The sequence below is a fragment of the Eulemur rufifrons genome, chromosome 24 (assembly GCF_041146395.1).
Source record: "Eulemur rufifrons isolate Redbay chromosome 24, OSU_ERuf_1, whole genome shotgun sequence".
Lineage (NCBI taxonomy): Eukaryota > Metazoa > Chordata > Mammalia > Primates > Lemuridae > Eulemur > Eulemur rufifrons.
In genome coordinates this window covers 16,136,908-16,713,623 of record NC_091006.1, presented here as the reverse complement: position 1 = coordinate 16,713,623, position 576,716 = coordinate 16,136,908, and the positions used below count along the sequence as shown (strand labels likewise).

At 41.0% G+C, this 576,716-nt stretch overlaps 21 protein-coding genes and 4 pseudogenes across 24 annotated transcripts in view; 14 read left to right on the top strand and 11 right to left on the bottom strand.

Moving 5' to 3' along the window:
• Positions 1–570, bottom strand: part of LOC138375140 (zinc finger protein 350-like) — a 10,635-nt gene extending 10,065 nt beyond the window's left edge. The window contains exons 1-2 of the mRNA XM_069458576.1: positions 524–570; positions 72–208 (exon numbers count right to left, since the gene is read on the bottom strand). The gene's annotated coding sequence lies outside the window, so the exon portion shown is untranslated. The remainder of the gene's footprint in view (positions 1–71; positions 209–523) is intronic.
• Positions 571–6,581: 6,011 nt separating this feature from the next.
• Positions 6,582–15,355, bottom strand: ZNF615 (zinc finger protein 615). Its single transcript, XM_069457864.1, has 4 exons — positions 15,340–15,355; positions 12,622–12,748; positions 12,249–12,341; positions 6,582–8,488 (listed from the first exon to the last, which is right to left on the bottom strand). The coding sequence occupies exons 1-4, from the start codon at positions 15,340–15,342 to the stop codon at positions 6,582–6,584; spliced, it is 2,130 nt and encodes a 709-aa protein (XP_069313965.1). The 5' UTR covers positions 15,343–15,355.
• A 5,823-nt stretch (positions 15,356–21,178) lies between these two features.
• On the bottom strand, positions 21,179–30,609 carry LOC138374700 (zinc finger protein 614-like). Its single transcript, XM_069457770.1, has 4 exons — positions 30,595–30,609; positions 23,625–23,751; positions 23,253–23,345; positions 21,179–22,915 (listed from the first exon to the last, which is right to left on the bottom strand). The coding sequence occupies exons 1-4, from the start codon at positions 30,607–30,609 to the stop codon at positions 21,396–21,398; spliced, it is 1,755 nt and encodes a 584-aa protein (XP_069313871.1). The 3' UTR covers positions 21,179–21,395.
• An 8,958-nt stretch (positions 30,610–39,567) lies between these two features.
• ZNF432 (zinc finger protein 432) lies at positions 39,568–49,836 on the bottom strand. Its single transcript, XM_069458575.1, has 4 exons — positions 49,822–49,836; positions 46,601–46,727; positions 45,902–45,997; positions 39,568–41,288 (listed from the first exon to the last, which is right to left on the bottom strand). Exons 1-4 carry the CDS (start codon positions 49,834–49,836, stop codon positions 39,568–39,570), a joined length of 1,959 nt encoding a protein of 652 aa, XP_069314676.1.
• A 10,766-nt stretch (positions 49,837–60,602) lies between these two features.
• LOC138374165 (zinc finger protein 347-like) lies at positions 60,603–67,404 on the bottom strand (annotated as a pseudogene).
• LOC138374241 (zinc finger protein 888-like) lies at positions 66,653–68,400 on the bottom strand. Its single transcript, XM_069456951.1, has 3 exons — positions 68,272–68,400; positions 67,287–67,489; positions 66,653–66,734 (listed from the first exon to the last, which is right to left on the bottom strand). The coding sequence occupies exons 1-3, from the start codon at positions 68,398–68,400 to the stop codon at positions 66,653–66,655; spliced, it is 414 nt and encodes a 137-aa protein (XP_069313052.1).
• An 11,117-nt stretch (positions 68,401–79,517) lies between these two features.
• On the top strand, positions 79,518–104,967 carry PPP2R1A (protein phosphatase 2 scaffold subunit Aalpha). The gene is made up of 15 exons (XM_069456876.1): positions 79,518–79,662; positions 84,213–84,303; positions 87,425–87,525; positions 88,809–89,041; positions 89,940–90,087; positions 90,212–90,367; positions 91,446–91,560; positions 91,670–91,740; positions 92,115–92,249; positions 98,000–98,173; positions 98,492–98,552; positions 99,637–99,791; positions 101,041–101,183; positions 104,268–104,359; positions 104,513–104,967. Exons 1-15 carry the CDS (start codon positions 79,585–79,587, stop codon positions 104,527–104,529), a joined length of 1,770 nt encoding a protein of 589 aa, XP_069312977.1. The 5' UTR covers positions 79,518–79,584; the 3' UTR covers positions 104,530–104,967.
• Positions 104,968–137,244: 32,277 nt separating this feature from the next.
• LOC138374240 (zinc finger protein 880-like) lies at positions 137,245–155,378 on the bottom strand. The gene is made up of 7 exons (XM_069456950.1): positions 155,334–155,378; positions 152,642–152,768; positions 152,191–152,319; positions 144,261–145,092; positions 143,945–144,092; positions 142,858–143,692; positions 137,245–137,261 (listed from the first exon to the last, which is right to left on the bottom strand). Exons 1-7 carry the CDS (start codon positions 155,346–155,348, stop codon positions 137,245–137,247), a joined length of 2,103 nt encoding a protein of 700 aa, XP_069313051.1. The 5' UTR covers positions 155,349–155,378.
• Positions 155,379–176,374: 20,996 nt separating this feature from the next.
• On the bottom strand, positions 176,375–417,143 carry LOC138374961 (zinc finger protein 480-like). Of its 3 annotated transcripts, none has more exons than XM_069458191.1 (5): positions 417,100–417,143; positions 413,536–413,662; positions 404,420–405,457; positions 341,736–341,748; positions 176,375–177,538 (listed from the first exon to the last, which is right to left on the bottom strand). In XM_069458191.1, exons 1-5 carry the CDS (start codon positions 417,112–417,114, stop codon positions 176,413–176,415), a joined length of 2,319 nt encoding a protein of 772 aa, XP_069314292.1. In that variant the 5' UTR covers positions 417,115–417,143; the 3' UTR covers positions 176,375–176,412. The 3 variants fall into 3 exon arrangements, with proteins under 3 accessions (XP_069314292.1, XP_069314294.1, XP_069314293.1); XM_069458193.1 differs by lacking the exons at positions 341,736–341,748; positions 404,420–405,457; positions 413,536–413,662; positions 417,100–417,143 and adding exons at positions 184,998–185,126; positions 185,602–185,728; positions 186,472–186,562; positions 191,304–191,345 and having other exon boundaries at positions 176,375–177,863; XM_069458192.1 differs by lacking the exon at positions 341,736–341,748 and having other exon boundaries at positions 176,375–177,474; positions 404,427–405,457.
• Positions 219,363–220,487, top strand: LOC138374892 (zinc finger protein 415-like). Its single transcript, XM_069458106.1, has one exon. The coding sequence runs from the start codon at positions 219,363–219,365 to the stop codon at positions 220,485–220,487; it is 1,125 nt and encodes a 374-aa protein (XP_069314207.1).
• Positions 225,505–241,715, top strand: LOC138374891 (zinc finger protein 534-like). Its single transcript, XM_069458105.1, has 5 exons — positions 225,505–225,521; positions 229,996–230,071; positions 232,562–232,688; positions 233,163–233,291; positions 239,431–241,715. The coding sequence occupies exons 2-5, from the start codon at positions 230,000–230,002 to the stop codon at positions 241,713–241,715; spliced, it is 2,613 nt and encodes an 870-aa protein (XP_069314206.1). The 5' UTR covers positions 225,505–225,521; positions 229,996–229,999.
• Positions 251,515–266,485, top strand: LOC138374890 (zinc finger protein 347-like). Its single transcript, XM_069458104.1, has 5 exons — positions 251,515–251,834; positions 252,379–252,470; positions 257,616–257,742; positions 258,225–258,353; positions 262,354–266,485. Exons 1-5 carry the CDS (start codon positions 251,825–251,827, stop codon positions 264,213–264,215), a joined length of 2,220 nt encoding a protein of 739 aa, XP_069314205.1. The 5' UTR covers positions 251,515–251,824; the 3' UTR covers positions 264,216–266,485.
• Positions 273,977–295,019, top strand: LOC138374957 (zinc finger protein 160-like). Its single transcript, XM_069458186.1, has 6 exons — positions 273,977–273,992; positions 277,939–278,062; positions 278,632–278,722; positions 287,747–287,873; positions 288,217–288,345; positions 292,394–295,019. Exons 3-6 carry the CDS (start codon positions 278,651–278,653, stop codon positions 295,012–295,014), a joined length of 2,949 nt encoding a protein of 982 aa, XP_069314287.1. The 5' UTR covers positions 273,977–273,992; positions 277,939–278,062; positions 278,632–278,650; the 3' UTR covers positions 295,015–295,019.
• On the top strand, positions 316,344–332,199 carry LOC138374960 (zinc finger protein 160-like). Of its 2 annotated transcripts, none has more exons than XM_069458190.1 (5): positions 316,344–316,453; positions 317,583–317,673; positions 324,931–325,057; positions 325,540–325,668; positions 329,707–332,199. In XM_069458190.1, the coding sequence occupies exons 2-5, from the start codon at positions 317,602–317,604 to the stop codon at positions 331,881–331,883; spliced, it is 2,505 nt and encodes an 834-aa protein (XP_069314291.1). In that variant the 5' UTR covers positions 316,344–316,453; positions 317,583–317,601; the 3' UTR covers positions 331,884–332,199. The 2 variants fall into 2 exon arrangements, with proteins under 2 accessions (XP_069314291.1, XP_069314290.1); XM_069458189.1 differs by lacking the exon at positions 316,344–316,453 and adding an exon at positions 316,950–317,013.
• LOC138374958 (zinc finger protein 665-like) lies at positions 335,822–355,956 on the top strand. The gene is made up of 6 exons (XM_069458187.1): positions 335,822–336,033; positions 339,090–339,234; positions 339,998–340,088; positions 348,610–348,736; positions 349,219–349,347; positions 353,366–355,956. The coding sequence occupies exons 3-6, from the start codon at positions 340,017–340,019 to the stop codon at positions 355,588–355,590; spliced, it is 2,553 nt and encodes an 850-aa protein (XP_069314288.1). The 5' UTR covers positions 335,822–336,033; positions 339,090–339,234; positions 339,998–340,016; the 3' UTR covers positions 355,591–355,956.
• Positions 364,487–384,665, top strand: LOC138374889 (uncharacterized; annotated as a pseudogene).
• Positions 386,464–388,091, top strand: LOC138374965 (zinc finger protein 83 pseudogene; annotated as a pseudogene).
• A 6,395-nt stretch (positions 417,144–423,538) lies between the features above and the next one.
• On the bottom strand, positions 423,539–443,401 carry LOC138374959 (zinc finger protein 160-like). Its single transcript, XM_069458188.1, has 6 exons — positions 443,300–443,401; positions 437,241–437,328; positions 432,762–432,852; positions 430,351–430,477; positions 429,380–429,508; positions 423,539–425,796 (listed from the first exon to the last, which is right to left on the bottom strand). The coding sequence occupies exons 3-6, from the start codon at positions 432,831–432,833 to the stop codon at positions 423,599–423,601; spliced, it is 2,526 nt and encodes an 841-aa protein (XP_069314289.1). The 5' UTR covers positions 432,834–432,852; positions 437,241–437,328; positions 443,300–443,401; the 3' UTR covers positions 423,539–423,598.
• A 4,063-nt stretch (positions 443,402–447,464) lies between these two features.
• LOC138374239 (zinc finger protein 415-like) lies at positions 447,465–462,768 on the bottom strand. Its single transcript, XM_069456949.1, has 3 exons — positions 462,703–462,768; positions 456,260–456,386; positions 447,465–449,137 (listed from the first exon to the last, which is right to left on the bottom strand). Exons 1-3 carry the CDS (start codon positions 462,715–462,717, stop codon positions 447,465–447,467), a joined length of 1,815 nt encoding a protein of 604 aa, XP_069313050.1. The 5' UTR covers positions 462,718–462,768.
• A 12,580-nt stretch (positions 462,769–475,348) lies between these two features.
• On the top strand, positions 475,349–559,627 carry LOC138374966 (zinc finger protein 616-like). The gene is made up of 4 exons (XM_069458197.1): positions 475,349–475,473; positions 538,051–538,172; positions 546,924–546,932; positions 559,592–559,627. Exons 1-4 carry the CDS (start codon positions 475,350–475,352, stop codon positions 559,625–559,627), a joined length of 291 nt encoding a protein of 96 aa, XP_069314298.1. The 5' UTR covers position 475,349.
• LOC138374888 (zinc finger protein 347-like) lies at positions 479,858–481,759 on the top strand. Its single transcript, XM_069458103.1, has 2 exons — positions 479,858–480,570; positions 480,739–481,759. The coding sequence occupies exons 1-2, from the start codon at positions 479,879–479,881 to the stop codon at positions 481,757–481,759; spliced, it is 1,713 nt and encodes a 570-aa protein (XP_069314204.1). The 5' UTR covers positions 479,858–479,878.
• LOC138374964 (zinc finger protein 677-like) lies at positions 496,142–510,008 on the bottom strand. The gene is made up of 5 exons (XM_069458195.1): positions 509,964–510,008; positions 508,387–508,457; positions 503,342–503,495; positions 498,810–498,824; positions 496,142–497,661 (listed from the first exon to the last, which is right to left on the bottom strand). Exons 2-5 carry the CDS (start codon positions 508,399–508,401, stop codon positions 496,142–496,144), a joined length of 1,704 nt encoding a protein of 567 aa, XP_069314296.1. The 5' UTR covers positions 508,402–508,457; positions 509,964–510,008.
• On the top strand, positions 520,144–521,076 carry LOC138374887 (vomeronasal type-1 receptor 2-like). Its single transcript, XM_069458101.1, has one exon. It carries the CDS (start codon positions 520,144–520,146, stop codon positions 521,074–521,076), a length of 933 nt encoding a protein of 310 aa, XP_069314202.1.
• Positions 559,628–559,889: 262 nt separating the features above from the next.
• On the top strand, positions 559,890–561,050 carry LOC138374238 (zinc finger protein 415-like). The gene has a single exon (XM_069456948.1). The coding sequence runs from the start codon at positions 559,890–559,892 to the stop codon at positions 561,048–561,050; it is 1,161 nt and encodes a 386-aa protein (XP_069313049.1).
• Positions 561,051–571,663: 10,613 nt separating this feature from the next.
• LOC138374237 (zinc finger protein 610-like) lies at positions 571,664–576,420 on the top strand (annotated as a pseudogene).
• The last annotated feature ends 296 nt before the right edge of the window (positions 576,421–576,716 follow it).

Here is a 576,716-nt window from a genome sequence, read left to right as displayed (position 1 = left end):
TAACGATAATGAATGATTAATTATATGGTAAAATTATAAAGAAAAGTCTAAAAATACAGGACAGCAATTACCTTTAGGTGTGAGGATGGAAAAAGGGTCACAGAATACCACTGGGGTGCTGGCAATATTCAATTTCTTTTTGTTGCTTTTTGTTCTTTATTTTTCTTTTTCGGAGGAGAGATGATGCTGAAATATTCAATTTCTTGACCTGGACAATGATAGTTTATACATATATTGCTTTTATAATTAAATTGTGTATTTTTTTAAATATAAACTTAGAAAAATTAACAAAGAGCTCAACAATACCAAATACTTGTTCTTAAAAAAAAAACCCATAAAATACACAAATTTGTAGTGACATGAATCAAGAAAGAAAGAGAAGTCACACAAATAAAGAATAGAAGGAACTAATGGAAGATATGACTCCAATAAAACAGATTTTTTTTATGTCTTGAAAGAATACTATGAACACTTTGTCATTAAATTTGAAATCCTAAATGAATTCATAATTTTATGATCCTACCTCCAGGAAAGATGGTAACTCCAAACCATACAGCAGGTAAATTTTCAGGTAAGCAACAAAACATAAGAATGTCTGCTACCACCCTATTTTCCTACTTTGTATTGCACTGAGATAAGAATAAATTATAAACGTTACCAAAGTAAGACAAAATTAAGGTTATTTTCAGACAATTATCATCATTGACGTGCAAAAAGAAATTCAAAGAATGACATGTTTTTAAAAAGAAAATGCTCCCTCAGAAACTCCCAGGCAGATTTTCACATACATAGTTGGCTACAATTGCACCATACGCCTAAGCTTACTTTCAAGTCAGAACTTACATTAGCTACTCACGTGTCAATACGGAGGAGGGAGCGGGGTGCGGGGGGGGGGGGGGGAGGAGGAAGAAACTAGCAATAGGAATTGGAACCACCATGATCGGCTAAGACCAACCAGGACTGACTAATAAAGTAAGATCTGGGTCACCTTGCCAACGGGACGGATACTTCAACGAAACGGAGACATTGTTAGCAAAACAGAAAGTGTGAATGTATGTCAGACGGACAAGCACCACTGCTACTATATATTAAGAGGTGAGTGCAGAGGTTGGTGAACATTTTCTGCAAAGCGACTTTGCCTGCTATAAGGTCTCTATCACAACTGTTCAACTCTGCCCTTTGCAGCTGGAAAGCAGCCGTAAACAATACATAACCAGATGGGCGTGGCTGAACTAGACTCCGGGTCTGTAGTTAGCCTCTCCGTGGATGAGAAGCTTAGGTACATGGTTTCGAACTAAAGCTGGGGGTGGTGCTTGGTATTGTCCTCTGTCCCAGTAGCCAGGTTCGAACCTCAGGCCAACCACCACGGGTCCAAGACCTGGGTTCAGCACTCACAAGCCTTTGTACCAGACACTGACCACACGCCCCCTTATTAATCCGAAACCTGCACCAGACACTCTCAAGTGATGAACATCCTCCCGGACTCCAACATCACTGAGTCCCAAATTAAATCCCGAACCCGAACCAGACACCGCATGCATACTAAGTAAAACCCACATCCCTCAAGAGCAGAGTGATCCGCAAAGACCCAATAGCCTGACAATCCGGACACGGTCACTGATCACTACAGACCCTTAATCGCTGTACTGACACCAAAGCCACGCAGACCACAGACACGAGCATCACAGACTCCCACCAGGTGCTCCCCAAACACCTCCGCCCGGTTCTCCCCCGTCTCCCCGCCGAGGACTACATGAATCCATGCTACACAACGTCCACAGACCTCCCTCACCCTGTAAGAGACAAAACCTCCGCGGAGACAAAAACCCTCCAGGGACAAAACCACACACTGAACTGATTTTCTCCAGACCCACAGGGAAGGCCTAAACGTTATACTTCCGTAAACCGCCTCCCCTTCGGGACCCCTAGCACTGATTCCCGGTCCGCCTACGGCGACCCAGGAGGGTCTTAAATGTTTGGAGGAGCGCGGACAACTGGATTTCCGGCATGGTCTCAGGATGTAATATGGCCGAGCCCAACCGGTCGTAGCGCCACGGGGGCAGCCATATTTGATAAGCTGACGTACAGACGGCAAAGTGGCAGGTTTGGGGGCAGCAGTCAGGGAAGGTGATAAACCGCTGAAACGTCCTCATTTCCTGGCACTTCGACTCTTACGGAAGGAAAATGGGCAGATTTTCAAAGACTCAAGCTTTACAAGGCAAATATGGGGCGGGCTAAATTGCGTTTACCGGGCTGGGCGGAGAAGTAATATTGCCACTGCCTTTACTTGCTTTGTTTAAAAAAAAATTTTTTTTTTTTCAAGGTTTAGAGAGGACAAATAGTTCAGTCAGGTGTCGGTATAGCAGAAGATGGATTCGTGGAAAGGGGAAAGGTAACACATCAGGTAGGCGGACATTCGCGGAAAGCATCTGGCGGAAAACGGCTTGCAGGAAGCGCTTTTTAAAAACAGAAAAAGATTTGGAGAAAGTGGTACAGTACAAGGCGGGCCATGACAGGCTAGCAAGAAAAAGCGACTGGGAAGAGCCTGAGTTATGATCAGGGTTGAGGCCTCCGGAAAGATCACTAAAAGTGAGACTTATAAAGGTGTGGAGCCAATGGGAATAGCAGAACCAGAATTGAGAGTACGAAAATACCAACGTCAAGAGCTTTTTTGCAGAAAGGCTAAGACAATTCAATAGGGATAGTCTATTCAACAGATGACATTGGGATAATTGAATATACAAATGCAGAAAAACGAGTTAGGACCTTTAAATCATTCACAAATATAAACTCAAAATGGATCATAGACCTAAATTTAAGAGGTAAAAGTATAAAACTTAGAGAAGAAAACAAGGGATAATCTTCATGAACGTGGGTTAGTTCTGAGACAAGACAGTAAAGGATGAGCCACAAAAGGAAATAAAATTAATAAAGTGGACTTAATTAAAATTAAAAAAAAAAACTTGTGCTTCTAAGCACAACATTTAAGAAAGTGAAAAAGGAAGCCATACGATGGAAGAAAATATTTCCACATTAGACATCTGACAAAGGATTTGTATTCCAAATAAATAAAGAACTCTCATAACTCAAAAATAACAAAACAACCATCCAATTACTCTTTGGAGTCATGAAAATGTTCTAAAAATTAGATTGTAATGGTAGTGGCACAACCCTACAAACTTATTAAACATCATTGAGCTATACACTTACTACTTGTAAATATTAATAATATGTAAATTATGACTATAACGCTATAAAAACTTAATTGCTGTTCTACAGTACAAAATTTATAGGAACTTTTTTTAAGACACCAAATATAATTGCAAAATTTTAAACTACCTGGGATTAAAAGTAAATGGACATGTCTGGACCATACAATAAAAAAGGTACAACAAATCTTAGAGTGAGAGTATAAGATCTTGCATAATGAGAAGATCATAACATAAACTGAAAGTAATTAAATATTTTATGTTTGTAAACTATACCCCAATGTAAAGCATACATTTTATCTGACTCTGGTTACCATGCCACTCGTTCACCTACCTGGTATATTACTACAGCCACTAAGTGAATAAATATATACATACATAAACATTCTATAATATGGGAATGTTTATAATGAGAAATTAAGTGATAAAATCAAATGATATCTATTTCTAATATACTTTTTATTTTGGGAAAATTTTAGGTTTACACAAAATGTGCGGAAGTGCTGCATAGAGTTTCCATATACCCTCCATTCAGCTTCCCCTCATGAACATTTTATGTAACCATGGTACATTGGTCAAAACCAAGAATGCTGTAACTAAATTTCAGATCCTATTTAGATTTCACAGTTTTCCCCTAATGTTCCATTTATGTCCCAAGATTCACCCAGGATATCATACTGCATTTAGACATCATATCATTTTGATTCCCTCTGGTCCATAACTGTTACAGTCCTACCTCTTTTTCACAACCTCTATTATTGAGGAATACTGATCAAGTATTTTATAGGTTGTTTCTCAATCTGGGTTTGTCTGAGTTTGTTATATAGTTTCAGAATTGCTATTCCAAGCCTTTGTAAGAAACAAGTTTATCTATTACAGCAGGGGTCAGCAAACTATGGCCAGTGAGCCAAATCTAACCTACAACTTGCTTTTCTATGGCCTATCAAATAATATTCTTTATATTTTCAAAGTGTTTAAAAACAAACAAAATCATTCAACACAGACCATGTTGAATTTTAGGCCTTCAAAGCCTAAAATATTTACTATCTGGCCCATTATAGAAAATTTCCCAATACCTCAAATAAAGTACACTTGTCCCTTGGTATCTGGAGGATTGGTCCTAGGACTTAAGCATCCATATATTTTGGTATCTGCAAAAATAAAAAAAAAATCTGTACTGAACATGTACAGACATTTTTTTCTTGTCATTCCCTAAACAGTACAATATAACAACTATTTCCATAGCATTTATACTGTATTAGGTATCATAAGAAATCTAGAGATTATTTAAAATTTATGAGAGGATGTGTGTAGTTATAGGTACTATGCCAATTTATATAAATGCTATGTTAAAATTTTTGATCCACAATCCGTGGTTGGTTGGATCCACAGATGTGGAACCCAAGAATATGGAGGGCCACCTGTACAGTTCTTTTTGTCTTTAGCTTCATAATATCTAGTCAAAATAACATTTTCCAAAGTAACACAAGACAGCTCTTTTCTTTCTCATCTCCTTTGGTCAGGTTATGTCATACATTTCTAATAAAGTTGTATTCAGTTGTCACAGTCTGCATCTGTCCTGGGTTCCCCTGACATAATGGTCTGATTTTTTTTCTTTATTTGCATAAACTTTACACTTGTGACGTACAGTTGATAGGTTTTGATAAGTACATAGAGTCATATATCTACACCTCTGGTATTACATAAAACAGTTCCATCACACTAAAAAGTCCCTAGAGAGATCCCTCTGTAGTCAAACAATCCCTGTTTTCCCTGCTCTTAGCAACCACTGATCTAATTTTGATCTTTATAGTCTTGCCTTTTCTAGAATGTCACACAAATGGAATCATATAATATGTGGACTTTGGGGTTTGATTTCTTTCACTTGGCAAAATGCATTTAAAATGCATCCATGTTGGTTTGTGAATCAATAGCTCTATCCTTTTTATTGCTGAGTATTTCATGGTATGGACATACCACTATTTAGCTACTTGCCCACTGTAGGACATTTGGGTTGTTTCCAGGTTATGGCAATTATAAACAAAATATTTGCATACTTGTTTTTGTGTGAACATAAGTTGCCAGATCTGTGATTGCCAAGGGTTAGCAGTGAGGAAAGGGTGTGACTAAAAAAGTAGCATGGGGGAGTTTTTGTTGATGCAACATTTTAAATCTTGATTGTGGTAGTGGTTACAGGAACCAATATATATGAAAAAATTTCTTAAAACTATATATAAAAAACAAAAATTCATGCATGTTAAAACTGTTGAGATCCAAATAAATTTGGCAGTTAACAGTATTGTAACAATTTCACTTTCCTGTATTAAATAATGAACTATGGTTATGTGAGGTGTTACCTTTGGAAAAAGCTGAATTTAGGGCAATTGGGAACTTGGGAATATTTCAGTAAGATTTTGTGAACCTAAACTTATTTCAAAATAAAGACTTACAAAAACATTATATTATTTTCAAATCACTTGATGCTACTTAAAAGCCTAAACATATCCAAATATGTTCAATTACACTTATGAACTGAATATATCTTTTCATTTTGAAGTACTTCAAGTATTCTGAAATAACACAAACATAGAACCAAAGAAATGCAAGAATTAATCATATAATAAAGAGGCAGGCATAGAATACTCCTGTATTGTGTATATTAAAATTTAATCCATGAAGAAACTGTCACAATTTAAAATATATAAAATCTGTGACAAGGCAACTAGAAATATGGCTTAAGGTATCCTGTTCCCAAATGCACCTGAGGTGTACTGTCTAAAGTTAGACTTGTGACAAAGAACTCTCATTCATTTTGCCAAGGCTCCTTTCCTTCACTAAGTTCTCTGATATTTTTCCAAAGATCTTCCACATTGCATGTGTTCATAAGTTTTATTCCTACATTATCTCCTGGCAAATGATGAAGCAAAATATTTTACTGCAAACCCTGCCACATTCCTTACCATAGGAAAGTATTTCTCTAGCGTGAACTCTTTCAATCTATTGAGGTCATATTTCTGGGCAAAGGTTTTCCCATAATTATTACATTTTTACCAATTAGTAGTTGATTCAAGATCTATGATTACTTTTGATAGGGTCTATCTTGTCACGTAAGGATTTCCTATTCAGCCACATTTGTAGAATTTTTCTCAATATACACTTTTTCAACATAATGTCGCAAAATATTTTCATCAAAACCGATTGTATTGGAGTTGTTTTGTACATGTTTTATTTGTGTGTATACATGTTTTCTTTAACATAAAACATGAAGTAACTGATCACTAATTACATGGCCACATACTCTGCAATCATTAAGTTATTCTTTGCAATACTATATCTTGAGGACTTACAACTGGCAAGATTTCCTCAAAATGACTACCTGTGAATCCTCTTGTGTTTAACAAGGATAGACAAGTGGGCAAAAGCTTTCCCACAATCACTGCAACCATAGGGCCTCTCTCCTGTATGTTTTCTTTGATGAACATTGAGCCCGGACTTTGTAGTGAAGGCTTTCCCACACTCAGTACATTCATATGGTTTCTCTCCTGTGTGAATTCTCTGATGTGTAATGAGATCATTTTTGCGCAAAGATAATTTTCCACACTCAGTACACGCAAAGGAAGTCTTTCCTGTGTGAAACCTCTGATGCTGTATGAGGCATGTCTTCTTCCTGAAGGTTTTACCACATTCGTTGCATTTGTATGGTTTCTGTCCAGTATGGGTTTGCTGATGTATTCCTAGAGTACTCTTCATGGTGAAGCCCTTTCCACATTCATTGCATATATATGGTTTCTCCCCAGTATGAGTTCGCTGATGTGCAATGAGCATGCTTTTCCCAGTTAAGCCTTTGCCACATTCACTACATATATAGGGTTTCTCTCCTGTATGAGTGCGCCGATGTACATTGAGGTGACTCTTCTCAGTGAAGCCTTTTCCACACTCACTACATATGTAAGGTTTCTCTCCAGTGTGAGTTCGTTGATGTCCAATTAGCCGGATCTTTGCTGGAAAGCCTTTTCCACATTCACTGCATACATAGGGTTTCTCTCCTGTATGAGTTCGCTGATGTACAATCAGGCGGCTCTTCACAGTGAAGCCTTTTCCACAATCATTGCATATATATGGCTTCTCTGCAGTATGAGTTCGCTGATGTACAATGAGGTCACTCTTCATGGTGAAGCCTTTTCGACATTCAGTGCATACATAGGGTTTCTCTCCTGTATGTATTCGCTGATGTCTGATTAGAGGGCTCTTCAAGGTGAAGGCTTTTCCACACTCATTGCATATATACGGTTTCTCTCCAGTATGAGTTCGTTGATGTACGATAAGACAGTGCTTTACTGAAAAACCTTTTCCACATTCACTGCATGTATATAATTTCTCTTCTGTATGAGTTTGCTGATGTGTGATAAGACTGTTCTTCAAGGTGAAGCCTTTCCCACATTTATTGCATACAAAGGGTTTCTCACCAGTATGAGTTCGATGATGTGCGGTAAGACGCCTCTTCTCGATAAAGCCTTTACCACATTCACTACATATATAAGGTTTCTCTCCTGTATGAATTTTCTGATGTGTAGTGAGACTAAACTTTGTAGAGAAGGCTTTCTCACATACACTGCATTCATGGGGTTTCTCTCCTGTGTGAGTTCGCTGATGATAAATAAGCCGACACTTTTTGATGAAGGCTTTCCCACATTCATTACATGTATAAGGTTTGTCTCCCATATGAGTTTTCTGATGTATATTGAACTGTGATTTCTTGAGGAAGGTTTTGTCACATTCAGTGCATTCATAATGTTTCAGTCCTATGTGAGTTCTCTGATGTTCTATTAGCCTGGATTTTCTGGAGAATGCTTTCCCACACATACAGCATTCATGAGGTTTTTCTCCAGTATGAACTCTCTGATGATCAATGAACTGAGACAATTTGATGAACCCTTTTCCACATTCACTGCATACATGAGCTTTCTCTATGTTGGGAGTTCTCTGTTGCTTAATGACTTGGGGTTTATTTTTTATAGGTTTTGTACTTATAGGGAATTTAATTTCAGAAGAAAATTGTTCATGGGTATCATGAAAAAGGGATTTCCAATCTCCATTAAACTCAGTAGAGTTCTTTAGGTCACAGCTTCTGTTCTGGTTTTCAAAACTAAAATTTGATTTTAAAGGTTTTTCATGTAAGTCAAACATATCACAATTTTGCTTTAACAGGAAATGACCTCTCTTCTGAATACTTTGACTTTGCAAGTGATGCTGCAGAGGATTATCAATTTTCCTGATGTCTAGGAAAGAAGAGAACAGCGAATCATTCTGTCATCTTCCTTTAGAGTAAAACTGTTTAAAAAATGCCTTGCTATGAAGTGACTCTTTAGTGACAACCTTATATTAGTATAAAGGAAATTCCATGTAGGTATATCTCTTATCTCTTGCATATTGTAAAACCCAATAATATGAACACACCAAAAAGCAAAAGCAGTAAGTGTACAAACAAAGCTAGATAATTCATAATGTATATAGATTTGGTTGCTTTTCTAAATCAGTCTTTACAAAATGTACAAATAGTCAAATATAAACAGGTCATTTTTAGCAGGGAAACCCAGAATTTGGTGGGACACCAGATCATAGAAATTGAAGAAATACTAGACTACACAGGTTAATCCCACATGACAAGGGCTATATTCATTTATTCTACAAATATTTGTTGAATGACATCTATATGTAAGTCACTATGCTCATATTTGAGATATAAAAACATTTCTTATTTTCACAAAGGTTTAATTCTAGTTATGGGAAAATGAATTAACAAAAAAGCAAAGAAATAAATAAGGTAACTGTAGTTTGTGAAATGTGGTTAATGGTACAACGAAGATATAGGAGGTGGAGAAAATCAGGATATAGTTAAAGAAAAGACAAGATTCACTAAAGGGTTCTAAGGGAGAAATGGGAAGAGAGTCAATAAAAGAGAGGACTCAAAAATTATTCCAAAAATTATATGGCTTCAGCCACCGGGTAGGGGGGAAAAAAACCTCATGATGAAATAAAAAGTATCACTGAAGTCTGGAATGAAGGGCAAATCTAGCATCTATTCTGAAACATATAAAGTTTAAGATGATTACTACATATCCAAGTACAAACATGAAGAAATTGGTTGAATATATAAATCTTGGGAAAGGTCTTATCTGGAAATAGCAATGTGGACGTATACAAATTATTCAAAGAAAGAGTACTGGATGAGACTGTATTTGGAAACACGTTAAAAAAAAAAAAAAAAAAAAAGAAGGTGAAGGCACAGGGCCAAGGATTTAATCATTCCAACAATGTAAAGTTTTGAAAGTTGTTAAGCCCTCTGAAATGAACTAAAACACTGACTACTGTAACCAGGTACGTGACTGGTGATCCAGGTGTACAGAACAAATATCCCAGAGTGGTAAGTAAGAATGTGAGGGCCTCTTGGAAATAGCTAAGAGAGGAGATTTTAACTAACCACACACAAAAAAATGAATAAGTATGTAAGGTAGTGCATATGTTAATTAGCTCAATTTAGCCATTCCACAATGTACACATATTTCAAAAACAAGTTGTACACAATAAAGATATATGATTTTTGTCCATTTAAAAGTAATAATAATTTTTTTAAATTTTGCTTTTATTTTTATTTTTTGAGACAGGGTCTTGCTTTGTCACCCAGGCTGGAGTACAGTGGTGCAATCATAGCTCACTGTAACCCTGAACTCTTGGACTCAAATGATCCTTCCACCTCAGACTCCCAAGTAGCTAGGACTGCAGGGGTGTACCACCACATCCAGCTATTTTTTTTTTTATTTTTTCATTTTCTGTAGAGACAAGGTCTTGCTATGTTACCCAGGCCAGTCTTGAACTACTGTTCTCAAGAGATCCTCCTATGTTGGCCTCCCAAAGTGCTGGGATTACAGGTTTAAGCCACTACACCCAGCCCATAGTTATAAATTTTAAAAAGGAAAGAATGTGAGATCCTCAGCATTTGATTTCAAATGTGATAGACTATTGAGTGGTTATCATTTCCAAAAACTTGTTATTCTTCTTCATTCTATAGACCACCACTAAACTAATTGTCCCAAAGCATCCATCTCAAGTTTAGATGAAGGATTCTATAGTTAAGACTACAACTAATGGCCTAATTGAATCATACTCTCCTATATTCCTACAGAAAGAGGGAACAATAATATAAAGTATTAACTCAGGAGGCTTGGGTTATTCCATCCCTGAACATCCCTAAGAAAGAAATGGCCTTGACTGGCTTCTGGAAGATAAGCTTTGAGTCCCTGGAACATTCTACCTGGTAAGAGTATCATTTTATGCCTGAGGCCTTGGGCCATACCAGATAGTTTATGCTAACAACGTTATTTAGGGTAGACACCTATTTTTGTATGTCTGAGGCTTTGGGCTACATCGTATCATTGTGACTGTGAGGGGCTAGAGACTCCAGCCTTGGGGTGAGTTTCCCTGGATAGGGAATGATATATTAAATGTTCCAAAATTGATTGTGATGTTTATACAACTAGGTGAATATACTAAAAGATCATAGAATTGTACACTTTAAATGGGTGAATCATATTACATGTACATTATATCTCAATAACACTGTTAAAAAATGTGAGAAAACACAAGCTTTAGGGAAATGAATGCAGTGGCAACATCTAAAATGAACTGAAGAAAGTTCAGAATTGGCAACACTATGAAGGAAGTAACTTGTAGCAGACATAAATTCTGATCTGATTTGGGATAGAAATAATACTGGATATTAAAAGTTCTTTTCTAATTAGGTAACTGAAATAGTAGACAACTTTAAGAGGAGAGCTCAGCATGTAAGAGAACATTTGATGTACTGCCAGGATAGAGAGAATTTCAGATGTCTAGTAATGAAGGAGATCGTGAATTTAAATAAGGATAGCTAAAAGTATTTTTCTTGGAGGGAAGATGATTTATGTTCCTTTTTTTTTTTTTTTTTTTTTTTTTTTTTTTGAGACAGAGTCTCACTCTGTTGCCCAGGCTAGAGTGAGTGCCGTGGCGTCAGCCTAGCTCACAGCAAGCTCAAACTCCTGAGCTCAAGCGATCCTCCTGTCTCAGCCTCCCGAGTAGCTGGGACTACAGGCATGCACCACCATGCCCGGCTAATTTTTTCTATATATATTTTTAGCTGTCCATATAATTTCTTTCTATTTTTAGTAGAGATGGGGTCTCGCTCTTGCTCAGGCTGGTCTCGAACTCCTGAGCTCAAACGATCCGCCCACCTCGGCCTCCCAGAGTGCTAGGATTACAGGCGTGAGCCACCGCGCCCGGCCGATTTATGTTCCTTGAACACAAAATGGGAAGTTACAGGCCAGCTGCCAAGAAAACAAGTAAAATACATAAAAATAAAGTGTACATTAGATAATATTAAGGGAGAAGTCAATTTAGGAGTCTCTTACAGAGAACAGAAAGAGGTTAACTCATAGAATGAAGGAGTATTTTAAGAGCTATGAGAATAGAAAAGAAAATGAAAAGAGATGTATGGCGAACTCTCGTATGGGGGAATAAGAGAAGCTAAAGAACCACAAAATGCTCAGAGACCAGGTTATCATGGGGCACAGCATTCCAGGCGGGCTTGGATGTTATGATGGGAAACTGTTATTTCCTAATAGGACAGGAAGGTGTAGTAGTCAGAAACAAGGGGATGCGTTCAAATTCTCTCTAGAGGCCTGGAAAGTGGGATTTCATAGCAAGAGAGCTGGTAACATAGGCAGAGACACTGTGACAGTGGACAAAGAAAAGGAAGACTTGAAAATCCTAGGAAGAAGATAACTATGCAAACAAAATCAAGATGTATACAAAATAAACAGGGATGAGATCTCAGAAAGAAAAATAGGGGTATATATTCCCTCATACTTCTACAAAGAAAAAGAGCTCTTCCATGGGAAGAAAGAGGCTACTGTATCCTCAGACACTCTCACAGTTTTGATACCTGCTCTGCATGAGCAGAATATGACTTCCGTGGCTGCCCACCTAGCTGGTTCTCTCACTCACCAGAACAGATTTGGCTGTGGATTTCATCCTCTGTCATCCACAGTTCTCCTTGTTCCAACTTGGAGAGTGTATCTGATCTGCTGACTTGATACCCTGTTCACGGGAAATGATAGAAGACTTAGATATATGGAATTGGGCTGGCAATGTCCAGAAAGGAGAATGTTATATTTTAGAGACTAAACAGGTTTCACATCTCTAACATCAGGGCTTTTTTCTCAGGAGAGGGTAAATTATACCCTCTTGTGTGGGGCAAGAGAAGAATCTGAGAATCGAACACTTCAGAGTACTGCTGATATTCTAAAGATGTAAGCAGCTGAGAAATAAATGCCACTGACGGGGCACCCTCTCAGCAACACGGGGCAGCTGTCCTCACCCACTGACACCAGGTTGCTGTAGTTCTCCAACATCACGTCCCGATATAGGTCCTTCTGAGCAGGGCCCAGGAACTGCCACTCCTCCCAGGTGAACTTCACAGACACGTCGTCAAGTGTCAGGGATTCCTGTAATAACACAGTCCTGTTTAACGAAGTGATGTTCTTTCGGTGATAGGAAAAGAATGTAAAGGAAGTTATTCTGCTCATTTTCACCATATAGGAAACTGGTGTTTTTTTCTTAATACATTGTGATAGAATGAGAATCCTGGTAAAATATTCTGTGCAATCATCCATTCATTCAACAAAGATGAAAATTCAAAGAAGTTTCTGTAATATGTAGTCATCAAATCCTCTTGCTAACATAAGAACATCTGTAATACATAGCATCTATTTGCCAATACCAAACTGTAAGCTAGTTATAAGTAGATTAATAACACAAGTTCTTAAATTCACCATAAGTCTTCAAACCAATATCAAAATCAGTAATAAAGGAATCACAGATGCTAGTATCACAAGATAATACATACTAAATAACTGTAGTTAATACATTTTAAAAAAAGAAACTGTACAAAACATATATGAAGCACAAGAGTTTATTAGATGATTAAGCAAATTGGATAAAAATTATTCTTAAAGTAAAATATATATAAACACGTATATACACACACAAATTACTACGGATTGGAAAAATAAGGATGATAATATCTCAGGAGGTTTTAATACATAAATGTTAAAATATACCATAAGAGCATATAAATTAGGAGGATAGTGAATGAAAAAGTACTTTACAATATCTGTATAGTAGGAATAGGATACAAAATACTAATTACCATAACACTGACAAAGTTTATATGTTATTTGTAATCTCTAGTGTCAGCAATATTTTTTTAAAAAAACATTTCCACACTAAAAAAACTCATTTCCTATAATTTCTGTGGGAACCACTCAATTCTACCACTATGGCTCAAAAACAGCAGTATACAAAAAAATAGACAAATGAGTATGGCTGGGTTCCAATAAAACTTTATTAACAAAAACAGGCACTTGGCTAGATTTAGTACATGGGCTCTAATTGCCCAAACTTGAATTAGTGCAGAAAAGCCATATGGTTACCTACATCACAGGTCAGTAACATAGTGTCCACAGCCTGGACCACCTGTTTTGTAAATAAAGTCTTGTGGCAACACAGCCAGATCCATTCTATAACATATTGTCTTGGGCTGTTTTCACATTACAATGGCAGAGTTGAGAATTTGGGTCTAGAAACATTATTCAATGCAATGCAGTTTGAAAAAATAATCAAAGATGACTTTTGAGTATAAGAAGGGTCAAATTATCAGTATTTCCCTAATATGTCTGTATACCTCTGTAGTAAGGTGGCTGGTTACAAAATTTAAGTAGAATAATCCTATACCATCCTAAAGCGTACACAGGACAAGAGTCAGTATTGAAGAGCAGAACATTTCTTGCGCAAAATTTAACATTCTATTGAAAGCTGCCAAAAAAAGTATCCCTGGTAACCCTAAATTCCATTTCTGGGACTTTCTGAAAAGGAAATATTGGCAAAAGGGTGTTGACAGGTCATTTTACTTTCTTCATTGGATTTTTCATTAAGTACACATATGTTTAAATAAGAAAATGTCAGCATTCTACATTTAAAAGTGCTGTTCATAGATCAGTAATGTAAGTTCATGGCTTAAAACATTTTCATTACTAGAAAAAAGAGAAAGAAACGAGGGAGGATGGAAGAGAGAATGTGAGTTATAAATACAAATTTTGCAAAAGACAAAACCACAAATAACCCTGGAAGATAACCTTGAGGAAGAGATTTTAACTTCTCTTTTTACTAACAAAGAAACAGACACACGTCATACAAATCACACAATGAGCAAGAAGTACAATCAGGACTGAAAAACCAGGTTCATTTCATTCCAAAGTCCACTGTCATTCCACTTTATACCTAGCCAAAATTATTTGTAAATAAGATGTCTCCTTATTAAGTAAACAAAGAAAGCAACTAAAATGCTATTAATAGAATTCTAGCTAATTATATGGCTGCAGAATTTTTTAGAGGTATGGTGCTGATGTCTGCAACTTAATTAAAAATATATCAAAATCAACAATAAAAAGGAATGATTTCTCAACAGAGGAATAGGTAGATGCTTAGATAACTGATGGAGCTAATCTAATATAACGTTTATGGTAAAATCTAGGTGGTAACTTGGAAACTTCTTTCAATATTTCTATAGCTTGAAAATTTTTCACAAAAATATGTTGAACAGTGAGAAAAAATACTGTAATATTAAAAATTTAATAGGATGATCAAATATAAATTAAATATCTAACACATTGACTTTTTATAGAATATTATAAGGAAAGGGCAGTTAGAAAATAATAATAACACACTGCAATAAAAGTAAATAATCTAGACTGGAGATGAAAGGCAGAAAAATAAATCCATAGGTAAATGCATCATCATAAAATATTCTTAAAAATGATACCTAAATCCAAATGTATGCATACACTTAATGTGAATCCACTCAATACCACTGGTTCAAACACTAAAAATAATTTGTAAATGTTTATTACACCATATGAAGTGAAAAAGAAAATCATAGTACCCTTTATGTAATTTATATTAAGCATATAACACCCAAGCCTAAAATTGAAATATACTAAAAATTTGACATGGGTTATCTTTGACTAACAGAACTTACCATGACAGAGATGTTACTTTACTTGCGTCAGAAAGAACTTGAAAAGAAATATCCAAGAGGAATATGCTGGAAACTTGCAGGACAAAGAGTAAAAGCCGCATCTTAAATATAAAACATACTACTTTTAGATATGCTAGATCATTGATCTCGCCAAAAAATTTCATTTCTGTGGGTTCAAAAGTAAGGAGTGTTGTAGGATGCGAAAGGGGATTTAAAAACTAGTCGTGGAGAAGGGTATTAGGCAGAAGGGAAGTGTTAACGTACATCAAGCCTGTTCCAGCAGCCAAGGTTGGAGCTCAACCCACCACCAGCCGTGGTACCCAGGCCTCCACAGTAGCAACACCTCTGGACCACTAACGCCACCGCCACCCGGCTTAATTCCAAAACCTGGACCAGAAACTTCCCTACGTTAAACCCCCAAACAGTCCCTCGGTCATTTAGCCCCGGGACCACACACTGCATTCACTGACAAACAAACCCTCCAGTTTGCAATCACTGTGCACTGCAGACAATAAACAGCAAAGATACGAAAATGTAACCTCGGTAGTCAGTGGTTGATCTCTAGAGATCTTTTAACCACAATCCGCAAGAGGACCTTGTGAGCAATGCCAAAGGCACCCCCATCACATACACCCTATTATGGACGCCTAAGTGTCCCCCTGCAATAGAAAACGCACCCACGCTCGGCTCCCGAAGGAATTCCTCTTGCATCACCAACGCGGACGCCGAAAGATCCCCGCACATCATCATTGTCCATGAACAGATCCAGCCGCCACCAAAGGTCGGCTCCTCCAGTCACCACAGCGACGGCCCTGCGCGTGAACTTACTTCCCTGAACTTCATCCGTTACTGGTCTCACGGGTCCTCCCCGCCTTACAGCGGATAACGAGGGTCGGCTGCGCAAAAGCAGTTCCGTTACTAACGTTTGCTCAGAAGAAAGATGGCCGCGCCCTCCTCGCCGTGGCCCTATGGGGGCGGCCATCTTTGAGTTTCTGACGTACACAAGCAAAAGTGGCCGTGTTTGCGCGGCTGACCAGGGATGGCTGGGACGATGAAAGGGCATTGAAAGTATCCCATTTCCTGGCACCTCAGCCTTCGTAAAAATGGATAGGCTCGAGCTTTCCCAAGACGAAAATGGCGTGGGGTAAATCCTTATCAGCGAGTTGAGTATTAAACTAAGATGCCAACGACCGTTTCCACTTTGTACAAAGGTTACGAAACAGCCCACTGGGCGCAACCGTATTGTTTTGTTTTACGAGACGTTGAGGCATCCGTACAGCGCGGAACTCGCTTTTGGTAAGGGAGAAGGGGAGCTGGCCGAGAGAGAGGATGCTTTGGCTGGGTTTCTGACAGAAAGTGGCTAGAAGCAACTTTTAAACACAGAACAGGGTTGGTAGAAGCTCTGAGGGTACAGGGATAGCGGTGACAGACTAGGAAATAAAAACGGCTGGAAAACGCCAAAGTTATGTTTGGATGAGGCATGGGGGAAAAGGCCACCAAAGGCTAGTAAAAGTCAGACAAATTCAGTACCCAATGCGAGGGCAGAACCTATGACAAGAGACTGGACTTTTCTCTTGGACCCGGGTGGAGCCAAAAACCAAAGCAGGTCTCAGGACTAATAGACAGAAACTAGGGGAGCAGGACACCTTCAGAGGGAATTAAAGATTGTGTAAAAAAGAAAGTAATCATGTTATCTATCCTACGTGTGTCAACTGCGAATAGCGACTACAAAGTCACAGTAACGGTAAACCGTAAATATAGGTCCAACTAAATCTCTCATATAACTATATTGGAAGAATCGGGGGGTGGAGTATGGAAAGAAAATGCCTGTGTGAATGTGTGTGACATAGATAACCAGTATATCAATACAGAGAAAGAAATTGCCAAACTATTTTCCAGAGTCTATGTACCATTTTCTATTCCCACCATCAATATATGACATCCACTTTTTCTGCATATTTGTTGTCATTTACTATAAAGATAACTTAAAAGGAGTAAGAAAAAGATGACCAATTTAAAATTTCCCTAGGCTGGCCACGGTGGCTCACGCCAGTAATCCTAGCACTCTGGGAAGCCAAGGTGGGAGGATCACTTGAGCTCAGCAGACCAGCCTGAGCAAGAGCGAGATCCAGTCTCTATCAAATATAGAAAAAAAATTAGCCAGGCTTGGTGGCGTGCACATGTAGTCCCAGCTACTCAGGAGGCTGAGGCAGGAAGATGCCTGAGCCCAAAAGTTTGAGGTTGCAGTGAGCTGTGATCACGTCACTGCATTCTACCCAAGGCGACTGTGCGAGACTATCTAAAAAAAAAAAAAAAAAAAAGAAAGAAAGAAAAAAGAAACAATATATATTGAAAATAAATTAAACTATCCTTATTTATAGATGACATGATCATCTATGTAATTTCCAACAATATGCAAAATTGTGTTAAACTTCTGGAAATAATGTCAGTTTAACAAGTTTGCAGGAGATAAGATCAACAAATAATAAATTGTTGGAAACCATGATTGTCAATAATATCCCCAACCCTTAAAAAAATCACTTAAATATAAAATTAATAAAAACATGTAGCAGAAGGCCGGGCGCGGTGGCTCACGCCTGTAATCCTAGCACTCTGGGAGGCCGAGGCGGGAGGATCGCTCAAGGTCAGGAGTTCGAGACCAGCCTGAGCAAGAGCGAGACCCCGTCTCTACTAAAAATAGAAAGAAATTATATGGACAACTAAAAACATATATAGAAAAAATTAGCCGGGCATGCTGGCGTGTGCCTGTAGTCCCAGCTACTCGGGAGGCTGAGGCAGGAGGATCGCTTGAGCTCAGGAGTTTGAGGTTGCTGTGAGCTAGGCTGACGCCACGGCACTCATTCTAGCCCGGGCAACAAAGTGAGACTCTGTCTCAAAAAAACAAAACAAAACAAAAAAAAACATGTAGCAGATATGTATGCTATAAACTACACGTTGAGGAAAAGAAACTCCATGTTTATGAATTGAAAGGCTTAAAATAGTAAAGATGTCAAGTATCCCCGACTTGATGTATAGACTTCATGTGATGTCATTAAAAATCCTAACAGACTTTATAGAGACAAATTTATTCTAAAAGTAATATGGAAAGCCAAAGGAATTAGAATAGCTAAGACAATTCTGCAAAAGAACATTGAGGAATCAGATTACACAATTTTAAGATTTACTATAGAGACACAATAAATAATGAAGACAGTAGTAGTACATGTTAATCAAGAAAGTGCAGTAACAAAGGATTAGAAACACTCAAGTAAGGGCAACTGATTTTCACAAAGGTATAAATGCAATTCAAAGGAAAAAAAGACAGGATAAACAACAAATGACCTTTGAACAATTGCACATCCATAGAAAAAGAAACTGAACCTCAACTAAAACCTCCCACTGCATAAAAAATTGGCTCAAAATGGATCATAGTTACAAATGTAAAAGGTAAAATTATAATATTTTTCTAATGAAAAAGAAAAACTTTGCAGGCTGGGGTATACAAAGAATTCTTAGATGTGATACCAAAATCACAATCTTTAAAAGAAAATTGATAAATTAACCTTCATGATACTTAAAAATGTTTCCTCCGAAAAAGACCTTACTAAGAGAAAGAGGTTACAAAGGAGCAAATATTTGCATATCGCATATCCAACAAGGACTTGTGTCCAGAATATATTTAAAAAACACTGTAAAACTACACAGTAAGAAAATGACCCAAATACAAAATTGGCAAAACTTGAACTCACACTTCAACAAATATGGCATACAAATGACAAATAAGTAATAAAAAAGTGTTCAACATTGTTAGCCATCAGGGAAATTTAAGTTAAGCTCAAGAACTGATACTATTACATACCTAATAGAATGGATAATATGAAGAATAATGACAATGCCAAGTGGTGGTGAGGATTAGGAGCAACTGATACTCTCATATGTTGCTAGAATGGCTAAAATAGACTGAAAATACCAAGTGCTGGAGAGGATGTATAACAGCTATATCTCATATTCTGCTGGTGGGGATGTCAAATAGCTCAGCCACTCTGTAAAAAGATTTTGGTAGGTTTTTGTAAAGCTAAACACAACATATGTCCCAACAACCGTACACCAGAATCTTTATCCTAGAGAAATAGATTTTTATGTTCACACAAAACCTTGTACACAGATTTCAATAGCATCTTTATAATAGTTAAAACCAGGGGAATAATGCAAATCTCTTTCATGGGTAAATGGATGAACGAACTGGTACAAGTTTGTATACTACTCACTAATAAAAATAAAACAACTAGGCTGGGCACAGTAGCTCACGCCTGTAATCCTAGCACCCTGGGAGGCTGAGGCGGAGGACTGCTTGAACTCAGGAGTTCAGACTAGCCTGAGCGAGTGAGACCCCATCTCACACACACACAAAAACACTAATCAACTCAGATAAGCCTTAAGGGCAATTTGCTGAGCAGCAAAAATGCCAAAAGCTTACATACTCCCTATAAATAAAAATTTATAGATTTATATAAATAAAACTTATATAAAAAAATAAATAAGAAAATTGAATAAATTCTCCAATTTCCCCACACCAAGTGGGTGTCATGCAATTCAATTATGACAGTAAGTACTCTAAGTTAGTGCAGACTCCATAATTTAAGGGACTCAGTTTCCCCCACTTCAGATGCCAGTTACAAGTCCTCAGCCACCTGTACTGGCTATAAATCGAGATTCCCATGACCTCTGCCTCAGGTTCCCTAAAATGGCTCACAAAACTCTCAGGAAAACAGTTTACTTACATTAACTAGTTTATTATAAAGGACAAAAACAAACAGCCAGAGGAAGAGGTACACAGAAGAGTATGGAATGGTCCAGGGCTCAGGAGCCTCTGTCCCCATGGAGTTAGGGTTCAAGACTGTCCGGGCATGTGCACATGTTCACCAATTTGGAAGCTTTCTGAAGCTTATTGTTCAGGAGTTCAATCTCCAGTCTCCCTCCCTTCCCAGAGGTGCGGGGGATGAGACTGAGAGTTTCCATCCTGTGATCATTTGAACTTGCTGGTGACCAGCTGCATCCTGAGGCTATCTAGGGGCCCCACCTGAAGTCACCTTATTAGCAATACTAAGGTGTGATTAAAACGGGCTTGCTGCAAATAACAAAAACACTCCTAACACTCATGAAATTACAAAGGTTTTAGGAGCTCTGTGCCAGGAACCAGATATTTAAGACTAAATATATTTCTTATTATACCACCATTTTATATAACAATAAAAACAATCTGGTAAGAACAGATAAATTTTTAAAAGTATAGAATCACTGACAAAGCAACTAGAAATGAGGTTCAAGGTGTCCTGTCTGAAAATGCACACCAAGTATATTATCTGATGTATAATGAACTTAGACTGATAACAAAAAGCACTCAAACATTTTCACTGGACTGCATTCCTTCATAAGCTCTCTGATATTTTGCTAAAAGTGCTCCACATTTAGCATGTACAGACAATTTTATTTTCTATTTAATTTCCTGAAAAGTGATGAGGCAGAATGTATCAGTAAAATCTTGCCATATATACTGTCTTAAAGTTACTCTCCAGTGTAAACTAACACTCATTGAGTCTTATTTCTGGGTAAAGGCTTTGTCATGGTCATCACATTTCTATCAACAATAAGCTCACTGATGATCTGTGATGAACCTGATAATAAAGTCTATCTTCCCACAGAAGGCTTTCCTTGTCTCTGCATTAGCAGAATTTCTCAGTATTTACTTTGCAGACATATGAGCTAGAAATTATCGCTCAAGGCTTTTTCACATTAAACACATTACAGTTTATCCAACGTGTTTTCATTGACAGAAAATGTGAGGTAAAGGATCACTAAAGGCACTACCATATTTACTGTATTCACCAAGTTTATCATCTGGGCAAATTCTTTCATCTCCTGAGGGCACACATCTGACAGCAGGCAGTACAATGATTACATCCCAATCTGCTAGAAACAAACCTGTTTGATAAAGTCTGAGGTGCCACAAAAGGCATTTCCACAGTCATTGCATTCATAAGCTTTTTGTTTTAAGTTCATTTGTAAGTAATAAGCTGTGACTCTCTGTTAGACGAATTTTCAACTTGACTGATTCTGCCCATTTCTCTTATGTGCTTTTTCTTATGTTTAACAAGGTTTGATAAGTGGGAAAAGGCTTTCTCACAATTGCTGCATCCATATGGTCTTTCTCCTGTATGAGTTCTTTGATGTACATTGAGTACTGACTTTGTGGTGAAGGCTTTTCCACATGCACTGCACTCGTAAGGTTTCTCTCCTGTGTGAATTCTCTGATGGGTTATGAGACCATATTTGTGTGAATAGGATTTTCCACACTCAGTACATACAAAGGGAGTCTTTCCTGTATGACATCGCTCATGTTGTATGAGGCATATTTTCTGGCTGAAGGCTTTACCACATTCATTGCATTCATAGGGTTTTTCTCCTGTATGAGTTCGCTGATGTATAATGAGGGTGCGCTTTGTGGTGAAGCCTTTTCCACATTCATTGCATACATAAGATTTCTCCCCTGTATGAGTTCGCTGATGTATAACAAGAGTGCGCTTCACAGTGAAGCCTTTTCCACATTCACTACATATATAAGACTTTTCCCCTGTATGAGATCGTTGATGTACAATGAGATTGCTCTTCACTGTAAAGCCTTTTCCACATTCACTGCATATATAGGGCTTCTCTCCTGTATGAGTTCGCTGATGAACAACAAGATAGCGTTTCATGGTGAAGTCTTTCCCGCATTCACTGCATATATAAGGTTTCTCCCCTGTATGAGTTCGCTGATGTACAATGAGATTGCTCTTCACAGTGAAGCCTTTTCCACATTCATTACATACATAAGGTTTCTCTCCACTATGAGTTCGCTGATGAGCAATTAGATAGCGCTTCATCGTAAAGCCCTTTCCACATTGACTGCATACATACGATTTCTCTTCTGAATGGGTTTGCTGATGTGCAATGACACTGCTCTTCACAGTAGAGCCTTTTCTATATTCATGAGGTATATAGGTTTTGTCTCCTGTATGAGCTTTCAGATGCTTACTGACCATGACACTTCTAGATGATTTCTCACATTGACCACTTCTAGAATTCTCTCCTGTATGAATGCTCTCTTGGCAAATAAGCTGAGACTTCCTGAGGAGGGTCTGCTCAAATTCAATGGATGCATGGAGTTTCTCGATTTCCTGAGTCCTCTGATGCTTAAAGACTTGGAATTTAGTATCAATAGACTTTTTACTTTCAGGGAATTGAATATTAGTATACATATGTTCATGTTTACCATGTAGAAGGGTTTTCTCACCTCCACTAAACTCAACAGAGTTATTTATTTCACGTTTTCTCTTCTGGTTGACTAAACTTAAACATGATTTCAAAGTTTGTCTACATAAGTCAAACATATCACGATTTTGCACTAGGGGCAAATGTGTTTTGCTCAGATGAACAATATTTCTAAATGCATTCTGTACACTACATTGTTGCATGCTCCTCAGAAATCTTTGGTTTGGAGAGTGTACTTGCAGATAACCGTCAACTCTTCTGATTCCTAAGAAAAAATAGAATAATAAAATTTTTCATGAGAATGGTATGGAATAAAAATGCTTACAAGATGAAATGGTGAGGGCTGGCTCTTTGTTGTCAACTATATGACCCTCGTATAAAAGAAAATTATAAAGATGCAAGATGAAATAAATAAGGACCAGATCCAAGGAGACACAAAAGGTAATATTTAATGCTACACACCATTTTTAAAAAGTTCTCATATGGTAAGATAAATATGTGGAGGAGCTGGTTAGGTATCCTCACATGCTTTAGAGCTGTGATACTTTCCCTTAATGACTAACTTCCATAGTCACTGCCCTTGCTGGTTCTCACTAACTCACCTGAACAATTTCTATTCTGGATTTTATCTTCTATTATCCATAGTTCTCCTTGTGCCAACTTGAAGAGTGCATCTGGTTTGCTAGCTTGATACCCTGTTCATGGGAAAAGACAGATGACACAGATACACTGAATTGAAATACAGTATGTCAAGAGTGAAAAATAATACATTCAATGAACAAAACTGTTTTTCATATGCAAAGTGAAAATTCTCTTTCGGAATAAAAGAGATTATACTGTTTTATTTGGGACCAGAGAAGGAACTGAAAATCTAATATTTCAGAACACTACAGTGACTACAAAGCTTTCCTCAGGTGAGAAAAGAAAGGTCAGTGTCTGGCACCCGCTAGGTGATACAGGTGAAATTTCCTTACCCAGTGACACCAAATGGTTATAGTTCTCCAACATCACGTCCCAGTACAGGTCCTTCTGAGCAGGGTTCAGGAGCTGCCACTCCTCCCAGGTGAACTCTACAGCCACATCCTCCAGTGTCAGAGATTCCTGCAATAACAAAGTCCTATTTAATATGATATAAATTCCTATTACTAATGTAGAAGTATCAGTGAAATTTTTGTGATTTTCACCATGTAGGCTGTACCTATATGTTCTCAAATACATTTTTGTAGGAGCAAAATCCTATCGTTCTATCTATACATTTTCACACCTATTTCTAAACACTAAACATGTACAAATGATATCCAGACAAATAAAAAATTCCTGCATTAATTACCACTGACTTCACAGCCAATATGAAGATCAATGATGAAGTGACTCCACATCCTGAATTCATAAAATTGTGCTTTTAAATAAATGTAAAAGAATGAAAGAAACCATACAGCATATGTCTAAAGAACAAAAGATTATTAAAGCTGATTAGAAAAATGTGGGTTGAAGACACCTTCTAACAGAAAAACATACACACACACACATACACACACACACATATATAATGAACAGATAACATCATAGTAGATAAACCAAAGAGATTAGTGGTGAACTGATATATATATGTACATATAACTGTGGAAATTGCAGAAAATGCAGTACAGAGAAAAAGAGAAGAAATCATAACAAAGAAGTTAATAAATATAAAACGTAGAGACAAAAAATCTAAGGTATGCTTACTTATAGTTTCTGAAAGGGAAAATAGACCCAAAAAAATCCAAAAAAAAAAAAAAAGGAAAGAAAGAAAAGGAGATACAGACAGAAAATAGAGTAATGGAGAAGCAATATCCAAAGATCTAAAAGGTGAAAAATTTCAAGACTGATTATTAAACACCTCCAATTTCAGGTTCAGGAATCCCAAAAAATTCCAATCAGGAAATCACAACTGGTGTGACACATCTGACCGAAACTATCATATGCCAATTACAAAGAGAAAACTATAAAAACATCCAGAGGCAAGAGATAGATTACCTACAAAGAAGTGACAATATTTAATGGTAGCTGACTTTTTAATAATAGAATCCACAAAAGTATGGAATACTATCTTCAAAGTCCTATTTCCCATGTCAAAAAAGGCCAGATATGGAAGCCATTAGGGACTGAAGCACATGGCCTTACAACACTGACATTAGGGATCCGCTTGTCAATTACACTGCAATTCTCCTCCTTCAAAATGACTTTTCAGAGAACTGCAGGGTGAGAAGTAGAAGAAACTAAAATCCACGAAAATATTGATGAGATAATCTATCCCTATATTATTGTGAGGGATGCTGCATAAAAAAGAAAGTAGGCTCATGAGAGGGTGCAAAAGCTCAAGCCTGGTCAGCTTATCTCATTCAAAACTATTTTATGTGAGATATCTACCCATTGGGTAAAACAGTAAAGTTAAATTCCCACCTCACTCCGCAGTCCAGAAGAATTTATTACTGGATGGAAATCCAATAGTAGGCCGACTCCAAGATGACTCCTAATAATATTAGCCTCTAGCTGCAATAACTTCTGAGACCAACTATTTTTTTTTTCTTTTTTTTTTTTTGAGACAGAGTCTCACTTTGTTGCCCAGGCTAGAGTGAGTGCCGTGGCGTCAGCCTAGCTCACAGCAACCTCAAACTCCTGAGCTCAAGGGATCCTCCTGTCTCAGCCTCCCGAGTAGTTGGGACTACAGGCATGCACCACCATGCCCGGCTAATTTTTTCGATATATATTTTTAGCTGTCCATATGATTTCTTTCTATTTTTAGTAGAGATGGGGTCTCGCTCTTGCTCAGGCTGGTCTCGAACTCCTGAGCTCAAACGATCCGCCCACCTCGGCCTCCCAGAGTGCTAGGATTACAGGCGTGAGCCACCGCGCCCGGCCCAAGACCAACTATTAATACCTGGAGTTAGGCGGCATTTCACAGTTTAAAGGCATATTCCTCCACAAGACAGCATTCACTTTAGACACCAGCTGCAAGCTTGAGGCTCCCCAGGCCACCCTCCACGCCAACCAGCTGGCTACAAATATGGTACTACCACTAATCCCCAACCAGGTTTGATAATTTGCTAGAACAACTCAGAGTACTCAAGAAAGTGGTATATTTACAATTAGCACTTGACCAGGGATGGGGAACCTGTGGCCTTCTGGGTCCTTACGTGCAGCCTTTTGACTGAATCCAAATTTTACAGAATGAATCTTTTCATTTTCATGAATTCATTTTGTTCATCTTTTATTACTTTTATTTCATTTTTAAAATGAATGTATTTAAAACACCAAAGAATAAAATAAGTTTCAATGAAATAATCCTCCCAGATTGACTGGCACAATTACAACATCAGTGAGCCATAAGGACTAAAGTGACAGCTACTATACTCATGTTTTATTTCTAACTTCCCCCACCTGACTGGCGCCACTACCACATGAGGCTGGTTGGCGAGGGTTTATGGGGGGTTGAGTACGCCAGTCTGTTATCAGCTTTTGACAGGGGTGCACTGTGTTTCTGTTTGAAGTGAAATTTGTGAATAGTTGCACAGCTCAACTGTATTAAGTCTGTCTGCTTAACAGCCCATCATGTCAAAGAAGACCAAGAGAACACTGAAGGAAGAAAACAGATTTTTTAATGAGGATTGGGAATTGCAATATTATCTTGTTTCTGCTAAAGAGAAGATGATTTGCTTGCTTTGATACGGCAATATCAACATTAAAGAAATTCAATTTCATCAGCATTATAACACCCATAAAGACTACAAATATTTTAAATTAGAAGGAGAGGCACGAAGGGTTATATTGCAGAAATTAAAAGATGAAAAGCAAAAGCAAAGAATTCTTTCAAGCAGCAATAAGACCTGGAAATAATACCATTGAAGCAACTTATGTAGCTTATACACTTGGAGGGTAAAAAGGGAAGCCATTCAGGGATGTAGAAATTGTGAAAGAATGCATTGTCAAAGTTGTAAGATGCTTAGACCCCCATAATGTTTCAAAGTACAAACAACTGCCTCTTCAAGGAGAACCATAACTGATCATCAGCATGAATTAGCCTTCAACTTAACAGAACAACTACATGCAATACTTCAAAAGGAAAATATATACTATTCAATTGCTTTGGATGAATCAACTGATAATAGTTTGGTGCAGGTTTTATACTTCTTTTGGGTCATAACAGAAGATTTTCTTTGCTACAAGGAGTTACTTGCTTTGGTACTCTTGTGAACAGAACACAGGAAATAGATATCTTCAACAACTTTTAAGATAAATGTTGTGAAGTTGGACTAAATTTGGTAAATTTAGTGAGTGTATGTATAGACAGTACACCTTCCAGGACAGGAAAACATGAACAGTTTATTGCACAGATAAAGAAAAATATTAACAGATCCAAATGCTCTCATTTCTTTTCATTATATCTTGCTTGCATCAGCAAAATCTCTGTGCTAAGCTACTACTTTAAGTGACACTTAGCAACAAGTTATAAGTATTTTTAACTGTATTCATACATGTTAAATTTTATGAAGAACAGAATCAGCAATGTGAATTATTGAAAGAAGATTTCTATAGGAATCCAGCATTTCTGTGTGATACCATATCAAATCAAAACGATGTGAATATTTCTTTGCAAGGTAAAACTAAGTCTATATATGTTATGTGGCAAAAAAAAATCCAAGCATTTCGAATAAAAGCTATCTTTTTTCAAAACACTTCGTCTTCAAAAGGAAATTTCAGATGAACATTTTCCCCAGTTAGCAAAGTTCATTGATGAGCAGGATGATATATATGAATCATTTTAAGAATACGCAGCTATTATAGATCTATTAATTGGAGAATACAATGAAAGATTCACTGACTTTGAGAATCATGACATCACAATCAAATTAGCATTTCAACCTCACCTAGTTGATATCATCAAGGCACCTAAAGAACAACAGATGGAATTGACAGTAGATGACATTTTGAAGTCATTGTCTATGCTAAGAAAGATCCAACTGAAATGTGGAAAAATGAAGTAGAATACCCAACGCCTTTGGCAACATGCCCAAACAATGCTTTCTTGCTTTTCAACCACTTATTGCTGCAAATCTACATCCTCCTACCCAACCCAAATCAAGACGTCCTTAAGGTCACAAATGACTGATACCCATCTAGAGGATCAACTGAAACTGTGGACCTCCATGCTGCAACCAAATATTCAAATGCTTTCCAACCAAAAGCAATGGATTTTCCAAACACCAATTGGATGTTCAACAATTCAATTATATTCCAATACTAACTACCTGTGTCAGATTCCAGAGATTTAAGGGTGCAATCTCACAAGGCCGCCCCCTCTTCAAATGCCAGTTGCACATCCTGAGCTACCAGTGTTTCTGAGCCACCAGCTATAGATTGGAGGTTCACACAACCCCCTCCTTAGTTTCAACAATTTGCTAGAATGCCTCACAGAACTCAGACACTTCACTTATGGTTACTGGTTTATAATTAAGGATATAACTCAAGAGCAGCCAGATGGAAGAAATGTATAAGACAAGGTATGGGAGAGGAGGTGCCAAGTTTCCATGACTCTCTGGGTGTGCCACGCTCCCAACACCTTGACATGTTCACCAACCTGAACCTCATCAATTCTCTTGTTTGAGAGTTTTCATAAGCTAGATGTCAGAGGTGGTGCATGCTTGTAGTATCAGCCACTTGGGAGGCTGAGATGGGAGCATCTCTTGAACCCAGGAATTTGAGACCAGCCTGGATGATATAGCCAGACCCTGTCTCAAAAAAAGGAGAGAGAGAGTTTTAATAGAACTGAATCTTCAGTTTATTTTTTCCTTTCAGTTCCAACCCTCTCATCACTTGGTCTTTCTGGTGACCAGGCCCATCCTGAAGTTATCGAGGGGCCCCACCCTGAGTTACTTCATGAGCAGAAACTCAGATGTATCATAGGGGCTCTTTATGAATAACAAGCCAACATTCTTATCAGGAAATTCCAAGGGCTTTAGGCACTCTGTGCCATGAACTGGGGGCAATGATCAAACATATTTCTTATATCACATTTACATATCCCCTTTCTATATACCAGACTGTGACGTAATAAGAAATATATATTTGGTCTCTGCCTCTAAAACCTTTGGAATCCCTGAAGTGATGTCTTTTTGTATGCAAATGAGATGACTGTGGCTGGGGCTCTAGGATAGCTTGTAGATGGGGGCTGGTTGCCAGAGGAACCAACTATGTGATTAGAGGGTTGGAACTTTCAGCCCCATCTACTTTCTTTTTTTTTTTTTTTTTTTTTTTGAGACAGAGTCTCACTCTGTTACTCAGGCTAGAGTGAGTGCCGTGGCGTCAGCCTAGCTCACAGCAACCTCAAACTCCTGAGCTCAAGCGATCCTCCTGTCTCAGCCTCCCGAGTAGCTGGGACTACAGGCATGCACCACCATGCCCGGCTAATTTTTTTTTTCTATATATATTTTTAGCTGTCCATATAATTTCTTTCTATTTTTAGTAGAGGTGGGGTCTCGCTCTTGCTCAGGCTGGTCTCGAACTCCTGAGCTCAAACGATCCGCCCACCTCGGCCTCCCAGAGTGCTAGGATTACAGGCGTGAGACACCGCGCCCGGCCCCCATCTACTTTCAACCCCTGATCTCTGTGGAGGGGAGAGGTGGTAGAAATTTATTTCTTCACCAATAGCCAGTGAATTAATCAATCATACCTATGTACGTAAAGAAGGTGCCATAAAACCCCAAATGACAGGGTTTGGAAAGCTACCAGGTTGCTGAACGACACCCAGAGAGGGCATTGAAGATCTGTGCCCCCAGCCCATAAGCAAACTGTTTACTCATGTTTTGTGAGCCATTCTAGCAGATGATCAAATCTGAGCAGAGGGTTGTGGGAACTTCTAACTGGTAGCCAAGTATGAGAGAAGTTTTGGGTAAACGTGGGCACCCTGCACTTGTGATTTACTACTGAAGAAGAGAGCAGCTTTGTGGAACTGAGCCCTTAACCTGTGCTAACACCAGACAATTGGCGTCAGAACTGAGTAAATTTTAGAATACCTAGTCCGTAGGGAGAATTGAATTGATATGTAGGGGGCAAAAGAACAAAACACAGGTGTCAGAAGCATTGTCTGAGAGAAGAGAGATAAATTATTTTTCCTATACACAGGCACTCTTCTAAATGCTTGGCATAGATTAACTCATTTTATACCCTACCTTAGGCGCCATATCATTATCCCCATTTACAGATGAGAAAACTCAGGTGCATAATGCTTAAACGAAGTATGCAAGCCCACACAGCTGGCAACTGGATCAAGAGTTAACACTTTTAACCATAGGCTACATCGACCATGACTGGAACATCCGTTTGAACAGAAACTGGAAGTATCTATTAAAATGAAAATGACTACAACCCATAACTGATTTCTCTGTAACCATCCTCAAGAAATATTGACATAATTTTACAAAAAGCCATCAACATGATCATGTGGCCATGTTCATAGTCAGATGGTTTGTAATAACAAACATTTCTAAATATTCACTAATAGTTGAACTGTTAAATTATCACACAGACATCATTTGGAGTTCACTACACATCAGGTAAAGAAGAGAGTTGGCCTGCAGTCACTAAAATGAAAAGATTGTCAATACACTGAAAATAGTCTGGAGGATTTATATTAAAATGACAACCATGGTTCATATTTTGGAGATGTAATTCACATATGAGTGTGATGGTCAAACAGTCTTAAACTTTATCAGCGACACCTGCATTATTTCACATTAAATCTATTAAAGTCAGAATGAATCCCAATCTCTGCTTTCAAAAGTAGAGTCTAAATTAATTTCTCCCCAGAACACAATTATCCCAATTTTACTTCTTTTAGTTGAACTTATTTTTTTAGGACACCACAAATCCATTAAACAAAGGGAAAATATAACAAACCCAAATCACCTGGGCCTCAGTCATTTTCTTCTGTACTCAAGAAATAAATAGTGAGCAATATAGACTGTACTTATTTTGTCTCTTCTGCATCTGCCGTGAAGTTCTTATAGTCACAAGTCTTAGCATCCAATTAGAGTCATCCCCAGAAATGATATTCAAGGCCAGCAAATTTCTCCTTCCTTCATTCCTTCACTTGATTTCTCTTGCTTCTGGGGAGCCAGGACCTGTGGGCTGAAAAGCAATGTTGTCATTGCTACTGTGCATTTACCTTAAATAAAGGACCCTAATATTTCTAACAGTTCCTTGATTTGGTGCCTCAGAGGTTTTCATACCCTGGGCAATAAAACAGGGTTCTAAATGTGTGAAAGGTGTTCCTTTCTTTTGTGAAGTGAAAGTGGCATGACTATTAAAGAGGAGATAGGAAAGCAAAACCAGCACAGCACAATGCCTGAGAGACAGGTAAATTCTCAGGCAGATCAAATTTAGGAAAGAGAACATATGGAAGGTTGCAAGGATCTGGACATTATGTTTTTAAAAAGCATGTGTGCCCATGTACCACCTCAAAAGTCTCTGTATGCTCAATGGGTATACATACCTCAGTTTCAATACCAATGTACTAAGCAAGTCATGAGAATTGTCTTATTTCACATTGTGCACTAAAGGATTAACTTTATACCCAAGAGGTTTGGCCTTTGCCCTCAGTTCCTGTGAGGAAACCTCTAAGCCCTCGGAATATCCTGCTTGATTAAGAGTATCTTTGCTTACCTGGGTTGTCTGGGCCATGCCAGATAGTCTATGCTAATAATGTAATTTATGGTGGGGTGCCTTGGACCACATGGCATTAGTTCGACCTCTGGAGGGGCTGCAGAAAGAGTTCAGCCACATAGGCAGTCAATCTTATATACATTAACTGATACCAATAAAAGGGTATCCTGGACACCAAAGCTTAGGTAAGGGGCAATAATCATTGCAATTGTTGGCAATAATAATAAAAAGGTGTATATATGAGGACAATATGACAAAATTTTAAATCTACAAATCCAACAACAGAGCTTCAAAACATATGAAGCAAAAATACAGTTAGAGAGAAAAAGACAATTCAACAAGTTGAACGAAGACTTCGATATCCCCTTCTCAATAATAAAAAAAAACCAAACAAAAAGTCAACAAGGATACAGAAAATTAGAACAACAAAATCAATCAACTTGACTTAATTCACGTTTATTTAACATTATACTCAACAGCAGCAAAATATGCAGTCTTTTCAAGGGTACATGGGACATTCTCCAGGAAAGACTATATGATAGGATTGTAAAACAAGAGTCAATAAATTCAAAATGTATCTTCCAACCATAATAATTGAATTACAAATCAACTTTAGAATGAAATTTAGGAAATACACAATAATTTGTAAATTAAACAGCACATTTCTGAATAATCATGTTTAAAAAGAAAATCCTATGGGAAGTTGGACAGTATTTTGAACTGACTGGAAACAGAAACACAACATAAACATCAGTTGGATGTCCCTAAAGTAGTATTTAAAGGAAACTTACAGCTTTAAACCAGAAAGGAAAAAACCTGTATCAGAAAAGAAAAAAAAAAAATCTCAAATACTCTTACTTTCCAACTTGAAAAACTAGAAACAGAGAAGCAACTTGAAAACAAAGCAAGTTGACTGCAGAGAGTAATAAAGATGAAAGCAGAAATCAATAAAATAAAAAGCAGAAAAACAATTAAAAAAAAAATCAGTGAACCAAAAGGTGATTATTTGAAAAGATCAACAATACTGATACCCATTAACCAGACTAATCAAGTAAAAAAGAAGACAAAGTACCTAATCAGGAATGAAAGATGTGACATCATCACTGCTGACTCTACAAAAATTAAATAGCTTATGAGAAAATGTCATGAACAATTTTAATATCATAGATCTGTCCATATTTTTCACGTACGTGTGTGTGTATGAATTCTGTGTGGACAGCGAGAAGAGTGGTGATGTGGGGAGACAAAAAATTTTGGTAAGAACATGAGGACGAACATGAACTTTATGACGTAAACTGGATTAGAATTAACAGGGCAAATGTACTCTTCAAGACTGTCTTGGCATTAAGGATTAAACCTGAACCCACTGACTCTCCAGGGGTCCTGGACCTCCTCAAACACTGACAGCCCCCCACCAGGCGACTTCGTAACTACGCCACGTATAAACGGCAAACACGTCCACGAAATCAAGGTGAACATCTCCCTAAACCCAGGCTTCTCTAACACCCAGCCCCACATTAAATGGCGAACCGGAATGAGCCCCCGCGTGCAATGATACAAACTTTTCACCCCAGTTCTCAACCACTGAGTCCCACAATCGCAGCGATTCACCTGGCACTCAAACCAGAGAAAGTCGGACTTTCAATGATTTCTTCAGACTCTTAATCACTGACAGCCAAAGGCCCCATCACTAACGTCCAGCTTCCTCAGTGACTGCGTTCAAATAAAACAACTACGACCCTTCACACGACCAGGTTTCACGGACCCCACAGGCTGTGAATCTACGCCCAGAACCCGACTCACTCGATCCTAAGCCTATCCAGACACCGCTGGCAGCCAAAAACCGCCGAAAGCACGTCCGAAGCCACTTCCTACTCGGACGCCCTCATTCGCGGTCCAACGGAACACCGAGGAGCGGCGCCGACGGAAGCTCGCGGGGACCACGCAGCCTAGCGGGAGTTCGCTCTGTGGGACCCGCTCTGTGAGGTCACGTGGCCCCGCCCATCTCGCCGTTTCTGACAGGAGCGGTCATAATGCCTGTGGGAACAAATTCAAAGCAGTTCTGGCCACCTCAGCGGCTTTCCCTCCTCGTTGGAAGGGACGCTAAACAGCGCTGTGCTAAGTGCGCTACGTTTTCAGAGGCCGGTGCCCATCCAATGCCAGCACAGTGCGGCACCATTCTAGTCAGCCAGCTGGGGAATAAAGAAAGATGGCGGCGCCCTTTGTGCCCATCATGGCTGACACTGGAGCTTAAGCTGGAGCACCAGGGGCGCGGCCATCTTAGCGGAAGACAGGCGGCTGTACGGCAGAGAAGACACTCAGACCCCTGACAACTTCGGATAAGGTGTGTTGGAGACTTTGCTATGGAGGAAACCTGTCAGAGTTGACAAAAGCAGTGGTCATTAAAAGTCTTAGGTTTGGGGTTGGGGCAGAGGTGTGTGGAGTGGGCGAGGCTTTTGTACGTTAGAATATCAGACTCTGAAGGGGCGAAGCCAGAAGTAGGAGCGATGCCCCACTAAATGCTAACACACACGTGGGACTTGCTACACAGCTACCTCGGGTGGGGAAAAGGTATGAGGAGGTGAAGGTGCAAATGTACGTTTCCTTCCTAACAAAAATAAATGACGACAGTGGGGCATTGGAGAATATGAAATTATGAGAATGCAATTCCATATTTTGAATAGTTTCCAAATTTAAAAAAAAAGGTCACATATTAAAATGTTAGTTCAATTTCTGCAGGCATGGGAGATGCGAGATGTAATTATAGAGGATTTAAGTAGATATTCTCTTGGCCAGGCGCGGTGGCTCACACCTGTAATCCTAACACTATGGGAGGCCAAGGCAGGAGGATCGCTTGAGGTCAGGAGTTCAAGACCAGCCTGAGCGGCCGGGCGTGGTGGCTCACGCCTGTAATCCTAGCACTCTGGGAGGCCGAGGTGGGCGGATCGTTTGAGCTCAGGAGTTCGAGACCAGCCTGAGCAAGAGCGAGACCCCATCTCTACTAAAAACAGAAAAGAAATTATATGGACAGCTAAAAATATATATAGAAAAAATTAGCCGGGCATGGTGGCTCATGCCTGTAGTCCCAGCTACTCGGGAGGCTGAGACAGGAGGATCGCTTGAGCTCAGGAGTTTGAGGTTGCTGTGAGCTAGGCTGACGCCACGGCACTCACTCTAGCCTGGGCAACAGAGTGAGACTCTGTCTCAAAAAAAAAAAAAAAAAAGACCAGCCTGAGCAAGACCGAGACCGCCCTCTCTACTAAAAATAGAAAAAAAAAAATTAGCTGCGCAGCTAAAAATAGGGGGAAAAAAATTAGCCGGGGGTGGTGGTTCGCACCTATAGTCCCAGCTACCAGGGAGGCTGAGGCAGGAGGATTATTTGAGCCCAGAAGTTTGAGGTTGCTGTGAGCTAGGCTGACGCCATGGCACTCTAGCCCCGGCGAGAGGGAGACTCAAAAATAAATAAATAAATAAATAAGTAGATATTCTTTTTGGAAGGAATCCTAAAGCCACTTAAGTTTTTATTTTCTTTGATAAAACAATTCTATAAATTTATTTGGTAAAAAGTTGCCTTGATGTTAATCACAGCAGGTTTTGTAATTTATGAATAAAAGGACTGTACGATGATAGACGAATACTTTGGTAAATTATGGAACACCTGCTGAAGCATAACGTATATAGCAATTTAAAAGAAAATGCTACAGTTTTTTAGTAATGTTTTATTAATATAATTAAATTATTCTAAAGAGGACAAAAAATGATCTGCAGGACAGTGCATATATACTATGATCTTGTTATTGGAAGAAATCATAAATATTTACCTTTGTGAAAATTGTGATTGGTTAAAGAAAACATTTAGTTTAAAGATCAGAAAGCTCTTTTTATAAATGCAGAGTCCTTAGGCCTGTCCCCAGAGGTTCTGGTTTAGGAGATCTGGGGAGTGACTCAGGAATTTGGCTTCCTTTATGAGCTTCTCAGAGAATTCTGAGGGAGGAAGCCCAGGAAAAACAATTAGAAATGTCAGATTTTAGTCTGAAACGTTGGTTCTTGGCGGCCTCGTGGCAGAAGAATGACCAGACATGCCAAAGTTAGGCAAACACAAACATGAGGTTTATTGAGGAGAGAAAGATAGGATTATAGAACGAGAGCAAGATAAAGGTTTACTGAGCATGGTACATACGCCACAGGTGACGGCCGGACCCACTGTCGCTGCAAAGTGAGCACCAAAGGAAGGGCGTAGAGAGAGATTAGTTATGGTCTGCATCTTATTTTATAGTACCGGATAGGGACCTCCCTTGTAGTTCAGAGGTCACCATGAAACTACTTCGATTGGACAGTTGGGAATCACATGACCTGGGCCTTAACTATGCATGTGGGTTCTAGGTCACTTTCAGGACTTTATGGTATCCCTGCTACTTGGCCTGTGGGCTAGAGAGCCCTCTGCATTCTTTTGCAGCTGGCGTGCCAAATTCTGATTGGCAGGTTCCTAGGGTATTCCCTCCTCCCCCAGGTATGGAGAATTAGGGTGGGGCAAGACCAAGACCGGTACAATAGCACCCACTTTCATCCCTAGGAGACAAGGAATCCCTCATTATCTACCTAACAGAAACAGTCCGGGCCTGGCACGGTGGCTCACACCTATAATCCTAGCACTCTGGGAGGCTGAGGCAGGCGGATTGTTTGGGCTTGAGAGTTCGAGACCAGCCTGAGCAAGAGCAAGAGCGAGACCCTGTCTCTACTAAAAAAAATAGAAAGAAATTAGCCAAACAACTAAAAACAGAAAAAAATTAGCCAGGCGTGGTGGCGCATGTCGGTAGTCCCAGCTACTTGGGAGGCTGAGGCAGGATTGCTTAAGCCCAGGAGTTTGAGGTTGCTGTGAGCTAGGCTAACACCAAGGCACTCTAGCCTGGGCAACAGAGTGAGACTCTGTCTCCAAAAAAAAAAAAAAAAAAAAAGGAAAGAAAGAAAAGTCTCCCCTGAAAACTCCTATTAAAATAGCTCTTGGGTTACAATCCATGAACTTACTAGGCTTTACATTTCTTCCCAGCACTTATCCAAACTGAATTCTATTTTGTATTTATTTTACTGTCTCCTTCACCAGACTCTAAGATCTTCAAGGCTATCACATTGCCTGTTTTGTTCATTGATTTGTCCCCAGTGTCTATGACATGCCTGGTATAGTACAGAAGCTCAAATATATACATATTATATAAAATATATATAAAAATATATGTATATTTTTAAAAGAGTGAATTACTTAATATGGATTGGGGATTGCATTCTGCCACAACACTATATGGCAAATGTCCATTTCTTTTAAAGAGGACTCACCATTTATAAACTGGATTAAATATCCTTATTTGATCAAGGGAAATGACTCTGGATAAAAAAGAGATAACAACCACCCTGTTCCTCAGAACACTAATAATTTTTTGCCAGCAGGTGCCAGCTCAAAGAGAAATGATTAAGGAAGTTCTGATAAACAGGAAATAACAGAAGGAAACATAACATCAGAAATGTAGAAAAAGGAATGGAAAGGGTAAATATATTATCAAATATAATAAGCTATTGAGTGTTTAAAATTATGTTTGCTGTTTAGAAGCAAAAATTAGAACTTCACCTGATATGGTTCTCAGTGGATGTAGAGGTGTTGGGCACCATTTTCTGGTAGAAGAATCTAAGTTAAGGCTATGATCATAAACCACCACACACTTAATAGGAAGGCGAAAATATACTGACAGTGCCAAGTGCTAGAAAGGACATGGAACAAATGTAGTGCTCATAGATTGATGGTGGAAATGTAAATTAGTACAGCCAGACTGGGAAACAGTTTGGCAATCTTATAAACACAAACTTAATATATGAACCAGTAATTGTGTTCCTGGGTGTCTTTCCCAGAGAAATGAAAATTTATGTTCACACAAAATCAGGTACACAAATGTTCATAGCATCTTTATTTATAACAGCAAAACACTGGAAAACAACCCAAATGTCCATCAACAGTGAATACATAAACAAACCATAGTACATCCATACAAAAGAATACTAACTCAGTAACAAAAAATAAAACTATTTATACACCCAAAATCTGGATGGATATGAAAAGCAATTTGCTGAGTGAATAAAAGCCTGTCTCAAAGGTTACATACCTAATGATTCCATTTAAATAGCATTCTTCAAATGACAAAAGTAGAGTGATGGATCAGTGATTTCCATGGGTCAGGTTGGGGGGAAGGTGTGACTATAAAGGGGCAGCAAGGGATGTTTCTGTTGTCACAACAGTTCTACATCCTGATTGTGGTGGGATTTACACAAATCTATACATGGTATAAAATCTGTTAGAACTCTACACAGAAATACACAAAACACACCAATTAGTGCATTCACAAACTAGTGAAGTCCAAATAAGGAGTGCAGTTTTATTAACAGTATTGTACTAATATAATTTCATTGGTTTGGACAACGTATTATGGTTATGTAAGATAACACTGCAGAAACTGAGTGAGAGATACTCAGGAACTTTTTGTATGTCTTGTAATTTCTTGTGAATCTAAAACTATTTTGAAACAAATTTTAGAAAAATCATATATAAGGTATTTTTGGTAAACTTCTTTTTTTTTTTTTGAAACAGAGTCTCACTCTGTTACCTGGGCTAGAGTGAGTGCCCTGGCATCCTCCTAGCTCACAGCAACCTCTAACTCCTGGGCTCAAGCAATCCTTCTGCCTCAGCCTCCCGAGTAGCTGGGACTACAGGCATGTGCCACCATGCCCGGCTAATTTTTTCTATATATTTTTAGTTGTCCATATAATTTCTTTCTATTTTTACTAGAGACGGGGTCTCGCTCTCGCTCAGGCTGGTCTCGAACTCCTGAGCTCAAAGGATCCGCCCGCCTCGGCCTCCCAAGTGCTAGGATTACAGGCATGAGCCACCTCGCCTGGCCTTGGTAAACTTCTTAATGCTACTTATAAACTTGGACTTGGATAAATATATCCACATGTACTGAATTACATTTATGAATTTAATATATTCCTTGTTAAGTACATTAGTAGACTGAAAGAAATTTAGGAGCCTAAGATATCCAAGAACCAATCATGTAATGATACAAGGTAGTCACTCTAAAACTCCTGTATTGTATATAACATTAAAATTTTATCAGTGAGGAAGACAGCCCACTTTAAAATTATGGAATCATTGAAAATATGGCGCAAGATATCCTATCTGAAATGGACATCAGGTGTATGGTGAGTTTAGATTTGTGGTAAGACTTCTTTACTTCCTGAATTCTCTGACACTTGGCTAAAGTTACTCTACATTTAGTGTGTTCATAAGTTTTATTTCTATATAAAGTAATGGTGGATGATGAGACCAAATGTTTCACTGAAATCCTGCCGTATTCACTGCCATCTTACATTTTTTCTCTAGTGTGAAATATTTGTCAACCATCAAGGTTTTATTTCTGGGGCAAAGACTTTCCCATGAGCATTATGCCACAAGTATGTATAAGCTCACTGATGAGATAAGGTCTTTCTTCTCATGGAAGGCTTTCCTAGTCTCCCCATTTATAAGACTTAATTTAGCATACACTTTTCAAGACATAGAATTACTCAGAAATGTTTCAAGACTTTTTTGCATTGGAAGTATAAGGTTTTTTACCTACATGTTTATTTTGACATACAATTTGAGGTAACTAATCACTGAAGGCACTGGCACATTCTCTGAATTCATTAAAATTTACTCATATGCAAATTCTGTAAACTCCCAAGGGTGAAAAATCTAGCAACAGGCTACACTATCTTCACCTGTGTTAGGAGCACAATGATATTTAATGAGTTCACAGTACTAACATGGTTTGCTCTCTGAATGAGTTCACTTATATGTAATCAGTTCAGATTCTCTGCAAAGGATTCTGTACTCAATACATTTCTCTTGTGTGCATTGTCATAATTTTAACAAAGGCTAACAAATGAGAGAAAGGTTACCCCCAACCACTGAATCTGTAGACTCTGAGTTATTTGATATACATTGTGTGCATCAAAGAATTTGGAGCTTGAATTCATGTTGAAGGCTTTCCAACATTGATTGTATTTACCCTGGTGGATGAGACTAGATTTTGAAATAGGATTTATTACACATAAGGAAGTCTATCCTGTATGAAATCTCTGATGTTGTACAAGACATATTTTCTTCCTGAAGGCATGACCATGTTCACTGCACTGTTATGGTTTGTTTCCATTATGAGTTCGCTGATGGGCAATGAGATTTCTCTTTGAGGAGAAGCCTTTTTGACATTCACTGCATATAAAGGGTTTTTCTCCTGTATGAGTTCGCTGATGAACGATTAGACGGCTTTTCACAGTGAAGCCTTTACCACATTCATTGCATGCATAAGGTTTCTCTCCAGTATGAATCTGCTTATGTAAAATGAGTTCAGTTTCCATGAAAAAGCCTCTTCCACATTCACTACATATGTAAGATTTCTCTCTTGTATGAATTTGCTGATGTACGATAAGATATCGTTTCATGGTGAAGCCTTTTCCACATTCATTGCACATAAAGGGTTTCTCTCCAGTATGAGTTCGCTGGTGTACAACAAGATTGCTCTTAAAGGCAAAACCTTTTCCACATTCATTGCATTTATAGGGTTTCTCTCCAGTGTGAGTTCGCTGATGTAACACCAGCCCACTATTCACGATGAAACCTTTCCCACATTCACTGCATCTGTAAGGTTTTTCTCCAGTATGAGTTCGCTGATGTACAATCAGCCGACTCTTCAAGGGGAAGCCTTTCCCACATTCATTGCATACGTAGGGTTTCTCTCCAGTATGAGTTCGCTGATGTCTGATGAGCATGCTCTTCACAGTAAAGCCTTTTCCACATTCACTACATAGATATGATTTCTCTACTCTATGATTTCTCTGATGTACAATGAGATTACTCTTGCTAGGAAAGCCTTTTCCACATTCACTGCATACATAGGGTTTCTCTCCTGTATGAGTTCGCTGATGTTCAATCATACGGCTCTTCGTGGTGAAGCCTTTCCCACATTCAATGCATATAAATGGTTTCTCTCCTGTATGATTTCGTTGATGTATGATGACATAGTGCTTCGTGGTGAAGCCTTTCCCACATTCACTACAGATGTAGGGCTTCTCTCCTGTATGAGTTCGCTGATGAATGATAAGCATGCTTTTCCCAGTGAAGCCTTTCCCACATTCACTACATACATAGGATTTCTCTCCAGTATGGTTTCGCTGATGTACAATGAGATTACGCTTGCCTGGGAAGCCTTTTCCACATTCATTACATACATAGGGTTTCTCTCCAGTATGAGTTCGCTGATGTTCAATGAGACGGCTCTTCATGGTAAAGACTTTTTCACATTCGTTGCATATAAAGGATTTCTCTCTTTTATGAATTCTCTGGTGTTCATTGAGCCTGGACTTTCTGGAGAATACTTTTGCACACATACTGCATCCATAAGGTTTTTCTCCTGTATGAACTCTCTCATGATCAGTGAGCTGAGACTTCTTGACAAAGCCTTTTCCACATTCACTGCATACATGGGTTTTCTCTATTTCGTAAGTTCTCTGATGCTTAATGACTTGGGATTTAGTGCTATTGGATTTTGGACTTACAGAGAATTTAACTGTGGAATGAAGTTCTTCATACTTATCATGAAGAAATGATTTCCCATATCCATTAAATTTAGTAGTATTCTTAATTTCACAGCTTTTGTTCTGGTCTACTAAACTTAAATTTGACTTCAGAGCTTTTATATATAATTCAAACATACCATGATTTTCCCTGAAAGAAAAATGACTTTTGGTTTGAGGAACAATATTTCTAAATGCATTGTGTTCATGGTATTGTTCCATAGTCTTCAGTATTCTTTGATTTTTTAAGTGACCCTGCAAATGATCATCAACTTTGTTGTTTTCTAGGAAAGAAGAGAATGAATCCTTTCATAATTTTGTTTTGGGGATAAAACTGTTTTTTAAAAAAAATTCCTCGATGTTTTTAAATAGGGCTTTTTAGTGACAACACTATGATAACAATATACAAGCAACTCCATGTATAAATGTTCCTTATTGCTTACACTTTGGTCAAAAACACAATAATATAAACAAAACAAAAAGTAAAAGCAGTTTGTGGACAAATAAAGTTAGGCATTTGACAAACTGTATAGATTTGACTGCTTTCTAAATAGGACCTTACAAAATATGCAGATATAGTAAAATACAGCAAGTCACTATTAAAAGCAAACAACAGGTTAGGAGGAACACTATTTCATAAAACTTGGGGAGATACCAGACCAGAAAGGCAGAAGAGACAACCAACCCAAAATGGTAAGGGTTGTATTTATTCTCTCCACAAATATTTATTGAATGGCTCCCATGGACAAGGCATTCTGCTGGTATTTGGGATATACAAAATATGCCTTATTTTCACTGATCTCAAATTCTAGTTAGGGAAAACTGAATAAACAAGAAGGAATTAAAAAAGAAGGGAGTTGGAATTTGTTAACTGTGGTTCAAAGAAGCAGTGGAGATGGTGAGAGGTAGAGGAAACAATATATACTTCCAAAAAGAAGAGACAAAGTTAAATGATGAATTCAATGGGGAGAGTGGTTAATGAAAAGTAAGGAATCAAGGGTTACTTTACTAACTATATGGCTTGAGCCACTGGGTAAGTCAAAGCATCTTATAATGAGATTGGGAATATTATACTGCAGTCCAGAACATGTAAGATAAAGTATACATGTGAAACATAAACTTTGAGATGATTATTAGATATGTAGTACAGATATCAAGTATCTGCTTGGAGGTATAAATGGAGCAGGCAGTGTGAAAATAATCAGTATATACATATTAATCAAGAAAAGAGAACTAGGCTGGGCGTGATGACTCACACCTGTAATCCCAGCACTCTGGGAGGCTGAGATGGGAGGATCCCTTGAGCTCAGGAGTTGGAGATCAGCCTGAGCAAGAGTGAGACCCTATCTCTACTAAAAATAGAAAAATTAGCTAGGTGTGATACCATACACCTGTAGTCCCAGCTATGCGGGGGGCTGAGGCAGGAGGATCGCTTGAACCCAGGAGTTTGAGGTTGCTGTGAGCTAGGCTGATGCCACAGCATTCTAGCCCCGACAACACAGCAAAACTCTGTCTCAAAAAAAAAAAAAAAAAGTGAAAGAAAGGGAAGAGAACTGGATGACATGTTGGTAAGACATGTAGAATGAAAGTTGAGTAAGGTATAGAACCAAGGTTTTAGATGTTCCAACATTTAGAGTTTTGGGATTCTTTAAGCCCTCTTAAAAGAAACAAACTCTGTTAAAGTGAACTGAGATACTCTTGATGGTAATCTTGTTCCTAAATTTGCCCTTCTTTAATGTGCAGACTACCATCAAACTAGCTTTCCAAAAACATCAATGACATTTAGTAGACAACTCCTATAATCAATACTCCAACATTTGGTCTGCCTGTGTCATGTTGTCATATGTTCCATTCATAATGAAATAGGAAAATATGATTGTTAGGGAATTTTGCAACTGGCCAGGGTACCATGCAGTCATCTTCAAAAGCTAACATGGTGCTGGATAGGATATGAATACTGTCACCTTCTTCAGTTACATTCTGCGTGCAGTAGAGAAGTCATATCCAATTTTTCCCATTTCAGCGTCCCTGATGTACTGTTCCCTCATTTTGCCACCAACAGCATCTACTTTAGTAATACTATATTTATGTCTCAGCATCAGTTAAGTTGTACTAAAGGATAAACTTCCTCTGGACCAAGGTTGTGCCAACTTTACCTTCAGTTTTTCTTGGAACATTTGGTCATTTACATTGCTGTCACCTAGGTGAAAGGTAAGACTACCTAGATGTGAAAAGACAAAAATACAAAACCAACTCTCCACTGTGCTGCCTCAATTATACACATATAAAATCTAAACTAATCCTGGCAATAAAGGTTTACATTACCATGAGTATTCCATTTATCCATGTTTGTGCTCCGCTAGTTCCCCAACAGATACCTTCTAATACTGGCCTTTATTGGGTTGACTTCAGGCCAATCTTTTGATAGTCAACCCCACAGCCTTGCACATTTCATGCCTATTGCACGCCTTTATTCTTAATTCATGCCATCATTTTCCTACTTCAAATTTAAATATATCTCATAAATGTCATACACTCATTCTAATTCTGAATATACCACCATACACTCTATCTCCTCTATATTTCTAAATTAATCCATTTATTTTTTCATTTTTGCAGTAACCTCCTGTGAAGTGAAGCTCTAACCTCTCCAAAGAGAAGTCTAGCCTTTGCCCTTGGCTACTGGGAGGAGATCTCTAGGCTCCTGGAATGTCCTGTCCCCCAGGAGTGTCTTTGTTTGCCTAGTGGCTTTGGCCACTGGATAGTCTAACAATGTGATTTATGATAGGAGCTCTGGGCCATGCCATACCCCTCCAACCTTTAGAGGAACTGGAGACTGTAGGTAGTAGCCCAATTTCTGAGAGAGGCTGGAGTCTAAAGCTCAGCCAGGTGGGCAGTATGTGTTTCAGCCCCAGTAAAAACTTTGGACACCAAAGGCTCAAGTGAGCGTCCCCGGTTGGCAATACTCTGTCTATATTGTCACATGCTGTGGCCAGGAAGAAGTAACGCCATCCATGAGTCCACAGGGAAAGGATGACCACAGGGAGACGATGACCAGAAACGCTGCATTTGGACTCCTCCTAGACCAGCAGTCCCCAGCCTTTTTGGCACAAGGGACCAGTTTCATGGAAGATAATTTTTCCACAGATGCGAGGGGGAGGCAGTGCTCAGGCAGCTATAAATACAGATGAAGCTTCGCGCGCTTGCCCACTGCTCACCTCCTGCTGTGCGGCCTCTGGTTCCTAAGTTTCATGGAAGACAATTTTTCCATGGGTAGGGGTGTGGCAGAGCTCTGCAGCCTAGTCTCTAACAGGCCTGGGGATTGGACACCACAGCCCTCGACCATGTATAACCCAGGAATTCTACTCGTAGGTAAATACTCAAGAAAAATGAAAATATATCTTCATGAAAAAGTTGTACATGAATGGTCTTTGCAGCATGATTCGTAAAAGCCAAAAAATGTAAACAACCCAAATGTCCATCAATATATGAATGGATAAAGTGTGGTATATCCATATAATGGATTATTATTCAACAATAAAAAGGAATGAAGTACTGATACATGCCACAATATAGAAGAACTTCAAAAAATACGCTAAATGAAATAAGCCAGACACGAAAGACCGTATACTTTTTGATTCTATTTAAATGAAACATCCAGAACAAGCAAATCTATACAGATAAAAGTAGATTAGTGGTTACCTAGGGCTGGAGGCTTGGGAAGAACTTTTTTTTTTAAAGTGATGTAGTCAGTGAAAATCTTCCCAAATTGACTGTGGTAATGGTTATGTAACTTCATATACTACAAAGCACTGAATTGTAAACTTTAAATTGGCAAATTGTATGGTATGTAAGTTATCTCAATAAAGCTGTTTTAAAAAAACAAATATATAATGAGAAAAACAATTTAGGAAAATGAATAGAATGCTAATGTCTAAGATGAACTAAAGGAGAATCAGAAATATCAATTGTACAAGTTCTCTGAGACAAACATAATTTATGACCTAGGTTGGACTGGAACTTATGCAGAATAGTCCCTTCTAGTTAAAGAGGAAACAGAAACAACAGAGACCTTTAAGAAGAGAATTCCATAGGTACAGGACATTCAGCATAACACCAGCATGGAAAGAATAGATGATGTATGGTACTAAAGGAGACTGTAACCTTAAAATAAGATGGAAAAGGTGAAAGGTTTTCTGTGGAGGGAAGATGACTCCTATTCCTCACACAGGAAATACGAAATCATAGGCCAGTTGTATATGCCGGAAAATATTAAGGGAGATGTCAATCTGGTAGTCTTATCCAGAGAATGTAAAGAGTTAACTGGAATGATGGAGAATTACAAGGATTAGGAGAACAGTAGAGAAAATGGAACCAATGAGGAACCTCAGAGGGGGCTGGGTGTGGATAGAGAAGCTAAGGAGCCAGATAAATGCAGTAAGAGACCAGGTTACTGTGAAGGCACAACATACAAGATGAGGTTGGATGTTAGAGAAATCAGTATTTCTCAATGGGGCAGAAAAGTGTAATAGTCAGAAGATAGTGATTAACTCAAAGGTCTCTGTGGAGCAAGGCCTAGAAGGTGGAATTTAATAGCCAGGGAAGTGGAATGAACAGGCAAAGACACTGTGACAGGATATAAAAGGGAAGATAATAGAATCCAAGGAAGAAAAAAACTAGGCAAACAAACCAAAATTAAGATGGAAGATAACATAAGCAGAGATCAGATCTAAGGAAAGAAAAAAGGGATATATTTCCCTCTAAATACTTAAAAGTTCTGATATGGGAAGAGAGATACACGGAGGCACTGTTTCTATGCCTGAGACACTCACACAGCCTTCTCCGATTGACTATAATATGACTTCTGCAGTTATGCATCTTGCTGGTTCTCACTCACCTGGACAGATTCGGCTACACATTTCATCTTCTATTGCCCATGGTCCTTCTCCTCGTTCCAATTTGGAGAGTGCATCTGGCTTCTTGGCTTGATAACCTGTTTATTGGAAATGATAGAAGACTTAGACACAATGAATTGGGCTGGTGTATATAACATGAAAGAATGTTACATTTTAAGAACTAGACGGATTTCACATCTGAAATGTAGAGGTTTTTCTCTCAGGAGAGGGTAGATTATAGTCAGCCTTCATATCTGCAGGTTCCTCATCTGTGGATTCAACCAATTGCAGTTTGAAAATATTTGATAAAAACCCAATAACAAATAACAATACAATAATAAAAAGTGATGCAAATAAGAAATATAGTATAACAATTTACAGAGCATTTATATTGTATTAAATATCATAAGTAATCTAGAAATGATTTAAAGTATACAAAAGGATGTGTGTAGGTTATATGCAAATACTATGCTATTTTATATAAGGACTTGAGCATCTGTGGATTTGGTATCCATGGAAGGTCCTGGAACCAATGCCCCAAAGATACCAAGGGGTGACTGCATATCCTTTTAACAGAAGCCAGAGGATGTGGTACAAATCTGCTCTTCAGAGCAGTGCAGTGACTTCCAAGGATAAACGGCTAAGAAAGCAAAGGCCACAGTCTGGGCAACCTCTGAGTGACACAGGGCAGCTATCCTCACCCACTGACACCAGGTTGCTGTAGTTCTCCAACATCACATCCCGGTAAAGATTCTTCTGAGTAGGGTCCAGGAGCTGCCACTCTTCCCAGGTGAACTCCACAGCCACATCCTCCAGTGTCAGCAATTCCTGTAAAAACAGAGTCCTGCTTAATATGAAGTGTTTCTCTTTTATTGACACGGAGGGAATGTGAAAGAAGTTGTTCTGCTCATATTAACCATATAAACTGCATGCATCTATAAGCCTACTGTAGTTTGTAATACATTGTCATAGAATCAATCTCCAAGTATTCTATAATTATGCAGTGTCCCATTCACTCAACAAAGTATTTTATATCAAATCCTTTCAGTAAAAACAGGTTTTATGTATAATTTTTAATTTCGGTATCTACTGACCAGTCAAGAAATTACACACAAGTGACAATCATATATATGATATAGATTGCTACATTCACTGCAATCCTTCCCAGCTAATACCAGCATAAGACATGAAGAAACTCTAGATGTTAGAATCACAGGATTCTGAATAAGTGTTTCATTACTGAATGGGTTAAAAAATAGAAATATATAAAAAGCACAAGAAACTATTAAAGAATATTAGTCAAATTGGGAAAAAAATCTTGCAAATATATATTAAATATACATGTACATAATATATACACATATGCATGTGTATATATGTATATAGACACATGTATCTATGTTAACAGAAAGGTTATCATATTAGATATACTGAAGAGATAAATAGTGAACTGGAATATACATTAAAAAAATTGAAAAATGAAGCAGAGACATAGTGATAGAAAATATAAAAGAGATTTGAATAAATATGGAGAATACAGAAAGGTCTAACATATGCCTATACATAGTTTTTGAAATATTATATCGAAATAAGGGAAGCAATTTACAAAGATCTGGAGAATGAGAAATTTTTAGAACTGATTAAACACCCTATAACTCAGAATTAGTAAACCAGCAAAGCCAAGCAGGCAATCTGCATTTAGACACATCAAACTGAAACTATACATAGAACACGGGATGCAAATATAAGATTATGAAAACAATTAGAAGAAAAGGATGCATTACCATAAAAGACAAAATTTACTGACAGTTGACTTTTCCACAAAAACAGTAAAGCCAGAAAAGTGTGGAATAATATCTGCAATGTTCTGATTCTGTGGCAATGTGGCCTAGCCCTGACTGCCACCAGAGAATGAACTGAGACTTTCTTAATCAACTGAACTGCCACTATCCTATCTCAACGTGGCTTGTAATTACATGACAGCGTGGGAACTTGAGGCAGGGAGATCTAGACAAAAACTGATGGGATAATTTATCCCCATGTTATTGCAGAGATTAGTACAAAGAGAAGAGAGCAGACTTGGTAGAGGCTACAAATTCCTATTGCTGCTGATCTTATCACATTGTTATAAATTATTTCACATGAGAAATAAATCTATTTGGAAAAAAGAAAACTTAGGTTTCTACCTAATTTCACACTCAAAAGTAAGTTTTTCCTGTTTAAAGTCCTAACCAGAAAGCAAAAGAATCTATGAAAGAAATAGAGGCACATATGAAGTATATTCATGTCAAAAGCCATAAAGGAAAAAAAAAGTGAACAAATTTTACGAGAGGAAAAATTTAAATTTCTTCATTGAAAAAGATATGAACAAAGCTAAAAGAAAAATGACAGGCTGAAAATATATTTGCAATAAACAAAAAAGATCAATATATAGCAGATACAAATACCTTTTATTAATCAGTAAGAAAAATGTTTCTTAATGTAAAAATTATAAAGACAGGCATTTCACGAGAGAAAAAATTCAGCTGACCAATGACTACACACGGATTTCCACCTCACCTGTGATGAGGAAAATGCAAAATAAAGTGAAAGAATATCAGACTATTCAGATTGTTAAAAATTATACCATTTGATTATGTCATATTTTTAAATATTGGCAATAATTTAAGGCATGAATGTTCCCACATATCAGTCACCTTGTGGCAGGTACTCATCTAAATGCTTTATACAGTTTAATTCATTTTTTTGAGTATGACTTTAGACAAGTGGAATTTTATATAGTTAATATTCTTCAACTAATTATAGTCATTATTCCTTTAGATGCTGAAACTATACCCTCTAAAGTGGCAAACAGGTTATGTTCTTTGAAGTATGATTTCATTGAAACAAAAAGTCATAATAAATGTGTTTATATACACAGTAAATATATATACATAGGTAAATACACGTACATATGTATATGCACACACAGTTCAGTGACAGCAAGTACAATATATACTACCATATATAATATATATATAAATAATATATAGAGGATTAGTAAGGAAGTTATAAAGAGGAAATTTATTTTTTTGCTAGTGTGTACTTCATTAGATTTTCCTTTAAAATGTATCCATGAGTAATTTGTGTAATTATGAAAACATAAAAGCAATAAAAGTAGGTGAGAATTGGATTTGAAAATGTGGAAGGAGTCTGTATATTCTGAGATGAGGTAAAGTTATAAAGCAAATGCCATGGCACCCAACAACTCAAGTCCTTACCAGACAACATTTCTTGCAACTCCCTAATGCCATATCTATATCTATACTTAAATGCCAGTTCAGCCACCTCTTCAGGATAGGTGAAAACCATACAATCCTTCCACTTTTCTAGGCCATTTAGGCACAAGGCTGAGTCCTTTGAGTGTCCTTGAGTTGGTTCCCTGAGAAATTGTGTCCAATTTTTACTTAGTCTATTACCATAGGAGTCTCTGAAGAACCCTGTAATAAACAGCAGTAAGAAATCTTCTTCTGCCTTTATTAACAGGATAGTTCAAAACTATGTCCACCATATCATCTCTGGGAAAACTATCAAATTTCTTTTGAGACCTAAATGCCATGAAACATTGACATCCCCTGAGGAATCTGCTTTCTCCTCACAGTCACTGTATATCATATAGCTCAGCATGATCTCTTGTATTGGCTGTCAATATAAGACACAAGCTGACAGCTAATATAAACCAAAAGATCCCCTAGTCGTGCATTATGTTCCAACACCAGTCATTTAGTAGGAATCATATGAACACTACATTCCTGATCCTACTTTGCCATGATGTTGAAGTTAGATTCAAAGTTTATTTCTCTCTAGACTCTGAAATGATTTCTTATGGGCCTATACAAATCCATTAAGGAATAAAGGAGAGAATAAAACAGACAAAAGTCACCTGGGCATTGATCATTTTCTTCTGTTGTGGGAAATGACCAGCAACCGGGCTATTTTATCTTTGTCTCTTCTGGATATGTCCTAAATTTCTGGTGAGCAACTCAGTCACTGGTCAAGGGTGTCCCCAGAAATGATGATTTCTAGGTCCTGGAACCTCCTCTTTTCATTCACTTCTCTCCTCTCCCCACGGTAGCCAGGACCTGTGGGCTAAAGAGCAAAACAACCTTCAGGGGTACATTCCCTCTTGCTGTACATTCACTTTAACGCATGGCCCTGAATATTTCTGTCTCTTTATTTGGTTCCCTCAGGCCAATGAAACAGAAGACCCTTAATGTGTGGGAGGAATGCCTTTCTTCTGTGAAGTGTGGAAGTAGCATGAATGTGAAAGGGGAGGTGTCAAAGGAGAATCAGCACAGCATCATGCCTCAGTAGCAGGTAATTCTCAGATCAATTTTAGAAATGAGACCATATGGATGGTGAGGAATTGTAAATGTTTCCTTTAAATTATGTTACCCTTATACCTCTTTAAAAGTCTCTATATATACTTTTAAATTGTTTATATACACACTGCAATATGAGGGACAATGAATACACCAAAAAGAGGAAGAGAATAGAGAGAAGGAATATGAGGTATAAATATAAATTTAAAAAACAATTCAAAAATATAAATGCTAGGAAAATAGCAACCTTTATATACTCATCTGTAGAACCTAAGAGGAAACACCCATTAAAAAATATGCAGTAAACGTGCAAGAGGAAGGACAAAAACAGACTCTCAAATAGAAAGGATATTAATTTTAGATATGGTGAATCATTTATCCCTCTTCCCTCCCAAAAAAATAACCCGTTAATTTCTGCGGCTTCAGGAAGATGGGTTATTGTGGATGGCCAAAGAGGATTAGAAAATTTGTCATGGAGTAAGGACTTGGACCTGAAGCTTTTAGGGAATGTTAACGTTTATCAAAGCTGCTCCAGCAGCCTAAATTTGAGCTTAACACACAGGGACACAGCACCAGCCAGGGTTCCTACTCCAAGTCTTCAGCTTTTAATCATTAGTACGCAAAAGACCACCACCCCACCAGATTAACACGAAAACCTGGACTATATTCACACGCACACTGACCTCTCTTAATATTTCCTGGATCACTGAACCCCAAATTAACCCAGAATCCGAAACAGACACCGCATTCGATGACAAACACCATCCTACCAGTTCTCAAATCACCGAGTCCTACAAGCAGAATGACCTGCGAAGACTCTATTCCCTGACCTTAGGACTTTTCTCGGTCTTCGATCTGTTAAGACCTTTAATCAGTGACCACCAGAGCTTCTCATGGTTGACCCCCAAACACATCCCATCGCAGAAATCCCATTACAGACTCCTACTTGCTCCCCTCGCAAAAAAACAGCCGCCCCCGTGCGCTACCTCCATCGCCTCGCACTAGCAAAAACCTACGTAGAAGCCCTCAGAACGCTCCTTCTCTCCGCCTTTTCCACGGACTGACCCATGGACTAACCCACGCACTGACCTGACTCTCTCTTGAACCGGTAGCTCTTAAGGACTCAACTTACTTCCCTAAACTTCTTCCACTTAAGGTCCGCTTGCCCAGCGCCTTCTCCAGCTCATCTCCGAGGAGGGTGCGCTGCGTTTCTATGAGAACGGTATACTGGCTTCCGGCTTTTCTTTATGAGGTAATACGCCCGCGCCGGCGTCGCCTCGGAGCTTTGGGGGCGTACAGAAGGCAAAGCGGCTGCTTTGGTGCGCGTGACCTTGAGAGGCGTGTGGAACGGTCCGATTTGCAAGCACTTCAGCTCTGGTGGAAAATGGAAAGCTTGTCAGAGGCATGAGTTCTGACAAAGCAAATACCGCGTGGGGTTGAAGTCCTGTGAACGGAGAGGGCACAGAAATAAGATGGTCGCCTTCTTCGTTTTCAAAGACGGGAGCTCATCGCTACCACAGGCGCGACACACATTCCTAGCCATTAATTCGGTGGGAAGTTAACTTCTTGGGCATCTCAATCACTATGCTAAATGCGAAACGTTTTAGAGGCCGTATAAAAACTTAAGCTGGCCAAAAATAAATAAATAAATAAATAAATAGTTAAGTGGGCGCGGCCGTCTTAGGGAAAGTTAGGTGTCTCTAACGCAGAACAAGTGGTCTCTGGAGACCTGGGTGTGGAACTGTCAGATCCAGTGCGTTTAGAAGAAAAACAAGATATGGAAAAGTGAGACGGTAGGGGGGATGCAGCGATCACAAAGTGAACAGAAAAGGTGGACTTTGGGACCCATCTTTCTAGCTTCATCACCACCATGCCCCTTACCCTACTGGGATTATAAAACAAGCGGCCACTGAACTACCCTCTGTTAGGTTAGTCTGCATTTTATGAATAGAAGCATACATTATGCACTCTTTTTATCTGGCTTCTTTCACACAGAATAATTTTTTTTTAATTGATCAGTTTTTATGTATTAATGCTCTGTTCCTTTTGTTGCTTAGTATCACATTGTATGAGTATTCCAAAATGTATTCAACAATTCATCAACTGATAGACATTCGAGTTCTTTTCATTTTTTGGATATTGCAAATACCTCTGTGAACATTCGTGTGCAAAAAATAGAAATCACCTTAAAGAACTGGATTTCCCACAGTCCTATGGTGTCTAAACCACCTCATCAAGAAGTCTTTGCCAGCCATTTGTAAGCAGCCATTTGCTTTCTAGCCCTGCTCCATCTCATATTCTCCTGCTCTCTTCCTCCTATCCCAACCCTGAACTTGTAGGCTCACTCACCCTGAGGAATCAGATCTTGAGAACACTCATACAAGCCCTAGGTTCACCTACTTGGTCACATTATGTGCAAGCCCATAGGCCATTATAACCCTCAAAATGCACCTGATAAAGTCATATAACCACAAGTCAAAGCTGGAAGTCACTCCCATCTTTTTTTTTTTTTTTTCCAGTCCCATCTTTAAAAGTTATCTCTACAACAACAGATACAATGAGATCCGTCGTCACTGGGGAGACAACATCCTGGGTCCAAAATCTGTGGCTCGCATTGCCATGCTGAAAAGGCAACGGCTAAGGAACTTGCCACTAAACTGGGCTAAATGTACACTGTTGTTTCCTATACATAAAAATAATAAAAGTTATCCTTCAGCCAGAAAAAAAAAAGTTATCTCAATTCCAACCACCTCTCACATCCACCATCATTACTGTACTGGTGCAGTGCCTCAACTGAGATACTGGAATAGTCCCTGCATGCACTATTGGCCTGTATAGTACCATTTAGCAATAATGCTAGGAAATTGCACATAGGATATGTACAATTTAGGATTTAAAATAATACTAATTACAATAATAACCTGTTTAACATAAAGTGTATTTTATCTGATATTTATCTTGGCATTGTAGTTGGTCAGCTGGTTAAAATACAGGGAATGTAGTTTTCATTTATATACTTTAGTTTTTGTGTCTTAGCTATATTTCTTGAGAAAAAAACATCAAAATGAATATAGTCAAGCACTATTTGGCTTTAGCAGGAGTAATTAGTCTTTTGTGTTTTAATATGATAATGGACATACTTGGGAAGCACCAACACATTGTGTGGTCTTCCTGCCACCTGTTCTAGTTCCTTATCTTTCTGTGTTGATTTTTTTCTGTGTTAATTTATTTCAAAAATTCTATATTTTACCTCTGTTCTTTGGGTGCTTTATGTTTAGTAATACTTAGATTTCAACCTAGAAATTACAGTGGACTTTTAAAAACATAATCACAATATAGATTTGTTTAATACCCTTACTCTCCATATAAACAATATAAAGACATTGCATATGAATCTATTTACCATATTACAACCTCTTTTTTAATTACTGATATGTATTTTGAAAAATTTTTACACACAGGCCATGAGTACGCTGCTCAGTGAAATTTCACAAACTAAATATTACTAGAGCTCTGCACACAGATTCCTATCAAAAAATGGAATATTGTTAGCCTGGAAAGAGTCTCATTGTGTCCCTGCCAGGCACTATCCCCAAAAGTGACCACTACTGTGACATCTAACAGCATAGGCCAGTTTCACTTCTTTGTACTTTATATAAATTGAATAATTCAGTATGAATTCTTTTGTATTTGGCTTTTAAAATTCCATGTATTTGTGAATTTTTGCATATTGGTGATAGAATTTGATTGTTTGTACATATATCAATTAATCATTCTTCTTCATGCACAAGTGAGTGGTTTTCAGTTTGGGCTACTATGAATAGGGCCAGTATGGAAGTTTTACAACATGTTTTGGTGATACATGCATAGATTTCTGTTGGGTATATATGTAGTAGTGGAATTATTGGGTCATAGGTTTATATCTACTCAGCTTTAGGAGATTCTACCAAACAGCATTCCAAAATGTTTGCATGAATTTCACACCCAGAGAAGCTGTTAATTTTAATACCATACCATTTGTGATGTCCCCCTTTAGGGTTAAAATTTTCTATTAAAAAGTCTTTTCCTATTATGATATATCAGGGATGTTCTCCTTTGTTTTCTTCTAAAAACATCACTTAATATCTTAAAATTTACAGCAGCAAACCATTCAGAATAATTTTATTATGTGTGGGTAGCAATTTAAGTCTTATTTTTCATCAAACAAATAAATTTTAATTTATTCTGAAAATGTTGTATTTGGCTTTCTTTTTACTATTACCTGCCATATTCTCAACCAGGTTAACCTCACTTCCTCTCAAAGCTGACATTTCTATCAAGTCTCAAGGACATTATCTCGTGTCTCCTTCAGTCTTTACAACACCACTGCACCAAACACTCAAGGTTCATCTTGATGTCAAAATCCTCAGTGGGAGGGGATTATGGGAAGGTGGTGTAGTAGGAAAGACCAGGAATCCTTCTCCCCACTTAGGCAACAATCACCCTGGCAAAATCTGTCTGATGTAAATAGTTTGCAACCTTAAAGTATATTGAAGGCTTGTGTTTCCCAGGGAAAAACTTGGGCAGTAATTACAGCTAATTTCAGAGCTACTCACCTCGCACTCCCATTCCCAGGGCAGGCAGTGATGCATGTGTTTCTGAAGCAGCTTCCAGGCATCTTGGGAAAGCCAAGGTGTGCGACAAGAACTCTGCCTTCCAAATATCAGGGACTTGTGTTTGAACTGTTGATTGCTGCTTGTGGTGGTGGAGGTGTAGACATAGGAAAGCAGTCACTGTTGTACCCTCCATTCTCCTTCTGGGTATTCACTTGGCCAGAACCAGTTTTCTCTTTTCCACCCTTCATTTTTCTTTTTCCCCCTTTTGGAATACAGATATTTAAGATCTAGGATATTCAAAAGCAATTGCATATACATGGGAATTTAGAAAATCACTGTGAATGCCCAGGGAAAAGTACAAGTTAGAAAACACCCGAGAAAATCTGAAGTTTATACCTCCATCTCATCTTGGCACAGACAGAACCTACAGCAATCAAAAAACTGAAGCAAAAAGAAAAATAAGCAAACTAGGTAAAGGAGAAATGTGATTTACAGATGTTTTGGGAGGAGTATTGGTTGGTTATGGGGCAGAATTTCATGTCCTGGACTTTGGAAAAAATTTTCATTTCCCCAAGTCATAGAATCTTCCCGTGAGATGGCATGTTGCCCGCATTCCTCACTGGCATACTGTGAGCCCCTTTGACTTTGTATCCTTTGTATGTTGGACACACTGTTTATACCTTTACAAAGTGAAAAATCATGGATCCAGTGACTAAGATTATGAGCTCAGGAAATGGAACGTTATAGAATACTACTAAAATTACATATAGAGAGCCTGTGGTTTTGTCATGGGGAGTTCTGAGTTAGACAAAATAAAGGCAATGCTCTTTGAGCCAGTTCTTCAGGGATCACCAGGTAGGTCAAAGCCAAAATCACAATTCTTTGAGAATAAATTCTGGTCTGTTATAAAGGACCTATACTAGGATTATGGGCTGCTGTTGTCCGGCAGAAAATGAAGTGGAGCTAGGTTAAGTAAAATTGTCACAAAGCTCTCTTACTGAGAATCAGCTGCCTCTTTCTTGATTTAGTTCTCTTGTGTTTGCTGTAAACAATTGTTTAGTTTACAAAATTCTGATAAAGTTCATTCTGATTTTTTTTTGCCAATTTATTTGCTCTTTTATGGATGGACACACTTTTGGAGTTCCCTAAGCCACAATATTCATGATGTCACCTTTACCCAATTCTCAATCTTTATAAAACTATGTATGTACCTAAAACCAGTATTTCAAAATTCAATGGGCATGTTTGTGATTTAGATTTCTAGGGCTATGTGGTAGTTTTCTTCAACATGTTTTCCAATTCTCATATTGTATGCTCCTTCCGGCATATAAGCCTTTTATCTTGTGCTTAAGGGAGAAATTATTAGAATTCTACAATCTGTATTTTTCATAATTGTGGTTGTTATTTACCCATTGGATTTTTCTTGGATGACGAAATGTTTTATTTATTAGCTTGATTATAATTTACAGATGATGGTTTTCAGTATCTACTATGGAATATGACCACAATGTACCAAGTATTAATGTTGCAAAATGCCTATTCTGCATGGATATAGTTCTTTTTTTTTTTTTTGAGACAGAGTCTTGCTCTGTTGCCTGGGCTAGAGTGAGTGCCGTGACCTCAGCCTAGCTCACAGCAACCTCAAACTCCTGGGCTTAAGCGATCCTACTGCCTCAGCCTCCCGAGTAGCTGGGACTACAGGCATGCGCCACCATGCCCGGCTAATTTTTTCTATATATATTTTTAGTTGGCCAGATAATTTCTTTGTATTTTTAGTAGAGACGAAGTCTCGCTCTTCCTCAGGCTGGTCTCGAACTCCTGACCTCAAGCGATCCACCCGCCTCGGCCTCCCAGATTGCTAGGATTACAGGCGTGAGACACTGCGCCTGGCCCTAAAGGTAGTTTTAAAGATATCTTTGGTAACTGGACTTCTGCCAAATATTTGACCAAATATTTACATTTGGAATCATGAGAGAATTAATTCTTTTCTTTTCTTTTTTTTTGAAACAAAGTCTCACTGTGTCACCTGGGCTAGAGTGCCATGGCATCAACCTAGCTCACAGCAACCTCAAACTCCTGGGTTCAAGCGATCCTCCTGCCTCAGCCTCCCGCATAGCTGGGACTACAGGTGTATGGTACCACACCCAGCTAATTTTTCTATTTTTAGTAGAGACTGGGTCTCACTCTTGCTCAGGCTGATCTCCAACTCCTGACTGTAAGCAATCCTCCTGCCTTTACTTCCCAGAGAGCTAGGATTACAGGCATGAGTTACCATGCCTGGCCAATATTGTTTCTTGATCTAGATGTTGCATACAGAGGTGTGCTTTGTTTGTGAAATTTTACTGAGCTATATATTCATAACTTGTGTATGTTTCTTTAATTAAAACAGTACATTTTACCAAAAAAATAAAATTGGAATAAGTGGCTGGGGTAAAGTTTGTTCTTTTGAATGTGTTTGACCTGTTGCTTGTGTCTGTACAGGATGAAACTTATGTAGCCGCAGGCACAGTTCATGAGACCAAACTTTAAACACCAGGGAGTAAGAACAATGCTGCATATTGTGAGTTGTGATTTTGTCATGAAGTTCAGTAGAACATTATCCTATTTTTTTTTTCCTTTCTGCTGTTTTTCTGCTCCATTTGACAACCATATACATGGAAAAATTATCCTTACCAGCATTACAGAGTCTAGTAGAGGCAAATGAAAAACTCAATATATTTCAGAGCTTTTATTTTCAGTTCTATCCACCTGGAGTTCTTGGGGCTTATCGAGATGGCTGGAGACACTCAAGAGGAAGATGATGCCTGTGAACATACCCTGACATCTCTGTGAGGATAGAAAAGAAATTCACATCCAAAATGTTTGAGTAAATACTTCAACCTAAGAGCTGCCATTGTCTTGGGGACAACTTTACAGAGAATGACCAAGAAATGGCTATCATCAGATGCTTGAACTAAATGTATGGAACTTTTGCATTCAGTGCCGTAAAGGAAGAGGTAATAGTGACGAAGAAAGAAAATGCCCAAGATTCTAACTATAGTCTGATATATGTGGACCATTCTTATTGCCAAATATCTGGAGGTCATTCTATTAGTTTCCACTGACTGATATCATCAGAGCCAGAGGGACATGCAGTATGGGCTACATTTATATCAATGAAACCCAATATTCTAACTAAGAAATATTTACTAAAGCTTACATTTTTAAAAAGGCTTATCAGTGTTGAATGCATATACCTAAAATGGCACTTAAATTACATGAATTACTGGTGTAATGCTGTACTTATGGTACCTTCTCTGATTTTCAGAACTATATGATGAGGACACTGGCATAATTTTCATGTCAAGACATGGAGATCTTAAAAACAGAGAGGTTAAGTTATTTGCCTAAATTGACGTGCTAGGTAGGCACAGAGTGGAGACTTGAACCTGGTTTTTCTGGGTACAAAGACAGTGCCCTAAGCACTGTGCTACACTAACAAGTTATATCAGCTATGTTTCCAAATAATCTAGACCTATATTTAGTTTGTTTTTATAACTTGCTATTTTATTTTACTTTACTGGTATTTTATAGTATAATTTTGGTTGTAATAAGCTTCGATTTTGGTGTAAAATTTTTACTATATAAGCCATAGCCTAAATTGGTTCTTCCAGTAACAAGACCACTATAGAATATGGCTTCAGAGCTAGAAAGAGCATTAGGTGGTTACACTTGCTAATCCCCATGTTTCCATGTGGAGGGACTTTCAGCTGTCCTTCACTCCTGGCCTCTCTCTCCACCTGTCCCCAAAAGGGCAAGAGTATTTGATCCTGGAGTTTGGAAGGAACTGAACACAAGTAGCCCAACCTCTTCTTCTCTTCTATCTTGAGATCTATCTGCCTGCCTACAGAAGGTACTTTCTGGTCTACTCTCTGTCACTCAGGAGACCTGGATTGTCTGTTGCTGCCTGTGACTGGGTGCCAAGTCTGTCTAATTCTGGGGTGTAGAACTGGCAAGCCCACTTGACCACAGCTTTAAGCTACACCCTCCATTTGGCACTCAATAATAAAACTAACATTTTGATCTTCAAAAAAATAAAATGAGTCTTCTATCCGTGAAAATGAGAAGAAAAAGAAATCTGTACTAGTTTTGCTATCACACCTCAAAACTTTACTGAAACTGTATATATAATAGAGTTCAGCAGTACCTGCAGTTTCAGGCATCCACCGGGCAGGGGGGTCTCGGAACATATCCCTCTGCAGATAAGTTGGGGAGGGGGGCGGCGGTGAACACTACTGTATTCACAAAAATGGATGTTGTTTGATTCTGATCCCACCATGAAAAAAATAGTTATAGATTATTTCAACTGTAAGAGTCTAATGGTACACTGTTAGTGTCTGTTTGTTATAAAGTACCCTACTGAGGTGGGATTAAACTGTGTTGGTAGAGGGAATGAGACTGGATTATGAAAAAAATGACCATATTTTATTATTAAGCTGTGAGACCTATGATACATTCTGAATAAAACAGTACTTAAATATAAAGCTGGTGGTTAAATGTGAATCCCACTTGTGAACATGCCATTCCTGTTCTTTGGATTAAACTCTCCTCTTTCATAACTGCTCTTTTCAATAAGATTAATTTTTAATTTATCTTTGTCATTCAATGGAAGTGGTCACCATTTGCCCTACATTATTTTTACCACACAATGTCTCTAATAACCTGTCACTCTCTTCCCATGAAAAATCCTCATCTATAAATGTCTTCATCTGCTCTCTTTCATGGTTAATTGGTTGGGCAATTGTTTCCTATAACCCAAAGTGGCCCTCTATCTGGAAAAGGACACCCTGAACACAATAGGCATGATGACTTATATCATAAATTTACATTATTCTCATCCATACCTGATGCTGTTTAATTCACACAATATTGAATTTTAAAATTCAGTGTCCTTAATGTTCCAAGGGAACATGGACATGAAAGAACCATACCTAATGAAGTAGCCCCTCTCATCTTATTGATTCATTCCCAGAGATCACAATGAAAGAAGTGTAAGGAAGGTATAGTATCAATAGACTTCAACTTTTAGGATGAAAGTCATACATAGGAAAGTAGGTTTTTCAAGAAACCTCAAATTGAATACTGTATTTTACTAATATAAAAAAGGTAACCGGTCATTTCCATACATGCTCTTGCTCCTCTGATTTAGATAATATGAGTTTTAACATATTTTGACTTGTATTAATAGTTATTCTGCAGTATGTAATGTTTCAAGTCAATCTTGGCAAAATAGACTTAGTTATTTCCAGTATAATTTCTCTGATATGTAATCTGTTGTGAGAATTGGTTTTAAAATTTACCATATTCATTACATTTGTAAGGTTTCTCTCCAATATAAATACTCTGATGGGTCAGTTTTGATCTTTGGGTAAGACCCTTAGCATGCACATTACATTTGTGTGGTTTCTCTCAAAGTTGTATATTCTGATGTCTACTGAGTTGTGATGCCTGGGGAAAGCCTCTGCCACATTTATGATTTCTCTTCAGTATGAACTCCCTTATGTCAAGTAATGATTGAACACAACTAATAGCTTTGCCACATTCAATTTCATCTGTAAAACTCTGAATTCTCTGTAGATTTACAAGTTTTGGCCTTTAGGTAGAATTCTTGCTACATATACATTCCTGTGGTTTCTTTCCAAAATACATATTCTTATGTTTAGTAAGTAGTGAACACTAAGCTATATTTGCTGTATATTAAATTTGAATTATTTGATGAACCCAGAAGTTAGGACAATGTCTAAAGGCCTTGTCACATTCAGTGTATTTGGAAGCTTCTCTCTAGTATGTTTTATCTGATGTTTGGTGAGGGCTGAGCGGCTAATAAAGGATTTGATACACTCGTTATATTTATAAGGTTTCTCTCCAGAATGAATTCTTTTATGTATATTGAGGTAGGACCACTGTCCAAAGGCCTTTCCACATTCAGTACATTTGTATGGCTTCTCTACAGTATGCTTCCTCTGATGGTACACCAGCTTTGACCTTCGGATAAAAGTTTTACCACATTCATTACATTTATAAGGTTTCTCTCCAATATGCATTCTCTGATGATTAACAAGGACTGAACACACTCTAAAGGCTTTGCCACGCTCATTACATTTGTAAGGTTTCTCTCCAGTATGAATTCTTCTATGAATTGAAAGGTCTGCACTGTAACTGAAGACCTTGCCACACTCATTACATTTGTAAGGTTTCTCCCCAGTATGATTCCCCTGATGGGACACCAGGTTTGACCTTTGGATAAAAGTTTTACCATGCTCATTACATTTGTAAGGTTTCTCTCCAGTATGAATTCTCAGATGACATGCTAGGCTTGTATAGTAACTGAAGACCTTGCCACATTCATTACATTTGTAAGGTTTATCCCCAGTATGAATTCTCAGATGTCTTTTTTTTTTTTTTTTTTTGAGACAGAGTCTCACTCTGTTGCCCAGGCTAGAGTGAGTGCCGTGGCGTCAGCCTAGCTCACAGCAACCTCAAACTCCTGAGCTCAAGCGATCCTCCTGTCTCAGCCTCCCGAGTAGCTGGGACTACAGGCATGCACCACCATGCCCGGCTAATTTTTTCTATATATATTTTTAGCTGTCCATATAATTTCTTTCTATTTTTTTTTTAGTAGAGGTGGGGTCTCGCTCTTGCTCAGGCTGGTCTCGAACTCCTGAGCTCAAACGATCCGCCCACCTCGGCCTCCCAGAGTGCTAGGATTACAGGCGTGAGCCACCGCGCCCGGCCTCAGATGTCTTTTAAGACGTGAAGTTTCACTGAACACTTTGCCACATACATCACATTTATATGGTTTCTCTCTGACATGGATTATCTGATGTCTAGTGAGGAGTGAACACAAATTAAAAGCTTTGCCACACTCATTACATTTGTAAGGTTTCTCTCCAGTATGAATTCCCTGATGATGTGCTAGGGATGAGTTCTGACTGAAGACCTTGCCACATTCATTACAACGGTAACGTTTCTCTCCGGTATGAATTATCTGATGTCTGGTGAGTACAGGACCAGATTAAAGGCTTTGCCACACTCATTACATTTATAAGGTTTCTCTTCAATATGAATTCTCTGGTGCTTCGCAAGATGTGAAGTTTGACTGAAGACCTTGCCACATACATCACATTTATATGATTTCTTTCCTGTATGGATTATCTGATGTGTAGTGAATTCGGATGAAAGGCTTTGCCACACTCGTTACATTTGTAAGGTTTTTCCCCTAATGTGTGTTTTCTGGTTTTGTGTGAGTAATGAAGGATGCATAAAATCATTCCCATCTTTACTAGAAATGTTGGTTTGGACACTAGGAAGAACTCCTTGAAGTGGTGAAACTGAAGAATCACTGTTAATTGTCTTCTCAATTTGGTTACATTCATAAATTTTCCCTTTAGTTTGGAATTTCTGCAGTTTAGCCAGATGTGACTGAAAGCTTAATCTAAGCTGATTTTGAACAAGCTTATTTTCTGCATGTCCTGGATCATGTCCATCTCTTTTACCAGTGAGATTTTTTTTACGGGTCATTAGCACTCCTTTATAATTTCTTTCACCATCTCTGCAATGAAAGTCAAACTCTTGTATATTTTTCTGCATTTCCCTAAAGTAAAAATCTTCTATGTCATGGCTTTCATGTCTTTCCAACATTACTGTTTGGAATTTTTTTCCTGTATTACTGTTCTCTATTGGTAGTAATTACTTGATCACACATTTAGGAGAGATATCTACAAGATATAATAAAACACGGGTTTCCTATTAATTACAATTGGCAAATAAATATTTCATATTGAAAACATACTACACCAAAAGTAATATTTATACTAAACAGCTATGAAACTTTTCCACCATGATTTTTAGGAACACAGAAGGAACAGAATTCTTTAGTAAAGAAAGGGTGATTATATGTAATTTAAATCAATGTTAGGGAAGCCCGGTTTTAAACACCCGATGACCAAAACATGCATGTTGTGCAAACATACTAAAAGAAACTTGTTTTCCACCATGACCCCAAAGTACACCAACTGGCAGTAAACATATGGCTCTCTCATAATTGAAGGAAAAAAATTACATATATTTACTTTACATTTATAGTGAATAAATAAATGCCAAACCACAGCACGATATACTGTAATGGTAAACAACCGCAACAAACTCATCTAATGAATAATCTAGTAAATGGCAATTTAGAATTAATACCTTTTGCAACAATCTGGATGGAACTGGAGCCCATTCACCTAAGTGAAGTAACTCGAGAATGGAAAAACAAACATTACATGTACTCACTATTAAATTGGAACTAACCGATGATCACACATGTGCACAGAGGGAAGTACAACTCAGTGGAAAGCAACCAGGGGTTGGGGGAAGAGAAGGGAATAAAGCAACCTAATAGGTACTATGAACACTGTCTGGGAGACAGGCACACCTATAGCCAGGACTTAAGCATTACAAAAACAATTCATGTAAACTAAAACATTTGTACCCCCTTAATATTTTGAAATAAAAAAAAAAAAAAAGAAGAGTAGGGGGAAAGCTCTCCTGCATAAATCTCTATAAATTTCCCCTAAAGCACTGGTTCTCATAATGTGATTCCTGGGCTCAGCATCAGAAATTCTGAGCCTTTGCTAGCAATGCAAATTCTTGGGCCCTGCCCCAGACCTACTGAACCAAAAACTCTTAAGGTAAGGCCCAGAAATTTGTGTTTTCACAAACCCTCCAAAGGATGCTGATGCATACTCATTTGAAAACTACTGCCCTGAAGAAAAATTTCATCTTTCTAAAAGAGACTTTAGAAATTTATTTTAACTGGGAATAATTTTGATATTTGGGCTTGTAAATTAAAAACATGATTCCTTATAAGATGGTTGAGATAGCCTTTAAATAATAAACAGTAAATTTCATATTATCATCTTATTGAATTATCATTTGGAATAACAATTGTACATAAATAAATGGCTATTAGGTTTTCAATACTTTTCTATGAATTAATGTTTTCAATACTTTTCTAAAATCAAGTTTTGTATTACATGGCTGCCCTTGATCCACTTATAAATAAAAGTGAACAGCCGCCAAAAAAAAGAATTACAACCCAAAAGCCAGCATCACTCTCATACCAAAGCCAGACAATGACATTACGAATAAAGAAAACCACAGAGTAATATCTCCCATGAATGCTGATACAAAAATCTTTAACAAAATATTAGCAATCAAAACTCAACAATGCATGAAAAGAACTGTACCCCATGACCATGTGGGACTTATTCCTGGAATGCAAAGATGCCGCAACATGAGACAGCGAATGCAATGCTCCACATTAACAGAATGAAGGAAAAAGCATTTGAAAAAAAAATCAATACCCTTTCATGACAAAATCACTCAGCAAACTGGGAATAGAATGAAACAACCTCAACATAAAGAGGCCATCTATAAAAAGCAGACAATACAGGTTTTATAAACCAGTGGAGAAGCCCTTGAAATGAAAGAAATGGGCTAACTGTAAAATGAGATATTTAAATATTAATTTAGTATACTAAGATGGGCATGATGGGGGAATAATTATTACAATACAGCATTTGTTACAGAAAAAAAAAACAGTGAAATTTAAATAAAACACAACAAATTATATTTAGAAAATTGAAACATGCTGTAGAAAAGCAATGTATCTTATATAGCAAAGTACAGTCAATTTAATAGTATTTCTGCAATTAAGAGAGTAACTTAATTAAAATATATATATTCTCAAGATATCAAATAATTCCAATTTAAAACTGTAATAAATTTAATTGACAAGTGTATATTTTAATAGTAAGAATTAAGTGAGATGAATCAGAAGTAAAAGGAATAACTACAACTATCTTACCAAAATATAACGGAGTATGTCTAAGTTTTAGGGAAAATGTTGCTGAGCCTACCATCTATAGCAAAGAAGAAAAACTTGTAAAATATATATAAAACAATATGCATTCCCCAATACAACCCTACCACATATAGCAACATAAAACAAAGAACACTGAGTATCCTCAGAAATATGGAACTGATAAATGAATAAAAATAAAATTCATTTATAATACATGGAAATGTATAAGATGAAAGTAGCAATAGCTTAAATTATGGTGGACTTAAAAAACATAGAACTAATTTAGGCTGGGTACGGTGGCTCATGCCTGTAACACCAACACTTTGGGAGGCCAAGGCAGGACTGTTTGAGACCAGGAGTTCAAGATCGGCCTGGGCAACATAGCGAAACCCTATCTCTATTAAAAAAAGTACGAAAAATTAGTCAGGCATGGTGGCACACACATGTAGTCCCAGCTACTCAGGAGGCTGAAGCCCAGGAGCCCAGGAGTTTGGGCTGCAGTGAGCTATGATTGCAGCACTACACCACAACCTGGGTGACAGCAAGACCCTGTCTCTTAAAAAAAGCAAAAAACAAAAAACATAGGCCTTATTCAACTTCATGAGCTCCTTCAATAAGATGCATCAAACTCACATTCATTGTAGGAGTGTGAACAATGGAACACACTCGGGAAAAGAAATGTTGCATGAACAATGGTTTAGTCAACAGCCTAATAGAGATGAAGTTGTGAACTTTGACAATGTTCTCCTTAGGAGAAATTCCTACATCATTTATTGCTGGCTCAAAAAGGATGACCTTAGTATTAGTATATGTGATCAACACTGTCACAGTGCCCCTGTGGGATGCTTTTCTGACACTACTCAAAAACCAAGATCTTATAACTTTCTGAATATCATGGGACAAGCTTACCACTCTATTCAGCGACTTTAACTGGCAGGTGAGTATGTAGCAGAAGGATATTTTAAGATATTGGTCAAAGTGTTATCCTTCAAGAATTTCCTGTTAACCAGTAAGCCCACTCCATGGAACAGTGCACAAGATGTTGTCCATAACCTAAATGTGAGTTATTACAACAGAAAAAAAGGATGGCATGTCAGACTCTAGGAATGTGGTTATCAAAAGCAAGTTTCAGAGGTGAAATCAAACAAACTTAAAAGAGAATACAAAATCAGAAGAGTCAAGGTTTTTCTGCATTCTTGAAGTAGACAGAACACTGGGAGAGAGAAAAATCCAAATACAGGGGGTCAGATTTTTAGGGATCCTGAGATAAGACTCTGTGTTCTGCCCACAGACCCTAAGCTAAGAACCTGAAAGGCTCCCCTTGTCAGACTGCAAATCAAAGAGAGGACCTTTGTGTTGACTATCTTTACAGTTCCTCTCAGTAACAATCTCAGACGACTCAACCCACTCCCCTGTCACCTACCTGAGTAGAGTGGCAAAAGTGGAACTGAAGAAATGGCTGAGGGACCTGAACAGACAAAGCGAGCCTGAGACAGCTTCGTGCAATTTCTAGGCTGCACATGCAATGGAAGTAGGCAAAGTTTTCCCATCTCCTGATCAGGTCTTCCAAGTACAGGAAATGGGAATGGAACCAGGATAGGTCAAGGCATCAGGATGAGGAGGTCACAGTTCTGACCTATGTGGATGGAGAACTGAGCATCAGATGGAATAAATTACAAAAGGAGAGACCACGGGGGAAAGAGACCCCTTGGAAACGGCCCTTCCTGTGCTGCACAGAATCAGGGAAGTAAAGAGCTCACAGAAGCCAGATGTCAGGGTGTTTTCCATCATGACAAACACTTTGCCTTTGTCTCTAAGCTGCAGCACCACTGGAGAGTGAAAGGATAAACTTTTACAATGTCTAAAGAACAGAGTGATAAGTAAGGAAGAAGACTTTCTTTTCAGGGCTCACAGGAAATCTTTTGTTTTCCCATAGAACTCTCCCACTTGCAGAGAGTTTCCCAAACACTGCTTAATGACGTGGCTTCCACTGTGCTCATCTGGGCTCTTACCTGTGTTCACACTTTTGATCCATTTCCCCCTATGTGGGTTTCGCACTATTTTCCCTTGGCTCTCCACAGTCCATGGCTCTTTCCCTTGCTCCAGTATAGAGATAATAGTCAGGTCAGGAAGAGGGATTCCTGCTTATAAAAAGAAAGGAAGATGTGCTGTGACATTTCCAGAATCCCAGCCCTACGTTTACAGAGAAAGAAGACATTATAGATAGATGGATCAGAAAAATACTTCACAAACTCATCCACTGATTGGCTCTTTCTGAATGTTTAGGCAACACTATAACATGCAGGTATCTAACTCTCTTCCAGGAACTACTGAATCAAAAGCACAGGAGCAGAAAACAGGAAATTGGATATTTTAAAAGTCTGCCATATGGTTCTATGCATACTGCAGCTCTGGAATCACTGCTCTATAATGAAGGGGGCAGCATATCTACAGAAAAGAGACAGTTAAAGGCCAGATGCCACATTGTGAAGCTTTTCATTTTTGAATCAACAGGGCTTTTTCAATCTAAGTGAAACAATACAGGGGCTCCAAGAGGCATAAAAATACACAAGGACAGATCCCAACTCCTAGACGGAAGTTATTCTCACCCAGGGAGACCAGGTTCCTATAATTCTCCAACATCACATCCCTATACACAGCTCTCTGAGCAGGGTCCAGGCATGTCCGCTCCTCCTGAGAGAATTCTATGGCCACATCCTTGAATGTCAAAGGTCCCTGAAATGAAAACACATTTCAACAAGTGCTTACGGGGAAGAGTTCTTATCTTCACACCAAATGATAAGAGGAAAGAACTGTAAGGATCTATTTGATTGAAGTGTATGTTTTGACATATTAATGTAAGGCATTTGTGAGAAAGTTACGTGTCCCTAATTTTGGTTTGTTATAAATTCAATAGGAGATTATGATATCCTGTAAATCAGTGTGGATTTCTCATTTTTGTGGACAATACAATAAATATACAAATGAGAAATCAACACAGGGTTATTTTTATTAAAATATTGGATATTATGTCCAACATACCAAGTGATACTCAGTATCTAGAAGAGCTAGAGTTCGAGTGGGGACTTCAAGAGAGGACAAGTGGCGTCTTCAGAGAGGACAAAGTCCATAGCAACTTTAAAGAAAATTCATAATCTAAAAACTGTGCTAATGATAGCAATAGCAATGACTGAAGTTTTAGAACATTTCCCATGAGCTGGCATTACTCCAAATGCTTTACATGTACTAACTCAAATAACAGCAAAATAGCCCATAAAAGAAAGATCTGTTCCCATCTTACTAGGAGACAACTGTGTCACAGATACTCTAAGAAACTCACCTCAGATCAACAACTTGAAAATGGCAGAGTAAGCACCTGAACCCAGGTGTCTGGGAATTACAGTTGAACCAAAAGAATCAAACAGTTAAATAATGGCTACAGTATGTTTTATTATAGTCTCTCTGTGCTGCTATAGCATAGTAAGACAGATGGGGTAATTTATGAACAATAGAAACTTATTTCTCACAATTCTGCTGGCTGGGAAGTCCAAGATCAAGGTGCCATTAAGACTGGTAACTGGTGAGGGCTGCTCCCTTTTTCCAGGATGGTATCTTGTTGCTGCATCCTCTGGAGGGGAGGAATGCTGTGTCCCCATGTGGTGGATGCAAGGGGTAAAAAGCAGTGAACGTCCTAGGTCAAGCCCTTATATAAAAGCACCTAATTCCATTGATAAGGGTGGAGCCATCATGACTCAATCTCCTCCTTGAGGCCACACCCTGTAATGCTGTTATAGTGGGGATTAAGTTTCAACATGAATTTTGAAGGAGAAAAAAATTTGAACCACAGCATTCTACCCCTGGCCCTCAAAGTTAACGTATTTCTCACATACAAAATACATTCATTCCATCCCAACAGACCCCAAAGTCTTGACTTGTTCTACTACCAATTCAAAAGTCTGTGGTTTAGAGTTGCATCTAACTATAATCTAAATCAAAAACTCAATGGTGTGTTTTGCCCTGAGGCAAATTGCTTTCCAGCTGTAAACCTGTAAAATCAAACAAGTTATGTGCTTCCAAAATACAATTGATAAGCAATACTCCACCACAGACCATGCGAAGACTCACTGAGTCTGTGCACGAAGCTGAAGGAAGGACCAATACTATTCATTATAATACTAAAATCTCTGCCCTGTGAGGGACTTATCTACCATTTTTTGATCATGGGCCATACATACTAACATAATTTCTCACTGCATTTGTGTGCCTTGCACTCCACCCTAAATATACAATGATGCTCACACCCTTCATGCATTATTCATCTCACATGCAGAAAACCCCCCTGACCTTGTTGGTCAGGGAGGCAGATTTGAGGTAATTCATAGTCTCGCCCTCCCTGTTGATGCATCCATGGAAATAAATCCTTTCCTCCTGACAATCCTCTCTGTCTCAGTAATTGGCTTTCTGTGAGGCGGGCAACACTGAACCACCCCCTTGTGGGTTTGTTAACAGAATGACTGAACAGGAACCAGCAGCACAGGGAAAAGGTGGGGGTGCAAATCGGGGGATAGAGTGGAAGAACTAGACCATTAAAACTTATGGATGACATGACTGCAACCCAGAAAAAGAATGTTATTTGAGTATACAAACTAATAACAACATACTAACAATAATCTTCCTACTCTAGGAGTACTAACTAAAAAATAATACACACATGAAAAATATTCTAAATTTTTATTAACAAATGTATCATGGCACCTAATTACAAAACATTTCCAGAAGTATGTGAACAAATTATAAAACTGTACTGAAGGAGTGATCTCAGCGAGAGAGAGGAATAGGAAGCTCCAACCTCTCCATTCACAATGATGAAATGGACTTAACAACAATTCAGGGAACCAATTGCCTTTGTGAGAAATCCAGAAAGCAGTTATGAGGTTCTTGTACCTCAAGCAAGTGCAAAGTGAAGAGTATGAAAGCTCTGCAAGAACATCTGACACATCCACTTGACAAAGACCCTGCTCCTGGCTTGCAGTGGTGTGACAGAGAAGAAACCTGCAACTCCCAACATCTCCTGGGAGAGGGAAAGGAGTGGAACGTCTGTCCAACATCCTGACTTTTCAGAGGACTGTCTGAGGGACTGGTTTCTTTCTTTCCTGAATATAAGCACTGAAAGGAGCAGGATGAAAGGTTAGGGGCTACTGAGAAAAAATATGATTGACATAAACCAGTGTCTGTAGTAATACAGGCAGGCACTAGGTGGAGATGTAGTACCACAGCTTACTGCAGCATCTCTGTCCGCAATAACGCAGAGACAACAGGTAGAAATGAGCAAACCTCTTCAATTGGGAGATTATAAGCAAAAAGCCCAGAGAAAATACATCCTCAGCCAGAAAAGGTTTGACGTCTCTAAAATTTCTAGTCCAGTTGATTGAAGAGTGTTCCCCCTGAACAAAGCCAGCAACCAAAAACTAGGGGAGGTAGCTGATTTTTGAAAGAGTAAAGTTCCAAAAGAAGATAATAAGACATACATAGAGACAGGGAAACATGGTCCATTCAAACAACAACAAAAAAAATTTTTAATCTCTACAAACCTACTCTAAAGAAAAAACGATACATTTGTCCCTGAGTATCTGTAGGGGACTGGTTCTAGGCCCACCGCAGATACCAAAATCTGTGGATACTCAAGTCCCTTATACAAAAAGGTACAGTATTTGTTTATAACCTAAACATATCATCCTATATGCTTTAAATAATTTCTAGATTACTTATTAATAATATTTAATACAATGTAATAATATTTAATACAATGTAAATGCTATGTAAATCATTTATACTGTATTATTTAGGAAATAATGGTAAGAAAAAAGGACTGTATATATTCAGTACAGATGCAACTATCCATTTTTTATTTCCGACTATTTTTAATCTGCAGTTGGTTGAATCTGCAGATGCAGAACTCATGGATACAGAGGGCTGACTGCATAGGAATTACCAAAGAATTCAAAATAACAGACATAAGGGTGTTCAATGAGTTAAAAGATAGCACACATAGACAAATTCAAGAAATCAGGAAAACTATGTATGGAGTATACATGAAAAGAAGAATATCAACAAAGAGATAGAAGCTATGAAGAAGAATCAAAGAAAAATTATGGAGCTAAAAATACATTAACTGAGTTGAAAATTCACTAGATGAGTTCAACAGCAGACTTGGTCAGACAAAATAAACAATCAGCACACTCAACAAGACTTTCAACAAGGCAGAGGAGCAAAAACTATGTAAAATAAAGAAAAATAAAGAAAGTCTAAGGGGCTTATGGGAAACCTTCAAGTGCCGAAAACTTACACATTCTGGGAGTTCCAGAAGGCAGAGAGAGAAAGGGACAGAGAGACTATGTGCAGAAATAGTAGCCAGAAATGTCCCAAATCTGAGGAGAGAAATGAACATACAAACTCAAGAAGCCCAAATAAACCCAACTAGACAAACTTAAGAGATCTACACTGAGACATTTAATCACTAACCATCAATATCAAATCAAATTGTCAAAAGTCAGAGAAAAAGAAAGAACTTTGATAGAAGCAAGAGAATAGTGACCTGTTGTGGAAAAAGGAGCTCCTATGAGATTATCAGGAGATTTCTCCGCAGAAACCGTGCAGGGAAAAGGTGGGATGATATATTCAAAGGGCTAAAAGAAAAAAACAAGCAATTAAAAATACTATATCCAGCAAAACATTCCTTCAAAAAAGAAGAAATGAAGACTTTCCCAGATAAACAAACAAGATCCAACTATATCTAGTCAACAAGAGTCTCACATTTATTTACTTATTGATTGATTGATTGATTCATCTAGGGACAGAGTCTCACTCGGTCACCTTGGCTAGAGTGCAGTGGTGTCATCACAGCTCACTGCAACCTCAAACTCCTGGGCTCAAGGTATCCTCCCACCTCAGCTTCCTGAGTAGCTGGGACTATAGGCATGTACCACCACGCCCAGCTAATTTTTCTATTTTTTTGTAGAGACCAGGTCTCACTCTTGCTCATGCTGGTCTCCAACTCCTGACCTTAAGCAATCCTCTGACCTTGGCCTCCCAGAGTGCTAGGATTACAGGCTTGAGCCACAACGCCCAGGCGAGTCTCGCTTTAGACGTAAGGACACACATACGCTACAAGTGAAAGAAGGGGAAACAAAGAGATTCCATGCAAATGGAACCTACACAGAATAACAGTAGCTATCTTACATCAGACAAAATAACTTTAAGACAAAAACGTTACAAGAGACAAAGAAAGATATTATATAATGATAAACAGTCAATTCACCAGTAAGATTAAAAACTTATAAATATGCATGGACCCAATATTAGAGTTCCTCACTATATAAAACAAAATTAACAGAACTGAAGAGAAAAATAGGCAATAGCACAATAACAGCAGGAGACTTCAATGGCCTGTTGGTGGGAATGCAAAATGGTGCACCCATTATGGAAAACAGGATGGAAATTCCTAAAAAATTAAAAACAGAATTATCAGATAATCCTGCAGTCACCCTTCTGGGTATACATGTAAAAGAACTGAAAGCAGGATTTTGAAGAGATATTTGCAAACCTATGTTGATTGCAGCATTATTCACAAAAGCCAAGAAATGGAAGCAACCAAAATGATCATCAACAGATGGAGAGACAAATAAAATGTCATATATACATATGAAAAGATATTATTCAGCCTTTAAAAAGAAGAAAATCCCATCACATGCTACAACATGAATGAATCTCATGGACATTATGCTAAGGGGAATAAGCCAGTCACAAAAACCATCAAAAAAACCCAAATACTGTGTGATAGGTTGGGCACGGTGCCTCGCGTCTGTAATCCTAGCACTCCGGGAGGCCGAGGCGGGAGGATTGCTTGAACTTGGAGTTCAAGATCAGCATGGGCAAAAGTGAGACCCCATCTCAATATTAAAAAAATAATAATACATTTTTTAAAACAAAAAAACAAATACTATGTGATTCCACTTGTATAAATATCTGCAGTAGTCAAAATCATAAAAACACAACTTAGAAAGATGGTTGGCAAAGGCTGTGGAGAGGAGAGGGAATTAGTTCTTAGTGGATATAGAATTTCAGTTTTGCAAGATGAAAAAGTACTAGACAGCTGTTGCACAATAATGTGAATATACCTGACGTTACTGAACTGTAAACCAACAAACTTTACTGAAAGATGCAACAAAGACACGATCAAAGACTGACAACCCTAATTCTTATAGGAAGATGTGGTGACATAATGACCACTGGAACTGTAAAAATTCAGAGCCATTTAAATGTAAAATAAATATGTAAGATTTCAATAAAAATCTGACTGTGTCATCTCATACATATATATGATCTGGAACTTTAAAATTAATCAAGTATAATACAATAAGATACACACAAAAATCCAAATTAAAAAGACATGTAGGCCGGGCGCGGTGGCTCACGCCTGTAATCCTAGCTCTCTGGGAGGCCGAGGTGGGCGGATCGTTTGAGCTCAGGAGTTCGAGACCAGCCTGAGCAAGAGCGAGACCCCATCTCTACTAAAAATAGAAAGAAATTATATGGACAGCTAAAAATATATATAGAAAAAATTAGCCGGGCATGGTGGTGCATGCCTGTAGTCCCAGCTACTCGGGAGGCTGAGACAGGAGGATCGCTTGAGCCCAGGAGTTTGAGGTTGCTGTGAGCTAGGCTGACACCATGGCACTCACTCTAGCCCAGGCAACAGAGTGAGACTCTGTCTAAAAAAAAAAAAAAAGACATGTAAAGAAAATTTAAACAAGAAAACATTAGACCTAAAGGAAACAGTATTTTATCATCATGCAGTGAGCCAAGCCTTCCAAAGACAGACATTTATTTTTGCTTTGGGGGTATACTGTCCTAAAAAAAGCAATCATTCTTTCAACTGTCTAACCTGGACGAACACTCAGACACCTGTAGTGAATACAGTGTGGACAGAAGCAGCCACCGCTGACATTCTTTATAACACTAAAAAATTGTAAAGACCCGCGTGTCTTCATTCAGAGATTGCTCCAAAGAGGATGCAAAAAAGCTATACATGTTTATTAACATGAAAAGGTGCAAACTTCCAAAAATTTGCAAAATAAAATATCACAGCAGAACGCTCGCTGAAGAATCTCATAATGACACATAAATACATCTTGGCACCTTGCACTGACTCTTGCCACAGAAGTGACAACAGTAGCTCCCCAATGAGACATGAGGGGTGGCGGAGGATGCCACAGGGAAGGGGAACCTGGATTCCTCCAGGCTGGGCAACTGAAGAGTGATTGCTTCTTCTAGAATGGAGCATTCCCTACTTTGCTAGATCTGGCAAGATTCTCCCATAACCCCCAGCTGCAAAGGTTCCCTCTCCTAACAACATCATACGAGATTACCCCCTCATTTAAACAAAACTTCCTACTAAGTTCTTTTTACATTTTGAGAATCTGAGGAAAATCATAAGCCTCTGTATTTCTATTTTCCAATTCCTTGGCAGTATGAGTAGGTTTCATTATTTTGTGAAAGTGTACATATAAAATAGATTCTCATTCTTCGCCGAATTTTCTTTTAATATAAAATAAGAGCTATTTTATATTCTGTAGTTTCATTTTTACATATTCCTTAATGTTATTTTTTTAGGTTATAATTTTTGCAGTGTAAATATTTCCTTGATGCCCCTTGTTTTTTGTTTCTTTTTAAATAAATTTTATTGTGTACATTTAAGGTATATAATATGATGTTATGGTATAGATAATCAAAAAGTCACTATAGTTGAACAAATTAACGTATCCATCATGTCACATAGCTACACATTTTTTTGTTGTTTTTGTGGCAAGAGTGACTAAAATCTCATTTAGCATGAATACCATACGTGTATTACCTATAGCCTTCATGTCATACCAGCATCTTAATGCCTAATCTGAAACTTTGTTTGGAATTTTACCACAAAACAAATATGTACATCATGTGATGTTTAAAATAAAATAATATTTGATAATAATTGGAGGGTTGAGAATTTGGCTCCATCTTTTCTAATGACAAAGAAGTTCTGCTCCTATGTCTGAGCAAAATTATAACCTTTCTACTTAAAACACCTGCTGTATAAGAGTCCCTGCAGGAACACCAGCCTCTGTGGGATGGATATGCTGACAATGACTTAACGAATCTGCTGTTAGACATATTTTAAATTGAATGATGGAATAAAACATCTTCTATTACTGATGTCTGTATCTAACTTTCCATTTCATTCTCAGTCATTAAGATTTTGACACCAGAAACAGTGACTCACTTACTTAGCTTCTTTTTTTTTTTGTCCCTCCCTGACCTATTTAGCTTCAAATGTAGAATAAAATCAGGCAGAAAAGATCTTCCTTTACAGGTTTCCTTTTCTAGAATTTGGCAGGTATTTGTGCATGTTAACCCATGACCTCCACATGCAGTGTCTCTAATCCCGGTCTACAGAGAGCTGACAGTGCATCCAGATGTGGCCCCTAAACACTCCCTGCTGCCCAACAGCACTGACACCACAGGGCCACACTCCGTGTCCAATCTACATCTGGATGTGAAGCCCTTCTCAGGACCATGCCCAGTAGAGCCTCTTCATAAGGTCATGTCGCTGGATCACAGTGAGACGGAATCTCAGTGGAGATGAGAGGGACTGAGGCAAAGCATGGGTGAGTGCGAGCAAACACGTCAGGCAGGATGCTGCAGAGTCAGAAAAGATCAGCAACTCCAGTGCCTGGCACTTCAGAAAGGAGGCAGACTCAGAACAATACATTGAGAATCTCACTTTACCTTAGTAAGAGCCATTCCTGACTCCTTTTCTTTCCTCTCCCTGCTCTTCTGGGCTTCTTTCTCATGTAACATGAGTCTTTAGAAGTCAATCTGCAAGTTGGAAATATGTTGTTTAATGCTTACAAACAACACACTCTGTTCTGTGCTGCAGCCACATACCCAGGGAAGACCTCACCCTGTGGAAAGATGGCTTCTGCTACCCACTAAATGGGGAGATGGAGGGGGGGTTACAAAAAGACAATCAACTCCTACAGGAAAGAGCAACAAGAATTTTTGATCCCTTTTTATCAGATCTTGCTCCCCTTCTGGTAAAGCTCCCCACACTGCAGCTGTGGGGAGCTGGGCTAGAATTTTCCCCATAATTCTTCTATGGGTCGCATTATGATTCTCGCAGTCTCAAAAGACCTCATAGAAGTCACCATGTGGAGTGGTTGCTGCGGGGCGTCTCTGGGATCCACCCCCTCAGGAACAACATGCCCATTCTCCAGCTGCCCAACCTCCCTATGGGCTCAGCTTAGGCCTTGGTTCTAATTACTGTTGACCCTTGAACAACACAAGTTTGAAATGTGCAGAGCCACTTACATGCAGATTAAAATATATATATATATGTATTGGAAAATTTTTTGGAAATTTGTGTCAATTTGAAAAAACTCACAGATGAACCATGTAGCCTAATTAAGAAAAAGTTAGGTATGTTATGAATGCATAAAATATATGTAGATACTAGTCTATTTTAACATTTACTGTCATAAAATATGCCCAAAAAACTCATGTGAACACTTACAAACCATACATGGCACCATTTGCACTTGAGAGAAACATAAACAAATGTAAAGATGCAGTATTAAATAACTGCATAAGATTACCTATAGTACATACTGCAATACTATAATAACTTTGTAGCCACCTCCTGTTGTTATTGTAGTGAGCTCAAGTGTTACAAGTATCCTTAAAACACCCTGTGGCACTAATCATCTCTGCATGAACAGTTCCTCTCTTCAGTACATTGATATTACAGTAAAAATTGATCTCTAGTAGATCGTGTGTATTTTTTATAGTGTTTAGTGCAATACCATAAACCTTTAATAATACCATGAGATCCATACAAAGTGTCACTACTGATGCTGGAAGTGCTTCCAAGAAGCAGAGACATTATAAGAAAAGGTTGAATCCCTTGATATGTACCACAGATAGAGGTCTGCAGCCGCAGTCGCTCACCAACCATTTCAAGATAAATGAATCAAGTGTAAGGACCATTGTAAAAAAAGAAAAGAAAATTCATGAAACCATCACTGCAGCTACGGCAGCAGATGCTAAAACCTTGAATTTTCTGTAAAATACCTTTTTTACCTCATACTGAAAATGCAGCTTTTATGTGGGTACAGAATTGCTATAAGAAAAGCATACCTGCCAGGCAAGAGCCCAGCCTGAGCAAGAGTGAGACCCTGTCTGCAAAAAAAAGAAAAGAAAAAAGTAGTTGGATGTGGTAGGGTGTGCCAATAGTCCCAGCTACTTGGGAGGCTTAGGCAGGATGGCTTGAGTCCAGGAGTTTGAGGTTGCAGTGAGCTATGATGATGCCACTGCACTCTAGTCTAGGCAACAGAGCAAAACCCAGTCTCAAGAAAAAAAAAAAAAGGCATACCTATATGATTTGAGAAAAAGTGAAGTCATTTTAGCATAATGTAAAGCAAAAGGAAGGTGAAAGATCTAAGGCTGGAAAATTTAATGCCAGCAAAGGACGCTTTGATAATTTTAGAAGGAGGTTCGGCTTAAAAAAATGTCAGGATAATGGGAGAAGCAGCTTTTCCCAACCAAGAGGCAGCAGATGAAGTCTCAGATGTCATTAAAAAAAAAAAAAAAAAAAAAAACCATTGAAAAGAAAGAGTATCTGTCTGAACAGATTTTTAATGCAGGCAAATTACCCTATTTTGGCAAAGAAAAAAAAATGCCACAAAGAACATTTATTAATAAGGAAGAGAACCAAGCACCAGGATTTAATGCAGGAAGGGACAGGCTAACTCTGTTTTATGCAAACACAGATGGGTTCATGATCAGGACTGCCCTTATCTAAAAAGCTGCTAAACTCCGAGCCATGGGAAATGATAAATACAAGCTACCAGTCTTTTGATTGTACAGCAAGAAGGCCTGGATGACAAACCTTTGTCCTGGATTGTTTCCACTGATGCTTTGTGCCTAAAGTCAGAAAGCAACTTGCCAGTAAGGGACGGCTTTTCAAAGTTATTTTATTCCAAGTCATTGCAAAGATCTAAAAAAAATAAATAAATAAAAAATAAAGCTCTCTTGATGTTGGACAATGCCCTTGCCCCCCCCCCCCCCCCCAGAACTCCATAAGTTTAACATCTAAGATGTCGAAATGTTCTGCTTGCCTCCAAACACATTCCTATAATTCAGCCTCTAGATCAGGGGGTCATAAGGACCTTAAGGTTCATTAGATGTGTTCTCTATGGAAAGGATTGTCAATGCTATGGAAGAGCACCCTAACAAAGAGAATATCACGAAAGGCTGGAAGGATTACATCATTGAAGATGCCATCATTATTACAGAAAAAGCCACGAAAGATATCAAGCTCAAAACAATACATTCCTGCTGGAGAAAACTGTGTCCAGACGTGCATGACGTCACAAAATTTATGACAGAATCAGTTAAGGAAATCATAAAAGAGATTGTAGATATTGCCAAAATAAGCCCAAGATCCCAAGCAGCCTTAACCAGCACAGGAACCCTTAGGTAACAAGATCCCTAACCTCAGTGGGCTGGGGGGTGGTGGGAATCCCAGGACCGACATATCCAACCCTGTCCCCACTTTTAGGGGCAGCGGTTTCCTAACTGGAGTGGGTCAGGGTGTTTGGAATAGATGCTTGTGATATCCACACCCATCACAGAGTTCAAGCTCAGCCCAGCCCTTCAAGTGGGCAATAAAGGAGGAAGGAGTACCCCAGGCTCTCCCATCCCCAGTCCCCAAGTCTCTCAGGATGGTCCTATGATTGTGGTGGGGGGCTGTGTTGAGTGAGGCTAAGAACAGAGATTAGTCATATCCAACCCTGCTCCATTCAGCGGAGGAGACAAACTCGAACTCATAGTCACAACCCCGGGGATGGGAATTGTGAGAGACACAGAAAGAGAGGTTCTGTGGCTCTGGAGGCCCAGAGGACGGAGCCTGAAGAGAGGCAGGGAAGGGGAGACATTTATGTGGAGATCTGACAAGTGACTATGAACTGCACTCCAAGTAGAAGGCTGGTTGTCATGAAAAAGCAAGATGTACTCACGCAGCTGAAATTGCCCAGGACTGATGAAGGGTGAAAAAGGGAGGTGGGAGATATGCCTAGACAAGGCTCTAAATACCACCCCGAGGGGCTTGGGTTTTATTCAGAGAGCAAAGCAAAGCGGCCTCCTTCTCTGGGTGGGCTTCAGCATAAATTAAGCACAAATCAAGGACTCACTCTCTCCTCCTCTCGCACAAAGGCGCCAAGAGGACGTCCGCCAGTCACTGCAATCCACTCTAAGAAAGCCAAAACCAGCCTCCACGGGTCCTCACGTGACGTCACGTATTACTAGAGACGCACGCGCTGAAGCCTTCTCCGGAACTCGCCTAAGGGCAGGCTTCGTCTCCTCCCAATGCCGCTCTTCATTGGCTAGAAACAACTGCTCGTCTCGGCCGTTGTTAGCGGCGACGTAGGCGGGAACAACCTTGGTCGCTAAGACATCCCGTACTTCCGCTTTCTACCCCACCCCTTTCCTAGGCTCCGGCGACCCAAATCGCCTCCATTCGACCAATGGCAAAAGGCAAATGGGCAGTGGGCGGGACTTTACTTGTCCGGACCAACGAAACGCGGGCTCGGCCTGGCGTAGCGCGGCCAATGACCGTGGGGCAGCCCCTGTAAAGTGGGTCGGGCGCCCCCACGCCCGCCTTTCCTCCTCCCAGTCCTGCCCCTTCCTACCCCTGTTTCAGCACAGCGCTGGTCGCAGTCTGACAGGAAAGGGACGGAGCCAAGATGGCGGCGGCCGACGGCGATGACTCGCTCTACCCTATCGCGGTGCTCATAGATGAACTCCGCAATGAGGATGTTCAGGTTTGGAGGCTACCAGAGACTTGGGGAAGATGGGGAGGGCGACATGGGGGCACGGGCGGCCCTCGCGGAGAAGGCTCAGCGTTCGCTGGGAGTGGCGGAAGGGCGCGGCGGCCAATCGGCATGCAGCTCTTTTCTCTCCAGGTCCTCGGACTCGTTGAGACAGCGTCCCGGATTGGGTTTCGGTCCAGCGGAGGGCGGGGGTCAAGGCAAGCCTCGAGAGGCCCGGGCCTGCCAAGTGCGCGCGGTGGCCCAGGTCCTGGGAGGCCGCGGCCAGTGTGGGGGCCGGCGGACTGGGTGGGGGAATGGAGAGGGCTCCGTGATTGGCGGTAGCTTCTGAATGGCCCCTTGGGATGGGGAGGGCGCGTGACTTGCTTTGAGTAGGGGTGGGGTCGCCTGATTGGTCGGGACCCGGGAGGTTTTCTCTTTCCTGGGCCAAATGAGGACTGAAAGGCGAAGGTTGCCAAGCCAAATCCTGCCCTCCCTACTAGTCTAATTTTGGTTTAGGTCTCCTAAGAGGAATGGGACGCAAAAACAACTCCTCACCCAAAAGGGGGGAACTAGCCAAATTGAGCGAATTACCTTGGAGAATCCCTCCTCCTGCGTCCATCCTCCCGTTGACCGGGAGGTGGGGGTGGACAGTTTAGTATGCAGACTAACATATTTCTGGTTATGGGATAGGGTGGCCCAGGATTCTGAGCCCGCCAGGGTTGGGATTGAAAACAGTTAGGACTGCAGGTCCACCTTTCACCCGCTGTGTGACCTTGTGCAAATTACTTCCCTGCTCTGAGCCCCTGCATTCCATAGCATATAGGCCAGTAATCGTCATAGTCTTGCTGGGTAGGTGTGAGGGACTGAATGTGTTAATAATAAAAGTGAAATAAAATGGTACCTGGCCTATTGTAAGGGTCCAATAAGTTTTAACTATAATTATTAGGAGTGGTGATTGAAGAGGTGTATCCTCCCCTTAGGCTTCAATTTCTCCATTTATAAAATTGAATGGGGTGCCCTGCCCAACCTGGGCTGGCCTCCTGGGTTCCTGGTAGATCACTCTGTTTCTGGTGACAGGCTGTGTTTGTACTCCTGACTCTCCACTTCCTGCTTTTTGACATAGGCAAGTTAGTTAATCTCTCTAAGCCTTGTTTTCCTCTTCTCTCAAATAGGAATAATTATCTAGTTCATATGGCTGTTGTATGAATTCTTTTGTTGAGTAAATACCTGCCATGTATCAGGTGTGATGCTGGGATATAGTGGATACACCAGTTGCTATACTGGAGCCAGGTGTGAAGTAGGTAAACAAAGCTAAATATATTATTGTGTAAGAAGTGGTGGGAAGAAAATAAATAAGGTGCTGTGATAGTCAATCAATATTTATTGGGCCTCTTTTCTGTGCAGGGCACTCTTTTAGGCACTGGTATTCAGCAGATAGGGAATGGCTGTTTTTGTGCTAGCTACGACAGCTGAATCAAGTAGTTGTAACAGCGGGAGTCTGGCCCTCACAGCCCAAAATGTTTACTGTCTGGCCCTTTGCAGGGAAAAATTGCCAATTTCTAATTTAAATCATCTCTGTATCAAATTATTGGGTGCTTACTCTATGCTAGGTTATGTATAAAGGCATAACATTTATGATCTGAATGAATTCTCATAACTATCCTTTGAGATAGGTCCTGTCCTTATCCACATTTTCCAGATGAGGAAACTGAAACACAGTAAATAGTTTGGCCAAAGCCCTGCAGTTGAGAAGTGGAGGAGCCAGGAAAGAATACCAAAGGAAGTAGGACTTTGAGGGTGGATTGAATTTGGGGTGGGACAAACAATTGCCGATTATATCTATGTGCCAGATATTTTAATTGTCTTTGATGAGGTAGTTCAAGATACTAGAAAGAACATGGAATATGAAATCCTGTAGTCTTGATTCATTTGTTCAGCACATACTTATTCAACACCTCCTATGTGCCAGATTCTGTTTTAGGTACTAGAGATACAGTAGGGAGCAAAACAGTGAAGCTGCTGCCCTTCTGGGGTACTTTCATTGTAGAGGAGACAGATAGTAGATCTATAATGTGGTGTCACTAGAAGTAATTGCTAAGAGGAAAAATAAGGCGGGGACAGGGAATAGAGTGAGCCCATGGCTGCAGTTTTAGATAGGAAGGTTAGGGAACCCTTCTCTGAGGAAGTGCTATTGAGCAAGGACTTGAATGAAATGAGGGAGAAGGAACAGGTGAGAGAAGAACTGTCTAGGTAGAGGGAACAGTTGGTGCAAAGGCCATGAGTGGGAGCATGTTTGATGTGTTCAAAGAACAGCAAAAAGGCCAGCGTGGCTGAAGCAGAGTGAATGGCAAAGTGGTGGGAAGTGAGGACTGGGCCGGGACTAGATCAAGTGAGGCCTGTGGGCCAGGGCAAAGGCTTTGGCAAGGTGTGTGTGGGGATAGAGGGGTGGTTATTGCAAGGCTTTGAGCAGAGGAGTGACAGGTTCTGACTTAATTCTAAATGATCCCTCTGGCTGTTGAGTAGGGGTGGGCAGGGACAGATCCTGTTGAGATGCCATTGTGGAACACCCAGGACCAGTGTTAGCATGTAGTTGGGGAAAGGTGGTTAGGGTCATGATCTGTTGAGGAGGGGTGATGAGGTTTGCTGGTGGGTAATGTAGAAGGAATAGTTGAGTTGAGAATGATTGAGGTTTGAGCCCCGCCCCTGCCAATTTGCTTTCTGTGTGTCCTTGAAGCAGTACCTTCCCCTCTTTGGGACCACATTCTCATCTGCAAAATGGGGATAATGATAAAGAATCAGCGTGTACCTGGTTGTGAAGATGCAGTGAAATTGGCATGTTAAGTGGCTGCCTCAGAGCAGGTATTCAGTAAGTGATGACCTCATTCAGTGGTCATGAGGGCTGATGGTTTTACACTTGAGAAAGTGCGGTACAGGATAGCGGTGATGAACATGGGTTCAGTTCTCCACACTCTGCCACAGATTCATTAGGTTTCCATCCCTTGCCTACCCCCACCCCTCCAAGCCAGTAAGAGACAGAGGGCAGATTGCAGTATCCCAGGGGTTTTGGGGGCTCTGTGTTTCCACTGGTTGAGAGGCCAGGTTTCTGTGTTACTTATATTCTAAGTCTCAGTTTTCTCATCTATAAAATGGGGATAATTTTGTAATTTAGCAGCTCCTGGGGTTTTTATGAGGATTAAATGGGTTTAGTACATGTAAAGTTCTTAGAACAGTACTTATTCTAAGTGTTGAATAAATGTCTACCTGTAGAAGTTGTGGTAGTGATGGTGGTGGTGAAGTAATGGGGGCTTCATCTGTCAAAGATGCTTGGCATTTTTAAAACTACTCTAGTGGTTACTTGAGCAGTGATTCTCGCTTCAGGGATATTTTGTCCGTCAGGGAACATTTGGTGAGGAGTGCTGCTGACATCTAGTGGGTGGGGGCTAGTGATGCTGTGCAGTGGCCTACATTGCACAGGGTAGCACCCCACAGTGGAGGATTATCCAGCCCCAGACGTCAGTAGTGCTGAGACTGAGAAACCCTATGATGTGCCGAACAGTATGCTGAGTACTTTGCATGTGTTAACTGAATCCTCAAAAGGCTTCTGAGATAGGCGCTATTTTCTTTGCCTTTTCATTTTTTTTTTGTTACATTTCAAACATACCTAAGTAGAGAAAATAGTACCAAACACCCAGATTCAGCAATTTTTTCCAAATGTTGCCACATTTGTTTACCTGTTACTCACTCCCCAACTCCCCACCCCTTTTTTTCTGAAGTATTTTTAAAATCCCAACTTCAGGAGTCAAAGCACATGTTACGGATCCCTCCCACACCCCATCATCAGCCACCAGCTGTACCAAACAGTAACAGTTTATAGCATGTTCTTCCAGATACTTTTTTCCCTCTGCATGTACTAACATCTATATTATCTTTATTTTATGCAAATTAATCCGGCAACTATTTATTGGGCATTTACTCTGCCAGGCGTTGTCCTAGGTTCTTGGGGAACAGAGTGAAGAAGACAAAGTCCTTTGCCCTTCTGAAGCATATTCTAGAGGGGAAGGAGAAACAATAAATGGATAATTACAGGTTGGGTATCCCTTATCAGAAGTGTTTGGATTTAGGATTTGTTTTTAGATTTTGGATTATTGCATACTGTATACATAAGGAGATATCTGGGGGAGGGGACCCAACTCAAAACACAAAATTCATTATGTACATTATATACATAGCCTGAAGGTAATTTTATACAGTATTTTAAATAATTTTATGAATGAAACAAAGTTCATGTACATTGAACCCCACCAGAAAGCAAAGCTGGCGCCAAAGACCCAAAGGATGCTTTTATATTTGTTACTCCTGCCACTACCATTGTTGTTATTTGATGATTCGCTCAAGATCAGAGTCTCTTGGTAGGTGTTTGCCAAATTACTATTGAGCATCTTCACATGTAACCTAGCCAAGGCTTCCAAGATTGCTGGAACTGTCTGGGTTAAGAGCTGTCAGAACTTCTGTGTGCCTGGAGTTTCTAACATTCTCCCCTCCTTGTCTTGTTCTCTCATTAGCTTCGCCTCAACAGCATCAAGAAGCTGTCCACCATTGCCTTGGCCCTCGGGGTCGAAAGGACCCGAAGTGAGCTTCTGCCCTTCCTTACAGGTAATGAGGTGGACTCCAGGGTCCAGATCAAGTGGGACTGTTGTGAGGTGGTTCCTGCTACATGAGAGGCCTTTTTGTGGCTTTAACAAATTGTTCGTAAGCGTCTGCCCTGTGCTAGACACTGCTGGGAAAAGGGATTCGGAAGAGGAGAAGTGCAGTCCTCTCTGAGAGAATGGTCTGGAATGATGGAAGCAGGCATTGGTGAAAGGAATCTAGATGCAGATGGAACCAACTTTAAATTGCAGTTCCCTGAGTTAGAGTTGGCAACTTTAGACTAGTTACTTACTACATTTTTCTTCTATAAAATGGGGATAATCATCCATGCTCTGTAGTGTTGATGTGAGCATTAAATATTAATAATAATTGCCAGCACTTATTATATGCTTACCATGTGCCGGGCAGTGTTCTAAACCCATTTCTTTTGAGGATTGAGTTAGTTCACATAAAGTGTTTAGAGTGGTGCCTGCACTCAGTTAATGTACGTCACCACCATCACTGAGTTAATCTCACAGCAACACCTTAGGGCAGGTAATGCTACTGTCCCCATTTAATAGATGAGGAAACTGAGGTGTAGAGAGGTGAAGTAATTCATTTGCCCAAGGTCATAACAGTTAGGAGGTTACTGAGAAGAGATGTTTAGTCATTCTGGCTTCACAGTTGACAGTACTGGTTAATGACTCATAGCACACACTTTGTGTTTATTGAGGAGGTGGAGTGAAGGCGAGAAGGGCAGAGGCAGGAAGTCTACTTGGGAGCACAGCAAGTCAAGTCACCTGTGTGTCTACAGTCAGACTGTAAAGTAGCCTGCCATTTAAAGACTCAGGTGAACACTAGTGAAAAGTAGCCTCAGAATTCCCTGGTTTGTCCTTGTGGTTTCATTCCAGAGTTCTGTGAATGCAGGTTCCCTGAGCCAGAGGAGAATAGTTTGAGATCTGCCTCTGATCCTGCCCTGATGTGTCTACAACTTAGGAAGATTAGAAGCAATGGGAGCATTTCCTATTTAAAGTATCTGGGTTCAAAAACATTCCTTTTAGTATTAGTAAGGTATAAATACTAATGTCTGTTCCATAAGTCTGTATTAGTCCATTACGAGTTGTGTGTTAGTGAAACCAAACAAAGTTTCTGTCCTTGCAGAGCTTCCATTTCAGTGGGGGAGACCAACAGTGCAATAGGTAGTGAGTGATGAGGCCAGAATGAGAATGAAGGGGTCACAGCAGGTCTTCCTGGGGACATGACCTTTGGCAGAGGGCCCTGAATGAAATGGAGCTACCAGCCGTGTGGGACTCTGTGGGAAGAGCATTCCAGGCCAGGGGAGAGGCAGGTGTGTGCTCGGTGTGTTGGGAGTGCAGTAGTGAGCGGCTGTGGGTTGAGCACAGTTGGTGAGGGAGAGTGAGGTTAGGACATGAGGTTGGAGAAGTACAGTGGCCACATCATGTGAGATCAAGTTTCTCAGAAACCATTGGCAGATTGTTGTGGGGAAGTGTCAGGATTTCTTCTATACCCGGAAATGTCACTCTGGGTTTGGGAGGAGAATGGATGGCGTGGGGGTAAGGATGGAAGCAGGAAAACCAGTTAGGAAGCTGTTGCAGTTGCCAAGGCAAGAGCTGGTGATGGTCAAGGTGATGTTAGGATGGAAGGGGTGGCAGGCCTGGCTTATAGGGGCAGGGGTTTTCAGACTTGGGAGGTTGAGGGGACAATTCTGTGTGGTTAGAATGGTGGAAGTACAAGGTGCTGGCAGTTCACATGTGTCTGGTTTTCAGCAGCGTGGCTTGGCCATGAGGTCTGAACTGGAGATGGAGATGAATAAGAGTTGAGGCTGTGGATATGCATAAGGTCTTCAGGAGATAGAGAAAACTGGGAGAGTGGTACAGAGGAAGTTAGGGAAACTGAGGCTGGGAAGGAGCCCAAGAACATGGTGTGTCCAGGGTCACACTGGTGAGAATTTATTGAAGGAAGAGGCAGAGGTGTGCCAGGCCCACGCTGAGCTCTTCACAGAAAGCATTTATTTCCCTTCAGTCTCAGAACAACCCTGTTGTAATTTGAGGGATGAGAAAACAGACTCGGAGAGGTGAAGTGATGAGTTGCTGTACAACCAGCCAACAGTAGGGCGAGATTTGAACCCCCCATAAGATGGAGATGAGGATAATGACTACTTAAATGAGAGAGTTGTTGTAAGGAAGTGATCCAGAAGTTGAACCCACCACTTCTACTGGTCAGAACAAGTTCGCATGACCATGCCCACTGCAAGAGAACCTGGGAAATGTACTTTGTTGCTGGATTGCTATCTACTCGGCTTGAACTCAGGAGGTTTAAATGCTGATAGATCCAGGGATGTTAGCATCTTCTGCTGCAGAGATCAGTGGTCACCGTAGCCTCAGGGAAAAGAGATGGAGCTTGAGGAGAAAAGCCTTTGGATTTAGGCATTAGGAACAGAGCAGTTCTCCCTTCACATAATTCATTCTTTCAGCAAACCTGAATTGATCTGCTGTGCTCATCTCTGGCAGGAACTGGGGCATGGAGAGGAGTCAGTCCTGGGCTCAGGGTATCATAGCCTTTATAAAGACTCTAGTAAAGGTGGCATGGGGGAGAGGGAACAGGAGCCCAGAGAGGGTTTTTTGGGGGGCATCCTAGAAATTTTCCAAGAAGCAGTAGCTGAACCAAATCTCCAAGGATAAAAGGAATTTTCAGGCAGAAGAGAAAGAAATTCCTGGCAAAGAGAACAGTGCTGAGGGTAGAACCTGGACCAAAACAAATAAGCTCTTATTTACCATGCTCTGCTCTTTATATACTTGATCTTATTTGTTCCTCACTGAGAGGGAGAGATGATCAGCACCATTTTACAGATGCAGGAACTTGGGCTTGGAGAGATAGAATCACTTACCCTGTTCTCCTCACCTAGTAAAGGGCAGAAGCAGGACTTGGGGGCTGTGTCATCCAACCCAAGCCTGTGCCTTCATCTCTCTCCCAGTCCAGGTGGAGAGTGGGAGAGAATGGGCAGGAGGGAGACTGAGTGCTGACAGCCTGGGGAGCTGAGTGGAGCCCGCTTGTTCGAAGCTTGGGTTACTGACGGGCTGGGGTCAGACTTGGGGTGGAGCTGTAATGGAGTCTCTTGGTTCACCAGACACCATCTACGATGAAGATGAGGTCCTCTTGGCCCTGGCAGAACAGCTGGGAACCTTCACTACTCTGGTTGGAGGCCCAGAGTACGTGCACTGCCTGCTGGTGAGTGGAAGGCAGGGAAGTCCCCTTGCCAGCCTCCTGGGGTCAGACATGTGGTCCTGCCAGCAGGTCAGGGCAGGGAGGGCAGAATGTAGGAGAGTCTGGTGATCACTTTGGAACAGATGGGCCTTAGACATTCACTTTAATTCAACCAGTCAGTAGTGTTATTTGATATAGTATAATAATACTATAAATGTAGTTGTTATCCAGTAAATGGACTGGGCACTTACTTGACCTGTGCCAGGTCCCATATAAGACTCTGGGGCTTTTTACCTGCTTTTTGAAAATCAGACTTGGTTTTTACCAGTGTTCTCCCATAGTGACAGTTGATGGAGCTGGGAAACAGCTGTCCTCCCTGGGCCACGTGGTTTCCAGTTTGCCATAATTCTGCCTTTCCCTGTCTACACCCCTCTCCTTCCCCCTCCCCATCACCTTTGCTGATGGCTTCGTTCTGTTGCTTGCCGTCCCTGGAGACATTTCCACTTACGATTTCTTTCTGCCCTAAATACCTGTCAGGCCAAGTTGGATTTCAGTCAGAGACCTCTACACCTTTGTTTGAACCAAATATATTGGAATAAATTGAGTCTTCCTTCACTAGGTCAGTAATTACTGAGTTCCTCTCCTGTGTTAGGAGTGCTGCTGGGCTCTGGGGCCACAAGGGAGAGCCAGTCAGATGTCCCTGAAGGGGCCTCACAGTAACTCACCAGTGAGCAGTCATGAGCCCCAGGGCCCCCCAGAAATGTGAGATCCTGGTAACAGTCACAAGAACTGTGTCAGAAACTGTAATTGCACTTTTCATTTGGAGGCTCCAGAGGCAAGTGGCCTGGTTTTAGATCCTGACTTGTAGCTATTACTAGCTTGGGCAAGTTCCTTGACCTGTCTGTGCCTTAGTTTTCTTTTTAAAATGGGACAGTTACAGGATCTAACTCACAGGATTCAGTGAGGTAGAATAAGCACCCCTGGAGTTGCGTGACGCAGTGGCTCTGCTTAGAACACATAGTGAATAGATGTTCCAGTCAATGTCAGTGATGATTGTACTTTGAGAAGCTAAGGACAGGTGGAGCCCTCTCCTCAGAAAGTGACATGTGTTCTAAGATTCATGGACCCGAGTGAAACTCCTTCAAGGACCCCTAAATAAGAACCTTTGTGGAAGGCACACTGAAGGCTGGGATGAGGGCATCAGAGATTTCTCTGAGGATATGAGCCCTCAAGGGGATGCAGACTGGGGCCCAGGGCTGGGGATGGTGGAGAGGGAGCCACGAGGTGACCTTGTGTTCTCACCACAGCCACCCCTGGAGTCGCTAGCCACGGTGGAGGAGACGGTGGTACGCGATAAGGCAGTGGAGTCCTTGAGGGCCATCTCGCATGAGCACTCGCCCTCTGACCTGGAGGCCCATTTTGTACCACTGGTGAAGCGTCTGGCGGGTGGCGACTGGTTCACCTCCCGCACCTCAGCCTGTGGCCTCTTCTCCGTCTGCTACCCTAGGGTATCCAGTGCTGTCAAGGCGGAACTTCGACAGTGAGTCTCTTCCCACCTTGGAAGCCCCAACCTTTCCCTCAGCTCAGTACCCTTTTCTAAAACCTCAGCCCCCTTTAGGTCTGCCTGGGCTCAAACACCCCTGTTGTACCACCTGTTAGGCTGTGTCCTTGAGAATGTGGTGGTATCTGGACACGGCCGGGTGTAAACTCACCTGGCTCTGTCTCTTGTTCATATAGGAAATGAGATGATGATAGTTCCTTCCTCCTATTGGTTATTGTGAGGATTTAAAGGAATTATCACATATAAAGTGGTTAGGGCAAAATCCAGCACATAGAAACACTCAACAAATGATATCTGATGTTGTCTAAGGCCTGCCCCAGGTCTAGAACCCTGGGCAGATGCACCTTCTCAGTTTTCAGCCTCCTCCTCCACCAGTCCCCAGACTACGGAGCATCAAGCCCAGGCCCTGTAGTATTATTCATTCCAGAACACTGATTTACAGCTGTATACACATGCTTATATATCTATGCTAGCCCCTCACATCTCTAACTGAAGCAGTCACTGCTGAAAACTAAAACCTTTCAGTAGCTCTAGACTAGCATCTTAGTTAAGCAGTTTTATATGTTCATAATAATATAATCATCAGCACCTACCATTTACTATAGCTTTATTACAGGCAGCCAGACTGCTAAGTGGGTCACATACATTATCTCATTTAAACCTCACAACACCCTATGGGGTAGGTACTGTTGTTACTATCAGCTCCTTTTCATAGGACTGGGAAGACTTACAGAGGGGTGATCACTTGCCCAAGGTTACCCAGTCAAAGCCAGGACCCAGGTGCCTGCAGAGTCTGTGCTTGCTCCTCTCCACTGCTTTGTCTGCTGCCTCAGGATCCCCAGGGGTCCTTCTCCTGAGCCCCATCCCTGACTCCCAGGTATTTCCGGAACCTGTGCTCAGATGACACCCCCATGGTGCGGCGGGCCGCAGCCTCCAAGCTGGGGGAGTTTGCCAAGGTGCTGGAGCTAGACAATGTCAAGAGTGAGATCATCCCCATGTTCTCCAACCTAGCCTCTGACGAGCAGGTAGGTGGGTTCTGCTGCCCAGCCCTGTGTGCTCTCTCCTTCTGGTGGACCCTGCCCCTGAAAGAGAATCTCAGAGCTCAGTGGGGACTCTGCTGCCCTCTCCCTGCTCCAATCCTCTCCCCAGGACTCGGTGCGGCTGCTGGCGGTGGAGGCATGCGTGAACATCGCCCAGCTCCTGCCCCAGGAGGATCTGGAGGCCTTGGTGATGCCCACCCTGCGCCAGGCTGCTGAAGACAAGTCCTGGCGCGTCCGTTACATGGTGGCTGACAAGTTCACAGAGGTAGGTGAGAGACTGTTGACACTGGCCCATAGGTGGGGACGCCAACGCCCTCAGAGGGGAAGGGGCAGGACAACATATAGGAGCTGAGTTTTGAAATCCATGCATAGTTTTTCCGTAATGCACATTTGCCATGAACCTTTGAAGATGTTTGCAATGTGAATAAAAGGCAATGTTAGACCAAGATAACGTGAGGCCCTTCAAGGTTTTTGCTTGTTTATTCCCTTCTTAGTAATGAGCAATCTTGCTTTCTACTAGATTTTCAGGAATCAGCTTTGCAGCAGGACTCATGCACTTTTCCTTGTCTGGTGCCATGAATCAGGCAAGGCCTAGTGTGCCTTCCTCTCCCCATCAATCTTTATGTTTTATTTTAACTACAAAAATAATACATGCTCTGGCCAGGCACAGTGGCTCACACCTCTAATCCTGCACTTTGGGAGGCTGAGGTGGGAGGATCACTTAAGCTCAGGAGTTCAAAACCAACCTGAGCAAGAGTGAAACCCCCATCTCTACAAAAAAATAGAAAAATCAGCTGGGCGTGGTGGCGCCTGTAGTCCCAACTGCTTGGGAGGCTGAGGCAGGAGGATCACTTGAGCCCAGGAGTTTGAGGTTACAGTGAGCTATGATGATGCCACTGCACTCTAGCCTGGGTGACAGAGCAAAACTCTGTCTCAAAAAAAGTAAAAATAAAAGTTAAAAAAAACATGCTTCTGGTAACAAATCTTTAAAAAATACAGATGAACATAAATCAAAAAGTGGGAGCTACTGTTACCAGTAGAATGCTTTGGATCAAATAACAGAAAATCTAACCCCAAATAGCCTGAACAATATGGAGATCTTTTATTTTTAATGCAAGCAATGCGCTTTGGGTGCTTATTTTGCTTCTGAGGAATCTGAGGCTCAGAGATGTGAAGAGCCTTGCCAAGGTCACGCTGTGGCACTGGAATTAGATCTCAGCAGTGAGTCTAAGGCCCATAATATGACCCCTAATTCTGCTGTCTTTACTTTAATTTTGGCCTCATTAGCCCAGGTACCTGCTGGACACTCTGACTCTCCCCATCACCTTTCTTCCTGTCTGCAGCTCCAGAAAGCAGTGGGGCCTGAGATCACCAAGACAGACCTGGTGCCTGCCTTCCAGAACCTGATGAAGGACTGTGAGGCCGAGGTGAGGGCCGCAGCCTCCCACAAGGTCAAAGGTTGGTGCTGGCAACCAGAACACAGCAAGTTGGGGGGTGTCCAAGAGGCCAGAGGTAGAACCAGGACATCAGGTCTTACCTCCGGCTGCCTCCCCCTCCCCTCCCACAGAGTTCTGTGAAAATCTGTCAGCTGACTGTCGGGAGAATGTGATCATGACCCAGATCTTGCCCTGCATCAAGGTAACCGGGAGTTTGGTGGGAGGAACAGAGCAGATCTAAGCCTGCCAAAAAGAGTGGATGGAGACTGGGCTTTTGAGATAGCCAGATGTAAATTAGGTTCCCAGCCACCTGAGACCAGGCAGCTCTTGGGTTTAAAGCAGTTAGGAGTCCTGAGGCTTAGAGCTGACCTTCCTGGAAACCCACAGGTGGCTGAGTCCCCTCATCCACAGAGCTTTGGGATTGGGGTGAGGGCTGCTGGGAGTAGGGGTCATTTAACTCTAAGTAGATGGGACATGCCAAGAATGATAATTTCCAGAGTTGGCATCTGCTTGGCCACTTGCCACTACAGGGGTTGCCCTGACTCCAGTGTTTGTCCCCTTCCTTCTCCCTTCCAGGAGCTGGTGTCAGATGCTAACCAACATGTCAAGTCAGCCCTGGCTTCAGTCATCATGGGCCTCTCTCCCATCTTGGGCAAAGATAACACCATCGAGCACCTCTTGCCCCTCTTCCTGGCTCAGCTGAAGGATGAGGTAAGGGCACCAGGAGGGACCTCAGCTCTGGGTTTACAGACGTGACATGTGGGTCAGCTGCTTACCCAGATTGTCCAGGAATCTCCAAGAATCTCAACAGACACCAGGATCTTCACTGAGTTGAATGTTTGTGACCACAGCTGTCTGTGTGTCCACACATTGATTCATCAGGCAGTTGTTTTGCATGTCCTTACTCTGTTAGTTCTTTCCTGGGCATTAGGGATACAAAAAAAAGAATAAGACAGTTTTGATCCACAAAGACTTTCAGAGACTGTGAGTGGGGAGAGACAGTTGGGCAAATCATTCATTAAGATGTGGTTTATGTTTTCAGGGTTCAGGCTAAAGTGCTAAAGTAGAGAATACAGTATGGCTTCAGTAAGATAGAGAGGGTTATTTCTCTCACAATGGTCCAGGCAGTCTGACACTGGTGGGTTAGCCCTGCCGACCTCAACTCTCTGGGTCTCAGGCGACTGTTTCAGTGTGTACCGTTTCCCAGCCAGCATGAAGGGGGAAGGCGCCAGACAACAGCAGGCCTAGTTCTCATAAGGACAAGGTCCTTCACCTCTCTTCACATCCGACTATACTATTAATAGCTATTCAAGTTGCCTGGACTACAGAGGATGAGAGAATGTACTGAGTGATGACTGGAGAGGTCACTGGGGTGACCACTGGGGAAGGAGTTGGGACTTGACTTTGGGGCAAGTGGAGGAGCCAAAACAGATGTGGATGTTAGAAAGGTACCCTGAGGCTTATGTGAAGCAAAGATTGAAGTGTGTTGGCCAGAAGAGGTGCAGGAAGACCAAACTGGATGGTGGTGTAGGAGTTGGGGAGGGCAAGTGAGATTGGACTAAGTGATATAGATGAGGCTGTAGAGATGTGGAAGGGTTCAAGATCGTTCAGGTGGCAGAAGGAACTATGTGGGGATGGTTTGCAGGCTCCTGGTTTTGCCTTGGTGGTGACTAGGTAGATGGTGGGACCATTTGCTGATGTGTGACCAGTTAGTGTGGACTTCTTTGCTCCCCATGCCCTCAATATCCCTCCCTTTTCCTCATTTCCCTGTCTCTTTTTCTTGCACACACACATGCACACACATAGTGTGATAAGAAGCTGGAGGAAACACTGCAACAGAAAGCATTGCAACACATTTGAGTCCACCCTCCCCCAAACCGCCTGCCAAAAATCTGCTACAGTGGTGATCTCTTAGTCTCAGAATCAATAATCAAGGGTTTTTATAAAAATACATTGAAAACTGTACTTTTAAAAGAAAAGCTTAGTAATTTTTTTTTTTTTTTTTTTTGAGACAGAGTCTGACTCTGTCACCCTGGGTAGAGTGTGGTGGCACCATCACAGCTCACTGCAACCTGAAACTCCTGGGCTCAATCAAGCAGTCCTCCTGCCTCAGCCTCCCGAGTACCTGGGACCACAAGTGTGTGCCGCTGCACCTGGCTAATTTTTCTATTTTTAGTAGAGATGGGGGTCTTGCTCTTGCTCAGGCTTGAACTCCTGATGTCAAGGGATCCTCCTGTCTCAGCCTCCCAGAGTGCTAGGATTACAGGCATGAGCCACTGTGCCCAGCCAGTAATCTTATTTTTGTTCATTTATTTACATCAGTTGCTAACAATTTGAACCATAATTAATTTTCCTAATGACCAAAATTTTATAATCTAAGTCATTTATTTGCACATGCACAAGATTTCTTTTATACTCATGCTTTTGTAGATAGAACTTTTTATAAATGTTAATTTTTATTTTCTTTTGATGCTTTAATGGGCATAACTTGGCTGGTGAGAGCCCCTCAAGTTGTCTTCTATGTCTTTTTAATGCCTCTCCAGGGCCTTGGAGAACATTTTGCCTTCTGGCATCAAGAAAGTGTCCAGGCCGGGCGCGGTGGCTCACGCCTGTAATCCTAGCACTCTGGGAGGCCGAGGCGGGTGGATCGCTCAAGGTCAGGAGTTCGAGACCAGCCTGAGCAAGAGCGAGACCCCGTCTCTACTAAAAATAGAAAAAAATTATATGGACAACTAAAAATATATATATAGAAAAATTAGCCGGGCATAGTGGCGCATGCCTGTAGTCCCAGCTACGCGGGAGGCTGAGGCAGGAGGATCGCTTGAGCCCAGGAGTTTGAGGTTGCTGTGAGCTAGGCTGACGCCACGGCACTCACTCTAGCCTGGGCAACAAAGTGAGACTCTGTCTCAAAAAAAAAAAAAAAAGAAAGTGTCCAAGTTCAGCTTGAGTGTGAGGGCAAGCCTGCATGTGCTAAAAGTGTGCTAGAACTGGAGCATTTCCTGCTCCAGTTTCACCTTCAGCAAGTACTACATGGTAATCATATGCCTATAGCCACAGTCTCCCAGGACAGCTTCTCTTGCAAAGAAGAGAAGAACCAGGATGGTTTTCTTGGTGTGAGATACTCATCTGGCTTATATTTGGAACTTCAATTTTAGATTTATAATCTTTATAAATTCAAAATTTCACATTTTGGCTCTCACCAAGATTTACATACTTGTCTAAATAAAAGGGGCCTGCCTTTTTCTTGCTACACCAAAAGAGAATCCTCTTGTGTTCAGCACACTGAGTGTAATCTCCCTGGAGTTGGGCAAGGGCCAGTCCTCTCTTTGGAATGTGCAGGATTTGAACAACTTAGGCCTGCTGAGTTAATACTTTATTGCACACACTTGCTTTTTTGATTCCTTTCAGTGCTTTTTTTCTCACCGCCTCCCCCCTTCAAAAAAAGACTAGGATAGTTTTGACAAGGAAGTAATTTTCCTCCTTCTCCTCTCTGTCCCTGAGGTAAGATTCGTGGGAAAGCCCTCATCTCAGGAAGGCTTCTCTTGAGACTGCAGGGTTCCTTCCATAGCTCTGTGAATTAATGTCGCAGTGAATTGCATTGCAGCTTGGGGAAGTACACCTGTTGGCAGAGGAGGCTTAGTTTGACTCTTACGCTACTTCAGAGCCCCTATCCAAACTGGCAGTGTGCTTTGCTGGGCACACAGTTCTTCCTCATATCCTGAGGTGAGACTCCCTCTCCCACAATGTGGACATGCACAAAATTTTCCATCTTTAGAATTATGTCTTGCTAGCCTTCTTCAGGGAAAGGAAAGAGGCCCATTCCTGGTTGAGAACATTTGCACTTACAGTCCTGAGTATGTGCTAATTCCTTTCATTCTTCACTATATTTGGGAAGTCGGCCGCACTTCTGAACTCGAAGCAGTTCAGGGCTTTATGGAGTTCAGCATGGCTTTATGTATGCTAAAGATGGGTTTTTATTATGCCTCAGTTCAGCTAATTTTCAAAGTATTCAAGAAAGAGTCTGTCTCTTTGTTGGGTATTGTAGATGCATTTGTGTGGTGCTGAGGGAAGAAAAGCATACCTCCTTCTACACTTCCAGGCCCTTGAATCTGACTATGTCTCAGTCCACCCAGTTTGTCTGAGTCATCTATTAACTCTAATGGAGTGCTTTTATTGCATTACCCAGTTGTAGATTCTGACACACATGCAAGTTAATTCATTTTTCCAAACTGGGGGTTAAGATGGTGGACATAGACAATTCCTGCTGCAGAAATCTTTCTTTAGAGAAAGAAAGAATGGGTAAAAAGCTTTTATTTATGACCATTTTTTCCTAAGGAGAGCCTATCTTCAGAGCACCTCTGTTGGGCCCAGGTCCCAAAGAGTCATTAGCTATAGAAGCCAAGGTGGAACAAAGCAAAAAGGATTCTGTTAGGTTTGGTTTTGGGGGCAAAACTACTGGTGGAAATCATTTTGTTAAAGTTCTGCTTTAGTAGGAAAAGAGCACTGGGATGGCTTTCATAATACCATCATGACATTTGAGGCTTTTGCAAACATTGGGTATAATGTCCCTTTTAAGAAAAGGTAAATAAGCTTACAGTTGAATCATTTCAGATTATGTAACGTAAATGAACAATCTTTCAAAACATTTAAAGCAACTATATCTAGTGGACTGTTTAGAGGAATGTAACAGAAAAGAAGAAATTGATGAGCACCAGGGCAGTTCCTATCCTCTTCCTAAGTATTCTTGGCTTTGGAAGAAATAAATTAATACAGCACAAGGAGAGAAATTATGTTGGTTCTGAGATATTTTACCTGCAGACTAACTAGTAGAATACCGGCTGTCTTCCATTCCTAAAGGAGAATTTTGTTATTTTGAGAAAAAGAGACTTATGTGCTTTTCATAAAGGAATTATTGATGGTGGGAGCTCTTGGGGAATTTCATTCTAGAGGTGTCAGTTGAGGCTGTCTTGTCCTCCTAGCGATTGCCAGTACTGTTATCCATTGCTGTTTCTGGGTCCCCAAGACCACCCTTTAGGTTCAATGATTTGCTAGAATAACATGTAGAGCTCAGAACTGTTATATTCACAGTTCCTGTTTATTACAGTGAAAGGATACAGATTAAAATCAGCAAAGGAAAAAGGTGCATAGGAGACAGAAGCAGTTGCAAGTTTTCAGTTATCTTCTCCCACTGTAGTTACATGGACAGTTACTTAATTCTCCCAGCAAGATGTGTGATAACACACAGAATACTGCCAAGCAGGGAAGCTCATCTGAGCCTTGGTTTCCAGGGTGTTCATTGAGGATTGGTCACACACGGCTGACTTTACTCTGTCTTTAGCCCCTCCGGAGGTCAAACTGATACGTGTGGCCCAAGACCCCCCTCCATAAATCACAGTGTTAACATAGACTATCCATTGTGGCCCAAGGCCCTAGGAGAACCAATACAATCTTATTGGTCAGGATATTCTTGGGGCTTGGAAATGACCTCCCAGGAGCTGGTCGGGGCCAGTCCTGTTTTTGGAGTGTGCAGAATTTGAACAGCCTAGACCTGCTGAGTTAATCCTTTACTGCACACTTGCCTACTTGGTTTATTTATTTCAGTGTTGGTCCTTCACCCCACAGCCCCTGAGAGAGCTGTAGAAAGGAATAACTTATGGCATCTACCATCCAGGAATATGTGATGAAAGACAGGGTTATAAGAGGGCTCCTTTTTCTTATGAATTTCTTCACATTCTTTATGGAAGTAGATGGGGTGTGTATATACACATATTATAAATCAGAGCTCATAATACTGGTGTAGTCAAAAGCAGTTCAAAAAATGTTTCTTTATTCCTTCCTTTTTTCTTTCAGCAGACATATATTGAGCACCTATTTTGGGCCAGAGACTCTGCTGAGTCCTGAACACTTAAGGATGAATGATACGTGTTTCTTAGGGAGCTCAAAAGAGTAGCAGAGCAAGTGGAAGTAATAGAAGTGATAAGAATTAAGTTCCCACACATTAACCCTTTTTGTCTCAGACACTGGCAGGCACTTCACTCTAATAGCTTCAGTCACCCTTTGAGGCTAGGTGGATATTTCCATGTTACAGATTGATATCCAGAAAGGAACCCTTATTAGAGGGCTCCCAGCTAGCAAGCAACAGAGCCAGGATTAGAATCGTGTGCATGACTGTATTTTCAGGGCACCGTATATTCCTACTGTGATTCTTACAAGTCCTTTCAAAATAAATAAATATTTCTTATGATGTTATTATAAGATGTTAAAAGCTAGCTTAACTTAGTGATCCATGCTGCTTGCTCTAGGTGTATGCCTTTACTGTGTCCCCAGGTCTGGGAGCTGGGCTTGGGCAGTAGAGGCCCTCAGGGCATGTCCGTCATAGGAAGTTGATGCAGTTGAGCTCTTCTTACCCTGGGTTGCTGTGTGCAGTGCATTTTCTCAGAACCTTCCTGTCTTTTCCTCAGTGCCCTGAGGTGCGACTGAACATCATCTCCAACCTGGACTGTGTGAACGAGGTGATTGGCATCCGGCAGCTGTCCCAGTCCCTGCTCCCCGCCATCGTGGAGCTGGCTGAGGATGCCAAGTGGCGGGTGCGGCTGGCCATCATAGAGTACATGCCTCTGCTGGCTGGACAGCTGGTGAGTGACGAGGCTTGGGGGCCAGGCAGCTCTGCCCCAGGGAAGGTAGACTGCCAGGGTCCAGTCACGGTGCAGTGTGTCCAGGACTGTGATGGGAGATCTGGGAGCTTTGAGGACTCGGTGAAAGCTGTGACGACTGCCTGGGGAGTTGGAGAAAGGAACCCAGGAAATAGGACCTTAAAAGATGAATAGAATTCAGTAGGAGAGATGAGAGAAGGGAGCACTTCGGATGAAGTTGAGAAGTGTCTGGTCTTTCTGGGCTGGGGCAACCCTTCCTGCCCATTCTCTCTTGAGTCCTTACCTCCTTTTATCCTGCAGGGGGTGGAGTTCTTTGATGAGAAACTCAACTCCTTGTGCATGGCCTGGCTGGTGGATCATGGTGAGTACCTCCAGCAGGGTAGCAGGAGATTGAACTCCAAAAAGGATGGGTGGGTTAGCTGTGGCTGGTGGGGGCATGGAGAAGGCTGAAGTCACTTCCTCATGCCATCAGATGCTCATATGGACCAGCTCCTTTCCTTGTCAAAATCCTAAAGAATAGAGGAGGAGGAGGAGGACGTAGCAGATCACCCAGGGGCTGCCTGGTATAGCAGAGAGTCGGAGGGCCACTGAGCAGACAGACTTGGATCACACCCTCCTGGCTGTTGCAGCTTAAGCCGCTTGCCATCTTATAGCCCCACGCTCATTCTGTGGAACATGGGACTTCTCATCCTAGTCTCTCAGGGCCATTGTGAGAACTCCTTATTGTTTTCACTAAGAGTGGTAAAAAATAAAAGTTAATGTTTTTCCCTATCAGTATCGACGTACTAAGTACTAAATAACTTGCTTAGGTGAATCACTTGTTGGATCCTCAGTTTGCCCATCTGTAAAATGAGGTCAGTATTGGAACCTACCTTTTGGAGTTGCTGAGAAAATACCTTATGAAAAGAAAACCCTGGCCGGGCGTGGTGGCTCACGCCTGTAATCCTAGCACTCTGGGAGGCCGAGGTGGCCGGATCGTTTGAGCTCAGGAGTTCGAGACCAGCCTGAGCAAGAGCGAGACCCCATCTCTACTAAAAATAGAAAGAAATTATATGGACAGCTAAAAATATATATAGAAAAAAAATTAGCCGGGCATGGTGGTGCATGCCTGTAGTCCCAGCTACTCGGGAGGCTGAGACAGAAGGATCGCTTGAGCTCAGGAGTTTGAGGTTGCTGTGAGCTAGGCTGACGCCACGGCACTCACTCTAGCCTGGGCAACAGAGTGAGACTCTGTCTCAAAAAAAAAAAAAAAAAAGAAAAGAAAACCCTTATTAGAGCACATAGTGAGCCCTATTTTCTCTTCAGCTGGAGTTCATTGGCTCATATGTGGTCTGGCACCTAGGGGCTGCTCAGTAAGCAGCGGTGAGAGTGGCTGTTACTCCCCACCCACAATTTAGTCCTTCACCTCCAGAATCACCACCCCTCTCACCCTTTCCCTTCTACAGTCTATGCCATCCGTGAGGCGGCCACCAGCAACTTGAAGAAACTGGTGGAGAAGTTTGGGAAGGAGTGGGCCCATGCCACCATCATCCCCAAAGTCTTGGCCATGTCTGGAGACCCCAACTACCTGCACCGCATGACTACACTCTTCTGCATCAATGTGAGCACCTCTGCCTGCCTTCTGGCTCATCCTGGGGGAGCTGGAGTGCCTGGGAGAGGAAGTATGGTGGAGGGTCCCCAAAGGAGACACTTGGCTTGGGAAGGGAGAAATAGCAGGGATCTTTGGTCACAGGATGAGTCCTTGGGGGAACTACAGGCCAGGGATTGGGCTCCCAGGGTCAGGGTCACAGGGCCTGGGGTTGGGGACTTGCATGGTATGAGACCCTGGGTTAGGGAGACTTGACCTGTTAGAGCAGTGATCTCCAGTGCTTTATAGAGCACCTTTCTTCCCCAGAAAATATGTGTGTGTACCTACTTACGACACAGTGGTTAAGCATGCAGGCTCTAGATCACACCTAGTTTTAAATTTCGGTTCAGTCACACATTAGCTTCGGACCTTGGGAAAATTACCCTACCACTTAACTTAATGCTTCCGTTTTCTCATTTGTAAAGGATTCATACTGGTATTCACAGTAATTCACTCATCAGGTTGTGAAGATTATTTGGTTTATGCATGTAAAGGGCTTAGAACAGTGGGCTACAACCTTTTTGCCGCCAGGGACCGGTTTCATGGAAGACAATTTTTCCACAAATGGGAGGCGTGTGGTGGGAGGAGAGACTGAGCTCAGGTGGTGATGTGAGCGATGGGGAGGGGAGTGGCTGTAATATGGATGAAGCTTCGTTCGCCCACCGCTCACCTCCTACTGTAGGGCCTCCCCCACCCCCACCCCGTTCCTAAGTTTCATGGAAAACTGGCATCAGTCTGTGTTGGGGACCGCAGGCTTAAAACAGTTAGGAACATACAGGGAATATTCCTATCTATTTGCTTTTATTATAATTACCACATGTATTACTGTATACTTATAAACCATACACATAGCTAGAAATTAAAGGATGGGATTTAAAAACAAATATAAATATAACTGAGCATTGTGATAATTTCTTCCTATGTCATACTTTGGAGACCACTGCACTGAGGAGGGATCCCCGGGGGTTAGAAATACAGGCCCATCCTCAAAGCAATGAAGGAAAGTTGAGGATAGAGGAATTGGGGCATCCTAGAATAGAGACAGAGTGTTAGGGGGGTGTTAGGAGGGTGTTAGGGGAGTTGGGAGATTGGGGAGGATAAACTGCCCAAAGAGTTAGTGAGGGCCTGATGATCACCAAGGTGGCCAGATCAGAGGAAGAGAAAAATGGGAGTTAGCTAGGAACTTTGCAGAATCACCCCTCTGCCACTCACCGGCCCCTAGGTGCTGTCTGAAGTCTGTGGGCAGGACATCACCACCAAGCACATGCTGCCCACGGTCCTGCGTATGGCTGGAGACCCAGTTGCCAATGTCCGCTTCAACGTGGCCAAGTCCCTGCAGAAGATTGGGCCCATCCTGGACAACAGGTGAGGCCTAGATACTCCACATACACCACCAGGGGCTTGTTTTGGGCATCTTAATCTTTGACCTTTAAAGATAGAGCCCAGGGTTTGAGGCCTAGCACCGCTCTTTGCTTATTGTGTCACCTTCGCCTGTCCCTTCTCCTTCCCAAGGTCTGTTTTTTCAACTGTAGAATGAGAATTCACAGAATGGAATGGAAGAGAGGGTGAGGGGATGGCAGTTCTATATACCAGCAATAAATCATTAGAAAGTGAAATTTTCTTTTTTTTTGAGACAGTCTCACTCTGTCACCCAGGCTAGAGTGCCATGGCGTCAGCCTAGCTCATAGCAACCTCAAACTCTTGGGTTCAAACCATCCTCCTGCCTCAACCTTCCAAGTAGCTGAGACTATGGGTGTGCGCCACCACACTCGGCTAATTTTTATTATTTTTAGTAGCGACGCAGTCTCACTCTTGCTCAGGCTGGTCTGGAACTCCTAAGCTCAAGGGATCCTCCCTCCTCTGCCTCCCAGAGTGCTGAGATTATAGGCGTGAGCCACCGCACCCGGCCCTAGAAAATGAAATTAACTAACAAACTTCTTATATAAATGTGTCTGGAATTTATATATAATTGCACCAAAACCATAGAATAGCCAGAAATAAATTTAATGTGCAATGTGTAGCACGTTTATTGAAACTATAAAACATTGTTCTGAGAAATTAGAGAAGACCTACATAATGTACATGGATGGGATAGTTCCCCGAATTCAATTTTAGATTCAGTGTGAACCCATTAAATTTCAGCAGGTTCTTTAGTGGAAAATTGACAACTTGATTCTGGAAATAATAGGGAAATGCAAAGATCTGAATTAGCCAAGGCAATTCTAACGAACAAAGTTAGATGACTTATACTACCAGATAATGAGACTTATGATGCCATAGCAATTAAAATAGTGAAGTGTTAGCATGAGAATAAATTTAAATAGCTCAATGTAACAGAATCATGGGCACAGAAACAGACCCATGCGTATATAACAGCAGGTACCACTGTAGTTCACTGTGAAAATGTACATATTTTCCACAAATGGCTAGGTCAATTGGATATCTCTGTAGGAATAAAAGAACTATCTCGGTGCATAAACATTAATTTGAGATGGCAGACCAGAACCATAAAGATTAAAAAAAAGCTTCTAGAAGAAAGTGTAGGAGAATACCTTCATGACTTAGCATAGGCACAGATTTGTTAAACAGCAACTAAAGGAAATGATTGGTAAGTTGGTCTTCAGTAAAATGAGCAAGTGTTCACCAAAAGACAACATTTTAAAAATAAAATGCAAGCCCCTCACTGGGAAAAGGTATTTGAAATGACCTTATGTCCTTCATACATTCCTTCTCATATATCTGAGAGAGGACTTATCCAGAATGCTTGTCAACAGATCAATAAGACAAGGAAAGCCCTAAAAAAAGATGGGCAAAAAAACTTGAACAGACACTTCAAAAAGAGGATCTCCAAATAGCCAGTAAGCATATCACAAGGTACTCAACATCATTAGCCTTCAGGAAAAGGCAAATGAAAACTCTGTGAAATACCATTACACATACCCAATTGTGCAGCTAAACTTAAAAAAGACCCAATTGCGCAAGTGTTGTTGAAGACATAGAACAGCTGGAACTCCCATCTGTTGCAGGTGGGGCTATAAGTTTGGGATCTAGTCTCTCTGAAAACCAGTAGAATTTAGTGAAGGTAGTTACACGTCTACTCCTGGGTCTGTATCCAAGAGAAGTGAGTGCTTATTTGTCAAAAGAATGTCCGTGGTAGCTTTATTCATAGTAGCAATAAAGATGGAAACAGCCCAAATGCCTTTCAGCAGAGTGGATAAATTGTAGTCTATTCATACAATGGAAAACTGTATTCAGCAATGAAAACACAGATGGCCCTCTGCAAGCAACAACACAGGTGGCTCTCAGACTTCACGTTGAGAAGCCAAACCCAAAAAAACACACCATCTATATCTGGCTCAAAAATAGGCAAAACGAATCTAGATGATAGAATTGAGAACAGTGGTTATTTGGGGGTAAAAGGGAGCTGTCAACTAAAAAGGGTCACCGGAAGCCTAAGCTGCTGGTTTCTCTCTGCATCAACAGTTACAAAGTAATTGTTCCACGACACAACTTCATACTTTTATAGTTTCTCTCTGAAGTCTACCTTTATTTCCCAAAACAATTGAATTTCAGTACAGTTGGATTTTCCTGGGCACCCTTAGATGAGAGCAGATGCCTCCTCTGGCTCCCACAGGGCCGAGAACTTGCCCTTTGAGCCACTTACTACTCCCCTATTATCAGTTTGGTCTGTGTCTTCCTCCGTGGCCCAAGGGCCACATGGGCAAGAATCAACAGGGATTTACCACCGTATGCACACTTAATACCCAGTAGGCCTTAGTAAATTTGTGTTAAATCAATGAAAAACATCCATTTGCTCAGCCTCAGAAACTTGTAGGTTCTGTGATTCTATGTTCCACTTTCCCAGATGCTCTAACCTACCTCTGCTGGACCCCAGAGACTTCTGTCCTAGTTTGTCAGACCTTTGACCTTCAAAGTAATTATATCTAGGATCTCAGAGACCTTTTTTTCTTTTTTTTGCACTTTAGGTTTTATTTTTAATTGACACATAATACATAATTATACATATTTATGGGGCACAGTAGTGTTTCGATACATGTATACAGTGTATAATGATCAAATTAGGGTAATTAGCATATCCATGTCCACAAACATTTATCATTTCTTTGTAGTGATAACATTCAAAATCCTCTCTTCTAGCTATTTTGAAATATGTAATATATTACTGTTAAACTATAGCCACCCTACTGTGCAATGGTCAGAGACTTCTAACCCTACTGTGCAATGGTCAGAGACTTCTAATTCGTGCGCGCGTTGTGTGTGTGTGTGTGTGTGTGTGTGTGTGTCTGTGTCTCCTGGACTCTTGAGACTCCTCTTACCTTGTGTTTGTGTGTGTGTGTGTCTGTGTACACCTCCTTGCTCAGGATCCCTCTGCCTGCCTGTTGCCCCCAGCCCAGCTTGGCTCACTCGTTTCCTGTCCCCTTCTTCCAGCACCCTGCAGAGTGAAGTCAAGCCTATCCTAGAGAAGCTGACCCAAGACCAGGATGTGGATGTCAAGTACTTTGCCCAGGAGGCGCTGACTGGTAAGGCCTGTAGAGTGAGCCCAGGCAGAAGGGTGGTCTGTAAGGACAGCACGCAGGCTGTGGGCAGCAGATCCTGGGGAGGGGGAGGTGCCGCAGCACTGTAGGCAGAAGGAAAGCTGTGGTTCTGATTCCTGCCTATTCCTGTTTTCCCAGTTCTGTCTCTCGCCTGATGCTGGAAGACGAGCCAACTCTGGTGTCCACCCTCCAACTGCCCCCAAGTCCTCCCTTGGGGAGGCAATGGAGATCTTTGGCTATCTCTCCCTGTGCATGGTCTGACCCCAGGCCCCTTCCCCCTGCACGGTTCCTCCTCTCCCCAGCCTGGGAAGACTGCTCACTGACCACCTCCCTGGGGCTGGGGGAGCATGAGGTGGGACAGGATGGTGACCCTGGGGCCACTCTGCCCACGTTGGGGAGAGACGTGAGCATCCCAGGTCATTGGTTCCTGCTGCTGTAATGGGGATGCCCTCCCCCATCTACTTCTCCACCTCCCTTTCTCCCCTCTCAGTGGTTTTTTTGTGTCAACTGTGTCGTTTTTATTTTATTCCTTTTTTTTTTTTTTTTTTTTTTTTTTGCCCTTTTCACAGAGAAATAAAGGTCTAGAAATAGTCTGTCCTCTGGTCTTAGTCATCAGCATGGAGTAGGGGGTACCACCTCAGGGCCATGGTCCCTGCCCTTCTCTCTGGGGAAGCCCTAGGTATGGGACCTGTTACACCCCTCTATCCCAATAGTGAGAAGGAGTCTCTGGAGAGCCCCCCAGGAGTGCAGCTGCCCTACAGGGTAGGAGGGTCCACAAGGTGTGTCTGGCCTGAAGAGTCCTGTGGTGCATGCAGTTCAGTTTCACAGACGTTGGCTAAGTATTTCGCAGTTAAGAGCAGGTGCCTCGGAGCCAGACTGCCTGGGTCCAAATCCTGGCTCCTTCGGTTAATAGTCGTGTGACCTGGAGTAGGTTGCACGGTCTTTCTGAACTCAGATTTGTACTTCATAAAATGTAAGGACTAAATGAGTTAATACCTGGAAAGCATGTATTGACATAATAGTGCATGGCACATGAGAAGTAGTTAGTTAGGGTTAGCTATTAAGGTAACTTGCCAGAGAACCCCCTGTGGGCCTGTCCCTGTGTTCTGGGAGAAGACTTGGGTGTGGCCCATTCCCAGGGAGGTCTCAGAGTAATCGGGACTATAACAGGGAGCCGTAAAGGGTACTGTAGCAAGGTAAGTACCACTTGTTTCTCAATATCTAGTCTCCCTTTCTTAATATATTACTAGAAGCTCTGATTTTTTAGCTGGCACGACTACCTGGATTCAAGGCATTTTCCTAGTGTCTGTAATTTGGAATGGTGTTTTGACTAAGTTCTGGCCAATAAGATGTGAATAGAAGTGGTATGTGCAGCTTCTAGGAAGCGCTTTTCATGGGGGAGGCACAATTCCCCTCCTTTCCTGTGCTCTGGAACATGGACCAGGCGGCTGGAGTGGGAGCAGTGATTTCAGGCCAGCACATGATCTTAGGAGCCAGCCAAGCAAGGCAGAAGATGATAGAGGGAAACTGGATCCTGATGCTGTGAAGAACCCTGCCAGAATCGTTACCTGGGAGAGTTAAACTGTTTAAGTGACTTCCTTTGGGGTTTCATGACTTGAAGGCCACCCAAAATCTAATATAGGGAGGGGCCCAAAGAGCCCTGAAAAAAAGACAAGGGATTTAGGGATTTTGGTGTATACATGGAAGGGTTGCACAGAGGAAATGATGCTTGAGTACAATTTGGTTCAGCCAGTAGGAGGCAAATGTGGCCTTGGGTGACACGGTCATTTTTTACCAGCTCAGCCCTCATGTTACTGAGTCTGTCCTGTTTGTTAGCTCCTATTGGGCCTTGGGGAATGAGGATGAAGAACACCAAAAACATCTTCAGACATTCCCATATATACCGGGGAGGGTAAACTGTCTCCCAGATGAGAACCACTGCTCCAGAAATGACAATACATGTATAACCAAACATGTCAAAGTCTAACAATCAGAACCTTAACCCCATCTGTGGTTAGTGCAAGGACCTTACAACCTTGATACTCAGGGTGCAGTCAGTGGACCAGTGCCTTTGGTATCCCCTGGGAGCTTATCAGAAATGGAGAATCTCTGGCCCCAGACCATGGAACCAGAGCCTTCCTTTTAACAAGATCCCCAGGTGACTGATCTACACACTGAAGTTTGAGAGGTCCTGCCTCAAACACTTGAACTCAGTTTTTCTCTATTTGGCATGAAGTCAGTTTTGCCTGGGCCTAGGGCTGAGGATGTGGCATGGCTCAGAGATGGGGTTTAGAATTGGATGTGAGTATGTAGATGAGGCTCAGTGACGTGCTGAGGCTGCAGAATTGGGTGAGTGGTGGATGGGGATCGTAGTGGAGGCAGAGGTGTGATTGAGACCCAGGGTGGGCTGGGTGGTGAGCTGAGGTTCAGAGATGGGGCAGGGCTTAGCATGACAGAGGTGGGTGAAGGCTAGGTTGAAGCATTGAAACACCTGACACAGAATCACCGGATAACCCGGAGAGTTGCCTAGAAGCAGAGGCTGAGTGGAGATTCTTGTTCAAGTGTCTTACTGAGGAATGATCTCAGGGAAAAGGGGCCAAGGTAACTCAGTTTCTATGAACTTCAAGTTGGGAATCAAATCAAGTAATGAATGTGTAATATGATTAAGTACATTATTAGGAGCAGTTACTGATCCCCCAGGCTGCAGCTTGTTTGCTCTGTAAGGCTGGCGCTTTCTGTAGGAGATGAAGTTTGCGCCTCGAAGCCCTTGCTCCTGGAGCTGGGTCCCTGTGAAGAGACTGGGTGGAGCCAGGATGAGCTTCCTCCTCCCTTCTGCACCTAAATGCCAGGAGGTGCATTGGTTGTCTGGTGGTTCCTTTCACTTCACCATTCACAGGAACCCACGCACAAATTCTGTCTCCTTTTGTGATGGTCCCACTTTGGCTGATTTTTTTGCCAAGGGCTTTTCCACTTAGCCCTTCGACTGCTTTGATCCAGATGGCCTGGATGTGGATGGAGCTGAGCCATTTGGTACATTTGGCTAATGAGTAGGGGCTCAAATAGAGCCCCAGAACCACAGTGCCCTCAACTCAAGGTGCACAACCACCTGTGGTGCGTGAGCTGCAGGTGTCAGTGCAGGAGAATTACCACGGCTCCTCTGGGCACATGAGGATCAGGAGGTGGTGCCTCCTCCCTGAGGAACAAGCTGTTCACACCAAGAACGAGATCTGGTAAAGCATCATCAAGGCAGGGATGGAAGACACCAGGTTCGTCTATCCCAAGGCTGACCATGGGGCTGAACACATCCCTCATGTGTTATCTTTGTGCTCAGGGTCAAGCCCCATGCACACTTCTGTGGGGATCCATATCTATTTTTGTTTTCTTTTACTTACAAAGAGGAGTAACTCAAAGAGATGCACATCTAAATGTGGCCTAGAGTTCCCTGCTGAGCCACAACGACTTGGGGCCTAGGGCTGTTTATATTTGTGTGTCGGTGGTCAAGATGAGGATGACGGGGTATTTCCATTTATCCTCCGCATTGGGCTGGCTATTGTTTCCCTACTTTATTCATTTCCCACACATTCTACCCCAACCTCTTCCTCACTCTCTGCCTCCTACTCCTGAGGCTACATGTGGTTGCACTAGGAACATTCCCACCATAAATGCAGTATCCCTTTGCACCTCACTGAAGTCATCAAGCCAGGCACCAGGTAATCTTAGGGAGGGCCTCCTCCTTCCCATGATGCCCACCAAAAGGGAGATGTGAGAAGTTCATCTTATTCCCAACAGAGCAACATCATATGACAGATGTGTAAAGCAGCACATGCTATATTTCTGGGCCTTGGTCTCTTTTTCCAAGGGGCCACATCAAAAAATCTCCAAATTGGCCAGGCACTGTGGTTCATGCATGGAATCCCAACACTCTGGGAGGCTGAGGAGGCAGAATTGCTTAAGACCATGAGTGCAAGACCAGCTTGGGCAACATAAAGAGACTCCCCCTTCTCCATCACTACACAAACTTTTAAAGATTATCAGGGCTTCGTGACATGCACCTGTAGTCCCAGCTACTACAGAGGCTGAGGCAGGAGGATCCTTTGAGCCCAGGAGGTTGAGGCTGCATGAGCTATGGTCTTGCGATTGTCCTCCTGCCTGGGTGACAAGAGTTACACCCTGTCTCCTGGAGGGGAACAAAAAAAACAAAAAAGAAAAGTAGATACACACCTTCACCCAATGCTCTTCAAGTTCTACTTCCATAGGACACTGATGACAGTTTCTAAATTACACGAAAAGGGCAACTGTTTTCAAAAAGGTACCTGTCCCTGAACCCTGATTCACAGCTGAGCTGACATGAAGGCAGGGAATGTGGGAAACTTGGCCAAGCTGGGGGTCAATTTTCATGATTTTAGCTTAGGAGCCAATTCCATCTAATGGCTAGAAAGAGGCAGGAGTGCTGAGTGAACATATGAAGAAATTTCCAGCCCAAGCCTGCGTATGGCTCTGTCCTCTTTCCCCACCAGACTTGAGACAAGGTCTTGCTCTGTTGCCCAGGATGGTGGACTGCAGGGGTGCCATCATACCTCAAAAACTGGGCTCAGGGAGTCCTCCTGACTTGGCCTCCCGAATACCTGAGACCACAGGCGCCTGCGAGAATGCCCTGCTAGTTCTTCCACTTACTGTACAGACGGTGTCTTGCTCTTGCTCAGGCTCCTCCAGGATTACTTAAAACCTCCCAAAGTGCTTTATATTCTTAGCCACACTGTCCAAAGTTCAGAGACGGGAAAGTAGTAAAGATATCTGCATGAAAGATTACACCAGCATGTATTGGAGGCAGAAGAGGACACATAAGAAATCCATAACAACTGCCACATGCAAAAGGAACGCAAAATTCCCCCATTCTCAGGACTGCTTTGAGCAGAGATCTGGCTCGGTTCCCACTGAAGGCCCACCATTCACGTTGGGAGGTGAACACTCACACGCCTCCTTGCATCTAATTGCACTTTTTACTCTGTGGACGGAAATGACCGGATGCACTGGTGCAGATAAAATCTGGCCGCTGGGGCACAGGAAGATATCCCTGAGTCCCCAAGTGAAGGTGCCCACTGCATCTTTTGGACCTGGATCTGCTAGGTATTGCCCTGGTCTCAAAGCCCAGGGACTCCCAGTTGTTACCACTGCTTTTTGGGAAAAGTGGAAACATGGACCAAGGCCACCCCAACGAAAAGCCGAGGTGACCGCAGGTGGGTGACAGGCAGCAGCAGGATCTCAGAAGGGCAGATGGAGTGAAGCAAGATTGGGCTCTTCCCAGACTCACAATGACGACGAGGGCGGGCTGGAGGGCACGATTCTCAGGGGCACTGAAGACCCCAAGAGTGGGAAGGAAAAGCAAAGCACACCTGGAACCTCAGATGGCCACTGATAGATGCCTGGGAAACTTCGGGGGAAAAGGGGGTCTTGCCAGAAGACAAAAGAGATTTCTAAGAAATGCTGTGCCACCATCCGCCCAGGCAACGAGGTGGACCAGGACCACAGCACCCTCCTTGCATGAACGCAATACCTGGCCCCTTCTTAGTCAAAGCAGCGGCAGCCAACGTTTCCACGATTTCAAGCAGCACCCACTAAGCACCCTGCACGAGGAACACAGAGGACATCCACAGCACGTGTATATCCACCAAGAAGGAGAAGGAAAGTGCAGGAGGCAGAAAACACCTGTTTACTGGAAGGCAAAGGCCAGACACGGAGAGCTGCACCTAGTCCTGTGTGAATCATGCAGCCTTCTCACTGGGCACTGGGACCAATTCTCCCCTTGTTGGCAGAAGGGATGGAAACTCGGCTCTGTAGATTAATCACGGCTTTTCAGCACAAACTAAGAATGGTGAAGCAGGAAACCTCTGTGCGAGGGTCCCCAAGAATGTTACTCGGGACGGACGGGGAAAGGTCTCTCGTTGGAAAAATGGGCCCAGACAAAGAAACGTCTAGGCCCATAAAAAGGTGGAGGACCCCAAGAGATGGAGCACATGGCGAAGGCTGGAGCGCACGCCAGAGCAATGCCTCCCAACTGCCACCTGAGGGCGGCAAAGAGTGCACACTTGGTTGAGGGAGCCAGAAAGTCCCCAGTTGTGGGGAAAGACACTGTGTTCATCATCTGGTCTGCTGCTCAGTCATTGGGCCACTCTGAAGTCCGATGTGACCACCAGGGGACAATGGGAATGTACTTAGAATCACCTTCCTTAACATCTGCCTGCACCTGCCCTGCACCTGGGGAATGAGCTCATCCTGAGGTTTCTCTTGCAGGTTGTCGTGACGTCCTCTTCCGTCGAGAAAAGTGCCCCGTTGAGGTGGGGAGGTTATTCCTACCCCTCCTGGGCCGAGGGAGCCCCCAACTCAGCCAGCCGTGCAGGAAGCCAAAGGGAACCCCAAAGAGGACAAATTCAGCCGCACACACAGCCCAGACAGAAGCACAGAGAGGGGCTCACCAGAAGTTAAGCCGACTGGGAAGAAGCCCCGCTGCAGGGCACGAGACACACTCCTCCCACCAGAAGCCACACAGCAACAACCCCCAGGCACAGACACCCACCCACACACAGAGAAACGCTCGGACAGACATACACAAATTGCACAGAGACACACAAGCACACAGTGTCACCCATAGGCAGCTCCTGAGGCCTCAGTGTTCTGCTCCTTCCCACGAAGACCCCCGGGGTCACAGCCACCGCCGGGGACACGGGTAGTCCCGCTCTCCAGGTCCGTGGGGCCACAACGTTGAGGGAGGCTCACATCCATGCCCAGCAGGCCAGCCTGAGGCAGGATCCCCATCCCACAGGGTATTGCCACTGCTCCCGACACCATCTCTTCAACCTGATCATTCTTCCTCCTCTCCGAGTTCCTGTAACCATCCATCCATTCGAAAGACTCGGAAAGAACAGGTCAGAGCCCAATCCCGACACAGGGCCACAGAAAGCTCCCGTTCCCCAACGCCTGAGGGATATCCATCCCTAGGCAACCGTCACAGCCATTGTGACCTCGAGCCCAACCCCCAGATGCGCGCACGCGCAGTGTGAGGGCGTTATGAACCTCCGAAGTCAGCAGGCGGCAGCAGTGGGATCCTGGGGGTCGCAAGGTGGGAAGAGACGGGACAGAAGGGGTTCAGGGGGCCAGAAGCTAGAAGGAGGTGGCGCACAGGGACCGAGGGCCACAACCTAGCCATCCTGTTCTCAGGACTACTTTGAGCAGAGCTCTGGGTGGGTTCCCGCGGGAGGCCCAGTTTCCCAGGAAGAGAAGTGAATACTCGGACGTCTCCTTGCACCTCTCGTGCTTTGCACGGTGTGGACAGAAATGATGGGACGCGGTGGTGCTTATGAAATGTGGCGAGTGGGTTTGGGACATTGGGAGACGGCACGATCCCTGAGTCCCCAAGTGAGGGTGTCCACTGCCTCTTTTGGACCTGGGAGTGCTAGGTATGGCCCTGCTTTCAAAGCCCAGGGGCTCCCAGTGGTTTCCACTGCTTATGCAGAAAGGTGGAAATACGAACCAGGCCAGCCCCCGAAAAAGGAGAGGTCACCACAGATGGGCAACATGCGAAAGTGGGATCTCAGATGCAGCCAAGCAGGATTAAACTCTTCCAAGACTGACAATGACGACGGGGGCAGCTTCTCAGGGAAACTGAAGACTCCAAGAGAGGGAAGGAAAAGCAAAGCACACCTGGGACCTCGGGCGCCCTCTGGTGGATGCGTGGGAAATTTCGGGGGGCGAGTCTTGCCCGCCCCTCCCTGCACCCCAGCACTCGTTCTGCACCCTAGCACTCGTTCTGCACCCTAGCACTCTCCCTGAACCATCCCAATACCTAGTCCCTTCCTCTCAGGGAAAGCAGAGGCAGCCAAAGATTCCAGGCTTTGAAGGAGCACCCCCTAAGCACTCTGCACAAGGAACACAGAGGATACCACAGCAAGTGTATGTCCCCCAAGAAGGAGAAGGAACGTGCAGCGAGCAGAAAGCACCAAGTTTGCTGGAAGGCAAAGGCCAGACACGGAGAGCTGCACCTGGTCCTGTGTGAATAATGCAGCCCACTGGGCATTGGGCCCAATTCTCCCCTTGTTGGCAGAAATGATGGAAACCCAGCTCTGTAGATTAATCACGGCTTTTCAGCACGAACTAAGAATCATGCAGCAGGAAACCTCTGTGCGAGGGTCCCCAAGAATGTTACTCGGGATGAACTGGGGAAAGTCTCTCGTTGGAGAGATGGGCCCAAAGAAACAAACGTTTAGGCCCATAGAAAGGTGGAGGACGCCAAGAGATGGAGCACATGGAGCAGGCTGGAGCAAACGCCAGAGCAATGCCTTGCAACTGCCACCTGAGGGCGGTAAAGAGTGCACACTTGGTTGAGGGAGCCAGAAAGTCCCCAGTTGTGCCCACGCATCTTGTCTGCTGCTCAGTCATTGAGCCACGCTGAGGTCCGATGTCACCACCAGGGACAACCGGAATACACTTAGAATCACCTTGTTTGACATCTCCTGCACCTGCCCTGCACCTGGGGAATGAGTTCCTCATGAGGTTTCTCTTGCTGGGTATGGTGTTGTCCTCTTCCGTCGGGAAAAGTGGCCCCTCGGGATGCGGAGGTTATTCCTACCCCTGCTGGTCTGAGACAGCCCCCCAACTCAGCCATGCGTGAATGAAGCCAAAGGGAACCCGAAGGAAGACAAATTCAGCCGCAAACACACCCTAGGCAGAAGCATAGGAAGGGACTCACCAGAAGGAAAGCCAACTGGGAGGAAGCCCCGCTGCAGGGCACGAGACACACTCCTCCCACCAGAAGCCACAAGGCCACAACCCACAGGCACAGACACCCACGCACGCACAGAGAAACGCTCGGACAGACACACAGAGCTTGCACAGAGACACTCACACAAGCACACAGCTGCACACACAGGCATGCACACAGGCAGCTCCTGAGGCTGTGGGGCTCTGCTCCTTCCCACGAAGACCCCCGGGATCCGAGCCACCCGCGGGTACACGGGTAGTCCAGCCTCCCGGGTTCCTGGGGCCGAAACGTTGAGGGAGACTCACATTCACGCCCAGCAGGCCGGCTTGAGGCAGGATCCGGATCCAGCTGGGCATGCCCTGTACTCCTGACACCGTTTCTTCAGCGTGACCACACTTGTTTTTTGGCTGTTCCTGTTACCAGCCCGATGAAAGTCTGGAGATTTGGCTATGCCAATGTCTGGAAGCATTTTTCCTATGTTTTCTGTGGTTGAACTTTACGGTGGTAGTTCTTACATGGAAGTTTCTGATCTATCTTGAGTTACTTTTTATATTTGGTGACAGATATGGATCCAGTTTGATTCTTATGCATGCGGACATCTAACTTTCCTAGAACTGTGTATGCAACAGGGAATTCTTTGCCACAGTCTATATCTTTTACTGCTTTGTGGACGATCTGTTACTTATAGGTATATATTTTTGTTTTTCTGCTTTCTTTATTCTGTTCTATTAATCCAGGTGTTTAATTTTACACCAGTCTCTTCTTATTTTGTTTACTATAGTTTGCAGGATCATTTGAAGTCAGGTAAAGCGATGCCTCCACACTTGTTGGTTGTATTTAGGGTTGCTTTGAGTATTCGGGGTTGATTTTGCCTCCATAAGAAAAATAGGATTATTGTTTTCCAATTTTTGGACCATGATTTTGGTGTTTTAATAGGAATTCTATTGAATCTGCAGATTGCTGTGGGCAGTATGCTGATGTTCACAATATTGATTCTTTCAATTTATGATTATGGGATAATGTTTCATTCATTGGCATTATCTACAATTTCTTCCCTCAGTGTTTTATAGCTCTCCTTGGAGGGATGTTTCGCCTTCTTGGTTAAGTATATTCCTTGGTCTTTTATTTGTTTTTGTAGCCACTGTAAATGGTACCGAGTTCTTGATTTGATTCTCAGCCTGGCTGTTATTTGTGTATGGAACAGTCTTGATGTTTTAACATTCATTTTATAACCTGAGACTTTACTGAATTTGTTTATGAATTTTAGGAGTCTTTTGGAGGAGTCTTTAGGGTTTTCTAGACATAAGGACATATCACCTGCAAACAGGCATAGTTTGATTTGTTTCTTTTCTGATTTGGATGCCCGTTATTCCTTTCTCTTTCCTGATTGCTCTGACCAGAAATTCCAGTAGTATGATGAGTATAAGCAGTGAAAGTGGGCATCGTTGCCTTGTTCTTGTTCTTAGTGGAATGTATTCACCAATTTACCCAATTAAATATGTTTTTTTTCTATGGTTTTGTCCTCTGTGGCAATAAAGGGAGAGGAATAGAGCAAAAAGAAAAAGAAAAAGAAAACAAAAACAGGAAGAGCCACTGGCCCTTTAAATCCCAGAGGAGAAATAATATGGATGTGAAAGTAGGTGGGCAGGGATATAACAATGGTTGCCCGCCTCTGTTTCAACACCCCCAAGACCAGAAGGAGCAGTCAGCAATGAGAACACAGTTCCACAATATTTGAAAGTTGGAATTCTTCTTGTCCACCATGTCTCACACAGGATGCATGGAAGCTGTCCAAGGAGCGCACACATCTGCCTGCCATGGAGTTGGGGGGTCAGGGAGGGGTAGATGCTAGTGTGCTAAAAGCTGAAATTGATTTACATTAACAGAAAGTTACCATCCAAGTGTTTTCCTCAAAGTCGGAAGCCCTCAAATACTCCAGAGTTCCAAAACACACACATCAGACAAATTCTGCCATTGCATTGTTGTCTAAGTGGAGACAGATTTTTGGTGCTTCCTACTCCAAGATCTTTCCTGACTTCCCTCACACTGAACATTTTTGAAACAAAACTACCCTTGATTGTGTGATGCACTGGCATTGCAAAAACTAAAAGAGGCAAGAAGAGAGAAAATCACCAGAAAAATGGACAGAAAAGTCAGCATTGAGGGAAAATGAGCTATATGTGGGTAAGGCAGTGACAGGTGCAAAAAAAAAAAAAAAAAAAAAAGCCAAAACCAAGATTTTCAGAGTGCTTTCAAATTTATTGCTTGATTTTTTTAAAGTAATATTTACGTAGCTACCAACATATACAACAACTTGAATCTGAGTATATTGCTGATGTAAATTTTAAATGTACAAAATGGTGTTTAGAAGAAAGCAAAGGAAAACATCTCTGAAATCTTGCAGTAGTGTTTTAAGAGAATGAAAATGTTAACTACACAGGGATACCTGTCAAATGATATTATTGTATTGAAGTTAAGTACTTGTACAGGTTGAAACTTACACAAATATTTTAGATAACAGTTTCTCAGTATCTTGTAATGCTCGATAGATAGAAACTTGTGAAGTCCATAGATATGTACATGCATATACATAAAACCAACAGAAATTAATGTATGTATCATGAAAACATGTTTCAGAACTTACATGCTAACAGTATTCATCATACCCCAAATGGAAAACACTCACGATGTGCATCTAGACAGGATATTAAAATTAATTGTTTGAAAGCCATGCCATCAAAGCCTATAGTGGCAGGTAAAGCAGTTTGCACCCCATTGAAATGGCTCCAAATTGGCATGTATTGTAGTTTTATGATTTTATATAGTTCTTCTTAGAGATTAGCAACTATTAAATCTCAATGCTTTGAATAAAAAGTAGCAATACACATTTATTGTTTTCAGTTTGTGCAATGGCTAATGTCCTACTTCTTAAAAAAATGTGAACAAGCAACTAAGATAGCCAAACTTTTCTACAATAAATAGGTTTTGACTGGAGGCCTGCGTGTACAGTACATAGGATTCGGTACCTAGGTTTCTGGCCACAAGTTATATAACTCAGAAGGTCTCAATTTTGCTTATGCTAATCTACTTTTGGTACTTACTTTCTTAATGAATCAAGTGCTTAGAGGTAAAATAAAATGCAACAGCATCATTATCTTCTCCAACAAGAGGTGAGATGTGCAAAAAATTATGAAATACTTCGATGAATAAGACAGAATTCATGATACAGATGCATTTTTCATATTCTTCTGTTATAATAAAATTTAAGTTCCTTGAGAGCCAAAAAGATTGTTTGATGTTCTATTTGCACAATCAAATTTTATCACTAACAATGTATACCATAAAGACACCTGAAACATATAGAATTTTAAAAGTCAAACATAAAGGAGATTATGATGTACAGTTTCAGGTACGTAAAGTACAGAAGAGGTGAAATGATGTATATTGTTAGATGTCACAAACATGATCACTCTTAGAGACAGTGTCTTATTTCATTTTCTGCTGTTAGAATAGAACACCAGAGACTGGGTAATTTAAAAAGAAAAGAAGAATATTTGGGTTATGATTCTGGAGCTGGGAAGTGCAAGAGGATGTAGTCAGACCTGGTGAGGGCCTTTGTGGGGCATCACAACACAGCAGAAGGTAAAGAGCAAGAGACTGTGTGTGGAAAAACACCACAAGGGGCTGGGCTTGCTTCATACCAACTCTCTATTATAATGACCACCTCGCTACAGTGAAAACAGAATTATTCCATTCATGAGGGTGGAGCCCCCATGACCTGAACCTCTCCCATTAGTCTTCATCTCCCAATACAGCCACACTGGAAATTAAGGTTCCAACACATGAAGTTTTGGAAGACACATCGAAGCCATAGCAGATAGCGATTGGGTGAGCACACAGAGGCATCTGCAAGGCTGAAAATAGTTTGTTTTTTGATATAGGAGCTGCAAGCAGAGGTATGCTCCATTTGCCAAAATTCATTGAGCGGTACACACCTAAGTTATGCATAAAATATTTTTAAAATTTTATATCAGCAATTTAAAAATCAGTTGTACAAAGGTAAATGCATTTATACATAATATCTTATATTGTCGAGGTGGAGGATAAAGGTAGTAAATAATTTTACATTGTGACTAGTGTTTAATAAAGTATGCTGCCGTTTTCAGGTTGAAGTCTAATAGCTACTAAACATACAGCACCCAAAAAAGAGGTAAAATGTACAGTTATGGAAATAGGTTAATGCAGATAAAATCAACATAGAAAATAGAATAGATGTGAGGACAGGCACATAAAGTGTTACTAAATGCTTCACAAATATGTCCATTTCCATAGGAAATATATAATACTAATTTGTTCTGTTAAAGATAAACATTGACCAAATTTAGTCAGGAATTTTTTTAAGAGGCAAAGGTAAAACATAAGAATGAGACTGGATGGGAGGCCGAGGCGGGTGGATCGCTCGAGGTCAGGAGTTCGAGACCAGCCTGAGCAAGAGTGAGACCCCGTCTCTACTAAAAATAGAAAGAAATTATATGGACAACTAAAATATATATATACAAAAAATTAGCCGGGCATGGTGGCGCATGTCTGTAGTCCCAGCTACTCGGGAGGCTGAGGCAGTAGGATCGCTTAAGCCCAGGAGTTTGAGGTTGCTGTGAGCTAGACTGACGCCACGGCACTCACTCTAGCCCGGGCAAGAGAGTGAGACTCTGTCTCAAAAAAAAAAAAAAAAAAAAAAAAGAATGAGACTGGAGATGTAAAAAATAGAGTCCATGTATTTTAACAAGTTAATCAACTAAATATATATATATATATATACATATATATATATATAAAATAAACAGATTTGGTGTTAAAATAGCTTGTCATTATTGAAATTAGTATTATTTTAATCCAAAACTGACAATACTTGTGTGTAATATTTCAGTATTATTGCTTAATAGATAATAAACATAATCTGATTTTTATATACACATACAAACATACATACACATGCAAACATTTACAACATACAAATATATATGTATGTGTATACAACCACTCTCTTATACTATGACCTTCATATGGCACATACAATTCTGTGGGGAAGAGTAAATAAACACTTGAACATTGAGCAAAAGCTTATCATTTACATCTTTCTTATACATTTGGGGGTTCTATTTTTTATCCAGGCAAAGCAATGCCTGGATACATTGGAATCATAGCTCATGAGCAGAAAGGGGCTGATAGCTGGGAAACACCCAGCGAATATCGCAGTAGTGTGCACCAAAAGCAAGCTGGGATAATTAATAAGACCCACATAAACCTGAAAGATGCAAGAGAGGGTGTAAAAACAGACAAAGGAGCTCACCAAGAGGAGGATGGTTTTAGTAGCTTTGGACTCAGGATATGACCTGGAGGAGACATTGGCCCTATGAATGTGTCGCACCTGCTGCTTGTGCCTGTGCAAGACCAAAACCATGAAGCTGCTGGCCCAGAGCATGAGCCCCAGGCAGATCACATCAGGGAATGACAGCAGTGCTGCATGCAGTATGTCAACGGTTTTGCCATGACGAATAGAAGAACAGTATACAAAATGTTTGTGCCCTGTGATGTTTGTGTTGTTCCATTTTCCAGTCATGAACATAGGAAAAACACTATTTACAAGCATGCCCAGGATCCAGGTCAGGTATATGGAGGAGCCAATGTACTTGGGAGCTTTTACCTTAAGCTCTGCCAACCTGGAGCTCCTGGGGCTGATCGTGATGGCCTGGAAGACACTCAACAGGCTGGTGCTGCCAATGGACACCCCCCTGCCCACTCTGTGAAGATAGAAAAGAAGTTTACATGCAAAGGCGCTGACGAACTCTTTCCAACCCAAAGCTGCCATTGTCTGGGGCACTCCTTTACACAGGAGGATTGAAAGGTTGGCTACAATCAAGTGCTTAAGGATGATATCTGTCAATCTTATCCTGTTTCCAGAGAAGCACAGGAGCAGATGATAGTAAATTAGGCACAAATTCCCCAGAATCCCAACCACAGTCTGTGATAAGAAGATGATTCCTATTGCCACTTGGCTGGCAGCCATCCTGTCAGTCACGAGCCTTCTGAGCCAGAGGATCCTACATGGAAAGAGGAAGCAGGGGGGGCAAGTAAGATGTCAACTCAAACCCAATATTCCCCATTTGCCATTTAATGCCTAGAAATATTCATTTTTGTTTTTATTTTACTAAGAGGTTTCAAAAATTTGAATGTAAACATTTTAGAGAGCATTAATTAATAATATTTTAATCCATGCTATGAAGGCAGTACACAATGTTACCTCTTCATTCTTCACAATGTGTGAAGCAGCCACTCCATAACTATATTTATAAAGATGAGGAGAACTTAGTCACAGGGAAGTTAAATATTTGCCTGAATTCAGGTGGTGATTAGGGATAGAGGGGTCTCTTTCACTGGCTGGATGATTAAAAAAAAGAAGACAGAGAGACAGAGAGACAGATAGTGCAGTGAACCAGTAGCATCTCCCAATTAGCTAGTGTTGGTTTTTGCTCCCGCAAATAGTTCAGATGTATCGTTAGATTTGTTTTAACACACTGTCATTTTCTTTGAGACTGGTGGTACTTTGTACATTTGGTTATAACAAGTTTCCACTTATTTAGAAAGATTTATTTTTAAGGCCAATAGCAATTGCAGAAAACTTTTAGGTATCTTAATAAACACTGATGCCCTGAGGGCAAGATACTACTGCAGGAACTTGCCCCGTTACAAGTCATGTGTAGTAAATCCAATAATGAGTTGATATTAGGACAGCTACAGAAGAACTCAGAGGCTTTTGTCGCAGGAACACACAGACAACAGCACCGATCTTAGGAATCATTGATTAATCATTTCTCATGCACTAAACCTGGGATATAAAATGCAATACATAATAAAATGGTGGAGTGTAGAAAGGTATTAATTTTAGATCATATACTTATCTATTTATAAATATCCTGGTTAATAGATAAATACATAATAAATAGCCAAACTATTAGCAGTGAAGTGAGATATGTGAAGGATATTAAAGTAGAAGTTATATCAAAAAAGGAATATATAAGATGAAACCTTGTGCTTATAGGAAATTCAATGAGTAGATTTTGGATTATTAGAATTTATATTTTTAATAGACTTTATTGTCTAGAGCAGTTTTAACTTCATAACAAAGTTGAATGGAAGGTACAGAGATTTCCCATAGACACCTGCGTGTGCACAGAGTCTCCTGTAGCAAATCCCGACACCAGTGTGGTACAACTGCTATAATTAATGAGAAAATTTTTAAGCAAGTGATGACAAGATGATATAATCCTGACAGCTGCTGTCAGAAATCCATGATTATTATGTGAACCTTTTCTTAAATATTCCTTCCATAACTTTCAGAAGAAAGTAGCCTCACCGCAATCTCCAGTCTAAAAATGTTTTCAGCACAGACACAATTACTGTCTCTATAATTGCATCATACACACAGAGTTAAGAAAAACTTTTCTATTCAAGTCATTACCATTCAAATACACTTTCCATAGGGGCTTCTATTATTCCTGTAAAATCATCTTACTCTTTATTATAAGCATGAAGGGATTCTATGCAAATCTCTAGTAAGCCTGAACATTTTAGTGTAGGATTCCTTCAAGGTAGGCTGAACAGCAGATTGAGTTTTTAAGATTTTTATATTTTCAGGTGTGGCTATACGTATTTATTTTATAATCCTCTGTTTTACTTCTTAAAGAAATTTATTTTAAAACATTTAATTTTGAGAAAAAATATTGCATATATTCAAGGTACACGGTCTGATGACTTGATATATACATACATTGTGTGCAAATGACCAGAGTCAAATAAATTAAGACATCTATCCTCACTCATAGTAACTGTGTTGGGGGAGTGAGTCAAGGACATTTAACTCTGCTGTCTGTAAATTTTCAAGTAAAAAATATACTATTATGCACTATAGTCACCATGATGTATTAGACCCTAGAACTTCTTTTTATACCTTTTTTTTTTTTTTTTTACCTTTTTTATACCTTCTTTTTATACCATTCCAGAAGGTCGTTAGCCTTCTGGAATGACATCTTTAAAGCATCTTAAACATCACATTTCATTATCACTTTTATCAAACACTAATTCTGTCAGTGAAGCTTATGAAACCAAATTAGGCACCATCAGGAGCAGCGTCTAGCACTGCCATTTCTCACAACCAGCTGAGTCCATTCAGCAAGAACTTCTTCTCCTTCCTGAGTGGCTCAGGCACTCGGCCAGGTTCAATCCAGGACGGTCCCTTTCTCTGATAGCATCACTTAAGCAGACCCTCCATGTGGCTTTCCGCTTACAGACTCTGCCCCTCAGACTGAAATAGAAAACACTCACCCAGCTTTTTCCCTTTGCCAGGATGACGAGCTCTGTGTGACGGTCACTACAAGCCGTACATGTGTGACAGGGAGGCAGCCAGACCCTTAGATATGGGTTTGGGATCCTGTGGCCTCACCCCTCCTAGGAACTGCAATTATCGTTTCAGCAGCGGCAGCAAAGAGAGAGCAGGCTTGGGAGCTGAGAAGATTTCTGAAAACTTTTTTCCCAGTTGCCTGTTATTAAAAACAATTACAAACGTCTGGCTAGCATCTCCTGAGAGACTCCTGGGGTATTTTCAAGAGGCTCTATGTTTATAATCATCCCTGGAAGCAGGCGAGGTGTCACAAGGAGGGACCAGGAGTTACTGAGGTCTGTCATGGGAGGGACTGGCAGTAAAGTATGTATGGCCCGTGGCATTCTTTGCTTCCCTGAAAAGTTTTTCTACCCAAGTCAAGTTGTTTTCTAATCTTCATTTGAATGAGTCACACCACATTTTACGTTATTAGTAGTGTAACAACGTCTGAGTTTCTGCCGCTTGCTGCAGGGCAGCCAGTAAGTTAAGAGACAAGGTGTTGGGGCAACCGATGTGACTTTTATTCAGGGAGCAGCAAACTGACAAGATGATGGACTAATATGTTAAAGAAGCAACTTAAGTTACTATGAACTTTGGGCTCGTTTATGTTAAGAGGTGAAGGGAGTTCCATGAGGTAACTGAGGACCACAGATATGTGGGTGTCACTGAGGGTCTGAGGAGGTTGTTCTTGGTCAGTTAACTTTGGAGGGCTCAGCTCAAGTGGTTGCTGTACATCTGTAACATCGCATTGTTACTTGTGTGTACACTTTTCTGACCTCTTGGAGGTGAGTTTTGGGTTAGGGACAGTTACCATCTTTCTTCTGGCCTGTGTTCAGAGCTCAGCAGATGCTTTTAACCTAGAGGCTATCACCGCAAGGTGTCAGAAACTAGATGGAGCTACTCCTGGGAAGGATGTTCAAAGAGATACAAGCAAAAGGAAGAACATGATGCCAATAATTCACATTGGAAATCACTGGACTCATCTGCACATCTATAGGTCAATTGATTTTGTCTATTTTCACAATAGAAGGCCAATTCATATGGACATTTTATGGGAAAAACATAGTAGTTAATTTTAAGCATTTTCAGCTTTAATAAGTTCATACTTATAAGTTTTACTACAGGAAATTAAAACAACATTACAGCTGAAATATTTTAGGATATTTTCTTCTTTCTTCTTCATTATGGAAAAGGATCACAAGGGGAACCAGTGGTAATAGTTTTGTAGAGCTATAAATTTTTGAAAAAAAAATTTTCTTTCATTATTATTATTTTATTATGAGCATGGGCATCACTCTGTTGCCCACTCTAGACTGCAGTTGCATCATCATAGCTCACAGCAACCTCAAACTCCTGGGCTCAAGCGATCCTCCTGCCTCAGCCTCCCCAGCAGCCGAGACTAAAGGCACACACCACCATGCTTGGCTAATTTTTCTATATTTTTTAACAGGGGGTCTTGCTATGTTGCTAAGGCTGGTCTTTACTCCTGACCTCAAATGATCCTCTCTCTTTGGCCTCTCACAGTGCTAGGATCACATGTATGAGCTCCCATGCCTAACCTTCTATTGACAGGTTGATAAAAATAATATTTTGCATTTCAAATATTTTTCTGGTCCCATAAAACCATAGGCAGATCTCCTATCATGGATGCTACTGCTTTGGTTTGTTATGGGAAAAGGGAAAAGGGAATATGCTGTTGTAATTAAGGACACCAACCAGCTGATCTTGAGACAGGGAGAATTTCTCAATGTAATTACGTTAGCCCTTAAACAGAAAAGCCAGACATGCCATCGTAGATGCGGTAGTCAGAGATGTGAAACATGAAATGCAGCGAACATGTTAATGCTCATTTTAAATAATGGTGTGTAAGTGCAAACACGAGGAAACTGTTAGAAAAAAAGTGATTCTGACATCAGCCTAAAAGATCCTGGAAGTGTAATTTTCCTCACAGTTTAAGAAACAAAGCTTAGATTTTTGACCTGGGTTTCAGCTTTTGACACCCTAATCAGGGTACCCAGACAAGTCCCATAGATCTCAGATCTAAGACATGTAATAAAATAAAAGAGTGTGTTGTTAAGCTGATGAATTTGTCATAAATTATCATATCAGTAATATCAAAGCAATATGCATAGAAACAAATATAATAGCAAAATATTTTTTTTTTTTTTTTTTTGAGACAGAGTCTCGCTCTGTTGCCCGGGCTAGAGTGAGTGCCGTGGCGTCAGCCTAGCTCACAGCAACCTCAAACTCCTGGGCTCAAGCGATCCTCCTGCCTCAGCCTCCCGAGTAGCTGGGACTACAGGAATGCGCCACCATGCCCGGCTAATTTTTTGTATATATATTTTAGTTGTCCCTATAATTTCTTTCTATTTTTAGTAGAGACGGGGTCTTGCTCTTGCTCAGGCTGGTCTCGAACTCCTGACCTCAAGCGATCCACCCGCCTCGGCCTCCCAGAGTGCTAGGATTACAGGCGTGAGCCACCGCGCCCGGCCGCAAAATATTTTTAAAATAAAATAAAGTCAAAGACTTCATCTTTACCCACAATTGATACAATTTTGATTTCCAGATATAACAATTTTCTTGATTGAAATATATCCTCTCTTTTACGCACTTTCAGAATGTATCTGACTTGTATGTGATGTCGCAGTATACACACACACACACTGATATACAATATTGCATTTTTACCTCCATATCACAGACACAGAGAAGTGAAAATTCAAACCATAATACTATGACATTTCAGGGGGAAGAGAGGTTGCAGAGTGTGAACTGGGATTGCACATTTGCCTGAGAAAAGGTCATCCCCTTCTTTCTCTAAGTCTCTTTCTTATTGTCTTGAAAATCACATCTGCATTTGGCAAATATGCTTTTGTTTATGTCATCAAGGCACGTACGTCTTCCTTTTTTCTACTTTCAAAATACTAACGGGACACAAATGTTTTTCTTACGTGGCTATATTGTACAATGCTGAAGTAAGGGCTTTTGGTGTGTAAGTTTTATCCATCACTCCTCTCCCATCCTCCCCTCTTCGTGATTTCCAATGTCCTTTACATCTCTTTCTGCCCACAACACACCTCTTCTACGTGTTGAATTTTGCTCCCCCACAATTCACATTTTGAAGTCTTAAACCCCAGTACCTGAGAATGCGACCTTATTTGGGAATAGAATCATTGTAGATGTAACTAGGTAAGATGAGGTCAAACTGCAGTAGTCGGGGTGCGATACATTTTGACTGGTGTCCTTATAAAGGAAAGAAATTTAGAGACAGGCAACCACTGAGTAAGAACGACAGTGAAGATTGAGTTATGCTACCACAAGCCGTGGACCTTCCAGAAGCTAGGAGAGAGGCCTAGAACAGGTCTCTCTCTGGTGCCATTACTGGGAACATGGCCCTGATGACACCTTAATCTCAGATATCTAGCTTCCAGAGCTGGGAGACATTAAATTTCGGTTGTGAAGCCACACAGTTGGTGGCACTCTGTTATGGCAACCACAGAAGACAAACACGTCTTCCGTTGCCACACTCTGATCCACAGGCAGAAAGAACATGAAATGCAGACACGACTGCCCTTCCCCGTCATTGGAACAGGAGGGATTCAGGGACAAAGGTGTCTGATATGATGGTTATAACACGAGTATTTCCTCCCTTGGCCTCAGGACACTCCCCACCTAGGAGCACTCACAAATCCTGCCACAGCACCAAGCATGTGGCTGCACTGAAATCTCCTTACAAGATCCGCGTGGAGCAGAGCCCAGTTACTGCGCCAAAGACAGGACACAGGCTCTGCCTTCAAAGACGTGTCGGGAATGCTTAGTAATTAACCCTGGATGTTCCTTAAACTTCTCTGCATCATTTTATTACAACAACATTGACACTGGGCCCCGACTCAGACTAACTGACCGAATAAAGGTGGGGGAGATGGCAGGGCACAGGCCTTAGAATTTCTTAAAACTCCCCAGGTGACCCTGAGGAGAAGCCAGTGTTGAGGAACACCGAGCAAAGCGCCACCTCTCAAACTGTAATGTGTCCTCGAATCACCTGGGGATCATGTGCAAGTAGATTCCCCGGTGGGTAACTTCACTTTAAGAAATTAACGTAGAGCAGGTCTGCAGTGGCACCTATAAATTTGCTCATTGAACGCAGTCCTTGGTGGTGCTGATACATCTCTCCCAAGGTTCCTCTTCCAGTAGCATCCCCTCATCCCTCTTCTTTAGCATGAAGCTAGAGAAAGCAAGCACAGCACCCCTAAGCTTACACACTATGGTCACATCTCAACACACATACACTGTGGGTTCCTTGCAGTTAGCACATGCTGGGCAAAGGAATAGAACGGGTGATCCCTTGGGTGGGAAGGGGCTGCTATAGGGAAGGCCTGAGGCCCCCGTGAGCTGATGAAGGGTTTGCAGGTGCAGGTGCAAGTCCCAGGCAGACAAGGTATAGTAAGGCAACCTGGGTGCAAGCGCCAGCATTTAGGAGACCTGGCTTGGGAGGAACTAATCTGAGCAGGCAGGGTGGAGACAGTTGCCCCTGTGCACACCTGCATTTTTAGATGTGGGATGAGGTGTTCCCTTGAGTTCGCTGCCCCATTTACACCCTTAAGGATGCCCAGAAGGAATGAGAGGAGCGGTTAGAGATGTGGATTTTCCATCTGGCCGGTTACTTTTGAGGGCATCAGGGCTGACATGCTCTCTTAGGGCCTTTACACCCAGCAAGGTAGAGAAGCCACGTTCCCACTGCCAGTTCTGGGTGCAGCTGAGATCTTCGATCACAATTGCGTGTTAGATACACATTTGGGGTTGAGGCTCAGAGTCATCTTTGGGAGGCATTTGGAGTAGAGTCCAGGGGGAGCATTATCCACTTGTATTCACAAGCAAGTCTCTGAAATCTTGCAATAGTATTTTTAATAGAACGAAAATGTTAAATACACAAGGATATCTTTGAAATGATATTGTGTTGAAATTAAGAAGTTCTGAAGGTAGAAACTTGCACAAATCTTCTAGATAATGATTTTTCAGTGCCTTGTAATGCTCAGTAGATGCAAGGAAGTCATACATACATGCATATACATAAAACAAACAGAAATTCATATATACCTCATGAAAACATATTTCAGAACTGAAATGCTAGCGGCTTTCATGACACCCCAGACTGAGAAACACTCATCATGTGCATCAAGAGAGGAATACTTCAATTAAGTGTTTGATATTATATTTATACAGTCACATTGTATCACTAATCAAGTATAAAATACAATTTTTAAAACATATAGAATTTTAAAAGCCAAATATAAAAGAGGTTATGATGTACAGTTTCACGTATGTAAAGTACAGAAGAGGTGAAATGATGTATATTGACAGATGTCACAATCATGATCACTCTTAGAGACAGTGACTTATTTCATTTTCTGCTGTTAGAATAGACTACCAGAGACTGGGTAATTTAAAAAGAAAAAAAAACAATATATTTGGGTTATGATTTGGAAGCTGGGAAGTGCAAGATGATGAAGTCAGATCTGGTGAGGGTCTTTGTGCTGCATCATAACACAGCAGAAGGTGAAAGACCAACTGATTGTGTGTGGAAAAAAAAAAAAAAAACCCACAAGGTGCCGGCCTCTCTTTATACCAACTCTCTATTGTAATACCTACCTCGCTACAGTGAAAACAGAATTATTCCATTCATGAGGGTGGAGCCCCCATGACCTAAACCTCTCCCACTAGTCTCCATCTCCCAATACAGCCACACTGGAAATTAAGGTTCCAACACATGAAGTTTTGGAAGATGTATTGAAGCCATAGCAGATAGCGATTGGGTGAGCACACAGAGGCGTCTGCAAGGCTGAAAATATTCTGTTTAATGATATAGGAGCAACAAGCAGAGGGATGCTCAGCTTGCCAAAATTCATTAAGCAGTGCACAACTAACATATGCTTAAAGTTTTTAAAAAATACATGTTAGCAATGTAAAAATCAGTTATATGAAGGTAAATACATTCGCATACGATGTCTTATATTGTCAAGGTGGAGGATAACGGTATTAAATAAATTTAGAGTGTGATTAGTGTTTAATAAATTATGCTTCCATTTCTAGGTTGAAGTCTAATAGTTGCTAAATATACAGCACCCAAAAAAAGGAGTAAAATGTACAATGACGGAAATAAGTTAACACAGATGAAGTTAACATAGAAAGAAAATAAAATAGAACAGATGTCAGGACGGACACATAAATAGTTGCTAAATCCTTCACAAATATCTCCTTCACAAATATTTACATATGAAATATATAATATTACTTTGCCATGTTAAACATTGTCCATATTCAATGAGAAATTTCTTTCAGCAAAAAATACTAAAACATAAGAATGAGAGTGGAGAAGTAGAAAATATAATCCATGGATTTTAACAAGTTAATCAACTAAAAAAAATGTATAAAATAACACAGATTTGGTGTTAAACTGGCTCATCATTGTTGAAATTATTATTTTTAATCCAAAATGTACAATACTTATGTGCAATATTTCAGTATTATTGCTTGATAAATAATAAACATAATCTGATTGTTATATACACACACAAACATATGTACATGTGCAAACATTTACAACATACAAATGTATGTGTGTGTGTATATGACCACTCTCTTATAGTATGACTTTTATATGGCACGTACCACTCTGTGGGGAAGAGTAAATAAACACTTGAACATTGAGCAAAAGCTTATCATTTACATGTTTCTTATACAATCAGGGAGTTCTATTTCTTATCCAGGCAAAGCAATGGCTGGATACACAGGAATCACAGCTCATGAGCAGAAACGGGCTGACAGCTGGGAAACACCCAGCGAATATTGCAGTAGTGTGCACCAAGAGCAAGCTGGGATAATTAATAAGACCCACATAAACCTGAAAGATGCAAGAGAGGGTGTAAAAACAGACAAAGGAGCTCACCAAGAGGAGGATGGTTTTAGTAGCTTTGGACTCAGGATATGACCTGGAGGAGACATTGGCCCTATGAATGTGTCGCACCTGCTGCTTGTGCCTGTGCAAGACCAAAACCATGAAGCTGCTGGCCCAGAGCATGAGCCCCAGGCAGATCACATCAGGGAATGACAGCAGTGCTGCATGCAGTATGTCACCGGTTTTGCCATGACGAATAGAAGAACAGTATACAAAATCTTTGTGCCCTGTGATGTTTGTGTTGTTCCATTTTCCAGTCATGAACATAGGAAAAACACTATTTACAAGCATGCCCAGGATCCAGCTTAGGTATATGGAGGAGCCAATGTACTTGGGAGCTTTTACCTTAAGCTCTGCCAACCTGGAGCTCCTGGGGCTGATCGTGATGGCCTGGAAGACACTCAACAGGCTGGTGTTGCCAATGGACACCCCCCTGCCCACTCTGTGAAGATAGAAAAGAAGTTTGCATGCAAAGGTGCTGAGGAACTCTTTCCAACCCAAAGCTGCCATTGTCTGGGGCACTCCTTTACACAGGAGGATTGAAAGGTTGGCTACAATCAAGTGCTTAAGGATCATATCTTTGAATCTTATCCTGTATCCAGAGAAGCACAGGAGCACATGGTGGTAAATTAGAGAGAAATTTCCCAGAATCCCAACCACAGTCTGTGATAAAAAGATGATTCCTATTGCCACTTCGCTGGCAGCCATCCCGTCAGTTAGGAGCCTTCTGTGCCGGAGGATCCTGCATGGGACAATGAAGCAGGGCCTACATGTGTGATGCCAATTCAAACCCAATAATCCCCATTTACCATTAGTTCCCTACAATTATGTATTGATGTTTTTATTTTACTAAGAGGTTTCCCATAGTTCAATGTAAAACTTTTAAAGTGCATTAATTAATCCTGCCTGTGAAGGCAGTATACAATGTACCCTCTTCATTCTTCACGATGTGTGAAGCAGGCACTCTATAACTATAAAGATGAGGAGAACTTAGGCACAGGAAGGTTAAATATTTGCCTAAATTCAAGTGCTGATTAGAGATAGACAGGGCTGTTTAACTGACTGGTTGATTAAAAAAGAAGAGAGGATGTGAGGGCGATCTGGCTGCGACACCTGTCACCCCATTGATCGCCAGGGTTGATTCAGCTGATCTGGCTGGCTAGTCGGGTGTCCCCTTCCTCCCTCACCGCTCCATGTGTGTCCCTCCCGAAGCTGTGCACTCCATCGAAGAGGACGACCTGCCCCAATAGAGGGGACCATCTTTCGGTCAAGGGTATACGAGTAGCTGCGCTCCCCTGCTAGAACCTCCAAACAAGCTCTGAAAAAGAAGAGAGAGATACACAGAGAGAGAGAGTGCAGTGAACCAGTAGCATCTCCCAAATAGTTAGTTTTGGGCTTTCTCCCTAAATAATTCAGATATATACTTAGATTTCTTTTATCACACTGTCATTTTATTTTACTGGTGGTTTTGTACATTTGGTTGTAACAAGTTTCCATTTATTTAGAAAGATTTATTTTTTAGACCAATATCAATTGCAGAAAACCTTTAGCTACCTTAATCAACATTGATACCCCGAGGGTAATTTACTACTGCAGGAACTTGCCCCGTGACACGTCAGCTGTAGTGAATGTAATAATGGGTCGATATTAGGACAGCTACAGAAGAACTCACACGGTTTTGTTGCAGGAACACACCTACAACAGCACCAATCTTGGGAATTATTGAAAAATCATTTCTCATGCACTAAATTCGGGATATAAAACGCAATACATGATAAAATGATGGAGAGTAGAAACAAAGTTACTAATTTTAGATCATATATTTATCTATTAATACTTTGGTTAATAGATAAATACATAATAAATAGCAAAAGTATTAGCAGGGAAGTGAGCTAGGCGAATGATATTAAAGCAGAAGTTATATCAAAAAAGGAATATATAAGACATGAAATCTTGTGCATCTAGAAAATTAAATGAGTATATTTTGGGTTATTAGATATATATTTTTAACAGACTTGGTTGTTTAGAGCAGTTTTAAGTTCACAAGAAAATTCAATGAAAGGGACAGAGATTTCCCATAGATCCCTCCATATGCACAGAGTCTCCCGTAGCAAATCCTGACACCAGTGCACTACAATTGCAATAATTAATGAGAACATTTTTAAGCAAGTGACAATAAGATGATATAATCCTGAAAGCTGCTTTGAGAAATCCACAATTATTATGTGAACCTTTTCTTAAATGTTCCTTCCCTAACTTTCAGAAGAAAGTCGTCTCACTGCACTCTCCAGGCTAAAAATGTTCTCAGCACAGACACAGTTACTGTCTCTAGTAATTGCATCACACACCCAGAGTTACAGAAAAACCTTTCACTTCAAGTCATTACTATTCAAATACACTTTCCATAGGGGCTTCTATTATTCCTGTAAAATCATCTTACTCTTTATCATAAGTGTGAAGGGATTCTATGCAAATCTCTAGTAAGCCTGAACATTTAGTGTAGGATTCCTTCAAGGTAGGCTGAACAACAGATAGAGTTTTTTAAAATTTTATTTTTTCAGGTGTGGCTATATGTATTTATTTTATAATCCTGTTTTACTTTTTAAAGAAAGTTATTTTAAAACATTTAGTTTTGAGAAAAAATATTGCATATATTCAAGGTATACAGTGTGATGCTTTGATATTTATATACATTGTGTGCTAATTACCAGGATCCAATTGATTAACACATCCCTCCTCACCCATAGCTACTGTGTGAGTTGGGGGGGCGGTGAGTTAAGGACACTTCAATTGCTCTCTATAAATTTTCAAGGATTATGAACAATAGTCACCATGATACACTGGACCCCAGAACTTATTCTTATTGTAACTGAAAGTTTTTACCCTTTTGGAATGACATCTTTAAAGCACCTTAAACATCACATTTCATTATCATTTTGATTATAAAAGTCTGTGTCAGTGAGGCTTATGAAACCAAATTAGGCACCATCAGGAGTTGGTGCAGCGTCTAGGACTGCTGGTTCTCGTTACCAGCTGAGTCCATTCAGCAAGAACTTTTTCTCCTTCCTGAGTGGCTTAGGCACTCGGCCAGGTTCAATCCAGGACAGTCCCTTTCTCTGATATGATCACTTAAGCAGACCCTCCATGTGGCTTTCTCCTTACAGACTCTGCCCCTCAGACTGAAATAGAAAACACTCACCCAGCTTTTTCCCTTTGCCAGGATGACGAGCTCTGTGTGAGAGTCACTACAAGTCATACATGTGTGACAAGGAGGCAGCCAGACCCTTAGATATGGGTTTGGGATCCTGTGGCCTCACCCCTCCTAGGAACTGCAATTATCGTTTCAGCAGCAGCAGCAATGGGAGTGCAGGCTTGGGAGCTGAGAAGATTTCTGAAAACTTTTTCCCCAGTTGCCCGTTATTAAAAACAATTACAAATGTCTGGCTAGCATCTCCTGAGAGACTACTGGAGTATTTTCAAGAGGCTCTATGTTTTTAATGATCCCTGGAAGCAGGCGAGGTGTCACAGAAAGGCAGCAGGAGTTACTGAGGTCTGTCATGGGAGGGACTGGCAGTAAAGTATGTATGTCCTGTGACATTCTTTGCTTCCCTGAAAAGTTTTTCTACCCAAGTCAAGTTGTTTTCTAATCTTCATTTTACTGAGTGGCACCATCTTTTAAGTTGTTAGTACTGGAAGGAAGTCGAGTTCCTGCACTTGCCGCAGGGCAGCCAGGAAGTTAAGAGGCAAGGTGTTGGGACAAAGAAAGTGACTTTTATTCAGGGTGCCACAAACTGAGAACGTGGTGGACTGATGTCTTAAAGAACCGTCTTAAGTTACTATGAACTTTGGGCTCCTTTATGTTAAGAGGCAAAGGGTGCTCCACGAGGTAACTGAGGACCACAGAGACGTAAGTGTCATTGAGGGTCTGAGGAGGTTGTAAAACTTCTTTGTTCTTGGTCAGTTAACTTTGGAGGGCTTAGGGCATGATGTTTCTATACATCTGTAACATCGCATTGTTACTTGTGTGTACACTTTTCTGACTTCCTTGGCAGTTAGTTTTGGGAAAGGGACAGTTACCATCTTTCTTCTAGCCTGTGTTCAATGCTCAGGAGAGGCCTCTAACCTAGAGGCTATCACCACAAGGTGTCAGAAACTAGATGGAGCTACTCCTGGGAGGGATGTTCAAAGAGATACAAGCAAAAGGAAGAACATGATGCCAATAATTCACATTGGAAATCACTGGACTCATCTGCACATCTAAAGGTCAATTGTATTTGTCTATTTTCACAATAGAAGGTCAATTAATATGGAAATTTTATGGGAAAACATACTTTACCATCGACCTTTATTAGTCACAGATCATAGACAGAACAACATCCACAGAGGAAAGAGAGAAGGATCTGATAGAGGCCCCATAAATAAAGCACCGGGATCAGACGGTTTAACAGGCTAATTCTACCATTAAGGGAACTATCAGATAAGCCAATGATCCTTACTTAATTCAAGAGCACACAATAGTTGCCACAGTTCTCTATACCTATATTTTTTATGAATTTTTACTGATGAGTTTTGTTCCTTGGCAATTGAGAATCATAAAGTAGGAAATGAAATTGAATCTCTGGTTTTTCTTACAAGCAATTCCACAATTTAATCTGGGTTCACTATCCAATCTCCCCTAATTTTGGTCAGGAATTAGAGCCATAATGGTGGACCACTGATACTACACACATGCAAACACATACACAAACTAATTTACACATTTACACACAGATGCAACAAAGCCATGCATGTACACACACATACACAGAAACACTGACATAATATTATACACAGTGTCACTCAAATACACAATTTCAGTTGAACACTGACATTCATGCACACACTCTGCACATATTGACACTCATATTCACAAACATTCATGATGACACACTCGTATCAATACACAATCACACCCACTTTCATAAGATCAACCTTCACAGTTATGATGTGTGGATGTCCTTGTTACCACACACACACACACAGAAACACACATACAAGAATTGTGGTATCTCCAGACTTTAGAATGCCAGAAAAGGGGAACTCTTTTTATTATTTTTAATCCCTCTAAGATAGCAACACACCACAAGGACAATATTTACAATATTTAATTGTAATTAAATTAATTGTTTAATAATTGTTGTGTGCAGTACCATCTTAGGTCAAGCTGCATCGGGGGGAAATTGAAATTGGGGTTTTGAGTAGAGACAGTACATGGGTGAGAGAGAGAAGGAGGTGAGAAAGAGGATGGTATTGCACTCTGTTCCTGTGCCCTCCCTCCTCTCTCTCATCCCACTCCACTCATGGCCATGCACCATCACTCCCCGCACACTCCAACCTTCTCACCACATCCCCAACCCCAAGAGCTCATAGTACTTCTTTAATGATGCACATTTAAAATATTGTCCTTGTGGGCCATGGCTGGATCAGAAGGAATATAAAGGGCAGATATAGCTCCCCTTTCTTGGCATTCACTGCCTTGGAGAGATGCACAATTCTTCCATACACATTATTGAGATACACACTCACTTGTGGACTACATGCATGATTTTGTGAAGGTGAGTAGAACTGTCATTTGTGTGGGTGTGTGCATTGTGTATGAATGTGTAGGTGAGTCTGTATAAGGTGTGTGCAGAAGTGTGTGAGTGCAACTCAATGTGCCAGTGTGCAAATGACTGTGTATGGAAGTATATATTTGAGTGTGTTCAAATGTGTAAGTGTGCACACCTCTGTGTGCTTGTGTATGTGCCTGACCACCTGTGTGTGTGTGTGCGCGCGCGCGCACATTTGGAGTATGGGTTGTCAGCCATATAGCGTTCTTCCTTGACCTGCAAGTCAGTGGGGGGTGCAGGGAAGGACTAGCCTTACCCAAAGTGAGGTCAGCAGATCACAGAGGCATGGAAATGTGTGAAATAACTTTATAGAATCAATTTACTCTTTCTTTTAGTCTACCTCTACCCCACACAGGGTTCTCCAAAGGCTAGGAATACTCACATTGATACCATTGTGTCTTTCCTGTAAATGTGATAGTAAATATAGATGCCCGGACAACTATGTTCATTTGCTCTAAGAGAGCCTTCACCAAAAGCCAGGAGTGGCCTGTGTAGGGAAGAATTAACCTTACCCAAAGAGAGGACTGGCCTTTGCTTTCAACTACTGGGAGGTGATCTCACAGCCCTTGGGATGTCATGCCTAAAAGGAGTGCCTTTGTTTGCTGGTGAGCTTGGCCACTAAACAGGCTAAGAATGTGACTTATGATGGGGGCTTCAGGCCACACAGTATCAGATCTGCCTCTGGAGAGAATGGAACTAAAGGTATCAGAGACCTGAGAATAAAGGGCAGCCGCCTGGGCAATAAGTGATCGAGCTCCAACAAAAGCTCCAGGCACCAAGGCTTGTGTGAGCTTCCATGGTTGGCAAGAGTTAGCAGGAGTATTGTCACATATCAATGCCAGGAAAGAAACGTATCCATGACTCCATGGGGACAGGAACACAGGAAGCTCTGTGTTTGGTATTCTTCCTACATACTGCCCCATGCGTCTCTTCCTTTTCTCTGTTTAATTCGTGTATCCTTTCCCTGTAATAAACAGTAACAATGAGCAGCTCTCAGTGAGTTCTGTGAGTCCTTCTAGAGAATTATTAAACCTGAGCTTGGGCCGGGCGAGGTGGCTCAAGCCTGTAATCCTAGCCCTCTGGGAGGCCGAGGCGGGAGGATTGGTTGAGCTCAGGAGTTCGAGACCAGCCTGAGCAAGAGCAAGACCTCGCCTCTACTATAAATAGAAAGAAATTAGCCAAACAACTAAAAATAGAAAAAATTAGCCGGGCATGGTGGCGCATGCCAGAAGTCCCACCTACTCGGGAGGCTGAGGCAGGAGGATTGCTTAAGCCCAGGAGTTTGAGGTTGCTGTGAGCTAAGCTGACGCCATGGCACTCACTCTAGCCTGGGCAACAGAGTGAGACTCTGTCTCAAAAATAAATAAATAAGTAAATAATAATAAATAATAAACCTGAGCTTGGTTTCAGAAACAGCCAAACTTGCAGTTAGTGTAAGAGGTGAGGGTGGTCTCCTGTGGACTGACTGTGTTCCCTCTAACATCTCACTTGGCCAAAAAACAGTAACGGTGGGGAATGGTCAATAGATCTAGGTTAAACTGAGTATCGGTCTGTCGGAAAATTCAGATGAGTGATTTTACCTCTTATATTTTATATTTCTTCCTTAATTGCAAAACCAATAGGCAGTTCTTATTGAAAATTCAGCAAAAATAAGTGTATAGAACTCTGGTGACCATCTAAAGCAGCTGAACTGAGAAAGTATCACTGGCTTTCATTGTAGTTAAAAGAAAAGCAGAATATGCTTGTCGAGTCATGTGAGGGTGTTTTTATTTGTGATAAAAACATTTAAAACGGCCGGGCGCGGTGGCTCACGCCTGTAATCCTAGCACTCTGGGAGGCCAAGGCGGGTGGATCGCTCGAGGTCAGGAGTTCGAGACCAGCCTGAGCAAGAGTGAGACCCCGTCTCTACTAAAAATAGAAAGAAATTATATGGACAACTAAAATATATATATACAAAAAATTAGCCGGGCATGGTGGCGCATTCCTGTAGTCCCAGCTATTCGGGAGGCTGAGGCAGTAGGATCGCTTAAGCCCAGGAGTTTGGGGTTGCTGTGAGCTAGGCTGACGCCACGGCACTCACTCTAGCCCGGGCAACAGAGTGAGACTCTGTCTCAAAAAAAAAAAAAAAAAAAAAAAAACATTTAAAACATCTCTCGTTTAGGAAAATTTTTTGTTTAGATTTTCTATCACTTCAGGTCAATACTGGGAAAGTATAGAGAACTAAATAATTTCTATATCATCTTATCCAAATTAATTTAAATTTAGTTATGAAAATGAATCCAAAGGGAAAAAAGAGTCCAATGATTTCTAATGTAAACTATGTCATGTTCTTCCTTTTACTTGTGTCTCATTATTAATCGTTTGCAAGGAAAATTTTTTGTTTAGACTTTCTATCACTACAGGTCAATACTGGTAAAATGTATTTAACTAAAAAATGTCCATATCATCATATCCAAATTAACTTCAGCTACAGACATGTATCCAATATTTCAAATGTAAACTATATCATATTCTTTCTTTTAATCTTATCTCATTATTAATCCTTTGCAAGGACTTTGTCTGATTCCATGTACCTGCTGAATAGTTAAATAATGGTGCAGCTGAGAAATCTGAAAGTTAAGAATTAACTTGATTTTGAGTGCAACTCAGGGAAGCCTGGAATACAGTGGGATACATGTGCATTGTTGCCAGTCCCTCATGAGTCAGACCTCAGTGTTTCCTGCTCCTTCCATATGACAGTCTGTTTTCGTAAGGATGATGAAAAAGTAAGAGCCTCTCTCAAACATTTCAACATTCTCCTTGGAGATCCTCACAAGAAACTTGTAATTGGTTTTGGTAATTAGCAACTGGAACAAAGTTTTAAAGAAATTTTTTCAGCTCCTGAAGTTTGCATTGTCATGGCCACTATAGATGAAATGATAATTGCAGTTCTGAGGGGAGATGAAGTCACAGAATCACAAACCACTATCTCAGTGTCTGACTGCCTCCTTCCCCCGTGGGCTAGCTGTGCGACCTTCACACTGAGTCAACCATCCTAGCAATTGGAAGGAGGCCAATGAGTACTGTGTTTGTACGTTAGTCTGAGAGGCAGTCTGTAAGGAAAAAAGACAAAGTGCTCATGTCTGAAAAGGGATTTTTCTTGGGTAGAAACAGATCCAGTGCCAAAGCGAGAGAGGGAGGAGAAGTAATTCCTTTGTGATGAGCTGTGATAATAAAGGGAACTGAGGGTCCTAGACCCTACCTGAATCCCTGATGGCTTCTAATGTAATTTAAGGAAATCCTCTTTGAGGATGATTGTTGGTAAATAATTCCAGTGATAATAAAATGTGATGTTTAGGCTGTTCAATGATTATAGTCATGAAATCAATCTCCTATTCATAATACCTTACATGAATCACAGACTAAATTTATAGCATTAGAGGCATGCTTACAATGCAGACTAGTTTGAAACTATAAGAATTACATCATCCTGTTCAGAAAACATGTATCTTAATTTGTTTCTAGAATTAAAATAATTCCCCTTTAATCTAATTCTGCATATATGATGCACTTAAGGAGACAGTAATTATGTCTCTACGGGAAACATCTCTGCCGTGATAATTATGGTGAGGCTGATTTCCCTCTTGAAAATAGGGAAGCAGCATCTAAGGAAAAGTTAACTCTATAATTGTGGGTTTTAGACAACAGTTGTCAGAACCAAATATATCTTGTGTTATTTTCTCTGGTTTAAAAATATTGCAGTATCAAATTCAAGTGGACTATTCATTTTCCTATAATTTTAATTTATACAATTTATAAGATTTCATGTGCTCCAGAGTCCATCTTGCATATGCCTCTTGTGTTTTAATATATTTCAACAAATCTTGTTTCACTAATAGTTTCAGTTAACTCATGCATCAATAAGAAATTGATGAGTAAACAATCACAAATTAGTAATAATTTACTTTCTACCCTACAATACTTTATTACTTATGTGTCATATGTATCATACTTCAGCGGCAAAGTAATATTTTCCAATAAGTTCTTTGATAGATACTACTGTATTTTTCCTCTTGGCATGAGAGTAAATGAGTCTTCCAGCTGCTACACTAATATTGAGCTGATCTTGCATTAAATCCAACTTGCTTATGGGGTAGTTTCCTTTAGGATTTCACTGTAAGAAGTGTATCTGTATTTTATTAGTATCTCTAAAGCTTCGTTTATATTTGATATTGAACTATACAATATACAAAAATAAAAACTTGCTAAAACCCAAGTTATGAGACAAAATACTGTGTGCTATAAAATGTCAAAGTATAAAGAAGAAACTAAACATAGTTTCAGATTATTTGAAAATACACGTGACATGGTTAATGTAGCATACTGTTTAATAGGACTGGTTTTGCAGTCTAACCAGTTGAAGTCTCCACTCTGCCCCTTATCAGTAAAATTAGATCATATAACCTCTTTGTATCTAAGTTGTTCTTATATTTACAAGGAAAATAACACCAGTGACTACACCATATAGTTATAAAAATCAGAGAAGGTACCACAGGTACCTTGATTATACCAGTGATTCAAATACTGTAAGTGGCCGGGCACGGTGGCTCACGCCTGTGATCCTAGCACTCTGGGAGGCCGAGGTGGGTGGATCGTTTGAGCTCAGGACTTCGAGACCAGCCTGAGCAAGAGCCAGACCCCATCTCTACTAAAAATAGAAAGAAATTATATGGACATCTAAAAATATATATAGAAAAAATTAGCTGACACCATGCATGGCACTCTAGCCTGGGCAACAGAGTAAGACCGTCTCAAAAAAAAAAAAAAAAAAAAATTCTATAAGTGCTATTTGGTATTCAAGTCTGAGAAGCTTCTTAACAAAACAAACCCTTAAGTATTTCTCAGTGGAAATACTGGATTTCGGTTGATATGATCAATGTAGCCCACACTTCACATTCCTATGCACGATCCTCTGGTTCTCAAGATGGTATCAGTTACTGAGAATTGGCAGAATGGCCTTCGGGGATTTGTCAATAGGAATGGTCTGCTTATCTCAGATTATATAGTTGGAAACCAGGCAATTTCTCTCTTAGTTATCATGATCTTTTCCTTTATTTACTGAGTGCAGGTTAATATATTGTCTTTACAAAAAACCTAGTCAGGTTCAAGTCTCTACTCTGCCACTAAGCAGATGTAAATTCAGACAGATCACTTAACCTGCTCTTATCTAATTTCTTCTTGTATTTATGCAAAAAATTATACCAGTCAATCTATCATACAGTTATGAAAATCAAAGAAGATAGCATATGCTTGGCACTGTATCAGTGATTCCTATGGAGTAAGTGAAATTCTGGCATGGTAAGTGAAATAAGAAATCATTGCAGATGGCTTTCAATCCTGACAGACTAAAGACATAGTGTTACTCTTTGTTATTAAAATGCCACGATGAGATGGGATAGGCCTGAGTTGATAGGAAAACATGACTCATTCAGAGTTTTAAAAAAACCTAAATTTTATTATATTTTAAGTAAACTGTATCAGTGTGATACAATAATTTAAACACGAATTCTACACATACACAGTGAATTCTTTTCTTTTCTCTCATAATTGTACTATTCAATTATCAAGAATAAGACTAATTTGTCATTATTCTTTGATATGCAACAGCTATTTCCTTTCAAAAGTTACAATGACCATAATTTCATCTCCACTATTTCAACCACATAAACAGTCCCTATTCCCATGAAAATCTCAATCTTTCAGTGTTATGGCTTTCTTTGTTTCGTGGTCACCTGGCAGAGTAATTACTTCTGTCAATCCAGAGACCCTCAGTTGTACCAATAAACCCGTTGAAGAGGATCATAAATACACTAGTTATGATAATTTGCAACAGTTGTACATATATATTCTGTGCCCATCTGTGCTCTCAAAGTCATAAAATACTGTATCTTAAAATTCAGTGTCCTTGTTCTTCCAGGAAACATGGATATGAATGATCCCCATCAAATGAAATAGGTCCTTTCATCTTACTGATTCTTTCCCAGAGACATTCATGGTGATACATAAAAAGCACATAACAAAAAAAGCACATCGGCCAGGCGTGGTGGCTCACACCTGTAATCCTAGCACTCTGGGAGGCCGAGGTGGGCAGATCGTTTGAGCTCAGGAGTTCGAGACCAGCCTGAGCAAGAGTGAGACCCCATCTCTACTAAAAATAGAAAGAAATTATATGGACAGCTAAAAATATATATGAAAAATTAGCCGGGCATGGTGGTGCATGCCTGTAGTCCCAGCTACTCGGGAGGCTGAGACAGGAGGATCCCTTGAGCCCAGGAGTTTGAGGTTGCTGTGAGCTAGGCTGACGCCACGGCACTCTAGCCCGGGCAACAGAGTGAGACTCTGTCTCACAAAAAAAAAAAAAAAAAAGCACATCAACAAATTTCAAACTTTGGGATGAAAAACATCAAAAGTCATATAAGGGCCGGGCGCGGTGGCTCACGCCTGTAATCCTAGCACTCTGGGAGGCCGAGGTGGGCGGATCGTTTGAGCTCAGGAGTTCGAGACCAGCCTGAGCAAGAGCGAGACCCCACCTCTACTAAAAATAGAAAGAAATTATATGGACAGCTAAAAATATATATAGAAAAAAATTAGCCGGGCATGGTGGCGCATGCCTGTAGTCCCAGCTACTAGGGAGGCTGAGACAGGAGGATCGCTTGAGCTCAGGAGTTTGAGGTTGCTGTGAGCTAGGCTGACGCCACGGCACTCACTCTAGCCTGGGCAACAGAGTGAGACTCTGTCTCAAAAAAAAAAAAAAAAAAAAAAGTCATATAAGGCTTTTTGGCTAGGCTTGGTGGTTCACACCTGTAATCCTAGCATTTTGGGAGGCCAAGGCAGGACTGCTTGAGGCCAGGAGCTTGAGACCAGCCTAAGCAATACAGTAAAACCTTGTCTCTACAAAAAATTTAAAAATTAGCCAGGCGTGGTAGTGCACACCTGTACTCCCAGACAGTCGGGAGCCTGAGGCAGGAGGCTAGACTGAGCCCAAGAATTTGAGGCTGCAGTGAGGTATGATGACACCACTGCACTCCAGCCTGGGTGACAGAGTAAGCTGCTATAATATAATATAATATAAAATAAAATAAATAAAATAAAATAAAATAAGAGAAAATAAAAGATGAAGTAATCTAGGCTTTTCAAGAAACCACAAAAAAAAGAACAGCAGGCTGGGCGCGGTGGCTCACACCTGTAATCCTAGCACTCTGGGAGGCCGAGGCGGGTGGATCGTTTGAGCTCAGGAGTTCGAGACCAGCCTGAGCAAGAGCGAGACCCCGCCTCTACTATAAATAGAAAGAAATTGGCCAAACAACTAAAAATAGAAAAAAATTAGCCGGGCATGGTGGCACGTGCCTGTAGTCCCAGCTACCTGGGAGGCTGAGGCAGGAGGATCCCTTGAGCCCAGGAGTTTGAGGTTGCTGTGAACTAGGCTGACACCAAGGCACTCTAGCCTGGGCAACAGAGTGAGACTCTGTCTCAAAAAAGAAAAAAAAAAGAAGGTGACCGCCATTCCCCATGCATTATTTCTACCACATCATCAGTCCCTAATAATCTATTACTCACTTCCCATAAAAATTCCAGTGTCTGTAGATTGTATCCTGATCTATTTCGGTGAATCAGTAGGACATTTCCTTCCTGTAACCCACTATGCCCTTCTTTCAGAAGAAACGTGAGCTGAAATGCATTAAGAATGATGACTGATATCACAGTTTTGTTATTCTCTGCCTACTGTCATCCTCTCTATATCAGTAAATGTTTAATCTCAAAGGAGAAGGCATGGTAGCTCATATCTATATCCCAGCACTATGGGAGACAGACTTGGGAGAACTGCTTGAGTCCAAAGTTCAAAACTAGCCTGGAAAACATACTGAGACCTCATCTCTAAAAAAATTTAAAAAATTAGCTGCTCCAGCTGGTGTGCACCTGTTTTGCCAGCTATCCGCAAGAAAGACAGCTTCAGCCTTTTGAGTGCGCAATGAGCTGTGATCACATCACTGCATTCCCTGGGCAACAGAACAAAACACTATCCCTGTTAAAAAAAAAAAACAAAAAAAAAAAAATTTTTTTATATATATACATGAAAGGACTGTTGGAAAGTACCCAGCCATTATTAATATAATGAGAACATATTACATGGCTGGATACTTTCCACACAGACCTTGCATTTACCTCAAAAGACAGTGTCCTTTTTCTTCCAAGAAACGAGATACAAATGATCCTAAGTAATCAGTTTAGACCCCCGGACACCACAGTGAAACCTCAGTAAGGAAGGCATAGGAAGAGATTTGAAAGTTCAGGCTGAAAGTCTTAAGGAGTAAAGCAGCCTTTTGAAAGAACCCCAAATAATTAAATATTGCATAAACTAAATACAACAGACCATTTCCACGTCCTTTCACCCTTGACATACATCATGTTATAAGAGGAAACACATTTTGACTTGTAATTATTCTCCAGAGGGTAATATCATGGATTATTTCTTGTATAAATCCTTGATGTTCTAAAGTAATGGTCTTTGGGTATTAGTATTGGCCTCACCATAAACACTTCATTTGCATGGTTGCATTCAAGATGTACATTTTGATGTCTTGTAAGGATTCTCTCATAAATGAATTCTCTGATGCTGTGTAAGGTTTGAACTGCAAGTAAAAAGCTTACCACACACATTACATTTGCAAGGTTTCTCTCCAGTATGACTTCTCTGATGAACTGTAAGGCACATCTTGTACCTGAAGGCCTCTCCACATACATTACATTTGTAAGGTTTCTCTCCAGTATGAATTTTCTGATGAACTGTAAGGGATATCTGGTGCCAGAAGGTCTTGCCACATTCATTACATTTGTAAAGTTTATCTCCGTTATGGATAACCTTATGGAGATCAAGGCTTGAACGCAAATTAAATGCTTTGCCACATCCACTACATTTGTAAGATTTCTCTCTATTATGAATATTCCGATGTCGTGCAAGCTGTGAACTGCACCTAAAGACCTGGGCACATTCAGTACATTTGTAAGGTTTCTCTCCAGTATGGATTAGCATGTGAGTAGTATGGCTAAAACGTGTACGAAATGCTTTCCCACATTCATTACATTTGTAAGGTTTCTCTCCAGTATGAATACTGCAATGTTTTGCAAGATGTGATTTCACCCTGAATGCCCTGCCACATTCATTACATTGGTAAGGTTTCTCTCCAGTATGAATACTGTGATGGTTTGCAAGGAGTGATTTCAGCCTGAAGGCCTTGCCACATTCATTACATTTGTAAGGTTTCACTCCAGTATGAATATTGCAATGTTGTGCAAGATTTGATCTCAGCCTGAAGGCTCTGCCACATTCATTACATTTGTAAGGTTTTTCTCCAGTATGAATATTGTGATGTGCTGCAAGGTTTGTACTAGATGTGAAGACCTTGCCACATTCATTACATTTGTATGGTTTATCTCCAGTATGAATATTGCAATGTTGTACAAGATTTGATCTCAACCTGAAGGCCTTGCCACATTCTCTACATATGTAAGGTTTTTCTCCAGTATGAACAGTCTGATGTGATGCAAGGGTTGTACTATATTTGAAGACCTTGCCACATACATTACATTTGTAAGGTTTCTCTCCAGTGTGACTTCTGTGATGAACTGTAAGGGATATTTTGTGCCTGAAGGCCTTGCCACATGCATTACATTCGTAAGGTTTCTCTCCAGTGTGACTTCTCTGATGAACTGTAAGGGATACCTTGTGCCTGAAGACCCTGCCACAAGCATTACATTTGTAAGGTTTCTCTCCAGTATGAATTTTCTGATGACCTGTAAGGGATGTCTTGTGCCTGAAGGCCTTGCCACATTCATTACATTTGTAAGGTTTATCTGCATTATGGATAACTTTATGGATATCAAGGCTTGAATGAAAACTAAATGCTTTGCCACGTCTACTACCTTTATAAGGTTTCCCTCCATTATGAATATTCTGATGTTGAGTAAGGTATGAATTGCAAGTGAAGACCTTGCCACATTCATCACATTTGTAAGGTTTCTCTCCAGTATGGATTAGCAGATGAGTAGTATACCTTGAACGTGCACGAAATGCTTTGCCACATTCATTACATTTGTAAGGTTTCTCTCCAGTATGAATACTGCAATGTTGTGCAAGAGCTGATTTCACGCTGAATGCCTTGCCACATTGGTGACATTTGTAAGGTTTCTCTCCAGTATGAACACTGTGATGCTTTGCAAGGTGTGATTTCTGCCTGAAGGCCCTGCCACATTCATTACATTTGTAAGGTTTCTCTCCAGAATGAATATTAAAATGTTGTGCAAGATTTGATTTCACCCTGAAGGCCCTTCCACATTCATTACATTTGTAAGGCTTCTCTCCTGTATGAATACTGTTATGGTTTGCAAGGTATGATTTCCGACTAAAGGCTTTGCCACATTCATTACACTTGTAAGGCTTCTCCCCACTATGAATTCTCTGATGTTCTACAAGAGTTGAATTGCGTCTGAAGGCCTTGCCACACTCGTTACATTTGGAAGGTGTTTCTCCAGTAAGGATTACTGGATCGATATTAAGGCTTGAAGACACAATAAAGGCTTTGCCATGCTCATTACGTCTGTAACGTTTTCCCCTAATGTTTGCTTTCTGTTCTTGTGTAAGTAATGGAGAATCAACAAAACCATTCCTATATTTATTAAATATGTGGGTTTTGATATTAAAAGGAATGCTTTGCAGAGGTGAAAATAAGGAAATATGGTTGATAGACTCCTCAACTTGATTACATTCATAGATTTTCCCTTCAGACTGAAATAGCTGCGCTTTGGGCAGATGGAACTGAAAGCGTACTCCAACTTGATTTTTAATAGGCTTGTTTCCTGCATTGCTTTCCAACACACAGCTCCTCCCTGGGAAAAAAAGAAAAGAATGGAACTTGAACCTATGGATCTGTCATGTCTAGGGTCTGGGAGAAAAGACTAGAATCTGCTCACTTGGACATTGCAAGCAGTATCAGAACACTTTGTTTATCACATAGGCAGTAGTGAAAACGAGGTGAGGTGATGTACTGGGGACAGTGGGGGTCTCTAGGAGCCAGGAGGAGTAAGGTCAGTTTCTGAGAGATTATGAGCATGGATATAGAATAGAAATCTAAAGCTTCTGAAAACAAAAGCACGGTTCAGCTTCTCAAGGAAAATAAGACATTTAAAGGAAACTTTTTAAGTATTAGTAATAGTACATCAAAAAAGCCAGGGAAGATATATCACCAGAAAAGGAATGGGTGCTCCTTGATCCTTTAAAATAGGTTGGGAGAGGTGGCTGTTTTACCAATACCCAAACCTACACTAAAAATTGCAAGGCCTACAAAAAGCCAGGGAAGTATAGCCAAATAAAAGAGACAATGCAAAAAGAGAAACTACTGTAAAATATAATTTCTGGAGTTGCAATACAATAACTGAAGTAAAGATTCACCAGGGAGTTCAACAGGAGACTGATAAGGGCAGAGGAAAGAATGAGCATATTTGAAGATAGTTTATTCAAAATTATTTTCTCCAAAGAGCAAAAAGAAAACCTAATGACGAAAACAAACAAATCCTAATAGATTTTTGGGATACTATCATATGAAACAATATACAAACTATGGGAGTTTCATAAAGAGAAGAGAAAAGAATCGGAAATCGCAACTGAAGAAATAATGACCAAAACGTCCCAAATTTTAGGACAGAATTGGATACACAAATTGAAGAAACATCACCATTCTATCTGAAAGTACCCAAGGACACTCAAAAGAGACACATTATGAATAAATTATCAAAAGTTAAAGAAGAAACGATCATGAAAGTAACAAGAGAAGAGAGACTTGTCATATACAAAGGGAACTATATAAGACTGCATTTTTCAACAGAAACCTTGCCTGCTAGAAGACCATGGGATAATATATTTCAAGTGCTTTTAAAAATTGGCAAGCAAGAATACTATATTTAATGAAACTCTCATGCAAAAATAAAAGAGAAATTTTGAATTTCTTAGAGAAATTGTTGAGAGAGTTCATCGGTACTCTAAACCTGTCAGTCAAGAAATGCAAATTTGAGTCCTTCAAGATCAAGGAAAAGGTCCCCAAAGAGTATTCTTATGAAAATATAAAGTTCTCCATTAAAGGTCAATAAAAGATCAAATATACAAACAGGTACTTTTCATTTGTAAGATCACATTTAATATTTTCCTAGTATTTGAAAGATGAAATTATTTATTTATATGTATTAATTTATATAAGTATAAATAAATGGTAACACAACATATAGAAGCAATTTCTGACAGCAATTAAGTGAGAGCAAAGCTGTAAAAGAATGCTTTTTGTACATAACTGAAATTAAGCTGTTAACATTTTAAAATTGAATGTTATAACTTTACCATGTTGTATGCGTCTGCAAGGGTAAATACAAAAAAAAAAAAAACCTATAGAAAATACATAAAAAAAGGTGAGATAGGAATCAAAGCATGCCACTACAAAGAACAATCAACAAGACACACAGGAGGCCATAGGAAGAAATGAAAGACAAAAAAATCTAGAAGATGCTATAGGATGTACAGATAATATGTGACAAAATGGCACTAGTAAGGCCTTCCTTATAACCAATTACTTCAAATCAAATCTTGCAATCAGTAGAAAACAGGATCCAACTAAATCCTGTCCAAAAGAGACTCCCTTGAACTATAAGGACATACATACCCTGAAAGTGAGAGGATGCAAAAAGATAGTTCATGCAAATGGTAACCAGCAGAGAGGGGAGGTGGTCACAGTAACATCAGAGAGGAGAGGATTTTACTCTAAAAGTATTATAAGAGACAAAAGTTATAAAATGATGAAAGGGTCAATTCACCAAGAAGATATAACTATTATAAATATATAGGCACCAAACATAATAGCCCCTAAGAATAGAATGGAAACACTGACAAAATTCAAAGGAGAAATAGACACATTCACAATATACTAGTAGACTTCAATATCCCATTTTCAAATGGATAGAACCAGATAGAAGAAAACATAGGACTAAAATACCACTGTGGACAATTGGACAAAACAGACTCATAGAGAACACACCACCTAATAACAGCAGAAAACAAATTTCTCTGAAGCACCTATGGAACAATTTCCAGAATACCCCTCATGTTAGCACACAGAACAACTTTTTAACAACTTAGAAAGACTGAAAGTATTTGAATTCATTTCCACGGTAATGAAATAAAACTAGAAATTTAAATAAGGAAAACTAGAAAAGCCACATACATATGCAAGTTACCCAACACACATAAAAAACCGATTTGTCAAAAAAGAAATCACAGAGGAAATTAGGAAACATCTTGATACAAAGGACAAGGAAAACATAACATACCACAACTTATGAAATGACACAAAAATTGCTGGGAAAGATATTTATAACTATCTATGCCACATTAAAAATAAACAACATTCATATATAAACAACATAACTTTATACCTCAGTGCAATAGAACAAACTAAACACTATGGAAGAAGAACGGAGGAAAGAGTAAAGATTACAAAACAAATGAAATATGAAATAGAGAATCGAAAAGCACTAGAGAAAGTCGCAAAGCAAAGAGATCTTACGTTGAACAATGAAAAGACTGACAAACCCACAGCCAGATTAACTAAAATATAAAAAACCAGAAGACTCAGGTGACTAAAATTAGAAACGGAGAAGGAAACATTACAATCAATTCTATATAAATGAAAAGGAAATTAAGGGAGTAAGATTGAACAACTGTATGACAACCAATTTGATAACCAAGAAAAAAATGGATTAATTTCTAGAAGTACACAACTTACCAAGACTTAAGCACAAAGATGAAAATCTAAACACACCAGTAACAAATGAGATAGATTCAATGATCAAATACCTCCCAGCAAAGAAAAGCACTAAACCAGATGACTGCAATGTAAAATTTTACCAAATAGTGAAAAAAGAATACCAATACTCCTTAAAACCTTCCATTAGTTGACAAAAAGCAAATACTTCCAAACTCAATCAATCAGGCTAGTATTACTTTGACAGCAAAGACAAAGGTCCTAAAAGAAAAGCAAATTACAGAATAATATTCCTAAATAATCTATTGCAAAAATCCTCAACAAAATGTGAGCAACATAAATTCAGCAGTACGTTGAAAAGAATCACACATCACAACCAAGTGGGACTATATGGTCAACTGATGTTCAATAAGGGTGCCAAGACCATGCAAAGGGGAAAGGATAATTCCTTCAACAAATATTGCTAAGGAAACTGGATATTCACATGTAAAGGAAGAAAGGTGGACCCTTACTCTATACCATATGAAAAAATTTACTTATCCTGGATTCATGACCTAAATATAAGAACTAAAATTCAAAATTCTTAGAAGAAATTACACATAAAGAGCTTTATGAGATTGGATTCAACAACGATTTCCTGGATATAACACCAATACACAGAAAACAAGGTAAAAATACTCACTAAGATGTTTATTTTCAAAAATAATAAAAAAAGAACACCAGAAAATAAGAAATGTTGGCAAGAATACAGAGAAATAAGACTTGAGCCCTGTTGGGAATGTAATATGGTGCAACCACTATACAAACAAGTATGACATTTCTTTGAATAATTCAAAATTGAATTACCATATGAGCCAACAATTCCACATAAGGGCACATATTCAAAACAACTGAAGAGAGAAGCATCAACAGATATTTACAAACTCATGTTAATAGCAGCAGTCAAAATAACCACAAGGTAGAAGTGATCCAGATGTGCAACATCAGAAGAATGCATAAAGAAAACGTGGTATGTACATAAAAATGAAATTTATTCAGTCCTAAGGAAAAAAAAAAAAGAAAGAAATTCCATTACATGCTACAACAAGGAAGAACCTAGAGGACACTATGCCAAGTGAAATAAACCAGAAGTTAAAAGACAAATACTGTATGATTCCAGTATATGAGAGACCTAAAATTCATACAAACAGAACAGAATGGGGATGGGCAGAGAGGGAAACGGGGTGGAGAAAGTGAGTTTAAATATTTGTGGTAATCAAACAGATGTAAATTTAAATAATGTGAAAAACATGATCTATTTTAGCTCTGCTATGCTCATACAAAGTAAAATATCATAAAATTTCTTTGACAAACAAAAGGGCATGATGTCAGGAATCCCACTACTTTACATATTAGTACATGTAGAGTTGTGTTTGTGAATGAATGAAAGCTTATGTGCACATATTTAAAATGAATAAATTTGATTTCATAATTATCACCAGAATAACACAAATGACCTGAGCCACAGTGGACACAGCTCGCACTGAAGGGCACCGCTAGTAGCAGCAAAGAGCAGAAACGTTTCCTGGCAGTGGTGCGGACACCCAGGGACAAGGTCATCAGCAACATACGCAGCAAATAAGAGCCAGAGAACAGCAGGACAGCACCAGGCTGTGGGTTACCAGGGACCAGGTGAACATTACAGGAAATTCACATGGAAAGACAGGAAACAAAACAGTCTTCATATGTTAACTCAAGAATGTAACTCCCAGAACTTTAGTAATTTTGCAGAAAGTAAATTAAACAAAGGACCACAGGATAGTGGACAAAGGATTATGTTGCAAAGGAAAGTTTCCCAAAAAAATACTATGACATATTTAAAAATGAATTTGGTATGCCAAGATGGATGTGAGTGTGTATGTTGTCATGTATGGTTCCTAGCTTATTAAAGCCAGTCAGTCGGAGTTCCTGAAGGCTACACCTTGTGAGTGCTGACTGAAGTGCGTGGCAGCCTTGAAGACTGAGCCCTCAACCTGTGGGACTAACACCATCTCCAGGTAGAGTGATGGAATCCAACCTAACAGCATCTAGCTGGTGTCTGCTGCAGAACTGATTATTTGCTTGTTGGTGGGCAGAATCCCTCGCATTTGGTCAAAAAGTTTTGTTCCTATTATTGTGTGGTGGGAGAGCAGAAGAAGACACAGTTTGAGTTTTTCCCATCAAATGTAATAAATTACACTAAGTCAATTTTAATGATATTTCTGGGGCTAAGAGATTAACAATTTTGAAAACGTATATTCTTGGTATTAAAAATTCCCAATGTAAACACTGTGATAAATTAAAATGACAAAAGTATACTTTAATACTAGGTATGAAGTCAGGTAAAACAAAAGAAAACTATTTAAATTACCTATTCAAAAACTTTTGAAGTTAGTATAAGTTTTAGAGAAACTCCTGCTGGGCAACACTCTCTGTAGTAAACAATGAAATGTTCTAAAACATGTGAATCAACAGACATTCTCGGACACGACAGTCCCACACACCACAGATATGAAAAAAATGAACACAAAGAGTATCATACAAAATAGGGAATGTATAATTAATAAATAAATACAAACTAAGTTCATTTATAACATGGAAATGTACAAGATGAAAGTCACAGTGGCTTGAAGAAACCACAGTGGACGTAAAACCAGAGACATCACTCCAGTGAGCTATGCTGCCCATGTGCAACTGAGGATCCCAGAAAGCACCTTTCTGTTGACTGCCTTTCCCGTTCCGCTGAGTAACAGAGGAGACAACTGCCTCCTGTCACATACATGAGTAAAGTTGGATAAAACAGAATTGAAGAATGGCGGAGGGACCTTGTGAAATAAGAAGAAATACATACACTGGTCTCCTCCCCAGTTCCTGACATAGGCTCCTAATAACTTGGAATTTCCCGGTTGAGAGGAGTGGGACGTGTTCTGATGAGGCAACTCTTGTGGTCGCCTGGATGGAGGCTGGTCACCAGAAAGACAAGGCAATGATTAGAAGCCTGAAACTTTAAGCTCCAAGCACCATTTTCCAGGAAGGGGAGAGGGCCTGAAAACTGAGTTGATATCAATCATGCCTACGTGACGAAGGCCTCCATGAAGAACCCTGAATGAGGGGGTTATGACAGCTTCCAAATGCTGAACACATGGATGTACCTGCAGCGTGGCACACCGAGTGAATCTTCCATGTGCCTTGCCTGCCCTGTGATCTCTTCATCTGGCTGTTCATCTGTAGCCTCTGAAATATCCTTTTTAATGAACTAATAAACAAAGAAAGGGTTTCACTGAGTTCTGAGAGCAAATTAATCAAACCTGAGTAGGGGGTCAAGGAACCCCCAATTTATAGCTGGTTGGTCAGGGTATGTGACAATCTACTATTTGTGCTCAGTGTCTAAGGTGGGGGGTGGGCGTGGGGGCTCAGCCCTTAGCCTGTGGGATGTGACTCTAACTCTAGGTAGACAGGCTAACAAATGAATTACAGAAAACACATTTGATGTGCCCTGAAAATCAGTTGTTGGTGGGGAGAAATCCCCACACGTTTTAGTGACCAGAAGTGAAGACATTTTGTGTTGAGAGGAATGTGATAGGAGGAAAAACACTTTGCCTTTTGCTTATCTCAAAAAGAACTGAATAGGCAGAGAGGGCTGGAGACAGCTCCGTGCAGTTTTTGGGCCCCAGATGCAAAGGAAGAGCAGCCAGTGTTTTTCGATCTCCTGATTAGGTCTTCCAAGTACAAGAAACGGGGTGGAACCTGAATAGGTCAAGGCATCAGGTCTATAGAGGCCTCAGCTCTGACCTACACAGGGAACTGGGCATCAGATGGAATCAAGTACAGAAGGAGACACCACAGGGGAAAGAGAACCCTTAGAAATGTGCCACACAGAGTGAGGGGACCAAAGAGTTCACGGAAGCTAGGTGACAGGGTGTTCTCCACCATGATACAGACTTCACCTTTATCTATGTTTGAGCTGCAGCACCACTGGAGGGCGACAGGAAAAATTATTAAAGGTCAAAAGAACAGAACGATAAGTGGGAGCAAAGAAAGATTTCCATTCAGAGCTCACAGTACTTAAAACTTTTCATTTACCACAGAACTCTCCTACATGCAGAGTTTCCCACACCCTGGTTAATGGTGCTGCTTCCACTGTGCCCACCTGAGCTCTTACCTGAGTTCACACCTTTGGTCCATTCCCCCCCATCTGGGTTTCTTGCTGTTTTCACTTCACTCTCCACAGTCCAGGGCTCTTTCCCTTGTTCCAACATGGAGATAACACTCAGGTCAAGAAGAGAAAGTCCTGCTTATAAAAAGAAAGACTCAAGAAATGCTGTGGCTTTTCCTAAATCTAAGACCTACATTTAGGTGGGAGAGAAGATATTATAAAAGGATGAAGAAAAATATTTCACAAATAGTACCACAAGAAGATGTACCATGAAGGGGGCATAGTATTTGATGAAAAGGGACATCTTAAGTCCAGAAAGCATTATGGAGCTTTCACTTCTGAGTCAATAAGGCTTCAATCTCAGTCGAGCAATGCAGGGGCTTCCAAGACTCACATAAGAGAAAATGCAAAGATATAGAAGGGCAGATCCCAACTTCTAGAGAAACATTATCCTCACCCAGGGAGACCAGGTTCCTGTAGTTCTCCAACATCACGGCCCTGTATAAAGCCCTCTGAGCAGGGTCCAGGCATTTCCACTCTTCATGAGAGAATTCTATGGCCACATCCCTGAATGTCAAGCATCCCTAAAAGGAAAAACGTATTTCACCAATGGGATATGGGAAGAATTCTTATCTTCACACAAAAGAGAAGAGAGTTTTAAGGATTGATTCATTTGAAATGAGCATTCTCACAGATCCATGTTAATGTATTTTTTAGCTAGTTATGTGTCCATAATTGTGTTTTATTATACTTTCCCATAAGAAGTTATGATAATCTCTAAATTAGTGTGAATTTCTCATTTTTGTGGACAACACAAGAAATACAAATATGTAAAAAGTTAACATAAGGTGATCTCTAAATCTCTATAGAGGTGTTAGATATTCTGTTTGAAACACCAAACAATATTCAGTACCTATCTGAACTAGAATATGAGTGGAATCTTCAAGATGACTGTGTCCATAGTGGCTTTAAAGAAAGATCAGAATTTTAAAACTGTGATGATGGCAGCAATAGCCACGCCGCAATTTTTTGACACATACAGTACGCTAGGAATTATTCTAAATACTTTACATGTACTACCTGCTGCAACAACAACAGCCCATGAGAGAAAGATCTGTTCCCATCTTAATGAAGAGACAACTGTGTCTCAGTCACTCCATGAAACTCGCGTCAGGTCTAAGAGTTAAAAATTCCAGAGTAAGCACCAAATCTGGTTGTCAAGATACCAGATTCTGGTTGTCAAGGTATAACAATCGAACCAAAAGGATCAAACAGTTAAGGAGCAGATCAGCATTAAAAGTAAATTGACAGGGAATTACCTCATTGAGAAAAGTTGAAACCGGTTCAAGGACAAAAACATGCAACTGCATAAAAAGGTCAGGTACATACATGTATGCTGGTAATATGTTATTAATCCTACTATCAACGAACTGGCATTACAGTGTAGCATAATTTTAAGGTCATGGCAAATATTTAAAACTGCAGTTAAAAATAATAAATTTATATGAAATGATGATGTGCCTTTGATAAAAACCACAGACTTGCTCATCCATGCCTGCCTTCACACACATCACACATACACACTTATATATATATGTGTATATTGATACATATCCACTGAAATAACAGGACGTGTCTCTGTGGAAAGATGGTCCTCTGCTGCCCACTGCACCAGGGGGTTTCAGGGAAAATAAACTCCTACAGGAAGACAAACTAGTGAATTTCTGACCATTTCTTCAGACCTCCCTCCACTCCTGGTGGAGCCCACACTAACGCTGCAGCAGTGGGGAGCTGGGTTGGACTGAGCCCCCCTCCGGGGCACAGACCCAGCCCTGACCAAACCCGATGCAGAGCACAGCCCCTCTCATCCCTCTGTGGATCACAGGCTGATCTCAGCCCTCAGCGAAGGAGGACACCATGTGTTAAGTACTAAATGCTGGACAAAGACTAGTGTGGAATCCCTTTTTTGATGGGGATATGTTCCAAGAGCCACAGAGCATATCTGAATCTGCATATAGTACTGAACCCTATGTACTATGTATGTTGAATGAATATCAATAAAATATTGAAAAGAAAAAATAGATGGTTTGCTAAATGACATATAAACCTATTATGACATTATTACGTGTAAACATGTGATCTGAAAATTGAACTATAAAATAGCAAAACAAAACATTTACTGATGAACTTTTGCCAGCCGGGCATGGAGGCTCACGCCTGTAATCCCAACACTTTAAGAGGCTGAAGGAGAGCGTTGCTTGAGGCCAGGAGTTTGACACCAGCCTGGGCAACACAGTGAGACCCTGTCTCTACAAAAAATTAAAAAAAAAAAAAAAAAAAAAAAATTAGCCAAGCCTGGTGGTATGTGCCTGTAGTCATAGCTACTTGGGAGGCTAAAGTGAGAGGATCACTTGAGCCCAGGAAATGGAGGTTGAGGGCCAGAGGGAGACCCAGTCGGGCTGGGGGGGCGGGGAAAGAAAGATTCCCTGCAGGAACACCACAGTCCGCAAAACCATATACTGAGAATGGCTGAATGAATCTCCTACTGTCAGACATCTATATTGACTTCTTATTTTAACACAGATGATGGAATAAAACAATCTCTCTTGCAGATGTCTCTCTGTGACACTTCATTTTATTCCTAGTCATTAAAAATTTGGCATCAGAAACACAGTGATTCACTTGTTTAGCTTCAAATGTAGTATAAAATCAGGCAGAAAAAAATCTCCCCTTATAGGTCTCCTTTTCCAGAATTTAGCAGAAATCAGTGCATGTTAACCCGAGACTTCCACGTGCAGTGTCTCTAGTCCTGGTCTACAGACAGCTGACAGTGCATCCAGATATGGGCCATAAACAGTCCCTGCTGCCCAACAGCACTGACACCACAGGGCCACACCTCGTCTCCAATCCGTGACTGGGCGAAGAGCCCTTCCCCGGACCATCCCCAGTGGAACCTCTTTCCTAGGTCATGTCATTGGGTTACCATGAGATGGAATGAAAGTGGAGATAAGAAGAACTGACAGAAGACATGGGACAGTGGGAGCAAACATGTCAGATAGGATGCTTCAGAGTCAGAGAAGACTAGCAACTCCAACGCCCGGCATTTCAGAAAAGGAGACTCAGAACATCCACTGAGAACATCACTTTACCTGAGTAAGATCCATCCCTGACTTATTTTCTTTCCTCTTCTTCCTCTTCTGGGTTTCTTCCTCACCCAGAGGACTCTTCAGAAGTCAATCCTGAACATCAAAAATATGTTGTTCAATGCTGAGAATCAACACATTCCCTTCCATTTCACTATTACGTGAAGAGGAAAGACTTCCATGTAAAAGACAGTCCTCTGCTGTTCATAACACCAGATGAGATGTAGGGACAATAAACTTCTACGGGACGAGAAATAAGTATGTTTTAGACCTGTGTCATCAGAGTTCACGCCCCTCCTAGTGAAACACACACACGCGCGCACACACACACGCTGCAGCAGCGGGGAGCTGGGCTGGACTGAGCTCCCCGCTAGGGCACAGATCCGGCCCTGACAAAACCCGATGCACAGCACGGCCCCTGTCACCCCTCCATTGATCACAGGCTGAGCTCAGCCCTCAGAAATCAAAGACAGAGCCTTGATACTCCACGCTGAATACAAAATAACATCAACTCTAAATATTACTAAGCATGGGCCCAACCTGTCTATGTGAATGGGAATCTCTAGTCAGAGGGCACCAGAGATGTATTTGCAAAATCCTTCCACTCAGAGGGGAAGTCCAGCACACCTTCCACCTCCTCTTCCCTCGGGCATATCTTGTCACCAGTATCTAGACCTTGGAAAGTGGAGGAGGAGAAAGGAACATGCAGAGCAGCCAATATGGACCAGAGCTGAGGATGTGGGTGCAGCTGGAATGTTATATGGAGGTTAGAAAACAGAAGTCCCCACCTAGAACGGGGTATCAGAACAAAGACTTGGGGAACAAAAGATACTTGTCACCCATAGCTGAGGGGCCAGAGAGTTCTAGGCAGAGGAGCAGCCCACATGAACGCTCTGAGGCAGGAGCCACCTTAACCCCAGGAAAAGGAAAGAGGCCTGTGTGGCTGGAGCAAAGCCAGCGAGGACGACACAAGCAGGAGATGACGCCAGAGAGGTCCTGGGGGAGCAGAGCAGGGAGGGCCCAGGTCTGCAAACATTTCTCTCCCACACCTCAAGAGAATTTTGGAAACGATGCACTTCCTCATCGATTTTAGGTAAACATATAATTTTTTCTTTAGTTTATGCATGAACACGTTTAAAATATAATTTTATATATTTTAAATATATGATGAGAAGAAGTCTCACTAAGCCCCAGGAATTGCAGGGTTACCCTCACCTGAGACGTGAGGACTGCAGGGGAACTCATTTGGGGGAGTTCAGAAAGTCCCTTTTGGACATATGAAAGTAGAGATGCCTGTTACATGACCCAGCAGAGACTCGAGGACACAATAGGACACATGATTATAGGCTTTGGGGGAGAGGTCTACAGAGAAAACAGAGATACGTTGGTGGGGTTTAAAACCATAAGATGAAATGATAAAGAAACACAGTGGGTGTGGACAGAGACAGAAGAGGATCCAGGAATCAATGGTGGGACACTCCATCATTCAAACAAGACACCTCAGGAAACACCAGCAAAGAAAACAGGTAAGACATGAAGGTGCTGACAAAAATTTAAAACAAAGTAACTTTCAACATTTAGAAAGATGTCCTCAAAGCCAAGAACAAAGAGGAGGAAATGATCAGCTGCGCAACAAGCTGCAGACAGGAAAAGAAAGATGAAGACAGGAAATAAAAAACTGGATTTAGAAATGGGGAGGTCACTGCTGACTCTGAATAGACAGGATCAGTGGAACAGTGGATATACAAGGTTGACCAGAAGGGCCAAATAAAGAACTGGAGCCAAGAATCAAAGATAGAGAATAGAAACAAGATTTTAGGGTTTGTGCTCTTAAATAGAGCACAGAAGAGGGCTATTTACTATGGGGGAAAATGTACTTAATAGGGTATTTTTTGCCTGAATGACGAAAAAGTGGAAGGAAAACAAAGACTTTAGAGTGTGTCTGTGCATGTGTTTTAAAGGACAATACAACAACTGGGATACGCTGATGAAAAAATTCCTTGGAAGGAAAATGGGTGATGCAGCCTAGGAAGGATGCCACGCCATGCTGACACTATCAGTGGTGCACAATCACTGTCACAGTGGGCCAGTAACAGCCAAGAGCAGGGACGGACCATTCCCCATCACTACTCAGTAGAGATCACAGGTCCTGAGACGTGGGCTGGGTGGCTGGGGGCATGGGGCCGTTGTGAATGTCTTCCTTTTATTGTTTGAGATAGGAAAAATCTACTCATATTCAATAAAGAATATTTCACCTCTAGTCACCAATGTGTGTGTGGTTTTTCCCACATTCACCAAGTTGCTGGGACACCCACAGTTGGGTGCCATAGAATTTAATTCAATTTTGATGCAATAATATCTACCTGCTGATAGGGTCAGATTCCCCAGGTGAAGGACTGAGTCCCAAAGACTGCCCCTCCCTTCACATGCAGACAAAAATGATGGTTTCCAAAACCCTCTTCTAGGTTTTGATTAATTTGTGAGAATGGCTCCTGCTTCTGGCTGTTCATCTGTATCCTTTGTATAATAATATCCTTCATAACAAATGAGTAAACCTAAATAAAATATTTCCCTGAGTTTGTGAACGGCTCTATTAAATTCATAAAAAGTGAGGAAAGGGAAATCCCCAATTTATAGTTGTTCCCTCACAAGTTCAGGTCCCAACTTGGGATCTAGGACTGGCATCTGATGAGGGGCAGTCTTGTGGAACTGAGCCCTAAAACTATGGATCTGATCCCATCTCCATGTAGATAAGGTCAGAATTGAGTTAAATTACAAAACACACAGTGCCTGATGAAGAATGGCTTGTTAGTGAGGAGTAGTCCCTACACATTTTGGTGACCAGAGGAGAAGTACTCTGTGTTGAGTGTTCACCAATATACTGAAAAACACTTTGGTTTCTCTCATGCACTGCCCTACACCTTAATCCATTCCAGGAAAAGGGAAGAGGGTGACCCATAATTGAAGGAGCCAGGTGGGTCACTGGACTGCAAATTATAGAATTATAAAATGAACCAAGAATTATAAAATGAACCAGCCCCACACACAGGAATTTGGCAATTCTCAGCTTCATCTGTAAATTTTCAACAAATGTTAAATTTATTAGATTATAAATAGAGAAATCAAAATGTACATCCCTCTGTTCATCATATCTAATCATCTCACCATTTATCTGGACCCAGGTCCCCTCTTTCTTCATTCTGTACATATCTCTCATTCCTGCCTTCTCTCTCTAAGCTTCTTTTTCCCCCATTCTGCTCATTTGTGCCCCTCTCCTCTCTTACTAATTTTCCCCTCTTCCCTCTATTCCTTCTGTTACCCCCGATCTACTCCATTCTGGCTACTTGTTTCACCCCACTGCTCTCTCTCCAATCTTTGCACTTTCTCAGTCTCCACAGATTTCTGACTCTTTCCTTCCCATCTCTGCTCCCACTCTGTTTTCCCTGTTAAAGTCCCCTTTTCCTGTTATACCTCCTTGTCCCCATTCTCTGGCATCCCCAGGTCACTAAGCTTTCCCCCTTGCTGTGGTTCCCTCTCTGCTCTCCTTGTCACCTCTTGCTGTCCGAGCACCAGGCTGCTCTGCCTGCTCTGGCTCCAAATCATCCATCCCCTCCCCCGCTGTCTGAGGTGCCTCCCCCTTTGCTGCCCCTCTCCCTATCTTGCTGTCCTTCATTGTCTTGGACATTGACCTTTTCTCCTAATTTCTCCTGTTCCTTTTCTCCACCTGCAACTTTCTCGATCTCTTCTTTCACTCTTACTGCGTCTTTTGCAAATCCCTCTCCCATCCGCTACTGTACATGTTTATAGGTCTCCCCAATTCTTCCGTCTTTCTAAATTTTTCTATTTCCTCTCAGTTGCTCTGCATCTCTCTCTCTCCACATATTCACAGGACGGGGAGCGGAATAAGATGCCGACCTCAGGAAAAGCACATTTTCCAGTGGGAAGGAATTTGGTACAGAAGAACGCTGGATGTCACAAGACAGGCCCAGGTCACCTCCCCCAACGCGGGATGAGGAAGAAGCAGTGACTACGAAGGAGGTCTGGGGAGCAGAAGGGCCCGGCCCAACGCGGACAAGGAATCGGATGTCTTAGGAGAGGGGTGGGGTCTGCAGAATCCCAGGAGCAGGGAGAAGACGCGGCCTCTCCCGGACTGGGGCTGCAGCGTTGCCCTCCAGGGGCCGACGAGGATGAGGCTTGTGGGATTGGAAGGGTCTAAATCCACATCGCGGGCGAAGACTTTACAAGGCGCGAGGCGAGTGCAGGAATCACTGACGGGTTTTAAACAGGAAAACGGCGCGAAAGGATGTGTCTCCATGGCCCTAAGGCCGAAAGACCGGGGATGGGACCAGCCTCAGAACCATTTAACTCAAAGGGAAGCGACCCCCGGACTCCCACTGGGAATTGTGAATTTACTCGGCGTAAGGAGCGTTGCGAAGATTTCAAGGTCCGTGCAGCCGCCAGACCCCGGGCATAGTAGCGCTGAGGAATCGCGAGGCGGAGACTTAATCTAGACAAAGGAAAACTCACCCGCCACAGCGTGACCCCCTCTCCACGCGGTCCGCTTCCGGGTCTGCGGAAAACTGCGCGCGCAGGGGAGGCCGGGGAGGGGCGTGGCGTGGGCGGGGCCCGCGAGGGTGGGCGGGGTCTGGGCGGGGCCTGTGCTTAGGTCCAGGCGCGTCTCCGTTTTGAGGATTTAGGAGGCGAGGCCAACAGGGGAGGCTACGTAGTTGTTTCTTACACCTGTTATTGTTTTACGCCTGAGATGAGTTAAGCTCAAATACCTTTGAGGCAAACTTTGTTGACATCATAAGGACTCACTGGTCTGGGAACTAGAATCTCTCTGGAAGGGTCTTCGGTGGTTGGTGACTGGATCCAGGAAAGTTTCAGCAATTAAAATTAATTTTAGCAATTTAAAAGCCCTGGAACCGTCTGTGAAGGAGACAGTGAATTGCAAAACCCTGCCAGCGCGGAATGCGCCTTTTCACGCTGACGCCCATCAGGATAGAAAAGAAATCCTTAACATTTCTATCCCCCATGACACCCGGGGATGAGAGTTGTTAACCCTGTGCTCAGTTTCAGAGACATTCATACGGACGACACCTGGGACATAGACGGCTAATGCCACTGATAAGTTAGGTCACTAACTGTTGCTTTAAAAAAAGCAGTAACTTTTAGGCCGGGCGCGGTGGCTCACGCCTGCAATCCTAGCACTCTGGGAGGCCGAGGCGGGTGGATCGCTCGAGGTCAGCAGTTCGAGACCAGCCTGAGCAAGAGCGAGACCCCGTCTCTACTAAAAATAGAAAGAAATTATATGGACAACTAAAATATATATAGAAAAAATTAGCCGGGCATGGTGGTGCATGCCTGTAATCCCAGCTACTCGGGAGGCTGAGGCAGAAGGATTGCTTGAGCCCAGGAGTTTGAGGTTGCTGTGAGCTAGGCTGACGCCAGGGCACTCACTCTAGCCCGGGCAACAAAGTGACACTCTGTCTCAAAAAAAAAAAAAAAAAAGAAAGAAAGAAAGCAGCAACTTTTTAAAAATAGATACAAATTACCTAGTTCTTTCTTACATCTGCTATTGTTTTAACTTGAGTTAACCTCAAATACCTTTGAGACAAACTCTGTTAACATCATAATATGCTTACTTCAATAATTTCTAAATCTAATGTAATTTCAAATTCACCTTACATACATACTGAAAGTAATTCGAAAACGTACATTTTGTTTAAAAATTGTCATCTATTTTAGGTGTTTTCTCTTCCTCAATGTTCCGTCAGGTGTAGATAACAAAGACTGTTACATAATCTTCAGGAGACAATTGGATTTATTTTCATCTGAAGAATAATTTTACAATATTTCTAAGGTTATTTGGTGGGCAAGTTGTGCTCTTTCATATGAACCCTGAAGAAAGTAAAATGAGCTTATCAATTTTTAAATAACCTCATTTCTACCACCAGTAATTTTATAGAAATATTTATGCATTAACATGTACTAATATGTATGTTTTGCTCTCACATGTTTATTTTTAGAAGCTTCTATCCATTTTGAAGTGGTAATCAATTGAAATGTGATCATGTTTAGACATGAAAATTAGCATATTTAAAATATTAGCAAGTTAAAATGAGCAGAATGTGCTGGCATGGCACACAGATGGATATAAGAAGACATGTCAGTGTATTTTTTAAAGATGCAGTATCTGGGATAGCTTTGGAGGTCTTTAGAAGATAGATTTCTCTATTATTCAATACTGCTAAGTAGCTTTGTTGTCAAGAAACAACTGTTGGCCGGGCGCGGTGGCTCACGCCTGTAATCCTAGCACTCTGGGAGGCCGAGGTGGGCGGATCGTTTGAGCTCAGGAGTTCGAGACCAGCCTGAGCAAGAGCGAGACCCCATCTCTACTAAAAAATAGAAAGAAATTATATGGACAGCTAAAAAAAAAATATATATATATAGAAAAAATTAGCCGGGCATGGTGGTGCATGCCTGTAGTCCCAGCTACTCGGGAGGCTGAGACAGGAGGATCGCTTGAGCTCAGGAGTTTGAGGTTGCTGTGAGCTAGGCTGACGCCACGGCACTCACTCTAGCCTGGGCAACAGAGTGAGACTCTGTCTCAAAAAAAAAAAAAAAAAAAAGAAACAACTGTTAGCATGGACCTCTATGACCAGAAGCAAGGAAATGAGTTGATCGTGGAGCATTTCATTCAACTCAACAGTAGTGAATAAGCTGATTATAGCTGAAAGTCAGGAATCTATTTTGAAAATTGGGAGTTTATTGTTACTAAAATTTTCAAGGCGTCCACATAGGCATATTTATTCATGATAAATAAAAAACAAACGTCCCCTTAATCACAGAAAATTTTGACATATGCCTCTCTGTAATATTATTATAAGACAGATGCAAATTATTGAGGATTACAAAAAATTTTTTAGAGTAAGAACTACTTCCAACTATTGAGTATATATTACAGCCCATGCCACAAAAGCAAGAGAATATATACATATATATGTGTATATATATAGTAATAAGGAGCATATTCCAGAAACTACTTTTCCAGATGTCCAAGAGTCACACAGAAAAGAACTTTTCTTTTATATGGAAGAAACAAAACTAGAAAGCACCAGGTATGGGGCCAGGGATGAGCACCTGGCATGATCTATACGTACTCTGGGAATATTTTGTTTTAAGATCAGCCTACTCTGAGGAGGGAACCTGAAAGAGGAGAGATGTTTCCAATTACAATGCTTAAGGGTGGTCCAAACTTCAGGTGACTGGGAGGAGTGAAACTTAAAGTTTGGTCAAGTTACCAGCACTGTTCCCATTGCTCAGCGGGGACAAACAATTCAATAATCCTTAATAAGAAGTATGGGGATTTGGAGGGTCTGTATCTGGCCTGTACTTTGGTAAATAAGAGGGCTATCTTTAGATTTAATGAAGTGCTGTGACGAAGTGTGGTTCTTTGCAGTGAGCCATTTCTAAGGAAACGAAGGGCTGACGGGGAGGAAGGGGGGTTGTTTAAACATTGCTATTTCCTAGGATTATAGGATGGAGTAAATTTCAACATTGTCACCACCTACTATAACGTGAAGCAATATTCAAAAAATTATAAATACACATTATATTGGAAAATTGAAAAATTTAACTAATAATATAACTGCAAAAACCTTGCCCCATACCTTGCTCTTTGAAAGGCACTGAAGGGCCCCAAGTGTTCATTTTGGCTGTGTGGTGTCTGTTCCTGTCACATACGGGAGACATCATTAATTGCTGAAACATATGGCTGTAAATTTCCAATGTCAGGGGTCTGTCTGTGTGTTACATTGACCACAAACTTAGAGTTATGTTAAAAAAAATAGTTTTCCCTCTTCCATTTCTCTGTTAATTATGCAAAAACATATGCAGACAGCTTCATGAATTCTTTGGTTATAGTAGGACAATAGAAGGAGTAATTAAAATTCCAGATCCATGACACATTAAAAATTAATCTAAATTGTCCTGATATTCCCTCTTATACCAGCTAAGCCCTGCCAAAGACAAGTAAGAGGGAAGTTTGATTTCTCTGTAGTTCTCTGAATGTATTTCTCAGAGAAATAAGCTGATGAGAATGAACTTTTCTTTATGAACATGAAGAATGTTGTGTTTTTTTTTTTTCTTTTTTTCTGACCTGAGAAAGAATGCTGTAGGTGAATTCACATTCATATTGAGTACATAGAGATGTGGATGTACTAGATATTGCTTTAATACTTCTTGTGTCCACAAATGTAGTGAGAGGTCTTCATGTAATCCCTCCATGAGGACCTATTAGGATTTAGTGTATCTAAACTGGTAAACACAAACCGAACTCAGTTATCCAGGAAGTTATCCAATAAATGCTCTTTCCTCCACTTACAAAATGTTGGGAACATGTAATTAAAAACAAAAACAAAAACAAAATCTTCCCCGATCCAAAAATCCTCTCCATACACATAGCAGAGAAAGAAAACAAGTTTGTTGATGAATAAGCATTAAACCAGAATGTGATGGCCAATAGAGGCAATCCTCTAAGAGATAGAAAGGAAACTTCACACTTCCATACAACCCATTATCCACTTGTTTTCAACATAAACACTAATTAGCCTCAAGTAAGAGGGCCCTTGGGCACACTTAAGTTCATCCTGACTCTATGCAATAATTGGGGTGACCACCTATTAGCTACTTAGCTTCATCCAGAGGGAGCGGGAAAACTCTCAGCCATATCTTTACAAGAGTTGGTAGTTTTACAACTTGGATCCAAGTGCCCACTCTAGTGAGGCTACTACAATCCCACAGAAACTGAGAGATACAGATGTTCTATTCTTTTATGCTGACATTTGAAAGGGATGGCTCCCAATTCCTGCCTTCCATAGGTTATTATGCTGATAAAAGTTTTATTTAGTAATCCTAGCACTCTGGGAGGCCGAGGTGGGCGGATCGTTTGAGCTCAGGAGTTCGAGACCAGCCTGAGCAAGAGCGAGACCCCATCTCTACTAAAAATAGAAAGAAATTATATGGACAGCTAAAAATATATAGAGAAAAAATTAGCCGGGCATGGTGGTGCATGCCTGTAGTCCCAGCTACTTGGGAGGCTGAGGCAGGAGGATCGCTTGAGCCCAGGAGTTTGAGGTTGCTGTGAGCTAGGCTGACGCCACGGCACTCACTCTAGCCCGGGCAACAGAGTGAGACTCTGTCTCAAAAAAAAAAAAAAAAAAAAAAAAAAAGTTTTATTTAGTTTCTAAAAATACATATTTCAGGAGAATGTACTCACAAGTTTTCTATGGCAAGTGTTCTCTCAAGAAGATGAGACAGGGAGGCTTATCTCCCTTATTTTCAAAAAAGAAATGAAGCCTCTCATTTTTAATTCATATTTGTCCCTACGACCCACACATAGAATAATCATCAAACATAACCTTAATGTTGGCCAAAAGAAAATTTCATCTCATTGAAAAACTTTGATGCCACTCAACTTTATTTCAAAGAGATAGGAATTTATAATTCACCTCCAGTGCGTAATACAGAGTTTTGCATTTCACCTGTTACTTGATGTTTCCTAAAGGCTGAACGCTTATGAAAGGCTTGGCCACAGTTATTACATTTGTAAAGTGTCTCTCTAGTATGGATCACCTGATGTTTACCGGCTTGAATGTTCACTAAAGGATCTGTGGCATGTATTACAGTTTTAAGATATCTCTCTGGTGTGAATTTTCTGCTGCCCCTCAAGGACTGACTTGAAACTGAAGACTTCATGGCATTTATTACATTTATAAGGTTTGTCTCCAGTATGGATTACCTGATGGTTAGAAAGTCTTGAACGAATACTAAATGCTTTTCTACAATCACTGCCTTTGTCAGTTTTTGGTCTAGTGTGAATTAACTGGTGCTTATTCAATCTTGAAAGCTGATGAAAAGCTTTGCCACACTTACCACATTTGTAAGGCTTCTCTCCAGTGTGAATTCTCCAGTGCCTTGCCAGGCTTGAATTGTAACTGAAGGCCTTGCCACAATCGTTAAATTTGTAAGGCTTCCCTCCAGTACGGATTATCTGAGGGGAGATAAGTCTTGAACACACTGCAAAGCCTTTGGCACACTCACTTCATTTGTAAGGTTTTCCCTTTTTTTAAGTTCCTTTCTGTTCTCATGTAAGTAATGGAGAATAGACCAAAACAGTTCCATATTTATGAGAAATGTGGGTTTATACACTACAGTGAATTTTGTGGTGGTGAAACTAATGAACCAAGACAGACTTCTCAGCTTGATTACATTCATTAATTTTCCATTTAGTTGGAAACAGCTGCAGTTCAAAACTTTGTGACCCAAGCTTAATTCAAGGACTTGTTTCCTGTGTTCCTTCTATAATGTTGATCTTTTTTCTAGTAACCTTTTCTGTCTGAGTCATATGCACTTCTTTGTCATTTCTTTCATATCTTTCCACTGACAGTCAAAGTCTTGGGTATTTTTCTGTATTTCCCTGAAGCAAAAGTCTTCAATATCATGGCTTTCATATCTTTCCAACATCACTGTTTGCAACACTTCTCCTGGGTTACTGCTCTGTTTTTGTGGCAATGCCTTGATCACACATTTAGAAGAGATATCTATAAGATATAAAGTCCCATACAAACATTTGCAATTAATTACAGATGATAAATATTTCACATTGAAAAATGTAATATTACACCAAAAGGAATACTTATATTGAACAGAGTTATGAATCCTCAAATCATGATCTTCATCTTTTAGGAACACAAATGGAATAGGAGTCTTTAATAAAGAAAGCATGATTACATGTAATTTAAATTGTTTCTAGGTAGGTCTAGTTTCAAACAACCTATGACCAAAACACATTTCTCAAACCTATATTAGCTTTGAAAGTATTTTTCCACCATGACTCCACAGAACACAACAATTGGGAAGAAATATATAACTGTCTGTTAATTGAAGACAAAAAAAATATTATATTATACATATTTAAAGCATATTTATTGTGCAGAAAAACAATGCTAAAAAACAGAATATACTGTATTTCTAAATAATCCACAGCAAACCTATATAATGTATAATGTAAATAAGTAGCAATTATGAATTGTAAAACAATAATAGCACTGGGAAAATCAAGAAGAAATTAATAAAAAACATGTTATCACAAGAAGAGTTGAGTAAGACAAGTAGCAGAACATCCCATGATAATCATAAGAAAAAATTTATAAATCTTATTAAACAAAATTTGGAGTCTTTACTGTAAAACATACAATATTCTAAGCCATGTAAGAGCACTAATTTGTTTAAAATACCTTAGGTAAATTATCATTATTTTTCAATAAGGACAGCAGGTCCAGAGTATTTATGCATTTAACCCCAATTTACACATAAAGTGAAAGAAACAGGATGTAACTGTGAACCTACATGTTTGTCCACCCAGGCATCAAAGAGAACACCACATCACAGGAAATAAAAGGAACATAAAGGCCGGGCGCGGTGGCTCACGCCTGTAATCCTAGCACTCTGGGAGGCCGAGGTGGGCGGATCGTTTGAGCTCAGGAGTTCGAGACCAGCCTGAGCAAGAGCGAGACCCCATCTCTACTAAAAATAGAAAGAAATTATATGGACAGCTAAAAATATATAGAGAAAAAATTAGCCAGGCATGGTGGTGCATGCCTGTAGTCCCAGCTACTCGGGAGGCTGAGACAGGAGGATCGCTTGAGCTCAGGAGTTTGAGGTTGCTGTGAGCTAGGCTGACGCCACGGCACTCACTCTAGCCTGGGCAACAGAGTGAGACTCTGTCTCAAAAAAAAAAAAAAAAAAAAAAAAACGACACCAATTGGACATCAGACTGAGGTGGGGGGTGGGGGAGGGGATGGGGGTATGCCTACACAATGAGTGCATTGCGCACTGTTTGGGGAGTGGTAACACTTGAAGGTGCTGACTCGGGAAAGGGGGGGTGGGGAAAAAATATGAAACTATTGTTTTTAACTTGCACTGTTCACTTAATAATTTATCATGAATAAAAAAAAAAGAAAGAAAAGAAAAAAAAAAAAGGAACATAAAAAGAGACTTCAAGGGAGATACGAGAGTTGAGCTGTGCTGCTAATAGTATTATTTAGCCATCCCTCATAGATGGTGGTATCTGAGCCATCATCCCTGAATATACTGATTTAAACCATGTCCTCAGAAGGTTGTCCAGTGGGTGAGCAGTTGTCCTGCCTTACATAGTGAGAGTAGCACAGGGGTGGGGGGAGGCAGTGAAAGGGTGTAAGTGACAAGTAAGGGAAAGAAGCAAAGTCGTGGAGAAATTATAATCCTCATACACTCAGTGGGAATGTAAAATGGTGCAGCCCATACAGAAAAATGGTATGCCAGGAAACTTCCTCAACTCCATTAAAGAATACCTACAGAACCTCAGACAACAACATACATAATAGTGAAAAACTGAATGATTCCCCCAAAGGTTGGGGACAAGGCAAGGATGTCCACCCTTATCACTATTATTCCACATAGTATGAAAGTTTCCAGAAAGTGACTTGAGGAAAGAAAAGGAAATAGAAGTGATAGAGAAAGGAAAGGAAGAAATAATACTGTGTTCATTAGCAGGAGATATTATGGTTGTGTTAAGCTGAATAATGTCTCTCAAAAAGGGTGTCCATGTCCTCATCACTATAACCTGTGTTACCTGAAAAAGTATAAATCTGTGTTGCTTAAGCCAGTCACTGTGGTAGCAATAGGAAACTAATGAAATAGTTTTATGTAGAAATTACCAAAGAATCTACAAAATGTCCAGAATAAGTAAAATTTTAAGACCTCAAGGTACAAATCAACATAAAAATTTTATTATATATCTACATTGTAGCAATTAATTCAGACAAACTAGAATTAAAAATAAAATACCATTTTATGAATTGTCAAAAGGGGAAAAGTCTAAGGAATATGAGTCAACTGAAGAAAACATTCACAGGACATTTATATTGAAACCTACAAAATGCTGATGACTGGAACACTCAACACAGAAATGATGTGACATTATCACAAATGGATATACAGGGCTAATACATTTTCCATTAAAATAATTTGTAGATACAGATAAAGTTACCTGAAAATTTACATAGAAAAATAAAGTACTAGAATTGCTAAAACATCTTAAAAGGAAGAATGAAGTGGTTGAAATAACTCCATTAGACCTTACTTCTTCTCATATAGTTCTTCTAATATTGTCAGATGTTTATGTTGATTTCATATTTTAATATAGATGATTGGAGAAAATAATCTCTGTCATTGATGTCTAACTTTCCATTCTATTCCTGGTCATTAATGATTTGGTATTAGAAATAGTGATTCACTCATTTAGCTTCAAATGTAGTATAAAATCAGGCAGAAAAGTTATCTTATAGGTTTCCTTTTTCAGAATTTAACATGTATGTGTGCACGCTAACCCATGACTTCCATGGGCAGCTTCTGTAATCCTGGTATACAAAGAGCTGACAGTGCCTCCAGATGTGGCCCCTACACAGTCCCTGCTGCCTAACAGCACTGACATCACAGGGCCATATGCTCTCTCCAATCCGCACCTGGGTGTGAAGCCCTTGCCAGGACCATGCCCAATGGAGCCTCTTCACAGGGTCATGTCACTGGGTCACAGCGAGATGGAATCTCAGTGGAGATGAGAGGGACTGAGGGAAGGCATGGGTGAGTGTGAGCAAACACGTCAAGCAGGACACTACGGATTCAGAGAAGATCAGCAACGCCACTGTCCCGCACTTCAGAAAGAACAGTCCACTGAGAATGTTACTTTACCTGAGTAAAAGCCTTTCCTGACTCATTTTCTTTCCTCTTCCTCCTCTTCTGGGCTTCTTCCTCACCCAACATGACTTTCCAGAAGTCAATCCTGAATGTCAAAAATATGCTGTTCAATGCTGAGAATCAACAACCCCCTTTCTGTGTCACAGCTATATGAAGAGGAAAGGGTGCCCATGTAAGAAGATGGTCCTCTACTGTCCATGACACCAGGAGGGACAATAAACTCAGGGCCCACGAGGGGTGGGCGGGGCCTGCGCTTCCCCCGGCCTCGCTCCCCTCGCGTGGCGTTCAGCTGTCCGCGTTCAGCGGGCAAAACCTACCAGTGAGGCTGGAGCACCTCAGGGGTCTGGGAACTGGAATCTGGCTGGGAGCGTCAATGTCGGTTGGTGATTGGATTCAGGAAAGTTCCTGTAATTAAAATTAAGTTCAGCAATTAAATTAAACGCTCCCAGAATTTTCTGTGAACGACAGGCAAACTAAAATGTGAATTGCAATACCCTGCCTGGGCTGAATGTGACATTTCACGCCGACGCCCACGGAACATGATAGAAATCCTTTCCATTTGTATTCCCTGATCACTCAGGAGGGAGAGCGTCAGGCCTGAGCTCAGGTTCAGAGACTTTCACAGGGACAACACCCAGGCCGTGGAGGGCTAAGGCCAATGATAAGTTAGGTCATCAAATGTTCCTTTAGAAAAAGCAATAGCTCGGGCCGGACGCCGTGGCTCACGCCTGTAATCCTAGCACTCTGGGAGGTCGAGGTGGGGGAGGATCGCTCGAGGTCAGGAGTTCGAGACCAGCCTTAGCAAGAGTGAGACTCTTGTCTCTACTAAAAATGGAAAGAAATTATATGGACAACTAAAAATATATAGAAAAAATTAGCCGGGCATTGTGGCATGTGCCTGTAGTCTCAGCTACTCGCCTGTAGTCCCAGCTACTCAGTTGGCTGAGGCAGAAGGATTGCTTGAGTACAGGAGTTTGAGGTTGTTGTGACCTAGGCTGACACCACGGCACTCTAACCCCGGCAACAGAGTGAGACTCTTGTCTCAAAAAAAAAAAAAAAAAAAAAAAGAAGAAGAAGAAGAAGAAGAAAACTGCCAGTGTGGTGCACTAGCCTAGCCTCTTGGATTTTTAACAGGTAAGTTGCCTGAGGCAGCCACCAGACAAACCCCTTTTGACAGGGAACCCCTTGCTTGCTATTGGGCACTGGTGGGGACTGAACATCTCACAGCCAGAGTGCCACATGATACTGTGATATAAACTGCTCATACTAGGGCACTCACCAACTCTACCAATAAAATTGGACAGGCTCAATAGAAGTCATTTATCAAATGGAACTCATACATTCAATACTGGGCCCAGCTCAGATCTCAAGGAAGAATTAAACTTCATGAACAAATAGCTATTAATAATCTTACCAAAAGAAGCCAAATGACCCAGAAGGGATGATTCTGATCCTCCTGTGGCTACCTGGGCCACCAGATTCAGAGACATGCCTACCAACTGTATGGAAGGGTTTACTGATGACTCTGGGAAATGACAAGCAGAGGGCCCATTAGGCTGGGGCTACCATAAAGCCAGTGCATGGCCATCTTTAGACTAAGACTGATGAGGACATTCTACCCAACTGGCCAACTATGTGCAATGGTGATGGTTGTGCAGGTCACTCCTACCACTATATCTTGATACATTTTCACTGGCTCAAAGGCCACGTTTCCTAGCCATTTGGTCAGAAGAAAGATACCTGAGGGACTGGATTCTTAAATGATTCCCTGTGTGGTGACAAGGACTAGGCCAACAGCTTCCTGGCTGGAATTGACAAATATATTATATGTCACTCTTATGGATGCGGTGACTAACATGGCCATCCTTGACAGGAACTTATGTCATGCTTTTGGTTCCCCAGAGGACTTCACCCTGACCAAGGAACATTCTTCATTGTCTGAACAAACCAACAATGAGTGTGCTCTAATGGGATATGATGGATTTTCCATGCACCCTGCCATCTGCATGCCAGTGGACCCAATGATCAATGAAACAGCTGACTCACAAGCAACTGAAGAGAAGACATCAACATGGCCTCTAAGTGGGGTGGTACCCCCATCTGAATAGGGTTGTATGGACACTAAACACTGCACTCCAGTGCAAGGAAAACAGCACTGCAATACATGTTGAGAAACAATGAGCTTGATGTGGGCAGAGGTGAACCAGGCAGCTACCTGATAAGGCTGTGCTTGCAAAATCCCAGTCTCAGTGTTCCCAACAATTACGTTTCCTTTTTCTCTTTAAAGTGTACATCCTGGGGCTGGTTTGAGATTCAGGCTGCTATGGTACTATGGTACCCAGGATATGGCTCCTGACCCTGATCTGAAGGCAATGCTCGCCCTGGAAATTGGCAGAGGGAACACAAGATTTTCAAATATGCTCAGCTCAGGAAATGTGTATTCTAATTGCCACTACTGATGAATTCTTAAGTGCAGGTCTGTGAATTGATATTGATGAATCACAAACTTATACTTCAGGGACTGGATGCCTCTTCTGAAAAACTGGATAATCGTTCTTACAGGATTATGTGGTCATTTGTGTATCGCTAATTAATTTAACTATTAATTCACAGGTAGTATTGGTCTATGAAATCATAGTGTAGACATAACAGAAAAACACAATCTCAAGGATGGATGAACATAAACCATTTAAGAATGACAGGAGGCCGGGCGCGGTGGCTCACGCCTGTAATCCTAGCACTCTGGGAGGCCGAGGTGGGCGGATCGTTTGAGCTCAGGAGTTCGAGACCAGCCTGAGCAAGAGCGAGACCCCATCTCTACTAAAAATAGAAAGAAATTATATGGACAGCTAAAAATATATAGAGAAAAAATTAGCCGGGCATGGTGGTGCATGCCTGTAGTCCCAGCTACTCGGGAGGCTGAGACAGGAGGATCGCTTGAGCCCAGGAGTTTGAGGTTGCTGTGAGCTAGGCTGACGCCACGGCACTCACTCTAGCCTGGGCAATAGAGCGAGACTCTGTCTCAAAAAAAAAAAAAAAAAAAAAAAAGAATGACAGGAGATACTTAAAAAATACAGATGTTGATGAGTTGAAGGACAAAAATAAGTAGCCTTCTTACTGAAACTCCATGGTTAAGAAATTTGTCTTTATAACCAGACAACATAGATTAGATACTGAATCAGCCACTTACTGGAATGTGCCTGGATGGATCTTTTAACCTGTTTTTGTATGGGGTTTCCTCCTGTGCAATGAGAATGTCATCAATACTTATTTCAAGAGCTGAAGAAAGTCATTATAAAATAAAAAAGCACTCACAACCATGCTTCTTGATCTAAGTGTGATTGATATAAAGAACGATATATAGCAAACATAGGAAATCACTTTGTGTGTATGTGTGTCTGTGTAATGGGGTCTCATTCCATGGTCCAGGCTTATTTCTCACTCTTAGCCTCAAACAGTCTTCCTGCCTCAGCCTCCCAGGTAGCTAGGATTACAGGTGCACACCTTTGCATTTAACTAGAAATTATTAAAGCAAAAATGTATTTATTTTTGGATGGTAACAAATCTAAGGAGAGTATATTGGGTCTGAGTTTCCTTGGTAAACATAGCACAAACATTGTGTATTCCTGCAAGATCCTTGCTGTGAATAGGAATACCAGCCAGTGGGAAGCGGATGAATAGTCTCCAGGAATCCAGCAGCAGACATTATCTCATTGTCCCAAAATATGATTGAAACCTGGGGAATTTCCCCTCTTCTGTTTTCATTTACCTCTCCAGATGCTGATTAATTGCCACACATTTGATATTTAAGTACCTGATGTTAGATAACTCACACATGAAGAAACTTCAGTTCATCATCATGTATTATCCCAATACTTCCACCAAAGACTTAAAAAGACAATCCAGTTTCATATGAATAAAGAACCAAGTTTGTACCTGCCATTGTCTTATGTGCATTTCCATGTCACAAAATTTGTCTTGAAACATCAACCTCATTTATGTACTTCCTAAATATTTCACTAGAGTAACACAGGGAAGAAATGTAGTGAGCATATAATCTGGACTACAATGCGTGAAAGAGGGGAAAAAAAACCTGTAAAAGAACTATACACAAAAACAAAAAATAAGTATAAACTATGGAATATATTCCTCAGTTCCATACCTTTTGGAAAAATGCTCTTCCAATGAAGTTACTTAATCATTTTCATTATGTAATAAACTCTTCCACACAATAATTTTCATTGGCTATAAAAATTTATTAGGCAATTTAACTAAACAGTATTTCACAAACATTTTTCAATAGCCATATTGTGCGATGGGACTTATGTGTGCAGCCAAGAAAGGAATGTAGTATGCCATTACCATGAGAAAATTGGGATCTTTCCTAACTAAGACACTGGGAGTTTGAAGAGTAAAGATACAATATTGTACTAAAGAATCAGACTACACAGCCTGAGCAAGAGTGAGACCCCGTCTCTACTAAAAATAGAAAGAAATTATATGGACAACTAAAATATATATATACAAAAAATTAGCCGGGCATGGTGGCGCATGCCTGTAGTCCCAGCTACTCGGGAGGCTGAGACAGTAGGATCGCTTAAGCCCAGGAGTTTGAGGTTGCTGTGAGCTAGACTGACGCCACGGCACTCACTCTAGCTCGGGCAATAGAGTGAGACTCTGTCTCAAAAAAAAAAAAAAAAAAAAAAGAATCAGACTACATTGTGTGATGGGGATGTTACACCCCTGTACTCCCTAAGCTTATTCTGCCTACCTGGTCAAGCTGACAATAAACCCTGAGTATTCCCTTTGACAGCAACTGGAAGTTCAAATCACAAGTGGATATCTCCATCGCAACCCCACCCTTTAGCAATCATAACACTGAAAGTCAGTCTTATATACCAGTTCAATAAAGCCAGTTTTGGACAAGCTGCTTTCCCCAGAAAGCCTCATTATGTAACACATTCTCATAACACTTTGATGTATAGTGTTATCACTCTCAACATCTAAACTCAATGTCAGGTTCACTTTAATCAAGTTCCAGTGGAGTGGTCAAAAATAGAACATACCAAAAAGGTTATGAGGGTAAATATAGGAAGTTTCCACTTTATCTACCAAAGTTCCCATTCTGTATGCTCATTTATATGTGCAAGTTCATGAACATTAATATTTTCAAATTATAAATACTGACCACAGCAAGGACAAAAAAAAGACGGTGTTATTTTTATCCTTATTCACCACACTTTTTTTCATTTTATAATATTTTCCATACTACTATATTTGTATTGTTGCTTCATGAAAAATGAAGGTACATGCCATGGGTCTAATTTGGCACACAAAAAGGGGCATGTAGACATATAATAATATAGTGCATGTTTTATCAACAGCAATGCATGTTTGAGGATATGTGAGTCTGAAGTTGCACTGTTAAGGGATTTTCAACATACCCACATAAGTAAGGATCTAGAGTATAGAGAAGAACTCAAGCGCTAACAGTAACTACCCGAAATCATACTGACCTAAGCATATGTATCAAAATGTGTTACGTTGCTTGATTTCACGCCCACACCCACACAACGTTCTAGATGCTTCAACATTAAGGGACTAATGGTATTATTATTGTCTGTTGTGAAGTATCCTCCTGAGGTAGAATAAAATATTGCTGGCAGATAAAATGTGATTCACTCATAGTTATAAAAAAATTAATTTTTTTTTTAGTTAAAACATGAGAACTAGGACACCTTCTATATAAAATAGTTTCAAATTACATTGCCAGTAGGAAAGTGTGAATCCTACTCAGGAACATCCTATATTCATAGCTTTGATTAAAATCTCTACTTTGATATGTCTTCTCTCTTCAATTTCAAAAACAAGACTAACTTTTCATCAGTCTTTGCTAAATAAAAGTTATTGCCATTCAGTGGAGAAGGTGGCCATTGTTTCCTCTGCATTTTTTCTACCACATAATCAGTTCCTAATAACATATTATTCTCTTCTGATAAAAATCCCAATTTCCAAAGGTCACGCTCTATTTCAGTCAATTGGCAGAACATCTTTCCTATAACCACTGTGCCCTTCTGTCAGGAGAAGGGTGTGGTGAATCCAATAAGCATAATGACTGACATCATATTTTTATCTTTTTGTCTGCCCATCTCCATACTCTCTAAATCAGACAATATTTAGTTTCAAAATAAAGTGTCCTTATTCTTCCAGGAAACTGGATAGAAATGATTCTCACTAGTCAAGTCAGTCTGTCAACTCATTCTTTCCAAGACATCAGTATGGAAGGCATATGGAGAGACTTTAAATTTCAAGTTGACACTTACAAACAGTAGTCATTTCAAAAAAACCCAAATAATTATCTTATAACCTAAATATAATGGACCATTTCCATATGACCTTGAACATGTGCTATATATCATGTGATGAGGTTCAACTTATTGTGACTTGTAATTATCTCCAGCATGTAACAGAATATCATAGTTTAATACTGGAGAACAAGAGACTGAGTTATTTCCTGTGTAAATCTTCTGATGTTCTATAGTTACAGTCCATTTCATTTGTACGGTTTCATTGAATATGTATTCACATTCCATTGTATGGTTTTATCAAAGATGTACACTTTGATGTCCATTGTGCTATAACGCCTCGATAAAGCCTCTGACACATACATTTATTGAATTTCTCCTTAGTATGCATTCTCTGATGTTGATTAATGCTATTACTTATGGCCAGGCGCAGTGGCTCACGCCTGTAATCCTAGCACTCTGGGAGGCCGAGGCAGGTGGATCACTGGAGGTCAGGAGTTCGAGACCAACCTGAGCAAGAGCAAGAGTGAGACCTCGTCTCTACTAAAAAAATAGAAAGAATTAACTGGACAACTAAAAATATGTAGAAAAAATTAGCAGGGCATGGTGGCGCATGCCTGTAGTCCCAGCTACTCGGGAAGCTGAGGCAGAAGAATTGCTTAATCCCAGGAGTTTGAGGTTGCTGTGAGCTAGGCTGACGCCACGGCACTCTAGCCAGGGCAAAAGAGTGAGACTCTGTCTCAAAAAAAAAAAAAAAAAAAATGCTACTACTTATGATGTAGAATTTGCCATACTCACTGAAATTGTAAAGTCTCAGTCATGAATGAATTTTCAGATGTTGTGCAGAGTGTGAATTGTGACTGAAGTCCTTACCACATTCATTCATTTGTAAGATTCCCCTCCAATATAAATTTTCTGATGAACTGTATGGGGTATCTCTTGCCTGAGACCTTGCTACATTCATTACATTTGTAGGGTGTCTATCCAGTATGAACAGTCCAATGTTGTGCAAGGTGTGAAACTTGATTGAAGATTTTGCCACAATCATTAGATTTGTAAGGTTTCTTGCCAGTATGAATTCCCCGATGTCGAGTAAGATGTGAATCTCGACTGAAGACCTTGCCACATTCATTACATTTGTAAGGTGTCTCTCCAGTATGAATTGTTTGATGACGAGCCAGACTTGAAACTTGATTGAAGACCTTGCCACATTCGTTACATTTGTAAGGTTTCTCTCCAGTATGAATTCTCTGATGTTGTGCAAGCAGTGAAACTCGATTGAAGGCTTTTCCACATTCATTACATTTGTAAGGTTTTTCTCCTGTATGAATTCTCTGATGTTCTGCAAGATATGAACTGTATCTGAAGACTTTGCCACATTCATTACATTTGTAAGGTTTCTCTACAGTGTGAATTCTCCGGTGTCTAGCAAGGTGTGAAATTTGATTGAAAACCTTGTCACATTCATTACATTTGTAAGGTTTCTCTCCAGTATGAATTCTCCGATGTCGAGTAAGACGTGAATCTCGACTGAAGACCTTGCCACATTCATTACATTTGTAAGGTTTCTCTCCAGTATGAATTCTCCAATGTTCTGCAAGTTTTGAATTGTGGCTGAAGGCCTTTTCACATTCATTACATTTGTAAGGTTTCTCTCCAGTATGAATTATTCGATGACGAGCAAGACTTGAAACTTGACTGAAGACCTTGCCACATTCGTTACATTTGTAAGGTTTCTCTCCAGTATGAATTCTCTGATGCTGTGCAAGGAGTGAAACTCGATTGAAGACCTTGCCACATTCGTTACATTTGTATGGCTTCTCTCCAGTGTGAATTATCCGATGTTGTGCAAGGAGTGAGACTCGATTGAAGGCTTTTCCACATTCATTACATTTGTAAGGTTTCTCTCCCGTATGAATTCTCTGATGTTCTGCAAGTTGTGAATTGTATCTGAAGACTTTGCCACATTCATTACATTTGTAACGTTTCTCTCCCGTATGAATTCTCCGATGTCGTACAAGGTTTGAATTGTGCCTGAAGATCTTGCCACACTCTTTACATTTGGGAGGTTTCTCACCATTATGGATCACTCTATGGTTAGTAAGGCTTGAAGATACACTAAAGGCTTTGCCACACTCATTACATCTGTAAGGTTTTTCCCTAATATATGCCTTCTGTTCTAGTGTGAGTAATGGAGAATCAACAAAATCAATCCTATATTTATTAAAAATGTGGGTTTTGACAGAAGGAATGTTTTGAAGTGGTGAAAATGAGGAAATATGGTTGATATACTTTTCAACTTGATTACACTCATGAGTTTTCCCTTCAGCTTGAAATAGCTGCATTTCTGGCAGATATAGCTGAAAGCTTAATCCACATCCATTGTTAACAGGATTGTTTTCTGCATCACCTCTCAATGTATAGCTTCTCCCTAGGAAAGCAAGAAAGGAGTGGAACTTGAACCCATGGTTCTGGCATGTCTACATTCTGAGAGAAGGACTAGAATCTGCCTCACCTGACTCAGACATTGAAAGGAATATCAGCATACTTAGTATATCATGTTGGCAATGCTGAAAACATAAGGGAATGAGGTGCCATCCTGGAGCAGTGGAGGGTCTGTAGGAGCCAGGAAGATTATAGGTGCATTTGAGAGAGATTATGAGCACAGAAATAAAATAGAAACCAAAATCTCCTGAAAACAGGCAGGAATGGGCCTCTTAGGGAAAAGGTAACATTTAAAAGCAGCTATATAAACATTAGTAATAGTACATAATAAAAGTCTCCAGTGAGAATGGCCTTTATCAGAAAGTCCCAAAACAATAAATGTTGGTGTGGATGTGGAGAGATAGGAACACTCATACATTGCTGATGGGACTGCAAACTAGTACAACCCCTGTGGAAAGTAATATGGAGATACCTTAAAGAGATACAAGTAGATCTACCATTTGATCCAGCAATCCCATTACTGGGCATCTACCCAAAAGAACAAAAGACATTCTATAAAAAAGACACCTACACTCAAATGTTTATAGCAGCACAATTCACAATTGCAAAGATGTGGAAACAACCAACCCAGGTGCCCATCAATACATGAGTGGATTAATAAAATGTGGTATACGTATACCATGGAGTTCTACTCAGCCACAAAAAACAATGGTGATCTAGCACCTCTTGCATTATCCCGGATAGAGCTGGAGCCCATTCTACTAAATGAAGTATTCCACGAATGGAAAAACAAGCACCACAGGTACTCACCATCAAATTGGTATTAACTGATCAACACTTAAGTGCACATATAGTAATAACATTCATCGGGTGTCGGGAAGATGGGAGGGGGGAGGGGGAGGTATATACACACCTAATGGGTGCAGTGTGCACCATCTTGGGGATGGACATGCTTGAAGCTTTGGCTCGGGTGGGGCAAGGGCAATATATGTAACCTAAACATTTGTACCCCTGTAATATGCTGAAATAAAATAAATTAATTAATTAAAAAAAGAAAACCATAGAGTAATTTTCTTGATTAATCTACTGCAAAAATCAACAAAATGCTAGCAAAACAAATTCAGCAGCACATTGAAAAGGATCACACACCATGACCAAGTGGGATTTACTCCTGGAATGCAAGGTGGCTGCAATTTAGGAACATCAATCCATGTCATACTCCACAATAACAGAAGAGAGGAAAAAAGACATACGACCGTCTCAGTTGATGGAAAAAAAGGATTTGAAAAATGTCAACAACCATTCATGATCTAAAAAAACACTCAACACACTGGAAATACAAGAAATCTATTTAACATAATAAAGGCCATATATAAAAAGCTGACAGCTAACACCATCCTCAGTGTTTAAAGATTAAAGCCTTTCCTTTATGGTGAGGGGGAAAAAAAAAGAAAGCCCACTTTCATTATTTCTATTCAAAATATAGTGATGACTGGTTATAGGACCCTTCCCCAAGAATACCATAATCAGTGGATGCTCAAGTCCCTTCCTATAAGGCTTCCATACTCTCAGTTTCTACATCCTTAGATTCAACAAACCCACCAGTTGAAAATATGGCCTGCCCTCTGTGTCTGTAGGTTGCACACTGCACATTCAATCAACTGTGAATTGTTGAGCCACAGTTGGTTGAATCTGTGGTTGTGTAACCTATGGATACAGTGGGTCAACGGCAGTACTAGAATCCTAACTAGAGATATTAGGTAAAAGAAAGAAATAAAAGGCATGCAATTGGAAAGAAGTAAAATGATCTCTCTTCAGATGACATAATCTTTTATGTTGAAAATCCTAAATATTCCACAAAACAAATGTTAGAACTAATGAACAAATTCAAATTAATAGGATACAAAATCTACCTTAAAAAAATCAGTTTCATTCAAATACATGAATAATGAATAATTCAAAAAGAAAATTCAGAAAATAATTCAGGAAATTGAATATCCACATGCAAAGAAAGGAAGTTGCATCCATACTTTGTACCATATGAAAAAAGTTAAAATGGATTCATGACCTAAAGGTAAGACCTAAAACTATGAAACTCTTATAAGAAATTATAGGTAACAGGCCGGGCGCGGTGGCTCACGCCTGTAATCCTAGCACTCTGGGAGGCCGAGGTGGGCGGATCGTTTGAGCTCAGGAGTTCGAGACCAGCCTGAGCAAGAGCGAGACCCCACCTCTACTAAAAAATAGAAAGAAATTATATGGACAGCTAAAAATATATATAGAAAAAATTAGCCGGGCATGGTGGCGCATGCCTGTAGTCCCAGCTACTTGGGAGGCTGAGACAGGAGGATCGCTTGAGCTCAGGAGTTTGAGGTTGCTGTGAGCTAGGCTGACGCCACGGCACTCACTCTAGCCTGGGCAACAGAGTGAGACTCTGTCTCAAAAAAAAAAAAAAAAAAAAAAAAAAGAAATTATAGGTAACAAACTTCATGAGATTGGACTCCATAATGATTTCCTGGATACAACACCAATAGCACAGAAAACAAGGTAAAAATATATAAAATGCACTACAACAAAATTGACAACTATTGTGGACAAAAGAAAACAATCAACAGAGTAAAAAGAAAACCTACAAAATGTGGGAAAATATTTGCAAATCATGTCTCTGATAAGAGGTTAATATCTAGAATCTATAACTCCTAAAAATCAATAAATAACCTGAATAAAAACGGGTAAAAAATATTTCTCCAGAGGTGATATACATATAAGCATATGAAAAGATGCAAAATGTTGCTAATCATTATAGAAATGTAAACAATAAAACACAATGTGATATCATCTCATACCCAGTAAGATATTTATTTTCAAGAAGGAAAAAAAAAAAACAGAAAATAAGAAGCGTTGGTAAAAATGTGAAGAAATTAGAGACTTTTGCCCTGTTGGTAGGAATGTAAAATGGCACAAGTACTATGGAAACAAGTATGACATTTCCTCAAATAACTCAAAATTGAATTACCATATGAGCCAACAATTCCATATCTGGGTATATGTTCAAAAGAATTGAAGACAGGATATTGAAGAGATATTTAATAATCAATGTTCATAGCATTATTCAAAACAGCAAAGTGGTAGAAACAACCCAGGTGTCCACCAACAGATGAATGGATAAACAAAATGTGGCATACATACAAAAAGGAACACTATTAGGTCCTAAAAAAATGGAAATTCTATTATATATTATGACACAGATGAACCTGGAGGAGAGTATACTAAATGAAATAAGTCAGTAATAAGAAGACAAATACTGTATGATTCCACTTACATGAGGCACCTAAAACTCTGAAATTCATATAAACAAGAACAGAAGGGGCAGTGGAGAGAAGAGAATGGGGAGAGAAAAGTGAGTTTAAATATTCATGGTAATCAAATATAAATTCAAACAATGAGAAAAACATAATTTTAACTCTGCTAAGCTCATACAATGTAAAAACTGGTAAAATCTGTTAGAGAAACAAGAGGGGCATGATGTCAGGGGTACCACGACTTCACAGATTAGTAGATACAGAGTTGTAAGTGTGAATGAATGAAAGGTTATGTGCACTTCTATAAACCTAATAAATCTGACTTCATAATTATCACCAGAAGGACACAAATGACCTCACGGACAAAATAAATAAATGACTCACAGTGGGAATGGTTCACATTGAGGGCACTATTAGTAGAAGCTAAGTGCAAAAACATTTCCTGACAGTGGTGTGGACACCCACAGATGAGGTCATCAGCAACAAAAGCCGCAAATAAGAAAGAGCCAGAGAACAGCAGGACAGCACCAGGCTGTGGGTTACCAGGGACCAGGTGAACATTACAGGAAACTCACATGGAAAGACAGGGGGAAAAAGTCCTCACATGTTAACTCAAGAATGTAATTTCCAGAACTTCAGGAATACTGCAGAAAACACAGGTGACATAAACAATAGTGAAGTTCATGAACTGCAAGAAATGGGGAAAGTTTCCCATAAAATATTACAAGATACTAAAAAATTGATTTGGTATACCAAGATGGACATAATGAATGTAGACAGGGAGCGTAATTATTTGAAATAGTGTTTGTTCTGTGAAATAAAAGGTGACATTTAGAAAATATCCACAAATTATCTTTATAAAATTAAAAGCATACTATAGAAAATACAATTTATCTTTGTGATATGAAATATGTGTGTGTGTGTGTGTGTGCGTGCGTGTGTTGTGTGTACATACACAGTTCCTGGTTCATAACTCCCATAGCCCTTGTAACAGTCTTTTGTTATACAGTTGGGGTATTTTAGTTCTCAGAAGCAGCCCTCAGGAAACAGAATCTCTCTCTCTGACCTTCTCTTGCCTTCTTTTCACCTTTGCAAGGCAGGACTCTAATCTTCCCCTGCCTTTTGGATTGTGGGTCATAAGACCCTCAGTCCAAAGAAGGTCCTGCCCCACACCCTGGAGGAAGGAATGCTACATACAGATGCCAAGAAGAATCTGAACAGACAGGCCTTGCCAGGTTTAGATAAAATTCTCTTTGTCCAGCCACATTTTGAAATGGCTTTCCATACTTCAAGTATGCCTACAAAGTTTCCATAAGAACAAAAACGGAATGAGTTTGGAAAGCTCTGGACAGCTGAACATGTGGAGGCTCACAGATGGTGAAGAACTCATCCATAGGCCAGCAAAGTGGCACACCCCAACTCCACAGGGACAGAAGCTCCTATCCTCAGGAAACTTCCAGACCATGGCCTGTGTACCTCTTCACCTGTCTGCTTCTTTGTATCCTTTAAAATATCCTTCGTAATGGACCAGTAAACATAATAAATGTTTCCCTGAGTTCTGTAAACCACGTGAGCAAATTAATCAAACCCAGAGAGAGTCCTGGAAACCCCAACTTGAAGTGGTCAGTCAGAAGTTCCTGAGGCTCAAACTTGGGCCTGCAGTCTGAAGGGAGACTGAGCCCTCAGCCTGTTTGGAACTCCCCACATTTGGTCACAGAAGTCTTCTGTGTTGATGATTGTTGTTGCAAGGTGTGAGAGCAGAGGAAAACAGCAGATTGAGTTTAAAATTTTCCTCTCAATCTTAAATAACAAATTATAGCAAGTCAATTCAATAGTATTTTTGAGATTTAGACAGTAACAACTTTTTTTAAAAGTATATTCTTGAGTTATCAAAAATTCCCAACTTACACATGTATTAAATTTATTTGACAAAAGTAGACTTTAATAGTAGGTGCTAAGTCAGAAAAAAAAGAGGAGGAGTATTTAAACTACCTATTCAAAAATTTCTTGAGTTTCTGTAGGTTTTAGAGAAACTCCTCCTGTCCTCCTGAGCTACACCCTCTGTAGTCAACAATGAAATCTTCTAAAATATATAAATCAATAGCTATTCCCTGATACACCAGCCCCACATACTACAGATATAAAACAAAGAACACAAAGAATATCATACAAAATAGGAACTGGATAATAAATAAATAAAAACCAAGTTCTTTTATACTACACGGAAATGTACAAGATGAAAGTACCAGTGGCTGAAATGACAGGGTTTAGAACTTGAGGCATCATTCCAGTGAGCAATGTTCCCCATGTGGAACTGCGGATCCAATACAGGATCTGTCAACTGTCTTCTGTTGCTGAGTAACAATCTCCGAAAAGCCAACCCAGTCCCCTCTTATACACACCAATAATTTGGGGATAAAGCAGAACTGAAGACTGATTGAGGGACCTTCTGAAATAAGAAGGAATACATACATTGGTCTCTTCCCTGGTTCCTGACACAGACTCCTAATACCTTAGGATCTCCCAGGTGACAGCAGTATGATTTGTTCTAATGAGTCAACCTCTGTGGTCTCCTGGATGCAGGCTGGGCACCAGAAAACAAGGCCATGATTAGAAGCCTGAAACTTTCAGTTCCAACCACCATCCTCCTAAAAGAGGAGAAGGGCTAGAGATTGAAGTAATTATCAATCATGCCTATCTCATGGAACCGCCATAAAAATCTCTAAACTACGGGATTATGAGAGTTTCCAAGTGCTGAACACATGGACGTGCCTGGAGGATGGTGTGTCCTGCGAATCTTCCCACGTGCCTTGCCCTGTGAGTCTCTTCATCTGGCTGTTCAACTGTAACCTCTGAAATATCCTTTATATAATAAGCCAGTAAACATAAGAACGTTTATGTTTCTGGTTCTATGGGCTGGCCTAGCAAATTAATCAAACTTGAGAAGGAGTCAAGGGAACCCCAATTTACAGCTGTTTGGTCAGTAGGGAAGGTGACAACCTATTACTTTGGTCAGTAGGGAAGGTAATTGGTGTCTGAGGTGGGCGGCAGGCTTAGGGACTCAGCTCTTAGCCTGTGGGATCTGATTTTAACTCCAGATAGACAAAGTCAGAGTGAATTACAGGAAACCCAGTTGATGGCCATTAAAAAATTGGTTGCTGGTGGGGAGAAATCCCTACGATTTTTGCTGACCAGAAGTGAAGCACTCTGCATCGAGTGGCATGAGAGAGGAGGAAAAACACTTCGGCTCTTTCTATTTCAAACAGACCTGAATGGGCAGGGAGAGCTGGAGACAGCTCTGTGCGGTTTCCAGGCCCCAGATGCAAAGGAAGAGCAGCCAACATTTTCCCATCTCCTGATTAGGTCTTCCAAGTACAGGAAATGGGGTAGAACCTGAATAGGTCAAGGCATTAGGTCTATGGAGGTGTCAGCTGTGATATATACGGACAGAGAACTGAGCATCAGGTGGAGTCAAACACAGGAGATGCCATAGGGGGAAGAGACCCCTTGGAAGTGGCCCTCCTTGTGCTGCACAGAGTGAGGGGACCAAAGAGTTCACAGAAGCCAGATGATAGGGTGTTGTCCACCATGATAAAGACTTTGCCTTGGACTCTGTTTAAGCTGCAGAACCACTGGAGGGTAAAAGGATAAACTGTTACACGTCTAAAGAACAGAGTGGTAAGCGGGGGCAAAGAGAGATTTCCATTCAGAGCTCACAGGACTCAAACCTTTCTTTACCCACAGAACTTCCCCACTTGCAGAGTTTCCCACACACTGGTTAATGGTGCTGCTTCCACTGTGCCCACCTGAGCTCTTACCTGAGTTCACACTTTTCATCCATTCCCCCCCATGTGGGTTTCTTGCTGTTTTTACTTTACTCTCCACAGTCCAGGGCTCTTTCCCTTGTTCCAACATGGAGATCACACTCAGGTCAGAAAGAGAGATTCCTGCTTATAAAAAGGAAAAAATCACGAAGTGCAGTGGCTTTTCCAAAATTTTCCTATGTTTAGGTAGGAGAGAGGACATTGCAAATGGATTAAGAAAATATTTCACAAATTCATCCACAAATAGTCTGCTTCTGAATACATACAATACTGTACTATACAAACATCAAGATCTCTTCTGAGAACTACTGAATCATAAAGTGAAGGTTAGATACCAGGACCTGGACATTTTAAAAGTCTGCCATAAGGTTTTTTGCAAACGTAAGCCCTTGTACCACAAAATGATGTATCATGACAGGGGAGGACAGCTGAAGAAAGGGAACATTTAAAATTCAGAAAACACTACGGAGCTTTTCATTTCTGAGTCAATAAGGCTTCCATCTCAGTCAAGCAAGGCAGGGGCTCCCAAGAGGCACACAGAGAAAACACAAAGACACACAACAGCAGATCCCGACGTCGAGAGCCATGTTATCCTCACCCAGGGAGACCAGGTTCCTGTAGTTCTCCAACATCACGGCCCTGTATAAAGCCCTCTGAGCAGGGTCTAGGCATTTCCACTCTTCCTGAGAGAATTCTATGGCCACATCCCTGAATGTCAAATGTCCCTAAAATGAAAAACATATTTCACCAATGGGCTATAGGACAAATTCTTATATTCAGGCAAAATGAGAAAAGAGTCATAAGGATTGATTCAACTGAAGTGAGCATTCTGACAGATCCATGCTTAAGGTAAGTTTGAGCTCGTTACGTATCTGTAATTGCATTTTATTATACTTTTCCATAAGAAGTTATGATATTCTCTGAATCAGTTTAGACTTCTCATTTTTGTGGACAATACAAGAAATGCAAATAAAAAATTAACACAGGCTTATAGCTGTATCTCTATAGAGGTGTTACATATTCGGTTTGACACACCAAGTGGACATTCAGAATCTAAAACCTGTAACAATATATATGTGTATGTGTACATTCACACATGACCTCAGGTGCAGCTTCTCTAATCCTGGTCTACAGAGAGTGCCAATGCCTCCCAGATGTGGCCCCTAAACAGTCCCTGCTGCTCAACAGCACTGACACTAGGGGACCCACACCCCATCCCCAATCGATGTCTGGGTATGAAGCCCTTCCCAGGACTGTGCCCAATGGAACCTCTTCACAGGGTCATGTCACTGGGTCATGGTGACACGGAATCTAAGTGGAGATGAGAGGGACTGAGGCAAGGCATGGGTGAGTATGAGCAAACATGCCAGCCAGGACACTTCCAAAACAGAGAAGATCAGCGACTCCAATGCCCAGCATTTCAGAAAGAAAAAAGATCTAGGATAATCCACTGATAATATAACATTACCTGAGTCAAAGCCATTCCTGACTGGTTTTCCTTCCTCTTCCTCCTCTTCTGGGCTTCCTCTTCATCCAACATAAGTCTTTAGAAGTCAATCCTGAATGTCAAAAATATGCTCTTAAATGCTGAGAATCAACACACCCCCTTCTTGTGCCACAACCACACACACAGGGAAGTCCTCACCCTGTGGAAAAATGGTTCTCTGTTGCCCACTGCACTGAGAGGGATACAGGGACAATAAACTTCTACAGGAAGAACAACAAGTGGGTTTTGACCCCTTTCTTCAGAACTCACTCCCCTCCTAGTGAAGTCCCCACCACTCGCTGCAGCAGTGGGGAGCTGGGCTGGGCTGAGCTCCCCTCCAGGGCACAGACCTGGCGCTGACCAAACCTGATGCCCAGCACAGAACCCCTCACTCCCGAGTGGATCACAGGCTGATCTCAGCCCACAGAAATGGAGGACACAGAGCCTTGGTGGTGAATGCTGGACACAGACTAGAGTTACTTGGGCACTGTAAATATTATTAAGGCCAGGTACCAACCTGACTATGTGAATGGGAATCTCTGGTAAGGGGGCACAAAACATGTAGCTGCAAAACGCCTCAGCACTGTAATGTGAAGCTAGGGTTGAGGTCTACTCAGAGGGAACAAGGCCAGCACACCTCCCACTTTCAGGATCTGCTGTCCCTTGGGGACACGTCATCACCTACACAGTAGAAGGTGAAGAAACACGAAGAGCAGCCGATATGGACCATATGTGGGGGTGAGGTGTGGCAGGAATGTTAAATGGCAGAGGGAGGAGAGGGTCACAGAAGTCCCCACTGAGAAAGTGATAATACACAAAAGACCCCAGGAAGGAAGGATGTTTGTCACTTTCAGCTGAGGGGCCAGAAAGTTCTAGGCAGAGGGACAGCCCACATGAAGGCCCTGAGGCAGGAGCCACCTTGGCCCCAGGACAGGAATACGAAAGAGGCCGGTGTGGCTGGAGCAGAGCGCGGATGACACAAGCAGGAGATGAGGCCAGGGAGGTCCTGTGGGAGCAGAGCAGGGAGGGCCCAGGTCTGCAAACATTTCTCTCCCACACCTCAAGAAAATTTTCAAAAAGATTTATTTCTTTAGCATTTTAAGTAAACATATAATTTTTTCTTTATTTTATGCATGAACACACTTAAAATATGGCAAGTTCCACGAAGTCTGAAGAAGTACAGGATCACCCTCACCTGAGACGTCGGGACTGCAGAAAACACATTTGGGGGCAGTTCAGGAAGTCCCTTTTGGACATATGTAGGGGGGGATGCCTGTTAGACGTCCCAGAAGAGAGATGAGGAGACAACTGGACACAGGATTCTAGAGTTCAGGGGAGAGGTCTCCAGGGCAAATGGAGACATGTAGGTAGGGTTTAAACCAGGAGGTGAGATGGTAAGGAAGGCCAGTGGGTGTGGACAGAGAGGGAAAGTGTTTCAAGGACTAAGTCGTGTGACACTCCACATTAAGAGAAGAACTGGTAAGAGGTGACAAAAATTTAAAACAAAGCGATTTTCAAAATTTAAAGAGATTTCCTCAAAGCCAAGAAAAAACAAGCTGCTGACAGAAAAGAAAAGACAAATACAGGAAATTAAAAGTTGAATTTAGAAATGGGGAAGTCACTGGTGGCTGAAAAAGAAAGGATCAGTGGAATGGTGGATATGCAAGCTTGACTGGAAGGGGTAAATCAAGAATTCGAGGCCGGGCGCGGTGGCTCACGCCTGTAATCCTAGCACTCTGGGAGGCCGAGGCGGGTGGATCGCTCAAGGTCAGGAGTTCGAGACCAGCCTGAGCAAGAGCGAGACCCCGTCTCTACTAAAAATAGAAAAAAATTATATGGACAACTAAAAATATATATATAGAAAAATTAGCCGGGCATAGTGGCGCATGCCTGTAGTCCCAGCTACTCGGGAGGCTGAGGCAGGAGGATCGCTTGAGCCCAGGAGTTTGAGGTTGCTGTGAGCTAGGCTGACGCCACGGCACTCACTCTAGCCTGGGCAACAAAGTGAGACTCTGTCTCAAAAAAAAAAAAAAAAAAAAAAAAGAATTCGAGGTAAGAATTAAAGACAGGTGACATAAACAAGACTTTAGGGTTTGTGCTCTCAAATGGAACATAGAAGAGAGCTATGTACTATAGAGAAGAATGTATATTTTGCTTGAATGATGGAAGGAAGAAAAATAAAGGCTTTAGAGTGTGTGTATGTGTTTTGAGTGTGTGAGTGTGCGTATCTGTGTGTCTTAAGGGACAATACCACCATAGGGGTACACCAAGTAAAAAAATGTCCCGTAAATAAATATTGATGACACCATGGAGGAAAGATGTCACATCGTCCTGAGACTGCAAGTGGGGCTGGCAAGTGGTGCACAATCACAGGGCCAGCAACAGCCAGGAACAGGGACAGACCAGTCCCAGTCACTACTGAGTAGAGATCACAGGCCCTGGGATAGGAGGGTGGGTCTGTCAGAAATTTCTTTACTTTACTTTAATGTTTGAGACAGAAAAACACTTACTCACACTCAATACAGAATACTTCACCTCTAGTCAACAAGGTGTGTGGGGTCTTTCCCATACTGACTAGGCCTCTGGGACACTCCCACCTAGATGCCCCACAATTTAACTCAATTTTGATAGTACCAATGGGGTCAGATCCCACAGGTTAAGATTCAGTCCCAAAGACTGCCCCTCCCTTCAGATGAGTATAAAAATCATGGTTTTCAAAACACCCTCCTAGGTTTCAGTTACTTTGTGAGAACGGCTTCTGCTCCTGGCTGTTCACCTGTATCCTTTATAGCTTTTATAACAAATGGGTACACCTAAGCAAAAAGCTTCCCTGAGTCTGTAAATAGCTCTATCTAATAAAACATGAGGAAATGGTCATGGAAATCCTAATTTATAGCTGCTCAGTCAGAAGTTCCGGTCCCAACCTGGGACCCATGACTGGCATCTGAAGTGGGGGCGGTCTGAATTGGATCTGATGTTAACCCCAGGTAGGCAGTTTCAGGGCTGAGTTAAATTAAAAATCACACAGTTGGTGTCTGATGGGAAATTGCTTGTTGGTGAGGAGTAAACCCCAGACATTTTGGTGATCAGAGGTAAAGTATTTTGTGTTGAGTGTTCACTAACATATTGATTGTGACAGTAGGAAAAACACTTTGGTTTTTCCTCGTATCTCATACACTGCACCACACCCTACTCCATCCCAGGAAAAGGGAAGAGGGTGAATGAGTCAGGTCATTGTCTTCTGGCAGAATAGGGACTGCAAGTGGAAGCCAGCTTGTTATGCCAAGAATTATAAAATGCATCACCCCATAGATAGGAATTTTGAAAATCTCAGTTTCAGACCTGTATTATTTCAACAAATGTTAAATTCATTAGATTATAAGTAGAGAAATCAATCTATCACAACTTAATCCAATCATCTCACCACTCATCTGTACCCAGGGGTCCCCTCTTTCTTCATTACTGTGTTTACCTCCCTCACTCTGTACATCTCTCTCATCCTCACCTTCTCTCCCCAGCTTTTTTTTTCCCTTTTCTCTTCTATTTCCACGTGGGGTTCTGCCCTCATTTGTGTCCCTTTCCTCTCCTGCTGTTTCTCCCCTCCTCTGTTCCTTCTCTTACACATGATCTGCCCCATTCTTGCAACTTATTTCACCTGCTTTTGCTCTTTCCAATATTTTCATTGTCCCCAATATCATATATTTCTGCCTCTTTCTTCTGGTGTCTCTGCTCCTCCTCTGCTCTCCCTTTCGAATTTCCTCTTTCCTGTTATACCCCTTTGTCCCCACTCTCTGGTACCCTAAGATCCCTAGGCTTCCTCTCTGCTGTGGTTCCCCCTCTGCTCTCCTTGTCACCAGGTGCCCCCTCTTGTTGTCCCAGCACCCCGCTGCTCTGTCTGCCCTAACTCCAAATTATCCATCCCCTCCCCTCCTCTCTATCTGAGGTGCCTCCCCCTTGGCTGCCCCTCTCCCTATTTTGCTGTCTTTCAACTCTCAGGAGATTGAGCTTTTCTCTCCGTACACTTTCTGGGCTTCTTTCGCTCTTCCTGTCTCTGCAAATCCCTCTCCCATCCTCTACTTTGCTGTCCGTTTATGGGTCTCTCTCATTCTTCCTTTCTTTTTCTAAATTTTTCTATTTCCTCTCTCTTGCTCTCCATCTCTCTCTCCCCACACATTCACACGGGAGGAACAGGAATAACATGCTCCCTCCTGAAGAGCACATTTTCCAGCGGGGAGGAATTTGGGATGAAAGAACACTCAGTGTCACAAGGGAAACCCCGGTCACCTCCCCCAAATCGGAATCGGAGGAAGTGGTGACTGCGAAGAGGCCTGGAGAGAAGGGCCCCGCCAAAGGTGGAAAGGACGAGGGATGGATTAGGAGAGAGGTGGGGTGTGCAGAATCCCAGGACCAGGGAGAAGACCAGGCTTCTCCAGGATTGGGGCTGCGGCGCTGCCCTCCAGGGGTCAACAGGGGCGAGGTTTGGGGGACTGGAAGGGTGTGAACCCACCTCGCGCGTGAGGACTTTGCGTGGCGCGGGGCGAGTGTAGGAGTCACTGACGGGTTTTAAACAGAGACACGGCGCGAAGGGAGGTGTCTCCATGGCCCTATGGAAGAAAGACCGGGGACAGGACGGGGGACACAGCAATTTAACTCAAACGGAAGCGACCTCCGGACTCTAACTGGGACATGTGAATTTACTCAGGGTGGAAGGAGCGGTGCTAGGATTTAAAGGTCAGTACGGCCCCCAGATCCCGGGTATAGAAGCGCTAGGGGATTGCGAAGCGGAGACTTACTCTACATAAAGAAAAACTCACCAGACGCGAGGTCGCCTTCTCTACACGCAATCAACTTCCGGGTCTATGGCGCGCGCCAGACGTGTCCGGCCAGGGAGGGGCCCGAGCGTGTGGGCGGGGTCTGGGCGGGGATGGGGCGGAGTGTGGGCGGGGATGGGGCGGGGTCTGGGCGGGGCCTGAGCTTCCAGCGGTCTGGGATCTAGTGTCTGGCTGGGATAGTCAACTTTGGCTTGAGGTGGGATGCAGGAAAGTTCCTCCAATGAAAATTAAGTTTAACAATTAAATTAAATACCCCTAGGACTATCTGTGAAGGGGATACAAACTAGAATGTAAAATGCAAAACCCTGCCTGGGCAGAATTTATAATTTCATGCTGACGCCCAACAGAACAGAATAGAAACCCTTTCTATTTCTGTTCTCGTTCACTCGGGAGGGAGAGCCTTAATCCTGTGCTCAGTTTCAGAGACTTTCACAAGGACAACGCCTGGGACATGGAGGGCTAAGGCAGTAATAAGTTAGGACTCTAAGTGTTGCTTTAAAAAAAAAGCCATAACATAAAAATAGATGGAAATTACATAGGTATTCCTTACACTTATTCTTTTCCACCCTTGTGATGAGTTAACCGTAAATACCTTTAAGATAAACTTTGTTTACATCATAGCATGCTCACATCAATATGTCCTAAATACACTGTAATTTCAAATTCGCATTATGAACGTAATTAGAAAACATACTTTTATTTAAAAATTGTAATATGTTTTAGGTCTTTTCTTTGTTTTCTCTTCCTCAATATTCTGGCACGAGTGGATAACAAAGCCTATAAAATGGTCTTCAGAAGACCACTGGATATATTGACCTAAAGAATAATTGATTCTGCAATATTTCTAACTGACTGGGTAGACAGATTATTCTCTTTTAAAGAACACTTAAGAAAGTAAAACTACATTATCAAATTTGAAATAGGCTCATGTCAGCCAGCAATAATTTTATGGCAATGTTTTTGAATTAACATGTACTAATTAAATATGTATTACTCTCACATCCTTAGTTTTGGAAGGTTTCATCCATCTTGAAGTGGTAATCATTTGAAATATGATCATGGTTAGATATGAAAATTACCATAATTAAAATATTAGTAGGTTAAAATGAGCAGAATGTACTGGCATGGCACACAGATGAAAATAAGATATATTAGCATATTATTATTTTTTTTTAGAAACAGGGTCTCACTATGTTGGCCAGGCTAAATTCAAACTCTTGGGCTCAAGTAATCCTGCTACCTCAGCCCCCAAAGGAGCTAGGACTACAGGTGCATGCCACCATGACCTCTATCAACATATTTTCTTTGTTTTTTGTTGTTGTTTTTGAGACCTGGTCTTGCACTGTCATGTGGGCTATAGTGCAGTGGCATGATCATAGCTCACTGCAACCTCAAACTCCTGAGCTCAAACAATCTTCCTCAGCCTCACAGAGTGCTAGGATTACAGGCATGAGCCATGGTGCCCAGCTTTGGCATATTTTTTAAAAATGCACTACCTGGGATAGATTTGAGGATCTTTACAAGATAGATGTCTCTATTATGCAATGTTGCTAAGTAGCTATGTTGACAAGAAAAAACTTTTATCATGGATTTCGATGATCCAAAGCAAAGAAATACGTTGATTGTGGAGATTTCATTAAATTCAGAACAGCAGAGGATAAGCTGATCATATCTGAAAGTCATGAATCTGTTTTCTGTGTGGGGAGTTGGTTGCTTCTAAAATTTTCAAGGGATCAAGATGGACTTATTTTTCAATATAAATAAAAATAATATATCTTTAAGTAAATAAATAAAAACATATGTTTCTTCAATCACAAGATTTTTGACTTATGCCTCCATGTCTCTTATAAGACAGATGCAAAATATTAAAGTTTCAACCCCATTATGCATTTGTTTTCAAGATAAACACTAATTAGCCTGAAGTAAGAGAACTTAACAACACCCTTGGGAACATATACATAGTTCATCCTGACTCTATTTGATAACTGGGGTGACCTTCCATGTTAGCAAATTAGCTTTATCCAGAGGGATGGGAAAAACCTTAAACCATATCTTTAGGACAGATGTTAGTTTCACAGCATAGAGACATATGCTCACTCTAGTTAGGCTCCCACAGTCCCACAGAAACTGAGGGATAGAGGAGATATCTCCTTCGATAGTGACATTTCAAAGGGATGGCTCCCAAGGGCCTCAGAAAGACATTCCCAGGTTTTTACGCTAACAAAAGGTTTATTTAGTTTCTAAAAATATACATTTCAGGAGAAAGTATTCAAATTTACAAGTTTTCAAAGGTAAACATTCTGACAAAAAGAGGAGAGAGGAAAATGACTCCCCTTGTTCTCAAAAGAGAAAAAAAACCTCTCATTTGTAATTGGTATTTGTCCTTAGGACACATACATAGACTATTCATCAGTGACCTTTATGTTGGCCAAAAGACAATTTCAGCTAATTGAAAAAATTAGATGCCACCCAAAGTTATTTCAAAGAGAAATGAATTTAGAATTCAGCTCTAGTGTGTAATAGGGAGTTTTGCATTTCACCTTCCGTTTCCACCAGCTACGCAGACCAGTCAGGTCCTTGCTTAATTAAATAAGCCGCTCCAATTGCCAGTTCCAGGGCAGCTACCTTCTCCTCCCACTGTATCTCTCTCTCTTTTTTTTTTTTTTTTTGAGACAGAGTCTCACTCTGTTGCCCAGGCTAGAGTGCCCTGGCATCAGCCTAGCTCACAGCAACCTCTGACTCCTGGGCTCAAGCCATCCTTCTGCCTCAGCCTCCCGAGTAGCTGGGACTACAGGCATGCGCCACCATGCCCGGGTAATTTTGTCTGTATATTTTTAGTTGTCCAGCTAATTTCCTTCTATTTTTTTTAGTAGAGATGGGGTCTTGCTCTTGCTCAGGCTGGTCTCGAAGTCCCGAGCTCTAGGCTTTTGCTTATAATCTGAACAGATTTTGCCATTTGGGCCATTTTCTGCTCAGCTCTCCTGTTGTCTACCTGGTAGTCTGCAGCCTCGCTGGTGCTCTACCAAACTGTGGTCTGGGTCTCCCCCTAGTGGCCCACCCTTGTTACTGCAGACATTGGTTATGTTGATGGCCTTTATTCTCAGCGGCTTCCGCAACCAGCGCGTTTTTACTTTCAGTGCTATGTTCAAGCAAGATAGAAACTTGTCCCTCCAGTAGTCCCTTGAAAACCAGAATGTTGGGTGGATGTGCCCATACTTTCCCTTCCCCTACGAAAAATCAGGAGTTGGGGTTGTCCTCACAATGACACCACATCATGCCGATTACAGCCTCTGGTGAGAAGGTTTCTCAAATGATCTTACTGGGCTTCCATTAGGGGATCCAACCTCTTTTTCTTTTTCTTTTTCTTTTCCTTTTTCTTTTTCTTTCCTTTTCTTTTCTTTTCTATTTTTTTTGAAACAGAGTCTCTGTTGCCAGGGCTAGAGTGCTGTGGCATCAACCTAGCTCACAGCAACCTCAAACTCCTGGGTTCAAGCAATCCTCCTGCCTCAGCCTCCTGAGTAGCTGGGACTATAGGTGCACGCCACGACACCCAGCTTATTTTTTTCTATTTTTAGTAGAAACGGGGTCTTGCTCTTCCTCAGGCTGGTCTCGAACTTCTGAGCTCAAGCAGTCCTCCCACCTTGGCCTCCCAGAGTGCTAGGATTAAGGCATGAGCCCGCTTGGCCAGGATCTAACCTCTTAAGGGATTTCTCAATTTCTCACAAACGCAATTCAACTGTGTATTGTTATTAAATCCGTGTCTCCATGTCTGGGGCTTCCTATTCCTCTATCTTACTGACATCACCACTTGAGTACGATTCTGTAATTTTTTTACATAGTTCTGGAAATGCATTTTAATGAGATGCTGTGGTGTTATGATATATATATATATATATATATATCAGTTTTTATCCTAAGTTCCTGGCTTATAACTCCCATAGTCCTTGTTATAATGTTGGGGCACTTTAGGCCTGAGGAACAGCCTCAGGAAACAGAATCTCTCCAATTTTCTTCTGTCCTTTCACCTGCCCAAGGCAGCACTCTAATCTGATTGTGGGTCAAAAGACCCTCATTCCAGAGAGGATCCTGACACATACCCTGGAGGAAGGAATGCTGCACACAGAGGACAGAAAGGATCTGTACAGACAGGTCTTGCTGGGTTTAGATCATGCCCTTTTTGTCCAATCTCCTTTTGACACAGTTGTCCATGCTTCAGTCATGGGCAAGCAATGAAGTCTCCATAAAAAGACCAAGGGCTAAGGTTGAGAGGGCTTCTGGAGAGCTGATTGTGAGGAGGTTCCTGGAGGTTGATGCGCCCAAGGGAAAGCATAGAAGCTCCATTCCCCTCTCCCCATGCCTTGCCATATGCATCTCTTCATCTATATCCTTTGTAATGTCCTTTACAATAAACAAGTAAGTGTAACTAAGTACTTCCCTGAGTTTGTGAGCTGCTCCAGGAAATTAATCAAGCCCAAAGAGGGGGGATCTTGGGAATCCCAACTTAAAGCCATTTGGTAGGCGTTCCAGAGGCCTGGATTTGCAACTGGTGGGGTAGGAGGCATCAGTCGTGCTATATCTGTTTTCTAAATGCTATAACAAACACAAATACTCTGAGAAATATGATCGTTTTGCTGTAAGGAATCTGTGTTTGAAAACCAGAGGGTGGCCTGTGGTGTTCTGATATACATATTGGTTTTCATCCTCGGTTCCTGGCTTATAACTCCCATAGTCCTTGTTACAACATTGGGGCATTTTAGGCCTCAGAAGCAGCCTCAGGAGACAGAATCTCCCTCTCTGATCTTCTCCTGTCCTCCTTTCACCTGCCCAAGGCAGGACTCTAATCTGATTGTGGATTAGAGATGGTCCCCTCCATGCCCTGGAGGAAGGAATGCTGCACAGAGAGGCCACAAAGAATCTGAACAGACAGGCCTTGCTGGTTTAGATCATGTGCTTTTTGTCCATCACATTTTGAGACAGTTTTCTGTGCTTCAGTCAGTGCAACCAATGAAGTCTCTATAAAGGGACAAAAGGATTGGGTTTGGAGAGCTTCCACAGAGCTGAACATGCGGAGGCAGACAGGAAAGTGAACAAGAACTCATCCGTGTGTCACCCAGGTGGCACACCCCTGTCCCACTCCAGGGACAGACAGTCCTGGGCTCTGGACCCTTCCAGACCTCGACCTGTGTATCTCTTCATCTGGCTGTTTATTTGTGTCCTTTAAAGATGTCCTTTGTAATAAACCTGTAAACATAAGTCAATGTTTCCTTAAGTTCTGTGAGCTGCTCTAGCAAAATAATCAAACCCTAAGAGGGTGTAGTGGAAACCCCAATTTGAAGCCAGTCAGAAGTTCCAGAGGCCTGTACTTATGACTAGTGGGAAGGAGGGGTCAGTCTTGGGGACTGAGCCCTCCACCTGTGGGCCCTACTATCTCTAAGTAGATAGTGTTGGAATTGAACCAGAGGACGTCCAGCTGGCATCTGCTGCTTGATGTGTGAGGAAAAATCTCACATTTGGTCACAGAAGTTTTCTTCTATGTTGATTGTTGTGGAGTGTAGAGGAAGGCATGGGATGAAGAGTGTCTTCCCAAAGCAGGTGCCATGATATATTTGCTAATGAAAATGTACAATGTATCTCATGTGTGAGTGTGTAAGTGTGCGTGTGTTTAATAAGTGCTATTAATCAAGGAAGAGGGTTTTCAGTACACTGTTCTTATATTTAAACAACATTCTTTTTCTAGGTTACAATCATGTCATCTGTTAATTTTAACAAATTTATCTCTTTACTCTCTTCCCCACCCCCCTTTTTCCCCACACTTCTTCTCTTTATTGGTCCCTGCTCAGATATCCTGTGCAGTGGTGTTTGGCTGGAGCCCTGGCCAGCCCACTTTTCTCCGTTTAATATAACATTGTTACTTGTGTACATATTTTATCTCCTTGGGAGTTAGTTTTGGGAAAGAGACAGTTAACATTTTTCTTCTAAAGTTGAACTACGGGCCGGGCGCGGTGGCTCACGCCTGTAATCCTAGCACTCTGGGAGGCCGAGGTGGGCGGATCGTTTGAGCTCAGGAGTTCGAGACCAGCCTGAGCAAGAGCGAGACCCCATCTCTACTAAAAATAGAAAGAAATTATATGGACAGCTAAAAATATATATAGAAAAAACTAGCCGGGCATGGTGGCGCATGCCTGTAGTCCCAGCTACTCGGGAGGCTGAGACAGGAGGATCGCTTGAGCTCAGGAGTTTGAGGTTGCTGTGAGCTAGGCTGACGCCACGGCACTCACTCTAGCCTGGGCAACAGAGTGAGACTCTGTCTCAAAAAATAAATAAATAAATAAATAAATAAATAAAGTTGAACTACAAGCTAAATTCTTCCTATAATTAGCTTGCCTATGGGCAAAGCTAAGCAGAATTTTTTTTTTTTTTTTTTTGAGACAGAGTCTCACTCTGTTTCCCGGGCTAGAGTGTCCTGGCGTCAGCCTAGCTCACAGCAACCTCAAACTCCTGGGCTCAAGCGATCCTCCTGCCTCAGCCTCCCGAGTAGCTGGGACTACAGGTATGCGCCACCATGCCCGGTTAATTTTGTCTGTATATTTTTAGTCATCCAGCTAATTTCCTTCTATTTTTTTTTTTTTTTTAGTAGAGATGGGGTCTCGCTCTTGCTCAGGCTGGTCTCGAAGTCCTGAGCTCAAACGATCCACCTGCCTCGGCCTCCCAGAGTGCTATGAGCAGAATCTTTTAACCTAAGAGATATTGCTGCAGGGGGGTCAGAAGCGAAAGTGGAGTTAGTCACTGCTAAGCCTCCCTTCCACTATTAATTACGTTATAATGATATTACAGGGAGGCATATGTCAAAATCTGTGACTGAGAAAATATCCCTTTTTATTTCTTGTGAATAAGAATGTCCATGTTACTTCCTCCAAATTTTTAGAAGCAACAAAACTCCCCATATACAGATGGATTCATGACTCTCAGCTAGAGTCAGCTTCCCGTCTGCTGTTCTGAGTTTAAACATAAGTTCCACAAACAGTTCATTTATTTGCTTGGGATCATGGAAGTCTAGGCTAAAAGTTCTTTCTTGGCAACATAGCTACTTAGCAATATTGCATAACAGAATAATCTACCTCGTAAAGATCCCAAATTCCACCCTGGACAATGCATCTTTAAAAAAAATGCCAATATATTTTCTTGTATTCATTTGTGTGCTATGCCAGGACGTTCTGCTCATTTTAACCTGCTAAAATGTTAAATATGGTAAGTTTCCTATGCGAGCATGATCATATTTAAATTGATTACCATTTTTCCATGAATGAAACTTCCCACAAACGATGATGTTAGAGAAAAACATACTCCCGAGTACATGTAAACTCACAGATATTGCCATAAAAGCATTCCTGGTAGAAAGGAGGATACTTAAAATTTGATAATCAAGTTTTACTTTCTTCAGGGTTCTTATGAAGGAGAATAACCTGCCTGCCATATCCCCTTAGAACTATTGCAAAATTATTCTCTAGGGGAAAATAAATGCAAATGCCTTTGTTATCCACACGGAACATTCAGAAAGAGAAAACAAAGACCTAAAATACATTACAATTTTAAAATAAAAAGTATGTTTTCAGAATGCACCTAAAGTCCATTTGAAATTACAGTATATTTAGAAATTATTGACATAACAATATTATGATGTCAACAAAGTGTATCTCAAAAGTATTTCAAGCTAACTCATCCCCAGTGGAATAAAATAATAAGTGTAACAAGTGTAAGGAAGAACTAATTAATATCTACTTCTAAAAGTTGTTGCTTTTATTAAGGCAACAATTGTTAATCTACTTTATCACTGGATTTAGCTTTCCATGCGTTGCACCCCAGGTGTTGTCCCTGTGAAAGTCTCTGGAACTGAGCACAGGGTTGACTCCCCTCGGAGTGAATGGAGAGTAGAAGTGGAAAGGATTTCCATTCTGTTCTGTTGCGCATCAGCATGAAATTGCACATTCTGTCCACCCAGAGATTTGCATTTCACATTCTAGTTTGCATCCCCTTCACAGACAATTCCAGGGCTTTAGAATTAAATTGCTAAATTTATTAATTAATCCCAGTTCCTACTCCACTGAGTTGCTTCACTCAGTGCTAGGTCGTCTTGCCTCCAAACCTCCAAACCTCTGTAAAGACGTGCGGAGAGCCAGGCGGAGGGAAGCGCAGGCCCCGCCCACCCACTCGCGGCCCCGCCCACCCACTCGCGGCCCCGCCCAGGCCGGGGCGCTCCTTCGCCCGCAGCTTCCTGAGGAGCCGGAAGCCGGCTCTCGCTTTGGCTGCTTGGGACGCCGTCGCGCGTGAGTTTCCTTTTACCGATATTAGGATTAAACCTGGTCTTCACAATCTTCTGGCGCTTCCACACCTGGCATCTGGGGGTTCGTAATCCGCACACCATTCCCTTCACCCCCAGTAAATCAAACGTCGCGGTGAGGGTTCGGGGATCGAGTCTCTTTGGGTGAAATCATTCTGAGGCTGGTCCTGGCCGCCGGTCTTTCTGCCTTCGGGCCACGTAGACACCTCCATTCGCTCCGTTTTCCTGCTTAAAACCCGTTACTGATCACCCGCCCACGCCATGTGAAGTCTTCACCCTCGCGGTGGTTTCAGGCTCTTCCAGTCCCCCAAGCCTCGCCCTTGTCGGCTCCTGGAGGGCAGCGCCGCAGCCCCGGTCCTGGAGGTGCCGCGTCCTCCTCGTCCTGCGATTCTGCAGACACTATCCCTGTCCTAATCCACGCCCCCGCCGGTTCCTCCGGGGTCCGGGCCCTACAGCTCCCTTCACACTCACGGCTTCCTCTGATGCCGCGTTGGGGAAGGTGACCTTGGGCCTGTCTTGAGACACCCAGTGTTGTTCCGTCCCAGATAACGCCCCGCTAGAAAATGCTGCTCTTCTTGGAGTCGGGCATCTTATTCCATTCCACTCCGTTTGAATGTGTGGTCACAGGGGATCAGGAGAAAGAGCGACTGAGAGGAAACAGAAAAACGGAGGAAGTGAAAAGAAGAATGAGGGAGACCCTTAAACAGATGGCAAAGTAGAGGGTGGGGAGGGATTTGCAAAGACGCGGTAAGAGTGAAAGAAGCTGAGAAGGTAGCAGGGAGAGAAAATTAACTGGAGAAATTTAGAGAACCGCTGGATCTCCCAAGAGATGAAGGACAGCAAAATAGGGAGAGGGGCAGCAAAGGGGGAGGCGCCTTAGACAGAGTGGGGGGAGAGGATGGATGATTTGGAGCCAGGGCTGACAGAGCAGCCTGGTGCTGGGACAAGAAGAGGGGGCACCTGGTGACAAGGAGAGCAGAGGGGGAACCAGAGCAGGGAAGAAGCCTAGGGACCTGAGAGTGCCAGAGAGTGGGGAGAAGGGGGTGTAACAGGGAAAGCAGAGGGGCAACAGATGAGGAAGAAGGAGGAGAGTGGGGACAATGAAAAGATTGGGGGAGAAGGAGGAACAAGAAGTGAAACAAGTTTCCAGATTGGGGCAGATCAGGTGTACGAGAGGGAATAGAGGGGAAGAAGAGGAGAAGGAGCAGGAGAGGAGAGGGGTGCAAAATGAGGAGCAGAAACCCAGGAGAAAACACAGAAAAGAAAAGAAAAAAAAAGAGCTTATAGAAGGAAGGTGAGAAAGAGAGATATGTACAGAATGAGGGAGAGAAACAGTAATAAAGAGGGGGACCCCGGGTCCAGATAAGTGGTGAGTTGATTAGATATGATGATTAAGTTGTAACATGTTAATTTCTCTCTTTATAATGTAATAAATTTAAAATTTGTTTAAATTCTTCAGATGAGAATTGCCAAATTCCTGTCTATAAAGCTGGTGCATTATATAATTCTTGGCATCTATTTGCAGTCCCTGTTCAGCCAGAGGGCAGTGACTTGACTCATTCAGTTGTGGGTCACTCTCTTCTTTTTTCCTGGGATGGGGTGGGGAATGGGGGTGTGAAGGGGGCAAGAAGTAAAGGAGTCTCTGTTTCTGCACGGTACCTTTTAAAAGGAACATTAAAAGTGGTTTTGTTCTCTTTTTGTACTGGATTTACTTTTTTTTTTTTTAGTTCTTTTTCATTTTGTTAAGTTTTTGAAGCTTAAGATAATTCTAGTTTATTCAATTTCTATTTTTCTATATGTAATTATTTCTAAAATAGCTTTGATATAATCTCCTCACATCATTGTTTTTAAAGTATGACTTATTTTCAAATTTTTTCCTTCGACCCCAGGATTCATTAGGTTTTTTTTAATAATTTCAAAATTGTTTCTCTTTGAAATTAATTGTGACCAGTTTGGGTTTTTTTTTTTTTTTTTCTGTTCTTTCCATGATGAGGTTTTATTTTATTTATTTATTTTTTTAAGACACAGGGCCTTGTTCTGTTGCCCACATTGGAATGCAGTGGACAATCATAGTTCACTGTAGCCTCCAACTCCTGGGCGCAAGCGATCCTCTTGCCTTAGCCTCTCAAGTCACTCGGATTATAGGCATGAGCCACCACATGCAGCTGGCCTTTATTATATATTGGAAACATTCTTTGGTATGTAATATATAATTTTAGATTGTTTCAATGTGTACTTGGTGAAGATATCTGTGACTTTTTTTAGCCTTAATATCAAAACCTAGTTGAAAGAGTTAATTCAATTGTCTTACCTATGTCATCTGATAAAATAGTGAGCTGTGAGCTACTAAATAGATGTTCCTCTTTAGTCCCTCTGGTCCATTCTGTTCTCTGCAAATGTAAAATGGTGGATTGGATTGACTTGGAAGTTTGTTCCAACAGAGCCCATGTATTCATGAAGAAAGAATTTGCTCAGAGCTTATTTTTTACAGCAATTCTCTTTTAAACATTTATAGGTATGTGTTCATAATTGTGTATTTTTTTTTTTAGTATATTACTGTTTTTTCTGTTCCAGAGGAACGAAATGTTTGGGATCAATGGCATCAGAATCTTTAAAGAGAAGTTTCTTTTTCTCAGTTATGTGAGAGGTGGTCCTGGACTTTTCTAGAGGTGATGTGGTAAAGATAGTCCCGCCCATTGGCCCTTCTAGGCCACCATATCAGAATTCAGTCACACCTCCTTCTCATTCAACCTAGACCTTCTCAGGATAACTTAGTGAAATGTCTCCCCCTCTGAGCCTCAGTGGGCCCACCTGTAACAAGGAGATGAGGGACTAGACCAGAAAACCTCAATCTGAGCTTCATTGACCCCTGAAGTGATTGACCAAATGGAGTGCATGTCTGTGTGTGGCTTTTCTTCTGGGACAGTGTAGTGCACAGTTTCAGTTAGAATTTTAAGTGGGACCCAGTACTCTAAAAATGAAAACAAAAACAAAAGTACAAAAATGAGAAAAACCAGGGCTAAGACTCAGCTAAGAGAGACCATCTTTCTCTGCATTTGAGTTATCATGACTAAATCTAAAAGCAGGTCATGCCAGTCACTGGCATTGACATCTCCACTGGTGTGCCATGTTCCTCAGGACAAAATCTAGACTCCTCAAAGTGAAGGCCATGCCAGAGGGTGTACTGATATGGCTGTGTCATTCTCATTCATTCACTTATTTATTACATATGGAGCCAGGTTTTTTTTTTATCTGAAAAAGGGATCAAAATGGTAAACCAACAGAATATTTATTTTTATTTTTAGAGACGAGATCTGGATATATTGCCCAAGCTGGTCTTGAACTCCTGGCCTCAAGTGATCCTCCGACCTTAGCCTCCTGAGTAGCTGGGACCACAGGCACGAGCTGCTGCACTGGCAAGATTATTTTTTAAAGGAAGGAGAAAAACAAACCCTTTCAGTAATTAATAGTCATATAATTCAAATGCCCCAATACAGAGAGCTGATGTAATCATTCCCCCAGGATCCCCTACTTCCCTTGCTTCTCTGTGACATCACTACTTCATCCAGCTCTGCCTACTCTGTTTCTGTCCCTGTGGCTGATCACAGCCTGGAGAAAATAGACACCCAAACTGACTTGTCTCATTTCGGTTTTCTCCTCCTTGCATTTTGACATTTCTCTGTTCCACACCTTTCCTCTTGATCCCTTCAGCAGCCTAATGCCTCCTCTTTTATCTCTTCTTTCAAAGACCTTTGTTCTTCTTCCATTGAGCCCCTGGAAGCAAAGGAAGATTCTCCTCCCACAGCCCCACGCCCTCCCCACCCCACTCCCATCTCAGGGCCTGTGATCTCTACTCTGTAGTGAGTGGGAATGGTCTGTCCCTGCTCCTGGCTGTTGCCGGCCCTGCGATTGTGCACCACTTGCCAGCCCCACTCGCAGTCTAAGGACAGCGTGGCATCCTCCCTTTATGGCGCCATCAATTTTTCTTCAATTGAATTATTTTGGTCAGTATACCCAGATGGTGGTATTGTCCATTAACACACACACACACCCAACAGAATGAGGCTTTTTTCCCCTCCATTCTTCCATCTTTAAAACAAAAATTGTCCATGAAATACATATTTATCTTTAGTAAGCACCCTTCTTCTGTGTTCCATTTAAAAGCTAAAAACTTGGTACTCTGTCTTCAATTCTTGCCTTCAATTCTCTCTTGACCCCATCCAGTCAAGCTTTCACATCCACTATTCCGCTGATATTTTCTTTTTCAGAGTCACCAGTGATCTCCCCATTTCTAAATCCAATATTTAATTTCCTGTACTCATCTTTCTTTTCCTGTCAGCAGCATGTTGCACAGCTGATCTCTCTCTCTCTCCTTTTACCTTGCCTTGAGGACTTCCCACTAACCTTTAAAAATCTATTTAATTTTGTTGTCACCTCCCTGATCACTTTGAGCTTTCTTCTGCTGGTGTCTCCTGAACTCCCTGTTGTCTGAATGTGGGAGTGACCCACAGTTGGATCTGTGACCCTCTTGTCATCTGTGTGCTCACCCACTGCCTTTCCTTTTCATCTCATCTCATGATTTCAACCCCACTACATGTCTCCATTTCCCTTACTGACCTCTCCCCAGAACTCTAGAATCCTCTGGCCAGTTCTTTGTGACATCTCTGCTGGGAAGTCTAACAGGCATCTCCACCTTCATATGTCCAAAAGTCACTTCCTGAACTCCCCCAGACTCGTTCCCCTGCAGGCCCCACCTCTCAGGTGAGGAGCACCCTGTACTTCCTGGGGCTTGGCTGAATTTATTGGTATGTATTTTAAACATGTGAGATAATTATGTTATTTCTAAATGTTGTAATTTATAATATAAATAAAAAGTACATGTTTACTTAAAATGATGAGGGAATACATCTTTTTGAATATGCTCTTGATGTGGGAGAGAAATGTTTGCAGACCTGGGCCCTCCCTGCTCTGCTCCCCCCAGACTTCTATATCCTCATCTCCTGCTTGTGTCATCCTTGCTCGCTCTGCTCCGGCCTCACAGGCCTCTTTCCTTTTCCTGGGGCCAAGGTGTCTCAGGCCTCAGGGCCTTCACATGAACTGTCCCTCTGCCTGGAACTCTCTAGTTCCTAAGCTGCAGGTGGCAGACACCCCAGGTGTGTTTCTGTTATCACCTTCTAAGTAGAGGCTTCTCTCACCTCCTCTAACTTAACATTCCAGCCACACCCTCACTCCTCCTCTGGTCCATATTGCCTGCTCTGCATCTTTCTTTCTGCTCCTTTGTGATCCACCATCTGGATACTGGTGACAATGACGCCCCAAGGGAAGAACAGAGCCAGAGGGTGGGAGGTGTGCTGGGCTTGCCTCTCTGAGTAGAGCTCAACCCTGGCTTCACATTATAGTGCTGAGGCATTTTTCAAGTACATCTCTTGTGTCCCCTTCTCATTCACATAGTCAGGTTGGGACCCACTGTCAGTTATATTTGCAATGCCCCAGGTGTTTACAGTCTTTGTCCAGCATTGAGGATCAAGGCTCTGTGTCCTCCATTGCTGAGGGTTGAAATCAGCCTGTGATCCACAAAGGGGTGAGGGGACTGTGCTCTGTATCGAGTTTGGTCAGGGCCAGCTCTGTCCCCTGGAAAGGAGCTGAGTCCATCCCGGCTCAGCACTCCTGCAGTGTGTGTGTGTGTGTGTGTGTGTGTGTGCATGTGCTTCACCAGGAGGGCAGAGTTCGGAAGAAAAGCGTGGTGAACTCACTAGTTGGTCTTCTATAGGAGTTTATTAACCTTGCATCCTGCCTTCCCAGTGCCATGGGTGGCAGAAGACTGCCTTTGCACTGGGTGAGATCTTTCCTTGTTTGTCATCATGGCACAGGAAGAGGTATGTGATTTGTAAGCTCTAAACCTCATATTTTTGACATTCAGGAATAACTTCTAAAGATTCAGCATACATACAGAAGAAGCCAAGAAGAGGAAAGAAAAGGAGTCAGGAATGTCTCTTATTCAGGTGAAATGATTATTTTTGGTGGATTGTTCTGAGTCTTCTTCCTTTCTGAGATGCCAGGCATTGCTAATCTCTGACTCTGAACCTTCCATCCTGACATGTTTCCTTGCACTCACCGATGTCTTCCTTCAATCTTTCTCATCCGCACTTAGATTCCATTTCACGGTGACCCAGTGACATGACCTTGTAAAGAGGCTCCATTGGACATGGTCCTGGGAAGGGCTTCACACCCAGATGTGGATTGGAGACAGGTTGTGGCCCCATGGGCCTGCTGTTGGGTAGAAGGGATTGTTTAGAAGCCACATCAGGATGCACTGCCAGGTTTCTGTAGACCAGGATTAGTGAAGCTACATTTGGAAGTCACATCATAATGTACATAATTATGTGCTAAATTTTGGAAAAGGAGACCAATAAGGGGAAACATTTTTAGCCTGGTTTTGTCATGCATCTCAAGCTAGTGAGTCAGTATGTCTCTGACTCCAAGCTCTTAATGACTTGGAATGGAATGAAAAGTTGAAACATCAGTGACAGGATGCTTTATTCCATCATTAATTTTAAAATATGAAATCAGTATCTAACTGCATGAGATTCTTTAAATCATTCTCAGTACTTTCATCCCATCGAGACTCTTATGCTGTAGGTATTTCAGGTAAAAATGGTTACTATTTTCCTCAGAAATCAGAGCAGAACTTCTTTGTCATTACAGAGGAGGTAACCATATTCTCTTTCCATCTATTATTATTAAATGTTATGTTTCTTTTATTTTAAACCTCACATGATTTACATATTTGTTTTATAGTAAATATTCAAACAAAGATGCACTTAAGTCCTAAGGCCTAAAGCTTGTCCTTTTCCCTGGAGATGAGCTCCCTCCCTCACAAATGGAGAACCACTATTGTCAGTTCTCTTGCAAGAATCAGTGCAAGTATTGTACAAATGTATTTCTGTGTTACGAGATTTTAGGGAAAATTCTTCCGTGAATGTTTTATTTAGCTATTTTATCCTGCATACTTGGAAAATTTACATGTTTTCATGTTAGGAACCGGGATAGCTTGTCCTTTCACATCTTCCTTTGTGTGATCTCTGAATGAAGGCAGGTGGGTCTTTTCTTTTTCTGTTGTTTCAAAGAAAGACTGCCTGCCTCTGAGCATACAGATGTCTGAGCCCTCATGCAGATTAGACAGTTGAAAAAATGTTGCTTCTACTAGCAGGGTTCATTTCCTGTTTTCTTAGATCTGGCAAGATTTCTTTCCTACCCCCAGCTGCAAAGGGGCCCTCTCACACCAATGCCATGTGAGATTTCCCACTCATTTAAGCAAAACTTAGTACTGTGTTCTTTTAATATTTGGATTATGTGGGGAAAATGGTAATTCTTTTTAATTACATTTGTGAATTCCTTGGGAGTCTGAGTAGGTTTCATTAATTTGTAGACATGTATATATAGAATGATTTTAATATTTTACTCGATTTTTATATATTTTAAGAGCTATTTATATTCTGTAGTTTAATTCTTTCTTTATACACTGGAATCTTTTTTCATGTTACACTTTTTTTTTTAGTGTAAAACAGAAGTCTTTCTCCTCTCTCCTTTTTTTCATTTGTTTCGCCTTGCTTTGACAGGCTTTGCTTAATTCGAGATTACAAAATTCTGTGTTTCTTTGAGATCTAATTTTATTGTTTAAAATTTTGTTTACATCTGTATTTAATTTGGATTTTTGTGTATATCTTTTAGACATTTTATTTGATTCATTTTAAAGTTTCCGATAATATATGTTGTAAGTAGTTCATATGTAGTTTGGTAAACTCTTCCATGTTCTTTTTCTTTTCAAAATTATGTTGGTTTTCCTTTGACAGAAGGCAGTCAGATTTTATTGGCATTTGACTATTTCTTTTATGTTTAATGGCTCTCAATATCTGTAGTTATGGAAGTCTTGATGTCACGATATCTTCTAATAAGCATTGAATATGTCAATCTTTGAGAATATATTTCAATAAAGTTTTTTTGTTTGTTTTACAGTTAAGTAGTATTAGGTATATTTACATTATTGTGCAACAGATTTTTGGAATTTTTTATCTTGCAAAACTGAAACTCTGTGCCCACTGAGAATTAATTTTTCCTTTTAGACGACATCTAGTAGTGACCAATTCCCTTACCTTTTGTTTATCTGAGGAAGATCTAATTTCTCCATCTCTTTTGAAGGAAATTTTTCCAGGTGTGGTATTTTTAGTTTCCAGTTGTTTTCTTTTGGCACAGGGAATATATCCCACGTCCTTGTAGGCTGCAAGGTTTCTGCTGAGAAATATCTTAGAAATATCATAGGTGCTCCCTCTTGGACTTAGCTATTCTCTTGCTGTTTTTAAGATCCTTTCTTTTTCTCTGAATTTTGACAGTTTTATTATGATATTGTTTGTTGTAGGTCTCTGAGATTTAGCCTAGTTGGATGTTAGGTTGGTGCAAAAGTAATTGTGGTTTAAGCATTGTTGAAATTTGCCATTTGATATTGGACTACATTCTTAAATAAATGTGGTTATAGTATATACATCATTTTAATGTACATTTTTCACTTTTTTTTTGCTAATGATTTATTACTTGCTGTTTACTTTATATTTATTTTAAACTATGGAAGTGACGTTAGACAAAAAGCAAATGTGAGCAGTTTTCTTACTCTAATTCAAAATGGGTCGTAAAGCAGTGGAGGCAACTCACAACATCAACAACACATTTGGCCCAGGAACTGCGAACGAACATACAGTGCAGTAGTGCTTGAAGAAGTTTTGCAAAGGACACGAGAGCCTTGAAGATAAAGAGAGCAGTGGCCTGCCATCGGAAGTTGCCAACGACCAATTGAGAGCAATCATCAAAGCTGATCCTTTTACAACTACACAAGAAGTTGCCAAAGAACTTAATGTCAACCATTCTACAGCTGTTGGGCATTTGAAGCAAATTGAAAAGGTGAAAAAGCTCGATAAATGGGTGCCTCATGAGCTGACTGAAAATCAAAACATTTTAGAAGTGTTGTCTTCTTTTCTTGTATGCAACAACGAACCATTTCTGGATTGGATTGTGACACGCAAGGAAAAGTGGATTTTATACCACAACCGTGAAGACCAGCTCAGGGGTTGGACCGAGAAGCTCCAAAGCACTTCCCAAAGCCCTAAAAAGGTCATGGTCACTGTTTGGTGGTCTGCTGCTGGTCTGATCCACCACAGCTTTCTGAATCCTGGCAAAACCGTTACATCTGAGAAGTACGCTCAGCAAATCCATGAGATGCACCGAAAACTGCAACGCCTGCAGCCGGCATTGGTCAATAGAAAGGGCACAATTCTTCTCCACAACTCTCAACTGCACATCGCACAAGCAACGCTTCAAAAGTTGAATGAATTGGGCTACAAAGTTTTTCCTCGTCCACCATATTCACCTGACCTCTCGCCAACCAACTACCACATCTTCAAGCATCTGGACAACTTTTTGCACGAAAACACTTCCACATCCAGCAGGATGCAGAAAATGCTTTCCAAGAGTTCCTCGAATCCCAAAGCAGGGATTTTTGTGCCACAGGAATAAACAAACTTATTTCTCATTGGCAATAATATGTTGATTGTAGTGGTTCCTATTTTGATTAATAAAGATGTGTTTGAGCCTAGTTATGATGATTTAAAAGTCACGGTTGGAAACTGTAATTACTTTTGCATCAGCATAAATATCTTTAAGCTCTTGAATTTGTATGTTCATGCGTCTTGTGAAATTTGAGAGTTTTGAGCCATTATTTCTTCAGACAGGCTCTGTGTCCCTTTCTCTTTGTCACCTTTTTCTGAGACTTTAACAATGTGTAGGATGTTACCCTTCGTGATATTTCATTAATCCCTTAGGCGCTCTTCATTTTTATTTTTTTTTTTCTTCTGCTGCTTTTCCCTTCCTTCCTTCTTTTCCCTTCCTTCCTTCCTTTCTTCTTTCTTTTCTTTCTTCTTTCCTTCCTTTCCTTTCTTTTCTCATTGCCCACCCCCTCTTCTGTTGCTTTTCCTCTTCACTTTCTATTCTTTGCCTGGTTAGGTCTGATTTTGGACCCATCTATTGAGTTTTTCATTTCAGTTATTATATTTTTATAGTTGAGAATGTCTGTGTAGTTCTTCATAGTTTCTATCTCTTTGTTGCTATTCTCATTTTGTTCATGCATTGCTTTCATGATTTCCTGATGTTAATGTATGCTATCTTATAATTCATTGAACATTATTATAACTCTTATTTTGAATTCTTGGTCTGGTTATTTATGAGTTTCTGTTTCTTTAATGTCAGTTTGTAGTGATTCGATTTGTCCCTTTGTATCAGCTGTGTTTTCTCTCCATGTGTCTTATCTTCTGTTAGTAGTACTGCGGTTCAAAAATCAGCACTTTTCACCATTTTTGGTGTCTGGCTTCATTCAGGAAGGATGCTGTCCAATCAGCCTGGCTCATGATTGTTGAGATTTCTCAAGCCTTTTCTGGGGATGTGTGTTCTGTAGGCTTTTGCTTATAATCTGCTAACTGAAGTTAATTTAGGTGTGTGGATATGTGCTATGTGCATGGATGGCAAGCCCATGGTTTATATCAAAGAGACATCATCATTTGAAATAAGTTTTATATTTTTTAATTGAAATTGTGTTAAATATTTTCCATGGGCTTAATTTGTTCTAAACTATCGTGTTAATGAGTTAATAGTAATAAGAATAGTAACATGTGCATGCCTGTATATCTATACAATGACTTTTTATGATGTTCCATGTTCTTATTCTTGAATTTGTTTCACATTTTCTCCATTAAATAGACCTCTGCCAATATATTTTTGAAGCTGTATCTGTTATTAAATGATTATGTCTTTCTGTTCAAATCTGAATCCCAGTCACCTGAGTTCAGGTGCTTGCTCTGCCATTTTTAGTTCTTTGATTTCCAGCCAGTTTCTTAGAGCATCTGTGATGGGAGTTATTTCCTAGTACAAACCTTTCTATCGTGGGCTATCATCTTATTTTACAAGCTAGTACTTGTAAAGCATTTAGAATAGTGTTTTGCGCATGGGAAATGTTTAACAATGTTAGTTACTGCTGTCGCTGTTATCATCACAGTTGTTAGATTCTGACTTTTCTTTCTTTAAAGCCACTGTGGATTTTGTCATCTCTGAAGACACCACTTGTATTCCAGCTCATCTAGACACTGAGTAGCACTTCGTGTATTGAACATAATATCTAACACTTCTATGGCTATAACCCTGTGTTTACTTTTTATTTGTTTATTTCCACAAAAACCGAGAAGTTCACAGTGACTTAGGGGATATCATAATCTCTTATGAAGAGTACAATACAATGCATTTCGGGAGAGAAAACTTATTCAAAAGTACCTTAACCTGGATTTGTCAGAACACATCAATCTAGTTAATACTTAATTTCGCTCCTCTCCTCATTTTGTGTGAAGATGATATCTCTCTCCATAATGCCTTGGTGAAATGTCTTTTCCATTTTAGGAACACTTGACGTTCAGGGATGTGGCCATAGTATTCTCTCAGGAGGAGTGGGAATGCCTGGACCCTGCTCAGAGGGCTTTATACAGGGACGTGATGTTGGAGAACTACAGGAACCTGGTCTCCCTGGGTGAGGATAACCTCCCTCCAGAAGTCGGGATCTGCCCTTGTGTGTCTTTGCATTTAATCTCCTGTGCCTCCTGGAAGCCCCTGCATTGCTTGGCTGAGATTGACGTCTTATTGACTCAGGAATGAAAAGCTCCATAATGCAGCATCTGGACTTTAAGCATCCCCCTTTGTCAGATGTTCTGCTCCATTCATGATGCAGCAGTGATGATTGCAGACCTGAAATATGCATAAAAACTTACAGAAAACTTTTAAAACACCTAATTCCCTATTCTCTACCCCTATGCTTTTGACTCAGTAGTTCTTGGAACAAAACAAGTTATCTGCAATTTTATAGTGTTCTTTAAACTTTCAGAATGAGACAGTCAGTGGGTGAATTTGTGAAGTAATTTCCTAGCTTCATTTGTAATGTCTTCTATTCTCACATGAACATAGGGCTGGGATTCTGGAAAAACCAGAGTAAATCATGTTCTTTTCATTTTATAAGCAGGATATTCTTTTCCTGACCTGAATCTTACCACCCTGTTGGAAACAGGGGAAAAGCCCTGGTCTGTGGAGAGCCAAGTGAAAATAGCAAGGAAACCAAAGCAGTGGGAACGTATGAAAGATGTGATCACAGGTAAGAGCTCAGATGGACATAGTGGAGGCTGCACCATTAAATAATGTTTTGGGAATCTCTCAGCAAGTTGAAGGGATAATGTGGGAAAACACAAGTTTATATCCTGTGAGTTCTCAAAAAAAATTTAAGCTTTCCCCACTTAGCACTGTGCTCTTGGGACATGTATAAATTTATCCTTCACCCTCCAGTGGTGCTGCAGCTCTACCAGAAACAAAATGGAAACTTCTTACTGTGGCGGACACACTCTGACATGTAGCTTCAACAAGCTCTTTGATTCCTTCACTCTGAGGGGCCCGGGGAGGGCCATTTCACAAAGGGCTCCTTCTCTGTTGGATCTCTCCTGTACTTGATTCCATCTGATGCTCGATTCAGTCTCCAAGTAGAGTGGAGGTCTCCATAGCCCAGATGCCTGGAACTGTCTATGTTCCATCACATTTCATGTGCCAAGACGACCTAGTAAGGACATGGGACACATTGGCTGCTCCTTCCTCCTTTGTGTCTGGGAAACTGCAAACTGCATGAAACTCTCTCAAGCCCTCTTGGCCTTTTGAGTTCCTCAGCCATTTCTTCTGCTTTTGCCATGGTTCACAGATGTGTGGAACAGGAGAGTCCTTGGATCTTCTGAGATTGTTATTCAGCAGAACTGTAAAAACAGTTGACAGGTTTCCTCTGTTTGATGCCTAATCTTCCATAGGGAACATATCTCATTCTTTCAGGCTCTTAACTTTGGGTCTGTGGGTAGCACACACAGTACCCCACTAAGGTTCCTCAAAATCTGACCCCCATATGTTGTATTTTCCTCTCTTTTTCACCACTCTTACTACTTTATGAATGTTGGTAATCCTTGGGTCTTGTCTGATTTTGTATCCTCTTAAGTTTGTGTGATTTTTGCCACTGATAATTGTTTTTAATATACATGTTCCTAGGACTTGTTGTCCTTTTTTCCCACTGTGATAACCCCAGTATAGGTTATGTTGTTGGGTACCTTCCTATGGAATGGGTTTACATGAAAACAGAAAATCCACGAGGGTGAACATTTTGACTACTATGTTTGAATATTATCCTGCTACATACAGAGATGCCCCTTGAAACCTTGAGCAGAATTGTCAGCATGTCCCAGGGCACTGAGATGGAAAGTATCAGGAGAGCCTGACTGATAAACATTTCCAGTTGTCGTTCTGTTTTTTGGACCCAGCACGCTTCTGCTGTGCTACTCTGCTTTCCTATGTCATTCTGGTTTTTGAGGAGCTTCACAAAAGTGTCTCTGAAGGGCACTGTGACAGTGTTAATCATGTACTAATGATCATTTCCTCTGAGCCAGCAATTAATGGTGTAGAAGTTCCTTCTAAGGAGAACATTGTTCAAGCCCACAGCCTATGTCTGAGGCTCTTAACTAAACTGTTGTTCATGCCATGTTTTTTATCTGCTGTATGTGTCATTATTCGTTTTTTTAAAAATCTTTGTTTAGTTTTTTTATTTTTTTGATAATAAAATTTAAAAACTGTTTATTTTACTTCTGCCTAGGCTAGAATGCAGTGGGTGATCATAGCTCACTCCAGCCTTGAACTCCTGGGCTCAAGCAATCCTCCCCCTCAGCCTCCTGAGTAACTGGTTCTCCAGATGTACGCCACCAGGCTGGCTAATTTTTAAAATTTTTTGTAGAGACAGGGTCTTACTATGTTGTCCAGGCTGATCTCAAACTCCTGGCCTCAAGTGATCTCCCTCCTCGGCCTCCCAAAGTACTGAGATTACAGGTATGAGACACCGTGCCTAGCCCTCTACACAATTTTTGAAGTTCTAGAAATTACATTGTTATATGTGAATACTGTTGTGTCCCCTCTTTTTCTTTCCATCTGAATTTCATATAAAAGTTTACCTTGTTCCTGTCAACCCACAACCAGGTATTGCTCTTGGGTTCTTCTTTGCTGCTTAGGTTGCTGATGATCTTTTCCATGGGTCTCCATGTCACTGCCAGAGAATGTTTCTGCACTTTGCAGCTACTAAGAGTGCCTTTCTGTACAAGCCATTCCCCTTTGTTATTTATTTACTTATTTTTTTCTATAAGGTGACTTATGTTCCCCTGGTAATAATTATGCAGTCAAATTTATTAATTTTTTGCATGTTAATCTTCATTCATATGAACAACTATGTAACTACTAATTATACAGTAGTAGTACTCTTGACCTCATGTCTTGGTTTTTAAATTTTGTCATATAACTTTTCTAATATTTTCCATCGTATTAGCTCAGCAGAATTAAAATATACCATATTTATCTTATTCTTTGAATTTAGATTCAATTGATTACCATAAATATTTGAACTCTACCTTTCTCCTCTATTTCCCTCTTTACTCATCCTGTGGCAATTACCATTATACTTTTCCTTCATATGAATCTGACTATCTAACATACCTCTTAAGTAGAATCAGACAATATTTGCCTTTTTATGCCTGGCTTATTTCACTTAACATAATGTTCTCAATTTTATCAGTATTGTGGTATATATTGGGAATTAGATGTTTTTAAATGCTGAATAATATTCCATTGTGTATATATACCACATTTTGTTTATCTGTCAACTCAGATGTCAATATCCGTTGGTTTCACCACTTTACTATTGGGAATAATGCTGCTACAAGCATGAGTTTACAGATATCTCCTGAAGATTCTATTTTCCATTGTTTTGGTATGTACTGTAAAGTTGAAGTTTTAGGACATATGCTCATTCAATTTTGAATTATGTGAGGAAATGTGATTCTTTTTTCTATATGTTCTTCACTATTTTCCATTCCCAAAAACAGTGTACAAGACTTTTCCATCTCTACAGCTTCACCAACAGTGCTTATTTTCTATTAATTTTGACAGTAAACGTGTTAATGAGTTTGAGGTGATATCTCCTTATGGTTTTTCTTTGTATTTTCCTAATGATTAGCTATGTTTTGCATGTTTTCACATGCTTGTCAGTCATTTGTCTATCATTTCTGGAGAAATGTGTATTCAGTTCCTTGGGTCATTTTTTAATTAGGTTTTTGTTTTTGTTGTTGACTTGTGGGAGTTCTTTAGATGTTAACCGCTTATCAGATACATGACTTCACAGTTTCCTTTTAATCTTTAGTGTTTTCCATATATAAGATTATGTCCTCTATGAACAGAGATCATTTTACTTGTCTGTTTCCACTGCATGCCAATTATTTCTCTGTAGAGATGAGGGTCTCGCTGCAACTCCTGTGCCTGGGCCTCCCAAAGTACTGGGATTATATTAACAGGTGTGAGCGACCGTGTCTGGTGTCCTCTCTCCTTTATTTATTTATTTATTTTTTTGATACAGAGTCTCACTCTGTTGCCCAGGCTAGAGTGCCATGGCATCAGCCTAGCTCACAGCAACCTCAGACTCCTGGGCTCAAGAAATCCTCCTGCCTCAGCCTCCCGAGTAGCTGGGACTACAGGCATGTGCCCTATGCCCGGCTAACTTTTTCTATATATTTTTAGTTGTCTGGTTAATTTCTTTCTATTTTTTAGTAGAGACGGGGTCTCGCTCTTGCTCAGTCTGGTCTCGAACTCCTGACCTCAAGTGATCCTCCCGCCTTGGCCTCCCAGAGTGCTGGGATTACAGGTGTGAGCCACCGTGCCCAGCCCTCTCTCATTTTTTACTTTAGTTTTTTGGGTCTTTTTTTTTTCCTTCTTTCTGCTATATTTTTGTTTAGTTTGTTTTTTTCTCCTAATTCCTTGAGGTATAAATTAGGTTATTGATTTGAGACCTTTATTCTATTTTTATATAATCATTTATAGTTGTGAATTTCCTTATTAAGAATGTTTTTATTGCATTCCATGAGTTTTGGTATGTTGTGTGTTCTTTTTCCCTTGTGTCAGATATTTTCTACTTTCCCTTGTGATTTCTTCTTTGATCCATTGGTTTATTCAAAGTGTGAATGAAAGTGTGTTGTTTCATTTTGACATATGTTTGGAATTTCGTTTTCCTTCTGCTCTTGATCTCTAATTCCACTATGGTAGGGAAAGACAGTTTGTGTGATTTTGATTTGTTAAATTTTTTAAAACTTGTATTATATCCTAACTTGAGGTCTCTTCTGTGATCATTCCCTGTTCACTTCAGAATAATTTGTATTGTGCTGTTCAGGTGGTTTGTTGTGTATAAGTCTATCAGGTCCAGTTAGTCTCCAGTGATGTTTATGTCATCTATTTCCCTATAGGTCTTCTGTTTGTTTTCTATCTTTTTCATTTGTTTGTTTAAGAGACTGGGCCTTGCTCTGTTTCCCAGGCTGGAGTGCAGTGGTATAATCATAGTTCATTGCAGCCTGTAGCTCATGGGCTCAAGTGATCCTTCTGCCTCAGCTTCCCAAGTAGGTAGGAATACAGGCATGCTTCATCACTCCTGGCTAATTTTTAAATTTATTTGTAGAGATGGGGACATGCTATGTTGTCTGGGCTAGTCTCAAACTCTATCCTCCAATGATCCTCCCACCTCAGCCTCCAAAAGTGCTGGGACTACAGGTATAAGCCACCGTGCCCAGCCTCCTGCTTTTATCATTTTACAATGTCCTTCTTTGTCTGGTATAACTGTGACTTAAAGTTTATTCTGCGTGATATTGCCATAGCCATCTCGGCTTTCTTTTGATTACCATTTATATGGAATATCTTTTTACATTCTTTCCATTTCAGCTTGTATGTATACATATAGCAAAAGTGAGTCTCTTGTGGATAGTGTGTAGTTAGAACCTGTTTTCTTCTCCATTCATCCAATCCATGTCTTCTGATTGCAGAGTTAAACCATTTACATTAAAAAGTAATTATAAATAGGGAAGGCCTTACTGATGCCATTTTGTTACATATTGTTTGTGCATCTTGTGGATTTTTTTATCTTCATTTCTTTCTTAGTCCCTTTATTTGTATTTCCCTGATTTTTGTTTATAGCGATTGGTGCCAATATTATTTCCTTTTTCTATGTCATGCAGGTATATTCTTTGTGGTTATCATTGCAGGTACATAAACTATCTTAAACTTATAACCCTCCATTTTAAGCTGATAAAAACTTAACCTCAATCATATACAATAGCTACTTCTTTATGGCTCCAATCCCCCTTTACGTTATTGATGGCAGAAATTCCTTCTATATGTGTTATATTTATATTAACATATATTTAAGGGGTTTTTTATGCTTTGCAAGAAAAAAAAATTGCCACTTTTATAGTAAAGTCTCTAAAGTTCCATTGTTTGATAAGATTAATCAGCCTTTGGTGATATGTATGATGACATGGTCCTTTTCTTGTTTTAGTCATTTTTCCCATCAGAAATACCATAAACTGGGAGTCGTAAAACACAGAAAGTTATTTCTCTCAGATATGGAAGCTAGGAAGTCCAAGATCAAGGTGCCAGCTGAATTGATTCCTGGCAAGGCCCTCTTCCTGGTTTCACGCAGTCAACTCCTTGCTGTGTCCTGATACGGTGGAAAGACCGAGAGGAAACAAACTTTCTCATGTCTTTTCTTATGAGAGCACGAGTCCTATTCATGAATGTCTATCCTAATGACCTAATTATCTCTCAAAGGCCCCACCTGTAATAACATTCCATTGGAGAATAGGACCTCTACACATGAATTTTGGCTGATACAAACATTCAGGCCATAGAACCTGCATCATATTTTGAAATTTCTTTTATTATTTTTCAATTTGTGCCATACAGTGTTTTCTCTGATGTCAGTTAATTAATTTTTCAAGTACAAATGCTATTATTAACATATATATTTTGCAGCCAATAAACTAGATAATTAAAGGGCACTGCATCTATAGGAAATTGCTCCATTGACTTATATAACTGCAAGTGTGAAATCACAGTTGAGATTTCTCACTTGGTTACTGAGTTCTTATGCTGTATAATGCTATGTATTTTCCTTACCTCATACATCAAAAGTCAGTGATCTTAACATCTATTCCAGTTCTTATATTGTGTGGTGGTTCTTATATAGAGGATTTGGCTTTCTTCTTAAGATAATTCTTTAGAATTCTTTTTTTTTTTTTTTTTTTTTTTTTTTTTTGAGACAGAGTCTCACTCTGTTGCCCAGGCTAGAGTGAGTGCCGTGGCGTCAGCCTAGCTCACTGCAACCTCAAACTCCTGAGCTCAAGGGATCCTCCTGTCTCAGCCTCCCGAGTAGCTGGGACTACAGGCATGTGCCACCATGCCCGGCTAATTTTTTCTATATATTTTTTTAGCTGTCTATGTAATTTCTTTCTATTTTTAGTAGAGATGGGGTCTCGCTCTTGCTCAGGCTGGTCTCGAACTCCTGAGCTCAAACGATCCGCCCACCTCGGCCTCCCAGAGTGCTAGGATTACAGGCGTGAGCCACCGCACCCGGCCTAGAATTCTTTAGACTATAACTTTGTATAATGAGCTTAATAATTGCTTGCTTATTTGTTTTATTATGGATTACTGCAGTATCTCATTAATTAATTTATTTTTAAGAGAGGAGGTCTTGGTCTGTATTCCAGGCTGGAGTGCAGTGCCGCAATAATGGCTCACCGAAGTCTCAAACTCCTGGACTCAAGTGATCCTCCTGTCTCAGATTGTCGAGTACCTGGGATAACAGGCATGAGCCACTGTGCTCAGCTTCATTAGTTTTTATTATGATTTGCAGATGATGATTTTTCAGTATGTGTTGTGCAATATAACTGAAATGCACCACTTGTTAAGGTCACAAAATTCCTATTCTGTGTGGGTGTAGATAATTTTACAACAGATACTTAGAAAAATATTATATTTGTTAACATTGTTTTATTAATCTTATTTTCTCACTGCTATTATGTTAAAATTCAGAATTACCCTTGATTTAGATTATCCGAGTTTGTTGTGGATTATTTACCAATACAATATATTGTATGGTCTTTTAGCATTTATTTGTGTACAGTAAATATGCTGTAAATACGTGTAATATATTTTTTTTCTTCATTTATGAGACAGTGGCATGTTTCTGAAAATTGTATACTTTGGGGTCACTGTGGGAAAAGTACTATTTATTTCAGACTTACATATATTTGTACAATGTGAATGTTTGGTCATGATGTTAGAAAGTAGGGTTCCCTAGAATTAATTTGAATTACATGTAATGACTCTTTCTTTCTTAAAGAATTCTATTCCTTTTGTGTTCCCAAACGTGATCATGGTTAGGAAGTTTAACATAAGTATTACTTTTGTGTAATATTATGCATTTCAATATTAAATGTTTACTTATTATCTGTAGTTAATAGGAAACCTATGGATCTTTATATCTTGCAGATGTCACTCCTAAATGTGTGATCAAGGAATTACCCCCAACAGGGGAAAGTACCACAGGGGAAGTATTTTACACAGTGATGTTGGAAAGACATGAAAGCCATCCCACTGCAGATTTTTGCTTCAGGGAAATTCAGAAAAATGTCCATGACTTTGAGTTTCAGTGGAGAGATAATGAACAAAATTACAACATGGTACCTTTGACAGGAAAAGAAAATTTTACTGGTAGTAAAGACCAATGTGATACAAGGGATGCTGGAAACAAGCCTATTAAAAATCAGCTTGTACCTGAACTGCACATATTTCAAGCTAATGGGAAAGTTTGTCATCAAGTTGAGAAGTCTGTCAACAGTGGTTCCCCAGGTTCAGTACCCCAAAGAATTTCTTCTAAGCTCAATTTCCATATTTCTCATCAATATGGGAATGATTTCATCTTTTCTTCATTACTCGCAGAAAAACAGAAAGGACACCTTAAAGAAAAACGTTACAAATGTACTGAGTGTGGCAAATCTTTCGTTTATGTCACACACCTTAGTATACATCAGACAATCCATTCTGGGGAGAAACAATATAAATGTGATGTATGTGGCAAGGCCTTTAATCAGAAATCAAACTTGGCAAGTCATTGTAGAGTCCATACTGGAGAGAAACCGTATAAATGTAAGGAATGTGACAAAGTTTTCCGTCGTAATTCACACCTTCAACGACACTGGAGAATTCATACTGGAGAGAAACCTTACAAATGTAATGAATGTGGCAAAGTCTTCAGTCAAGAAGCAAACCTTGCAAGTCATCAGAGAATTCACAGTGGAGAGAAACCATACAAGTGTAATGAATGTGGCAAAGTCTTCAGTCAACCCACACTCCTTGCAAATCATCGGGGAATTCATACTGGAGAGAAACCCTATAAGTGTAACGAATGTGGCAAAGTGTTCAGTAGAACTGCCACCCTTGCAGTTCATCAGAGAATTCATACCGGAGAGAAACCTTACAAATGTAATAAATGTGGCAAGGTCTTCCGTCACAGTTCACACCTTACCAATCATGGCAGAATTCATACTGGAGAGAAACCTTACAAATGTAATAAATGTGGCAAGGTCTTCACTCAAACGTCACACCTTGCATTACATCACAGAATTCATACCGGAGAAAAACCATACAAGTGTAATGAGTGTGGCAAAGCCTTTAGTCTGCATTCACACCTCACTAGACATCAGAAAATCCATATTAGAGAGAAACCTTATAAATGTAATGAGTGTGGCAAAGTCTTCAGTCACAGTTCCCTTCTTGTACAACATCAGGGAATTCATTTTTGAGACACTTCTTACAAATAAATATAGCAAACTCTTCAATGTGAGTTCAAGCATTGACATTAGAGCTTTCATATTAAAGAGGAATTATATAAATGATATTTGTCATGAATACTTATCCTGGTTTTGTAACTCATTAAACACCAAAATAAACATCTTTGATGAAACCACACAATTGTAAAGTGCGTTCTGAGGCTATTAGCCCTGTATCAAAACTGTAGAACATCAGAGGATTTATATGAGGAATAATTCCATCTCTATCTACAAAAATACCTTTTTGAGATTACATACTGCAGAACAATTATAAGTCAAAATATATTAAAACCTATGATATGATATATCAAAGTTAGCAGGACTTTTGGAAATAGCCAGTTTTCTTTAGGTTATACATTATTTAATTATTTGAGGTTTATTCAAAAGGGTACATTCCTATTTATGACAGTTCTAACATGAACTCTGAAATCTGTTACTATTTTGCATCCTTACACACTTTTCACAGTAGTCTCTGGACAAGAATCAGTAAAGTGAAAGAACCTCCCTCATTAGGTGAAGATCATTTCTATCCAAGTTCCTTGAAGAATTACTCTGCCCTTTAAAATTAAATATTGTCTGAATCAGCATGTGGGAGGTGCTGAGAATAATGTAAAACAGTGATGTCACTCATCATGCTTATTGTGTTCAGGGTGCCTTTCTCCTGACAGGAGGGCACTTTGGGTTAAATGATAGAAATGCTTTATCAATTGACCACAAAATAGAACAAGCCAAGGCCTTAGGACATGGGGTCTATATGAGAGGAGGTTAATAGGTTATTAGAGATGGATTATGTGGTAGAAATAACACAGGGGAAATGGTGGCTACATTTTCCATTGAATGACAATTGCTACTTCACCAAAAATTAAGGGGAAAAAAAATTCTGGGGAAAGCATAGTAGGCTTCCCAAGCTAGTCCAAAAATGGCCTGAGAGAACCACAATAGGTGACTGGCTCAAGTTGTTATGGTTGTTACAGGGTGCGGTTGGGGTGGTGGTACTCACGTGTGCTTTGAACTTGTAGCTGGTGCCATAGGAGGGAGCACTGAGCCATCATTATCAGCTTGTCCAGATGGATGTAACAGGAAGAAGATGCGTAGAAATGTAAAGGGTGTTAATAGTCAAACATGAGAAATGTAGTCTGACTCTTTACTGTATCACAGAATGTTAATTCTTGGAAACTCCTGCCTTTTTGGTTTTAAAGGTCCGCAGTTTTCTTTATGGGATTAACTACATTCATTTTCCTGCTGCACACATAGGTCACGTTAGACCGTATGATTGTTGCAAATGCTTGTGAAATAATATTTAGTTGGCTAAGATATTTTTGTGCTACTTCAATGAAAATTAATGTGTGGAAAGGTCTATTGTAAAATAAATATGACTAAGCAACTTTTCTAGAAGAGTATTTTTTCAAAGGCAATGGAAATATCATTTTCAGTTTAATGTATTGAAATATATATCCTATGGTTCATGTTCAGCTATGGTAAAATGACCTTTTATTTTTGTATATGATTTTTACTTACAGTTTCTTACTCCTTCCATGTATTCTAATCCAGCTTATTTATCTAATACCTTTCTTTGCTGTATACATTGCTTCTCAACAGAAGCATTGGCATTCACCATCTGAGTCTTATTGATGGCATAGTTGCAAGAGCTCATTTTCTCCCATACGGTGTTGTTCATGAAGCCCCTACACAGAAGGCTAGAACTAGTCTAGTCCTTGTTTTTCTCATCATCGTGGGTCAGCCATGTAATTAAAGGAATGGGTTGTGTCAAAGAAGCAGCCCACTAAGGTTTTGTTAGTTGTGTTGTAACGTTTTGCCACGGAGTCAGCAAAGTTAAAACAGGTACCTCCAGCTCCCTCCCACGGGGTGGGCACCAAATGTTTACTCTGTAAGCCAGATTTTGGGTTCTGTTCTGCTCACTTTGACTAAGGGTTAAAAGAACACCCAGGTGGGGGGGTGCATGCTGTCTTGTGTTCCCATAGAGACCTACTAGCTGCTGGGTCTTCTTTTTTATTAGTGGGTGTCATCAGGGCCAACTATTTTTGCTTGACTGTATCTGGGACATTTCTTTGGCTTCCTACCTACGTGGTCTTGCCATTCAGCTTGGGACCATTCACTGTTATTCCCCATGTCCCAAAGGTCTTTATCAGCACCCAGTCTGAGCTAATACATTGTGACAGGGTGGGTTATAAATTTTTATCTGTAGCAAGCTCTGAACTAAGAAAGTATTGTCATTTTTTTCCACCTAGTATGCAATAATTCTTTGTTAGACAACCCACTGGGGCTTGTGTAGCTTAGGTGGCAGGCCAGTAGATATGCCTCACTGTTACAGCTCAAATTGTTAGCTGTGAGTATAACCCTTCAGGTTGCAGCGATGCTTTGTGCCACAAGCAGCCAAAATATCAATGCCTATAATGCACTAAGTGATAGGAACCATGGTTACTGGCACTCAACATGGCCCAAAAGGCCCCACCCATAATCAGATAAGCACCATGGGACACCACATTTATCCTCAAATATCCTAATGTCATCACTTTTTTTTTTTTTTTCTTTTCCTCTTTTATCTTGAGAGGAGCATAGGAAACGTACAGACCTTGGACCTATTCCTAACAGCCTCATTCAGTCCAAGACATTGGGTCTGCAATGTGCCTTTCTTAAACAAACAGCAACTGGGCAGCCTAAGACTTCCCTGGCTTATCTTCATACCTTTCCTCTAGATCGTGTGTCTCCCTCTCTGTGGAAGCCTGCATTGATCCTGTTGGTTTCCCCTCAGATGCCTCAGGGACGATCTGAATATCTCTTCACTTCTTTCTCAGGTGCCTCTTGGTCTGTTTGAGTACCCACTTCCTGGGCTCCCTGCCCTGGAATGAGTGAGCACATTAGCACCGACTGTCAGGGGATTGTGTGCCTCACTCCTGTCTCCACATTCATTTCTCTGCCTGAATCCATGTAGCCAGCTCATTCACCTCCACAGGTGTGTGCATGTGCATGTGACTGCCATCCCTGTACCTGCCAGGCCAGCGTTACTGCCATCAGTCAGTTAATGCAGATATTACCCCTTCTACTTTGCCAGGGAGCAGTGGTTCTGTCAGTGGTTCTGTTCATTATGCTAATTTTGTGAAGCAGCTTCACTGAGCACTAGGGACCAGCTTGTCCAATGCTGGTGAGCCAGAGCACTCACACAAGTTACATGGAGCAGGTTTATTACTTACAGATCTAGGCAGCAAGGGGCAACAGAAGACTAGCATTCATTGGGAACCAGTCCTCAAGGTTCACAAAAGCCACTTGGGGCAGATGGAGTCTCACCTTCATGTTCTCCATTTGCACAGTGGTGGAGGAATCCTGAAGTGCAGTCTGCTCTGAGTTTTATACACTGCTACCGCTGAGACTAAGGCATTGAAGGATACCCTGTTTGAAAAAGGGACTGGAACAGAGTCCCAGCTGTTCTAGCCAGTCCCTTCCTCTCTTTTCTTAGGGTGTTGCATTCCCAGACCCATTATACAGTTATTCTTGAAGACTACAAGGAAGAAAGTGAGGAGAACTGGGTCAGTCCAAGGTCTTTCTCCACTGTGTATTCTTGAGACCCTGGTCAAAGATCAGTTGACTGTATATATGGGTTTATGTATGGACTGTTTCTTCTGTTCCATACATCTACCTGTCTGTCTTTATGCCAGGACCATAATGTTTTAATTACCATAATTTTGTAACATTTTAAAATCAGGAAGTGTGATGCCCTTAGTTTTGTACTTCTTTCTAAAATTATTTGCGTTATTAAGAGTCTTTTGTTGGTTCCATATGGATTTTAGGGTGTTTTTTTGTTTGTTTCTTTTAAAAAACTTACAGGAATTTTTATGGAGATTGTATTAAATTTATAAATCCCATTAAGTACTATGGAAATTAAAGAATATTAATTTTTCTGATCAATGATGTTAGGTTATATTTCCATTTACATATGTGTACTTAATTTCTTTCATTAATGTTGGGTAGTTTTCAGTGTGCAAACTTTTCACCTCATTAATTAAATTTATTCCTAAGTATTTTATTTTTTTTAGGTGCTGTGGAAAATGGAAGTGTTGTCTTAAATTCGTTTTAAAATGGTTTATTTTTAATATACGGAAATGCAGCTAATTTTTGGTGCTGATTTTGTGTTCTACAAATTTACTCACTTTATTTGTTAGGTCTAGCAGTATTTTGGTTGAATTTTTTTTTTAGGGTTTTCTACATATAAGGTCATGGCATCTGCAAACATATAATTTTATTTTCTGATTTGGATGCATTTTATTTCTTTTTCTTGTCTAATTTCTCTGTCTAGAACTTCCAGTATTTATATAGCAGAAATGGTAAAAGTCAGCATTCTTGCAGCATACATACATACATAGAGAAATAGCTTTAACTTTTTCCGGATTGATCATGTTAGCTGTTGGCTTTTCATGTGTGGTCTTCATTTTGTTAAGGTAAGCTTCTTCTGGACCTATTTAGTTCAGAGTTTTTTTAAATAAGGAATGGATATTGAATTTTGTCAGATGCTTTTTCTGCAACTATTAAGACGATCACGATTTTTATTTTCCATTCTGTTAAAAGAGTGTATCACATTGATTAGTTTAACTATATTGAAAAATCCTTGCGTCGGCGTGAAATGTCACTTTCAGCCCAGGCAGGGTATTGCAATTCACATTTTAGTTTGCCTGTCCTTCACAGAATATTTATTTGCTAAACTTAATTTAAATTGCGGGAACATTCCTACATTCAATCACCAACCGACATGGACGCTCCCATCCAGATTCCAGTTCCCAGACCGCTGAGTAGCTCCAGCCTCACCGGTAGGTTTTGCTTCCTGAATGCAGAAAACTGGACGTGACGGGAGCGAGATGGCGGGAAGCACAGGCCCCGCCCAGACTTCGCCTCGGCCACGCCCACCCCGCGCGGCCCGTGGGGGCCTCTCCTGCGCGCGCAGTTTCCCGCAGATCCGGAAGCCGATGGCGTGGAGAGAAGGCAACCCTGTGGCGGGTGAGTTTCCCTTTGTCTGCTTCGCAATTCCCAGCACTTCTATACCTGGGATCCGGGGGATCATACAGACCTTGAAATCTCCATCCTCTTTCTTCCACCCCGAGTAAATTTAAACGTCCTAGTGAGAGTCGGGTGTCGCTTCCCTGTGAGTTAAAATCAATCTCAGGCTGGTCCTGTTCCCGATCTTTCTGCCTTAGGGCCACGGAGACACCACTTTTCGGACTGTTTCCCTGCTTAAAGCTATTAGGTGACCATTATGCTGGCTCTGCGCCACGTAAAGTCCTCACCTGAGAGGTGGATTCAGGCCCTTACGGTCCCCCAAGCCTTTTCCTGGCTAACCCCTGGAGGGCAGCGCCGCAGCCCCAATCCTGGAGAAGCCGCATTTCTCCCTGGTCCTGGGATTCTGCAGACCCCACTTCTCTCCTAATCCACCCCGTGCTCTTTCCTCCTTGGGCCGGGCCCTTCTGCTCCCCAGGCCTCTTAGCAGTCATCACTTCCTCCGATTCTGCATTGGGGGAGGTGACCGGGGCTTGTCTTGTGACACCGAATGTTCTTTCATCCCAAATTCCTCCCCACTAGAGCATGTCCTCTTCTAGAGTTGAGCATGTTATTTCTATTCCTTCCGTGTGAATATGTGGAGAAAGAGAAATGGACAGCAAGAGAGAGGAAATAGAAGAATGTAGAAAGAGAAATCAAGAGTGAGGGGGACACATGAACGCTGCAAAGTAGAGGATGTGGGAGGGATTTCCAAAGAGAAGAGTGAAAGCAGAAGCCTGAAACTAGCAGGGGGAGAAAAGTCCCTGAAGCAAATTTAGAGAAAACCTAGATCTCCTGAGCTATGAAGGACACCAGACTAGGGCCACGGGCAGCAAAGGGGGAGGCACCTCAGACAGAGAGTGGGGGGAGGGGACCTATGATTTGGAGTCAGGGCAGAGCAGCCTGGTGCTGGAACTAGAAGAGGGAGCACCTGGTGACAAGTAGAACAGAGAGGGAACCACAGGTGGGGATGCCAGAGAGTGGGACAAGGTGGAGTCATAGGGTAGAGCGAATTTGACTGGGAGAGCAGGGGGGGAGCAGACATGGGGAAGAAAGAGGCAGAAATATATGAGATTGGGACAGTCAAAAGACTGGGGAGAAGGAGCAACAAAGGTTAAAAAAGTTTCCAGAATAGAGCAGAACAGGTAGAAGAGAAGCAATAGAGAGAAGAAGGGGAGAAGGAGCAGGAGAGAAGAGGGCAACAAAATGAGGAGCAGAAGCCCAGGGGGAAGTACAGAGGAGAAAAGAAAAACAAGAGCAGGAGAGAGGAGGTGAGAATGAGAGATATGTACGAAGTGAGGGAGGGAAACACAGTAAAGAAGAAAGAAGAGACCCTGGCTTCACATGAGTCTTGAGATGATTGGGTATGATGATTAAGTTGTGATACACTGTTTCCTCTATTTGTAATCTAATCAGTTTAACATTTGTTGAAGATACACAGATGAAGTTGAGAATTGCATAGCTCCTGTCTATAATGCTGGTGCATTAAACCGTTCTTGGCATCACTGCCTCCCTCCCACTTACAGCCTGGATTCAGCAAAGGGCAGTGACTTGACTCATTCAATTGTGGGTCACTGTCTTCCTTTTTCCTAAGATGGGATAGGGAGTGGGGCAGTGTATAAGATAGGAAAAAAAACCAAGTGTTTTTCCTACTTTCTTTCACAATCAATACTGTAGTGAGCACTCGACACAGAATACTTCACCTCTGGTCAGCAACTGTGTGGGGATTACTCCTCATCAGCATGCAGTTCTCCATCAGACACCAACAGGGTGTTCTGTAAGATAACTCAGCTATCACACTACCTGGAGATAGGATCGGATCCACAGATGTAGGGCTAAGTTGCACAAAACTGCCTCACATCAGATGCCAGTCCCAGGTCCCAAGTTGGGACCTGAACTTCTGACTGAACAGCTATAAAACTGGGTATTTCATGACCCTTTCCTCACATTTTATTAATTTGATAGAGCTGTTCACAAACTCTGGGAAACATTTTACTTATGTTTACTCATTTGTTATACAGGATATTACAGAGCATATAGATGAACACCCAGAAGCAAGAGCTATTTTCACAAATTAATCAAAACCTAGGAGGGAGTTTTGGAAACCATGACATTTATCCACATCTGAAGGGAGAGGCAGTCTTTGGGACTCAGTCCTTAACCTGTGGGATCTGACCCTATGTGCAGGTCAATAGTATCAAAATTGAGTTAAATTGTAGGGCAGCCAGGTGGGAGTGTCCCAGAGAACTGGCCAGTGTGGAAAAAAAACACACACACATTAGTGACTAGAGGTAAAATATTCTGTGTTGAGTATGATTAGTTTTTTTCTATGTCAAACATTAAAGGGAAGACAATTCCTCCCACAGCACAAACCTTAAAATCTTGTTGATGTCACCTGTCTTTAATTCTTACCTTGAATTCTTGATTTACCCCTTCCAGGCAAGCTTGCACATCCATCATTCCACTGATCATTTCTTTCTCAGACACAAGTGATCTCTGCATTTCTAAATCCACTTTTTAATTTCCTGTCTTCATCTTTATTTTCCTGTCTGCAGCTTGTTGCACAGCTGATCATTCCTTCTTTTTTCTTTGCTTTGGGGACATCTCTCTAAACTTTGAAAATTGCTTTGTTTTAGATTTTTATTGTCACCTTCATCTCTTACCAGTTTCCTCTGCTGGTGTCTCCTAAACTGCATTCTCTGAATGTGGGAGTGTCCCATGATTTAGTGCTTGAACCTCTTGTCATGTCTGTGCACACCCACTGCCTTTCCGTATCATCTCATAGCATGGTTTAAACCCCTCTGACATGTCTCCGTTTCCCTTGCAGCCCTCTCCCCTGAACTCTAGAATCCTGTGTCCAGTTGTGTCCTTGACTCAGTGCTGGATGTCTAACATCATCTCCCCCTTCATGTATCCAAGAGGGACTTTCTCAGCTCTCCTGAACGCATTCCCCTGCAGTCCTCATATCTCAGATTAGGAGGACCCTGTACTTCCTGGAGCTTAGTGGAATTTCTTGTCATATATTTAAGATATATAGGATAATTCTTATATGTAAAAAAGAAGGCCGGGCGCGGTGGCTCACGCCTGTAATCCTAGCTCTCTGGGAGGCCGAGGCAGGTGGATCGCTTGAGGTCAGGAGTTCGAGACCCCGTCTCTACTAAAAATAGAAAGAAATTATATGGACAACTAAAAATCTATATAGAAAAAATTAGCCGGGCATAGTGGCGCATGCCTGTAGTCCCAGCTACTCGGGAGGCTGAGGCAGCAGGATTGCTTAAGCCCAGGAGTCTGAGGTTGCTGTGAGCTAAGCTGACGCCACGGCACTCACTCTAGCCTGGGCAACAAAGTGAGACTCTGTCTCAACAAAAAAAAAAAAGAAAAAAGAAAAAAAATTACATGTTTACTTAAAACAGGTGTGGAAATACATCATTTTGAAACTTCTCTTGAGACGTGGGAGAAGTAAGTTTGTAGACCTGGGCCCTCCCTGCTCTGCTCCCCCAGGACCTTTCTGGCCTCATCTCTGGCTTGTGTCCTCCTCAAGCTGGCTCTGCTCCAGCCACATAGGCCTCTTTCCTTTTCCAAGGTTGCTCCTGCCTCAGGGTCTTCTCGTGGGCTGTCCCTCTGCCTAAAACTCTCTGGCCCCTCGGCTGCATGTAACAAGCACCCTTCCTTCCTCAGCTCTTTGTTCTGATATCACCTTCTCAGAGAAGACTTCTGTTACCCCTGTCTCCCATTTAGCATTCCAGCCACACTGTCACCCCCACCTGTGGTCCATATTGGCTGCTCTGCATGTTTCTTCTTGGTCCTTCACCTTTCAGTGTCTGGACACTGGTGACAACAGCTCCCAAAGGGGAGAGCAGAGCCAGAAGTTGGGAGGGGTCCTGGCCTTGCCCCTCTGAGTGGAGCTCACCTCTGGCTTCACATTAGGGTGCTGAGGCATTTGGCAAATATTTAGTTTGTCCGCTTACCAGAGATTCCACTTCACATAGTCAGGGTGGGCCAAGGCTTAATAATATTTAGAGTTGATGCTACTTTGTCTTCATGGTAGATTACTATGGCTCTGTGTCCTCCATTTCTGAGGGCTGAGATCAGCCTGTGATTCACGGAGGGGTGAGGCAGGCTGTGCTTTGCATCGGGTTTGGTCAGGGTGGAACTGTGCCCTGGAGGGGAGCTCAGTCCAGCCCAGCTCCCCACTGCTGCAATGGGGGCTTCACCAGGAGGGAAGCGAGTTCTGATGAAAGAGGTCATAGACTCACTAGCTGATCGTCCTCTATGAGTTTATTATCCCTGCATCCCCCCTTGGTGTAATGGATGGGAGAGACCATCTTTTTACATGGGACGTCTTTTCCTCTTCATGGAATTATGGCACAGAGAGGGGGTGTGTTGATTCTCAGCTTTTGAACAGCATATTTTTGACATTCAGTATTGACTTTTAAAGATTCATGTTGGATGAGGAAGAAGCTCAGATCAGGAGGAAGAGGAAAGAAAAGGAGTCAGCAATGGCTTTTACTCAGGTAAAGTAAGATTCTTGGTGGATTGTTCTGTGTCTTTTTCCTTTCTCAAATGCCGGGCATCGGAGTTGCTAGTCTTCTCTGACTCTGACTGACATGTTTGCTCCCACCCACCCATGCCTTCCTGCTGTGCCTCTCATCTCCACTTTGATTCCATGTCACCCTGACCTAGTCACATAACCTAGTGAAGAGGCTCCATTGGGCTTCACACCCTGACACAGGTTAGAGAGGTGCTGTGGCCCCTGTAGTGTCAGTGCTGTTGAGCAGCAGGGGACTGTTCAGGGGCTACATCTGGGTGTACTGTCGGGTCTCTGTAGAACAGGACTGGACAAGCTGCACATGAAAGTCATGGATTAACATGCTAAATTCTAGAAAAGGAGACCTGTTAGGGGAGATCTTTTCTGCCTGATTTTCTACTACCTTTCAAGCTAAATGAGTGAATCACTGTGTTTCTGATGGCAGATTATTTCTGACGAGGAATAGTATGGAAAGATAGACATCAGTGATAGTGTTTTATTCCATCATCTATTTTAAAATAGGACATCAACATCAATGTCTGGTTCAGGAGGAGATTGGTTCAGGAGGAGATTCAGCAGGAGATTGGTTCAGTTATTCTCAGTGTATCCATCCCACAGAGACTGTGGGGTTCCTGCATGGATTCTTTTTTTTTGTTTTTTTGGTTTTGTTTTGTTTTTTTTGTTTTTTTTCCAGACTGGATCTCGGGTTACCCAGACTGGAGTGCAGTGGCACAATCATAGATCAGTGTAGGCACAAATTCCTGTGCTCAAGCCATCGTCCCATCTCAGCCTCCCAAATAGCTGACAGTATAGGCACACATCACCGTGCCTGGCTAATTTTTTTTTTCTTTTTATAGAGAACGGGTCTCACGATGTTACCCAGGCTGGAGTTGAACTGCTGGCCTCAGTCCTCCCCGCTTGACCTGACAAAGTGCTGGGATTGCAAGCGTTAGGAACATGCCCAGCTGGAAAAAATTGTTCAGTGAATGTTTTGTTGTGATATTTTATAGTGCAAGTTTCAGATCATATATTTACATATAATATATGTCATAAGATGTGCATGTCATTTAGCAAGCTGTTTTCTTTCTCTTTTTAAAATTATGTTGATATTCCTTCGACTAACTTAGTATATAAGGTTCAGTAGTGTCCAGGGGTCCACTGGGGGTCTTGGAGCATATCCCCGGTGAATAAGGGGATTCTACCCTATCCTGTATCCAGAATTTAATACTAAGGCACAGTGTCCTCCATTGCTAAGGGCTGAGATCAGCCTGGATCCACGGAGGGGTGAGGGGGGCTGTGCTGTGCATTGGGTTTGGTCAGGGCCGGGTCTGTGCCCTGGAGGGGGGCTCAGTCCAGCCCAGCTCCTCACTGCTGCAGCGTGAGTGTGGGCTCCACCAGGAGGGCAGCGAGTTCTGAAGAAATGGTCAAAAACTCTGTAGTTTGTCTTTCTATAGGAGTTTATTTTCTGTGAAACACCCTGGTTCAGTGGGCAACAGAGGGACATGTCTGCACAGATCCATGTCCTGTTATTTCAGTGGATATGTGTAAGTGTGTGCATGTGATGTGTGTGAATGTGGGCATGGATCACCAAAGGCCCATCATCATTTTATATAAATTTTATATTTTTTGACAGTTACAATTTTATCTTGAATATTTTCTGTGGCCTTAAAATTTTTCTACACTATCGTGTTAATGAATTGATATTACTAAGAATATGTAACATATGACTGGTATACATGTGTGTACATGTATATAATGACCTTTGGTGTAGTTGCATGTTTTTATCCTTGAATGTGTTTCAACTTCTCTCAAATAAGTAATTCTCAGTCAATTTACTTTTGAGGCTGATCTGCTTCTTAACTGTTTGATCCATGAGGTCTGATCCTAATGCCTAGACACCTGGGATCAGTGCTTACTCTGCCATTTTTAGCCCATTGACCTCAGGGGTGTTCTTTCTAAGCGTGTCTGAGACACAGTTGTTTCCTTAGTAAGATGGGAATGGATCTTTCTCTCATGGGCTCTAGTTGTTATAGCAGGTAGTAGTAAAGCATTTAGAATACTGCCTAGCATATGGGAGGTGTTCAGAAGCTCCCAGCATGGCTACTGCTGTCCTCATCACAGTTTTTTAGATTCTGATCTTCTTTTACAAGCCACTATGGACATAGTCATCTTGAAGACACTACCCATATTCTAGTTCACGTAGATACTGAATATCATTTGGTGTGTCACAAAGAATATCTAACACCTCTATAGAGAAAAGAGATAAAACTGTGTTAATTTTTTTGTTTTTCTTGTATTGTCCACATAACTTCTTATGGAAAAGTACAATAAAACACATAATGAGCTCAAAAATATATTAATGTGGATCTGTCAGAACACTCACTTTAATCAAATCAATTTTTACAACTCTCTTCTCATTTTATGTGAAGAGAGGAATTCTTCCCATCTCATTGGTGAACTATGTTTTACATTTTAGGGACACTTGACATTCAGGGATGTGGCCATAGAATTCTCTCAAGAGGAGTGGACGTGCCTGGACTCTGCTCAGAGGGCTTTATACAGGGCCGTGATGTTGGAGAACTACAGGAACCTGGTGTCCCTGGGTGAGGATAACGTGGCTCTCGACATCGAGATCTGCCCTTGTGTGTCTTTGCATTTTCTCTGTGTGCCTCTTGGGAGCCCCTGCCTTGCTTGACTGAGGTGGAAGCCTTATTGACTCAGAAATGAAAAGGTCCACAATGGTTTCTGGACTTTAAATGTCCCCTTCAGTTCTGTCCTCTTCATAATACATCATTTTGTGGTACAGTGGATTACATATGCAAAAAAACCTTGTGGGAAAGTTTAAAAATGTCCAGATCCTTGTTTTCTACCCCCAACCTTCTGATTCAGTAGTTCTTGGAAGCGAGCTAGATGTTTGCATCATACAGTTTTATACACATTCAGAAAGAGGCCATCTGTGGATGAATTTGTGAAATATTTTTCTTGATCCGTTTGTAATGTTCTCTCTCCTACCTAAACATAGGGCTTGGATTTTGGCAAAGCCACGGCACTTCTTGATTGTTTGTTTTTATAAGCAGGAATCTCACTTCCTGACCTGAGTGTTATCTCTATGTTGGAGGAAGGCGAAGATCCCTGGACTGTGGACAGTGAAATGAAAACACCAAGAAACTCAAATGAGGAGGAAAGGACCCCAGGTTTGCATTCAGGTAAGAGCTCCGGTGGGCACAGTGGAAACCACACTATTAAACAGTGTTTGGGAAAGTTTGCAAGTGGGGGAGTTCAGTGGTCAAAGTTTAAATCCTCTGAGCTCTAAGCAGAAATCTTTGCCCCCACTTACAACTCTGTACTTTAGACATGTAATAGTTTATCCTTTTGCACTCCAGTGGTGCTGCAGCTCAAACAGACACCAAGGCAAAGTCTTTATTCTATGGGACAACACCTGTCATCTGGCTTCTGTGAATTCTTTCCATGTGAATTTCCTGTAATGTTCACCTGGTCCCTGGTAACCCAGAGCCTGGTGCTGTCCTGTTGTGCTCTGGCTCTCATTTGCTGCATGTGTTGCCGATGACTTAGTCTGTGGGTGTCCACACAACTGCCGGGGTATGTTTCTGCTCTTTGCTGCTAGTAGCAGTGCTGAGCCATCCTCGCTGTGGGTCATTTACTTATTTTGTCCATGTAATTATTTATGTTCTTCTGCTGATAATTATGAAGTTAGATTTATTCATTTTAGATACATACACGTAAGCTTTCATTCATTCACAAGCACAACTCTCTATCTACTAATACGTAAAGTGGTGGTACCTCTGACATCGTGCCCCTTTTGCTTTCAGAGAAATTTTACAATATCTTACATTGTATGAGATTAGCAGAGCTAAAATGCATCCTGTTGTTCTCATTCCTTGTATTTAGAATTGTTTCATTACCATGAATATTCAAAGTCACTTCTCCCTACCCTGTTTTCTCTACCCCTCCCCTTTCTTTTCTGCTTGTACGAATTTGACACTTTTAGATCCCTCATAGACGTGAAACCATAGAGTATTTGTCATTTAATGTCAGGCTTGTTTCACTTAGTGTAGTGTCCTCCAGGTTAAACCATATTGTAGCATATAATTTCTTTTTTTAATGGATTGAATCATTTTTCTTTTATGTATTTGATATATACCACATTTTGTTTATCCATTTATCTTTTAGTGAACACCTTGGTTGCTTCTGCTTCTTGACTGTTTTGAATAATGCTGTTTTTTTTAACATGGGTTTGTATATACCTGCTCACAATCCTGTCTTTAATTCCTTTGAATATATACCCAGATGTGATATTATAGGCTTATAAGATAATTCCCAATTTTGAATTATATGAAGAAATTTCATACTGGTTTCCGTAGTGGTTGCACCATTTTACATTCCCAGCAGCAGGGATTGAGTCTCCTGTTTCTCCAATTCTCACCAACACTTTCTATTTTAGGAGGATTTTTCTTTTATTAGTTTTAAAAATAGACATTCTAGTGGGTATTTTTTACCTTGTTTTCTGTGTACTGGTGTTATATTCAGGAAATCATGGTTGAATCCAATTTAATAAAGCGTTATACCTATAATTTCTTCTAAGTTTTATAATTTTAGGTGTTATATTTACATCATGAATCCATTTTAAGTAAATTTTTTCATATGGTGTAAGGTAAGGGTCCAACTTCATTCTTTTGCATGTGGATATACAGTTTGCATAGGACAGTTTGTTTTCTTTTCTGTTTTTGACACAGAGTCTCACTTTGTTGCCCAGGCTAGAGTGCCGTGGCCTCAGCCTAGCTCACAGCAACCTCAAACTCCTGGGCTCAAGTGATCCTTCTGCTTCAGCCTCTGAGTAGCTGGGACTACAGGCGTGCACCACCATGCCCGGCTAATTTTTTCTATATATATTATTAGTTGTCCAGCAAATTTCTTTCTATTTTTTTTAGTAGAGATGGGGTCTCGCTCTTGCTAAGGCTGGTCTCGAACTCCTTAGCTCAAAGGATCCGCCCGCCTTGGCCTCCCAGAGTGCTAGGATTACAGGCTTCAGCCACTGTGCCTGGGCCTTAGGACAGTTTGTTGAAGGGCCTGTCCTTTCCCCTATACATGGTCTTGCCACCGTACTTGACCATCATTAGACCATATATTTGAGAGTTTTCTTTGTTAGTGCTGTTCTATTCCATTGCTTCATATATCTGTCTTCATTCATGGCAGTACGGTGCTGATTTAAGGTAGGTTTGTTTTTTTTTTGTTTTGTTTTGTTTTCTTTTTTTTTCTCTGCTTTCTAGGAGAAAGATTAAGGTAGCTTTGTAATGAGTTTTGTAATCGGGCAATGTAAGGCCTCTTGCTGTATTTCTTTGAAGTTTCTTTTCCTATTGAGGTGATCGTGTGATTTCTTTTTAACTTAAGGATAAATTTATTTTTGTAGAATGTTTCATTAGGATTTTGCTAAGGATTTCACTGAATGTGTGGGTCACTTTCGTTGTTACTGACATTTCACATCAAGTCTTCCAAGGCATGAACCTGGGACATTTTTGCATTTATTTGTGTGTTCTCTAATTTCTTCCAGTAATATTTCTTACATTTCTGTTTACAAATCCTTTTCCTCCTTGTTAAGCTCATTCCTAAGTATTTAATTCTTTTTGATGGTATGGTAAATAAAATTATTTGCTTATTTTTCTTTTGGCATTATTTATATTAATGTATATAAAACTAATTTTAAGAAGATTTTGTATCTTGTATCTTTCAATTCGTTTATTAGTTCCAACAGTTTTTTGTGGAATCTTTAGGATTTTCTATATAAAAGATTGTCATCTGAACAAAGATCATTTCATGTCTTCCTTTCCAGTTGCATGCCTTTTATTTCTTTCTCTTTTCTCATTGCTTTAGCTAGGATTCCAGTACCTACACTTTGTCCTCCATATCCATAGCCTCTGCATGCACAAATTCAGTGAAGACTACATCAGCATTCCACAGTAGATGAATCTGCACACGTGGAACCCAGGGATACAAAAGGCAGACAATATATATATATTGTTTGTTTGTTTGTTTGTTTGTTTTTTGAGACAGAGTCTCACTCTGTTGCCCGAGCTAGAGTGCCCTGGCATCAGCCTAGCTCACAGCAACCTCAAACTCCTGGACTCAAGCAATCCTCCTGCCTCAGCCTCCCGAGGAGCTGGGACTACAGGCATGTGCCACCATGCCCAGCTAATTTTTTTCTATATATATTTTTAGCTGTCCAGATAATTTCTTTCTATTTTTAGTAGAGACGGGGTCTTACTCTTGCTCAGGCTGGTCTCGAACTCCTGACCTCAAGCGCTCCTCCTGCCTCGGCCTCCCAGAGTGCTAGGATTACAGGCGTGAGCCTCTGCGCCCAGCCCAGACTATATGTTTCAATCTGTGTTTAGTTGAATCTGAGGATGTAGAAGCCACAAATATGGAAGAGCATCCACAGAATGTGGTATGGGGGGACCTGGACCTAACACTCCCTGCATACTGAGTGACAACTGTATGTTTTATAGAAATAATACATGTGGGCTTTCGTTTTCTTTTTTCTCATCATAACGGAAGAGGCTTCACTGTTTCAATTTTGAGTATGAAGTTAGCTGTCAGCTTCTTATATATGGCCTTTATTATGTTAAGTAGATTCCTTCTATTCCCAGTATGTTGAGTGATTTTGTTATGAGACATTTTTAAGGGGCTTTTTTTGCATCAACTGAGATGAATGTTGTGGAGTAAGACACAGATTGATGTTTCTAAGTTGCAACCCACTTGCATTCCAAGAATAAATCCCATTTGGTCGTGACGTGTGATTATTTTCAGTGTGCTGCTGAAAATTTGTCTTGCCAGCAATTTGTTGAGGACTTTTGCATTTGATTAATCAGGAATATTGCTCTATAGTTTTCTTTTCTTGTAGGGCCTTTATCTGTCTTTGCTGTCAAGGTAACACAGGCCTCATTGATTGAGTTTGGAAGCGTTCCCTCCCTTGATAATTTTTAGAAAATTTTAAAGGAGTGTTTGTGTTAATTTTTTCTTTTCAATATTTGATAGATTGACATTGCAGTCATCTGGTTCTGTACTTTTCTTTAATAGGAGATATTTGATCACTGAATGAATGCCTTTGTCACTGGTGTGTGTAATGTAAGTTCTTCATGCTTAAGTGTTGGTAAGTGGTGTATTTCTAGAAATTGATGCATTTCTTCTTGGTTATTAAATTTATTGTTATATGATTGTTCAATCTCATTCTCTTAATTTCCTTTTGATTTACATACAATCAATTGTAATGTTTCCTTTTCTGTTTCTTATTTTAGTCATTTCTCTCTTCTGGGGTTTTTTATTTTTTATTTTATCTGGCCAAAGGTTTGTCAGTCTTCTTATCATTCAGCATATGATCTGTTACTTCTTTGATTTTCTGTAGTGCTTTTCCAGATTCTACTTTGTGTTCTAATCTTTATTCCTCCTTCAGCTACCATTGTATTTAGTTTTTTCCTGTATTTCATTGAAGTAAAAAGGTAGGTTCTTTATATGTGATTGTTGTTTATTTTTAATGTAAGCATAGATAGTTATAAATATCTTTGCTACATTTTATGTTTGGGTATGTTATGTTTTCCTTGTCCTTTGTATCAAGATGTTTTCTAATCTGTTTTGTGATTTCTCTTAAGAAATTGGTTTTATTGGCCGGGCGCTGTGGCTCACACCTGCCTGTAATCCTGCACTCTTGGGAGGCCGAGGCGGGTGGATCGTTTGAGCTCAGGAGTTCGAGACCAGCCTGAGCAAGTGTGAGGACCCCCCCCCCCCCCGCTGTCTCTACTAAAAATAGAAAGAAATTAGCTTGAAAACTAAAAACATATATAGAAAAAATTAGCCAGGCATGGTGGTGCATGCCTGTAGTCCCAGCTACTTGGGAGGCTGAGGCAGTAGGATTGCTTGAGCCCAGGAGTTAGGCTGACACCATGACACTCTAGCCCAGGCAATAGAGTGAGACTCTGTCTCAAAATAAAATAAAATAAAATAAATTTCTCTTTGATTTCTGCAGGAGGGTTCACTAAATAATGCATTGTTGCTTCACAAGTTTTTATTCCTTAAGCACTTTGAAGGTATCATCCCACTGCCTTCTAGCAGGCAAGGTTTCTGCTGAAAAACGCATGTAGTTTTATGTATTTGCCTTTGTATATGACAAGTCTCTTTTTGTTACTTTCAAGGTTGTGCCTTTGTCTCTGGCTTTTGATAATTTGTTTATAATATATTTCTTTGTGTGCATCCTTGGCTACTTTTCCTTGGACTAGTAAAGCTTCTTGAATTTGTATATCCAGTTCTTCCTCAAATGTAGGACATTTGGAGATTGTTTTCTCAATGTGATTTCTTCATGTGATTTCCAGCTTTATGTCTTCCCCTTATGAAACTCCCATAGTTTGTAGGTTGTTACATATGATAGTATCCCCCAAATCTATAGCAGTTTCTGTGCTTTTTGTCATTATTTCTTCTCTTTCCTCTTTGGAGGTGATAATTTTGAATAACCTATCTTTGAATGTGCTCATTTTTTCCTCTGTCTTATTAGTCTGCTCTTGGACCCCCCCCCCCCAGTGAATTTTCACTACATTTATTGTATTGCAGCTCCAGAATTTCTTTTTGTTACTAGTTTCTCTTTTATTTGATATTCTCTTCTTTCAGTATTCATTTCCTTCATTCACTTAGTTCTGTATCTCTCATCTTTTAGCTCATTAAGCGTTTTAGCACATTTGATTTAATTATTTGTCAAGTACTACCGAAGGCTGTGTTCCTTTAGGTTTTGTTTCAGGGCATTTATTTTGTTCCTTTTATTTGGGGACACTTCCCTGTCTTTTGTCAGCCCTGTAATTTTTAGTTTAGGTTGAGTATTGGTAAAACCACTGCCTCTCCCACTCTTTTTGTCCTAAAATCATGCAGTGGTAGACCTTTACTCATCAGCCTGTTGTAAAGGATCTAGGAGCACTGACTCCTTTTCTGGTGATGTGTCTGTCTTTGTTGGCTATTTTATAAATTATTAGTAATGTATGATAGTTTCCTTTAAATGTCTTATTTTCCCTAAGAAGCTTATCCCTGCTTTTTTTCCAGAAGCTTTCAGCTTCTGTTCTATTTCTCAGCTCATAATCTCTCTCAAACTCACAGTAATCCTCCTGGCTCCTGCAGACCCCTCAGTGCATCCCCTCACCTCTTTATGTTTTCAGCATTGCCAATGTGATATACAAAATACACTGATATTCTTTTCTATATCTGAGTCAGGTGGGGCAGATCCTAGAGTCCTTCTGAGACTCTAGGAATGCCAGATCCATAGGTTCAAGTTCCATTCTTTTCTTGCTTTCCTAGGGAGGAGCTGTGTCTTGGGAAATGATGCAGGAAATCAGCCTCTTAAAACTGAACTTGGATTAAGCTTTCAGTTCCATCTGCCTGAAATGCAGCTATTGCAACCTGAAGGGGAAATTTATGAATGTAATCGAGTTGAAAAGACTATCAACCCTATTACCTCACTTTCACCACTTGAAAACCTTACTTCTAAACTGAAAACCCACATATTTAATAAATATAAGAATGATTTTGTCAGTTCTCCACTATTCACAGAAGAACTGAAAGCACACATTAAGGAAGAACCTTACAGACCTAATGAGCACAGCAGAGCCTTTAGTGTGTCTTCGAGCCTTCCTAACCATGGGGTAATCCGTACTGGAAAGAAACCTTTCAAATGTAAAGAGTGTGGCAAGGCCTTCAGGCAAAATTCAGACTTTCTACGACATTGGAGAATCCATAGTGGAGAGAAACCTTACAGATGTCATGAGTGTGGCAAAGACTTCAGTCAAAACTCACACCTATCTCGACATCAGACAATTCATACTGGGGAGAAACCTTACAAATGTGATGACTGTGGCAGAGCATTTAGTGTACGTTCAACACTTAGAACCCATCTGCGAATCCATAGTAGAGATAATCCTTACAAATGTGATGAATGTGGCAAAGTCTTTAGTTGCAATTCATACCTTAGACGACATCAGAGTATTCATACTGGGGAGAAACCTTACAAATGTAGTGACTGTGGCAGTGCATTTAGTGTGCTTTCAAGGCTTTATATACATCAGGTTATCCATAATGCAGATAAACCTTACAAATGTGATGTTTGTGGCAAGGTTTTCAGTCAAAATTCAAACTTAGCAAATCATCGTAGAATTCATACTGGAGAGAAACCTTACAAATGTCATGAATGTGGCAAAGTCTTTAGTTTTAATTCATACCTTGCACAACACCGGAGAATTCATACTCGAGAGAAACCTTACAAATGTGATGAATGTGGCAAGGTCTTTAGTTGTAATTCATACCTTACACAACATCGGAGAATTCATACTCAAGAGAAACCTTACAAATGTAATGAATGTGCCAAGGTGTTTACTTGCAATTCATACCTTAGACGACATAAGAGTATTCACGCTGGAGAGAAACCTTACAAATGTAATGAATGTGGCAAGGCCTTTATTTACAATTCATACCTTGTACAACATGCAAGTGTTCATACTGGAGAGAAACCTTACAAATGTCATGAGTGTGGCAAGGTCTTTAGTTGCAATTCATACCTTATACGACATCAAGGCATTCATACTGGAGAGAAGCCTTACAAATGCAATGAGTGTGGCAAGGTTTTCCGTCAAAAATCAAACCTTAAAAATCATCACACAATCCATTTGGGAGAGAAACCTTACAAATGTTATGAATGTGGTAAAAAATTTAGTTTGCGTTCGAGGCTTCATATACATCAGGTTATCCACAATGCAGATAAACCTTACAAATGTGAGCACTGTGGCAAGGTTTTCAGGCACAAATTATCCCTAACAGTTCATCTTAGAATTCACACTGGAGAGACACCTTACAAGTGTAATCAATGTGGTAAGACCTTCAGACACAAGATTTCTCTTACAGTTCATCAGAAAACACATACTGGAGAGAGAACTCACAAACATGAGTGTGGCAAGGTATTCTGTCAAAACTCAAACCTTGAAGATCACAGAAACCATACAGGACGGAAACCCTACAAATGTAATGAATGTGGCAAGGTCTTCAATTACAATTCAATGCTTGCACGACATCAGTGTATTCATACTGGAGAGAGGCCTTACAAATGCAATGAGTGTGGCAAATTATTCTGTCAGAAATCAAACCTTAAAAATCATCATGTTGTCCATTCGGGAGAGAAACCATACAAATGTGATGAGTGTGGCAGGGTCTTCCGTCACAAATCAAACCTTAAAAATCATCACACAATCCATACAGGAGAGAAACCTTACAAATGTGATGAATGTGACAAGGCCTTCAGACAAAAGATATCCCTTACACGTCATCAACGAACTCATACTGGAGAGAAACCTTACAAATGTAATGAATGTGGCAAGGTCTTCTGTGAAAAATCAAACCTTAAATCTCATCACAGAATCCATACTGGAGAGAAACCTTACAAATGTAATGAGTGTGGCAAGGTGTTTCGTGAAAAATCAAACCTTAAAACTCATCACAGAATTCATACTGGCGAGAAACCTTACAAATGCACTGTATGTGGTAAAGTTTTTAGTCACATTTCACGCCTTACTCAGCATCAGAGAATTCATTTGTGAGAGACTGTGCGGAATCCTTCAGGGTGCAAACTCTTCACCATGAGTTCTATCATTAATCAACCTCAGAGAGTCCATACAAGAGAAATCAAATAAGTGCAATGTAGGTGGCAGGGGCTTTATCTAGGCCTCACCACTCACTACACATCAAAAGGTACATCTTCAATGAAACCACGCAAATGAAATGTTTATGGTGAGGCTAACACCCATGGAACATTACTGTAGAACGTGAGAGGATTTACACAAGAAATAAGTTAGTCTCTACTTTTCTAATATTAATCTCTGATATTATGTGGTGATGAATAATTATAAATCAAAATACATTGGCCCTCATGACATGATGTATATCAAAGATGCAAGCACATATGGACATGGTGAGTTATATTTAGCTTACACAATAGTTGATTTCAGGTTCTTTCAAAAGGCTACTTTATTCTTTATGACTTCCAACCTGAGCTTTGAAATCTTTTCATATGCCTTCCTTACCAACATTTCACTGTGGTGTCTTGGGAAAAAAATCAATAGAATGACAGGTGTCAGTTGATTACTGAGAATCATCGCTCTCCCATCTCCTAGAAGAGAAAGGACACTGCCTTTTGAGATTAATTTTTTTTTCTATTTTTATGGAGAGAGGAGTTTTGCTCTCTTACCTAGGATGAAGTGCAGTGGTGTGATCCTAGCCCACTGCACCCTCTAATTCATGGGCTCAAACTGTCCTTCCCACTCTACCTCCCACCTTGCTGGGAACTCCAGGTGTACCACACCAGGTCCAGCTGATTTTTATTAATTTGTTTTTGGGAGGAAAACTCTCACTGTGTGCCCCAGGTTGGTTTAAAACTTTGGATTCTAGCGATTCTCTGTACTTGTCCTAGCATGCTGCAATTACAGATGTGAGCCACTGTGCCTTGTCCTTTGAGATTATATAGTGTCTGATTTAGAAAGCATGATGATGGGCAAAGAATTATGTAACCTATGGTTCTGTCTTCATGCCTAATGCCTTCAGCACACGCTTCACCTGAAGGAGGGCACAGTGGGTCATAGGAACAAAATGTTCTACCAATGCACAGAGAAAGAGCAGGCCACAACCTCTGGACACTGGGAATTTTCATGGGAAAAGAATAATAGATTTTTTTTTTTTTTTTTGAGACAGAGTCTCGCTTTGTTGCCTGGGCTAGAATGAGTGCCGTGGCGTCAGCCTCACTCACAGCAACCTCAAACTCCTGGGCTCAAGCAATCCTCCTGCCTCAGCTTCCCGAGTAGCTGGGATTACAGGCATGCGCCACCATGCACGGCTAATTTTTTGTATATATATTTTTAGTTGTCCAGATAATTTCTTTCTATTTTTAGTCGCGATGGGGTCTTGCTCTTGCTCAGGCTGGTCTCAAAATCCTGACCTCAAGTGATCTTCCCGCCTCAGCATCCCAGAGTGCTAGGATTACAGGTGTGAGCCTCTGTACCTGGCATTAAATTATTTTTCTTTTTTAGAGATAGAGTCTTGCTCTGTTGCCAGGCCTAGAGTGCAGTGGCACAGTCCTAGCTCACTGCAACCTCAAACTCCTAGCTTCAAGCAATCTTGCCTCATCCTCCCAAAGTGCTAAGATTAAAGGCATGAGCTACCATGCCCAGCGTACTACTCTAAGTTACCATTTACACAGACTCTCTTTCTCCATTCCCTCACTTTCAGTCTATGTGTGACCTTAAATTTAAAGTGAGTTTCTAATAGGTAAAAATAGAGTTGGGTTTTGTTTTTGTGTCTTTTGGGTTTCTTTTTTTGAAATACATTTAGCCACTGTACATTTTTTTATTTTGACTTGGGATTTTAATCCTTTTATTTATAAAGTAATTGATAGGTAAGGATGTACTATTGCCATTTTGTTAAATCTTTTCTCTCTGTTTTATACACATGTATGCAAACACAGCTATATTTATATGAATGTGCAAAATCCAGCAGAAGTAAATGGAAAATCAAGTGAGTGGGAACTTTTTCTAAAAACATGATCCACATGGAGTTTCTGGGTCTGATCTTTTTAGCCTGTAACATACTGAAAAGGGACACGTTGCCAAATGCCAAAAGATACACCCCTGGCCACAGTGTGAGCATAGAAAACAAGTTGCACTCAAAATCTACATTTTTGCCTCAGGACTGCCATTGTGTAGAGAGCATGTTCAGAAGGGAATGTTGAGGTATTGGCAAAAGTGAGGTGCCTGAGGACCTAAAGTATCTTTAAACTTCATTCACTGAAGTAAATGACATAATGATCAAGAAAAATGAAATTCCCCAGGATTTTACCTATCATCTCTATAATTAAATTATAATTAAAGGTTAGAATGTTGCAGTTTTCAAAGATGATATGTGTATTTACTATTGCTCAGTTTTGCTTGGTGTTATATGTCATACTATGGTTTGAATGTTTGTCCCCTCCCAAACTCATGTTGACATGTAATCCCCAGTGTAGCAACATTGAAAGATCGGGCCTTTAAAAGGTGGTTGCATAAGGGCTCCAATCTCAGGAGTGGATTAATCCATTCATGTATTAATGGACAACTGGGTTAATAGGTTAATGGGTTATCACAGGAGTGGGACTGGTCGCTTTATAATAAGAGAAAGAGACCTGAACTAGCATGCTCAGTCCCCTGGCCTGGGATGTCCTACACTGCCTCGGAACTCTTCAGGGTCCTCATCAAGAAGAAGGTCCTCACCAGGTATGCCCCTCCCACCTTAGGCTTTCTGGCTTCCAGAACTGTAAGAAATAAATTTTGTTTCTTAAAATGTACCCACATCCAGGTATTCTCTTATAAGCAACAGAAAATGGACTAAGACGTGGTGACAATGTTGAAGTTCACTCCAATTTGATCATCCTGGAAAACAGCAAAGGTTAAAGAACTCCATCCTCCAACCCTTTGTTTCCTTAGGAACAGCTTACTGCAGAGAACCACATTTTGCCGGAGGACTTCATTAAGTCCAATGAAAGCCCCCTTGTTTACATAGGAAAAAACCACATACAAACCCTCCAAATTCCCATCCTTTGTCTTAAAAGGATTACTGAATTGTTTGTCCCCAGTGATCAGTGAGAACCATGGTGGTCATTTTGACTTATTCAACCTTCAGTTAAGCTTCATTCCTTCCTCCAGGTCCCTCAAATTTGGACCACTCTTGGGCACTGTAATGTGAAACAACTTCTCCTTAACAGCACCTCTCAAGAGTAGACTGAACTTCAGAGAAAACATCCCCTGAGTACCTGTAGTTCATGCCAGGTGCTCAAATACGGTCCCATACTTGGTACTTTCTGCGACTGTTTCTTCCTTCATGTAAAAGAAAGCTCTTTTCTCTGTGACTTTTGGGCATTTTTGGCTCTTGTGGTTGGAGCACTATCCCTATTGCAAAATTTTATTTTGAATCAAATCTCTCCTTTCACAAGTCTAAATTTGTTTTTTTAAGAGTGGTAAATATTTTAATAGTTCCATCTGTGTTAGACTATGCATATTCTCCTTTGGTGGCACAGGATTTAGTATATACCAATGGGTAAAAGTAGTTTTTTTTTTTCCCAAATGCTTAATTTGCATTTGTTTTATAGTGGTATTACAGAGAGAATTGTTCTGTGATGGAGGAAATACCTTTTATAGTTCTTGTAAATATGTGCATTTTGCTCCCTTGAAAATTTTATAGGGATCAGAACTCCACATCACCAATGAGATGCATAACTTTGACCCATATTCAGCTTGCCATAACTCTGCTATTCTGAATACAATGAATAGCTGCACAGTCAACTCATTTTATTTGCTCCTGATTAATGAACTTGATGCTGACACTTGTGTCTAGGCAACATTACTAGTTAGCAGTATTGCATAATACATAATGAGCTACCTTGTTGAGATCCCAAAATCTATCCTAGGTACCACCTCTTTGAAAAATGTACTGATATATCCTGTTGGATTCATCTGTGCAATGCCAGGACATCCTGTTCTTTTAGACTGAAAATATTTTAAATATGCTAATTTTCCTGTCTACACATGATGATATTTCAACGGGTTACCACTTCTGGATGGATGAAATCTTCCACATATAGGGATGTGATAAAAAAAACATACTTCATGGTAGTTGTTTAACTCACAGATATTGCCATAAAATTGTTGCTGGAAGAAATGAGGTCATTTGAACCTGATAATCTAATTTTGATTTCTTTGAGGTTTGTATGAAAGAGAATAACCTCCCTATAAAATACCATTAGAGATAGTGCAAAATTAATTATTCTTTAGGTGAAAATAAATCCAAATGTCTTTTAGTGACTATTTTCCAGACTTTCTTGTCCACATCTGACAAAAAATTGAGAAATACAAAATAAAGATAAGACCTAAGATAGATGACGATTCTAAAATGAAAAGTACGTTGTCTACTTACCCTCAGGATGCACGTAAAGTGAATTTGAAATTACATTTGGAAATTATTGACTTAAACATTATGACATAAAGAAAGTTTATCTAAAGTTATTTGAGGTTAAGTCACCTCAAGTGTGGAATGGAATTACAAGTATAAGGAAGAACAATGCAATATATATCTATGTTTTAAAAGTTATTGGTTGTTTTAAAGCAACAGTTCCTGATCTAATTTATTGCGGGCTTTAGCCTTCCAAGATCCACACCCGGGGTGTTGTACCTATGAAAGTTTCTGAAACTGAGCCTAGCATGACTGCCTCTCACTGTGGTGAATGGGGAATAGGAAGGGAAAGGTGGTTCTGTTGGGCTATAAGCATTAAATTACAGGTTTCCTTCTGGGCAGAGAGCTGCATTTCACATTCTAGTTTGTATCCCCATCACAGATAATTTCAGAGCTTTTAAATTAAATTACTTGAATTAATTTTAATGGCAGGAACTTTCCTGGATACAGTCACTGTTGATGCGTCGTTAACGGAAAAAAAGCCAAACTCTGGAAAAAACATTTTAAAGGGATTTACTCTGTGCCAAATTTGAGGACCATGACCCGGAGCCATGCCCAGGAAGCCTTGAGCAAGTGGACTCGCTGTGGCTGGGTTACAGTTTGGTTTTTTACATTTCAGGGAGACAGGGGTTACAGGTAAAGTCATAAGTCCATACGTGGGAGGCATAGATGGTTTGGCCTGAAAAGGTGGGCCATCTCCAAACGGGGGCTTACAGGTTATAGGTGGGTTTAAAGAATCTTTGGCTTGTCATTGGTTAGGGACGTGAAGCTTTGTCTAAAGGCTTGGAATGTTTTAACATAGTTGCTGTTTATTAGAGATAAGCCACCAGACATAGATTGGTTGTGTAAATTGAGGACCTGTAGGTTTGTCTTGGATACCATTAGGCCTGTTAATGCATTACAAAGGATGTCCCCAATCAGGGAGGGGGGGCATGGTAAGGCATGTCTGACCTCCTTCCTCCTGGCAGGCAATTTAGTTTTAGGATATTCCTTTGGCCAGGAGGGGGTCCATTCAATGCAGCCAGTGACGGGTGAGACATAAGATTTTATTTTAGTTCAGAACATAAACCATTCTGAACTTACAAAGAGGAAAATATTTTGTTTTCCAACATAAGTGGCCGACACAACACCGTGCTTTTACCTTAAAACTGCTGGAAACGTTCACGTGGCTACCGGAACAAGAAAAATGCCACAGCAACTTTCAACCTGGGAAAAAGCTTGAGAGCAAAGAAGATTCAGGCGCAGGCCCCGCCCCGCCCCCGCCCCGCCCCGGCCCCGCCCCCAGGCTGCCTGGCTTCTCTTCTCCGCGCGCTTGTACTTTTCCGCCATCGCGGAAGCGGATCCTCTGGAGAGAAAGTGATTCCGCTTTCTGAGGTTAAGCCTCAGCCTCGCCCTGCAACGTGTTCCTTACTCGGTGCCCGGGGCTGGCTACGGACTTTAAAATCCCCTCACCGCCCCCTCCACCGCAGGTGCATACAGACCTCGCGGTGTGGATCCGGGAGCCGCTTCCTTTTGGGTGAAAATCTGTGAGGCTGGTCCTTCGGCCTTTGTGCCTTCGCTGCAGGTAAACACCGCGTTTCGCGTCATTGCCTGCTTGCAGCCCTTCACTGACCTCTTCTCCCACCCCGCGCCAGGGAAAGTCCTGACCTGCTAGGTAGATTCGCGTCCTTTACTCGCGCCAGGCCTCGCCCGTGTCGGCCCCTGGAGGACAGCGCAGTCCGTAGGGTCAGTGCCCGAGACGCCGCGTCCTCTGCCTGGTCCCGGGTGCCTGAGGCACGGTCGCCCCACCGTGTCCCTTCCTCCTCAGGCCTGATCCTTCAGCTCTCCAGACTTCCCCTTAGCAGTCACCGTTTCCCCTGACCCCTCGTTTGGGGAGGTGACCGGGGCCTGTCTTGTGACAGCCAGCGTTCTTATGTCCCCAATTCCACCGCACTGGAAAATGCTGCTCTTCCGGGAGGCGGGCATCTTATTTCGTCTCCCTCCCTGTGAATGTGTGGGCAAAGGGGATCCCAGGAGAAAGAGAGCAACTGAGAGACAAACTAAGCAAGAAAAGAATGAGGGAGAACCATAAACAGATGGCAAAGTAGAGGGTTGGGGAGGGATTTGCAAAGACGCAGTACTAGCGAGAGAAGCTGAGAAAGTAGCAGGGGGAGAAAAGTAACTGGAGAAATTTAGAGAACAGCTGGATCTTCCAAGAGATGAAGCAAAACAGGGAGAGGGGCAGCAAATGGGGAGGCGCCTTAGACATAGAGGGGGGAGGGGATGAATGAGTTGGAGCCAGGGCAGACAGAGCAGCCTGGTGCTGGGATAAGAGGAGACACCTGGTGACAAGGAGAGCAGAGGGGGAACCACAGCATGGATGAAGCCTAGGGACCTGGCAGTGCCAGAGAGTGAGGACAAGGGGGTGTAACAGGGAGGGCACAGGGGCAGCAGAAATGAGGAAGGAGGAAGAGAGTGGGGACAATGAAAAGATTGGGGAGAAAGGTGAAATAATTTGCTAGAATAGGGCAGATCAGGTGTAAGAGAAGGAATAGAGGGAAGAAGGGGAGGAAGAGCTGCAGAGGAGAGGGGCACAAAATGAGGAGCAGAAACTGAGGGGGAAACACGGAAAAAAAAAGAAAAGAAAAGAAAGAAGATGAGAATGAGAGATATATACAGAAGGAAAGAGGGAAACACACAGTAATGAAGAACAGGGTTCCTGGGTTCCGATGACTGGTGAATTCATTGGATGTGAGGATTGACTTGTGCTATATTAATTTCTGGGTTCATAATTTAATGAATTGTATTTAAAAATTTTTTTAAATTATTTCAAACATTTTTTCACCTGGTATTTAGTTTGCAATTTTAACAAATTTTAAATATGCTTCTTTGAATTATGCAGATGTGGGTGAGAATGGCAAAATCTGTCTATAAGACATGTGCCTTTTATACTTCTTGGTATCTGGGTATGTATAGCCTCATTTGCAATTCTTTTTTCCTGACATGGGGTAGGGTGTGGAGGAGTGTGTGAACTAGGAGGAAAAACAAATGTGTTTTTTCTCCTGTCAAACTCAATATAACTGTTTAACACTGAACACAGAATACTTCACCTCTGATCACCAAATGTGTGGGGATTTCTCCCCACCAACAATCTTTCTTTCTCTGTCTGACACCAAGTGGGCATTCTGTAATTTGACTTAACTCTAACTCTGTGTACCTGGAGTTAGCATCAAATCCCACTGGTTGAGGGCTCAGTTCCACAAGGCCGCCCCCACTTAAGGTGCCAGTCACAAGTCCCAGCTGGGGAACTGAACTTCTGACCAACCAGGTATAAATTGTGGGGTTCCCTTGTCTCCCTCCTGGGTCTATTGATTTGCCAGAGCAGCTCACAGAACTCAGGGAAACACTTCATTTGCCCATTTGTTATAAAGGGTATTACACAGGATACAGAAGAACAGCCAGATGGAAGAGCTGTCCTAGCAAATTGATCAAGCTGGAGGAAGGGTTGAAAGAACCACAATATTTATCAGGAGAGTCAGAAGTAGAGGTGACAGCTACTGCTTGCTTAGTGCATCTGACGTGAGGGGCAGTCTTGTGAGGACTGAGCTCTTAACCTGTGGCATCTGATGCTGTCTTGTAGATAGCTTCAGAATTGAGTTAAATTGTAGGACACCAGCTGGGATTCTGCTAGAGAGCTGATGATTGTGGGAAAATACACACACATTTTGGTGACTAAAGCTGAAGGATTCGGTGTTGAATGTGAGTACAATGAGCAGTTTGCCTTTTCCTATCTCAAATAGGAAAGAAAGAGATCACCTCCATCCGGCCCAACCCCTGTCTTCTCAGGACCTGTGACCTCTGCCCAGTAGTGACTGGGAATGGTCTGTCCCTGCTCCCGGCTGTTGCTGGCCCTGCCATTGTGCACCACTTGCCAGCCCCACTGGCAGTCTCAGGATGCGTGGCATCCCTCCTGTGCTGTCTCATACATTGTTACTTCAAGGGAATTATTTTTATCAGCAAACCCAATGGTGGGCTTGTGCATTAAAACACACACAGACACAGAATTAATCTTTTATCCCTCTACTCTTCCATCTTTTTAACAAAAATACTCTTACCTACATCTCCCTCTATTGTAAGTACCCTCTTGTGTGTTACATCTCAGAACATAATACACTAAAACCTTCTTCTTGCTTGGTATTCAGTCTTTGCTGCCCGTTCTTGCTTGAACCCTTGAATTGTAGCTTGAATCAAGTTTTCACTTTAAGCATTCCTTTGATCCTTTTCTGGTCACGAGTGACCTCCCCATTTCCATATCTAATATTTAATTTCCTGTCCTCATCTTTTTTTTTTTTTTTTTTTTTTTTTTGTTGAGGCAGAGTCTCACTTTGTTGCCCAGGCTAGAGTGAGTGCCGTGGCGTCAGCTTAGCTCACAGCAACCTCAGACTCCTCGGCTTAAGCGATCCTACTGCCTCAGCCTCCCGAGTAGCTGGGACTACAGGCATGCGCCACTATGCCCGGCTAATTTTTTCTATATAGATTTTTAGTTGTCCATATAATTTCTTTCTATTTTTAGTAGAGACGGGGTCTCGCTCAGGCTGGTCTCGAACTCCTGACCTTGAGCAATCCACCCGCCTCGGCCTCCCAGAGTGCTAGGATTACAGGCGTGAGCCACCGCGCCCGGCCCGTCCTCATCTTCATTTCCTATCAGTAGCATGTGGCATAGTTGGTCATTTGTCTTCTGTTTTCTTTGTTTAGAGGACATCCCATTAACCTTTAAATATCTGTTTTAATTGTCTTGATGCCTCCTTGATCTCCTTTTCTCCTCTGGTGTCCCCTAAACTTCCTGTTCTCTGAATGTGGTATGACCTACGGCCTATTCCTCAAATCTCTTCTCATCTCTGTCCACACCCACTGCGTTTCCTTATTGTCCATTTCATGGTTTAAACCCCACATATATGTCTATGTTTCCCCTGCAGACCTCTGCCCTCAGCTCTAGAATCTTATGTCCAGTCGTCTCCTCAACAATCTGCTGGGCCATCTAACAGGCATTGCCACCTTCAGATGTCCAACGGGACTTCCTGAATCCCCCAAATGCATTCCCTTCTAGTCTGCGTATCTCAGGTAAGGACGACCCTCTGCTTCCTGGGGCTTAGATGAAGTTCTTGTCATATATTTAAAATGTATGATACTACATTGTAAGCGCATTAATTTATAAAATAAAGAAATCCCATGTTTACTTAAAATAGGTAAGGAAATACATTATTTCCAAATTCTTTCAAGGTGTGGGAGAGAAATGTTTGTAGTCCTGGGCTCTCCCTGCTCTGCTCCCCCAGGATCTTTGTGGCCTCGTTTCCTGCTTGTGTTGTCCTCGCTGGCTCTTCTCCTGCCACACAGACCTCTGTCCTTTTCCTGGCGTCTCATGCCTCAGGGTCTCCACATTGGATTATCCCTTTGTCTAAAACTCTGGGCCCCCAGCTGCAGGTGGAAACACCTTCTTTCCCCAGGTCCTTGTTCTGATATCCCCTTCTCAGTGAAGACGTCTGTGTTTTCTCTCCACAGCCCCTCATTTGACATTTAAGGAACACCCTCAACCTCTCCTCAGGTCCATATTGGCTGCTCTGCATGTGTCTTTTTGTTCCTTGGTTGTCCGCTGTCTGGATACTGGTGACAAGCAGGTCCCCAGGGGAGAGCGGACCAGATGGTGGGAGGTGTGCTGGGTTTGCCCCTCTGAGTGGAGCTGAACCCTGGCTTCACATTACAGTGCTAATACACACTGCAGATACATCTCCTGTGCCCCCTCACCCGAGATTTCCATTCAAACAGATGAGGGTCTAGCCTGAACAATATTGAGTGAATTCTATTCTGTGTCCTGCCTTGAGAACTGCAGCTCTGTGTCCTCCATTTCTGTGGGCTGAGATCAGTCTAGTCCACAGAGGGGTGAGGAGGTCTGTGCTGTACTTCGGGTTTGGTCAGGGCTGGGTCAGCGTCCTGGCAGGGAGCTCAGTCCAGCCCAGCCCCCCACTGCTGTAGCCTGTGGGCTTCACCAGGAGGTTCGCGGGGTCTGATCAAAGGGGTCAAAAACTAACTTGTTGGTCTTCCGCTAGGAGTTTATTGTCCCAGTACCCCACCTGGTGCCTTGGGAAGGAGAGGACCATTTTTACACAGGCTGAGGTCTTTCCCCTTTGTATAACTGTAGCACAGAAAGAGATTTTGTTGATTCTGAGCATTGAGCATCATATTTTTGACATTCAGGATTGACTTGTAAAGACTCATGTTGGGTGAGGAAGAAGCCTGGAAGAGGGGGGAGGAAGAAAGAAAAGAAGTCAGGAATGGATCTTACTCAGGTAAGGTGATATTCTCAGTGGGTTGTTCTGTGTCTCCCTCCTTTTCTGAAATGCTGGGCACTGGGGTTGCTGATCTTCTCTGACTCTGAAACGTCCTTCATGTTGTATTTGCTCACACTCACCCATGCCTTGCCTCAGTCCTTCTCATCTCCACTGAGATTCCATCTCACTGTGACCCAGTGACATGACCCTGTGAAGAGGCTCCATTGGACTCGGTCCTGGGAAGGGCTTCACACCCAGACATGGATTCGAGATGTGGTGTGGCCCTGTGGTGTCAGTGCTGTTGGGCAGCAGGGACTGTTTAGGGGCCACATCTAGATGTACTGTCAGCTCTGTGTAGAGGAAGGTTAGAGAACTTGCCCATAAGTCATGGATTAATGTGCACAAACACCTGCTAAGTGCTATAAAAAGGGAATAATCAGGAGAAGTCTTTTCTGACTCATTTCTATTACATTTGTAGGTAAATTAGTGAGTCACTGACTCAAACTCAATGACAGCGTGGAATGGAAAGTTTAGAGACAGACATCAGTAATAGAGGATTCTTTCATTCCATCATCTGTTTTTACTATAACATAAATGGGAAAGAGCAGGAGATTCATTAAACTTTTTTCAGACAGTGCATCCCACAGATACTTTGATGTTCTCCTGTGGGGACCCTTGCTAAAGAAAGAAGATGGTTTTCCGTACGTTGGTATTAGTGTTTATACTTAAATAGCATTGTTTTTCTAGGTGGCTATCATGTCATCTAATTTTAACAAATCCAGCCCTTTACTCTCTTCCCCACTCCTTTTTTTTTTCACGATTTTCGTCTTTATTGGTCCCTGCTCAGATATCCTATGCAGTGGTGTTTGGCTGGAGCCCTGGCCAGCCCACTTTTAGCAATTTTTTTTTTTTTTTTTTTTTTGAGACAGAGTCTGGCTCTGTTGCCCAGGCTAGAGTGCCCTGGCATCACCCTAGCTCACAGCAACCTCAAACTCCTGGGCTCAAGCAATCCTTCTGGCTCAGCCTCCCGAGAAGGTGGGACTACACTCATGTGCAACCATGCCTGCCTAATTTTTTTCTGTATCTATTTTTAGCTGTCCAAATCATTTCTTTCTATTTTTAATGGAGACGGGATCTCGCTATTGCTCAAGCTGGCCTCAAACTGCTGACCTCAAGTGATCGTCCCGCCTCAGCCTCCCAGAGTGCCAGGATTACCTATGTGAGCCACTGTCCCCAGCCTCTCCATCTTAATTAAGGGAAATGCATCCAGTGTTACTGGTGATCATGATATTTGGTGAAGCATCCTTGCTTAACATTACAGTTTTACCCCATATTTATTTTTCGGCCTGATTTTTTACTATCTAATAATTATTTCAGGGTATATAGTATGATAATATGTTTTTTGTAAATCTACATTTTCTATTTTTTTTTCTCTTTTGAAGAGAGAGGGTCTCACTTTGTTGCCTAGGCTGGAGTACAGAGGCATGATCAGAGCTCACTGCAGCCTCCAACTGCTGGGCTTAAGCAATCCTCCTATCTCAGCCTCCCAAGTAACTGGGATTATAGGTGCGCACCACCACAGCTGGCTAATTTTTAATTTTTTTGTAGAGACAGGTTTTCACAATGTTGCCCAGTCTGGGCTCGACCTCCGGCCCTTAAGGAGACGTCCAACCTTGGCTTTCCAAAGTGCTGGGATTACAGATGTGAGCCACTGCACTGCCTTAATCTAAATTTGTTAAATTAATGTATTATACTGAAAATTTCTGTTTCTTATGATTTTATTACCGGAAGAAACTATTATAATAAACTCTATTGTGCTTTTGGTAATGCCTACATATCTAAATTTAACTGCATGAAATTATATCTATATTTTTGAATAAATGTATTTAATATGCTTTAGAATTGAAGTTGATAGATTTTTTTACATTGTACCATTTTTTAAAACTTTTTATTTCAGAATGTTATGGTGGTACAGGTGTTTTGGTTACACGGATTGCTTTTGTACAGCTTGAGTCAAAGTTATAAGTGTGTCCATCACTCAGACAGTGTACAGTGTATCCATTAGGTGTGATTTTACCCATCCCCTTTTGCCCCCTTTCAGCTGCTTGATTTCCTTTGAGTTTTACTTCCATATGTACACTTGAGTGGTGATCGGTTAGTTCCAATTTAACAGTGAGTATGTGTGGTGTTTGTTTTTTCATTCTTGCACTCTTTCACTTAGGACTATGTTCTCCAGTTGGTCCAGGTTGTAACAAAGGGTATTAACTCATGTTTTGTTTTGTTTTTAAGGCTCAGTAGTACTCCACGGTATACATATACCACATTTCATTAATCTACTCATGAATTAATGTGCACTTGGCTTAATTCCACATCTTTGTGAATGTGAATTGTGCTGCAATAAACATCTGAGTGTGAGTGTGTTTTTTGTAAAAGGACGTTTTTTTCCTTTGGGTAAATACCCAGTAGTGGAATGGATGGATCAAATGATAAGTCTACTTTTAGTTTGTTGAGGTATCTCCGTACTAATTTTCATAGAGGCTGTACTAGTTTGCAGTCCCACCAACAGTGTATAAGTGTTCCTTTTCTCTCTGCATGGACACCAGCATCTATTGTTTTGGGACTTTTTGATAAAAGCCATTCTCACTGGAGTTAGGTGATATCTCATTGTGGTTTTAATGTGCATTTCTCTGATAATTAGAGACGTTGAGCATGTTTTCATATGTGTATTGGCCATTATTCCATTGTCTGTTTAAAAGCTCTGTTCATGTCTTTTGCCCTTTTTTTAATGGGGTTCTTTGATTTTTTGTCTTGCTGGCTTGCTTGAGTTCTTTGCAATTTCTAGTGATTAGCCCTTTATCAGCTGTATGCCATGCAAAGATTTTCTCCCATTCTGTAATCAAATCCCATTTATTAATTTTTGTTCTTGCTGTGATTGCAGTTGGGGTCGTCGTCTAAATTCTTTGCCTAGGCCAATATCTAGAAGAGTTTTTCCAACATTTTCTTCAAGCATTCTTATAATTTCATGTCTTAGGTTTAAGTCTGTTATCCATCTTGAATTGATTTATGTGGGTGGTGAGAGGTAAGGACCCTGTTTCAATCTTCTACATGTGACTGTCTAATTTTCCCAGCACCATTTATTGAATAGAGATTCTTTTCCCGAATATGTTATTGTCTGCTTTGTCAAAGATCAGATGGCTATATGTGAAGGGTTTTCTAGGTGGGTTCTCTGTTGTGTTACATTGGTCTGTGTGGAGGGTTTTATATCTGGGATCTCTGTTCTGTTACATTGGTCTATGTCCCTATTTTGTGCCAACACCGTGTGGTTTTGGTTACTATAGCCTTGTAGTATAGCTTCAAGTCTGGTCAAGTGATCCCTCTTTATGTGTTCCTTTTGCTTAAGGTTGCTTTGGCTGTTGAAGCTCTTTGCCAGTTCCATACGAACCATAGAAGTATTTTTTCTAGATCTACGGAAAATGACTTTGGTATTTTGATGGAGACTGCATTGAATCTGTACATTACTTTGGGTAGTGTGGACATTTTAACAATTTTGATTCTGCCACTCCATGAGCATGATATGTTTTTCCATTTTTTTCCATCCTCTGCAATTTCCTTCCTGAGTGATTGACAGTTCTCCTTGTAGAGATCTTTCACCTCCTTGGTTACATATATTCTTGGGTGTTTCATTTTCTTAGTTGCTATTGTGAAAGGCATTGAGTCTTTGATTTGATTCTCAGCTTGATTGTGGTTCTTGTATATAGATGCTACTGATTTTTGTCCATTGATTTTGTAACCTAAGACTTTGCTGCATGTATTTATCAATTCCCGGAGCCTCTTGGCAGAATCTTTGGGGTTTTCTAGATATAAGATCATATCGTGATCAAAGAGTGATAGTTTGACCTCCTTTTTCCCCATTTGAACACCCTTCGGTTGCTTCCCTTGCCTGATTGCTCCGGCTAGGACTTCCAGCACTATGTTGAATAAAAGTGGTGACAGTGGGCATCCTTGTCTTGTTGTAGTTCCAAAACACCAGCTCACAGGTAGCTCCCGAATTGTGCTCCTCTATTCCCCTAGAAGTCCCCAAGGGAAGAGGGGAGGGCCTCGCTCTCCATGAAGACCTCAGCCCGAAGTGCACACCCACCATAGAGAAGCAGCTGTTTATGAGCTTGGGTTGTTTGAGGAAATGTGTTGGTATAATTGTCATAGGAATTGCCTAAAATAGTATTCAAATGATGGGAGAGTACTCAGCTTTGAGCCTAGGAGAAAACGCCACTGTGTGCATCCATTTTAAAAGGGTTAAGGGTTACATTAGATGTTCCTGTTAAAACAGGGAATTACTATTATCTCTTCGATATACTGCTTTGAGAACAAAGATTTTCAACATAGGAGGAACACTAGGCTGCAGGGAAAATGATATCACCCAAGAGTTTCTTATTTATTTCTCTTTACAAACAATATTCTTTCTGCGGTCAACATCCTCATCTAAGTTGTTATCACAATTTATCAGTGTAAGAGGCAGAACTCTGTATCCTTCAGTTAATATAAGAGGTTTGCCTGAAGTCTGAAAAAAAATTATAAAAGATATTCCAAAGTGTACAGATGAACAGCCAGATGGAAGGGATGTATTGGGCAAGGTATGGAAGGAGGGGGCTCAGAGCCTCCACGCCATCTTTACAAGCATCACCATCTGGGAACCTTTATCTGCTCATCCATCTGAAAGGTCCTCTTAACCCTGTCCTTTTGGGTTTTTGTGGAGACATCACTACATAAGCGTGATTGTGTATATCACTGGACATTGATGATCAAGTGAACCTTCAGCCTGTCTCCTCTCATGGGAGGTTATGAGGCTGCAGCTTAAAGTTCTTACCCTGTAATCCAGCCTGGGTATTTCCAGTGACCAGCCCCCAGCCTGAAGCTGTCTATGGGCCTCTGGACACCACTTATCTCATTAACATGCAACAAGATACTGTCCCTGCAGAGATTGCAAGTGAGTTGTATGTCAGGAGGCAGTAGATGCCTGCGTATATTCATATTTGACAGTATCACAAGGTGGATCTGTTTGCCCATTCACTTCAGTCAAATCTATTCTTAGAGTTCTCTCCTCATATTATGTGAACATTAGAACTCTGCTAATAGCCGCGTGGTGAAATGTGGTTTTCCTTTTAGGGACAGTTGACATTCCGGGATGTGGCCATAGAATTCTCTCCGGAGGAGTGGAAATGCTTAGACCCTGCCCAGAGGGCTTTATACAGGGACGTGATGTTGGAGAACTACAGGAACCTGGTCTTCCTGGGTAAGGATAACTTTCTTTAAGAAGTCAGGATGTCCTCTTGTGTATCTTTGCATTTTCTCTTGTGAGTCTCTTGTTAGCCCCTGCATTGCTTGACTGAGACTGAAGCCCCGTTGATTCAGAAAGGAAAAGCTTTATAATGGGGTATCTGGACTTTAACTGTCCCCTTTCTCAGATCTTCTCCCCTTTCGTGATGTATCATTGGATGGTTCCAGAGCTTATGTATGTGTAAAACCTTGTGGCAGATGTTTAAAATATCCAGTTTCCTGTTTTTCACTCCTGTGCTTTGATTCATTGGTTCTTCAAAGACAACTAAATGTCTACATGTTACAACATTCCCTAAGCATTCGAAAGGAGGCATTCAGAGGATGGATTTCTGATACATATTTATATAACCTTCTGGAATATTTTTTCTTATTATTTAAACTAGGGCTGGGATTTTGGAACAACCGTGGTACCTTACATTCCTTTCTTTCTGTGAGCAGGTATTTCTCATTTTGATCTGAGTATTATCTCTATGTTGGAGCAAGGGAAAGACGCCTGGACTGTGGAGAGGCAAGTGCAAATAACAACAAAATTAAATGGATGGAAATGGATCACAGGTGTAATCACAGGTAAGTGCTCAGATGGATAGAGAGAAAGCTGCTCATTAAATAGTGTTTGGGAAACTCTATGCAAAACTGAGGGTTCTATGGGAATACAAAAAATGTATGTCCTGTGAGCTCTAAAAGGAAATTTTTCTTTTCCTTCACTTCTCACTCTGTTCGACAGAGATGTAACACTTTATCCTTGTACCCTCCAGTAGTGCCTCTGCTCAACCATAAACCAATGGAAAGTCCTTATCATGGTGGGCAACACTGTATTCTCTGGATTCATGAACTCTTTTGTTCTTGACACTGAGCATCACAGGAAAGGCTGTTTCAGAAGGGTTGCTTTTTCCGTTGGTCGTTCCTTCTGTAGTTGCTTCCATCGGATGCTAAGTTCTTGGTCCACATTGATCAGAGCTGTGGCCTTCATAGTCCTGACGACTGGATCTCTCTATGTTCCATCCCATTTCATATCCTTGGAAGACCCAGTCAGCAGATAGGAAACATTGTCTGGTCTTCCTTCGCATCTGGGTCTCCAGAAACTTCCTGGAGCTTTCTCAAGCCCTTTCTGCCTGGTCTGCTCCCTAAGCAATTTTTGCCACACTTCATGGGTGTGTATGAGAAGGGAGCAAGTTGATCTTCTGAGATTGTCACTCAGCAGAAAAAAATGTCAGTACAAATATCCTCTCTTTGATCTCCAGTCCTATATGGGTGCAGATCGGGTGGGCTCTGTTGGCAGAACATGGAGTCCATTCTCAAGATGCCACAAAATCTGATGCCCATACATTGTACTTTTCTCTTTCCACTGCTATTACTACTGAGTGAATGTAGGGAGCCTGGGCTCTACCTGATTTTGTACTCTCTTAGTTTGTATGATTTTCTTTCTGAAACTGGCTTTTAACATACACGTCCCTGTAGAAGTCAGGATCTGCCCTCATGTGTCTTTGCAGTTTCTCTTGTGAGTCTCTTGTTAACCCCTGCATTGCTTGACTGAGATGACACCCTCAGGGCTGACTTGTTTGGATAATCCAGCTTTAGGTTATGCATAACTTCTTGTGGAGTGTCCCATGGAGTGGGTTTACTGCATAACATAAAATTGATAAAGGAGAATGCTTTAACTAATGTGATTGAATATCATCCTGTGACCTGCGAAGATGCCCTTTGAAGCCACTGAGTAGAGCTGGCCCATGATCCTGAGATAAAAAGTACAAGGAGAGTCTGACTGATAAGTATTTCCTATTGCTTTTGTACTTTTTGAGAAGCATCACAAAAGTGTCACTGTGACAATGCTGATCACGTATACTAATGATGATCTCCTTTGAGCCAGCAGTCCGTGTTGTAGGAATTTCTTTCAGGGAGAACATTGTTTAAGGTCACTGCCTCGTGTGTAAAGTGTTGTTCATGTCACATTTTTCATCCCCTGTATGTGTCACTATTCATTTTGAACAACCAAAACTTTGTCATTTTGTCGTTGGTTCATGCCTGTAGCAGGCATGGTTTGATACATCTTCCTGAGGGAGCATATGAAGGTAAATGATGTCTCCATATTTTAATTCTACCATAATTTGTTTAAACCAGTGCAGCTTTCATCTTGTATAGTTTTATGTATTCTAAATGAACTTTTTAAAAATTTACTTAATCAGCAGCTCATATGTTCATGACATTTTTGATCATAAAGGACAAACTTAGAGTTATCATACTACCTGATTTCAAACCATATTACAAAAGTATAGTAATTAAAACGGGATTGTAGTAGCCGAAAAGTAGACATATTGATTAGTGAAGCAGAATAGAGAAGAGAAATGAACCAGTATATATATGGTCAATGGATTTTTGACAAAGGTCCAAGAACACACAAGGGAAAAAGGACAGTGTGTCAGTACATAATGGTGCAAAAATGATTCCACATGCAGAAGACTGAAACTGGACCGTTATTTCACATCATATAAAAGGGCTGTCCAGAACGTATCCAGTCGTGTAATATGAAAAATACTATTACCAATACCTGGATACTTTCCAACAACCCTGGTATAAAAATCACCTGCTTGGCTCACCCCTGTAATCCTACCACTCTGGGAGGCTGAGGTGGGAGGATTGCTTGATCTCAGGAGTTCGAGACCAGCCTGAGCAAGAGCGAGACCCCCATCTGTACTAAAAATAGAAAAAAATTCTATGGATAGCTAAAAACATATATAGAGAAATTAGCCAGGCATGGTAGCGCATGCCAGTAGGCCCAGCTACTTGGGAGGCTGAGGCAGGAGGATTGCTTAAGCCCAGGACTTTGAGGTTGCTGTGAGCTAGGCTGATGCCAAGGCACTCTAATCCAGACAACAGAGCAAGACTCTGTCTCAAAAAAAAAAAAAAAAAATAACTGCTGGAAGAAATCACAAGGGAAAACCTACATGACATTGGTCTGAGCAATCATTTTTTTAGATTTGCCCCCAAAAGCTCAGGCAATAGAAGCAAATATAGACCAATTGGTTTGCACCAAACAGAACTGTTTCTTCACAGCAAAGGTAACAATTAGGAGAAACTTTGCATCATGAGAAAGTATTTCGAAGCCGGATATATGGTAGGAAATTAATATCCAAAATGTGTAAGAAACTGAAAGAACTCAATGGCATGCAAAGAAATAACCTAACTAAAAAATGGTCAAAGGACCTCAATAGACATTTCTTGAAAGAAGACATGCATGTGAACAGTAGATATATTAAAAAGACTCAACATCAGTAATCATTATGAAAATACAAATTTAAAGCACAGTGAGATACCACTGCATACCTGTCATAATGGCTATTGCTGAGAAGTGTTGGTGAGGCTATGGAGAAAAGGAAACTCTTATATACTGTTCGTGGGAATGTAAATTAGTATAGGCATTATGGAAAACTATATGGAGTTTCCTCTAAAAACTAAAAATAGTATTACTATATGATCCAACAACCTCACTTCTGGGTATAAATCCAAAGTATTTGGAATCCGTATGTCTAAGATATCTGTACTTCGTGTTTACTGTGGCATTATTCACACAGCCAAGTTAGATAGTCAAGCTAAGTGTCCCTTAGCAGATGAATGGACACAGAAAATGTGGTGTACAATATAGACTGGAATACTATTCATCCTTCTTAAGAAGGAAGTTGAGTTTCCCACATGTGGATGAACATGGAGGACATTTTGCTAACTAAAGGAATCAGGGACAGGAATACAAGTATTGGATGTTTTCGTTTATATGTGGGATGCAATTGGAGTAGAGTGTTGGTTTTTAGAGGCTGGAGGATGAGGAATAGGTTGGTCAATGGGTATGAAGTTTCAATTCAACAGCAGGAGTAATTGATAAGTTTTTGTGGTGATGGATAAAAGTTATAAGCTTGATTCCATCATTCCACATATATAAGTATGTTATGATATTATTTTATTTCCTACAAATATATACAATTATAATTTGTTGATCTATAATACAAATTTTAAAAACTCGTATTCCAGTTCTTATACTCTGTACTGGTTCTAAAATGGATGTTCTTGCTTTTTTCTTAAGAGAATATTGTTCCCATTTCCACAGACTATAGCTTTTCGTAGATGTGGTTACTCATTCTTTGTCTGCTTCTTTTATAATGGGTTACTAGGATGTTTTCCTAATTCCTTTTTGTTATGATTTATAGATGATAGTTTTTAAGTATGGATTGTGCAATATAACTTGTTTTCATTTCAATTGTGAGATAGCCATATGTTTTTTGTCAATTGGTGTGTATCTTGGGGTCGCTCCTCTCAGGGCTAACGTAGGTTTGCACATTGTGTTTTAGTTATAGGTGGTTTGAAACTAGACTTCCACAGTATTCATCTGGATCACCTTTTCTTTATTAAACAATACTATTCCTTTTGTGTTCCTAAAAATTAAGTTTTATCTTTCTGAAATTTCCTAAGTATGTTTAATGTCAGTATTACCTTTGGTGTAATATTAAGTTTATCAGTGTGAAATGTTTGTTTACGTGCTGTAATTAATTGGAAACTCACAGCTCTGTATATGTTGTAGATCTCTCTCCTGAATTTGTAATAAAAAATGTACCACCACAAGGGAAGACCAACGCAGGAGAAGTATTCCAAACAGTGACATTGGAAAGACCTGAAACCTATGACACTGAAGACTTCTCCTTTAAGGAAGTCCAGAAAAATATACATGACTTTGAGTGTCAATGGGGAGATGATGAAGGAAGTTACAAAGCAGTGCATACGGCCCAGAAAGAAAATCTCCCTGGCAGAAGAGATCAACATGACAGAAGGGATGCAGGAAACAAGCTTATTAAAAATCAGTGTGGATTAATCTTTAAGTCACATGTGCCTCAACTGCAGCTACTTCAAAGTAAAAGGAAAGTTGATGAATGTAATCAAGTCGAGTCTATCAACCATGGTTCCTCAGTTTCACCACTTCAACAAATTCCTTCTAGTGTGAAAACCCACATTTCTAAAAAATATGAGAATGATTTTATCTTTTCTTCATCACTCACACAAGGACAAACAGTAAACAATGGTGGAAAACCTTATAAATGTACTGAATGCGGCAAGGTGTTCACTGCAAATTTACATCTTACACATCATCAGAGAATTAATACTGGAGAGAAACCTTACAAATATGAGTGTGGCAAGGCTTTTGCTTACCCTTCACAGCTGGTATATCACAGGAGAAGGCATACTGGAGAAAAACCTTACAAATGTTACGACTGTGGGAAGGCCTTCAAAGATAGTGGCTTCGTTGCATACCATGGAGGAATTTATACTGGTGAGAAACCTTACAAATGTAATGATTGTGGCAAGGTCTTCACTCGAAATATACACCTTGTACATCACATGAGAAGTCATACAGGAGAAAAACCTTACCAGTGCAATGAGTGCGGCAAAGCCTTTAGTGTACGTTCAAGACTAACTACTCATCAGGTAGTCCATACTGGAGAGAAACCTTACAAATGTAATGAGTGTGGCAAGGTCTTCGCTCGAAATGCAAACCTTGCACGTCACATTAGAAGTCATACTGGAGAGAAACCTTACCAGTGTAATGAGTGTGGCAAAGCCTTTAGTGTACGTTCAAGACTAACTATTCATCAGTTAGTCCATACGGGAGAGAAACCTTACAAATGTAATGGGTGTGGCAAGGCCTTCGCTCACCCTTCACAGCTTGTACGTCATAGCAGAAGGCACAATGGAGAAAAACCTTACAAATGTTACGACTGTGGGAAGGTCTACAAGGATAGTGGTTCTGTTGCACACCATCGCAGAATTCATACTGGAGAGAAACCTTACAAGTGTAATGAGTGCGGCAAGGCCTTCGCTTACCCTTCACAGCTTGCACCTCACAGGAGAAGGCATACTGGAGAAAAACCTTACAAATGTTATGACTGTGGGAAGGCCTTCACTCGAAATTCACAGCTTGTTAGTCATCAGAGTATTCACAGTATGGAGAGACCTTACAAGTGTTCTGAATGTGGCAAAGCCTTTCGTCTTCGTTCACTGCTAACTTCCCATCAGCTAATCCATAGTGAAGAGAAACCTCACAAATGTAATGAGTGCGGCAAGGGCTTCACTCGAAATGCAAACCTTGCACGTCACAGGAGAATGCATACTGCAGACAATCCTTACAAATGTAATGAGTGTGGCAAGGTCTTCACTCGAAATCCAAGCCTTGAACGTCATGGGAGAACGCATACTAGAGAGAAACCTTACAAATGTAATGAATGTGGTAATGTCTTTGCTCGAAATTCACACCTTGCACGTCACATTAGAAGTCATACTGGAGAGAAACCTTACAAATGTAATGAGTGTGGCAAGGTGTTCGCTGGAAATGCAAACCTTGCACGTCACATTAGAAGTCATATTGGAGAGAAACGTTACCAGTGTAATTAGTGCGGTAAAGCCTGTAGTGTACGTGCAACACTAAGTGTTCATCAGGCAATCCACACTGGAGAGAAACATTACAAGTGTAATGAGTGTGGCAAGACCTTCGCTGGAAATGCAAACCTTGCACATCACATTACAAGTCATACTGGACAGAAACCTTACCAGTGTAATGAGTGCGGCAAAGCCTTTAGTGGACGTGCAACACTAAGTGTTCATCAGGCAATCCACTCTGGAGAGAAACCTTACAAATGTAATGAGTGTGGCAAGGCCTTCAGACAAAATGCAAACCTTCTTAGTCATCAAAGTATTCACAGTGGAGAGAAACATTACAAGTGTAATGAGTGCAGGAAAGCCTTTAGATTGCGTTCAGGCCTAAATACTCATCTGACAATCCATACTAGAGTAAAACCTTACAAATGTAATCAATGTGGCAAGGTTTTCACTCCAAATTCACAACTTGCGAATCATGGAAGAATTCATACTGGAGAGAAACCTTGGACGTTTGTGTTACTTGTACCATGAAAACTAGCACCCAATAGACTTGTTTCCATCCAAAATTACTTAATAAATACATTTGCTTTTCATAATTTCAAGCTGGGTGCACACTTATAATCTGAGCTCCCTGAGAAGCCACGGCAGGAGGATTATTTGAGTCCCGGAGTTAGAAATCATCCTGGGTCACATCAGACCAGTCTGTCTCAAAGAGAAAAAGTGATTTGTAGAGAGGGTCCAAGGTGGTGGGCCAGAAGCAGCAGACACATGCTTCTCTCACACAGAGGATCAAAAGTGGTAAGTAGGTGTTCACCTTTGGCTGAATAGTCTGAGCAACAGCCATGGGATTCAAAAGAGAAGTGACAGAATATGCCGATACCAAAGGAGAAGGAAGTAAGGCAGCCCCTTGGGTGGGTCAGCAATAGCCAGGGTGCTGTCTGCACATGGGGAAGGGAAGGTGAGAGATCTCCAGGACTCCATACTGCCCCCATAGACATTCATATCTGAGCTACAAGAGGGCTCCTCTACTCCCTCAGCCCTCCGGATAAACACAAGGAGCTACTTATAAACTGCACAGTGACCCTCCTCTAGAGAAGTGGTACAACGTGGTCCCACAGGGTGCTGAACCCTAAGCACTGTGGCTCAATTCTTAGAGGCCAACCTTACAGTGCTGCATCTGCCTGGGGGCCAGTTCTGTTGCTGTAACCACTTCAGTGCTGCCAGGACATTGAAACAGTAGAGAAGCCAGTTGTGCTTAGAGACCCTAGGGGCTAGGCTTGCTGGTGCTGCCGCTATCACCGGAGGATCCTTGGGAAACCAAACCCCGACAACCACCAACCCCCACTGCTGCTGTCACTGCTGCTGCTACTGTTCCTGACACAGGGCCAAGTCTCCAGCAAACCTACCCAGCCTCTGGATTCCACTGCTACCTTGGAGAGGGACCCACCCTGCTTCTGCGTGAACTTTTAGCATTGGCCTGGGGATCAGCCCACCCCTGCACTGAGCATGGCCCAGCACCTGCTTGGACTGAAGGAGATGCAGAAGAACACCAGTGTTAGAGGCTCATGATGTATCTGCCCCTGTCCTGCCTGAGTAATCTTCTGGAGCAGGACTCACAGACGCTATCCTGGGGTGTAAAACTGAGGATACCTAAACTAGTCCACCACCGCTAGCACCTGGACAACTTCCCAGGATTTTGAGTTCTAACTCTTCTAAATTACGGCCAACACTGCAGTTGATACCTACCAGCATGAGCTGAAAGAGCAAGGGAATTCCTAGCATAGAACAGGTGGACTGCAAACTTATTTGTCTTGAAGTGAGGGAAGATATTCCACATGAGAAGGAACCAGCATAAGAATATGACAATCTAAAAATACACACCTTTCATACCACCAAAGTGTCACGCTAGCTCTCCAGCAATGGACTCCAACCAAAGCGTAACTTTTGATATTTCACATATGGAATTCAAAATGTGGATCCCGTCCAGGCATGGTGGCTCACACCTGTAATGCTAGCACTCTGGGAGGTTGAGGCAGGCAGATTGTTGGAGCTCAGGAGTTCGAGACCACTCTGAGCAAGAGCGAGACCTCGTGTCTACTAAAAATTGAGAGAAATTATATGGAAAGCTAAAAAAATATATATATAGAAAAATTAGCCAGGCATGGTGGCACATGCCTGTAGTCCCAGCTACAAGGGAGGCTGAGGCAGGAGGATTGCTTGAGCCCAGGAGTTTCAGGTTGCTGTGAGCTAGGCTGATGTCATGGCAGTCTAGCCCAGGCAACAGAGTGAGACTGTGCCTCAAAAAAAAAAAATCCCCAAATAAAATGTGGATCCCAAGTAAGCTTGATGGGATTGATAAGATAGTAAAAAACCCACTTAAAGGAAGTAAAACAGTAATTCAGGACATGACTAAAAAAGTCACCAAAGAGATTGATAGCTTAAAATAAATCAAAAGAGACCTACTGGAAAGGAAAGAGTATTTTAGAGAATTTCAATATATAGGGGAAAAGGGGTAAAAACCTACGTATCAGGTACAATGAACAGTATTCTGATGATGGGCATACTAAAAGCTCCAACTTATGGCTTTTAAAAGGTATTCATGTATTAAAAACATTTGTACACACATAAGTGTAAGGTGGCTGGTAGAGGAGGGGTAGGGGACCAGCCTGACCTTGGCTGAGTGCCAGGGCCAAACCACAGGGCTGGCTGCAGCAGGGTGACAACAGGAACGGCGAAACCACAGGACTAGCTGCAGCAGAGCCACAACAGGAAGATCACTTGACTGTCTGCTACAGCAGTGAAAAATTACACCGTCATCTAAAAGCAAGCCCCCTCTGTTTATGCCCCTCACCACATATAAAAACCCTTGCCTCAGTCCCAGACGACTATGACTTCCTGAGCCTCTTTGCTTTCTCCCGGGGCCTGGGAACCTCTCCCGGGTCCCTCCCTTGGGACACCTTACCCTCACCCTGGAACACTCCTATAAAGCCTCTTTGCTTAACCCTTTCAACTCTGCTTGTCTTTCTTTCTCTAGTGCCGACCATATAAAAACCTTACAATAAGATTTTGAAGTAAAAAGAAAAAAGCAAAACTACAGTGGAAAGTTTCAAGAACTGACTAGATGAAGCACAAGAAAGAAATTCAGAGCTTGAAGACAAGGCTTTTAAATTAATCCAGGTATTCAAAAATGAGGAAAAATGGGGCCGAGCAAGGTGGCTCACGCCTGTAATCCTAGCACTCTGGGAGGCCGAGGCGGGTGGATTGTTTGAGCTCAGGAGTTCGAGACCAGCCTGAGCTAGAGCAAGACCCCGTCTCTACTAAAAATAGAAAGAAATTATATGGACAACTAAAAATATATATAGAAAAAAATAGCCGGACATGGTGGTGCATGCCTGTAGTCCCAGCTACTTGGGAGGTTGAGGCAGGAGGATTGCTTGAGCCCAGGAGTTTGAGGTTGTTGTGAGCTAGGCTGACACCACGGCACTCTAGCCCGGGCAACAGAGGGAGACTCTGTCTCAAAAAAAAAAAAAAAAAGAGGAAAAATGAATCCAGAAACGAAGAGGGTCTCCAAGACATATGGGATTCTGTAAAATACCCACAGATAACAATCATAGACATCCTTGAGGGAGAAGAAGAAAAAAGTAGGGAAAATCTATCTAAGAGAATAATGGAGGAATGCTTCCCTCATCTTGCTAGAGATTTAGACATCTAGAACAAGCAGGTCAATGAACTCCTTGAAGATTTATGGCAAATAGGACATCACTGATGCACATCATCATCAGTATGGCCAGACTCAAAGTGAATGAGAAAATCCCACAAGGTGATTGATGAAAGCAGTACATAACGTACAAAGGAAAACCCATCTAACAGCAGATTTCTTAGCAGAAACTTCATAAGCCAGAAGGGGTGCCACCTTCAGCATCGTTAAACGAATAACTTTCAGGGAAGAATTTTCTATCCTTCAAAATCAAGTTTCATAAATGAAGGAGAAATAAAATCTTTCCCCAACAAGCAAAATGTAAGGGAATTTGTGACCACTAGACGTGCCCTGCAGGAAATGCTCTAAAGTGGTCTAAACACCAAAAAGAAAGGTTGATACACGACAGAGTAAAAACACTCAACGGTGAAAATCCACACCTCTTATAAAACAATAACACAAGGGAGAATACAAACCAAACAAGTCACAATCAACATGATGACTTAGTATTTCATTTATCAATATTAACATTAAACACATATAAATGCCTCTCAGGGAATGGATTTTAAAAAACACAATCCAAATATCTGCTATCTACCAGAAATCACTTAACTCTTAAAGCATTGCACAAAGTCAAGGTAAAAGTTTGGAAAAAATACTCCACATAAATGGAAATCAAATGTGAGCAGGAACAGCTATTTTTATACCAAATAAAAGAGACTTAATTAGAGGCAGGATTGAAACAAGCCACCTCTATGGTATATGGTTGGTCATTCTCCTTCTAGTAGCAGGAGATAAAAATAAGAGAGGTCAGACTGGATATAAAACGTTAAACCATCATCAGTTCATATAAGAGCAGCCACCAAGGGGTTTGAAATTAATGTCAATGATATCTTGCTTCCTGTTGCTAAGGAATCTTATCTTTCCCTGACCCTGGTTTCTCCCTCCTCTTGCGTCCCAGTCCCAGTCACCTTAAGGAAAAGTTGAGTATCCTGAGGAATTCTGAGGAAGAGGAGGACTTCTATTGGTAAGAGTTTCCCAAATCAACAGCATGAGATTCCAGGAAGGAGCAATCTTATGTCCAGAGGTGTCTCAACCCACTTACACCTTTGAAAACAAACATATATGGGACCTAAAGGAAGAAGCCACTGACCTTCTCAGATGCTGGGAGATACATGGAGCAGCAAGCAGCATTAAACTGTGTCAGGAAGATTGCCAACCCACCATCAAACAGAACAAGAATTAGTCACATTTTACTTGACTGATAAAGGCAATAGAAAGCTTTTTAAAATTATTATTATTATTATTATTGAGACAGAGTCTCACTCTATTGCCCAGGCTAGAGTGCCGTGGCGTCAGCCTAGCTTACAGCAACCTCAAACTCCTGGGCTCAAGCAATCCTTCTGCCTCAGCCTCCCGAGTAGCTGGGATTACAGGCATGTGCCACCATGCATGGCTAATTTTTTGTATATATATTTTTAGTTGTTCAGATAATTTCTTTCTATTTTTAGTAGCGACGGGGTCTTGCTCTTGCTCAGGCTGGTCTCAAAATCCTGACCTCAAGTGATCTTCCTGCCTCAGCCTCCCAGAGTGCTAGGATTACAGGTGTGAGCAAGTGCACCCGGCCTTAAATTATTTTTCTTTTTTAGAGATATGTCTTGCTCTGTTGCCAGGCCTAGAGTGCAGTGGCACAGTCCTAGCTCACTGCAACCTCAAACTCCTAGCTTCAAGCAATCTTGCCTCATCCTCCCAAAGTGCTAAGATTAAAGGCATGAGCTACCATGCCCAGCGTACTACTCTAAGTTACCATTTACACAGACTCTCTTTCTCCATTCCCTCACTTTCAGTCTATGTGTGACCTTAAATTTAAAGTGAGTTTCTAATAGGTAAAAATAGAGTTGGGTTTTGTTTTTGTGTCTTTTGGGTTTCTTTTTTTGAAATACATTTAGCCACTGTACATTTTTTTATTTTGATTTGGGATTTTAATGCTTTTATTTATAAAGTCATTGATAGGTAAGGATGTACTATTGCCATTTTGTTAAATCTTTTCTCTCTGTTTTATACACATGTATGCAAACACAGCTATATTTATATGAATGTGCAAAATCCAGCAGAAGTAAATGGAAAATCAAGTGAGTGGGAACTTTTTCTAAAAACATGATCCACATGGAGTTTCTGGGTCTGATCTTTTTAGCCTGTAACATACTGAAAAGGGACACGTTGCCAAATGCCAAAAGATATACCCCTGGCCACAGTGTGAGCATAGAAAACAAGTTGCACTCAAAATCTACATTTTTGCCTCAAGACTGCCATTGTGTAGAGAGCATGTTGAGAAGGGAGTGTTGAGGTATTGGCAAAAGTGAGGTGCCTGAGGACCTAAAGTATCTTTAAACTTCATTCACTGAAGTAAATGACATAATGATCAAGAAAAATGAAATTCCCCAGGATTTTACCTATCATCTCTATAATTAAATTATAATTAAAGGTTAGAATGTTGCAGTTTTCAAATATGATATGTGTATTTACTATTGCTCAGTTTTGCTTGGTGTTATATGTCATGCTATAGTTTGAATGTTTGTCCCCTCCCAAACTCATGTTGACATGTAATCCCCAGTGTAGCAACATTGAAAGGTCGGGCCTTTAAAAGGTGGTTGCATAAGGGCTCCAATCTCAGGAGTGGATTAATCCATTCATGTATTAATGGACAACTGGGTTAATAGGTTAATGGGTTATCATAGGAGTGGGACTGGTCGCTTTATAATAAGAGAAAGAGAGACCTGAACTAGCATGCTCAGTCCCCTGGCCTGGGATGTCCTACACTGCCTCGGAACTCTTCAGGGTCCTCATCAAGAAGAAGGTCCTCACCAGGTATGCCCCTCCCACCTTAGGCTTTCTGGCTTCCAGAACTGTAAGAAATAAATTTTGTTTCTTAAAATGTACCCACATCCAGGTATTCTCTTATAAGCAACAGAAAATGGACTAAGACGTGGTGACAATGTTGAAGTTTACTCCAATTTGATAATCCTGGAAAACAGCAAAGGTTAAAGAACTCCATCCTCCAACCCTTTGTTTCCTTAGGAACAGTTTACTGCAGAGAACCACATTTTGCCGGAGGACTTCATTAAGTCCAATGAAAGCCCCCTTGTTTACATAGGAAAAAGCCACATACAAACCCTCCAAATTCCCATCCTTTGTCTTAAAAGGATTACTGAATTGTTTGTCTCCAGTGATCAGTGAGAACCATGGTGGTCATTTTGACTTATTCAACCTTCAGTTAAGCTTCATTCCTTCCTCCAGGTCCCTCAAATTTGGACCACTCTTGGGCACTGTAATGTGAAACAACTTCTCCTTAACAGCACCTCTCAAGAGTAGGCTGAACTTCAGAGAAAACATTCCCTGAGTACCTGTAGTTCATACCAGGTGCTCAAATACGGTCCCATACTTGGTACTTTCTGCGATTGTTTCTTCCTTCCTGTAAAAGAAAGCTCTTTTCTCTGTGACTTTTGGGCATTTTTGGCTCTTGTGGTTGGAGCACTATCCCTATTGCAAAATTTTATTTTGAATCAAATCTCTCCTTTCACAAGCCTAAATTTGTTTTCTTAAGAGTGGTAAATATTTTAATAGTTCCATCTGTGTTAGACTATGCATATTCTCCTTTGGTGGCACAGGATTTAGTATATACTCAATGGGTAAAAGTAGTTTTATTCCAAATGCTTGATTTGCGTTTGTTTTAGAGAATTGTTCTGTGATGGAGGAAATACCTTTTATAGTTCTTGTAAATATGTGCATTTTGCTCCCTTGAAAATTTTATAGGGATCAAAACTCCACATTACCAAACTAGATGCATACTTTGACCTATATTCAGCTTACCATAATTCTGCTATTCTGAATACAATGAATAGCTGCACAATCAACTCATTTTATTTGCTCCTGATTAAGGAAGCTGATGCTGACACTTGTGTCTAGGCAACATTACTAGTTAGCAGTATTGCATAATACAGAATGAGCTACCTTGTTGAGATCCCAAAATCTATCCTAGGTACCACCTCTTTGAAAAATGTACTGATATATCCTGTTGTATTCATCTGTGCAATGCCAGGACATCCTGTTCTTTTAGACTAAAAATATTTTAAATATGCTAATTTTCCTGTCTACACATGATCATATTTCAACGGGTTACCACTTCTGAATGGATGAAATCTTCCACATATAGGGATGTGATTAAAAAAACATACTTCATGGTAGTTGTTTAACTCACAGATATTGCCATAAAATTATTGCTGGAAGAAATGAGGTCATTTGAAGCTGATAATCTAATTTTGATTTCTTTGAGGTTCCTATGAAAGAGAATGACCTCCCTATAAAATACCATTAGAGATAGTGCAAAATTAATTATTCTTTAGGTGAAAATAAATCCAAATGTCGTTTAGTGACTATTTTCCAGACTTTGTTGTCCACATCTGACAAAAAATTGAGAAATACAAAATAAAGATAAGACCTAAGATAGATGACGATTCTAAAATGAAAAGTACGTTGTCTACTTACCCTCAGGATGCACGTAAAGTGAATTTGAAATTACATTTGGAAATTATTGACTTAAACATTATGACATAAAGAAAGTTTATCTAAAGTTATTTGAGGTTAAGTCACCTCAAGTGTGGAATGGAATTACAAGTATAAGGAAGAACAATGCAATATATATCTATGTTTTAAAAGTTATTGGTTGTTTTAAAGCAGCAGTTCCTGATCTAATTTATTGCGGGCTTTAGCCTTCCAAGGTCCACACCCGGGGTGTTGTACCTAGGAAAGTTTCTGAAACTGAGCCCAGCGTGACTGCCTCTCACTGGGGCGAATGGGGACTAGGAAAGGAAAGGTGGTTCTGTTGGGCTATAAGCATTAAATTACAGGTTTCCTTCTGGGCAGAGAGCTGCATTTCACATTCTAGTTTGTATCCCCATCACAGATAATTTCAGAGCTTTTAAATTAAATTACTTGAATTAATTTTAATGGCAGGAACTTTCCTGGATACAGTCACTGTTGACACGTCGTGAAAAAAAGCCAGACTCTGGAAAAAAATTTTAAAGGGATTTACTCTGTGCCAAATTTGAGGACCATGACCCGGAGCCATGCCCAGGAAGCCTTGAGCAAGTGGACTCGCTGTGGCTGGGTTACAGTTTGGTTTTTTACATTTCAGGGAGACAGGGGTTACAGGTAAAGTCATAAATCCATACGTGGGAGGCATAGATGGTTTGGCCTGAAAAGGTGGGCCATCTCCAAACGGGGGCTTACAGGTTATAGATGGGTTTAAAGAATCTTTGGCTTGTCTAAAGGCTTAAATGTTTTAACATAGTTGCTGTTTATCAGAGATAAGCCACCAGACATAGATTGGTTGTGTAAATTGAGGACCTGTAGGTTTGTCTTGGATACCCTTAGGCCTGTTAATGCATTACAAAGGATGTCCCCAATCAGGGAGGGGGGCATGGTAAGGCATGTCTGACCTCCTACCTCCTGGCAGGCAATTTAGTTTTAGGATATTCCTTTGGCCAGGAGGGGGTCCATTTAGCCAGCCAGTGAGGAGTGAAACTTAAGATTTTGTTTTAGTTCAGAACATAAACCATTCTCAACTTAGAGAAAATCATTTTGTTTTCCAACATAAGTGGCCGACACAACACCGTGCTTTTACTCTAAAACTACCGGAAACGTTAACGAGTCTACCCGGACACGAAAAATGCCAGGGCGACTTTCAACCTGGGAAAAACGTTGAGAGCAAAGAAGATGCAGGCGCAGGCCCCGCCCCGCCCCGGCCCCGCCCCCAGGCTGCCTGGCGTCTTCTGTCCCCGCGCTCGCACTTTTTGGCCCTCGTGGAAGCGGATCGTCTGGAGAGAAGGTGGTTCCGCCTTCCGAGGTTAAGCCCCATCTTCGCCCTCCCACGTGTTCCTCAGTCCGTGCCCGGGGGTGGCTACGGACTTTAAAATCCCCTCACCGCCCCCTCCACCGCAGGTACGTACAGACCTCGCGGTGTGGATCCGGGAGCCGCTTCCTTTTGGGTGAAAATCTGTGAGGCTGGTCCTTCGGCCTTTGTGCCTTCGCTGCAGGTAAACACCGCGTTTCGCGTCATTGCCTGCTTGCAGCCCTTCACTGACCTCTTCTCCCACCCCGCGCCAGGGAAAGTCCTGACCTGCTAGGTAGATTCGCGTCCTTTACTCTCGCCAGGCCTCGCCCGTGTCGGCCCCTGGAGGACAGCGCAGTCCGTAGGGTCAGTGCCCGAGACGCCGCGTCCTCTGCCTGGTCCCGGGTGCCTGAGGCACGGTCGCCCCACCGTGTCCCTTCCTCCTCAGGCCTGATCCTTCAGCTCTCCAGACTTCCCCTTAGCAGTCACCGCTTCTCCTGACCCTCGTTTGGGGAGGTGACCGGGGCCTGTCTTGTGACAGCCAGCGTTCTTATGTCCCCAATTCCACCGCACTGGAAAATGCTGCTCTTCCGGGAGGCGGCCATCTTATTCCGTCCCCCTCCCTGTGAATGTGTGGGCAAAGGGGATCCCAGGAGAAAGAGAGCAACTGAGAGAAAAACTAAGCAAGAAAAGAATGAGGGAGAACCATAAACAGATGGCAAAGTAGAGGGTTGGGGAGGGATTTGCAAAGACGCAGTATTAGTGAGAGAAGCTGAGAAGGTAATGTAAGGTTGTTGGGGGGGGGGTGCCGTGTAGCCCCCTCCCCTGTTACAAAGCCCTGTGCCCTAAGCAGTGAGTCCGCTCCACTTTTCCGCTTGAACAACCACCTGGCCCCACCAAAGTCCAGCCACATCCTATGGCTGGCAGCATACCCAGCCCCCACACTGTCTACCCGACCCTGGAGACATCCTGCTTACTGAGAACTTTATAATCCACTTAAACAAGCACCTAAAAAGCAAGCCCACTCTGCTTATGCCCCTCACCGCATATAAATACCCTTGCCTCAGTCCCACACGACTGTGACTTCTTGAGTCCCTGGTTTCTCCAGAGAACTGGAACCTCGCCTGGGCCTTTCCCTTGGGACCCCTTCCCTTCACCAGGGAGCGGGAGCGCTCCAATAAAGCCTCTTTGCTTAGAGAATTGGGGCAGGGAATGAATGATTTGGATCAAGGCAGACAGAGCATCCTGGTGCTGGGACAAGAGGAGACATCTGGTGACAAGAAGAACAGAGGGGGAACCACAGCAGGATGAAACCTAGGGACTTGGCGGTGCCAGAGAGTGAGGACAAGGGGGTGTAACAGGGAGGGCACAGGGGCAGCAGAGATGAGGAAGGAGGAAGAGAGTGACGACAATGAAAAGATTGGGGAGAAAGAGGTTAAAGTAGTTGCTAGAATAGAGCAGATCAGGTGTAAGAGAAGGAATAGAGGGAAGAAGGGGAGGAAGAGCTGGAGACGAGAGGATCACAAAATGAGGAGCAGAAACGGAGGAGGAAACACAGGAATAAAAGAAAGAAAAGAAAGAGCTAGAGAAAGAAGATGAGAATGAGAAGAGATATATGTGGAATGAGAGAGGAAACACACAGTAATGAAGAAGAGGGGCCCTGGGTCCAGATGAGTGGTGAGTTGATTGGATGTGAGGATTGACTTGTGGTATATTAATTTCTGTGTTTATAATTTAACAAATTCGATTTATAATTTTTTTAATTAAAAAAAATTTTTTTCACGTGGTATTTAGTTTGCAATTTTAACAAATTTTAAATATGCTTCTTTGAATTATGCAGATGTGGGTGAGAATGGCAAAATCTGTCTATAAGACATGTGCCTTTTATACTTCTTGGTATCTGGGTATGTATAGCCTCATTTGCAATTCTCTTTTCCTCACATGGGGTAGGGTGTGGAGGAGTGTGTGAACTAGGAGGAAAAACCAATGTTTTTTTTCTCCCGTGAAACTCAATACAACTGTTTAACACTGAACACAGAATACTTCACCTCTGATCACCAAGTGTGTGTAGATTTCTCCCCACCAACAACCTTTCCTTCTCCATCTGACACCACGTGGGCATTCTGTAATTTAACTTAACTCTAACACTGTGTACCTGGAGTTAGCATCAAATCCCACTGGTTGAGGGCTCAGTTCCACAAGGCCGCCCCCACTTCAGGTGCCAGTCACAAGTCCCAGGTGGGGAACTGAACTTCTGACCAACCAGGTATAAATTGTGGGGTTCCCTTGTCTCCCTCCTGGGTCTATTGATTTTCCAGAGCAGCTCACAGAACTCAGGGAAACACTTCATTTGCCCATTTGTTATAAAGGGTATTACACAGGATACAGAAGAACAGCCAGATGGAAGAGCTGTCCTAGCAAATTGATCAAGCTGGAGGAAGGGTTAAAAGAACCACAATATTTATCAGGTGAGTCAGAAGTAGAGGTGACAGCTACTGCTTGCTTAGTGCATCTGACGTGAGGGGCAGTCTTGTGGGGACTGAGCTCTTAACCTGTGGCATCTGATGCTATCTTGTAGATAGCTTCAGAGTTGAGTTAAATTGTAGGACACCAGCTGGGATTCTGCTAGAGAGCTGATGATTGTGGGAAAATACACACACATTTTGGTGACTAAAGCTGAAGGATTCGGTGTTGAATGTGAGTACAATGAGCAGTTTGCCTTTTCCTATCTCAAATAGGAAAGAAAAACATCATCTCCATCCGGCCCAACCCCTGTCTTCTCAGGACCTGTGACCTCTGCCCAGTAGTGACTGGGAATGGTCTGTCCCTGGTCCCGGCTGTTGCTGGCCCTGCAATTGTGCACCACTTGCCAGCCCCACTGGCAGTCTCAGGATGCGTGGCATCCCTCCTGTACTGTCTCATACATTGTTACTTCAGGGGAATTATTTTTATCAGCAAACCCAATGGTGGGCTTGTCCATTAAAACACACACAGACACATACACACAGAATTAATCTTTTATCCTTCTACTCTTCCATCTTTTTAACAAAAACACTGTTACCTACATCTCCCTCTATTGTAAGTACCCTCTTGTGTGTTACGTCTCAGAACATAATACACCAAAAACTTGATCTTCTTGGTCTTCAGTTTTTGCTGCCTGTTCTTGCTTGAACTCTTGAATTCTAGTTTGAATCAAGCTTTCACTTTAAGCATTCCTTTCATCCTTTTCTGGTCACGAGTGACCTCCCCTTTTCTATATCTAATATTTAATTTTCTATCCTCATCTTTCATTTCCTATCAGTAGCATGTGGCATAGTTGGTCATTTGTCTTCTGTTTTCTATGTTTAGAGGACATCCCATTAACCTTTAAAGATCTGTTTTAATTGTCTTGATACCTCCTGATCTCCTTTCCTCCTCTGGTGTCCCCTAAACTTCCTGTTCTCTGAATGTGGCTTGACTTACGGCTTAGTTTTTGAACCTCTTCTCATCTCTGTCCACACCCACTGCCTTTCCTTATTGTCCCATTTCATGGTTTAAACCCCACATACATGTCTACGTTTCCCCTGCAGACCTCTCCCCTGAGCTCTAGAATCCTATGTCCAGTCGTCTCCTCAACAATCTGCTGTGCCATCTAACAGGCATCGCCACCTTCAAATGTCCAAAGGGACTTCCTGACTCCCCCCGATGCATTCCCTTCTAGTCCCCATGTCTCAGGTAAGGGCGACCCTCTGCTTCCTGGGGCTTAGATCAACTTCTTGTCATATATTTAAAATGTATGGTACTACATTGTAAGTGCATTAATTTATAAAATAAAGAAATCCCATGTTTACTTAAAATAGGTAAGGAAATACATTATTTCCAAATTCTTTCAAGGTGTGGGAGAGAAATGTTTGTAGTCCTGGGCTTTCCCTGCTCTGCTCCCCCAGGACCTACCTGTCCTCATCTTCTGCTTGTGTTGTCCTTGCTGGCTCTTCTCCCGCCACACAGACCCCTGTCCTTTTCCTAGGGTCTCATGCCTCAGGGTCTCCACATGGGCTTCTCCCTCGGCCTAAAACTCTGGGCCCCTGCTGTAGGTGAAGACACCCTTTTTTCCCCAAGTCCTTGTTCTGATACCCCTTCTCAGTGAAGGCTTCTGTGTTTTCTCTCCACAGCCCACCATTTGATATTAAAGCAACACTCCCAACCTCTCCTCAGGTCCATATTGGCTGCTCTACATGTGTCTTTTTGTTCCTTGGTTGTCCTCTGTCTGGATAGTGGTGACAAGCAGGTCCCCAGGTGAGAGCGGACCAGATGGTGGGAGGTGTGCTGGGTTTGCCCCTCTGAGTGGAGCTGAACCCTGGCTTCACATTACAGTGCTAATACACACTGCAGATACATCTCCTGTGCCCTCTCACCCGAGATTTCCATTCAAACAGATGAGGGTCTAGCCTGAACAATATTGAGTGCATTCTATTCTGTGTCCTGCCTTGAGAACTGCAGCTCTGTGTCCTCCATTTCTGTGGGCTGAGGTCAGTCTGGTCCACAGAGGGGTGAGGAGGTCTGTGCTGTACTTCGGGTTTGGTCAGGGCTGGGTCAGCGTCCTGGCAGGGAGCTCAGTCCAGCCCAGCCCCCCACTGCTGTAGCCTCTGGGCCTCACCAGGAGTGTGGCGGGGTCTGATCAAAGGGGTCAAAAACTAACTTGTTGGTCTTCCGCTGGGAGTTTATTGTCCCCGTACCCCACCTGGTGCCTTGGGAAGGAGAGGACCATTTTTACACAGGCTGAGGTCTTTCCCCTTTGTGTAACTATAGCACAGAAAGAGATTCTGTTGATTCTGAGCACTGAGCATCATATTTTTGACATTCAGCATTGACTTGTAAAGACTCATGTTGGGTGAGGAAGAAGCCTGGAAGAGGGGGAGAAGGAAAGAAAAGAAGTCAGGAATGGATCTTACTCAGGTAAGGTGATATTCTCAGTGGGTTGTTCTGTGTCTCCCTCCTTTTCTGAAATGCTGGGCACTGGGGTTGCTGATCTTCTCTGACTCTGAAACGTCCTTCATGTTGTATTTGCTCACACTCACCCATGCCTTGCCTCAGTCCTTCTCATCTCCACTGAGATTCCATCTCACTGTGACCCAGTGACATGACCCTGTGAAGAGGCTCCATTGGACTCGGTCCTGGGAAGGGCTTCACACCCAGACATGGATTCGAGATGTGGTGTGGCCCTGTGGTGTCAGTGCTGTTGGGCAGCAGGGACTGTTTAGGGGCCACATCTAGATATACTGTCAGCTCTGTGTAGAGGAAGGTTAGAGAACTCGCCCATAAGTCACGGATTAATGTGCACAGAAACCTGCTAAATTGTATAAAAAGGGAATAATCAGGAGAAGTCTTGTCTGACTCATTTATAGGTAAATTAGTGAGTCACTGACTCAAACTCTTAATGACAGAGTGGAATGTAAAGTTTAGACCCAGACATGAATGATAGAGGATTCTTTCATTCTATCATCTGTTTGTTTTTATTATAACATAAATGTCAAAGAGCAGGAGATTCATTAAGATACTCTCAGACAGTGCATCCCACAGATACTGTGGTGTTCCTGCGGGGACCCTTGTGGTACAGGTGTTTTAGCTAAGAATGATTATAATTTACTCAGAGCTAGGAGCAGAACTTCTTTGCCATTTGAAAAGATGGAAATGTGTTTTTGTTTTACCACTTATTAAATATTCCATTTGATTTTAAACATCACACGACATGTATTTATTTTATAGTAAATCTCCAAACAGGCTTGCTTAGCTTAGGTGCTATGGCATGGAGGACCCTCGTCCTGTCTAGCCTTCGACCCTCCCTCACGTGTTAGTGCAGAATCACTGTTGTCAGTTTTGTGGTGAGAGCACAAGTCCTGTAGAAACGTCTACTTCATTATGGGATCAAAAAGTAAAGTTCTTCAGTGAATGCTTTGTTATGACATTTTAGCCTGCAAGCTTCAAAAATGCATATATTTTTTGTTAGGAAACATTTACGGATAGCTTGCTCTAGAATTCTACATCCTTGTTGGAGCATTCTCCTACTGAAGACAGGTGGATGTTTTAAATTTCCCAGTGTTACACAGAATGCCACAGTGGCTGCCTCTGAGCAAGTCGACTTCACTGTAGATATCAGAGGATTCTTCCAGAGGGGGCATTTGAAAGGGTGATTGCTTCTTCTAGGATGGTGCATTTCCTACCTTGCTAAATGTGGCAGCATTCCATCTCCACCTCAGCTGCAAAGGTACCCTCTCCCGCCAACACCACAAGAGATTTCCCCTTCATTAAACAAAACTTACTGCTATGTTCTTTTTACATTTTTAAAATCTGGACAAAATTACAATCCTTTTTTTCCCTTACATTTTCTGATTCCTCACGAGTCTCACGAGCTTTTCATTACTGTGGGGATATGTTTATATAAGATGGATTTTTTATGTTGCTCCATTTTCTTTTCTTATATATTAAGAGCTACTTTATAGTCCGTGGTTTCACTCTTTGTGTATATGCCTTGTTGTCTTTCTGTAAGTTCTAGATTTTTTAGCGTGAAACAAAATTCTTCTCTGCTTCAAGCCCCCATCTTTTATCATGTGTGTGTTTTATCTTGCTTTGGAAGACCTCACTTAGTGCATGGATACAAAATGGTATGATTCATTTAGATCTTGTAGTATAATATTTTGTTTGTGTGTCTTATTAATTTGGATTTTTGAATATAGATTGTAGGTACTTTAATTGATTTACAGTTTCAAATAACATATATCATAAGTTATTTCTATGTAGTTTGTCAAAGGATTTCATTTTTTTCTTGTTCAGGATTACATTGCTTCTGCTTTGACAGAACACAGGCCTACCATTTTACTCTTTTAGTTGCATCTTTTTAAGGACAGAAGTTTTCCAGTTAGAGATAGGCCCATTTGTCTATTGTGCTTTTCTGCCTGTGCTTTTGGTGTTATACCCTAGAAATCATTGCCAAATGTAACGTTCTGAAATTTCGTTCTATTCCTAGTCCGTCTTTTACTATGTCAGTGTGGTGTATTACATTGACTTTCTTCTCCTGAACCACCCTTGTATTCCTAGTGTGTATCACACTTGATCATGGTCTGTAATTGTTTTACTGTGCTGTACAATTTGGTTTCCTAGTATTTTTCTGAAGACATTTCCTTTGATTTTTAGAGACCTAGTCTGTTCTGTCGCCCAGGCTGGAGTACAGTGGCACGATTATAGCTTACCTTAACCTTAAATTCCTGGGCTGTAGTGATCCTCCCGCCTCATCCTCCTAAGTAGCTAGGACCACAGGTACGTGGCACCACACCCAGCTAATTTTTATTTTTTTGTTTTTGAGACAGAGTCTCACTCTGTTCCCTGGGCTAGAGTGCCGTGGCATCAGCCTAACTGACAGCAACCTCAAACGCCTTGGCTCAAGTGATCCTCTTGCCTCAGCCTCCCGAGTAGCTGGGACTACAGGCATGCACCTCCATGCCCGGCTAATTTTTTCTATACATATTTTTAGTTTTCCATCTAATTTCTTTCTATTTTTAGTAGAGACAGGGTGTCGCTCTTGCTGAGGCTGGTCTCGAACTCTGGAGCTCAAACAAGCCACCTGCCTTGGCCTCCCAGAGTGCTAGGATTACAAGTGTGAGCCACCGTGCCCGGCCACAGCTAATTTTTAAAATTTTTTCTTGAGATGGGGTCTTTCTATGATGCCCAGGCTGTTCTCAAACTCCTGAGCTCAAGAGATCCTTCCTCCTCGGCCTCCCAGAGTGCTGGGAGTACAGGCACGAACCACTACACTCAGCCTGTTGAGGACTTTTTCATTAGTTTTCATTGGGAACATTGTATAGTTTTGTTTTCTTGTAATATGTCGGAGTTGGTTTTATCAGAGTCATGGTGGTGTCATAGAATGAAATTTTTTTGTGTTCCGTTTCTTCATTTATTTGGAAATCAGAAGAATTGGTGTTAATTTTCGTTAAAGGTTTGATAGAATGATGCAGTGATTATGAATTTTGCATCTGTATGTAGTCTGTTGGATGGGAGATTTTGATTAATCTCCTTACTACTTACAGGTGTGTGTAGATTTTTTCTTTTTGACTCAGTATGTTGTGTGTATTTCTACAGATTGTTCGATTTCTTCTAGCTTATCTAATTTGTTGGCATATGCTTGACCATAGTTGTCTTTTATAGTCTTTCTTCTTACTGTGACATGCAGGTGTTGCCTGTCATGGTGTTTCCCAGTTCCCTCAGGCTGTCTTCATTTGTCGTCATTCCGTTTTTCCTTTTCTCCATTTTTTGTTTACTGTTTATGTCTTCTACCTGATCAAATCAGCTTTTGAGGCCCACTAGTGTGTTTTTCAATTCAGTTATATTTTTCAGCTCAAAAATTTCTCTTGTGTTTCTTATAGTTCTAGTTCTGTTGAGAATCTCATTTTGTTCATAGTATACATTGTTTTTGTGATGTCCTGAAGTCCATGTGTGCTCTCTTAATTCAGTGAATATCCTTGTGACTCCTACTTTGAATTCTTTCAATGGTCATTCAAAGAATTGAATGTCAATTAGTGTCAGTTTGTGGTGATTTAATTTGGTCCTAAGTTTGGGTTATGTTTCCTTTGTATATTATATATATCATTATCTGCTGTTGGGACTTCAGCATTTCACAACTCAGGCACTTGTTGGCGGTTTTTGTTTCCCTTCATTCAGGGAGGACACGCCTCATGTAGCCTGACTAGAGATTCTGGAGACCTCTCTAGACTTTTTTGAGGATGTGTCCTCCCTAGGCTTTTGGTTCTAGTCTAACTGAACAGATTTTGCCATTTGAGCCATTTTCTAGTGAGAAACTCTCCTGTTGTCTGCCTGGTAGTCTACAGCCTCCCTGGTGCTCTAGTAACCTGTGGTCTGGATCTCCCCCTAGTGTCTTACCTGTGCTCCTGCAGTAATTGATTACGTTGATGGCCTTTATTTTCAATGTCTCCCTGGCCAGGTGTGTTTTTAGTTTCAGTGATTATATTCACGTAAGATAGAAACTTGTCCCTCCAGTAGTCCCCTGAAAATCAGAATGTTGGGTGGATGTTCCCATACTTTTCCTCCCCCACAAGAAATCAGGAATTAGTGGTTTCTTCAAAATGTTGCCATATCAAGCCCTGGTAGTGCCTCTGGCAAGGTGTCTCAGGTGTTCCTATTAGGCATCCATTAGGGGCTCCAACCTCTTAAGTGATTTCTCAGTTTCTCATGCAGGCAGTTGATTTGTGTGCTGTTATCTGTGTGTGTCTCCGTGTCTGGGGTTTGCTATTCTTCTGTGTTACTGATATCACCACAGGAATACAATTTTATAATTTCCTTACATACACCTGGAAATATCTTTTAATTAGGTGCCCTGATATATTTCCTACTGTAAATGTCAGATGTACCATGTGTATGTGTCTGTTTAATGAGAGATGCTAAAGAAAGAAGATGGTTTTCTATATACTGGCATTAGTTTTTGTACTTAAAAAGCATTCTTTTTCTAGGTTGCAATCCTATAATCTATTAATTTTAACAAATCCAGCTCTTTACTGTCTTCCCCACTCCCTTTTTTTTCACGATTTTCCTCTTTATTGGTCCCTGCTCAGATATCCTGTCAGTGGTGTTTGGCTGGAGCCCTGGCCAGCCCTCTTTTCTGCATTTTTTTTTTTTTTTTTTGAGACAGAGTCTGACTCTGTTGCCCAGGCCAGAGTGCCCTGGCATCAGCCTAGCTCACAGCAACCTCAAACTCCTGGGCTCAAGCAATCCTTCTGCCTCAGCCTCCCAAGTAGCTTGGACTACAGTCATGTGCCACCATGACTGGCTAATTTTTTCCTACATATATTTTTAGCTGTCCAAATCATTTCTTTCTATTTTTAATAGAGACAGGGTCTCGCTCTTGCTCAGGCTGGTCTCGAACTCCTGACCTTAAGTGTTCCACCTGCCTCGGCCTCCCAGAGTGCTAGGATTACAGGCATGAGCCACTACTCCTGGCCTCTCCATCTTAATTAAAGGAAATGCATGCATTGTTTACTGGTGATCATGATATTTGGTGAAGTTTGCTTTAACATTAGGATTTTTTCCCCGTATTTATTTTTTGGCCTGATTTTTAACTATCTATAATTATTTCAAGGTACATAGTGTCATAATATGTTTTTTATAAATCTACATCTTTTTTTTGTTTCTCTTTTGAAGAGAGAGGGTCTTACTTTGTTGCCTAGGCTGGAGTACAAAGGCATGATCAGAGTTCACTGCAGCCTCCAACTGTGGGGATTAAGCAATCCTCCTGCCTCAGCCTCCCAAGTAGCTGGGATTATAGATCCGCACCACCACAGCTGGCTAACTTTTAATTTTTTTGTAGAGGGAGGTTTTCACAATGTTGCCCAGTCTAGGCTCGACCTCCTGGCCTTACGCAGTCCTCACACCTTGGCCTCCCAAAGTGCTGCGATTACAGATGTGAGCCACTGCACTGCCTTAATCTAAATTTCTTAAATTAATGTATTATACTGAAGATTTCCATTTCTCATGTTATGATTTTATTACAGGAATAAACTATTATAATAAACTCCATTCAACTTTTGGTAATGCCTACATATGTAAATTTAACTGCATGAAATTATATCTATATTTTTGAATAAATGTATTTAATAGGCTTTAGAATTGAAATTGCTAGATTTTTTTACATTGTACCATTTTTTAAAACTTTTTATTTCAGAATGTTACGGTGGTACAGGTGTTTTGGTTACACGGATTGCTTTTGTACAGCTTGAGTCAAGGTGATAAGTGTATCCATCACTCAGACAGTGTACAGTGTATCCATTAGGTGTGATTTCACCCATCCCCTTCTGCCCGCTTTCACCTGCTTGATTTCCTTTGAGTTTTACTTCCATATGTACACTTGAGTGGTGATCGGTTAGTTCCGATTTAACAGTGAGTATGTGTGGTGTTTGTTTTTTCATTCTTGCGCTCTTTTAATTAGGAGAATGGTCTCCAGTTGGTCCAGGTTGTAACAAAGGGTATTAACTGCTGTTTTTTTTCTTTTTTAAGGCTCAGTAGTACTCCATGGTATACATATACCACATTTCATTAATCCACTCATGAATTAATGTGCTCTTGGGTTGATTCCAATCTTTGTGAATGTGAATTGTGCTACAATAAAACTCTGAGTGTGAGTGTCTTTTTTATAAAAGGATGTTTTTTCCTTTGGGTACATACCGAGTAGTGGAATGGATGGATCAAATGATAAGTCTACTTTTAGTTTGTTGAGGTATCCGCACACTAATTTCCATAGAGGCTGTACTAGTTTGCAGTCCCACCAACAGTGTATAAGTGTTCCTTTTCTCTCTGTATGGACACCAGCATCTATTGTTTTGGGACTTTCTGATAAAAGCCATTCTCACTGGAGTTAGGTGATATCTCATTGTGGTTTTGATGCGCATTTCTCTGCTAATTAGAGATGTTGCGCATGTTTTCATATGTGTATTGGCCATTAGTCCGCTGTCTATTTAAAAGCTTTGTTCATGTCTTTTGCCCTCTTTTTAATGGGGTTGTTTGATTTTTTTCTTACTGGCTTGCTTGAGTTCTTTGTAATTTCTAGTGATTTGCCCTTTATCAGCTGTGTACCATGCAAATATTTTCTCCCATTCTGCAGGTTGTGTGTTCGCTCTATTGATTGTTTCCTTGGCTGTGCAGAAGCTTTTTAATTTAATCAAATCCCATTTATTAATTATTATTCTGCTGTGATTGCAATTGGGATCATCTTCATAAATTCTTTGCCTAGGCCAATGTCTAGAAGAGTTTTTCCAATGTTTTCTTCAAGCATTCTTATAGTTTCATGTCTTAGGTTTAAGTCTGTTCTCCATCTTGAATTGATTTATGTGGGTGGTGAAGGTAAGGATCCTGTTTCAATCTTCTACATGTGGCTGTCCAATTTTCCCAGCACCATTTATTGAATACAGAGTCTTTTCCCCAATATGTTATTGTCTGCTTTGTCAAAGATCAGATGGCTATATATGAAGGATTTTCTAGGTGGGTTCTCTGTTGTGTTACATTGGTCTGTGTGGAGGGTTTTATATCTGGGTTCTCTGTTCTGTTACATTGGTCAGTTTCTCTATTTTGTGCCAATACCATGGAGTTATGGTTACTGTAGCCTTGTAGTATAGCTTCAAGTCTGATAAAATGATGCCTCATCATTTGTTCCTTTTGCTTAAGGTTGCTTTTCTGTTCAAGCTCTTTGCCAGTTCCATACGAACCATAGAAGTATTTTTTCTAGATCTACGGAAAATGACCTTGGTATTTTGATGGAGACTGCATTGAATCTGTACATTACTTTGGGTAGTGTGGACATTTTAACAATTTTGATTCTGCCACTCCATGAGCGTGATATCTTTTTCTGTTTGTTTCCATCCTCTGCAATTTCCTTCCTGAGTGATTGACAGTTCTTGTAGAGATCGTTCACCTCCTGGGTTAGATACATTCCTGGGTGTTTCATTTTCTTTGTTGCTATTGTGAAAGGTATTGAATCTTTGATTTGATTCTCAGCTTGATTGTTGTTGTTATATAGAGACACTACTGAATTGTGTCCATTGATTTTCTAACCTGAGACTTTGCTGCATGTATTTATCAATTCCTGGAGTCTCTTGGCAGAATCTTTGGGGTTTTCTAGATATAAGATTATATAGAGAGCAAAGAGTGATAGTTTGGCCTCCTTTTCCCCTATTTGAACACCCTTCGGTTGCTTCCCTTGCCTGATTGCTCCGGCTAGGACTTCCAGCACTATGTTGAATAAAAGTGGTGACAGTGGGCATCCTTGTCTTGTTCTAGTTCCAAAACATCAGCTCGCAGGTAGCTCCCGAATTGTGCTCCTCTATTCCCCCAGAAGTCCCCAAGGGAAGAGGGGAGGGCTTTGCTCTCCATGAAGACCTCAGCCCGAAGTGCACACCCGCCATAGAGAAGTAGCTGTAGGTGAGCTTGGGTTGTTTGAGGAATCGTGTTGGTACAATTGTCATAGGAATTGCCTAAAATAGTATTCAAATGATGGGAGAGTACTAAGCTTTGAGCCTAGGAGAAAACGCGACTGTGTGCATCCATTTTAAAAGGGTTAAGAGATTACATTAGATGTTCCTGCTAAAACAGGGAATTACTATTACCTCAACAATATACTGCTTTGAGAACAAAGGTTTCTACCATAGTAGGGACACTAGGCTGCAGGGAAAATGATATCACCCCAGAGTTTCTTATTTATTTCTCTTTACAAATAATATTCTGTCTCCAGTCAATATCCTTATCTAAGTTGTTTTCACAATTTATGAGTGTAAGAGACAGAACTCCATATCCTTCAATTAATATAAGAGGTTTCCCTGAAGTCTGAAAAAAAATTATAACAGATACTCCAAAATGTACGGATGAACAGCCACATGGAAGGGATGACTTGGGCAAGGTATGGAAGGAGGAGGCTCAGAGCCTCCACAGCATCTTGCCAAGCATCACTCTCTGGGAACCTTAACCTGCTCGCCTATCAGGAAGATGCTCTGAACTCTCCTTTTGGGTTTTTGTGGAGACATCACTACATAAGCGTGACTGTGTATATCACTGGACATTGGTGGTCACGTGAACCTTCAGCCCCTCTCCTCTCATGGGAGGTTACAATGCTGCAGCTAAAAGTTCTGACCCTGTAATCCAGCCTGGCTATTTCCAGTGACCAGCCCCCAGCCTGAAGCTGTCTAAGGGCCACTGGACACCGCTTATCTCGTTAACATACAACAAGATACTGTCCCTGCAGAGATTTCAAGTGAGTTGTATGTCAGGAGGCAGTAGATGCCTGCGTATATTCATATTTGACAGTATCACAAGGTGGATCTGTCTGCCCATTCACTTCAATCGAATCTATTCTCAGAGTTCTCTCCTCATGTTATGTGAACATTAGAACTCTGCTAATAGCCGCGTGGTGAAATGTGGTTTTCCTTTTAGGGACAGTTGACATTCCGGGATGTGGCCATAGAATTCTCTCCGGAGGAGTGGAAATGCTTAGACCCTGCCCAGAGGGCTTTATACAGGGACGTGATGTTGGAGAACTACAGGAACCTGGTCTCCCTGGGTGAGGATAACTTTCTTTAACTGTCCCCTTTCTCAGATCTTCTCCGTTTTCATGATGTATCATTGGATGGTTCCAGAGCTTATGTATGCATAAAACCTTGTGGCAGATGTTTAAAATATCCAATTTCCTGTTTTTCACTCCTGTGCTTTGATTCATTGGTTCTTCAAAGACAACTAAATGTCTACATGTTACAACATTCCCTAAGCATTCGAAAGGAGGCATTCAGAGGATGGATTTCTCATACATATTTATATATCCTTCTGGAATATCCTTTCTTATGTAAACTAGGGCTGGGATTCTGGGAAAACCATGATACCTTATATTCCTTTCTTTCTATGAGCAGGAATTTCTCATTTTGACCTGAATATTATCTCCATGTTGGAGCAAGGAAAAGAGCCCTGGACTGTGGAGAGGCAAGTGCAAATAACGAGAAAATTAAATGGATGGAAATGGATCAAAGGTGTGATCACAGGTAAGTGCTCAGATGGATAGAGAGAAAGCTGCTCATTAAATAGTGTTTGGGAAACACTGTGCAAATCTGAGGGTTCTATGGGAAAAAAAAATGTATGTCCTGTGAGCTCCGAAAGGGAATTTTTCTTTTCCTTCACTTCTCACTCTCTTTCTCAGAGATATAACACTTTATCCTTGTACCCTGCAGTGGTGCTTCAGCTCAAACAGAAACCAATGGAAAGTCCTTATCATGACGGACAACACTATTTTATATGACTTCATGAACTCTTTTGTTCTTGACAGTGAGCATCACAGGAAAGGCTGTTCAGAAGGGTTCCTTTCTCCGTTGGTCTTTCCTTCTGTAGTTGCTTTCATCTGATGCTAAGTTCTCAGTCCATATTGATGAGAGCTGTGGCCTTCATAGTCCTAAAGACTAGACCTCTCCATGTTGCATCCCATTTCATGTGCTTGGAAGACCCAGTCAGAACATGGGAAACATTGTCTGGTCTTCCTTCGCATCTGGGTCTCCAGAAACTTCCTGGAGCTTTCTCAAGCCCTTTTTGCTTGGTGAGGTCCCTCAGCTATTTTTGCCACACTTCACAGGTGTGTATGACAAGGGAGCGAGTTGGATCTTCTGAGATTGTCACTCAGCAGAAAAAAATGTCAGTAGAAACATCCTCTCTTTGATCTCCAGCCCTACATGGGTGCAGATCCTATTCTTTTAGTCTCTTTGTGTGGGCTCTGTTGGCAGAACACGGAGTCCATTCTTAAAATGCCACAAAATCTGATGCCCATGCATTGTACTTTTCTCTTTTCCACTGTTGTTACTACTGAGTGAATGTAGGGAGCCTGGGCTCTACCTGATTTTGTGCTCTCTTAGTTTGTATGATTTTCTTTCTGAAACTGGCTTTTAACATACACGTCCCTGTAGAAGTCATGTTCTGCCCTCATGTGTCTTTGCACTTTCTCTTGTGAGTCTCTTGTTAACCCCTGCATTGCTTGACGGAGATGACAGCCTCAGGGCTGACTTGTGATAATCCAGCTTTAGGTTATGTATAACTTCTTGTTGAGTATCCCATGGAGTGGGTTTACTACATAACATAAAATTGATGAAGGGGAACACTTTAAGTAATATGATTGAATATAATCCTGCAACTTGCGAAGATGCCCTTTGAAGCCACTGAGTAGAGCTGGCCCATGATCCTGAGATAAAAAGTACAAGGAGAGCCTGACTGATAAGTATTTCCTATTGTTTTTCTAGTTTTTGAGAAGCATCACAAAGTTTTCACTGTGACAATGCTGATCACATACACTAACGATGATCTGCTTTGAGCCAGCAGTCAGTGTTGTAGGAATTTCTTCCAGGGAGAACATTGTTTAAGGTCACTGCCTCGTGTGTAAAGTGTTGTTCATGTCACATTTTTCATCCCCTGTATGTGTCACTATTCATTTTGAACAACAAAAACTTTGTCATTTTTTCGTTGGTTCATGCTTGTAACAGGCATGGTTTTGATAACATCTTCCTGAGGGAGCTTATGAAGGTAAATGATGTCTCCATATTTTAATTCTACCATAATTTGTTTAAACCAGTAGAGCTCTCATCTTGTATAGTTTTATATATTCTAAATGAACTTTTTAAAAATTTGCTTAATCAGCAGCTCATAGGTTCACGGCAATTTTGATCATAAAGAACAAACTTAGAGTTATCGTGCTACCTGATTTCAAACTCTATTACAAAAGTATAGTAATTAAAACAGGATTGTAGTAGCCAAAAAGTAGACACATTGATTAGTGAAGCAGAATGGAGAAGAGAAATGAACCAGTACATATGTGGTCAATGGATTTTTGACAAAGGTGCCCAGAACATACAAGGGAAAAAAGATAGTGTGTCAGTACATAACGGTGCAAAAATGATTCCACATGCAGAAGACTGAAACTAGACCCTTAAGACTGAAACTGGACCCTTATCTCACATCATATACAAGGGCTGTCCTGAGAGTATCCAGCCATGTAATATGAAAAATAGTATTTAATAGCTGGATACTTTCTGAGAGCCCTTGTATAAAAATCAACTGATAGAAGAAATCACAGGGGAAAACCTATATGACATTGGTCTGAGCAATCATTTGTTTAGATTTGACCCCAAAAGCTCAGGCAACAGAAGCAAGTATAGATCAATGGGATTGCACCAATCAGAACTGTTTCTTCACAGCAAAGAAACACTTAGGGGAAACTTTGCATCGTGAGAAAGTATTTCCAAGCTGTACATGTGGTAGGACATTAATATCCAAAATGTATAAGAAACTGAAACAACTCAAGGGCATGAAAAGAAATAACCCAATTAAAAAATGGTCAAAGGACCTCAATAGACATTTTTATTTTTTATTTTTTTTTGAGACAGAGTCTCCTTCTGTTGCCCAGGCTAGAGTGCCATGGCATTAGCCTAGCTCACAGCAACCTCAGTCTCCTGGGATCAAGCCATCCTTCTGTTTCAGCCTCCGTAGTAGCTTGGGACTGCAGGCAGGTGCCACCATGCCCGGCTAATTTTTCCTATATGTATTTTTAGTTGTCCAGATAATTTTCTTCTGTTTTCAGTAGAGACAGTGTCTCGCTCTTGCTCAGGCTGGTCTCGAACTCCTGAGCTCAAACGATCCACCTGCCTCGGCCTCCCAGAGTGCTGGGATTATAGGCATGAGCCACCACTCCCGGCCAATAGACATTTCTTCAAAGAAGACATGGATATGAACAATAGATATATTAAAAAGACTCAGCATCAGTAATCATTATGAAAATACAAATTTAAACCACAATGAGATACCACTGCACACCTGTCATAATGGCTACTGCTGAGAAGTGTTGATGAGGCTATGAAGAAAAGGAAACCCTTCTATACCATTGGTGGGAATGTGAATTAGTATAGGCACTGTGGAAAACTATATGGAGTTTCCTCTAAAAACTAAAAATAGTATTACTATATGATCCAACAGTCCCACTTCTGGGTATAAATCCACAGAGTTTTGAATCTCTTCGTCTAAGATATCTGCACTTCATGTTTACTGTGGCATTATTCACACAGCCAAGTTAGATAGTCACAGTGTCCATTAGCAGATCAATGGATACAGAAAATGTGGTGTACAATGTACAGGGGAATACTATTCAGCCTTCTTAAGAAGGAAGTTGAGTTTCCCACATGTGGTTTAACATGGAGGACGTTTTGCTAACTGAAGGAACCAGGCACAGGAATACAAGTATTGGATGTTTTCTTTTATATGTGGAATGCAGTTGGAGTAGAGTGTTGATTATCAGAGGCTGGAGGATGAGGAATAGGTTGGTCAATGGGTATGAAGTTTCAATTCAACAGTAGGAGTAATTGATAAGTTTTTGTGGTGATGGATAAAAGTTATAAGCTTGATTCCATCTTTCCACATATATAGGTATATCATGATATTACTTTGTTCCCTACAAATATATACAATTATAATTTTTTGATCTATAATACAAATTTTAAAAACTCGTATTCCAGTTCTTACACTCTGTACTGGTGGTAAAATGGATGTTCTTGGTTTTTTCTTAAGAGAATAGTGTTCCCATTTCCACAGATTATAGCTTTTTGTAGATGTGGTTACTCATTCTTTGTCTGCTTCTTTTATAATGGGTTACTAGGATGTTTTCCTAATTCCTTTTTGTTACGATTTATAGATGATAGTTTTTAAGTATGTATTGTGCAATATAACTTGTTTTCATTTCAATTGTGAGATAGCCATATGTATTTTGTCAATTGGTTTCTATCTTGGGGTCACTCCTTTCAGGTCTAACGTAGGTTTGCACATTGTGTTTTAGTTATAGGTGGTTTGAAACTAGACTTCCACAATATTCATCTGGATCACCTTTTCTTTATTAAACAATACTGTTCCTTTTGTGTTCCTAAAAATTAAGTTTTATCTTTCTGAAGTTTCCTAAGTATGTTTAATGTCAGTATTACCTTTGGTGTAATATTAAGTTTATCAATGTGAAATGTTTGTTTACGTGCTGTAATTAATTGGAAACTCACAGCTCTGTATATGTTGTAGATCTCTCTCCTGAATTTGTAATAAAAAGTGTACCACCACAAGGGAAGACCAACGCAGGCGAAGTATTCCAAACAGTGACATTGGAAAGACCTGAAAGCTATGACACTGAAGACTTTTCCTTTAAGGAAGTCCAGAAAAATATACATGACTTTGAGTGTCAATGGGGAGATGATGAAGGAAGTTACAAAGCAGTGCATACGGCCCAGAAAGAAAATCTCCCTGGCAGAAGAGATCAACATGACAGAAGGGATGCAGGAAACAAGCTTATTAAAAATCAGTGTGGATTAATCTTTAAGTCACATGTGCCTCAACTGCAGCTACTTCAAAGTAAAAGGAAAGTTGATGAATGTAATCAAGTCAAGTCTATCAACCATGGTTCCTCAGTTTCACCACTTCAACAAATTCCTTCTAGTGTGAAAACCCACATTTCTAAAAAATATGAGAATGATTTTATCTTTTCTTCATCACTCACACAAGGACAAACAGTAAACAATGATGGAAAACCTTATAAATGTACTGAATGTGGCAAGGTGTTCACTGCAAATGTACATCTTGCACGTCACCAGAGATTTCATACTGGAGAGAAGCCTTACAAATGTAGTGAGTGTGGCAAGGGCTTCACTAGAAATGCAGACCTTGCACGTCACAGGAGATTGCATACTGGAGAGAAACCTTACAAATGTCATGAGTGTGGCAAGGCCTTCAGTGAAGTTTCAAGCCTTGCACGTCACTTTAGAAGTCATACTGGAGAGAAACCTTACCAATGTAATGAGTGCAGCAAAGCCTTTAGTGTACGTTCAAGACTAACTATTCATCAGGCAATCCATACTGGAGAGAAACCTTACAAATGTAATGAGTGTGGCAAGGCCTTCGTTTACCCTTCACAGCTTGTACATCACAGGAAAAGGCACACTGGAGAAAAACCTTACAAATGTTACGACTGTGGGAAGGTCTTCAAGGATAGTGGCTCCATTGCATGTCATCGAAGAATTCATACTGGTGAGAAACCTTACAAATGTAATGATTGTGGCAAGGTCTTCACTCAAAAGGGACACCTTGTACGTCACATTAGAAGTCATACTGGAGAGAAACCTTACCAGTGTAATGAGTGCGGCAAAGCCTTTAGTGTACGTGCAACACTAACTGCTCATCAGGCAATCCATACAGGAGAGAAACCTTACAAATGTAATGAGTGTGGCAAGGCCTTTAGTGTACGTTCAATACTAACTATTCATCAGGCAATCCATTCTGGAGAGAAACCTTACAAATGTAATGAGTGTGGCAAGGCCTTCATTTACCCTTCACAGCTTGTAGGTCACAGGAGAAGGCATAATGGAGAAAAACCTTACAAATGTTACGACTGTGGGAAGGGCTTCAAGGATAGTGACTCCGTTGCATGCCATCGAAGAATTCATACTGGTGAGAAACCTTACAAGTGTAATGAGTGTGGCAGGGCCTTTGCTCACCGTTCACAGCTTGCACCTCACAGGAGAAGGCACACTGGAGAAAAACCTTACAAATGTTACGACTGTGGGAAGGCCTTCACTCGAAATTCACAGCTTGTTAGTCATCAAAGTATTCACAGTATGGAGAGACCTTACAAGTGTTCTGAGTGTGGCAAAGCCTTTCGTCTTCATTCACTGCTAACTTCCCATCAGCTAATCCATAGTGAAGAGAAACCTCACAAATGTAATGAGTGTGGTAAGGCCTTCACTCGAAATGCAAACCTTGCACGTCACAGGAGAATGCATACTGCAGAGAATCCTTACAAATGTAATGAGTGTGGAAAGGTCTTCACCCGAAATCGAAGCCTTGCACGTCACAGGAGAACACATACTGGAGAGAAACCTTACAAATGTCATGAGTGTGGCAAGGACTTCGCTCGAAAAGCACACCTTACACGTCACATTAGAAGTCATACTGGAGAGAAACCTTACCAATGTAATGAGTGCAGCAAAGCCTTTAGTGTACGTTCAAGACTAACTATTCATCAGTTAGTCCATATGGGAGAGAAACCTTACAAATGTAATGAGTGTGGGAAAGCCTTCGCTCACCCTTCACAGCTTGTAGGTCACAGGAGAAGGCATAATGGAGAAAAACCTTACAAATGTTATGACTGTGGGAAGGTCTTCAAGGATAGTGACTCCGTTGCATGCCATCGAACAATTCATACTGGTGAGAAACCTTACAAGTGTAATGAGTGCGGCAAGGCCTTCGCTCACCGTTCACAGCTTACACCTCACAGGAGAAGGCATACTGGAGAAAAACCTTACAAATGTTACGACTGTGGGAAGGCCTTCATTCGAAATTCAGAGCTTGTTAGTCATCAAAGTGTTCACAGTATGGAGAGACCTTACAAGTGTTATGAGTGTGGCAAAGCCTTTCGTCTTCGTTCACTGTTAACTTCGCATCAGCTAATCCATAGTGAAGAGAAACCTCACAAATGTGATGAGTGTGGCAAGGGCTTCACTCGAAATGCAAGACTTGCACGTCACAGGAGAACGCATACTGGAGAGAAACCGTACAAATGTAATGAGTGTGGCAAGGTCTTCACTCGAAATGCACACCTTGCACGTCACAGTAGAAGTCATACTGGAGAGAAACCTTACCAGTGTAATTAGTGCAGCAAAACCTTTAGTGTACGTGCAACACTAACTGTTTATCGGGCAAGTCACACTGGAGAGAAACTGAGTGTGGCAAGTCCTTCAAGCAAAATGCAAGCCTTCTTAGTCATCAAAGTATTCACAGTGGTGAGAAAAATTACAAGTGTAATGAGCGCGGGAAAGCCTTTATATTGCGTTCAGGGCTAAATACTGATCGGGCAATCCATACTAGAGTAAAACCTTACAAATGTAATGAATGTGGCAAAGTTTTCACTTAAAGTTCGCAACTTGCAAATCATGGAAGAATTCATAATGGAGAGAAAACTTAGAGATGTAATGACTGTGGCAAGCACTTTAGTGAATGATCAAAGCTTGCAAACCATCACAGAATTCATACTTGAAAGAAACCATATAAATGAGTGTGGCAAGGTGTGGAGTCCCAATTCACTCCTTGTATCACATTGTAGAATTCATTCTCAAAAGAATCCTTACAATTACAGACTATGGCGAACCCCTCATGAGTTCAAGCATTAACATCGGAGACCCCATGCTAAACAAAAATCATATAATTGTATGTGGAAGAGGCTTTTTTCATGCCTCACCACCCACTGGGAATCAAAATACACATCTTTGATGAAAGCACACATGTAAAGTGTATGTTGAGGCTGTTACCCAGGGGCCATAAATGTAGGTGAAGATTTGAATGAGGAATCACTCAATCTCTAATTCTCCATGATTAACCTTTGGTATTACATACTGTAAAATAATTCTACATCCAAATATGTTAAAACTTACAGCATGATATATATCAAAGGTGCCAGGACATTTGGAGATGGCCAATCACTTTGAAGTTACAAAATATTTTATTCATTTATTTGAGGATTCTTTTTTTTTTTATTTCAGCATATTATACGGGTAAAAAGTTTAGGGTTACATATATTGCCCTTGCTCCCCCCATTTGAGGATTCTTGAAAAGGCTACTTTACTATTCATAACTTTCAACTTGAACTTTGAAATCTGACTAATTTGCCTTTTTCACAAGCCTTTCATTGTGGTCTGTGGGAAAGAATCCATTGCCTGGCAAGGCCTCCTTTAAGGATGAGGATCACTTCCATCCATGTTCCTCTGAGAAGAAGGATGCTGCCTTTGAATATTAAATACCATCACAGTTAGCATTTGGGAGGGGCAGAGAATAATATAAAAGTATGATGTCGCTCATCTTGCTCATTGTGTTCAGGGTTCTCTTCTGACAGGAGGGCACTGTAGGTCAAAGTAGACAAATCTCAAGTAACCATAATACAGAGCAGATCAAGACCTTAAGACACTGGGGTTTGTATGGGAAGAGAAGTATTTTATTGAGGACTGATTATATGGTAGAAATAATGCTGGAGAAATGGTAGCCACCTTTGCCATTGAATGGTAATAGCTACTGCATAGCAAAGATTGATGAAAAATAAGTCTTAGTTTTGAAAATTAAGAAAGAACAGTTATCAGGGTGGAAAATTTAATGAAAAGAACCAGAGTAGCATTCTTTGAGTAGGATTCACATGTAACTGCTGAGATTAGAAATTGCTGCTGCTTCTCTCAGAATGTATTGTAGAGCATATGTTTTATAAAATGTATTGTTATTTCATACCTCTGAAATAACCCAACATAGTTTTCTCCTACCTCTGTAGTACACATCACAATAGAAAATAACAATGCACCATTACGTTCTGAAGGTTGAAGGATCTAGAAGAATTTCTTTCCTTGGTGGAATCCAACAATATATAATTTCAAAAACCTAGAATCATACATTGCATTTAAGTTTTTGTCTCCACACAATGTCTCAGGATACTGATGCAGCTATTGTGAAAATCCCATAGATGTGCAATTTCAGACCCTTAAACCCCAAAAGCTGCATCACTGTTGGTGAACATGCACTGTATTAAATTTCCACTTGCCTCTTTTTGTTGTGCCAAATAAGACCCATGGTATGCATCTTGATTTATATGAAGTGAAAATATAAATATAGTATGGATATAAAAGGTATAAGGACATAAAAGGAAGTGTGTGGTATAAGGATAAAAATACCTCTCTTTTGTCCTAGGAATGCTCAGTGATGTCATTTGGAAAGATTAATGTTCATGAAATTCTTTTAAGAATGAATATACACAATGAGCATATTGTTTCATTTTGATAAACTAGAGATTTATATATTCACCCTTCTAATATTTTTGGTAATTTTAATTTGTGACCACTGCCCTGGAACTAGTTTGAACCCCACCTAGCATTTAGTTTGAATATCGAGAATGATGATGCCAAATGCTGAAGTGTTACAAGAATGTTTATTACATAATGTGGTCTTGTGGGGAATGATGGGTAGACTTCCAAGACTGGTCCAAAAATGGATTGAGAAAACAGGAATAAGTAATTAGCTTGCAGTGTTATAAGTATTAAATGGTTGGGTTGGGTTGGGGTACCTCGCCACCCCCTGTGTTTTGAACTTCCATCTGGTGCCAAAGGAGTGCACACCCAGGAACTATCAGCTGGACAGGTTGGAAATAGTAGTAAGAGGGAGTGCAGAGGTCAGTAGTCTAACTTCACAGTGGACACTGACTCTGCAATACAACACCGAATGTTTACCCTTGAAACTCCTGAATTCTTGCTTCAGAAAATTGGGAAGACCCCAGTTTTCTTCATAGTAATAGCTTACTACATTTCTTTTTCTGCTGAGCCCATAGGTCCCATTACACAACATTCTTGTTGAAATGTTTCTGAATCCCGTTTAGCTAAATTGCCTAAGATGTTTTTACACTAGTTCAATTAAAAATAATGTGTGGAAAGTTTATTCTATAAGAAGCATGACTAACCAATTTTACTAGATGAGTTTTTCAAAAAAAAAAGAAAGAGATGGGGTCTTACTTTGTTTCCCAGTCTGCAGTGCAGGGGTGTGATCATACTTCACGGAAGCCTCAAACTCCTGGGCTCAACCAATCCTTCTGCCTCAGGCTCCCAAGTAGCCGAGACTACAGGCACCTGCCACCATGACAGTGTTTTTCCAAAGTCTATGGACATGTTTTCAGTTTATGATACTGAGCAATATATTCTAGTGTGTGTGTGTGTGTGTGTGTGTGTGTATATATATATATTTTTTTTTTTTTATTGAGAGGGAGTCTCACTTTGTTGTCTGGGCTAGACTGCTGTGGCGTCAGCCTAGCTCACAGCAACCTCAAACTCCTAGGCTGAAGCCATCCTTCTGCCTCAGCTTCCCGATTAGCTGGGACTACAGGTATGCGCGGCTAATTTTTTCTATATATATTTTTAGATGTCCATAAAATTTCTTTCTATTTTAAGTAGAGATGGGGTCTCGCTCTTGCTCAGGCTGGTCTCGAACTCCTGGGCTCAAACAATCGAGCCGCCTCGGCCTCCCCTAGTGCTAGGATTACAGGCGTGAGCCACCGCGCCTGGCCTGTGGTCTATTTTTAATTGTAGTAAAATTACTTTTTGTATATGATTTTTACTGGAGATTTTTTCTTTCCATGCCTTGTAGTACGGATTATAAATTTAATGTATTTCTTTCTAGTGTTACTCCAGTGAAAAATATTGGGGGGGCATAAATTAGTGAGTTGTTTGGAAATAAAATTTTGTGAAATGAAAATGCACATAAAACAATGGCAGGTACAATCTAGGTTCTCTATAAATATAAAAACAGAATTGTCCCTGTGAGTCTTTAGTGAAAGTACTAGGGTGATACAAGATGGCGAAATGAAGTCTCCTAATGTGCAAGTTATGTAGGATTCCTGCCTGAAAATCATGTGTGTGGAGGCCAGTAAGCATCTGGACAGAGAACTCAAAATATACTTAATGAAGGAGGTAGTTCCCAAGACTTCAACTATAGTTTCTGACAAAGAGAGACTCTGCATTGGCAAATCTCTGGAGGCCATTCTACCACTTCCTGCTGCCTGGTATTCCTATTCCGAGCCAGAGGATCCTGCAGGAAAAGGTGACATTTGTGCTAATTTTACCCAGGAAACTGACACCCCATATTTTCCCCTTAGATTTGTTCCCATCCAAAAATACTTAATAAATATATTTTGTTTAATAAGTGATTCATTATGTTTGCATGTGTATGTTACATTAATCACACTTAGAGTATTACTGTTATTAACGTTTTATGTCTAATAACTTATAAATCTTATTTCTGAAATAAGTATGATGATATTCTTATTTCAGCAATGAGGAAACATAGCAGGTTAAAGACTCACCTAGTTCCAGCTACTGGGGAGGCTGAGGCAGGAGGATCGCTTGAGCCCAGGAGTTTGAGGTTGCTGTGAGCTAGGCTGACGGCATGGCACTCTAGCCTGGGCAACAGAGTGAGACTCTGTCTCAAAAAAAAAAAAAAAGACTCGCCTAAATCTGGGCAACATAGTGAGACCTTGTCTCTATAAAAATTGAAACAAGTAGCCTGTAGTCCTAGCTAATTGGGAGGCTGAGGCAGGATCACTTGAGCCCAAGAGTGGGAGGCTACAGCGAGCTATGATCATGCTGCTGCACTACAGCCTGGGCAACAGAGTGAGACTCTGTCTCTTAAAAAAGAAACTCACCTAGTCACATCCCACCGTCTGAATCAGAGTTTGAATTCATGTCTGGCTGCAAAGACCAATGTCAACTGTGATACCACAATAACAGTGCTAGTAATTTATGTCCTTCAACTACTCAACATCTATACTTATTTGGTTAGTATCTGTTGTCCTTTTTAAATGGGTTGTCTTTATACATTATTGTGATTCTGGTAACTTTTTTTTCCTGTTACGTTTACGCTATAATTTTTTTATTATTGTTTTGAGACAGAGTCTCACTCTGTCACCCAGGCTGAAGTGTACTGGCCTGATCATAGCTCACTGCCACCTCAAATTCTTTGGCTCGAGTGATCCTTTCATTTCAGCCTCCCAAGTAGCTGGGATTACAGGTGCACACCACCTTGCCTGGCACTTGTGCTTTTATTTTATAGGTCAGTGGTTCCTATGAATGATGCTGAAACTAGTTGGAGAAACACTGATTTTACCACATAATCCTGTAAGAAAGACCATCCAATCTTTCAGGAGAGGTATCCAGTTCTTGACCTATTTCTCATTCTTAAATATCAGCTCATTGAACTGCAATGAACAATTTACCAATAGTGTCAATGAGAGTGTACACTTCCTGAGCTGAGACTATTTGGAAAACCTGTGTTCCCATTGTCAATTCTCAGGAACAATTACAGGTTCCTAATATCCGTCACCAAACACACCCTGGAATATTTGGTGGGAGGTCTTCCTTTTCCATTATCTCCAAAGGCAGCAAGAGCTTCACATGGAGAAAGCAAAAAATGCTGAGGTCTCACACTCGGGCAGTGATGTTGGAAGTCTTTTCATGTGACTCTTTGCTGTCTGTATATCTGCTTCAATAACAAGTCTCTTCATATTTTTGTCCAGTTTTTAATTTGATTAATTTGGTTTTTGTGAAGTCATTCTAGAATTCTGTATGTATTACACATATTAGGTTTTTCCTAGCTATGTGGTTGGCAAATATTTTTTATTTGGTGGCATTTCTTTTATCGTCTTAACAAATTCTTTCATATACCAAAGTTTTATATTTGATAAAATCCAGTTTATAGATTTTTTTTTCTATAATGACTCATGCCTTTGGTGCCATCTCTACTTTTTTTATTGAGACAAGGTCTTACTCTGTTCCCTGGACTAGAGTGCAGTGGCATCCTCACAGCTGACTGCAAACTCAAACTCCTGGGCACCGGTGATCCTCCTGCCTCAGGCTCCTGAGTAGCTGGGACTACAGGTGCGCACAACCACGCCCAGCTAGTCTTTCTATTTTTGTAGAGACTGGGTCTTGCTCTTACTCGGGCTGGTCTTGAACTCCTGAACTAAAGCAATCCTCCTGCCTCGGTCACCCAGAGTTCTAGGATTACAGGCCTGATCCACACCTGCCCCATAGCACTTTATTAAGTCTAATGATGGCACTGTTATTTACATAGGAGAAAGCTAGATAAAAGCCCTCCAAATTCCTACCCTTTGTCTTATTAAGTATTCCCTAATTGTTTGTCCCTACTGATCAATAAGAACGATACTAGGTTTTTTTGTTTGTTTTTTGAGCCAGGGTCTTGCTGTATCACCCTGGCTAGAGTGCACTGCCATCATCATTGCTCACTACAACCTCTAACTCCTAGGCTCAACCAGTCTTCCTGCCTCGGCCTCCAGAATAGCTGGGACTATGGTCTCCCACTACCACACCCAACTAATTTTTGGGTTTTCTTTTTTGTTTGTTTGTTTTGTAGAGGCCAGGTCTTGTTCTTGCTCAGGCTGGTCTCGAACTCCTGGGCTCAAGGAATCCTTCCACCTTTGGCTTCCAAAGTGCTAAGATTATAGGTGTGAGCCACCACAGGCGGACAGTGTTTTTTAACTTAGTAAAACCTTAGTTAAGTTTCACTCCTGCCAGGCCCCCACACTTTGGACTGCCCTAGGTCATTGAAAATCAGAACAAGCTCTGCTCCTGGACAACCCCTCCCAAGAACAGGCTGATCTTAGGCTAAAATATTCCCTGAGTCCCTGTAGGTCCCAATGGCTCATCCACTGCCCCACACCTGGTGCTTTCTAGACTTCTTTACTCCTTCATAGAAAAGAAAAGCTCGTTTCTTTGTGACTCTTGGACATTTGCAGAACTTGTGGTTGAAACATTCTCCCTATTGTAATACTCCTTTTGAATAAAATCCTATGTCTAAATTTATTTTTCAACAATAGTAAATAATTTTGTTGTTCCATCTGTGTTAGGATGTGTACATTCTCTCTTTTGTCCCATCTAGACCTCAGAAAAAACTTAAAATGTAAAAAGAAAAATATAACAAAAGCTGCTCATTCTTTTTTATGGTATAGGCTATAATATATACTCAATAGGTGAAAGTAGTTCCTAGTTAGAAAAAATATTTTAAATCCTTAGTTATTTGTGTCTATCTTATAATGACATTACAGAGAGCATACGTCAAACTTTTTCTGTGCCTGAGAAAATATCCTTTTTTTATTTCTCATGAATAAGAATGTCCATGTTGCTTCCTTGAAATGTTTAGAAGGAGCAAAACTCTCCATATGCAAAATGGATTCAAGACTTTCAGCTATAGTCAGCTTCTTGTCTACTGTTTTGAGTTTCACCAAAAGCTCGACAATCAACTCAGTTATTTGCTTGGATCAGGGAAGTCCAGGTTAAAGTTCCTTCCTGGAAACATAGTTACTTAGCAATATTGCATAATACAAAATAATCTACCTTGTAAAGATCCCAAATTCTATTCTGGCAGTGCAACTTTTAAACCCTGCAGGTATAGCTTGTATTCATCTGTGTGCCATGCGAGGACATTCTGCTCATTTTACGCCGATAAAAGGTTAAATATGCTAAGTTTCCTATGTGAGCATGATCATATTTAAATTTATTGCCATCGCTCCATGAATGAAACTTTCCACAAATAATGATGTTAGAGAAAAACATACTTCTCAGTACATGTGAACTCATGGATACTGCCATAAAATTATTGCTGGTAGAAATGAAGATATTTAAAATTTGATAATCAAGTTTTCGTTTCTTCCAAGGTTTTATGAAGGAGAATAGCCTACCTGCCATATACTCTTAGAGACACTGCAAAATTATCCCTCTAGGGGAAAATAAATGCAAATGCCTTTGTTATCCATACGTAACAGGACATTGAGAAAGATTTAAAAAAAGACCTAAAATACATTACCATTTTAAAATAAAAAGCATGTTTTTTCAGAATGCACATAAAGTCAATTTGAAATTACAGTATATTTTCAAATTATTGACATAACAATATTGTGATGTCAACAAAGTTTATCTCAAAAGTATTTAACGTTAACTTATCTTCAGTGGAATAACATAACAAGTGTACCAATTGTAAGGAAGAACTAATTAATAACTACTTTAAAAGGTTATTGCTTTTTTAAAAGCAACAATTGGTGACCTAACTTCTTACTGGATTTAGGTTTCCATGCCTTGCACCTCAGGTGTGGTCCCTATGAAAGTCTCTGGAACTGAGCACAGGGTTGAATCCCTTCGGAGTAAATGGGGAATAGAAAAGCAAAGGATTCCCATTCTGTTCTGTTGGGCATCAGCATGAAATTGCACATTCTGCCGACCCAGAGATTTGCATTTCACATTCTAGCTTGTATCCCCTTCACAGTCAAGTCTAGGGCTTTCTAATTAAATTGCTAACATTAATTTATTTTTACTTTTATTTTCTTGGGACAGTCTCACTCTGTTGCCAGGGCTAGAGTGCAGTGGCGTCAGCCAGGCTCACAGCAACCTCAAACTCCTGGGCTCAAGAGATCCTCCTGCCTCAGCCTCCCAAGTAGCTGGGACTACAGGCATGCGCCGCCGCCATGCCCGCCTAATTTTGTCTATATGTATTTTTAGTTGTCCAGATCATTTCTTTCTATTTTTAGTAGAGACGGATCTCGCTCTTGCTCAGGCTTAGTCTGGAACTCCTGAGCTGAAAGGCTCCACCCGCACTGGCCTCCCAGAGTGCTAGGATTACAGGTGTGAGCCACCGTGCCTGGCCTGCTAACATTAATTTGAATCTTAGGAACTTTCCTGGATGAAATCACAACGCACGTGGATCCCGCCAGAAGGATCCCAGCTCTCAGTCCCCTGAGCTGCTTCAGCCTCCCTGTTAGGTCCTCCAACCTCCAAAGCCTTGCTAGGCGGAGGGACGCTCAGGCCCCGCCCACAGCCCGCCAGGCCCCGACCATGCACTGGCCGGCCGGTCCAGGGCTGGGCTGTCCTGCGGGCGCAGTGTTCTGTGGACCTGGAGGCGGATCGCTTGGAGTAATTGTAACGTGGCTGCGCCTGAGTTTCCTTTTGTCTATGTTAAGACTTAAACCTGGGCTTCGCAGTCTTCTTGCGCTTCCATACCTGGGATCTGGGGGTTCCTACAGACCTTAGATCCGCACACCGTTCCCTTCAGCCCAAGCAAATCAGACGTCGCCCCGGGTGCGAGGGTCGCGTCCATTGGAAAAAATCTCTCTGAGGCTTTTCCTGCCCCCAGTCTTTCTGCCTTCAGGCCACGTAGACGCCTCCTTTAGCACCGGTTCCCTGCTTAAAACCCGTTACTGACCTCTCCGCCCTCCATGCAAAGTCCTCACCCCCGAGGTGGATTCAGGCTCTTCCGGTTCCCCAAGCCTCGCCCTTCTGGGCCCCTGGAGGGCAGCGCGGCAGCCCCGGTCCTGGAGAAGCCGCGTCCTCTCCCTGGTCCGGGGATTCTGCAGACCCCCCTCCTCACCCCTCCCTTCCTCCTTGGGTCGGGCCCTTCTGTTCCCCAGGGTTCTTAGGAGTCACTCCTTCCTCAGATTCCGCATTGGGGGAGGTGACCGTGGTCCTTTCTTGAGACAGCCAGTGTTGTTGCGTCCCAAATAACGCCCCACGGGGAAATGCTGCTCTTCTTGGAGTCGGACATCTTACTCCATTCCCCTCCCTTTGACTGCGTGGGCAAAAGGGATCAGGAGAGAGACTGAGAGGAAATAGAAAAACTGAGAATGCGAAGAAGAAAAGAATGCACAGTCGAAGATGGGTGAAGGATTTACAAAGAGACAGTAAGTGAAAGAAGAATGTGGGAAAGTAGCAGGGGGAGAAGAGCAACTGGAGAAATGTAGAGAAGAGCTTGATCTCCCCAGAGATGAATTTCAGCAAAATAAGGACAGGGCAGCAAAGGGGGAGGCACCTCAGACAGAGAGTGCGGGGGAGACAGAGCGGCGTGGTGCTGGGACAACAAGAGGGAGCACCTGGTGACAAGGAGAGCAGAGGGGGAACCACAGGAGGGAGGAAGCCTAGGGACCTGGGGGTGGCAGAGAGTGGGAACAAGGGGGTGTTACAGGGAAGAGGGAGTTTACCAGGGAGAGCAGAGGGGGTGCAGAGACAGGGAAGAAAGAGGCAGAAATATGTGGATATGGGGACAATGAAAAGACTGAGGAAAAAGGAACAAGAGGTGAAAGAAGTTTCCAGAATGGAGGAAGACAGGCAGAAGAGAAGGAATAGAGAGAAGGAAAAAGAGGAGAAAGAGCAGAAAAGGAGAGAGGCTGAAACTCAGGGGGGAAACACAGAAAAGAAAAAAAAAAGAGCTAGAGCAAGAACATGAGATTGAGAGATATGTACAGAATGAGAGAGGGATGTACCCAATAATGGAAAAAGTGGGAGGACTCTGGGGCCAGATGAGTGGTAAGATGATTGATTATGATGGTTAAGTAGTGACCTGTTCATTTCTCTCTATATAATATAATACATTTTTGTTTAAATGGTTCAGATGAGAATGGGAATTGCCAACTTCCTCCTTCCAAGGTTGGTGCATTTTATAATTATGGCAGCAGAGGTTAGCTTCCACCTGAAATCCATATTCAGCCAGAGGAAAGTGACTTTACTCATTCAATCGTGGGTAATCTCTTCCCTTTTCCTGGGATGGGGTAGGGTATGGGGAGTAAAGTGGGGAAGAAGTGATGGAGTCTCTTACCACAGGGTGCCTTTAAAAAAAAGTTTTTTTTTGGTAGAGGTAGGGGTCTTGCTATGTTGCCCAGGCTGGTCTTGAACTCCTGGGCTCACGCAATTCTCCCATGTTAGCCTCTCAAAGTGCTGGGATTACAGGCATGAGCCCACATGGTTCCTTTCAAAAGGAACATTGAAAATGGTTTTATGCTCTTTTTGTAATGGATTTCCGTTCTTTTCTAATTCTTTTTCATTTCATTAATTGTTTTTTGAAGCTTGACATGATTTTTGGTTTATTCAATTTGTATTTCTCTCTATATAATTACTCCTGAAATACGGTTGGTAGTATCCTATAATCAGCTTACATCATTGTTTTCAAAAGTACATATTTTCATATTTCTTTCTTTGACCCAAGAATTCATTAATTTTTTTTAAGAATTTCAAAATTGTTTCTCTTTGAATAAGTTGTGTCCAGTTTATGTATTTATTTTACCTTCTATTCTTTCCATGATGACATTTTTTTTTTTAAGACATAGGGTTTGGTCCTGTTGTCCATGCTGGAAAGTGACATAATCATAGCGCACTGCAGCCTCCAACTCCTGGGCACAAATGATGTTGCTGTCTCCTGTCCTCTAGAGTCTCTGAGATTATAGGTGTTAGCCACCACACCTGGCTTGTCTTTATCATATATTAGAAACATTCTTTGGTACCTAATATGTAATTTTAGATTGTTTCAATGTGTACTTCGTAAAGATATCAATGACCCATTTTTAACCTTAACATCAAAACCTAGTTGAAGTAGCTAGTCTGGTATTCAGTTTTCTTCCCTCATGTCATCTGTTAAAAATAGTTAGGTGTGAACTCCTAAATAGATGTTCCCCTCAAGTCCCTCCGGTCCATCATGTCTCTGCAAAGGTGGAAGGATGGGTTGGATTGACTTGGAAGCTTGTTCCAACAGAGCCCATGCATTGATGAAGAAAAAATTTGCTCAGACCCGACTGTTTTAAACACCCATAGGTAGGTGTTCACAGTTGTGTATTTTCTCAGTATATTACTGTGATCTCTGGTAGAGAGTAATTAAATGTTTGGGATCAATGACAACAGAATCTTGAAAGAGAAGCTTCTTTTGCTGACTCATGTGAAAGATGGTCCTGGAGTTTTCTAGAGGAGGTGTGATAGAGACCAACCCATACATTGGCCCTTCCAGGCCACCACATCAGGATTCAGGTACATCTTCTTCTCACTCAACTCAGACCCTGTCAGGATAACTTGGTGAAACTTCTCTGAGCCTCAGTGAGCCCACCTGCAACGTGGAGATGAGGGACTTTACCAGAAAACCTCAGTGTGATTGACATGGATCCCTGAAGTGATTGGCCAAATAGAGTAGTGTCTGTGTGTGGCTTTTGTTTGGGGGGGAACGTGTCCCTAGTTTTAATTAAAATTTTATGTGAGACCCAGTCCTTCAAAAATGAAAAAAGAAATTAAAAACAAAGGGACTAGAATGGAAGAATCAGGAACTTAGACTTAGAGACAGAGAGACCTTCTTCAGAGGTCTTTCTCTGCTTTAGAGTTATCATATCTAAATCTAAAAGCAGGTCATGTCCATCTCTGGCATTGAACCCTCCACTGGCTTCCCATATTCCTCAGGACAACATCCAGGCTCCTCAAAGTGAAGGTTGTGCCAGAGGGTGGACCAGTATGACTATATGACATTCCTATTCATTCATTTTCTCACTACACGTGGGGCCTGGCTTTTCTGTCTGCAACAGGGATTAAAATGGTAAACCAACAGAATATACTACTGTACTTTATTTTGTTTGTTTATACACACACAAATATATAGATATAGATATACATATATTTTTTTTTTTTTTTTTAGAAATGGGGTCTTGCTATATCATGCCCAGGCTGGGCTATTGAATTACTAATAGTCATATAAGACAAATGCCCCGATACAAAGCATTGATGTAATCATTCTCCCGGGATTCCCTACTTCCTTGCCTTCTCCTGACATCACCACCTCATCCAGCTCTGCCTACCCTGTTTCTGTCCCTGTGGCTGATCTTATCTCACTTCACTTTCCTGGTTGCATTTTGCTATTTGTGGATTCCACACCTTTTCTCTTGATCATCTCAGCAGACCAACTCCTCTTTTATCTTTTTCCTAGGATACCTTTGTTTTTCCTCCTTTGAGCCTCCAGAAGCAAGAGAAGTGATCTCCTACCAGCCTTGCTCCCTTCCTCAGGGCCTGTGGTCTCTGCTCAGTAGAGACTGGGAATGGTCTGTCCCTGCTCCTGGCTCTTGCTGGCCCTGCAATTGTGCCCCACTTGCCACCCCACTAGCAGTCTCAGGATGGTGTGGCATCCTTCCTCCATGGTGTCACCAATATTTACTTCAAGGGAATTATTTTGATCAAAGTACCCAGATGGTGGTATTTTCCATTAAGACACACAGACGCACACACACAATGAAGCTTTTCCCCCTTCATTCTTCCATCTTTAAAACAAAAATTGTCCATGAAATACGTATTTATCTTTAGTAAGATAAAGATCCTTCTTCTGTATTCCATTTAAAAGGTAAAAACTTGCTTGTATTGTGTGTTCAATTCTTGCCTTCAATTCTCTCCTCACCCCATCCAGTCAAGCTTTCACATCCACTATTCCACTGATATTTTAGTTTTCAGAGTCACCAGTGATATCTCCATTTCTAAACCAGTATTTAGTTTTCTGTCCTTTTTTCTTTTTCTCCTTTCCACAACACGTTGCACAGCTGGTCTCTCCCTCTTTTTTTTTTTCTTGCCTAAAAGACGTCCCACTAACCTCCAAAAGTCTATTTGATTTAATTTTCTTGTCACCTCCCTGATCACTTTACACTTTCTTCTTCTGGTGTGTCCTGAACTCCGTGTTCTCTGACTGTGGGAGTGACCCACCACTTAGTCCCTGAACCTCTTCTCATCTCAGTCCACACCCACTGCCTTTCCTTCTCGTGTCATCTTGTGGTTGAAACCCCACTGACATGTCAACATTTCCCTTGCAGACCTCTCCCCTGAACTGTGGAATCCTGTGTCCAGTTGTGTCCTCAGCTCTCTGCTGGGCGGTCTAAGAGGTGTCTCCCCCTTCGTATGTCCAAAAGGAACATTCTGAACTCCCCCAAACGTGTTCCCCTTTAGTCCCCACATGTCAGATGAGAGTGACCCTGTACTTCTTGGAGCTTATCTGAACTTATCAGCATGTATTTTAAATATTTAAGATAATTACATTATTTGTTAGAGTTGTAGTTTATAATATAAAGGAAAAAAAATCACATGTTCACTTGATATGGGTGAGGGTATACATAGTTTCCAAAATTCTCTTGAGATGTGGGAGAGAACTATTTGCAGACCTGGGCCCTCCCTGCTCTGCTCCCCTAGGACCTTCCTGGCCTCATCTCCTGCGTGTGTCATCCTCGCTCTGCTCCAGCCACACAGGCCTCTTTCCTTTTCTTGGGACAGGGTGGCTCCTGCCTTAGGGCTTCCACATGGGCTGTCTGTCTGCCTGGAACTCTCTGTTCCCTCCCCTGCAGGTGGAAACATCGTTCCTTCCTGGGGTCATTGTTCTGATATCCCCTTCTCAGTGGAGGCTTCTCCAACTTCCCCCAGTTTAAGATTCCAGCCACATCCTCACCCCCTCCACTGGTCCATATTGCCTGATCTGCATGTTTCTTTTTGTTCCTTCGCCATTCACTGTCTAGATACTGGTGGCAACACTTCCCCAAGGGGACAAGAGCAGAGGGAAATGTCCTGGGCTTGTCCCTCTGAGCAGAGCTCACCTCTGTCTCCACATTAGGATGCTAAGGCATTACAGATACATGTCTTATGGCCCCTTTGCAGAGATTCCCATTCACATAGTCACGTTGGGACCCTGCTTCAATAATATTTACAGTGCCCCAAGTGATTCCAGTCTGTATCCAGCATTGAGTGTCAAAGTTCAATTTCTTTTATTTCTATGGGCTGAGATCGCTTGTGATCCATGCAGGGGTGAGGGGGGCTGTGCCCTGCATCAGGTTTGGTCAGGGCCATACCTGTGCCCTGGAGGGGAGCTGGGCTGGAGGGGAGCTCAGCCCAGCCCAGCTCCCCACTGCTGCAGCGTGAGTGTAGGCTTCACCAGGAGGGGAGTGAGTTCTGCACAAAGGGCTCAAAAACTCACTTGTTGGCCTTCCTGTAGGAGTTTTTAATCCTTGCATCCCTCCTGGTGCAGTGAGTAGCAGGGGACCGTCTTTCTGCAGGGTGAGATCTGTCTTTGTGTGTGGTGTAGCGCAGGAAAGGGGTGTGTGGTTTCTAAGCTTTAAACCTGCTATTTTTGACATTCAGGATTGACTTCTAAAGACTCTTCATATGTGAAGATGAAGCCCAGAAGAGGAGGAAGAGGAAAGAAAAAAGTCAGGAATGGTTCTTGATCAGGTAAAGTGACACTGTGGGTGGATTTTTCTGTGTCTCCCTCCTTTCTGAAGTGCCGGGCATTGGAGTTGCTAAAATTCTCTGACTCTGACGCATCCTGCCTCATGTCTTTGAGTGCACTCAACCATGCCTTCCCTCATCTCCACTTCGATTCACCGTGACCTTGTAAGGAGGCTCCACTGGGCATCGTCCTGGGAGGGGCTTCACACCCAGACATGGATTGGAGACAGGATGTGGTCCCCATGGTGTCAGTGCTGTTGGGCAGCAGGGACTGTTAAGGGATCACATCTGGATGCACTGTCAGCTCTCTGTAGACCAGGATTAGAGAAGCTGCCTGTGGAAGTCACGTATTAATGTGCATAATTGCCTGCTAAATTCTGGAAAAGGGGACCAATAAGGGGGTATATTTCAAGCCTTATTTTGTTATTCTTGATTCCAGGCTCTTAATGACTTGGAATGGAATGGAAAGTTGAAACAGAGATGGCAGTGATAGAAGATGCCTTATTCCATCATTTATTTTAAAATATGAAATCAATATAAATATCTAACTGCAGCATATTTTTTTTTGTTGTTGTTGAGACAGAGTCTCACTTTGTTGCCCAGGCTAGAGTGAGTACCGTGGCGTCAGCTTAGCTCACAGCAACCTCAGACTCTTCGGCTTAAGCGATCCTACTGCCTCAGCCTCCGGAGTAGCTGGGACTACAGGCATGCGCCACTATGCCCAGCTAATTTTTTCTATATAGATTTTTAGTTGTCCATATAATGTCTTTCTATTTTTAGTAGAGACGGGGTCTCACTCTTGCTCAGGCTGGTCTCAAACTCCTGACCTCAAGCAATCCACCCGCCTCGGCCTCCCAGAGTGCTAGGATTACAGGCGTGAACCACCGCGCCCGGCCAAACTGCAGCATATTTTTAAACCATTCTCAGCACTTCCCTCCATGGCAACTGGTGTTTCTGCAGAGACTCTTGTGCTGCAGGTTTTTTAAGTAAAAATGGTTATGATTTTCCTCAGAAATCAGAGCAGAATGTCTTTGTCATTACAGAGGATGGAGCCTATTCTCATTCTACCTATTGTTATTAAATGTTAGGTTTCCTTCATTTTTAAGTGCATGTGGTGTACATATTTGTTTTGTAGTAAAACTGCAACCAGTGATGCACTCAGGTGCTAAGATGTAAAGCGTCCACTTTCATGTCCAACCTTGCCCCCTCCCTCACGTGTTAGTGGGGAATCATTGTTGTCAGTTCTGTTGCAAGGATCGTCACAAGCCTTATGCATATGTATTTGTACATCGTTATGAGATTTTAGAAAAAATTCTTCATTGAATGTTTCATTGTGATATTAATATTTTATCCTGCCAGTTTTGAAAATTTGGATGTTTTCATGTTAAGAAACATGAAAGCTTGCTTTTTTATATCCTACTTAGTGTGTTTTCTGAATAAAGACAGGTGGGTCTTTCCTTTTCCCACTGTTGCAAAGAATGCCACACTGCCTGCCTCTGAGCATACTGACTTCACAGCAGATGTCTGAGGGGGTCATCCAGGTTAGGCAATTGAAAAAGTGTTGCTTCTACTAGCAGGATTCATTTCCTATTTTCTTAGATCTGGCAAGATTTCCTCTTCAAGCCCAGCTGCAAAGATACCCTGTCACACCAAGACCATGTGAGATTTTTCCACTCCTTTAAGTAAAATTTAGTACTGTGTTCTTTTTATATTTGGGAAAAATAATAACCCTTTTTATTTACATTTTCCAGTTCCTTGGGAGTCTGAGTGGGTTTCATTAGTTTGTGGACATGTATATGTAAAATGGATTTTAATACTTTACTCAATATACATACATTTTATGAGCTATTTTATATTCTGTAGTTTAATTCTTTATACACTGGTGTCTTTTTTCATTTGTACTTTTTTTTTAATGTAAAATAGAAGTCTTTCTCCTGTCCCCCTTTTTCATTTGTTTCATCTTGCTTGGATGGGCCTTCCTTAGTGCATGACTACAAAATACTGTTTCATTGAGATATATTTTTATTGTTTAAAATTTTGTTTACATCTATAGTTAATTTGGTGTGCATCACACTCTTTATGTATGTATACACCCATCCCCTCCCCCCCACATCTACCTGACACCCAATTGATGTTATTCCTAAATGTGCTCTTAAGTGATGATCAGTGAAACCAATTTGATGGTGAGTACATGTGGTGCTTATTTTTGCATTCTTGGGATACTTCACTTAGTAGAATGGGTTCCAGCTCTATCCAGGAAAATACAAGAGGTGCTATATCACCATTATTTCTTATAGCTGAGTAGTACTCCATGGTATACATATACCACATTTTGTTAATCCACTCATATATTGATGGGCACTTGGGTTGTTTCCACATCTTTGCAGTTGTGAATTGTACCGCTATAAACACTCGGGTGCAGATGTCTTTGTTATAGAATGTCTTTTGTTCTTTTGGGTAGATGCCCAATATTGGGATTCCTAGATCAAATGGTAGGTCTACTTGTATCTGTTTAAGGTATCTCCATATTGCTTTCCACAGAGGTTGCACTAGTTTGCAGTCCCATCAGCGGTGTATGTGTGTTCCTGTCTCTCCGCATCCACGCCAACATTTGTTTTGTTTGTTTTGTTTTGTTTTTGAGACAGAGTCTCCCTCTGTTGCCCGGGGTAGAGTGCCCTGGAATCAGCACAGCTCACAGTAACCTCAAACTCCTGGGCTCAAGCAATCCTTCTGCCTCAGCCTCCCGAGTAGCTGGGATTACAGGCATGCATCACCATGCCCGGCTAATTATTTCTATATAGATTTTTAGCTGTCCAAATAATTTCTTTCTATTTCTACGTGGCAGGCATAGATGGTTTGGCCTGCAAAGGTGGGCCATCTCCAAACGGGGGCTTACAGGTTATAGGTGGGTTTAAAGAATCTTTGGCTTGTAATTGGTTAGAGACATGAAGCTTTCTCTAAAGGCTTGGAATGTTTTAACACAGTTGCTGTTTATCAGACATAAGCCACAGGACATAGGTTTGTTGTGTAAATTGAGGACCTGTAGCTTTGTCTTGCATACACTTAGGGCTGTTAATGCATTACAAAGGTGTCCCCAAGGAGGGAGGGGACATGGTAAGACATGTCTGACCTCCTTCCTCCTGGAAGGCAATTTAGTTTTAGGATATTGCCTTGACCAAGAGGGGGTCCATTAAGGCAGCTGGTGAGGGGTGAGACTTAAGATTTTATTTTTTAGTTCAGAACATCAACCATTCTCAACTTAGAAAGAGGAAAACATTTTGTTTTCCAACATAAGTGGCCGACACAACACCGTGCTTTTACCTTAAAACTGCTGGAAATGTTAACGGGGCTACCGGGACAAGAAAGATGCCAGGGCCACTTTCAACCAGGGAAAAAGGTTGAGAGCAAAGAAGATGCCAGCCCAGGCCCCGCCCCTCCCCGTTCCCGCCTCAGACCCGGCCTCTCTCCCCGCCCCGCCCCGGCCCCGCCCCCAGGCTACCTGGCGTCTTCTGTCCCCGCGCTCGCACTTTTCTGCCGTCGCAGAAGTGGATCGTCTGGAGGGAAGGTGGTTCCGCCTTCCGAGGTTAAGCCCCATCTTCGCCCTCCCACGTGTTCCTTACTCGGTGCCCGGCTCTGGCTACGGACTTTAAAATCCCCTCACCGCCCCCTCCACCGCAGGTGCATACAGACCTCGCGGTGTGGATCCGGGAGCCGCTTCCTTTTGGGTGAAAATCTGTGAGGCTGGTCCTTCGGCCTTTGTGCCTTCGCTGCAGGTAAACACCGCGTTTCGCGTCATTGCCTGCTTGCAGCCCTTCACTGACCTCTTCTCTCACCCCGCGCCAGGGAAAGTCCTGACCTGCTAGGTAGATTCGCGTCCTTTACTCGCGCCAGGCCTCGCCCGTGTCGGCCCCTGGAGGACAGCGCAGTCCGTAGGGTCAGTGCCCGAGACGCCGCGTCCTCTGCCTGGTCCCGGGTGCCTGAGGCACGGTCGCCCCACCGTGTCCCTTCCTCCTCAGGCCTGATCCTTCAGCTCTCCAGACTTCCCCTTAGCAGTCACCGCTTCCCCTGACCCTCGTTTGGGGAGGTGACCGGGGCCTGTCTTGTGACAGCCAGCGTTCTTATGTCCCCAATTCCACCCCACTGGAAAATGCTGCTCTTCTGGGGGGCGGCCATCTTATTCCGTCCCCCTCCCTGTGAATGTGTGGGCAAAGGGGATCCCAGGAGAAAGAGAGCAACTGAGAGAAAAACTAAGCAAGAAAAGAATGAGGGAGAACCATAAACAGATGGCAAAGTAGAGGGTTGGGGAGGGAATTAGAAGCTGAGAAAGTAGCAGGCGGAGAAAAGTAACTGGAGAAATTTAGAGAACAGCTGGATCTTCCAAGAGATGAAGGACAGCAAAATAGGGAGAGGGCCAGCAAAGGGGGGGCGCCTTAGACAAAGAGTGGGGGGAGGGGATGAATGATTTGGCGCCAGGGCAGACAGAGCAGCCTGGTGCTGGGACAAGAGGAGACACCTGGTGACAAGGAGAGCAGAGGGGGAACCACAGCATGGATGAAGCCTAGGGACCTGGGTGCCAAAGAGTGAGGACAAGGGGGTGTAACAGGGAGGGCACAGAGGCAGCAGAGATGAGGAAGGAGGAGAGTGCAGATGTGGGTGAGAATGGCAAAATCTGTCTATAAGACATGTGCCTTTTATACTTCTTGGTATCTGGGTATGTATAGCCTCATTTGCAATTCTCTTTTCCTCACATGGGGTAGGGTGTGGAGGAGTGTGTGAACTAGGAGGAAAAACCAATGTCTTTTTTCTCCTGTGAAACTCAATACAACTGTTTAACACTGAACACAGAATACTTCACCTCTGATCACCAAGTGTGTGGGGATTTCTCCCCACCAACAACCTTTCTTTCCTCATCTGACACCAAGTGGGCATTCTGTAATTTAACTTAACTCTGTGTACCTGGAGTTAGCATCAAATCCCACTGGTTGAGGGCTCAGTTCCACAAGGCTGCCCCCACTTCAGGTGCCAGTCACAAGTCCCAGTTGGGGAACTGAACTTCTGACCAACCAGGTATAAATTGTGGGGTTCCCTTGTCTCCCTCCTGGGTCTATTGATTTGCCAGAGCAGCTCACAGAACTCAGGGAAACACTTCATTTGCCCATTTGTTATAAAGGGTATTACACAGGGTACAGAAGAACAGCCAGATGGAAGAGCTGTCCTAGCAAATTGATCAAGCTGGAGGAAGGGTTAAAAGAACCACAATATTTATCAGGTGAGTCAGAAGTAGAGGTGACAGCTACTGCTTGCTTAGTGCACCTGAAGTGAGGGTCAGTCTTGTGGGGACTGAGCTCTTAACCTGTGGCATCTGATGCTATCTTGTAGATAGCTTCAGAGTTGAGTTAAATTGTAGGACACCAGCTGGGATTCTGCTAGAGAGCTGATGATTGTGGGAAAATACACACACATTTTGGTGACTAAAGCTGAAGGATTCGGTGTTGAATGTGAGTACAATGAGCAGTTTGCCTTTTCCTATCTCAAATAGGAAAGAAAAACATCATCTCCATCCGGCCCAACCCCTGTCTTCTCAGGACCTGTGACCTCTGCCCAGTAGTGACTGGGAATGGTCTGTCCCTGCTCCCGGCTGTTGCTGGCCCAGCCATTGTGCACCACTTGCCAGCCCCACTGGCAGTCTCAGGATGCGTGGCATCCCTCCTGTATTGTCTCATACATTGTTACTTCAAGGGAATTATTTTTATCAGCAAACCCAATGGTGGGCTTGTCCATTAAAACACACACAGACACATACACACAGAATTAATCTTTTATCCTTCTACTCTTCCATCTTTTTAACAAAAATACTGTTACCTACATCTCCCTCTACTGTAAGTACCCTCTTGTGTGTTACATCTCAGAACATAATACACTAAAACCTTGTTCTTGCTTGGTCTTCAGTCTTTGCTGCCTGTTCTTGCTTGAAGCCTTGAATTCTAGCTTGAATCAAGTTTTCACTATAAGCATTCCTTTGATCCTTTTCTGGTCACGAGTGACCTCCCAATTTCTATATCTAATATTTAATTTCCTATCCTCATCTTTCATTTCCTATCAGTAGCATGTGGCATGATTGGTCATTTGTCTTCTGTTTTCTTTGTTTAGAGGACATCCCATTAACCTTTAAAGATCTGTTTTAATTGTCTTGATACCTCCTGATCTCCTTTCCTCCTCTGGTGTCCCCCAAACTTCCTGTTCTCTGAATGTGGCGTGACCTACTGCTTAGTCCTCGAACCTCTTCTCATCTCTGTCCACACCCACTGCCTTTCCTTATTGTCTCAATTCATGGTTTAAACCCCACATACATGTCTACGTTTCCCCTGCAGACCTCTCCCATGAGCTGTAGCATCTTGTGTCCAGGGGTGGTCCCAACAATGCTGGGCCATCTAACAGGCATCACCACCTTCAAATGTCCAAAGGGACTTCCTGACTCCCCCAGATGCATTCCCTTCTAGTCCCCATATCTCAGGTAAGGACGGCCCTCTGCTGCCTGGGGCTTAGATGAACTTCTTGTCATATATTTAAAATGGATGATACTACATTGTAAGTGCATTAATTTATAAAATAAAAAAACTCCATGTTTACTTATAAAAGGTGAAGAAATACATTATTTCCAAATTCTTTCAAGGTGTGGGAGAAAAATGTTTGTAGTCTTGGGCGTTTCCTTCTCTGCTTCCCCAAGACCTCTGTGGCCTCACCTCCTGCTTGTGTTGTCCTCGCTGGCTCTTCTCCCGCCACACAGACCTCTGTCCTTTTCCTGGGGTCTCATGCGTCAGGGTCTCCATGGGCTTATCGCTTTGCCTAAAACTCTGGACCCCCAGCTGCAGGTGGAAACACCTTTTTTCCCCAGGTCCTTGTTCTGATATCCCCTTCTCAGTGAAGACGTCTGTGTTTTCTCTCCACAGCCCCTCATTTGACATTTAAGGAACACCCTCAACCTCTCCTCACGTCCATTTTGGCTACTCTGCATGTGTCTTTTTGTTCCTTGGTTGTCCACTGTCTGGATAGTGGTGACAAGCAGGTCCCCAGGTGAGAGTGGACCAGATGGTGGGAGGTGTGCTGGGTTTGCCCCTCTGAGTGGAGCTGAACCCTGGCTTCACATTACAGTGCTAATACACACTGCAGATACATCTCCTGTGCCCCCTCACCCGAGATTTCCATTCAAACAGATGAGGGTCTAGCCTGAACAATATTGAGTGCATTCTATTCTGTGTCCTGCCTTGAGCACCGCAGCTCTGTGTCCTCCATTTCTGTGGGCTGAGATCAGTCTTGTCCACAGAGGGGTGAGGAGGTCTGTGCTGTACTTCGGGTTTGGTCAGGGCTGGGTCAGCGTCCTGGCAGGGAGCTCAGTCCAGCCCAGCCCCCCACTGCTGTAGCCTGTGGGCCTCACCAGGAGGTTCGCGGGGTCTGATCAAAGGGGTCAAAAACTAACTTGTTGGTCTTCCGCTGGGAGTTTATTGTCCCAGTACCCCACCTGGTGCCTTGGGAAGGAGAGGACCATTTTTACACAGGCTGAGGTCTTTCCCCTTTGTGTAATTGTAGCACAGAAAGAGATTCTGTTGATTCTGAGCATTGAGCATCATATTTTTGACATTTAGGATTGACTTGTAAAGACTCATGTTGGGTGAGGAAGAAGCCTGGAAGAGAGGGAGGAGGAAAGAAAAGAAGTCAGGAATGGATCTTACTCAGGTAAGGTGATATTCTCAGTGGGCTGTTCTGTGTCTCCGTCCTTTCTGAAATGCTGGGCACTGGGGTTGCTGATCTTCTCTGACTCTGAAACGTCCTTCCTGTTGTGTTTGCTCACACTCACCCATGCCTTGCCTCAGTCCCTCTCATCTCCACTGAGATTCCGTCTCACTGTGACCCAGTGACATGACCCTGTGAAGAGGCTCCATTGGACTCGGTCCTGGGAAGGGCTTCACACCCAGACCTGGGTTGGAGATGGGTGTGGCCCTGTGGTGTCAGTGCTGCTGGGCAGCAGGGACTGTTTAGGGGCCACATCTAGATGTACTGTCAGCTCTGTGTAGGGGAAGGTTAGAGAACTCGCCCGTAAGTCACGGATTAATGTGCACAAACACCTGCTAAATGGTTATAAAAAGGGAATGATCACGAGAATTCTTTTCTGACTCATTTCTATTACATTTGTAGGTAAATCAGTGAGTCACTGACTCAAACTCTTAATGACAGCGTGGAATGGAAAGTTTAGACCCAGACATCAATGATAGAGGATTCTTTCATTCCATCATCTGTTTTTACTATAACATAAGTGTGAAAGAGCAGGAGATGCATTAAACTATTTCCAGACAGTGCATACCATAGTTACTGTGGTGTTCCTGCGGGGACCCTTGTGGGACAGGTGTTTTAGCTAAGAATGGTTATAATTTTGCTCAGAACTAGGAGCAGAACTTCTTGCCATTAGAAAAGATGGAAGTATATTTTTGTTTTACCAGTTATTATTAAATATTCCATTTTATTTGAAACATCACATGACATATTTATTTTATAGTAAAATTCCAAACAAGCTTGCTTAGCTTAGGTGCTAAGGCATAGAGCACCCCTGTCTTGTCTAGCCTTCCACCCTCCCTCACGTGTTAGTGCGGAATCACTGTTGTCAGTTTTATGGTGAGAGCACAAGTCCTGTAGAAACGTCTACTTAATTATGGGATTAAAAAGTAAAGTTCTTCAGTGAATGCTTTTACTATGTCAAGATAATCCATCTTTTACTATGTCAATGTGGTGTGTTACATTGACTGACTTTCTTCTCCTGAACCGCCCTTGTATTCCTAGTGTGTATCACACTTGATCATGGTCTATATAATTCTTTTACTGTGCTGTACAATTTGGTTTCCTAGTATTTTTCTGAAGACGTTTCCTTTGTGTTTTAGAGACTTAGTCTGTTCTGTCGCCCAGGCTGGAGTACAGTGGCACGATCATAGCTTACCTTAACCTTAAATTCCTGGGTTGTAGTGATCCTCCCGCCTCATCCTCCTAAGTAGCTAGGACCATAGGTACGAGGCACCACACCCAGCTAATTTTTATTTTTTTGTTTTTGAACAGAGTCTCACTCTGTTGCCCAGGCTAGAGTGCTGTGCCCTCAGCCGAGCTCACAGCAACCTAAAATGCCTTGGCTCAAGAGATCCTCCTGCCTCAGCCTCCCAAGTAGCTCGGATTACAGGCATGCACCTCCATGCCCAGTTAATTTCTTCTATACATATTTTTTAGTTTTCCATCTAATTTCTTTCTATTTTTAGTAGAGACAGGGTGTCGCTCTTGCTGAGGCTGTTCTCGAACTCCGGAGCTCAATCAATCCACCCGCCTCAGCCTCCCACAGTGCTAGGATTAGAGGCGTGAGCCACTGCGCCCGGCCCCAGCTAATTTTTAAATTTTTTTCTTGAGATGGGGTCTTGCTATGATGCCCAGGCTGTTCTCAAACGCCTGAGCTCAAGAGATCTTTCCTCCTCGGCCTCCCAGAGTGCTGGGAGTACAGGCACAAACCACTACACTCAGCCTGTTGAGGACTTTTCATCAGCATTCATCGGGAACATTGTATAGTTTTGTTTTCTTGTAATATGTTTACCTGGGTTGTATCAGAGTCATGGTGGTGTCATAGAATGAAATTTTTTTGTGTTCCCTTTCTTCAGTTATTTGGAAATGAGAAAGATTTATGTTAATTTTTCATTAAGGGTTTGATAGAATGATACAGTGATTATGAATTTTGCATCTGTGTCTAGTCTCTTCCATGGGAGATTTTGATTAATCTCCTTACAACTTACAGGTGTGTGTAGATTTTTTCTTTTTGACTCAGTATGTTGTGTGTATTTCTACAGATTGTTCAGTTTCTTCTAGTTTATCTAATTTGTTGGCATATGCTTGACCATAATTGTCTTTTATAGTCTTTCTTCTTACTGTGACATGCAGGTGTTGCCTGTGATGGTGTTTCCCAATTCCCTCAGGCTGTCTTCATTTGTCTTCATTCTGTTTTTCCTTTTCTCCTTTTTTTGTTTACTGTTTATTTCTTCTACCTGGTCCAATCAGCTTTTGAGGCCCAATAGTATGTTTTTCAATTCAGTTATTATTATATTTTTCAGCTCAAAAATTTCTCTTCTGTGTCTTATAGTTCTAGTTCTGTTGAGAATCTCATTTTGTTCATATTATACATTGTTTTTGTGATGTCCTGAAGTCCATGTGTGCTCTCTATATTGGTTGAATATCCTTTTGACTCTTACTTGGAATTCTTTGAATGGTCATTGAAAAAAATCTTCATTTCTTTCGTGTCAGTTTGTGGTGATTTAATTTGGTCCTAGGTTTGGGTTATGTTTTCTTTTATTTTATATATATGTCGTTATCTCCTGTTGGGACTTCAGCATTTCACAACTCAGGCACTTGTTGGCGGTTTTTGTTTCCCTTCATTCAGGGAGGACATTCTTCATGTAGCCCGACTAGAAATTCTGGAGACCTCTCAATACTTTTTTGAGGATGTCTCCTTTCTAGGCCTTTGGTTATAGTCTAACTGAACAGATTTTGCCCTTGAGCCATTTTCTACTGAGAAACTCTCCTGTTGTCTGCCTGGTAGTCTGCAGCCTCCCTGGTGCTCTAGTAACCTGTGGTCTGGATCTCCCCCTAGTGTCTTACCCGTGCTCCTGCAGTAATTGATTACGTTGATGGCCTTTATTTTCAATGTCTCCCTGGCCAGGTGTTTTTAGTTTCAGTGATTATATTCACCTAAGATAGAAACTTGTCCCTCCAGTAGTCCCCTGAAAATCAGAATGTTGGATGGATGTTCCCATACTTTTCCTCCCCCACAAGAAATCAGGAATTAGTGGTTTCTTCAAAATGTTGCCACATCATGCCCTGGTAGTGCCTCTGGCAAGGGGTCTCAGTGTTCCTATTAGGCATCCATTAGGGGCTCTAACCTCTTAAGTGATTTCTCAGCTTCTCCTGCAGGCAGTTGATCTGTGTGTTGTTATCTGTGTGTGTCTCCGTGTTTGGGGTTTGCTATTCTGTCTTACTGATATCACCACAGGAATACAATTTTGCAATTTCCTTACATAAGCCTGGAAATATCATTTAATTAAGTGCCATGATATATTTGCTAGTGGAAAGGTCAGATGTACCATGTGTATGTGTCTGTTTAATGAGAGATGCTAAAGAAAAGATAGTTTTCCGTATATTGGTATTAGTTTTTAGACTTAAACAGCATTGTTTTTCTAGGTTGCAATCATGTCATTTATTAATTTTAACAAATCCAGCTCTTTACTCTCTTCTCCACTCCCTTTTTTTTCATGATTTTCCTCTTTATTGGTCCCTGCTCAGATATCCTGTGCAGTCGTGTTTGGCTGGAGCTCTGGTCAGCCCACTTTTAGCCATCTTTTTTTTTTTTTTTTTTTTTTTTTTAATGTTGCCCAGTCTGGGCTCGACCTCCGGCCCTTAAGGAAATTTCCCACCTTGGCTTCCCAAAGTGCTGGGATTACAGATGTGAGCCACTGCACTGCCTTAATCTAAATTTGTTAAATTAATGTATTATACTGAAAATTTCTGTTTCTCATGTTATGATTTCATTACAGGAATAAACTATTATAATAAACTCCATTGTGCTTTTGGTAATGCCTACATATCTAAATTTAACTGCATGAAATTATATCTATATTTTTGAATAAATGTATTTAATAGGCATTAGAATTCAAGTTCCTACAATTTTTTACATTGTACCATTTTTTAAAACTTTTTATTTCAGAATGTTTTGGTGGTACAGGTGTTTTGGTTACAGGGATTGCTTTTGTACAGCTTGAGTCAAAGTTATAAATGTGTCCATCACTCAGACAGTGTACAGTGTATCCATTAGGTGTGATTTCACCCATCCCCTTCTGCCCGCTTTCACCTGCTTGATTTCCTTTGAGTTTTACTTCCGTATGTACACTTGAGTGGTGATCGGTTAGTTCCAATTTAACAGTGAGTATGTGTGGTGTTTGTTTTTTCATTCTTGCGCTCTTTTACTTAGGAGAATGGTCTCCAGTTGGTCCAGGTTGTAACAAAGGGTATTAACTCATGTTTGTTTGTTTGTTTGTTTTTTAAGGTTCAGTAGTACTCCATGGTGTATATATACCACATTTCATTAATCCACTCATGAATTAATGTGCACTTGGGTTGATTCCACATCTTTGTGAATGTGAATTGTGCTGCAATAAACATCTGAGTGTGAGTGTCTTTTTTGTAAAAGGATGTTTTTTCCTTTGGGTAGATACCCAGTAGTGGAATGGATGGATCAAATGATAAGTCTACTTTTAGTTTGTTGAGGTATCCGCACACTAATTTCCATAGAGGCTGTACTAGTTTGCAGTCCCACCAACAGTGTATAAGTGTTCCTTTTCTCTCTGCATCCACACCAGCATCTATTGTTTTGGGACTTTTTGATAAAAGTCATTCTCACTGCAGTTAGGTGATATCTCATTGTGGATTTGATGCGCATTTCTCTGATAATTAGAGACGTTGAGCATGTTTTCCTATGTGTGTTGGCCATTAGTCCATTGTCTATTTAAAAGCTCTGTTCATGTCTTTTGCCCTCTTTTCAGTGGGGTTGTTTGATTTTTTTCTTACTGGCTTGCTTGAGTTCTTTGTACTTTCTAGTGATTAGCCCTTTATCAGCTGTATGCCATGCAAATATTTTCTCCCATTCTGTCGGTTGTGTGTTCGCTCTATTGATTGTCTCCTTGGCTGTGCAGAAGCTTTTTAATTTAATCAAATCTCATTTATTACTTTTTATTCTTGCTGTGATTGCAGTTGGGGTCGTCTTCTAAATTCTTTGTGTAGGCCAATATCTAGAAGAGTTTTTCCAACATTTTCCTCAAGCATTCTTATAGTTTCATGTCTTAGGTTTAAGTCTGTTCTCCATCTTGAATTGATTTATGTGGGTGGTGAAGGTAAGGATCCTGTTTCAATCTTCTACATGGCACTGTCCAGTTTTCCCAGCAGCATGTATTGAATAGAGATTCTTTTCCCGAATATGTTATTGTCTGCTTTGTCAAAGATCAGATGGCTATATGTGAAGGGTTTTATATCTGGGTTCTCTGTTCTGTTACATTGGTCAATGTCCCTATTTTGTGCCAATGCCATGCAGTTTTGGTTACTATAGCCTTGTAGTGTAGCTTCGAGTCTGGTGAAGTGATGCCTCTTTATTTGTTCCTTTTGCTTCTGCTTGCTTTCATTATGGAATCTCTTTGCCAGTTCCATATGAAGTATTTTTTCTAGACCTGCGAAAAGTGACCTTGGTATTTTGATGGAGACTGCATTGAATCTGTACATCACTTTGGGCAGTGTGGACACTTTAACAATTTTGATTCTGCCACTCCATGAGCATGATATATTTTTCCATTTGTTTCCGTCCTCTGCAGTTTCCTTCCTGAGTGATTGACAGTTCTCCTTGTAGAGATCGTTCACCTCCTGGGTTAGATACAGTCCTGGGTGTTTCATTTTCTTTGTTGCTATTGTGAAAGGTATTGAGTCTTTGATTTCATTCTCAGCTTTATTGTTGTTGTTGTATAGAGATACTGCTGATTTTTGTCCATTGATTTTGTAACCTGAGACTTTGCTGCATGTGTTTATCAATTCCCGGAGTCTCCTGGCAGAATCTTTGGGGTTTTCTAGATATAAGATCATATTGTGATCACAGAGTGATAGTTTGACCTCCTTTTTCCCCATTTGGACACCCTTCGGTTGCTTCCCTTGCCTGATTGCTCCGGCTAGGACTTCCAGCACTATGTTGAATAAAAGTGGTGACAGTGGGCATCCTTGTCTTGTTCTAGTTCCAAAACACCAGCTCGCAGGTAGCTCCCAAATTGTGCTCCTCTATTCCCCCAGAAGTCCCCAAGGGAAGAGGGGAGGGCCTCGCTCTCCATGAAGACCTCAGCCCGAGGTGCACACCCGCCATAGAGAAGTAGCTGTAGATGAGCTTGGGTTGTTTGAGGAATCGTGTTGGTACAATTGTCATAGGAATTGCCTAAAATAGTATTCAAATGATGGGAGAGTACTCAGCTTTGAGCCTAGGAGAAAACGCGACTGTGTGCATCCATTTTAAAAGGGTTAAGAGATTACATTAGATGTTTCTGTTAAAACAGAGAATTACTATTGTCTCATCAATATACTGCTTTGAGAACAAAGATTTTCAACATAGGAGGAACACTAGGCTGCAGGGAAAATTATATCACCCGAGAGTTTCTATTTATTTCTCTTTACAAATAATATTCTTTCTGCAGTCAACATCCTTATATAAATCGTTATCACAATCTATGAGTTTAAGAGGCAGAACTCTATATCCTTCAATTAGTATAAGAGTTTTCCCTGAAGTCTGGAAAACAATTGTAAAAGATATTCCAAAGTGTACAGATGAACAGCCAGATGGAAGGGATGAATTGGGCAAGGTATGGAAGGAGGGGGCCCAGAGCCTCCACGCCATCTTTGCAAGCATCACCCTCTGGGAACCTTTACCTGCTCACCTATCTGGAAGGTCCTCTGAACCCTGTCCTTTTGGGTTTTTGTGGAGACATCACTACATAAGCGTGATTATGTGTATCTCTGGACATTCATGATGAAGTGAACCTTCATCCCCTCTCTTCTCATGGGAGGTTACGGGGCTGCAGCTAAAAATTCTGACCCTGTAATCCAGCCTGCATATTTCCAGTGACCAGCCCCCAGCCTGAAGCTGTCTACGGGCCTCTGGACACCACTTATCTCATTAATATGCAACAAGATACTGTCCCTGCAGAGATGTCAAGTGAGTTGTATGTCAGGAGGCAGTAGAAGCCCGCGTATATTAATATTTGACAGTATCACAAGGTGGATCTGTCTGCCCATTTACTTCAGTCAAATCTATTCTTAGAGTTCTTTCCTCATATTATGTGAACATTAGAACTCTGCTAATAGCTGCGTGGTGAAATGTGGTTTTCCTTTTAGGGACAGTTGACATTCCGGGATGTGGCCATAGAATTCTCTCCGGAGGAGTGGAAATGCTTAGACCCTGCCCAGAGGGCTTTATACAGGGACGTGATGTTGGAGAACTACAGGAACCTGGTCTCCCTGGGTGAGGATAACTTTCTTTAAAAAGTCAGGATGTCCTCTTGTGTATCTTTGCATTTTCTCTTGTGAGTCTCTTGTTAGTCCCGGCATTGCTTGACTGAGAGTGAAGCCCCGTTGATTCAGAAAGGAAAAGCTTTAGAATGGGGTATCTGGACTTTAACTGCCCCCTTTCTCAGATCTTCTCTGTTTTCATGATGTATCATTGGATGGTTCCAGAGCTTATGTATGTGTAAAACCTTGTGGCAGATGTTTAAAATATCCAATTTCCTGTTTTTCAGTCCTGTACTTTGATTCATTGGTTCTTCAAAGACAACTAAATGTCTACATGTTACAACATTCCCTAAGCATTCGAAAGGAGGCATTAAGAGGATGGATTTCTCATACATATTTATATATCCTTCTGGAATATCCTTTCTTCTTATGTAAAGTAGGTCTGGGATTCTGGGAAAACCATGGTACCTTATATTCCTTTCTTTCTATGAGCAGGAATTTCTCATTTTGACCTGAATATTATCTCCATGTTGGAGCAAGGGAAAGAGCCCTGGACTGTGGAGAGGCAAGTGCAAATAACGAGAAAATTAAATGGATGGAAATGGATCAAAGGTGTGATCACAGGTAAGTGCTCAGATGGATAGAGAGAAAGCTGCTCATTAATTAGTGTTTGGGAAAGTCTATCCAAATCTGAGAGTTCTATGGGAATACAAAAGTGTACGTCCTGTGAGCTCTAAAAGGAAATTTTTCTTTTCCTTCACTTCTCACTCTCTTCCTCAGAGATGTAACACTTTATCCTTGTACCCTCCAGTGGTGCTTCAGCTCAAACAGAAACCAATGGAAAGTCCTTATCATGGTGGACAACACTGTTTTATCTGACTTCATGAACTCTTTTGTTCTTGACACTGAGCATCACAGGAAAGGCTGTTCAGAAGGGTTGCTTTCTCCGTTGGTCTTTCCTTCTGTAGTTGCTTTCATCTGATGCTAAGTTCTCAGTCCATATTGATGAGAGCTGTGGCCTTCATAGTCCTGACAACTGGACCTCTCCATGTTCCATCCCATTTCATGTGCTTGGAAGACCCAGTCAGAACATGGGAAACATTGTCTGGTCTTCCTTCGCATCTGGGTCTCCAGAAACTTCCTGGAGCTTTCTCAAGCCCTTTTTGCTTGGTGAGGTCCCTCAGCCATTTTTGCCACACTTCACAGGTGTGTATGACAAGGGAGTGACTTGGATCTTCTGAGATTGTCACTCAGCAGAAAAAAAAGTCAATAGAAACATCCTCTCTTTGATCTCCAGCCCTACATGGGTGCAGATCCTATTCTTTCAGTCTCTTTGTGTGGGCTCTGTTGGCAGAACACGGAGTCCATTCTTAAGATGCCACAAAATCTGATGCCCATGCATTGTACTTTTCTCTTTCCACTGCTATTACTACTGAGTGAATGTAGGGAGACTGGGCTCTACCTGATTTTGTGCTCTCTTAGTTTGTATGATTTTCTTTCTGAAACTGGCTTTTAACATACACATCCCTGTAGAAGTCAGGATCTGCCCTCATGTGTCTTTGCAGTTTCTCTTGTGAGTCTCTTGTTAACTCCTGCCTTGCTTGACTGAGATGATAGCCTCAGGGGTGACTTGTGAAAATCCAGCTTTAGGTTCTGTATAACTTCTTGTGGAGTAGCCCATGGAGTGCGTTTACTGCACAACATAAAATTGATGAAGGGGAGCACTTTAACTAATATCATTGAATATCATCCTGCGACCTGCGAAGATGCCCTTTGAAGCCACTGAGTAGAGCTGGCCCATGATCCTGAGATAAAAAGTACAAGCAGAGTCTGACTGATAAGTATTTCCTATTGTTTTTCTAGTGTTTCAGAAGCGTCACAAAAGTGTCACTGTGACAATGCTGATCACATACACTAATGATGATCTCATTTCAGGCCGCAGTCAGTGTTGTAGGAATTTCTTCCAGGGAGAACATTGTTTAAGGTCACTACCTCGTGTGTAAAGTGTTGTTCATGTCACATTTTTCATCCCCTGTATGTGTCACTATTCATTTTGAAAAACCAAAACTTTGTCGTTTTGTTGTTGGTTCATACCTGTAACAGGCATGGTTTTGATACGTCTTCCTAAGGGAGCTTATGAAGGTAATGATGTCTGCATCATTTTAATTCTACCATAATTTGTTTAAACCAGTGCAGCTTTCATCTTGTGTAGTTTTATGTATTCTAAATGAACTTTTTAAAAATTTACTTAATCAGCAGCTCATATGTTCATGGCAATTTGGATCATAAAGGACAACCTTAGAATTATGTTAGTACCTCATTTCAAACTATATTACAAAAGTATAGTAATTAAAACAGGATTATAGTAGCCGAAAAGTAGACACATTGATTAGTGAAGCAGAATGGAGAAGAGAAATGAACCAGTAAATACATGGTCAATGGATTTTTGACAAAGGTGCCAAGAACACACAAGGGAAAAAGGACAGTGTGTCAGTACATAATGCTGCAAGAATGATTCTGCATGCAGAAGACTGAAACTGGGCCCTTATCTCACATCATATACAAGGGCTGTCCAGAAAGTATCCAGCCATGTAATATGAAAAATAGTATTTAATAGCTAGATACTTTCCAACAGCCGTTGTATAAAAATCAACTGATGGAAGAAATCACAGGGGAAAACCTACTTGACATTGGTCTGAGTAATCATTTCTTTTGATTTGACCCGAAAAGCTCAGGCAACAGAAGCAAGTATAGATGAATGGGATTGCATGAAACAGAATTGTTTCTTTACAGCAAAGGAATCAGGAGAAACTTTGCATCATGAGAAAGTATTTCCAAGCTGTACATGTGGTATGAAATTAATATCCAAAATGTGTAAGAAACTGAAACATCTCAATGGCATGAAAAGAAAAAACCCAATTAAAAAATGGTCAAAGCATCTCAATAGACGTTTTTGGTTTTTTTTTTTTTTGGGGGGGGTACAGAGTCTCACTCTGTTGCCAGGCTAGAGAGCCTTGGCCTCAGCCTAGCTCACAGCAACCTCAAACTCCTAGGCTCAAGCCATCCTTTTGCTTCAGCCTCCCTAGTAACTGGGACTACAGGCATGCGCCACCATGCGCAGCTACTTTTTTCTGTATATATTTTTAGTTGTCCAGATAATTTCCTTCTAGTTTTTGTAGAGATGGGGTCTCGCTCTTCCTCAGGCTGGTCTCGAACTCCTGAGCTCAAACGATCCACCTGCCTCGGCCTCCCAGAGTGCTAGGATTATAGGTGTAAGCCACCACCCCCGCCCAATAGACATTTCTTGAAAGATGACATGCATATGAACAATAGATGTATTAAAAAGACTCAGCATCAGTAATCATTATGAAAATACAAATTTAAACCACAATGAGATACCACTGCAAACCTGTCATAATGGCTATTGCTCAGAAGTGTTGGTGAGGCTATGGAGAAAAGGAAACTCTTCATTCCAGTTGGTGGTCATGTAAATTAGTATAGGCATTATGGAAAACTATATGGAGTTTCCTCTAAAAACTAAAAATGGTATTACTATTTGATCCAACAATCTCACTTCTGGGTATAAATCCAAAGAATTTGGAATCCGTATGTCTAAGATATCTGCACTTCGTGTTTACTGTGGCATTATTCACACAGCCAAGTTAGTCAAACTAAGTGTCCATTAGCAGATGAGTGGATACAGAAAATGTGGTGTACAATGTACAGGGGAATACTTACTATTCAGCCTTCTTAAGAAGGAAGTTGAGTTTCCCACATGAGCATGAACATGGAAGACATTTTGCTAACTGAAGGAACCAGGCACAGGAATACAAGTATTGGATGTTTTCTTTTATATGTGGAAGGCAATTGGAGTAGAGTGTTGGTTATCAGAGGCTGGAGGATGAGGAATAGGTTGGTTGGTCAATGGGTATGAAGTTTCAATTCAACAGCAGGAGTAATTGGTAAGTTTTTGTGGTGATGGATAAAAGTTATAAGATTGATTCCATCATTCCACATATATAGGTATATCATGATATTACTTTGTTCCCTACAAATATATACAATTATAATTTGTTGATCTATAATACAAATTTTAAAAACTCGTATTCCACTTCTTACACTCTGTACTGGTGGTAAAATGGATGTTCTTGGTTTTTTCTTAAGAGAATATTGTTCCCATTTCCACAGATTATAGCTTTTTGTAGATGTGGTTACTCATTCTTTGTCTGCTTCTTTTATAATGGGTTACTAGGATGTTTTCCTAATTCCTTTTTGTTACGATTTATAGATGATAGTTTTTAAGTATGTATTGTGCAATATAACTTGTTTTCATTTCAATTGTGAGATAGCCATATGTTTTTTCTCAATTGGTGTGTATCTTGGGGTCACTCCTCACAGGGCTAACGTAGGTTTGCACATTGTGTTTTAGTTATAGTGGTTTGAAATTAGACTTCCACAATATTCATCTGGATCACATGTAATCACCTTTTCTTTATTAAACGATACTATTCCTTTGTGTTCCTAAAAATTGAATTTTTCTGAAGTTTCCTAAGTATGTTTAATGTCAGCATTACCTTTGTTGTAATATTAAATTTATCAATGTGAAATGTTTTTTTATGTGCTGTAATTAATTGGAAACTCACAGCTCTGTATATGTTGTAGATCTCTCTCCTGAATTTGTAATAAAAAGTGTACCACCACAAGGGAAGACCAACGCAGGAGAAGTATTCCAAACAGTGACATTGGAAAGACCTGAAAGCCATGACACTGAAGACTTTTCCTTTAAGGAAGTCCAGAAAAATATACATGACTTTGAGTGTCAATGGGGAGATGATGAAGGAAGTTACAAAGCAGTGCATACGGCCCAGAAAGAAAATCTCCGTGGTAGAACAGATCAACATGATAGAAGGGATGCAGGAAACAAGCTTATTAAAAATCAGTGTGGATTAATCTTTAAGTCACATGTGCCTCAACTGCAGCTACTTCAAAGTAAAAGGAAAGTTGATGAATGTAATCAAGTCAAGTCTATCAACCATGGTTCCTCAGTTTCACCACTTCAACAAATTCCTTCTAGTGTGAAAACCCACATTTCTAAAAAATATGAGAATGATTTTATCTTTTCTTCATCACTCACACAAGGACAAACAGTAAACAATGGTGGAAAACCTTATAAATGTACTGAATGTGGCAAGGTGTTCACTGCAAATGTACATCTTGCACGTCACCAGAGATTTCATACTGGAGAGAAGCCTTACAAATGTAGTGAGTGTGGCAAGGGCTTCACTAGAAATGCAGACCTTGCACGTCACAGGAGATCGCATACTGGAGAGAAACCTTACAAATGTCATGAGTGTGGCAAGGCCTTTAGTGATGGTTCAAGCCTTGCACGTCACTTTAGAAGTCATACTGGAGAGAAACCTTACCAATGTAATGAGTGCAGCAAAGCCTTTAGTGTACGTTCAAGACTAACTATTCATCAGGCAATCCATACTGGAGAGAAACCTTACAAATGTAATGAGTGTGGCAAGGCCTTCGTTTACCCTTCACAGCTTGTACATCACAGGAAAAGGCACACTGGAGAAAAACCTTACAAATGTTACGACTGTGGGAAGGTCTTCAAAGATAGTGGCTCCATTGCATATCATCGAAGAATTCATACTGGTGAGAAACCTTACAAATGTAATGATTGTGGCAAGGTCTTCACTCAAAAGGGACACCTTGTACGTCACATTAGAAGTCATACTGGAGAGAAACCTTACCAGTGTAATGAGTGCGGCAAAGCCTTTAGTGTACGTGCAACACTAACTGCTCATCAGGCAATCCATACAGGAGAGAAACCTTACAAATGTTACGACTGTGGGAAGGTCTTCAAGGATAGTCGCTCCCTTGCATGCCATCGAAGAATTCATACTGGTGAGAAACCTTACAAATGTAGTGAGTGCAGCAAGGCCTTCACTCACCGTTCACAGCTTGTACGACACAGGAGAAGGCATACTGGGGAAAAACCTTACAAATGTTCCGACTGTGGGAAGGCCTTCATTCGAAATTCAGACCTTGTTAGTCATCAAAGTATTCACAGTATGGAGAGACCTTACAAGTGTTCTGAGTGTGGGAAAGCCTTTCGTCTTCGTTCTCTGCTAACTTCCCATCAGCTCATCCATAGTGAAGAGAAACCTCACAAATGTAATGAGTGTGGCAAGGCCTTCACTCGAAATGCAAGCCTTACACATCACAGAAGAATGCATACTGCAGAGAATCCTTACAAATGTGATGAGTGTGGCCAGGTCTTCACTGGAAATCCAAGCCTCGAACGTCACAGGAGAACACACAGTGGAGAGAAACCGTACAAATGTAATGAGTGTGGCAAGGTCTTCGCTCGAAATCGAAACCTCGCACGTCACAGGAGAACGCATACTGGAGAGAAACCGTACAAATGTAATGAGTGTGGCAAGGTCTTTGCTCGAAAGACAAACCTTGCACGTCACATTAGAAGTCATACTGGACAGAAACCTTACCAGTGTAATGAGTGCGGCAAAGCCTTTAGTGGACGTGCAACACTAACTGCTCATCAGGCAATCCACTCTGGAGAGAAACCTTACAAATGTAATGAGTGTGGCAAGGCCTTCAGGCAAAATGCAAGCCTTCTTAGTCATCAAAGTATTCACAGTGGAGAGAAACATTATAAGTGTAATGAGTGTGGGAAAGCCTTTAGATTGCGTTCAGGCCTAAATGCTCATCAGACAATCCATACTGGAGTAAAACCTTACAAATGTAATGACTGTGGCAAGCTCTTCCGTGCATCATCAAACCTTGCAAGGCATCACAGAATTCATACTTGAAAGAAACCATACAAATGAGTGTGGCAAGGTCTTGAGTCCCAATTCACTCCTGGTATGACATTGAAGAATTTATTTGCAAGAGAATCCTTACAATTACAGACTATGACAAACCCCTCATGAGTTCAAGCATTAACATTGGAGAGCCCATGCTAAAGAAAAATTACATAATTGTATGTGGAAGAGGCTTTTTTCATGCCTCACCGCTCACTGGGCATCAAAATACACATCTTTGATGAAAGCACACATGTAAAGTGTATGTTGAGGCTGTTACCCAGGGGCCATACATGTAGGTGAGGATTTGTATGAGGAATGACTCAATCTCTAATTCTCCATGATTAACCTTTGATATTACATACTGTAAAATAATTCTACATCCAAGTATATTAAAACTTATGGCATGATATATATCAAAGGTGCCAGGCGTTGGAGATGACCAATTACTTAGAAGTTACAAAATATTTTATTCATTTATTTGAGGATTCCTTTTTTTTATTATTTCAGCATATTATAGGGGTATGAAAGTTTAGGTTACGTATATTGCCCTTGCCCCCCCTTCCCCCCATTTTAGGATTCTTGAAAAGGCTACTTTACTATTCATAACTTTCTTTCAACTTGAACTTCGACATCTAACTATTATGCCCTTTTGACGAGCCTTTCATTGTGGTCTGTGGGAAAGAATCCATTGCCTGGCAAGGCCTCCTTTAAGGATGAGGATCACTTCCATCCATGTTCCTTTGAGAAGAAGAATGCTGCCTTTCAATATTAAATACCATCTCAATTAGCATTGGAAGGGGCAGAGAATAATGTAAAAGTATGATGTCGCTCATCTTGCTCATTGTGTTCAGGGTTCTCTTCTGACAGGAGGGCATTGTAGATCAAAGTAGACAAATCTCAATCAACTAACCATAATACAGAGCAGATCGAGACCTTAAGACACTGGGGTTTCTATGGGAAGAGAAGTAGGTTATTTAGGACTGATTATATGGTAGCAATAATGCTGGAGAAATGGTAGCCACCTTTGCCATTGAATGGTAATAGCTACAGCATAGCAAAGATTGATGAAAAATAAGTCTTAGTTTTGAAAATTAAGGAAGAACAGTTATCAGGGTGGAAAGTTTAATCAAAAGAACCAGAGTAGCATTCCTTGAGTAGGATTCACATGTAACTGCTGAGATTAGAAATTGCTGCTGCTTCTCTCAGAATGTATTATAGAGCATATGTTTTATAAAATGTATTGTTATTTCATACCTATGAATTCATCACATTGTTTCCCAACATAGTTTTCTCCTACCTCTGTAGTATACATCATAATAGAAAATAACAATGCACCATTACGTTCTGAAGGCTGAAGGATCTAAAACAATGTTTTTCCTTCGTGGAACCCAACAATATATAATTTCAAAAACCTAGAATCATACATTGCACTTAAGTTTTTCTCTCTGCACATTGTATCAGGATACTGATGCAGCTATCGTGAAAATCCCATAGATGTGCAATTTGAGACCTTAAACCCCAAAAGCTGCATCACTGTTGGTGAACATGCAGTGTATTAAATTTCACTTGCTTCTTTCTGGTGTGCCAAATAAGACCCATGGTATGCATCTTGATTTACATGAAGTGAAAATAGAAATATAGTACGGATATGAAAGATATAAGGACATAAAAGGAAGTGTATGGTATAAGGATAAAAATACCTCTCTTTTGTCCTAGGAATGCTCAGTTATGTCTTTTGGAAAGATTAATGTTCATGAAACTCCTTTTAAGAATGAACATACACAGTGAGAATATTGTTTCATTTTGATAAACTAGCAATTTATATATTCACCCTTGTAATATTTTTGGTAATTTTAATTTGTGACCACTGCCCTGGAACTAGATTGAACCCCACCTAGCGTTTAGTTTGAATATCGAGAATGATGATGCCAAATGCTGAAGTGTTACAAGAATGTTTATTACATAATGTGACTTTGTGGGGAAAGATGGGTAGACTTCCAAGACTGGTCCAAAAATGGATTGAGAAAACAGGAATAAGTAATTAGCTTGGAGTGTTATAATTATTAAATGGTCGGGTTGGGTTGGGGTACCTCGCCACCCCCTGTGTTTTGAACTTCCATCTGGTGCCAAAGGAGTGCACACCCAGGAACTATCAGCTGGACAGGTTGGAAAGAATAGGAAGAGGGAGTGCAGAGGTCAGTAGTCTAACTTCACAGTGGACACTGACTCTGCAATACAACACCGAATGTTTACCCTTGAAACTCCTGAATTCTTGCTTCAGAAAATTGGGAAGACCCCAGTTTTCTTCATAGTAATAGCTTACTACATTTCTTTTTCTGCTGAGCCCATAGGTCCCATTACACAACATTCTTGTTGAAATGTTTCTCAATCCCGTTTAGCTAAATTGCCTAAGATGTTTTTACACTAGTTCAATTAAAATTAATCTGTGGAAAAGTTTATTCTATAAGAAGCATAACTAAGCAATTTTACTAGATTAGCTGTTTAAAAAAAAGAAAGAGATGGGGTCTTACTTTGTTTCCCAGTCTGCAGTGCAGGAGTGTGATCATACTTCACAGAAGCCTCAAACTCCTGGGCTCAACCAATCCTTCTGCCTCAGGGTCTCAAGTAGCCAAGACTACAGGCACCTGCCACCATGTCAGTGTTTTTCCAAAGTCTATAGACATGTTTTCAGTTTATGATACTGAGCAATATATTCTATGGTCTATTTTTTTTTTTTTTTTTTTTTTTTTTGGTACAGAGTCTCACTCTGTTGCCAGGCTAGAGATCCTTGGCGTCAGCCTAGCTCACAGCAACCTCAAACTCCTGGGCTCAAGCAATCCTCCTGCCTCAGCCTCCGGAGTAGCTTGGACTACAGGCATGCATCACCATGCCCGGCTAATTTTTTCCATATATATTTTTAGATGTCCATATAATTTCTTTCTACTTTTAGTAGAGATGGGGTCTCGCTCTTCCTCAGGTAGTCTCGAACTCCTGAGCTCAGTCAATCCGCCCGCCTCAGCCTCCCAGAGTGCTAGGATTACAGGTGTCATCCATCTCGCCCAGCCGCTATAAAATAATTTTAAAGAGATATATTCTGAGTCAAATTTGAGGATCATGACCCGGAGCCACGCCCAAGAAGCCTTGAGCAAGTGGACTTCTCGCTGTGGCTGGGTTACAGTTTGGTTTTATACATTTCAGGGAAACAGGGTTTATAGGTAAAGTCATAAATCCGTATGTGGGAGGCATACATTGGTTTGGCCTGAAAAGGTGTGCCATCTCCAAACTGGGGTGGGGGGGGCTTACAGGTTATAGGTGGGTTTAAAGATTCTCTGACTTGTAATTGGTTAAAGACATGAAGCTTTGTCTAGAGGCTTAGAATGTTTTAACATAAGGAGCTGTTTATCAGAGATAAGTCACTGGACATACATTTGTTGTGTAAGTTGAGGACCTGCAGGTATTTCTTGCATAGCCTTATGCCTGTTAATGGGTTACAAAGGATGTCCCCTAGAAGGCAGAGGGGACAAGAAGTATGTCTGACCTCCCTCCTTGTGGCAGGCAGTTTAGTTTTAGGATATTCCTTTGGCCAAGCGGGGGTCCATTCATTCAGCCGGTGGTGGGGGGGTAGTGAGCCATAAGATTTTATTTTAGTTCACAACACAGACCATTCTCAACCTACTAAGAAAAAAACATTTTGTTTTCCAAGTAAGTGGCTGACAGAACACCCTGCTTTTACCTTAAAACTACTAGAAACGTTCACGCGGCTACCGGGACAAGATAGATGCCAGGGCCACTTTCCAACAAGGAAAAAGGTTGAGAGCAAAGAACATGCAAGCGCAGGCCCCGCCCCTCCCCGTTCCCGCCTCAGACCCGGCCTCTCTCTCGGCCCCGCCCCCAGGCTACCTGGCGTCTCTTCGCGCGCTCGTACTTTTCCGCCATCGCGGAAGGAAGGTGGTTCCGCCTTCCGAGGTTAAGCCCCAGCTTCGCCCTCCCACGTGTTCCTTACTCGGTGCCCGGGGCTGGCTACGGACTTTAAAATCCCCTCACCGCCCCCTCCACCGCAGGTGCATACAGAACTCGCGGTGTGGATCCGGGAGCCGCTTCCTTTTGGGTGAAAATCTGTGAGGCTGGTCCTTCGGCCTTTGTGCCTTCGCTGCAGGTAAACACCGCGTTTCGCGTCATTGCCTGCTTGCAGCCCTTCACTGACCTCTTCTCCCACCCCGCGCCAGGGAAAGTCCTGACCTGCTAGGTAGATTCGCGTCCTTTATTCTCGCCAGGCCTCGCCCGTGTCGGCCCCTGGAGGACAGCGCAGTCCGTAGGGTCAGTGCCCGAGACGCCGCGTCCTCTGCCTGGTCCCGCGTGCCTGAGGCACGGTCGCCCCACCGTGTCCCTTCCTCCTCAGGCCTGATCCTTCAGCTCTCCAGACTTCCCCTTAGCAGTCACCGCTTCCCCTGACCCTCGTTTGGGGAGGTGACCGGGGCCTGTCTTGTGACAGCCAGCGTTCTTATGTCCCCAATTCCACCCCACTGGAAAATGCTGCTTTTCCGAGAGGCGGCCATCTTCTTCCGTCCCCCTCCCTGTGAATGTGTGGGCAAAGGGGATCCCAGGAGAAAGAGAACAACTGAGAGACAAACTAAGCAAGAAAAAAATGAGGGAGAACCATAAACAGATGGCAAAGTAGAGGGCTGGGGAGGGATTTGCAAAGACGCAGTATTAACGAGAGAAGCTGAGAAAGTAGCAGGCGGAGAAAAGTAACTGGAGAAATTTAGAGAACAGCTGGATCTTCCAATAGGTGAAGGACAGCAAAATAGGGAGAGGGTCAGCAAAGGGGGAGGCGCCTTACACATAGAGGGGGGAGGGGATGAATGATTTGGCGCCAGGGCAGACAGAGCAGCCTGGTGCTGGGATAAGAGGAGACACCTGGTGACAAGGAGAGCAGAGGGGGAACCACAGCATGGATGAAGCCTAGGGACCTGGCAGTGCCAGAGAGTGAGGACAAGGGGGTGTAACAGGGAGGGCACAGGGGCAGCAGAGATGAGGAAGGAGGAGAGTGGGGACAATGAAAAGATTGGGGAGAAAGAGGTGAAATAATTTGCTAGAATACGGCAGATCAGGTGTAAGAGAAGAAATAGAGGGAAGATGGGGAGGAAGAGCGGGAGAGGAGAGGGGCACAAAATGAGGAGCAGAAACGGGGAAACACAGGAAAAAAAGAAAAGAAAAGAAAGAGCTAGAGAAAGAAGATGAGAATGAGAGATATATACGAAATGAGAGAGGGAAACAGAGTAATGAAGAAGAGGGGCCCTGGGTCCAGATGAGTGGTGAGTTGATTGGATGTCAGGATTGACTTGTGGTATATTAATTTCTGTGTTCATAATTTAACAAATTGGATTTAAAAATTTTTTTTAATTATTTCAAACATTTTTTTGCGTGGTATTTAGTTTGCAATTTTAACAAATTTTAAATATACGTGTTCGAATTATGCAGATGTGGGTGAGAATGACAAAAATCTGTCTATAAGACATGTACCTTTTATACTTCTTGGTATCTGGGTATGTATAGCCTGATTTGCAATTCTCTTTTCCTCAAATGGGGTAGGGTGTGGAGGAGTGTGTGAACTAGGAGGAAAAACCAATGTGTTTTTTCTCCTGTGAAACTCAATACAACTGTTTAACACTGAACACAGAATACTTCACCTCTGATCACCAAGTGTGTGGGGATTTCTCCCCACCAACAACCTTTCCTTCTCCATCTGACACCACGTGGGCACTTTGTAATTTAACTTAACTCTAATACTGTGTACGTGGAGTTAGCATCAAATCCCACTGGTTGAGGGCTCAGTTCCACAAGGCCGCCCCCACTTAAGGTGCCAGTCACAAGTCCCAGCTGGGGAACTGAACTTCTGACCAACCTGGTATAAATTGTGGGGTTCCCTTGTCTCCCTCCTGGGTCTATTGATTTGCCAGAGCAGCTCACAGAACTCAGGGAAACACTTCATTTGCCCATTTGTTATAAAGGGTATTACACAGGATACAGAAGAACAGCCAGATGGAAGAGCTGTCCTAGCAAATTGATCAAGCTGGAGGAAGGGTTAAAAGAACCACAATATTTATCAGGTGAGTCAGAAGTAGAGGTGACAGCTACTGCTTGCTTAGTGCATCTGACGTGAGGGGCAGTCTTGTGGGGACTGAGCTCTTAACCTGTGGCATCTGATGCTATCTTGTAGATAGCTTCAGAGTTGAGTTAAATTGTAGGACACCAGCTGGGATTCTGCTAGAGAGCTGATGATTGTGGGAAAATACACACACATTTTGGTGACTAAAGCTGAAGGATTCGGTGTTGAATGTGAGTACAATGAGCAGTTTGCCTTTTCCTATCTCAAATAGGAAAGAAAAACATCATCTCCATCCGGCCCAACCCCTGTCTTCTCAGGACCTGTGACCTCTGCCCAGTAGTGACTGGGAATGGTCTGTCCCTGCTCCCGGCTGTTGCTGGCCCAGCCATTGTGCACCACTTGCCAGCCCCACTGGCAGTCTCAGGATGCGTGGCATCCCTCCTGTACTGTCTCATACATTGTTACTTCAGGGGAATTATTTTTATCAGCAAACCCAATGGTGGGCTTGTCCATTAAAACACACACAGACACATACACACAGAATTAATCTTTTATCCTTCTACTCTTCCATCTTTTTAACAAAAATACTGTCACCTACATCTCCCTCTACTGTAAGTACCCTCTTGTGTGTTACGTCTCAGAACATAATACACCAAAACCTTGTTCTTGCTTGGTCTTCAGTCTTTGCTTCCTGTTCTTGCTTGAAGCCTTGAATTCTAGCTTGAATCAAGCTTTCACTTTAAGCATTCCTTTAATCCTTTTCTGGTCACGAGTGACCTCCCCATTTCTATATCTAATATTTAATTTCCTATCCTCATCTTTCATTTCCTATCAGTAGCATGTGGCATGATTGGTCATTTGTCTTCTGTTTTCTTTGTTTAGAGGACATCCCATTAACCTTTAAAGATCTGTTTTAATTGTCTTGATACCTCCTGATCTCCTTTCCTCCTCTGGTGTCCCCTAAACTTCCTGTTCTCTGAATGTGGCGTGACCTACTGCTTAGTCCTCGAACCTCTTCTCATCTCTGTCCACACCCACTGCCTTTCCTTATTGTCTCAATTCATGGTTTAAACCCCACATACATGTCTACGTTTCCCCTGCAGACCTCTGCCATGAGCTCTAGCATCTTGTGTCCAGTGGTGGTCCCAACAATGTGCTGGGCCATCTAACAGGCATTACCACCTTCAAATATCCAAAGGGACTTCCTGACTCCCCCAGATGCATTCCCTTCTAGTCCCCATATCTCAGGTAAGGACAGCCCTCTGCTGCCTGGGGCTTAGATGAACTTCTTGTCATATATTTAAAATGTATGATACTACATTGTAAGTGCATTAATTTATGAAATTAAAAAAACGCATATTTACTTAAAAAAGGTGAAGAAATACATTATTTACAAATTCTTTCAAGTTGTGGGAGAGAAATGTTTGTAGTCCTGGGCCCTCCCTGCTCTGCTCCCCGAGGACCTCTGTTACCTGCTTGTGTTGTCCTCGCTGGCTCTTCTTCTGCCACACAGACCTCTGTCCTTTTCCTGAGGTCTCATGCCTCAGGGTCTCCATGGGCTTATCGCTTTGCCTAAAACTCTGGGCCCCCAGCTGCAGGTGGAAACACCTTCTTTCCCCAGGTCCTTGTTCTGATATCCCCTTCTCAGTGACGACGTCTGTGTTTTCTCTCCACAGCCCCTCATTTGACATTAAAGGAACACCCTCAACCTCTCCTCAGGTCCATATTGGCTGCTCTGCATGTGTCTTTTTGTTCCTTGGTTGTCCACTGTCTGGATAGTGGTGACAAGCAGGTCCCCAGGTGAGAGTGGACCAGATGGTGGGAGGTGTGCTGGGTTTGCCCCTCTGAGTGGAGCTGAACCCTGGCTTCACATTACAGTGCTAATACACACTGCCTTGGGAAGGAGAGGACCATTTTTACACAGGCTGAGGTCTTTCCCCTTTGTGTAACTGTAGCACAGAAAGAGATTCTGTTGATTCTGAGCATTGAGCATCATATTTTTGATATTCAGGATTGACTTGTAAAGACTCATGTTGGGTGAGGAAGAAGCCTGGAAGAGGGGGAGGAGGAAAGAAAAGAAGTCAGGAATGGATCTTACTCAGGTAAGGTGATATTCTCAGTGGGTTGTTCTGTGTCTCCGTCCTTTCTGAAATGCTGGGCACTGGGGTTGCTGATCTTCTCTGACTCTGAAGCGTCCTGCCTGTTGTGTTTGCTCACACTCACCCATATCTTGCCTCAATCCTTCTCATCTCCACTGAGATTCCGTCTCACTGTGACCCAGTGACATGACCCTGTGAAGAGGCTCCATTGGACTCGGTCCTGGGAAGGGCTTCACACCCAGACCTGGGTTGGAGATGGGTGTGGCCCTCTCGTGTCAGTGCTGTTGGGCAGCAGGGACTGTTTAGGGGCCACATCTAGATGTACTGTCAGCTCTGTGTAGGGGAAGGTTAGAGAACTCGCCCATAAGTCATGGATTAATGTGCACAAACACCTGCTAAATGGTATAAAAAGGGAATAATCACGAGAATTCTTTTCTGACTCATTTCTATTACATTTGTAGGTAAATCAGTGAGTCACTGACTCAAACTCTTAATGACAGCGTGGAATGGAAAGTTTAGACCCAGACATCAGTAATAGAGGATTCTTTCATTCCATCATCTGTTTTTACTATAACATAATTGTGAAAGAGCAGGAGATGCATTAAACTATTCTCAGACAGTGCATACCATAATTACTGTGGTGTTCCTGTGGGGACTCTTTTGCCACAGGTGTTTTAGCCAAGAATGGTTATAATTTTGCTCAGACCTAGGAGCAGAACTTCTTTGCTATTAGAGAAGATGGAAGTGTATTTTTGTTTTGCCACCCATTAAATATTCCATTTTATTTTAAACATCACACAACATATATTTATTTTACAGTAAAACTCCAAACAAGCTTGCTTAGCTTAGGTGCTAAGGCATAGAGCACCCCCGTCCTGTCTAGCCTTCCACCCTCCCTCACGTGTTAGTGTGGAATCACTGTTGTCAGTTTTATGGTGAGAGCACAAGTCCTGTAGAAACGTCTACTTCATTATGGGATCAAAAAGTAAAGTTCTTCAGTGAATGCTTTGTTATGACATTTTGACCTGCAAGCTTCAAAAATGTATATTTTTGTGTTTGAAAAGATTTGCGGATAGCTTGCTCTAGAATCCTTCATCGTTGTTGGAGCATTCTCCTAGTGAAGACGGGTGTATGTTTTAAATTTCCCAGTGTTACACAGAATGCCACAGTGGCTGCCTCTGAGGAAGCCTACTTCACTATAGATATCAGAGGATTCTTCCAGATGGGGCATTTGAATGGGTGATTGCTTCTTCTAGGATGGTGCATTTCCTACCTTGCTAAATGTGGCAACATTCCATCTCCACCTCAGCTGCAAAGGTACCCTCTCCCCTTCATTAAACATCAGAATGAATTTCCCCTTCATTAAACAAAACTTGCTGCTTTGTTCGTCAAAGGATTTCATTTTTTTCTTGTTCAGGATTACATTGCTTCTGCTTTGAGAAAACACAGGTCTACCATTTTACTCTTTTAGTTGCATCTTTTGAAGGACAGAAGTTGTCCAGTTGGAGATAGTCCCATTTGTGTATTTGTGCTTTTCTGCTTATGGTTTTGCAGTTATACCCAAGAAATTATTGCCAAATGTAACGTTGTGAAATTTCCTTCTATTCCCAGTCTATCTTTTACTATGTCAATGTGGTGTGTAACATTGACTGACTTTCTTCTCCTGAACCACCCTTGTATTCCTAGTGTGTATCACACTTGATCATGGTCTAAAATTCTTTTACTGTGCTGTACAATTTGGTTTCCTAGTATTTTTCTGAAGACGTTTCCTTTGTTTTTTAGAGACCTAGTCTGTTCTGTCGCCCAGGCTGGAGTACAGTGGCACGATCATAGCTTACCTTAACCTTAAATTCCTGGGCTGTAGTGATCCTCCCGCCTCATCCTCCTAAGTAGCTAGGACCACAGGTACGAGGCACCACACCCAGCTAATTTTTATTTTTTTGTTTTTGAACAGAGTCTCACTCTGTTGCCCAGGCTAGAGTGCTGTGGCCTCAGCCGAGCTCACAGCAACCTCAAAGTCCTGGGTTCAAGCGATCCTCCTGCCTCAGCCTCCCAAGTAGCTGGGAGTACAGGTATGCACCCCCATGCCTGGCTAATTTTTTCTATATATATATTTTAGTTTTCTATCTAATTTCTTTCTATTTTTAGTAGAGATGGGGTGTCGCTTTTGCTGAGGCTGGTCTCGAACTCCGGAGCTCAAACAATCCACCTACCTCGGCCTCCCAGAGTGCTAGGATTACAGGTGTGAGCCACCATGCCCAGCCCCAGCTAATTTTGAAATTTTTTTCTTGAGATGGGGTCTTGCTATGATGCCCAGGCTGTTCTCAAACTCCCGAGCTCAAGAGATCCTTCCTCCTCGGCCTCCCAAAGTGCTGGGAGTACAGGCATGAACCACTACACTCAGCATGTTGAGAACTTTTTCATCAGTATTTATCAGGAACATTGTATAGTTTGGTTTCTTGTAATATGTTTACCTGGGTTGTATCAGAGTCATGGTTGTGTCTTACAATGATATTTTTTTGTGTTCCCTTTCTTCAGTTATTTGGGAATGAGAAAGATTGGTGTTAATTTTTCAATGATGCAGTAATTATGAATTTTGCATCTGTAACTAGTCTCTTGGATGGGAGATTTTGATTAATCTCCTTACTACTTATATGTATGTGTAGATTTTTTATTTCTTTTTGACTCAGTAGGTTGTGTGTATTTCTACAGATTGCTCAATTTCTTCTAGCTTATCTAATTTGTTGGCATATGCTTGACCATAGTTGCCTTTAATACTCTTTTTTCTTACTGTGACATGCAGGTGTTGCCTGTGATGGTGTTTCCTAATTCCCTTAGGCTGTCTTCATTTTTCTTCATTCTGTTTTTCTTTTAGTTCTTTTTTTGTTTACTGTTTATTTCTTCTACGTGATCAAATCAGCTTTTGAGGCCCACTAGTGTGTTTTTCAGTTCAGTTATTATTATATTTTTCAGCTCAAGAATTTCTCTTCTGTTTCTTAAAGTTCTAGTTCTGTTGAGAATCTCATTTTGTTCATATTATACATTGTTTTTGTAATGTCCTGAAGTCCATGTGTGCTCTCTTAATTAGTTAAATATCTTTGTGACTCTTACTTTGAATTCTTTGAATGGTCATTGAAAAAAATCTTCTTTTCTTTCGTGTCATTTTGTGGTGATTTAATTTGGTCCTAGGTTTGGGTTATGTTTTCTTTGTATTTTTATATGTCATTATCTGCTGTTGGGACTTCAGCATTTCACAACTCAGGCACTTGTTGGTGGTTTTGTTTCCTTTCATTCAGGGAGGACACTCTTCATGTAGCCCGACTAGAAATTCTGGAGACCTCGCAATACTCTTTTGAGGATGTGTCTTCTCTAGGGCTTTGGTTCTAGTCTAACTGAACAGATTTTGCCATTTGAGCCATTTTCTACTGAGAAACTCTCCTGTTGTCTGCCTGGTAGTCTGCAGCCTCCCTGGTGCTCTAGTAAACTGTGGTCTGGATCTCCCCCTAGTGTCTTACCCGTGCTCCTGCAGTAATTGATTACGTTGATGGCCTTTATTTTCAATGTCTCCCTGGCCAGGTGTGTTTTTAGTTTCAGTGATTATATTCACGTAAGATAGAAACTTGTCCCTCCAGTAGTCCCCTGAAAATCAGAATGTTGAATGGATGTTCCCATACTTTTCCTCCCCCACAAGAAATCAGGAGTTAGTGGTTTCTTCAAAATGTTGCCACATCATGCCCTGGTAGTGCCTCTGGCAAGGGGTCTCAGGTGTTCCTATTAGGCATCCATTAGGGGCTCCAACCTCTTAAGTGATTTCTCAGCTTCTCCTGCAGGCAGTTGATCTGTGTGTGTCTCTGTGTCTGGGGTTTGCTATTCTTCTGTCTTACTGATATCACCACAGGAATACAATTTTATAATTTCCTTACATAAGCCTGGAAATGTCTTTTAATTAGGTGCCATGATATATTTGCTAGTGGAAATGTCAGATGTACCATGTGTATGTGTCTGTTTAATGAGAGATGCTAAAGAAAGAAGATGGTTTTCCGTACATTGGTATTAGTTTTTATACTTAAACAGCATTGTTTTTCTAGGTTGCAATCATGTCATTTATTAATTTTAACAAACCCAGCTCTTTACTGTCTTCCCCACTCCCCTTTTTTTTTTTCACGATTTTCCTCTTTATTGGTCCCTGCTCAGATATCCTGTGCAGTGGTGTTTGGCTGGTGCTGTGGCCAGCCCTCTTTTAGCCATCTTTTTTTTTTTTTTTGAGACAGAGTGTCCTCTGTTGCCCAGGCTAGAGTGCCCTGGCATCAGCCTAGCTCAGAGCAGCCTCAAACTCCTGGGCTCAAGCAATCCTTCTGCCTCAGCCTCCCGAGCAGGTGGGACTATAGTCACGTGCCACCATGCCTGGCTATTTTTTCTATATATAATTTTAGCTGTCCAAATCATTTCTTTCTATTTTTAATAGAGACGAAGTCTCGCTCTTTCTTAGGCTGGTCTCGAACTCCTGACCTCAAGCGATCCACCCGCCTCAGTCTCCCAGAGTGCTAGGATTACAGATGTGAGCCACCGCTCCTGGCCTCTCCATCTTAATTAAAGGAAATGCATGCAATGTTTACTGGTGATCATGATATTTGGTGAAGTATCCTTGCTTAACATTAGGGATTTTTCCCCATATTTATGTTTTGGCCTGATTTTTTACTATCTAATAATTATTTCAGGTTATATAGTATGATAATATGTTTTTTATAAATCTACATCTTTTATTTTTTTTTCTCTTTTGAAGAGAGAGGGTCTCACTTTGTTGCCTAGGCTGGAGTACAGAGGCATGACCAGAGCTCACTGCAGCCTCCAACTGCTGGGCTTAAGCAATCCTCCTGCCTCAGCCTCCCAAGTAGCTTGGATTATAGGTGCGTACCACCACAGCTGGCTACTTTTTAATTTTTTGTAGAGGGAGGTTTTCACAATGTTGCCCAGTCTGGGTTTGACCTCTGGCCCTTAAGGAGACTTCCCACCTTGGCTTCCCAAAGTGCTGGGATTATAGATGTGAGCCACTGCACTGCCTTAATCTAAATTTGTTAAATTAATGTATTGTACTGAAAATTTCTGTTTCTCATGTTATGATTTCATTACAGGAATAAACTATTATAATAAACTCCATTGTGCTTTTGGTAATGCCTACATATCTAAATTTAACTGCATGAAATTATATCTATATTTTTGAATAAATGTATTTAATAGGCATTAGAATTCAAGTTCCTACAATTTTTTACATTGTACCATTTTTTAAAACTTTTTATTTCAGAATGTTATGGTGGTACAGGTGTTTTGGTTACACGGATTGCTTTTGTACAGCTTGAGTCAAAGTTATAAATGTGTCCATCACTCAGACAGTGTACAGTGTATCCATTAGGTGTGATTTCACCCATCCCCTTCTGCCCCCTTTCACCTGGTTGATTTCTTTTGAGTTTTACTTCCATATGTATACTTGAGTGGTGATCGGTTAGTTCTAATTTAACAGTGAGTATGTGTGGTGTTTGTTTTTTCATTCTTGCACTCTTTCACTTAGGAGAATGGTCTCCAGTTGGTCCAGGTTGTAACAAAGGGTATTAACTCATGTTTGTTTGTTTGTTTGTTTTTTAAGGTTCAGTAGTACTCCATGGTATACATATACCACATTTCATGAATCCACTCATGAATTAATGTGCACTTGGGTTGATTCCACATCTTTGTGAATGTGAATTGTGCTGCAATAAACATCTGAGTGTGAGTGTCTTTTTTGTAAAAGGATGTTTTTTCCTTTGGGTACATACCCAGTAGTGGAATGGATGGATCAAATGATAAGTCTACTTTTAGTTTGTTGAGGTATCCGCACACTAATTTCCATAGAGGCTGTACTAGTTTGCAGTCCCACCAACAGTGTATAAGTGTTCCTTTTCTCTCTGCATCCACACCAGCATCTATTGTTTTGGGACTTTTTGATAAAAGCCATTCTCACTGGAGTTAGGTGATATCTCATTGTGGTTTTGATGTGCATTTCTCTGATAATTAGAGATGTTGAGCATGTTTTCCTATGTGTGTTGGCCATTAGTCCATTGTCTATTTAAAAGCTCTGTTCATGTCTTTTGCCCTCTTTTTAGTGGGGTGGTTTGATTTTTTTTCTTACTGGCTTACTTGAGTTCTTTGTAATTTCTAGTGATTTGTCCTTTATCAGCTGTATGCCATGCAAATATTTTCTCCCATTCTGTCGGTTGTGTGTTCGCTCTATTGATTGTCTCCTTGGCTGTGCAGAAGCTTTTTAATTTAATCAAATCCCATTTATCAGTTTTTGTTCTTGCTGTGATTGCAGTTGGGTTTGTCTTCTAAATTCTTTGCCTAGGCCAATATCTAGAAGAGTTTTTCCAACATTTTCCTCAAGCATTCTTATAGTTTCATGTCTTAGGTTTAAGTCTGTTCTCCATCTTAAATTGATTTATGTGGGTGGTGAAGGTAAGGATCCTGTTTCAATCTTCTACATGGCACTGTCCAGTTTTCCCAGCAGCATGTATTGAATAGAGATTCTTTTCCCGAATATGTTATTGTCTGCTTTGTCAAAGATCAGATGGCTATATGTGAAGGGTTTTATATCTGGGTTCTCTGTTCTGTTACATTGGTCAATGTCCCTATTTTGTGCCAATGCCATGCAGTTTTGGTTACTATAGCCTTGTAGAGTAGTTTCAAGTCTGGTAAAGTGATACCTCTTTATTTGTTCCTTTTGCTTCAGGTTGCTTTGGCTATTGAATCTCTTTGCGAGTTCCATAGGAAGCATAGAACTATTTTTTCTAGATCTGCGAAAAGTGACCTTGGTATTTTGATGGAGACTGCATTGAATCTGTACATCACTTTGGGCAGTGTGGACATTTTAACAATTTTGATTCTGCCACTCCATGAGCATGATATGTTTTTCCATTTGTTTCCATCCTCTGCAGTTTCCTTCCTGAGTGATTGACAGTTCTCCTTGTAGAGATCGTTCACCTCCTGGGTTAGATACATTCCTGGGTGTTTCATTTTCTTTGTTGCTATTGTGAAAGGTATTGAGTCTTTGATTTCATTCTCAGCTTGATTGCTGTTGTTGTATAGAGATACTGCTGATTTTTGTCCATTGATTTTGTAACCTGAGACTTTGCTGCATGTGTTTATCAATTCCTGGAGTCTCTTGGCAGAATCTTTGGGGTTTTTTAGATATAAGATTATATCGTGATCAAATAGTGATAGTTTGACCTCCTTTTTCCCCATTTGGACACCTTTTGGTTGCTTCCCTTGCCTGATTGCTCCAGCTAGGACTTCCAGCACTATGATGAATAAAAGTGGTGACAGTGGGCATCCTTGTCTTATTCTAGTTCCGAAACACCAGCTCGCAGGGAGCTCCGAAATTGTGCTCCTCTATTCCCCCAGAAGTCCCCAAGGGAAGAGGGGAGGGCCTTGCTCTCCATGAAGACCTCAGCCCGAAGTGCACACCCGCCATAGAGAAGCAGCTGTTGATGAGCTTGGGTTGTTTGAGGAATCGTGTTGGTTTAATTTTCATAGAAATTGCCTAAAATAGTATTCAAATGATGGGAGAGTACTCAGCTTTGAGCCTAGGAGAAAACGCCACTGTGTGCATCCATTTTAAAAGGGTTAAGAGATTACATTAGATGTTCCTGTTAAAACAGGGAATTACTATTATCTCATCAATATACTGCTTTGAGAACAAAGATTTTCAACATAGGAGGAACACTGGGCTGCAGGGAAAATGATATCACCTAAGAGTTTCTCATTTATTTCTCTTTACAAACAATATTCTTTCTGCGGTCAACATCCTTATCTACGTTGTTATCACCATCTATGACTATAAGAGGCAGAACTCCATATCCTTCAATTAGTATAAGAGTTTTCCCTGAAGTCTGGAAAACAATTGTAAAAGATATTCTAAAGTGTACAGATGAACAGCCAGATGGAAGGGATGAATTGGGCAAGGTATGGAAGGAAGGGGCTAAGAGCCTCCACGCCATCTTTGCAAGCATCACCCTCTGGGAACCTTTACCTGCTCACCTATCTGGAAGGTCCTCTGAACCCTGTCCTTTTGGGTTTTTGTGGAGACATCACTACATAAGCGTGATTATGTGTATCGCTGGACATTGATGATCAAGTGAACCTTCATCCCCTCTCTTCTGATCGGAGGTTATGGGGCTGCAGCTAAAAATTCTGACCCTGTAATCCAGCCTGCATATTTCCAGTGACCAGCCCCCAGCCTGAAGCTGTCTGCAGGCCTCTGGACACCACTTATCTCATTAATATGCAACAAGATACTGTCCCTGCAGAGATGTCAAGTGAGTTGTATGTCAGGAGGCAGTAGAAGCCCGCGTATATTAATATTTGACAGTGTCACAAGGTGGATCTGTCTGCCCATTCACTTCAATCGAATCTATTCTCAGAGTTCTCTCCTCATATTATGTGAACATTAGAACTCTGCTAATAGCCGGGTGGTGAAATGTGGTTTTCCTTTTAGGGACAGTTGACATTCCGGGATGTGGCCATAGAATTCTCTCCGGAGGAGTGGAAATGCTTAGACCCTGCCCAGAGGGCTTTATACAGGGACGTGATGTTGGAGAACTACAGGAACCTGGTCTCCCTGGGTGAGGATAACTTTCTTTAAGAAGTCAGGATGTCCTCTTGTGTATCTTTGCATTTTCTCTTGTGAGTCTCTTGTTAGCCCCTGCATTGCTTGACTGAGATTGAAGCCCTGTTGATTCAGAAAGGAAAAGCTTTATAATGGGGTATCTGGACTTTAACTGTCCCCTTTCTCAGATCTTCTCCCCTTTCATGATGTATCATTGGATGGTTCCAGAACTTATGTATGCGTAAAACCTTGTGGCAGATGTTTAAAATATCCAATTTCCTGTTTTTCAGTCCTGTCCTTTGATTCATTGGTTCTTCAAAGACAACTAAATGTCTACATGTTACAACATTCCCTAAGCATTCAAAAGGAGGCATTCAGAGGATGGATTTCTGATACATATTTATATATCCTTCTGGAATATCTTTTCTTCTTATTTAAACTAGGGCTGGGATTTTGGAAAAACCATGGTACCTTATATTCCTTTCTTTCTATGAGCAGGAATTTCTCATTTTGACTTGAATATTATGTCCATGTTGGAGCAAGGGAAAGACGCCTGGACTGTGGAGAGGCAAGTGCAAATAACGAGAAAATTAAATGGATGGAAATGGATCAAAGGTGTAATCACAGGTAAGTGCTCAGATGGATAGAGAGAAAGCTGCTCATTAAATAGTGTTTGGGAAACTCTATGCAAATCTGAGGGTTCTATGGGAATACAAAAGTGTATGTCCCGTGAGCTCTGAAAGGGAATTTTTCTTTTCCTTCACTTCTCACTCTCTTCCTCAGAGATGTAACACTTTATCCTTGTACCCTCCAGTGGTGCTTCAGCTCAGACAGAAACCAATGGAAAGTCCTTATCATGACGGACAACACTATTTTATCTGACTTCATGAACTCTTTTGTTCTTGACAGTGAGCATCACAGGAAAGGCTGTTTAGAAGGGTTGCTTTCTCCGTTGGTCTTTCCTTCTGTAGTTGCTTTCATCTGATGCTAAGTTCTCAGTCCATATTGATGAGAGCTGTGGCCTTCATAGTCCTAAAGACTAGACCTCTCCATGTTGCATCCCATTTCATGTGCTTGGAAGACCCAGTCAGAACATGGGAAACATTGTCTGGTCTTCCTTCGCATCTGGGTCTCCAGAAACTTCCTGGAGCTTTCTCAAGCCCTTTTTGCTTGGTGAGGTCCCTCAGCTATTTTTGCCACACTTCACAGGTGTGTATGACAAGGGAGCGAGTTGGATCTTCTGAGATTGTCACTCAGCAGAAAAAAATGTCAGTAGAAACATCCTCTCTTTGATCTCCAGCCCTACATGGGTGCAGATCCTATTCTTTTAGTCTCTTTGTGTGGGCTCTGTTGGCAGAACACGGAGTCCGTTCTTAAAATGCCACAAAATCTGATGCCCATGCATTGTACTTTTCTCTTTTCCACTGCTGTTACTACTGAGTGAATGTAGGGAGCCTGGGTTCTACCTGATTTTGTGCTCTCTTAGTTTGTATGATTTTCTTTCTGAAACTGGCTTTTAACATACACATCCCTGTAGAAGTCAGGATCTGCCCTCATGTGTTTTGCAGTTTCTCTTGTGAGTCTCTTGTTAACTCCTGCCTTGCTTGACTGAGATGACAGCCTCAGGGCTGACTTGTATTAATCCAGCTTTAGGTTCTGCATAACTTCTTGTGGAGTAGCCCATGGAGTGGGTTTACTGCACAACATAAAATTGATGAAGGGGAGCATTTTAACTAATATGATTGAATATCATCCTGCGACCTGCGAAGATGCCCTTTGAAGCCACTGAGTAGAGCTGGCCCATGATCCTGAGATAAAAATTACAAGGAGAGCCTGACTGATAAGTATTTCCTATTGTTTTTCTAGTTTTTGAGAAGCATCACAAAAGTGTCACTGTGACAATGCTGATCACATACACTAACGATGATCTCCTTTGAGCCAGCAGTCCGTGTTGTAGGAATTTCTTTCAGGGAGAACATTGTTTAAGGTCACTGCCTCGTGTGTAAAGTGTTGTTCATGTCACATTTTTCATCCCCTGTATGTGTCACTATTCATTTTGAACAACCAAAACTTTGTCATTTTGTTGTTGGTTCATGCCTGTAACAGGCATGGTTTTGATACATCTTCCTGAGGGAGCTTATGAAGGTAAATGATGTCTCCATATTTTAATTCTACCATAATTTGTTTAAACCAGTGCAGCTTTCATCTTGTATAGTTTTATGTATTCTAAATGAACTTTTTAAAAATTTACTTAATCAGCAGCTCATATGTTCAGGGCAATTTTGATTATAAAGGACAAACTTAGAGTTATCTTACTACATCACTTCAAACTATATTACAAAAGTATAGTAATTAAAACAGGATTATAGTAGCCGAAAAGTTGACACATTGATTATTGAAGCAGAGTGGAGAAGAGAAATGAACCAGTAAATACATGGTCAATGGATTTTTGACAAAGGTGCCAAGAACACACAAGGGAAAAAGGACAGTGCATCACTACATAACGCTGCAAAAATGATTCCACATGCAGAAGACTGAAACTGGACCCTTATCTCATATCATATACAAGGGCTGTCCAGAAAGTATCCGGCTATGTAATATGAAAAATAGTATTTAATAGCTGGATACCTTCCAACAGCCCGTGTCTAAAAATCAACTGCGAAGAAATCACAGGGGAAAACCTACATGACATTGGTCTGAGCAATCATTTCTTTAGATTTGACCCCAAAAGCTCAGGCAACAGAAGCAAGTATAGATCAATGGGATTGCACCAATCAGAACTGTTTCTTCACAGCAAAGAAACACTTAGGAGAAACTTTGCATCGTGAGAAAGTATTTCCAAGCCGTACATGTGATAGGACATTAATATCCAAAATATGTAAGAAACTGAAACAACTCAATGGAATGAAAAGAAATAACCCATTTAAAAAATGGTCAAAGGACCTCAATAGACTGTTTTTTTTTTTTTTTTTTCTTTTTTTGAGACATAGTCTCCCTCTGTTGCCCAGGCTAGAGTGCAGCAACCTCAAACTCCTAGGCTCAAGGCATCCTTCTGCCTCAGCCTCCCTAGTAGCTGGGACTACAGGCATGTGCCACCATTCCTGTTACTTTTTTCTGTATATATTTTTAGTTGTCCAAATAATTTCCTTCTATTTTTAGTAGAGATGGGGTCTCGCTCTTGCTCAGGCTGGTCTCGAACTTCTGAGCTCAAACGATCCACCGGCTTCGGCCTCTTAGAGTGCTAGGGTTACAGGCGTGAGCCACTGTGCCCAGCCAATAGACGTTTCTTGGAAGAAGACATGGATATGAACAATAGATATATTAAAAAGACTCAGCATCACTAATCATTATGTAAATACAAATTTAAACTACAATGAGATAGCACTGCACACCTGTCATAATGGCTACTGCTGAGAAGTGTTGGTGAGGCTATGGAGAAAAGGAAACGTTTCTATACTGTTGGTGGGAATGTAAATTAGTATAGGCATTATGGAAAACTATATGGAGTTTCCTCTAAAAAACTAAAAATAGTATTACTATTTGATCCAACAATCTCACTTCTGGGTATAAATCCAAAGAATTTGGAATCTGTATGTCTAAGATATCTGCACTTAGTGTTTACTGTGGCATTATTCACACAGCCAAGTTAGTCAAACTAAGTGTCCATTAGCAGATGAGTGGATACAGAAAATGTGCTGTACAATGTACAGGGGAATACTTACTATTCAGCCTTCTTAAGAAGGAAGTTGAGTTTCCCACATGTGCATGAACATGGAGGACATTTTGCTAACTGAAGGAACCAGGCACAGGAATACAAGTATTGGATGTTTTCTTTTATATGTGGAATGCAATTGGAGTAGAGTGTTGGTTATCAGAGGCTGGAGGATGAGGAATAAGTTGGTTGGTCAATGGGTATGAAGTTTCAATTCAACAGCAGGAGTAATTGGTAAGTTTTTGTGGTGATGGATAAAAGTTATAAGCTTGATTCCATCATTCTACATATATAGGTATATCATGATATTACTTTGTTCCCTACAAATATATACAATTATAATTTGTTGGTATAGAATAGAAATTTTAAAAACTCATATTCCAATTCTTATACTCTACTGGTTTTAAAATGGATATTCTTGCTTTTTTCTTAAGAGAAAATTGTTCCCATTTCCACAGTCTATAGCTTTTCATAGATGTGGTTACTCATTCTTTGTCTGCTTCTTTTATAATGGGTTACTAGGATGTTTTCCTAATTCCTCTTTGTTACGATTTATAGATGATAGTTTTTAAGTATGTATTGTGCAATATAACTTGTTTTCATTTCAATTGTGGGATAGCCATATGTTTTTTGTCAATTCATGTGTATCTTGGGGTCACTCCTCTCAGGGCTAATGTAGGTTTGCACATTGTGTTTTAGTGATAGGTGTTTTGAAATTAGACTTCCACAATATTAATCTGGATCACATGTAATCACCTTTTCTTTATTAAACGATACTATTCCTTTGTGTTCCTAAAAATTGAATTTTTCTGAAGTTTCATAAGTATGTTTAATGTCAGCATTACCTTTGTTGTAATATTAAATTTATCAATGTGAAATGTTTGTTTATGTGCTGTAATTAATTGGAAACTCACAGCTCTGTATATGTTGTAGATCTCTCTCCTGAATTTGTAATAAAAAGTGTACCACCACAAGGGAAGACCAACGCAGGAGAAGTATTCCAAACAGTGACATTGGAAAGACCTGAAAGCCATGACACTGAAAACTTTTCCTTTAAGGAAATCCAGAAAAATATACATGACTTTGAGTGTCAATGGGGAGATGATGAAGGAAGTTACAAAGCAGTGCATACGGCCCAGAAAGAAAATCTCCGTGGTAGAAGAGATCAACATGATAGAAGGGATGCAGGAAACAAGCTTATTAAAAATCAGTGTGGATTAATCTTTAAGTCACATGTGCCTCAACTGCAGCTACTTCAAAGTAAAAGGAAAGTTGATGAATGTAATCAAGTCAAGTCTATCAACCATGGTTCCTCAGTTTCACCATGTCAACAAATTCCTTCTAGTGTGAAAACCCACATTTCTAAAAAATATGAGAATGATTTCATCTGTTCTTCATCACTCACACAAGGAGAAACAGTAAACAATGGTGGAAAACCTTATAAATGTACTGAATGTGGCAAGGTGTTCACTGCAAATGTACATCTTGCACGTCACCAGAGAATTCATACTGGAGAGAAGCCTTACAAATGTAGTGAGTGTGGCAAGGGCTTCACTCAAAATGTATGCCTTGCACAGCACAGGAGAACGCATACTGGAGAGAAACCTTACAAATGTGATGAGTGTGGCAAGGCCTTCAGTGTACTTTCAAACCTTGCATGTCACATTAGAAGTCATACTGGAGAGAAACCTTACCAATGTAATGAGTGCAGCAAAGCCTTTAGTGTACGTGCAAGACTAACTATTCATCAGTTAGTCCATACTGGAGAGAAACGTTACAAATGTAATGAGTGTGGCAAGGCCTTTGCTTACCCTTCAGAGCTTGTACGTCACAGGAAAAGGCACACTGGAGAAAAACCTTACAAATGTTATGACTGTGGGAAGGTCTTCAAGGATAGTGGCTCCCTTACAGACCATCGAATAATTCATACTGGTGAGCAACCTCACAAATGTAATGATTGTGGCAAGGTCTTCACTCGAAATTCACACCTTGCACAGCACATTAGAAGTCATACTGGAGAGAAACCTTACCAATGTAATGAGTGCAGCAAAGCCTTTAGTGTACGTTCATCACTAACTGCTCATCAGGCAATCCATACTGGAGAGAAACCTTACAAATGTAATGAATGTGGCAACACCTTTAGTGTACGTTCAAGACTAAGATTTCATCAGTTAGTGCATGCAGGAGAGAATCCTTACAAATGTTATGACTGTGGGAAGGTCTTCAAGGATGGTAGCTACGTTAGATACCATCGCAGAATTCATACTGGAGAGAAACCTCACAAGTGTAATGAGTGTGGCAGGGCCTTTGCTCACCCTTCACAGCTTGGACTTCACAGGAGAAGGCATACTGGGGAAAAACCTTACAAATGTTCTGACTGTGGGAAGGCCTTCACTCGAAATTCACAGCTTGTTAGTCATCAAAGTGTTCACAGTATGGAGAGACCTTACAAGTGTTCTGAGTGTGGCAAAGTCTTTCGTCTTCGTTCACAGCTAACTTCCCATCAGCAAATCCATAGTCAAGAGAAACCTCACAAATGTAATGAGTGTGGCAAGACCTTCAGGCAAAAAGCGAGCCTTACACATCACAGGAGAATACATAATCCAGAGCATCGTTACAAATGTAATGAGTGTGGCAAGGTCTTCACTCGAAATGCAGTCCTTTCACGTCACAGGAGAACACATACTGGAGAGAAACCGTACAAATGTAATGAGTGTGGCAAGGTCTTTGCTCGAAATGCACACCTTGCACGTCACATTAGAAGTCATACTGGAGAGAAACCTTACCAGTGTAATGAGTGCAGCAAAGCCTTTAGTGTACGTGCAACACTAACTGCTCATCAGGCAATCCATACTGGAGAGAAACCTTACAAATGTAATGAGTGTGGCAAGGCCTTCAGGCAAAATGGAAACCTTCTTAGTCATCAAAGCATTCACAGTGGAGAGAAACGTTATAAGTGTAATGTGTGTGGGAAAGCCTTTAGATTGCGTTCAGGCCTAAATGCTCATCAGAAAATCCATACTAGAGTAAAACGTTACAAATGTAATGACTCTTCCGTGCATCATCAAACCTTGCAAGGCATCACAGAAGTCATACTTGAAAGAAACCATACAAATGAGTGTGGCAGGGTCTTGAGTCCCGATTCACTCCTTGTATGACATTGGAGAATTCATTCTCAAGAGAATCCTTACAATTACAGACTATGGCAAACCCCTCATGAGTTGAAGCATTAACATCGGAGAGCCCATGCTAAAGAAAAATCATATAATTGTATGTGGAAGAGGCTTTTTTTCATGCCTCACCGCCCACTGGGCATCCAAATACACATCTTTGATGAAAGCACACATGTAAAGTGTATGTTGAGGCTGTTAACCCAGGGGCCATAGTTGTAGGTGAGGATTTGTATGAGGAATGACTGAGTCTCTAATTCTCCATGGTTAAGCTTTGATATTACTCACTGTAAAATAATTCTACATCCAAATATGTTAAAACTTACGTTATGATATATATCAAAGGTGCCAGGACCTTTGGAGATGGCCAATTACTTTCAAGTTATAAAATATTTTATTCATTTATTTGAGGATTCCTTTTTTTTTTTTTTTATTTCAGCATATTATAGGGGTAGAAAAGTTTAGGTTACGTATATTGCCCTTGTCCCCTCTTCCCCCCTATTTGAGTTTTCTTGAAAAGGCTACTTTACTATTCATAACTTTCAACTTGAACTTCGACATCTAACTATTCTGCCTTTTTGACAGGCCTTTCATTGTGGTCTGTGGGAAAGAATCCATTGCCTGGCAGGGCCTCCTTTAAGGATGAGGATCACTTCCATCCATGTTCTTCTGAGAAGAAGGATGCTGCCTTTGAATATTAAATACCATCACAATTAGCATTTGGGAGGGGCAGAGAATAATGTAAAAGTATGATGTCGCTCATCTTGCTCATTGTGTTCAGGGTTCTCTTCTGACAGGAGGGTACTGTAGGTCAAAGTAGACAAATCTTAATCAACTAACCATAATACAGAGCAGATCAAGACCTTAAGACACTGGGGTTTGTATGGGAAGAGAAGTATTTTATTGAGGACTGATTATATGGTAGCAATAATGCTGGGGAAATGGTAGCCACCTTTGCCATTGAATGATAATAGCTACTGCATAGCAAAGATTGATGAAAAATAAGTCTTAGTTTTGAAAATTAAGAAAGAACAGTTATCAGGGTGGAAAGTTTAATCAAAAGAACCAGAGTAGCATTCTTTGAGTAGGATTCACATGTAACTGCTGAGATTAGAAATTGCTGCTGCTTCTCTCAGAATGTATTATAGAGCATATGTTTTATAAAATGTATTGTTATTTCATACCTATGAATTCATCACATTGTTTCCCAACATAGTTTTCTCCTACCTCTGTAGTATACATCATAATAGAAAACAACAATGCACCGTTAGGTTCTGAAGGTTGAAGGATCTAGAACAATGTTTTCCCTTGGTGGAATCCAAGAATATATAATTTCAAAAATTAGAATCATACACGACACTTAAGTTTTTCTCTCCACGCAATGTCTTAGAATACTGATGCAGCTATCGTGAAAATCCCATAGATGTGCAATTTCAGACTCTTAAACCCCAAAAGCTGCATCACTGTTGGTGAACATGCACTGTATTGAATTTCCACTTGCTTCTTTCTGGTGTGCCAAATAAGACCCATGGTATGCATCTTGATTTACATGAAGTGAAAATAGAAATATAGTATGGATATGAAAGATATAAGGACATAAAAGGAAGTGTGTGGTATAAGGATAAAAATACCTCTCTTTTGTCCTAGGAATGCTCAGTTATGTCTTTTGGAAAGATTAATGTTCATGAAACTCCTTTTAAGAATGAACATACACAGTGAGAATATTGTTTCATTTTGATAAACTAGCGATTTATATATTCACCCTTGTAATATTTTTGGTAATTTTAATTTGTGACCACTGCCCTGGAACTAGATTGAACCCCACCTAGCGTTTAGTTTGAATATCGAGAATGATGATGCCAAACGCTGAAGTGTTACAAGAATGTTTATTACATAATGTGACTTTGTGGAGAAAGATGGGTAGACTTCCAAGACTGGTCCAAAAATGGATCGAGAAAACAGGAATAAGTAATTAGCTTGGAGTGTTATAATTATTAAATGGTCGGGTTGGGGTACCTCGCCACCCCCTGTGTTTTGAACTTCCATCTGGTGCCAAAGGAGTGCACACCCAGGAACTATCAGCTGGACAGGTTGGAAAGAATAGGAAGAGGGAGTGCAGAGGTCAGTAGTCTAACTTCACAGTGGACACTGACTCTGCAATACAACACCGAATGTTTACCCTTGAAACTCCTGAATTCGGCTTCAGAAAATTGGGAAGACCCCAGTTTTCTTCATAGTAATAGCTTACTACATTTCTTTTTCTGCTGAGCCCATAGGTCCCATTACACAACATTCTTGTTGAAATGTTTCTCAATCCCGTTTAGCTAAATTGCCTAAGATGTTTTTACACTAGTTCAATTAAAATTAATCTGTGGAAAAGTTTATTCTATAAGAAGCATAACTAAGCAATTTTACTAGATGAGCTGTTTAAAAAAAAGAAAGAGATGGGGTCTTACTTTGTTTCCCAGTCTGCAGTGCAGGAGTGTGATCATACTTCACAGAAGCCTCAAACTCCTGGGCTCAACCAATCCTTCTGCCTCAGGGTCTCAAGTAGCCGAGACTACAGGCACCTGCCACCATGACAGTGTTTTTCCAAAGTCTATGGACATGTTTTCAGTTTATGATACTGAGCAATATATTCTATGGTCTATTTTTTTTTTTTTTTTTTTGGTACAGAGTCTCACTCTGTTGCCCGGGCTAGAGAGCCTTGGCATCAGCAACCTCACAGCAACCTCAATCTCCTGGGCTCAAGCAATCCTCCTGCCTCAGCCTCCTGATTAGCTGGGACTACAGGCATGCTCCACCATGCCCAGCTAATTTTTTCTATGTATATTTTTAGATGTCCATATAATTTCTTTGTATTTTCAGTAGAGACGGGGTCTTACTCTTGCTAAGGCTGGGCTCGAACGATCCAGCTGCCTCGGCCTCCCAGAGTGCTAAGATCATAGGCGTAAGCCAGCACGCCTGGCTTATGGTCTGTTTTTAATTGTAATAAAATTACTTTTTGTTTTTGTATATGATTTTTACTGGATATTTTTTCCTTCCATGCATTGTAATACAGAATATAAATTTAATATAATTTCTTCCTTGTGTTACTCCAGTGAAAAACGTTGGGGGGGGGGCATAAATTAGTGAGTTGTTTGGAGATGAAATTTTGTGAAATGAAAATGCACATAAAGCAATGGCAGGTACAAACTAGATTCTGTATAAATATAAAAACAGAATTGTCACTGTGAGTCTTTAGTTCAGTGAAAGTACTAGGGTGATACAAGATGGCAAAATGAAATCTGCTGTTGTGGAAGTTATGTCGGATTTGTGCTTGAAAATCTCGTGTGTGGAGGCCAGTCAGCATCTGGACAGAGAACTCAAAATATACTTAATGAAGGAGGTAGTTCTCAAGATTTCAACTATAGTTTGTGAGAAAGAGAGAATCCCCACTGGCAAATCCCTGGAGGCCATTCTACCACTTCCTGCTGCCTGGTATTCCTATTCCGAGCCAGAGGATTCTGCAGGAAAAGGTGACATTTGTGCTAATTTTACCCAGGAAACTGACACCCCATATTTTCCCCTTAGATTTGTTCCCATCCAAAAATACTTAATAAATATATTTTCTTTAATAAGTCATGTCTTATGTTTGCATGTGTATTTTACATTAATCACACTTTGAGTAACTATCACTGTTATTAACGTTTTATGTCTAATAACTGGTAAAATCTTATTTCTGAAATAAGTATTGATGACATTCTTATTTCAGCAAAGAGGAAACCTAGGACACTAACAGGTTAAAGACTCAACTAAATATGGGCAACATAGTGAGACCATGTCTCTATAAAAATTAAAAGAACTAGCCTGTAGTCCTAGCTAATTGGGAAGATGAGGCAGGATCACTTGAGCCCAGGAGTTGGAGGCTACAGTGAGCTATGATCATTCTGGGCAACAGAGCGAGACTCTGTCTCTTAAAAAAGAGACTCACCTAGTCAGATCCCACTGACTGAATCAGGATTTGAATTCATGTCTGGCTGCAAAGACCAATGTCAACTGTGATACCACAATAACAGTGCTAGTAATTTATGTCCTTCAGCTACTCAACATCTATACTTATTTGGTTGGTATCCGTTGTCATTTTTAAATGGGTTGTCTTTATACATTATTGTGATTGTGGTAACTTTTTTTCTGTTACGTTTACGCTATAATTTTTTTTATTATTTTTTTGAGACAGAGTCTCACTCTGTCACCCAGGCTGAAGTGCACTGGCCTGATCATAGCTCACTGCCACCTCAAATTCCTCTGCTCAAGTGATCGTTTCACCTCAGCCTCTCAAGTAGCTGGGATTACAGGTGCACACCACCTTGCCTGGCACTTGTGCTTTTATTTTATAGGTCAGTAGTTCCTATGAATGATGCTGAAACTAGTTGGAGAAACACTGATTATACCACATAATCCTGTAAGAAAGATCATCCAATCTTTCAGGAGAGGTATCCAGTTCTTGACCTATTTCTGATTCTTAAATATCAGCTCACTGAACTGCAATGAACAATTTACAAGTAGTGTCAATGAGAGTGTACACTTTATGAGCTGAGACTATTTGGAAAACCTGTGTTCCCATTGTCAATTGTCAGGAACAATTATGGGTTCCTCATATCCATCACCAAACACACCTTGGAGTATTTGGCGGGAGTTCTTCCTTTTGCATCATCTCCAAAGGCAGCAAGAGCTTCACATGGAGAAAGCAAAAAATGCTGAGGTCTCACACTCAGGCAGTGATGTTGGAAGTCCCTTCATGTGACTCTGCTGTCTATATATCTGCTTCAGTAACAAATCTCTTCATATTTTCGTCCAATTTTTAATTTGGTTTTTGTGAAGTCATTCTAGAATTCTGTATGTATTACACATATCAGTTTTTTCCCACGTATATGGTAGGCAAATAGTTTTTGTTTGGTGGCTTTCCTTTTATCATCTTAACAAATTCTTTCACATACCAAAGTTTTAAATTTGATGAAATCCAGTTTATAGATTTTTTTTTTCTATAATGACCCATGCTTTTGGTGCCATGTCTACTTTTATTTTGAGACAGGGTCTTACTCTGTTCCCAGGGCTAGAGTGCAGTGGCATCATCACAGCTGACTGCAAACTCAAACTCCTGGGCACCGGTGATCCTCCTGCCTCAGGCTCCCGAGTAGCTGGGACTACAGGTGCGCACCACCCTTCCCAGCTAATCTTTCTATTTTTGTAGAGACTGGGTCTCGCTCTTGCTCAGGCTGGTCTTGAACTCCTGAACTCAAGTAATCCTCCTGCCTCAGCCTCCCAGAGTGCTAGGATTACAGGCGTGATCCACACCTGCCCCATAGCACTTTATTAAGTCTAATGATGGCACCATTATTTACATAGGAGAAAGCTAGATAAAAGCCCTCCAAATTCCTACCCTTTGTCTTATTAACAATTCCATAATCGTTTTTCCCTACTGGTCAATAAGAACGATAATGGGTTTTTTTGTTTGTTTTTTGAGCCAGGGTCTTGCTCTGTCACCCTGGCTAGAGTGCGCTGACATCATCATAGTTCACTGCAACCTCCAACTCCTGGGCTCAAGCAGTCTTCCTGCCTCGGCCTCCGGAATAGCTGGGACTATAGTCTCCCACTACCAGCCCGACTAATTTTTGCATTATTTTTTATTTTTATTTTTTTTGTGGAGGCCAGGTCTTGTTCTTGCTCAGGCTGGTCTCGAACTCCTGGGCTCAAGGAATCCTTCCACCTTTGGCTTCCAAAGTGCTAAGATTATAGGTGTGAGCCACCACAGGTGGCCAGTGCTTTTTAACTTAGTGAAACCTTAGTTAAGTTTCACTCCTGCCAGGCCCCCACACTTTGGACTGCCCTAGGTCATTGAAAATCAGAACAGGCCGGGCGCGGTGGCTCACGCCTGTAATCCTAGCACTCTGGGAGGCCGAGGTGGGCGGATCGTTTGAGCTCAGGAGTTCGAGACCAGCCTGAGCAAGAGCGAGACCCCATCTCTACTAAAAATAGAAAGAAATTATATGGACAGCTAAAAATATATATAGAAAAAATTAGCCGGGCATGGTGGTGCATGCCTGTAGTCCCAGCTACTCGGGAGGCTGAGGCAGTAGGATCGCTTGAGCCCAGGAGTTTGAGGTTGCTGTGAGCTAGGCTGACGCCACGGCACTCACTCTAGCCGGGGCAACAGAGTAAGACTCTGTCTCAAAAAAAAAAAAAAAAAATCAGAACAAGCTCTGCTCCTGGACAACCCCTCCCAAGAACAGGCTGATCTTAGGCTAAAATATTCCCTGAGTCCCTGTAGGTCCCAATGGCTCATCCACTGCCCCACACCTAGTGCTTTCTAGACTTCTTTACTCCTTCATAGAAAAGAAAAGCTCGTTTCTCTGTGACTCTTGGACATTTGCAGAACCTGTGGTTGAAACATTCTCCCTATTGTAATACTCCTTTTGAATAAAATCCTTTGTCTAAATTTATTTTTCAACAATAGTAAATAATTTTGTTGTTCCATCTGTGTTAGGATGTGTACATTCTCTCTTTTGTCCCATCTAGACCTCAGAAAAAACTTAAAATGTAAAAAGAAAAATATAACAAAAGTTGCTCATTCTCTTTTTTATGGTATAGGCTATAATATATACTCAATAGGTGAAAGTAGTTCCTATTTAGAAAAAATATTTTAAATGCTTAATTATTTGTGACTATCTTATAATGACATTACAGAGAGCATACGTCAAACTTTTTCTGTGCCTGAGAAAATATCCTTTTTTTATTTCTCATGAATAAGAATGTCCATGTTGCTTCCTTGAAATGTTTAGAAGCAGTAAAACTCTCCATATGCAAAATGGATTCAAGACTTTCAGCTATAGTCAGCTTCTTGTCTACTGTTTTGAGTTTCACCAAAAGCTCGACAATCAACTCAGTTATTTGCTTAGGATCAGGGAAGTCCAGGTTAAAGTTCCTTCCTGGAAACATAGTTACTTAGCAATATTGCATAATACAAAATAATCTACCTTGTAAAGATCCCAAATTCTATTCTGGCAATGCAACTTTTAAAACCTGCAGGTATAGCTTGTATTCATCTGTGTGCCGTGCGAGGACATTCTGCTCATTTTACGCCGATAAAATGTTAAATATGCTAAGTTTCCTATGTGAGCATGATCATATTTAAATTTATTGCCATCGCTACGTGAATGAAACTTTCCACAAATAATGATGTTAGAAAAAAACATACTTCTCAGTACATGTGAACTCATGGATACTGCCATAAAATTATTGCTGGTAGAAATGAAGATATTTAAAATTTGATAATCAAGTTTTCCTTTCTTCAAGGTGCTTATGAAGGAGAATAGCCTACCTGCCATACACTCTTAGAAACACTGCAAAATTATCCTCTAGGGGAAAATAAATGCAGATGCCTTTGTTCTCCATACGTAACAGGACATTGAGAAAGATAAAAGAAAGACCTAAAATACATTACCATTTTGAAATAAAAAGTGTGATTTCAGAATGCACCTAAAGTCAATTTGAAATTACAGTATATTTAGAAATTATTGACATAACAATATTGTGATGTCAATAAAGTTTATCTCAAAAGTATTTCACGTTAACTTATCTTCAGTGGAATAACATAACAAGTGTACCAAGTGTAAGGAAGAACTAATTAATAACTACTTTAAAAGGTTATTGCTTTTTTAAAAGCAACAATTGGTGACCTAACTTCTTACTGGATTTAGGTTTCCATGCCTTGCACCTCAGGTGTGGTCTCTATGAAAGTCTCGAACTGAGCACAGGGTTGAATCCCTTCGGAGTAAATCGGGAATAGAAAAGCAAAGGATTCCCATTCTGTTCTGTTGGGCATCAGCATGAAATTGCACATTCTGCCGACCCAGAGATTTGCATTTCACATTCTAGCTTGCATCCCCTTCACAGTCAAGTCTAGGGCTTTCTAATTAAATTGCTAACATTAATTTATTTTTATTTTTATTTTCTTGAGACAGAGTCTCACTCTGTTGCCAAGGCTAGAGTGCAGTGGCGTCAGCCAGGCTCACAGCAACCTCAAACTCTTGGGCTCAAGAGATCCTCCTGCCTCAGCCTCCCAAGTAGCTGGGACTACAGGCATGCGCCGCCGTGCCCGCCTAATTTTGTCTATATGTATTTTTAGTTGTCCAGATCATTTCTTTCTATTTTTAGTAGAGACGGATCTCGCTCTTGCTCAGGCTTAGTCTGGAACTCCTGAGCTGAAAGGCTCCACCCTCACTGGCCTCCCAGAGTGCTAGGATTACCTAGCCTCCGTGCCTACCGTGCCTGGCCTGCTAACATTAATTTGAATGTTAAGAACTTTCCTGGATGAAATCACAACCCACGTGGATCCCGCCAGAGGGATCCCAGCTCTCAGTCCCCTGAGCTGCTTCAGCCTCCCTGTTAGGTCCTCCAACCTCCAAAGCCTTGCTAGGCGGAGGGACGCTCAGGCCCCGCCCACAGCCCGCCAGGCCCCGACCATGCACTCGCCGGCGGGTCCAGGCCTGGGCTGTCCTCCGGGCGCAGTGTTCTGTGGACCTGGAGGCGGATCGCTTGGAGTAATTGTAACGTGGCTGCGCCTGAGTTTCCTTTTGTCTATGTTAAGACTTAAACCTGGGCTTCGCAGTCTTCTTGCGCTTCCATACCTGGGATCTGGGGGTTCCTACAGACCTTAGATCCGCACACCATTCCCTTCAGCCCAAGCAAATCAGACGTCGCCCCGGGTGCGAGGGTCGCGTCCATTGGAAAAAATCTCTCTGAGGCTTTTCCTGCCCCCAGTCTTTCTGCCTTCAGGCCACGTAGACGCCTCCTTTAGCACCGGTTCCCAGCTTAAAACCCGTTACTGACCTCTCCGCCCTCCATGCAAAGTCCTCACCCCCGAGGTGGATTCAGGCTCTTCCGGTTCCCCAAGCCTCGCCCTTCTGGGCCCCTGGAGGGCAGCGCCGCAGTCCCGGTCCTGGAGAAGCCGCGTCCTTTCTCTGGTCCGGGGATTCTGCAGACCCCCTCCTCACCCTTCCCTTCCTCCTTGGGTCGGGCCCTTCTGTTCCCCAGGGTTCTTAGGAGTCACCCCTTCCTCAGATTCCGCATTGGGGGAGGTGACCGTGGTCCTTTCTTGAGACAGCCAGTGTTGTTGTGTCCCAAATAACGCCCCACGGGGAAATGCTGCTCTTCTTGGAGTTGGACATCTTACTCCATTCCCCTCCCTTTGACTGCGTGGGCAAAGGGGATCAGGAGAGAGAGAGACTGAGAGGAAACAGAAAAACAGAATGCGAAGAAGAAAAGAATGCACAGTCGAGGATGGGTGAAGGATTTACAAAGAGACAGTAAGTGAAAGAAGAATGTGGGAAAGTAGCAGGGGGAGAAGAGCTTGATCTCCCCAGAGATGAATTTCAACAAAATAAGGACAGGGGTAGCAAAGGGGGAGGCACCTCAGACAGAGAGTGCGGGGGAGACAGCGGCATGGTGCTGGGACAACAAGAGGGGGCACCTGGTGACAAGGAGAGCAAGGGGGAACCACAGGAGGGAGGAAGCCTAGGGACCTGGGGGTGGCAGAGAGTGGGAACAAGGGGGTGTTACAGGGAAGAGGGAGTTTACCAGGGAGAGCAGAGGGGGAGCAGAGACAGGGAAGAAAGAGGCAGAAATATGTGGATATTGGGGACAATGAAAAGACTGGGGAAAAAGGAACAAGAGGTGAAAGAAGTTTCCAGAATGGAGCAAGACAGGCAGAAGAGAAGGAATAAGAGAGAGGGAAGAAGAGGAGAAAGAGCAGAAAAGGAGAGGGGCTGAAACTCAGGGGGGAAACACAGAAAAGAAAAAAAAAGGAGCTTGAGCAAGAAGATGAGATTGAGAGATATGTACAGAATGAGAGAGGGATGTACCCAATAATGGAAAAAGTGGGAGGACTCTGGGGCCAGATGAGTGGTAAGATGATTGATTATGATGGTTAAGTAGTGACCTGTTCATTTCTCTCTATATAATATAATACATTTTTGTTTAAATGGTTCAGATGAGAATGAGAATTGCCAACTTCCTCCTTCCAAGGTTGGTGCATTTTATAATTATGGCAGCAGAGGTTAGCTTCCACCTGAAATCCATATTCAGCCAGAGGAAAGTGACTTTACTCATTCAATCATGGGTAATCTCTTTCCTTTTCCTGGGATGGGGTAGGGTATGGGGAGTGAAGTGGGGAAGAAGTGATGGAGTCTCTTACCACAGGGTGCTTTTAAAAAAAGGTTTTTTTTGGTAGAGGTAGGGGTCTTGCTATGTTGCCCAGGCTGGTCTTGAACTCCTGGACTCATGCAATTCTCCCATGTTAGCCTCTCAAAGTGCTGGGATTACAGGCATGAGCCCACATGGTGCCTTTCAAAAGGAACATTGAAAATGGCTTTATGCTCTTTTTGTAATGGATTTCCATTCTTTTCTAATTCTTTTTCATTTCATTAATTGTTTTTTGAAGCTTGACATGATTTTTGGTTTATTCAATTTGTATTTCTCTCTATATAATTACTCCTGAAATAGGGTTGGTAGTATCCTATAATCAGCTTACATCATTGTTTTCAAAAGTACATATTTTCATATTTCTTTCTTTGACCCAAGAATTCATTAATTTTTTTTAAGAATTTCAAAATTGTTTCTCTTTGAATAAGTTGTGTCCAGTTTATGTATTTATTTTACCTTCTATTCTTTCCATGATGACATTTTTTTTTTAAAGACATAGGGTTTGGTCCTGTTGTCCATGCTGGAAAGTGACATAATCATAGCACACTGCAGCCTCCAACTCCTGGGCTCAAATGATGTTGCTGTCTCCTATCCTCTAGAGTCTCTGAGATTATAGGTGTTAGCCACCACACCTGGCTAGTCTTTATCATATATTAGAAACATTCTTTGGTACCTAATATATAATTTTAGATTGTTTCAATGTGTACTTCGTAAAGATATCAATGACCCATTTTTAACCTTAACATCAAAACCTAGTTGAAGTAGCTAGTCTGTTATTCAGTTTTCTTCCCTCATGTCATCTGTTAAAAATAGTTAGGTGTGAACTCCTAAATAGATGTTCCCCTCAAGTCCCTCCGGTCCATCATGTCTCTGCAATGGTGGAAGGATGGGTTGGATTGACTTGGAAGCTTGTTCCAACAGAGCCCATGCATTGATGAAGAAAAAAATTTGCTCAGACCCGACTGTTTTAAACACCCATAGGTAGGTGTTCACAGTTGTGTATTTTCTCAGTATATTACTGTGATCTCTGGTAGAGAGTAATTAAATGTTTGGGATCAATGATATCAGAACCTTGAAAGAGAAGCTTCTTTTGCTGAGACATGTGAAAGATGGTCCTGGAGTTTTCTAGAGGAGGTGTGATAGAGACCAACCCATACATTGGCCCTTCCAGGCCCACATCAGGATTCAGGTACATCATCTTCTCACTCAACCCAGACCTTGTCATGATAACTTGGTGAAACTTCTCTGAGCCTCAGTGAGCCCACCTGCAACGTGGAGATGAGGGACTTTACCAGAAAACCTCAGTGTGATTGACATGGACCCCTGAAGTGACTGGCCAAATAGAGTAGTGTCTGTGTGTGGCTTTTGTTTCGGGAGGGACGTGTCCCTAGTTTTAATTAAAATTTTACGTGAGACCCAGTCCTTCAAAAATGAAAAAAGAAATTAAAAACAAAGGGACTAGAATGGCAGAATCAGGAACTTAGAGACAGAGAAACCTTCTTCAGAGGTCTTTCTCTGCTTTAGAGTTATCATATCTAAATCTAAAAGCAGGTCATGTCCATCTCTGGCATTGAACCCTCCACTGGCTTCCCATATTCCTCAGGACAACATCCAGGCTCCTCAAAGTGAAGGTTGTCCCAGAAGGTGGACCAGTATGACTACATGGCATTCCTATTCATTCATTTTCTCACTACATGTGGAGCCTGGCTTTTCTGTCTGCGACAGGGATTAAAATGGTAAACCAACAGAATATACTACTGTACTTTGTTTGTTTATACACACACAAATGTATACATATAGATATAGATAGATACAGATTTTTTTTTTTTTTTTTTGAGATGGGGTCTTGCTATATCCTGCCCAGGCTGGGCTATTCAATTACTAATAGTCATATAAGACAAATGCCCCAATCCAAAGCACTGATGTAATCATTCCCCTGGGACTCCCTACTTCCTTGCTTCCTCCTGACATCACCACCTCATCCACCTCTGCCTACCCTGTTTCTGTCCCTGTGGCTGATCACAGCCTGGAGAAAACAGACACCCAGATTGACTTATCTCACTTCTCTTTCCTGCCTGCATTTTGCTATTTGTCGATTCCACAGCTTTTCTCTTGGTCCCCTCAACAGCCCAACTCCTCTTTTATCTTTTTCCTAGGAGCCCTTTGTTTTTCCTCCTTTGAGCCTCCAGAAGCAAGAGAAGAGATCTCCTACCGGCCCAGCCCCCTGCCTCAGGGCCTGGGGTCTCTGCTCAGTAGTGACTGGTAATGGTCTGTCCCTGCTCCTGGCTCTTGCTGGCCCTGCAATTGTGCCCCACTTGCCACCCCACTAGCAGTCTCAGGATGGTGTGGCATCCTTCCTCCACGGTGTCACCAATATTTACTTCAAGGGAATTATTTTGATCAAAGTACCCAGATGGTGGTATTGTCCATTAAGACACACACACACACAAGCACACACACACACAAAATGAGGCTTTTCCCCCCTCCATTCTTCCATCTTTAATACAAAAATTGTCCATGAAATACGTATTTATCTTTAGTAAGATAAAGACCCTTCTTCTATGTTCCATTTAAAAGCTAAAAACTTGCTTGTATTGTGTGTTCAATTCTTGCCTTCAATTCTCTCCTCACCCCATCCAGTCAAGCTTTCTCATCCACTATTCCACTGATATTTTAGTTTTCAGAGTCACCAGTGATATCCCCATTTCTAAACCAGTATTTAGTTTTCTGTCCTTTTTTCTTTTTCTCCTGTTCACAACACTTTGCACAGTGGTCTCTCCCTCATTTTTTTTTTCCTTACCTAAAGGATGTCCCACTGACCTTCAAAAGTCTATTTGATTTAATTTTCTTGTCGCCTCCCTGATCACTTTACACTTTCTTCTTCTGGTGTGTCCTGAACTCCGTGTTCTCTGACTGTGGGAGTGACCCACCACTTAGTCCCTGAACCTCTTCTCATCTCAGTCCACACCCACTGCCTTTCCTTCTCGTGTCATCTCGTGGTTGAAACCCCACTGACATGTCAACATTTCCCTTGCAGACCTCTCCCCTGAACTGTGGAATCCTGTGTCCAGTTGTGTCCTCAGCTCTCTGCTGGGCGGTCTAACAGGCGTCTCCTCCTTCGTATGTCCAAAAGGGACTTTCTGAACTCCCCCAAACGTGTTCCCCTTTAGTTCCCACATCTCAGGTGACAGTGACCCTGTACTTCCTGGGGCTTAGCTGAACTTATCAGCATGTATTTAAATATTTAAGATAATTACATTATTTGTAAGTGTTGTAGTTTGTAATATAAAGAAAAAATCACATGTTCACTTGATATGGGTGAGGGTATACATAGTTTCCAAAATTCTCTTGAGATGTGGGAGAGAACTATTTGCAGACCTGGGCCCTCCCTGCTCTGCTCTTCCAGGACATTCCTGGCCTCATCTCCTGCCATGGTGTCAACCTAGCTCACAGCAACCTCAAACTCTTGGATTCAAGTGATCCTCCTGCCTGAGCCTCCTGAGTAGCTGGAACTACAGGCATGTGCCACCAATTTTTTTTTTTTGTACTTTTAGTAGAGACAGGGGTCTCGCTTTTGCTCAGGCTGGTCTTGAACTCCTGAGCTCAAGCGATCCTCCTGGCTCAGCCTCCCAGAGTCCTAGGATTACAGGCGTGAGGCACTGGGCCCAGCCTGGGGTAGAACTTCTTTGTCATTAGAGAGAATGGAGCCATAGTCTCGTTCTACGTATTGTTATTACATATAACGTTTCTTTTATTTGAGATACCACATGATGTGCATATTTGTTTTATTGTGAATCCCTAGATAACAGTTCACTTAGGCACTAAGATGCAGAGCATCCCCTGTCCTGTCAAGCCTTCCACCCTCCCTGTCATCTCAATAGGGAGCCACTGTTTTTAGTTCTGTGGCAAGAGGCAGCCCAAGCCCTGTTGAAATGTGTTTATACGTTGTTACTGAGATTTAAAATACATTCTTCAGTGAATATTTTGTTGTGATATTTTATCCTGCAAGTTTTGAAAACTTACCTGTTGTCATGTTAGGAAACAGGAGAGTTTGCTCCTTTACATCCTCTGTGGAGCATTCTCTGAAGACAGATGGGTCTTTTATAATTTTCCACTGATACAAATAATACCACACTGGCTGCCTCTGAGCATGCCAACCTCACTACAGATATCAAAGGAATCCTCCAGCTTGGGCAACGGAAAGAGCGATTGACTCTTTTAGGTTGGTGCATTTCCTATTTTGCTAGATTGGGGAAAATTCTGTCTCCAGTGTCAGCTACAAAGGTGCCTTCTCCCATCAATACCAAATGAGATTTCTCACTCATTTAAGCAAAACTTACTACCATGATCTTTTTATATTTGGGTTATATAGGAAAATGGCAACCCTTAATAATGTACATTTTCTAATTATTTGGGAGTCTGAGTAGGTTTTATTGTTTCGTGTATATGTATATATAAAATGAATTATAATACTTTGTTCAAATCTGTTTTCTTATATTTTAAGAACTATTTTATTCTCTAGTTTAATTCTTTTTAAATATGCTGGTATTGTTTTTTAGCTTATATGCTTTTTTTTTAGTGTGAAACAGAAATCTTCTTTCTCATGCTCCCTTTTTTTGTTTGTTTATCTTGCTTTGATAGGCCTTGTTTAGTGCATGATTACAAAATCCTGTGTTTTATTTAGATCTAATGTTTCATTGTTTACAATTTTGTTTACATCTCTCTATAATTTTGATTTATATTTTTTTCTAGAAACAGGGTCTTGTTCCATCACCCAGGCGAGAGTGCAATGGTGTGATCATAGCTCAATGCAACCTCAAACTCCTGGGATCAAGTGATCCTCCTGCCTCAGTCTCCCAAGTAGCTGGGAATACAGGCAGGCACCCCCACACCTGACTAATTTTTTCTATTCTTAGTAGAGTTGGGGTCTCACTGTTCTTGCTCAGGCTGGTCTAGAACTCCTGGTCTCAAGCGATTCTCCCACCGTGGCTTCCCAAAGTGCTAGGATTACAGGTGTGAGCCACCATGCCTGGCCCATTTTTAATATAACTCAAAGTTTTTATTCAATTTAACAGTTACATGGACCCCTGGCTTTGGATACTACAGCCACATGTTTCAACAATTAATGATGTCTCTTGTATGTGACAGGAACAGACACCATACAGCCAAAATCAATACTCCTGGCCCTTCAACACCATTCAAAAACCAAAATATAGGGGAAAGTTTGTTAGAATTATTATTAGTTTAAATTTTGTTATGTTGCATTTTTCAAATGTAACATACATATTTGTTATTTTTTAAATTTTGCTTGATGTTGTAATATGTGGGTGACAATGTTGAAGTTTACTCCAACTCTATAATCCCAGGAAATAGTGAAGGTTAGAGAACAACTGCAACCCAAGTCCCTGCTCCACCAACGCTTAGTTTTCCTGGAAACAGCTCCTGCACAGAACCATCACACTTCCTACAGCACTTCATTAAGTCTAACAAAAGCCCCCTGGTTTCTATAGGAAAAAGCCAGATAAAGATCCTCCAAATTCCCATTCTTTGTCTTATCAAGGAATACTGAATTGTTTGTCCCCACTGACCAATGGGAACAATGCTGGTTAACTTGACTTAATAAAACTTTAGTTAAGCTTCAGTCCTTCTGGCAGACCCCTGAACTTTAAAGCACCCTTGGTCATTGAAATTCAGAACAACTTCTCCTCCTTGAGAGCCCCTCCCTGGAGTTGACCCCAGGATAAAACATTTGATGAGTACCAGTAGGTGATGCCAGGGGCTCATCCACTGCCCCACACCTGGTGCTTTCTAGCCTTGTTTATTTCTCCATATATTAAAAAAAGTGCTTTTCTGTGTGAATACTGGATATTTTCAGATCATGTTGAAGTATTCTCCCTATTGCAATAATCCTTTTGAATAAAATGTCTCCTAAGTCTGAATTTGTTTTTTGACAGAGGTAAATATTTTCATTATTCCATCTGTGTTAGAATATGTACATTCTCCTTTTTTGAGGCACAGGCTAAAATATATACTCAATAGGTAAAATTAATTTCTGGTTGAAAAAATTTTTGAATCCTTAATAATTTGGGTCTCTTTTATATAGTGATATTACAGGGAGGCATATGTCAAAATCTTCCTGTGACTGAGGAGATATATTTTATTTCTTGTGAATGTGTTCATAGTGTTGCCTTGAAAATTTCAGAAGCAACACAACTCCCATATACAGTTGGCCCTCTGTATCTGTGTGCTCTGCATCTGTGGATTCAACCAAACATGGATCAAAAATATTAAAATATGTATACATATAAAACAACAAAAAATAATACAAATAAAAAACAATATAGTATAACTATTTACATAGCATTTATATTATATCAGGTATTATAAGTCATCTAGAGATGACTTAAAGTAAACAGGAGGACATGCAGTATGTCATAGGCAAACAATATGCCATTATATAAAAAGGACTTACATGTCCTTGGATTTTAGTATCAGGGAGTCCTAGAACCAATCCCCCATGAATACCGAGAGAATTGTACAAAATAGATTCTTGACTTTAAGCTATAAATCAGCATCTCACTTACTGTTCTCAGTTTAACAAAAAGCTCCAAAATCAACTTATCTCCTTCATTGGGATCATGGAAGTCTATGCTGAAACTTCTTTCTTGGCAATCTAGGTACTTAGCAATATTGCATAATACAGAATAGTCTACCTTGTAGAAACCCCAAAATCTATCCCAGACACTGCATCTTTTGAAAATGTGTTGACATATCTTCTTGTATTCATCTGTGTGCCATAGCAGGACATTCAGCTCATTTTAATCTGCCAATATGCTAAACATGCTAATTTTCCTATGTAAACATGATTATATTTCAATGGATTACCACTTCTCCATGGATCAAACCTTCCACAAATCCAGATATGAGAGAAAAACACACCTCCGGGCCAGGTGCGGTGGCTCACGCCTGTAATCCTAGCACTCTGGGAGGCCGAGGCGGGAGAATCACTCAAGGTCAGGAGTTTGAGACCAGCCTGAGCAAGAGCGAGACCCCATCTCTCTTAAAAATAGAAAGAAATTATCTGGCCAACTAAAAATATATATAGAAAAAATTAGCCAGGCATGGTGGCGCATGCCTGTAGTCCCAGTGACTCGGGAGGCTGAGGCAGAAGGATCTCTTGAGCCCAGGAGTTTGAGGTTGCTGTGAGCTAGGCTGACACCACAGCACTCTAGCCTGGGCAACAGAGCGAGACTCTGTCTCAAAAAAAAAAAGAAAAGAAAAACATACTTCCTATTACATGTCAAGTCACAGATATTGTCATTCAATTATTGATGGTAGACATGAGGCTATTTAAAATTTGATAATCTTGTTTTTAACCTGCCTAACAAATACCCTTAGAAATTTTGCAAAATTGTTCTTTAGTTTAAAATAAATCCAATGTCTTCTGAAGACTACTTTACAGGCTTTGTTATCCAACTTGACAGAACATCTAGAAACAGAAAACCAAAAAAGACCTAAAATAGATTACAAATTTTAAGTAAAAAGTATGTTTTCTAATTGTGTTTAGGGTGCATGTAAAGTGAATCTGGAACTACAGTATGTATAGAAATTACCGACATAAGCATATGATGATGTCAATAATGTTTATTTCAGATTAAGTCATCTGAAGTGTGGAATACAGTAACAAGTATAAAGAAGAGCTATGTAATTTATATTTATTTTTAAAAAGTTTTTCCTTTTTTAAAAGCAACATTCGGTGACCTAACTTTTCACTAGCATTAGTGCTGCACACCCCAGATGTTGTCCATATGAAAATCTCATGAACTGCTTCACTCAGCTCTAGCTCCAGGGGCCTTCTACCTATTTCTCAAGCAAACACATCAACAAAGCATAATCTAGTCCAGACCTCTTCCCTTGCCATTCCCACTCCCTGGAACTTGTTTCCCTTAGATATCCATTTAGATTAGTGGGAGAGAAGGAAGACAGAGAAAAGGAAGTATAAATATGCTCATGTTATAACTTCTTAATATGTAGTAGCTAGATCCTATCTAAAGAAATAGAATATTAAGTATATTTCACAATAAAGGTAACAACTGAAACAAAAAGAAAAATAAATCTCAGAAACTGAGCACAGGGTGGACTCCCTCCGGAGTGAATGGAGAATAGAAATGGAAAGGATTTCCATTCTGTTCTGTTGGGCATCAGCATGCAATGGCACATTCCGCCCAGGCAGCGTTTTGCATTTCACATTCTAGTTTGCACCCCCTTCACAGGGCGTGTGTAATTAAACAGCGAAAGTTAATTTTCATAGCAGGAACTGTCCTGAATGCAATCATCGCCCCACGTGGACCCCGCCACAGAGCTCCCAGTTCCCAGACGGCTGAGCAGCTTCGGCTTCACTGACAGATCTTGCCTGTAAAACCCAGAAAACAGAGACGCCCCCAGGAGCGAGCGGGAGAGAAGCGCGGGCCCCGCCCAGACCACGCGCACCCGCGCGGGCCCCGCCCAGGCCTGGCCTCTCCTGCGCGCGCAGTTTCCCGCAGACCCGGAAGTGGATGGCGTGGAGCGACAGTCACACCGCTGCGCGTGAGTTTTCCATTGTGTAGGTTAAGTCTGCGATTCGCAGTCCCCCAGCGCTTCCGTATCTGATCACCTGGGTTCCCTACAGGCCTTAAAATCCCCTCAGCGCTCCCTTCAGCCTAAGTAAATTCGGACGTCGCCAGGAACGTCCGGGGTCATTTACCTTTTGTTAAAACGGCTCAGAGATTGGTCCTGTCCCTGTTCCTACCTGCAGGGCATGCACACACCTCCTTTCGCCCCGTATTCTTCCTTAAAACGCTTTACTGGCTTCTTCACCCGCTCCTCGCTTTGTAAAGTCCTCACCTGCCGAGTGGATTCGCCACCTTTTCGTCCCCCAAGCCTCGCCCTTGTCGGTCCCTGGAGGGCAGCGCCGCAGCCGCAAGCCTGGGGAAGCCGCGTCTTCTCTCTGGTTTTGGGATTCTTCACACCCCACCCTTTTCCTAATCCACGCCAGCACTTTGTCCTTGTGTTGGGCCTTTCTGTTTCCTAGGCTTCTCCTTCACAGCCACCACATCACCCCAGCATGGCGGGGGCGGGTGTGCGAGTTGGTTGTGTGCTTTGGAACTCATTGTTCTTCCTTCCCAAATGCCACTGTGCTCTTCCGAAGGCTAGCGTCTTATTCCATCTCTCTCCCTGTGAATTTGTGTCTAAGAGCAAGTGAGAGTAAATAGACAAATTGAGAAAGAGAACGGAAGAATGAGGGAGACCCATGAAGAGATGGCAAAGTAGAGAATGGGGGAGGAATTTGCAGAGACCTTAGAAGTGGAAGAAGCCGAGAAAGTAGGAGAGTAAGAAAAGTAACTAGAAAAAAGTACCGAAGAGCTCGATGTCCGGAGAGATGAAGGACAGCAAAATAGGCAGAGGGGCAGCAAAGGGGGAGGCACCTCTGACAGAGTGGGGAAGGCGACGGATGATTTGGAGCCAGGGCAGGCAGAGCCACATGGTGCTGGGACAAGATGGGGCACCTGGTGACAAAGAGAGCAGAGGGGAACCATAGCAGGGAGGAAGCCTAAGGGACCTGGGATTGCCAGAGAGTGGGGACAAAGGGGTGTCACAGGGAAGAGGGAATTTAACAGGAAGAGCAGAGGGGGAGCAGAGAAGGGGAAGAAAGAGGCAGAAATGAGATTGGGACAATGAAAAGATAGGACAGAAAGAACAACAGCAGGTGAAACGAGTTTCCAGAGTGGAGCAGATCAGCAGTAAGAGAAGGAATAGAGGGAAGAAGGGGAGAAAGAGCAGGAGAGAAGGGGGCACAAAGTGAGGAGCAGAGGCCCAGGGGGAAACACTGAATAGAAAAAAGCTAGAGAGAGAAGGTGGGAATGAGAGAGATGTAGGGAATGAGGGAGGGAAACATAAGGTAATGAAGAAAGAGGGGACCCTGATTTAAGATGAGTGGCCAGTTGATTGGATACAGGTGATTAAGTTATATATTGCTTTCTGCCTTTATAATCTAGTAAATTTAAAATTTGTTTGTTTAAATTATACAGATGAGAATGAAAATTGTAAAACTCCTGTCTATAACACTGGATTGTATAATAATTGGTATCAGAGGCTACCTTCCATTTGCCGCCCCTATTCGGTTGTGCTTCACCCACTTCTCTTTTTTGGGGATGGGGCATTTTGTGGCAGAGTGTATGAGCTGGGAGGAGAAACCACAGTGTCTTTTTTCTTTCCTGTCATAGTCAATACAACAGTGAACTCTCAACATGGAATACTTCACCTCTGGTCACCAAATAATTGGGAATTTCTCCCCACCAACAGCCAATTCTCCAGACACAATTTGGTGGCCTATAATTTACCTCAGTTCTGACACTGTGTACGTGGAGTTAGCATCAGATCCCGCAGGGTTAGTGCTCAATTCCATAAGACTGGTCACACTTCAGATGCCAGGCACGAGTCCCAGGTTGGGACCTGAACTTCTGACCAACGGGCTATAAATTGGGGATTCCTATGACCTCCTCCTCAGCCTGTATTAATTTGTCAGAGCAGCTCACAGAACTTAGGAAAACATTTTACATAGATTTACTCATTTGTTATAAAGAATATTACAAAGGATGCAGAAGAACAGCTGGATATGGAATATTCATTCTAGCAGATTAATCAAACACAGGAGGGGATTTGGAAACCATGATGTTAAGCTGGTCATCCAGAAGCATAGGTGACAACTACTGTGTCCTGCATGTGAAAGGAGGGACAGTCTTGTGCAGCTGAGCCCTTAACCTGTGGGATCGGACACTATCTCCTGAAAGATAAAGTGAGAATTAAGTTAAAGTTTAGGATTTCCAGTCTTCTGGGAACTGGTCAGCGTGGGGAAAACCACACATTTTGGTGACCAGAAGTGAAGTATTCTGTGTTCAGAGGATGAAGAGGAGTAAAAACAGTTTGGGGTTTTGCTACCTCACACAGTAATGGAAAAAACATCTCTAACCAGCTCACCCACCTTCCTCAAGGCCTGTGTTCTCTACGCTGTATTGACTTGGAATGGTCTGTCCCTGCTGTTTTTCTGTTGTCACCTTCATCTCTTACCATTTTCCTCTTCTGTTGTTTCCTGAACACCCTGTTGTCTGAATGTGGAGTGACCCACAGCTTGGTTTTGGGACCTCTTCTCATCGCATCTCATGGTTTACCCCCCACCTACATGTCTCCATTTCCCCTGCAGACCTCTCCCCTGGACTCTGGAATCCTGTGTCTGGTTGTCTTCTCACCTCTCTGCTGGGATGTCTACCAGGCATCTCCCCCCTTCATATGTCCAAAAGGTACTTACTGACTCCTCCAGACGTGTTCCCTGCAGTCCTCACATCTCAGATGAGGGTGACCCTGTACTTCCTGGGGCTTAGCTGTGTCCTATATACATGTATTGAAAATATAGGAAATATTCCATTTTTTCTTAGTGTTTTAATTAATATAAAGAAAAATTACACAGTTAAAATGAGTGTGGAAATACATCATGTACAAAATTCTCTTGAGGTGTGGGAGAGAAATATTTGCAGACCTGGGCCCTCCCTGCTCTGCTCCCCCAGGACCTCTCTGGCCTCTTCTGCTTGTGTCGCCCTTGCTCGCTCTGCTCAAGTCACACAGACCTCTTTCCTTTTCCTGGATCAAGTTTGCTCCTGCCTCAGGGCCTTCATGTGGGCTGTCCCTCTGCCTCTGGCTCTTCAGCTGCAGGTGATAAAAACCCTTCCTTCCCCCAGTGTTTATTCTGATATCAACTTCTTGGTGGAGACTTCTGTGACCTACTCCATTTAACATCCAGAAGCACACATGTGCCCTCCATATTGTGTGTTCTGTGTGTTTTTTTGTTTCTTTTCCTTCTAATGTCTGAATACTGGTGACTACAAGGCCTAGAGCAGAGAGCAGGATCACTGTATGGGGGGGAGGGTGTGTGTGCTGGGCTTGCCCCTCTGAGTGGAGCTCAACCCTGGCTTCACATTACAGTGCTGAGGCATTTTGCAAACACATCTTTTATGCTCCCTTACCAGAGATTTTCATTCAAATAGATTGGGGGCCTGACCTCAGTCATATTTAAAGTTGATTTGGCTCTTTGTCCTCCATTTGTGAGGGCTGAGCTCAGCTGGTGATCTACGCAGGGGTGATGGATCGGGTTTGGTCAGAGCCGAGTCTGTGCCCTGGAGGGAGCTCAGTCCAGTCCAGCTCCCCACTGTTACAGCATGTATGTGTGTGTCTGTGTCTGTGTGTGTATGTGTGTGTGTGCGTGCGTGTGGGGGTTCACCAGGAGGGGAGTGAGGTCTGAAGAAAGTGGTCAACAACTCTCCATTGATCTTCCTGTAGAGTTAGTTTATTGTCCCTCCTTCCCCCCTGGTGCAGTGGGCAGCAGAGGACCATCTTTCCACAGGGTGAGGTCTTGTGTGTGTGGTTGTGGCCCAGGAAGGGGGTGTGTTGATTCTAAACAGTAAACAGCATATTTTTGACATTCAGGATTGACTTCTAAAGAGTTATATTATGTGAGGAAGCAGCCCAGAAGAGGAGGAAGAGGAAAGAAAAGGAGTCAGGAATGGCTCTTACTCAGGTAAAGTGATATTCTCAGTGGGTTGTTCTATGTCTCCGTCCTTTCTGAAATGTCGGGCACTGGCATTGCTGATCTCTGACTCTGATGCATCCCATCTGACACATTTGCTCACACTCACCCATGCCTTTCCTCAGTCCCTCTCATCTCCACTTAGATTCTATGTCACCATGACCCAGTGACATGACCTCGAGAAGAGGCTCCATTGGGCATGGTCCCGGGAAGGGCTTCACACCCAGACATGGGTTGGAGATGGGTGTGGCCATGTGGTGTCAGTGCTGTTGGGCAGCAGGGAGTGTTTGGGGGCCACATCTGGATACAGCATTCTGTAGATCAGGATTAGGGAAGGTGTTCATGGAAGTCACATATTAACATGCACAGTTACCTGCTGAATTCTTCAAAAAGAGATCAGGAAGGGGAAACTTTTTCTGCCTGATTTTATAGTACATTTGTAGTAAATGTCTAACAGAAGAAGATTCCTTAAACCATTCTCAGTACCACCCTCCCTCAGAGAATGTGGAGTTTCTGCAGAGACTCTTGTGAAACGTGTTTTAGATAAAAATGGTTATAATTTTGTTTAGATGTCGGAGCAGAACTTCCGTGTTATCAGAAAAGATGGGCCATATTCTCGCTGCACCAATAGTTATTAAATATCTATTTCTTTGCTTTAAATATCATGTCATGTATATGTTTATTTTAGGGTAAAACTCTACATAAAGATGAGGCTGAGACCCTAAAATGTAAAAAGCATCCTTCTTCCTGTCAGTCTCCCACCATCCCTTCACTGTCACTGGGGAGCCACTGTTGTCAGTTCTGTGGCAGGAGTCAGGGCGAGTGTTATACAGATTTGTTCCACATTGTTAAGAGAGTTTAGAGAAAATTCTTTATTGAATGTTTTATTGTGATACTTGATCCTGCTGGTTGTGAGAATTTATATGTCTTCATGTTATTAAACATGATGGCTTGCTCTTTTGTATCCTTACTGGAACATTCTCTGAAAGAAGACACGTGGATCTTTATAGTTTTTCCCTGTTACAAAGAATTCCGCAGTGTCTGCCACCGTGAATATCTACGTTGTGACAGATACCTGAAGGGTCCTCCAGGTTGGGCAGTTGAAAGAGTAATTGCTACTAATAGGATGAGACATTTCCTGTCTTGGTACATCTGACAGGATCCCCTAACCTCCAACTGCACAGGTACCCTTTCCCACCCAGAATGTGTGAGATTTCTCCCTTATTTAAACAAAACTTGCTACTATGTACTTTTTATATTTTCAAAAAATGAGGCACGTGACAATCCTTTGTATTTCCATTTTCCCATTTCTTCTGAGTGTGTGTAGGTTTCATTATTTTGTGGACATGTATATATAAAGTAGATTTTCATGCTTTGCTTAATTTTTTTTTCATGTGTTACAGGATCTATTTTATATTTTATGGTTTATATTCAGTATATATGCCCCGGTCTTTTTTTTTTTTTTTTTTTTTTAGGTTGTACAGTTTTTAAGTGTGAAACAAATCTTTTATTCTTCATGCCTCCTGTTTTTTGTTGTGCCTTTGCCTGTTTCATTCATATTGACTTGTTTGACCTTGTGTGATTATGAAATACTGTGTTTCATTTGGGTCTAAAGTTTTATTGTTCAAAATTTTGTTTGTATCTCTTTAATTTGAATTTTCACGTATCTTATTGTAGGTATTTTATTTGATTCATTGTAATGTTTCAGTTACAGTATATCTGAAGAGGTTCATGTGTAGTTTTACAAACCCCTCCATTTTCTTTTTCTTTTCAGAATCATGTTGGGTCTCCTTTGACCTGACGTAGTCACATTCATTGAAGTCCCATACATTTGCTTTGTTTTCAGTGGCTCTGGACTGCTCATTATGGGGGTCTTTAATGTCACCATATCTTCCAGTAAGAATTGGGTTTGTGGGTCCTTGATTTCGTCTTTGATATGTCTTTCAGGAAAGTTTGTTTGCTTGTTTATAGCTCAGGAATGTTAGGTGTATTCATATTATTGTGTAAGACATCTCTGGAAAGTTTTCATATTGCAAAACTTACACTGGATACCCAGTAAACACTAATTTTCCCTTTGACCTCCCTGTAGCATTTGTCAAACATCTTTCTATGTTGGGTTTGTCTGCATTGGACTTCTTTAGGTAGGTATTACATATGAATGGAATCACACAGTAGTTGTCCTTTTGTGACTGGTTTATTTCCCTTAGCATAATGTCCTCGAAGTTCATGTATGTTGTAGCATGTGACAGGATTTCCTTCTTTTTTAAGGCTGAATAATATTCCATTGCCTGTATATACTATATTTTCTTGATCCTTTCATCTGTAGATGGGCATGTTGGTTGCTTCCTCTTCTTGGCTACTGTGTATAATGCTGTGATGAGCATGAGTTTGCAAATATCTCTTCAAGAGCCTGCTTTCATTCTTTAATAGATACCCCGCAAATCGGGATTGCTGGATCATGTGGTAGTTCTAATTTTTAATTTTTTGAGGAACGCCCTTGCTGACTTCCACGATGGATGTACCATTTTACGTTTCCACCAATTGTGCACAAGAACTCAGATTTCTGATTTTTCCATGTCCTCCTCAGCATCTGTTATTCTCTCATCTATTAATAAAGGCTAACCTAGTAGGTGTGAGGTGCTCTCTCATTGTGATGTTTATTTGTATTTGTCTCATGATTAGTGGTGATGAGCATCTTTTCATATTTGTATCGGTGATTGGCTTATCATCTTTGGAGTAATGTCTATTTAAGTCCTTTGCTCTTCCTTAAGTGGGTTTTTTATTGTTGAGTTTAGAAGTTCTTTATGTAATCTGGATATGAACTCCTATGAGATATATATGATTTGTGAATCTTTTCTCCCATTCCACAGGTTGCCGTTTCCTACTCTTGATTGATTCCTTTGAGGCGCAGACATTTTTAAGTTAGACATTGTTCCGTTTGGTTTTGCTTTTCTTGCCTGTGCTTTTGGTGTTACATTCCAAGAAATCCTTTTGGAATCCAGTGTTCTGTGGTATTCTTCTGTTGCTAGGTTGTTTAGTGTTTTTACCATGAAAGAGTGTTGAGTTTTGGCCAAGAATTTTTCTTACCAATTGAGATCATCATGTGGTATTTGTCCTTCATTTATTAACGCAGTTTATTGTGTTAATTGCCTTTCTTATTTTGAACCACCCTGTCTCCCATGTGTGAATCCCATTTAGTCTGGTGTATAAACCATTTAATATGTTGTAAAATTTTTTCAATTAAGAAAAGTTATTGGGCCGGGCGCGGTGGCTCACGCCTGTAATCCTAGCACTCTGGGAGGCCGAGGCGGGTGGATCACTTGAGCTCAGGAGTTCGAGACCAGCCTGAGCAAGAGTGAGACCCCGTCTCTACTAAAAATAGAAAGAAATGATTTGGACAGCTAAAAATCTATATAGAAAAAAATTAGCTGGGCATGGTGGCGCATGCCTGTAGTCCCAGCTACTAGGGAGGCTGAGGCAGGAGGATCGCTTAAGCCCAGGAGTTTGAGGTTGCTGTGAGCTAGGCTGATGCCATGGCACTCACTCTAGCCCGGGCAACAGAGCAAGACTCTGTCTCAAAAAAAAAAAGTATGTCATTAAGAGACAGCTCCTTTTATTCAGTTAATTTAAACGTGTATATATGTATACACACACACAAACACACACACACACACACGTATATGCATGAGTGCCTGGACGAGCAAGCCTGTGGCACTTACCAAACACCCACTATAATTTAATCAATAAGTTTTATATTAAACAGTTGAAATTATCTCTTAGTTTTCACGGCCTTAAATTTGGTGTACACTGTCATTAACTGTCATTAACTCACATTAATGAGTTAACTATTAGTAAGAATAGTAATATACAAATGTGATTGCATTTGTATGTGAATACATAATGACCTTTTATGGAGTTCGATGTTGTTATCCTTGAACTTTTAAGTTTTTTTAGTTAGGCAACGGGCTGTCAATTTACTTTTCTAAATTATATCTGTTATTTAAGTGTTTAGTTTTTGAGTTTCAGTTCTGATTCCCAGAAACCTAGGTGCTTGGTCTGCCATTTTTAACTATTTGGTCTGAGGGTGAGTTTCGGAGAGTGTATGTGACATACTTGTCTCCTGGTAAGATGGGACTAGGTCTTCTTGTTGACTACTGTGTTGTTACATGAGTTAGTACATTTAAATCCTGTAGAATAACGTCTCGTCTAAGGGGAATATTCTAAAGCTTCAGTCACTGCTGTTGCTGTCATCATCTTGGTGTTTAGATTCTGACCTTTCTTTGAAGGCATCATGGACATTGTCATCTCTGAGGACACAACTTGTGTTCTAGCTCAGGTGGCTACTGAATATCACTTGGTGTGTTGAAAGTAGTATTAATATCTGCTACTTCCATACTGATAACTGTTGATTTTTTATTTGTGTATTTCTTGTTCATGAAAATGAGAAATCCACACTGATTTAGGAGATATTATTGCTTTTTATGGAAAGCTATGATAAAACAGAATTAGGGTGACACGGTGTGCTTAAAAATACCTTACTCGGATCTGTCACAACACTCATTCCATCAAATCCATCCTTTCGTCTTTCTCCTCTTCTTATTTTATGTAAAGATAAGAAGTCTCCCCTTAACCCCTTGGTAAAATGTGTTTTCATTTCAGAGGCCTTTGACATTCAGGGATGTGGCCATAGAATTCTCTCAGGAGGAGTGGACATACCTGGACCTTGCTCAGAAGGCTTTATACAGGGACGTGATGTTGGAGAATTACAGGAACCTGGTCTCCCTGGGTGAGGATACTTCTCTCCAGAAGTCAGGATCTACCCTGTGTATCTTGATATTTTCCTGATTGATCTTGGGACCCCCTGCATTGCTTGACTGAGATTGAAGCTGTATTGATTTAGAAAAGCAAAGCTTCATAATGTGCCTTACCTGCCCCCTTTGGTTAGATGTTCTGTCCCCTTGGTGATCCCTCAGTGGTGTTTCCACAACTGAAGTGCACATAATACCATATGGCAGACTTTTAAAATACCCAATTGATTCTTTTCTACCCCTGTGCTTTTGATTCAGTAGTTTTTGGAAGAAAGCTAGACATCTCCATCTTACAGTGTTCTTTAAACATTCAGAAGTAAATGTTCAGCGTATGAATTTATGAAATATTTTATTAATCCACCTGTAATGTCCTCTCTCATACCTTAACATGGGGTTGGGATTCTGGAAAAGCACTAGCACATCATCTTTCTTTTTATAAGCAGGAATCTCTCTTTCTGACCTGAATGTTATCTCCATGTTGGAACAAGGGAATGAGCTCTGGACTGTGGAGAGTGAAGTGAAAACAGCAGGAAACGCAGATGGAGGGGAATGGATCAAGGGTGTGAACTCAGGTAAGAGCTCAGGTGGGCACAGCGGAAGCAGCACCATTCATCAATGTGTTAGCAGCTCTCAGCAAGCAAGAGAGTTCTGTGGGAAAACAAATGTGTGAATCCTGTGAGCTCTGAATGAAATCTCTCTTTGCCCCCACTTACCACTGTGTTCCTCACGTGTGTTATAGTGTATCCTTTTGCCCTCTGGGGATCCTGCAGCTCAAACGTGGACAAAGGCAAGATCTTTATCATGATGGACAACACCTTGTCATCTGGCTTCTGTGAACTCTTTGGTCCCCTAACTCTGTGCAGCACAGGGAGGGCCATTTCCAAGGGGTCTCTTTCTCTTATCTTTTCTTCTGTACTTCATTCCATGTGCTGCTCAGTTCCCTGTCCATATAGTCCAGAGCTGTGGCCTCTGTAGTCCTGCTGCCTGGACCTGTTCAGGTTCCACCCTATTACTTTTAACCGGAAGAACTAGTCAGGAGATGGGAAGGCATTGGCTGCTCCTTCTTTGTACCTTGGACCCTGGAAACTGCATGGGGATGTCTCAAGCCCTGTCTGCTTGTTCATATCTGTTTGATATAAGAAAAAGCCATGTGTTTTTCCTACTGTCACAAACCACTCAACACAGAACGCTTCACTTCTGGTCACTAGTGTGTGTGGGGATTTCTCCCCACTAACCCATGGGCTCCTCTCCCAGCCCACTTTTAGGAGGACACCAACTAGGTATCCAGTAATTCAATTCAATTCTCACCCTGTCTATCTAGATTTAGAGTCAGATGCTACGGGCTAAGGGTTGAGTCCTCAGGACTGCCCCCAACTTCAGATGCCAATGACAAGTAGTTGATTGTCACCTGTCCTTATGACCAACTGCATATACTTCAGGCTTCATGATTCTGTTCTTGGGTTTAATTAATTTGCTAGGGTGGCTCACAGAACTCAGGGAAATATATACATTTACTGGCTCATTATTAGAGGATATTTTAAAGGATACACATGAACAGCCAAATGAAGAGATTCACAGGGCAAGACACATGAGAAAGGGGTGGGGTGCTCCAGGTACAGTGTTCCCCAAGCATTTCCATGTGTTCAGCATTGGAAGCTCTCCAACCCTGTAGTTCAGGGATTTTTATGGCAGCCTCTTCACATAGCCTTGATTGATATTAACTCACTCTCCAGCCTCTCTTGCCTTCCTATGAGGTAGTGATTGGGGCTGAAAAATTCCAGGCTTCTAATCATTGGACCAGCCCCCATCCAAGAGACCACAAGAGTTGTCTCTGTTTTTTTTTTTTTTTGAGACAGAGTCTCACTCTCTTGCTCGGGCTAGAGTGCCGTGGCGTCAGCCTAGCTCACAGCAACCTCAAACTTCTGGGCTCAAGCAATCCTTCTGCCTCAGCCTCCTGAGTAGCTGGGACTACAAGCATGTGCCACCATGCCCGGCTAATTTTTTCTGTATGTATTTTTAGTTGTCCATATAATTTCTTTCTATTTTTAGTAGAGATGGGGTCTCACTCTTGCTCACACTGGTCTCGAACTCCGGAGCTCAAACGATCTGCCCTCCTCGGCCTCCCAGAGTGCTAGGATTACAGGCTTGAGCCACCGCGCCCGGCCTAATTTTTGTATTTCTGACCACTCCAATTTCCACAAGACCCCCTTACCAACCACACTACTGTCACTGTGTAAGTAAAGACAGTTGCTCACCATTGGAAAACTTTTGCAGGACACTGCCTAAATGAATATGTGCCCTGGGTGATGAGTGACATACCATTATCTGTAAAGGATGACTGAGTAATTCTATTAACAACAAAGCTTAGATCTGTATCCCTTGAAATATTCTTTCCTATACTCCTCTATTTCCTATGACCTGTTCTTTTTGGTACTGCTTGGATCAGCAGATGTTCCTAAGAACATGTCTGAGCCTGCAGGCCCAGGATTAAGTTCTGCTTTTCTCACTTAATACATAAACACTGTCGACCTACTGTTTTTATTTGAAAAAGAATAATTTATCTCAAGACTCTTCTAGCAAGCTAGTGATGGTCAATGGCTAAGAATATTGCATGGTGTTTGTAAAAACTGCAAAATTGTGGATAGTACTTCAGTAGATGAATTTTGATCAACACAGATATTCAGATTGTAGTTGTTTGTCTTATGTTGTATAGGACATTATTTTTTGATTTGTTCCAACAGTGTTTTCTCTGACCCTAGTTAATACATTTTCAAGTACAAGTGCATAATTCTCTTCAATTATTAGACAGGTATATATTTTCAGCCCATTGCCATGTGCTTTGGCTTAATGATGGAAAAATTCTTCTTTCAAGGTTAACATAGGTTTGTGCAATGTGCTTTGGTTAGAGATTGCTTCATACTAAGCTTCCCTGCGTTTTTTTTTTTTTAATTACGTGTAACCACCTTTTTGATATTTTTAAAGAACCCCTTTTCCTAAAAATTAAAAATCATTAATTTAATAACTTTATTATACTTATGTTACTATTGGTGTAACGTTATGTATTTCAATAGGAGGTATTTAATGACCATCTGCAATTCATCACAAACCTGTGGTTCTTTATATGTTGTAGGTATCTCTTCCATATGTATGATAAATGAATTCCCATTTCCTAAACTGAACAGTAATACAGGAGAAATATCCCAAATAGTGATGTTGAAAAGGCATGAAAGCCATGACACTGAAGACTTCTGGTTTAGGGAAATCCAGAAAAATATACAGAACTTGGAGTATCAGTGGCAAGTTGCTGAAAGACATTACCAAAGAGTCCATAAGACCCATGAGGAAGATCTCACTGGTAGAAGAGATCAGCATGATAGAAGGGATTCAGGAAACAAGTTTATTAAAAATGAGCTTGGATTAAACATTCAGTCACATCTACCAGAACTGCAGCTATTTCAGGCTGAAGAGAAAATTTATAAATGGAATCACATGGAGAACTATATCAGCAATTATTCCTTGGTTTCCCCACCCCACAGAATTCCTTCTATCAAACCCCACATTTCTCATGAAGATGAGTATGATTTTATGGATTCATTATTTACACAAAAACAGAAAGCACATGTAGAGACAGAACATTACAAATGTAATGAGTGTGGTGAAGCCTTTAATCAAGGCTTACATTTCACTGTACATCAAATAATCCACGCAGAAGAGAAACGATTTGAATGTGCTGTATGTGCCAAGGTCTTCAATAAAAAATCATACCTTGCAAGTCATCGGAGAATACATGCTGGAGAAAAACCTTACAAGTGTAATGAATGTGGCAAGGTCTTCAATACCATTTCACATCTTGTACAACATCGGAGAATACACACTGGAGAGAAACCTTACAAATGTAATGAATGTGGAAAGGTCTTCAGTCAAATTGCACACCTTGTACAACATCGGAGAATTCACACTGGAGAGAAACCTTACAAATGTAATGAATGTGGAAAGGTATTCCCTCAAATTTCACACCTTGCCGAACATCGGAGAATTCACAGTGGAGAGAAACCTTACAAATGTAATGAATGTGGGAAGGTGTTCAGTCGTAATTCATACCTTGTACAACATCTGATAATCCATACAGGAGAGAAACCTTACAAATGTAAAGAATGTGGAAAGGGATTCCATCAGATTTCACACCTTGCACAACATCGGAGAATTCATACTGGAGAGAAACCTTACAAATGTAATGAATGTGGGAAGATGTTCAGTCATAAGTCATCCCTAGCAAATCATTGGAGAATTCACACTGGAGAGAAACCTCACAAATGTAATGAATGTGGTAAGGTCTTTAATCATATTTCACACCTTGCACGCCATCGGAGAATTCATACTGGAGAGAAACCTTACAAATGTAATGAATGTGGCAAGTTCTTCTGTGATAAGTCAAACTTAGCAAGTCATTGGAGAATTCATACTGGAGAGAAACCTTACACGTGTAATGAATGTGGTAAAGTATTCAGTCGCAATTCACACCTTGTAAATCATCACAGAATTCATACTGAAGAGAAACCTTATAAATGTCATTAATGTGGCAAAGATTTCAGTCAAACTACACCTGGCAAAATATCGGAGAATTCATGCCAGAGAGAAACCCTATAAATGTAATGAATATGGACAGGTGTTCCATTACATTTCATATCTTGCATAACATCAGACAATACATACTGGAAGGAAACCTTATAAATGTAGGCCAGGCATGGTGGTTCATGCCTGTAATCCTATCACTCTTTGAGGCTGAGGTGAGAGGATTGCTTCAGCTCAGGAATTCGAGACCAGCCTGAGGAAAATACTAAAAAATAGAAATAGTTTAAGGGGCATCGTAGTGCATGCCTGTTGTCCTAGCTACTCTAGAGGCTGAGGGCAGGAGGATTGCTTGAGCCCAGGAGTTTGAGGTTGCAGTGAGGTCTGATGATGCCATTGCACAATACCCAGGGCCACAGAGTGAGACTGTCTCTCTCTCTCTCACACACACACACACACACACACACACAAACTTGCAAATGTAATGAATGTGGCAAGGTCTTCATTAAATTGCACACCTTCTACAATCGGACAATTTATACTGGAAAGAAACCTTATAAATATAATGAATGTGGCAAGGTGTTCAGTTGCAGTTCATACCTGGTGCAACATCTAATAATTCATATTGGTGAGAAATGTTACAAATGTAATGAATGTGGCAAAATCTTTAGTCAAAATCCATATCTTGTGTATCATTGGAGAATTCCAACTGGACAGAAACCGCATAAATGTGTAATTTATGTGGAGTGGTCCTCAGTCCAAACTCTTCCTTATTACATTATCAAAGTGTTCATACTGGAGAGAATCCAGACAAATGTAATGTGTGGGCAAATCCTTTAGTGTGCATTCAAGTCTTATTAATTATCATGTAATCCATACTAGGGAAACCTTTCAAATGTAATGAAATTAATACGGCAAGGTTTCAGTGACAATTCATAGCTTGCATATCATGAGAGAGATGCTGGAGGGAAATCTTATTAATGTGGTAATTTCATGGATGTAATTAACAAGGGAAGGTATTTTCTCAGCATTAAAGTTTTGGAAGACATTGGATAATTCATACTAGAAAGAAACGTTGCAAGTGTAATGAATGCGGCAGAGCCATTAGTCATCATTTAAGGCTTAACTAACCATCAGTTAATTGATAGCAGAGAGCAGCCTTACAGATGTATTGAATGTGGCAAGCCTTAGGGTATAATTCGGACATCAGGAGTTTCCAAACAATTCTTGCTGGAGACAAACCTTACAAATGAGTGCAGCAAATCTTTTAGTGTACATTCAGTCCTCACAACACATCAGATAACCCATATGGAAAAGAAAGCATTCAAATGTAATGAATGTGGCAAGGTCTTCTGCTACAGTTCACACCTTAACACATCATCAGAGAATTTGTACTTGAGAGAAATGTTACAAATACGATGGGGGTTTCAAACCTTCATTATAAGTTCAAGCATGAATCAACATAGGCAATTCATACTAAAGAGCATTTGTGTAATTGTAATGTATGTGACAGAGACATTTTCCTGGCCTCAAACTTGCTAGGCATTCAAAAAATACATCTTTGTTGAAACCATACAAACATAAGGTGCGTGTTTAGGCTTTTATTCAAACATCAAAACTGTCAAACCATCAGCATGTTCATACTGGAGAACAACTACACAAAGTGAATGTATTGAGCCTTTTAGTCAAACAATCATGAGTTTTTTGTCATGAGAGTTTCATACTGGATAAAAACAAGGCAAATGTAGTGAACCTAGAACGTTCACTGATCTTAAGGTGCGGTCCTCAGGATTCATCAAAGAATTTATACTCAAAAGAATGCTTGTAAGTGTAATGATATGTTAAATTATTTAACCAATTCTCACAATACACTCCATTAGAGAGTTGATACAAAGAATAAAGAAGTCTAATTCTTCTCGATTAATCTTTTGTATGTACTGCAGAAAAATTACAAATCATACTGTGTTAAAAGTCATGTCATATATCAAAGGTGAAAGGACATTTGAAATAGTTATTTTCAGGTTGTAAAATATTTTATGGAATTACTGTAAGTTTCTTGGAAAGGGTACTTTACTGAAGTTTGGAATCTGTTTTTATTAAATAGGCCTTTCTTACATTCATTTCCTGATATTCTATAGGAAAGAATCAATTAGAGGAAAGGGCCTAATTTTTTAGGTGAGGATGACTTTTATTCATGTTCCTGGAGATGGAAGATACTGCCTTTTAAAATTAAATGTTCAATGAGTGAGAGAGCATTTGGAAGGGGCTACAAATAATGTAAACCTATTATCAGTCATGCTCATTTGCATTCAGGGCCCCCTTCTCCACACAGAGTGCCACTGTGGTATATAGGTAAGGAATGCTCTGATATACAGATATCCAATACCATAGGAGAATAGAATTTTTATTGGAGGAAAGTACTATTATCTGGGACTGATTATATAGAAGTAGAGCAGGGGAAATGGTAGCACCTTCTCCATTCAATGGAAATAGCTATTGGATAACAAGAGTGTTGAAAAATAGTCTTATTCTTGAAATTGAAAGGAGAACATTTATCAGACAGGAGAATTTAATCAGAAGAACCACAACAGCATATGCTTGATCCTGAATCACATTTAACTGCTGGCATTATTTCCTGCTGTTTTATTGAAACTGTATCATAGATTTTATGTATTAATAAAATTTTATCATTTTTTATGACTGAGTGAATCATGTTCCTTCTACCTCCATAGTTTTATTCCACTTTGGACAGATGCTTCATGTTGGACATGTACCATGTGGTTCCTAAGGTTAAAGGATCTTTAACAATTTTTTAATGGTAGAATCAACATACACTATTGAGAAGTTACAATTATGTCTTGCACTTGAGTCGTCCTCTCTGCAGTATACTTACGTGGACATAATGAAAATGAAAGTGCTGTTTGGAGACAAAATTTTATGACATAGAAGTGCACATAAGTCTATGGCTGATATAAATTAGTTTCTCTATGATTATTAAAAAGGAATATTTCTTTAATTCAATGAACTGATACACTGCAGGATAATTAACTGAAGTCTCAATGTGGGAGTTGGGTAAGATCAGGTGTTTTAAAGTCAACTATGTAGAGGCTAACCAGTTATAGCTAACCTTTTAATCTCAATAACCATATCTGAAAAGTGTATGAAAATACAAGGATAGATAAGAGAAAATCTCGAAGACCTTAATTACAGTTTGTGAGGTAGAGATAATATATGTTTCCTAATCCCTGAAGGCCAGTCTGTCACTTACCCATTGGATGGCATTCCTACTCAGAGCCAGAGAATCTTGCAAGAAAACATGACATTTGTGCTACTTTTACCATGGAATCTGACATCCAGTATTCTCTGATTTCTTTCCTTCAAGCAATAGCTAATATATTTTTATTTAAAATGCTATTTCTTATGTTTGCATATATATTTTTCTTTATATCAGTCACACAGAATCAGTGTAAGGTGAGGCACAGTTGCACATGCCTGTAGTCCCAGCTATTCAGGAGGGTTAGGTATAGGATCAATTGAGCATAGGCATTTGAATCTAGCCTGAGAAAAATAGTAAGACCCTGTCTTTAAAAATTAATTACACAGAAGTTGAGAGTGGTGCCATGCACCTGTGGTTCCAGCTACTTGGGATGCTGAGATAGGAGCATTGCTTGAGCCCAGGAGTTTGAGGCCAGCCTTGGACATATAGTGAGACCCTGTCAAAAAAGAAAATATTTTTTTCAAAACCAAGGACCACTGTTTACTAATATTATATATAATAATTGAGTCCTCAGCCCTCTGAAAGAAGTATCGATGATAATCTCATTTCACAGATGCAGAAACCTAGAACAAAACATCTTAAAAGATTCATCAATCATATTCCAGTCAGCTGACTCAGGACTGAATTTATATCATCTGGCTGCAAGACAAGTCTAACCATGGTGCTAACAGGGTCAGTTATTTCTGTCCAGCTACTCAATATCTGCAGTTAACTTTGTTGATCTCATCTCATCATTTTTAAATGGTTAGTCTTTACATATAATTGTATTCATGGTAAGTTTCTATTATGTCTACACTTTTATTTCATAGGCCAGTATTATCTCCAAATTTATACTTAAATGAACTTTAGATATGGGCATACCTTAGAGATATTTCAAGTTTGGGTCCAAGCTACCATAATAAAGCAGATATCACAATAAAGTGAGTCATTTGAATTTTTTGTCTTCTAGTATATAAAATTATAGTTACACTATACTGTAATTTGTTTAGTGTGCAATAGTATTACATCTAAATAACGTATATTCCTTAATTTAAAAGTATGTCATTGATAAAAATGCCAATAATCATCTAAGCATTCAGTGAGTCACAATCTTTTTGCTGCTGGAGAGTCTTGCTTTGATATTGTCTGCTGACTGATGAGGGTAGTGGTTACTGAAGTTTGGGATGGCTGTGGCAATTTCTTTTTCTTTTTTCTTTCTTTTTTTTTTTTTTTTTTTTTTTTTGAGACAGAGTCTCACTCTGTTGCCCAGGCTAGAGTGCCGTGGCGTCAGCCTAGCTCACAGCAACCTCAAACTCCTGAGCTCAAGGGATCCTCCTGTCTCAGCCTCCCGAGTAGCTGGGACTACAGGCATGTGCCACCATGCCCGGCTAATTTTTTCTCTATATATTTTTAGCTGTCTATATAATTTCTTTCTATTTTTAGTAGAGATGGGGTCTCGCTCTTGCTCAGGCTGGTCTCGAACTCCTGAGCTCAAACAATCCACCCGCCTCGGCCTCCCAGAGTGCTAGGATTACAGGTGTGAGCCACCGCACCCGGCCGGCTGTGGCAATTTCTTAAAATAAGACCACAATGAAGTTTGCTACACCAATTGACTTCCTTTCACAAAAGATTTCTCTATAACATGTGATGCTGTCTGACAGCATTTTACTTACAGTAGACCTCTCAAAATTGGAGTCATTTCTCTCAAACTCTGCCACTGCGTTATCAGGTAAGTTTCTGTAATATTCTAAGTCCTTAATATCATTTCACCAATGTTAACATTTTTACCAGGCGTAAATTGCATCTCAAGAATCACTCATCCATAAGCAATTTCTTTTCAAGTTTTATTATGAAATTGCAGTAACTCTTACCTTCACTCTCTGTAATTCTATTTCTCTTGCTATTTCCATCATATCTGCATTATTGTCCCTCTGTGCTCTGCATCTGTGGATTCAACTAAACATGGATCAAAAATATGAAAAAAATGTATACATATATCTGCAACAATAAAAAATAATACAAATGAAAATGATACACTATAACTATTTACATAGCATTTACATTATATTATATATAATAAGTAATCTAGAGATGACTTAAAGTATACAGGAGGACATGCAGTAGGTTATAGGCAAACAACATGCCATGATATGTAAAGGACTTGCACATGCTTGGATTTTATTATCAGGGAGTCCTAGAACCAATACCTGAAAAATACCAAAGGAACTGTACAAAATACATTCTTGACTTTCAGCTATAAATCAGCATCTCTCCTACTGTTCTCAGTTTAACAAAAAGCTCCACAATCAACTCATTTCCTTCCTTGGGATTCTGGAAGTCCATGCTGAAAGTCCTTTTTTGGTAATGTAGCTACTTTGCAATATTGCATAATAGAGAATAGTCTACTACCTTGTAGAAACCCCAAAATCTATCCCAGACACTGCATCTTTTGAAAATGTGTTGATATATCTTTTTGCATTCATCTGAGTGTCAAAGCAGGACATTCAGCTCATTTTAATCTGGTATGTTAAACATGCTGATTTTCCTATCTAAACATGATCATATTTCAATAGGTTACCACTTCTCCATGGATCAAACCTTCCACAAATCAAGGTATGAGAGAAAAACATACTTCCTATTATATGTCAAGTCACAAATATTGTCATTCAATTATTGATGGTAGACATGAGGCTATTTAAAATTTGATAATCTCGTTTTTACCCTGCCTAGGAAATACCCTTAGAATTTTTGCAAAATTATTCTTTAGTTTAAAATAAATCCAGTGTCCTCTGAAGACTATTTTACAGGCTTTTTATCCAAACTTGACAGAATATCTAGAAAGAGAAAACCAAAAAAGACCTAAAATAGATTACAATTTTTGAGTAAAAAGTATGTTTTCTAATTACATTTAGGGTGCATGTAAAGTGAATCTGGAATTACAGTATGTATGAGAATTAATGACATAGCATATAATGATGTGAATAATGTTTAGTTCAGATTAACTCATCTGAAATGTGGAATGCAGTAACGAGCATAAAGAAGAGCTACGTAATTTATATTCATTTTTTAAAAAGTTGTTGCTTTTAAAAAAGCAACATTTGGTGACCTAACTTATCACTAGCTTTAGTGCTCCACACCCCAAGGGGTGTCCCTATGAAAATCTCAGGAACGGAGCACAGGGTGGACTCCCTCCGGGGTGAATGGAGAATAGAAATGGAAAGGATTTCCATTCTGTGCTGTTGGGCATCAGCATGCAATGGCACATTCCGCCCAGGCAGCGTTTTGCATTTCACATTCTAGTTTGCACCCCCTTCACAGGGCGTGTGTAATTAAACAGCGAAAGTTAACTTTCATAGCAGGAACTGTCCTGAATGCAATCATCGCCCCACGTGGACTCCGCCACAGAGCTCCCAGTTCCCAGACGGCTGAGCAGCTTCAGGCTCACTGGCAGGTCTTGCCTGTAAAACCCAGAAAACAGAGACGCCCCCAGGAGCGAGCGGGAGAGAAGCGCGGACCCCGCCCGGACCACGCGGGCCCCGCCCAGACCACGCGGGCCCCGCCCAGACCACGCGCACCCGCGCGGGCCCCGCCCAGGCCTGGCTTCTCCTGCGCGCGCAGTTTCCCGCAGACCCGGAAGTGGATGGCGTGGAGCGACAGTCACACCGCTGCGCGTGAGTTTTCCATTGTGTAGGTTAAGTCTGCGATTCGCAGTCCCCCAGCGCTTCCGTATCTGATCACCTGGGTTCCCTACAGACCTTAAAATCCCCTCAGCGCTCCCTTCAGCCTAAGTAAATTCGGACGTCGCCAGGAACGTCCGGGGTCATTTACCTTTTGTTAAAACGGCTCAGAGATTCGTCGTGTCCCTGTTCCTACCTTCAGAGCATGCACACACCTCCTTTCGCCTCGTTTTCTTGCTTAAAACCCTTTACTGACTTCTCCACCCGCTCCTCGCCGTGTAAAGTCCTCACCTACCAAGTGGATTCATGGCCCTTTCCTCACCCAAGGCTCACCCTTGTCGGCCCCAGGAGGGCAGCGCCGCCACAGCCCCAGTCTTGCAGAAGCCACATCTTTTCCCTGGTTTTGGGATTCTTCAGACCACACCTGTCTCCTAATCCACGCCAGCACCTCGTCCTCCTTATGTCGGGCCTGTTTCCCAGGTTCCTCCTTCACAGCCACCACATCTCCTGACTCAGTGTGGTGTGGGCCAGGGTGCGACTTGGACATGTCCTTTGACACTTATTGTGCTTCCCCAAATGCCATCCCAGTCAAAAATGTGCTGTTCCCGAGGCTAGCATCTTATTCCATCTCTCTCCCTGTGAATGTGTGTCTAAGAGTGAGAGTAAATAGAAAAATTGAGAAAGAATGGAAGAATGCCGGAGACCCATAAAGAGACCCCAAAGTAGAGAATGGGGGGCAGGGATTTGCAAAAAGACAGTAGGAATGTGTGAACTAAAATAAAATCTCAAGTCAGCCCCTACTGGCTGACTGATTGGACCCCCTCTTGGCCAACGGGATACCCTAAAACTGAGTTACTAACCGTGACAAAGGAGGTCAGACATGCCTCATCGTGCCTCTCTCCCTTGTAGATATCCTTTGTATCTCATTAACCGGCCTAAGGCTATGGAAGACAAATTTACAGGTCCTCAGTGTAACAAATTGCTTGATTCTGGATATATGTACAGTGGCTTGTTTGTGTTTAACACACTTCCTTATGTTAACTTACAACATTCCAAGCCTTTAAACAGACATAGCTTCATTTCCTTAATTACAAATCAAAGAATCTTTAAACCCACCTGTAGCCTATAAGCCCCCACTTTGAGATGTCTCACCTTTTCAGGCCAAACCAATATATGCCTTACTTGTATTGATTTACGACTTTACATGTAATTCCTATCTCCCTGAAATGTTTTTTTTTAATTTATTTATTTATTTTTTGAGACAGAGTCTCACTCCATTGCCCTGAGTAGAGTGCTATGGTGTCAGCCTAGCTCGCAGCAACCTCAGACTCCTGGGCTCAAGTCATCCTCCTGCCTCAGCCTCCTGAGTAGCTGGTACTATAGGCACACACCACAACACCCTCAATCACCATCAAGCACATCACCATCGATAAGCCTGTCTCCAGAAGAAAGACAGCCGATTCTATTATCTATCTGCTGATAGGAAGAAAAGAGGAGCAGATACAATAGTTTAGTACCCTGTTAATTTGGCTACAGCCATAAATCTTCTTCACCCCCTAAATAAAAACCCTGAGCATCCAATTTTCTCTGCCAACACACTCTTCCTCTTCCTTTCATGGTGGCCCTTTTCCATCTGGAGAAATAAAATAAACTTTGTCTCTCTATCCTAAACTTTCTCTGGAGAAATCTTTCTCAAAACCCACGTGCACTAACTGACAAACCCTAACAGTAATCTAGCAAATTTAAAATTTGTTTCTTTAAATTATACAGATGAGAATGAAAGTTGCACAACTCCTGTGTGTAATGCTGGTGCGTTTTATAATTACTGGTATCAGAGGCTAACTTCCATTTGCAGTTCCTGTTCAGCCAGAGGGCAGTGTCATTCAATTGTGGGTCACCCACTTCCCTTTTTTAGGAATGTGTAGGTTGTGGGAGAGTAGATAAACTGGGAGGAAAAACCACAGTGTTTCCCCCCCCCCCATCACACTCAATGCAACAGTGAACACTCAAGACAAAATACTTCACCTCTGGTCACTAAATAATTGGAAATTTCTCCCCACTAACAGCCAATTCTCCATCAGACACAACTTGGTGTCCCATAATTTACCTCAGTTCTGACACTGTGTACGTGGAGTTAGCATCAGATCCCACAGGGTTAGTGCTCAATTCCATAAGACTGGCCACATTTCATATACCAGTCACAAGTCCCAGGCTGGGACCTAAACTGTCCAGTGGGCTATAAATTGGAGATTCCCATGATCCCCTCCTCATCCTTTATTAATTTGCCAGAGCAGCTCACAGAACTTAGGAAAACATTTTATGTAGATTTACTCATTTTTTATAAATAATATTACAAATAATACAGAAAAACAGCTGGATGGGATATTCATTCTAGCAAACATGGGAGGGGATTTGAAAACCATGGTTACCTGGTCATTCAGAAGCCTAAGTGACAACTACTGTTTGTGTCATGCACGTGAAGGGAGGACAGTCTTGTGCAGTTGAGTCCTTAACCTGTAGGATTAGACATTATCTCCTCAAAGATAGTGTCGGAATTAAGTTAAAATTTAGGATTCCCAGGTGGGAATCTTCTGGGAACTGATCATCGTGGGGAAAACTACACATTTTGGTGACCAGAAGTGAAGTATTCTGTGTTGAGGATGAAGAGAAGTAAAAACAGTTTGGGGTTTTTTCTATCTCAGACAGTAATGGAAAAAAACATCTCTAACCAGCTCACCCACCTTCCTCAGGGCCTGTGTTCTCTATGCTGTATTGACTTGGAATGGTCTGTCCCTGCTGTTTGTTTTAATTTTCTGTTGTCACCTTCATCTCTTACCATTTTCCTCTTCTGTTGTTCCCTCAACTCCCTGTTGTCTGTATGTGGAGTGACCCCATAGCTTGGTTCTTGGACCTCTTCTCATCTCTGTCCACACCCACTGCCTTTCCTTCTCATCGCATCTCATGGTTTACACCCCACCTACATGTCTCCATTTCCCCTGCAGACCTCTCCCCTGGACTCTGGAATCCTGTGTCTGGTTGTCTCCTCACTTCTCTGCTGGGATGTCTACCAGGCATCTCCCCCTTCATATGTGGAAAAGGGACTTCCTGAACTCTCCCAAACATGATCTTGCAAAGGGCTTGACACCCAGACATGGTTTGGAGATGGGTGTGGCCCTGTGTGTTAGTGCTGTTGGGCATCAGGGATTGTTTAGGGGCCATGTCTGGATACAGCGTTCTGTAGATCAGGATTAGACAAGGTGTGCATGGAAGTCACATATTAATGTGCATAAATATCTGCTCAAAAAGAGAATAGGAAGTGGAAATCTTTTCTGCCTGATTTTATAGTACATTTGTAGTAAATATATAACAGCAAGAGATTCTTCAAACCATTCTCAGTGCCACCATCCCTTGGAGAATGTGGATTTTTCTGCAGAGACTCTTGTGAAATATGTTTTAGGTAAAAATGGTCATAATTTTGCACAGATGTTGGAGAACTCCTTTGTTATCAGAGAAGATGGGCCATATTCTCACTCCACCAATGGTTATTTAGTATGTATTTTTTGTTTTAAATATCACATCATGTGTCTATTTCTTTAGGGTCAAACTCTACGCAGAGATGCAGTTGACATCCTAAAATGCAAAGCATACCCTTTCCTGTCAATCTCCCGCTGTCCCTTTGCTGTCACTGGGGAGCCACTATTGTCAGTTCTGTGGCAGAAATCCGGGCCAAACTTGTATAGATGTGTTCCACATTGTGATGAGAGCTTAGAAAAAATTCTTTAATCTTTCTGCTTGTAGAATTTTCTTCTTTTGACTTTGGCCAAGTTGATGGCATGTGTCTTGGAGATGTCTTGTTTGCTATGAATCTTCCCAGTGTTGAGTGACCATCGTGTATTTGGATATTTGAATCTCTGAGAATACCAGGGAAGTTTTCCTCAATAATGCCCTCAAATGGGTCTTCCACGCTTTTAGCTTTTTCTTCTCCTCCCTCAGGGATACCTATAATTCATATTTGGTTTGCTTCACATAGTCCCATATTTCTCTGAGTGATTGTTCATTCTTTGTTATTTTTTCTGCCTCTTTTACTGACTTGGTTAGTTCGAGAGCCTTGTCTTCAAGCTCTGAGATATTTTCTTTGGCTTGCTCTAGTCTGTTGCTAAAGGTTTCTGCTGTATTTTGTTATTTACTAAGTGGCTTTCATTTCTTTAAGTTCTGTCATATCCTTTCTTACGTTGTCTAGCTCTTTAGCGACTTTTTCATTTTTTTTTTTCATTGATGTCCTGAAATATTTTTTTCTTCTTTGTGTTGGGTTTCAACGTTCTCTTCAGTTGCATTCATCTTATTTGCCATTCATATTCTAAGTTCCACTTCTGGCGTTTTGACAATTTCCATTGTTGTGGATGCATTGTGATGCCTTGGGAGTTTTGAACTTGCCTGTTTTTTCATGTTGCCAGAGTTCTTGTGGTTTTTTCTCATGTGAAACCTCTTCAGTCAGCTCAGGACAGATACGTTTGTAGTGCACATGTTCTCCTTTGCTAGGAACTCTTCTACTTAGTAAGAAAAAGGAGAGGTCCCTAGGTAGTGCTTTTGTGACCTACTCTGGAAGAATGACCCAGCAGGGGAGGGGCAGATGTACTGAGAGCCTATAATGCAGCTGATCCTTGTCCCATTCCCCTGCGATTGTCCCAGTCCAAGCCAGTGCTGGATGATCTTCATGCAGAGTGGTGGGTTGTTCCCCAGCTGGCTATTGGAAGTTTGGGCTTGGGGCTGGGTGAGTCCCTCTCTCTGGATGCTGGGACTGTGGGAGATTGCTCTGCCCAGGTCCCTCTATGGTGGTGACAGTGGCAGCTGGGTGAGGATATCTAGAAAGTGGTCATGGGTGTCAGTGCTACAGGTGTTTACTTCAACTGGGTCCAACTGTGATGGCAACTAGAGTTTAGCATGTCCCTGGTGAAGCACTGGACCATGGGGGCAGTTACTGCCAAGCACCCAGTAGGAGCATTGGGGGTGGGACCATGGGGCCTAGCAATGGTGCTGGAGCCTCATATGGAGGGTAGGGGGCCTGACAGCAGCAGGGGAACCTCAGAGCTGGCCCACAGGACCTGGTGACAGCACTAGAGCCTCAGGGGCAGATTCTTGGGGCCCAGCAGTGGCACTGGAACCTTGGGGGCAGGGATGCAGGGCCAACAGTGGGACAGCCTTAGAGCAGCCACACAGGAACTGTAGGGTCAGAGCTGTGGTGTCAGGTGGAAACTTGGGAGTTGCAGGGGTGGGGCTGCGGGGCCAGGCTGCTGAGCAGCTAGGGCTCTCCCCATGTCCAGGTCCTATGGAGGCAGTCACCTCAGGGCTTCTCTGGTGGCATCTGTGCTGCTGGTTCTTCTCAGGTGCCCCGTGGTGGGAAGGGTTGCTTGTCCCAGTTACAGAGCACACAGGAATGTCTGCTCTCCCCGCTCCCTCCCCAGCCCAGCTGAAGTGATGCAGAGGTAGCTCAGAATGTTAGTTGTGGCAACCTGGGAACAGAAGCTACCAGGTCCCTGCTGTGCTCACTCTCCAGTGCTATGTCACTGGACAAACTCTCAACAGCTCCCTGATCATTCTGGAAGTCTGCAATGGTGGGGGCCCACTCATAGCTCGGGTGCAGTGCCCACAGGGGGAGTATGAAGTCCCAGGTTTCTCCCCTGCTGTTCTTCCCCACATGTGGATGCCTCCCCCAGGTACCTTCCGTTCTTACCAAGTGGATCATGTCATCACCTTCTCCTTGGTTCTGAATGTCCCCCATTGTTTCTCTGATGATTCACAATGTTCTTTCCAAAAAGGCCCATTCATAGGTGGGCATCCATCTGCAACATCCGATTCTTTCCTTTAGAGCAGCATGCATGGGCTGCTTCCAGTCTGCCATCTTGCCCCTTCCCCTCCCCGGTCTTCTAAATAAATCAAAATCAGTGCTACTCGAAATACGGAAAGGTCATTAATAAGGAAAGTTTAAAGTAACTTTTGCTATTTGAATAGACACTGATAGACCTTTTAAAATCTTTTGCAAATACTATACTGCTGAAGTTAGGCTTGCATATATATGAAAGTCTTATGTAAAATAGTATCAGTTTTCTGTTGCTAACTAGAAAGGATACATGATGAACAAATACAATTTATACCAGGAGTGCAGATAAGATTTAATATTAGGAAATCCACTGATGTAGTTCATCCTAGATATAAAGAGAAAAATACTCATGCTCATGAGTACAAAAAATGGCAGAATTCAACAGGGATTAATGTTACATTTAAACAATAAACTAGGAATGTATGTATCTTTATTAAAAGGGCAGGTTATTGCCCTCATACTTCATTTGAGAAACACTAGCAAAACCCCCCACTAAATTCATAAGTAACAATAAGGAGCCTCAGATCTCCTGTATATAATACATCATTTTGGAAGAAATAGCCAAGATAATTTAACAAAAAAGAGGAATAAGTGAGTAAAAAACTGTAAGCAAAAGGGCAAATGTCTATCTGGAAATGATATATTTCTGAAAACACAAACGAAAATAGAACTCTAACACAAATTTCTGTGAACTAACATAATAGGTCACATAGGAACATTTGCAGACTTTATGTTTACAAAGTATAATCAGTTACAATTGACAATGGAAGGTTAGGCTGAAGTTACAAAAGCATAAATTAAGATAGAATGAAAAATGATATAGACACAAAGGCCACATGTTGCATGCTACTATTTATGTCAAATAGTCAGAATAGGTAAATGTATAGAAACAGAAAGAGGTTACTGGTTGACAGGAGGGACTGAAGGGAGAGGGAAGTGGGGATAGGCTGTTTAATGAGCACAGAGTTTCCATAGGGGTGATGAAAATGTTCTGAAACTAGATAGTGGTGATGGTTGGACAACACTTTGAATTTACTAAAGGTAAAAATGGTCCATTTTATGTGTATTAATATAATTTTAAAAGTTTAAAAATGAGATAATATATAGTATATAATATCTAATATGTAATACAAAAAACACCTAGTGTTGAAAAATTTTTAAATTGGGACATCACTAGGCTCAGACTGCTCCAGTGCTTTGAGTTGCTATGTAAGAAAACTAAGCCTAATGTGAACAGTAAAAGGAACCTTTAGCTAAACGAATCAAAAACTACCAACTAAACATCGTACTAGGGACTTTCTGCTTTAACCAATTAGATATATTTTCTTTGTTTTGCTTCCATGAACGCCTTATAAAGTTTCCTCTCCGGCCCCCAGAGTGGACCACTGAGCCTTGTGGTCTGGTGTTGGCCCATTTGTGAAACCCAAATGCTCAAACTCTTCAAGTTTTAATGTGTCTACCTTATCTTTTAGGAGTTCGTGACTGGGCATGGTGGCTCATGCCTGCAATCCCAGTATTATGGGAGGCAAAGGGGGCAGGATTGCTTGAGACCAGGAGTTCTAGACTATCCTGGGCAATATAGCGAGACTTGATCTCTACAAAAAATAAAGAAATTAGCTAGGTGTAGTGGCATGTGCCTACAGTCCCAGCTACTTGGGAAGCTAAGCCAGGAGGATAACTAGAACACTAGAGCATAAGAGTTTGAAGTTGCAGTGAGCTATGATCATGCCACTACACTCTAGCCAGGGAAAACCGCCTCAAAAAAAAAAAAAATTAAAAAGAAATCTGGTTGAGTCCTAGTATAATGTTATCAGTCATAATTTTGGTTATTATGTTAAAATGTTGTATGCATAGAAATAACCAAATTTCCTTATCTATTGCATCATTATAATAATCACGTTTCATCAAATCTTTATGTAAGGTTGTATTAAACCTTGTCATCCACATACAGTGCATTGTGATACGGTGTAGCTTTTCTGTAAGCTCTTCCAAGAAACTATAGTTCTAACTTAGTTTCTACAATTAATTCTATTAATTAAAATGAGATCTGTGATACATTCTGAATAAACCAACAGCAAAATGTAATGCCAAAAGTTAAAAGTGAAGCCTACTCAAGAATATGCTCGGCTGGGTGCAGTGGCTCACGCCTGTAATCCTAGCACTCTGGGAGGCCGAGGCGGGTGGATCGCTCGAGGTCAGGAGTTCAAGACCAGCCTGAGCAAAAGCGAGACCCCCGTCTCTACTAAAAATAGAAAGAAATTATCTGGCCAACTAAAATATACATAGAAAAAAATTAGCCGGGCATGGTGGCACATGCCTGTACTCCCCGCTACTCGGGAGGCTGAGGCAGTAGGATCGCTTAAGCCCAGGAGTTTGAGGTTGCTGTGAGCTAGGCTGACGCCACGGCACTCACTCTAGCCTTGGCAACAAAGCAAGACTCTGTCTCAAAAAAAAAAAAAAAAGAATATGCTCTACTGGTACTTTTGATTAAACTCTCCTGACAAGTGTTTTCTTCAGTTTCAAAAAGTAAGACTAATTTTTCATTAATCTTTGCTGAACAACAGCTGCTGCCATTCAAGGGAGGTGACCCCTATTTCCGCTGTATTATTTCTACCACATAGTCCCAAGTAACCTATGTCTCTCTTTTCCCCAAATCCCCACATCCTAAGGTCTCAGCCTGGTCTCTTCTAGGGTCAGTTGGTAAAGCATTTCTTTTCTTTAACCCACAGTGCCCTCCTGTCAGGAGAAATGCACCAAGAACACAGTGACCGTTTTGAGTGACATCATAGTTTAACATCATTCTTGCCTTCTGCCAAATGCTAATTCAGAAAAGATTTAAAGAGCAGAGTCCTTCTACCAGCAACATGGAAGTAAATGATTCTCACCTAGTAAATAGGTCCTTAATCCTATTGAGTCTTATCCAGAGACCACCTTGAAAGGCATGTAAGGATGCATAATATCAATTTTTTTTGTATCAAGCTGAATTTACTGAAAAAAGTAAAAAACAGGTATCAAAGGTCAGGATGAAAGTCATAAATAATAAGGTACCCTTTTCAATAAACCTCACATAATTGAGTAAAATATAACCTGAAAAAAAAAAACTGGCCATTTCCAAAAGTCCTGGGATCTTTGATATGTATCATACCATAGGTTTTAACATATTTTAACTTGTAATTGTCCTGCAGTATGTAACCTCAAAGATTAATCATGGAGAACTGGAGACTTAGTTATTCCTCATATAAGTCTTCTGATGTTCTGTATTTTTGAAACATGGGTAATAGCCTCATCATGCACTTTACAATTGTGTGGTGCATCAAAGATATATATTTTTGTGTCTAGTGAGTTGTGAAACCAGCAAAACTCCTGTATGACAGCCATTAGTTATATAATTCCTCTTTAATATGAACTCTCTAATGTCAGTTACTGCTTGAACTCATGAAGGCTTTTTATACTCATTGCATTTGTACAAGATTATGTCAAGAAGGAATTTTATGATGTTGTGTGAGGAGTGAATTTTGACTGAAGACTTTGCCACTCTCATTACATTTGCAAGGTTTCTGTCCAGTATGATGAGTTTTCTGATGTTTTGCAAGGTGTGAAGTCTGACTGAAGACCCAGACTTATTACATTTTTAAGGTTTTTCTCCAGTAAAAATTCTCCATTGATTTGCAATGGTTGCAGTTTTACCAAAGATGTTGCCAAATTCATGACGTTTATGAGGTTTCTCTCCAGTGTGAATTCTCCAGTGATTTGCAAGGGATGCAGTTTGACTGAAGACTTTGCCACATTCATTACACTTGTAAGGTTTCTCCCCCGTATGAATTCTCTGATGACTTTTAAGGGCTGTAGTTTGATTGAACAATTTGCCACATTCATTACACTTGTAAGGTTTCTCTCCAGTATGAATTCTTTGATGAGTTGCAAGGCTTGACTTTTGACTGAAAACTTTCCCGCACTCACTACACCTGTAAGGTTTCTCTCCACTATGAATTCTCCAATGTACCGCAAGGCATGAATTGTGACTGAAAACTTTGTCACATTCCTTACACTGGTATGGTTTCTCTCCAGTATGCATTCTCTGATGTCTAGTGAGGTGTGGACGCACACTAAAGGCTTTGCCGCACTCATTACACTTGTAAGGTTTCTCTCCAGTATGAATTCTACGATGTCGTGCAAGGTTTGATTTATGATTAAAGCCCTTGCCACATACATCACATTTATATGGTTTCTCTCCAGAATGGATTATCTGATGTATACTGAGGTGTGAGACATAATTAAAGGGTTTGCCGCACTCATTACATTTGTAAGGTTTTCCTTTAATGTGTACTTTTTGTTTTTGTGTGAGTAATGAAGAATAGTTGAAATCATTCCCATATTTATTAGAAATATGGGTTTTGAGCTTACAAGAAATTCTTGGGGATGCTGAAACCGAGGAACCATTGTTGATAGACTTCTCAATTTGATTACAGGTTTTCCCTTCAGCTTGAAATACATTCAGTTCAGGTGGATGTGACTGAAAGTTTAATCCAAGCTGATTTTTAATAGGCTTGTTTCCAGTATCCCTTCTCTCACATTGGTCTCTACTGCCAGTAAAATTCTCTTTTTTTGTCAAAGGCACTGCGTTGTAATTTTGTTCTTCATCTCCCCACTGAAACTCAAAGTCATGGATATTTTTCTGAGTTTCCCTGAAGCACAACTCTCCAGTGGGATGACTTTCATGTCTTTCCAACATCAGTGTGTGGAATACTTCTCCTGTGGCACTTTCCCCTGTTGGCGGTAATTCCTTGCTCACGCATTTAGGAGAAATATCTACAAGACATAAATACCCATAGGTTTCCTATTAACTACAGTGGTAAATAAAGATTTAATATTGAAATTTATATTACAGGAAAGTAAAACTTACACTTCCTGAACATGATCTTCAAAGCTTTGGAACACAAAAGGAGTACAATTCTTTAAGAAAAGGTAATTACGGCCGGGCGCGGTGGCTCACGCCTGTAATCCTAGCACTCTGGGAGGCCGAGGCAGGTGGATCGCTCGAGGTCAGGAGTTCGAGACCAGCCTGAGCAAGAGTGAGACCCTGTCTCTACTAAAAATAGAAAGAAATTATATGGACAACTAAAATATATATATACAAAAAAATTAGCCGGGCATGGTGGCGCATGTCTGTAGTCCCAGCTACTCGGGAGGCTGAGGCAGTAGGATCACTTAAGCCCAGGAGTTTGAGGTTGCTGTGAGCTAGGCTGACGCCAGGGCACTCACTCTAGCCCGGGCAACAGAGTGAGACTCTGTCTCAAAAAAAAAAAAAAAAAAAAAGAAAAGGTAATTATACATAATTTAAATTAATTCTAGGGAAGCCTAGTTTCTAATATCATGATCACTCATATTGTACAAACATGTGTAAGCCTAAAATAAGTACTTTTCCACCGTTATGCTAATGTACACAACAATTTGCAGAAGACACGATGCTGTCTCATAAGTGAAGACAAAAAATATATATAGTTACAGTATATTTACTGTACACAAGTAATTGGTGAAGGGCAGTACAATACACTGTATTGGTGAATAATCTGCAACAAACAAATATAAGGATAATCTAAATAAATGGTAATTCTGAATTATAATTATAATACTAACAATGAAAATAGTAAGATCAGTAGAGCAATGTTAACAAATTCCCCATGCAGAACAGATATTTTGTGACATTAACAAGTAGTGCATATCAGTTGTATTGCATAACATATACTGAAAAATCATCTATATAGAATAGTAAAAATTAATTATGCCAGACCTGGTGGCCCATGCCTATAACCCTAAGTACTCAGGGGTCTGAGGTGAAAGGATTACTTGTTGATCCCCTGGCCATGTTGGCAGAGATATGATTGAGAAAACAAAACTAGACAAAAACTTTTGCCAAGGTCTATCTGTGGTCATTGTAGTGGAAACAAAACAATCCAATAATTAAAATATTAGTCATATGGTATGATTTTAAATGTAGAAAATGAACAATTATGGCATATTAAAATTGTGAGATTACATTTCCTTGCTTCTTATACCAAAATAATAGTAATTCTTTTGCTGGCCCTGTATCATTTACAATCACATCACTGGACCTCTAAACACAGTGTCTGGAATAAATGAGACATGAAAAGTGACATCAGCAAGATGACAGATTAGGAAACACCAGGTCCTCATATCCTCATGAAGACACCCGCTTCGCAAAAATATTCACTCTAAAATATCTTTGAGAAGTCTAGGAACCAATAAAAAAGCTGCAGCACCCAAATGAACATCAACCAATACAAAAAATTAAACCAAAAAGATAGGAAAGTTTGTGGGAATTTGCTCATCTTTGCCCTACCTCCTTCCTGCACAGTGCAACATGGCTCCCTCAGTATTTTCTTCTTGGGATAAAAGAAGAGTCAAACTTGCATCTGTTGTTCTGGCTTACCTGACATTTGCACAAGGGACTAGATTCTGTTTTGTCCGACTGGGATGACTGTTAGGAACAGTGGGCTAGTTTGTATAGCAGCTTAGAGGTTACTGAAAATACACAGACTCCGGGGGGCGGTTAGAGCAGCACATGTTCTGTGTGCTAGGAGGGTTGGGGTGGGTAGGGAGAGATGATGGGCAGAGAAATACAACAGAAATTGAGGGCTTTCAAGATGGAACAGGAATAAGTATCTTGAGGAAAATAAAAAATATATAAGCAGCCACATATACTGAAGTAAAAGTACATAGAAATGACCAGGTTAGACATAAGCCCAGAAAAGGATTGAGAGGTCCTAGAAACTTACACTGGGTGGTTACTGAAGGTCTCCCCTGCATGACACTAGTTCATAAACACTGGGAGAGGTGGCTGTTTTGTCAAATGCCCAGAACAGAATGAAAGATTATAAGTCCTATAACAAGACAGGGCAGCATTGTCAAATGAAATAAATAATAAATAAAACTCTCCAGAAAATGACCCTAAAGAAGCAAAGTTCTCTGAATTACTGAAAAAAACCTGAAACAGTTGTCTTAAAGACATTCAGGGAGCTAAAAGGAAACAGAAATAGACAAGTAAAGAAAATTAGTAAAAAATATGTGAACAAAACATGAGTATCAACGAAGAATCAAACTATTAAAAAGAACCAGATCAAAATTCTTCTGGAGCTGAAATAAAATAAACTGAAAATTTTACGAGAATAATTCAAAAGCAGAGCAACTAAGACAGAAGAAAGAATAAGCAAACTTCAAGACAGCTTACTGAAAATTATTGAGTCGAGGAACAAAATGAATAAATAATAATGACAACCAAACAGAGCCTAACAGACTTTTGGTTTACTGAGCAGCAGAACAATATACACATTACAAAAGAGAGGAGAAAAGAGAGGTTCAGAATGCTCATATGAAGAAGTAATAGCCAAAATGTTCCCTATTTGAAGGAAAAAAAAAATGGATTTACAAAGTCAAGAAGTTCAATCAACCCCAGCTAGAATAAATTCAAAGATATCATCATAGAGACACATTATAAACAAATGATCGGCCGGGCGAGGTGGCTCACGCCTGTAATCCTAGCACTCTGGGAGGCCGAGGTGGGCGGATCGTTTGAGCTCAGGAGTTCGAGACCAGCCTGAGCAAGAGCGAGACCCCATCTCTACTAAAAATAGAAAGAAATTATATGGACAGCTAAAAATATATATAGAAAAAATTAGCCGGGCATGGTGGTGCATGCCTGTAGTCCCAACTACTCAGGAGGCTGAGACAGCAGGATCCCTTGAGCTCAGGAGTTTGAGGTTGCTGTGAGCTAGGCTGATGCCACGGCACTCACTCTAGCCTGGGCAACAAAGTGAGACTCTGTCTCAAAAAAAAAAAAAAAAAAAAAAAAAAAAAAAAAATCATCACAACTGAAGAAAAAGGAGAATCTTGAGAGCAGCAAGAGGAAAAGGACTTGTTAGAATAAAAAAACTTTAAGATAATCTGCATCTCAGCAAAAACTTAGCAGCCCAGATGGCAGGATAATGTATTCAAAGTACTGAAAGAAAAAAAAATTGTCAACCAAGAATACTCTATTTGACAAAATTCTCCATCAAAATTAAAGGGAAATGCAGAGACCAGCTGTACCACATAATTATTAATACTACAGTTAATAACAATGTATGGTGTATTGGAAAAATCACTAAGAGAATAGATTTTAAATGTTCCCACCACAAATAAATCATAACTATGTGAGATAATGCTTATGTCTATTAGCTCAATTTTGCCATTCCACACATTATATATATATTTCAAAACATAATATTGTATGTTAAGTATAAAATTAAAAAAAAAAAAAAAAACACTGGCTGGGCACAATGGCTCACACCTATACTCCTAGCACTTGGGGATGCTGAGGCAGAAGCATCTCTTAAGGCCAGGAGTTAAAGAGTAGCCCGAGCAAGGGCGAGATGCTGTCTGTATAAAAAAAACAGAAAAATTAGCCAGGCGTCGTGGTGTGCACCTGTAGTCCCAGCTACCTGGGAGGCTGAAGCAGGAGGATCACTTAAGCCCAGGAGGTTGCAGTAAGCTATGGCGATGCCACTGCACTCTAGCCCCGGTGACAGTGTGAGACCCTGTCTCAAAAAAAAAAAAAAAAAAAATATCAAAAACCTCCTCAAAAGAAAAGTCCTGGACCATATGGCTTCAGTGGCAGGAGGGAGGGAGTGAGGAAGAAAGAGAGGAAGGGGGAAGGAGAGAAGGAAAGAATTAAAACTAATCATACTCAACTCTTCCAAACAACTGAAAAGGAGGGAATACTTCCAAACTTATGCTATTAGGCTACCATTAGCTTGACAGCAAACAAAGCAAGGATACTACAGGAAAAGAAAAGTGTAGAAAAATATCTCTGATTTCAGAACTAATATTAGGCTAAGTAAAAAAGGATCGAAGAAAAAAAGATAAGAAAAATATGCCTGATTAATTGAAAGCAAAAATTCTTAAACAAACAAAAAAAACTAACAACAAAAAAAAAAAAAACCAAGAAACAACTAGCAAATTGAATTCAACAGCACATTCAGAAAGATCATACACCATGACCAGGTTGGATTTATTCCTGGAATGCAAAGCTGGTATAACATACGAACATCAACCCATGTAATATCCACATTAACAAAAATAGGGGGAAAACCACATAATCATCTCATTTGATACAACAAAAACATTTTTCAACACTGAACACTCTTCCCTGATAAAAACAGTCAACACACAAAGAATACAAGAAATCTAACTCAACAACAATAAAGACCATCTAGGAAAAGCCCACAGGCAATATGATACAAAATGCTGAAAGCCAGAAATCTTTTCCTCTAAGATCAAGAAAAAAAAACCAGGAAGCCCACTTTCCATATTTCTATTCAACATAGTATTGGAATCCTAGCCAGAAAAATTAGAAAAGAAAAAAGAAATTGGCAAGCAGTGGAAAGAATGAAGTCAAATGATCTATGTTCACAGAAAACATAACCTTAAGTGGGAAAAACACTAACCATTCCACAGAAAAAACAGTGAAATCATGTATCTGAAAAGCAGTTAATACAAGTCACCAACAACAAAAAACATAATTAAAAAGTGAGGAAAACAACTGAACAAACATTTCTCCAAAAAGTGATAGACAAATGAATGACTAGTAAGTATATATAAAGATGCAAAACATAATATTAGAGAAATACAAAGAAAAACCACAATGAGATGTTACCTCAAACTCATTAAAACGTTTACTGTCAAAAAAACAAGAAAACACACAGTGTTGGTGAAAATGTGGAGATGGACAAGCCTTGTGCATTGTTACTGAGAATGTAAAATGGAGCAGAGCCTATGGACAAAAGTATCACATTTCCTCATATACTCCAAATACAATGGCCACATGACCTAAAATTTCAACTTCAGGGTACACGTCCAAAAGAATTGAGAATAGGATCTTCAAGAGATATGTGTAAACCCATACTTATAGCAGTACAATTCACAATAGTAAAGAGTCAGAACCAACCCAGATGTCCATCGGCAAAGGAATACATAAATGGAATATTATTCAGCCTTAAAAAACACAGAAATCCTAATAATATATCACCATGCTGAACCTTGAGAGCGTTACGGTAAGTAAAATAAGCCAGTCATAAAAAAACAAATACTATGTGACTCTACTTATGAAGTATGTAGGAAACTTAAATTCATACAAAGAGGAAGTAGAGTGGTAGTTTCCAGGGGCTGAGAAAAGAGAGAAATAGGAAGAAAAGTAGAGTCTAAATACTCACCAAAATCAATTGAATTTAAATTCAAACAACAAGAAAAATATGGTATATATTAATTTTGCTAAGCTCATACAATGGAAAATATTAGAAAAGTTGTATTACAAAATGTACAAAACGGGCTGGGTATAGTGGTTCAAGCCTGTAATCCCAGCGCTTTGGGAGGCTGAGGCAGGAGAATCACTTGAGCACAGGAGTTCAAGATCAGCCTGAGCAACATAGCAACACCCGGTCTCTACAAAAAATACAAAAATTAGCCGGGTGTGGTGATGTGCCCTGTAGTCCTAGCTACTTGGGAGGCTGAGGCTGAGGCTGAGGCAGGAGGATTGCTTGAGGCTGAGAGTGGGAAGCTGCAGTGAGCTATGACGACATCATTGCACTCTAGCCTGAGCAACAGAGCGAGATCCTGTCTTGCCCCCCGCCAAAAATAAATAAATAAATCAACCATTTATTTGTTTACCTATTTTTATTTATTTATTTCTCTGTACTACTTCAGTGGATGCAAACAGAAAATTTAAAAATTAGCCAAGTGTGGTGGCATGCACTTGCAGTCCTGCCTACTTGGGAAGCTGAGCCAAGAGGATTGCTTCAGCCCAGAAGTTTGAGGTTGTAGTCAGCTATGATTGCCCCACTGCACTCTAGCCAGGGTGATACTGCGAGACCCCTGTCACTAAAACAACATAAAATGAAATAAAAGAGCCTTACACACATGAGGATGTGTGCTTGAAAAATGTTTTCCTTAAGAGGAACTTCTACACCATTGATTGCTGGCTCAAAGGAGATGATCATTAGTACCTGTGATCAACACTGTCATGGTGTCCTTCCAGAGACACTTTTGTGATGCTTCTGAAAAAACAGAATGACAAGTGGAAACACTATCAGTCAGGCTCTCCTGGTACTTTCTACCTCAGTGTCCTGGGACATGCTGATAATTCTGTTCAGGATTTCAAGGGGCAATTCCATATGTAGCAGGCCAATATTCAAACATTTTAGTCAAAGTCTTCTCCTTCATCAATTTTCTGTTTTCATGTAAACTCCTCCCATAGGAGAGTCCACAAGAACATAACCTATAGGTGGGTTATTACAGCAGAAAAAAACACAAGACCTAAAACTGTGACTATCAAATGCAATTACCAGAAGCAAAATCACACAAACTTAAGAGAATACAAAATCAAAATGTTTTTACATCCAAACAGAAAGAACAGTGGAAGAGAGAGAAAATTACAATATATGAAGATCAGATTTTGAGGGATCGTAAGAGGGGACTCTGTGTGCTGCTCACAGACCCTAAACTAAGAGCCTGAAAGAATGAGATACACTCCCCATGCAGGACTAGGGATCAAAGAGAGACCTGTCAACTGTTTTCACAGTTCTGCTGAGTAACAATCTCAGAGTATCAAACCCACTCCTGTGTTCCACACACGCACGAACTGTGGCAAAAACAGAGGAAAGAAATGGCTGAGGAACTCAACAGGCAGAGAGGGCTCGAGACAGCTCCAAGCAGTTTCTGGGGCCCCAGACACAACGGAGGAGCAGCCAATGTGTCCCATCTCCTGACTGGGTCTTACAGGTGCATGAAATGGAATGGAACATGGACAGCTCCGGGCGTCAGGGCTATGGAGGCCTCTGCTCTGATCTACACGGAAAGTGAATCGAGCATCAAATGGAATCAAGTACAGAAGAGACCCAAGGGAGGAGGGGCCCTTTGTGAAATGACCTTCCCCAGACCTCTCAGAGTGAAGGAATCGGAGGGGTCATAGGAGCCACATGACAGAGTGCTGTCCATCACGGTAAGGACTTTCTGTTTGTCTCTGTTTGAGCTGCAGCACCACTGGAGGGTGAAAGGATAAATTTTTACACGTCTGAAGAATAAAGTGATAAGTGGGGGAAGTTTAAAATTTTCTTTGAGAGCTCACAGGATATAAACTTTTGTTTTCCCACATATCCCTCCAATTTGTGGAGAGATTCCCAAACACTATTTAATGGTGTGGCTTCCACTATGCTCATCTGAGTGAGCTCTTACCTGTGATCGCACCTTTGATATGTTCCCACCGTTTTTGTTGCCTTCCTATTTTCACTTGGCTCTCCACAGACCAGGGCTTTTCCCCTGTTTCCAACATGGAGATAATATTCAGGCCACGAAGAGAGCATCCTGCTTATAAAATGAAAGAAACATGATGTATTCTGGATTTCTAGAATCCCAGCCCTGTGTTTATGTGAGAACAGAGGACATTACAGATGCACCTAGGAAATTATTCCACAAATTTATCCACTGAGTGCCTCCTTCTGAAAGCTTAGCAAACACTGTAAAATGCAGGTATCTTATTTTGTTCCAAGAATCAAAAGCATAAGGGCAGAAAATAGGGAACTGGATGTTTTAAAAGTTTGCTGTAAGTTTTGATATATATTTCAGCTCTGGAATTACCACTGCTGTATCACAAAGGGTGAACATCTGAAGAAGGGGGATGCTTAAAGTCCAGATGCCGCATTATGGGACTTTTCATTCCTGAGTCAACAAGGCTTCGATCTCAGCCAAGCAATGCAGGGGCTCCCAAGAGACACACAAGATCAAATGCAAAGACACACAAAGGCAGATTCCTGACTTCTGGAAGACATTTTTCTCACCCAAAGAGGCCAGGTTCCTGTAGTTCTCCAACATCACGTCCCTGTACAAAGCCCTCTGAGCAGGGTCCAGGCATTCCCACTCCTCCTGAGCGAATTCTATGGCCACATCCCTGAATGTCAAGTGTCCCTAAAATGAAAAGCATATTTCACCAAGGTATCACCTTCACACAAAATGAGGAGAGGAGAGAAATTAAGTATTGATTAAATTGGAGCGTTCTGACAAATTCACATTAAGGTAATTCTGGGGCAAGTTTTGTCTGTAATTGTGTTTTATTGTACTTTTCCTTGGGAGATTATGCTATCCTCTAAGTCAGTGTGAATTTCTCAGTTTTGTGGACAATATAAGAACTATACAAATAAGAAGTAAACACAGGGTCATCTTCACAAAAGTGTTCGATAATATGTTCGACACACCAAGTGGTATTCAGTATCTGGATGAACTAAAATACAAGTGGTGTCTTCAGAGATGACAAAAGCTACAGTGGCTTTACAGAGAGAAAAGTCAGAATCTAAAAACTATGATGATAATAGCAATAGCAATGACTAACATTTTTGAAGACTTCCCATGTGCAAAACACAATTCTAAATGCTTTACATGTACTAACTTGCAAAATAACATAGCCCACGACAGAAAGGTCTGTACTAGGAGACAACTACACCACAGATGCTCTAAGAAACTGGCCACAAATCAAAGGACAAAAAATGGCCAAACAAGCACCTGAACCAGGTATCAGGGATTCAGATTTGAACATAAAGAAATCACCAGTTAAGTAACAGATACAGCTTCAAAAGTAGGCTGGGCGCGGTGGCTCACGCCTGTAATCCTAGCACTCTGGGAGGCCAAGGCGGGTGGATCGCTTGAGGTCAGGAGTTCGAGACCAGCCTGAGCAAGAGTGAGAACCCGTCTCTACTAAAAGTAGAAAGAAATTATCTGGCCAACTAAAAATCTATATAGAAAAAATTAGCCGGGCATGGTGGTGCATGCCAGTAGTCCCAGCTACTCGGGAGGCTGAGGCAGTAGGATTGCTTAAGCCCAGGAGTTTGAGGTTGCTGTGAGCTAGGCTGATGCCACGGCACTCTAGCCCGGGCAACAGAGCAAGACTCTGTCTCAAAAAAAAAAAAAAAAAAAAAAGTAAATTGGGGCCGGGCACAGTGGCTCATGCCTGTAATCCTAGCACTCTGGGAGGCCGAGGCGGGCGGATTGTTTGAGCTCAGGAGTTTGAGACCAGCCTGAGCAAGAGCGAGACCCCATCTCTACTAAAAATAGAAAAAAATTATATGGATAGCTAAAAATATATATATAGAAAAATTAGCCAGGCATGGTGGCGCATGCCTGTAGTCCCAGATACTCGGGAGGCTGAAGCAGGAGGATCGCTTGATGTCAGGAGCTTGAGGTTGCTGTGAGCTAGGCTGACGCCACGGCACTCTAGCCTGGCCAACACAGTGAGACTCTGTCTCAAAAAAAAAAAGTAAATTGGCAGAAGTTTATGTAATGGAGAAAACATAAAACAAGTTCACTAAGAAGAACCTGGAACATCATAAAAGGTGATGGTACAGACACACACAAGCATGCACATAGTATGTTTACTACTCTTATTACTATTAACTCAATAATATGGTAGTTTAGAACAAATTTAAGACCATGGAAAATATTTAACATAATTTCAATTTTATAAATAAAAACTTATTTCAAATGGTAATGTCTCTTTGATATAAACCATGGATTTACCCATCCATGCACACATCACATATCCATACACACTTAAATTAACTTTAGTTAGCAGATTATCAGGAAAAGCCTAGAGTGGACACATCCCCAGACAAAGCTTGAGAGGTCTCAAGAATCTCTAGCCAGGCTGATTGGAGAGTATCCTTCCTGAGCAAAGCCAGACACCAAAAATGGGTATTTGCTTGATTTCTTAACTGCTGAAGTACTCATAGAAGATAACAAGACAGACAAAGAGAAAAGAAAACATGACTAAAACAAAGGAACACATTAAATCACCACACACTGACATTAAAGAAACAGAGATTTATAAATAACCAGACCAAGAATTCAAAATTAGAGTCATAATGATGCTTATTGAATTGAAAGGCAGCATACATAGATTTTATCTTCAGAAAATGAAGGTGATGCATGAGCAGAATGAGAATAACAACAGACAGAAACTACGAAGAACTCCTGCGCAGAAATTCTGGAGCTAAAAATAACCGAATTGAAAAACTCAAGAGGTGGGTTCAAAATCACACTTAACCAAAGAAAAAAATCAGTGAGGAGGAAAAGAAGCAAAAGAAAACAAGAATAAAGAAAAATGAACAGAGCTTAAGGGCCAAATGACACCATCAGCGGCAACCTTCACATTATGAAAGTCCCAGAAGGTGAGAATGGGACAGAGAGCCTGCTTCAAGACATAATGGCCAAAAACTTCCCAAATTATAGAATATTTGGACATACAGACTCCGAGCCTAAGGATATTCAACTAGAATAAATCAAGAGACCTATAACCAAGATCATAATAAAACTTAAAATTCAGAGAAAAAGAATAAATCTTAATAGCAAGAGAAAAGCTAAGTGTCACATGTTTGTACAAGACTTGCGTTGACTCTCGGCAAAGAACTGACGACAGTGGTTCCCCATTGAGATGTGAGGGAGGGTGGAAGGCTGGACAGGAAAGGGGATGTTCTACATCTTAGAGCCCAAGTGCATCGCTGTTTAGAGTTTTACTATAAAACAAATACATAGATCACGTAATGTCTAAAATAAAAGAAACACAATATGTAATAAACATGCAGAACAGGCAATATGGACCAGAGGAGTAAAGTGAGAATACAGCTCTCTAATGACAAAGAAGTTCTGCTCTAATGTCTGAGCAAAATTCTAACCATTTCTACCTGAAACACCTGTTGCATGAGAGTCTCATGAGGAACACCACAGTCTCCATGGGATGAAAGTGCTGAGGCTGATTTAAAGAATCTCCTATAGTCAAATATACTCATTTCCTATTTTAAAATGAATGATAAAAGAAAGCATCCTCTATCACTGATGTCTGTGTTTCAACTTTCCATTCCATCCCAAGTCAGAGACATCCTAACTCACTAGTTTAGCTTTCAACGCATGACAAAATCAGGCTAAACGTATTTCCCCTTATTGGTCTTCCTTTCCAGAACTTAGCAAGTAAGTATGCACATTAATACGTGACTTCCATGTGCAGCTTCTCTGATCCTGGTCTACAGAGAGCTGACAGTGCATCCAGATGTGGGTCCTAAACAGTCCCTGCTGCCCAACAGCACTGACACCACAGGGCCACACCCCATTTCCAACCCACGTCTGGGTGTGAAGCCCTTCCCAGGACCATGTCAGTGGAGCCTCTTCACAAGCTCATGTCACTGGGTCACGGTGAGATGGAATCTCAGTGGAGATGACAGGGACCAAGGCAAGGCATGGGTGAGTGTGAGCAAACACGTCAGGCAGGATGCTTCAAGGTCAGAGAAGATCAGCAACCCCAGTGCCCGGCACTTCAGAAAGGAAGAAGACAGAACAGCACGGACAGCACATCACTTTACCTGAGTCAGAGCCATTTCCGACTCCTTTGCTTTCCCCTTCCTAGTCTTCTGGGCTTCCTCCTCACATGCGGGGAATCTGTAGAAGGCAATCCTGAATGTCAGAAATATGCTGTGTAATGCTCAGATTCAACGCAGACGCTTCCTGTGCCACAACCAAACATACAGAGAAGACTCCAACCTGTAGAAACATGGTCCTCTGCTGCCCACTGTACCATGAGAGGTGTATGAAAAATAAATTCCTACAGGAAGATGAACAAGTGAATTTTTGACCTCTTTCTTCCAAACTTTCCCTCCTGGTGAAGTGACCCCCGCCTTACTGCAGCAGAGGGGAGGTGAGCTGGACTGAGCTTCCCTCCAGGGCACACACCCGGCCCTGACAAACCTGACGATCACCCCTGCATGGATCATGGGCTGAGCTCAGCCTGACCAAGAGTGAGACCCCATCTCTACAAAAAATAGAAAAATTAGCCAGGCGTGGTGGCACTTGGGTATAGTCCCAGCTACTCTGGAAGTTGAGGCAGAAAAATTGCTTTAGCCCAGGAGTTTGAGGTTGCTGTGAGCTATGGTAACACCCCTGCATGCTAGCCTGCTAGCCGGGGGAACAGAAGGAGGCTCTGTCTCCAAAAAAAAAAGCAATTAATGAAAAGACAAAAATGTAAATCCATTAGAAAAAGAGAACAAAAGCACTTCTAATGTTCCTTTTAAAGCATGTTGCAGTAAGTTATGATGACGCCACTCCACTCTACCAGGGGTGACAGAGCAAAGCTCTGTCTCAACAATGACAAAAAGGCACCATGTAACAAAGACTCAGTCACTTGTTCCCCACTTCACTCTGCCACTCCTCACCCCATCTGAGAAGAGAGTAAGTGCGTGACCCACAAGTAAATGAGTCAAGTCACTGTCCTCTGGCTGAATGGGAATTGCAAATAGAAGTTAGACTACGACACCAAGAGTTACAAAATGCACCAGCCTTACAGAAAGGAGTTTTGCAATTCTCATTCTCATTTGTATACTTTATACAAATTTCAAATTTATTACATTATATAGAGAAAAATCAACATGTCACAACGTAACCATCATATCCAATCATCTCAGCACTCATCTGAACCCAAGGTTCTCCTCTTTCTTCATTACGGTGTTTCTGGCCCTCGTTCTGTACATACCTCTCATGGTCACCTTCTCTCTCTAGCTCTTTTTTTCTTTTCTGTGTTTCTCTCTGGGGTTCTGCTCCTCATTTTGTGCCCCCTTCTCTTCTGCTCTTTCTCCCCCGCTTCCCTCTATTCCTTCTCTTACTCCTGTTCTGATCCATTCTGGAAACGTGTTTCACCCTTGTTCCTCTCTCTCCCCAATCTTTTCATTGTCCCCAATCTCCTCCTTCTTCCCCATCTCTGCTCCCCCTCTGCTCTCCCTGTTAAACTCCCTCTTCCCAGTTACACCCCTTTGTCCCCACTTTCTGGCACCCCCAGGTCCCTGGGCTTCCTCCTTGCTGTGGTTCCCCCTCTGCTCTCCTTTTCACCAGGGGTCCCCTTTTGTTGTCCCAGAACCTCACCGCTCTGTCTGCCCTGGCTCCAAATCATTTGTCCTCTCTCCCAACTCTGTCTGAGGTGCCTCCCCCTTTGCTGCCCCTCTCCCTATTTTGCTGTCCTTCATGTCTTGGGACATCGACCTTTTCTCTAAGTTTCTCCAGTTGCTTCCCCCGCCCCCCCACCCCCCGCTACTTTCTCAGCTGCTTCTTTCACTCTTACTGTCTCTTTGCAAATCCCTCCTCTACTCTCTACTTTGCCATCTGTTTATGGGTCTCCCTCATTCTTTTTTTCACTTCCTCAGTTTTTCTATTTCCTCTCAGTCTCTCTCCTGATCCCCTTTGCCCACACATTCAAAGGGAGGGGGGTGGAACAAGATGCCCGAGTCCCGAAAGAGCACGTTTTCCAGCGGGGAGGCATTCGGGACAGAACAACACTGGGAGTCACAAGAAAGGCCCGGTCACCTCCCGCAATGCAGGATCAGAAGAAGCGGTAACTGTGACCGAGGACCAAGAGTCCTGGGAAGCAGAAGTCGGGCCCAAGGAGGAAAGGGCGGGGATGGATTAGGAGAGGGATGAGCTATGCAGAATCCCAGGAGCAGGGAGAAGACCGGGCTACTCCAGGACTGGGGCTGCCGCGCTGCCCTCCAGGGGCCGACAAGGGCGAGGCTTGGGGGACCGGAAGGGCGTGAATCTACCTCGCGCGTGAGGATTTTACGTGGCCTGGAGGGAGTGGAGGGGTCACTGAAGGGCTTTAAGCAGGGACATGGTGCGAAAGGCGGTGTCTCCACGGCAGAAAGATTGGGGACACGACCAGCCTCAGAGCGATTTTTAACTCCAAGGGAAGCGGCCAAGGACTCTCACTGGGACGCCTGAATTTACTCGGGGTGGAAGGGGCGGTGCGGGGATTTCAAGGTCCCTACGACCCCTAGATCCGGGGTACACAAGTGCTGGGGACTGAGAAGCGGAGACTTAATCTAGACAAAGGGTAACTCACGGGCCGCAGGATCGCCTTCCCTCCGCGAGATCAACTTCCGGGTCGGGGATAAACTGCGCACGCAGGAGACGCCAGGCCTGGGCGGGACCTGCGGGAGTGGGCGGAGTCTGGGCGGGGCCGGCGCGTCCCGAGGCCTCGCTCCCGCAGCGTCGGGTTTTCAGCATGAAGCAGACTAGACCTTCCTGCAATGCGGGAACAACTCAGTGGTCTGGGAACTGGGGTCTTGCTGCGGGAGATCAAAGACTGTTGGTGACTGGTTCCAGGAAAATTCCCGTTATTCAAATTAGTTTTAGCAATTTAATTTAAAAGCCTGGAATTGCCTGTGAAGGGGATGCAAACTAGAATGGAAAACGCAAAGCTGTGCGTGGGCTGAATGTGCCATTTCAGCCAGTTAAAATGAGCAGAATGTCCTGGCATGGCACACAGATGAATACAAGAAGGTATACAGGCATTTTCTGGGGGAGGCACAGGGTACCTCTCTTTCACCCAGGCTGGAGTGCAGTGGGGTGATCATATCTCACTGCAGCTTGCAACTCCTGGGCTCAAGCCATCCTCCTGGGTCACCCTCTCTAGTATTAATATCTGGGAATTGTGCCACCAGGCCCTGCTAATTATTTTTTGTAGAGACCAATTCTCCATATATTACCCAGGCTAACCTCAGAACTCCTGGCCTCAAGCGATGCTCCTGCCTCAGCCTCCCAAAGTGGTGGGATTGTCAGTGTGAGCCACCTTACGCAGCCATTAGCACGTATTTTTTTTTTTAAAAGATAGTATCCAGGATATAATTTGGCATCTTCACAAGGTAGATTATTCTGTATTATGCAATATTGTTAAGTAGTTATGTTGCTAAGAAAGAACTTTTAGTCTGGACTTCCAAGATCTCAAGCAAAAGAATGAGTTGATTGTGGAGCTTTTCATTAAACTCAAAACAGTATGAGAAGCTGATTGTAGCTTAAAGTCATGAACCCATTTTATATATGGGGAATTTTGTTTCTTCTGAAAGTGTCAAGGAATCAACATGGATGTGAAACAGCCCTCAGAGGGTTAACAAGAAATCTGCACAGAAATATAGTTATAATTAACCATCAGGCACACTGACCCACTTCCTTGTAACTGAAAGTTATGACCATTTGCATCCCCATTGTTGCTATGGATAGGATCTCTGATGTTAGAATCATACTGCTTTTAAGAATTAATTTTCATCCCCATTGTTTCTGCAGATAAGACCTCAGGAGGGTAGAATCAAAAGGCTTTTGTTTAATAATGGCTTAAGATGTTTTTCAGATCCTGAATTCCAGGGGAACACCAGATGCCAACCAGTTTGAAAATCCCCTTGCCCAGAAACCAAATCAACACGAGAATGCAGTTTCTTCACTCCCCTGTCTAGTGACTCTTCACCCTGCACTCTTCCACCAATCAAAGATCTCCACACTCCCACCCACTCCAAACCCCTTAAATATCCTATCCCCACTCGCAGTCTAGGAGGCTGAAAAGGAGAATCACTTGAGGTCAGGAGTTCAAGATCAGCCTGAGCAAGAACAAGACCCAGTCTCTACAAAAAATAGAAAAATTAGCTGGGTGTGGTGGTTCGTGCCTGTAGTCCCAGCTACTCTGGAGGCTGAGGCAGGAGGATCACTTGAGCCCAGGAGTTTGAGGTTGCAGTGAGCTATGATAATGCCACTGCACTCTAACCTGGGCAACACAGTGAGGCTGTCAGGGAAAAAAAAAAAAAGTCCCCATCCCCAAACCCCTCAGGGAAATGGATTTAAGGTTTCTTCTCCTCTCATGGTTAGCTTTAAGATTAAACCTCCTCTGCTGCAACTCGGTGTATCCATGTACTGATGTTCCCAAAAGTTTGGCACTTGTCCCTGAGGCCACATCAGAAGGAGGAGAGGTTTATTAATTTGCTGGCAAACAAGGCAGATGGAGACTCATGTCTTATAGTGCCTTCATCCTATCTATAAGCAGAAATAGAGTTTTTGTCGTTGTTGTTGTTTGTTTGTTTTTGAGACAGAGTCTTGCCTTATCTCTGCTCTCTCAAGCCATTTTTGGACCAGCTTTGGAAGTCTACCAGCTTCTCTGAGAAAGCCACATTATGTAATATTCTCCTGACACTTGAGTTTATGAGCATCATTTTCAATATCTAAACCAAACCTTAGGTGGAATACAATCCAGTTCCCGTGAAGTGGTACCAAGTTTAAATTACCAAAAAACGTTATGGTAGTGAATATATGAAATGTCTGGTCTATTTGCCAGAACAAAATAAAAGTCCGGTTGTGTATATTCATTCTTAAGGGGAAATTCACGAATGTTAATCTTTTCAAATTTTGTCATTGAATATGTCAAAAATAAAATGAAGGTGGTGTTATTTTTATCTTTATCCCCCAAATCTGTTTCATTTCATATTTTTCACATTCTACCATATTTGCATTTTGCCTGCATGTAAGTCAAGATTCACACTATGGGCCTTATTTGGCACACAAGAAAGAGGTATGTGGAAATATAATCATATGGTGCATACGCATCAATAGTAATACAGATAGATTTTAAGGCATTAAGAATGTGAAATGTGCTTTCTTTGGGATTTTCATTGTACTCAAATAAGTATCCTATGCCAGAGTAGAGACAGCATAACTTAAGTGCAAAATATGTTTCCCAAAATTGTGTTGATTCCACCAAAGAAAAAAATTGTCCTTGATGCTTCAACTTTAAAAGCCTAATGGCGCATCACTATTATCAAGCATCCCACTGAGATAGAATAAAATGATGTTGAAATAATGGGACTCATTTATTTAAAAAGATTAAACTGTACTAGTTAAAACATTACATCTATGATACATTCTTAATAAAACAGAAGCAAAATGTGATTCCAGCAGTTAATGAGTCTTACTCAAGAACATGTTATTCTGGTTCTTTTGAATAAACTCTTCACTCTGGTAACTATTTAATAATCTTCAATTGCAAAAGCAAGACTAATTTCCCATCAATCTTTTGCTATAAAACAGCTATTGCTATTCAATGGAGAAGGTGGGCACCACGTCCTCTGCATCACTTCTACCACACTACCAGTGCCTAATTACCTATTACTCTCCTCCCATAAAAATGCCAGTGTTCCATGGTTTTGGCCTGCTCATTTGATGGTCACTTGGTAGAGCATTTCTCTTTGAACCCACAGTACCCTCCTGTCAGGAGAAAGGCACCCGGAACACAATGAGCATGACTGACATCACTGTTTTATATTATTCTTAGCCCCTCACAGATGCTAATTCAGACAGTATTTAATTTTCAAAGGTAGAGTCCTCCTTCTTCACAAATTGGATAGAAATAACCCTCACCAAATGAACTGAGCCCTTACATCCTATTGATTCTTTCCCAGAAACCACCATGGAAGGTGGGTAAAGACATATAATATCAACATATTTCAAAGTTCGGATTGAAAATCATAATCACTACTCTTTTTTCAAGAAACTTTAAATAATTCAATAAAACATTTTATAACCTGAAGTTAACAGGTCATATACAAACATCCTGTGACCTTGTAATATGTGAGTGTCATAAGTTTTAACATATTTGGACTTGTAATTATTCTGCAGTATAAAATATCAAAGATTACTTGGGAAATTAGAGACAGAGTTATTCTTCACATGAATCCTCACCTACAGTTATTATGGTTACCGGGTAACGGCCTCATCATACACATTACATTTGTTACGGTCATTGGGTAATGGCATCGCCATACACATTGCATTTGTGTAGTTTCATCAATTATGCGTATTTTGATGCCCACTGAGCTGCAGCCTAGATAAAGCCTCTGCCACATAAATTTACATGATATTTCCTATCATGGACTCTCTTGATATCTATTAATGGTTCAACTTGGGAGGGACTGGCCATAGCCATTACATTTGTAAGGATTCCCTCAAGAATGAATTCTCTGATGTTGTGAAAGGAGTGAACTGTGACTCATGACCTTGCCACACTCACTTGAAAGGTTTCTCTCCACTGTGAAGTCTGTGATGACTTGCAAGGTTTGAACTTTGCCTGAAGACCTTGCCACATTCATTACACTTATAAGGTTTTTCTCCAGTGTGGATTGCCTGATGGGTAGTCAGGCTTGAACGTACACGAAAGGCTTTCCCACACACTGTACATCTGTAAGGTTTCTCTCCAGTATGAATTCTTCGGTGATTTGCCAGGTGTGAATTTTGAGTGAATACCTTGCCACATTCATTACATTTGTAAGGTTTTTTCCCAGTATGTATGGCCTGATGGGTAGTTAGCGTTGAACGAACGCTGAAAGCTTTCCCACACTCATTGCATCTGTAAGGTTTCTCACCAGTATGAATTCTTCGATGATTTGCAAGGTGTGAATTTTGAGTGAAAACCTTGCCACATTCATTACACTTATAAGGTTTTTCTCCAGTATGGATGACCTGATGGGTAGTTAGGTTTGAATGCATACTAAAGGCTTTGCCACACTGATTACACTTGTAAGGTTTCTCTCCAGTATGAATTCTTCGATGAGTTGCAAGATATGAATTGTGCCTAAAGACCTTGCCACATTCATGACATTTGTAAGGTTTTTGTCCAGTATGTATTGCCTGATGAAGAGTTAGGCTTGACCGAACACTAAAGGCTCTTCCACACTCATTACATGTGTAAGGTTTTTCTCCAGTATGAATTCTCCAGTGTCTTGCAAGTTGTGAAGTTTGACTGAAGACTTTGCCACAGTCATTACACTTGTAAGGTTTCTCTCCAGAATGAATTCCCTGATGACTTGTAAGGTGTGATTTTTGAGTGAAGCCCTTGCCACACTCAATACATTTGTAAGGTTTCTCTCCAGTATGGATTGCGTGATGGGTAGTTAGGCTTGAACGCACACTAAAGGCTTTTCCACACTCATTACACTTATAAGGTTTCTCTCCAGTATGAATTCTTCGATGATTTGCAAGCTGTGAATTTTGAGTGAAAACCTTGCCACATTCATTACATTTAAAAGGTTTTTTTCCAGAATGGATGACCTGGTGTGTAGTTAGGTTTGAATGCATACTAAAGGCTTTGCCGCACTCATTGCACTTGTAAGGTTTCTCTCCAGTATGAATTCTGCGATGCCTTCCAAGGTAGGAATTGTACCTAAACACCTTTCCACATTCATTACATTTGTAAGGTTTTTCTCCAGTATGAATTGTCTGATGGATAGCTAGGCTTGAACGAACACTAAAGGCTTTGCCACACTCATTGCACTTGTAAGGTTTCTCTCCAGTATGAATTCTCCAGTGGCTTGCAAGGTGTGAATTTTGAGTGAAGAGCTTGCCACATTCATTACATTTGAAAGGCTTTTCCCCAGTATGGATTAACTGATGGGTAGTTAGGTTTGAATGTCCTCTAAAGGTTTTCCCACACTCATTACACTTGTAAGGTCTCTCTCCCGTATGAATTCTCCTATGACCTGCAAGGTTTGAAGGCTGACTGAAGACCTTGCCACATTCATTACATTTGTAAGGTTTTACTCCAGTATGGATTACCTGATGGATGGTTAGGTTTGAACGAACACTAAAGGTTTTGCCACACTCAGTACATTTGTAGGGCTTCTCTCCGCTATGAATTCTTCTATGACTTGTAAGGTGTGAATTTTGAGTGAACACCTTGCCACACTCATTACATTTGTAAGGTTTTCCCCAACTGTTTGCTTTTTGTCCTTGTGTGAGTAATGCAAAATAGCTAAATTCACTTGTATATTTTTTAGAATTGTGGGTTCTGACACGAGAAGAAATTGGTTTTTGTGGTAACACTGAAGAACCACAGTTGGCAGAGTTCCCAACTTGATTACATTGATAAATTTTCCCTTCATCTTGAAATAGCTGGAGTTCAGGCAGATGTGAATGAAAGCTTAATCCAAGCTGATTGTTAACATCCTTGTTTTCTGCATTTCTTCTGTCATGTTGATCTTTTCTACCAGTGATATTTTCATTCTGGGTCATAAGCACTCCTTTATAATTTCCTTCATCATCTTGCCACTGACACTCAAAATCATATATATGTTTCTGGACTTCTCTGAAGGAAACATCTTCAATGTCATGGTTCCCATGTCTTCCCAACATCACTGTTTGGAATATTTCTCCTGTAAAATTTTTCCCTTTTGGTAGTAAATCCTTGATAACAAATTCAGGAGAGAGATCTACAAGATATAAAGAATCATAGGTTTCCAAGTAATCACCATATGTAAATAAATATTTCACATCGAAAATAGAATTATACAAAAAGTAATACTTATATTAGAGTTATAAAACTTCAGAACCATGAATTTCAATATAAAGGAAGTAAAAAAACCAAATAGTATTCTTTAACAAAGTGGCTACATGCAATTAAAATAGTATGAAAGCCTAGATTCAAGCAACCTATGACCCAACATTCACATCGTGGAAGCCTACGTTAGCCTTTAAAGGAGTACTTTTCTACCACGACCTCAAGGAACATACCAACTGGCCAAAAACAGTTAGCTATCTCATAATTGAAAAGAAATATTATGCTGTAATATTATATACAAATATTAATAAATACTAAAGCACAATATGATATGCTATAATGGTAAATAAACTATTTAATGAATGACTAAAAAGTGGCAATTTTGAATTCTGAAATAATCATAGCACTGGGAAATGAGGAAGAATTCAACAGTGTCAGAAAAAACAGTATTTTACTAAATATCTGTTATAAAACTACATGCACACAAACAGGCATTTTGCAACACTGACAAGTGGTGCGCTGACAGTTGTATTTCATAATGCATGTTGAAAAACCATCATGTATAAATCATACAAAAATGAAAATATTCTAGGAACCACGATAAAATGAGTTCAGAAGAATTAGTAATCACGTTTATAAAAAGTTATAATTTGTGGAATTATAAATAGGTTTCTCTTAAGAGAAATGAAGGAGTATAGACTACAAGAACTGTAGTACAATTTTTTAAAAATTTTATCGTATACTGACAAATTATAATTGTATATATACAGTTATAGGGAACGAAGTGACGTCCTGTTATAGCCATATAATGTGGAATGATGGAATCAAGCTTAATAACACATCCATCCTCTCAAGAACACATTATTGGGTGGGCATGATGGCTCACACCTGTAATCCTAGCACTCTAGGAGGCTGAGGCAGGAGGACTGCTTGAACTCAGGAGTTCAAGACCAGTCTGAGCAAGAGCGAGACTCTGCCTATACTAAAAATAGAAAAATTAGCTGAGCATGGTGGTGTGCACCTGCAGTCCCAGCTACTTGGGAAGCTGAGGCAGGAGGCTCACTTAAGCCCAGGAATTTGAGGTGGCAGTGAGCTGTGATGATGCCACTGTACACTAGCTGTGGTGACAGAGTGAGACCCTGTCTCAAAAAAATAAAAAATAAATTGTATCTTTGTAATGTAGTTTGAAACAGGTTGTGTGATCACTCCAGCGTTGTTCTTTTCATTCAAGAGTTCCTTGACTACAAGCAAGTGTTGATTAAATAAAGAAAATAATTGTTATAAAAGTTCACTTATAATAAATGGAAACGTACAAGATGAAAGCTGCAGTGGCTGAAACAAATGATGGCAGAATTAAAACATGGAGACATGATTCAACTTCATCAGTTTCCTCAGCAAGCTGCATCAAAACTGTATCCGGGCCGGGTGAGGTGGCTCATGCCTGTAATCCTAGCACTCTGGGAGGCCGAGGTGGGAGAATGGCTTCAGGTCAGGAGTTCGAGACCAGCCTGAGCAAGAGCAAGACCTCTGTCTCTACTAAAAACAGAAAAAATTAGCCGGGTGTGGTGGTGAACACCTGTAGTCCCAGCTACTCGGGAGGCTGAGGCAGGAGGATCGCTTGAGCCCAGGAGTTTGAGGTTGCTGTGACCTAGGCTGATGCCATGGCACTCTAGCCCAGGCGACACAGTGAGACTCTGCCTCAAAAAGAAAAAAAAAAAAAAAAGAAAAGAAGAAGAAAACTGTATCTGGTGCACATTTCAACATACAACAAATAGAACAAAAGTTTTGCTGTTGAAAATGAATAATGACACATACAGGGGATGAGAAATGTGGCGTGAACAATAGTTCAGTCATGAGTCTGATACACATAAGGTTATGAACTTGAACAATGCTGACGCTAGGAGAAATTCCTAAATCACTGATTGCTAAAAGGACATAATCATTACTGTATGTAATCAAGACTGTCACAATGCCCTTAAGAGATACTTTTGTGGGCCGGGCGCGGTGGCTCACGCCTGTAATCCTAGCACTCTGGAAGGCCGAGGCGGGTGGATCGCTCGAGGTCAGGAGTTCGAGACCAGCCTGAGCAAGAGCGAGACCCCGTCTCTACTAAAAATAGAAAGAAATTATATGGACAACTAAAATATATATATACAAAAAAAAAAATTAGCCGGGCATGGTGGCGCATGCCTGTAGTCCCAGCCACTCGGGAGGCTGAGGCAGTAGGATCGCTTAAGCCCAGGAGTTTGAGGTTGCTGTGAGCTAGGCTGACGCCACGGCACTCACTCTAGCCCGGGCAACAGAGTGAGACTCTGTCTCAAAAAAAAAAAACAAAAAAAAAAAAAAAAAAGAGATACTTTTGTGATACTTTTCAAAAATAAGAATAACTGGCCATACTTAGCGTCGAGGCTCTCCTGATATTTTCCATCTCAGTGTCTTTAGAGATGCTGACATGTCTCAGAGACTTCAAGGGGCATCTTGTATGTAGCAGGATGATATTCAAATATATTAGTCAAAGTGTTCTCATTTATTAATTTTGTTAACCAGTAAAACCACTCTGTGGGATAGTCCGCAAGAAGTTATGCATAATCTAAGAGTGGGTTATCACAGTAAAAAATAAAAGATGACATGTCAACTCTTAGAAGTGTATATATCAAAAGCATGTTTCAAAGGCAAAATCACACAAACGTAAGAAAATATGGTATCAGGAATAGCCCAGGTTTTCTACATTAACAGAGTATTGAGTGGTGGAAGAGAGAGAAAAATACAACATATGGGGGTCTGATTTTGTGAGTTCTTGAGACAGGACTCTGTTCTGCCTACAGATCCCATGCGAAAGCCTGAAAAAATAGGATATGCATCCCACGTAGGAGTGGGGATTAATTAGAGAATGGCTCTGTGAACTGTCTTTATATTTATTCTCATAAGATCCAACCCATTCCCTTGTCACACACACCCATGAAGTGTGTCAAAAGCGGAATGTAAGAACTGGCTGAAAAGTCTCAACAGGCAGAGAGGGCTTGAGATAGCTCCAAGAAGTTTCCACAGCCCCCAATACAAAGTGAGACCAGGCAATGTTTCCCATCTCTTGAGAAGTCTTTCAGGCACACAAAACGGGATAGTACATAGATAGGTCCAGACACCAGGACTATGGAGCCCTCATCTCTGATCTATATGGAGGGAAAACTGAGCATCACGTAGAATTAAATACACAAGGAGAGACCAAAGAGGAAAGCCACCTTTTTGAAGGAAACCAAAGAGATCACAGAAGCAAGATGACAGAGTGTTGCAGGTCATGACAAATACCTTGCATTTGTCTCTGAGCTGTAGCACAACTGGAGGGTGAAAGCATAAACTTTTACACATCTGAAGAACAGAATAAGTGGGGGAAAAAATTTCCTTTTGGTGCTCATGGGATATAAATTTTTCTTTTCCCAAAGACCTCCTCCATTTGCAGAGAGTTTCCCACGCTCTATTTAATGAGCAGCTTTCTCTCTGACCATCAGAGCTCTTACCTGTGATCGCACCTTTGGTACCTTTCCACCTATGTGGTTTTCTTGCAATTTTCACCTGGCTCTCCGTAGTCCAGGGCTCTTTCCCTTCCTCCAATATGTAGATGATATTCATGTCAAAACTAGAGATTCCTGGTTATGAAAAGAAAGAAAGAACGTGCTGTGGCTTTTCTAGAATCCTACCCCTATATTTACACGAGAGAGGACACCAGAGATGGATGTCGAAAACCATGTCAAAAATTCATCCACTGAATGCTTCCTTCTGAATGCTTAGAAACCGCTATAATATGCAGATATCTAACTCTATTCCATGAACCACTGGAGTAAAATCAGACAGGCAGAAAACAGGACATTGGAGATTTTAAAATTCCAACACTTGGCCAGCCACAGTGACTCACTCATGCCTGTAATCCTAGAATTTTGGGAAGCCGAGGCGGGAAGATCGCTTGAGGCCAGGAGTTCAAGACCAGCCTAAGCAACATATCGAGACAAATATTTTTTTTGTTTCTACCAAAAAAAAAAAAAAATTTGGCTGGGCATGGTGGTGCACATCTATAGTACAAGCTACTTGGAAGGCTGAGGCAGGAGGATCGAGGGCTTGTGCCCAGGAATTTGAGGCTGCAGAGAGCTATGATGACGCCTCTGCACTCTAGCCTGGGCAAGAGAGCAAGACCCTGTCTCAAAAAAAAAAAAAAAAAAAAGAAAGAAAAGAAAAGAAAAAAGAAAATCTGACACAAAGTATTATGTATGCATACAAAAGCTCTCAAACCCTCCAATGATATATCACGAAGGGAGCAGAACATCTGAAGAAAGGATATGATTAAAGTCCAGATTTCCCATTTTTAAGCTTTTCATTTCTGAGTTAATAAAACTTCAATCTCAATCAGGCAATGTAGGGGCTCCCAAGAGATTCACAAGGGAAAATGCAAAGAAACACAAGAATATATCCTGACTTCTGGAAAAGTTATCCTCACCCAGGTAGACCAGGTTCCAGTAGTTCTCCAACATCACGTCCCTGTATAAAGCCCTCTGAGCAGGGTCCAGGCATTTCCACTCCTCCTGAGAAAATTCTATGGCCACATCCCTGAATGTCAACTGTCCCTAAAATGGAAAACACATTTCACCATGTAACTATGGGGAGACTTCTAACGTTCACATCAAGTGAGGAGACCTGTTAGAACCACTTAAATTCAAGCGAGCGGGCTGGCAGACATCCACATTTGGTCTTCACCCCCCTTTCCTGACATCAGAGCTCACTTGAAATGTGGGGAGGGATAAGTACCTTTTTGTATGCTAATGAAGTAACTGGTGGCTGGAAGCCCTTAGGTGGCTTCAGGATGGGCCCTGATCACTGGGAAGACCAAGGCTGGATTAGAAGGCTGAGATTTCAGCCCCAGGAACCAACTTCTTGTGAGGGGAGAGGGAATGTAGGTAGAGGGAACGGATCACCAATGGTCAAGGGTGGAAGCAATCATGCCTGGCTAATGAAACCTCCACAAAGCACCCCCAAAACACAGCAAGAGGTGAACAAGGGGAGGCTCCTGGGCAGGGGGGTGGCACAATTAAAGAGGGTATAGACACCCCTCAACCCTTATCCCACACCTCACCCAACAGAGTGCTTCCATCTGGCTCTTCATCTGTGTGCTTTGTAACATTCTGTATCATAAGTGGATGAATATGAGTAAAGTGGCTTCCGAGTTCTGTGAGCCACTGCAGCAAATTAATTAAATCCGAGGAGGGGGAATTCATGAATTATAGCCAGTCAGTCAGAAGCACAAGCCAAAATCTGTGTTTGTGTCTGGCACTGAAGTGGGGACACTGTTGGGGATTGAGCCCTCAACCTGTGGGATATGACCCTGTATCCAGGTAGGTAGAGTCAGAACAGAATTATATAAAAGAACATCCACTTTTATCTACTGCAGAACTGCTTGCTTGCTATGTGGAGGAAAGTCCACATTCAAGATCACAGAGCGTTCTGTGTTGCGAGAGTATAGTAGGCGAAACTCAGTCTGTTTCTCCTATATTCTTGCACACGTTTGAGCAAGTTATATCTCTCGAATTTTATTTTATTATACCTTTCCATAAAAGGTTATGATATTCTCCAAAACAGTGTGGATTTCTTAGTTTTGTGAATACAAAAAAATATACAAATAACCAACACAAGTCCTTTCACAGGTGTTGATTAAAGAAAGAAAATAATTTGGAAAAAATAAAATCAACACAAGGTTATCTCTATAGAAGTGTTAGATATCATGTTTGACACAATAAATGGTACTCAGTATCTAGATGAGCTAGACAATGAGTCATGTCTTAAGAGATGATAATGTCCACAGTGGTTTTAAAGAAAGACAAGTCAGAATCTAAAAACTGTGGTGAGCCGGGTGCAGTGGCTCATGCCTGTAATTCTAGCACTCTGGGAGGCCAAGGCAGGAGGATCTCTTGAGCTCAGGAGTTCGAGACCAGCCTGAGCAAGAGCGAGACCCCGTCTCTACTAAAAATGGAAAGAAATTATATGGACAGCTAAAAATATATATAGAAAAATTAGCTGGGCATGGTGGCGCGTGCCTGTAGTCCCAACTACTCAGGAGGCTGAGGCAGGAGGATCATTTGAGCCCAGGAGTTTGAGGTTGCTGTGAGCTAGGCTGACGCCACGGCACTCACTCTAGCCCAGGTAACAGAGTGAGACTCTGTCTCAAAAAAATAAATAAATTGTTAAAAGACATAAAACGTATTTCAAATGATGTGTCTTCGATAAAAACCAGGGGCTTATGCATCCATGCACTCATGAACACACATCACACGTTGACCCAAGTAAGTGACTGAGGCAGAAAATCTCAATCAATGTAGGTTTATTAAGCCAAATTGAGGATGCACCCGGGGGTGGGGTGGGGTAGGGGAGTTCGAACCTTCAGCACACTGAGAGACAAATAGTGAGACATACTGACTCACTAGTTTAGCTTTAAACACATGACAAAATCAGGCTAAAAATATTTCCCCTTATTGATCTCCCTTTCCAGAGTTTAGCAGGTACTTGTGCATATTAATAGGCGACGTCCATGGGCATGCTCTATAACCCTTGATCTGTTACAGACAGCTGACAGTGCATCCAGATGTGGGTCCTAAACAGTCCCTGCTGCCCAACAGCACTGACACCACAGAGCTACGACCCATCTCCAACCCACGTCTGGGTGTGAAGCCCTTCCCAGGACCATGCCCAGTGGAGCCTTTCTAAGGGGAGATGAGAGGGACTGAGGCAAGGCATGGGTGAGTGCGAGCAAACACGGCAGGCAGGACGCTGCAGAGTCAGAGAAGATCAGCAACCCCAGTGCCCGGCATTTCAGAAAGGACGGAGACTCAGAACAAGCCACCGAGAATCTCACTTTACCTGAGTAAGAGCCATTCCTGACTCCTTTTCTTTTCTCTTCTTCCTCTTCTGGGCTGCTTCTTCATGTATCATGAATCCTTAGCAGTCAGTCCTGAATGTCAAAAATATGTTGTTTAATGCTAAGAATCAACATACCCTCTTCCTGTGCCACAACCACACACACAGAGGGAAGACTTCACCCTGTGGAAAAATTCCCCACTGCACCCAGGGGAACACAAGGGCAAAAAACTCCTACGTGAAGACCAAAAAGTTAGTTTTTGACCCCTTTGGTCAGACCCTGCCACCCTCCTGGTGAAGCCCACACACGCTGTAGCAGTGGGGAGCTGGGCTGGGCTGAGCTCCCCTCCACGGCACAGACCGGGCCCTGACAAAACCCGATGCACAGCACAGCCCCCCTCACCCCTCCGTGGATCACAGGCTGAGCTCAACACCCAGAAATGAAGGACAGAGTTTGGTGTTCAATGCAGGACACGGAGTAGAATCACCTGGGGCAATGTGAATATTATTGAGGCTGGGCCTCAACCCATTTGAATGAAAATCTCTGATAAGGGAGTACAGAGATGTACTTGCAAAATGTCTCAGCACTCTAATGTGAAGCCAGGGGCTGAGCTCCATTCAAGGGGGCAAGCACAACACACCTCCCATGTTGTGACTTTGCTCTCCCTTTGGGGTCTTGTTGTCACCCCACCAATATTCAGACAGTGGAAGGCCAAGGAACAAAAGACACACAGAACCACAGAACATGGACCTGGGGAAGGAAGGGTGCTTGTCACCTGCAACTGAGAAGCCAGAGAGTTCTAGGCAGAGGGACAGCCCACGTGGAGGCCCTGAGGCAGGACCCACCTTGGCCCCAGGAAAAGGAAAGAGGCCTGTGTGGCTGGAGCAGAGCGAGCGAGGACGACACAAGCAGGAGATGAGGCCAGAGAGGTCCTGGGGGAGCAGAGCAGGGAGGGCCCAGGTCTGCAAACATTTCTCTCCCACGCGTAGGAAGAACATTTGGAAATGATATATTTCTTCACCCATTTTAAGAAAACTGGTAATTTCTTCTTTATCTTATAAATTAATAGGCAATGTAATATCTTATATATTTTAAATGAATAACAAAAAGTTCAGCTAAGCCCCAGGAAGTATAGGATCACCCTCATCTGAGATGTGAGGACGAAAGGAGAACATGTTTGGGGGAGTCAGGAAGTCACTTTTAGACATAAGAAGGGGGGAGATGCCTGTTAGCCCAGCAGAGAGGTGAGGAGACAACCAGACACAGGATTCTAGAGTTTGGGGGAGAGGTCCGCAGGGGAAATGGAGGCATGTGGGCGGGGTGTAAACCATGAGATGAGAAGGAAAGGCAGTGGGTGTGGACAGAGAGGTTTCAGGACCACGGTCAGTCACTCCACATTCAGACAGCAGAAAGTTGTGGAGACACCAGATGAGGAAAGCACAAAGTGATCAGAGAGGCAACAAGAAATTTAAAACAAATAGATTTCCGAAGGTTAGTGGGGGTCCTCAAAATAAAAAAAAATAGAGAAAGTCATCAATTGTGCCACATGCTACTGCCAGGAAAAGGATCAGTGGAATGCCGGATGTGAAAGCTTGATTCAAATAAGAATTCAAGGGTTCGAGCAAGAATTTGAGGCAAGAATTAAAGACAAAGAAAGAGCCAGTTTTTAGTGCATTACGCTCTTAAATGGAGTACAGAAGAGTGGCACGTACTATAGAGGGAAACGTAGGCAAGAGTATTTTTTTGTTTTAAAGATGAAGGAGAAGTGGGAAAAAAAGGCTTTATTGTTTGTTGGAGAAGTCAGGAAAAAACCAAATTGTTTTTACTGCTCTCACACTCAACACAGGATGCTTCACTCTGGTCACCAAAACGTGTGAGTGGTTTTCCCCACACTTACCAGTTCTCCAGCGGACTGCCAGCTGGTGTCCTGCAATTTAACCCCATTCTGACACTATCTACAAGGAGATAGCATCAGATCCCACAGATTACGAGCTCAGTCCCCACAAGACTGCCCCACACTTCAGATGCACTATGCAAGTGGTGGCTGTCACCTCTACCTCTGACTGCCCTGATCAATGTCATGGTTCTCTGAACCCCTCCTCTTGTTCGATTAATTTGCTAGGACGGCTCTTCCCTCTGGCCGTTCATCTGTAATCCTGTGTAGTATCTTTTATAACAAATGGGTAAACTAAGAAAAGTGTTTCCCTGAGTTCTCTGTGCTGCTCTGGCAAACTAACAGAACCTAATAAGGGGGGGGGGGGCGTGTCAAGGGAATCCCCAGTTTGTACCCAGTCAGTCAGAAGTTCAGGTCCTAAGAGGGGGACTTGCAACTGTCATCTGAAGTGGTGGCAGTCTTGCGGGACTGAGCCCTCAACCACTGGGACCTGATGGTAACTCCAGGTACATGGTGTCAGAATTGAGTTAAACTATAGGACACGCAGTTAGTGTGTGATGGGGATTGGTGGGGAGTAATCTCCACACATTTTGATGACCAGAGGTAAAGTATTCTGTGTTGAGTGTTCACTGTTATATTGAGTATGACAGGAGGAAAAGCCAAAGGAAAACACTTTTGCTTTTCCTCTTCGCTCATATACTTGCCCCCACCCCACCCCATCCCAGGAAAAGGGAAGAGGGTGACCCACAACTAAATGAGTCAAGTCACTGCCCTCTGGGGTTGAACAGAGATTGCAAATGCAAGCTAGACTCTGCTACCAAGAATTGTAAAAATGCACATGTCATATAGACAAGACTTTTACAGTTCTCACCAGCATCTGCATAATTTAAACAAACATATTAAAATTTATTAGACTGTAAAGACAGAAATTAATGTCACAACTTAATCACCTTACCAATCAATTCACCACTCATCTGGACCCAGGGTCCCTGCTTTTTGCATTACTGTGTTTTCTGCCCTCATTCTGTACATATCTCTCACTCTCACCTTTTCTCTCTAGCTTTTTCTTTGGTTTCCCCCGAGCTTCTTCTGCTCATTTGTGCCCCTCTCCTCACCTGCTGTTTCTCTGCCTCTTCCCTCTCTTCCACTTGATCCTCTCCGATCCTGCAACTTCTTTCACCTGCTGTGCCTCTTTCTGTCCAATCTTTTGATTGTCCCCAGCCTTATATATTTCTGTCTCTTTCTTCCCCATTTCTCTTCCCCTGTTAAGTTCCCTCTTCCCTGTTACACCCCGTCTCCACTCTCTGGCACACCTAGGTCCCTAAGCTTCCTTCCTGCTGTGGTACCCTGTCTTGTCCTCGCACCACGCTGCTCTGTCTGCCCTGGCTCCAAATCACCCCTCCTGTCCCCCCACCCTCTGTCTGAGGTGCCTCCCCCTTTGCTGCCCCTCGCCCTATTTTGCTGTCTTTCATCTCTCGGGACATCAAGCTTTTCTCTACATTTCTCCAGTTACTCTTATCCCGCCTCTCCCCCATCGCTACTTTCTTGGCTTCTTCTTTCACTTCTATTGTGTCTTTGCAAATCTCTCCCTCATCCTCTACTTCGACAAGTTTTTAGCGTTCTCACCCCTTCTTTTTTACTCTTTCTCAGTTTTTCTATTTGCTCTTAGTTGCTGTCTTTCTCCTGATCCCCTTTGCTCAGCCATTCACAGGGAGGGGATGGAAGAGCGAATGTCCCAGTGGGATGGAATTTGGGACAAACACTGGACATGAAGAGACAGCCCAAGGCATCTGCCTCTGTGCTGGGTCGGGGGAAGCAATGGCTGCGAAGGGGAGGCCTGGAGAGCAGGAGGGCCAGGCCCAGAGAGCCCAGGGCAGCTGGGTGTCTTTGGGGAGTGGGTGGTGCTGCAGAATCCCAGCAACAGGGAGAGGGTCTGGTCTGGACTAGGGCTACATCTCCAGCAGCTGAGGCTCACAGGACCAGAAAAGCGTGAACACCCCTCTTGGGTGGGCACTTTACGTGGCTCGGAGTAGGCGGAGGGATCAGTATAGGTCTTAAGGAGGAAGGGGCAGCGAAGGAGGTGTCTGCACAGCCTGAAGCCAGAAAGATCAAGGGCAGGACCAGCCTCAGTGTAATTTTAACCACCAAAAAAGCAACCCCTGGACGCTCACAGGGACTTCTGAATTTACTTGGGGTGAAGGAAACAATGCCGGGATTTTGAGGTCTGTAGGGAACCCCAGCAATCAGGTTTGGAAGAGCAGGGTTCTGCAAAGCACAGGTTTAACCCAGACAGGGGGCAACTCTCTCTCTCTCTCTCTCTCACTCACACACACACACACACACACACACACCCCTTCATTCCCAAGAGATTTGCTTCTGAACCTGGTCTGCAGGGAAATTGCACATGAGCATGGGCTGGCGGTTGGCCTGGGAGCAGGGTAAGGAGGGAGAGAAAAGGGGTAAAATTGCAAAAGGGGGGCGGGGACACGAACAGGTGACCGGGCATGGGGAAAAGCCTCACAGTGGGGTGGGATCCTGAGGGTGGGGGTGGGGCCTGCACTTCTCTGGCCTCACTCCCAGGACCTACCAGGCAGGCTGGAGCAACTCGGAGGTCTGGGAACTGGGATCTTGCTGGGCACGTCAACGTTGGTTTGTGATTAGATCCAAAAAAGTTTCTGCAATTAAAATTAAGCAATTTAATTAAACAAACTCTGCAATTGTCTGTGATGGGGATGTGAACTAGACTAGGAAATTTCAGCATGGACTTCCATGATCCCAAGGAGAGAAATGAGCTGATTGTGGATCTTTTCATTAAACTGGGAATAGCAGAGAAGAATCTCATTATAGGAGAAAAGTCATGAATCCATTTTGTTTATGTGGAGTTTGGATGCTTGTACAATTTTCACTAAACCAAAATCAACATATTCACAAGAAATTTAAAAAGAATATTTCCTCAAACAAAATTTTGCCATCTATCTCCCTGTAATATTATAAAACAGATGCAAATTATTAAGGATTGAAGAAGTATTTTAAAACTAGGGACTACTTTCACCAATTGAGTATATATGAAACCCTGTGCTACAAAAACAGATATACATATTCTAGTACAGATGGAACAATTAAAATATTTACCATTAAAAAAAAATCAGACATAGGTAATGAAAGATTTTATTTTAAAAAATTATTGCAGTGGACCAACTGTTCTTACCAGTAGATCTGCGATGTTCAAGATTCACACACACAAAAAAGAGAGCTTTTCTTTTATACGAAGGAGAAAAGGAAGCTAGAAAGCACCAGGTATGGGGCAGTGGAGGAGCACGTGGCAGGACCTACAGGTACTCTGGGAATGTTTTATTTTAAGGTCAGCTTACTCCAGGGAGGCAATCTTAAAGAGAGGATGTTCCTAATTACAATGCTGAAGGGTGGTCCAAAGTTCAGGTGACTGGGAGAAGGAGTGAAACTTAAACTAAAGTTTGATTAAGTCAAGTTAACCAATTTGAAGAGTCATTAGATTTGAGTAAGTCCCACACGGAAGCGTGGTTCTTTGCATTAAACTGTTTCCAAAATAAAAAACAGAGGGTGGGGGCAGTTTAACCTTTGCTATTTTCCAGGATTACAGGGTTGGAGTGAACTTCTACATTGTCACCACGTAACACTAAATAAAATTCAAAAACTCATGGATACACATGTTATATTTGAAAATTGGAATATGAGAAAGTTTAAACTTATAATGATAACAAACTTGCCCTGGGAGCTCAGCCTTTGAATGGCATTGAAGGGCACTGAATCTTCATTGTGGATGTATTGCCTGATCTTATCACATACAAGAGGCATCATTTACTACTAAAAAAATATTTCAGCAAATTGAAAACATTGGATGCACCAAGTTTATTTCAAAGCCATTTGCACTTATAATTCACTCAAAGCACGTAATAGATCAACAATTGAAACATAAGGAAACAAAGCATTAATATCTATTTTTTAAAGTATTATTTATAGACGTTTAAGGTAATGGTTGGTGACCTAAATTATCTGATACCCCTCCCCTAAAACCCAGTTCCTGGGCCCTTGAATGTCCCTGGACTTGAGCCCAGAGTTCTGGGTCTTCCTCCTCGGTGCATGAGAAATAGAAATGGAAATGAGGTTCTGATGGCATGGCTATGAAATTGTACACTCAGCACAGGCGGAGTTTTGCATTTCAATTTCTAGTTTCCATCCTCTACACAGACAAATAAGGTCCTGGATTAATTAAATATGCTGTTCTAATTGCCAGTTGCAGGGTGAAATCACCTCCCCACGGGACCCTCCTTTGGGGTCACTGCCCCCCAATTAAATCCCCTGCATGTAAACCTCAGTCTCAGCATCTCTGTCCCAGGAAACCTGAACTAAGACACTATGGCATTCCAGAACAATCCATGCAGCCCCACAGCCACCCATAAACCCACTTCCAGGTGCTCCAGCCAGATCTGAGATATTCCTTTCCAAAAGTTCCATACACTCCTGACCCAACAACCACACTTGAAACAGAGGTACACACCATTCACAGGACTTATATAGAGGCCCATCCTTGCTTTCATACTCCTCCTGTAGACCACAAAGGACACCCCTCCACTTCTTCCCATTTTCCTGCATCTCCTCCATGCATGAAGAACAAACTAGATTGACCAGCACAGGAGACTCCAGACAAGCAATGCAGCAGGATTGGACCCAAATAGCTGTATGAAAGACAGTGGGGCCTAAGTTGGCCGTGCTGGAAGAGATAGCCAGCAATTGGGACAACATGGAGTCCAGTTTAAAGGCAGATGAAGATTGGCTAGATTGAGTTAACTGAGGATGTCACAGAAAAAGAGGCACCAACTCTCATGAGGGAAGCCCCCACTGTCCCTATGTCTCACCAATCATGGCAAATTACAAGATTCCCTAGTTCTTTAGGGGGTGCCTTCATGCCCCTCAGGCTCCTGACCTTCTCCCCACCCTTCCTGAAGGAAAGCCAGGATCCCTGGCTCTGCACATCACCTGGTGGAAGGCAAAGCCTCTGCCCACGATGGCAATTGGTCCATGCGCAGAAGACCTGGGAGCTGAAGTGAAGCAGTGACACAGATGGCTAAAATAGGGACACTTCAGCACACTGTCTGAGGACATAGGGCCTGTAGGGCTTTGCAGGCCTCAGTACATTCTCCTGCTGTTATTTTCAGTAAATTAAAGTAGCCATAGGAGGTTTAGGTAAATTAGAGTTGAAATTTCCAGAAGAAATATGGGACCATCCTCTTCACCTGCCCTGGCGTCCTGGTCTACTGGACTACTCAGCCCCACCCGCAGCCCCACCATCTAACTGCACAGCCCCGAAGCAGGTGCTGCACGTGTCCTGTGAACATGGAGACTGTGCATCCTCTGGCGGAGGGAAAACACAAAAGACTTGAAATGATCGATGCAGAGGAGCATTTATGATTTGGTGATTGATGCAAAGGCAATCAAACCTGAGTAACGTGATAGAAATTGACTGGCAGAGGGAACATGAAATAACAGAGTGTGGGGTGGGGGAAGATGTCTATGAGCCTAGACCTGAAGGAGAAAGGGCCAGAGTCAGGATAATTTATGGCCAAAGGGTAAGAGCAGGGGCAAAGACTTGAGACAGGAAAGGGTCTGGAAAAAGAGAAATATCAAATGTGACTGGGGCAGAGAGAGCCATGAGGAGGGTGATCTTCCAGGAGGAGGCTGCACACACTGGCAGGGGCCCTCATGACAAAGGGCTATAGAGCTACAGGGAGGATCTGGACTTGCCCTGAGGAACATGGGAAGCCAGAGGAGGGCTCAATGCCAGGGACTGACATGACCTGCCTTTAGGTTTAGCCCTGATAATCCTGATGCAGAGAGAGGTCTCTGAAGATAGTCTCTCAGAGACCATGCTTTCATCCTTATGGTTTTATTTCATTTTCATTTTTTGGGGACTGAGTCCCATTTAAGATTCTGATTACACTGGGCACTCCCCCCTCTCAGAAGAATTGCCAAACACAGATTCACACCCAATTTTGCCAAATACTTAAGTGGTCGGTGTGGCTTATATTGAGGTGTTCTGGTCCAGTCCCTCATCTTCATGTCATAGGGGGTTTTTTTGAGGCCCATAGGGGGAGACACTTCACCAGATGATCCTGAGAAGGTCTGGGCTGAGTGAGAATGAGGAGGTGTGACTGATTCTGATAAGGTAGTTGGGTCAATGGGCAGGGTTGTTCTTTATCACAACTTCCCTTGAAAATCCTAAGACCTTCTTTCACATACCTGAGCAAAACAAACTTCTCTTTCAAGGTTTCATCACATAGATCCCAAACATTTAATTGTTCTTTTCTAAAACAACACAGTGACATACTTACAAAATGCAGAATTGTGAACACATGGCTATTGGTGTTGAAAACAGTGAAAGAGAGTAAGCTGTAGAAATAAGCTCTGAGGAAATTTTTCATCGTGAATACATGGGCTCTGTTGGAACAATGTTCCATGTCAACCCGGCCCATCCTTTAACATTTGCAGAGAACAGAACAGAAAAGAGGGACTTGAGGGGAACATCTACTTGGTGGCTTACAGCTCACTGCTTTAACAGAAGACATAAAGAAGAAAACAAAAATAGAGTGGTTCAAATAGGTTCTGATGTTGAAGCAAAAGGTCATTGATATCTTTACTAATTATACATTTAAGCAATCCAAAATTACCTACCAGCTACCAAAAAATGTTTCCAATATATGATAAAGAGTAGAAAGCATGCACACCTCAATCTGAAATAGACAAAATTTCAAAGGAAAACGATTTTGAAATTGTTAAAAAATAACAATGAATTCTGTAGTCAAAGGGAAAAAAATTTAAATATATCATATTTAGATGAAAATGACATGAGCTGATTATAGGATTCCAGCAAGCTTGCTTCAGAAGTAATTATATATAAAAATATAGAAACTCTACTAGCTAAGATTCATCTCAGCCTTCAAAATGAACCATGAATGAAATGAAAGGGAACCAGAAAGAAAAAAAGTAAATTCTTTACAAAAAAAAAAACAAACCAGCAGCTCTTTTAAAGTTCCTTTAAAAGACCCCATGTAGTGACAGAGTCAGTCACTTCTTCCCCATTTCACTCCCCTACTCCCCATCCCATTCCAGAAAAGGGAAGAGGGTGACCCATAACTGAATGAGTCAAGTCATTGCTCTCTGGCTGAACAGGGACTGCAAGAGGCCAGCCTCTGACGCCAAGAATTATAACATGTACCAGCCTCATAGACAAGAGCTTGATAATTCTCATCCTCCTTTGTATAATTTAAACAATTGGATTACAGAGAAACCAAAGTCATAACTTAATCATCAAATCCAATCATCTCATCACTAATTTGGACACAGGGTCTCCTCTTTCTTCATAACTATGTGTTTCTCTCCCTCATTCCGTACATACTTCTCATTCTCACCTTCTCTATCTCTTTATTCCTGCTGTTTCTCCACTTCTGTTTCTTTCCTCTTACACCTATTCAGCTCCTTTCTTGTAACTTGTTTCACCTGCTTTGCTGTTTTGGTCCAATCTCTGGATTGTCCCCAATCTTATATATTTCTGCCTCTTTCTTCTTCTCCCTCTGCTCCCCCTCTGCTCTCTCTGTTAAATTTCCTCTTCCCTATTGCAACCCCCTGTCCCCACTCTCTGGCACCTTCAGGTCCCTAGGCTTCCTCCCTGCTGTGGTGCCCCCTATTGGTGTCCCAGCACCACACTGCTCCGTCGGCCCGGGCTCCAAATCATCTGTCCTCTCTCCCCACTCTTTGTCTAAGGAGCCTCCCCCTTTGCTGCCCTTCACCCTATTTTGCTGCCCTTCACCCTATTTTGCTGTCCTTCCTCTCTCAGGACATAGAGCTTTTCTCTACATTTCTCCAGTTACTTCCCCTCATCCCCCACTACTTTCTTGGCTTCTTCTTTCACTTCTACTGTCTCTTTGTAAATCTCTTCCACATTCTCTACTTCAACATCTTTTTATAGTTCTCACCCCTTCTTTTTTACTGTTTCCCCTTAGTTGTTCTGTTTGCTCTCAGTTGCTGTCTCTTTCTCCTGATCCCCTTTGCTGAAACATTCACAGGGAAGGAAATGGAATAAGATGCGCGCCTCCCAGAAAAGCAGCATTTTCCAGTGGGGTAGAATTAGCACATGAGCGGGTGTCACAAGACAGGCCCCGGTCACCTCCCGCAACGTGGGTGAGGGGAAGGGGTGACTGTGAAGAGGAGGCCTGGGGACCAGGATCAGGCAGGAGGAGGAGGAGGAGGAGGAGTGATGGGGCGATGGTGCTTTAGGAGAAGAGTGGGGTCTGCAGAATTCCAGGACCAGGCAGAGGAAGGACGCGGCCTCTCCTGGACTGAGGCTGCGACGCTGTCCTCCCAGGGCCGACAAGGGTGGCACCGGTGGCGCAAAGGGCGTGCATGTACCTCGCGGCCAAAGACTTAACATGGCACAGTGCGGGAGTTCAGTGAAGGGTTTTGGGCAGGAAAACCCCTGCTTAAAGGTTTAAAAACCACGGAAATCGGTGTTTATCTGGCCCAAAGCCAGAAAGATCGGGGGCGGACTAGCCTCCGAGATTTTAACCCAAAGGGAAGCAGTTTCCAGACCCACGGCGCGAGGTCTGTATTTACCTGGGGCGGAGCGGAGATTTTAAGGTCCGTAGTAACCCCCGGGCACCGAGTCTGGAAGACGGCGAAGCGCAGATTTTATCTAGACAGATGGACACTGACACTCCGCGGTTTGATGTTTTCTCCGCTCGATCCGCTTCCGGGTCTGCGGGAAACTGCGCAGAGGGAAGAGACGCAGCGGCCCGGGGGCGGGGCCGGGAGAGGGGCGGGGTGTTGGAAGAGCAGGGCTTGGAGAGGGACGCGAGAGAAGGGAGGGGGCGAGGCGGGGCCGGCGCGGAGGGGGAGGGACCGTGGCCGTCGGTTTGGGTCTGGAAAGCGTCCTGTGGAACAGCCTAAAGGTTTCAGTACCAAGTTAAAAGCACAGTTGTGTTGGCCGCTGATGTTGGAAACCAAACTGTTTTTCTCCTAACTTAGAAACAGTTTATGTTAAAACTGGTTTTTGCTAGCGGGTTTACCCAATAATGTTAGTGAGGCTGAAGCCGCTCAGCAGTTTGGGACGTGGGATCTCCGTAGGGGGGCAAATGTGGGGCGGTGACAGGATCCTGGGAGGTTCTGAAAGTAAAATTAATCTAAGCAATTTCATTTAAAAGTCCTGAAATTATCTCTGAAGGGGATGCAAACTAGAATGCGAAATGCAAAACTGCCTGCAGGGAATTTGCAATTTAATACTATGGTCCCTCCAACCTCATTTCCATTTTTATTCCCCATTTGCCCCAGACGGACAAAGTCAACCCGGTGCTCACTTCCAGAGACTTCCAGGAGGACAAGACCTGTGGTGTGGGCCATGAAAAGCTAAGGCTCCTGATAAGTTAGATCACCAACCGTTGCTTTAATAAAAGCAATAACTTTAAAAAAGTTATAAATTGCATTGTTTTTCTTGAAGCACATTCTATTCCATACTTGAAATAGCAACTTCAAATACCTATGATATTCTTTTCTTCACATCATAATATGCTTAAGTCAATTTTTAAATATAATTTTAAATACATGGATTCTGAAGTTAGACAACGTATTTTATTTAAATATTGTAATCTATGTTAGGCCTTTGTTTTCTATTTCTGAGTGATCTCTCTTTTGTGGGTTACAAAGCCTGTAAAACAGATGCCTTCAAAAGACATTTAGATTTATTTTCTCATAAAGAATAAATAATTTTACAGTATTTCTAGGGGCATTTATAGGGCGGTTATTCTCTCTCCTTGAACCCCAAAGAAAGTGAAACAAGATTATCACATTTAAATGCACTCACTTCTACAAGCAATAATTTTGTAGTAATATCTGTGAATTAAAATCCACTATGAATTGAGTTTTTCTGTCACATCCCTGCATGTGGAAGATTTCATCCACCCAGAAGTGGTAACTAATTGAAATATGATTATGTTTAGATAGAAAAGTTAGGTTTAAAATATTTTCAGTCTAAAAGAGCATGATGTCCTGGTATTGCCCACAAACGAAAACAAGAAAATTTATCATCATCACATTTTAAAAACATGTGGTATCTAGAATAGATTTTGGGATCTCACAAAATGTAGTATTTGCTAACCAGTAATGTTGCTAAAACAGAAGTAGCAGTATGAAATTCCATAATCAGAAGCGAAAAAAATGAATTTATTGTGGAGCTTTTCATTGAACTCACTACAGTATAGGATAAGCTAATTATAGATAAAATTATGAATCTATTTTGTTTATGTGGAGCTTGTAAAATTTTCAAGGGAGCAAAATGGACATAGTCATAAGAAATAAAAAAAGGATACTTCATCAATCACAGGAAGGTTTTGACATGCCTGTTTGTAATATCACCATAAAACATATGCAAACTATCAAAGATTTTAAAATTTCTTTAAAACAACTACTTTTACCTATTGAATATATATTAAGCCCTTTGCCACAAAAAGGGAGAATGTACATAATCTATCACAGGTGAAACAATTAAGATACTTACTGTTGTAGAAGACAATTCAGATTTGTCAAATTCTCACCAGAGCCAGGACGACGGGCTCCCACTCCCAGGCGAGGGGACGACACCCTACCCGTGTCGGGGCTGAGAAGTGGCTGCCGCTTCCTCAGGTGAGACCTCGACCGGTGGCAGACGTTAGAGGTCATTAATTATTGCGCGTATCATACGAAGGCACGTACGTAGGTACATGCGCACGCACGCAGGCCTGCAGCACCCACGCTGGGCCTGCGACACGCCGGTACCTTCACCGATTGTTAACACCGAGGCCCAGCTGCCTCTCCCGGGTCTCTCAAGACATTTCTGGACCAGCAGGGGAGGTCTATACAGCTTTCCCTAAAAAGCCTCATTACGCGGCCGGGCGCGGTGGCTCACGCCTGTAATCCTAGCACTCTGGGAGGCCGAGGTGGGCGGATCGTTTGAGCTCAGGAGTTGGAGACCAGCCTGAGCAAGAGCGAGACCCCACCTCTACTAAAAATAGAAAGAAATTATATGGACAGCTAAAAATATATATAGAAAAAATTAGCTGGGCATGGTGGTGCATGCCTGTAGTCCCAGCTACTCGGGAGGCTGAGACAGGAGGATCGCTTGAACTCAGGAGTTTGAGGTTGCTGTGAGCTAGGCTGACGCCACGGCACTCACTCTAGCCTGGGCAACAGAGTGAGACTCTGTCTCAAAAAAAAAAAAAAAAAAAAAAAAAAAAAAAAAGCCTCATTACGCAATAAACATTCTCATAACACTTCCATGTAGGACATCATCATTCTCAAGATCCAAACTGAACTTTTAGGTGGACTTCAATCAAGTTCCAGTGGAGTGGTCAAAAGTTCAACTCACGAAGTGTTTTGAGGGTGAATATATGAAGTTTATCTAACAAAACAAAATTTCCATTGTGTGTTTTGAGGGTGAATATATGAAGTTTATCTAACAAAACAAAATTTCCATTGTGTGTTATTTATTCTTAAGAGGAAATTCATGAACATTAATATTTTTAAATTATGTCACTGAGCGCTGCAAAGACAAAACGTTTTTTATCCTTATTCCTTGCATTTTAATTTCTTAATTTTTTTCATATTGTTACTATGTTTGTATTTTCTCTTCATGTAAATCAAGCTTCATGCCATGGGTCTTATTTGGCACACAAGAAACAGGCTATGTAAATATAATATTAGTAATAGTGCACGTTCATGAACAGCAATGCAGGTTTTAGGGAATAAGAGTCTGAAATTGCACTTCTATTAGATTTTCATTATACCCATATAAGTATCCCAGGGCAGAGTGTAGAGAGAGTGTAGAGAGAGTAACTCAAGTGCATTCTATGAGTATACATTCCCAACATTGTATGTTGTATGATTCCTCCAAGAAAAAAACTATTTTACACTTTTCAATATAAAGAGCCTTAGGGCATTGTTATTGTCTGTTATGAAGTACCCTACTGAAGTGGGATGAAACTATGTTGGTAGAAAGAACGTGATTCATTCATAGTTATGAAAAAAGGTAAAATTTTATTATCACAAGATCTATGATACATTGGGAATAAAACAGCAGCAAAATGTAATGCCAGCAGTTATATGTGAATCCTACTCAATAAAGTCCTATTGTAGTAAAATAATCTTTGTTATACAACAGCTGTTGCCATTCAATGAAGAAGGTGGCCATCATTTCCCCTGCAGTATTTCTACCACATAATTAGTCACTAATAACCTACTAACCCCAGTGTCCTATGGTCTTGACTTGCTTATTTCATGGTCAATTGGTAGAACATTTCTTTCTTGCAACTCACAGTGCCCTCCTGTTGGAGGAAGAGCACCCCAAACTCAATCAGTATGATGACCAACATCCTAGTGTTATGTTATTCTCTGCCGTTACTCCATGCTCTCTAATTAATTGTCAAAGGCAGAGTCCTTCTTCTTTAAAGAACTTGGATAGAAATGATCCTCATCTAATGAAGTGAGCCCTTCCATACTATTATTTCTTAGACACCACCATAAAAGATGTTATACAGTTTTGATACTTGGCTCTTAGCTTAGGCATGCATGTTACATATGTCTTTTTTATCACATATGTATATTTTGATGTCTAGTGAGTTTTGAGGCCTAAGTAAAGCCCCTGCCTGTACATTACATTTATATAATTTCACTCTAGTATGGGCTCTTTGTTGACAATTAATGCTTAAACTCATGATGGTTTGCTATACTCTTTGCATTTGTAAGGATTCTCTCAGGAATGAATTCTCTGATGATGTGCGAGGAGTGAATTATGACTGAAGATCTTGCCACAGTCATTACATTTGTGAGATTTCTCCCCAGTATGAATTCTTTGATGACTTGCAAGATTTGAACTTTGAATGGAGATCTTGTCATATTTATCACTTTTGTAAGGTTTCTCTCTAGTATGAATCATTTGATGCCGAATGAGATTTGGGCGCACACTGAAGGATTTGCCACAATCATTACATGTGAAAGGTTTTTTCCCAGTATGGATTATCTGATGTCTAGCAAGGTTTGGGCGCACATTAAAGGATTTGCCACACTCATTACATTTGTAAGGTTTTTCTCCAGTATGGATCACCTGATGCGTAGTTAGGCTTGAATGTACACTAAAGGCTTTGCCACACTCATTACATTTGTAAGGTTTTTCTCCAGTATGGATTACCTGATGGGTAGTTAAGTTTGAATGCACACTAAAGGCTTTGCCGCACTCATTACACTTGTAAGGTTTCTCTCCAGTATGAATTCTTCGATGACTTGCAAGGTGTGAATTGTAACTGAAGACCTTACCACATTCATTGCATTTGTAAGGTTTTTCTCCAGTATGAATTCTCCAGTGCCTTGCAAGGCTTGAAGTTTGACTAAAGACTTTGCCACATTCATTACATTTGTAAGGTTTCTCTCCAGTATGAATTCTTTGATGAATTGCAAGGCTTGAAGTCTGACTGAAGAGCTTGCCACACTCAATACATTTGTAAGGTTTCTCTCCACTGTGGATTACCTGATGGTTCATAAGTGTTGAGCGCACACTAAAGGCTTTGCCACACTCATTACATTTGTAAGGTTTCTCTCCAATATGGATTCTCTGATGTAGCACAAGGCATGAATTGCGACTGAAGACTCTGCCACACTCATTACATTTGTAAGGTTTCTCTCCAGTATGAATTCTCCGATGTAGTGCAAGGCAAGAATTGCGACTGAAAACCTTGTCACATTCATTACATTTGTATGGTTTCTCTCCAGTATGAACTCTCTGATGACGTGCAAGGTTTGATTTTTGACTAAAGACTTTGCCACAGATATCACAGTTATATTGTTTCTCTCTGGAATGGATTAACTTATGTACCATGAGGTGTGAACCGTGATTAAAGGCTTTGCCACACTCATTACACTGGTAAGGTTTTTCCCTAATGCATGATTTCTGTTCTTGTGTGAGTAATGAAGGATTGATGAAATCAGTCCCATATTTTTTAAAAATATGGGTTTTAATATTAGAAGGATTTCTTTGTGGTAGTGAAACTAAGGAACCATTACTGATAGACTTCTCAACTTGATTACAGTCATAAATATTCCCATCAACTTGAAATAGCTGCAGTTTAGATGGAAGTGCCTGAAAGCATAATCCAAGCTGATTTTTAATAGGTTTATTTCCTGCATCTCTTCTATTATGTTGGCCTCTTCTACTAAGATTTTCTTTTTGGGTCATGGGCTCTGTGTTGTAATCTCCTTCATCATCTTTCCACTGACACTCAAAGTCATGTATATTTTTCTGAATTTCCCTGAAGCAAAAATCTTCGATGTCATGGTTTTCATGTCTTTCCAATGTTACTGTGTGGAATATTTTGCCTGTATAGCTGTTCCCTATTGGGGGTAATTCCTTGATCACACTTTTAGGAGAGAAATCTACAAGATATAAAGAACCACAGGTTTCTGATTAATTATAGATGGTAAATAAATATTTCATATTAAAAAACAGTATTATATAAAAAGTCATACTTAATATTGGACACAGTTATAAAACTTCCCAATAATGATCTTCAATTTTTAGGACAATAAGAATAAGATTCTTTAATAAAAAAGGGTGATTACACACAATTCAAATGAATTTTAGGAAAGCCTAGTTTCAAACATCCTATGACCAAAACACTCATATTGCACAAACCTATGCTCGTCTTGAGAGGAGTATTAATATTTTTCCACCTTGAGTCCAAAGTACACACCAATTGGTAACAGAACTACATTTGGAAAACATATGGTTGTCTCATTACTGAAAAGAAAAAAAATTAGATTGTACATAATTATAGCTTATTTACACTGTATGTATAAATGCTAAAGTACTGCACTATATACTATAACGGTAAATAAGCCACAATAAACTTATGCAATGACTAATCTAAATAAATGGTAATTTTGAATTATAAAACAATAATAGCACTGAGAAAATAAGAAAAAAGTTAATAAAAGTTAAAACGTATCATATTTTTTGGAATACCTGTTATAAAACTATACCGATATAGACAAGGCATTTTGTGACATTAATGATTGATGCACGTCAGTTATATTGTATAAAACCTACTGGAAAACCATCATCTGTAAATCTTAATAAAAACTAATTAATAAAACACAGTAGTCCATCATAAAACCAGGAAGCAAATAATTAATAACCGTATTTATACAAAGTTATAGTCTGTGAAATTCTAAACACTTCCCTCTTAACAAAAAAGCAGGAACTAGTATTTCAGAAGCAGCACATGATATGAGAACTGGAATATATGTTAAGATCACTGACTTAAAAAAAAAAAAAAGATCACTGACTTTTGATGCACAAGGCCAGGTAAATGCATAGCATTACAGAGAATAAGAATTAGGTAACAACGTGAGAAATCACAATTATGATTTCACACGCAGTTATGTAACAGTCAATAGAACAATTCCCTATACATGTATTGTCCTTTAATAACAGGTTAATAATGTATTGCCTTTTAATAATCAGCCACAAAATATATATAATAGAGTTTGTACTTAGAAAATTAACTGAGATGAAAGAACATATTGTTTAGAACATAACAGAAAAATAAAAACATACAAAATATAATGCAGCCTCTATGGTCTGAATATGCCAGCCAAAATTCATACACTAAGGTCCTATTCCTCAAAGGGATGTTATGGCAGGTGCAGCCTGCATGAGGGTGGACTATTCATAAGCAGAATAAATGCCCTTAAAAGAAGAGACATAATAGCTTGTTTCCTGTCATTCTTCCTGCTATGTGGGGCAGTCAGAAGATGGCTGGGGTAAACCAGGAGGAGGACTCTCACCAGGAACCAATTTGTCTGGCACTGATCTTAATCTGGACTTCTCAGTCTCCAGGTCTATGAGAAATAAATTTCTGTGGTTTATTCCTCCCAGTCTATGGTATTTCTTATGGTACAATGAGTTAAATAAGACAGGGGAAGGACCATCTCATTGTAAAGTTGATAAATCATGAAACAGAGGAACTTTTGAGACTTTACTATAAAACATGCAATATTCTAAGCCTTTACACAACACTAACTTGTGTTGAAAACTTCCAGGTAAATTATCATTATTTTTCAAATAAAGAGAGCGGGCCCACAGTGTTCATGTATTTAACCCCAAGTTGCATAGAAAGCAATTGACAGTGAGAGGATTTGATCCTGGGCCTGCAAGATCATACACGTTCTTACACACAACTGTTCACCCACGCAGTATAGAGAATAACTGGTCACAGCAAATACCTTAAGCATATAAAGAAATACAAGGCCGATACAAGAGCTAAGCTGTGTTGCTAATAGTGCTACTCAGCCATCCCTCATTGTATTGATAGCTGAGTCATCACCCTCCATACATACTGATTAAGGAAGCATCCTGACATTGTTAAGTGGATGAGTAACATCTTGCCTTACACAGGGAGAACACTGTGGGAGGAGAGGGTGTCCTGTGGAAATTGGGGAGTTCAGGAGTACAAAATTAATATGCTAGGGCCGGATGCGGTGGCTCATGCCTGTAATCCCAGCATTCTGGGAGGCCGAGGTGGGAGGATCGCTTGAGCTCAGGAGTTAGAGACCAGCCTGAGCAAGAGCAAGATCCTGTCTTGTAGAAAGAAATTAGCCAAACAATTAAAAATAGAAAAAGTTAGCCAGGCATAGTGGTGCGTGCCTGTAGTCCCAGCTACCCGGGAGGCTGAGGCAGGAGGATTGCTTGAGCCCAGGAGTTTGAGGTTGCTGTGAGTTAGGCTGACGCCACGGCACTCTAGCCCTGGCAAGAGCACGAGATTCTGTCTCAAATAAATAAATAAATAAAATAAAATTAATATGCTAGGAATTTACAGTATATTCCATCTATATCAAGGTACCATGTGTTGAAAGGTCAAGATGGAGCCAGGGCAAGAGTAGAGGGCAGGAAATAATAGGCATGTAGGAATAAACTTTGTGCATGCAAATCTGGGAATACGAGGACTATCCGGAAAGTATCCAGCCATGTAATATGAAAAATGATATTAAATGAACAACAGTATTAACAATGGCTGGATACTTTCCGGACAGCCGTCATATAACTGTACTAGAATAGTTCAAATTCTGACCTTGGAAGGAAAGAAACACTGATCCATGCATAATCTGGCAATTATACTACAGGTGTGGGACAAGAAGGGATTGAAAAGGGAGACAGTATGATGATGTGGGAAGAAAGCAGTTTTACATCTCTTAAATATTTGCTATTTCACATATCATGCACCAAACTGAATGTCCCATGAGTTCTATTTCTGCCCATATGTTTAACAAAATCCTACATAAAGATTCCTTGTGCATGAATATTTTTAGGAGGACATGGAAAAAAAAAAAATCACCTGGAAATGGCCAAGAAATTAAGTTGAATGAAGTCGTTCTGTCCACACAGAGATACAATGAAACTTTATCAAGGGTACAGCAATGTAGGAAACCATGGGGGCAGAATGATGATCCCCTGGCTGGATAGGCAGAGATGTTTAAGGAAACAAAGCCAGCAGGAGGCTGTTGCCAAGGCATAAGCTTGATCACATTAGCGAAAAAAAAACTAAAACAATTCATTAATCAAAATATTATGTGTTTAAAAAAAGAAATGAAACTATTTTTACATATTAAAATTTTTAGGGTAAGTCTCCTTGTTTGTTGTATAAAATAATAGTGTCTCTTTTGCTGGCTCCTGTATTTTGAAATCACATCAACAGACTTGTTAAGATAATCTTCAAAATAAAAAGAGACATGAAGAGTGATATCCGCAAGAAGGCAGACTAGCAAATGCCAGGCCCTCATTCCTCCATGGAGACACCGACTTAACAACAATGTATGATCCAAAATACCTTTGGGAAGAGTCTAGAACCAGTACAGAAACTCAGTGCCCAATGAGCACCTAATCAATACAAAACTGACCCAGAAAGTGTAGGAAAGTGTGGAAATTTGTTCATCTTTGCCCCATCTCCTCCCCAGCACAGTATTCGTGTCTTCCTCCCTATTTCCTTCTTGGGATGGAAGAAAAGAGTAGAATTTGCATTCATCATTCTGGCTTGTCTGGCATCTGCACAAAGGACTGGATTTTGTCTTGTCTGACTTTGATTACTGAAAGGAACAGTGGCATATTTGTATGTCAGATTGGAGGCTACTGAAATTACAAGCAGGTTCTGCAGTGTGTTAGAGCAGCACAGATTCTGCAGTGCCAGAAAGGTTGGGGTGGGGATGGCAGCGAGAGATTTTGAGTAGAGAAATACCACAGACATTGAAGACCTAGGAGAAGAAGGGATAGTTCTTTTAGAAAAAAATAAATACTTTATAAGCAGCCACATATACTGGAGTAAAAGCACATATACCAGGCCAGGGAAGATAAAATCCCAGAAAAGAACTGAGAGGTCCTAGAGCCTTATACAGGGCTGACTAGTGAAGGTGTTGTCCTGCGTGAAGCCAGTCAATAAAGTCTATAGTCCCAGCTAATCAGGAGGCTGAGGCAGGAGGACTGCTTGAGCCCAGGAGTTTGAGGTTGTGGTGAGCTGTGATTGCACCACTGCACTTTAGCCTGGGCAACAGAGCAAGACCCTGTCTCAAAAATAAATAAATAAATGAATAAATAAATAAATACATAAAATCAAAATTAAAAAGTTATAAGAATAAGCATAAAAAGGTCTGTACACTGAGAACTGCAAAACACTGTTGAAAAAAATTTAAAAAGATACAAATAAATGGAAAGATATCTATCTTCATGGATTAGAACACTTGACATTGTGAAGATGTCAATAATGCCCCAAGTGATCTACAGATTCAGTGACAATCCTACAAAATGTCAAGGGCAGTTTTTGTAGAAACAGCTAAATTCACACTAAAAGTCTAAAATTCACATGGGATCATCTGGCACCCCGAATAGCAAAACAAACTTGAAAAAGAATGAAAATGGAGGTCTTACATTACATAATTTCAATATTTATTACAAAGATACTACGATCAAAACACTACTGTAATGACATATAGACAGAGATGTATCAACCAATGAAATAGAATGGAGAGGCCAGAAACAAACCTTCACACATCATCAATGATGTTCAACAAGGGTGCCAAGACCATCTAACGGGAAAAGGACAAACAATGCAACAAATGGTGCTGAGAAATTATCCACATGCAAAAGACATGCTTCTCTCTGCCACTGTAGCCTGGGTGACAGAGAGAAACCCTGTCTCTTAAAAAAATAAATTAATTAAAAAAATAAAGTAGTATAATAAAACAGAAAGTGGAATGGTAGTTTCCAAGGGCTGGAGAAAGAGGGAATTAGGGGGGGAAAGGTGGAGTTTAAATACCCAGGACAATGAATTGAATCTAAATGCAAATAACAAGAAAATACGGTATATTTTGCCTCTGCTAAGCTCAGACAATGTAAAATATTCTAAAAGTTACATGACAAAATTTTAAAAAATGAAACATGGGGTCAAGGGTACTACTACTGTATATATTAGTAGATACATAGTTGTTAGTATGAATGAATAAAAATCAATGTGCACTTATACAAAATTAATAAATTTGACTTTGTAATTATCACTAGGAGAACACAGGTAACCTTATGAAAAAAATAAGTAAATGACCCTTTGTGGAGAATGGCTCATACTAAAAGGCGCTCGTAGTAGCAACAAACTTCAGATCTATTTTTCACTGTGGCGTGGAAACCCATGGGGTAGGCTGACACTCAGGTGGTCAGCAACATAAGCAGCAGATAAAAGCCAGAGAACAACAAACAGGTCAGCACCAGGAGGTGGGTGAACAAGGAACAGATAAACTTCATATAAAATTCTTATAGACAGAACTACAAGGAACACAATTAGTCTCCGTGTGTTAACTGAAGAATGCAATTTCTAGAACTTCAAAAATTGTGAAGAAAATATGAGTGATATAAACAATGGTGGAAAAGTCCATGAAGTGCAAGAAATAGGCTAAGTTTCCTATAAAATACTAGGAGATATTTGAAATTTAAATAAAGTTAAGTAAGTTATGTTTAAAAAGCTAAAAATATACTATAAAAAAGCAATGTGTCATAAGTGACAAATTATGACAAGTCAATTTAATGTTATTTCTGGGATTTGACAGTAACTTAATTTAAAAAATGTATATTCTCCAGATACCAAAAATTCTCAATTTAAAAATAGTAATAAGTGTAACTGACAAAAGTATACTCTAATAGTAGGTATTAAGTTAAGCGATATAGAAGTAAAAAAACCAATTAATACTACTTGTTCAGTAACTTCCGGAGTTTGTGTGTGTATTAGAGAAATTCCTCCGGATATGTACCCTACCCACAGAAGGAAAACTTTTTCAAAAATACACAAATAAATGGCCATTTCCTGACACAACACTCCTTGCAATCCAGTTACAAAACAAATACTAAGAATATCATAAAAAATATAGAACTGATGATTAAATGAATAAAAAATAAGTTCATTTATACCACATGGAAGTGTACAAGAGGAAAGTAGCAGCGGCTTAAACAAATGAAGTGGACTTTAAAAACAGAGCCATCATTCAACTTCACAAGCTGCCTCCGCAAGATGTGTTAAAACCGTATTTGTTGTACGTTTGAACTTGAAACAAACTGTACACAGGTTTGAACAAAGGTTAGCTGATGAGAATGAACAATGACACAGGGGACAAAAAATGTGGCATGAACAATAGTTTAGCCAAGAGCCTCATACATATGCGACTGTGAGCTTGAACAATGTTCTCCTTAGGCAACAACCCAACACTGACTGCTAGCTCAGAGGAGATGGTCATTGCTATGTGTGATCAACATTGTCACAGTGCCCTTGAGGGACACTTTTGTGATACTCCTCAAAAACCAGAAAGACAACGGGAAACACTTATCACTCAGGCTCTCCTGATATGTTCCATCTCAGCATCCTGGGACATGCTGACAATTCTGCTCAGGGCTTCAAGAGGCATCTCTGTATGTAGCAGGATCATATTCAAACATATTATTCAAAGTGTTCTCCTTCAAGAATATTCTGTTTTCATGTAAACTCATCCCATAAAAGAGTTCACAAGAACACAACCTCGAGGTGGGTTATCACAGCAGAAAAAAAAGACATGACCTAAAACTATGTACATCAAATGCAATTACCAGAAGCAAAATCACACAAACATAAGACAACAAAATCAAAGTTTTTTTTACATCCAAACATGTAGACATCTACCCTCTTCTAAGAACTACTGAAATGAAAGCACAGGTAAAAAAGCAAGGAACTAGATAATTTAAAAGTCTGGCATAAGGTTTTATGCATACTTTAGGTGTGGATCTACAACTGGCATATCCTAAAGGGGGCAGAACAACTGAAGAAAGGGGATAGTGTAGAACAAATTTAAATGCCTCAGAGGAAGCCTTTGTTTCTAGTTCAAAAGGACTTCAATCTTAGTCAAGCAATGTAGGGACTCCCAAGAGGCACCCAAGGGAAAATGCTAAGATACCAGGGGCAGACCCAACTTCAGGAATAAAGGTATCCTCACCCAGGGAGACCAGGTTCCTGTAGTTCTCCAACATCACGTCCCTGTATAAAGCCCTCTGAGCAGGGTCCAGGCACTTCCACTCCTCTTTAGAGAATTCTATGGCCACATCCCTGAATGTCAACTGTCCCTAAAATGAAAAACACATTTTACTGAGGGGTTATGGAGGGACTTGTCATCTTCACAGAAAATGAAGAGAGAAGCAAATTTTAAGTACAGATTTGACTGAAATGTTCTGAAAAATTCACATTAAGGTATTTTTGAGCACATATCTCTCCTTAATTGTTTTATTACATTTTCCCAAAAGAGATTATATCTTCTATATCAGTGTGGCTTTGTCATTTTTGTGGAGAATATAAGAAATATACAAATAACAAGTCAACACAGGGCTATATCTCTATCGAAGTGTTAGATATTACATTCAACATACCAAGTAATATTTGGTATTTAGGTGAGCTAGAATACGTGTCTTCAGAAATGACAAAGGCCATGGTGGCTTTAAAGAAAAAAAGGTAAGGATGTAAAATCTGTGATGACGAGGGCAATAGCAATGACTGAAGTTTTTGAACACTTCTCATGTGCTAAGCACTACTGTAAATGCTTTACATGTCCTAATTTGTATAATAAGAGCCTGTGATAGAATGATCTGTTCCCATCTCATTGAGGAGACAACTGTGTCACAGATACTCTAAGAAACTTGCCACAGATCAAAGAGCTAAAAATGATAGAGCCAGCACCTGCACCCAGGTGTCTGGCACTTAGAATTGAACATAAAGGAACAACCATTTAAGTAACAGAGACAGCATGAAATGTAAATTGACAGAGGTTTATGTAATGGAGAAAATGTGAAAGAAATTCAAGGATAAGAATATGGAACATCATAACAGGTCACTGTATACACACACAGTTATGCACTTAATATGTCACTATTCTTACTACTGTTACCTCATTAACGTGATAGTGTAGAACAAATCTAAAACCATGGAAAATCTTTAAGATATTAATATAATTACAACTGTTACAAAATATAAAACATTTCAAATGATGATGTATCTTTCGTAAAAATAATTTGCTAGCTAGTCTGAGTGCAGTGGTATTTACAAGAAATTGATCACAATTTACAGTTACAGATTTCTTTGCTCCTTCTCCACTCCCACTGTCTCACTTAAACAGCCAAAAAACCAAACCAAACCAAACCAAACCTAACAAACAAACAAAACACAAGACTGGGCTTGGTTGCTCAGGCCTGTAATCTCAACACTTTGGCAGGCCAGGGTGGGAGGACTGCTTGAACCCAGAGGTTCAAGTCTGCAGCGAGCTATGATCACACCAATGTACTATAGCATGGACAACAGAGCAAGACCCTATCTCTAAAAACAAACAAAGAAACAATAAACCATGGGTTTGTACATCCCGTAAATAAGAGAAACTGTCTCTCAACGACATACAAGGGCTATCTTTGTATATCCAGCCATTGTTAATATAAAGGGAAAGGTTACATGGCTGGATACTTTGTGGACAGCCCTTGTATATTTTGATGATTTTTTTCACCATTTTGCTCAGGCTCATGTCAGCATGTTTGGGACAACAAAAATGTACAACTCATACTTAACAAGAGCCCTATGGAGTCTATTAGTTCAATCCACAAAACCATGGTATAAGATTAAACATATAGACCAAGAGCAGTGCCTCTCATCTGTAATCCTAACACTTTGGGAGGCCGAGGCAGGGGGATCACTTGAGGCCAGGAGTTGAGACCAACTTGAGCAACATAGCAAGACCCTGTCTCTATAAAAAATTTAAAAATGAGCTGGGTGTGGTGGCATGCACCTATAATTCCAGCTACCTGGGAGACTGAGGTAGGAAGACTGCTTGAGCCCAGGGGTTTGAGGTTGCAGTGAGCTATGATGATGCCACTGCACTCTAGCCTGGACAAGAGGGAAATCCTGTCTCAAAAAAAAAAAAAAAAAAATTAGTATTATACATCAATTTAACAGAGTAAAATGAAAAAAATATGTATTGCAACAGTAGAAAGTTGAAGAAATTATTGGATAACTACAAATCAGGCTCAAAGGAAAATTTTGAAAAACAAAACCTGGTATTAGGATAGAATGTTTAACCAAACCTTATGATCAGCAGTAAACTCTAGACGCATTTCCTCTAAATTAAAGAAAAGGGGGCTGCCCGGGGCTGCCCAGCGCTGCAGCCAAATGTAGCTGTGGATGGCTACTGCCATCTGGGCCAAACAGCGGGTCACTGGCAATGACCCCAGGCCCTTCGGAGTAGAACCACTGCTCATGTCATTATATCCCAAGGACAGACTACCCCACTTGCAGCTGCCATCACTGCTGGCTTCCACCTCCAGCGCTGGGACTGAAGCTTCAGTCTCTGGCAGTGACCTTGCAGCCCTCAGCAACAGAGCTGCTGCGTATCTACAAGGGCCCTGAGGACAGGCAACACTGCCTGCAGCCGCCACCTGGGGCCACAGCACATGCTTCCCAGCCACCTGCCTATGCTTGCTGCCACTGAAAGCAACCACCCTGCCACCCACCACACTCCCCACAAAGCAGGCTATAGAGCACTCACTGCTGCCCCCCAGCCAAGCATTCTGCTGGGGGCTCAGGGATCACCTTGTCCCTGCCTACTGCAGCCAGTGCCTGAATGCACCACCACAGGGCTGGGCCCAAAGACAGGCCCACCTGGCCTGGCACCACCCCAACAGTGCTTGACCACTTGCCCAAGGGTGTGGGAACCACTCAGCTCATTCCACCACCATGGGCACATAAGCCTATGGTTGTGTGCCATCCAATTTCTCCTGGGGCCCTAAGGTTGGGCCCATCCAACCTGCTGCTACTACCACAGTTGGCACCCACCTGCATGTGCCACCTGCAGGTTTGGGGACTAGTCCACCCAGCCAGTCACAGCCACCGCTGACACTAGCATGAACTACTTGGGAGCCAGAAGGTTGTCCTATCACTGCTTCTGCTATCACCCATGCCACATCTGCTGCCCAGGAGCCTGAGAACCCGCCACCGCCACTATCAGCACCTGAGCAAACCACCCAGAGGCTGAAGAATCAGCCTACCTGGACTCACCCCGGAGCAAAAGGACAGGCAGAGTTGGCCTGCTGCCACCAACATTAGGGCCAAAAAACTGGTCCACCTGGCATCTCCATCTCCAGCAAAACTTCACCACTCCCTCCACTAACGGCACCCTAAGCCACCGAGGAAATCAGACACCCCTGACGCTGTTTACAGTCAAAGAAATCACAGAAAGACAACACTACTGCACGCAACCAGAATCAAGGCCTAAGTACCCTACCCAACAAACACCATAGGTACACCTTTAGGGAAAAGCCCTCCCCGACAAAAGCAAATCAAAAAAAATGGAAGAAGTGACTGTTATACCAGATGTACACATATTAATGTAAGGACACATGAAACACTAAGAAGAAAATATGACACCTTCAAAAGAATACAATAATTCTCCACCAACAGATTCCAAGGAAAAAGAAATTTATAAAATACTAGAAGAAGAATTCAAAATAATGATATTAAAGAAGCTCCTTGAAATAAAAGGAAATACAGAAGAATAATACAAATAAATCAAAAATACAACTCAGAATATAAATGAGAAATTTTCCAAAGAGATAGATACAAAAAAAGAACAAAAAAAATTCTAGAAGTGAAAAATTCATTGAATAAAATACAAAATACATTCAACAGCTTCAACAACAGACTATATCAAGCAGATGAAAGAATTTCAGAACTTGAAGACAGGTCTTTTTAAATAATCCAGTCAGACAAAAAGGAATAAAAAGAATAAAAAAGAATTAACACAGCTTATGTGACATATTGGACACCATAAAAAAAAATTTGAATTCAATATTTGAATTCACCATAAAATATTTGAAGTTTTGGTGTCTTAGAAGCTGAAGAGAAAACAAAAGGGATAGAAAACCTATTTAACAAAATAATACCTAAAAACTTCTCAAGTCTAGCAAAAGATTTAGACATCCAGATACAGAAAGCTCAGAGATTCCAAAAGAGATATTATACAATCCAAAAAGGTCTTCTCCATGGCACATTAAAGTCAAACTGTCAAAGTAAAAGACAAAAGGAGGGCCGGGTGTGGTGGCTCACGCCTGTAATCCTAGCACTCTGGGAGGCCGAGGCGGGTGGATCGCTGGAGGTCAGGAGTTCGAGACTAGCCTGAGCAAGAGCGAGACCCCGTCTCTACTAAAAATAGAAAGAAATTATATGGACAACTAAAAATATATATAGAAAAAATGAGCCGGGCATGGTGGCGCATGCCTGTAGTCCCAGCTACTCGGGAGGCTGAGGCAGAAGGATTGCTTGAGCCCAGGAGTTTGAGGTTGCTGTGAGCTAGGCTGACGCCATGGCACTCACTCTAGCCCGGGCAACAGAGCAAGACTCTGTCTCAAAAAAAAAAAAAAAAAAAAAAAGGACTAAAGGAGAATTCTAAAAATGGCAAGACAAAAGCATGTAGTCACTTACAAAGGAACTCCCATCAGACTAACAGTGGATTTCTCAGCAAAAACTTATAGGACAGGAAAGAGTGGGATAATATATTAAAAGTGCTGATAGAAAAAAAACCTGCTAGCCACTTAAACTATACACATCAAAGCCCATACACATCAAAGTTATCGTTCATAAATGAAGAAGAAATAAAGTCTTTTCCAGACAAGCAAGAGCTGAGGGAATTCATCACCACTAGACTGGCCCTACAAGAAATGCTTAAGGGAGTTCTACACCTGGCAATGAAAGGATGATATCAACCAGCATGAAAACACACGAAAGTATAAAACACACTGGCAGAGCAAACACACAAATAAGGAAGAGAAAAAAACTCAAATGCTATCACTACAGAAAACCACCAAATCATAATGAGAAACAATGAGAAAGAAAGGAACAAAGGATATACAAAACAAAGAAAAATCAATTAATGACAGAAATAAGCCCTCATATATCAATAATAACCTTGAATGTAAACAGATTAAACTTTCCACTTAAAAGATATAGACCAGCTAAATGAATAAAACACATGACTATTATGCTACCTAAAAGAAACTCAGCTCAACTATAAGGCACATATAGACTGAAAGTAAAGGGATGGAAAAGGATATACCATGAAAAGAGAAACGAAAAGCAAGCAGGAGTAGCTACACCTCTATCTGATAAAACAGACTTTAAGTCAAAAACAGTAAAAAGAGACAGAGAAGGTCATTACATAACGATAAAAACATCAATTCAGCAGGAGGATATAATAATTGTAAATGTATATGCACCCAACACTGGAGCACCCAGACAGACAACGCAAATATTAGATTTAAAGGGAGAGACAGACTCCCTTTAATTAGATAAGAACATATGTTGGGGAAAGGACATACTTTCTGATAAATGGTGCTGGGGAAATTGCATATCCATATGTAGTACATTGAAACTGGACCCCTACCTCTCACCATACACAAAAATCAACTCAAGATGAATTAAAGGCTTCAACATAAGACCCTAAACTATAAAAACACTAGAAAACACAAAGGAAACCCTTTAGAACATTGGTCTAAGCAAAGATTTTTATGACTAAGACCTCTAAAGCACAAACAAAAACAAAAATAAAATTCTATTTTTATAAATGAACTAAAAAGCTTCTGCACAGCAAACGAAACAATCAACAGAGTGAAAAGGTAAATTGTTCAACGGGAGAAAATATTTGCAAACTATGCATCTGTCAAGAAACTAACATCCTGAACGTACAAGGAACTCAAACAATTCAACAGTAAAAACAGAAATAATTCCATTAAAAAGTGGGCAAATGACATGAATAGAGCTTTCTCAAAAGAAAACATACAAATGGCCAATAGGTACATGAAAAAATGCTCAACATCACTAATCATCAGGGAAATGCAAATCAAAATCACAATGAGATATCATCTTAACACAGATAGAATGGCTACTATTAAAAAAGATAAAAAATAAATGGTGAGTATGCAGGGAAAAGGGAACTCTTCAGGAAATATAAATTAGTATAGCCACTACAAATAACAGTATGACCACATTTCCATGAGCAGCTTCTCTAATCCTCTTCTACAGAGAGCTGACAGTGCATCCAGATGTGGCCCCTAAACAATGTCTGCTGCCAATAGCACTGCCATTTGGGGGCCCACACCCCATCTCCAATCCATGTCTGGGAGAGAAGTCCTTCTCGGGACCATGCCCAATGGAGCCTCTTCAAAAGGTCATGTCACTGGGTCACAGTGAGATGGAATCTCAGTGGAGATGAGAGGGACTGAGGCAAGGCATGGGTGAGCGTGAGCAAACACGTAAGGCAGGACGCTTCCGAGTCAGAGAAGATCAGCAATGCCAATGCCCAGAAATTCAGAAAGTAGTGAAACACACAACAATCCACCAAGAATATCACTTTACCTGAGTAAGAGCCATTCCTGAATCCTTTCCTTTCCTCTTCCTCCTCTTCTGGGTTTCTTCGTCATGTAAAATGAGTCGTTAGAAGTCAATCCTAAATGTCAAAAATATGCTGTTTACTATTCACAACGCACACATTCCCTTCCTGTGCCACAACCCCATATACAGGCAAGACATCACCAAGTGGAAAGATGGTCCTCTGTTGCCCATTGCACAATGAGAGATGCAGGAACAATAAACTCCTACAGGAAAAACAATTAAGTTTTTGACCCCTTTCTTCAGAACTAGCTCCCCTCCTGGTGAAGCCCACACTCACGCTGCAGCAGTGGGGAGCTGGACTGGGCTGAGCTCCCCTCCAGGACACTGACCCGGCCCTGACCAAACCCAATGCAGAGCACAGCCCCCCTCACCCCTCCGTGGATCGCAGGCTGATCTCAGCCTTCAGAAAAGGAGGACACAGAGCTGTGGTGTTCAATGCTAGACACAGACTGGAAACACTTGGGGCATTATAAATATTATTGAAAGATGGCTGCAATCTGCCTATTTGAATGGGAATCTCTGTAAGGGTGCACAAGAAATGTACTTCCAAAGTGCCTCAGCACTCTAATGTGAAGCCAGGACTGAGTTCCACTCAGAGGGGCAAGCCCAGCACACCTCCCACCTCCTGGCTTTGCTGTCCCCTTGGGGCCTTGTGAACTGTATCCGGGTTATGGAAGGTAAAGGAATGTGCGTGTGCATGCAATGCGTGCACACAACACACACACACACACACACACACACAGTAGCCAATATAAAACAGAGGTGGGGGTGAGGGTGTGGCTGGAGCCCAAATGAAGTCTCCACTGAGAATATGATATCAGAACAAAGACTCAAGGAAAAAAGTAACAGTGTTTGCCACCTGCAGCTGAGGGGCCCCCAAGTTCTAGGCAGACGGATGGCCCAGGTGAAAGCCCCAAGGTAGTAGCCATTTTGGCCCCAGGAAAAGGCAACAAGCCTGTGCGCCTGGAGCAGAGCGAAGTAGGGAGGTCACGAGCAGGACATGAGATCAGAGAGGTCCTGGGGGAGCAGAGCAGGGAGGGCCCAGGTCTTCAAAACTTTTTTTCCCCCACACCTCAAAAGAATTTTGGAAAAGATGTATGTTCTCACCTGTTTTAAGTAAACACGTAATTTTTTTCTTTATATTATAAAATAATATACTTACAAACAATCTCCTATATTTTAAATACATGCAACTGGTCCCTGGTGATGTGCAGAGCCTGGAAGAACCAGGAGCTGGGAGTGAAGCAGTGACACAGATGGCTAAAATCGGGACACCTCAACACATGTTTGAGGACACAGGGTCTGTAGGGCTTCGTAGGCCTCAGTACATCCTTTTGCTCTCATTTTGAGTAAAATAAGTAGCCACAGAAAGTTTAGATCAAGGAGAGCTGAAATTTCCAAAAGAAATATGGGTCCATCTTTATCACCTGCCCTGTCCCCCTGGTCTTCCCTCAGCCCCACCTATAGTCCCAGCACCTAACCACAGCCCCAGAGCAGGTGCTGCAGTTGTCCTGTGAACAGGATGGAGACTACATCCTTCAATGCAGGGAAAACACAAATGCTCAAAATGATCAATGCAGAAGAGCGTTTCGGACAGATTAATGCAGAGGCAATAAAACCTGAATAACATGGTAAAGACTGACTGGCAAAGGGACAGGGAGACATCTCTGAGCCTAGATCTGAAGGAGGAGAAAGGGACAGAGCCATGATGATTTAGAGACAAAGGGAAAGAGAAAGAAAAAGACCTGAGATGGGAAAGCTTTTTGTGTTTGGAAAAAGAGAAATGTGGAATGTGATGGGGGCAGGTGAGCCATGAGGAGGGTGAACTCCCAGGAGGAGGCTGCACACACTGGCAGGGCCCTGATGACACAGGGCTGTGGAGACACAGGGAGGATCTGGATTTACCCTGAGGAACATGGGAAGCCAGAAGACGGCTCAATGCCAGGGACTGACATGACCTGCCTTTAGATTTAGCCCCAATAATCCTAATGCAGAGAAAGGTCTCTGTAGATGTTCTCCCTGTTTCAGCCCTTGTTTCCATTCTTGTTTTTTTCTTTTTTCATTATTGGAGGACTGGTATCCATTTAAAATACTAATTACAATGATAATTACAATCATAATATACAGTCATCTCTGTATTCCTCACCACTAATGTGGTCCCAGGGTCCCCTCTTTCTTCATTTCTGTGTGTTTCCCTCCCTCATTCTGTATATATCTCTCAATCTCACCTTCTCTCCCTAGCTCTTTTTTCCCCCTTTCTTTTCGGTGCTTTCTTCCTGGGTTTGCTCTTCATTTGTGCCCTTCTCCTCTACTGCTCTTTCTTCCCTTTCTCTCTCTGCTTCCCTTGTACCTTTCTGTTCCATTCTTGCAGCTTGTTTTGCCTCTTCTTCCACTTTCTCCCCAATCTTTTGATTGTCCCAGTCCCCATATATTTCTGCCTCTTTCTTACCCTGTCTCTGCTCCTCCTCTGCTCTCCCTGTTAAATTCTCTCTTCCCTGTTACACCCTCGTCCTCACTCTCTGGCACCTCCAGGTCCCTAGGCTTCCTCCCTGCTGTGGTTCCCACTCTGCTCTCCTTGTCACCAGGTGCCCCTTCTTCTTGTCCCAGCACCGCGCTGCTGTCTGCCCTGACTCCAAATCATCCATCCGCTGGTCCCACTAGCTGTTTGAGGTGCCTCCCACTTTGCTGCCCCTCTCCCTATTTTGCTGTCCTTCATCTCTCTGCACATTGAATTTTTCTCTAAATTTCTCCAGTTGCTTTTCTCCCCCTACTATTCTCTCTGCTTCCTCTTTCACTCTGTCTCTTTGCAAATTCCTCCAACATTCTCTATAGTTTGACATCTGTTGACAGATCTCCCTCATTCTTCTTTTCACTTTCTCAGTTTTTCTATTTCTCTCTCAGTTGCTTTCTCTTTCTCCTGATCCCTTTGCCCATACATTCACAGGGAAGGGCATGGAATAAGATGCCCGCCTTCCAGAAGAGCAGCATTTTCCAGTGGGGTGGAATTGGGCATCTAAGAACGCTGGGTGTCACAAGACAGGCCCCGGTCACCTCCCCAAACGAGGGGTCAGGGGACGTGGTGACTGTGAAGGGGAGGCTTGGGGAGCAGGATCAGGCCTGAGGAGTAGGAGTGATGGGACGATGGTGCCTCAGTAGAAGGGAGGGTCTGCAGATTCCCAGACCGGGCAGAGGACGCGGCCTCTTCTTAACTGAGGCTGCGGCGCTGCCCTCCAGGGGCCGACGAGGGCGAGGGTTGAGTGGCGCAAAGGGCGTGAATCCACCTCGCGAGTGGTGAGAATTTTTAAAAGCGCGGTGCGGGCGGGCGGAGAGATCAGTAAAGAGTTTTAAGAAAAAAGAATGTGAAGGGCGCTGTTTACCTGGTCCGAAGGCACCAAGAGGAGGCAGCACCAGCCTCAGAGTGATTTTAAACCAAAGGGACCGCGAGGTCTGAATTTACCTGGGGTGGAGGAGGCGGTTTGGGGATTTTAAGGTTCATAGCGACCCCTGGGCACCGGGTATGGAAGACGGAAGACAGCGAAGTGCAGGTTTAATCTAGACAGGGGGACACTCACACTCCGCAGCATCAGCTTCACGCCCACGATCCGCTTCCGGGACTACGGGAAACTACGCCTGCGCGGAAAGAGAAGCCCGGGCAGCCCGTGGGCGGGGCCTGAGGTTGGGCTGCGGGAGGGGCGGGGCATGGGGCGGGGCCGAGGGCAGGGCGTTGAGAGCTCAGGTCTGAGGCAGTCCGCTCCCTCCCCGCATTCCTATTCCTTTAGCGCCCCAATGGAAGAGAGTGAATCTTGTACTTAGTTCCAGACTTTCACAGGGACAACATGTGGGGTGTGAAGCGTGGGAAGGCAAAAGCCAAGGAAAAGTTTTGTTTTTTTTTTTAGTTTAGTATGTGAGAACAAACATCTTTTTAATGGACTCAAACAGAGTTAACATGAATTTCTGGTTTGTTAACAAACAAAAAAATAGAGATATAGTTTGTTATACTTTAGGATGCATGTGTAAAAAATAGACGTTGACTCTACAACTGGAACATATCAAATCGGCAAATAAAAATTAAAGCTAAATATTAATATCACCAACTGCTTTGCCCACATTGCAATTTCCCGATTTGTCCCACAATGTCCCATGTTGTCAATCCAGGATTCATAAAGAAGCCAAATTCCACTCCACTGTCACGTGGGTAGAGAGCCGTCCTGATCCCTCAGGTCCCACGGTACTGGCTGCAGGACTGACGTGCCCTGGAAATAAAAATTTTCCTCTCCCGAGATAAGTTAAATCACCAACTGTTGCGGACAACAAAGCCTGTAAAATTGGTAGTTTTCAGAAGATATTGGATTTATTTTCACCTAAAGAATAAAGAATTTTGCAGTATTTCTAAGGGTATATAATAAAGAGGTTATTCTCTTTCCTATAAACCACGAAGTAATTACATCTAAGAGTCACACAGAAAAGAGTTTATCTTTTAATGGAAAAGTAAACAATCTCAGAAAGAGCCAGGTGTGGGGTAGTGGTTGAGCACCTGGAATGACCTACAGTTATTCAGGGAATGTTTTATTAAAGTCAGCGTACTCTTGAGAGGGGCTGTTAAGGAGTTGTTCAAAATTACCCTGCCTAAAGGTGGTCCAAAGTTCAGGGACCTGGAGGAGGGAATGGCTAATTTTTTCAATTTTTTAAGTAGAGATGGGATATCACTCTTGCTTAGGCTGGTCTCGAACTCCTGAGCTTAAGCAATCTTCCCACCTTGGCCTCTCAGAGTGCTAGGATTACAGGCACGAGCTACTGAGCCCGGTTGCATTCTTCATTGAGCATCAGCCAGCACAGTTGCTTTAATCATTGTATGATGTGGATTCCAGAGCCTTCAGGCTGATCGATTATCACATCAGAAAACATCTTTAAAGGTGAATTCACCTATCTGGAAAATTATGTAGTTTGCATCTTCTTCACAGACAACTCCAGTCTTGTTTAATTAAGTTGCTTACACTAATTCTAATTGCAGGAAACATTTCTGGATCAAACCACCTCCCCACATCTACCCCCTGAACCGAGGTCCCATTCCCAGACCACTAAGTTGCTTCAGCCTCACTAACAGGATTGGGTCCAATCCGCTGGCAAAATATCTTTCGACCTAAACGGTTTGCAAGTTAAGAGGAAAACATCTTAGTTTCCAATATAAGTAGCTCACACAACTCTAAGGCTTTACCTTAAAACTGCCTGAAACATTAACTTAAAATAGGCAAGAGGCAAAACTGCTCCACAGGATACGAAACAGACTCAAACGTTTCCAAGCCCGGAAAATAGGGACGCACTAGGAGCAAAGCGGAGGGAAGTGCAGGCCCCGCCCCCTCCGGTTACGCCCCGCCCCGCCCCGCCCCCATCCTCTCAGTGGTTCATGCCCAGGTCTGTCCTCTTCGGCCCCGCCCCCTGGCAGTCGCGCCCGTCCGTCCCCGCCCCCAGGCCACTCTGCCCTGTCCCCTGGCTGTCGCGCCCCGCCCCTAGGCCCCTAGTTCCCTCACATCCGCCGGGTTCCCTACAGACCCGGAACCTGATTGCCCGAAGTGAAGGTCATAGCGCACAGAGCGTGAGTTTCCCTGTATTTAGATAAAATCTGCGCTTTGCAGTGCCCCTTCTTCCATGCCCTGGGTCTGGGGGTCCCTACAGACCTTAAAATCCCCGCACCGCTCCTTCCACCCCAAGTATATTCAGACGTTGCTGTCCGAGTCTAAAATTCCACCCCCACCCCCACTCTTCCCCGCTTTGGGTTAAAATCGCTCTGAGGCTGGTCCCTATCCCCATTCTTTCTGCCTTGGGCCAATAAAAACCACCTTTCGCGTCTTTTTTTTTTTTTTTCTTTTGCTTAAAACTCTTTACTGACCTCTCCTCCAACCCCGCGCCTTTTAAAATCCTTACCCGTGAAGTGGATCCACGACCTTTCCGCCATTCATGCCTCGCCCGTGTCGGACCGTGAAGGGCAGCGCCGCAGCCCCAATCCTGGACATTCCGCATCCTCTCCTAGGTTCTGGGATTCTGTAGACCCCACCCGTCTCCTGAGGCGCCACCTCTGTCGTTGTCACACGGAGTCTTCCTCAGGCCAGGGCCTGCAGCTCCTAAGCCTCTCCTTCGCGGTCACCTCCCGTGGGACAAGGGGGTGTAACAGAGAAGCAGGAATTTAACAGGGAAAGCAGAGGGGGAGCAGAGATGGGGAAAAAAGAGGCAGAAATATATGGAAATTGGGGACAATGAAAAGATTGGGAGAAGGAACGACAAGTGCAAGAAGTTACCAGAATGGAGCAGAACAGGTAGAAGAGAAGGAACAGAGGGAAGAAGGGGAGACGAGCAGGAGAGAAGAGGGCCACAAAATGATTAGCTGAAACCCAGGCGGAAACATGGAAAAGGAAAGGAAAAAAAGAGCTAGAGAGAGAAGGCGAGAATGAGAGGTATGTACGAAATGAGGAGGGGAAACACTGCATTGAAGAAAGACAGGATCCTGGGTCCATATGAGTGGTGAGGTAATTGGATATGGATGATTAACTTGTGACATGTTGATTTCTCATTAAAATCTAATATATTTAAAATTTGTTTAAATTAATACAGATGAGGATAAGAATTACAGAACTCCTGTCTATAAAGCTTGTGGCTTTAATAATTTTTGGCATCAGAGGCTCTTTCCATTTGCAGCCCCTATTCAGCCAGAGAACAGTTACTTGACTCATTAAATGTGTCTCTCTTTTCCTTGCATAGTGTAGGAAGTGGGACAGTAAAGTGGGGCAAGAGGTGATTGAGTCTCTATGACGACATGGTGCCTTTTTAAAGAAACGTTCAAAGTACTTTATAACGGATCTTCTGTTTTTCTTTCTAGTGAATGAGTAATTCATTGTTCTTTTTGAAGCTTGGGATACATCTCAGTTTATACAATTTCTACTTTTCTACAAATAAGTATTAACTTCTCAAAGCATTGGTGACATTCTATAATCAGCTAATGTCATTCTTTTCTAAATATGATATACTTTGACCCATGAAAAACTCAGGGGTTGGGGTGCCCATCCCTCTGCAGTCGAAAATACACACATAACTTTGGACTTCCTGAAAACTTAACTACTAATAGCCTACTGTTGACCAGAGCCTTACATATGTTGTATGTTCTATGTATTATATACTGTATTTTTACAGTAAAGCTAGAGGAAAAAATGTTATTGAGAATATCATAAGGAAGAGAAAATGCATTTACTATTTATTAAGTAGAAGTGGATCATCATAAAGGTCTTCATCTTTGTTGTCTTCATATTGAGCAGGCTGAGGAGCGGTTGGACTTGCTCAGGGGTGGCAGAGGTGGAGGAGGTGGAAAGGGAAGCAGGAGAGGCAGACATACTCAGTGAAATTTGTGGAAATACAGGGTAATTTCTGACTTTTTTGTTTTTTCATTTCTCTAAAAATGTTTCTGTATGTGACAAATCCTTTTTCCACCGTTTACATTAGTTTCAGTGCCCATATCATAGAAGGGTCCGTGTTGTAAAAGAAGTCAAAAGCAGTCTTGAATAATCAGAACCCTTCTGCCAAATTATTTAATGTCAGTTATTTTTTCTTTTCCAGCACTGCTTCTATGTCTTTTTGCTCATCTTCTGGCACTAGTTCCGAAGCATTCATCTCCATCAAATCATCTTCTGTTAACTCCTCTGGTGTGGTGTCTATTAGCTTTTGAATTTCTCCAAGATCCATATCTTGAAACCCTTCACCCCCCACCTTTTTGCCATATTCACAATCTCTTTCATGATTTCCATGATTGGCTCTGTTGTATATCCTGTGAAGGCCCGCACAACATCTGGACACAGTTTTCTCCAACAGGAATTTATTGTTTCAGTCTTGATGGTTTTCACAGCTTTTTGTGTAACAATGATGATATCTTCAATGGTGTAATCCTTCCAGACTTTCATGATGTTCTCTCTGTTGGGGTTCTCTTCCATAGTGTTGACAATCCTTTTTATAGAGTACCATGTATAATGAGCCTTAAAGGTCCTTATGACCCCCTGATCTAGAGGCTGAATTAGGGATGGATGTTCTTTTGGGGGCCAAGTAGACTGCTTTGATGCCTTCAGTGTCAAACTCATGGGGTTCTGGTGTCCAGGTGCATTGTCCAGTGTCAAAAGGCAATCCCTTACCGACAAGATACTTTCTGACTTCGGAGACAAAGCATCGATGGAACCCCTACAGAAAAAGAGTTCTTCTTGTCCAGGCTTTCTTGTTGTACAGTCAAAGACTGACAGCTGGTGTTTATGTTTTCCCTTCAAGGCTCAGGGGTTAGCAGCTTTATAGATGAGGGCAGTCCTGATCATAAATCCAGCTGCATTTGCACAAAACAGTAGACTTAGCCTATCCTTTCTTTCCTTAAATCCTGGTGCTTGCTTCTCTTCCTTACTAATAAATGTCCTTTGCAGCATTTTTTTCCCCCCAGAATAGGGCACTTTTGTCTGCATTAAATACCTGGTCAGGCAAATATCCTTTCTCCTCAGTGATTTTCTTAATGGTTTCTGGGAACTTGTCTACTGCCTCTTGGTTGGCAGAAGCTGCTTCCCCTGTTATCTTGACATTTTTTTTTTAAGCCAATTCTCTTCCTAAAATTATCAAATCGTCCTTTGCTGGCATTAAATTCTCCAGCTTTAGATCTTTCACTTGTCTTTTGCTTTAAATTGCCATATAATGGCTTTACTTTTTCTCAAATCATATTAGAGTCCATAGGTATGTCTTTCTTGTAGCAATTCTTATAGCAATCCTGCACCCACATAAAAGATGCTTTTTCAATATGAGATAAAAAGATATTTACAAAAAGTACAAGATTTTTATGCCTGCTAGCATAGCTTCAGTTATGCCTTCTTGAATTTCCTTTTCTTTTTCCACAATGATCCTTACTCTGGATTCATTTATCTTGAAATGGTGGACAGCTGTAGCTGCAGGCCTTGCTCTATGGTGCATATCAAGGAATTCAACATTTTCTTCTAACATCATGACTTTTTTCTACTTCTTGGGAGCACTTCGAGTATCACCATTGGCAGTTAGTATGGGTCCTGTAGTGTTATTCAAGGTTTATGATATTACACTAACCAGAATGAAAAATACATGAGAACCAGGAGAGAGATCACTTTTTACTGCAATATGCAATTTACTAGAGAGACATGGCATTTTAAATGGATACTTGAAACACTTGAGCTCACTGCAATAGCAACAGGAGGTAGCTATGAAATTATTATTGTAGTACAGTATGGACTACAGTTAATTTTATGCAGTTATGATTTAACACTTGTTTACATTTCTCTCAACCGTGAATAACACCATGTATGGTCTGTAAATGTTTGTGTTTGTGTAAGTTTTGAAAAATTTTAACTTTTTATGATAGATTTGTGTATACTTTATGGTAGTAATTGATAAAATAGGCTAGTGTCTACATATATTTTATGCATGCATGGCATACCTTTTTCTTAATTTTTTTGATATTTTTAGGGTATGCAGTTTATCTGTGACCCTTGTTTTAAAATTGTCACAACACAAATCTCCAAAAATGTTTTCAATATATTTATTGAAAAAAAATCCATGTATTAAGTGAAACTGCACAGTTGTTTAAGGGTCAAACTATATTCTCAAATTTTTAAAACTGTCACCCCAGAACCCGTTAGATTTTTTAAAAAAACAATTTCCAAATTGTTTCTTTGTTACAACTGAGATTGAGGTATGCATGCTTTCTACTCTATCACATGTTTGGAAACCTGTTTGGTACCTAAAAAATAATATTAGATCGTTTCAGTTGGTAATGCTCTCAATGATTTTTTATATTACTGTCAAACCTAGTTTAACCAGTTGGTCTGATATTCAATTTTCTTCCTGTATGTGATCTGTAAAGTTAGTGAGCTGTGATCTAGTAGGTAGATGTTCCCCTCAAGTCCCTATTGTCTGTTCCGTTCTCTTCAAACGTTGAAGGATGTGCTGAATTGACTTGGAACCTTATTCCAACAGAGCCCATGTATTCATGCTGAAAAAAATTTGCTCAGAGTTTATTTCTACAAGTAACCCCCTCCCTATATTTTTAACAACAATAGCTTTCCATTCACAATTTTGTATTTTAATTTTTTTTTTTTTTTTTTTTTTTTTTTTGAGGCAGAGTCTCACTCTGTTCCCCGGGCTAGAGTGCCATGGTGTCAGCCTCGCTCACAGCAACCTCAAACTCTTGGGCTCAAGCGATCCTTCTGCCTCAGCCTCCATTATTTCTTAAAATAGACTCTGCTTACTTCTCTTTTTCTTCTCCTTTTGAGACTCTCCTAATGTGGATGATGTTACACTTTGGTAGTGTCTCATAAGTCCCTTACACTGTCTTCATTGCTTTTATTTTTTGCTCCTCTTCATTAATTTTGAAAGCCCTGTTTTTGAGTTCGCTGATTCTTCTGCCTTGTCAAGCCTGCTATTGAACCTCTCTAGTGAATATTTCAATTTAGTTATTGTATTTTTTAGCTCCAAAATTTTTGTTTGGTTCTTCTTCTTAGTTTCTATTTTTCAGCTGATATTCTTGTTTTGTTCATGCAGAATTTTTATAATTTTGTCAAGTTGTCTATCTGTGCTCTCTTTTAATTCTTTGAACATCTTTATGACAATTATTTTTTATTTGTTCTGTGATAATTCATATATCTCTGTTTCTTCAAGGTCAGTTTCTGGAGATTTAACTTGTTTTATAAGAGCCATGTTTCCCTTTTTCTTTGTATGTCTTGTAGTCTGCTGGGACCTTGGCATTTGAAAAATTAGCCACCTCTCCCAACCTTTGTTGTCTAGTTCACTGAGGACTTTGTCTAATCAGCCTGGCTAGAGATTCTGGAGATTTCTTAAATCTTTCCTGGAGATTTGTATTCTCTGACTTTTGCTTGTAATCTCCTGATTGAAGATATTTATCAGTTTCTACACAGGTACACTCCTCTTGACTCTGCAGTACTGAGGCCTCTCTGGTGCTCTTGTAAGCCATGGTACTGTATCTCTACCTAATGTTTGTCTGTGTTAATGCCAACACTGGGTTTCATTGATGATCTTTGTTCTCAGTGGCCCACTACCTTGCTCCCTGTTCCTTTTGGTGCCTACATTCAGGAAAGACAGAAACTAGTTGTCCAGGCAACTCCCTGAAAAGTCAGAACACTGTATAGAGATTTTCTACTTCATTCTTCTCCAGGGATAAGTTGGGAGTTGGGAGTTTCCTCCCAGCTACACTATTTTGCATGCCTGGGACAAAGGCTCTGATGAGTGAGTACCACAAAATTTCCTACCAAGTTTTGATGCAATTGGTTTTACACTCCCTTGGGGCATAGGAACTCTTAACAGATTTCTGGATTTCTCACAAAGGCAGTTGTTTCACATATTGTTATATCTGTGAATATGGACGGTTTGGGGCTTTCTATTTTGCTATCTTGCTGACATCACTTCTTCAGTTTTATAATTTCTATATATAGGTCCGGAAATATCTTATAAATAGGTGCCATGGCATATGTGCTAATTGAAATGCATTCTAATTCTTTTTTTTTTTTTTTTTTTTGAGACAGAGTCTCACTCTGTTGCCCAGGCTAGAGTGAGTGCCGTGGCGTTAGCCTAGCTCACAGCAACCTCAAACTCCTGAGCTCAAGCGATCCTCCTGTCTCAGCCTCCCGAGTAGCTGGGACTACAGGCATGCACCACCATGCCCGGCTAATTTTTTCTATATATATATTTTTAGCTGTCCATATAATTTCTTTCTATTTTTAGTAGAGATGGGGTCTCGCTCTTGCTCAGGCTGGTCTCGAACTCCTGAGCTCAAACGATCCGCCCACCTCGGCCTCCCAGAGTGCTAGGATTACAGGCGTGAGCCACCGCGCCCGGCCATGCATTCTAATTCTTGTGTGTGTATTTTTTACTTAGTGCTGCTAAACAAGGAATATTGTTTTTAGTGCGTTGTTATTAGCTCTATAGTTAAACGTCATTCTTTTTCTAGGTTGCATTCATGTCATCTCTGAATTTCAACAGTTCCAGCTCTTTGCCTTTCTTTACTCTTTTTTCTTTTTTCTCCTTTTCCATCTTTCTACTGGCCTCTGGTAAGGCATCCTATGCAATGGTGAATGGTAGGAGCCCTGGCCAACCCTCTTTTTCCACTTTAAATTTAAAAGAAATACATCTAGTGTTCACTGCTATTCATGTTTGGTAAACATGTTTTGTAGAGACAGGGTCTTGCTGTGTTGCTCAGGCTGGTCTTGAATTCCTGACCTCAAGTGATCCTCCTGCCTTGGCCTCCCAGAGTGCTAGGATCACAGGTGTGAGCTACTGCGCTTGACCTCTAACACTTCTATAGAGAAAACCTGTGTTGCCTTTCCTAGATTTATATTTCTTATATTGGCCATACAAATGAGAAATCTGCACTGATTTAGAGGATATCATAACTTCTTATGGAAAAGTATTAAAAAAGACACATAATTTACTTAAAAATATCTTTTCAAAGATTGGTCATAATGCTCACTTAAACCTAATTGTCCCCTTTTGTCATTTTATGTGAAAATGATAACTCTCCCCATGGCTTCTCAGTGAAATGTGCTTTTTTTTTTCAGGGAATGTTGACATTCAGGGATGTGGCCATAGAATTCTCTCAGGAGGAGTGGAAATGCCTGGACCCTGCTCAGAGGGCTTTATACAGGGACGTGATGTTGGAGAACTACAGGAACCTGGTGTCCCTGGGTGAGGATAACGTGGCTCTCAACGTTGGGATCTGCCCTTGTGTGTCTTTGCATTTTCTCTGTGTGCCCCTTGGGAGCCCCTGCCTTGCTTGACTGAGACTGAAGCCTTGTTGACTGTGAAATGAAAAACTCCATAATGTGGCATCTGGACTTGCTTAACTGTCCCCTTTCTTCAGATGATCTGCATCCTTCATGATACATCATTGGTGGTTCCAGAGATTAAGCAGGAATAAAACCCCATGGCAGGCTTTTAAAATATCCAGGTGTTTTCTAGCCTTGTGCTTTTGATTCAGTGGTTCTTTGAAGAGAGCTTGATGTCTGATGTTACGGTGCTCCCTAAACATTCAGAAGGAGGCAGTTGGTGAATACCTTTATGAAACTTTTTTTTTTTTTTTGAGACAAGAGTCTTGCTCTGTCGCCCCAGGTAGAGTGCAGTGGCTTCATCATAGCTCACAGCAACCTCAAACAACCTCAAGCAATCCTGCCTCAGCCTCCCCGAGTAGCTGGCATGTGCCATGATGCCTGGCTAATTTTTCTATTTTTAGTAGAGATGGGATCTTGCTCTTACTCAGGCTGGTCTTGAACTCCTAAGCTCAAGCAATCCTCCTGCCTCAGCCTCCCAGAGAGCTAGAATTACAGGTGTGAGCCACCATGCCACCCTGAAATATTTTTCTTTATCCATTTGTAATGTCTTCTTTCCTCAGCTAAACATAAGGTAAGAATTCTGGAAAAGCCACAGCACATCATATTCCTTTATTTTATAAGCAAGGCTCTCTCTTTTTGACCTGAGTGTTATCTCCATGTTGGAGCAAGGGAAAGAACCCTGGGCTCTGGAGAGTGAAGTGAAAATAGCAAGAAAACCAAACGCATGCGAATGTATTGAAGGTGTGGACACAAGTAAGAGCTCAGACAGGCAGAGTGGAAGCTGCACCAATAAATAGTGTTTGAGTAGCTTTTCCCAAGTTGAAGAATTCTGTGGGAAAACAAGTTTATTTCCTGTGAACTCTCAAAGGAAATCTCCCTTCTCCCTAACTTATCACTCTTTTCTTCAGATGTATAACACTATCCTTTCCCCCTCCAATGGTGCTGCAGCTCAGAGACCAAGGGGAAGTCTTTTTAGCTGTGAACATGGGTTAATCTTTAAGACAAGGGCAAAAGGACTGCAGAGGTGATTCAGGGGTTATCAGCGCTGCTATAGCCCTTGTCTTCAAAGAGTGGGATCAAAGCCCAGTAGAGCCATATGGTGGAACCTTGCGGGTGAACCCCAGCATCAACAGAAAACTGTGGCATAGATGAGGCCACCAAGGAGAACTCCAGTCTGGGCAGGGACCCAGCAGAGAGCTGCTGTGGGAGTGGGACCTAGTCAGATATCTGCTTCAGGGACCATCCTGCTGAGCCATGGGGGTGAAGCTGCCACCCCAGTGGGCCTGGGAGGCTGAGCATGAAGCTACAGAAGATTATTCTTGAGCCTCGAATTCTAGTGGAATTTGCCCTATCAGGTTCTGGACTGACTTGGGAGCTGTAACTCTTTTTTTTTTTTTCTTTCTTTCATATTTCTCAATTTTGGAACCGGAATGTCTATCTCATGCCAGTCCCACCACTGTATTTTGGAAGCATATAACTTATGTGGTTTCACAGTTTCATAGCTGGAGCAGAATTTTGCCTCAGGATAAACTGTACCTTCAGTCTCACCCATATCTGATTTAGATGATACTTTAGATTTTAGAGTTGATGCTGGAGAAAGTTATGACTTTTGGGACAGTTGGGAGGGAATGAATATATTTGGCATGTGAGAATGACATGAATTTTTTTTGGAGACCAAAGACAAAATTGTATGGAATGAATGTTTGTTTCCCCCCAAAAATTCATGTGATAAAAGCTAATCCCAAGTGTGATGGTATTTGGAGGTGGGCCTGTGAGAATTGATTAGGTCAATAGAGTGGAGCCCTCATGAATGGGATTCATGCCCATATAGGAGTCCAAAGAGAGATTACTCCTCTGTGCTCTTCCCATATGAGGATACAGTGAGAAGACAGTGATCTACAAACCTGGAAGTGGGCTCTCACCAGCACCAACTACATCTGCTAATGCCTTGATCTTGGATTTCCTAGCCTCTAGTACTGCAAGAAGTAAACGTTTGTTGTTTAAACCATCCAGTCTATGGTACTTTGTTATAGCAGCCTGAAGTAATGAAGATTGCAACACAGCTCAGCTGTTGTATCTTCTTTGAAGTATTGCTTTCTAAACTCCTGGTATTTACCGTTTGTAATCTATATACTCTTGGATAGGCAGTCATGCTTAAGAAAATGTTGTCTGAGCCTGCATGCCCAGGTTCAAATCCTGTTTCTATAATTTGTTTTCTGTGTAAATTTGGGTAAGTAACATAAACCTATGGGTCTTCTGTCCGTATTTGAAAAATAGTACCTCAAGCCCTTTTTGACAAGTTAATGCTTTACAATAGTGCATGTTTTATGTAAGAACTCAAGTTACTTTTATTTAGCAAGATACATCAACCTTCTTTCATGTTTATTATGAGGTGCCTTTGCCTTTATTAAATCTTGTAGGTTTTTATTTTGCATTTTTTCCCAACAATGTTGTCTCTAACCTTAGTTAATAAATGTTAAAAGTACACACTCCGTATTACATATATCTTGTGGCCAATGAAATGGAGGATTAAAGGGTGCTGCACAGATAGGGAGCTGCTCTGTTGATTGGCTGTTTTGTAACTGCAGACATGAAATCATAATTGTGATTTCTCACTTCTCTCTCCAATTCTTATTCTTTATATATTTACCTGACCTGAGATTTCAAAAGTCAGTGGTTTGAACATCTTTTCCAGTTCTCATAATGTGTGCTCTCTTTAGAACAGAAGTCCTTTCTTTATCCTTAAGGAGGAATTGTTTAGAATTCCACAGACTATAATTTTTTATAATTGTGGGTGGTTATTTTTTATTTATGGTTTTATTATGGGTTGCCAGACTATCTTACTCATTTTCAATGTGATTTACAGATGATGGGGTTTTTTTTTTAGCATGTATTATTCAATATAAATCACATGTACCACTTGTTAATGTCACAAAATGCGTCATCTGTGTGGGTATAGACAGTTTCATAACAGGTATTCAGAAAAACATTGTATTTTTGTAACACTATTTTATTAATTTTTTTCTCACTTTCCCAGTGCTACTATTATTTTGAAATTTTAAATTGCTATGTATTTAAATTATAGATATTATAGATATAATAGATATTATAGATATAATTATTAGATAAAAATTTTTTTGTATTATTTATCATTACAGTACAGTTGTTCCTTAGTATCCATGGGGGATTGGTTCCAGGATACTCTGTGGATACCAAAATGCTCAGGTGCTGAAGTCCCAAAGTTAGCCCTGCAGAACCCTCGGATATGAAAATTGGCCCTTTGTATCCACAGGGTCCACATCCGAAGAGTTCTCGTATGCTCAATCTGAGGTTGGTTGAGTCCACAGAAGTGGAACCCATGGATGCGGGACCCAAGGATATGGAGGGCCAACTCCATATGACATGCTTTCTTTAGCATTTGTGTACAATAAACATGAAGTCAGTTTGTGTAATATAATATTTTTGTTCTCTTCGGTAAAACAGCCATGTGTTTACTGATAATTGCTGTTTGCTTTGAGATCATGTTGGAAAAATACCCCCTTTTTCAGGGTTAACAGTTTGTACAACACAAGGGTTTGGGCCATAGGTTGTTTGAAACTGGGCTTCCCTAAAATTCATTTGAGGGAATGTAATTACCAATCTTTATTAAAAATCCAAACTTTGTGTTCCTAAAAATTTGAAAATCATGGTTGAAAATTTATAAAAATTCTGTTCAGTATAAATATTTTTGGTGTAATATGCTTTTCAATATGAAACATTGATTTACCAACTGTAGTTAATATGAATCCTATGTTTCTTTATATTTTGTAGATATCTCTCCTACACCTATTATCAAGGAATTATCACCAAAAGAGAGCAATAGCACAGGAGAAATCTTCCAAACTTTGACGTTGGAAAGACATGAAAGCCATGACATCAAAGATTTTTACTTCAGGGAAATCCAGGAAAATACGCATGATTTTGATTATCAGTGGTTTGATAAAAGAAATTACAAAGGAGTACCTATAATTAAAAGAAAACTCATCACTGGTAGAAGAGATCAACATAATAGAAGGGATGCAGGAAATCGGCCTGTTGAAAATCAGCTTGAATTAAACTTTCAGTCACATCTGGCTAAAATGCAGGAATTTCAAATTGAAAGGAAGATGCATGAATGTACTGAAGTTGAGAAGTCTATCATCGATGGTTCCTTAGTCTCACCACTTCAAACAATTCCTCCTACTGTCAACATTAACATGTTTAATATATATGAGAATGGTTTTATGCATCCTCTGTTACTCAAACAAGACCAGAAAGCACGCATTAGGGAAAAACCTTACAAATGTAATGAGTGTGGCAAGGCCTTTAATCAGGGTTCTCACCTCACTAGACATCAGATAATCCATACTGGAGAGAAACCATATAAATGCGATGTATGTGGCAAGGTTTTCAGTCAAAATTCAAACTTAGCAAGTCATCGCAGAATTCACACTGGAGAGAAACCTTACAAATGTAATGAGTGTGGCAAGGTCTTCAGTCAACATTCACACCTCAAAAATCATCAGAGAATTCATACTGGAAAAAAACCTTACAAATGTAATGAGTGTGGCAAAGCCTTTAGTGTGCATTCAAGCCTAACAAGACATCAGGTAATCCATACTGGAGAAAAACCTTATAAATGTAATGAATGTGGCAAGGCTTTTATCCAAAGTTCAAAACTCGTAAAACATCTCACAATTCATACTGGAGAGAAACCATACAAATGTAATGAATGTGGTAAAGCTTTTATCCAAAATTCAAGTCTGGTGGACCATCAGAGAATTCACACTGGAGAGAAACCATATAAATGTAATGAGTGTGGGAAAACCTTTATTGTGCATTCAAGCTTAACTAACCATCAGGTAATCCACACTGGAGAGAAACATTACAAATGTAATGAATGTGGAAAGGCTTTTATCAAGCGTTCACACCTTAGGCATCATGAGAGTATTCATACTGGAGAGAAGCCATACAAGTGTATTGAATGTGGCAAGGCCTTTAGGCAATGGGCTGACATCAGGATTCACCAAAGAATTCATGCTGGGGAGAAACCTTACAAATGTGGTGAGTGTGGCAAAGCCTTTACTCAGGGCTCACACCTCAGTAAACATCAGACAGTTCATACTGGAGAGAAACCATATAAATGTGATATATGTGGTAAGGTCTTCAGTCAAAATTCACACCTTTCAAGTCATCGAAGAATTCACACTGGAGAGAAACCTTACAAATGTAATGAGTGTGGCAAGGCCTTCAGTGTGCGTTCAAGCCTAACATACCATCAAGTAATACATACTGGAGAAAAGTCTTACAAATGTAATGAGTGTGGTAAGGCCTTTATCAAGCAGTCCCAACTTAGACATCATGAGAAAATTCATACCGGAGAGAAGCCATACAAATGTATTGAATGTGGCAAGGCCTTTAGGAAATGTTCTGACATCACTATTCACCAAAGAATTCATGCTGGAGAGAAACCTTACAAATGTGATGAGTGTGGCAAAGCCTTTACTCAGGGGTCCCACCTCACTACACATCATTTAATCCACACTGGAGAGAAACCATTTGAATGTGATGTATGTGGCAAGATCTTCAGTCAAAATTCACACCTTGAAAGTCATCGAAGAATCCATACTGGGGAGAAGCCTTACAAATGTGATGTGTGTGGCAAGGTCTTTAGTCAAAATTCAAACCTTGTAAATCATCGGAGAATTCACACTGGAGAGAAACCATATAAATGTAGTGAGTGTGACAAAGCCTTTAGTGTCCTTTCAAGCTTAACTAAACATCAGGTCATCCATACTGGAGAGAGACCTTACAAATGTAATGAATGTGGTAAGGCTTTTAGCAGGTCTTCACATCTTAGGTTACATGAGAAAATTCATACTGGAGAGAAGCCATACAGATGTATTGAATGTGGTAAAGCCTTCAGACAATGGTCTGACCTCAAGATTCACCAAAGAATTCATTCTGGAGAGAAACCTTACAAATGTGATGAGTGTGGCAAAGCCTTTACTCGGGGCTCACACCTCACTAATCATCAGGCAGTTCATACTGGAGAGAACCTTACAAATGTACTGAAGGTAGCAAGGCTTTTAAGCATGGCCCTAAACTCGGGGTTCACCAAATAATTCATACTTACAAATGTAATGAATATAGCAGTTTTAAAGTAGTGTTCACTATTTACTAGATATAAGAATATATTAATACATCTTGCTTGAAAATCAAGTGTGTGAAGCTTAACCAGTAAAATGATGAGAGAAAACGTCTGCAAGATTCCTACTATAGTTTGTGACAAGGAGATAATCTCCATTGCCAAGTCCCTGGAGGCTCTTCTGCCATTGCTCAGTGACTGGGATTCACATCCAGAGTGAGATCTTGTAGGGAAACGTGAGGTTCGTACTACTTACTCTAGCAACTGACATCTAATACCTCCCCTTTTATTTGTTCCCATCCCAGAATAATACATATATTTTCCTTTAATAAATGATTTTTTTTTTTTTTTTGAGACAGAGTCTTGCTCTGGTGCCTGGGCTAGAGTGCCGTGGCGTCAGCCTAGCTCACAGCAACCTCAAACTCCTGGGCTCAAGCAATCATTCTGCCTCACCCTCCCGAGTAGCTGGGACTACAGGCTTGCACCACCATGCCCAGCTAATTTTTTCTATATAATTTTAGTTGTCCAGCTAATTTCTTTCTATTTTTAGTAGAGATGGGGTCTCGCTCTTGCTCAGGTTGGTCTGGAACTCCTGAGCTCAAACGATCTGCCCACCTTGGCCTCCCGGAGTGCTAGGATTACAGGCATGAGCCACCACGCCTGGCCCTAAATGATTCTTAAGTTTGCATATATATTATCCTTTATATCACACTTTGTGTAGGAGTCACTGTTATTAGTGCCTTATGTGTAATAACTAATGGAATCTTCAACTGTACTGATGTTAGTCTCATTTCACAAATGAGGAAATTAGGACAGTTTAAAGACTCATCCAATCACATCTCATTAAGTTGGTAAGTCAGGATGTATGTTGTCTGACTGCAAAGATGACCCTCTTAACAGTGGTGCTACACTGACAAAGCTAGTTATTTCTGTCCTTCAGGCACTCAGCGTCTCTACTTAATTTTGTTAGTGCCTTTTCTCATTTTTAAGTGGTTTATCTTCCTAAATCATCATGATTGTGGTAATTTTGTACTATGTCTATACTTTTATTTCATAAGCCAAATTACTATGAATAAATACCTAAATAAAATGCAGATACACTGATTATCACATAATCCTAGAAGAAGGATTATCCAAGACAAAGTTGGGTTTATTGACCCAAGAATGGTTCACTATTTATCATCAGGACAGAAGACAGATTGCCATTAAGCCAAGAACAAGAGTCAAATAATATTAACATCAACCATTAAAATAATTGCACAATATTGTGAGCTAAGCTATAAAACCTGGAACATGAGTAAGAGATAAAACATTTTTGCATAGAGACTAAATTATTATTGATTATAGATGATACAATCAACAATCACAATCAGGGATTGATGTCGGGGGTAGGACCTCTAGTCTATCTCCACAGACTCAGTCCATATCTCAGAAATTATTCCTCGACCCTTTGTATCTTTGCCACTAGAACAGTTTCTATCCCAGAGGAATCTTTTTTCAGATGTGAGCATGTACTCAAGACTCATGATACTCTTCTTTTCTGTATGCAAAGACTGCCTAACAGAATACAATAGAAAATACTCATCTGATTCCTTTTGCTGCCAGAACTTTGAGTTTAGTGTGTTATACCAGTGAGATGGGGGTCGTGGGGAGGGAGCCAGCTGGTCTCTGAGATATGTTTGTTATTCTGAGATACTATCTTTTCACAGAACTGCAATTAATTTGCCAGTAGTGACAATGACACTACATGCTTGATGCGCTGAGAATATTTCTGAAAAACACCATTCCCATTGCTAATGCTCAGAAACAATGACGTTTGTAATAAACATCACCAAAGAGATATTTTGGCATGTTTGGTAAGGGATATTTTATTTTCAAGATTCCTGAAGGCAGACGGGGGCTCACATGGAGGAAGCAGATAATGGTGAGGTCTTAACACCTGGTGGATAGTAATGCTGGAAACACTTTCATTCACCTATTTGTTCTGTGTATCTGCTTCAGTGAAATGTCTCTTTCTGCTTTTGCCCTTTTTCTAATGCGATTTTTAATAGACTATTTTTTGGAGCAGTTTTAGGTTCACAAAAAAAATTAAGTAGAAGATACAGGGATTTCCCATATATCCTCTGGCCCCAAACATGCATAGCCTCGATCATCAACATACCCCACCAGAGTGGTACATTTGTTGCAATCAATGAACGCTGACATATTATTATCATCCACAGTCCATAGTTTACATTAGGGTTCACTATTGTGTTGCACAGTCTATGGGTTTGAAAAAATGTATGACATCTTCACCATTATAGTATCATATAGGGTACTTTCACTGCTCTCAAAATCCTCAGTGCTTCACCTAGATTTGTCTTTCTCCTTTCAGTACTATTGCTTGTTCACATAATTTGCAGGTCTTTTTTGGTACCTAAGCACTTAGGACTGGGAAGCTATCTTGGGAAATTAACCCTCTTATCATTATGTAATTTTCCTTTTTTTCCCTGATAAGTTTATTTTCTCAGACTTCTAATTTATATGATATGAATAAAGATACTCTGCCTTCTTTTGTTTGATGTTTGTATGGTCTAACTTTATCCATTGCATTAACATCATGGGTCAGAAAATTATTTGTGTGAGGCTATCTTATGCACTGTAGGATGTTTAGCAGCATCCCTGGCCTCTATCCATTAGATACCGGTGACACCACACCAGCTGTGACAATCAAAAATGTCTCCAGGCTAGGTGTGGTGGCTCACACCTATAATCCTAGCACTTTAAGGAGGTCAAAGTGGGAGGATTGCTTGATCCCTGGAGTTCAAGACCAGCCTGAGCAACATAGCAAGACCCCATCTCTACAAAAAATAAAGTTATCTGGGCTTTGTGGCACGTGCCTATAGTCCCAGTTACTTGGGAGGGTGAGGCAGGAGGATGGCTTGAGCCCAGGAGTTTGAAGTTGCAGTGAGCTGTGATGACACCACTGCACTCCAGCCTGGACAACAGAGGAAGACCTTGTCTTAAAAAGTCTCCACCAGCACAAAAGGGCAGGAAAGCAAAAGGTACTGAGTGGCATGTGCCATGTTGCTTTCAGCTGCATTTCACACGATACTACTATAAAGACCTGACCTCAGAAATGAATGAGCTGATTTGCATGCAAGTTTTCAAGGTATAACTGTGATTCATCTATAACTGGTAAAACTTACCACTGAGAAATGCTTTGAGAGTCAAGGGCAAGTTAAAGCTCAAAATCATGGCAAAATCCAAATCAAGAACATGGCCCTATTGCCCTTTCAAATAATCTGCCAGTTGATTAAAGTGGTTTCTGGGAAATTCCTCCTTTAGGAAAAAACGACTTAGTAAACAGAAACTAGAGTGTAGATCTCCTAGAGAGGCCTGAGAAGTAAAAGATCCTAGAATAAAATTAAAGAGTTAGGCATATCTTACTAAAAACTGTGGGTATAGCTAATGGAAAATGTAGTATCAGATAAAGTGGTGTATGTGTGTGCACTTCTGTTATTTCATGTGCTGAGTTGCATCCTGTGTTTTACCTGAATGGCACACCTGACCCCAAGTTCTTTTGTGATGAGCAATGTCCTACAAAGCAGCTATCTTGGTAGGCATAAACTGGACACAGGCCAGACAAGAGCCACAAGGGCATCTGCTTGTGGGAGCAACACCTGGTCATAGGTCGAACACTTGGACATTAGACCACACACCAGGATAACGAAGTACACCTGAAAAGCACAATGTAAACATCCAGGACCAAATCCCTGGAGCCATATCAGGACAGGACTGGAGTATATGCCACTCTCCTGAGAGAGACCTCAAAATGAAATTAGGAAAAAAGAAAATACAATAGAAGGCCCAGTTCTAATACTGTCAGATATAATCAGGTGAATTCAAGAACAATGAAACATAAAGGACTGGATGTCTATTCTCAAGGGAAGAACTGCAGCTGAAAAAAAGGATCACTCCTCATTTTTGCTCCCAGTGGAATCAGCCTGATAACATCTGCCCACCAAAATTGTACATTTGCTGTGGATCTTAGGGATTCCTGGGTACCTCCTTTCTTTTCCTCTCTGGAATGGGTTTATTGAGGTTTTATTTATCTGTTCGACCATATGCATTGTGAGTGAGGACTCCTCCACTGGGCTCTGAATCAAAAGGAGTCTCAGGTGACTGTCATGAGATCCTTGTTTATGATTGAGGTTATGTTTGGGTAGGACTTTTCCTTTTTTGGGGAATATTAAGGGGATGAGGTAAGTATATTTTGTGTGAATAAAAGAGGGACAAATTATTTCTGATAGAAGCTGCATTGTCACATATTGTAATATTCCCAAGTATCACCTCCTGTGAGACTATATATCCCTGCCCTGTGTTATCAGGTGTGGCCTCTTGAGGCCACACTTCCTTTGAGAGGATTGAAATTCATTGCCCTTTATGACAGGTTTGGCTTTGAGTTCCTTAGCCAATTTAGTGTGAGTAGAGATGGCATGTTTTTAAAATGAGAAATTGTCAGTATAAGTTGACTGTCCCTGTAAATTAATCAAGGAGCTAAAAATTGTCTATGCTGGGCATGTCCTTTAACTCAAGTAGCTCCATGTCATAATTGTAGCTTTTTTCTTTATTCTTAGGCTTATTGGAAGCATCACATAAAATTCTCCTTTGCACAGAGAAAACAAATACAATTCTCATCAAAAAGGCAGTTGACTCACCAGAAATCTCAGATGACCTAGAACTCATGGTAAAAACGCAGATTCCTGGGCCACATCATGCCCAGCTGCCTCAAAGATGTCCAGGCAGTTTTTTAAACAGTTTATTGAGGTGTGATTGATATATAATTATGTGCCACATAATGTTTTGATCTGTGAAGGACCACATATACAATTGTCCCAAAAGATTACAATACTGTATTTTTACTATACCATTTCTACGTTTAGATATACAAATACTTACCATTGTGTTAAAATTGCCTACGTACTTGCCGTACAGGTTTGTAGCCTCGGAGCAATAGGTGATACCATATAGCCTAGATGTATAGTAGGCCATACCATCTAGGGTTGTGTAAGTGCACACTGGGATGTCTGCACCATGAGGAATCACCTAACAATGAATTTCTCAAAATGTATCCCCATCATTAAGGGCTGCATCACGGTACTATAAAAAGCTGCATATACTGAGGGATGAGCCTGGCAAGGGTCTCCACCTGCGCAGGTGACAGGCTCTATCCAGGCAGCTGTCAACCCCCACCCCCCTGCAACTGTGTGTACCTACCCTCAGGCAGGGGAAACTCAGAGTCACTCATGCTCCCTGTGGCGTGGACCCCTTTGAGTACTTTGTTCCGCCAAGAAAGCTACAAAACTGGCTCTGGGGCCTTGATTCGTGGATCACGTTCCAGAGGCTTGGCAGGAGAATCTTGCATGTTTTAATTTAAATGGAAGCTTTACGGTCCTTCATTTGCTGCTTCTGATCCTCTCTTTTCTCTACTATTAGAATGGTATGTGCCAGACAAAGACTGAAATTTAACCCCAAATTCCAGAATCAAATTGTGGAACCAAGCAAGAAGTGAATAATGATAGATATAAGGAAGAAATAAATGTTTCTTGTAACCCAGTAAGAATTCAGGAATATTTGTTACCACAACATAACTTGGAGAGAGCTCACTGGTATACTTTCAATGATCTTTTCTTTTCCTTTACCAACCTTAACCTCCCAAATCCAAGACTACCGATGGTAGCTTATTATCTTCACCAATTGCACTACCTTTGAAATCTCCATTTCAAGAGTTCCCTTCTTGTATTACTTTCATTCCTTCCATTTTATATGCTCTACTTTCATTAGAATAACAATTTTTAAATCCATCTAGAAACATTGCCTTTTATTATGTAACCACCCTCAATGAACTATTTGTTCTTACTTTACTGAACTGGTTTGCTATTAACATAATCCGATATTTGTAAATATCCTGAACAAACTGTCCTCTTCACTGTGCTGCCTTCACCTTACTAATCTTTAGAATCAGATGAGCTCCCTTACTGACTGTAGTCCCCTTACATCCAGGAACTTCATACTGATGGCAAAAAAAAAAAAAAAAGAAGACCAAAACAAAATCCCAAGTAAATAAACAAGTCCTCTAGGCTCTTGGGCTTTGCTGTCCTCATCCAAGGATGTTCTTTCTAATTTCTCATACTGTTGTGGGTACTTAAAATGTCATGAGTTCTATTTTCATTCATTCAATTTAGCATCCATTCTAATTGTCTTTCTGATTTCTTCTTTGTCCTGGGGTAATTCAAAAGTAGGTCATTTAATAATTCTTTGAGAATTTTTCCAGAGATTTTTTTGTTGTTATTGATTTCTAAATTACATTATGGTCAAAGACATATTTTGTATGACTTGAATTCTTTTAATATTTATTGAGACTTGTTTGATGGCCTGGAATATGGTTTGTCTTCGTAAGGTACTGCTATGGTTTGAATGTTTGTGTCCCCCACCCCCACCAAAATTCATATGTTGAAATCTTAACCCCCAAGGTGATGCTATTAGGAAGTCAGGCCTTTGTGAGGTGATTAGCTCACGAGAAGGAAGCCCTTGTGAATGTGATTAGTGCCCTTATAAAAGAAACTGCTGAGAGCTCAGTTGCCCCTTCTGCCATGTGAGAAGATGGCAATTTATACAGCAGAGTGGGCCCTCACCAGACACAGAATCTGCCTCACTTTAATCTTGGGACTTTTCAGTGTCCAAAACTGTAAAAAAATAAATTTCTGGTGTTTATAAGCTACCCAGTCTATGGTATTTTTGTTATAGTAAGCCGAACAGACTAAATACTGTGTGGACTTTTAAAGATTGTGTATAATTCTTTTAGGTGGAGTGTTTTATAAAGGGCAATTTGGTCAAGTTTATTGACAGTATTGTTGAAATCCTCTTGGAACTTACTTTCTGTCTACATGTTCTGTCTATTACATTATTGCAAGTGGGGGCAATGGAAATCTTAACCACAATTGTGGATTTGTTTTCATTGCAGTCCTGTCAGCTTCTCCTCATGGGTTTTGAAGTGTTGTTACTAGGTTCATAAATGTTTAGGATTGTCATGTCCTTTTGAGGAATTGATCCCTTTATCATTACAAAATGTTTCATTATCCCTGGTAATATTATTTGCTCTTTAATCTACATTGATATTACTATAATCACTCTATTTTAAATAGCGTTGACATATTTTTTATGCTTTTACTCTATTGGTGACTTTATATTTGAAGTATATTTCTTATAGGAAACACACAGTTGCTTGTCTTTTTAAAAAACTAGTAATTTCTGCCTTTTGGTTCAGCTGTTTAGACCAATTCCAATTAAAATAACCAATTAAAGAAATCATATGGTTAGATTTAAATTACCTTGCTACTGGTTTTATATTGTCTCCTTTATTCTTCTATTTTCCTGTCTTCTTTGGAATAACTGATTTTTTATGACTTTGTTTCCTTTTTTTTTTTTTTTTTGGTTTGTGTTAGCTATAACTAATTTTTATAGTATTTGCTTTAGGAGTTACACTGTACAACTTACCAGTGTACCTTCAAGTGATTGTATACTACTTCATGTAGGGCATGAGACCCTTATACATGTACACTTCCATTTTTACTGCTCTCGGTCTTTGTGCTATCATAATCATAGATATTACTTTTACATATTCTATAAACCCATACTAGATTATTATTTTTAAAAAGCCAATTATATTTTTAAAAGATTTAAAAATAAGAAAGACATTTAAATTTACTCATGTAATTACTATTTCTGGTGCTCTTCATTCTTTTGTGTAGATCAGGTGTTTGCAACTTTTAGGACACAAGTCACGCCAAATATGATCTGCTATATGTTTTAAATGATGTTTACTTGGAACACAGCCAAACCCATGTGTAAGTACTATTGATTCACTAAAGGCAGAGTAGAATATATGCAACAGAAACCATATGGCCTACAATGAACAAAATACCATCTGGCCCTTTAAAGTTTGTTGACTTCTCATATAGAATCACATTTCTATCAAATATGTGAACTACAATAAAAACTGAGAAATAAAGCATACAGAAAAAGTTAATTTTGGGCCGGGCGCGGTGGCTCACGCCTGTAATCCTAGCACTCTGGGAGGCCGAGGCGGGTGGATCGCTCGAGGTCAGGAGTTCGAGACCAGCCTGAGCAAGAGCGAGACCCCGTCTCTACTAAAAATAGAAAGACATTATATGGACAACTAAAAATCTATACAGAAAAAATTAGCCGGGCATAGTGGCGCATGCCTGTAGTCCCAGCTACTCGGGAGGCTGAGGCAGTAGGATCGCTTAAGCCCAGGAGTTTGAGGTTGCTGTGAGCTAAGCTGATGCCACGGCACTCACTCTAGCCTGGACAACAAAGTGAGACTCTGTCTCAACAAAAAAAAAAAAAAAAAAAAAAGTTAATTTTGTAGTCAAATATTAAGCAAGGGTATCATAAGATTGCTCTCAACTGGAAGAGTAAAACCAGGAATAATTGGGAGTCAGTAGGTCTTGACTCATACTAGGGAAAATATAGAAGATATGAGACTGTATTGCTATTTGATTTGAAACTAAAATGTTACCATATTTTTTGACGACATTTGAAGACATAAACTGGGGCTTAAACGCTCCACTAATTTTACTTGATGTGCATTCACAAGCAGAAGTAGCAATATACTCTTAGGTGGCAGCTACAGACTATAGGAAAAGCGTGTACCCTAACAAGTCCTTTCAGAACTGGTATCATCAGATCTCAGATAGTTTTGACAAATGATATTTACTATCTTTCCACTAACTCATTACCCTACCCCACCCTCAGGTCCTCCTGGTAGTAGGGAGGCTGCTGTAAAGGCTGCTTATCTGTGTATTCTGCAAATAGGCCGTCATGATTCTGGATAAGTCTACTTATATCTCAAGTCTACTTATACCTTAAGCCCTCTAGGGAAATTTTGTTGTTAAAAGAATTAACATGCAAAAATATACACAGCCAGTTTATGTAAGTTTTGACTTTTAAGTCCTGAAAAATAAAAAATTGCTAACTAAAAATGTCTCCAATAAATGCTTACTTTCATATACCTCACAAGTCACACACTGATTATGGGTATTCCTCAAATCATTGTAAATTATGCTCCCATCCTGGCAATTTTCTCCTTCTATTTCCTCTTCCCAATTACCTTTCCCCCTTTGTATATGCATGACACACTCCTTCAATTCATTAATGATTCTGCTCAACTATCAACTTATGACATGGGCATTGCCTGAACACACTGTTTAATTAGGACATCCTGTCATGTTATTATACATACACACTTCATTGTACTTATCAATATATCACCATATTTTATTATCACTCACTTACCCTTGTCGAACATAAAGTACTTGAAGGCAGGGAATTGGTTTTGTTTCCTGCTAGATCATTAGTGATTAGAATAACTCCTGAGAGCAAGCACTCTGTGCATTCATGCTGAAAGAATAAATGCATGCGTTTTTTCAATGCAAAGAAGAAAGCTACTGCAATGCATAGGTCATAAATTCTACTTTTGTTCAGGCATTGTGTTATTTCACGCAACATGAACTACACAGACCCACCTCAGCAGTGACAAAAGGTTTTCATGAAGTTTTTCTAAGTAACAAAAATTCAAGATACTCTCAAATGCTCTATTCTATTCCCAACACAAAATAATAATCTCACTTGTCAGGTAGAAGTTTTTATTTGTAAGTGACAGACAACCTGAAAAAGTGACTAAAACAAGTAGGCGATTTATTAGTTTCACATGACACCAAGTCCAGAGGCTGCAGTTTGGGATGTGACAGGTCCTCTGGGAAGTCCATTCTGCCTACTCTGGCTTGATTAGCACTCAGCTCTCATTCTTCTTAAAGAGATTACAGATGGCTGGGGTCTGACTAAGAAGGGTATGGGGTGAGGGGCAAAACCCTTTTCATATTTAGGCTTTGTTTACATGGAAGCAATGATTTCAGGAATTCTTTCCAAGTGTTACTAGGTAATTCTGTTAATTGGACACTGCAATTTTAATGAAGAACAGGAATTTTCAAATTTTATATTCATATCTCAAGAACAGAGGAAGGTAAATAAAAGAAGTTAGACAAAACATGGTGCAGCCCAAATTAAAATGCCCTACCAATGATATTAGATGCCAAGGCAGTAAACATAATTTTGGGAAGACAGATTATATAAACTGATTTTGTTTTTTATCCTGAGAGTCTAATATTCCAGGTAACCTATGGCCGGTCTCTTAGGTGTTTCAAATGAGAGACAAAAATTATTAAACAGTCCTTAGTATTTTTTAACTTATAGATTTATTTCCTTTTAGCTCTATTTGTATCTAAACAAACTGTTTCTCCGGGTTTTAATATAGATATTTTGATTTTACTATCAGGGTAGGAAAATTAAAAAAAAATCCATTTGAGATGTTTTTCATTCACGCCATCCTATCTTAAAGAAATGCAAAAGGGTAGTAGGTGGGAAATATTTTAATATCACCTCCAAATGTATTTTAATATAACTGTTATAACTCAGAGATTTTCAGAATTGGGGAGCCCATATTAAATGTTTCAATGAAGTAGAGACTGCAACAGGATTTAGTTGGCAATGTAGAATATATTCAATTGAGAGTGAACATTTAAAATGTTTAAGGTTACATTTGCTCCAAAAAACATAAAATAATTCCATCTTGGTTACATTATAGTTCTCAACTTGTTTAGTGTTTTTATTCATTGCATTTTCCACATAAAATGATTTTGAGTCTCAAGTCAAAATTATATTAAAAATATGACAATCTCTATTCCAATCTGCCTTCTCAAACCTTTTAATTTTCTTTAATAGGTTACTATCTATATATTTTCAGATTTTTTGTAACAAAGAGAATACCATATATAATATTCTACCTACACTTTGCTTTTTACGTATGTCAGAGAGCACGCCAATATAATGACTTTTCTCATTCTTTTAACAGCTTCACACACATGGCCAATGTTCCCTTAATTTTCTCAGCCATGGGACAAGTTTTGCCAGTGTGTGGGTAAAACTATAAAACTCTTAGAAGAAAACAGATGTAAACTTTTATGACATTGGGCTAGACAACAGTTTCTTAGATACAACACCAAAAAACAAGTAGCCAAAAAATTATTGGTAATGTGACTTCACCAAAATTAAGAGTGCTATTCAGAATGTGGAAAAACAATACACAGGAGTAGAGAAAATATTTGTAAATTATATATCTCATATGGGTCTAGTATTCAGAATATAAAAGAACTCTTACAACAAAAACACACAAGCAGCTCGATTTAAAAAAAAATAGGGAAGGATCTGAATAGACATTTCTCCAAAGATGGCCAATAAGCATATGGACAGATGCTCATTAGCCATGGAGACATGCAAATCCAGCAACAGTGAAATATCACCTATAAATGACTAGAAGGCTATATTACTACTGCTACTACTAATAATAATAATAATCCAACGACTACAAATACCAAGAGTTGATTAGGAAGTACAGAAGTTGAACACTTGTATATTGCTGGTGGGAATGTAAAATGGAGCAGCTGCTTTGGAAAAGTTTGGCAGTTCCACAAAAAGATAATCATAGTTACCATATGACCCAGCAATTCCACTTTTACAAACATACCTGAGTGAAAACATATATATGCAAAAACATCTTATAAAAGATTGTTCATAGCAGCATTTTTCATAATAGCCTAATTTCACAAAGTGCAAAGAGCCCAAATCTCCATCAAATGATGAATGATGGATAAACTAACTGTGGAATATTATTCAGCAATGGTAAGTTATTACGTACTAATGAATGTTCCAGTAACATACCCCACTATATTGCACACTTAAAACATGCAAATTTTATTGTGTGTCTCTTTTGGCATCAGCTGGAAATCTGAACCATATCTGGGTAACCTCGCTCTAGTACCACCAGGTAATCATTGTAACACCCCAAGCCAGTCATCTTTCACTCTGCTCTCTAGCCATTTGTGAACCAGAGTGGAAAGTCTGCTTTGTTCTTCTCAGAAAGCTTCATGTAATAAATATTCTCCTAACACTTCAGTGAATGGTGTCACCAGTCTTGAAGTTTAAACCAAATTTTGTGTGGGGTTCCATCCTATTCCAGTGGAGTAGCCACAGTGCAAATGAACAAAAAATGTTTTAGGGGTAAATATATGAAGTTTCTAGTTTCTAAAAGAAAACAAAAAAATCCCATTGTGAATATTAACAGGAAACTCATGAACACTGATCTTTTCAAATTATTACACTGAGTGATCCAAGTACAAAAAAGAGATGGCGGCCGGGCGCGGTGGCTCACGCCTGTAATCCTAGCACTCTGGGAGGCCGAGGCGGGTGGATCGCTCGAGGTCAGGAGTTCAAGACCAGCCTGAGCAATGAGCGAGACCTCGTCTCTACTAAAAATAGAAAGAAATTATCTGGCCAACTAAAATATATATAGAAAAAAAAATTAGCCGGGCATGGTGGCGCATGCCTGTAGTCCCAGCTACTCGGGAGGCTGAGGCAGTAGGATTGCTTAAGCCCAGGTGTTTGAGGTTGCTGTGAGCTAGGCTGATGCCACGGCACTCACTCTAGCCTGGGCAACAAAGCGACACTCTGTCTCAAAAAAAAAAAAAAAAGAGATGGTGTTATTTTAATCCTTGTTTCTGAAATTTTCTTTACTAATATTTTCACATGCTTATGTGAATCAGTGTATTTTCACTGATGTAGAAGAAGATGCCATTCTTGCAAAAAAAGGCATGTAGAAATGTAGGCATGTAAAAATATAATCATACAGTGCGTATTTATGAAGACGACAGGTTTTAGGGGTCTGGTTATTACACTGCTATGGTATGATACTTTTATCACAGTCATAGAAATAATCTGGGGCAGAGTGTGGAGAAAATGACTATGAATATATATTCCCCAAATTGCATACTATTTGAATCTAACATGGAAAGAGATTGCTATTGGAGACATTCAACCTTGAGAGCCAAATGATGTATTATTACTGTTCATTATGAAGTGCCTTAAAGAGGTAGGATATGCTTGGGTTGACAGCATGATTCACTCAGGGCTACTAAAAATGATTATACTGTACTACTAATTAAGACATGAGAAGTATAACATATTCTAAATAAAATGGTATCAAAATACAATTTGGCCAAATGTGAATGCTTTACAAACACTCTCCTCTGGTTCTTTTAACTGTCTTCTATGATAATCATTCTGTAATATCTTCGGTTTCAAAAGACCAATTTTTAATAATGTGTGATATGCAACAGCTGTTACCTTTCAAAGGAGGCCATCATTCCCCCTCCATTTATTTCTGCCACATATGCAGCCCCTAGTAACCCATCATTTTACTCCCATGAAAATCTCATTCTCTCAATGTTCTGGCCTATTCTTTCTGTTTCCTGGTCATCTCGTACAGTAAGCTTACCTTTCCTATAATCAACAGAGGTTCTCAGTGATATCAACAAATCAGGGAGGGGGTCCTGACTACATAAAGCATGATGATTTAGATAACAGTTTTATCTCTATTCTTTCACCCTCATGCTCTCACGTTTATATTATATTGTCTATTTAGGCCCTTCCATTTTATCAATCCCTCCCCTGAGATAATCATGATACACGAAAAGCATGTAATGAAGATATACCATCAACAGATTTCAAATGTCAAGTTGTAATTCATCAATAACAAAGCCTTCCTAAGAAATCTCAAATAAATAAAGGGAAGACAGATCTTTCTGCAGATGTCCCTGTTCTTTTGACACACATCATCTCATGAGTTTTAAATGGTTTTCACTTTTTAATCATCTGTGGAGTTTAACATGAGATCAGTTAATCCTCAAGAAGGAATAGAGACTTAGTGCCCCCTAGAATAAATTTTTGTAGATGTAATCCATTGAAAGAATTGGCTAAACAATTTACCACATTACATTTGTAATGTTTCTCTCCAGTATGAATTCTTTGGTGTATCCTGAGTCAGACCACTGCTTAAAGGCCTTGACATATTTGTATGGTTTCCATCTTGAATGTATTCTGTCATAACCACAAAGATGTAAATATTTTATAAGGCTGATCATATTCACTACATTTGTAAGGGATCTCTACAATAAGAACTCCTGTGGATGTTCCACAAGGCTTGAATTTTGGATAAGCCTTGCCATACACTTTTTATTTGTGTGGTTTCTCTCAAAGACACGTATACTAATATCAAGTGATGTGTGAGCACTGGCTAAAGGCCTTTCCACATATACTAGTTTTATATGGCTTTTCTTCATAGTGGAGTCTCTGATGTTGATAAGGCTTGAATATTTAAGTTTTGTCTTATTCATTATATTTGTTATGTTTTTCTCTGAGTTTTCTGATGATGCCCAAGGTTTGAACTTTGGATAAAAGCATTATGACATATTTTATGTTTACGATGTTTCTTTTCAGTATGTATTTTTTGATGTCTAGTAAGGTTTGCAAATTGGGTAAAAGCTTTGCCACATTCATTACATTTGTAAGGTTTCTCTCCTGTATGGATTTTCTTATGTTGAGTAAGATTTGAACGTTCAGTAAAGGCTTTACCACACTCACTACATTTGTAGGGTTTCTCTCCAGTATGAGTCCTTTGATGACCCCACAGGTGTGAACATCTGACAAAAGCCTTATCACATTTATTACATTTGTAAGGTCTTTCTCCTGTATGAATTCTCTGATGTTCCAGGAGGCTTGAACTGTGGATGAAAGTCTTGCCACACACATTACATTTGTGTGGTTTCTCTCCAGGATGAATATTCTGATGTCTAGTGAGGTGTGAACACTGCTTAAAAGCTTTGCCACACTCATTACATATGTAAGGTTTCTCTCCAGTATGGATTCTCTTATGTTGAGTAAGGCTTGAACGCTCAGCAAAGGCTTTGTCACATTCACTACATTTGTAAGGTTTCTCTCCAGTATGAATTCTTTCGTGACCCCAAAGATGTGAACGCTGGATAAATGCTTTACCACATTCATTACATTTGTAAGGCTTTTCTCCAGTATGCATTCTCTGATGACTTGCAAGGTTTGAATTCTGACTACAGACTTTGCCACATACATTGCATTTATATGGTTTCTCTCCTGTATGGACTCTCTGATGTCTTGTGAGATTTGAACACTGGTTAAAGGCTTTGCCACACTCATTACACTTGTACGGTCTCTGTCCAGAATGAATTCGCTGATGATTAGTAAGGTTGGAACTTTTGCTAAAAGCCTTTCCACAGTCATCACATTTGTATGATTTTTCTCTGATGTGTGTTTTCTTGCATTGTGTAGGTAACAAAGGGGGGTTTAAAATCTTCCTATATTTATTACAAATGTTTTTGACACTAGGAGAAATTGTTTGAAGTGGTGAAACTAAGGAACTATTGTTGATAGACTTCTCAACTTGATTACATTCATAAGTTTTCTCCTCAGTTTGAAATTTCTGCAGTTCAGCAAGATGTGCCTCTAGGGTTAATCCAATCCTATTTTCAAAACACTTCACATACTTGTTTCCGGTATAGCTTATGTTATTTTTCAGTTTTAACAAATTCCTTATGAATGGCTTGCTATGTACAAAATATTGGTAGGTATTATCTCTTACAGAAACATTCTGCTTTAAAGAAAAATTAATTGAGGATTTATTATGTTGTTGATCTTTTCTACGAGTGAGATTTCTGTTATGGGTAAAAGGCACTCCTTTGTAATTTCTTGTATCATATCCCCACTGGCTGTCAAACTTACGCATATTTTTCCAGACATCCTTGATGCCATGGCTTTCGTTTCTTTCCAATATCACCAGATGGTATAATTCCTCTTTATTAATGTCTTCTTTTGATAATTCCTCAGAAACGTCTGAAAGATAAAGAACCATAGGCTTTCCATTGTGTAGAGCTGGAAGATAAATATTTTACATTAAAATACACATTACAAAAAATAATATTTATAATGAACAGGGTTATGAAGTTTCTCAACCATGGTCTTCTAATGTTTAGGAACACAAAGGGAATGGTTGTCCTCAATAAGAAAGTAATATAGCAATAAAACATGTAATTTAAATTATTTTAAGGCCATTACAGTTTGAAACATCCTATATCCAAAATGCTTATACTATGTAAACTCATATATGCCCTGAAAGAAGGGATATTTTAACACCATTACCTAAAAAACACAACAGTTGGCATAGCTATATGGCTGTCTCATATTTGAAGAGAAACAAATAATAATGCATTATATAGTGATGACCATTATATACAAATAAAAGCTACAGCACACCTCAAACTTATGTCATAAAAATAAAAAAAATGGCAATTCATAATTGCAAAAAAGAAGTACAGGAAAAATCAGGAAGAATTTATTAATAATTAAATGCCATTATAGGAATTTATAACATTGTAAATCTGAATATGTTATAAAACTACCTATATCCATATACAATGTGCATTTTACAGCATTAACATTTTGTGCATGGCCATTATATTGCATAATATATACTGAAAAACCACCATCTGTAAATCAGAATAAAATAAAACATTCTAGTAATCTGTGAAAATCTAGCAGGCAACCTCATAGCAACCACAATTATATAACATTATTATCTGTGGAATTCCAAAGAGTTCTTGCTTAAGAACTAAAGGAAGAACTCTCATTGCTGAAGGAGCACGCAACAGGAAAAATAAGAAATATGTTGAAAAATCACTGAATTTTGAAATATCAGGTTTAGGTAAATATACATTATTATAAAGACTAAAAATTAGAGAAGGCAGTCTGAAATCATAATTTTGTGCCTGCAGTTATATAACAGACAGTACATAGAACAACTTCCTAACTATGAAGGTGTCACCTAATCCTCCAGTTCTATGGCCAAAAAATATATAATAAAAGCTGTGTACTTTGAAAATTTATTATCTAGCGTCAAAGAAAATGTTGATCAGAAAAAAATTAAAAAAAGAAAACATATAACATATAATGAAGGGAAAGGCCAATCTCATAAGAAACATGACAGAAAGTTGATATATCTTATTAATAGACATAACTTTTCAGTCCATACTACATGCTATACAATGTACTAAGCCCTCTAATAGCATTAACTTATTTATTTAAAAATTATTACAATTTTTCAAACAAAAACAAAGGACCCAAGAGGTTTATATATCTATCCTTAACTCACACAGAGAACAATTCCAAGAGCCAGAATTTGAACCTGAGTGTGGAGACTAGGATGCCATATTCATAAAGCATTAAGCACCATTGCCTACCCAGGCAGTACTGATTACAACACATCACAGCAACTACCAGGAGCTTAGGAAGAAATGTTTCAAGGGAGATATAGGACCTGAGCTGTGTCACTTATAGTGTGACAGTGCCACCGCTCCCAGGTAACAGCATTTGAGTTATGTCTTGAACATGTTTCTGTCCCGAGCAAGCTGTCCTGTATATGAGTAGGGGTTTTTCCTTACCCAGTATGTGCACTGCGGGGAGGGGTACGTCTTATGAAAACTGGGTTCCCAAGGTGCTCAAAATTAATATACTAGGACCTACCAGTATAGTCCATCTAGATCAAGGAAAAACTAGAGGAAAGGCCCAGACAGGGATTTAGAAAAGCAAGAGTGAAAGGTAAGGAATAAGCAGCATTATGGGAGCAAAGCTTCTGCTTGCAAATGTGTAAGAATATGATTGTACTAAGATACTTAAAATCTTGATCTTGGAAAAAGAGAGGAATTGATTTAGAAAGTGGCTTAATACTGACCCATTCTGTGGAAACCATACTATGAGAACAGGGCAAAAATAGATAACATTCAGAATATATCATCAAAAATGTAATGTAGGAAAAATGCAGGTTTACATATATTCCAGCGTTTGCTCTAAAATCTATCAAAGTAAATATCTCACAAATTCTATATATATTCCAGAAGACAGGTACAAGAACTTTCTTAGCAGGACCCAAAAGCAAAAACCTGGAAATGGCCATCAAGAGAATGGATGAGTTCACTCAGTATAAACACACATGGATGCATGAAATCCTATCAAGGGTCTAGCAATGAGGGGTGGACATGGGTACAGGATGACAATCCCTTGGCTGGGGTGACAGAGAGGGTGGAAGGTAGAAATGAACTTACCAGGATGCTTTTGCCAAAGTCTAAGCTCTTTGAGGATGTGATTGTATTTGGTAAAAAGTAAGTTAAGAACTAAATTATACATTTTTAAAATAGAATTTACAAATTTTAACATGTTGATTTTTTTAGTCCCAGTGTCCTTGTTTGTTATATAAAAATAACGGAGTCTTTTTTTCTGGCCTTCTTTAATTGTTTGAAATCATATCTTTGGATCTCTTAATATCAAAATTCCAGACATGAGACAGGAGGAATGCTCTTATTATATGTATTAGTAGATACAAAGTTATTAATATTATGAATCAATGGAAATTAATGTATACTTATCCAAAATTAATGAATTCTGACTTCACAAAGATCCTCACAAGTGATTACTAAATGACCCAGAGCACAGAATGGCTCGTATGGTGTTGGTAGCAGCACTTCAGTGTAGAAACAATCTTTGGCAGTGCCATGGAAAGTTCAGGGAAGAGGCTGATGTGCAGATAAATGGTGAGCAACATAAAACAATAACAGCCAGAACATTAGAAAAGCACCAGGATATGGGTCAACAAGGACCAGGTGAGCTTTTTAATGGAATTTAGCTGAAAAGAACAGGAAACAAAACAGTCTTTTTTTTTTTTTTTTTTTTTTTTTTGAGACAGAGTCTCACTCTGTTGCCCAGGCTAGAGTGAGTGCCGTGGCGTCAGCCTAGCTCACAGCAACCTCAAACTCCTGGGCTCAAGCGATCCTCCTGTCTCAGCCTCCCGAGGAGCTGGGACTACAGGCATGCACCACCATGCCCGGCTAATTTTTTCTATATATTTTTAGCTGTCCATATAATTTCTTTCTATTTTTAGTAGAGATGGGGTCTCGCTCTTGCTCAGGCTGGTCTCGAACTCCTGAGCTCAAACGATCCGCCCACCTCGGCCTCCCAGAGTGCTAGGATTACAGGCGTGAGCCACCGCGCCCGGCCAACAAAACAGTCTTGATGAATTAACAAACATACAATTCCAAGAACTTAAAAAATTGTCTGGAAAACATAAATGTTATAAGCAATAGTGGTGAGGACACCACAGAGTCTAAGAAATTGCCTAAGAGTCCTATAAAATGAGATTTTTAAAATACTAGGTTGGTATACCAAGATGTACATGATGAATACAAACGGGGGAATAATTATTAGAATTAAGTATTTGTCACAAAAATGTGAAATCTGTGAAATTCAGATAAAACCCAAAAGTTATTTTTAGAAAACCAAATATACTATCAAAAAGGCAACATATATAAAAAATATGGCAAGTCACTTTAATGGTATTTCTGTGACTAAAACACTAAGTTAATAAAAAAATGTTTAGGCCGGGCGTGGTGGCTCACGCCTGTAATCCTAGCACTCTGGGAGGCCGAGGTGGGCGGATCGTTTGAGCTCAGGAGTTCGAGACCAGCCTGAGCAAGACCGAGACCCCACCTCTACTAAAAATAGAAAGAAATTATATGGACAGCTAAAAATATATATAGAAAAAATTAGCCAGGCATGGTGGCGCATGCCTGTAGTCCCAGCTACTCGGGAGGCTGAGACAGGAGGATCGCTTGAGCTCAGGAGTTTGAGGTTGCTGTGAGCTAGGCTGACGCCACGGCACTCACTCTAGCCTGGGCAACAGAGTGAGACTCTGTCTCAAAAAAAAAAAAAAAAAAAAAGAATTTTACGTTACCAGATGGTTGCCATGGCACACACCTATCATCCCAGCTACCTGGGAGGCTAAGGTGGGAGTTTGAGACCAGCCTGGGCAACATAGTGAGACCTTGTCTTAAAAAAAAAAAAAAAAAAATAGAAGAAAGAGAATTTTCTGTTACCAAATAAATCCCTTCCATGGGTGAGTCCACTAGAAATTATTCACCACCTAAAGGAGGGTTACCCCAGTAGAAAAAGAGGATAAAATTTCAGACCCTAGGAATGTATATTTCAAAAGCAAGTTTCAGAGGCAAAATCTTAGAATATGAAATCAGGAAGACCAGCAACAAAGGTCTGTCTTTGTTTCTGGACAGGGTAAAAAGCTGGAAGAGGTAGAAAAAAATACAAGATATGGGAGTAAAATAAGAGAGTCAGATTTTACAGCGTTCTTGAGAAGGGTGGTATGCCCTGCCCATGGCCTGCAGGGTGAAAGTCTAAAAGGTTGAGATATATTCTCATTTTGGAATGAGAATCAAAAAAAAGGATCTCCCTGTCAAGTCTTTATTACTGCTGAGTAATAATCTCAAGAGACCTGCTCCACTCCCCTTTACTCACATGTGGCAAAAGTAGAACTGAAGAGATGGTCAACGGGCCTGAACAGGTACAGAGGCCCATGAAATTTCAGGGAACCCCAGATACATTTTGCAGGCCCACTGTTTTCGCCACTTTCCTTAGAAGGTCTTACAAGTACAAGAACTGTGAACAGAAACTGAATAGGCTCTGGGGCCAGGACTACAAGGGCCTCAGCTCTGATCTGTATGGACTGAGAACTGAGCATCAGATAAAAATCAAATATACAAAGAGAGAGTCCTTTAAAACAGCCATCTTGGTCCCTCTCAAAGCCAGGAGTCCAAAACGGTTAGAGGGGCCAGATAATAGGGTATTATAGGTCACTATAAAGCATTTGCCTTTGTGTCTGCATGAGTTGGAGCATCACAGGAGAGCAGGAATTTAACAAAAGGATACAAGACAGAGAGAGAGAGTCTGTGTGTAGGGGAGCTTCCTTTGAGAGCTCATAAGAAGTAAACTTTTGTTTTCCCACAGATCTTTCCCATTTGAGGAGTTTCCCACACAATATTTAATGAAGCAGCTTTCTCTGTACCTATCTGAGCTCTTATTTGTGTTCACATTCCCACCCACTTGAATTTTCCCCCATTTCACATCATTCCCCGCAGTTCAGGCATCTTTCCCTTGTTCCAAAACGAAGAGAATATTCAGCTCAGGAGAGATTTCCACTTATAAAGAAAAAGGAACACAATATACTGTGCTTTTCCAGAACAGATTCCCAGCCTTTTGTTCAGCTAAGAAGATAGAACATTACAAATGGGTCTAGAAAACTACTTCACAAATTAGTCAACTGACTCCATCCTTCTGAATGCTGTGAGATTATTTTAAATGTGCAGATATCTAGCTCTCCTCCAAGAACTACTGAATAAAAGCACAGGGGCAAAACCAGATACTTTTAAAAGTTTGTTACAAGGTTTTTGTGACTACCAATGTTCTGGAACCACCATTTATCAAATCTGAAATGTGCAGAACTTTGGCAGAAAGGGGAAGTTTAAAGTCCATATGCCACATTATAAATCCTTTCCATTGTGAATCAAAACAGTTTCAATCTTTCCCTTTAGAACAGGGATTGGACATTCAGACAAGCAAGACAGGGGCTTCCAAGAGACTCACAAGGGAATATGCAAAGATATACAAGCGCAGTTACTGATTTCTGGAGGGCAGTTATCCTTACCTAGGGAGAGCAGATTCCTGTAGTTCTCTAACATCACATCCCTGTACAAGGCCTTCTGAGCGGAGTCTAAGCATTCCCACTCCTCTTGGGAGAATTCTACGGTCACATCCTTGAATGTAAACAGTCCCTGAAATGAAAACACATTTCACAAAGTAGACGTAGGAAGATTTATTTTCACATAAAACAACAGAAGAGAGGTGTAAGGATTGACTTGGCTGGAGTGAGTGTTCTCCTGATCCATGTGAGGTAATCTAAGCAAGTTATATATCACTGATTTTATTTTTTAAAAAACTGAAGTGAAATTTATGTAACATAAAATTAGCCATTTTAAAGTATAGAATTCAGTACCATTTAGTACATTCACCATGTTGTACAAACATCACCTCTGTTCATTTCAAAAATATTTTTATCAACTCCGAAGGAGACTCTGTACCCACTAAGTAGTCACTCTCCATTCTCTCTTCCTCACAGTTCCTGGCAACCAATAATCTGCTTTCTGTCTCTATGGACATTTCATATAAATGGAATCACATAAAATACGTGACCTTGTATATCTGGCTTCTTTCAATTAGAATAATGTTTTTGAGGTTCATCCATGATGTAGCAAGTATCAGTAGCATATTCGTTTTTACGGCTGGATAATATTCCATTACATGTCTATACTACATTTTACTTATTCATTTATCCATTGATGGACATTTGGGTTGTTTCCATCTTCTGGCTATCGTATACAGTGTAGCTATGAACATTTGTGTACAAGTATCTGTTAGAATAATTGTTTTCAATTCTTTTGGGTATATATCCAGCAGAGGAATTGCTGGGTTATATGGTTTAACTTTTTGAGGATCTGCCAATTTTTTTTTCCACGGTGGCTATACCCTTTTACCAGCAATGTATCAGGATTCCAATTTCTCCATATCTTTACCAACATTTCTTATTTTCTCTTTTATTATAGCAAGTCCTGGTGGGTGTGAATTGATATCTCATTGTGGTTTTCATTTTCCATTTCACTAATGACTTTGCTGAGCAACTTTCCATGTGCTTGCTGGTCATCTATATATTCGCTATGGAGAGATACTATTAAAGTCGTTAGATCATTTTTCAATTAGGTCATCTGTATTTTGGCTGTTGAGTTGTAGGTGTTCTACATATATTCTGGACACTAGACCTTATCAGACATGTGATATGCACAAAATTTCTCCCATTTGGTAAATTATGTTTTCACTTTTGTGACTGTGTCCTTCAATGCACTGAAGTTTTTAATTATGATGAAGATACATCTACTTTTTCTTTTCTGCTTTTGGTGTCATATATAAACATCCATTGCCAAATCCAAGGCCATGAAGATTTACCCCTATGTTTTTGTCTAGGAATTTTATAATTTTAGCTCTTATTTAGGTCTTTGATTCATTTTGAATTTATTTATATGAGTGGGAGGTAAAGGGCCAATCTTATCCTCTTATATGTGGATATTCAGTTGTCCCAGTCCATTTGTTTGTGACTATTCTTTTCCCATTGAATGTTTCTGGCACCCTTGCAGAAAATGAACTGACCATATAGATGTATGGCCTAACTGTTGGACTCTCAGTTCTATCCCATTGACCTGTGTTTCTATCCTTATGCCAGAAGCACAATCTTGATTATGTTAAGTTTGTAGTAAGTTTAGATGTCAGGAATTATAACTCCTCCAACTTCATTCCTCTTTTTCAAGATTGTTTTGGTCATTTGGAGTCTTTACCCCAAAATCCAATCTGGATTTTCAGTTCAAATTTTAGGACTGGCTTTGCCATTTGTTTAAAAAAAAAAAAAAGGAAGCTGTTGGGATTTTGAAAGAAACCGCACTGAATCTTTGTATCACTTTGGGGAGTACTGCCATCTTAACAATACTAAGTCTTCCAATCCATAAACACAAGATCTTTTAACATTTATTTAGGCTTTTAAAAATTTCTTTCAGCAATACTTTCTAGTTTTCAGTGTTCAGTGGTTCTATTGATTTTTTTATTTTTTATACCTTTCATTTATTACCACCCTAATCTTTTCTTATTTCCTTCGTTTTTGGTTTAGTTTGTTCTAATTTTTCTGGTTCTGCAAGTGTAAAGTTAGGTAATTGAGTTGAAACTTTTTTTAAAAAACGTATGCATTTACACTTAAAAATTCCCTCTTCTCATTGCTTTTGCTGCATGCCCTAAGTTTTGGATGGCTGTGTGTTCATTGGATTTGTATCAAAAAATTTTATAATTCTTTCTTGAGATTTCTTTGTTGCCCTATTGGTTGTTTCAGGAGGTATGGTAGGTATAGAGGAATGGTAACAGCAAGATGACAGAATATCAGGTACCACTTGTTATGCTACAGAAATACTGCTTTAATGACCATGCATGGGCAGAAATACTTTACAAGGGCTCCAGAATCCAGGTGTGAGGTTGCAGCACCCTGGTGGAGCATAGCAAGTGGAGAAGACACACTGAAAATAGTAAGAACAGTTTCACTTTTCCCACGTCACCCACCTCCCAAGCCAGCACAGTACAACACCAAGAGATACCCTAGGCTAATTAAGTTCTCCAATGGGAGCAGAGAGCAATGTTAGTATCTGACTTTCAAAGCTCTTTTGGGTGACATCTGAGGGGCCTATTTCTGTCACACCTCACTTAGAACACTGAGGGAACTGGCATGGATAGATTGCTTGGAGTCGCTAATAAAGGGGTAGAGGCCCTCAGCAATCAACATGCAGATCTCAATAGGCAACCGATGGCCTCTGGTTGCAGGCCTCCAGCACCAGGCCTACCTGCCTGTGAAACCTGACAGCAAGCAGTCCTATCATCCTGTGGACCCTGCAAGTAGTCTTACTGCAAATCCCACCAGCCAGTCTGCCCACAGGCCCCATGAACAGGTCTGTTCAGAATCTCTGACTACTGAAGTGCTTTCCCTACTGAAGACAATCTGTAAAGACTGAGAAAGGTGACTGCTTCTTCAAATGTGCAGATACCAACACAAGGCTACAAGCATCCTCAAAATCAGGGAAACAACATAAAAAAACAAAATAAAGTTCCAATAACTAACCCTAAAGAAAAGAAGATCTATGAATTGCTTGATAAAAAAATTCTAGATGATCATCTTAAAGAAACTCAGTGATCTAAAAGAGACCACAGACAGACAACTAAGTGAAATCAGGAAAAAATACATGAATACAATGAGAAGTTTGGCAAAGAGAAAGTATAAAAAAGAACAAAATTCTAGAGCTGGAGAATACAATTACTGAAATGAAAAATTCAACAGATAGCTTCAAACAGCCAGATTCATCAAACAGAAAAAAAGAATCAATGAAGTTCACGACAGGTCATTTGAAATTATCCAGTCAGAGAAGCAAAACCAAAAATGAATGAGAAAGAGTGAAGAAAGCCTACAGGATTTATGGGGCACCAATAATCACAGAAGAAAGAGAGAACAAGAAAGGAATAGAAAGCTTATTTTAAAAATACTGACTGAAAACTCCATAAATCTGGAAGGGAAATTGACATCCAGATTCATGACACAGAAAATACCTTAAATAAGTTGAATATAAAGAGGTGTATGGTGAAATATATTCTAATTAAATCGTCAAAATCCCAAAACAAAGAATTTTGAAAGAACATAACACTGTTATGAGTCAAGGAGCATCTGTTTTCTGTTATATTAGTAGTAGCACAAACGGACTAAGGCAGACATATCACTGCCTAAAGGTGAATGGATGGAAAAATAGTTCATGCTAACGATAATGAAAAGAGAGCATATGATGACTATACTTACATCAGACAAAACAGACTGTCAATCAAAAACTGTCACAAGAAAGAAATAAGATTATTACATAATGATAAAAGCATCAATTCAATAGGAAGACATAACAATTATAAATATATATGCACCCAACATCACAGTACCTAAGTATATAAAGCAAATATTGACAGACATGGAGAGAGAAATAAACAGCAACCAAATAGTAGTAGGAGACTCAATATCCCACTTTCAGTGATGGACAGCCAGACAGAAAATCAATAAGGAAATGGCAGACTTGAACAACACTATACACCAAATGGATCTAATGGACATATACAGAACATTCCTTCTAACAGCAACAGAATACACATTCTTCTCAAATGCAGTACTCTCCAGGATCACACGCTAGATCACAAAGTAATTGTTAACAAATTTAAAACAAGGAATGCATTCCAAACATCTTTTCCAACCACAGTGGAATGAAACTAGAAATCAATAACAAAAGGAAAATGGGAACACTTGCAAATACAAGGAAATTAAACAAAACACTCTTGAACAACCACTGGGTCAAAGAAGAAATAAAAAATGAAATTAGAAAATATCTCCAGATAAAGAAAAATAAAACCACAACATAACAAAACCTATGGGATACAGCAAAAGCAGCATTACAAGTCAAGGTCACAGCAATAAATGCCTATGATATAAAAGGAAGAGAAGTTTCAAATAAACAACCTAACTTTATAACTTCCCATTCTATTCCAAATTATTAATATTTTGGAGCCAGAAACACACTATTCAACTGTTTAGTTTCACCAAAATGCTTTACAAAATCAAGCAAAGCAAACTTCTCCCATCAGTCTTCTTTTCCAAAGTTTTCCAGGTGTTTGTGTACATTAATAAATCACTTACATATGCAGTTTCTTTAATCTCAGTTTATAAACAGCTGAAAGGGCACCCAGATAAGGTCTGTAAACAGTCTCTACCACACAATCTCACTGACACCATGGAGCCTACTCACTCCCCACCTCCAATCCATTCCTGGGAATAAAACCCTTCCCAGAACAATCATCTAAATGGAGCCTCTTCCAAAGTTCCATGTTACTGAGTCACAGTGAGATGGAATTTATGTGGAGATGGAACTGAGGGAAGGCCCTAGGTATGAGTATACGTGTTAGGCAGGACACTTCAGAATCAGAGATTAGCAAGTCCAAAACACGGCATTTCAGGAAGGAGAGGACAGAACAATCAATTAAGAATATGACTTCTACCTGGGAAAGTGCCATTCCCTCCTCTTCTTTCTTTCCGCTTCCTCTGGATTTCTTTCTCAGGTAAGACTAGTCTGTGTGTCAAAAACATATTGTTTAATGATTAGAATAAATACACACCTCCTTCCTCAGGCACAAGTACACATACAAAGGGAAAACTTTAATAAGGAAAAAAGATGGTCTTTAGCTTTCCACTGCAACAGGAGGGATTCAGGAAAAATGCAATCCTACATGGAGCCCAATAATAAGTTCTCCCACCCATTTCTGCAAAAATCCCTCCCCTCTTGCTAAAACCCATACATTCTGCTTCAACTGCATCGTTCTTTCTTTACTTGACATCTAGCCAAAGAGAACTGCCTTGTCCAAGCTCACGGCCTCTCCCTGGGTAGACTGTATACAATAGCTGGTGAATGTGGGGGAAACAAAAGCCTGTCTCTTCCCTCAATTTGGAACAATTCTGAAGAGCCACCCTGGCTCCAGAGCTCCCTGATGTAGCCATACTGAGAAGTTTACATTTTTGTACTGAAGGCAAGGGGAAACCATAAAACAGTTCAATGCCAGGAGATGACACAACCAAACTTAAGACTTACTCCTGATGCAGAAAGGGAGAAGCTGGGAGGCAACTCTTTTGCCTCTGAGCCTATGTTCCTGCCTCTTTCCTAGTGGTTTGCATCATTTTTGGAGGACTGAGAGCCATTTAAGATTCAAATTATAACTGGGCATCTGCTCTCAAAGAATTGCAACATGCAGACACATGCTCAATTTTAAAAATCATTTCAGGGATCCCATTTTTTCAGATTCAGAATTTGGTCTGTTTCATCATCTCTATGTTATAGGTGGGTACACTGAGGTTCAGAGAGAGGCGTCATTTCACCAAATTACCCTGAATAGGTCTGAGTTGAGTGAGCAGAATTCAATTGTGAATGAATTCTGCAATGGTGGCATGGATAGGGCAGTGGAAAGGGTTTGTCCTTATTCCAGATTACCCTTCATACTCCTGAATAGGAGAAACTTCTATTTGATGTGTTTAATCAATCCCAAGCATTTAATTCCTCCTTTCCAGAAAAATATTTTAAAAATATAAAATTGCAAATACTTACTACTCTTGGAAAGCATGAACGGGGAATCAGCTGTGGAGATCAGTTCTGAGTAATCTCTTCATCATGAACAGATAGACTTTGTTAGAACAAAATTCCACATCAATCCAGCCCATCCTTCAACATCTTGCACAGAAAGGACAAAGGGATCTGGGGGAACATCTGGTTAGTTGGAGACTTTAGCTCAAAGCTGACTACTTAACAGATCACAGAAGGAAAGAAACTGAATACAATGGACCCTTAAACAACACTGGGGTTAGGGTTGCCTACAACCTAAGCAATCAGAATCTGCATATAACTTTTGACTCTGGCAAAAGTTATCCACTAACAACTTCCTGTTGACTGGAAGCCTTACCAATAACATACACAGCCAATTAACACAGATTCTGTGTTATATGTATTATATATGTATTCCTACAATAAAGCAAGCTAACGATAAAAAGTGTTATTAAGACAATTGTAAAGAAGAGAAAATATATTTACCATTTATTAAGCGGAAGTAGATCATCATAAAGGTCTTCATCCTCACATCATCTTTATATCAAGTAGCCTGAGGAGGAGGAGGAAGAGGAGGGGTTGGTCTAGCTGTCTGAAGGATGGCAGAGGCAGAAGAAAATCCCTCATATGATTGGACCCGCAAAGTTCTGTATTGTTCAAGATCAACTGTATTAAACTAATTGGTTAAACTAGATTTTGAGTGTCTAAGGATTGTCAACATCCTTACAGTGAAACACTGTGAAATCAGTTACTAAATATTAAATATCAAAAAATAGTTCTTATATAAAGAGTAGATAGCATTTAAATCTCATAATCTGAACAACACATTTAAGAGAGAAAATAATTTGGAAATTCTTTAAAAATCCAGTAAATTCTGAGATTAAATGTAAAACAAGTTTAAGTACACATCAAATTTAGAAAAGAATGACATGAGCCACAAAAAAAAGGAAGAGGGTACAATATAATTAATGTCCATTTTAGAAAGCACCATGTGGTGTCAGAGCAGCTTTCTCCATTTTTTGCACTCTTCTCTCACAAGATGAGAGAAAGGGAAGGCGATAATCTGGAATTAAATGAGCTAAGTCAGTTAACCCTCTGGCTGAACAGGGTTTGCAAACAGTATTATCATCTGATGCAATAATTAGAAAATGCAGAAGCCTCACACAACTGATTTTGCACTTCTCATTCTCTTCTACATAAACAATTTAACAAACTTTAAATTAATATTATAGAGCTACACATCTGTATTCACAAGTTATGTTTCATATTAAATCAATTCAACACTCACCTGGATTTGGGTCCTCCGCTTTCTTCACTAGTAGGTGTTTTTCCCCCCTCTCTGCAAATGTCTCTCTCCTCCTTTCCTTCCCCCAACCATTTGTTTCCCTTTCTCTGTTTCTGCTTATTTTGTTTCCCCTCTGTACTCTTCCACCTGCAGGGTGTTTGGCCTGCTGCAACCCTGGTTTTAATTCCTGCGGTTCGGTTCTTTCTCCTGAAACGTTCTGACTGCCCTCTAACTCCGCATATTTCTCCCTCTTTCTCCCCCATTTGTTTCCCCTCTGTTCTCCCCGAAGGGGAGCAAAGGGATTGAAAATTATATCGGGCGCGGCTGGGCACGGGGAGGGAATAGGAAGTCAGAAAAGGGTTTTCAGCAGGAAAACGACGCTGAGGGCGGTAGGTGGCAAAAAAAGGTCCAGGCCGGTATCCGGTACTCGCTTCAGAATGATTTTAATCCGACATGGACGCACACCTCCGGACCGGCTGGGAGCAACAGGACTCGGAACGTCTTGGGGCCACGCCGCGAGAGGGACGAGCTCGCAGCAAGAGCGACGGACAGGATCAGGGGTTTTAACCTAGAGGGCGACCCCCTGAAGCCGGGTAGTGGAGTATGGCGACCTGAGGCCCTCAAGTGCATTACTGAACAGAAAGACTTGAGCATCACTCACCTGAGATTGCCTGTCCGCCCGCAGGATTCGCTTCCGGATCTGCAGAAAACTCCGCGTGCGCGAGCGTAATGGGGCGGTGGAGGGGGCGGGTCGGGGGCCGGGACTGGGCGGAACTGGGCGGGGAAGCGGCCGATCCTGGTACGCTGGGCCTGGGCGTCCCCTCCGCTCAGTCCCCTGCGCGTTTGTACGTCTGTTTTTCCGGCCAGTGGTACCTGACCCTTGGCTTTTAGGTTCCTTTGAGTCTCTTTGGTGCCCTTTCGAGACTGGCTAGGTGAAAAACTAGAGACGTTTGGGCCACTTAAATTGCAGAGATGTTCTTCTTAATTTGAAAACGGTTTACGGGAAAAGTTTTTTTCGCGAGCTGTGGCGGCTCGTCCTGCGATAGGACCCGGGGGGTGGGGGAGAGCGGCGATGTAGGGCGAGGGTCGGATCCGGGAACGTCTTAGACCCGGGACAATTGGAACTTCTTACTTCATTAAGCAAGATCTGGAGTTGTCCGTGTAGGTGTTGGTAACTAGAATGATATGCCAAACTGTGCCTGTGTTTTTTCACTAAGTCCCACTGGAACCTAATTTTCATTTCTGTTCCCTTTTCACCCTGGAGGGAAAGATGCACCTGGGGCCAGGCTATGGGTTGCTGGGGTGGAAGGCTGAGACTTTGCTTTAAAGGAACAAAAGTTTCAGCTTGTATGGATATAAATTCATGTTTCTTTCTTTAAATTTAATTTGTTATTCTAATCCGCACTTCTTGAGATGAATTATAAACCCAGATACCTTTGAGATGTACTGGTTGGCATCTGCATTTTGCTTAAGTCATCAATTACTAATGTACTTTCAAAATCTTTAGTTGTTTGGAAGAGTATTTTTAACATGAAAATTAAATTACGTAAATTAGATATTTTAACCTGTCTTCTATATCTGAATGCTTTGTGTCAAGTGGAGATAATAAAGTTGGCTTATAAAAGATTGCTTTTGCTTTTAACTATGAAATATTAATTTTGAAATGTTTTCAAAGATACTCGATAAGAATGTGTATTCCTTTATCTGAACATTGAAGATAAATAGTAAAACTAGTTTCCAAATTTTCAATAGTCTCATTTACACCCCTAATAATTTTTAATTTGCAATTTCAGAGTTAATAGCTCCTTTACTGTTTCCTGTGAAAATTTTGAAGGTGGTGCTGGGTGGAATATGATCCTGTCAGTTCACTACTGTACATGCTGCACAAATTTCCAACAGATTATTTCCAATAAAGGGCACTTTTCTGTTTTCCCCAAAAGTAATACCAGTTTCTCAAACTTTTAAGTTTTTTTTTTTTGTCGCCTAGTATTTTACCAAGGTTTTATATTTTTTTAAGTAACTGAACGCTTGAACTCAAACAGATTTAAACTTTAGCACATAAATTTCTCTTGGGGAAGAAAACTGAAACAACCCTTCTTCCTTTCCTCCTCTTTCCCCAGGCTGCCAGGACTGAGCTCTGCTTACTCCACTCAGACCTACTTTGAAATGGACTTAGATTAAAGTCCACTTTATACCATTTGATGCTGAAATACGAACTACTCATCTAGTTTTCCTTCAGCCCCTTCTATCCTCACATGGGGGCCCCTAACCCACATTTTTTTTTATCAAATATTCTACTCCCGTATTTACACATAACATATACTTGGTAATTCTGATCAAATGAAGTGGTTTCTCTTGGGCCAGACTGGAGGCTCCCATATTGTCCAAGAGAAATTGAGTCTATAAGGTGGTTGAAGTAAACCAAGTCTGTCTACCACCTCTTTGGGTCTCTGATTTCATAACTGGGAATTAGATCTGATAGCAGGTGAGGGGTAAAAAAAAGTGAGAGTGCATTTTAGTATAACTTCTTCAAGAGAAGAAGATGTTAGGAAGGAAGTTTGAGCATATCATGGCTCCCAGTGTGAGAAACTTAGGCATTTGTCCTTTGGTTTCTGCTGAGATCCTCAAGATGTGCATGTACATTTTTTTCATGATGAAATTGCATTTATTTATGGGTGTATATTTTAATGTTCTAATGATGCAATGTTGGAGGTGAAGAAAACAACAATTCAGAAGTAAAAAGTGAAGGTTTTCCCTTTTCTGACCCATCAATTATAGTAAATAATCCATTGAGATTGCCAGGGTAAAGGGTTTAAGGAAATGTGTTCCTAAACTTTAAAAATTTTCACACTGCTTAATAAAGCACAAGATTTATATTGGGAACAGTTTTGTAAACTAGTTAAATAACATGGATGGTAATATGTTCCCCTTGATTATTCCTTGTTTGATACTAGCTTTGCATCAACATAATCCCTTCATTACTTTGAGCTGTATCTTTCCAGACCATTTTATATACATTTAAGGTGCAGGAATAGTGCATATAGTGATAGCATTCAGTGCACTGTTACTCTGTAATATTTTACATAAATACTGCCAATTGATTTTCTTAATTACAAGTACTTTCTAGAGATTTTTTTCTAATATTAAACCATATGAATGTACTAGAGTTTAATAATTTCCTCATTTTAGACTTTCAATGTTATTTAATTTTTACAATAAGCTAGAATGTGCAATGGAATCATTGTACTTCTTGGATTTTTAAACATGTGTATTACCTGGGTGTCTCTGAAAAGTGGCACTGATGGCTCATAGGATATACTAGTTATATCTTACTCCATAAAAAATTACCCCAAAACTAAGTGGCTTAAAACTGCAAACTTCAGTTTTCCCACAGTTTCTGACAGTCAGAAAGCAGGGAGCAGCTTAACTGGGTGGTTCTAGCTCACTGGCTTTCATGAGGTGGTTGGTCACTCTGTCAAGCCCACTGCAGTCATCTGAAGGCTTGACTTCAGATCTTCAGTTTTCTTTTGAAGACACTTCATGGGAAAACAATGAACATATTAGAGAATGACTACCTTATCCTCTTAGGAAATAGAATGCTCATGGTCAAAATAACATAAATGTAAGAATATAAAGGAGTTCACGGAAATATTTTATAAACTCTACATTTTGAATACCAGCAAATACATATACCCATTAAAAATTCATTTGTTCTTATATCCTGATGTGTAGTGATCACTGATAATTGAAACACCTTCTGACAGAGTATGTTTTCTAAGTTAATTTACTAGTGACAAATAATTTATAAGGGTAAAAAACCATTTTCTCAGTGAATATGGTTTTATTTCATTTTAAATATGTTGAACCACATTATTTTATTTGTATGTCTTGTATTCCAAAATAAACCCTTCTCAATCATGCTGAATATTTTAATTACTATTTTATATATAACTTCATAACAAATCTTTTTTCAGTTTTTTGTTATCACGTATATAATGGCCACATAACATCTTTTCTTTGTTTTTCTCTTTTGTACAATAGATTGGGAAGAAGGATGATGAAGATGACCCAAACCTTGAAAACGTGGGAGAATAATTCTGCAAAATAATTATAAAACTTCATTAATGTCTCAAAGTATTTAAAAGTTATATATGGTTTTCTAGGTTATAATTATTTTAAAAATTCAGTTTTGGTATTCTATATTTTAGAGAAGTCAAGGTGGATTGTATTAGTCTCTACAGGTTTTATTAGAAATATCTATCAAAATATGTTCATGTTTATCTACTATTTATTCTTAATTTGTGTCCTTATTTTTTATCAACATTGTGGTAGCTTTGTTTTATCAATCATTTTATTTTATTCAATTTTTATTATATTTTACATAATTTTCTTTAAAAATTTAAAATTTACATTGTGCTGCTTTACTTCCACTTAGTTTATGTTTCTTTTTTAAAAAATTCCTGGGCTGGACATCTAGCTCATTAATTGTACAGACATCTATTTTAGTACAGGAATTTGTAGCCATCTCATTTCTCTGAGCTGCTCTTGAATTAAAAGCATTGCATAATGTTTATGTGGTTTTATCACTGTCTTTTAGTTTAAAAGATTATAATTTTTCATTAGAGATATTGACCAGCTTTTTAAAAGTTTTTAGTATGTTAATATTCCTGAATATATAATTTTACAAATATGATTAAACAAACATTATCTGTCTTACTTATATTTGTTAGTTTCTCATGTTCTGATTATTTTTATTGTTCTGTATGTGCCAAAAATATGACATATAGCACAGTTTCAATATATGTCCATTGTATCAAACTCATTCACTCATAATTTTTCAAATTATCAAATTCTTAATAAATTTCAGTGCTTTATCTGACAATAAGCAAGAGAAATTTCTTAAATTTTTTGTTCCTATGGACGAGAGATTGTCCATTTTATTTTTCGATCCTGTAAATTTTATAACACTGAATGTTTCAGAGGACCAACATGCATCCATAAATAAGCATTCCATGGCCTTCACCTCAAAGGCCTCCTCCCCAGCTCTTCTGACATGCTGAACAGCTCCATTACACTCCTAGACTACTGATTGCCCCAAGTTGGGGACACAGGCATCCCCCTGGAAACCTTTATGTTCATTGCTTAATAGAAAATATTCTACCTTCTAAAATCTGTTTTTTTTCTGTCTCCCGTATTCATGGGCTCTGACTTAAGTTTTTATTAAAACCTCCTGATCTGTTTCCCATGTACACTTTGCCCTAAGTAGGTCATTCTTCCCATTTTTACCTGGAAATATTTTTAATATGCTACTGGCCTACCCCAAACAATCATATATTTTAGCTGATTCACTTCGCTGTCAGGACTTGAGATAAACACAAAACCTGGTCACCAATGTTCTGCCTTGTGTAATGTATTATTTTATCTCCAGCTCTATCTAGGACCACTTGCTACAGAGCCATTATTTTTTCATCTCATTTTCTTGACTAATCATCAGTCAGGCTTTCCCATTTGGTAAATTCTTCCCACACATCTCTGCCCAATTACTTCTTGGGTAGTTTTGATTTATTTGGCTTAAAGTTAAACTTATGTAACTTTCATTTGACCTTTATCTTGCTACAGGATATAAAGAATAAGTCCACTTATTATCATTTTGATAGGAATTTCCATTTCCCAAATACCAAGTATTAATGATATTATTCCCACTGTAATTTTTATTGCTTATTAGGTTTTAAAAAATACACTTTAGTATATTTCTGAATTTTTAACTTCACTTGTCTATCAGTCTGTTCATGAATTAACATATCTTACAGGGCTATCCACCTCATTTTGTTTATTTTGAAGTGCTTTGTGGCTCATTTGTTCACTCTTCTGTTAGTTTTTTTATTGACACTTAATAGATGTACATCCTATTAGATTTTTGCAATAATGTTGCTAGTTCCAAAACTTAATGGATGGTATTGATATTGGGATCAAATTAAATGTATAAATTAGCATAAGGGTAATTAACCTTTTTATAAAATTGAGTTTTTCTATCCAAAAACATGATATGACTTTCCATTTGTTTATATCTACTTTCCTATATTTCAGAGAATGTGTTATCGTTTTCCTCATATAAGCTTTACACATTTTTGTTATTTATTCCTAATTAGTTTATTTCATTTTGTGTTATTTTATACTTTTGTAATTTCAGCCCCTCCCACTGTAACTTGTAAATGATTGTTTTTTCTACATATGAAGGCTATTGTTTTTGTATATCAATCTTATATTCTATTAGCTTACTGAATTATTTTTTGTGGTAAATTTTTCTATCAATTCCTTTGTGTTTCTAGATGTATAATTACATCATCTACACACATGGTTTTACATCTTTCTTTTCAATTCTTATGGCATTTTAAATTGCATTGGCTAATCCTCCAGTACAATGATGAATGAATAGAACAGATGATCATGTGTTTTTAATGTTGTTTTCTGACCTTAGTGGAATCATCCTAGTGCTTCTCTACGACTGAGATGAAGACTTTGTCAAGTTAGGAAAGACCCATCAATTCCTAGTTTTGAATATTTTAATTTAATATCAATACACATTGAATATATGTTTTTGTAACTGTGAGTAGGATCCCCTGGTTTCTCTCCCTACAAATATGATGAACTATATTAATGAATTTCCTATTATTGAATCATTCCTGAATTTCGGACATAAACTTTATTTTGATGTTATTTTTCAGCTTTTTGCTATATTTTAGATGTTTCCATCTGTAAGCATATGTGAGGTCTTTCTGTTAGTATTCTTTTTGGTACAAACTTCAGGATATTTTAGTATCAGTATTTTGTTTAATTTATAATAATCATTTGGAAATTTTTCTTCCTCTTCAATGCCTTTGAATTGAGTAAGTAGCACTGGCTTATGTAACATTTAAAAGAATTGAAGACTTCCTGCCAATCTGGTTCTGGTGCTTGTGTTTGTGAGGGACTCAACAACTTCTCCCTTTCCTCTGAATATTGTTCTGTTTAGATTCCCTATCTCTACTGAAGTCAATATTGGTAAAGTGTATTTTCCTAGAAAATGTCTATTTCATCTACATTTCCTAGTTAATTTGTACTGAGTCAGGAAAATAAGAGAAAATATTTTGTGATCAATTGACATCATATTCTTACTTTTGCACTTACCAAATTGAAAGTCCTTCTTGGGTAGTTCGTGTGGTTGTATTTTTCTGCCCATAAATTAAATGATAGTGGTATTCAGGGGTCTAAGGATTAACAAAGAGTTAAAGTGGGGGTAGAAGAAATTCTTATGGAAGCAAAAAGATACATGAGCTTCTGTCAGTCCTCATGAAAATGGTTAGACTTCAGCGTTTACTGCTGCTGCCATGAGAGACCCCGTTTGCTTCCAAGAATAATGGAAAAGAGTCTTTCCCAAAGATTCCAATCGTCTCTTTGGATATGCTCAATAATCAAACTTTTCATCAATTCTGGGAATTAAAAAGTTTTCAGAACTGTTCTCAGCTCCCCAAGCGTGGCCTGGCATTGCTGCTACACGTGAAATGATAATTGCAGTTCTGTGGGGAGGTGAGGTCACAGAATCGCAAACCCATATTTCAGGCTCTGGCTCCCTCCCCTCCCACACACACTTCAGCCGTCACGACCATCCCATAGAGCTCACAGTCCAGGCATCGGCATCGGAAAGGAGTCTGGTATTTTCTACCTCAGTTTAAGAGACATAGTCTGTAAGGAAAGGAGGTGCATCAGGAATCTGGGTAGGTGTCTGGAAAAGAAAATCTTCCAGAGTAGAAACTTGTCCAGGGGCAGAACTACAAAGGAAGGAGGAATAATTCCTGAGGCATGAGCTGAGCTTGTGGAGTGGAACCGGAGGTCTGAGACCCTAAACTGACCCATGACTGCTGCTAATGTAATTTCATGAAATTCTCATTGAGGGGGTTCTTGGTGTTTGATCCAAGTGTTATGAAAATCTGAATTGTAATTTTAAAATTAATCTATTCAATACAGTATACAGAAGTCACAAATATTTTCAGGAGTAGTATAGTTATTTCTGTAAAAGCTCTGTGCATGGGAGCTCTTTAGTTAATACAATAGACCTAATTGAATTATCTATCAGAATAAACACTGTGACTAGGTAGTGATTGCTGAAATATAATTATTTTTTGGTAATTTGAATGTGACATGATTAATGGAGACAGTGAATGTGTCTGTCTTTACTGAAAATATCTATGGTCTGTTGATCATGGTGAGACTATTTTTCTTCCTGATATTAGGGAAAGGCCTTTAAGAAAAAGTTGACACCATAATAGAGGGTTTCAGACAGCAAACAATTAAGGATTTAATTTAAACATTTTAATTGTAAAAGAATACATTGATTTTAAATATAATCTCATTAGGAAAAACAGTCGTTTTAAGGCTTTTATGTTTCTTGTTATATTTTCTCTGGTTTAAAAACCAGTTATTCCCAAGCTCACTACTAATCTCTCTTCTTTTTCAATTTATTAAATGTGCAAGATTCCATTCCTTAAAATTCCATTTTGCATATCTGTATTGCATTTTAATAGCTTTCCCAAATCAAATATTAATTTGTTTCAGTTGTTCTAAAATAATGAACATATAGTTATATAATCTTTAAAGATAACTATTTTCTACCCTAAAATATGTTATCACTTTTTATTTCTCATGTCTCATATTTTAGTGCGCAGCCTAACATTATACGTTAATTTCTGTGATGGGTGTCATTGTATTTTTGGTCCATGCAAAAAGTGAAATGAGTTTTTCTGTTGTCATCCTAGCATTTACCTACATTAAGTAAATCAAATTGGGTCATATAAAATTATTCAGTGCATCTATAATTTATTCAGACCTCTGAATATTCATTTATAAATTATATTGGTTTGTAGAATACTTAGACAAAAATGGGAAATTATCAAGCCAAATTTATAGAGTAAATAAATTTTAAATACGACAAGGTATTTAAAAGTGTATGTATATACATATGTGTGCATATATGTACATATATATAATTTAAAGAATACAACTTGTTAACTGTTGTAATATAGCATAGTATTGAATACTGATGTCCTTGCAACCAGGGTATGCAGGTTCAAATCCTGCCTCTACTGCTATTTATGTCAGTCACCTAACCTCCCTGTGAGTGAATTCTCCTAGTTGATAAAAGGAAAATAATATTAAGCCCTAACTCATAGGATTATGAATATTAAATGTTAGAGTAGGTAAAATGTTATTTTAGCTACTAATTCTCAGGGGGAAAGAATAGTAAGTAGAGATGTTATTTTCCCTGAAAATGTAGACCACAACTCATGTTTCCATGCAGAGCCCTCTGCTTATGAATTTGAATACTGAGTCCTGGAAAATGACAGAATGGCCTCCGTCGATTTGAAAACAGGAATGATCTTCCTATTCCAGATTGTCATTGGAATCCTGGGGAATTTTTCACTCTTGTATCATTATATGTTCCTTTATGTCAGTGGATGCAGGCCAAAACCAATGGATTCAATTCTCAGGCACCTGACTGTAGCCAACTCCTTGGTTCTCTCTAGAGGAATCCCAGAGGCCATGACAGCTTTTGGGTTGAAACATTTAATCAATTATTTGGAATGCAAAGTTTTTTTATATGTTCACAGAGTGGCCAGAAGTGTGTCCATTGGTACTACCTGCCTCTTGAGTGTCTTCCAGTTGATCACAATCCACCCTATGAACTCCAGGTGGGCAGAGATTAAAGTAAAAGCTCCAAAGTACATTGGCCTCTCCAGTATCCTGTGCTGGATTCTCCACATACTGGTAAATATAATTTTTCCCATTTATACAAGTGGGAAGTTGAGCAACAAAAACATCACAAAGAGAAAAGATTTTGGATATTGTTCTGCTCCACTTCATGACAAAGTCATTGATTCAGTGTATTCAGCATTGACATCTTTCCATGATGTTTTGTGTTTGGGACTCATGCTCTGGTCCAGCAGCTCCATGGTTTTCATCCTGCACAGGCACAAGCAGCGAATCCAACACATTCACAGGAACAATCTCTCCCCCAGATCCTCACCTGAGACCAGAGCCACCCAAAGCATCCTTGTCTTGGTGAGCACTTTTGTATTATTTTATGCCCTTTCCTCCATCACTTACATTTATTTAGCTCTCTTTGATAATTCCAGTGGGTGGCTGGTGAACGCTGCTGCGCTCATCACTGCATGTTTCCCAACTATTAGCCCATTTGTTCTCATGAGCCATGACTCCAGCATATCCAGGTTCTGCTGTGGAAGAAATCCACAATTCTCTCATCTCATCAGAAATATATGAATTGTCTATCTTGCATCATGTTCAGCCATTGATACACTCAGATCTGAAAGAAACTTAAGAACAATCATGAGCCAATTTTACTGCAGAGAAAGGGGTGAATAAAATAGACTGAGCCTGGCCCAACATGAAATACTCAATAATAATGGCCATAGTAAATGAAATCTTAGGTGATTAATATGTAAGTACTTATATAGTGGTACTATATAGGTGACTAAGACAACCCCTTAGAAATCTCTGCTCTGACTCCACCAGTTCCGTAGCTTGACAAGTCAGAAGATTCCCCAGAAATAGGTGGTAAATCCTGGGGATTTAGATTCTTGGGATATGCTCTATCCTCAATTTAGGCTTCCCCACAAATTTGTGTTCATCAAACATTAGCCAGACATTCAACTCAGCACCCCGCTTCAAGGTTCCCCCCAAGACCCCACTTTTGCAAAAAAGCTTCAGTGAGCCACATGGCTTTTTAAAAATTGATACATAATAGTTGTACATAACTTGGGGGTTCATGTGATATTTTAATGCACGCATACAATGTGTATTATTATCATAAAAGGGTAATTGGGCTATCCATCACCTCAAACGTGGATCTTTATGTTGAGAACATTTAAATTCTTCTAACAATTTTGAAATATACAATCGATTATTGTTAACTATAGTTGCCCTACTGTACTATTGATCCTTAGATCTTATTCGTTGTGTCTGTGTTTTTCTGCCCATCAACCAGCCTCTCTTCATCCCCCCAGCCCCATGTGGCTTTTATTAAAGACATTGTAATCGGGAGACACATGGAGAAAGGGGCAGTGAACTACTTTGAAACAATTTAATAATCTCTCATAATAACAGTTTTGACTTCAGAATGTCTTCCAGGCTCTTCTGATCCTGTGGAGCCCCCTTGTCCCCCAGTATCTGTGTAGTGCCTCTGGGGGAGCTGAGGTCACCCAGTTATTGAGGGCTGAGAGCCCTTAGAGAGGGGATCCATGGGTTGGGAAGAGGAGAGACGGGGCGAAAGGGCTGGGCAGAGTTACTGGGATGAGCAGATGAATGACAATCATGGGACTAGGGAGGAAGGGAGGTGACAGACAGATGGAGGTCAAAAAAGAAGTGGGATGGAGGGGGACAAAGTGGAGAGATTGGGGGTATGTGGAAATCACTAATTTATAAACAGTCTTTCTGTATTGCTTTGCTCCAAATTGTAAAACTCTACAGGACACTAAAATGAGACATTTCAAAATATTGACATACTCCATATCCCTTTGCATTGGTGTTATGATTATATTACAGTGTTATTTATATATTTAATAGTCATTTATCAATTTGAATAATGCACGTAAATGTCTGTAATCATTTGTGTCCTATTAATAATTTTAATGTTCTCTCAATTGAAATGTAAAACATTTGACATATATAGTCTTATTTTGCTTCAAAAAATATCGTAAGCAGTAAATTAAATAGTTAAAAAGTTTAAGTTATGATCTTACAATTTAAAAGAGAATTTATTGTATACATGGAAAGACATGAAAACAGATAAGTCAGGAATGGAATAGACATTAGAAAAAAATGGATACAATATCATATTTTTAAGTTTTAAGTTTTCAAATTTTGTATTGACACACATAATAATGATATATATTATATATTTATGGGGTACAATGTGATATTTTGTTATATGTTTACATTGTAGAATGATTAAATCAAGCTAATTAACAAATGCAGCACCTCATACTTTTTTGTGGTAAAACATTTAAAATCTAGCCTTTTAGTAATGTTCTACAACAGTGTTTCTTAAATTTTAATGGACAAAGGAGTTATTCAGGAATCTTCTTAAATGTGACTAGGATCCAGTGAAGTGGGAGTGGGGCCCAAATTTCTGTATTTACTAAGTTTCCAGAGGTTCCTGCTGGTCAGCAGACCACACAGGGGGAAGCAAGACTCTAAAGAACTTACGTAGAAAAAATATCTCCCCGCAGTAGATGAAGCTGTTTCACATGCTGTCACTGAGATACATGCAAAGGGGTCGCCTATCAAAACACAGCCATGTATGTGAATAAATTGTCAAATCACTCAGAATAGAAGGAAGGAATCTCAGAGCAACCAGAAGCAAATGGAGGCAAGGTGGTCTCACCAGGGACTCTGGTTAAAGGTTTCTCACATAGTTTAGTGGGTAGCAGGTTTTGTTTCTGGAACACTGTGCCCATCACCTGCTTGTGGTCCTCTCAGACCTACAGCCCACACATCACCTGCTCTGCTGGGTACAACAGGAGTCTATATGACACAGGCTCCCCTGCCTGTTGGCTGCGGAGCAGGTTCCAACACAGGAAAATACTGGCAGAGATTGGAGTGTGCGGAGGAGGCCAGTGTGTATGTTCCTTTCTTTTGTGCCTCAGATGGCCTTTCTGTCAGTCAGAGGATGCATCTTCTCTGGGGCTCCAGGACCCTCTTGGATGCCCCCATCCATAGTACTGGTGCCTACTAATGGCCCTGGCTGCAGCCCTGTGGCCTTTCCACCTCGTTTACTATTTTTCTATTCCTAAAGGTGGAAACAGCTCCTGCTTATACCAGTCTAGGATTAGCTTTGACGTCCAATCTGAATGGATCAATTTAGTGGATGCTTTTTCTACCCTGGCCCTTGAGTCCTACAGGGAAACATAAAATAACATTGTGTCTTAGACTTGACAGTGGTATCCTAGATTTGATGAAATGTGGTGTATATTAGTTGGCTAGAGCTGCCTTAATAAAATACCATAGACTAAGTGGCTTAAATCACATAAATTTATTTTCTCACAGTTCTGGAGGCTGAAATTCCAAGATCAAGATATCGGCAGGTTTGATTTCTTCAGAGTCCTCTGTCTTTGGCTTGCAAATGGCTGACTCTCCTGGCTGTGTCCTCCCATGGCCTTTTCTCTGTGTGGTCACAGAAATACCTCTGTGAGGTATTTCTTCCTCTTCTTATAAACAGAACAGTTCTATTGCATTAGGGTCCCACCCTGATGTCCTTGCCTAACCTTAATTATTAATACCTCTTTTAATGCCCTATCTTCAAATACAATCATAGCAGGTATTAGGGCTTCAACCTATGAATTTTGGAGGGACACAGTTCAATCCATAACATGGTGCAAAGAATTTCTGATGGTTAAAGAAGAGATTGTTCATCAAATTTTAATATGGATGATAGTGGCTGTACACCTCTGTGTTAATACCTTTGGATATATTTAAGAATGATGTAACAGTTTTATGTGTTAATGACCTTATTAGAGATATTATTTAATAGCATAAAATGTATCTATTTAAAGTATATTGTTAAAGAGTTTTACATTTAACAACATACAAAGGATAATTATGTTGAGCAAGGAGGGCTCAGAAGGTTCTTTGAGAACACCTTTACTTTTGCATCTGCACCTTCAAATTACAATTGGGGAAGAGAAGCTGTATTGAAACGGCCAGTTGGATCATCTCTCTGTGAGACCAGAAAATGCTAGGAGCAGCTATTGCGAAGGGAGATGACCTTTCATGGCTATGCACAGCCACAGGACCTTGAAGCAGCCACTATGGAAAACTGCATGGAATACCTCAAAAATTAAAAATAGAACTGCCATATGACCCAGCAATGTCACTTCTGAATATACATCTGAAAGAATTGAAATCAGGATCTTGAAAAAAACAATAGAACTCCCTTGTTAAATGCAGCATTATCCTCAACATCTAAGATCTAAAAGCATCCTAAATACCCATGAATAGATAAATGAATAAATAAAAAGTGACATATATGCACACACACACACACACATACATGTACATATACATACATCGGACTGTTATTCAGCCTCATAAAAGAAGGAAATCCTGCCATATGCCACCACGTGGATGAACCTGGTAGACATCATGCTGAATGAAATAAGCCAGTCACCTAAGGACAAATACTGTGTGATTCCACTTATATAAGATATCAAGAATAGTCAAACTCTTAAAACAGAGAGTAGAATGGTGGTTACCAGGGGCTGCAGGCAGGGAGAAATGTGGAGTTGCTGTTCAATGGGAATAAAGTTTTAGTTACACAAAATGAATAATTCTAGATATCTGCTGTACCACCTTGCATCCATAATGAATAATACCATATTTCATACTTAAACATTTATTAAGAGGGTAGCTCTCATGTTAAATGTTACCACAATAAAGAAAAATAAGGTTAGATGACTGTGGTCAACCTTCCATTCTCTTGAATTGAATTGAGGATATAACATTGGTTTATCTGATACTTAAAGACTTATAAAATATGCCTGTTAAATTATCTGATCCTGCCTGTATTATCATGGTTTTATTTATGAGGGACTCATAAAATTCTATGAATATCTTCCTATAGACGTTGTTATGTTTATGTTTAGAATTTCTATTCTTACTTGTAGTGGGAAGGGAGAATGAATATTGGGACAGTATATTTTGTTACAAAACTTCCGTATCATTTACACATTCAAATCAACTGGCATTGAGTTGTGCAAATAAGTCCAGCAGTTTCTAATATAAATTAGTTATCATCATGTCCTTCTATTTACTTGTATCTCTTTGAAAATCTTTCTTAGGTACTTTGTTTCTATTTCTCTGCTGGTAACTTAGATGATGGTGCAGCTCAATGGTCTGAAGATTATGTAAGAACTCACTTTAGGGTAGAAAAACTTCTCTGGAGATCACAGTTCCTGGTGAGACAAAGAGCTTACCTGCCAGTCCCTCATCTGTCAGACAGTGCTTCCTGTTTCCTCCATGTGAGAACCTGTCTGCCTCCAGGGATCAAGGGGAAAAAAGAGCCTCTCCCAAACTTCAGCTGTCTCTCTGTAAATGATAACTACAAGCTTGTCATTGCTTATTGGTGATTAACAAGTGATAAAGATTTTCACAAATATTCTCAGTTCCCCAAGCCTGTAGTCTCAAGGTGGCAACAGGTGATAAGATAATTGCCAATGTCCTGAGGGGAGGGGAGGTCACAGAATCACAAACCCATACCCAGAGGTCTGCCTGCCTCCCTCCCACACAGTATTAGCTGTTTTGAGTGTCATGCCAAGAACCCTAGTCCTGTCAGCAAGAAGGGCTGAAGATAGAGTCTGCAAGCAAGAATAAGTGTCAGGATTCTAGGTAAGTGATAATATTGGAAGAAGTAATACATCTGGGTTTGAAACTGGTTTAGTGTGAAAGCCACATGGGAAAGTAACTTAATTCCTGAAATACGAGCTGAACTAGCAAAGAGAGATGAGGACCCTATCCCTCTCCCCTATACCAATTCCTGATGGCTCTTATAATAATAGTGATTTCCTCCTGACATTGATTGTTGGTATTTAATCCAAGTGATAAAAAACCTGATTTTTAAGTGCTTAAGGACCACGGTTTTGTAATCAATATGCTGTTCAATCACCTTACAAGAATCATAGCCTAAATTTTCAGGATTACTATAGGTGTGCTTATAACACTGCAATGCTTGTAATAGAAACTGAGATAAATTGATAAGAATTATCCAATTTTGTACAGAAATGCTGTGTCTGAATTTCAATTGCTGGAATAGTTGGAGAATTGTTTTCTCTAACTCGGTGTAGGAAGCACTAACTGGAGACAATAATTGTTTCCCGTTGGGAACATCCATGGTCTGCTGATTTTAGTGAAACTGTTTTTTCTGTTTTTGATACAGAGTCTTGCTCTGTTGCCCTGGCTAGATTGCCGTGGTGTCAGCCTAGCTCACAGCAACCTCAAGCTCCTGGGCTTAAGCGATCCTTCTGCCTCAGCCTCCCGAGTAGCTGGGACTACAGGCATGAGCCACCATGCCCGGCTAATTTTTTCTATATATATTTTTAATTGGCCAGATAATTTGTTTCTATTTTTTAGTAGAGACAGGGTCTCACTCTTGCTCAGTCTGGTCTTGAACTCCTGACCTTGAGCGATCCACCCACCTCAGCCTCCCAGAGTGAAACTGTTTTTTATCATCAATTAGGGAATGAGCATTTAAGAAAAAGGCAAGATTACAATAATTGATTTCCAATAGTGCATGCCAGGTACAAATGTATTTTCTGATCTATGCTTTGGCTTAAAAATATGCTCATACCAATTGCAATCTATACAATTTCAATTTATGAAATACAGAGGATTTCATCCCTTACAGTCTCTGTGTTGTGTACATTCTTATATTTTAATATATTTCACAACTCCTGTTTTGTTGCTAGTATTTTTATTAAGGTCAGGTGTTGATATAGATAATTACATAATTTAAAGTTATTAATCTTTATACTTTATGCTACTTTGTCACCGACTGGTGTTTCATGCTCCACCATCTAGGAACTGACATAGTGTTTGGTGATTCCTGAAAGAGGTGCCACTTTGTTCTTGTTATAAAAGCGAGCAATTGTTTGTTGCCATACCAGTGTTGATCCAATTGTGTATTCCTTGATTGAGATTTGTTGTGAGGCAGGTCCTTAGAAAATTATACTCAAATCAATGCATCTACATTTTATTAAATATCTAAATCTATTCATAATTGGCATGACTTACATAATAAATTTTACATATTCATGCAAATATATTATAAACAGCATTATTAAAAAATACAGCCAATCTAACATAAAATGCCAACGTATGAAAATATACATCTTCATATAGATCTTGTATGTAAATATATGTTGGCATTATTTGGGGAACGTAGCTAATAGCTTGTTAGACTAGCGTTATATCTAAATGCACTGTCTTTTTACTCAGGTACAAGTCCCCACGTTGCAGTGAAAATAATTAGATTTGGACAAATTATTAACCTTTTCCTGCCTAAGTGTCCCTTACATTTTCAACGAGAATAATAGTGCCGCCCGTCTCATGGCATTGTGAAGAGTAAAGGATTCACTTCATGTTTGGACATCATAATGGTGAGATTCATACCTTGTGAGTACACTTTAAAGGTTATACATTCAACTCTTGGAACCTGTTAATAAAAGAAGAACTTTATTTATTTCTAAGTGGGAAACAATGAAAACAGAGAATGATTTCACTCAACATGATACATGTAGCTAATGCTTCATATTCCCATGCAGGAATCTCTGGCTCTCAGAACTGACAACTGAGAAGATGACCACCAGGATTTGGCAATAGGAATGATCTGTTTATTACAGACTATAGTTGGAGTTCTAGGGAATTTCTCTCTTCTTTACCGTTATCTCTTCCTTTACTTCACAGAATGCAGGATGAGGTCTGCAGATCTTATGCTCAGGCATTTGACTATAGCCAACTGCTTAGTCATGCTGTCTAAGGAGTTCCCCAAACAATGGCAGCTTTGGGGCTGAAAGGTTTCCTTAGTGATATTGGATGCAAACTTGTGTTCTATCTTTACAGTGTGAGCAGGGATGTATCCATTGGCAGCACCTGCCTCTTTAGTGTCTTCCAGGTGATCACGATCAGTCCCAGGAACTCCAGGTGGGCAGAGCTTAAAGGAAAAGCTGCCAAGTACCTGGGCACCTCCAATATCATCTGCTGGGTTCCTTACATGATGGTTTTGTCCCTGTGTATATAACTGACAAATGGAGCAACAAAAATGTCACGAAGAAAAGAGATTATGCCTACTGTTATTCCGTACTTCATGACAAAATTACAGAGTCACTATATGCAGCACTGATATTTTTCTTTTAATTTACTTTTTAAATTTTAAAATCTAAAGAGGGTACAAGTGTTTTTGTTACATGGATGAACATGGGAGAGGATATGGGCCCTTCTTGGGTCTTGTAAGGGGTAAGAGAAGGTTTCCGGGGACATGAGGTAAATTTTCTTACCAAGAAGTAGGCAAGAAGGAGTGAGGACTCTCCATTGTCCCACCTGTTAAGGAAGCTGGTATATGAGGAGCAGGATTGTAACCTGCAACACGAATGTGCTTTGCTTGTTCATTCTCTTCCCGGTAGAAGGAAAAAGGGTCACGGCATACCCAAATTGATACAGAGCTTTGGGTGATTTGAAAATAGTACAATGTCATTTAATTGAGCTGCAAACACCCAACAGACAAGCTGTGAGACCATAACAGGAAACGTGCCTTGCTAGTGCCTCACTTCCTCGCACAGAGGTACGCTCTGGCTGTGTCCCATCATTGCTCCCTCTGTATTTACCTTGCTTTAGCAGCACTGAAGAAGACAAATATTCTTGGGATGTTTTGGAAGTGGGGAACTCACACTTTTAAAGCTCTGTTGGAAACAAGTGCCCATGTCACCAACCTACCCTCTGTGGTGCAATAGAAAGAGGGACCACCAGATCAGGAAGGGCTGAAAGTGCCCAGGACTGTGGGGTTAAACATGACTTTATGCATGAGCAGAATTAAAGAATGCCTAGCCTCTGGAACTCTTTGGATGCTGGCAAGTACAAGGAAGATAAGGAAGCCAGGCATTTATGGTAAAGAAGGTTGCCCCGTCTGAACTCTTTCATTCTCCACACCTCTCCCTGCCCAGGGGTTAGAGTCATCTTGCTGCAGCCCCTATTTGGTAGAGCACTGGGGATGGCTCTCTTCCAGTGTCTATCATAATTGTAAATGCAATCTCTTCTGACCCAGCGATTAGAGATCACATTCTCCAATTTAGAGAAATAACTAATTGTAAAAGTTGGTTGAAGACAGTAATTGCAGCATTCTTAATTACAAGTGAAAACATGGAAAATAACATATACATTATCAATAGGAGAATGCTTACACAGAGGTTTTAAAGTTTTTACTAAGCCTTTTAATATATTTACTAACATAAAAATATCTTCAGAATATATGGGTTGAAACAACCTACAAATTATACATAAAATATAATATATAAGCAATGAAAATTCCTAAATTTAACTAGATGTCTGTAAGTGAATTTGCAAAATAATTGGGAGGATACAGGCAGACAAATATGATTGTTTATTTCTAGAAAGAAAAATTGATATTGAGGGATATGGAATTTCAGGAAATAACTTACTTCTTACTAGCTATTTCAGAAGTATTTGAAAGTTCACCTGGAAACAAATATATAATTTTTTAAAAGGTTGTGCTTGCTTATAAATTGGTATAAACAGAATTTGAAATATGTCAGTTTGAACACAAAGCCAAAGTTCTGTGCTAATGCTCCTTTTATATTGTGAACACTTTTTATCATAATAAAAACTACAGTAGAGCCCTTGCTGTTATTACTGCCATTCAGTTTGATGGATGAGATGCGGATTATTTCATGGAACTCCTACCCTTAGATATGTGGGTTGATAGAATTTTTCCTCAATGCTAAATAAACCAAATTTACTATCTGATTTGTAAGACAGGCTTTATACTTTGCCAATCTCACTTTATAAAATTATTTATTCTATTCCATATATTAATAATTCCTGGACCTTGTTTTCAGTAACACATGGATGCACTATTTGTAGATATCTCACACATCAGGAAAAGAAAGTTTCCATGGCAGAGAAAGTTTATTACTCCTTTTTTACAGATTATTTTTAGTCTCTCTTAGCCCACTAATAACCATATTTTTATAAATAAAGTTTCTTCAATCCTGGTCAACCTAGAACAGGAGCATCCAATGGGCCCTAAATATTAATACAACATGCTATTCCTGCTCCTGGACTCACATCCAATATGTGACCCCAACTCCAGAAATTCTAGGTATCAAAGTCTTCCAAGAGTGATCTGCTTAATGGGTATATGCATTTTTCAGTTGTTCCACATTATTGATTCAAAGAGAGAATTCTTGGCTGGTCTGAAGGTGGTGAGTTATCTCACTTGATTGTTCACAGTCAGATACAGATTGTTCTATTACTTTCCCCCCTCCTCACTACTGCACTTTATTAGTCTTAAAAAATATATATATACCATTCTACTAAGTGAAGTATCCCAAGAATGGAAAATATAAGCACCACATGTACTCACCAGCAAATTGGTTTCCCTGATCATCACCTAAGTGCCCATTTGGGAATAACACCAACTGGGTGTCCAGATGTGGGGGAGGGAGGGGATGGGTGTATACCTACATAATGAGTGCGATGCATACTGTCTGGGCAATGGACACGCTTGAAGCCCTGACTTGGGGGGGGGAATGGGGGGGCGGGGAACATGGGCAATATACATAACCTAAACTTTTGTACCCCCATAATAAGCTGAAATAAAAAAATAAACATAATAAAATAAAGTTACCAACTGTAAAAAAAATGCTCAACATTACTAATCATTAAGGTTGTGCAAATTAAAACAATAAGAAACAACCTTGCCCCTGTCAGAATGTTCATCATCAAAAAGTGAAAAAAGATAGATGTTGGCATGGATGTGGTAAAAAGGGAATGCTTTCCAATTGCAGAGATATGCAATCAACCTAACTGCCCATCAACTGATGAGTGGATAAACAATATGTGGTATATATATGCCATGGAGCACTGCTTAGCTATAAAAAGGAATGAAAAAAATGCCTTTTGCAGCATCTTGAATGAAACTTGAGGCCATTATTCTAAGTGAAGTATCTAGAGAATGGAAAAACAAATACCACATGGTCTCACTTATAAATGTGAACTAAAACTGGATATATATGGTCATAAAGTGGTGTAATGGACATTGAAAACTAAGAAGAAGGAAGGGTGGGAAGGGGGTGTGGGATAAAAATCGATCTATTGAGTACAATGTACACTATTCTGGTGACAGGTATGCTAAAAGCCCTGCTTTCAGCATAATATAATTCCCCCGTGTAACAAAAATCACTTATACCTCCTAAATCTATTGAAATTTTTTAAAAATGAAAATAAAGTAAAATAATGAAGGGGGAAAAACTGCACTATATGTTGAACTTTAAGTTAAAAAAAATTCTTTCTTTAAAAAACTGGACTACAACCAGTTAAGCTAACCAGCCGAAAAGAAATTGTAGAAGATTTAAACAGATGGCAAAATCTGCCTTGCTCATGGATTGGCAGAATCAACATTGTTAAAATGTTCGTACTACCTAAAGTGATCTACAGAATTAATGCAATCCCTATCAAAGTACCATCATCATTCTTTACAGATCTAGAAAAAAATAATTCTATGCTTTGTATGGAACCAGAGAAGACCCCATATAGCCAAAGCAGTCTTAAGCAAAAAGAATAAACTGGGAGGTATCACTCTACCAGACTTCAAGCTGTACTACAAGGCTATAGTAACTAAAACACTACGGTACTGGCACCTCAGCAGTGGCCTTGCCCACTAGGGGCACAGTGAGATGTGAAGGGAACAGGAATGGCTGCTGTGGAGCCAGAATTCCTGACTCAGGACACGGTGCTGAACCTTGCTACGTCTCACCTGTCTCCTGGGAGACGGCCCTTGCGCTGCACTCCTCACTAGTAAGGATCACAGAGATGTGCGTGTGAGAGCACCTGGAACAGTCCAGCATGTCAGCCTTTTTACCATAGTTGTGGAGTATTTACCTTCTATCCTCAACCCAGGGCTCTCAGAGTCTCATCTCACAGCGTTCCGCTCCACAAAGCCATTCTTCTCAGCCTCCGTTGTGATCTCTTTGCTCCCCTCTCCACCACGTCTACTCGGGCTCCCGTTTTCCTTGTTTGCAGAGCTTGCCTAAGCTGATGTTGCCCAGAACCTGCTTTCCCCTCCAAATTCTGGTTGATCTCCCCTTCTTTCCCTCTTTCCTGTTTACCCACCAAGGCTCGTGCAATTCCTGGGTTGCCACAGAGCCTGGGGTTGTCATGAGAGGGAGAACCCACAGGGAAGAAAATGTAAAGGGAAACCTTGGGGAACAGAATGGAATGACGGGTCCCTCCCACCTTCTCAGACTGTGTTCCCCACCAGCAGCTTCTTGTTCTCAACCCATAAAAGGCCTTTCTCTGAAGAGAGGCTGGAACCCAGCATGTGGAGGCTGAAAGAACCTTTTCTAGGCAGCTTTGACATTGAGGAGCATCTGAGAGTGTACTCAGAAAGAGAGTGGATTTTCAGCATTGGGAAGGGAAGTATAAGTAGGAAGAATCACCTGCAAAATAAATGAGGCCAAGTGGGCTCTGGAAATGCCTTGGAGTCCATTGCTGACGGTTACAGAATCCAACCTTTCTGGAGCACTGAAGGCGAACTGGAGATTCACGGTCCTCAGCAGCTTCAGCCCCCAGCACAGTTGATGCCAGAGGCTCAGGCAGAGCCGGTGTCCACCTGCAAGCCTCTCTCCCACCGCTACTAATGCCTGCTTCACCTCAGTTTAGGGTGCCACACAGTCCAGGCCTTCCCACTTCCTCTTGAGACATAAAATTCTGAAGGACGCAATTTCCTGAAGTAAAACCACATTTCACCAGTGATTCCAGGGGAGGGGTTTAAAATTGTCTAAAGATGAATGGAAAGAGTTGTAAGAACCGATTCCTTTTTTTTTTTTTTTTAAGACAGAGTCTCACTCTGTTGCCTGGGCTAGAGTGCCGTGGCATCAGCCTAGCCCACAGCAACCTCCAACTCCTGAGCTTAAGCGATCCCCCTGCCTCAGCCTCCCAAGTAGCTGGGACTACAGGCATGTGCCACTATGCCCAGCTAATTGTTTCTATATATATATATTTAGCTGCCCATATAATTTCTTTCTATTTTTAGTAGAGACAGGGTCTCGCTCTTGCTCAGGCTGGTCTCGAACTCCTGAGCTCAAACGATCCACCCGCCTTGGCCTCCCAGAGTGCTAGGATTACAAGCGTGAGCCACCATGCCCGGCCATAAGAACTGATTCTTGTTGACATGAGTGATCTGATGGGTTCAAATCCGACTGTGTTTTGAGGAAATAACATACTTTAATTTAGTCCTAGACACTAAACAAAAGAGGATTCGTGTCAGTATGATATTTTTGAAGAACAAAAACACACACACATGGAAATGGTATAGATATCTATGTCTCCATCATCTACCTTCCTATATATCTAAGTGCTATTTACTTTTATCATAGATAGTAAGCACTGGATGTTTCTTAAGAGAGATTACAGTTAGAGGTGCACTTCTGAAATTTTCATGTATATAAAAATTAATTGGAGATCTTGTTAAAATGTAGATACTGATTTATGGGATTTGGGGTAGGACCTGACATTCTCCATTTTGAGATCTCCAGTGATGCCAGTGTTGCTTATCTGTGGACCACACTTTGGTGACTAGGAGCTAAAAGACTGCGGAAACAGTCAGTGTATGACTTTGTAATCAAGGAACTTTTGAGAAATAAGAGGGTTTAACACGGCAGTAAGAAGAACAAAACTTTTTAATATTTACACTGGATGTCATTCTAAGTGCTTTTATGTGAATGTGTCAAATCACAAGTATAATCTATTTTTGTTTTCACATGAGCCACCTTTCATTCAAAGAAGAACTGAAGCAAAGTACACTAGTTTAAAACAACTCCTTAGGCACTAACACCAGAGGCAGAGAAGTAAGGGTATTCAAGTTCTGGAAATGTGGTGACGTTGGATTCGCAGCAGTAGCCTGGCGACGTCTAGTAAACTGCAGACCTTCAGCTGAAGAAGTGGATCCAGCAAGGACTCTACCCCACTGCGCACACGCCGGCAAATCTCCCGGTGAGAAAGTAGCCAGGCAGCAAGTGGCTACAAAATCCCTCGCAGGAGTGCGCCCTCTCCTGGAGGGCTGAAGAAACCTCCTCCTTACCGACCTGGTACCGCAGCACTCCCTGATATTAGATATTACTAGAAATCCACCAGGTCTGGTTTGCAAACTTCCCTTCAGACATTTGGTGCGTGAAATTGCTTGGGGCTTCCAAACAAATCTGCGCTTCCAGGGCACAGCTAGTGATGCTTTGCAGGAGGCAAGCCAGGCCTATCCGGTTGGGCCTTTTTTCTTTTTAATTTACTTTTTAAATTTTAAAATCTAAAGAGGGTACAAGTGTTTTTGTTACATGGATGAATTGAATAATGCCGAAGTCAGGGCTTTTAAAGATAGCAACCCGTGTGGTATCTATGCCAACCATGCCACATTTAGGCCAAAATGCATCTTGCCAGCATGCTGCGGACTTGGAGAATGTGCTTGAGAATTTACTACAATGGGAAAGTTTTCATTGTAAAAACAAAAAATTCTTGGCCGGGCGTGGTGGCTCACGCCTGTAATCCTAGCACTCCGGGAGGCCGAGGGGGGAGGATTGCTCAAGATCAGGAGTTCAAGACCAGCCTGAGCAAGAGCGAGACCCCGTCTCTACTAAAAATAGAAAGAAATTAGCTGGACAACTAAAAATATATCGAAAATATTAGCTGGGCATGGTGGTGCATGCCTGTAGTCCCAGCTACTCGGGAGGCCAAGGCAGGAGGATTGCTTGAGCCCAGGAGGTTGAGGTTGCTGTGAGCTAGGCTGATGCCACGGCACTCACTCTAGCCTGGGCAACAAAGCAAGACTCTGTCTCAAAAAAAAAAAAAAAAAAAAATTCTCTTCCTTCCATATTGATAGTTCTGAACCTTAGATATTTTTCCCCATTGGGTCAAAAATATTTGATCATGAGTGGAAGAATACGGTGCAGAAATCAGCCATTGGCAGTTTTCCATTTTTGTGTGTGTGATATTTTTAATTTTAAAAAATTTTTAATTGACAAATAATAATTGTATAGATTTGTGGAGTGCACTGTATTGCTTTGATATATGAATACATGTGGAATGAGTGAGTCAAGATAATTAGCATATCCATCGACTCACCCACTTACCATTTTTTGTGGTGAGAACATTTGAAATTCACTCTCTTAGCAATTTTGAAATACACTTTGTTATTAACTATAGTCACCATATTGTGCGACAGATCTGAAAAACTAATTTCTTCTCACTGAAACTTTGTGTGTGACTTTTATAATAGTATAATTCTGGGGAGGGGCATATTAAGCATTAATTCAAGTAAAAATGTTTCAGAGAACATGATTCAGCAGTTCAATTTTATAGCAATTATAAATAAACCTGAAAAAATTTCTTATTAATGGCAAAACCGAACCCAAACAAAAACATGGTGTTTTTAGAGGAAGAGAGAACACACCAATTGACCTAGAGTGGGACATTTGCCTGGAACCAACTATTCCCATCTCCTAATCCTTCTCTTCCTCCTCATTCTCAGAGCTTCTTCCTCAAATGAGATTATCTTGAGAAATAACAGCTGAATTTTGAGAAATGCCTTTTTGATGTCAGTATACTCTTCCCCACGCCATCACCATACCCACAGGTAGAAGGAACTCAACATGTGGAAAAGGCAACCTCCTTCTGTCCTTTGTCACAGGAGAGATTCAGGGAGCCTAGAAGTGAGGACCCACCTGAATAGGACTGATGGGCGCCACATCTGGATATCCCTCCATGAGGGTTCTTGTGAACACCTGTATCTCCTTATTCATCCCCTGGTCTCTGCAGAGAGGCGAGGCTCCACTCCATCCTTAATACCCAGATACTCCCTGGATCTTGAAATCTCTAAATCCCTCTTAATCTCTGAGCTCCTGTCCACACCCTGGAAGCCTGCTGCCTTCCTTTTCCCCTCAGGGCTAAAAAGCAAATTCCACCAGTTCTAACACAGATGCTGTGCCTGGAAGTGAGGGATGACTTCTTAGAGTTCTCCCCATCTGAACTGGAGTCTGATTCAGTGGATAAATAGAGAATTTGGGTGACCCATCTCCTTGCAGGGACACCAGACAACCTAGTCCATCCTTGGACACAGAGTGAACCAGGCTGTTCTTAAACCTTGGTTGTCATTCGCTCCCTGGAGACATCTCCAAAGTCTTGGTTGCCATTGAGCTTCCTGTCCTGGGAGACTGAGCTACCCCACACCCTGCAAGATGCAGAATGAACCAGCCAGTGTGTGGACATATGTATTAATATAAGTATTTTAAACATGCAGAAAATATTATATATATTGTCAAAAGTATATAGTTATATGTTAAACTTTAAAAGATCCCAGGGATGAAAAATACCAAATGACAGTGTATGGCTTCAGATGTACACAAGTGTGATAAAAAGGAAAGTGCTAGGAACAGTATTAATAAAATATTGCACCAAATCGGGAGAGAGTAAGAAATTATTAGATTACACATGATTACATCACCTTGATTAATTTAGGGTGGGAGTAGGAGTGTCCAGGGGAGAGTATAAAGCTCAGTTACAGAAGGACCCTCTCCTCACTCCATCTTTTCACTCATTCTGGAAGCCTCACGGTCTGGAGTAGAGTTTGCCCTGTGTCCACGCATCTGAGCCGTTACTGATGGGAAGGTTGACAACGGGTTAGTTTCCATTATTATTTTGGGCCTTCGTTTATCCCGACACGAGAAATATGAAAGAGGGAGAACTCTCCAGTGGATGTTTTTAGGTGTTAAGGTAAGGATTAGTTAATTGTTTAAAAGTATTCATTAGGACACAGCCTGGTTAGAAAACACTTCAGAAATGTTAATTTTTAGATAAAGGTCAAAATTTCTGACGAATGGTCACCCAGCACCCTGATTTGAGTGAGGTGATGGATCAGCAATTATGGAGAGGTTTGAAAGACCGAAAGTGATTTTTTTCACTTATTTTTTATTACAATGTACTCATTGCCACTTATTAGGGGCTGGTTAAATTTTAGGGCCATGAGCCTCAACGCAGTAAGATAAAATGCAGTAAGATCTCAGCTGTGAGCTCCCAATCCAATGGTGGAGGCAAGAATTATTCTACCTGAATTTGTACTTGAAAAATGCTTCCTCACTTCTCAATTGTGGTAATTGAATTTTGAAAGAAACCATATCTCATCCTAGGTTTTCAAATACATTCGCCAAATACTTAGATATGGCATTCCCCAATCCTTTCTTTTCTGTTTCCATGGCAATATTGTCTTTTTTCTCACATGATCTATATGAAACTTTTTATCATCTGTTTATGACAGTCTGTGAAAAGGTATTCTATTGCTGTTTTGAAGGAAATACTACATTTTACTATTGCATTCTGCTTATTTTTGCATTAGCTTCTATTTATTTTTTGATTAATCTCTTTGTCTTTCTGTCTCTAATTTCTTTTTTTCTTTTTTTTTTGAGACAGAGTCTCACTCTGTTGCCCGGGCTACAGTGCCGTGGCATCGGCCTAGCTCACAGCAACCTCAAACTCCTGGGCTAAAACAATTCTTCTGCCTCAGCCTCCCGAGTAGCTGGGACTACAGGCATGTGCCACCACCCCCGGCTAACTTTTTCTATATATTTTTAGTTGTCCAGCTAATTTCTTTCTATTTTTTTTTTTAGTAGAGATGTGGTTTCGCTCTTGCTCAGACTGGTCTCAAACTCCTGAGCTCAAACAATCCACTCGCCTCGGCCTCCCAGAGGGCTGGGATTACAGGCATGTGCCACCATGCCAGACTAATTTTTCTATATACATATTTTTTAGCTGTCCATATAATTTCTTTCTATTTTTAGTAGAGACGGGGTCTCGCTCTTGCTCAGGCTGGTCTCGAACTCCTGACCTTGAGCGATCCTCCCGCCTCGGCCTCCCAGAGTGCTAGGATTGCAGGCGTGAGCCACCGCGCCCGGCCTTCTGTCTCTAATTTCTTAAGATGAGCACCTCCTATAAATTTTATCTTTCTTCAATAATGTGTTCATGTAGACTGGGACATTTTCCTTGAACCCAGGTTTTTCTCTGCTCATAAGTTTGGACATAAAAGTACTTTATCTTTTATTTTCTTAGCACTTAACGATTTCCATCTGAATCTCATTTTTTTTTAATTATCTCCTACTCTTTGTTTTTATTTATTTATTTATTTATTTATTTTACTTTTTTTTTTATTTCATCATATTATGGGGGTACAAAAGTTTAGGTTACATATATTGCCCTTGCCCCTCCTCCCCCCTAATCAGAGCTTCAAGTGTGTCCATCCCCTAGATGGTGCACATCGCACTCATTATGTATGTATACACCCATCCCCTCGCCTGACACCCGATTAATCTCATTTTTGATATCAAGGAATTTCAAGGAATGAGTTTCATAGTTTAAAACATATGTAATATCATAAAGAAGCCAAAGAATGTGGTTATATCTAATTTTGTATTCCATATGTATCAAACAAGCTAAGTCTAATGACCAAAGTTTTTTGTGTTTTTTTTTTAATTTATCACCATATTTTTCATTCACATTGGTACTATGTTACTTGGAGGAGAAGGATATGTATGTGTAGTTTGAACGACAGGCTCCTAGTTCAGATGGTGGGCACAGAGGGGCGTGGGGGCTGACTGCATCCTGCGAGCCGGAGAGTAAAGGGAGACAGAGAATTTAGTGGTCTCATTTTCTACCCTCCACAGGGAAACAGAATCCCTCACATAGGACCAGGAGCAATGGATCCCAACACTCTCTCAATGGAACAGGGGAAGCAGTTCTTAAAGCAGTGTGGGATCCCCCAAAGAGATGTAAGTATGGGAGAAGCTGGGTGGGGTGAGGCATGGATGGGATGAGGTGGAGGTATAGTCTAGGGCCAGTGCTGAGGCAGGGTCTCCTCCCATGACCAGAGGTGATATTCAGTGTTTAAAAACCTTAATACACAGGCACTGACCAACTGCAGAGGACATGGGATCCCTGAGGATGGACATGGGTATTTGCATGTGCTATGGCCCCTCACTTTCCACCTGGGAACACCAGCATTTCCTTAACACTCTCGGCTTTCAGCCCTTGGTGCCATTTGGAGGTCATTAGTAAACTCTCCACGGGCTATGTAATTAAGGAACTTCAGATGGTTTAGCAGTACATTTAAAAACTTGAGAAATTGGGAGTTTATCTTCCTGTGTCTCAAGACTCCATCCTGCCTGCAGAATTCCAGTTGTATCTCAATTCTCCTTTCTCTATCAGATTGATTTGATGACAGAGAGATATGTAGTCATTGCCTCTGTGGAGGTTCTGCTACGATTCCCTCTGCTGCCAGGAGAGGATCCAACAGCCCGCTGTGTCTCGAATAAAAAATGTCAGCCTTCGGTGGACCCGACGCACACGGTTTCAGGAAGATGTGGAGACCAAGAGGAGAGGTAAGACAAATGCCAGGGAGAAATGAGGACAGATCTGGAGGGATTTCCCAGGGGGCAGAGTGTGGGCTCTAGGTTTCTGCCTGAACTGCAGGGAGGTTCTGTCCTACGTCTCCCTCCCCACGACAGGGTGTTATTTCTGAGTTGCCTGGTATGAATTTGCACATATATGTCAGCTTGCACAGGCATCTTCAGCTTGCTGGTCCTTGCGTGGCTTTGTGCATGCCTCTGTGAAAAGGCAAGTGGTTATGGGGTCTTATGGGAAATGTCACAAATGTTCATTAGGTGAAATATCAAAGATTTGCAAAGCTTTGTCAGAGCACCTGATAGGCTTTCTGAATAAGAAGGCACTCTGCAAAAATAGTGTATTTCCTAGAAATATGTAGGGGAAAAAAATCAATAGCTGTTGGCTGCCTGTCTATTTGCTTCAGTAAATATTGTTAGAGGCCTTATGCTCGGAGGCAGTGACTGAACAAAAAATCAGAGCTCACGATACTTTTACTCAAGGGTGCAAATCTAATTCTACCATCTATAAGTCAGGTAAGTGGTCTTTCCTCAGGCAGTGTCCTGTTCTGGAAGTAGGTCATGCTGGGAGAGGATCACACAATGGGACATCAACTCAGAAGAAGATCAGATTATGGTGGATTGGAGTTAGTGGTCAGTGAGTCCCTCCCATTCTTCCTGTGGAAGTAGAGGTATGAGCGATTTTTTTCCCCTGTGTCTTTACAACTCTTGGTCTTTTTCTTACGACTAGGAAGTCCAACAATCAATTAATTAACAAGACTAACAAGAAGCCCAGCGACGTGAATCAGGTGGCAGGTCATTACATACAACATCGGCCTCAAAGACCTTCTACATCCGAGAGCCTGGGGAAGGAGAGGAGGCCCGTGGGGCAGCGGGCTCCCCCAGCAGAGGAGGACAAAGCTGGGGTAAGTGGAAGCTGGAACTTTCAAGAACTTAGGGCTGTGAATGGACCTCAGAGAATGGGTTTAAACAAGGAAACACGTGTCTATAACTCAGTTGTTCTTCCTTATCCAAGGCTGACCTGGTATGTGTCTCCTCCCCTGGCTGATTGGCCCACTCAGCACCTCTGACGAGCAACCTCATTCCCTATTTAGTGTCATGTCCAGCTGGTGTTTGTCCAATCTTCTGTTTGTCCAATACTCTGTTTCATTATCATCACCATTAGATAAAAAAGTTCCTCCTCTTCAAGGCTCTAGACAGAGCCATGATATCCTGAATTTCCTGTAACTAGTAGACCATGGGTCTGTATCCCCTCCCCCAAACAGGTATCTAACTCCAAAGATCTGTCCTTATATTAACCTGTGAAATCTGCAACTGACCCACTGACCACCCTCCTCTTCCACCCACAGGTTAAATGCAAGAACTGCGGAGCCTTTGGGCACACAGCCAGGAGCACGAGGTGCCCCATGAAGTGCTGGGGTGGGGCCCTTCCCCTCCAGCCCTTGGACTCCAGTAAGGAGAAGGAGAACCTGAAACCAACCAAGCCCCAGGAACTCTGGGCTCCAGCGCCCTCTAAGGACAACAATGCAGAGCAAAAACAAAGACACAGGTGAGGATTCTGCAGGGTCAGAATGATCCTTGAGCTTTGGAATCTAAGAAGATGGTGTCTCCCCCTCCACCCTTTCTGTAGAGCCATCTCTAGGCACAGACAGGAAAACTCAAAAGAGAAGCAGATGGGAGCTTTCTGATCCCCAGGGCCACACTCAGCTCCCTGTAGTGCTCAGAATCCCCAAAGGGGAGGCCATGGAATTCCTTGGGCAGTTTCACATAGCAGGCAGAGCAGCAAAGTGTCTACATGACAGTATATGATGCTTGAGCCAGGGACACATGGTGGGACACATGGTGGGGCTTCCTGGGAGGGGGGACTGCCTCTGAGATAAGGGAAGGAGGGGTCTTGGCAAAGTTCTCAGAGGCCTGAATGCCTGCCTCACCCAAAACTAGGGTTAGGATTGGGCTCCAGGATTGTGCTTGGTTCCCAGGTACCGGTGTGGGCAGGAAGGTCAGGCACTTCCAAACAGTTAACGAGATTTGTTCCTCAGCCAAGAACAGCCAGGAAAAGCTGCACCAAGGACATTCCCCAGGAGGCCTCAAGTGACGGTGCAAAGTAACTGGCAGGAATTGGCAGAACCCTGTCCCTATCTGAGGGTGAGTCTCAACCCCTCTTCCCTGCTGTTTCTCTTCTGGGCCCCCTGATGTGCTTCACTTCTGCGCCCCTCATATATAGGAATTAAAAGGCCTAGGCTGCCCTACAGGAAAACTGTTTTATTTGTATACTTTTCACATTCCAGTTGCCAGCTTCTTTACTTGAATATTTGTTTTTGTGCTATTATTTGCACGTTGGCCAGCAAATGCTAGTGGAGGCCTTTCTGTGCACGTAGGAAGTGTTTTTATCAGATGCCTTCTGCAATGCTATGTGCAGTCAAGGCATCTGTTAAATTTTTATACATATTCCCAAATGGCCCCTTAAAAGGACATGTGCTATTTTCACTTTCCACATTGTGGAGGGAAACGCTGCATTCCCTTGATCTGACCAACAGACGATATTAAGAAATTTTAATTGTCATATCTGATAGACTAAAAATCATATTGATATTGTATTTTCCCCCCTACTCATTCCTGATGTGGGAAGTTCTGCAAATGTTCAACAGCCATTTATAGGTCTTTTTTTTTTTTTAGAAATTTAAATTTACATTTACTGTCTCTTTATATTGAGTTGTCCCTGTTTTGGGTCCTGATTTAGAAGAAATCCTGATGCATTTGTTATTTTTCTCCTTTTTATTATATTAACCTGCCATTTGCCCTTTGTCCTAACCTGCTTATTATTTTCCAACAGTTTCCTTTTTTGTTTGCTTTGGTTTTCTTTTTATTGTTGTTGTTTTTAAACAGGGTTCTTATTGTGTTACCCAGGCTGATATCAAACTCCTGGGCTCAAGCTATCCTCCGTCCTCAGCCTCCCAAAATGCTGGGATGACAGGTGTGAGCCACCACGCCCAGCCTCTTTTGCTACAGTTTCTATTTCAATATGGTTGAATATGTGAGCTCTGTACTTTGTACAGTTTGAGCATTCTGACTCCTGCGTGTCTAACGTGCAATTTCTTCTCCCACAGCAACCTACTAGGCCACTGCCTGTGCAAACCAACAAGAAAAGACCTGCCCTGAGCTCTGTTCCCACAGGTCAGCCACCTGTCAAAACACCTGAGACGAGATCATTCTTCCCTTCATGCCACAACAAAAGACTTGAACTGAGCGCCTCTGGACCAACCAAAGGACATGAGAGGGGATTCACTGACTCCCCCCACCCTGCTTTAAAGTGCTCCTCCCAGGACTCCACTGTCAGTGCCAGGCAGGCAGCCCGCATGCCTGAGGTTTTCTCCCATACTGTTCTCCAGCCTTCCATGAAGCCTCTTGCCCCAGGGCCTGTCTTTAAGCCCCAGGCACAAATCAAACGTCCCGATGTGTATTCAAAGCCCACACCACAGCCGGTCAGACAAGAGTGTGGCCAGGACTCCACACGGAGAATGCAGGAGTCAGGAAAGAAGCCAGGAAAGAGGCCAGCCCCCATGCGGACATTTCCAGGCCCCCAGAAGAAAGGGCGGCTCAGCTCCTTCCCGACTCCCCAGCTGGGAACTCATCGCCCAGACCTGGGGATTGTCCAGGCTCTCCAGCCTCCCTGCAGGACAAGTGGGCTTGGACCCAGCCAAACACCCAAGGTGACCACGAAGACAGCACCCACAAAGGAACCAACTATGCAGCCAAGGGCCTTCCTCCAGCCCTCGCCCGTCTCACCTTTCCTGAGCCCCACCCAGGACGGCACCGTCCTCCAGCCTCGACCGTCCAGTCGTGGTGCAGGCCAGCCCAACCGAGCCGCCGCCCTGCGATGCGACCAGGGGCGGCAGAGCTCCACGTTCAGAACGGCTCCCACATCCCATTCTCCCGGGAGGGCCACCCCCGCTGGTCAGAGCCCTGGCGTTTCAACAGTGTCTGAGGGTCGGGGTCCCCGTGGTTCAAGGAGCGTCCTGTATGAGGACCTTCTGTTTTCTTCCTCCTCTGAGGACAGTGATGGAGAGTGAGACCCCCATTGCACCCCCCAAGGCAGAGAAGACGTGGCCTCAAGCCCGCACGTCTTGCAAGTAGCTGGGAGCCTGCGAAGGGGCAGAGGCAGGGAGCAGCCGCGGCCCGGGCGCCAGCGCTTCCCCGCCTGTGGGGCGAGTGCAAATGGTGGAGTCCGGACTAGTATTGGGATCAATGACAGACACTGCCTATCACAATTGTGTCCATTTAAATTGTATCTAAAATAGAGCTTAGGAGACTGTCATCTGAATCCTTTGTAAATTAGACATAATTATGCGAGAAACTGAGTCAACATAAGGAAATGATATTACACTATAATGTCAATAGAAAGCTATGAAATTCATCTGTGAGAGTGAGCAAATGACTGAAATTTGGGCAGCTCTGGGCTGAGCTATGACTGTGGAAAGGCCTGTGTCTTTTAAACAGTGCACTTTTCTGGGTCTAGAAGTTTGGATTCTGAGGGAGCATTTTAGCAGGAAACTCCGTTAGCCTTGGGGAAATAGGGAATATTTTTTTTTTCTGGAGGAATTTGGTTTTATTGATGAATTCATTAAATATTTAAGAAACAGTTTATTGCCCTACCCTATGAATGGTTCCAGAGGACTTTAAAAGGGAATTACTCCATTGACTTTATAAAGCTGATTTAACACTGATTTCCACTGTGATAGAATGTCTCCATGAGCTCATGTAGGTGGGGATACCAGTATTATCAACACTGGAGTTATTTAGGGGATTAAATGAATTATGTAAAGCACTTAAATAATCAATGACATATGATAAGCACTATCCATGTTACTATTATTATCACACCACAAGAGAACAATTAGCTAATCTCAATTGTAAATGACATTTCAATTATGAGAGAATATTCTTTTAACCTTGTACATTTTGTTATTAAAGGTCATTGTAAAATTATGTTTGGTTCATTTCTTTCAATATTAATAAAATTTCTCTGAACTTCATTTAACATGCTTCTAGGTGTGTTGATTTTTTTTCCCTATCACCTCTGGCCAATTTCCTTCATCTTCAATCATCAAATTTTACTTACTTGAGTAAAGAGGACCTTGTCACATACAATGTCATCCACAGACCTGTAGGTTGTAAGAAATACAAACTCTTAGGCACAAACCACCCCTACTGAATCAGTATCTGTAGTTAAATAAGAGCCCTGCAAGTTAAATAAGGGCCCTGCGTGTTTCATATTTTGGGTAGAGTGTGATAAGCACGAAAATAGATGGATTCTCGATTGGCTACTCATTGGTATCACCTGGGGAACTTTAAAAACTATTCATGATTGAGTCCTACCCCCAGAGATATTAATTTATTAAGGACTATTGAGGCCTTGGTACAGTGATTGTTAAACACCCTGCAGTTATTTCAAACTTGCGACAAAGGTTCAGAAACACTGGAGGGAGAGGACAAGGATGATGCTTCACCTTCTCCCTTTTTCCACTTGGAAGGAAACACTGCCATGAGTCAAGAGAAAACATCTGGCTCTCTAGACAGTGGAGTTTCACTGACAGGAACAAAGCACATGTCTCCTTCCCCCCCCCCCCACCCCGGGAGGTTCTGTCTCAGAGAGATTCACTGTCTCTCCAGGACCTTGTCCCTAAAACACAATGGGATGGAAGTCTCCAGGCTGCCTCCTGGTTGAGGCCCCAAACCCACGAAAAGATCAAGGGCAGTAAAGAAAATCAGCTTGAACTACTTGTGTCCTTTAATGTGGTGATTTTTAAATACATGTTACACGAGAGCCATTTTTTTCAACCTTGGGCTACCCAATTTGCTGTGTCGAAGGAAAAGAGTTCGTTTGACACAGAAATTAAACACCAAGCACACCCACTGAGGGATGCAACGTGACAACATGACAGAAGACCTACAAGCTTCAGGGTCCTTGTGCATCTTCTTAGCTCCTTGTCCCCAGCCCTGCTCAGCAAGTTGGAGAATCCTTAGAGCATTTGGAATCGTGAGACCAGTGATCACCCCTTAAGGTTTGATAAAAGCAAATTTCAGGTTCCACAAAAACATTCTCATTCAGTTGGATCCAGAAATCTGTGCTTTCACTAGGTGTCTTATGTGGTTTTGAGGCAGATAATTGAGAGACAAGTTGAAGAAAATCTCATAAAGAAATCGTGAATTCCAGGCCCAGGCTGGTATGAATTTTGTTTGTCTGTGGCATGTTATTTCTACCGTCTTGCTGTTCTTTCCCTCATTTGTTGAGCCAGGTCAGTTTGACAAATCTGAAGAGAATAAGTTTGAAAGGGGATATTCATGCCCCTTTTCTATATTTTAAAAATTTTATTTATACATGTAAATATATTTATTAAAAACAAACAAACACTGTTTATTTATTTATTGAAGACAAAGGATTTATTCAGTGTGAAGATGTTAAATAGTTAGGATTTCCGGCTGTTCTTGGGAGAAGGGTGCCCTTCTTTGGTGCTTTCTGGAGCAATTGCTCCACCTGGGAAGGATAAGGACGGGCACTCCATTTTGGTGTTGTCCCACCCTTAATCCTATCCTGAGCAACTGTTACATCTGGGGAAGGAGGGAATGCTTAATGAATGTGAGAATTCCCCAGCCCAGGCATGATAGGATTTAGAAAGTGACCTAGAGTAACCTAAGGGTAATTATACCATTAGCTTGAATCTGCATTATGGTACCTCCCCTAACCCCTGTGGGCTCTCTTTGAGGGAGCCTGCATATGCAGATTTATGGGGATACCTGTTGATCATCTGATGACATCCCATGCCTTCTGAGATCCCTCCCCCAGACTGGGCTAACCCAAGAATTCACTGAGTGAGTGAGTCAGTCAGTGAGTCACGTTATGTCTCTCTGCTTGTGGAGACAGACCAGTTTTATTCTACAATAAAGAGCTGCTCTTGTGAGACTGCTTCCTGCCTGGGGTTACTCCATAGTATTGGCCCGCTGGTGATTTTTCCAAGATAATAGTCTGGACTTGACAGTTTGGTGTGTTTGGTCATTCTTCAGCCAAGAGCACACCAGGAACTGAGGGCAGACTGCCACCCTAACAGTAACATCTTCCCTGAAATGATACATCATATTCCATGATGATTAGCAAGGAATCACCTGTAGTGAAACATGTCAGGCTCATACATTTACAGAGCGGAATGTGTCTGTCTTCTGCTATCCCATACACTCTACCCTGAAGATTGTACAGTAGGTTGATTTGTGTGCATGTGGATTATCCAGGTGGTTCTTGCTCATCGGATTACTTCACCACCATGAGTGCATATTTTCCTCGTAAGTGAGGAATTGCTAAAAGGCACTGACACATGGCCATAAAACACATTACACTGCCATGGGTATCACCATATGCCTTACCTTTCATTTTTTTGGTTCAGTTTTCTCTTTGGGAGCTTGTTCACATCTCCCCCTAGTGGTGAGGCCTCAGGAACTGCAGATAAAATGTTAAATATGCTAAGTTTCCTATGTGAGCATGATCACATTTAAATTTATTGCCATTTCTCATGAATGAAACTTTCCACAAATAATGATGTTAGAGAAAAACATACTTCTCAGTACATGTGAACTCACGGATACTGCCATAAAATTATTGCTGGTAGAAATGAAGATATTTAAAATTTGATAATCAAGTTTTCCTTCCTCCAGGGTTCTTTTGAAGGAGAATAATAGCCTACGTGCCGTATACTCTTAGAACTATTGCAAAATTATTCTCTAGGGGAAAATAAATGCAAGTGCCTTTGTTCTCCATACGTAACAGAACATTCAGAAAGATAAAACAAAGACCTAAAATACATTACCACTTTAAAATAAAAAGTATGCTTTCAGAATGCACATAAAGTCAATTTGAAACTACACTCTATTTAGAAATTATTGACGTAACAATATTGTGATGTCAACAAAGTTTATCTCAAAAGTATTTCAGGTTAACTTATCTTCAGTGGAATAACATAAGTGTACCAAGTGTAAGGAAGAACTAATTAAAATTTACTTTAAAAAGTTATTGCTTTTTTAAAAGCAACAATTGGTGACGTAACTTCTTACTGGATTTAGGTTTCCATGCCTTGCACCTCAGGTGTTGTCCCTATGAAAGTCTCTGGAACTGAGCACAGGGTTGACTCCCTTTAGAGTAAATTGGGAATAGAAATGGAAAGGCTTTCCATTGAAACTGCACATTCTACCCACCCAGAGATTTGCATTTCACATTCTAGCTTGTATCCCCTTCACAGTCCATTCTGGGCTTTTTAATTGGTCACATTAATTTAAATGCAAGGACTTTTCCTTGATAGAATCACAACCCACGTGGATCCAGCCAGAGCGATCCCAGCTCTCAGTCCCCTGAGCTGCTTCAGCCTCCCTGTTAGGTCCTCCAACCTCCAAAGCCTTGCTAGGCGGAGGGACGCTCAGGCCCCGCCCACGACCCGCCAGGCCCCGCCCACCCACTCGCCCGCCGGTCCAGGCCTGGGCTGTCCTGCGCGCCGCTGTATTCTGTGGACCCGGAAGCGGATCGCTTGGAGTGATTGTAACGTGGCTGCGCGTGAGTTTCCTTTTTATCTATATTACGATTAAACCTGGGCTTCGCAGTCTTCTCGAGCTTCCGTACCTGGGATCTGGGGATTCGTGCAGACCGTTAATCCGCACACCATTCCCTTCACCCCAAGTAAATCAGGCGTCGCCCCGAGTGCGGGGGTCGCGTCCATTGGAAAAAATCAGTCAGAGGCTTTTCCTGTCCCCAGTCTTTCTGCCTTCAGGCCACGTAGACGCCTCCTTTCGCACCGTTTCTGTGCTTAAAACCCGTTACTGACCTCTCCGCCCTCCATGCAAGGTCCTCACCCCCGAGGTGGATTCAGGCTCTTCCGGTTCCCCAAGCCTCGCCCTTCTGGGCCCCTGGAGGGCAGCGCCGCAGTCCCGGTCCTGGAGAAGCCGCGTCCTCTCCCTGGTCCGGGGATTCTGCAGACCCCCTCCTCACCCACCTCTCCCTTCCTCCTTGGGTCGGGCCCTTCTGTTCCCCAGGGTTCTTAGCAGTCACCCCTTCCTCAGATTCCGCATTGGGGGAGGTGACCGTGGTCCTTTCTTGAGACAGCCAGTGTTGTTGCGTCCCAAATAACGCCCCACGGGGAAATGCTGCTCTTCTTGGAGTTGGACATCTTACTCCATTCCCCTCCCTTTGACTGCGTGGGCAAAGGGGATCAGGAGAGAGAGAGACTGAGAGGAAATAGAAAAACTGAGAATGCGAAGAAGAAAAGAATGCACAGTCGAGGATGGGTGAAGGATTTACAAAGAGACAGTAACAGTGAAAGAAGAATGTGGGAAAGTAGCAGGGGGAGAAGAGCTTGATCTCCCCAGAGATGAATTTCAACAAAATAAGGACAGGGCAGCAAAGGGGGAGGCATCTCAGACAGAGAGTGCGGGGGAGACAGCGGCATGGTGCTGGGACAACAAGAGGGGGCACCTGGTGACAAGGAGAGCAGAGGGGAACCACAGCGGGGACGAAGCCTAGGGACCTGGGGGTGGCAGAGAGTGGGAACAAGGGGGTGTGACAGGGAAGAGGGAGTTTACCAGGGAGAGCAGAGGGGGAGCAGAGACAGGGAAGAAAGAGGCAGAAATATGTGGAGATTGGGGACAATGAAAAGACTGGGGAAAAAGGAACAAGAGGTGAAACAAGTTTCCAGAATGGAGCAGGACAGGCAGAAGAGAAGGAATAGAGAGAGGGAGGAAGAGGAGAAAGAACAGAAGAGAAGGCCTGAAACTCAGGGGGAAAACACAGAAAAGAAGAGGAAAAAAAAGAGCTAGAGCAAGAAGGTGAGATTGAGAGATATGTACAGAATGAGGGAGGTATGTATCCAGTAATGGAAAAAGTGGGGGGACTCTGGGACCAGATGAGTGGTAAGATGATTGAATATGATGGTTAAGTTGTGACCTGTTGATTTCTCTCTATGTAATATAATAAACTGTTGTTTAAATGTTCAGATGAGAATGGGAATTGCCAACTTCCTCTTTCCAAAGTTGGTGCATTTTATAATTATGGCAGCAGAGGTTAGTTTCCACCTGTAAACCATATTCAGCCAGAGGAAAGTGACTTTACTCATTCAGTCGTGGGTAATCTCTTCCCTTTTCCTGGAATGGGGTAGGGTATGGGGAGTGAAGTGGGGAAGAAGTGATGGAGACTCTTACCACAGGGTGCCTTAAAAAAACATTTTTTTTTTTTTTTTTGGTAGAAGTAGGGGTCTTGCTCTGTTGCCCAGGCTGGCCTTGAACTCCTGGCTTCATGCAATTCTCCCACTTTAGCCTCTCAAAGTGCTGGGATTACAGGCATGAGCCCACGTGGTGCCTTTCAAAAGGATCATTGAAAATGCTTTTGTGTCCTTTTTGTAATGGATTTCCTTTCTTTTCTAGTTCTTTTTGATTTCACTAATTGTTTTTTGAAGCTTGACATGATATTTAGTTTATTCAATTTATATTTTTCTATATATAATTACTTCTGAAATTGGGTTGGTAGTACCCTGTAATCAGCTTACATCATTGTTTTCAAAATTACATATTTTCATATGTTTTTCTTTGACCCTAGAATTCATTAGTTGTTTTTTTTTTAGAATTTCAAAATTGTTTCTCTTTGAAATAAATTGTGTCTAGTTTATTTATTTATTTTTCCTTCTATTCTTTCCATGATGACATTTTTTTTTTTTTAAAGACATAGGGTCTGGTTCTGTTGCCCAGGCTGGAAAATGATATAATCATAGCTCACTGCAGCCTCCAACTCCTAGGAGCAACATCTCGACTAAAAATAGAAAGAAATTAGCTGAACAACTAAAAATATATATATATATAAAATTCCCGGGGAATGGTGGCGCATGCCTGTAGTCCCAGCTACCCGGGAGGCTGAGGCAAGAAGGATCACTTGAGCCCAGGGTTTGAGGTTGCTGTGAGCTAGGCTGATGCCACGGCACTCTAGCCCGGGCAACAGAGCAAGACTCTGCCTCAAAAAAAAAAAAAAAAAAAAGGATGTCCCACTAACCTTCAAAAGTCTATTTGATTTAATTTTCTTGTCGCCTCCCTGATCACTTTACACTTTCCTCTTCTGGTGTGTCCTGAACTCCGTGTTCTCTGACTGTGGGAGTGACCCACCACTTAGTCCTTGAACCTCTTCTCATCTCAGTCCACACCCACTGCCTTTCCTTCTCATGTCATCTCTGGTATAAACCCCAGTGACATGTCAACATTTCCCTTGCAGACCTCTCCCCTGAACTGTGGAATCCTGTGTCCAGTTGTGTCCTCAGCTCTCTGCTGGGCGGTCTAACAGGCGTCTCCCCCTTTGTATGTCCAAAAGGGACTTTCTGAACTCCCCCAAACGTGTTCTCCTCTAGTCCCCACATCTCAGGTGAGAGTGACCCTGTACTTCCTGGGGCTTAGCTGAACTTATCAGCATGTATTTAAATATTTAAGATCATTACATTATTTGTAAGTGTTGTAGTTTGTCCTATAAATAAAAAATCACATATTCACTTGATATGGATGAGGGTATACATAGTTTCCAAAATTCTCTTGAGATGTGGGAGAGAACTATTTGCAGACCTGGGCCCTCCCTGCTCTGCTTCCCCAGGACCTTCCTGGCCTCACCTCCTGCTTGTGTCGTCCGCACTCTGCTCCAGCCACACAAGCCTCTTTCCTTTTCCCGGGGCCACGGTGGCTCCTTCCTTGGGGCTTCCACATGGGCTGTCTGTCTGCCTGGAACTCTCTGTTCCCTCCCCTGCAGGGTTCATTGTTCTGATATCCCCTTCTCAGTGGAGGCTTCTCCAACTTCCCCCAGTTTAAGATTCCAGCCACATCCTCCACCCCCTCCACTGGTCCATATTGCCTGATCTGCATGTTTCTTTTTGTTCCTTTGCTGTTCACTGTCTAGATACTGTTGGCAACACGTCCCCAAGGGGACAAGAGCAGAGGGAAATGTCCTGGGCCTGTCCCTCTGAGCAGAGCTCACCTCTGGCTCCACATTAGGGTGCTAAGGCATTGCAGATGCATGTCTTGTGCCCCCTTTGCAGAGATTCCCATTCACATAGTCACGTTGGGACCCTGCTTCAATAATATTTACAGTGCCCCAAGTGATTCCAGTCTGTATCCAGCGTTGAGTGTCAAGGCTCAATTTCTTTTATTTCTATGGGCTGAGATCGCTTGTGATCCATGCAGGGGTGAGGGGCGCTGTGCCCTGCATCAGGTTTGGTCAGGGCCATACCTGTGCCCTGGGAGGGAGCTCAGCCCAGCCCAGCTCCCCACTGCTGCAGCGTGAGTGTGGGCTTCACCAGGAGGGGAGTGAGTTCTGCACAAAGGGCTCAAAAACTCACTTGTTGGTCTTCCTGTAGGAGTTTTTAACTTTGCATCCTCCTGGTGCAGTGGGTAGTAGGGGACCGTCTTTCTGCAGGGTGAGATCTGTCTTTGTGTGTGGTGTAGCGCAGGAAGGGGGTGTGTGGTTTCTAAGCTTTAAACCTTCTATTTTTGACATTCAGGATTGATGTCTAAAGACTCATCATACGTGAAGACGAAGCCCAGAAGAGGAGGAAGAGGAAAGAAAAAGAGTCAGGAATGGCTCTTGATCAGGTAAAGTGATACTGTGGGTGGATTGTTCTGTGTCTCCCTCCTTTTTGAAGTGCCGGGCATTGGAGTTGCTAAAATTCTCTGACTCTGACGCATCCTGCCTCATGTCTTTGAGTGCACTCAACCATGCCTTGCCTCAGTCCTTCTCATCTCCACTTAGATTCACCATGACCTGGTGAGGAGGCTCCACTGGGCATCGTCCTGGGAGGGGCTTCACACCCAGACGTGGATTGGAGACAGGATGTGGTCCCCATGGTGTCAGTGCTGTTGGGCAGCAGGGACTGTTAAAAGGATCACATCTGGATGCACTGTCAGCTCTCTGTAGACCAGGATTAGAGAAGCTGCCTGTGGAAGTCACGTATTAATGTGCATAATTACCTGCTAAATTCTGGAAAAGGAAACCAATTATATTGCAAGCCTTATTTTGTTATTCTTGACTCCAGGCTCTCAATGACTTGGAATGGAATGGAAAGTTGAAATAGAGATGTCAGCGATAGAAGATGCTTTCATCATTTATTTTAAAATCTGAAATTAATATAAATATCTAACTGCAGGATATTTTTTAAACCATTCTCAGCACTTCCCACCATGGCACTGGTGTTTCTGCAGAGACTCTTGTGCTGCAGGTTTTTTAAGTAAAAATGGTTATAATTTTCCTCAGAAATCAGAGCAGAATGTCTTTGTCATTACAGAGGATGGAGCTGTATTCTCATTCTACCTATTGTTAAGTGTTAGGTTTCCTTCATTTTTAAGTGCACATGGTGTATGTATTTGTTTTATAGTAAAACTGCAAACAGTGACGCACTCAGGTGCTAAGATGTAAAGCGTCCACTTTCATGTCCAACCTTGCACCCTCCCTCACGTGTTAGTGGGGAATCACTGTTGTCAGTTCTGTTGCAAGGATCGCCACAAGCCTTATACAAATGTATTTGTACATTGTTATGAGATTTTAGAAAAAACTCTTCATTGTCTGTTTCGTTGTGATATTAATATTTTATCCTGCCAGTTTTGAAAAGTTGCATGTTTTCATGTTACAAAACATAATAGCTTGCTTTTTTATATCCTCCTTGGTGTGTTTTCTGAATAAAGACAGGTGGGTCTTTCCTTTTCCCACTGTTGCAAAGAATGCCACACTGCCTGCCTCTGAGCATACTGACTTCACAGCAGATATCTCAGAGGGTCATCCAAGTTAGGCAATTGAAAAAGTGTTGCTTCTACTAGCAGGATTCATTTCCTATTTTCTTAGATCTGGCAAGATTTCCTCTTTAAGCCCAGCTGCAAAGATACCCTGTCACACCAAGACCATGTGAGATTTTCCACTCATTTAAGTAAAATTTAGTACTGTGTTCTTTTTATATTTGGGAAAAAATAGTAACCCTTTTTATTTACATTTTCTAGTTCCTTGGGAATCTGAGTAGATTTCATTAGTTTGTGGACATGTATATGTAAAATGGATTTTAATACTTTACTCATTATGTATGCATTTTAAGAGCTATTTTATATTCTGTAGTTTAATTCTTTATACACTGGTGTCTTTTTTGATTTGTACTTTTTTTTAAATGTAAAATAGAAGTCTTTCTCCTGTCCCCTTTTTTCATTTGTTTGTTCCATCTTGCTTGGACAGGTCTTGCTTAGTGCATGATTACAAAATACTGTTTCAGTGAGATATATTTTTATTGTTTAAAATTTTGTTTACATCTATAATTAATTTGGATTTTTATGTAATCTTTTAGGTATTTCATTTGATTCAATTTAAAGTTTTAGGTAATATATATCATAAGCGGTTCATATGCAGTTCGGTAAACTCCATATTCTTTTTCTTTTCAAAATTACATTGGTTTTCCTTTGGCAGAATGCAGTCAGGTTTTATTGAAATTCAGCTGTTTCTTTTATGTTTATAATGGCTCTTATTATCTACAGTTATATAAGTCTTGACATCACAACATCTTGCAATAAGAATTGGGTATGTGAGTCTTTGATCACGTATTTCAGTAAAGTTCTTTTATTTGTTTTACAGTAAAATAGTCTTAGGCATATTTACATTATTGTGCAGCATATTTCTAGAGCTTTTTCATCTCGCAAAACTGAAATTCTGTGCCTACTAACAACATTATAATTTTCCCTTTTAGACCATTAAATCATTCAGACCATAGATGCAGGTCTAGTGGTGACCAACTCCCTCACCTTTCATTTATCTGAGGAAGACCTAGTTTCTCCATCTCTTTGAACAGCAGTTTTCCCAGTATGGTATTTTTAGTTTCCAGTTGTTTTCTTTCAGCACTTTGAATATATCATTTCACTCCCTTGTGGCTGCAAGGTTTCTACTGGGAAATCTCTTGGTAATATCACAGAAGCTTCCTCTTGGGTGACACGTAGCTTTTCTCTTGTTGTTAGGATTCTTTCTTTTTCTCTGAATTTTGACAGTTTTATTATGATGTTGTTTGTTGTAGGTGTCTCAGAGTTATCCTAGTTGGATATCTTTAAGCTCTTGAATTTATATGTTCATGTATCTTCTGAAATTTGGGAAGATTTGGGCCAATTATTTCTTCAAACAGGCTCTGTGTCACCTTCTTTTGGGACTTTAACAATGTGTAGGATGTTGCCCTTGATGGTATCTTGTTAGTCCCTTAGGCTCTCTTCATTTTTCTTGATTCTTGTTTTCTTCTAGTACTTTTCCTCTTCACTAACTCTTTGCTTGGTTAGGTCTGATTTTGAACCCCTCTATTGAGTTTTTCAATTCAGTTATTGTATTTTTAGCTCAAGAATGTCTGTGTAGTTCTTCTTCATAGTTTTTGTCTCTGTTGATATTGTCATTTTGTTTGTGCATTGGTTTCACGATTTCCTAACGTTGTCTATGCTATCTTATAATTCATTGAGCATCATTATGACTCTTACTTTGAATTTTAGGTCTGATTATTTATAAATTTCTGTCTCTTTAATGTCAGTTTGTGGTGATTTAATTTGTCCCTTTGTATCAGGTGTGTTTTCTTTTCTCTTTGTATGTCTTGTTATCTTCTGTTAGTACTTCAGCAGTTCAAAAACCAGCCGGCTCTCCCTGTGTTTGGTGTCTGACTTCCTTCAGGAAGGACACTCTCCAATCATCGTGGCTCAAGATTCTTGAGACCTCTTAAGCTATGTGTCCTTTCTAGACTTTTGCTTATAATCTGCTAACTGAAGTTTATTTAGGTGTGTGGATATGTGATGTGCGTGCATGAGTGCGTTGATGGGCCAAGCCCATGGTTTATATCAAAGAGACATGATTTGCAATAAGTTTTATATTTTGTAATAATTGAAATTATGTTAAATATTTTCTGTGGTCTTTTGTTTTGTTTTGCTTTTTCGAGACAGGGTCTTGCTCTCTTGCCCAGGCTAGACTGCAGTGGTATGATCATATCACACTACAACCTCAAATTCCTGGGCTCAATCCATCCTTCTGCCTTAGCCTCCTAAGTAGCTGGGACTTCAGATCTTGAGTGCCACCGTGCCTGGCTAATTTTTCTATTTGTAGAGATGGGGTCTCACCATCTTGCTCAGGCTGGTCAAACTCCTGGCCTCAAGTGATCCTCTTGCCATGGCCTCCCAAAGTGCAAGGATTACAGGTGTGAACCAATGCACCTGGCTTTCTTTTTTTTTTTTTAATTTATCTTTTTTTTGTCCATGGTCTTAAATGTGTTCTAAACGATCATATTAACCAGTTAATTGTATTAAGAATAGTAACATATTATGTGCATACCAGTGTGTCTATACATTGATCTTTTATGATGTTCCATGTTCTTACCCTTGGACTTGTTTCACATTTTCTCCGTTAGATAAACCTCTGCCAATTTACTTTGATTCTGTATCTGTGATTTTTAACTCATTGTTTCCTTATGTTCTTTTTTTTTTTTTTTGACAGAGTCTCACTCTGTTGCCTAGGCTAGAGTGCCGTGGCATCAGCCTAGCTCAGAACAACCTCAAACTCATGGGCTGAAGCAATCCTTCTGCCTCAGCCTCCCAAGTAGCTGGAACTACAAGCATACACCACCATACCGGGCTAATTGTTTTTCTATATATTTTTAGTTGTCCAGCTAATTTCTTTCTATTTTTAGTAGAGACGGGGTCTCGCTCTTGCTCAGGCTGGTCTCAAACTCCTGAGCTCAAGTGATCCACCTGCCTTGGCCTCCCAGAGTGCTAGGATTACAGGTGTGAGCCACCGCGGCCGGCCCTTATGTTCTAATCTGAATCCCAGACACCTGGGTTCAGGTGCTTGCTCTGCTATTTTTAGCTCTTTGATTTGTGGCCAGTTTTTTAGAGCGTCTGTGATGGGAGTTGTCTTTTATTATAAATCTTTCTATCATGGGCTAGGATCTATTTTAATGAGGTAGTCATACATGTAAAGCATTCAGAGTAGTGTTTTGCACATGGGAAATGTTAAAAAATTTTAGTCATTGCTGTTGCTGTTAGCATTAGAATTGTTAGATTCTCACTTCACTTTCTTTAAAGCCACTGTGGATTTTGTCATCTCTGAAGACACCACTTGTATTCTAGCTCATCTAGATACTAATTATCTCTTGGTGTGTTAGCCATACTAGCTAACATTTCTATGGAGATCACCCTGTGTTTACGTTTTATTTGTTTATTTCTTGTATTGTCCACAAAACTGAGAAATTCACACTGACTTAGAGGATATCATAATCTCTTATGGAAAAGTACAATAAAATGCATTTAGAGAGAGAAAACTTGCTCAAAAGTACCTTAACCTGGATTTGTCAGAACACTGACTCCAATCTAGTTAATACTTAATTTCGCTCCTCTCCTCATTTTGTGTGAAGATGATATCTCTCTCCATAATACCTTGGTGAAATGTGTTTTCCATTTTAGGAACACTTGACATTCAGGGATGTGGCCATAAAATTCTCTCAGGAGGAGTGGGAATGCCTGGACCCTGCTCAGAGGGCTTTGTACAGGGACGTGATGTTGGAGAACTACAGGAACCTGGTCTCCCTGGGTGAGGATAACTTGTCTCCAGAAGTCGGGATCTGCTTTTATGTGTCTTTGCATTTAATCTCCTATGCCTCCTGGAAGCCCCTGCATTGCTTGGCTGAGATTGAAGCCTTGTTGACTCAGGAATGGAAAGCTCTGTAACGCAGCATCTGGACTTTAAGCATCCCCCTTCTTCAGATGTTCTGCTCCATTCATGATACTGCAATGGTGAGGTGATTTCAGAGGTGAAACACATAAAACTTAGAGCAATCTTTTAACACACCCAATTCCCTATTTTCTACCCCTGTGTTTTTGATTCAGTAGTTCTTGGAACAGATCAAAGTATCTGCATTTTGCAGTGTGCCCTCAGCTTTCAGGAGGAGGCAAGTAATGGATGAATTGTGAAATATTTTCCTAGATTTCCTTGTAATGTCTTCTATTTTCACATAAATATAGGGTTGGGATTCTGGGAAAGCCAGAGTACATTATGTTCCTTTCATTTTATGAGCAGGATATTCTTTTCCTGGCCTGAATCTTATCTCCATTTTGGCAACAGAGGAAAAGCCCTGGTCTGTGGAGAGCCAAGTGAAAATAGCAAGGAAACCAAAGCAGTGGGAACATATCGAAGGTGCAATCACAGGTAAGCGCTCTGATGGACATAGTGGATGCCGCGCCATTAAATAGTGTTTTGGAATCCCTCACCAAGTGGGAGGAATAATGTGAGAAAACAAAAGTGTATATCCTGTGAACTCTCAAAGGAAATTTTAAACATTTCCCACTTACTCTGTTCTTCAGACATGCAAAAATTTATCCATTCACCCTCCAGTGATGCTGCAGCTCGGAGACAAATAGAAATTCCTTATTACGGACAACATTCTTGTCATGTGGCTTCTACGAACTCTCTGGTTCCTTTACTCTGAGAGGTCCGGGGGAGCTGTTTCACAAAGGGCTCCTCCCTTGGGTCTCTTCTGTACTTGATTCCATTTGATGCTTGATTCACTTTCCATGTAGATCAGAGCAGAGGCCTCCATAGCCCTGACGCCTGGAGCTATCCATGTTCCATCCCATTTCATGCACCTGTAAGACCCAGTCAGGAAATGGGACACATTGGCTGCTCCTCCGTTGTGTCTGGGGCCCCAGAAACTGCTTGGTGCTGTCTCAAGCCCTCTCTGCCTGTTGAGTTCATCAGCCATTTCTTTCTTCTGTTTTTACCATAGTTCATGGGTGTGTGGAACACAGGAGTTGGATTTTCTGAGATTGTTATTCAGCACAACTGTGCCTTTAATGGCACAAAATGCCTGTTTTGTGTTGGTATAGTTAAATTTTATTTTAGGTATTTAGAAAAATATTGTATTGTTAACATTGTTTTATTTATCTTTGCTTATTTTCTCAGTGCTATTATGTTTTATAATTCAGAATTTCCATTTATTTAGGTTATCCTTACATAAGTTTGTTGTGGATATTTTACCAATACAGTATAATGTATGGTCCTTTAACATTTATTCATGCACGGTAAATATACTGTAAGCATGTATAATGTATTTTTTCCTCTTCATTTATGAGACAGTGATGTGTTTTCTGCAATTTTTTTTTTTTTTTTGTATTTTATGGTTGTGGTGGAAAAATACTATTTATTTCAGGCTTGCGTACGTTCATGCAATATGAATGTTTGGTCTTTATGTTGGAAACTAGGCTTCCGTAGAATTAACTTGAATTACATGTAATGATACTTTGTTTATTAAATAATTGTATTCCATTTGTGTTCCTGAATGGTAAGATCATGGTTAGGAAGTTTAGTATTAGTACTGCTTTTTGTGTAATATTATACATTTCAATATTAAATATTTATTTATCATCTCTAGTTAATAGGAAACCTGTGGATCTTTATATCTTATAGATATCACTCCTAAATGTGTGGGCAAGGAATTACCCCCAACAGGGAAAAGTAGTAGAGAAGTATTCCACACAGTGATGTTGGAAAGACATGAAAGCCATCCCATTGGAGATTTTTGCTTCAGAGAAATTCAGAAAAATATCCATGACTTTGAATTTCAGTGGCGAGATGATGAAGAAAATTACAATGCTGTGCTTTTGACAAAGAAAGAAAATTTTACTGGTAGTAGAAAACAATGTGATAGAAGGGATGCTGGAAACAAGGTTATTAAAAATCAGCTTGGATCAAGCTTTCAGTCACATACACCTGAACTGCATGTATTTCAAGATGAAGAGAAAATTTGTAATCAAATTGAGATGTCTGTCAACAGTGGTTCCTCGGGTTCAACATCCGAAAGGATTTCTTGTAGGCTAAAAACCCATATTTTTAATCAATATGGGCATGATGTCTTCTATTCTTCATTATTCACACAAAACCAGAAAGCAGACCGTAGAGAAAAGCCTTACAATTACAACGAGTGTGGCAAATCCTTCAGTTATGGCTCACACTTCAGTACACATCAGACCATTCATTCTGGAGAGGAACAATATAAATGTGATGTATGCGGTAAGGTCTTTAATCATAAATCAAACTTTGCACGTCATCATAGAGTGCATACTGGAGAAAAACCATATAAATGTAAGGAATGTGACAAAGTGTTCAGTCGTTATTCACACCTTAAAAGTCACTGGAGAATTCACACTGGAGAGAAACCTTACAAATGTAAGCAATGTGACAAAGTTTTCAGTCGTGATTCACACCTTTCACAACACTGGAGAACTCATACTGGAGAGAAACCTTACAAATGTAACGAGTGTGGGAAAGCCTTTAGTACACGGTCCACACTTACGAACCATCAGCTAATCCATAGTGGAGAGAAACCTTACAAATGTAATGAATGTGACAAAATCTTCAGTCAAGCAGCAAATCTTGCTAATCATCGGAGAATTCATAACGCAGAGAATCCTTACAAGTGTAATGAATGTGGCAAGGTCTTTAGTCAGCCTGCAAATCTTGCAAGTCATCAGAGAATTCATACTGGAGAGAAACCGTACAAGTGTAATGAATGTGGCAAAGTGTTCAGTCATCCCACAACCCTTGCAAATCATTGGAGAATTCACACCGGAGAGAAACCATATAAGTGTAACGAATGTGGCAAAGTATTCAGTAGAACTGCAACTCTTGCAAATCATCGGAGAATTCATACTGGAGAGAAACCTTACAAATGTAACATATGTGGCAAGGTCTTCAGTCAAGCTTCACACCTTGGAAAACATTGGAGAATTCATACTGGAGAGAAACCTTACAAATGTAATAAATGTGGCAAGGGCTTTACTCAAACTTCACATCTCACGTTACATCACAGAATTCATACTGGAGAGAAACCTTACAAATGTAATGAGTGTGGCAAAGCCTTTAGTGTGCATTCAAACCTCACTAGACATCAGATAATCCATGTTGGAGAGACACCTTTGTAATGAGCGTGGTAAATTCTTCAGTCACAATTCACTCCTTGCACAACATCAGAGAATTCATTTTTAAAATACTCCTTACAAATGCAATGAGTATAGCAAACTCTTCAACATGAGAGTTTGAGTATAGCAAAGTCTTCAACATGAGAGTTTGTCAAGCATTAATTGACATTACAGCATCCATATTAAGGATGTATTGTAGAACTAATGCATGTTGTGAACCATTTATACTGGTTTCACAATTCAGTAGACAATAAAGTATACATCTCTGATGAAACCATACAATTGTAAGATGCATTCTGAGGTTATTACCCACATATGAAAACTGTAGACCATCACAGGATTTATGTGAGGAGTAATTCAGCGTCATGATTAATCTTTCAGATTACATACTGCAGAACAGTTATAAGTCAAAATATGTTACAATCTGAGATATATATATCAAAGGTACCAGGAATTTTGGAAATGGCCAGTTTTCTTTGGGTTATATTCAGTTATTTGAGGTTTATTAAAAAGGGCACATTACTGTTTATGACTTTCATCCTGAACTTGAAATGTGTTTATGTTGTACATTCTTACATACCTTTGATGGTGGTCTCTGGACAAGACATTAATAAGATGAATGGACTGACTTCATTAGATGACGATCATTTCTATCTAAGTTCTTTGAAGAAAGACTCTGCCCTTTATAATTAAATGTCTGAATTAGCATTTGGAGAGGCTGAAAATAAGGTGAGACTATAATTGTCATTCATCATGCTCATTGTTTTCAGGGTGCCTTTCTCCTGACTGGAGGGCACTGTGGGATAAAAGGAAAAAGCTGCTTTACAAACTGACCCATAAATAGAGCAGGCCAAGACCTTAGGACATGAAGACTTTATGGGAGGAGGTTAATAGATTATTAGGGACTGATTGTGTGGTACAAATAATGCAGGGGAAATGATGGCCACCTGAGGAAATATTAGTGTTATTTTTAAAATTGAAAAGAACACTTGTCAGAGCAGAGAGTTTAATCAAAAGTACCAGTATAGTACACCTCTTGAATAGGATTCACATTTTTCTCCTGACATTACATTTTGCTATTAGTTGATTCTGAATGTGCTATAGGTCTCATTTTAATTAATGGAATTTAATCTTTTTTATATAACTGTGAATCACATTATTTTTACGAACATAATTTTATCCCACTTTAGTAGCATTCTTTGTAACGAGCAATAACAATGCATCATTAGGCTCTTAAGACTGAAGGATCTAGAACAATTTTTTTTCTTGGTATACTCAAACAATATACAATTTTGGAAACATAATTATACTTTGTGTTTGAGTTTTCTCTGCACTCTGCCCTATATTACTTATGTGTATATAATGAAAACCTCCTAGCCCTGCAACTTGAGAATGTTATACTCTAAAAGCTGCATTGCTGTTGGTGAATATGCACTGTATTCTATGTGCCTCTTTCTTCTGTAGCAAATAAGACTCATGGCATATATCACTTTTTACATGAAGTCAAAATAGGTATTTAGTAAAAATATATGAACTAAATTGTAGGGAATAAAAATGTAAATAACACCATCCTTTTTTTTTGTCCTTAGGGTGCTCATGGATATAATTTGAAAAGATTAATGTTCATGACTTTTCTCTTAAAAATGAACATACTCAATGGGAATATTGTTTCATTTGGGTGGGTAAACAAGAAAAGCTCATGTGTTCACTCTCATAACATTTTTGGTAAGTCAAACTTGTGACTAGTCCACTAGAACTTGATTGAAGTCTGCCTAAAAGTTTGGTTTGAATATTGAGAATGAAGATGCAGTACACAGAAGTGTTATGAGAATGTTTTACATACGGTGGCTTTCTGGGGAGCATAGTAGGCTTCCCAAGCTAGTCCAAAAATGGCTGGAGAGAACAGGAATAGGTGACTGGCTTAAGTTGTTATGGTTGTTACAGGGTGCGGTTGGGGTGGTGGTACCCACATGTGCTTTGAACTTATAGCTGGTGCCATAGGAGGGAGCACTAAACCATTATTATCAGCTTGTCCAGATGGATGTAATAGGAAGAGGGTGTGTAGAAGTGTAAAGGGCATTAGTAGTCAAACATGAGAAATGTAGACTGATTCTTCCCTGAAATACAGAATGTTTATTCTTGGAAACTCCTGCCTTTTTGGTTTCAAAGGTCCCCAGTTTTCTTTATGGGATTAACTACATTCATTTTCCTGCTGCACACATAGGTACCACTAGACCATGTGATTATTGCAAATGTCTGTGAAATAATATTTAGTTAAGTTGCCTAAGATATTTTTATGTTACTTCAATGAAAATTGATGTGTGGAAAGGTATAAGTATGATTAAGCAACTTTTCTAGAAAGGTATATTCTCAAAGGCAATAGAAATGTCATTTTCAGTTTATTGAAGAAATATGTACTATGGTTCATGTTCAACTGTATTAAAATGACTTTTTGTTTTTGTATATGATTTTTACTTATAATTTTTTTCCTTCCTTGTATTCTAATCCAGCTTATTTGTCTAATAACTGTCTTTGCTGTATGCATTGCTTCTCAACAAGAGCATTGGCATTCACCATCTGAGTCTTATTGATGGCATAGTTGCATGAACTCATGTTCCCCGAATAGTATTGTTCATGAAGCCCCTACACTTAAGGCTAGAACTAATTCAGTCCTTGTTTTTGTCATCATAATGGGTCAGCCATGTAATTAAAGGAATGTGTTGTTTGAAAGAAGCAGCCCACTATGGTTTTGTTAGTTGTGGTGGTGACATTTTGCCACAGAGTAAGCTGAGTTAAAGCAGGTACTTCCAGCTCCTTCCCATGTACTGGGCACCAAATGTTCACTCTGTAAGCCAGATCTTGGGTTCTGTTGTACACTCCAATGTTAAGAATGCTGGTGTAGTTACACTGGCAGAAAAGAGGGTCGCTATGGTATAGTATAAGAGTAGCATGTGGTACTACTGTAGTGGCCTGAACCTCAAACCATCCCGAGCCCTCTAAAGTGGAAAAAATGGCAAAAGAATGGTTGGAAACATTGAGATTGAGATTTCATAGGCACAGCCTAATCAGGTGGCTGCCTGGTCCAACTCCATACACACTACGTTCATCGTGTCTCAATGTGCGCTGCAGTCCCATCTTTCCCTTGCTCTGGGGTGCGGAGTTTACTGTCCATACTGCCCTGGCAAGACCAGAGTATTACCCTGCTAGCAGGCCATCTGAGTGTTCTCTTTTCAGTTGCTTTGTTGGTTGGCTGTTCCATTATTCAGTCACTCCATTGGTACTCAGATTATAATGTGAAAGGAAAGTCTATTGTATCCTATTAGAGTGTGCGCACTGTAGTATTGCTTTGACAGGGAATCCTATTCCATGGTCAGAAGGAAGTCTCATGTTTCAAGAAACATAAGTTCCTCTCAAGGGTGACCGTGGTTGTCCCAGCATCCATATGAATGGCATATATTTGTCATGTCTGGGCAGCAAGCTGTTGCCATGTTCCTTGTCCCCACATGGAATTCTTTGAGTCTAGTAACTCAACTGCCATTCTGACCACATGGCTTGGCTATTGTCATTGACCCACAAGTTGTAAAAAGATAGCAAGATATGATGCTGGGGTGGTCGGCATGGCCATTACTGCTGCATGTAGTTCAGTCAATTGGGTGTAATGTCAGTGCCTAGTCTTAGTCAAAGGATGGCCATCCATTGGATGGAAGGAAGGCACAGTTCAGTGAACCCTGTTTTGTAGAGCCATCATTAAACTGTGCCATACAGTTCATAGGCATGTCTCTGAATCTTAGTCCCCAGAGGCCACAGGAGGAGCCATAGAATCCCTTAAGGGTATGCTAGCCATTTGTTCAGAGAGTGTATGGTCCTTGGCATCTAAGCTGGGCCCAATTTTGAATGAACCGGTACCATTTGATAGTTGGGCTCTTTTGAGCCTGTTTGATTTTTGTTTTTTTAAGGGACAGGGTCTGTCTGTCTCTCAGGCTGGAGTGTAGTGGCATGATCATATCTTACTGCCATTTCAACACCTGGGCTCAACCTATCCTGCCTCAGCCGGCTGAGTATCTTAGGGCTACAGGTATGGGGTGTAGCTAATTTTTTTTTTATTTTTTATAGAAATGGGGTCTTGCTATGTTGCCCAGGCTGGGCTTGAATTCTTGGCCTCCCAAAGTGCTGGGATTACAAGCATGAGCCATGATGCCTGGCCAGAGCCTGTTCAGTTTTATTGGTGGGGTTTGTGAGTGTCAAAGTGAGAATAGGCCCTTCATGTAACAGCATCACATGGTGCTCCAACCGTAAGATGCACAGTCCCCACCAGTGCTCAGTAGTAAGCAAGGAGTCGCCATTCAGAAGGTATACATATGGAGCTGTCTCAGGTAACTTACATGTCAAAGATCTGAGAGGTCGGTGCCACCCAGTGGCATTTTTCTGTTGTCACGGCCCCTAATCAGTATGCACTGAGGTTACTGACACCTGTAATTCCATCAGGCTAGCAAGATCTAATGATTTTTAAGACAGTATCTGGCCCACAGCTTGTGGAACAGTTTTCAGCTCCCACTGCTGCATACGGCCCCTTTCAAAGTTGGAAGCTTTGCTGATCACCTCGATTAAGAGTTAAAAGAACACACAGACAGGGTGCATGCTGTTTTCTGTGCCCAAAGAGGCCCACTAGATGTTGGGCTTCCTTTCTTATTGGTGAGTGTCATTTGGGTCAACTATTTTTGCCTAACTGTGTCTGGGACATTTCTTTGGCTTCCTGCCCAGGTGGTCTTGGCCTGGGACCATCCATTGTTGGTGGAAGGACCATCCATTGTTATTCCCCATGCCCTGAATACATTCATCAGCAGGCAGTCTCGGCTATTACATTGTGACAGGGTGGGTTGTAACATTTTTATCTGTAGCAAATCCTGAATTAAGAAAGTTGTCATTTTTTCCACCTAGTATGCAGTACTTTGTTAAACGACCCATTGAGGCTTCGTAGCTTAGGCGACAGACTGAAGTAGGTATGCCTCACTGTTATGGTGCAAATCATTAGCTGCAACTCAGGTTGCAGTGATGCTCTCTGCCACAAGCAGCCTGTGAAATATCAGTGCCTATAAAGCACTCGGTGATGGGCACCATGGTTTCTGGCAGTCAAAGTGGCTCAAAGGGCCCCACCCACAATCAGGTAAACACCATAAACAGGTAAGCACCATGGGATACCACATTCATGCCCAATCTACCTAATGTCTTCGGTTGATTTTTTTTTTTTCCTTCTTTTCCCTTTTTTTTTTTTTTTTTTTTGAGACAGAGTCTCACTCTGTTGCCCAGGGTAGAGTGAGTGCCGTGGCGTCAGCCTAGCTCACAGCAACCTCAAACTCCTGGGCTTAAGCGATCCTACTGCCTCAGCCTCCCGAGTAGCTGGGACTACAGGCATGCGCCACCATGCCCGGCTAATTTTTTGTATATATATATTTTAGTTGTCCATATAATTTCTTTCTATTTTTAGTAGAGACGGGGTCTCGCTCTTGCTCAGGCTGGTCTCGAACTCCTGACCTCAAGCGATCCACCCGCCTCGGCCTCCCAGAGTGCTAGGATTACAGGCGTGAGCCACCGCGCCCGGCCTTTCTTTTCCCTTTTTATCTTGAGAGGAGTATAGGTCCACTGGCCTCTGGTGGGAACATGGAGACCTTTGCCCATTCCCAGCTGGCTCACTCAGTACGAGACATTGGTCTGGATGTCTCTTTCTTAAACGCAGTAACCAGGCAGCACAAGACCTCCCTGGCCTTTCTTCATATCTTTCCTGTAGATCATAAGTCTCCCTCTCTGTGGAGGCCTGTATTGATCATGTTGGTTTCCTCTCAGATGCCTCAGGGACCATCTGAGTGCATCCTTTTACTTCCCTCGAAGGTGCCTCGGGGTCTGTCTGAGTACCCACTTCCTGAGCTCTGTGCTCTCACTGATCACATCGGTGCCCAACAGTCAGGTGATTGTGCGTCTCACTTCCCAGTTTCCACATTCATTTCTCTCTGCCTGAATCCATGTAGCCAGCTGATTCACCTCCACAGGTGTTATGTGCATGTGACTCAAGTCCCACTTATCACCCTCCTTGCCTAGAAAGTATCCAGCAGCATGTCCAGGCCCTGTACCTCCAGGCTGTTACTGCCATAGGACAGTTAATGTGGGTATTGCCCCTTCCACTTTTCCAGGAAGTTGTGCTTCTGTCAGACCCCACCCTGCTCATTGTGCCAATTCTGTGAACCAGTTTCACTGTGCACTAGTTAGCAGCTTGTCTGAGTACAGTGAGGTAGAACACCCACGCACACAAGTTATGTGGAGGTTTATTACTTACAGATATGCAGAAAGGGACAACAGAAGACTAGAATTCACTGGGAGCCACTCCTCAAAAGTCTTAAGAGCTACCTGGGGCAGATGGAGTCTCATCTTCTTGTTCTCCATTTGCACAGTGGTGGAGGGATCCTGAAATGCAGTCTGCTCTGAGTTTTATACACTGCTACCGCTGAGACTAAGGCATTGAAGGATGCCCTGTTTCAAAAAGGGACTAGAACAGATCCCCAGCTGTTCTAGCCAGTTCCTTCCTCTCTTAGGGTGTTGCATTTCCAGCCCATTATACGGTTATTCTTGAAAATTACAAGCAAGAAAGTGGAGAGAACTGGGTCAGTCTAAGAGCACCAGGAGAAATGTCCTACATTGCAACACTTACCTTTTGTTTTTTGATAATGGCCATCTTAATAGGTGTGAGGTGATACCTCATTGTCATTTTGATCTGCATTTCCTTGATCTGTGGTGAGAACTTTCCATATACCTGTTGATCATTTGTATGTCTTCTTTTTAAAAATATATATTCGTATCTTTTGTTCGTTTTTTTCATCAAGTTAATTGTTTTATTGCTATTGAGTTGTTTGAGTTTCTTACATATTTTTGATATTAACCACTTACCAGACATATTGTTTGGAAATATTTCCTCTAACTCCATAGGTTAACTTTTCACTCTCTTAATTCTTTTTTTTTTTTCTTTTTCTTTCTTTGTTTTTTTGCTATGGAGAAGATTTTTAGTTTGATATAGTCCCATTTGTCTCCTTTTGCTTTTGTTGCCTGTGCTTTTGGTGTCACATCCAAGAAATGAAGCTAAGGCTAATGTCATAAAGCTTCCTCCTATGGTTTATTGTAAGAATTTTATAGTTTCATATCTTACAGTCAAGTCTTAAATGTACTTTGAATTTATTGTGTTAAATGTAAAATAAGGGCCGGGTGCGGTGGCTCACGCCTGTAATCCTAGCACTCTGGGAGGCCGAGGTGGGCGGATCGTTTGAGCTCAGGAGTTCGAGACCAGCCTGAGCAAGAGCGAGACCCCATCTCTACTAAAAATAGAAAGAAATTATATGGACAGCTAAAGATATATATAGAAAAAATTAGCCGGGCATGGTGGTGCATGCCTGTAGTCCCAGCTACTTGGGAGGCTGAGACAGGAGGATCGCTTGAGCTCAGGAGTTTGAGGTTGCTGTGAGCTAGGCTGACGCCACGGCACTCACTCTAGCCTGGGCAACAGAGTGAGACTCTGTCTCAAACAAACAAAAAAAAAAAAATGTAAAATAAGGATCCAATTTTATTCCTTTGCATTAGATATCCATTTTTTCCAGAATTGTTTGATGAAAACACTTTCTCCATTTTATGTTCTTTTGACCGTGGTCAAAGATCAGTTGATATCTTCTATATGTGTAGGTTTATTTATGGACTGTTCCCTTGTGTTCCATATGTTTATATGTCTGTCTTTGTGCCAACACCATACAGTTTTAATTACTATAGTTTTGTAACATTTTAAAATAGAGAAATGTGATACTTTCACTTTTGTGCTTTGTTCTAAAAATTATTTTGGCTATTTAGAGCCGTATTTTGTCCCATTTGAATTTTAGGATTGCTTTTTCTGTTTCTTTTTGTAAAAAACCTATAATAATTTCTATGGAGATTGCATTGAATCTATAAATTACATTGGATATTATGCACATTTAATAATCTTCTAATCTATGAAAATTTGATTTATATATATATGTTCTTAATTTCTTTCATTAATATTTGGTAGTTTTCAGTGTGCAAACTTTTTACTTTTTTATTAAAAAGATAAGGCAATGGCCGGGCACAGTGGTTCATGCCTAAAATCCTAGCACTCTGGGAGGCCGAGGTGGGAGCATTGCTTGAGGTCAGGAGTTCAAGACCAGCCTGAGCAAGAGCGAGACCCTGTCTCTACTAAAGAAAATATGGAAAGAAATTAGCTGGACAACTAAAAATATATAGAGAAAAAATTAGCCAAGCATGGTGGTGCAGGCCTGTAGTCCCAGCTACTTAGGAGGCTGAGGCAGGAGGATTGCTTGAACCCAGGAGTTTGAGGTTGCTGTGAGCTAGGCTGACGCCACAGCACTCTACCCTGGGCAACAGAGTGAGACTCTGTCTCAAGGAAAAAAAAAAAAAAAAAGTATTTGTTTTTATCAGATGGAGGCCAGGCTTGTTTTAAGTTGGTACCCTCAAGCAATCCTTCCACCTCAGCCTCCCAAAATGCTGGGATTTCAGGAATGAGCCACTACGCCTGGCCACCTAGCTTATTCTGAGTGTAACGAAAAGTTCCACAATCAACTCATTTCTTTGCTTGAGATCATGGAAGTCCAGGCTAAAAGTTCCTTCTTGGCAACATAGCTATTTAGCAATATTGCAGAATACAGAATAATTCACCTTGTAAAGATGCCAAAATCTATCCCAGACACTGCATCTTTTATAAACGGGCTTATATATATTATATTTATCTGTATGTCATGCCAGGAAATGGTGCTTGTTTTAACTTGCTAATATTTTAAATAGGCTAATTTTCCCATCTACACATGATCATATTTCTTTTTTTTTTTTTTTTGAGACAGAGTCTCACTCTGTTGCCCAGGCTAGAGTGAGTACCGTGGCGTCAGCCTAGCTCACAGCAACCTCAAACTCCTGAGCTCAGGCGATCCTCCTGTCTCAGCCTCCCAAGTAGCTGGGACTACAGGCATGCACCACCATGCCCGGCTAATTTTTTCTCTATATATTTTTAGCTGTCCCTATAATTTCTTTCTATTTTTAGTAGAGATGGGGTCTCGCTCTTGCTCAGGCTGGTCTCGAACTCCTGAGCTCAAACGATCCGCCCACCTCGGCCTCCCAGAGTGCTAGGATTACAGGCGTGAGCCACCGCGCCTGGCCATGATCATATTTCAATTACCAATTCTCGATGGATGAAACCTTCCACAATTAAGGATGTGACAGAAAACATACTTCATTGTACACATTAACTCACAGATAATTGCCATAAAATTATTGACGGTAGAAATGAAGTTATTTAAAATTTGATAATCTAGTTTTACTTTCTTTCGGTTCATATAAAAAAAGAATAACCTGCCTGCAAGTAGCCTGAGTAATACTGCATAATTCATTTTCTCTCGGTGAAAATAAATCCAGATGTCTTCTGAAGACTATTTTACAGGCTTTGTTATAGACACCTGACAGAACATTTAAAAAAAAAAAAAAGAAAGAAAGAAAGAAAGGAAAAAAACAAAGAAAATACCTAATATAGAGTCCCAGCTATTCCAGAGGGTGAGGCTGGAGGATAGCTTGAGGCCAATATACTGTCAAAAAAGTTTATCTCAAAAGTATTTGTGATTAACTCATTTCAAGTGTATAATAAAATATCAAGTGTAAGGAAGAACTATGTAATTTCTATCTACTCTTCAAAATTTACCTTTTTTTTTTTTTTTTTTCCCAAAGCAACAGTTGATGATCTAACTTATCAAAGGCCTTAGTCCTCCAAGCCCCCAGGTGTTGTTTCTATGAAAATCTCTGGAACTGATCACTGGGGTGGCTCTTCCCCTCCGGAGTGAATAAGGAATAGAAATAGTGTTTCTATTCCGTGCTGTTGGGCGTCAGCATGCAATGGCACATTCCGCCGAGGCAGGGTTTTGCATTTCGCATTCTAGTTTGCACCCCCTTCACAGACAATCCCAGGGCTTTTGAATTATATTGTTAAAATTAATTTTAATAACAGGACCGTTCTTGGATCCAATCACTGCCTCACGCCGACCCCGCCAGAGAGGTTCCAGTTCCCAGACAGCTGACTTGCTCCAGCCTCACTGCCAGGTCTCGCCTCCCAAACCCGGAAAACAGACGCCCATAGAGCGAAGGGAAGAGAAACGCAGGCCCCGCCCTCTCTCCCCGCCCCGCCCTCTGTCCCTGCGGTGCCTGACCAGCCCTGACCCCGCCCCTCGCCACGCCCCCTACCTCACGCCCCGTCCTGGCCCCGCCCATCCCCGCTCAGGCCTGGCCTGTCTCCTGCGCGCGCAGTTTTCCGCAGACCCGGAAGCCGATCTCTGGAGTGAAGGTCGGGGTGCTGCGCGTGAGTTTGGTCCTCTCTGTTTTAAGTGTGCTCTTCGCAGTCCCTCACCTCTTCCATACCCGGGATCTGGGGGGGTCACTACAGGCCTTGAAATCCGTGTACCTCCACGTCGAGTAAATTCAGACGTCCCCATGGGAGTCCCGGGGGTCGCTTCCTTTTGGGTTTAAAGTGTCCCTCAGGGTGGTCTCTGCCTCAGGCTTTTAGCCTTAGGGCCATGGAGACACCTTCTTTCGTGCACTTTTTCTGCTTAAAACCCTTTACTGACCTCTTCGCCCAACCCGCACCGTTTACAGTCCTCACCTACGAGGTGCGTTCCGGTCTGTTATATTCTCCAAGCCTCGCTTTTGTCCGCCCCTGGAGGGCAGCGCCGCAGCCCCAGTTCAGGGGAGGCCGCGTCCTTTGCCTGCTCCTGGGAATCTGCAGACCCCACCCTTCTTTTAAGAAACCCCCGCCCTGTCCTTGGGCCGGGCCCTTCTGCTCCCCAGGCCTCCCCTTCGCAGTCACCGCTTCCCCTGACCCCTCTCACTATGGGAGCTGATGGTTGCAGTGAGTGGGAAAGATGGTCCCTTTGGAAAGATGGTCCTCTGTTGCCCACTATCCCAGGAGAGATGCAGAAACAATAAACTCCTACGGGAAGACCAACCAGTGAGTTTTTGACACCTTTTGTCAGACCTTGCTCCCCTCCTGGTGAAGCTCACACACACACTGCAGCAGTGGGGAGCTGGGCTGCTCTGAGCTCCCCTCCAGGGCACAGACCCAGCCCTGACCATACTTGATGCAGAGCACAGCCCCCCTCACCCCTGAGTGGATCACAGGCTGATCTCAGCCCTCAGAAATGGAGGACTCAGAGCCTTGACAGGACACAGAATAGAATCAACTCTAAATATTTTAAAGCCTGGGCCTAACCTCACGATGTAAATGGGAATCTCTAGTAAGAGGGCATCAGAGATTAATCTGCAAAATGCCTCAGGACCCTAATGTGAAGCCAGGGCTGAGCTCCACTCAGAGGCAGTAAGCCCGGCACCCCCCCCCCCCACCCTCTGACTCTGCTCCCCGCTTAGGGACATGTCATCACCACTATCCAGTATTCAACCTGTGTGTGTGGTTGTGTCACAGCAAGGGACTGTGTTGGTTCTGAGCATTAAACAGCATGCTTTTATCGTTCAGGATTGACTTCTAAACACTCCAGTTACATGAAGAAGAAGCCCAGAAGAGGAAAGAAAAGGAGTCAGGAATGGCTCTTGCTCAGGTAAAGTGAGATTCTCGGTGGCTTGTTCTGAGTCTCCCTCCTTTCTGAAGTGCCAGACACTGGAGATGCTGATCTTCTCTGACTCTGCAGCGTCCTGCCTGCCGTGTTTGCTCGCACTCACCCATGCCTTGCCTCAGTCCCTCTCATCTCCCCTTAGATTCCATCTCACCTCGAGAAGAGGCTCCATTGGGCATGGTCCTGGATGAGGCTTCACACCCAGATGTGGATTGGAGACAAGGTGTGGTCCCTGTTGTGTCAGTGCTGTTAGGCGGCAGGGATCTGGGTGCACTGTCAGCTGTCTGTAGACCAAGATGAGAGCAGCTGCATGTGAAGTCATGTATTAAGATGCACAAATACCTGGTTAATTCTGGAAAAAGAGATCAAGAGTGGGAAATCTTTTCTGATACTACCTTTGTAGTAAATATCTAATAGCAGGAAAGTTTTTATTTTTTTAAATATATTTAATACACACACACACACACACACACACACACGTATGTGTGTGTGTGTGTGTGTGTGTGTGTGTGTATATATATATATATATGTTGTTGTTGTTGTGTGTGGTTTTTTTTTTTTTTTTTTGAGTCAGGGTCTTACTCTGTTGCCTGGGCTAGAGTGCAGTGGCATCAGCATAGTTTACTACAATCTCAAATTCCTGGGCTCTAGCGATCCACTTGCCTTAGAACAGGAAAGTTTTTTTTGTTTGTTTCTTGTTTTTCATTTTTGCAAGTGTGAAATGAAGTTTATTAAGGAAGGACAAGATGGGTTTACAGAGCAAGAGCAAGATACAGGTTTACAGAGTGGGAGCAAGATATGCTTGTCACAGAATGGTGAATGGGCCCCTTGTTCTAACAAAAAGGGCCTAGAGCAGGAAAGGTTTTAAACCATTCCCAGCACATGCATTCCATGGAGACTGTGGTGTTCTTGCAGAACCTCTTCTGCAACAGATGTTTTAGGTAAAAATGGTTATCATTTTGCTCAGATATTGAAGCAGAATTCCTTTGTCATCCGAGAGGGTGGAACCATATTCTCGTTCCACCAGTTGTTATTAAATATGTATTTTTTATTTTAAACATCACCTCCTGTGTATGTTTGTGTTAAAGTAAAACTCCACACAAAGATGCAGCTCAGACCGTGAGATGTAAAGCATCCCTTTGTCAATCTGCCACCATCCCTCCAGTGTCACTTGGGAACCACGTTTGTCAATTGTTTGGCAGGAGGCAGAGCAAATTTTGTACAGATGTATTCCACGTTGTTATGAGATTTTAGAAAAAACTCTTCAGGGAATGTTTCATTGTCATAATTTATCCTGCTAGTTGTGAAAATTTACATGTTTTCGTGTTAGTAAACATGGATAGCTTGCTATTTCACATTTTTGTTGGAGTATTCTCTGAACGAAGACACGTGGATCTTTATAATTTTTCACTGTTATAAAGAATGTCACAGTGGCTGCTTCTGTGTCTGCCTACATCTCTGCAGACGTCTGAAAGTTCCTTTAGGTTGGCACTTGAAAGAGCGATTGCTTCCTCTAGGATGAAGCATTTGGTAGTTTGTTAGATCTGCTAAGATTCCTTCCCTACCCCCAGCTGCAAAGATACCCTCTGCTACCCAGAACATGTGAGAGTCCCCCTCATTAAACAAAACTTGCTACTTTGTTCTTTTTATATTTTTGAAAACCTGGGGAAAATGACAAACGTTTGTATTAACATTTTTCAGTTTCTTGTAAGTCTGCATGGTTTTCATTAATTTTCTGGACATGTATATATAAAAAGGATTTTCATACTTTGCTCAATTTTCTGTTCGTATATTTCAGAATCTATTTTGTATCCTGTGGTTTATAACCTTTATGCATATCCTGGTGTCTTTTCTTAGATTATACATTCTTTAAATGTGAAACAAACAAAAAAAAAATGTGAAACAGAAACCTTTTTCTCATGACACCTGTTTTTTATTGTGCCTTTGTTTGTTGTTTATTTTATCTTTATTTGGAAGGCCTTGCACAATTACAGAATACTATGTTTCATTTACATCTAAACTTTTATTGTTTAACATTTTGATTATGTCTCAGTTTAATTTGAATTTTTATGTATATCTTATTTCAGGTATTTTATTTAATGTCATAAGAGGTTCGTGTTGAGCTTGGTAAACCCCTCTATTTTCTTTTTCTTTTCATAATTATGTTTGTTCTCCTTTGACACGACACAGCCAGATTCATTGAAGTCTCGTATGTTTTCTTTGTCTTTGAATGGCTCTAGACTTCTCATCACAGAGGTCTTTACATCTCCACATCTTCCAGTGAGAATTGGGTTTTCTGGTCTTTGATCATGTCTTTGACATGTCTTTTAGTAAAGTTTGTTCCCTTGTTCACAGTTCAGTAATGTTAGGTATATTTAAATTATTGTGCAACAAGTTGCTAGAAGTTTTTCATATTGGGAAATTGAAACTGTATGTATACCCAGTAAACACTTACTCTCCCTCTGCCTTTTCACTTATCAGCCATCTTTTCTGTTTGTTTTTTGTGTTTGGAATAACACCTAGCACATGGGAAGTGTTCAGAAGTTTCAGTCACTGCTATTGCTACCATCATCTTGGATTTTAGATTCTGATCTTTCTTTAAAGGCATCATAGATATTGTCATCTCTGAAGTCACCATTCATCCTTTAGCTCATCTAGATACTGAATATCACTTCCTGTGTTAAAAATGGTATCTAACACATCTATAGAGATAACCCTGCATTGATTTTTTATTTGTGTATTTCTTATATTGTCCACAAAAATAGAAATCCATACTGATTTAGAGGGAGTTGGAACCTTTAGTGGAAAGGTATAATAAAACAGAATTAGGGAGACATAATGTGCTCAAAAATACTTTACTTGGATTTGTCAGAACACCCAATTCAATGAATCGATCCTTTCACCTCTCTCTTCTTCTCTTTTTGTATGAACATAGGAACCCTCCCCATAACCCTTCGGTAAAATGTGTTTTCATTTCAGAGGCCTTTGACATTCAGGGATGTGGCCATAGAATTCTCTCAGGAGGAGTGGACGTGCCTGGACCCTGCTCAGAGGACTTTATACAGGGACGTGATGTTGGAGAACTATAGGAACCTGGTCTCCCTGGGTGAGGATTACTTTTCTCTAGAAGTCAGGATCTTTATATTTTCCCTGATTGCCTCTTGGGACCCCCCCCCCCCCCCCGCCCCTGCATTGCTTGACTGAGATTGAAGCTGTATTGATTGAGAAATGAAAAGCTACATAATGTGCCATCTGGACTTTACCTGTCCCCCTTTTTTAGATGTTCTGCCCTTCACCATACTAGGCTGAGGTATGCATAAAGCCATATGACTTTTAAAATATCGAATTCTTTGTTTTATACCCCCATGCTTTTGATTCAGTAGATTTTGGAAAACAGCAAGACATCTGCCTCGTACAGTATTCCATAAGCATTCACTCGTGGACATTCAGTGGATGAATTTGTGAAATATTTTCCTAGATCCATCTGTAATGTCCTTCCTCCTACCTTAATGTGGCGCTGGGATTTTGGAAAAGCACCAGCACATGATGTTCCTTTTTTTTTTTTTTTTTTTAAAGCAGGAATCTCTCTTTCTGACCTGAGTATCATCTCCATGTTGGAGCAAGGGAAAGAGCCCTAGACTATGGAGAGTAAAGTGAAAATAGCAAAAAATCCAAAGGGGTAGGAGTGTATCTGTAAACTGAAATAAAATCTTAAACTACTCCCGCAGCTGACTGAATGGACCCCTCTTGGCCAAGGGGACCCCAGAAATGCCCTAAAGCAGAGTTACTGGCCATGAGAAGGAATGTCAGGTATGCCTCATGCCCTTCCTTTCTTGGAGATATCGTTTATAACTCATTTACAGAGCTAAGGCTATGCAAGACAAAGCTTAAAGCACACCTGCAGGTCCTTAATTTACTTAATAGATTACTTGAATCTTTGTATATGTCCAGTATACATCCGGTAGCTTGTCTCTGATTAACAAACTTCCTTATCTTAACTTAA

Coding starts and splice junctions, on each gene's coding strand:
- LOC138374241 (XM_069456951.1), bottom strand. CDS start 68,400: ATGGGGACACAGCATTCCTCCCCTCCAGAGGATGCAGCAACAAGATAC. Junction 67,490..68,271: donor ACTTCCCAGCCAGCAGAATT/GTGAGAAATAAG, acceptor TGAAATGTGTTT/TCATTTCAGGGACCTTTGAC. Junction 66,735..67,286: donor TTATGCCTCTTGGAGCCCCT/GTATTGTTTCAC, acceptor AGATGAGCACAG/TGGAAGCCACGTCATTAAGC.
- LOC138374238 (XM_069456948.1), top strand. CDS start 559,890: ATGTCTGTCAACAGTGGTTCCTCGGGTTCAACATCCGAAAGGATTTCT.
- LOC138374960 (XM_069458190.1), top strand. CDS start 317,602: ATGTTGGGTGAGGAAGAAGCCTGGAAGAGAGGGAGGAGGAAAGAAAAG. Junction 325,058..325,539: donor CAGGAACCTGGTCTCCCTGG/GTGAGGATAACT, acceptor TTCTATGAGCAG/GAATTTCTCATTTTGACCTG. Junction 325,669..329,706: donor GATCAAAGGTGTGATCACAG/GTAAGTGCTCAG, acceptor TATATGTTGTAG/ATCTCTCTCCTGAATTTGTA.
- LOC138374961 (XM_069458191.1), bottom strand. Junction 405,458..413,535: donor CAGGAACCTGGCCTCTTTGG/GTGAGAAAAATG, acceptor TATGTCTTGTAG/ATATTTCTCCTAAATGCGTG.
- ZNF432 (XM_069458575.1), bottom strand. Junction 45,998..46,600: donor CAGCAACCTGGTGTCAGTGG/GTGAGGATAGCT, acceptor TCCAATAAACAG/GTTATCAAGCCAAGAAGCCA. Junction 41,289..45,901: donor GTGTAGCCGAATCTGTCCAG/GTGAGTGAGAAC, acceptor CTTCTTTCCTAG/AAAACAACAAAGTTGATGAT.
- LOC138374966 (XM_069458197.1), top strand. CDS start 475,350: ATGTTGACATTCAGGGATGTGGCCATAGAATTCTCTCAGGAGGAGTGG. Junction 475,474..538,050: donor CAGGAACCTGGTGTCCCTGG/GTGAGGATAACG, acceptor TTTTTGAGACAG/AGTCTCACTCTGTTGCCCGG.
- LOC138374890 (XM_069458104.1), top strand. Junction 252,471..257,615: donor CAGGAATGGATCTTACTCAG/GTAAGGTGATAT, acceptor TTTTCCTTTTAG/GGACAGTTGACATTCCGGGA. Junction 257,743..258,224: donor CAGGAACCTGGTCTTCCTGG/GTAAGGATAACT, acceptor TTCTGTGAGCAG/GTATTTCTCATTTTGATCTG.
- LOC138374891 (XM_069458105.1), top strand. CDS start 230,000: ATGTTGGATGAGGAAGAAGCTCAGATCAGGAGGAAGAGGAAAGAAAAG. Junction 230,072..232,561: donor CAGCAATGGCTTTTACTCAG/GTAAAGTAAGAT, acceptor TTTACATTTTAG/GGACACTTGACATTCAGGGA. Junction 232,689..233,162: donor CAGGAACCTGGTGTCCCTGG/GTGAGGATAACG, acceptor TTTTATAAGCAG/GAATCTCACTTCCTGACCTG.
- ZNF615 (XM_069457864.1), bottom strand. Junction 12,342..12,621: donor CAGCAACCTGGTGTCAGTGG/GTGAGGACAGCT, acceptor TCCCGTGAACAG/GGTATCAAGTCAGCAGATCA. Junction 8,489..12,248: donor CCACAGCCAAATCTGTTCTG/GTGAGTGAGAGA, acceptor CTTCTTTCCTAG/ACATCAGGAAAATTGATAAT.
- LOC138374892 (XM_069458106.1), top strand. CDS start 219,363: ATGGTACCTTTGACAGGAAAAGAAAATTTTACTGGTAGTAAAGACCAA.
- LOC138374959 (XM_069458188.1), bottom strand. CDS start 432,833: ATGATACATGAAGAAGCAGCCCAGAAGAGGAAGAAGAGAAAAGAAAAG. Junction 430,478..432,761: donor CAGGAATGGCTCTTACTCAG/GTAAAGTGAGAT, acceptor TTTCCATTTTAG/GGACAGTTGACATTCAGGGA. Junction 425,797..429,379: donor TACCAAAGGTGCGATCACAG/GTAAGAGCTCTG, acceptor TATATCTTGTAG/ATCTCTCTCCTGAATTTGTT.
- LOC138374239 (XM_069456949.1), bottom strand. Junction 449,138..456,259: donor CAGGAACCTGGTCTCCCTGG/GTGAGGATACCT, acceptor TATATCTTGTAG/ATTTCTCTCCTAAAAGTGTG.
- PPP2R1A (XM_069456876.1), top strand. CDS start 79,585: ATGGCGGCGGCCGACGGCGATGACTCGCTCTACCCTATCGCGGTGCTC. Junction 79,663..84,212: donor TCCGCAATGAGGATGTTCAG/GTTTGGAGGCTA, acceptor TTCTCTCATTAG/CTTCGCCTCAACAGCATCAA. Junction 84,304..87,424: donor GCTTCTGCCCTTCCTTACAG/GTAATGAGGTGG, acceptor TTGGTTCACCAG/ACACCATCTACGATGAAGAT.
- LOC138374887 (XM_069458101.1), top strand. CDS start 520,144: ATGGCCTCCGTCGATTTGAAAACAGGAATGATCTTCCTATTCCAGATT.
- LOC138374958 (XM_069458187.1), top strand. CDS start 340,017: ATGTTGGGTGAGGAAGAAGCCTGGAAGAGGGGGAGGAGGAAAGAAAAG. Junction 348,737..349,218: donor CAGGAACCTGGTCTCCCTGG/GTGAGGATAACT, acceptor TTCTATGAGCAG/GAATTTCTCATTTTGACTTG. Junction 349,348..353,365: donor GATCAAAGGTGTAATCACAG/GTAAGTGCTCAG, acceptor TATATGTTGTAG/ATCTCTCTCCTGAATTTGTA.
- LOC138374240 (XM_069456950.1), bottom strand. Junction 152,320..152,641: donor CAGGAACCTGGTCTCCCTGG/GTGAGGATAATG, acceptor TTTTATAAGCAG/GACTTTCTCTTCTTGACCTG. Junction 143,693..143,944: donor AATGTAATGCTTGTGGCAGG/GTCTTCAGGCAC, acceptor GAATGTGGCAAG/GCCTTCAGGTTGAGATCAAA.
- LOC138374700 (XM_069457770.1), bottom strand. Junction 23,346..23,624: donor TAACCATTTGGTGTCACTGG/GTAAGGAAATTT, acceptor TCCCATGAACAG/GGTATCAAGCTAGCAAACCA. Junction 22,916..23,252: donor CCAGAATAGAAATTGTTCAG/GTGAGTTAGTGA, acceptor ATTTTTTCTTAG/GAATCAGAAGAGTTGACGGT.
- LOC138374888 (XM_069458103.1), top strand. CDS start 479,879: ATGCATCCTCTGTTACTCAAACAAGACCAGAAAGCACGCATTAGGGAA. Junction 480,571..480,738: donor ATCAAGCGTTCACACCTTAG/GCATCATGAGAG, acceptor CTCACACCTCAG/TAAACATCAGACAGTTCATA.
- LOC138374957 (XM_069458186.1), top strand. CDS start 278,651: ATGTTGGGTGAGGAAGAAGCCTGGAAGAGGGGGAGAAGGAAAGAAAAG. Junction 278,723..287,746: donor CAGGAATGGATCTTACTCAG/GTAAGGTGATAT, acceptor TTTTCCTTTTAG/GGACAGTTGACATTCCGGGA. Junction 288,346..292,393: donor GATCAAAGGTGTGATCACAG/GTAAGTGCTCAG, acceptor TATATGTTGTAG/ATCTCTCTCCTGAATTTGTA.